Here is a 576,716-nt window from a genome sequence, read left to right as displayed (position 1 = left end):
GCCCTACCCGCTGTGCTATTGCTCCAGCCCATCACATGCTTTTCAAGGTAATGTATTTAGCATCTCAAGAGTTGAATGGTGAAGGCGAGAGAGATAGTGCAGCATTTAGAGCATTTAACGTTCATGCAGCTGACCTGGATTTGATTCCTGAGATTCCATATGCTTCTCTGAAACACTACAGGTATGATGCTTGAGTGCAGAGCCAGGAATGAGCCCTGAACAGCACTGAGTGTGGCCACAAAACAAAAACTGCTTTGTTTTTTATTTTTTGTTTTTGCTTTTAGGCCATAATCTGAGTACTCAGGGCTTTCTCCTGGGTGTGTACTCAGGGATTACTCCTGGCAGGCTCTGGGACCATCATACGTGGTGTTGGGAATTGAGCCCAAGTTAGCTGTATGCAGAGTAAGTGCCCTGCCTACTGTACTTTTATTTCAACTCTCCCAAAACAATTGAACAAACAAACAAAAAAACCCACAAAAATTTAAAATAGTGGTGAGTATCATTTTATTCATTCTACAGAGAGCAAAACAAAGACACTAAAATTTTAATTTTTCACTCTGGTAACAAGGTTGTAGATGGCATTCCAAGCAGGTCTAGCTGTCACAGGAGTCAGGTCTCATCTAGCATACCAATTTCCCTTCTACATAATGTAAGGGACTCTAGGCACTAGGTTCACTGTCTCCTCTTAAAGGCACAGCAGCAGCCTTACTCCACCACAACTCATCTTGGGTTTTTCTCCCATACTGTAGCCTTTTCCAGGGCTTGGACTCTGCTTGCCTTGTCCCTGGTAATACATTATTGCATCGAGCTCCAATTTCAGTCTGGGTCTCTGCTTCATTTCTGTAGTGCCTAGATCTCTACCACAAATTCTTTCTCACTTCAAACGTCGACTGGTCCAGCCTTTCTGGAAAACAATATGGACAGTCCTTCAAAAACTAGAAATTGTGCTTCCATATGATCCCACAATACGACTTCTGGGAATATATCCCGAGGATGCAGAAAAGCATAGTAGAAATGACATCTGTACCTGTATGCTCACTGTAGCACTGTTCACAATTGTCCAAATCTGGAAACAACCCAACCCAACTACCCTAGAACAGATGACTGGTTAAAGAAACGTTGGTACATCTACACAATGGAATAATATGCAGCTGTTAGGAGAGATGAAGTCATGAAATTTGCTTACAAGTGGATAGACATGGAGAATATCATGCTAAGTGAAATGAGTGAGAAAGAAAGTTACAGACATAGAAGGACTGCACTCATTTGTGGAGTATAGAATGAGATCACACATGAGGCTGACACCCAAGGACAATAGATACAAGGGCCAGGAGGATTGCCCCAGAGCTAGAAGCCTGCTTCATGAGCGGATGGGGAGAAGACAGCTGGAATTGAGAAGGGATCACTAAGAAAATGATGGCTTCAGTCGGGATAGGAGATGTGTGCTGAAAGTAGATAACAGACCAAACATAATGACCTCTCATTGTCTGTGTTGCAAGTCATAATGCCCAAAAATAGAGAATATGGGGAATATTATCTGACATGGAGGGAAGAGTGGGGTGGGTATACCGGGGATATTGGTGGTGGGGAATGTGCACTGGTGGAGGGATGGGTGTTTGATCATTGTGAGAGAGTAACCCAAACATGAACGCTTGTAACTATCTCATGGTGATTCAATAATTTTTTTTTTTAAATTCTTTCCCACTACTTCTTCAACTTTCCTCAATTCATGATGAATTTAATGTCCTACTCTTTAAACCCTAGTTCTTGTGACTTGATATCATGAAAAGCAAATTTCTATGACATGGATTATTAACCCTTAGATGTTAGCTTCTAGTCCTCAGCAAGTAGTAGCCTTAGATTGTCCCAATAAGCATAACAATTAAATGTAACAAGATGGGCTACAGAGGGTAGTGATGAAGATTTCAGAACCTAGAATTATGGAGATAATAGAATGTCTGGGGTGCTTGACTGGCATGCACAAAAGCCCTATTTTTTATCTAGCACTGCCTGGTGTCCAAGCACTGCCAAATGTAGCCCTGAATCATGACAACACAACCATAACCATAGGTGGCTTCTTCACAGATTCCAAACACTTCTGGGGACTCAATATTGCATTGCTGGGTCTCGTGGTTGAGTACTTCCAGAAGTGACCACTGCACCCTTGCTCAATATTTTAGAGCCTCACACTGAATCTACTCACGCTCAAACATCAACTTTGGCACTACCTAACTTTGTGGCCTGAGGGTGTTACCTTGCCTGTCCTATATTCAGAATTACCATATGAAATGGAATAACATAATGATAATGACAATAATGAAAATTATTAGAATAATAGTAACAGTACACTCAGAGTTTACAGGAATTAAAAGAGGTTGTTTGACCGCAACAGAGAGAGTGAGCAAATGGGAATGCCCTGCCACAGAGGCAGGGTGGGGTGAAGGGGACAGGGTGGTGGTGGTGGGAGGGATGCTGATACCATTGGTGGTGGAAAATGAGCACTGGTGGAGGGATGGGCACTCGATCATTGTATGACTGAAACATAAGCGTGAAAACCTATAAGTCTGTAACTTTGTCTCACGGTGATTCCCTAATGAAATAATTTTTTAAAAAAATTAAAAATAAAAAAATAAAAGAGATTTTTAGAGTAATGCAGAAAGAGCTGGCATGGTACAAAATCAATGTTAGTAATTATGATCACTTCTTCATCACCAGCATCACTGATTCAAGATAAATCTGCCATAGCCTCCTTTGTCTCCTTTCTGTTGCTAGGCGATACTTCAGCATTTCTTTGTTGACTCTCCAGGCTATCAGTGTATTCACTTGAACTGTTGTAAGTCTTATTTGTCTACATGTCTTTTTTTCTCTAATAGATTGAAAGCCCTTTAAGGAAAAGTAATATGTTTTATTTATTTTTATTTCCTCTAAAATGCAGAATGTACAAAAATAAATCTGTTGAATTAAGACCATAAGGCCAAAATGGCTCATTCTAAAGATAAGAAAATAGAGGCTTACCCAGGTAAATATTATGACTGAGTTAAGAGAGTTAGTTAGTGGTGAAACTGGAGCCCAAACAATGATTTCTAACTATGTTTCTCCCATATTGTTCTACAACCTTGAATTTTTAAAAGCAAGACAAGATGTTATTGTCTTTAAATATTTTCCATGAAGCCATGGAAAATCATATCTGCTCCTTTTGAACCTTATTCATGACTGTAGTCTCTTCTATTTTGTTTTCATGTTGAGCTTCACTATTACTTGTGAAGCTATTAGATGTCACAAGGATGTAATTCTTTTCACCCCTGTAGTATCACATCGAACTGCTAGAACATGGGAGGTAGCAATACATTTTTTCTGGATTTAATCAAAGAGAGTAAGTCCCATCAATAGTTTTCTAAGTGCTCTGTGTACTAGCTAGCATTTTGTATAGAATATAGGGAGAACACTGTCAAATTTTGTTAAAAATTACAAAGACTGCACACACGTAGGGGGAGACGCCATGATGTGTGGTGTTGTTCTGTTGTCCACGGGCACCTGGGGCAGTTCTCTCTGGCTCGAGTTCAGTGCTCTCGAGCTGTTATGTATGGATGGATCAGGATGGCTCCTCCTTGTGCTCTGCTGTGTGTGCCGCTGTGCTCTCTTCTGTCTGTCTCTCTGTCTCTGTCTCTGTAGTCTCTCCTCTGGTCTCTTCCAACCTCTCTCTGTCTCTGCTTCTGTGTCTTCTCTGTTCTTCTCCCATGTCCTTTCGTGTGTCTCCTTCTCTGTCTCTTCTGTCTTCTTCTTCTGTCTCTTGTCAGTGCCCTCGTAGTCTCCTTCAGTCTCAGTTTACATAGCAAATTACATAGGGCAGTAACACAAAGGTGGGTTGAACATTAACAAATCAACAAAGAAGGGTAAGACCATCTCTCAAGGAGATTAACAAAATCTCACAAAGGACATTACTAGGAGATCCACTCAAGGGTGGGGTCCGAACAAGGGTGTGTCAGGGTGTGAGCTAGTAATCTGCTTAAATAGTTATAATAAATTTACTTCTAATATTTCTAGCAATGTCATTCTGTATGAGCACAGTAAGAGATATATCAGACTTAAAGTTTGATTCTTCCTGAGGACATCTCACTATATATTCCAGACCACAGTCCTCAGGCCAGGTCAGTCTTCCTAACCCCAGCAGGGTCCTAATCTCGTTGTTACTTTTGGATCATGCCAACATTTGTCTATGATCATATTCTCAACTTAAAGTTGAGTATTGTGGCACTTTGGCCTGGCCCATTTCGATGCCAGGGTAGCTCACAGCTTGCCCTGGGTCCATTCCATCCCTTGTCGGGACCCTGCTTTTGGGGTGCGAGGAACTAAGGGCAACTGAGTTGAGAAAGCAGATGCCTGGGAGTAAATATTATTGGAGTCAATCGGCTCCCAAGTTACAAAGCATAATATTAACTGTCTTCCTGTGTCCATACATAAAAGATATTGCATCAAGGTAAACTAAGTTCCCTGTGGCAAGGCTAAAAGGACAAACCCCATGTTATCCTACAAAGTTTCACTTAGGATTTTTCTCTCTAACATCATAAGATAAACTCTTCCAAACAAGTTGATCACAGGCACAGCTTATGGAGTCTTTTCGTTGAGAGTGGAGGCCATACCTGGCAGTGCTCAGGCATCACTTCCTGCAGTTCTCATAAAAGCATGAGGTGCCAGAGATTGAACTTGGAGTTTTCACATATGAAAAACATTCTTCAGATCTCTGACCCAATTCCCTGGCTCCCTAATTCTCCATCCCAGGAAACAAATACCACTATCCACCTTTCCCATTGCTTTATAATAATCACTGAAGAAAACTCCAGTTAACCACCACTATGCAAAATTACCCAGCTGAGCTCTGGTAATTTGTGGGGAAAATTATTAGGCACTCTTAATTATGTAGTCTCAAAGCAGTCCACAAACCAAACCATTCAGTTGAATAAGAATCACTATTTAGGGGATAGCATTTAGGAAGTTAAAGATTCTTCAAAGCTTATCTCACACAAAATTCACTGGAGTAGTCTGAAGTGGATTAGGCAACATAAGAGGGGGATTAAATGAAAAGTGAAACCTTTTGTAAAAGTTACCTTTTTGGACTGGAGCGATAGCACAGCGGGTAGGGCGTTTGCCTTGCACGGGGGGCTGACCAGGGTTCAATTCCCCTGTCCCTCTTGGAGGGCTTGGCTACCAAGAGTATCCCACCTGCATGGCAGAGCCTGAAAAGCTACCCATGGCATATTCGATATGCCAAAAACAGTAACAAGAAAACTTCACAATGAAGATGTTACTGGTGCCCACTCAAGCAAATCGATGAACAATGGTACAAGAGTGCTATAGTGCTACCTTTTTAAAAATTACTACCTAAAATATATAATTTTCAACATTTCAATAGCCAAATATGTCATTGATAAATACAAATGCACACTTACCAGAGATGAAAACTTGAATTTTTTCCTAATAAATTACCCTATAAAATTCTGCCAATCTGAACTATCATTGGCATAGAACATTCTCTCTGTTTTCATTGGTTATCTAATCATTCCCATCTTCTAACAGACACATATTTGAAAAGACTCAGTTTAGTTCAGATTTAGCTTGGTACTGCCAAGTCTGATTCAGCGTGAATGTATTCACTTTAAGCCTGAGTGTAGCCAGCAAAGAAGAAAGAGAGGGAGGGAGGGGAGGGAGGAGGGAGGGAGGAGAGAGAGAGAGAGAGAGAGAGAGAGAGAGAGAGAGAGAGAGAGAGAGAGAGAGAGAGAGAGAGGGAGAGAGAAGAGAGGAGAGAGAGAGAGAGAGAGAGGAGAGAGAGAGAGGGAGAGAGAGAGAGAGAGAGAGAGAGGGAGAGAGGAGAGAGAGAGGAGAGAGAGAGAGAGAGGGAGAGAGAGAGAGAGAGAGAGAGAGAGAGGAGAGGGAGAGAGAGAGAGAGAGAGAGAGAGAGAGAGAGGGAGAGAGAGAGAGAACATTTTGGTTCTTGATCCTCTGGTTGCTGAACAGTGCTTGAGTACCTGAGAAATGCCTGTCAGGATGGCGAGGAGAGATGCCAGACAGGAACGGCAGCAGTCAGTGACAAGACAGCACTCCAGATTTTCACTCCCCCATCCTGCAAAACTGAGCTCAGTAACTCATATGTGTGTCAGGAGTTAGTGGCAAGTCAGTCGTAATGACTTAGAGGTATTATGAATTGAAGAGCATAGGGCCTAAATGATAATGTGCCAATATTTCTCACTATCTTTACCTGTGTTTTACGGAAAGTCTTGTCTACTGAACAACTCTGTCTAGGATGATAAAGAATTTATTGCTAAGGGCTGATCAAATAACATGTTGGTGAAATATCGTAATGTCTCAGTCTTTGTACCAAGTATTTTCACACATCAGTTTCCACATAAAATAGCACAACAATGATTAAATATTGATTTTATGCTTATCATATAATATAACAGGTTTTTCTGGTTGTTTTTTTAGAGGATGAGGGGGAAAATCTTGTAGTGCCTGAGGTTTACCCCCTAACTCTGGGCTCAGGAGTCATTCCCAGCAGTTATCAGGGAGACCAGGCGGTGCCAGAGATCAAACTTGTGCCTCCAGTGTGCAAAACAAGTGCTTCAGTCTGTTTATTTCTCTCTCTCCACTCCCAATTCTCAAAGCTTTAAAATAAGATTTAAAAGCAGGATATGCTAGCACATACACAGTATTCATCTTTAGGAGCTATTTTCTCTAATTTTTCCCCAATCTCACAATCAAATTATAAACTAACTGGTATTGACCTTCTCCAGGCTGTTATTTTTACTAAATGAGTATGTTTAGAACATATGCTTTCAACTGAACCATTGTGTATGCAGAGCTATCATTCTGGTGCCATTTTTGAGTATCCTACAGTGGCTGACTCAGTGTCCAGTAGAATGCCGGCTACTCCACTTTGTAGCCTTTCTTACACATAGATGACCATACCTGAGACCAGATGCACGAGAGGAAAAGAGAAGAGTAACCAAAAGCAGTATTAGCCAATTAATAAATTGAGAGATATGGTGAATGATAACACTTCTGCTTTGAACTATTCAAAAATTTTTTTTTCAGTTAAGGGCTACCAATACCATTGATCCTTGGGGTGAGGAGGGCAGTAGGCAGCGGGTGAAATAATGCAATAGTGCAACCCCAAAGTGTCAGAGTTCTCTCTGACACTGTAGTTTCCAGGTGACCAACAGTGTGAGCTAGTTTTTAGCCAAAAACCAAATGCTTTTTCAAAATTCAATATGATACCTCTTTGCTAATCATATTTTTTGAGTATTCTTTGAGGGCATAGAATAGCACATGCCACGATGCCCAAGACTCCTAGTCCAGCTCAGTTATAGAACCTACAAATTCTATGGTAGTACTTAAGTACATTGGAAAACATAAATAAACCCTAGCTAGGTTAAATTCTGATCATCTGACAATTGTGGCCAAATACGTGGAGAACTTGGGAACTTTCCCCCACATTCTTTCTGCCTTCTTCATGTTGAATTCTGAGCACAGGGCTCAACAGAACTGGATGGAGCTGAATCTCTAAGGATTTCCCAGAATAGAACTACCATACCAACCATTTGAGACTTTATTATAATAAAGCTAAACCGATTTGTATCAGTTTTGCAGCATTGTTTTTTTTAAATTGTCATTCATTTCCTCAATCAAACTTGAAGTGAAAACCTAATTAACCATATCAAACACAGCATGGTGGTAGACGAGATGCATTCAGATTTTGACCAGCACAGCAGTGATGCCTACAGATCTAATACAAGACTAGGATCATAAAGAGGAAATTCTACTTTTTATTTTTTGGGTCACACCCAGCAATGTTCAGAGCTTATTCCTAACTCTCTACTCAAGGATGACTCCTGGCGGGCTCAGGGGATCATGTGGGGGTGTGAGGGATCAAACCTGGGCTGACTGTGCAAAGCAAGTGCCCTACCCACTGTATTATTGCTCTGACCCTTGGGAGGGCATTTCTTACGGAAAGTAAAGGCAAGGTTATTTTTACCTGTAATGGTTTACTTACTTAATTATGAAAGGAAGAAGAAACAGAGAAGAAAGAAAGAAAGAAAGAAAGAAAGAAAGAAGAAAGAAAGAAAGAAAGAAAGAAAGAAAGAAAAGAAAGAAAGAAAGAAAGAAGAAGTAAGGAAGGAAGGAAGGAAGGAAGGAAGGAAGGAAGGAAGGAAGGAAGGAAGGGAGGGAGGGAGGGAGGGAGGGAGGGAGGGGAGGGAGGGAGGGAGGGAGGGAGGGAGGGAAGGAAGGAAGGAAGGAAGGAAGAAAAGCTCATTTAGACATATAACACTCCTAAGGGTACAGTGACAATTTTAATCAAAGCTATTTGTGGTGAATTATATCATCTGACTGATTTACAAAGAAATGTCCTTCTAAAATAATGGACGGGTGATTATTTTAGAATTATAAATGATTATACATTTATATTTACATTATATTTATATTTAATAATAATAATTTATATTATAAACGATTATACATTTACAATTATAAATGATTAATTTATAATTGTAATTTTTGTTACAAGATGCCTTGACATTTTGGAACGAAAAAGTTCTCTAGCAGCCCTGGCTTAGAGCTGTTCCTGCCTGCACAATCACTGGCTCATGTACTCATTCATTCATTCATTCACATTCATTCATTCATTCATGTACTTATTCATTCACTCAACCATGTACTCACTCATTCAACCGCTTACTCATCACTCACTCACTCACTCACTCACTCACTCACTCACTCACTCACTCACTCACTCACTCACTCACTCACTCACTCAGGACTGCTATAGAAAACTCACTCCAGAATGTCATCAGCAGAAAATAAACTGAAGGATGGCTAATCATGACCCAGTGAGAATAGTCTGATGGCAGAGACTAGTGAATGCTCTCCAGGGTCAAGGTGAACAGCTTCCAGGTTTCCAATGTGAGTCAAAGCCTTTAATACATTGTGTGTGGTTTACAATATAGATACTGAAAGGTTATTCCGTATATCCTTTAACCTACTTTTAACACTCAGTTTTTGTTCAGCGTAATCATTTCTAGCTATTATTGTCATATTGATCCCTTCTCTATCTAATCTACCCTCTGCCTCCCACACACTTGAAGTTGATACCCAAAGAGGAGTGTGGTGACAGAGAGAGAGAGAGAGAGAGAGAGAGACAGACAGACAGACAGACAGACAGACAGACAGACAGACAGACAGACAGACAGACAGACAGACAGAGACAGAGAGAGACAGAGGCAGAGACACAGAGAGAGAGGGAGATGGAGACAGAGACAGAGATAGAAAGATAGACAGAAAGAGAATAAAAGTGCCTGCCATGGAGGCAGGCTGGAGGGGGTTGGTGATGGAGGAAAACTGGGGACAGTGGTGCTGGGAAATGTTCACTGGTGGAGGGATGGGTGTTGGAACACTGTATGACTGAAACTTAATTATGAACAACTTTGTATGGGTTTAAATCACAGTGATTCAATTAAAAGATCTTTTAAAAAGATGTGTATGTGTGTGGGGGGGGGGTTAGGGATAAAATGTTTTATTGTGCAATGTTTTGTTTGTAAATACTATATACTCTCCAAATAGCATGTAAGGATTTTGGAGATAAGCCATCTGATAATAACAGAACTGGACAAGAGAAAATAATTTGAACTCATTTGCATTCACTGTCAAACCTCGACCATCTCCACAGTCCTCCCAGTGGCTACTCTGAACACCTCAAATCCAGGAGTGATTGATTCCATCTGATATGAATGCCCTTTCTTCCACTCTTTCTCCCCTTAAAGGATTATTTCTTGAAGTATTTGATGCAGCTCTTCTCCCATGGAAATTTCCGTTTTAGCTGGCTTCTCTAGGACCCTACAGTATCATTTCCTTAGACTCCCTTTCATATCCAGATTTTGTCTTTTAATTTCTAGCTTTCCCCCAAACTACAAACTCTTTCCAGTCCATCGCTTCATATTCTTCTTGTTCCCCAGGCTAGCTACCTTCTCCTCTTCCTGTGGAACTTCTTGAAGGAGCTTCTATATTGCCTCTGTTTTCTCTTCCACCTTCCATTGGACTCCTAATATCTGGGGAAGACCTCCCTCTATAATCAATCTTTTGTATTAAAGTTCATTATTGTTGTGACACTTTAAATGGACTTTTCTTAGAACTCATTCTGCTTGACCACTAATGACTTTAGCCACCAGTGACTGTTGGCCTTTTCTCAGACCATGCTATTTCACCTTGTACGGACTTCTGCTGAATCACTCATCCTTTGTTATATCTTTCTTAAAGTGACCTCTCCATCGGCTTTCTTTCAGTCAGCATAATGTCCCTGTTCATTCACCCTCTTTTTCTCTTGATTCTTCTGATTCTGCCTTTCTAGAATGTTTTTATCTGCCCCACACTGAAAAAAGTAAGTGTTCTCAATGTTTATGCCTCAGCATATCTTACTTCTCTTTTTGATCTATGTGCCACCCCATCAGAAAGGCGATATTCATAGTTCTTATAATTAACTTCATGCAAATAATTCACAAACACTCAAGCCTTGAATGTTTAAAATTTTCTAGCACATAAACTCTGTGCATCCTTTCTAAAGGGGTAGAGAGCACTGAAGTTCAAATAGCATTGCCTGTCATCTTACTCTGATTCTTCATGTTTCTGGTCCCCACCACCACCTCTTTATCATTTTGATTTTGGGATAGACAATGATCCATGTCATTTTCTATCCTAAACTAATAGCCTATCCCAAGCTGGGTAATGATTCCCTTAGCTCTAAATCACTTGTATCACTTGTCATCCCATTGATCTTCCAAGTGCTCGAGCGGGCGCCAGTAACATCTCCATTCATCCCTGTCGCATGCTAGTGTAGCCAAATGGGCTTATTTAGCTCTAAATAAATATAAGAATTCTATCAGAAGTTATGGAAATTCCAAAGAATAAGTAAATAAGCCCAAGAATGTGTCTTCACAGTAGAACAGCGCTGCCTTGCATGTGTGAGCCCTGGGTTTGACCCTTAGCTCTACCAAACCAAAGTAAGCAATAGACAAAGATTAGATACAAGCACCCTAAAGCTATTGTCAGTACAACAACTCTAACAAACAAATTCATATGTTCATCCACTTATTTTCATTTTCATGGATGCCTGTTTGAAGGAGGAGTCTTTGTAAACTCACATTTTTAAACTGTCCTTGTAATAGCCTCACAAGAGGTCTCAGTTCTTCCATACTCTGCTCATATCTAAATGTTCCTCCACATTGTTTCCATAGTAACTAGCTCAAAAGGAAACGCAATTCAGATATTTGACTGGTTTAAACCAACAACAACAATAACAAAACCTTCGGGATCTAGTTGCTGCATGCAAAACAAAATCAATATTCTTGCCTAGGATTTAAATCTCAATGCAATTCATTAGTATTCTTAATAAAGATTATTGCATGTGTAAATCCATAAGCATAGTGTAGACGCTAGTGGTCCTAGTTTGTACCTTTATGAGAATCAAATTGAGCCACCAATGATTTAAAATTCTAAAAAAAAGCCAAAAAATGAAAATAGACTTCTTATGATTAATTTTTTTCAGGTCAAGCAGTTGTTATGAATTCCAAAGCTTTTCAAATTTTACATATTTACCTTGAAAAATATTATGAGAAATCAGTTGTATATGCTACAGTAATAGTTTACAAAATACCATCCTTTCTTATTCATCATAATTCCTACATTCTTGAAAAATGTTTTAAAACATTGTGTTTATTAAAGCCTTAAAAATTCCTCCCTAGTTTCCCTGGCTGACGTTTCAATTTTCTTCTCTGACTTCAAACTTAGGGGTTGTTATTTTAAATTAGTTACTGAGATTTTTCATCAAAAGAGTAAAATCAGGAACTGACCCATTTCTGCTGTTTTCCTACTCCTGCCAGTCTTTTGAATTTTGTCACAATCACTCAAACAAAAAGCCCAGGAAATGGGGTAGAAAAAGAAAAAAATCAATTTGAGCTGAGAAAGTACTGTAAAGATACATTTGGAATGTACACATATTAAAACATTGTATCTTCAAATAAAAATAAATGCAGGAATTTATTTTCTAGGGTTACTGGTAACGGAAAGGAGAAGAGGTAGAACATATAAGCAGAGAAGTCTCCTTAGAAAAACTGAGTTGAAACTATAAAAATGAATTAAGATAGAGTTTGATACTGGAGGCAAATGATAGAAGAATTTCCAAACTTAGGTCTAGCTACTGGCATAAATAAGCAAACAAACAAACAAAAACACCAAGAACAATCTGCTTGGTTTCTGGCTTGGACATAGATCCAGTCTTGAAAGGAAGAAATGAAGAGTGAAAGACAGTATTTGGTTATGGAGATCAGTGAAGTACCTGCTGTGTGGGGGTGGGTGTAGGAATGATTGGTGGAAATGTGAGAGCTGATAGCAATAAAAGACAGAAATGGAGAGAGGTATAGAGGTACATATGTGTTCAGGCTTCCTTCCTTCCTTCCTTCCTTCCTTCCTTCCTTCCTTCCTTCCTTCCTTCCTTCCTTCCTTCCTTCCTTCCTCCCTCCCTTCTTTCCTCCCTCCCTCCCTCCCTCCCTTCCTCCCTCCCTCCCTTTCTCCCTCCTTCCCTCCCTCCCTCCCTCCCTCCTTTCCTCCCTCCCTCCCTCCCTCCCTTCCTCCTTTCCTCCCTCCCTCCCTCCCTTCCTTCCTTCCTTCCTCCCTCCCTCCCTCCTCCCTCCCTCCCTCCCTCCTTTCCTTCCTTCCTTCCTTCCTTCCTTCCTTCCTTCCTTCCTTCGTCCCTCCCTCCCTTCATCCCTCCCTCCCTCCCTCCCGCCCTCCCTCCCTCCCTCCCTTCCTTCCGCCCTCCCTCCCTCCCTCCCTTCCTTCCTTCCTTCCTTCCTTCCTTCCTTCCTTCCTTCCTTCCTTCCTTCCTTCCTTCCCTTCTTCCTCCCTCTCTCTCTCTTCCTCCCTCCCTCCCTTTCTTCTTCCCTCCCTTCCTTCCTTCCTTCCTTCCTTCCCTTCTTCCTCCCTCTCTCTCTCTTCCTCCCTCCCTCCCTTTCTTCTTCCCTCCCTCCCTTCCTTCCTTCCTTCCTTCCTTCCTTCCTTCCTTCCTTCCTTCCTTCCTTCCTTCCTTCCTTCCTTCCTTCCTTCCTCCCTCCCTCCTTCCCTCCTTTCCTTCCTTCCTTCCTCCCTCCCTCCTTCCCTCCTTTCCTTCCTTCCTTCCTGCCTTCCTTCCTTCCTCCTTCCTTCCTTCCTTTCTTCTTTCTTTTCCTAAACTTGTTGTGCTCAAAGCTTACTCCTTGTTCTGTATTCATTGATCACTTGTGGTAAGGCTCAGGAGTACCACAAATTGAACCCAGGTTGATCATATACAAGGCAAGTACTTTACTTCCTGTACACTAGTTTTCTCTTACAAAACCATGTTTAATTCACTAAAAATTTTAACCAAATTTTTTAAAACAGAGATCTAAGGATAAATTTTATTAATATTTATTGATGGGACTGGAGAGATAGCACAGCAAGTAGGGTGTTTGCCTTGCATGTGTCTGACCTGGATTCTATTCCTCTGTCCCTCTCGGAGAGTCTGGCAAGCTACTGAGAGTATCTTACCCGCAGGGCAGAGCCTGGCAAGCTACCCATGGCATATTTGATATGCCAAAAACAGTAACAAGAAGTCTCACAATGGAGATATTACTGGTGCCCGCTTGAGCAAATCGAAGAGCAACGGGATGACAGTGATACAGTGATTTATTGAGGGCCTACGATATTTGGGGTATAAAAGTGAACAAAGTGGTGAATTTCTTCTTTAACCTTTTAAAAATTGCATTGTGTTGATAAATAAAGCTTTTGTATTTTTATGCAATATATAACTAGACACTGAAAAAAACTTAATAGCATTTCATTATTCATTTCTAGAAAAAAGTTTTCCTACCACTCATCCAATTTTCTAATCACCCATCTATATTATGTAATGTTCACTCTTCTTCATTCATAATTTTAAATACCCCCCCAAAAAACTGGGACTGATACTCTTTTTCATGTTTCTGAATTATATCCTGTCTTCATAGTCAAGTGTCCTTTCACTCACTTTCTTCATAACCTGAGGAGTCATCCTTATCCTGGTATAACGTTGATGCTGCGATAAGAATATTGAACTAATTGGTGATCCAAAACCTGGGAGCCAATTCTAATTTCTGCTCTAATTGCTTTGTGACATTGGGTATCTTATCTAAGCTCTTGAGGCTCAATTTCTAATCTGTAAATTGAGTAGATTGTACCAGATGCTGTCTGAGATTCCTTCAAGCAAGGAAATGTTGTTATTCTCTAATTCTCAAATATAAATCTTCATTACTGCTCTGTCATTCATGGTCTATTCCTGAAACCCCATAGTCCGTTGGGTATTTTTTATTTGGCTGTCCCCTCACCTAAAATTTATTATGTAAAAACTCAAGTGAATTCAAATTAATTTCTTCCTTGTCAAACTTTCTTTAGATTCAAATCTATAATTCCTTTCAACTATAAAGTTTAAAGATTTGAATTAACAATGCCTATGATTAATGGGCAATAATTAGTAGGAGAATGCCACTTTAATATCATAAGGGAAACTTTCCTCAAAAAGAAACAGTTCATCTTTGGCAGAAGAAATATAATTTGAGGAAATTTCAACAATGGGGTCATTTATAAACAGTTCACAGCTCAATTTTTTTCAATTTCCCCTCTCAAAATCCATATAAATTGATATAACTTTTTGCAACATAGGGAAAATCTTCAGATAATATTTTTGGGTATGTGAGAGCTTTCAAAGAGAATTTCATGAGAAAATGACAGCCCTGCCTCCAGTGAGCAATTGCTATTTCACTTCAAGCAGATTTGGGCAGTCCACTGTGCACTGTGTATTTATTGTTTGCTCCTTGTCCCTGACTCTCTGCCCACCATCTGGAATGGCATCTATGTTTCTTTCTGCTTTAAAAGAAGCAGTACAAGAGGAGTGGCTAAAGAAATTGTGGTACACACACACACACACACACACACACACTAAAATATGATTCATATGGAAAGATGAAACACTTTAGCTTACAGCAACTAAGATGAATCTGGAAATTTTCAGGCTGAGCAAAGTAAATAAAAATAATAAAAATTAATACCAGTATGGAGTATAAAAAAACAGAGTAAGAGAATAAAAACTTGGCCAAATAACAGGCGTTAGAGCTGAGTTTACTCGGTATGAGGTGGGAGTTAGTGGGACCAGGAGACAGTGGTAGAGAAATGCTGGTACTCCAGTGCCGGATGTACTATAACAAAATTATATTCCTAAACATCAGTATGAGGTTTTGAAAATTGCGATGCTTAAATTAACAAGAAATGTTAATATACAATAAATGCAATATACATTGCAACTGAGCTTTAAGAGCATGGGCTCTCTAGTAGGAAAGACCTGAGTTATTCTGCCTTTTATTACCTACAGGATCTCAAGTAAGTTTCTTAAGCTTCTTAATTTTAGTTTCCTCTTGTTAAACTTAGTTTTCCCTCCTTTCCACTGCTACCTTGAGCATTAAAAAATAAATAAATAAAATCAACCTTCTTCTTTTCTAGTTTGGATCCTTTGGCTTTCTTTATCTTGCCGGATTGTGGTTGCTAGGACTTCTATTACTACATTGAATAAAAGTGGAGGCAGATCACCAACTATATTGTAGTCGAAGGCCATGTGGGGGAAGGGAGTTGCGGGCTGAATGAGGGCTAGAGACTGAGCACAGCGGCCACTCAACACCTTTATTGCGGGCCGGGCTGTAGAAGCTAAATAGAGAGAGAGAACAGAAGGGAATGCCCTGCCACAGTGGCAGGGGGGTTGGGGGGGAGATGGGATTGGGGAGGGTGGGAGGGACGCTGAGTTTACGGGTGGTGGAGAATGGGCACTGGTGAAGGGATGGGTTCCCGAACTTTGTATGAGGGAAGTATAAGCACAAAAGTGTATAAATCTGTAACTGTACCCTCACGGTGATTCTCTAATTAAAAATAAATAAATTAAAAAAAAAGAAAAAAAAAGTGGAGGCAGTGGATATCCTTGCCTTGTGCCTGATTTCAAAGGTAATGCTTTCAGTTTTTTACCATAGTCAATGATATTGCTATGAGTGTGTTATGATGGCCATGCCTATCTCAAAGAAGATTCTTTCCAACCCTACTTATTGAGGGGGTTTATTCTGCAAGGAATGATAAAATCACGCAATTGACTGCAGTGTGGGTGGAACTGGAAGATATTATGTTAATCCAAGTAAGTCAGAAGCTTTAAGACCAGGTGTTCTATAATAAGAAAGATCTGAGTTATTCTGCCTCTATGATGATCTCACTTATTTGTGATTAATAGGATTATGGGACAAAAGAATGCAAGGTATAAAAGATGGGATACTAGATTACCCTGATCTCTAGATACCAAACTGTGAAAGATCAGGAAATGAAGAAACTGAGGGGTGGAGGAGTAGAAGAGGCAGGCAGATGGGAGGTAACAGGCTAGGGGCAGTAGACCTCAGACACTTTGCCAGTGAGACCTGTGGCATGTCCATCTATCTGAACCACAAAACAAGTAGAACTGAAAGTATGAGATACAAACTACAACAAAACTTTAAAATATACAGGTCATGGAGGAAAATGGGGAGGGAAACTGGGAACAATGATGGAGGGAAGTTGACACTGGTGATAGGATTGTGTTTATCATTGTGCCTTGAGAAAGAGTTTAAATAGTGCTATTTATGGAAATGTCTGAATTTCTTCACTCATTGTCAGCAATTGGCTGCAACTTGGATGGAACAGAGGAAAATACCAAGTTAAGTGCAATAAGTCAGCAAAGAATACTAGATGATCTCACTTATCTGTAGTACATAGAAAAAACAGGACAAGGAAGGGCAAGGTATCAAAAGCGGGGATAACTAAATTACCCTGAGTCCTAGATTAATAGTGATAAGAACAAGAAATAAAGATATCAAGGGGAAAAGCAAGAAGATGTGGATCGGAGTGTGTAGGGTGCTGGGCCTCTAGAATATCATGATGTAGCGATATATGTATATCTCTAAATCACAGAGCCAACAACTCTGCTAGCAGGAGATCCAAACTCCAAAACTGAAATGAAAAAATGTTGCTGCCACGGAGGAATTCTGGGAATTGGCAGGGAACCTGGGAATTTTGGGGAGGGCTGGTCATTCTGGCATTGGTTTTCAGAATATTGTATGCCTGAAACTGCTATGAACAACTGTGTAAATCAGTGACTTAATTTAAAAAATATTTACTAAAATGAAAATTGAAACATTATTGGCACAAGATGAAGTACTGCACACATTTTGCATGTCATTGATCCATGTTTAATGTTCCAAACAGAAATAAGACTGTGTTATTTGTTTTCCCTTCGCCTTTTTAGAGAGAGAACCTGCAAAGTATGCGCAGGATGGTCCACTGTGAAAGGTGCAGGACATAGGGATGTCATTTCATCCCTACATTTTCCTGGTTTGCCGGTCAACTAGCTACATATCACGTTGCCATCAAAAAAAAGCTAACGCAAGAGTTCACTTTAGAAAAAAAAATCAAACTTTAAGTCATTGATTTTAGACTTATGATTTAGACATTAGATTTGGATCATGACTATTTTAGTCATAGATTTTAGATAACTATTTTCTTTTAATTTTTTTTTTAATTTGGGGGGTCATAGTTGGTAGTGCTCAGGGCTTACTCCTGTAGTCTGATGCTGGTGGCCATGAAGGCTTAGGTCTAGTGACAAGCATGACTCAAATGCAACTTAGTCTGCTTAAATCAGTGGAATTTGTGTCTAGTCCCAGCTCCCTGCTTGGGCAGATGTCTTGAGTTCTTTCCCTCTGCAAGGAGCTTGCAGTGCCCTGGAGACTTTCCTAATCTCAAACTCAGAGCATCTTCCCCGCTCAGGCTGCAGAGGGCCCCCTCCAGGCCTTGCTACTAGACTTCATTGAGAGCCTAAGCCTCTGGCAGCTAGCATGAGACTTAGCCCTGAAGCTCTGCCTAATGCAGACTCTCTGCTGAAATTGCTTGGGTTCTGTGTCTAGTCATTGTACTTTTCTCCATCAGAGATGGTTTTCCCCTCCTTAGTGGGGGAGCTCTCTGGGGTTCTGGAGAACTAAGTGCTCTCAAATATCTGGCCCTTCCTTCTTTGGTTTTATAATCACAAAGCAGCACCCAGGAACTCTTGGCTTTGCTGAGGCAATACCTAGAAATCGATCTTCTCTCTTCCTACAGACTTTGGTGTGCTTGGAAAGATGAGACCATTTCTGATGAGAGGTGGATGAGAATTGCATGAGATGAATATAGCTTTTTTCCTCTGTGTTTTAAGAGGATCTTTCATGATACATTCTATCCCATATTTTATATGCATTAAGCATATCTCTTTCGAATATTATGTGCTTTTTGTTTGTTTGGAAGAGAGCAACACGCAGAGGTGCTGAGAATATGTGGTGCCAGAGATTGAATCAGGTCAGCAAGACAAAGGCCTGAACCCGTGTGCTATATCTCCAGTCCCCAAAATATTATGTTTTAAAAATTTTGTTGTTATTGTTGTAATGATAGATTACCTTCATTGGTTGCCAGAGAACATATTTCTTTCATCTTTATTTTTAAGAAATATTTTCACTGGATATATTATCCTAAGTTGGCAATACTTTTATTTATTACTATTGAGATTTCCAGCACATATATAAATCCTCTCATTTGGGGATGACAGTACTATTTTAAATAGACTGAAAAAACTCTCTGAGAAAATGGAATTTCAGTTGTTTCTTTAGTACAGTTAGTTCTAGAATATCTGGGAGGAGAATATTCTGAAACAGGGAAAAGCAAATTATAAACTCTGAGTTGAAAACATATTTATGTTTAAAAATTTGCCATAAAAAGAGCCTGCACAGTGTATAAACACTGTAAAAGAAAAGTTAGAAAACTATCTCAGATCCAAATTCCATAAGAATTTTCAAGTCCAGATAAAGTATCTGGATTTTAATTGAGTCATAATTGGAAATCTTTGAAACACTTTCAGATGTAAAATAACAGGATATTAATTTACTATTTTTAAATTACCTTGTCTATCTTCATAACCGTTCAATTTAATTTTCACAAATTCTGAAGAGATTAATGTAGAAAGCACTGTAATAGTGTTATCTTATTGATGAGGGAACTTAGGTTGACGGTAGTTTAAATATTTCCAAAACTACACAACAATAAGTGATAGAACTTGAGTATGAACTTTTATATCCCTACCTCCAAAATTGTTTGAAGCTAAATTTTGTGTTGTATTTTACTTAAGACTTTCTACAGATACATAATACTAACCATTGCATACAGTATTTGAGTTTTTTTTCTTCCCAAATGGTGATTTTCTTCTCTGCCTCTGCCTCTTTCTCTCACTTTGGGGAGTGAGCACAAAAGCACATCATTTGATGCTCAGGGATTACTCCTGGCTCTGTTGTCTTAGGCATCACTCCTAACAAGGGTATGGAAGACCATATGTGGTACCAGGAATTGAACCTGGATCAGCCATGTGCCTTATCAATGGCATTATCTCTCTGGCCATCCAAGGGTGATTTTAAATTAATGTTTTTAAGAGTGATAGGCTTAAAAACATATATTTTTAATTTTTTTCACCTAGCTATTATAATGTAAAATTTTATAAATATAGATTCCAGTCCTATTATTTTTAGAGTACGCCTACCATAACTTTTTTATTTTATTTTATTTTATTTTATTTTTTAATTTTATTCATGAATCACCATGAGACAAAGTTACAGATTTACAGGTTTTCATGCTTACATTTCAGTCATACAATGATCAAGTGCCCATCCTTCTACCAGTGTGCATTTTCCACCACCAATGGTACCAGCATCCCTCCCACTACCCCCACCCCTTCACCCCACCCTGCCTCTGTGGCAGGGCATTCCCATTTGCTCACTCTCTCTTTTTGGGTGTTGTGGTCTGCCAATAGCTTTTTAATTTGTTAATTGTTATAACATTGCCACCTGTATTTTCATTTAAACAGCCTCTCTACATAGAGAACAATGTGGAAATACCAACTTAATTTTTAAATTTCTCAGAATCCCGATTTCTAAGTTTCCTACTTTTATTACATATCAATTAAGTTTTAAAACAAGAAAAACAATATAGTATGAAGCCATTTATTCAGCACTAAAGCTATAATTAATTAATTATAATCAGTAACAACAAGTCTCACAATGGAGATGTTACTGGTGCCCGCTCAAGCAAATCAATGAACAACGGGATGACAGTGATACGTGACAGTGAAAGTCATAATATTCAACTTACTTGAAATATATCACAAGTAAACAACAGGTATAAAGAAACACAATGATAACCCCAATGGTTAAATTGGTTGCCTTACAGCTGGTGACAAAAGTTTGCTCTCAACTAGAACTAGTAAGGACCAGTCTCTTCCTTCTTCATTCTCAGTGAAGGGAAGCCTTCCATTCATAACTCTAGAAACAGAAATAGAAATATGGATACTATTTTAAATGATTTAATTTAATTTTTTTAAAAAAGGAAGTTAAGAATCAATGACAAACAGATCACAAGATAATCTTTTTCTTTTTTCTTTTTGGGTTACATTCGGCGATGCACAGGGGTTACTCCTGACTCTTTGCTCAGGAATTACTCCTGGCAGTGCTCAAGGGACCATATGGGATGCTAGGAGTTGAATCTGGGTTGGCCGCGTGCAAGGCAAACACCCTCACTCCAGCCCCAAAATAATCTTATATATCTGGAAAAAATATTAAGTTCATAGAGGTTGAAATGCCCAAGCAATAAGAAAAAGAAAACAAAAAATTATTGTTTCTCAGTCTGGACTCAATGTGACAGTTCATTAGTACATATTGCCTTGGGGTGGAAGAGACAGTAGAGAGGGTAAGGCTCTTGCAGTCAATCCAGGTTTAATTCCCATCCTCACATACGGTCCTCCAAGCCTCTCCAGGAGTTATGATACCTGAGCACAGCCAGGAATAACTTCTGAGCACTGCTGAGTGTGGCCCCCAAATCAAATAATAATAACTACAGATTTAAAATAATTGGCTCCTAAGAGCCTTCACAATATTTATAATCCTGTTTGTTTTCATACAGTCTCCAATAAACATATCAAATTAATTGATGCCTTTTTTAAAAAAAGTACATAAATTTTGCTGAATGCTTTGTTTATTTTCTTCTAAAAATATTTCAAAGGGCCAGAAATGTAGAATAGGGGCTTAGGCACTTGCCTTGCATGCAGTTAACTTGGGTTTAATCTTTCATACCTCATATGGGCCCCCAGGAATCTCAGGATTGACAGTGAGCACAGAGATAAGAGCAAGCCCTGGGCACATCTGGGTGTAGCCCAATTACCAAGCCCCCAAATAAATAATTTTTGTTGTTTTTTTTGGTCACACCCAGAGATCCTCAGGGGTTACTCCTGGTTCTGCACTCAGGAATTATTTCTGGTGGTGCTTGGGTACTATATGAGATGCCGGGAATTGAACCTGTGTGAGCCTCATGCAAGGCAAGCACCTACCCACTATACTATCACTCCAGCCCAAATAAAATTTTTTAAATCTCAGAAAAATGTCTCCATGATTTAAAGTGCATCAAGGCATAGATAAAAAGACCAAAAATATAGAAATGTAGACAGTGCATAATCATTGGTTGCTCAAGAAAATCATGGCCTCTGATTTGAGGTGTTTGAAGTAACTCTGAAAATGTTAGGGGCTGGAGCGATAGCACAGCAGGTAGGGCGTTTGCCTTGCACGCAGCCAACCCGGGTTCAAATCCCAGCATCCCATATGGTCCCCTGAGCACCGCCAGGAGTAATTTCTGAGTGCAGAGCCAGGAGTAACCCCTGTGCATCGTCAGGTGTGACCCAAAAAGAAAAAAAAAAGAAAAAAAGAAAAGAAAAAGAAAATATTAGCCAGCCTTACATCTAGCAGTTTATCAGTAACTAACTCATAACAGCATGGGAAAGGCACCCCCAGATTCAAGTGTGAGGAACTCTCACTATATAGTATTCATACTGAAATCTCATGTTTAAAAAAGCATGGAAAAATGAAGTCAGATTCCTCAGAGAATGATGAATTCTCTGTCATTGAAGTGTTTCAGTGTAGTTCTTCAAATTTGTCTTAGAGGTAGTAGTAACTAAGCACCAGGGAAGTAGAAGGAAGAGATTTCTGCCAAGCCTTTTTTTGCTTAAAAGCTGGGATTTTAAAATAATATATCAGAGCGGACCAGCAGGAAAACCCAGGTATGTGAAAACCCATGACCGAGATCTTCAAGCCTGCTTGGGCGTCCTCCCCCCAGACTCCCAATTTTCCAGTAGCTTGGCAGTCACACCCACAAACTACCCCTGGTGCCATGTAATCTCATCAATGAATAAGACCCAGAGATTATAAACTAAAGCTCCTGGAAGAGAATGACATGGAATTTCCTGAACATTATATTCTACCCATATCAAGCAATACAAAACAAATCATCTAGCATTGCCTTTTTGGGAGGTTTGACTGGTGATGGAACTGGTGTCAAACTATAGAATGTAACCAAAGTAGAGAGAAAGTATGGGGGAAATTGTCTGCCACACAGGCAGGGGAAGGGTTGGAATGGGTGGAGGGGGGGAACGTGGAGAGTGGAATACTGGGGATTTTGATGGTGGAAAATGTACACTAGTGAAGGGATGAGTTTTTGATGATTATATGACTGAAGCTCAAACATGAAAGCTTTGTAACTATCTCACGGTGAATCAATTAAAAGGGGGAAAAAGAATAATAATAAAAGAATAAAATAAAATCAAAATTCTGAATTTTTAAAAAAAGTAATGTGGAGTCCATGCCCAATTCAATCAGGTTAATCAAAGGCTGAATAAATAGCAGTGCTCCTACATTATTAAATAAATAAGTAAATAATAAAATAATAGTTCATAGGAATACCACAAGGACTTAAATAGAAAATAACAGTAACAATAAATCTCTCAATGAGAGACGTTACTGGTGCCCACTCGAACAAATTGATGAGCAGCAGGATGACAGTGACAGTGACAGTGACTAGCTATAGAACTGACCCCCAAAAGTGAATGAAGTGTAGAGAATAGCATTCCTGTTTCTTTTTTTTATTCAAAACTAATTTTATACCATCTCTTCATAAATTAAATAATGGCATTAAAAGCAGTTTAATTAGCAGAGTAGACAAGCATATAAAGAAACAACTATCCACACACTAAATAAACAAGCAAACTAATCCAATCTTTTAAGGGATAATTATTAAAATTTAAAATCCTTCCACTTTCACTTATTTCCACATCAAATATTCTATTGCTCTCATTTTGTTTTCACTCATATTCACCTCAAAAAATTTATACAGAAATATTTTCTGTATAATGGGCATAGAAATAAACACATTTGTTTTTTATGGACATAAAAATAAACATATTTGTTTTTTAAGAAAATTTACAATCCATGTAAAATTGAAGAGATGGATTAAAAATAGTATTGGTATATTTACATTATAGAATTTGTTGTCATCAGTAAAAGAGAGCAAAGTGTCTTCCTGTTTTAACTGGTAACCATTTCAAAGTTTAAATTATTCAAAGAATAAATGTGCACATACTCTAACTCTATTATCATTTTTATGACAACCACCAAAGTACTAAAACATGTTGGATTAACACTGCAAAAGTATTCTTAAGAATATAGAAAAGCTGTCACAATGAAAGAAAAGATCAAAGCAGGATATGGAAGGTTATCAAAGATACTTCATAATTGTTTTAAATTATTTTTAAAAAACTTAGAACACTTTGTAACTTTGGGAAACATCCTCACAATATTAAAAGCTTCTCTTTTGTTTTGCCCAATGTCTCCTAGGTCCTGAAACTTGTCAGACCAGGAGCTTTATACATTCTTGAATATAATGACGGTCTCTTGGGCCAAAAATCTTCATTGAAAATAGAGGAAAGGGTGCCAGAGCCATAATACAGCGATAGAGGGTTTGTTTTGCATGTAGCCAACCCTGGTTCGATCCTCAGCATCCTATATGGTCCAGGAATAATTCCTGAGTGCAGATCCGGAAGTAACCCCTAAGCATTGCTGGGTGTGACCCAAAAAGAAGAAAAGTGAAGAAAAGAAAAGAAAAGAAAAGAAAAGAAAAGAAAAGAAAAGAAAAGAAAAGAAAAGAAAAGAAAAGAAAAGAAAGGAAAGAAAAGGAGAGGAAAGAGGAGGAAAGGGAGGGGAGGGGAGGGGAGGGGAGAGGAGGGGAGATAAGAGGAGGGGAGGGGAGAGGAGAGGAGGGGAGAGGAGAGGAAGAAAAAAGTATACAAGAAGACACCTCCAAGAGGGTGACACGTTCTTTACTAGCCCTTAGTTTTGTTTATAACTTTGTTAAATCACCCTCAAACATCAAAATGAAAGAAACAGAAAAACGGGATTCAAGTCTAAATTTATCTCTCTCCCAGAAGAGAGAGACACAGAGTCTCTTGCTCCCCATGCCTGGCTGTCATCACCAGGACCCCTCAGAGGGGATGGGTTGCCTTTCTCTCCCCGCCCCAAGCAGAGCCTTAACAGTTGAAGACCTCCGGAACCCAGCCACAGCCATGCTCAAGCCCACTCTCCACACGTTTTGACGAGCCTCATGCATGAAGGGACTGGCAGAGAAACCCAGGTGTGCGGGACCCGGGGCTGTGATCTCCAAGCCTGCTCAGATTGGGACTGGGCCTTCTCCACCCAGAGCCCCCATTTTCCAGTAGCTTGGCAGCCACACCCACAAACTGCCCCTGGCGCCATGTAATCCCACCAACGGCCAACATCCAGAGACTATAAGACCAAGCTCCAGGAAGCTAATAACTTCTAATAGCCTGTTCTCCCTCTTGGAGAACCTGACAAGCTACCAAGAGTCTATTGATGCACGGGAGAGCCTTGCAAGCTCCCTATGGTGTATTCATATCCCAAATACAGTAAAAGATATATACATACCTCTCAGAGAGCCCGGCAAGCTACCGAGAGTATCCCGCCCGCACAGCAGAACCTGGCAAGCTACCGTGGCATATTCAATATGCCAAAAACAGTAACTATAGGTCTCATTCCCCTGATCCTAAAAGAGCTTCCAATTTTGGGGAAATACAAGTAAGGAGAGGCTGCTAAAATTTCAGGGCAGAGTGTAATAGAGACGTTACTGGTGCCCGCTCAAGTAAATCAATGAACAACGGGATGACATTGATACAGTGTTACAGAAGTCTAAATTTATGAGTCACTCCTATGATCAGTATGGTGTCAAGGATTCTTGCCAAGGATACCTGGGTAAGCTTCTCTTAAGGAGAAAATATCCATGTGGGATTCTGACTGCCTTTCGATTGCTCCCCTAACTTCCTATGCTGCACATCAAAAGCATTTAGGTCACTCATGCCCGCTTCTCTTGGTGACTCATTCACTGGAGATTATATAAATTGTTGGTCATGCAGCAGAACTGTGTAAATGCATGCTTAAAATAAAACTTATTCAGGGAATAAGATTTTTTTTTGTTTTTCCGACTTCATAATTTAACTTAAAAATATGTCATGGGAGGAAAATGAAGCCATGCATGATTTTATAAAAGATTCACTAGAAGATCCCACGTTTTCATTTCTCTGTAATTAATATCTGAAAACATAACGAGGGATAAAATAGAGTGTACTTGAATGTTTGTGCACCTCTATAGAGTAACTGCATGTTGCAATATCTACCTCTCATTCTCATCCAACTGGTATTCAATCTCTCATTTTATGCTTTGCTCTCCGAAGATGGCTTCTCACAGCCAACATTCTCCTGCAAACCAAATTTTTAGCTTAGTTGAACTGTAACACTTTCACAGTGTACTGTCAATAGCTCAAGTCTGAGTTCAACAATATCCATAGAATTAGATGCTTTCATTACCAAGGTTTAGAAGAATGTGATTTGGCTGAATGATTAGATATTATATTTCTGAATTCTTGCTCGGTCTATTTTTAAAGCCTCTTTCCACCTTCTCCACCACAATACAGTCCAGCAAACGTCATCATAGAGCCCTTGACTCAAAGACACTTCCTTAGAATGAGAACAAAGAAGACAGATTAGCATGTGCCATCCAGAAACTCACTACAGACTTGAATGGAGGGAGCCGAGTCCTTGAGGAACGGCTCTGAGCCACAATCAGTTCTAGTACTATTATCTCAGGGCTTTCTTTGCTTTTTGAATTCTCTTTAGTCTTTCTCTGTGCTGTTTCCAATCCATTTCCATAGTTCAATTTTCACCCATTTTTTTTACCTTGTATAACAACAACAATAACAAAAAGCTAGAGACTTAGTGAATTTTCCTCTTCCTCTCTTCCCTCCTTTTAATATGTGGATATGGTGAAATTCCTCTGTGCAGTGCGTTGGCCTTATTTCCAGAGGTGCGCTGTTCCAGTTTTGTTTGTAGTAAAACATATACTTGGCGAGGCTATTTTCCCCAGGGTAACACCATGGCCATCAGTTTCGCAGTGTTACTTGGCTTGGAAACGTCAGTTTGTTTTATGACACCTTGCTTTCCTTTTGCACCTGTGGTGGTGCAGTTCCTAAGGTCCCGGGATTGTGCAATTGGATCCAGATGTCTCACTTATAGGGGTGCCAGGAATCACAGTGTCAGTGTGGTCATCAAAGTGTGGCAGTGTTGAGACAGAACTTGAGACCACACATGAGCAGGATGGGTAATTTACCATGAAGTCACATCAGAGAGTTCCCTAAGTCAGTCTTTGTTTTCCGCTTGCTGTTCTTGGGGCTTACTCCTGGCTTTGTGCTTAGGAAAAATCACCCATGGCGGGCTCCAGGGATCACATGGGGGGTGCTGCAGATGGAACCTGGATTGATTACCTGATCTACTATCACTCCGGCATCACCTCAGTCTTTTCTTAAAAAGCAAAGTCCTTTTTTTTAATAATGACCACTTTAAAATTTTTAATTTATTTTTATTTATTTTTAAATGAATCTCTGTGAGATGCAATTACAGACTTACAAACTTTCGTGATTATGTTTCAGTCATAAAATGATGGAGTACCCATCCTTCCACCAACGCTCATTCTCCGCCACCAATGTTCCCAGTATCCCTCCAGCCACCCCCACCCCACTCCCCCTCCCCTGCCTCTGTGGCAGGCACATTCCCTCTTACTCTCTCTCTCCTTTTTGGGTGTTATGGTTTGCAATACAGGCGCTAAGTGATCATCATGTTTGGTCCATAGTCTACTTTCAGCACTTATTTCCCATGCTGAGCGAGCCCCCAATATCAAATACTATACATGAATCAGAGGGTTACTTTACTCAGTGAAACTGCTTCCTGGAAATCTACAAGCACCATTTCAGAATGAATAGGCACTTATATACAGGCAGCTGCATTGACATTTGTTATCTCACTTAATTCTCCCACCAAGCTTCTAAATTCATTACATCTTTTCCAGCATGATCAAGTTTGAACATCGTCAAGTCACTTACTAAGCTTACAATCCTAGCAGCTACAGAACAAGCAGAACCAAGATGGAAGCTTTGGATTGTTATATCACTTATTTTGTCTTTGTTTTACCATTTTTTGCACTCCTGTCTCAGTGGTTGCTTTCAAGCCGTTGATTTTCCCTTTCTCCCGGCTCCTCCTTTGTTGATTCTTTCACCATGCACCTCATATTCTGGGAAAAAGACAAAATTCCAAACAGAACAAAGTGTGTGGTTTTATGTTAACCTTAACTCTCCTTCAACCGAATTTTTTCCATCCATTAAATGATTTGCCATTGATAGAGGTAGCCCGTAAATTAACAAAATTTATGCTTAGCCATAAGCATGGCAACAAACAGTGGCACAAGGCCTGTCAGCCTGAAATCAAGGAGAGTTTATCAATAAGTCTCAGGGAGGATAAAATGTGTGGTATTTTCTCCTGGGAGTCTATGTGGGGAGTGAGAATGAATTTATCGTAGACAGGACAGACACCACTTCTACAAAGAGATCATGGGATTAGTTAAACACAAGTGGATCCATTGTAGTGGGTCCATTTGAAATATTTCAAAATAATTTTTAGATGTATCCTCTAATAAAAATGATAAAGTATGTTGTCTTTGACAGAAGAAGAGCTTTTGGGGGGAATAGAAATGTTTTCTCATTTATTTAAGTCTTGAGGGCTATAGAGTGGAGAGGAGGAAGAAATATAAATGGAAAAATCTTTGATCAGAATGGAAAGGATCCTATCAGCCTCTCTGTGGGAAACCCTGTAAAGGCTGGAGAGGAAGGTGTGCCAAAAAGAAAGCACAGCAATTGCAGTTGGTTTAGAAATATAACAAGCACTTCTTTCTTATAGTTCAGGGGACTAGGGCCACTCCCAGCAATGCTTTTGGCTTCATGTAGCTGGGGATCGAATAGAGGGCCTCAAATATGCAAGGTGCACGTACAATGTCTTCGCTTACCCTCTAGCCTCAAACACATCTTTTATACCTAGTCATATGATGCAGGAAGACTGTAACACCAAGCTGCCTCAGTAGCATTTCTGGTCACTGTTGGGTGTTTGGGTGCTTTAATACAAACTGGCAGAGTTAGATGTTATTCCTTTAAAGGAGAGTAGGGAAAAAAAAAACAACTAGACCAGATAAGTAACAAAATGATTTATTGATCATTTTGTTCAGTACTGATAGACTCATCAGATTTATTTATCCACAATTTCCATCCCCACCTCTCCAATAGTTTTTTGAGGGCAGGATCCTTAGTTGAAACTTCATTCTTTTGTTCTTTGGTTATGAAACAAGGATGACATTGGAATTAGTGGTGACAGTTATGCAGAGTAAATTACCTGAAAATCTTTATTTACCTTTGTGGTGCTGTTTTGGGGCCACCCCTATCAGTTCAGTTATGGGGTCCACTTGGAGCCGACCCTGTTGGACTGCTGGGTTTTGTAGGGCCTCTAATGGTTAGTGGGCTGGAGCAATAACACACCGGGTACGGCATTTGCCAACCCGGGTTCAATTCCTCCATCCCTCTCGGAGAGCCTGGCAAGCTACCGAGAGTATCCTGCCTGCATGGCAGAGTCTGGCAAGCTACCCATGGTGTATCGATATGCTAAAAACAGTAACAAGTCTCACAATGGAGATGTTACTGGTGCCCACTTGAGCAAATCGATGAACAATGGAAGGACAGTGTTACAGTGCTTTCCATCCCTGGAAAATCTGCTGGTACTTGGTCCAGCAGTGTCTAGGAACCCTTACCTCAGTAGGGTGCTGGACAGTCTGGAATGTAACATTGATTCATGTAAATGTAAAAGTGATTCAGCAGAGTCTATGAACAATTCAGTGGAAGAGCTTCCCTATCACTTTATATCAAGAGTTTTCTGCCATTTTGTTCTAGGGCAATGAGATTGAAAACAAGGCAAGGGGATTAAGGAGGGTGGAATTAAAACTATAATTAGAATCTCAAATTTATCATCAGCCTAATTGAAATGTGATGATCAATTAGTTGCACTGTTTACCTGTTTTTAGATGCCTTGAATTATCAGATATAAAGTCATTTTATGTTCTCAATTGTGTTATTTATGTGATAAATTGAATGATTAGACTATTCAAATAGCACACAGCATGCACTTGGACTTTTTATCAGATATTGTAAGTAAAAGATCCATTTCTTGTCTCTAAGACTTATTTATAGCTAGTCACAACTGGGTTATTTACTTTGTCTCCGAAAGGGAATGAATAATGGCACATAACTCACAAGGGTTAGGGAAAGTAACTGAGATCACTATACTGTAATATGTAATGTCCCATTAAATCTAAATCCCTGTTGTCATTGACCATATAATAAAATGAGGAGATTTTCTAAATAAGCAAATCAAGATTAGTGAGTAATTTAACATGGTTTATGTGAAAACTTTGATCGTGAATTCCATAAAGTCTCTAATTTTTCACATATATCTGCATTATCCTACTTCATCAGCAGGCATGCCCTTCCACACCTGAAGACTATTTCACACTAACTTATTGTTCATATCATACTTTAATCCGTCTGCTATTATTTGTGGCATAGATTACTACATGCATTGAGTACCTAAAATAAACATATCAAGTTTCCAGTAATAGTACCTCGGCTAAACTGTTTTTTTATAACAACATCTCCAGTAGATTTTAGCATATAGCTGTCATGTCTATGGTACAAATAGTATCTATAAATGAACCTTTCAGAGCCATGATTGTGCTTCACTGATTACAGCAACCTTTTCTATTTTTGGCAAGGAAGATTCATGCTTCACAGCAAAGGAATCAGGACCAGACACAGGGACAGGAGGTACAAACTGAATACCCTAAGGGAAGGTCTACTTTTTGCAATGGAACTTTCCCCATGGAACCTGATTTCCCAGAACTATTTCTGCCTGGTGTTTTAGAATAGTAAGGAGGATTCAGCTTCAAAGGATTAAAATATTCTATTTAACCTTTGTTCCCTAGGGTCCATCAGCAGCAGCTTTTCCAAATTGTGATCCAATCTGAATTCCTTTTTAGAGCTCCTAAAGGAAGGGGGAAATAGTAGAAGGTTCTGTTTTCAAACAGAGACCTAACTTTCTAATTCTGCTCAAAGATTCACAACAACTATTAGCAGTTTCCAGGCTCAGTGAAATCCAGCAATAAAGAAAATCGTTTCACTTTATTCTGCCTTGCATCTTTTCTGCACCTTTGAGGACAGAATACTTTTATTGCTTAACCTGGGCTCTGACAGCATTTGGAGAATCTCTGTTATTACTGAAATATCACGCTTGAAACATTAAAAGAAGAAGAATGATCTGGGATGTAAGGATGGCAGAATGCAGTGTGCAGAATTTGATAGCAAAGCTAGGGAGCAAGAGCCAACATAATTCAGATGGAAGATGTTTCAATATTTAGAATTTTTCTAATCAAACTCTCTTCCCCCAGATTAAAAAAAAATACATCAAGGGGAAATTCACATGTGCCCATATGTGCTTATGCAATCTAGAGGAAAAATTTCAGTCAAAATAGTCTCTAATTTTCTAGCAGTCAAACCTGTGCCAATTTTCTATGGAGCCTTTCAGATACATGACAAGTTGAGTCCACTCCAGGTGCTATAATTTGCTGACATTTCACTGATTTATGGAACCTAGCTGGAGAATAACAATATTTCTATCACTTTACCTCTTTTTAACACAATGAGTAGTTTAATATATATGCATTGTTGTTATGTACGCTAGTCCCTGTCTGCCTACCAATCTAGCTATTTTTTTCTCCTCACCCCTGGAGCACCTTGACCCTCCCATTTAATTTGGGCTCTATTCCTTACACAGCGAGATTAGAGAAGATTCTTTCCAATGTTCAGAGCACTCTTGTGGAATAAATTGTGCTGGTGATTCTTACCCAACCAAAAGAATGTCCAACTGTTCCAAGTAGGAAAGTATCTTATTTCTTAAAACTTTACAATGAACCTACACTATTGGTCACAAGTCTTTGCTTTGGTTTTCGAACACACCTGGTAGAGCTCAGGGCTTACTTCTGACTCAGGGATCACTCCTAGTGGGATTTGGGAGCTATGTTGGGAGCTATGACCCAGGGGTTGAATCTGGGTCAGTCATGTGCTATTCAAGTGTCCTATCTGTATTACCCACTGTGCTATAAGTTCAGCCCCAAGTATCAAGTCTTGATGCTGGATGTTCACATTTCTGTTGACCACAAAGCCATTCCTGTCATGAGTCACATGCAAGACGCTGTCTAAGCATACATGGAGACTGGTTCACAGCCACTGCTCTAGAAGTTTGGATTCTAGAACTAAAGGTAATGTTATTGTGGTCCAGCCACAAGGCTACTTTATTTTGAGCACTCTGAAATTCTGAGCTTGGTGTTCTTAAATTCCAACACAAAGGAAATTAGTCTTAGACTCTTCTTTCACAGAGGAGAAAGATGGGGTATCTGTGAAGGTAGAATGTTCAAAGGCAGGAGGCAGGTAGTTCTCTATTTCTCTCCTTCTCCATTTTTTGCTAGCCTGAAAATCTGTGTTCCTGACAACAACCAGGAATCCAGGCCATAGGCACAAAGTGGAATAGAAAAAGTAGTGGACGAATATGATAATTCAAGTCTCTTAAATAGCCTCCTAATAATGCCCAGAAAACTGGAGAGCAAGAGTACCAGAATTTTGTCTTAAATTATCTTGGATTTCTGTTATAATTTTCTCTTTTTCCTGGGACTCATAGCAGAGAGTAATTTACCTATGATAGTGATCTTTGTAAAAAGTTAATATTAATTAATTCCTCACAATATTAGCTCTATGAGAAGTCCTTTCAAAGATATAATCCCTGTGCTAGAGATATCCTCTAAGACCCCTCCTTTCTAACAAAAATAATCAAAAAATGCTATTAGGTAAAGTTGTCTACCTTTTTTTAGTCAAATGTTTGGGTCAGAATTATTAATGAGCTACAATTCAAAACTGTTATAGTTCACCAGTAATTTAATTCTTTGTTTCATAGTCATTAAGCTATACAATGTATCTAAAATTTCCTGTTGTTATGGGCTTTACTGTCTGGAGCTCTCGGTAGCTTGGGAGGAACCTCAACTGAAGATTTTTGGCTATGCTCCTTTGACAAAGGACTTTTGTGTGCAAGTTGATGTGTTCATTGACAGTTTTCGTGAAGTTAGGATAGGGTGGGTTAGTTGAGCATTAACATATAGTAACTAAGATGATCAGGGAGTTCTTCGGAGGAATGAATTCTATCAATTGTGGCCAAAGGACAATGCATGGAATGGTAAAAAAAAATAACTGCGGCTGCGTTAGCGGCCTGTGCTCTGGAAAGAGGCCACGCCCACTTTTTAAGGCCACACCCCCTAAGATGAGGACACGCCCCTAAGCAGCGGAGTGGGGATTGGTCAGGATCCGAAGGCTGCGGCGGAAAGGTGCCAGGGGGGGCTTCAGGAGAAGCCCCGAGCCGAGGCGGGCAGGGGGCGGGGAGGGGGCTTCTCCCAATGTATCTAAAATTTCCAATTGAATTAGAATTAATTCTCTTTCAGAGAATTTTGTGACAAAATTCTAGTCCTTCAAACTTGCAAATTTATGTATCACAGAAATAAGAGATTTTAAAAAATATTAAGGTTTTTGAGTAGTTCCATAGACTATAAAAAAGAAGAATAAAAGGGATCTGCAGAGAATAGAGCTGGTCATCAGCTTACCACTAGTTTTTCTTTTCCTCCTTACTGAATATCATATTATATTAAGGGTAACACCTTAGTTCCTTCCTGTGAACATGTTCTATTGAAAGTGCTACCAAAAAAAGGATAATGTTCCAGAAAATCCAAAGTTTATGTGAAAACTTTAACCTACTTTGAATTTTAGCTTGTTTGAGAGCAATAACTTCATTATTTGTTCTAGTTATGACTTTTTCTTGGATTCAACTGTTATTGCTTGCACTTAATTGGTTAACTAGAATTCTCCTATCATTCCTTTTCTTATAACACAGGGATTTCTATTACTCTGTAGGGATAAATAAGTATCCATTACTAACCCCCAAACTATTAATCATGAAGTCAAAGAGTCGGATGATACTCATGCTTCTGGCTTTTTGCTTACTATTTACTTCCAAAATCCTTATGTCATATCGCCAAGCAAAATGCTTTCATATTCATCTTCTCTAAGATTTCTTTCTTATAAGATTTTCCTATATGCCACTTACTGCCAGATTCCTAGAGATAAATGAAAAGTTTCATCCTTCTTCTATATCCTTTTCATCACCTGATTTGTTTCTTGTGGTTTTAGTGGTCTTAGAATTCTCACCATGCATCCTTTGGTCTACTGTTGCCTAAACAAAATTATCAAGCTACTTTAATATAAACAATAGCTAATGGGAATTATTGCATTGTTTGAGATTAAAGATACTACATAGGGTAACTAACTTGAAGAAAGTAAAAGACGATAGAAGTAGTTTATTCTTTATTATACTCATTTACCATATTTTCGGGCTGGAGCAATAGCACAGCGGTTGGGCATTCGCCTTTCATGAGGCCAACCTGAGTTCGATTCCTCCAGCTCTCTTGGAGAGCCTGGCAAGCAACTGAAAGTATCTTGCCCACATGTCAGAGCCTGGCAAGCCACCCGTGTGTATTGGATATGCCAAAAACAGTTAACAATAAGTCTCATAATGAGAGACGTTGCTGGTGCCCTCTTGAACAAATCGATGAGCAACGGGATAACAGTGACAGTGACCATATTTGCATTAAAACCTCATATTTGCCAGTAAATATGGTTAGATTCTTCACGGGCAAGCTCTGTGATTTCTTGCAGTTTATGGTGTAGCTTAAATGTGTTGCACAACTCAATGAAGTGGATCAACTTGAATGAGTCACTTAATTGTCTAAGCCCTTATTTTTTAATTGCTTAAATATGATAAGTAAATTATATTTTCTTCAGCATAATATTCTAAAAATTAACTCTTACTACAGTAAATTACCTTAATTTTAGGTCCTTTTACAAATATCTTGCCAATTAGCCAAAACAGGTTTGGTTCTTATAAACAATCATTTCTTCCTCAAGTCTATGCAAAAGGGAAGAACATTCTCTCAATTTCACCTCAAAATGCATCTATATGGAAACATAAATATGTTAAATAGAACACTAAGAGCCTATGACATACATAGTCTCACTCTGTATGTCATGGAGTTAAGAATCAAAGGGCTGTTGATTCCATGTTACTCTGTTTTTTCTTCCTCTTTTTCCTGCTGAGAATCACAGTTCATAAGCAGGTCTGTTTCTTCCACTCGTCTTTCAGATTACAGATTGCCATTTCCAACTGTATCTATAGGCTTCCACAACACTGGGGCCTTCAGAGATACACTTTTTAGAGTTATTTTCACATAATTGCTTGTAAATATCTGTCCTTGGTTCACAAAAGCTAAACCTTTTCCCTAGTAAATATCCTGTTAATGTTACAAATAGAAATCTAATATTCAGTAACTATCATTCAGTAACTAACCATACAGAATCTATGGGTGCTCTCCGAATAATGGAAGAGCAAATTAAAGCCAATGCCAATGGCAGAGTTTGAAAGCACTGAAAGGGGAGAAGTTTTAAATAGATGACAAATTCACAGAGCCCTGAGATAAATAACCCTCCCAGGGAGACCCTGTTTTTACAAAATAAAACAAACAGAGATTAGTGTTTTCCTAATCTCCACCAGATCCTGGCAAATCAGTAATGGAATGATAAATGGGAACAAAGGAGGATATTGGCTGATAATGAGTCAGTAGTAAAATAACTATGGAGACTAGCACAGTCCATAGACTGCAGCAGATAGCCAATGAATATCAGGTCTATGGATTCAATGTCTTAGAGGAGTTGCATGTGTCATGGAGACATCAACTTAGCTTTTTTTAAATTTTGATGGTGGGTTCAAGATATGAAAGAGGCACCTGTATTTGAAATAGGAAGTGGGAGATCTAAGCTAGAGAGAGCTCTTCAGAAGTCAGAAGCTCAGAGTCATGGACGATATTCTACCTCTTACCTCTAAAAAACTAGGGATTTGGCTATAAGCTAGTGAGCTTAGAAAGGAACATAAGACACAAGATTCTAAAGAGACTGGCAGTGTTATTCAGAAATAAAGCAACAGTTAGGTGGAGAGAGATGAATGCTTAGTATTCTAGATAATAAAAGGATAATCAAGCAGATAATAGGATTCAAAATGTGACAATGATGACAAACCTAAAAAGCAACAACAAAAACTTTCTCCAGGCATCCATTAGAAGCACAACCTTCACAAAGACACCATTCTAAGATTTTCAAAGCTTGAAGCAATAACAAAGAAAGAAAAACCATAATTTAATTTTCTAAGAGTTCTTGCACAACTTCTTTTATAATTCAGTCTGGCCTCTTAAATAAAAAACCTAATATTAATGATTTTCGTTATTATCCATGGGGCTGGAACAATAGCTGAGCGGGTAGGGCGTTTGCCTTAAGTGAAGACGACCTGGGTTTGATTCCTCCGCCCCTCTCAGAGAGCCCCGCAAGCTACCGAGAGTATCTCGCCGCCACGGCAGAGCCTGGCAAGCTACCCATGTTGTATTCAATATGACAAAAACAGTAACAACAAGTCTCACAATGGAGATGTTACTGGTGCCCGCTCAAGCAAACCGATGAGCAATGAGATGACATTGATACAGTGATACAGCTATTATCCATGCAGTGAATGACTGAACAGCAGTATCTGAAAAGTTTTATGGGTCAGGAAACATGTATCTCTCATCCAATTTCAATGAATACATAGGACAAGCCTAGAGCAGGAAACATAAGAGCACACAAATAGGGTTCAAGGAATGAATGAGTAAATGACTCCATTTCTTCCTGATTTTAGAGAGAAATGTATGTGGTTATTTACTAAGCTTATGTACCCATGTATTGGTATTTAAAGATCTCAGGATTGTATTGATTTATTGTTATAATTTGAATTTGGGTCTATCCTACAGAATATGTTTTCAAAGATTAAATGATGCCAATGAGTCAGCATTTTCGATATATTCTGATCTTAAAAAATATTTTTAATGATCAAGCCAAATAAAAGTAGCAGGTGACATAAAGGCTAATTATTTCTATGCCTACATGAAGCATTCTATTCACGGTTAAATTTCATTTGATAGTATTCTTTATTTCTTTTCCCCATTTTTCTTCTTTATTATTTTTGTTATAGCAATGCATTACTTTCATGTTGAAAATACTAACCTATGGTTATAGTAAAACACACACATAAGAACCACTTGAAATATACTTTTGTTCTTCCTCACTGGGAGTCATTTTCACTGATAATTTAAAAGTAGTTTAAATGCTGCCTAACTCCAATTGACAGAGACAAACTATTATGTCTCCTTACAGCCTGTTTCTAGAATTTCCTCCTCATAGTGGAGGTCGGGGAAAACTACAAGTTGGGGGATTTGGTATTTTGTTTTGTTTTTCAGTTTTGTTTACATTTTTGGCTTCTATTAATAGTTTATTTTTTGATACAAGGGTCCTTTAAGGTTGGATCCCCTTTCCTTTTCTATGCTCTACCTATAGTAGTGGGCTGGAGCCATAGCACAGCAGGTACGGCGTTTGCCTTGCACGCGGCCGACCCGGGTTCAATTCCTCCGTCCCTCTTGAAGAGCCCGGCAAGCTACCTAGAGTATCCCGCCTGCACAGCAGAACCTGGCAAGCTACCCACGGCAGATATGATATGTCAAAAACAGTAACAACAAGTCTCACAATGGAGACATTACTGGTGCCCACTTGAGCAAATCGATGAACAATGGGACGACAGTAGTACTATTTCCATTTTTTAGCGATTTCAGTGTATTTTTCATATGAGTCAAAGCCAAAATAGTTTTCTGCTTTGCTTTCTCTACCTAACTGATTCTCCTCTACTCCCTATATGTCTTGTTTTCAAGCATTAATTTCCACTCCTATTTAGGATACATAAACAATAACTTCAAATCCCTTGTCATTTTCCCCCTCTGAGAGGTGAACCTAATTCCCTTGCTGTTGAAATCTGTCTGACCTAGTAGCAGCTTAAAAACCATATTATGAGCTTTAAGCCTGTCGTTTAGACTCTAGAGCGTAGCAAAATTTGCTTCTCTCTTTTTGAAATGCTGGTATCTAGTTGCCATATTACTGTAAGTTTAGAACATGGGAGATCATTAGAAGTACTCCAGTTCAGAGCTCCAAATGAACGCCCAACGCAGAATCAGCACAGCCTTCCAACTATTTGAGTAAATTTTCTTGGACATTTTGTTCATTAGACTTCTCACTTGCTGCTTTCCTGCTTCATTTATATAGAGAGAAGAACCAAGTGACTGAGCCCAGATAACTTAGGGAATCATGAGAAATATTAAAATGGCTATTTTAAGCCACTTGTGTTGAGGTGTTATTTTGCAAAAATATATTGAAAATACTATCTCTGGTAGGAAAAAAAATCCTTCATCTTTCTCCTCTTGTTTCAAGTCCTAGTTTTTAAAATTGTCATTTTGTGTTTTTTTTCTAGTCCCAAATATTGATTCCCTTCAACTTTATCAAGCTGAGAAATCCAAGGAGAGGACTAATTTTGATATTTACTGTTCAAGATGCTATTTTCTAAGTAATTTAATTTTTGAAAAGTATTTATTTATTGTAGAGGTACTGATGTGACCCTCACCAGGCAATACTCTGGGTTTTCTTTCTAGCTCTGTGGTCAGAAGTGATCCCTGATAGTGTTTGCAGGACTATATGTGGTATCAGGAATCCACCTGAGGACAGCTCTATGCAAGGCAAGCACCTTATCTTTAATACTATTTCTCTGACCCTTATGTAAAAAATAAATAAATAAATAAATAAATAAATAAATAAATAAATAATAAATAAAGCACTAATGTCTCCATTGTGAGACTTGTTACTGTTTTTGGCATATTGAATATGCCATGGGTAGCTTGTAGATTGCCAGGCTCTGCCGTGTGGGCGGGATACTTTCGGTAGCGTGCCAGGCTCTTCGAGAGGGATACAGGAACAAAGGAATTGAACCCAGGTCAGCTGCGTGCAAGGCAAACTCCCTACCCGATGTGCTATCACTCCAGTTCCCTCCAAAAAAATTAAAGCAAATTAGTTTAACACATAACAAAAGTAGCCCATTTCTGAAACTGTGAAGAATAGACTCATGCTTACAGAGTAATGGTAGAGTTCTATTGTTAATGATCATAGTTATGTATTCCCCAAGGGTATTATACTTAGAAGTTATATAAATTATATATTAAGGAATTATACTTAGAAGTTTAGCTTTTTCCTAAAGTGATGGAAATCATCGCTAAATGAACATGGCTCAGTGATGTCAACTCACATTAGGATCCAATGAGGAGCTTTAATAGATTCTATCTTTTATTAGTATATAAAACTCCTTCAACTACCGTGCCCCCATAGTCCTTACTGTTTTTTCCCCCTCTACTGTAACTCTATTCACCACCTACCCCACAGATTTAATATTTTCTCCTGCAGAACTTACAAAACAAACTACCTAGCTTCTATATTCTGTTCTATATAGTATTCTATATTCTGTTCTATTTTTTCCTCTAGTACAAATTGTACTCCATGTACCAACAGAATATCCAGCAGGCAGGCATAGTAGGCTGACAACTCATACATTTATTTTGTTTTTTTGGTCACCCCAGTGGTGCTCGGAACTTACTCCTGGATTTGCACTTAAGGATTACTCCTGGCAGGGCTCTGAGGACCATTAGTGGTGCTGGGACCAAACCCTAGTAGGACCGTGCAAGGCAAGCGCCCTACCTGCTGCATTATCACTCCAGCCCCAAACCCTAACTAAAAGTGTTTCCTTTCCAGAGTGATAATTTCCAACACAAACATCATTGTACCTGTACTGTAAACCATAATGCCCCAAAGCAGAGGCGTGGGGGAGGCAGAGGGGGGGTGGGGGCAGAGATAGAGACAAAGAGATAGAGACATAAAGACAGAGACAGAGATGGGGAGAGAGAAAGAGAGACAGAGGGAGAAAGAGAGAGAGAAAGAGAGAGAGGAAAAGTACCTGCTATAGAGACTGGCTTCAAAGAGGCAGCTGGAGGGAAACTGGGAAGTGAAGATGCTAATGGTGGGAAATTTAGACTGGTATTGGGGCATTATCTGACTGAAACCCAATCGTGAACACCTTTGTAACTGTGTATCTCACAGTGATTCAGTTAAAACACACACACACACACACACAAACACACAAAGAAAAGTGGTTGGTTTTCCATTGCATGAAGACTATCTCGTTACCCCACTAAGTATGAGCTTCTTTACTTGAATTCCCTTATCTCTGTGTTTGCATTTTTTGAGGCTTATCAATATTTACTATGTCTGGAAGGAGCTTATTAATATGACTCACTTCCCTTCTAATATCTAGCTTTCTAAAGGCTCCATGCCCTTGAAAATCTCATAATAAACACACTTCTTAATTTTTATTATTAGCTATTTTTATTTGTATTATGATTCTCACTTAGCATATCTGTAAAAACACTCCACAGAAGCAATAATTAGAGAACAATCCTCAAATCATTTCCATTAAGAAATAAGAGTATAGAAACTTTTTATATTAGGATATATCTAAGGAAAATTACTTTTTTATCATAAAATTATGAAATATTTGACTAAATGAGAAAGTGGATTGATTCTTTGAAAGCACATTATGTGATTTAAAGGGTATACTCTTTCTGAGTTCATTTTTGTATATTGAATTCTCTTCTTCTAAGATATTTTTCAACTTTAATTGATGAATCATTATTTTCTATATTTTGTCTCCCTAATTTATGTCACTTTAAATTTTTACAAAAGCTATCAGTTATTACTGATCAGACCTATCATCTGGTATAAACAACATTGTTTTATCATGCCATTTTATCTTTTACATCATTTACTTTGTTTGGCCTGACCCCAACTTTTTCCATTATCCATTTACCAAAAAAAAACCAAAGAAGCTTTTTATTAATTAAAAATATACCCTTTAAACATGTGGTCAACAGAGTATAAGGAGGAGAAGGAAAGAAGTAGAGTAAAGAAGAAGGGAAGAGGAGATAGGTGAGAAGCAATGTAGGTAGGGATCAAGGGGACCCAGATACCTTGGTGGAATTAAGGAACTATAGTGCTCAATATCCAAATAACAGAGTCAAAAGCACTGAAATCATGAAACTCACATTTTAATACCCAAATTTAAAAGGTGCCTGTCAAGATGATATGCTAGGGCTGTGGTGGGGAAAGCAGGAGAGGGGACCTTGGAACACTGGCAGAGGGAAATTGACATTGGTGGTGGGATTGGTGATGGAACATTACATGTCAAAAACCCAACTAGGAATAACTTTGCATGATTTAATAAAATAAAAATTTAAAAAGTAAACACAATAAATAAATCACGATCACGAAATCACGAAAATCCCGTTAATCACTGATTTCTCGGGCAGGCTCAGTAACCTCTCATTTCGTCCTTTCCCTGAGATCTTAGAAGTCTCTCTCAACTCAGCCTTCCCAACAATGTCATGTCGCACACACTGGGGGCTCTTTCAGGGTCAGGGGAATGAGATCCAGCTTGTTACTGGATTTAGCATATGAATATACCATGGGAAGCTTGCAAGGCTGTCCTATGTGGGCAGGAAACTCTCAGAAGATTGCCAGTTTCTCCCAGAGGGAGAAGTAGGCTACAGGATATCACTTCTGAGAGCTTGCTTTTAAGTCTCTCTCTGGATGTTGGCCGTTGATGGGATTACACACACCTGGGTTCCTCTGCTGGTACCTTCATGCATGGGTCCTGTCCGAACTTGTGGAGAGGTGCTTCAAGCATGGCTGTGGCTAGGTTCCAGTGGTCTTCGGCTGCCGGGAGCTTTGCTCAGAGAGTCTCTTGCCCGCATGCCTGGCTATCTTCCCCGGGGCCCTCGGAGGGGATGGGCTCCAGCTTCCCTCCCCACCCCGAGCAGAGCTCCTGGCAGCCGAAGACCACTGGAATAAATAAATATTCCATCAAATTTATTTTAAAAAAGAAAGATACCTGTCTTTAATTTTTCTCTTATCTCATAATTTTTATCAACAGAGAAAAGAAAGAAGTAAAATATTAAGTGGACATTATCATGCACTTAATTTGATAGTCAAAGGAACTTGCAATAAGTTTGGTCATATAAGCAAATCAAATATTTTATATTTTGATTATATGTGAGATGGGTCCAGAAAGAGGCAAAGATGAAGATACTAATTTTAATTGAACCTGGAAAACTAATGAGATATATTTACCTGGCCTGGGAGATATTATGATTATGAAGGTATTTTCCCAGGGTGAGACTTATTTGTTGCACTTCAGATGTGCCAACCACTGTGATTTCCCCAAAGGTGGGAAACTTGACTGCATAATTTGTGGTTGTGAGGGCTACAGTCATGCTCTCTCCCCTGTAAGGAAAAGAGAGAAAGAAAGAAAGAAAGAAAGAAAGAAAGAAAGAAAGAAAGAAAGAAAGAAAGAAAGAAAGAAAGAAAGAAAGAAAGAAAGAAAGAAAGAAAGAAAGAAAGAAAGGAAGGAAGGAAGAAAGAAGACCTAATAAGACAATTTTTGGGTAGCTTATGCTTTATTTATAGGGTTGTAGTGATAGCACAGTGAGTAGGGCGTTTACCTTGCACACGGCCGACCTGGGTTCGATTCCTTCATCCCTCCCGGAGAGCCCGGCAAGCTATGGAGAGTATCCCTCCACACAGCAGAGCCTGGAAAGCAACCCGTGGTGTATTTGATATGCCAAAAACAGTAACAACAGTCTCACAATGAGATGTTACTGGTGCCCACTCGAGAAAATCGATAAACAACGGACGACAGTGCTATAGTGCTATATACTTAGGTGATTTTTTTCTTTTATTTTAGGCTCCATGGTTTAGATACCTGCTAATGCAGAGTTTCATACACGAAACATTAGAACAACACAACAGTCACCAGGGTGTTCTATTCCATTCATCACTGTCCTAGTATACACACCCTCCACCCACACCACCACCCCCCTTTCCCAGAGTAAGCTTTCTGCTGAACACCAGTTGTTAGTTTCTGTGGCCTGTGGACATTAGTTATCCCCAACTATGATTTTTTAAATATCCTGCCTATGAGAGATCATTCTGTATCTGTCCCTCTCCTGACTAACTCCACTTGGCATGATACTTTCCAGATCCATCCCCATAGACGCTAATTGTGTGGTTTAATATTTTTAAGTCAAATAATGTATCATTGTTTTTACATACCCACAGTTTCTTCATCTAGTCTTCTGTTCTTGGACACTGAGTTGTTTCTGGATTTTGACCAACATGAATATTGGTGCATTGAACATAAGGTATTTGTAAGCATCTAATCTCTCTTGAAAGAGCCTGGCAAGCACCCTGTGGGGTATTAGATATGCCAAATACAGTAACAATATCATGTCTCATTCCCCTGACCCTGAAAAAGCCTCCAATTGTTGGGAAAAATGAGTAAGGAGAGGCTGCTAAAATCTCATGGCTGGAATGAATAGAGATGTTACTGGTGTCCGCTTGATTAAATCAATAAACAACAAGATGACAGTGATACAGTGAATCTCTCTTGAGCCAATCACTAACTCTTTAGTCATAGGTTAACCATTCCTAGGTAAATCACATGTCTTTTCTGAATAGAGTGTTTAGATTCTGGGGTAGATGCTCGGAAGAGAAATTGCTGGATCATATGAAAGCTCAAACCCTGGCTTTTTGAAAAGTATTCTTATTGTTCTAATTCAGAATAGTTTTAATGATTTGATAATAGGGAAGTTGGGACTCCCCATACCAATTTGAAAGTTCTCAGTGTGTAATAGGAGTTTAAAAATAAATAGCTAAAAATATTACATGAGAAAAGAGTAAAGAAAAAAATCCTACGCAGTCCATGTCCGAATGCTTTAGTAGGAATAGAAAAATTGATCTGAATCTCAAAGAAAATGGTTTGCTTCGAACCAAAGGGCTAGTGAATGGTTTCAAGAGAGATTAGCTGCTTACTAACATCTTGCTTAAAAATAGTTTGTGGTTTATTTAAACTAATAAGATGGTGCATTAAATAGAGGGGGGCTAGTAAAAGGATAAATTTAGAAAATTTATTGGACAAATAAATAAATGGCTGTATGGATGGATAAATGGGTGAGAAAATATTAAATTATATTTCTGGAGTCTAGACACCTTCATGACTAATCCTATTTGTCAAAACTTCATTTCTTCTCTCTTGGGCACTTCACCTAAGAAAACCTCTGGGTAACTGACTGAGATGGTTCCTTTTCCTGCCTCTGCTTATTTCTATGCTCAGTGCTTGCTGGGATGCAAGGTTCTGAAAGATACAGCAAAACAGATATTCTATTCAAACACATCCTGCTCATTTCTCTTTTTAAAAAATTTTATTGAATCACTCTGAGATAGTTACAAGCTTTCATGTTTGGGTTACAATCACACAATGATCAAACACCCATCCCTCCACCAGTGCACATTCCCCACCACCAATATACATCCCCTTCCCCACCCTCCCACTGCCTCCATGGCAGACAATATTCCCCATACTCTCTCTCTACTTTTGGGCATTATGGTTTGCAAAACAGATACTTAGAGTTTATCATGTTTGGTCCCTTATCTATTTTCAGCATGCATCTCCCATCCCGAATGATTCTTCCAGCCATTATTTTCTTGGTGATCCCTTCTCTATTCCAGCTGCCTTATACCCTCCACTCATGAGGCAGGCTTCTAGCTATGAGCAATCCTCCTGGCCCTTGTATCTATTATCCTTGGGTGTCAACCTCATGTGATGTCATTCTATACTCCACAAATGAGTGCAGTCCTTCTTTGTTTGTCCCTCTCTTTCTGACTCATTTCACTTAGCATAATACTCTCCATGTCTATCCATTGATAAGCAAATTTCTTGACTTCATCTCTCCTAACAGCTGCATAGTATTCCATTGTGTAGATGTACCAAAGTTTCTTTAACCAGTCATCTGTTCTAGGGCACTTGGGTTGTTTCCAGATTTGGGCTATTGTGAATAGTGCTGCAACGAACATATAGATTCCATTGTGTAGATGTACCAAAGTTTCTTTAACCAGTCATCTGTTCTAGGGCACTTGGGTTGTTTCCAGATTTGGGCTATTGTGAATAGTGCTGCAACGAACATATAGGTACAGATGTCATTTCTATTGTGCTTTTTTTTATCCTCAGGATATAGTCCCAGAAATGGCATTGAGGGGTCATATGGAAGCTCCATTTCTAGTTTCTGAAGGACTGTCCATATTGTTTTCCAGAAAGGTTGGACCAGTCGGCATTCCCACCAACAGTGAAAGAGTGTTCCTTTTTCCTCACATCCACACCAACACTGGTTGCTTTTGTTCTTTTGAATGTGTGCCAGTCTCTGTGGTGTGAGATGATATCTCATTGTTGTTTTGATTTGCATCTCCCTGATGGCTAGTGATGTGGAGCAGTTTTCATATGCCTTTTGGCCATTTGTATTTCCTTTTTGAGGAAAATTTTATTCATTTCTTCTCTCCATTTTTCGATGGGGTTAGAGGTTTTTTTCTTGTGCAATTCTACTAGTGTCTTGTATATCCTGGATATTAATCCCTTATCAGATGGGAATAGGATAAATATTCTTTTCCATCCTTATGGGCTCTTTCTGTGTTTTGGTCACTGCTTCTTTTGAAGTACAGAAGCTTCTTAATTATGTAGTCCTATTTGTTTATGTTTGCTTCTATTTGCATGGTCAGTTGTGTTTCATTCTTAAATATCCTTTTAGGCTCAATATCATGAAGAGTTCTGCCTAAATTTTCCTCTATGTACCTTATGGATTCATGTCTTATATTGAGGTCTTTAATCCACTTTGATCTGACTTTTGTGCCTGTCATTAGACAAAAAAAATCAGAGTTCATTTTTTTTTTTGCAGGTAGCTATCCAGTTTTCCCAGCACCACTTGTTGAAGAGGCTTTCCTTTTTCCACTTTGCATTTCTTTCTTCTTTGTCAAAGATTAAGTGGTCATATATTTGGAGGTCTGTGACAGAATATTCAATTCTGTTCCATTGGTCTTCAGATCTGTTTCTAGCCCAATATCATTCCATTTTAATTACTACTGCTTTGTAGTACAGTTTGAAGTTGGGGAAGGTGATGCCGCCCATTTTCCTTTTTCCCAAGGATTGCTTTAGCTATTCATAGAGGTTTATTGTTCCATATAAATTTTAGGAGTGTTTTGTCTATTTCTTTAAAAAAATGTCATGGGTGTTCTCCTAGGGACCACATTAAATGTGCTTTGGGCAGTATGGCCATGTTGATAATGTTATTCCTCCCTATCCATGAACAGGAGATGTGTCTCCATTTCCTAGTGTCCTCTTTTGTTTCTTGAAGTAGTGTTTTGTAATTTTCCTTGTATAGGTCCTTCACTTCTTTGGTTAAGCTGATTCCAAGGTACTTGATTTTCTGAGGCTATATTGTGAATGGAATTGTTTTGCTTTCACCATTCCTATTCAATATAGTACTGGAAGTCCTACTCATAACAGGCAACAAAAAGATATCAAGGACATACAGATAGGAAAGGAAGAGGTCAAACTATCGCTATTTGCAAACAATGTGATACTATAATTAGAAAACACTAAAGACTACAGAAAAGCTCCTAGAAACAATAGATTGGTATATTAAAGTGGCAAGCTACAAAATCAACACCCAAAATTCCATGACTTTCTTACATACAAATAACGAAAGAGAAGAAAAAGACACTGAAAAAAATCCCATTCGTTACTTATCATGATTTATATTCTGATACCTGCCATGCAGAGCATGACTGTGTAGTGAGAAAGTTCCCTTTATCCATCTTAACAATTCTTTTCTTTTTTCCAGTCTCTGCGCTCTTCCTTCTGACTCAGTAGAATAAAAAAGTATGCCTAAGTGGAAACTTACCAGGTTCTGCCAAAAAATGCATCTTCCCTGCGCTTATACACAGTGTGCAGCTCTGGTAAAAAAAAAAATGTAATAGTCATTTCATAATCCCTTCAATCACATCATGTCCATAAATAAAATGCTTTAAACTACAATTTTGAGTAACTGTAGGATGTCTGGTTCAGAGTTTGGAGAAAAGGAGATGCCAGTAAGTTTCTCCTTTTTCCAATGTTTTCATTTCAGTCCTAAATGTTTTGTCCCCTTGTCTTTGGTAGCGTGTATGTTCCAAAGACATCTTATTGGAGGTATATAAACAAATGAATTCCACAACTTGCACTTTTTGATGGCACAACGTGCTCAGATATGCATCTGTCACATAACTGTGCTGGTCAAAGATGTCTGGCTCTCCTGCCACATGAATATGGATTTTAATTTGTCTGAGCCAATGGGATGATGGGCATCCAATTTCTCTGGCAAGTGGTTGCTTTAGGAAAAGGTATAGTCCCCCAATCAAGAATGAGACTAGAGAGAGAGGTTGTAAATGAGCTGACGTCTGAAAAAGAATGATTTCTCTTACAAAAGAAAACCAGGAATAATAATAGCTTTCTACCTATGTATGTTGTTTGATGAAGATATGGCTGTTGAAATTGATGTCTCTGTCTTAAAACCAGAAGCACTGAAAAAAGGGAGGACAAACCTGAGCTTTTAAGGTCAAGGACTGAAGGATACAATGTGGTTCAGACATTCTTGCAATAGGACATTAGAAGTGGGCTTAATTTTCATGGCCTTGAGTTAGGAGTTTAGTTTCTTTCCCCACTAAATCTCATACACTGGTACAGAGCCCTACTGAGTAGATGGGAGTGAGAAGAAAAACTTAACAGACAAACATTGACTTCTAGCTCCCAAGAGTAGAAAGAGGAGGTAAGAAACTGGGCAGGGGTAGGAAAACCAACCTTTGGGGGATTTTTTTAAGGAAGAAGAAATTTGATGAAAGCAAAGGAAGATAGGAAGATAGTAGAATTTCAAGTGGTACAATTCAATTTATTGTCACCTGAGAGAGGAGGAGGGAAGCAGATTTTTAAAAGATCACATATGAAAGCAAGCCCATGGCTTCTAGGGCTTCTCAGAAACACCAAGCGTTTCGGAGTGAGAGTAGTATATTTATCCTTTTAAACAAACAGTTTCAAAAACATAAGTTTCCATTTCTGACCTCATCCTTACACATAGAAATATCAGCTACCTTCCAGCCGCAGTCCCAATCTACTGCCTCTCAGAGGCACAGGCTAAGTTCCTGCTGGAGCTTCTTTCTCTTCTCTTCTTTCTCCTCTGTTTTCTCTCCATCCTTTTTCTTTTTGCATTCGATAAGTACATTTTGTTCATAGCAGAGGCAAATTCTCCATCCTGGATTTTTCCTAAGCCCATTGCATTCTGTTATTGCCTTTACTCTTCAGCACGAACCCCAAGTACTGATATGTCAAAGTCCAAATTCTCACAGGGTGCAGAAAGTATCTCTGTGAACATTCACACCTCATATATTACTATTTATTGTTTTCTGAAATTCACAGTTCCATGCTGGGAGACTCTACAGGCAGTTGACCTGCTTTTAACAGATGAATTTCAAGGGGATCGAAGGGAGAAAGCCATATAACGGGCATGGTTATAGATGATAAAGAATCATAACCACCAACCACAATGTGCAGACCTTATCTGGATTTCTGTTCTTACCCCAAAAAGGATAGTCATATTTATATTTTTGAGATAATTAGAAACTAGGACAAAATATATTGGATGACACTAAAGAAATATTAAATTTTTCTAATAATGTTATTGGGCGATTTTAAAGAAAGGTTAGCTTTTAGATATAATTAACAATAGCACAGTGGGTAGGGCATTTGCCTTGTATACAGCTGACCTGAGCGCAATTCCTCCACCCCTCTCGGAGAGCCTGGCAAGCTACTGAGAATATCCCGCCCACATGTCAGAACCTGGCAAGCTACCCATGGCATATTCGATATGCCAAAAACAGTAACAACAAGTTTCACAATGGAGACATTACTGGTACCCGCTCGAGCAAATTGATGAGCAATGGGATGACAATGATACAGTGATGGTGATATGCCATTCCAATTATATGATTGGGTATTTTCTTCAATATAATGTGGAAAGTGTAGAGAGATACAAATTGGTCACTATTGTATATGGTGAATATGTCGTATTCCTCTCTTCATTGTGATTAATTTATATATTATAAATATGGCTAGATGTTGAGAAAGATAAATAGATAAGCCAAAATAAGTGTGTGAAAAAAAAAGAGAGGGAGCACTTGCATAGAGAGAGAGAATTTTACATGGAAAGGCAATAGAAGAATAAGAAATGTACCACAGGTAGATAACTTGGTTAAGGCTTTTTGCCTAGAACTTGGAAAACTAATACTAAGGACTCTGTGAGCCTTAACTGGCTTCCTGCACCTCTATGGTTAACATATATATTTCTCACAGTTACTTAGGACCTAAATTTCAGTCCTACTCCATGGCACTTGCAATGTGCTATGTAAATCTGCTTTACATTCTACTACCCACTTCATATATCCATAACAGCAGGTACTAACCAGGCCTGGATTCTTGTGGGTGGCAAATAAGATCAGCACCCCGACCACCAGAGGTCTTCTGTGTTGCAGCTCTTTTATTTAACTGCTATTTATTTAACTCTTTTATTTAAAAGCAGTTCCTGTAGGTAACTCTCTGTGGCCTACAGCAGCTGAAGAAACAAGAAACTGAGCTCAAATACCCGACGCTCTTCTCACCACTCTGCTTTCTCGTGACCTTCTTCTCTTCTTTTCCCCAGTACTCTCCTATATAATGACCTCTTTTATATACTTTATGTATAATCCCCCCTTTGTTGTTTCTGCATGCAATCTGATTGCTCATTCCTTATGAGGTTGTCCAACTGGAACCACTTGCACATGAAAATGAGGACATGAGGTGATTGTGGGATGACCAATAAGATCACACATGCCCTTTCAAGGGTTTGTAAAATAATGTTATAGATCTTTATACAAATGAAGTTTATAGGATAACCAATTAGATTGCATATGAAAATTACTGTCACTGTATTAGGTATCACTGTCATCCCATTGTTCATTGATTTGCTCAGGCGGGCACCAGTAACAATTCCATTCATCCCAGCTCTGAGATTTTAGCAGCCTCTCCTAACTTGTCCTTCCAAACAGTGCCATATTGGAGGCTCTTTCAGGGTCAGGGGAATGAGACCCATTATTGTTACTGTATTTGGAATTTTGGAATACTGAATACGACATGGGGAGCTTGCCAGGCTCTGCCGTGTGGATGGGATACTGTCAGTAGCTTGCCAGGCTCTCCAAGAGGGATGGAGAATGTATATAAGAGAATACAAGCAAGTATATTAAAACCAAACACATGTGTGCTGCTTTAGGTATATCAGTGGGCTAGACTATAAGAGGTTGCACTGCTGCAAATGCAGCTTCACACCTCCAGGAGCTTTGTTTTATAATCTCTGGATCTTGGCCATTGATGGGATTTGTGGGTGTGGCTGCGAAGCTACTGTAAAATGGGGGATCTGGGCGGAGGAGGCCTAGTCCCCGTCTGAGCAGGCTTGGAGATCTCAGCTCCGGGTCCCGCATACCTGGGTCCTCTGCCGGTTCCTTCATGTAGTTCCTTCATGCCTCAAGCCTCACACATGAAAATAGAATTTCCTCTGTGTTGTGCCTGTAAAGGGAAAAAAAACCTTTATTGTTACTTTTGTTGATTCTTCTACTTGGAACAGGACAAGTGAAACAAGCCTGAGTCATAGATAGACTGTGGCAATTTTCTTTGTTTTAAACTGTAGCTTAGGTAACATGGCAATAGTAGTGTCAAGTTTTATGGTTTTGATATACAAAGTTTCTGCACCTTCACCACCATCAAAGTGACTCAACTGCTGTCTTTGTGTCACTTTAGTTGGCCTCAGCATTCACTTTGTCAATTCCCATTACTTGACAATTTTAGTTCTGCAATCAAAGTCCAAGCATTCCCTTGTTCTGTTTCTCTTTATATCACAGATGAGTGAGAACATCTGGTATTTGTTCTTCTCCCTCTGACTTATATAACCTAAAGAAATATCTCCCAGTTCCGTCCAATTTATTGCACACTGCAAGATTTTATCTTTCCATCTTTAGCTATGTAACATTTCATTGTGTGTGTATATATATATATATCACCACATTTTTATTCATTGGACATTTGGGTTATTTCCCTACTCTGGCTACTGCACCAAGTGCTGCAGTGCACATAGGTGTGCATATACCTTTGTAAATGCATGATTTTGTGCTTGGGGGGGTAGATGCCAAGAACTGGACTTGCTGGGTCGTATAAATGTGGAAATTTTATTTTGTCATTAATTTTGCCATTTTTATGTAAAAGAAGTTATCTTAAAATATATTTTGTCTTCCATAATGTATGCCTTCAGATTTTCATCTTTGCTACATTTAGCATGGTCTATACTTGAAAAGAAGACCAAAGGCTAAAATATATTTGAACATCTCATTTGAAGATGTCTCAGAATATGTAAAATTATTTTTCATTCATTATCAGTCTCTATGGAAAAACTTAACTTCAGATATTTTAATACCTTTAAAACATTCACTTACTTTGACTGTTAATTCCATTTCTAATGACTCTGATGTAATTATTTTTTACATTTTATTTCATTTTATTGCCAGTTTCTAATTCTGTATAAGTGGTTGAAGATGCTTACTGAAACTTAACTCTCAAAATCAAAATGCCTATGTTCTTAGATTATGGACATTGTACATATTTCTTCACTTGAGAAAATGTGATTCCTCGTTTGTTGCTCAACTTTGTGGTTCTTCAGAGCCTATCAGAGACTCAACCTTTAGCATGTTCAAATGAGTGTTGTCAACTTAAATCTTAAAACATGTATATTAAAGATGACTGGCAGATAGCACAATGTTGTGTGAAAACAGAACCAGGGACAAGATGATCAAGGGACTCTTTTCTATTTTTATTTTATTTACTCATTTGGTTCTGGGGCCATACCCAGTGATGCTCAGCAGTTCCTTCTGGAACTGTGCTCAGAAATTACTTCTGGTGGCTGGAGATGGGGGATCATCTAGGATGCCAGGGATTAAATACAGGTCAGCCTCATGCAAGGCAAATACCTTACCTGCTGTGCTATAGCTCCAGCCCTCTTTTCTACTTTTAAAACTGCTTTCGCATTGACCTTAATCTCCTCCACTCTTAAAAATACATTCTAGTTTAACTGTGTTCTTTTCCTCAGCATCACATTTTAAGATTCATTCATGTTCTTTAATATAGCAATAGCAAACCCATTTGCATTGCTAAGTGAAAAAGGTTGGCTAATAAATGTTTTGAAACACAGCCATGCTCCTTAGTTCACTTACTCATTAAGTGAGCACACTCATTTTCTGTGACTATAATGATTACAAGACCAGAGTTGAGAAGCTGCTGTAGAGATGATATGAAACTCAAAACAAAATTTACAGAAAGAGTTTTTTGAGCCCAGCTCTATAATAGTCCAAATTTGGATAGTAGCATTTTTCTTGCCATCATGCACAAATATTTATTAACATAAAATATTTTCTGTTCTAGAAGATAGGAATATAAAAGCGAGCAAATATACAGCAGAATTCACACCCTCATTATAGGTGAGAGAATATAACATACAAGAACAACAAAACAAGATTTATTGTTTTTTATTCAACTTTGTGTTTTTTTAGGCAAAGCCAATAATTATATTCTAGAATTTTATTCGAATATTTTTTTCACTTTTGTATAATCTATACCATGTTGTTTTGTTTTTAATTTAGTCACATGAAGATACAAAGTTATTCATGATTGGGTTTTAGGCTCTAATTGTTTCAACACTGATCCCTTCACCAGTGTCCTCTTCCTTCTACCAATACCCCCCATTTGTCTTCTACCCACCAGTCTGCTTTTATAAGATGTGCTAAATATACATAAATATATACATATAAACAGGTATATATATACACATATATATGTACATGTATATGTGTATATATATGTGTGTGTATATATATATACACATATGTTTTGCCCTGTGGTTTACAGTACTGTTGCTGTTAGGGTTTCATAATAACACTTTACCACGTTTCAGCACCATCTCCTCCTCCACCCAGTTAGATGTTAACATAGGTATAGTGCCATCCCCTCCCCCACCCTATCCCTCATGGTATGGCAAGCTTCCTACTTAATACCAGTTCTCATGTTCTTTGTTTCTGTTGTCTTAGGTAAATGTTAACTGCCATTATGTTTCTTTCTATTCCACACATGAGAAATAACATTCTGTGTTACTCTCTCTCCCTCTGGTTAACTTCACTCAGCATGAGACACTCCAGTTCCATCCATATAGCAGCAAATTTCATGACTTTATCTTTTCTTGTGGCCGAGTAGAATTCCACTGTGTATATAAGTACCATAGTTTCTCTATTCAGTCATCTATCCTTGGACACTTACTTTGGTTGTTTTCAGATTTGGGCTATTGTGGATAGTGTTGCAAGGAACATGGGGGTGCAAATGTCTCTTCTCCACTGTTTTGGGGCTTTTGGGGCATATTCCAAGAAATGGAGCTACTAGGTCAAATAGAAGCTCAATTCTTATTTGTGCATATTGTTTTCTGGTAAGGCTGGACCAATAGACATTCCCACCGCAGTGAATTAGTCTCTTTCTGCATCCACACAAGCATTGTTTGTTCTAGTTCTTTCTGATGTGTACTAGTCTCTGTCATGTGAGATGATATCTCATGGTTGTTTTGATTTTCATCTCCTTGATGATTAGTGATGAGAGAGGTTGTTTGATTTTTAAAAACTTTTTAGTTTTTTTTTATTAAATCATCAAGAGATGCACAGTTATGATGCTTTCATGTTATGTTTCAGACATACAATGTTCCAAGACCATCCTCCACCAGTGTACATTTCCCATCACCAATGTCCCCAGTATCTCTCCTGCCACCTCCTGCCTCCAGCCAGCCTCTCTGGCAGGTACTTTTCCTCTCTCTCTCTCTCTCTCTCTCTCTCTCTCTCTCTCTTCTCTCTCCTCTCTGTCTCCTCCCACACCCACCCCCGCTTTTTAAGTATTATGGTTTACAATACAGATACTGGGACGCCATCATGTTTGGTCCTTTACCCACTTTCAGCACACATGTCCCATTCAGAGTGACCCCTTCCAACCATCATTGTCATAGTGATCCCTTCTCTATCCTAACTTTTCTCTCTCTCTCAGCTCTTGAGGCAGGCTTTCAACCATGGATCAATCCTCCTGGCCCTTGTTTCTACTCTCCTCGGCTGTTAGTCTTATACTATGTTATTTTATATCCCAATGAATGTCTGTCCCTCTCCTGAACTTATTTCATTCAACATGATACTCTCCATGTCTATCCATTTATAGGTGAATTTTATGACTTTATGACTTCATTTTCTAGCAGCTGTGTAGTATGCCATTGTGTAGATGTAACATGGTTTCTTTAACCAGTCATCTGTTCTCAGGCATTAAGGTTGTTTCTAGATTCTGGCTATTGTGAACAGTGCTGCAATGGACATATAAGTGCAGATATCATTTCTCCTGTGTGTTTTTCGAACCCCCAGGGTATATTCCCAGAATGGTATTGCTGGGTCATATGGAAGCTCAATTTCTAGTTTTTTTGAGGAATATGCATATTGTTTTCCAAAAACGCTGGACCAGTCAGCATTCCTACCAACAATGAAGGAGAGTCTCTTTTTCCCACATGCAAAAAAGCACTAGTCATTCTTGTTCTTATTGATGTATGACAGTGCAGAGAGTTTGTTTACTGTGCCTTTGTCACTTGTATGTCTTCTTAATTTTTATACTCACCAGTAGTATAAAAATGTAGTATTTCAATTCTCTACATTCTCTCAAAATAGTGATTGATGTTTGTTATTTTCTCCCCTTCCAGTCATTTTCAGGGTTATGTTGGTAGTATCACATTGCGGTTTTCGAGGAATTTTTGGTGATAACAAATACTAATTTTGTATGTTTGGGATAGAAAGACAGTACCAGCAGGTAAGACACCTGCTTCATGTGTGGCCAGCTGAGTCTGATCTCCAGAACACCGTATGATCCTCTGAGCTTGCCAGGAATGGTTTAAACACAGCCAGGTGTGTCACAAAAGCAAAAAGCAAAAATCACTAATATGTATGCCTATTGGCTAATTGGATATTTCAGTTGTGAAGTGTTTATTCAAGTAAGTCTCTTGTCTGGTTTTATTCTGAATTGTTTTTCTTACTGTGGACAATTCTAATATCACTCTTTTCAATGTTGCCTTACAAATATTATCTTCTAAGTTTTATGCTCAGAAGTCCCCAATTTTCATAGTCGAATTCATCATCCTTTTATTCATGATTAGTGAATTTTGGAGTCCTGATAGAAAATCTTTGTAAAGTTTAAGCTTTTATGTGTATATAGTTAGTTATATGTGTTTATGAATATATTCTATTATATTTACTCCTGGAGGCTTTATTATTTTAGACTTTTGGATTAGAAAGCCAACTAAATTTACTGCAGCATAAATTAGGAGTTAAAATTTTTTTGTTTGAGATATAATTGAGGGATCTTTACAAAGAGATCATTGCTATTTTTCCCATGTTTAATATCTTGACTTCTCTTGTGTTTGAGAAGTTCTTATGAACACAAGTCTAAATAGGCTGCAGACTTTTCATCTCTTACTATTAAAACTAAAAAGACCGGTTCATTGTTTCAAACTCCTAAAGTAGACATTGTTCAACTAGACCCAACCAATCAAAAACTTTAAATGTGGGGCTCCTGGGGTGGCAACAGAAACATCCTGTGCCTGGAGGATGGATTGTCAGAGTAGCCAGAGTGCCAGCCAGTACCCAGTGCCAGCTACCGGCGGTACAATTTATAGCAGTCTTATCTGGTGGCACCATTTCTCATCTAGTTTCCTTTTTTGATTCTGGCTGCACCATCACCTTTCATATCTGCTCTTTCTCTTTCTTTTTTATTTTTTTGAGAGGTTGCTTATCTCTGCCAAATTCCTTCAGGTAATTTAGTATCTGTTCAATAAATCATTATTTCAGCTATGTTCAACCAAAGACTGTCAGCAGTTAAGTGCTACCTCCTGATTATGTTGATTTTTTCTTTTTAAATTTTTATTATTTTTATTTATTTATTCATTTATTAAAAAATTTAATTTTATCTTATTGAATCACCATGAGGTACAGTGAATTTTATTTTAATGAATCACCATGAGATGAATTCGTTGCTTCAAGGGTCTTTCCCTCCCCACTGACAATCTTGCTTTGAGCCTAAGTGTACAAATGATGGCCAAGACTGACCTCACTAATTTTAGAATTCCTCTCACCAAAACATTCTTTAGTGCTTGCTATCCCCCTGGGCTCTTGGATGTGCATAATAAATACATAGAATTTTTCCTACCACATCTCTGTGTCTCTTAATCCTTTCTTAGACTCCATTTCTCAGAAGTTCTGGGATTTCTACCTTACAGATGAGGTGAAGTAAGCTATCTTACCCTCACAATTTTCTCGAGTTTTTATATTGCCTGGTGCTACTTTAATGTACATTATGGTACAGGAAATGGGGTACCTGATCCTACAGATGCTAGGGTCAGGTAACCCCAGAGAAATCCCAAGTACTTCCTTGGTCCAAAGAATGCAGGTAAACAGGTCCGGGGACAATTAGAAGGATAAATTTTCTCCTTTGTTATCATTTCTGAACTATTCCTATTGAGGCTTTGATGTTACTCAATGCTTTTTATTACTTGCTAGAAAATAGGAAGTTGAAGGAATATGAATATCTAGGGGAAATAAGGACACACATATTGTCCTTGAGGAGAGAGACTGCTACATCATTTTCCAACAGAAAAGTTTCCTTAGTCTTGACTAGAGATGAGTCTGCCTTTTGATGGTCCAGAGAACTCCAAGAAATCAAGAAGTTCAAGAGTCTTAGGACATCAACTTCTCTCCTGGGCTATGATCCTGTCTTCCATTTCAACAGGGCCCTTATCTTGAAGTATTAGTAAATGTGCCTGGAAGAATATGAATTTTTTGTTTTAGCTCTCAACTACTGCTCAGTTCTGCACCAAGTCTTGAATTCTCTACCCAATTGCAATAGGAGGCAAAATCCTCTTTTATGCTATCTGAGTGGCACTCTGGCTCTCAAATCTAGCTTTGAATGATGATTAATCACTCTCAGCACTTTTTTTTCCTGTGATTCCAAAACATCTATTAAGCTTAGCCAGTGTAACCCTGCTCTATCCTCCTATTAGTTACAATCTTCCCTTTATAAGTAGGCACCTCTTATTCATGGGGGATAAATTTCAAACCCCCGGTAAATGGCTAAAATCATAAATATTCCTGAACTCTTCATATATTATTCATTTGCCTATACCATCTTACCTATGACAGAGTTTAATTTATCAATTATCCACAGTAACAGATTAGCAATAGGTAATTATATAATGAAACAATTAAAGTAAAATAATGTATGTTGTATAAATGCAGCCATAAGTTGTATAAATGCAGTCTTTCAAAATGCCATATACATAATGACTTAGAGTGCAGGCAACTTCAGTAACTGAAACCATGGTCAGTGAAACCTTGGCTATGGGTCAACTGCCGCCTGCACTTCTCCACTTATCACAAACCAGCTCCCTTGCTGCCAGTGCCTTCCTTTCCACCTACATGCCTTTATTGTTGGCTAAAGGTGAAAGTCTTAACAATTATACCAGAGTTTCTTCTGTGTTTTTCCTTCAGGAATAGGTTGAGTGGCTCTTGTACTCCACCTACACTAGTAACAGATGAGTCCTACTTTCCTGGAATACAGCTGTGTGATTCAGTTCTAGATCTCATCCTTACGTCTACTCTCTTGGGTTCCTCCCATCATCTCTACTTTGTGATTTGTTTCCTTGATGCTAAGATGTTCATTATCCCACAGGAGATTTAAAAGGTGTTCTGAATATCCATGAAAGGGAAATGGAGAAAAACTCCCAGACCTGGACAGAGGGAAAGGTAGAGCAGCAAAGCAATTTCGTCAGTGACTGAGATAGATTGTGCTAGAATCATCCATCATAGTCATCCAATGTGCAAAAAGAAGGCTGGTCACCCTTGTCATCAGTTTTATCACATGGCTCTCTCTACCGAAGACCAACTTCAAAGAGGGTAATAGGTGGACGCTCTCCTTAGCGAGACTGTCAGGAGTTGAGCAATTCTATTTTATGCCCCATAATGTACATCAAAGTATCACAAGATTAGTATCTGCTTTCTTTCAAGAACAGGGAGACTGAATAGTATTTTGAGAGCACCTCCATCAGTACAAGATTATTTGGAGAAAATAATGAAAGACTAGAAGAGTTCCATCTTGAACCGGACTATTTCCAAATAACTTTACCCAGCCATATATATGTTTGCTATCTATAAAGGTTAGAGGCAATCTACTGTACAGAGGCTTTTTCATTGGAGAAATACCTAGAAGTGAGAAGTGGCCCTTATCTTGGTATTAGTATGATCAGGGAAGTGGCTGCACATCAATAAGGCACTTGATGTTCATAGAGGTATTAAGTACAAATGTCAGGATATGGAAGCACACAAATATCCTACAAAAGTTGAATGCATTAAAAATTATCCTTTATATACATATATAATGGAATATTATGCAGTTTCAAGAAATAATGAAATCATGAAGCTCACTGCAACTTCATGGGTAGAAGTAGAGGGCATCATATTAAGTGAAATAAGACAGAAGGAATGACAAATATGAGGTATTTTCCCTCCTCTGTTATATATGTACATAGATATGTATATATGTACATATACATATGTGTTTGTGTGTGATATACATATCTCTCTATAGAGAGACTGAGATAAAGTTAGGTAATAGATAGTATGGAACAATGAGAAGCCCTGGACATTGTATCACAAAATTCAGAATACCAGGTAGGAAGAGGAGGAGTGAGGGAATGAAGAGGTAGATGAGAGCTGGAGTTAATGACACTTTGGTGGTGGTGGGGTACAGTAACTTTGTATATCAACACCATAACTGTTAATACTAGTGTAGCCATAATGTGTTATTCCATGGCAAATTAATCAGGAAGTTTGAAGCTGCTACTCTGTTTGTCATTGCATATGTTTTGAATGATAACAGTAGACAGTGTAAAGCAATGTAACCTCAGTGAGAGAACATCTCAGACGACCTTGAATGTGTTTGCCTTTATATTTTCTACTCTGAATTTATTTTTGCTGCTTCTTAATTGACTTTTAAGATTATAGAATATGGGGCTGGAGCGACAGCACAGCAGGTAGGGTATTTTCCTTGCACGCGGCCACATCAGGTTCGATTCCCAGCATTCCATATGGTCCCCCAAGCGCCACCAGGAGTAATTCCTGAGTGCAGTAAGGAGTAACCCCAGTGCATCGCCAGGTGTGACCCAAAAAGAAAAAAAAGATTATAGAACATTATGGGTTTTATTTCACACCTTTATATGTGTATACTGGAACCACTCCTACCACTCCTACCACCAAAAAACTTCCCTCTAATAACCACTGTTAGTTTCAGGACGTCTCAGAGTTAACTTTGACAATTTGGGGCTGAGAGGGATTATTCGATTTTTATTTAGATACCATGATTTAATAAATTGTCAATAATAAAGTTTTAGGCATACAATGTCACAGTACCACACCCACCATAGAGTCAGGGTCTCTCCAAAGGGGTCCTCAAGGACCCCTCCTAGACACCATCCAACCTATCTAGGGAAAAATGCAGTTTTGTAGCATGTTTTCCTAGTTTGTTTAGTCATATTTTACACATAGAAAACCATTTAGTAGTTGTAGTTCACTTCTCACTTCATTTGGCATCATTGCCTCATTTTTTTTTGTTTCATGAGACATAATATATGTTTTTAATGGCAAATTACTATTCCCTTGAGTGTATATGCAGCAGCATTTTTATCCAGATATCTGTCAAAGGACATGCAGGCAAGTTACAAGTTTTGGCTATTATGAATAATGCTGCATTGAGTTGAGTGCAAATATCATTTCAAAATACTATTTTCATATCTCAGACATGTTTGTATGTCTGTGTGTGTTTATAGGAACATCACCATGATTTTTCATTCATAATCACCTTTTCTTATTTGCCGTGTTCAGCATGTTTACCTTATCCAATAGTTAATTTTCATTAAGGAAGAAATAATCTCAGTAAACTCTGTGTGTGTATGTGTGTGTGTGTGTGTGTGTGTGTGTGGAGTGGGGGAAGAAAGGGTTGTGCTATATCTCTTGTTGTGTGTCTGACCCTGGAGTGGATGAATCAGAGATACGTTTCTCACAGAGTTATGCTGATATCTTCCAGCCAACATTTCTTTCATGATTGTATATTATCCTTTCTGAGATAAGAGGGAGGCAGGATGTTGAACTCTTCCTTCACTAATCATCCTTCTGCTAGCTAATGTGTCTGCTTGGGTTCACGGGACAGCTCAAGCTGGCCACAGTGGTGACGCAATGGCTTTCTGGGAATAACTTCAGCCTCCCTGGGAAGGCATTGTATGACCTTACATGCCATCTGTTGTGCCATCTGTCTGACTCCTGGTCCTAAATGAAGATGATTGTCCCTGCTAAGTTATATGTAACACCCACCTTTATGCCCCCATTCAGCAAGTGTTTATTGAGTGCCCGCAAGGTGAAAGGTAACCCTGAGAGGTACTGCAGGTAAAAAATATTCAGAGCCAAATAAGAAGCAAGCATTGTTCTAAGGGATGCATGGATGTGTCTGCACAATCTAAGGGAAGACGATGCACACTGAGAAGGATGTGCATAAACATTGCTAACATTGCTTTATGGGGACTACAGGAATAGCTACTGTAGGTAGGGTATTTGCCTTGGATGTAGCCAACCCAGATTCGACTCCCAGCACCCTATGTTGTCTCCTGAGCCTAGTAGCAGTGATCTTTGAGTGCAGAGTCAGGAGTAAGCCCTGTGCACCCTTAGGCGTGGCTCAAAAATAAACCCCCAAAATTGACTTTACTGGGGCCAGAGTGATATTACAGCAGGTAGGGCTCTTCTCTTACATATAGCCAATCTGGGTTTAATCCCCTGCATCCCATATGATTCCCCCAAGCACTGTGAGGAGTAGTTCCTAAGTGCAGAGCCTGGGGGAATCCCTGAGAATCTCTGAGTGTGACCCCAAAACAAACAAAAGAAGATTGTATGTTAGGTATATGTGTATGCCATCAAGCACAGAATTTGCCAATACATATAAACAAAGTCTATGGTAGTGCTATGGCCTACAAAGCTACCTTAAGTCAGGCTGTCCCATGACTGAAGTTGGCACTACTTTCAGTTTGTACAGTGTTACCTACTGCTCATCCACGAATAAATAGATGCCCAAGGAAGAGAAGATAGTTAAATGTGCCTGAAGGGGAGGGGGAGAACTCCTTGTCACAGCTGCGTGCTTCTATCCATGTGTGTTCCTTCTACTCCTGTGTCTCAGTATTGGCAGCAAAAAGCTTTTGCCAGTATGTAGGAAAGAGAGGAATGCTCTCAGTGCATGTCCCAGTGTTTTCAAAATACTTCTATAGTCTTGCATTCATTAAACTTACTATGTAATACAGCCATGGCACGGGGCTATATTATAGGGGTAGTGCCATGTAATCTCTCTATTGGAGTTTTTTTTTTTTTTTTTGCTTTAGGGACCACACCCAGCAGTGCTCAGGGTTTCCTCCTGACTCTGTGCTCAGAGATCACTTCTGGAACTACTGAGGGTACCCTGTGTGATACCAGGGATTAAAAAGGGAGTTAGCCCTGTGTAAAGTAAGCCATATCACCTGGACTATCTGTCCAGCTTAAGTTTTTGTTTTGTTTTGAGGCCATACCTGCCAGTGTTCAGGACTTACTCCTGCCTTTGAGGCCTTGGGGCATCATATAGGATGTCAAGAATAAAACTGGGTCAACTGCCTGTAAGGCAAATGCCCTACCAACTCTATCATCTTGCCAGCACCAGCTTTAGATTTCTTTTCCTAATTACAGTAACAGTGGTTTAAAACACTGTACAAGGTTTCTGTGTGTGGCATCCCTGTTTGCTACACTATGATCACCATTTAGTTCTGGCACCACACTTTTGATCCCCATTATCTAATTTAACCACCACTTTCCCCCTTCCTGTCTCATAACCACCATGTTTTTTTATAATTTGAAAGTTTGCTCTTGTTTTCCACATTTGTTTTTGTTTATTTCTCTTCCACATCTGAGGGAAATCATATACTACTTGACTTTGTCTGACTTATTTCCCTCAATAAAATGCCCTGTAGGTTCATTTCACGATCACGAAATCCCGTTAATTACCAATTTCTCAGGCGGTCTCAGTAACCTCTCATTTCGTCCTTTCCTGAGATCTTAGAAGTCTCTCTCGACTGGGCCCTCCTAACGATGTCGCACTGGGGACTCTTCAGGGTCAGGGGAATGAGATCCAGCTTGTTACTGGATTTAGCATATGAATACACCATGGGGAGCTGGCAAGGTTGTCCCATGTGGGCAGGAAACTCTCAGAAGATTGCCAGTTTCTCCCAGAGGGAGAAGCAGGCTACAAGATATGGCGAGGCCACAAAGCGGTTGTGCGCTTCTGGGAGCTCACTTTTAAGTCTCTGGATGTTGGCCATTGATGGGATTATACACACCTGGGTTCCTCTGCTGGTACCTTCATGCATGAGGCCTGTCCGAACGTGTGGAGAGGGGCCTCGAGCATGGCTGTAGCTAGGTTCCGGTGGTCTTCGGCTGCCGGGAGCTCTGCTCGGGATGGGGAGGGAAGTTGGAGCCCATCCTCTCTAAGGGGCCCCGGGGAAGGCAGCCAGGCATGCGGGCAACAGACTCTCTTAGGTTCATTTATGGTAGCAAAAATGGCCAAACTTCATCTTTTTTTCATAGTTAAGGGGTACTTCATTTTGCCTATATGCTGCATCATCTTTGTTTATTCATCCACTGATTGCTTTCTGGTTTGTTCCCATATGTTGACTACTGGGGGAAATCCTGCATTGAACATATGGATGCATATATCTTTTCAAATTAGTGGTCTTAAATTTTTCAGATAAATAGTCAGCTGTGAAATTACTGAATTATTTGATATTTCCATTTCTAACTTTTTGGTGAGCTTTCATAATGACTACTAGTTTGGTTTCCATAATTACTAACAATTCGCATTTCTACCAACGATATATGTTTCCTATTTCTCAACAGCTGGCCAAAATTTGTTTCTTTTTTTTTTTAATATCAGTTACTCTCACAGGTATCAGATAATATCTCATTATATATTTATTTGAATTTCTCTACTAATAAATAAGGATGAACTTCTTTTCATGCTCATACAACTTAAGAACAACCTAGGCATGGGGGAGGGTGCCTATGAGGAGAACAAATCCCTTGATTTCTCCACTTTCCCTCCCGCTCTCTTCTAGTCTCCTGCAGTTGTCTTTCATTGACCACACCCACCCAGGATTAGGCAAAGAGGGGAAAAGGGGGAAACATTCTGAAAAGTTCACTGTAGAAAGCCTAAGGAGGAAGGTGGGAGTGAGGGGGTGAGGGGGAAGCAAGCAAAAACCAACATCAATAGATTGTCCAAAGTTACTCAGCAGAGAGAGGCAATGCTGACAGATTCTATAAGCTATTACCTTCAACTTCAGATCAAAAATTGAGTGCCTTCTACCAGGACAACTAAGTTTCTTATTTAAAATAATTGTTTGAATTAAAATTAAGTTTCTTTAATTCTCTCCATTTTAAAATTCCCTTCCCCACTTTTTGACTGTTTGATCTGGTGATGACCAGGAGTTTCACACATATGCAGGTATGGGGATCAGGCACATGGATTGTGTACTCTCTAGCTATTGCCATGTTGGAGCTGTGATGCTCACACACCTTCTGTGTGTTATGCTTGCAGAGCTCACACAGCTGTCTGAGTTGTGATGCTCATAGCTCTGTTCACTGTGGGGGTCCATGCCTGAGTGTTGTAAAATCTTTAATTGAAATGCTAATTGTGGGGGGTTACACACACTTCAGTTGTGATACTACATACATCTAGCTACGGTACCCAGAGATCACACACTGTTGTGGTCCAAGGATTCCAAAGAGCAAAGTCACTGGGATCAGGCTTATTGCATGTGGGCAATACCAAGGATCATACTCACATATTTAACGCAGATTTTGACCACTGAATCATACCCACCCCCTTGTGGGAAGTTATTTTTCCATAAATTATAATAACGACTATTTCAGATACTATCTTCTATGAAGCCAAGATTACTTTTTAAATGAAATTTCTTAGAAAGTTCAAATCTTTGGGGCTGGAGAGATAGCACAGCGGGTAGGGCGTTTGCCTTGCACACGGCTGACCCGGGTTCAAATCCCAGCATCCCATATGGTCCCCTGAGCATGGCCAGGGGTAATTCCTGAGTGCAGAGCCAGGAGTAACCCCTGTGCATCGCCAGGTGTGACCCAAAAAGCAAAAAAAAAAAAAAAAGAAAGTTCAAATCTTTGGATTCATAAATTAAAATTTATGAGATTTCCAAATTTACCAGGCTGGGTACTGTGCTCTCAGGAGGCATTGGACTCCAAGAAGCTCTCAAAATGTATGTGTGCTTTATCATATGAAATAATGACCATTTATCAGAGATCATATAGAGGAAAATTCCTGAGTTCATGATTTTAAAATTTTTTTTTTCCAATGGGGTGAGCTCTGAGGTTTTCTCCTAACCCTAAGGTTTTATGACTCCTTATGCCTACAACATGTTTCTCAGTATTATTGGTTGAAAATGAGAATTCAGTTGTACCACTTGTCATCCCGTGGCTCATCAATTTGCTCGAGCGGATGCCAGTAACATCTCCATTTGTCCCTGTTGCGTGCTAGTGTAGCCCAATGGTATTTAGTTCAGGGTCTTGATGAAGAAGTCCAACAATCTCATAGGTGGGTGGCCAGACATTCTTTTGATGTCCCATGGAATTCAGTCGGTAACAGCACTAGTCCAGCGGTTGTCTCCAAATTGCATTACATGTCCAGCACATCTGATTTTTGACAATTTGGCAAATGAGCCAGCATCCCTGATCCTTGATCATCAATGGAGGTCGGAACCCAGATTTCTTCTCTCACTTGAGTGAAACATGATACTCCAAGCTCAGCTATTTCGATTCCTCTTTGGGAGACTGAATAGCATTCTCATCCTGTTTTCATGGGGCCCAGGTCTCTGAGACATATCTTAGTGCAGGAAGAACGGTGGAGTCGAAAAGATGTGCCCAGAGTTGGAGGTCCTTTGTCCTTTTAACAATTTCTTTAACACTCTTGAAGATGTTCCTCACTGCTCTGTTCCTCCTGCGAAGTTCTGGCACCAAGTTGTTCATCATGTTGAGTTCTCGACCCAGGTGCACATAGCTGCTGCATTCGCAGATATTCATTCCATTGAGAGCAAATGGAATGTCAGGAACTAGTTCATTTCTCATAAACATTGTCTTCCTGAGATTCAGCTGCAGTCTGACCTTTCCACACTCATGGTCGAAGTGGCCAGCATTAGTGCCACTTGGCTAATGTTTGGTGTTATTGCAATGGAATACTATGCAGCTGTTAGGAGAGATAAAGTCATGAAATTTTCTTATAAATGGATAAACATGGAGAATATCATGCTAAGTGAAATTAGTCAGAAAGAGAGGGACAGACATAGAGGAACTGCACTCATTTGTGGAGTATAAAGTAACATCACATGGGGCTGACACCCAAGAACACTAGATACAAGGGCCAGGAGGATTGCCCCAGAGAAGGAAGACTGCTTCATGAGTGGAGAAGAGAAGGCAGATGGAATAGAGAAGGGATCACTAAGAAAAAGATGTCTGGAGAAACCAGTTGGGATGGAAGATGCATGCCGAAAGTAGATAATGGACCAAACATGATGACCTCTCAGTGTCTGTGTTGCAAGCTATAATGCCCAAAAGTAGAGAGAAATTATGGGGATATTGTCTGCCATAAAGGCAGGGGGAGGGTGGGAAAGGGGTGTATACCCGGGATATTGGTGGTGGGGAATGTGCACTGGTGGAGGGATGGGTGTTTGATCATTGTGAGATTGTAACCCAAACATGAAAGCTTGTAACTATGTCACGGTGATTCAATAAAATTTAAAAAAATTTTGGTGTTATTAGAACAATGTTATCAGCGAAGCGGAGGTGTTGTTGTTAAATAAGATGCTTAAGCAGATCGTATGACTAGAGAGCTTACATTCTCAAAGGAGCTATCATAAGGATCAAGTCTCAGTCAAGAATGTTTTCAGCTGCTTGCAAAAGCAAAATTTTCAGCAGAAATACTGAAACTATAGGAGGATCATGTTTAAGGCAGCTGTTGACAATAATGACCTTTGCTGGTCAATGTACATGAGTGGCTGAGGCTCCATCACTCATTTCCATGATGGATCCCTGGAGAAAGTGGCAATATCAATGCTGTCTGACCCATTTAACTAATTAACAATAGCATATTAAACCAAGCTCCAGAAGCACGTGGCCACACAACATCTTATCGCCTAGTTCTCCCTCTGGGAGAACCTGGGAAGCTACCAAGAGTTTCCTTCCCACATGGGAGAGACTCGCAAACTCCCCATGGTGTATTCATATGCCAAAACTAATCTTTGGTCTCATTCCCCTGACCTTGAAAGAGCCTCCAGTGCGGCACCATTGGAAAAGATGAGTAAAGAAAGGCTTCTAAAATCTCAGGGCTAAGACGAATGGAGATGTTACTGAGACCGCTCAAGAAATTCAACAATCAATGGGATAATGATGATGAACAATAGCATCTATGAGAACAAAAATAGCCTTAGTTAGGAATTAAAAAAAATTATCCTGAAAATATTTCCTTTTGTTTTCATATGTAGATAAATCTACAAAAAGTATAAAGAACTTCAGTTCAGCATTAGGAGGGTAACAAAGGGCTGGACATTTTCTGCATACTAGAGGCAAAGTAAGCACTGCATAGTCTGGGCACCACAAGTGTGCCCCATCCCACCCCTGAGAACTTTAGCACATTAGTCTGTAGTAGTATTATAAATGAGCAATGCAGAGGTAAAAGGAACTAGAGTTTCAGGAACTCTAGTGTGAAAACTATGACTTTGAAGACAAAAATTGTTGGCTTGAGGAGGACAGTGTGCAGGACATTTGGACAGAAGAGGGCCAGATAGAGAGGATTGTGGGCAAGGCAATTGCTTTGCCTGCAGTCAACTTGGATGAATCCCAACACAATGTATGGTCCCTGTTGGGACCCTCTCCACTACTTCCAGAGAAAATCAGTATTATTCAGCATAGCATAAGCACCACTGTTTCTGAGTGGCTGCCATTCTGCACCCAAATCTTGTTTAGTGGAAAATTTGTACGGCCATGACCGTGGCCTTCAGTCATATCTCAGGATTACAGAGTTAGCTAGAAACCCTGACACACAGCAGGATGTAGAAACCTGTGGTTGGCCAGTTCTCAGATAGAGATGAGACATGAACTTCCAGCTGGCAACAACCAATAGGAGTTTGACATGGCGCTTGCCCAGCACAAACCAGCTGGTGGTGGCCAATCAAGTAAAAGGCCTCCAGGAAGCTAGCCAGACCACCAAGAAACCGGCAACTTGCAGAAATCAGGGATTAACAAGGGTACGAGAACAAAGGAGGAGTCGCTCTCTTACTAGAGGGAATGGCCTGACCAGTCAGCTTGCTCAGCTTTCTCAACTCAATGCTTGCTTGACTTGTGCCGAATAAAAATTCATACTACAAAGCTCAATGCTCTTGTGGCCTTTTGGATACTGGACCCCAACAGTTCCCAAGCAATGCCATGAGTCATCCCTGGCCATCGATGCAAGAGTAGCCCCTGAGCAACACGGTGTGGCTCCATGACCAAAAGAAAAAAAAAAGAATTAAAAATAACGAACAGAATAGAGAGCAGAAAAAGTAAACAAAATATTCGTTGAAAGTTGTGCAAAGTCTTCTCATCCCCAGGTTTCTTTAGAAGTACCTGGGTCAGACGTGCCAGAGCAAACATTGGCAAATGCACAGTTGCTTCAGAAATAGGAGCAAAGTCAGTATAGTCAGATCCGCGAGACCAGATGGTCGCTATGTGAAAATATGAAAGTCACCCGAGAAAGAGATGGTTGAATTGTTAGCCAAAATGAGCGCAATGAGGCTAGAGGATGAAAATTGGCCAACAAGACCCTAAACAGAAGAGCCTCCCCGGGAGACTGTGGAGATTAGAGACAGAAAAGCATTGTCTCGGCCTCTGCACACATGAAAACTTTTAACCTACGCAACCCGGTTTCCCCACTGGGAACCATACTGGGCTGCAGACACCATGGAGAGGATAAAGGAAATACATCCGCTCCTTCCGCAGCATTTGCTGTGTCCCTGCTATGCACCAGGTGCTGGGTAAGCAAAAGATAATGTATTTCCAAATACTCCCACACTCAGGGACTTCAAATTGCTAGCAAGTGGGGAAAAAAAAGCAAACTGATATCATTGTACTGGAGTCTTCCCGGAATTTCAGCATCTATGTTTAAACTCCCTCGCAGAGCTGAGTTCAGAGAACAGGGGAATCAGGATGGATCTGTCTGCGACCTTTTCATTTAGTGGCAGTCCCAATGATGCCTGCTGAAACGGAAAAGGAAAGCAAGAATACTCGGGAACTCGATGTATAAACATTAAGAAAAATTGTAAGCAGAAGGCTGAGTGAGAACACAGACTCTGGGGACAGGGGAGGGATATTATGTCCAGATGAGAACATACGCTAAAAGAGTTGAGTCACTGAAGAATGAATAATCTCCTACCAGAGATTATTCTATCAGCTAAACTGATAGAAGTTTCTCATAGGTTCACACAGACTAGAGTTGTTTAGGAGGTGGTAGCATTAGATGCCTCTATAAAATGCAACCCCACAGTCACAGGGAAGTCTTCTAAAGAGAGCACTGATTAAAATAAGACACATCAAGGATGGGAGTCAGCACAGTTCAACAGAAAGAAATGCAATGGAATTTAGTTTCCGAGAATACAAGCTAATGCACACAGGAAAAGCATTGGCTTTCAAGTTGGCCCTCCTGATCTTCTCCCTGAGTGGCTGGCATATGGACAGAAGGTGGGCATGCGAAAGCATATGAGACCTGGGCTTTGTGAACTACCTGTTGGTAGTTGATGAAGTTGGCTAAAAGGATCTATAAGGCAATGATTGGACAGCTTCCCGCTTCTATTGGTCTGAAGCCATGAGGATTTTTGCATGGCCAGTTGTTTTCATCTTGGATCTTTCTTGTATGAGTGAAAATATGGAAGTTGCTGTACATTGTGATTCTGTGATCTGCTGTAAGAAAGAAATAATAAACAAATAAAGAAGGGCATTTTGACACTGATTTTGGGGTAACATAAACATTAAAATGATGTCATTCTCAGGTTGCACTGACCATGCAGATACCAAAATGTTTTAGTAAAGGACTTAGCAATTTACAAAAGGCAGATGTTCATAACAATATTATTCAGCACGAAGCTCTTTGTACACTATCGTTGGTTCTGTGACACACCCAGAGGATCCAGCATGCACTCCAGCCCTCAAAGCCATGGCCGCAGTCCCTGCTCATATGTCTCTTAAAAGTCATACTCATCCTTTCTGTCACTGATTATGAGTATGACTGTTGCCATCATAATACGGGAAAGAATGAATAAATCTCTCCCTTAGATTAGGTCTCCTCGCTATTCACTCCCATGACACAGTGTACCTTTACCTTAAGTATTTATCACCATTGAATTGAATAATTATTCAAAACCGTCTATGTCTCTTAAGTTAAAGAACTTTCAAGATGGTTTAGACTTGTTTACTGCTGCATCCCAGCACCTAGCACAGTACTTGGAACATAATAGCACTGCACTGTAGCACTGTCCTCCCGTTGCTCATCGATTTGCTTGAGTGGGCACCAGTAAGTCTCCATTGTGAAACTTGTTACTGTTTTTTGGCATATCGAATATGCCACGGGTACCTTGCCAGGCTCTGCTGTGCAGGCAGAATACTCTCAGTAGCTTGCTGGGCTCTCCAAGAGGGACTGAGGAATCAAACCCTGGTCAGCTATGTGCAAGGCAAACTCCCCACCCGCTGTGCTATCGATCCATCCTGGAACATAATAAGTCCTGAAATATTTGTGAGGGGATCATGTGAGGGGCAAATAGACCAGAGATGCAATGGGAGGAGATTTGGTGATTTGCTGCTAAGGAATAAAAGAAGACTCATGATCAGACCTGCAATTCAGTGACAGGGTAAGAATACCTATGCTAAATATGGTGAAGCAAAGACACGTACCTAAGTCACTTATCTTTAGAATCAAGTATTGATTGAACCACGTGTTTGGATTTTCAGCCTCAAATTCTAAAGTTTCTCTTATGTAGACTCTGTGTTAAAATTGTGCAATTAGAATAGCTATTTCTAGTACCATTTATTGAGACCATTCACTCTGTGATAATTCTTTGAGTTTGTTAAGTTTTTATTTATTTATTTATTTATTTATTTATTTATTTATTTATTTATTTATTTATTTATTTTCTTTTTATTTTAATCACACCTGGCGATGCACAGGGGTTACTCCTGGTTCTGCACTCAGGAATCACCCCTGGCGGTGCTCATAGGACCATATGGGATGCTGGGAGATGAACCCGGGTTGGCTACGTGCAAGGCAAATGCCCTACCATGTGCTATTGCTTCAGTCCCAGACTTTAAGTTTTTTATGTGCCCTTGACTGAGTGTAGTTTATTCTGCAAGATAATTTTACCTTTTGTATGTTTGTTTTCTGGTTTTATTTTGTTTGATTTTATTGTTGTTGTTTTGTTTTGTTTTTTAGGGGCAAGGGGACACTCAGCTGTACTCTGGCCTGATTCTTGGCTCTTCTTGGAGTCACTCCTGGTGGTGATTGAGGGACCATTTGTAGGGCCTCCCTCGATCAGCTTGGGAACTGTGAAGTGTAAGGCAAGCACCTTTAACCCCCATTCTAACTTCCTGGCCTCATAAATTGTATTTTTAAGAGATATTGATGACATCTAATTAACATACCTATCTGTAGCAAGTTCTTTGAAAAGTTGACTTTTTATTCAAATTTATAATCTCTGAAAGCCATCTATTTTTGCATTGCACAAAGTAGAAGAATCCCTAGGATATATTTCATTCTAATAATTTTTGGTTCAGTACCTAGAAAAATATTGAACTTCTACTTTAAAGATCCTTTCAACTCTTTTCTTCCCAGCTGACACAGTGGGAAGCACAGGGCCAACCATCCATCAGGCACAGGAAGTACCGTGCCTGGGGCCTTTGTGCCAGTAGAATTCACAATAATGCTTAAATTTGAAAATTAAAAAAAGGGACAAAAAAGATGCTTCAGTTGAAGAAAGTGTTTTAATATGTAATATTAGTATAGTAGTCTTTTTGGCAGTTGAAAGATACATTTTGATATTTTCTAAAGAAAGGAAACCCAAAAGATACACAAGTTCCTAGTATCTACAAAGTCATAGTGTTGGCCCTGGGGATAAAATTAAGTAGATTGACCAGCCTGCTGTCTGGAAGCAAGTTATAGGCTTGGAAGGATAAATCCACTGGGCCCTACCAATTTAGGTCACATACCAATCTAGCCTGTACCAGATATTTCCCCCTGCTTATATAACAGCATATTCAGTATTTTAAAATGGAAAATTTTCAGTAAAAACCAATATTTATACTTTGTTCAAATCTTTACAAAGCTTTCTTGGGTCTAAATAATTAACTTGCCCTGATACCACCGCAACAAAGAATGATTGAAAAATGCATTAAACATAACTCTTATATTCACCTACTATTTTTCCATTTCTCCATATCTCAATTGCCTGTTTAATAACTGTGATTTATTATGATTTAATTAGTAAGTATAATCATAAATATAAAATATTTAAGTTTCTATGAATGGGAACATAATACATGTGGCAATTTAATTTTTTAAGTTTTGGGATGTGTGTGTATCTCTGTCTGCATCTGTCTCTCATCTTGTCTTTATCTCACTGAACAAACACTATGTTGACTCATAATGACCTTCATAAAGAAGGCAAATGAAGAGAATAAGCGTTCAGTCCAACAAGATGTCAAACGTAATTTCAAGTTGCTTACATAATGAAAGGTATTCCTTATCATATTTTCATTCACTATTCCTAGAAAAATATTCATTAATACTTTATGTATTTTGCCGGAATTATTATCAAATCTACATGAACAGGAAGTTTTCAGCATCTGGTTAATTTCCTTCACAAATAATCTGCTAAAAGTAGGGCCCAATCAGAAGTCCCAAGAGGTTGCTCTCAACTGAAGGTAGAAACAGCTATTTTGAGAAGATTCTGTGTTACCCAGTGACTGCAAATTAACAAGGCATGCCAGAGCTGAGAAAGATTTACAGTCTCTGGGCATTTTGGAATAGCCTAAAATAATCATAAACTGCTTAAAGCTAGTGGAAAGAGCCTGGGAGCATTCAAGACCTGGGTGTCTGACTGGCTCACAATGCCATAAGCATTTGAAATGAAAAGCTGGAAAATCTAGGGCACCATTCTATTATAAATGGGCTCCAATAACTGATGCTGTTTAACATACAATTACTGGGAGTTTTAAAATTCAATTATAATTATAGGATACAGATTACTTCTCCTCTAATGCAGATCTTCCATTCTTGTTCTTTCATCCCAGGATACCCATTTTTACCTTAAGCTTTGGATTTCAAATTTATAATTATGTATATGCATTTTAAATATTTATAAACCTGTTGTATCTTCACTTTAGATGTTCAGGTAAGACTATAGCTCTACTAGGCCAAATATTGAGATAAACATTAATATTTACATCAGTTTGCAATTCTGTTTACTTTCCCTAAGGTCATTTTAATGATCTGAAACATAGATAGTTCCTTGGAAATGTTGACCAGCCTTCTCCAAGATCTCAAAGCATCTTCTGATTTTGCTTCCTATTTTTGCCTAGTGGGACCACTGGAATTCTGGGAGTCAGATTTTCATTAAAATAAATTAGCCTGACTGTAAGCTTTCTGATGTTCATAGTTGTGTTATTTTAATTATCCATCTTAAATAAAGAGCTGAGTCAAGAAAACCTAGTGAAGAAAAGACTTTAGAACAAACAGTAAGAGGAGGAGCAAGGAATAGTCAGAGGTAGCCAAAGAAAAGACACCTGCTTAGAATTAAACAAGCATGCTTCCACAGGCGCATGAAATTCAGACGCCTTGGACTTCTAAAACACTAGGAAAACAAACTTTCCCCCCTCCTCTCCTCCTGTCCTGGCACTGACCACAAACAGAAAAGCTGCATTTAGCAATGTCATCTTGGACAAAATAAAAATAGAAGATAATTTAACCTCGTAGGAGATATTCCTGAGGCCCACTGTTGGAGATTTGATTATTTGGATGGTATGTGGGCAAGAGTCAATGATTTTGTCCCAGTATTACCTTTGTCACCATCCTGAATGAAATAATATGAGAAAACTTTCCCGGAGGCTGAGGATAAATGTAGAAATTGGGAAAAGCAAAACAAAACATTTTTGAGTAGAAGACTGGGAGGAGATAAGACAAGAAAGAGTCTAAAAGGTAGGTTTGTTTTGAATCCACAGGGCTAAAAAAAATAAAACCAAAAACAGCACTGAGCAGTATCCAGGGTCTTCCTCTATACCCTGGTCTCTGGTAAACAGACTAATTTGAACACCATGAAGAAATCAATAACAAATTCCTCGGAACCCTTCTCCCGTTGCCCCTCTTCAGTGTCACAGTTCCTAGGTTCCTGGGATTGGTTGGAAATACAATTCTGAAGTCTGAATGAAAGACTTTCATATTCCTCTTGCCTTTATTAGGACATATAGCTAACAGAAAAATCACCAGTACTAGGAACTCCTTCCAACTTTGAGGAATAGTGCTAATTCCAAATTTTATAACTGTGTGATCTAAGTGGGCTAAATAAAGAACTTTGTATTCCTTTCTAAAAAGATTTTCTAATTGTGTGGTTCAACTCCCCCCCCCCGCCCCCCATATCCATACCCAGTCTTTCTAGAAAAATATTAGTGGCATGCTGGAGTAAGTAGCACTGTAGTCCTGTTGTTCATCGATTTGCTCGAATGGGCACCAGTAACGTATCCATTGTGAGACTTGTTGCTACTGTTTTTGGCTTATTGAATACGCCTCAGGGAGCTTACCAGGCTCTGATGTGTGGGCGGGATACCCTTAGTAGCTTGCTGGGCTCTCCAGGAGGGACCGACAAAATGAACCCGGGTCGGCCACGAGCAAGGCAAACACCCTACCTGTTGTGCTATCCTGGAGTAAGTATATTGGAGAAATATATAATTATAACCCTTTTGGATGCTTTAAGATGCAGGTCCATAGGGAACAATAATTTCAGGATGAGAGAAACTCTTTGAACCAAGGAAGGCACCAGAGAAGCAAGGATTCAGTATTGACAAGTTGTGATATAGTTTTGGTTTTGATGTAAATTAAAATAGATATACTCTCTAGGATGATTTCCTCCAGAAAGAAGTTTTGGCTTAAACATTTGGTGCAGACACTAAAATCAGGGTGATTATAGGGCACGAAGCATAACCTTGAGAGCACCCTCCCACCCCCACACACCCCTGCACCAAAGCTATAAATAGGAGCTGCAACAGAACCCAAAAAGAGTCATTAAAATAACTGGAATTTTAGATTTAGAGGACCTGGATAATCTGTCCAACTGACTTGCCCTTTAAATAGCCAATTTGGTCCACTATGAAAACTGTTAGGTCCTGCAGATTAATTGTAGATGTTCGGCGCTAAATGGGATTGTGGCAGTGACAGTTACCCTGGGTCTGGTATTATTTCTATAATTAGAATAAAATTTTACATCTTGATTAGATGAGATCCCTGATCAGGAAACTGCCTTCCTGCCTTTTTTTTTTAATAGCTATTAAGTTCTTGAATGGAAAATTCACATATTTCAGAATTCAGAATACACAAAAGAATTTATAATAAAAACTCTTTTTCTTGGCTCTCTCCTAGTCACCTGTCTCCTATTAATCAAGGCCACTAATATTACCAGTTTTTTACATAAATGCTTGTATACTACACACTGTTTGGTATCTTGCATTCATAACATACTTATCTTGAAATTCTTTCAATTCATGCAAAGATTCCTAGCTATTGTTAAAAATAATAAGGTGTCCCATTGCATGAATATACCCTTGTATATTTAACTTATTTCAGATTTACTGGCATTCAAATTTATTCCAGGCTTTTGCTAATATAGTTATAATTGTTCGATAAATATTCCTCTACACAATCTTTTGCACAATGCCAGTGTACCTGTTTAATGAATTCCATAAAAGAGAAAGGTTCGGTGATAGTAGAAATGCATTTGTAATTTTAATACTCATTGTCAAACTATTCTCCAAGGAAGTAATTACAATTTACATCCTTTCCCTCTTTAGCATAAAGTTTTTAGGTTTATGAATATTTTGGTCTTATATATGAAAAATAGCATCTTTGTATTTTTAATTTGCATTTCTCTTATTATGACTGGAGTTTACTGCCTTTTCACATGCATAATACTATTTGCATGTCTATTGTTGAGACATATTATGAAGTCTAGATAAAAATAAATATGTAATCATTCTCCTTCGGGTTACAGGATCACTTTTCTGGTCAATGAAGTATCATTAGTAGTTTTGTGTGCAATCTCATCTCATTTCAATACACAGGATCCCTACTCCCAAAAAATTTGCTTAGAGAATATATTTTATTACTATAATTGTCTATAATATATACATAATGAAAACATATAAACAAACATAACTCTGCTCTCCGATCAAGAGATTATAATGGAACTGTTGAATTGATTATTTAAATTCTAGCACATTGGGGTCTATTCACAGAAATTTCTTTAAATGCACTCCATGGTGCTATTTCCTTTATTACTTGCTTCCTAAATGATAAGGGGAAATGAAGTGAAGAAAATATATATTGATAAATCATACTACTTTCCTACCCCTGGAATGTTTTGCTGTGACCATTATAGATATACTTCAAATAAAAAACATTAATCTTTCTTTGTTGAAGTCCATAAAAGGAGTAAAACTGAAGCATTCTTACTTGTTTATAGGATTTATATTAAAAATATTAGGACTTACTGGAAAATAAGCAAAAATTGGAAAAAGAATGGGCATGTTATTTTCAACCTCTTAAAAAGATAAATGTTACATAATTTATGATTCATCAATATATAAACAAAAGTTTTCTTTGATGGGGCAAGAGTGATAGTATAGCGGGCAGGGAATTTGCCCTGCACGCGGCCAACCCGGGTTCAATCCCTGGCATCCCATGTGGTCTCCCCAGCACCGCCAGGAGTAATTCCTGAGCACAGAGCCAGGAGTAATTCCTGAGCATCACTGGGTGTGACCCAAAAAGAAAAAAAAAGTTTTCTTTGACAAAATAGAAGGCAAGTTATGGGTTAATAAAGAAGTAACATTTGAGAGTACAAGAAAAACTACAGGGGAAATACAGGTGCAAAAACATTGTATTTTATACACAAAAGCATTTGATTAAGAGATTTTACTTGATAAAGGATTTAGTTTTCCATTTGAGTCTCCAATCCTATTCATTCTGACAAGATGCTCTTGATCATGGCTATCATTTTGATTTAGTATACCTCAAATTCCCTGACCATGAGTATGTATGGGTCATGGAGCAAAACCATCCCATATAGAGATATCTGAGAATATTCTCCAGACTGTAAACTTATCTCATCTCAAACTGACTATGCTTAAGCGTAATATTAATTAAATCTAATCACACAACTGATCTGTATATCAGCAGAGATCACTTTATATAAGACTAGTTTGTTGTAGTTCTCATGAAACAAATCTTGGGAGAAAAGCAAGTACTAATGATCATTGGCTTACATAAAAACTTAGTCAGCCTAAAGATGCATGGAACAAGGACTTAGTTAAAAATGAGTACACTTGATCTCATCAACAATCCCTGGCTATAAAAAATATTTCTATTAATAAGAACCATAGTATTTAGTAAGCATTTTTATTTCCATGAATGGTAGAGATATCAAAGAAAAAAATATATTTTAAAAATATTTTTTAAATCTCACTTTAGATAAAAATAGACAACTACAATTAAAATGACAAGGCAGAATATAAAAAATTATAACCAGAGCCTATAAATGTTTTTTTTAACACATTTTATTTATTTATTTATTTATTTATTTATTTATTTTTGCTTTTTGGGTCACACCTGGCGATGCACAGGGGTTACTCCTGGCTCTGCACTCAGGAATTACCCCTGGCCATGCTCAGGGGACCATATGGGATGCTGGGATTTGAACCCGGGTCGGCCGCGTGCAAGGCAAACGCCCTACCCGCTGTGCTATCTCTCCAGCCCCAGAGCCTATAAATGTTTTTAAAAATTTTAATGACCAGTCTTTAGTAGATTAGACTTTTGTAAGTCTCTGTATAAAATTTAGTCAAATATGGATATAAAGTGTTGCCTATATTTCAAATAGTTAATCCAAACATTAAAAATCATATAAAAATATGTAAGTAAAGTTGTAAAAATTCCCTAGTGTCTGGTCAGTTCAGATTCAGGGACAGACAAATAATATAAATAAATGAGCAATGTTGTAATAAAGTTAGAAATGCATGAGTTGGTCAACATTTATTTGACTTCAAATGTTTAAGAAATCAAGGTAATTAATTTGCTATAAAAATAATGTTAAAATCATAGAATGGATTTTGGAAGCCCCTCAACCACTGCTCTATCTACAGAGGATGACTAATCATGACTTAAGAATGAGTGGCAACTTAATAAAAGCTGCCTCTTTAATAGCAGTTTTCATAGAATAACATCTTCAAGATGACAAAGACCCTCAGTAACAAGTAAAACCTCCATGACACTACAAAAACATTGCATTTCAGTGTGAAGTTACAGCATTTAAACAGAAAAAATCTAAGAGCCGAAGAATGCACTTGGACTCTGTGTGCCGGCTTAGAAATACTGAATTTACTTTAGAAATCACTTAAATATAGACGGGAGCAGTAGTACAGAGGGGAGGGTGCTTGTCTTGCATGAGGTGACTCCTGCCATCCCTGGTCCCCCATAAGGTCCTCTGAACCCTGCCCCCTCCAAGAGCAATTCCTGAGTGCAAGACAAGAGTAAACCCTGAAAACTGGCTGCATATTAACCACCACCCACTATCCTTCCAAAAAGAGAAAGAAATCATTTAAATCTGCATCTTAGATTAATAAAAAGTGGAGAAGCCATAAAGGGGGCTTCTTTTGTTTTTTTTTGGGGGGGTCTCACTAGCGGTGCTTAAGGGTTACTCCTAGCTCTCCTCTCAGGCATCACTCCTGGTGATGCTTGGGGAATCATATGGGATGTGGGGGATCAAACCCGGGTTGGATGCATTTAAGTGCCTTGAGTAATGGTTAGTCTTCTTCTATGGATGTAAAAGTGTTTAAGGGGCTACCTGTGGCTCTGTACTCAAGGGTAACTCCTGGAGATGCTTGGGTAATCCTGTAGTGCCAAGGGTCCAATAAACTAAGGTTGTCTGTATACAAGGAAAATACCTCAAGTCTAATATTATCTCACAGCAATGAAACAAATGGATTTGGCAAATTAGTAGTCAATTAAAAAACTTGTGAATTGATGTCCCGAAGTTGCTCAGAAAAAAATGTACCCTAACAATATAACCTTGCTGTGATGAGTCTGGACACCTATTTTTTTCCCTTTAAAATTAAAATCTTTATTAAAATATGTATTCATTATTATCAATAGCAAACATAAAAGAGTTTAATCCACTTTTTACATTGTAGTGACAGTGATTGATAATAATGGTGTTGACTGTCAGATTTCTCCCTCACACTAAAAGGATCCAAGTAATATTCTATTTCCTTAATGCATATCTTTATCTATTATAATGAAATATTTTTAAAAAATTTTTAAATTATTTTTTAAGGGTACAGTTACAGATTTATACATTTTTGTGCTCATGTTTTCCCCATACAAAGTTCAAGAACCCATCCCTTCACCAGTGCCCGTTCCCTACCACCAGTAAACCCAGCATCCCTCCCACCCCTCCCACTCTCCCCAGTCCCGTCTCCCCCCTCCACACACACACTGCCACTATGGCAGGGTATTCCCTTTTGTTCTCTCTCTCTGATTAGGTGTTGTTGTTTGCAATAAAGGTGTTGCATGGCCATTGCGTTCAGTCTCTAGTCTACATTTGGCACACATCACCCTTCCCCCGCATGACCTCCAACCACATTTTACTTGGTATTCCCTTCTCTGAGTTGCCGAGAACGAGAGATCAGCCTCCAAGCCACGGAGTCAACCCCCTGGTATATATTTATACTATTCTTGGGTGGACACCTATTTTTAGCTGTCTTCTGTTACTGAGATGAACACTGACCCCTCTTTTAGTTTTTGCTTTGGTTAATGCCCAAACACCAGGATTGGCTATTTCTTAAATAGTAGATCGTACATCCATTTATAATCAATAGGAGGGAAGTAAAATGCCAAATTCCCCAAAGTCTTTTGGTCATTCCTAACATATTGACTGAAACAGGTTATTTGCATGTAGTTTTCTTTCTTTCTTTCTTTCTTTCTTTCTTTCTTTCTTTCTTTCTTTCTTTCTTTCTTTCTTTCTTTCTTTCTTTCTTTCTTTCTTTCTTTCTTTCTTTCTTTCTTTCTTTCAACAGGTAAGTACAGAATCATTAGAAGGACAGGCCTTCTAATCATAGTATGTCATAGTATGACAGACCTTAATTCAGAATTTCCTCCAGTTGATAATCCATGTACAAATCAATCAAAAGGGAATGCAAAAAGGAGCATAGAATTTTTTTCCTCCTCATTTTTATCTTGCTTAGTGTGCAGAGAATTTTCATGTCATGATTTTGTGCTTGTCCTGTTGGAGAGTAGTTGGCTGCCTCTCGGTGTCCCTTGAGAGAAAGGAGAACAGTTATTGATGAGCACCAGTTAACTTTCACTAAATTAAGCTTGGAGAACGTTGATCCCCAACCAGCAGGGGTCTAGAGTAACAAGGTTCATGTTTGTCCTTGGTCTGTGTTCCTGGAGTTCAGCTTTGGGTCTGCTCTGTCTGCTTCCCTGGTTCTGAGTTCTGGGCTGAAGGAGCAGCAACTCCATTCCATGTGGTAGAGGGAAGGGAACAATGTCTAACCCTGCCACAAACAGCTCTTTGATTTTCTGCTCAGAAATAGCATAGATCATCTCTGCTCACATCCCATCTGCTGATGAAAATCATAACAAGTGTGACAACCAGGATCAACAGGAAGAACGGTTTTACAAGGAAGGGAAATCTACTGGACAAAAAACAGGTCAGACTGCGTCATTAACATTTTGGAAAAAATATACATAATCTGTTACATCCCAAATTTGTCATATAAGCATCTTGGATATGAAAAAAGAAAATACAGTTTCTCGCAAGAGGGAAACTCTGGGTGGGACTAAACCTTAGAACTTGACCCCCAAAGGTCACATTCTTATCCAGTCTTTCCTGAACAACTGATAGGGCAGACAGTGAAGATATTTTAACTGAATTCTCATTGAATCATTAAAAATAAGGAGCTTACAAGTAGAATGTTAAGTCAGTGAGAAGAATCAAATGATTACATATTTTTACGTGAGAAGAAAATAAAGGGACTTGGTTGGAAAATGCTTTTGATTAATGGATGACTTTTAGTTGGTATGCTGGACCTTTCTCTCTCTGGTTTCCCTGAGGAAACTAATTAGACATTAATTTGGAGCCTCCACAAGAAACAAACACCTACTCCTTCATTAAAAAATAAATCCCCTTACACATTACTCCGTTTGACAGAATATTTGCACATTCACCACTTCTGGGATTTACTCTCTTCTTTTTGGTCAGGAATATTTATTGAAACACTATGATTACAAAGTCGCTTACAAGACAGTTGTTTCAGGCATATAACATTTCAATACCAATCCTACAATCGATGTCTCCTTCCCTCACTTGTAGTTCTAATTTCCTCCCATCCTTCAGCCTACCCCTTGGGAGGCATATAACAATTTATTTCATATTTCTTTGATCCAATAATGTTTGAAATAGTGGCAAATAAAATTATCAGAAAATAAATCAATAAATGTCAAATGGTGATGATTAACTACTATGTTCTTAACCTTTCTTAATCTAGTAGAGGACAGGCATTTGCACCATTAGTGAATGCCATACTCAATAGCACATCTTCAGAAGTTTCTCTTCCTTAACAGAGCAATTTTAATGACTCTTGCAAAACTGATTCCAAGGCTAGGAGTTCCATAAGCTGTTGCTTCTCCATGAAGCTCTGTATAGTTCCTTCAAGTCTAGTCTGGCTGTATTTTTTTTCAATTTTATATATTTTATTTAATAATTGAAATCAATTATAGGTTTCATTTGATATCTTCTTAAAGGTATCACTATATCATGGATAGAGTATTTTTTGTGAGGTGTTCATTTCACTGAATATTTGTACTCTATCCTTCCATATTCTTCTGGCTCATTAGATAGATCTACTGTACATCTAACGGGCTTTTCTTTTAATATGAGTTTCTTTTCTGATCATGCTGTATGCAATATTCTCTTTCTACCATGAAGTTTGTCATTTTGAATATAATGTGTCTTAGATATAATGGGTCTTAGAGTTTTCCTATGATTTCAAGTCATAGAAATGTTTATCTCATTTAAGGATTTTTTTAGAGCATATAAGCATGTGTGTATGTGTATGAAAAACACATCCATACAAAAATATGAAAACAATTTTTTTTTTGCAAAATCTGTGGTATTCAGGGCTTACTCCTGGCTCTGCACTCTGAGGTCACTCCTGTGAGCGGGGAGTCTGGGGGCCATAACTGGTACCAGCGATGAAATTCTGGCCAAGCCACATCCAAGGCAAGCACCTTCCATGCTGTACTATCACTCTAGTACCCTGAACATACCTGTTTATAACAACTTTATTCATAACAATTTAAATAAAATCTGGAAACAATTAAGTTGTCCTTCAATAGAACAAATAAAAACTGTACTTGGGGCTGGAGAGATAGCACAGCGGGTAGGGCGTTTGCCTTGCACGCGGCCGACCCGGGTTCAAATCCCAGCATCCCATATGGTCCCCTGAGCATGGCCAGGGGTAATTCCTGAGTGCAGAGCCAGGAGTAACCCTTGAGCATCGCCGGGTGTGACCCAAAAAGCAAAAAAAAAAAACAAAAAAACAAAAAAAACTGTACTACATTAATAAAGTGAGATACCCTTTGGTAATACAAATAACATAATTATTTAGCCATGAAATGATGTGGGCAAAACTTAAGTGCTCATTGCAAAGTCAAAGAACTGAATCTTTAAAGGTGATATACTATGCAAGGTCAACTTCATTGCATTCTAGGAAATTCAAAACTATGAAGACAATAAGGTTTGCAGTTGCAGGAGTTAGAGTTAAACAGGAGCTAGAGAGAGGTAGGTGGAGCTGAAGAAGAGTAGAGAGCCGTGAAACTGCTCTGTATGATATTGTTATCATAGATACTTGTTATATTTTTGCTGAAATCCATATTATATAATGCAAACTAAGGATTTTAGTTAATCATAATGCATCAATATTTGCTCTATCAATTGAATTAAAAGTACTTTATTTTAATATAGTGAATTCATTCACTATATTATTATTTTTTTCATTATTAGTTTCAACTAATAATAGGGGAAAGATTGAAGGGAAGAGATAGATGATTGGGAATGTAGGAATTCTCTGTACTCTCTACTCAATTATTTCCCATAATCTATTTTGTACTTTCTTCAGTAGATAGTATTTTCTCCCCAAATCTTTATGAGAAAATTTTGTAGGGAGTGTCACTTTGGTCAAAGGACCTTGGATAATACTGTAGAGATAGTACAGTGGGTAGCGCGCTTGTCTTGCACACATCTGACTCAGGTTTGATCCCTGGCACCACAATATGAACCCCAAAGACACACCTGAGTAAGAGTCAGGAGCAAATCCTGAGTTTGAATAGCAAAAAGATCATGGATAAGGAGAAACTTGAAACTTGAAAAGTAAACTTGAAAAAATTGTACAGTTGGGGCTGGAGAGATATCACAGTGGGTAGGGCACTTGCCTTGCATGCGGCCAACCCTGGTTCATACTCAGCATCTCATGTGGTCCCCCGAGCACCACGAAAAGTAATTCCTGAGTGCAAAGTCAAGAGCAACTCTTAAGCATCGCTGGGTGTGACCCAAAAAGAAAAACAAATATACTATGACTATACATATATCAAACACACAGTGCAAATTTTATTATTGAGGTAAGATTTATTAACTTACTATCTAGGAAATTAAAATAAAACAGTTGAATTTTGACCTGTTATACAGAACTGCAGTAAAATCAAATGTAGTGTATAACATAGTATGAGTGTGATGAATTATTATTGCCATTGTCCTCTAAATAAAAACATTGTTTGAGGATCACTGTCACTGTCATCCCAATGCTCATCAATTTGTTCGAGCGGGCACCAGTAACGTCTTCTCATTGAGAGACTTATTGTTACTGTTTTTGGCATATCCAATACGCACGAGTAGCTTGCCAGGCTCTGCCACGCCGGCTGATACTTGCCAGGCTCTCTGAGAGGGGCGGAGGAATTGAACTTGGGTCAGCCGCATGAAAGGTGAACGCCCAACCGCTGTGCTATCACTCCAGCCTGTTTGAGGATATTCTGACTTATTAATGCTAAAATTGGGTCCAAAATAGACCTTGTTATATTGACATTGTTTCTAGTTTAAGTGTAAAATTTGTTTTTTGCTAATTAATCAGAGCTGTATGATTATCCTCATTGATGAGTATTGGAAAGAGCTTTATTTCAATGAATTTGGCACCAATATTTCATTATTCTACAGTGAAGTAACAGCATAGGATCATGTGTATTTAGGGGTATTCTGAAGATAATAAAAATTATTGGCCCTTCCTCAATTTTTTTAAAGTTTAATTGTCTATTGAAAGTAATTTTACACATTTTGATTCTTGATGTTAACTCCTTTTTTTCCCCCTACAAAGTGCCCATTTCTCTGTTCAATTACTTTGTTTGTTTGTTTGTTTGTTTGATTTTAAGCCCACTTAAGTGAGTCAGGGCTTACTATTGGCTCTGTGCTCAGGGATCACATTTGGTGGTGCTTAGGGTATTGAACCTGGGTCTGCCATGTGCAAGTGCCCTACATTCTGTATTTTTAGGCTGGTTCTTACATACATTTTGTAGCCCAGACACAGTATTTATTTATTTATTTATTTATTTATTTATTTATTTATTTATTTATTTATCTATCTTACAGCCTACAAACTTTCATGATTACATTTCAATTATACAATGATTGGGTACCCATCCCTCCACCAGTACCCACTCTCCACCACCAATGTTCCCAGTATCCCTCCCACCATCCCCCAGCCCCATCCCTGCCTCTGCTACAGGCACATTTCCTTTTACTTTCTTTCTCCTTTTGGGCGTTATGGTCTGCAATATAGGTAGTAAGTGGCCATCATGATTGGTCCACAGTCTACTTTCAGTACACATCTCCCATCCCAAGTGAGCCCTCCAAGCAACATTTAGTTAGTGGTTCCTTCTTGAACCCAGCTGCCTTTTCCCCTAGCATGTGAGGACAGCTCCCAAGCCACAGAGACAGTATTTGTTCAACAAACACAAGTTGTCTTCTTCTCTGTGTTTGCTTGTTTTTTGGTTTTATGTTTTGTTTTGTTTTGGGGGCTATGCCCAGCTATGCTCACAGGTTACTCCTAACTCTGCACTCAGGTATAACCCCTTGCAGAGCACTGGGGACGATATAGGATGCGGGGCATGGAATCCGGTCGGCTGTGTGCAAGGCGAGCACCCCACCCACTGTACTCTCTCCGGCCCCCCAAATTGTTGAGCTCTAAGAAATATTTCCCCAGAGTATTTTAAGTGTTGATGTCACCATTTGGACTGGAGCGATAGCACAGCAGGTAGGGCGTTTGCCTTGCACGCAGCCGACTGGGCTTTCGTTCCTTCGTCTCTCTTGGGGCAAGCTACCGAGAGTATCCCGTCTGCATGGAAGAGCCTGGTAAGCTACATGTGAGGTATGCCAAAAACAGAAACAGCAATTCTCACAGTGGAGATGTTACTGGTGCAAATTGATGAACAACAGGACGACAGTGCTACAGATGTTGCCATTTAAAGAAATAGGGTAAAGAATTCTAGAATTTTTATGATGTGAAGAATTTCAGGATACGGGAATCTCTAAGAACTACTTTTTGAAGGTTAAATTATAAGTAGGCCATACTTTATTCTCTTAAGTAGAACCAAGAGGCTCAGGAATAGTTAAATTTTGAGAACACCATTACAATTGAATCATTATATTTAACCTACTTTCATGTCATTAATAAGTTGCGATTTATTTAAATTAAAAACCAAATACTACTATTTCTAAAGATCACTTTTAATAAGCTCCTCCTTTACTTAAAGTAAAATCCTTTTCCTTTGTCGTATCCTGCTATAAAATCATCAGTCTTGTCACTTACCCCTCCCCACTTCCTCTTTCTAGTCTTAATTTTTTCATGATTTTTAAATGACCTTTTCAATGTCTTGAACATGATCCAGGGCTCTGCTAGCTTCAGAGACTGCACATACTCTTCTCTGTGGGTGGGATTGCTTCTCCCTGTTTCCCACTGCCTCTGGCTCATCATTTTTCTTGTTTCTTATTTGAGTATGTTCAGGTGTATATGTGGGAGGGGTATGAGGGGTGATGCCAGAGTTCAAACTCAAGGCCTCATGTTCTCAAGCAAGAGCTCTGCATCTGAGTCACAGCCTGACTTCCCTTGCTCATTCCCTAAGTTCCAATTTCTTCACTTGAGACACTTCCCCCGACTTCTTCCCTAATACAAACTTGGTTCTTTTTGATTTCTCTCAGATAGTACATGTTCTTATCATCATTATCATTTACTATAATTTGTAATTATTTAGGTAGCACTGTAGCATTGTCATCCCGTTGTTCATTGATTTGCTTGAGCGAACACCAGTAATGTCTCCATTGTGAGACTTGTTAACTGTTTTTGGTATATTGAATATGCCACGGGGAGCTTGCCAGGCTCTGTCATGCGGGTGGGATACTCTCAGTAGCTTTCCGGGCTCTTCAAGGGGGTCGGAGGAATCTAACCAAATTGGCTGCGTGCAAGGCAGCCTTACCCATAAATATCTCTCTCCTCAAATAACTATGGGCTCCAGTAGTGCAAAAAATATTTTTAATTTGTGAAAGACACTTTTATTTATTAATTAGATGAATAAATGAATCAAAGAGAAAATTAGAGCTTTAGCATTGGTATATTGTATCTTCTAAATTATTGTACAAAACCACTTTTTGGTACCTCAAGACAGTATTATATGACAACTATATATCTAACTAGAACATCCTTTACTCCTTTATGTAAGTCAAATGAATAATTGTTAAGTTATCATTTATTTAATGGTTAAATTGGTGATTAATTTCCATGGAATTAAAAGCTATTTAACTTCTGAGAGCAATTTTTTTTCATTTTATCACAAGGGAAATATTCTGAATACAATTATTCAGAATATCAAACACAGAACACTTCAAAACATCAGCTTAAAACAGAAAATGGAAAGTCTTATGGGATCATTTGGCCATTAGCATTCTTTTGTAGGGTTAGATTTCACAATATCCAAAAAAGCTTCTATAAACATTATGAATTTAAGATCACCAGTCTGAAAAAATTTCACAATACTTACAGCATTAACTTTACAATTACATAAAACTTTGAAATAATACTCTGCTGGTTTGCTTATGTACCCAAATGGATATAATGCTGCTTCTAAAGTGCAGAAGCCATTCCTTAAAATACTTTTGTTGTTCTTACTAGAAAACAATACACCTTGATTTCACAGTAAATAGTTGCTAAATAAATAAATTTCTAGTTCTTTTATTGCATTAAGAATAAAATTCTGGGGCTTTTGATTCTTTTTTGAGATAGCACAGCAAGTAGGGTATTTGCCTTACATGCGGTCGACCTGGGTCCTGGGTTCGATTCCCAGCATCCCATATGGTCCCCTGAGCACTGCCAGGAGGAATTCCTGAGTGAACGAGCCAGGAGTAATCCCTGTGCATCACCGGGTGTGACCCCAAAAAGAAAAAAAAAGAATCAAATACAACCATTAAAAGGCAATTTTGTCTGCTTCTTTTCTTGACGTAAATGATAAGATCAGAAAAATGTGTGAAGTTTGTATGGAAAGGAAAAATTTTTCTTGGAGATCACTCAGTAAGCTTGGGGGGGGGGGGGTTCTATGCTGGCTCCAGTTGTATCTGTTATACACAATGAGCATCAGTCTTTCTGATTTACCAGCCGTGCGCCCCACCCAACCACCAGGAAGCTCTCTGAATGAACCCACACTTAGGTGTTGCTTTCCTCCTTCCCTGCTGGAGTTATCACAACAAATTTTGTTGTTACTAACCAGTTGTTTGGAGTTTCATAGGAGTTCCAAGAAGACTCAATGTCACAGGTCCTGCCTGTACTCCCATTGTAATTTAGGGGACCATTCCTTCTTACTACCTGTAATTTCTTTTAATTTTTAATTTTTTTATTGAATCACCATGAGATAGAGCATTGCAAAATTTTTCATGATTGTGTTTCAGTCCTATAATGTTCCAACACCCATCTCTCCACCAGTGTAATTTCCCAGCACCAGTGTTCCCAGTTTCCCTCCCTTTCCTTCAAGCCATTCCCCACCCCAGCCTGACTTTATGGTAGGCACCTTTCTGCTCTCTCTCTCTCTTTCTCTCTCTCTCTCTCTCATTTTAGGCATTATGGTTTGCAATACAGATGCTGAAAGGTCATCATGTATATCTTTTACCTCTGTTCAACATTTAGCTCTTGTTCAGAGTGATTATTTCCAACTAGTATTGTCATAATGAACCCTCTTCTGTCCTAACTACCTTCCATCTCCCACACTGTTGACCAGCCATTGACCAGTCCTCCTGGACTGTTTTCCCTGACATTGGATATTAGTGTCATACTGTTTGTTTATATATCCCACAAATAAATTTCATATCTGTCCCTCTCTTTATGACACATTTCATTCAGCATCATACTCTCCAACTCTATCCATTTATAGGCAAATTTCATGACCTCATTTTTCCTACAGTCAGAAGTGGGGTTCGAACCTACGCCTCCAGGGGAGACTGTGACTTGAATGCGGTGCCTTAGACTGCTCAGCCATCCTGACATTTGTCAGTGGACTGGAGCAATAGCACAGTGGGTAGGGCATTTGCCTTGCACGTGGCCGAACTGGCAAACTACCCATGGCATATTCGATATGTTAAAAACAGTAATAACAAGTCTCACAATGGGGATGTTACTGGTGCCCACTTGAGCAAATCAATGAGCAATGGATGACAGTGATATAGTGATACAGTGACTGTATCACTCTTCTAACATCTGTGTAGTATTCCATTGTGTAGATGTGTCATAGTTTCTTTATCCATATGTCAATTCTCGGGGACTCAGTTTGTTTCCAGATTCTGGCTATTATAATTCCTTCTTACTCCCTATAATTTAGGGTACCATTGTAATTTAGGGTACCATTTCTTCTTACTACCTATGCGAGTTTCTGTGAGCTAGGATCAAGTTGACATTTGCACAATGTGATTTGAGGCAGCTAAGATACTTGAGAGTCCGTAAGTTCACTGCAAGATTCCCACACGTGTTCTCCTTGAGATAGGAAGAGGGAAGCATCATTCCGGGCATCTAAAAGACAACCATGTTGTTCCAGGAATGGGGCAAGAGGCTCCTAGAGGCATATTTGTTCCCTGAACCTTGCCCCAATCTCTCACTCTGTTAAGAAAGGGCCCTATGCATGGGCCCTGTGGGTCTACGTGGGGCTGTGTGTAGACTGGTCATGTGGCAAGAGGATCGTGAGATCATTTTCTGGGAGATTTTCTTTAAGAAAAAAAGTCTCACGTAAAATGAATAAATATTCTTTTAGAGTTTCAGCAAGAAAATGTAGAATCCCTATCTGATTTACTTCAAAAATTGTTTGAAGTTGAAAGCACTGATTCACTTTCTGCATACATGGTGCCAGTTCACTCTCTATGTACATAATTAGGTGGGAGAGAAATTCAAGCACTGTCATTTCTGCTCTTTGCATGTCATTGTGAAATTCTTCAGAACATACTTCAGAGATGGTGATGTTACTCCAGATGCCACCTTTATAACTTCAAATAAGTTGCAAATAACTAAAGCACAGTCTTCCTAAAGCTTAGTTCTTTTAAAAAATTTCATCTCTGGGGTTTGAGCAATGGTACAGCTGAGAGGGTGTTTGCCTTGCATGTGGCTGATCCAGCTTCAATCCCCGGAATCCAATATGGTCCCCTGAGCACCATCAAGAGTAATTCCTGAGTGCAGAGCCAGGAGTAACCCCTGAGAATCCCCAGGTGTGACCGAAAAGAGAAAAAAAAATCATCTCTGACAACATGTTTGGTTATTTCAAACCTTTTTCTTTTTCTTTTGGTTTTTTAGGTCACACCCACTGATTCTTAGGGGTTACTCCTAGCTCTGTGTTCGGAGTCACTTCTTTTTTTACCTCTTTTTGTGTCACACTTGGCAATGCACAGGGGCTTCTCCTGGCTTTGCACTCAAGAATTACCCCTGGCAGTGCTCAGGGGACGATATGGGACCGAACCCGGGTCAGCCACATGCAAGGCAAATGCCCTACCCGCTCCAGCCCCGGGTCACTTCTTCAGTGATGCTTGAGAAACCATTTCACATGCCAGGATTGATCCCAGGTAGGCTGTGCGCAACGCAAATGCCCAATCTTCTGTACTATCACTCTGACCCTTATTACTTCAAACTTTTTAAAACTATGTGCAGTTTTGCAAGATTTTTTTTCTAAATTGCTCTCAGCTATTAGAAAGTGACATTTTGATCATGACTTTTTCAATGGAATTTTGAGCTGACAGATAAGAAAATATAATGGGTCTACTTGAAGCTGCATAATTTAACTTCTTCTGGGAAACTCCAGGTGTCTGAACCAAAGGAAATGATCATGGTCCCACCCATTGTTCCTATTCCTATTCTTTCCATTGCCTCCCTTATAGTTTTCCAATGACCTTTCCTCACAATGTGTTCTAAGGAACAATATTTCTGAAAAAGCCTCATTATTTAGACATGAGGGAACAAGTGAAAAAAAATGCGACATATTTGATCCACCCTCTATGAGACTCCTCATACACCACAGCTTATTAGAGACTCAAGAGAAGTGTCAAGGCAGCTTCTTTGTCTTGAAATACCTGATGTTTCCAAAACATATTAAGATATAGAAAGTCATTCTCTTTCAGAGAGAATTCATAATTGGATCTCAGAGCTCAGGGAGCAAACAGCAGACTTGCTGGATTATGATAGAGAATGTTTATTAATGAGGCTTTTCTCAGAGACATAGTACCAAGAGAATTAGATTGATAGACGGGTGGATGGATATTTATTCTGAGGAAGCTGGCCATACTATTATGAAGGCTGAGAAGTCTTCTCTGCTATTTGCAAGCAGGAGACCCAGGAAGCCAATAATTCACTCAAAGAGCACTGTCCTGAGAGACAGGGGAGTTAGTTATCTACATCCCCATCTGTGAGTAGGGAGCATGAGAGGAGAGAGAGACCAGCTCTAGCACTCAAGCAGTTAACAGCAAAAGGGGGCTGAATCCTTCTCTCCTCCACCTTTTGTTCTATGAAGACTTCAGTGGATTGGGTGACTCAGCCACACTGGGAAGGAGAATCTACTGAGACCAGTTCTCCAAATGATAGTCTCACTTCTTGGACATGTCCAGAAAAATCCTAAATAAACAGCCCCTGATCATTCCCTCAAATTGACACATTCACCTTCACATTCACAACTCATCTTCATGGAGCTTCATTTGAGTACTATAGCACTGTAGGACTGTCATCCCATTGTTCATGGATTTGCTCAAACAGGCACCAGTAATGCCTCCATTGTGAGACTTGTTGTTACTGTTTTTGGCATATCAAATACGCCATGGGTAGCTTGCCAGACTCTGCCTGTGGCCGGGATACTCTCAGTAGCTTGCCGGGCTCTCCAAGAGGGACAGAACCTGGGTTGGCTGGGTGCAAGGCAAACGCCCTACCCGCTGTGCTATCGCTCCAGTCCATTTGAGCACTATAGCACAAACAACTAAAACATAATGGCAATAGAGTTTAAACAATAGGACAGGCCATTTAAACCCCATTTGTGGAGGCCTGATGGGTAGAACACTTGCCTTGCTCATAGCCCACCAAACTTTGATTCCTGGCACCCCATTTCCTCCAGGAGTAATCCCTTACACAGAACTAGGAGTCAGCCCTGAGCACTGCTGGATGTGATCTCCAAACAAATAAAAACCTATGTGTGGTTCAAATATTTGCATGATTTCAAGTACCAAAAACATTCAGTTTGGAAAGAAAACAAGTTTTGAAACTGTAAAAAAAAAATGCAGCAGTTGTTCTAATTGGACTTGTTTTGTCTCATTTCTAAAGGCTGTCCTGTCAGCATAAACTGCTATGGCTTTCACGGGCAATCCATGTGCACATTCACATAGATATAAAAGTTACATTGTGTGATTTCCATAGAGAAAAGAAGGAATTGTAATGAAGAGTAATCTTTTTCTTTCCAGGTGTCAGTTTTGCTAGATTCCATTTTAACCCATCATGCTTTCGATGAATTCTCACAAAAGTGTGAAAACACATATCACATCCAGTATCTAAGATGAATGAGCAAACAAGTACTTCAACTGTCTTAACTCTTCATTATTACAGGCAAGATAAATTTTGACCTGACCTTTCACACTGTTCCTCTTTCCTCTTCCATGGTGCCAAACAGGCTCTGAACAGTCAAATGGATAAAGGTATTGGCATATGGCTGCCAACAGTGACTCAAAAAAAAAAATTCAAGGAAAGATTAGATCTCCTATCTCTAATACTATGGCTCTCAAGAATGCCTGGCATAGGACTATTTATTAAAAGATGATGCCTTGAATATACTTTCGGGACATTGGGTAATTAATCTAAGTGAAGGGAGAGAAACACAAGGAAATAATTATATCAATGATAAATGTTTGAACCCATTTCAAAAGAAACATCTTTCTAGATGGTGAGTCCAAATTGAATTGGTCCTTCAATAACCATATTACAGTAACTGAGCTCTCTACATAGAACCAGGCAAGGTGACTTGGAAAAGGAACATGTGGCTTTGGGCAGCTGCAACACTTGTCTGTTGCTTCTTTCTAAAGCAGTGCTCAATGAAGAAGATCCTTTCTCTGTGAAGCAAAAAATAGTATTTGTTTTGATACTCTCCACCAGTTTTGTCATTGTTGTTCAAATCTGAGAAGAAGAAGAAGAAGAAGAAGAAGAAGAAGAAGAAGAAGAAGAAGAAGAAGAAGAAGAAGAAGGAGGAGGAGGAGGAGGAGGAGGAGGAGGAGGAGGAGGAGGAGGAGGAGGAGGAGGAGGAGGAGAAAAATAAGAAGAGTGGGAGGAGAAAGAGAAGGAAAAAGAAACAGAAGACTTTTTTTAAAAAAGGAAAAACAAGAGGGAGAAAGTGGAGAGCAGAAAAATCAGAGATTTAGCTCCGGTCCAAGTTAGCAGTAATCCCACCAAGTTAATATCTATAGAACACATCCTGAGAAAGAACCAAATGCTTCTTTTAGAGGTTTATTCTTAAAAGTGAGTAAGGGGGGGTCTTTCTAAAAAGTCAATGGATCTTTACCCAGTGGGTTCTCATGCTTCGGAATGAGGTCCTTCTCACCAGTTTCTTTGTGGCCTACAAAGTATCCAGCTCCCTTTAAAATTCTTGGATGCTACTGGAGAACTGAGAGTAACTGAGCAAAGGTCTGGACATTGTCAGGGAAGGGGGAAGTAGCAAAAAGTTGCTGGTAAACTGCTTATCTGAACTAGTATGTGTTTTTTAAAGGATTTTTTAGGGGGCATCTGGCAGTTCAAAGCACTGAGTGCATGCTTTCTGCATGTGTGAGTTCTGGTCATTTCCCAAGCACCACGTGATTCCTTGAGTACCAACTGGAGTCCCTCCAAATTAATTACAATGAAAATAGTTGTATTCTGTACTGCTAGTAGTATATTTCTTTGTACTGGTAAATGAGTAAAATAGAAAAGCCATTACACCCTGCCATCAGGGCCTACTTAAACAAACCAACGTTTCAACCCACGACCTGTCTGAAGTCTCCAAGATCAAAACTTAAAATTGAAAACAGTCAACTAATCTTTAAGCTGCCACCAGGTCATGTCCCGTCCTTGTTTCTCTAACTTACTCTCTTTCTCCTGACTGGGGAAGCAGAACAGTTCTAACCTGGAGATGTGAGTATGTTTTTAACAAATTAAGAAAAACAATAAATTCATTATCTTTGAACAATATTGATTTTTCATGCCTATTTTTAATATGCATGGCAGAGCCTGGCAAGCTACCCATGGTGTATTCAATATGCCAAAAACAGTAAAGATAATGGTCATTCCCCTGACCTTGAATGAGACAGGGATGAATGGAGACGTTACTGGTGCCTGCTCAAGCATATCGATTCCTCCATCCCTCTTGGAGAGCCCAGCAAGCTATCAAGAGTATCCCGTCCTGTCCCACATGGTAGAGCCTGGCAAGCTACCTGTGGTGTATTTGATATGCTAAAAACAGTAACAACAAGTCTCAGGATGGAGACATTACTGGTGCAAATCAATGAACAAATCAGTGCTACAGACAGTGTTTACCTAAAATTGGAAGAAAAAGCAGATGTGATGAACTAGAAGCACTAGCTCAGAAATCAATTTAAGTTTCTGTTAAAATTTAAATAAAGACACTGGGGATGATTGTGGTGTTGGAATTACATGCACGAGAAACCATCATTAATAGTATTATAAGCCACAACATCTCAATCAATTAAAACATTGAAAATAAATTAAAAAATGAAATTTGACTAAATTTTATCTTTAATTTGGGGACTTAGAAAGTTTTAGAAACTTGCTTCCTATTGTGGAAAATAACTAGCTGGGTCCAGTAAATAAACAAATGCTGAGTTATAAAGTACTAGCCATTTAACAGTATTGTCTTGCTAACACTTATTCCCTTGGCTCTGACTCTGAAATAGTTTTTAAATTACTTCCTGTACTCTTTTGGAGAGCACAGCCCTGAGCTCTGCCAACATCACAGCCAAGGTAATTTCTAGAGGTAAGAGCAAATACACGGCAAAGTCAGCAAGAGAAAATAAAGGGTAGAGAAGGCAGCTGCTAATTTGGAACTAAAATGGGAAACACCAAAAGATATCACAGCTGGCTCATGAAACAGAAGTCGAAGTCAAGAAATGGTGGAAAAAATTCACATTCTAGGGCAGAAAATACTTCTAGAGCCATCCTATTTTTAAAATTCTACAAAACTCATCAGGCACAGCTGGTAGCATCTGATATACACTCCAAAAGAGAAAAGTCTCTAAACAAATCCCAAACCACAAACTGTAGCTCATTTAACAGTCTTTTATTTTATATAAGGAAAGCACTTAAATATGTGCAAGGCATTAGGTTACAGGTACTGAGATTTTATTAGAGTTGTTCTTGTAGCCTTCACAAGAATTCTAGGTACCTCAGTCTGTTATTTTACTAATCTTACCAGTGAGGAAATGAAAATACAGTCACTGTCATTTCTCTAACAACACTTACACAGGAAGAGTGTAATTGCTGCAACTGGGATGTCCAAGAAGAAAGCTTCTTTGAACTCAGAATAGTAATAAATAATACAATAGAAATCTAGTATGCATTGTTTATATGATCTCGAGGTTCTGGAAACAGGAACTTTTAAGAATGTCTGCTTCAAATTAATCACACAAAAAAATCACAATAAGACAAAAGCATAAGCAAATGTTGAGGGCAAATGAAGAATTAAATTGGTTTCACGACTAGAATAATTGTTTAAATATTCTAATGTTAGCATTGTAGCACTGTACCACTGTCATCCCATTGTTCATCGATTTGCTCGAGCGGGCACTAGAAATGTCTCCATTGTGAGTCTTGTTGCTACTGTTTTTGGTATATAGAATACACCACGGGTAGCTTGCCAGGCTCTGCTGTGCAGGCGGGGTACTCTCAGTAGCTTGCCGGCCTCTCCGAGAGGGACAGAGGAATTGAACCTGGGTTGGCGGCGTGCAAGACAAATGCCCTACCCACTGTGCTATTGTGGGGTTCATAGGTTGCAAAAAATGCCGTCAGTTTTCGGTTCATTCACTTCAGTTAACTACAAACTAGTGAAAAAATGGGAAAGTTTACATAGAATCGAGTCTTCACCAACCTCCCCCACTTTCTCAGCAATATGTCTGAGGATGGGGAACCACTTCAAGCACCAGCTACAGTCCCAGACTGATCTAGGGCATGGAGGGAAGGGTCAGGGTATAGAATAATGTACTTTCTCTCTGAGGACGCTCCTTGCCCACAATTTGGCTGGTCGTTCAGAGCCCCTATGTTGGGAAAGGGGGAATGCTGGGGAGCCTGGGCGGGGCGGGGTGGGGAGCTTCCCTTAGGTGTAGCTAGAGTGGATGCAGCCTCCATTGTGATGCTACTGTTCTTTGAGGTGTGAGGTGGAGGCCAGGACTCCCAGGGGGTCTGGATTTCTCTTAGGGTCCAATGTAGCTGGATAGCTGGGAAGTGGCTACAACAGTTCTTAAGCCTGTGTACAAGCACACAATGTACATCACCCATTTCTTACTTCTTGGTGTATCATAGGACTGCAACAGTCCTCTTTTCTGGGATGTGTTTTGCTTGATATTCACACCGAACAGTGCTCAGGTACATCTCCAAGCAGGGTGTTCAGGTATTGCTCCTGGCATGCTCAGGGTACCAGGTGGTCTAGGGATGAAATCCAGGCCTCGAGTAGGCAGAGCTTGTACTCCCGTACTTGGAGCTATGCTGGCCTCATGGCTGTGTCAGGGCCCACCTAAGCCCACCTAGGTGTACTTCAGCAGTTGGGGGACCAATAGGGGAGAGAAGGAAATAACTGAATTAACAGATCCAGAAAAGGCAACCAATCCCGGGCCAGAAAGTTCCTAATTGCCCACCAAACAGGGAATAAGTCAGTTGGCAGTTGGTGTTTGGGATATTAAAGGGGTTTGGAGAGGTAGGGTCTCGCTAGCTCTCTGGGGAGACGACTCTGGTCAATCGATCAATCAACATCTAGACTCTGTGTTTGGCATGAAATAAAACTGTCGAACTTTCGCATTTGTGCTGCACTTGTTCCTTAGATCACAGACCCCCAACAGTTTGAATGTCCACATGCTGCTTCTCTTGAGAACCATCATGCAGTGAGAACCCTGAGCTAGCACTCTTTCCAGATAGCCAACTCTTGGCTGCCCACAGAGGGAGAGACAGGCCTGATACTTCAGACTCAGAACCCTGTGAAGCTCCTACCAGTAAGTGTCCTTTATAATGGTTTCACACTTCAGCAGAAGTTAGAATGAAAATGTTAGAAACACATATTGAGAGGGCAGAAATGTAGTACAGGGGTTAAGGTTAGGGACCTCTGGACATGATCTGGGATTGAGAAAGTAGTGGATTATAGCAAGACGGGAAGGGTCAGGGCATAGAATAATGCATTTTCCCTCTGAGGATGCTCCTTGCCCATTCTGTCCTGCTGTTTAGAGCCATGTTGGGGAGGGGGGGGTGCTGGGGCTCCTGGGGTGGGGATGGGGAGCTTCCCTCAGACCCAGCTGCTGCACGAGCACGAGTGGGTGCAGCCTCCGTTGTGATGTCATTGTTGTCTGGGCTGTAGGACATGGAAACCAGGGGTCCCAGGGGAGTTTGGAATTCTCACTGGCCAATGGGGTTGCAGAACCTGGACCACACCTATGAGCCTCCTCTATAAATGCGTGGCCTCAGTTTCTTGTGGCACCCTCTCACAGCACCGCCGTTCGTGAGGAGAAATCCTCATGGACCACTGGAGTGAAGTGACAAGGTCCCGACCCCATCCCTGATGGAGACCTGTGAGAAGAAGAAGAAGAAGAAGAAATTACAGCTGGCTAGAGCTAGAAATATCATAAGAAAAAAAATGCTGAAAGCTGGTTCCTGGGTCAAGCCCAAAGCCCTGTGATGACCCATCAGTAGTCTGTGTGTGTGTGTATGTGTGTGTGTGTGTGTGTTACTGGATGATGAGCCCCTGGGCCCTTTCCAGACCCACCAAAGTCTTCAGCCAGTCTCACCCAGCAGCTGCTGCCCTCCTGGGACTCCTGAGGACTCTGGTCCAGTAACCCTTAGAGCTCCCCTCCTTGGGACAAACACCATTCTCCTGCCCACTGGTTCCTCCCATGGAGACGAGTGCAAGAGAGCTTCGGTCAGCGAGATGTGAATAAGCAGGCTCAAGCAGGTGTTGCTTTGTTTTTCTGCAGCTAAAAATGTTTGAGGTCAAACATAATTTAGTCCCAGGACAGAGGCAGAAGTAAAACAACAACTGCAGAGACAGTGGCCAGGACACCGCCACCTCCCAGGCCTGCCAACTGCCGACTGGGTTAAGTCCTGCCCTGCACAACATCCCAAGTAGATCAAGCATCTAGGGGTGCTGCAGGAAGTTTAGGAACGTGGAAGGAGGGGGGCACCCATAAAAACTCTGGTCCTGGTTCCCCACATGCTCGGGCTCTGCTTGGCCTGCCATGGGTTGCACTGCCTCAGCCCTGGGCACGAGGGTTTCCCTTAAATGGGCAAGTTTGGCCTTTGAGGTTGATTTAGAACATGATGGGAAGGAGCGTCCCTCAGGTACCAGCATGCTGGGCAGCCTCAGGAAACAAGGTCCTCGTGTCTCTTGTCACATGCCATGGTCAGATCAGATCAACACCTTTCAGGACAATCATTTGGCTGTAGCCCCCTTTGTTTAAGTGAGCCCCTCCATCAGCAGTCTGGTTGGAGAAGGTTAGGCGGATGTATGGAGCCCTACTGGGGTCCACCCCATCCTCCTGGGCCTGATTCGAGGGACTTACAGTGGAAAAAAAGCCTTGCAATGGGGCAGGGTAACCCTGCAGGCAGGGACATGTGTGGGTCAACGGCCCTCTTTGGAATGGCCCCTTTGTTCTCTCCTGCAGCATTCCAAGGTGACCCGCCACCCCAGGACACCTGATCTCCGTCTGATTCCCTCTTTTTCCCTGGCCCTTGTCCACTCGGCTCTTTTTGCTCCCTCTAGATTAAGGACTGGAGTTAAGTGTGACCTCTACTGCTCCAATGGACAGTACTCTCCCATCAGAAAAGTGGCAGGGCATGCCAGATCTGCACGAGCTGCTGGCTGCATTTCCACTGTGGGGGTGTCTCTCTTGTTCCCCCCTAGGCCCATTCTTGATGTTTTCTCTACTGCTTGATTGACTGGGACATTTTAATTACTTTTCCTTTTTCCCCCCTCCATCAGGAAGCAGGGCACAGGGAAGATGGCACACAGCCCTACTTGGGTGATGGGGGTAGAGGTGGGCAGGAGGCCTTCAAGTGAGGTGCTGGGCAGGTGCTGACTGACCGACCCACTTGCCTCTTCTAGAGGGCAGAACACATGGAAGAACTGCCGGTAGAAAAGGTGGAACCACTACAGAAAATCTTAGTGGAAAGAGCAGAAAAGGTAGCCTCTGCACCAGCTGGGGTGCGGCTCCTGCCTGAAAGGAGGTGTTGCTAGGGACCAGGGCAAGAGAGAAATAAGGCAGTTCCCACCTAGGGAAAAGGGGGAAGGGGGATGCGGAGGTCTCTATATCAATTAGGGCCTGGCCTGGAAATCACAACCAAAGTTGAAGTATGTAGCAAGAGTGAGTCCCAAAAATGGGAGGGGGGTGCTCAACACAGGGATTGAGCACTGGGCTGAAGCCTGAGCTTCACCACACACCACCGAGGTTCAGGAGCTTAAAGCCAGGGAGGAAGTTTCCTAGGAGGGGGGAGGCAGGAGGAAAGGAGGCAAGGGCCTGAGGTGGTGGTGATGTGTTGGGGGAGATGGGGAGTGGTATCTCTTAGGTCCTGAGAGTAAGACCATCAGGACCTGTAAGGGGCACAGACTGTCCCAGATGCTATTTCCCTAGGCCTGGGAGTCTGTGTTTGGCACATGTGCTGAACACTCAGGCTGCCCCCGCTGCCTGTCCTCACTCCCAGCTTCATGCCCGCAGATGAAGAAGAAGGACTGAGAGGTCTGGACTCCACAAAAGCAGAAAGGCTGCTACCTTCAACGGCTGCAGCAGTGCACAGCTGATTTTCAACAGCAACTGGCTGCATGTTAGGAGGTAGCCATCCAAAATGAGCGTTGGCTACTGGAACAGTTGGAACGAGAGAAAATAAAACATGACTCTGAATTGAATAACATGAACGAGGAAAGGAGAAACTTTCAAGTGAAAGAGGGGCCCTGTACGCTTGAGCAGCAAGACCTGAAGCCGGCTTCCTTCCTCACTCCCTCCTTACCCATTTCCCTCACCTTTAGGAACTCCTGAAAAAAACCCAAGAATAGAAACTGCAGCTCCGGGCTCACTCAAAGGTGTGACCGGTCAGGCAAATAGTAAGTGACAGGGATCCCAGGAGGGAGAAGCTAAGCTTTGGGCGAGGTGGGGGCGGGGTGAGGGGAGGGCTACACGGGGAGGCAGAAGCAAGCAAGATCTGGCCTTGGGGGTGCCACTGTCTTTGTCTGTCTGTCACCCTGGGATCCTCCCACAGGAAATGAAGTGGAGCAGGAGCAGGATGAAGAACAGCAGGAGGAGAAGGAGGAAAAGAAGCAAGAGAAAATGGAGGAGGAGGAGGTGGAGGAGGAGGAAGGGCAGGAGGAGGAGGTGAAGGAGGAGGAAGGGGAGGAGGTGGAGGTAAAGGAGGAGGAAGAGCAGGAGGAGGAGGTGAAGGAGGAACAGGGACAGAGCCAGGAGGTGAAAGGAGGGGCAGGAGGAGAGTGAGGAAGCCCTGGAAAAGACAGACAAGGACAATGACATTCAGAATCAGCAGTTACAAGGTGAGCCTGACTGCTGCCCTCAGGGTCCCCTGGGACAAACCCTCCTTAACTCTTGGTTTCCCTCCTTCCAATTTCCCTCAACCCCCAACTTTCTCATGGGACTCTCTAGGCCCCCTCCACTCAACACCTCCTTGAACCCCCACGTATGCTGTTAGGGGCCAGGAAGGGACTGCCCTTCCCAAGGACACCCACCAACACACCCCATTCCATCTCTCCCCCAGTGAGATTCTCATGTACACTCCAGGAAAAACTGGAAGGTCAGACAGAGGAAATCTTCAAGATTATGGAGGGGAATGAAAAATCATCCCAGTCCTCCATGGGGGAGAAGGCGACTCAGGCCACAGTCCCTGAAAACACTGGCCAACGAGCTATACAAGATTACGTGGTAATGCAAAGCAATACAGGCCTACAACTAAGGCTCTACTTCTTATTTCTATTAACCTTTATGTATTGGTCATTTTGGCTGACTAAATCAAAAGCTACCATAGTCTAACTCTATTCTATTCCCTTCACCCTCCTCCTCCCCACCCATTACATGTTTTTCAATCTGTGTATGTTTAGAATAATAAATATCTCTAAAAGTACTAAAAATTGTCTAATCGCTGGGGAAAAATTAACAAATCAAAACCCACATGCTGTCCTAAAGGGTCACATGATGACACACTTGAGGTTTGGATATGGATAGAATTCTTAACACTTTTAGGGGTGCATATAAATGATAGTCCTAATCATTGGTGAGATATAATATAAAATACTTTTGTTAAGAAAACTCATAGTGATTATCATTTTAAAGTATAAATATGGGACTGGAGTGATAGTACAATGGGTAGGGCATTTGCCTTGCATATGGGAGAACTGGGTTTGATTCCTAGCATCCCATATGGTCCTCCAGGAGTAACCCCTGTATATATTGCCGGTGTGACCCAAAAATAAAAGAACAACAAAATAAAATAAAATAAAATATAAATATGTGGGCTATGAAGACAGCTCAAATGGCCGGAGGAGATGCATTGCATATAGGGGCCCACACTCACTCCTCTGCTTCCATGGTCACTCAAGCACTGTGAGGAGAGACTCCCTCCGCCCTAAGTAAATAAACACTGAGTTCCACTACACTACCAAAATTTCTAGTACTACAGCATAAATTTTTAAAAACAGGGCCAGAGAAGTAGCAGAGAGGTTAAGACACTTGCCATGCATGTGCCCAACTCCTGCTTGATCCTCAACATCACATGGTCCCCTGAGCACTACCAACAGTGACCCCAAGTACAGTGCTGCGAATAGCTCCAAAGTTTGACCAGGTATCGCCCAAAAATCGGTGAAGGGTTTGAATAGAAATTTTACTAAAGGCGGCAATGAAAGAGATGCTTAATGCTAATCAGTAGTTAAAAAATTTATCTCAGAGGGGCTGGAGCTATAGTGCAGTGGATAAGGAATTTGCCTTGCATGCAGCCAACCCAGGTTCAATCCCCGGCACCCCATATGGTCCCCTGAGCACCACCAGGAGTGATTCCTGAGGGCAGAGCCAGGAGTAACCCCTGAGCATTGCTGGGTGTGACCCAAAAAGCAAAAAGCAAAAAAAAAAAAATCTCACAGATACTCTTAAATCCACCCAATTACTTTCATCAGAAAGAAAGAATATGGTGAGGATGTGGAGGAACTGAAATATTTATATAAACTAAAAACATTTTTACAGTTCTTAAAGAAGTATGTAAATTTATATTATTGGTTGCCCACACGGCAGAGCCTGGCAAGCTACCTATGGCATATTTGATATGCCAAAAACAGTAACAAGTCTCACAACGGAGGCGTTACTGGTACCCGCTTGAGCAAATTGATGAACACAGCATGACAGTGATACATTACCCAGAAGGCTAATGGGTTAGATTTCCAGGACAGCCTAGTCCCAGGAGCAACTCTAGAGGCCCTTGAGCATCTCCACAGTGGTGCTGATGGTCCCCAGGCATTCATTCATTCAATCATTTAATCTCATTGTCTGAGAATTACTAGTAGTCGCCCTGGCTTTGGAGTACCCCCTACCCCAAAGGATAATGTCTAGTATTCTTAAACTCAGCATACATGACCAAATCTCTAATTTGAAAGGACATAAAGGGCAGAGACTTTAGGACCAGTTGGAGATTGGTTTGAATTTCTATTCTGTAACTCATTTTTTACTGTACCACTCTATCACTGTCATCAGATTGTTCATCGATTTACTTGAGCGGGTGCAGTAACATCTCCATTCGTTCCATCCCTGAGCTTTTAGCAGCCTCTCCTTACTTCTTTTTCTCAAATATTGGAGGCTTTTTCAGGGTCAGGGGAATGAGACCTGTTATTATCATTGAATATGCCACTACGGGAAGTTTGCCAGGCTCTGCCATGCGGGCAGGTTACTCTCTGTAGCTTGCTGGGCTCTCAAAGGCATATATATATATATATATATATATATATATATATATGTGTGTGTGTGTGTGTGTATGTGTGTATGTATATATGTGTGTGTGCATATACATATATATGTATGTGTGTGTATATATATTATATATATATATATATTTCCCTCTGCGGCGGTGCTGTCCAGGAATATATTCACTCATGCGTGAGGTTTGGCCCAAGCAAGTGGAAAGCATCCTGGAGCATGGTGGCAGTTGGGTAGTGGAAGTCCGCTGCCTGGGCTGGGTCCCTTGGGGCAGGGAGGGCTCTCACCTGCCCCTTTCTGGGGTGCCATGAGTGGAAACAGTCTGTCACAGAGTGATTTTTAGTTATGAATGAATCAATCGTAGGTTTCTCCTCTAAAAACAAGAAAATATTTTCTCTTCTACAATGTTGCTACAACAATCAAATTCTAATATTAGGGTTATAAAAATTATATATATTATTTTGTATTTTTTTTTTTTTGCTTTTTGGGTCACACCTGGCGATGCACAGGGGTTACTCCTGCCTCTGCACTCAGGAATTAACCGGGTCGGCCGCGTGCAAGGCAAACGCCCTACCCACTGTGCTATCTCTCCAGCCCCTTATTTTGTATTCTTAATGTTTGTTATGAATTAGAAAGATAGAGATTAAGGTCACTGATATTAGGTGATGTTATACTGTATTGGACAAATGTATTGATTTGGGAAAAACTGTAGGTTTCTTTCATTAAAGAAGGCATACTTAGAAAAGAAAGAAATGCTTATTTTTTATTTGTTTTTTGTTTGCTTTGTTTTGGGGCCTTACCCGCTGATGTTTTGATACTCTGCAGAGTGGTTTCCTGGCTGTGTTGGTCATCAATCTTTTGTGTCCCTCTCAAAGGATATGTCCTGAGCTTTTCTCTTGAGAGCCCAGCAAGCTACCGAGAGTATCCCACTTGCATGGCAGTCTGGCAAGCTACCCATGGCATATACAATATGCCCAAAATAGTAACAACAGGTCTCACAATGGAAACTTACTGGTGCCCACTCAAGCAAATCGATGAACAACGGGACGACAGTGCTACAATGCTACCCGCTGATGTTCAACCTTACTCCTGACTCTGCACCCAAGAATTACTCTTGGCTCAGGGCACCATACAGGATTCTGGGGATTGAATATGGGTTGGCTACAAGCAAGGCAAATGCCATGCCCACTGTATTATTGTTCCATCCCCAGAAAAAAAATGCTAAGAGCTTCACTAGTCAGAAGACAGGGATTGAAATAAGAGGCAGTCAGTTGTATTGTGATTCCCTTTAAAATCTTTTTTTCTTTCTTCTTCCTCCCTCTCTCCCTCCCTCCCTCCCTCCCTCCCTCCCTCCCTCCCTCCCTCCCACTCTTCCTTCCTTCCTTCCTTCCTTCCTTCCTTCCTTCCTTCCTTCCTTCCTTCCTTCCCTCCCTCCCTCCCTCCCTCCCTCCCTCCCTCCCTCCCTTCCTTCCTTCCTTCCTTCCTTCCTTCCTTCCTTCCTTCCTTCCTTCCTTCCTTCCTTCCTTCCTTCCTTCCTTCCTTCCTCCCTCCCTCCCTTCCTTCCTCCATTTCATTCTTTTTCTCTTTCATCCTTTCTTTTTCTCATTCTTTTGTTTTTGAGGGGCTATACCTAATGGTGTTCAGACCTACTCTCATCTCAGTGCTCAGGTGACCATGCAGTGCCAGGGATGGAATCCAAGCCTGGATCCACATGTGAAGCATGAGCTTGACCCATCAAGCTGTCTCTTAGGCCACAGCAGTTTCAATAAATGACAAACAAGAGGGTGAAATGAAAAACAACCAATTATGTGCTGATGTCACTTTACTATTTTCAGCAAGGTTGTATTTCTGGAGGAAACTTTGAAAGGGACAGAGCTTTTGTTAAAATAACTCAGATCTCTAATTTTATAAGGGGGATATCTCTCAAAAACATAACAAGACTGAGTTCTATTGTGCACTCTGTATAGATATTGACTCATCTCACTTCCACTTCCTAACAAGAACTTTCACACATCTGTCCACCTGACACTTACATTTCTAATTTGCTTTGTGAGAAATACAAAAACTCTTTTGACAGACCCACTGAGTAATGTATATGGGAAGGAAGACATCTGTCTTTTTGCATTTGGTTAAAGAATTGAAATCCCGATTAAGGACCCATGGGGGGAAAGTCACAGATATTAGAAAGGAAATTAAGAGGTACAGATAACTTTAAAGGCAATGGGAATAAATGACAATGAAATCTATGCCCCAGTTTTTACCTAATATTTATGAATTGCCTCTCTCTGGCCACTTCTTCTCCATATCGGTGGCCTACCTTCCCATTTGGGCTGTGAGTTCCTTTCAGCTCCAGCTCCTAGCTACCACATCTTCCCTCCAGGCATTTTTTTTTTTTTTGGCTTTTGGGTCACACCCAGTGATGCTCAGGAGTTACTCCTGGCTCTGCACTCAGAAATCACTCCTGATGGTGTTTGGGGAACCATAAGGGATGCTGGGAATCGAACTTGTGGGCTGGCCATGCATGTGCAAGGCAAATGCGCTATACCCCTGAGCTATAACTCCGCCTCTCCCCCAGGCATTCTTGATGGTCAATTCCTCATAGAGAACAAAATGAGGATGTTGCTTTTAATGCCTAAGACAAGCTCCCACACCGGCTAATGGAGCAGTAAGGTAAATGGATCAATGGATCTGGGTGCTGTGCCACTCGTGTGATGTTCAAGGTCTTTTTAGGATTCTGTTGTAACGGAGAGTTACTCAGTGTCTATGCTTTTATTTCTCATTAGACTAGAGAGCTGGGGCTTTGGTTGGATTAAATAGATTCAAAGAAAACATCTGCACAAATATATTTTTAAAATAAAAATCACAGTGCTAGAATCTAAGAGGTGGTTGAGAAGCTTATGTGGTTGCCCGGGCATAACAGTATAGTCCCTGAGCAAAGCCAGCAGTAGCCTTTAAGCACCACTAGGTGTAACCCAAACCTCCCACCACTTACACACACAAAACTTTAAGTATTCCTAATGTTTTGAGTTGTTTATGACACCAATGGAGAGATATGTATTTATAATAAAGTTAATTTTTCTTATGGCTTTGAAAAATAGAGTAATGAAAATAGACATAATTTTATCATTCAGAAATCTTAATTTCAGAATTCTGTTTTTAATTCTTTATTGCTTCCATTATCTATCTAAAAACAAGTTTTGAAAAGTTTCATTAATATGGAACATTTATAGAACTATAATCTACTTCTACTATACAATGTACCTTCCTATTAAAAAAATCTGAATTTAGTTTTATACTAAATTTCTTCCCACATGGGAAGTTTCTTTCTCTTTTACTTTCCAATGAATTGCTCCTGACAATGCTTGGGGACCATATGGGATGCTGGAGATCAAATCTGGGTCGATAATGTGCAAGGCAAATGCCCTACCCACTGTACTATCGCTCTAGCCCAAGTTTAAATAATTTAATTGCCAGCAATTTTTATTAAAATTTTGTCATCTATGTGGGATTTCTCTTTCTAGTTGTCATTCTTTTTGTTCCACAGCTCATCTTAAGTCTGTTTTTTAAACTATATAGACATTTGATTCATTTTTATAAGAAACAACATTTTATGTTGGATTTTTCAAATGTTAACCTTAAGAATTATATAAGATAATCTTTATCAACAACTGAGCTGAAGCAGAACCTCATCAACTTTCAGAGACTGGCAACTGGTATTCACTCCCCTCAACCCTTTTCAACCTCCTACTGATTATGCAAGTGCCACCAGCTAATTCAAAGCCCTGTTTTAAAAATTCTAACCACCATCAACAAACTGGACGAGTCACACTGTATTCTTGAAAATTTGACACAGATGATCTTGTAGGCAGTGATATCCTAAGGAAATGATGCCCTTTTGGTGACAGGAAAGTGAGGCCACACAAGAAGCTGGAAGTCTCAACTTTAAAGGGTAAGTAGGTACATGCATGTAAAACATATCTTGTTACCATTTTTCCTTTAAGAGACAATGATTTTGCTTGGGGCCAAGATTTATGGCACATGATAGGCATGTGTCTGACCTTGACCCTTGAAGACCCACTAAGTGCAATACTTATACTTCTTATACTTACACCTATACTTCACTGCTGGGTATGGATCTGGTGGTTCTGGCTACTGCAGGGCCTGAGCTGCACCACGTTGTGGGTGGTTGTATTGAGTGGACTGACCCATTTGGCCAAAAATTACTGGCAGTGGCTGCCAGGGTCTTGAATACCTCTCCAGAGTGACCTCCCACCCCAAATCCTGTTAATCACCGATTTCTCAGGCGGGCTCAGTAACATCTCATTTCGTCCTTTCCCTGAGATCTTAGACGTCTATCTCCACTCGGTCCTCCTAATGATGTTGCACTGGGGGCTCTTCAGGGTCAGGGGAATGAGATCCAGCTTGTTATTCGATTTAGCATATGAATACACCATGGGAAGCTTGCAAGGCTGTCCCATGTGGGCAGGAAACTCTCAGAAGATTGCCAGTTTCTCCCAGAGGGAGAAGTAGGCTACAAGATATCACTTCTGAGAGCTCGCTTTTAAGTCTCTGGATGTTGGCCGTTGATGGAATTACACACACCTGGGTTCCTCTGCCGGTACCTTCATGCATGAGGCCTGTCCGAATGTGTGGAGAGGGGCCTCCAGCATGGCTGTAGCTAGGTTCTGGTGGTCTTCGGAATCAGAGAGTCTCTTGCCCACACACCTGGCTGTCTTCCCCGGGGGCCCCTCAGAGGGGATGGGCTCCAGCTTCCCTCACCCCAAATCAATGGACAAGTCAATTAGAAGTCAGTGAGTCTTAAAGAAAAATAACATGTGTAAAGAGATGTTGATAACATATTCAAAAGAGAAAGACATTAAACAGTAATATAGGAATATAGGAGATTGACAAGTAAAGAAAGCAACATTGTTCTAAAATTATTACATTTGTGAAGTGGAAAATACCAGCAAGAAAGTGAGACATTTAGAATGGGAAGTAGAAAGTATAAAATATCTAGCATCATGCAAAAAGGTACCATTTGATTCTAGGATTTCTTTTAAAACTGATGTGTTTTAAATTATCTTGAGCAATTATTTAAAATATAATGAATTGATAAGAGGTGTAATACTACAGAAAACACTTAAAAATAAATAATTTATGTGATCTGGAGCAATTGTAAAGCAGGTAAGGTGCTTGCCTTGCACATGACTGACCTGAGTTCAATCCCAGGCACCTCATATGGTCCCCTGAGTAACGCTAGGAGTGATCTCTGAGTGCAGAGCCAGAAACAAGCCAGGGACTCCACTGAGTGTGGTCAAAAACAAGCAAAAAATGATAATAAAAGAACTTAGCTATTGGGCTGGAGAAATAGTACAGTGGTAGGGTGCTTGCCTTGCACAAGGCCAAGTTGGATTTAATTCCTGGCACCTCCCATGTCCCACATGCCTACCAGGGATGACTCCTGGGCTTAGACCCAGGAAGAAGTCTTGAGCACCACCAGGAGATGGCCCCAAACCCCAAAAGAAATAAAAATTAAAAATAAAGAAATATGTAGCCAAGAAATCAGTGCAAGAAATAAATATAACTGGGCAGGGACATCACACCTAATAGTACTAAGTGCTACTTCCCTTGTGAACTGTGGGGTATCACATGATTCTAGGACTCCTATATATCAAGGTGTGCTTGAGAACTTTGAGCCATTACCTCAACCCAATAATGTAATAGCAAAGTATGTTTATTAATTAACAAAATCCTATGAACAAAGGAACAGAGAAATGAAGGTGAAATGTAGATAGTAGGATGGTGAGTTAATCAGACCAGCACATATGTTGAAAGAAAATCATATTATTACTCAAAATTATTAAAAGACCAAGACCCAACTATAAAGTTGTCCACAAAAAAATGTAAAATTCTATTTTATACACAAATATGTGAATAGAATGAAAGTAAAAGAATGAATAAAGACAAAGAGTATAAATGACAAAGTAATGGGATTATTATATGAATTCATGAATAAGTAATAATACTATTAATTACATCCAACATAGATGTAAAGAAGGACATTACTTAATGATAAAAAGGACAATGCAGGGGGCTAGAGCAATAGCACAGTGGGTAGGGCATTTGCCTTGCACACGGCTGACCCAGGTTCAATTCCCAGCATCCCATATGGTCCCTGAGCACTGCCAGGAGTAATTCCTGAGTGCATGAGCCAGGAGTAACCCCTGTGAAACTCTGGGTGTGATCCCCCCCCAAAAAAAGGACAATGCAATTCATTAATAAGGCATGGCAACCATAAATATTATATATAACAGTTTCACACTTGATAAAGCAAAGCCAATGCAACTAAAAAATACTATTAAGGTAAAATGTAATACCTCTTTCTAAGTAATTAATGGAACAAGTAGAATATAAACCATATCATTAATACTATTGACCATCTTTATATAACATCTATTGATATAGCAATACACCAGTAAAATATTTTGTTTTCTGAATATGCCACAGTGTATTTACCATTCATCAACTGATGGACTGTCTTAGTTGCTGCCAAGTTTTGACAATTGTGAATGAAGTACTATAAACACTTGCACTTGTCTTTTTTTTTTGCATAGACATAATTTTAAGTTTCTTTGGTTAAATAGCATGAATAACAGTTGTTGGATCCTATGCTAAGAATATCATCAGTTTGGACAAAACCAACTTGCTTTCAATGTAGTTATGGTATTTTGTATTTCTAAGAGCCAGTAATGAGAATTCATCAGCATCCTTGTCCACAATTGATGTTGTCAGTGTTCTTAACTCTGTTCATTCCTGTAGGTTTGTAACTTGCATGTTTCTTGATTTGGTTTTGTGCCACATCTGGTGATACTCAGAGGTCACTCTTGTTTCTGTACTCAGGAATCACTCCTGGAGGTGCTTGGGGAACCATATGGCATGTCAGAGATCAAACCAGGGGTGGACCCATGTAAAGCAAGCAGTGCTGCACCCACTGTACTATTTCTCCAGCCTTGGTAACTTAAATTTTTAACTTAAATTCCCCTAATTCCCCTAACAAGGCATCTTCTCATATGCTAATTTTCTACCTATATCTTCTTTGAGGAGGTACTTATTAAGGTCTTTGACTGAATTTTTTATTTTACTTTTAATCTGGTTGTGTGTTTTTATTGAGTATTAAGAATCTTGAAATATTTTGATAGCAATACTATACAAGTATATTTTGCATGTATTCCCACACACAATGAGATGACTTGTCTTCTTGCTTTCTTTAAATTCTCATTTTCAGAGCATAAATTTTTGATTCTGATGAAACCTAGTGTTTAATTATATGACTGATATTTTCAAGAGACCAGAGAGTCTCTTGCCCGCATGCCTGGCTATCTTCCCCGGGGCCCCTTGGAGGGGATGGGTTCCAGCTTTTCTCTCACCCCGAGCAGAGCTCCCGACGGCCAAAGACCACTGGAACCTAGCCACAGCCATGCTGGAGGCCCCTCTTCACATGTTCGGACAGGCCTCACGCATGAAGGTACCGGCAGAGGAACCCAGGTGTGTGTAATTCCATCAACGGTCAGCTCCCAGAGACTTAAAAGCAAGTTCCCAGAAGCGATATCTTGTAGCCTACTTCTCCCTCTGGGAGAAACTGGCAAGCTTCTGAGAGTTTCCTGCCCACATGGGACAGCCTTGCAAGCTTCCCATGGTGTATTCATATGCTAAATCGAATAACAAGCTGGATCTCATTCCCCTGACCCTGAAAGAGCCTCCAGTGCGACATCATTGAGAGGGCCAAGCAAAGAGAGACTTCTAAGATCTCAGGGAAAGGATGAAGGGAGAGGTTACTGAGCCCGCTCGAGAAATCAATGATTAACCGGGATTTCGTGATTCATGATTTTCATGATATAACTAAAAAGGCATCAACATAAGGTGTCTAGGTTTTCCCTGTGTTACATTTCATCCGTGTCCATTTTGAGTTTGCTTCAGTGAAAGGTAAAGATTTAATAAAACTTTTAATTGAAAAGATCAATAGAATCAGTAAAAATCCTATTAATGTAAATAAAGTAAAAGAAAACACTGGGTATTTATATTTCAAAAAATGGTTATCTCACCAAAACTCCAAGGATTAATGAGTAGCAAGAGATTACAAATATTCTTAAAGTGACTTATTCAATAATTTTTATAATATGACAATTTTTGAAAAAATATAACCAAATTCAAGGAACTTAGCATATGAATCATTTATATCTCATTATAGTTTAAGTTTCAGTATTCAATATAATTGAATTTAATGTAAAATAAGTGTTTAAAAAAGAAAATTTTAAGTTTAAGTAATTTTATGTAATATCAATCTAAAACAAGGAATTTTTTTCCCTCTGAAGTCATATCATTGAGAATACCTTTGAAGTCCAATTTCTAGAGCATTCTGCATATGTTTACTTCAATGTATTTTGTGGATTCCGGTCTAATTTTGAGGTCTGTGGGCTTAACTCAAGGATATTAATTCTTTTCCATTGTTCTATCTTTATTTCATTACTACACAGTTTTGATTAGTGTTTCTTTACAATACACTCTAAAGTCAGAAAAGGTGACACCTTCGGTCTTTTTTTTTCCTTCTTCTTAGAACTGATTGGCTTTTGGGGGAAATTTATAGTTTCATATAAATTTTAAGAGTTAGTATTAAGTCCTTGGAGTATATCATTGGTCTTTTAATGGGGATTCTCTTGAACCCGTATAAAGGAAAAAACAAAGTAAACAAAGTGGGGTTTTATCAAGTTTTCTTTTTTAAAATTTTAAAATTTTTTTGAATCACTGTGAGATAGTTACAAGCTTTCATGTTTGAGTTACAAGAGGAATTGAACCCAGGTCGGCCGCATGCAAGGCAGCCGCCCTACCCACTGTGCTATTGCTCCAGCCCAAGATACAAGGTAGATGTGCAAAAGAAACTGTATTCATGTGTATTGGTAACCTACAACTGAATATGAAATTAAAATTGCAATGCAAAATGACATGAAAATATGGATACAGGGCATAAAAATTACCAACAATAGAAGAAAATATTACAGTAGCCCTTAGGTAATAGGAACAATATTAGTTATCTCTTGGCATCTTAGAGAATATGTTTTTAAAACCCACTGGTTCCTTTATAATATAAAAGTTTGAGGAAAGTGCAAAATGAAGGACTTCCTCCAAGTGCTGAAGGGTCAAATAAGGCTGACCTGAGAGTAAGATGCAAGTCCCTGTTCTAATGCAAGTCCTCATTCCTGAACCAGGAAGAACCAGACCCTTCTCCCTTAAACCTGGAGCAGTGCTACACCAGTATAGAGGATATCAAGTATCATCTTTTGTATTAGAGATATTGTGTGAAATAAGAAATAGCCCCTTCCTTCAATTTGGGCATTTGGTGATAAAATAGGCCACCACAACCTATAAGTACAATACAATAAGTATTGTAGAGGAATGAGTAGAACATTGTGAATTGTGAGCAAAGAAGGTGAATAGGGAAAGAGAATGTCAGTGAAGTTCTAATTAGGCTTATTGATGATTACAAATAGGTAATTATTTGACCTGTACAGGTAAATGACCCATCCTTGTTTCCTACACAGAGTTTTCTCTAGCATGCATTGATTATATTAATGTAACATTTTAATAATACATTAGTGATAGGTTATCTTGGAAGGAATCTTTGCTCATTCTAGTATCTTACATTAAGAGCTTTAAAAAATTCTTCACCAGTTATTTATATAAGCAAAAACGTTTATATATTCCCTCTACCCCATGACTTCTTTTTTTTAATTAATTTATTTATTTTTAATTCGTGAATCACCATGAGGGCACATTTACAGATTTATACACTTTTGTGCTTATGCTTCCCTTATACAAAGTTCCGGAACCCATCCCTTCACCAGTGCCCATTCTCCACCACCAGTAAACCCAGCATCCCTCCCACCCTCCCCGATCCCATCTCCCCCCACCCCGCCCTGCCACTGTGGCAGGGCATTCCCTTCTGTTCTCTCTCTCTAATTAGCTATTGTGGTTTGCAATAAAGGTGTTGAGTGGCCACTGTGCTCAGTCTCTAGCCCTCATTCAGCCCTCAACTCCCTTCCCCCACATGGCCTTCGACTACATTATAGTTGGTGATCCCTTCTCTGAGTTGCCCTTTCCCCAGAATGTGAGGCCAGCCTCCAAGCCATGGAGTCAACCTCCTAGTACTTATTTCTACAATTCTTGGGTGTTAGTCTCCCACTCTGTTATTCTATATACCCTAGATGAGTGCAATCTTTCTATATCTGTCTCTCTCTTTCTGATTCATTTCACTCAGCATGAAACTTTTCATGCCCATCCACTTAAATAAAAAATTCATGACCTCCTTTTTCTGACAGCTGCATAGTATTCCATTGTATAGATGTACCAAAGTTTCCTCAACCAGTCATCCGTTCTAGGGCATTTGGGTTTTTTCCAGATTCTGGCTATTGTAAATAGTGCTGCGATGAACATACATGTGCAGATGTTGTTTCGATTACACTTTTTTGCCTCTCTGGGATATATTCCCAGCAGTGGTATTGCTGGGTCAAATGGGAGCTCAACCTCTAATTTTTTGAGAGTCATCCATATTGTTTTCCAGAAGGGCTGAACCAGTCGGCATTCCCACCAGCAGTGTAGAAGGGTCCCTTTCTCCCCACATCCTCTCCAACAGCGGTTGCTTTTGTTCTTTTGGATGTGTGCTAGTCTCTGTGGTGTGAGGTGGTATCTCATGGTTGTTTTGATCTGCATCTCTCTGACGACTAGTGATGTAGAGCACTTTTTCATGTGCCTTTTGGCCATTCGTATTTCTTCCTTGGTAAAGTTTCTGTTCATTTCTTTGCCCCATTTTTTGATGGGGTTGGATGTTTTCTTCTTGTAGAGTTCAACCAATGCTTTATATACCACTGATATCAACCCCTTATCTGATGGGTATTGTGTAAATATCCTTTCCCATTCTGTGGATAGTCTTTGGATTCTGGTCACTGTATCTTTTGCGGTGCAGAAGCTTTTTAGTTTAATGTAGTCCCATTTGTTGATCTCTGTTTTTACTAGATTGCTTAGTTCTGTGTCACCTTTGAAGATACCTTTATCTTCAATATCGTGGAGGGTTTTGCCGACCTTGTCTTCAATGTACCTTATGGTTTGTGGTCGAATGTTGAGGTCTTTAATCCATTTTGATCTGAATTTTGTGCATGGTGTCAGGCCATGACTTCTTTTAAGAAAACCTGATATGCAATAATGCTTAATAGTGCTTCATCTTTGTTTATTCCTTTCTTTTGTTTCCATGACTTTTTGTCTTGTGAAATATGCATCATTTTGGTGTCTCATGAGTTGTTAACTCAATATTAGATGGTATTAGCAATCCACAAAATACACAACAGCATATCATAGTTGCCCTATTGACCAATATCTTTCTAGCATTTCTTAAAGAATATCATTATCCTGTTCCTTTTCATAAATGGAACTTCTTTCAAGCACAGTCACTGAGAATTTAGGAAATTTATGTTAATTACTTATTCTAAATCATGTGTCTTCCAATGATTCCGCATCAAATCATATTTAGTCATACCCAGAAAACTATCTGAATCATAATACTTAACACTATAATAGAATCTCTACCTGAAGAAGATGTTACTGTCACTGTCATCTCGTTGCTCATCGATTTGCTCGAGCAAGCACCAGTAACGTCTCCATTGTGAGACTTGTTTTGGCATATTGAACACTCCACGAGTAGCTTGCCAGGCTCTGCCATGTGGGCAGGATACTCTCGCTAGCTTGCCTGGCTGTCAGAGAGGAGCAGAGGAATCAAACCCAGGTCGGCCCCATATAAGGCAAACACCCTACCTGCTGTAAAGAAGATGTAAGAAAACAAAACATAGCCATAGGAAAGAGTACACAGGTAGGAACATACCTATCCATTGAGCACTCATTGACTTTAGGTAGAAGGATTGTGTTGGAAATATGGGGGAGAATACGGAAGAAGCAATTGCTGCTTGCTCATGTGGCACACAATCTAGTCAAGATGAGCATACTAAATACATAACTATAGAATTACTATACATGTATTCATATTTACATATATGAATTTGTGTTGGGATACATATGGTGGTGCTCAGGGCTTATGGCTGGTGGTGCTTAGGGGACCACATGGTGCTTAAAAATCCGACCAGGGTGGATCTTACATTGTCAGTGCTTACAATGCAAGTAACCTGGTAACCCTTGTAATTGCTCTCAAGTCCTAGTTACATCCATTTTTAATGTGAATTTTTTCTCTCACCTGCATATCTTTCCTAAAGTATATAATATACTTATTATTTTCTGGTCACTATTTACTGCTGGGAGAATGCCATCAGTGTGGTTCTCAAGCCAAAAGCCCGGAAGGTGTGTACAAAATCAAGGGGCCTCTGGATTATACATTATCCTGTAGAATCTGAGTTGTATTGAGCATGCCCCAAGCCTGCACTGAGTCGTCAGTAAGTTACACTGCTTCCCTCTCAAGTCAAGGTGAAATCTAACACCTTTATGGCTTTCCATGTTTATGAATCCAGTGAGAAATGCAGAGGTACGTTGTTTAGCAAATAGCTGTATGCTAAGTGTCAAGGTTGGACTTAATTTGTTCCAGGAAGGAGGTCACCTTTGAAAAATCAACTACAGTTGGTATAATCACTAAATTAAACTTGGGGGAAGCCTGTCATTATGCCAGGGGTCACCTAGCTTGTGCATACATTAAACAGGTGAGTTACAGACTAGGGAGTAGCTGGAGTGGGGGAGGTTGGTGGAAGATTCAATCAGTGCCCTTGCAACTCTCAAATATTTGATGGTAACAGTTACTGTAGGATTCCCCCAGGGATGAGCTACTGCTTTGATTCAGTGCTTATATACCTTATTATGGAGCTTGAGGTACTGGTTTGGGGAGAGGGTATTTCATTTTTTGGTAATAATTTATTATTTATTGAATGATTGGGAATCACAAAGTTAAAAAGAAACTTACCATTTTTAGTTGTGCATTCTTCCAACATCAGTCCCTTCACCAGTGTCCTTTCCCCTCCATCAATGTTCCCACTTGCCCTCCTGTCCCCAAGCCTGTCTCTGTGGCAGGGAATTTTTCTTCCCCCTCCATCCTAGTGTTCCCTTCCCTAATTTAGTTCCACCACTCCTGCCCCCTCAGTGGCAAGCTTCCTTCTGAAGACCAGTTCTCTTGCTCTCTGTTTCTATTATTATTGGGCATTTGATATTCTATGAAGTTTCTTTATATACCACATATGGGAGAGATCATTTTGAGTCTGTTCCTCTTCCTCTGACTGGTTTCACTCAACATGATACTCTCCAGATCCATCCACATCACAGCAAACCGTATGGCGTTATTTTTAATCATGACTAAGTAATCTGTTGTGTATATATGCCATAGTTTCTTTATCCAGTCATCTGTTTGTGGGCATTTGGGTTGATTCCCTAGATTGGCTATTGTATAGAATGCTGCCATGAAATTGTAGCCTGCACAAAGGAGCACAGATGGCTTTTCTACATTGTGGTTTTGGACAAACTTCCTCAAAGAAGAAATACAAATGGTTTTTAAAAAGTATTGAAAAATGCTCTATATCTCTACTCATTTGGTTTTGAGAGGAGGATTTTCTACCTTGAAAACTTCCATGATAATATCAGGAAATGAAGATCCTGAGGGTACCTAGTGCAAAGTTTCTTCTCTGAGCAGAAGGAAGTAAGCACAGGATTTGTTTGCTCGATCCCAGAGCCCTCTGACACTGACTGACTTTCCATTTGTCACCTGCCAGTGGGTCACCATGGTGCTCTCGGTTAGAAATAGGAAGAAGTCAACAATCCTGAGAAAAGTCTGAGAACTTTCCTTTCTTGATGACCCAGTGACCTTGGGAAGGGAGAAGGACACATCAGGTAACCAACCAACATAACACAGGCTTCCTCTCTGCTATACCGAGTGCCAAGCTCAAACTCAGGTCATCATTTCAATTCTTAGGACCACCCACATTCCCTGTGCATTCATTTATTTTCAGAGCATGATTTCACATTGCATTGTACCTCAAGCATCTGTAATATTAGATTCCACACTTGATGTTTTAATATGTACGCAGTTCAGCAACCAGGTTGAAGAGAGGTTTTATAAGGAATTATTAGATTTATTTCTCCATTTTTATTGATTTATCATGAACTTACAGTATTATGGTTCAGAGGTATAGGTTCGCATATCTACTTGTGCATATGATTAATCTTACCTACTACCAATATTCTTGTACCTTCCTCTACTATTCTTCCCACTAACCTGCCTTTCCTTCCAGTAATCACCAGAACTTACCAAATCAAGGAGTTACCATTGTTGTTTAATTTAACTGCCATTTCATTTGCTTTAGATATTTGTTTCACATATAATCAATTTTTAATTATTTTCGTATAGACCACAAATTTACTCAATTCATCCCCAAAGTTACAATTAAAAAAAAATAATGGTAGAGTAGTAATTCATCAGGTCTATTTATCACCATTTTTTAAAAATTTGGTCATCTGTTGATATGCATTTAAGTGTTGTTTTAGTAATGGTAACTAATGTTGGTATGTGTATGAAGGTACAAGTGAGTGTAATTTTTAGAACTGTTGTAGAAATTCTGGTTCTCTCAATCATGTTTTGAGTTAATAATTAAAATCTCTGAAACTTTAAGAAAATGTTTGGAGGCCACACGTGGTTCTGCTCAGGGCTTATTCCAGGATTTGCACCATGGATCACTCTAGCGGTGCTCAGGAAACCCTGTGGGGGTCTTAGGCTTGACAAAGGCTGAGTATGTGCAAAGCAAGCATCCTACTCACTGTATTATCTCTCCAGACAATCTACTTTTCTTCCTTTTTTAAAAAACTTGCTTTTTAATACAGTTATTCACAGCTCAAAATACAGTCTTTACATTTCCTTATTCCATCATACTATCTCATGGCAACAGATATTTGAACCATCTTTGTGGCATTTTCATCAGAAACTTTTATTTTGATTAACTACAGCCTAAAATCTAAGTAACCACAGATTATAATGGAGATAACACTTTGTCTAGGTGCTGCTAATATCTCACTCCCTTTAAACTGAGTTGGGTCAGCTAATATCCTAGATTCCCATTCTTACTAGCCTGCAAACACTTTGACAACAAATAAGCCATGATTCAGTAGCACATGGAAGAAACTGCTCTCATAATGGAAGAAATGTTTCCAAGAACTACAGCTTAGAATAGTCAGAAAATCAGTTAGACACCAATCCCCCCAGACAAATTTGAGAGAACCCTACAAAATGCCCCCCCCATGAGAGTTATAACAGGCAGTCTTATTTGCCACAAGGGAGGGAGGATTTTACCTAGATTTTGCACTAACCTCCAGTTTGTAAATCACGGCCCTGTAGTCAGATTGGAATACTGTCAGAAAACACTGTTAGGAGCTCAGCTCTTATGAGTCTCAGAAAGACACGGCCACATCAGCAGTTGCTGTGCCAGCAAGATTCAAGTTCATTGTGTCCCTCCCAGGGACTCAATTCTAGCTTCAGAATCCTAATAGGTCTTGATTCATGGAACCTAAATGATATCAAGGACTGCAGCTGCAACAATGTTTGGAAAAGATAGACTTTTTATTGGATTTTCAATAAAGACAACTAATATTAGTTCTGCCTAGGGTGAAATCTTAAAATAAAGATGTGAATATGGGGCCAGAATAAAAGTACAGCTAGTAGGGCATTAGCCTTGCATGAAGCGAATCCAGGTTTGATTCCTGGCATCCTCTGTGATCCCCCACATGCACCACCAGTAGCGATGAGTGCAGAGCCAAGAATAACTCCTGAGCATATAACCAGGTGTGACCTATTAAAGCTAAATGAGTAAATTACGTTATTTTGAAAAGAAAGATGTGAATATGTGGTAGGCAGACATTGTCTCTGGTCACATGCTCCATGAATTTCTAGTTTTAAAAGTCTCATAAAACAGAGCAGCTATACTAGATAACTCTGTGAAAGAACTAAGGATATATTTTTAAAATATACTAGCACTTAGTCTATATGGTGCTTGACTAATAATATGTGCTCACTTATTGAATGAGCATCTTAAAAACATGATCTTGTATTCAAAAATGGAATTGACAGAGGTTCTATTTTGCTCTCATATTATTTACTAATAACATACTGTGTCTTAAAAAACAAAATATAAGTGTTCATGTTTCTTGCTCTCTTTGCACCTTATTGTTAAAGTAGTAGGACAACTCAAGAGATACAAACATAAGGGAAAAAATAGACTAGCTTCTTTCTAGCTGTTTCAGCTAAATTATGAAAATGAGATCTGTTAATGGAGAATTATAACATTTTATGAATATTACATATAAAATAGCTGAAATTCTAGCTCTTGCCTTTCCTAATTTCCTATAATTTATCAAAATTCCAAATTATGTATAATATCTTCGTGATAACTTTATCTGAATAACAAACTCATCTACAAATTTGTGATGCTTTCAATTCCACTTTGATTTCTTCAGTTTGATTCACAATTAGCAGGTGACCTTTAGCTTTTTATCTGTGTTCTTACCAGCAATAGAACCTCCAGGCTCCATCTCTCTAGTTCTCTAGTAATGACTAGAATAGCAAGTGGGAGACCCAGGGGATATTTTTCTGCTAAATGACCTTGTCTGCTGCTCACAGTTAATTAGTGGTGGATGGGCTACTAATCCAAGCTTCTAGGGTCATGCTTTTTCACTAGAAATTTATTTTTACTAATATTAGCTTTATATTATGTATTTAAAATGCATTTCTTTAAGTTTTGGAATAAGTTTAGATGTGTATGTAAATTGTGTTGCTAAACTAACGAGAGTCCACTACTATAACTAAACTTTAGATTCATTAATTGTTCCATCATGTCCTCTTTCTCTTCCAGGATGCAATTCAGGGCACCGCATTGATTTATTTGTTTCATCTCCTTGGCTCCTATTGGTCTATAACAGGTGTTACCATTTCCTTTTATTTCTTATAATTACTATTTTTGAGAGGAGTATTGGTCAGATATTTTTAAACTATCTCTCAGTTTGGGATTTGTTTGATATTTTGCTCACAATTGAAATAGAATTGTATTGATTTGGAAATAATTGCACAGATATAAGATATGCTTCTTACCACTTCAGAAGGTAAATGATATCCACATGACACTATGAATGATAATTTTTTTCAGCAGTCAAATTGGGATCTCCCAGGATTCTCTACCAGAATATTCCTGTTTTTCTATTTCTGTTCTCAATTTTTTGGAAGTCACTCAATTCCCTGGGAATTTTTAAGCCCAAATAAATTCAATAAATTCAGTCTTAATTTAATGAAGGAATCTTAGGTGATGAGGTAGGTTGTCAACTATCTCTTTAAGACTTCAACCAGAAGTCTTTCTGATTTTTGCCTCATTTTGTTTTGGGGTCATACCCAGTCATTATTCTAGGATCACTCCTGCTGAAACTCGGGATACCATATATGGTGCAAAGGATCAAACTCAGGTTGGCTGCATGCTAGGCAAACATCCTACCCTCTGTACTTTCCAGACTCAGAACTGTTTCTGTAAGATGGGAAAATCATTTTTACATAAGAGAGAAAAATATATTGTTGTGTAATAGAATCATCATAGTATTTTCACCCTCCAGCTCATAAAGCCATCTGCTTTCTAGAGGTTACATTTTGTGCCTCTCATGTGTCTAAAAATTTCTCTTTTGAGTTACACCAGATTGATTGGAGTTTCTATATATATACTATCAAAATGGGACAAAATAACAAATCACTGCTTGGGGTTGCTATGAAAATTTGATGATAACTAGTGTGCAAAGTGAGAACCTATGAGATACATAGAGGTACCAGAAAGTGTTGGACATTTTTATTATTACAATTGTTGATCTTTTAAATTAAGTAATGTGAACTAGAATTTGAGTCAAATGTATCCCAGTATATCTTGGAAATAACAATGACTATGAGTTTCTTAAAAGTACATGAGAATGTGAAATCATACATTAAAAACATTTGTTATTAAACCCCTGGATTCAATAAGAAATAGAAAAAACTCCAACTGTATCCAAACCAAACTGCTTGTTCAATAACTAAGTCATGTTTGTATTAGATTTAGAGGCAAGGAAAGAGCAGCCTGATATTTGAGGTACATAATTATCTACATTCTTCTTCCCAGAGGAAAGAACCACAAGAGTTTAGTCTTTTAGTTGAGAAGCATCTTTGATTCATAAATATTACGAGCATCCTTAATGTCCCATGACTATTACCTAGAGCAGTTTTAGCTTTGAAGTGCAGAGAGCGGAGGAAATGAACATTTATATCTTTGGTACATATCATCCGCTGATCTGTTATGACATTTATCTATAGTCAGGAGGAGAAAGAGTCATTTGGACATTAGTGACTTTGAATGACTCCCACTTATGTCTCCATATTAATATTTTTTTACAATGAGAAAATAGCTTTCATGGAGACAAGTTTTTAAATAGCTTTTCAATGAAGCCATCTTGCTATTTTCTTTCAAAGAGCTCAATTATGAATTACTTCACATTCTTAATTTAGGTCTGACGTTCTAAAAGCAAATTTAGTGTGAAAGAAGTTCAATGGAGAGCTAGCCAGTGCCTGCAGGTCTCAAGTGGACTGCCTCTATACCACAGAAACAGAACAGACTCTGCGGTCAGTGCCAGTATATAGAAAAATTGCAGGCACTTGTCTACATGGCATGTTTCATACTGAAGAAATATCAAGTTGGAAAAATTAAATGAAGGAGGGGTCAAGGGCCTCCAATTATTCTCAGAGAAAAATATAGGTAAAAAATATTCTCGGATAAATAGGCAAATGATCTTATATCATCCTATCTATTAAGTCTCTTCATCTTTTCTGAACTCTTGGAAGTAAGGAAACCTCGTGCTTGCCCCAGGAGTCTTCCTGTTGCAGATCTCACTTTCCGCCCATAATCCAAGAGTCTTTCTGCAAGCATCTCTAAAGTAAAGCTATTGAAAAGATAAAAAAAATACCCATGCACACCAATTTTGTATAGCACTAACCCTCCAGGAATTTGGGGAGAAAAAAACCAAATAAGTAACTAAAGCAAGCAGATAGTCTCTCTCTCTCTCTCTCTCTCTCTCTCTCTCTCTCTCTCTCTCTCTTTCTCTTTCTCTCTCTCTTTCTCTCCTTTCACACACCAATGGAGGATGATGTAATAGAATGAGAAAGAACAAAAGAGGTGTTATAAAGAAGAACTAGGAGGGGGCCAAAGATATAGTCTAGTGGTGAGAGCATGCCCCTAACATATAAGGCTCTGGGTTGATCTATCTCCATGCATTGCCTACTTTTCTGCCCACCTCCACTCCAATATTGCATTGCCTGCTTTCCCCCAACTCCCACTCTGACTGCAAAAGAACTACAGAGAAAGGAGGTGAGGATTAAGGAAGTATAGTGAGGCCAAAGCTAGGGGAGGCATTCCTATAAGACTAAATGCAAAGAAGTCAACGCAGAAGGATATTCTAGACTTTACTGCTTGAGATTTGGGGAAATATTTAGATTTGATTATTATTTTTTTTTAATTTTTTTATTGAGTCACCATGTGGAAAGTTACAAAGTTTTCAGGTTTAAATCTCAGTTATACAGTGCTCAAATACCCATCCCTTCACCAGTGCTCATATTCCACCACCAAGAATCCCAGTATAGCTCCACCCCGCCCCCTCACACCCCAAACCCCCCCACACCCCTAGCCCACCCACCCTAAGCCCCCCCCGCCTGTGTAACTAATAAATTTCACTTTACTTTCACTTTGATTGCATTCAATATTTCAACAAACTCACTATTATTGTTTGGAGAGTCTCTCCCCTAAAGTCAGACCTGCTGAAAAGGAAGCATTAGATAATTTGTTTTCCATTGCTGAGGATGAAGAGGTATGAGGTCGAGTGACCACACTTAGCGGCCTCTCAGTTTTGGGTTTCTGTAATTTAGTATTTTAGTAACTAAGTCCAGAGAGACATCTGCCAGAAGTTGCATCGTTGCCAACTTGTACTTCTCAGTTCCATTATATTCCACATATGAGTGCAATCTTTCTATGTCTGTCTCTTTCTTTCTGACTCATTTCACTCAACATGATACTTTCCGAAATAATTTATTTTGCATTATTTGTTATGAATAATCCTGAAATTGGTCCAAGAAAGATTTTTCTTAGAAGAAAGTGTGCGAAGATTGTTGCATTTTACCCAGGAGCCATTAGTCCCTTTTATAAGAGATTACTAGCATGTCATATTTTTTTAAATGAAAAGCACAATATGTGTACATATGCTACATACACTATTTGTATGAATATTTGGTGATTCATTTATGGATTAAAGTTATACTGAGGACTCATTTGTCTGACATTTCTGGATTTAAGAATAGTTCATTGCTGGAGAGGTAGTACCGGTTAAGGTACTACTTTTGCAGAGGCTGATCCCCATTTGAATCTTGATGCGGAAAATGGGCGTGTTTATAGGGGTCAGTTCTGAGAACCACAGTGTGTAGTTCCCAAACCAAAACCAACAAAAATAATTCAAGCTTGCTGTTCCAGCTTTCAAAGAAATTTCTTAGGTTTTTAGAATAAATGCCAAATTAATTTCTATCAATTTTCTCCCTTGTTTTTGCTTGATGTTCCTTCACTTGTAATAGGACACAGGACTTCTAAGAGCAAGGTGTTTTTTGTTATTTTATATTTTATAAGTTAAATGAAATAAATTATGAAATGCATTCATTTATTCCTAAACAAATATGAACAAGCAAGTGAATTACATGGGTTTAGGGGTAAAAAGAGACAAACATTTAAATAGTCTTGTAATGATTCATGGGGAAGAGGAGTTTCCCCTTTCCCATTCCCCAAATGTTTAGTCTTAGTGGCAAAAGAGTGAAAAAGAGAAAAGAAAAATAAAAGTAATGCAGGGGGAGAGTAGGGGGATTATAAAAAAAAAGAAAATAAATTAATGCAATGGTTATATAATCAGGTAAATTTAAAAAAATAGAATGGACATCATCTTGAACAATCACTAACAACTTTGTAACTGTGTATCTAATGGATTTAACAAAAAATTAATTAAAAAAGTAAATAAAAAGAAAAAAGAATGGACTTTCAGAATATGATAAAGAATATGGAAAAGGTCCTTTTCCTGTGGAGAAAGATTATGGGTTAAAGTCCTCAGCTGAAGGAATACTCAGAAGGTGATTTTATGAAGTGACACCAGTGGAAAAGACCTGGACTCCAAATTAAGAGGAGAAGGCTTTTATTTCTGGGAGCAGCTGCCACTTGGAGTGAGGCAAATTAAAGCAGTACCGCCTAAAAAGTAACAGAAATAACACATTCAAGCATATTATTCTTTTATTCATTTCTGAGAAACTCAAACCAGTAAGATATCCCAGCAGAATCTTGCAGGCCCTTTTGTGTGTGGGGATCCAGGCTGATCTGGCTGACTTTTTTTTTTTCTTTTTGGGTCACACCTGGCGATGCACAGGGGTCACTCCTGGCTCATGCGCTCAGGAATCACCCCTGACGGTGCTCAGGGGACCATATGGGATGCTGGGATTCGAACCCGGGTTGGCCGCGTGCAAGGCAAACGCCCTACCCACTGTGCTATCGCTCCAGCCCCTCGGGCTGATTTCTTTTGGTGTCTTGCAAGCAGCAGGAACCTTTCTTCCTCTCACTGCTTATTTTCTCTTCAAAACTTCTTTTCCTGCAGGAGGCATAGGTTATGGTATGACCCAGGATCAACAAGCAGAATGCCTTCAAAAACTTAGGGTGGCAGAGGGAGGGGCGAGAGGCGGGGAGAGCGAGAGGGGGAGGGAGAGGGAGAGGGAGAGAGAGAGAGGTAAAAGCGAGAGGAAGAATAAATCTAGTCAATTTCCTTCCCTTGGACTATTCGGAGAACGGTATTAGCATTACAAAATAGCCCTAGTTCAGGAGGTGACATTTATTGGAAACTCACCCTAAAGGGAAGAAGAATCAAGTCGCTGGAAATTAGCCAGTGAAAGACCATCTATTTTGATTAAGATGAAAGATCATGCTAATCAATCATCCTATTTTTGGGCTGTAGATGGCACCAAATTGTTAAGTGGGGAGGGAAGGGAACAATTTAGGAGGAAGGATAATTTTAATCAAAACGACACATATCTCTGCCTCTCGAAGCACACCTCTATTACGTGCAGGGTTAGCCAAACTCACTACTCAGTGTGTGTGTGTGTGTGTGTGTGTGTGTGTGAAGCCCTCGGGGTTTGCCGAACTTCCAGGCTCCTTTTCGGGTATCAGTGGGTACCTATATCTCGAGCTTGCACCGTTTTCTTCTTCAATTAAAAGTCGAGAGGGAGGAGATAGGGTGGAAGGTGAGAGAGCTTGAGGGCAAAGACATGACAGTTCAGACCAGAAGGGCAGCAAAACCACCAAGGTCAGGGGGTCGGGTGACGAATTAAGTCAAATCCTGCAAGGCAAGCGTCTAATCTCCAATTCACAGGTTCTTTCTAGAGGCCCCCATTCAGCCCGCCGCGCACAACCCTTTGGGCGTCTGAACATCCTTCTCCCCGCTTTTCACTTTGCACGAAACCAAGCACCCCAAACACTTGGGGGGACTCCCCACGCCCCTCAAAATCTTAGCCAATTTCCGGGCGGGGCAGCTTTCGCATGGCTTGGACCCAACTTTCCCTCCTTCCTGGGGTGAGGATGTGAACTCAGGACTGCCGGGCAGGTGGAAGCCCGAAATCCAGGACTACCCCCCCCCCCCACCCCAAATCAAGGCAGCCGGATCTCGGTTGCACGAAGAGAGGCGCGGATCGCGGCTGGGAGCACCGGCCCGCGAGCCCATCCCACTCGCGCTCGGGCGTCTGCAGCCGCAGTTGGCGCAGGAGCTATTTTTAGCCGCGCACCCCCCCTTTCTCTCCCCTTCCCCGCGGGCGGCTTGGTAGCCTCCGGCGGGTGCCCCCGGGTCCCCCCCGCCGCGGCCGGCTCTTGGTCGCGTCCACGCGGGCCGGGAACTGAGCATGTCTGCGAGCGCTCGGCGGCCTCGGCGGCGGGGGCCGGGCCGGGCTGCGTCAGGCACCGCCGCTGCCCGGCCGAGAGGGGCGCACTCGCCGCCGCAGCCCCCGCCCGGACGCCCGCCAGTAAGTTTGCGCGGCGGCGGGGAGGTGGGCTGCGGGTCGGGGCGCGACGCGGGGAACCTCCTGGCGGGCGTCGGGAGGGGCTGCGGCGGGCACCTGAGAGCGCCCCATGCGGCCGGGCCAGCGCGCGCGTGCCTGCCGCCAGCCCGTGGCCCGGCCCCGCCTGCCGAGGCTTGCCGAACTGCAAAGCAGTGTCGCAGATGCTCGGGCACCGGTGGACCGCGCCGCGGGAGGCGAGAGTGAGTCAGCCAGCGGGGCTCCGGGAGAGGGGACCCCGCGGGCTGGGAGCGCGCCGGGGCTGCTGGCGGCGGCTGGTCTGGGGGTGCGGGCGCCACAGCAGAGGCAGAGCGGGGGGTCCCCCGGAGGGCGGGTGGGAACCGCGTCTACACGTGGGGTGGGGAGTCCGGCTGCCCGAGGGGGAGCGTGTCCCGGCTGAAAGCCGCGCGGGGGAGAGGGATGCCGAGTGGGGCGCGAGGAAAGCGGATTGGAACCCGAGCCGAGGACGCGGGTGTTGGAGCGCCGGGGCTCCGGGAATGCGCGGACCCCGGGAATTTTGGGGAGGGGACGTACCGAGGGGACGCTCGGTACCCGGTGCGAGCGCACCGATGGTGGAGTGAGGCAGCCTGGAGTGAAGCGAGGTACGAGGCCACATGTGGGGGGACCGGCTGGACCGAGGGAGGACGCAGAAAGTGCATCCGTCGCTGAGGCTTTCGGATGCAGGGGGAGGAGGGGAACGGGGAGGACGACCGTGGGTACCGCGGCTGGTGAGGGGCCACGAAGACGCCCAGCGGGGGTGGAGAGGCAACGTGCAGCCCCCCGGGAGGGTGATAAATAGCCGTCCCCGGGGGTTCCCGGGCACCCCAGGCTCCTCCTCCATTTCCTACCTGCTTCGGTCACCGGACGGTTGGCACCCGGCGAGCCGCCGGGAGATCGGGACCCGACGAAGTAGGCGGCCTGGAAGGTAATCACTCACGGGGAGCCCCCTGGTTTCCTGGCCCCGTCGGGGTGCCGGGTAGGGGCTCAGCCCGTGCGCGCGGCGCAGGGGCGCGGCGAGGTTGGGGGAGCGGGTCGCTTTTAGGCCGTGGTCTGGCCCGGGAGGTGCTGGGCGCGGGGCCCGCGAAGTCAGGCAGAAGTCGGGCGGCGGGCCGGGGGCGGGCAGGGGTCTCCGCGGCAAGGGGATCCCCGGCTCCCCGCGGCCAGGGGAGGGGATTAAGGGAAACGTGCTTTCCCGCGGCCCTACCACCGCTCCTCAGGGTCACATCCTTAGCTGGTGCAACTGGGCGCCGCTCTAGCATCTCCCAGCGACGCTCCACCCCATCCCACTTCTCCAAGAACCCCAAGGCAGACCCGGGTCTTGCCCTCGGACTCAGCGCCCAGAGGACGCTGCCGTTCCTTCTCAGCCTCGGGGAATCCTCAGAGTCTCGGCGAGGAGAGAGACTGGCGAATCTGCTGGTTGCTCCTCCCCGGGGGTGGAGGTGGGGGGTCGGGAGGCATCGCTCTGGGGGCTGCAGGTCGGTCTGCGCCCCCCCCCCCCCCGCAGGTGATGCAGGTGGTGCTGATGAGGCCCTGCAGACCGCGGATCCCGGGATCCTTGGAGGGCTCCTGTGAGCCAGCAGAGAGGAGACGCCCACAGTGGGCAGGTTTCTGGAAAGGGGTAGAGGGGGGTCTCTGGAACACTCCCCCCGCCACTTGTAAGATGCAACCTGCAAAGGAAATGAGCAGATAAGTAGAATAATCAAGCCGGTGCACTCACTCACACACACACACACACACACACACACACACACACACACACACACACACAAAGCTTTATGCAAAAAATAATAATACTTTGCCTCTGCTTCCTCCAAATTTCCCCGCTAGACATGAAGGAGCTTCTCTCCGGTGTTCAGGAAAGTGGACAGGGAGGTGGTCGGAGTTGGCACCAGCTTGCCTCATGGCGGGTGCAGTGTTTTAGCAGGATCTTTTGCCTGTGTGAGAACTGAAGATGAAGGCGACTCGGGAAAGCTGGGCCAACTGTGCAAACTCTGAAGAGACAGCAGCCACCTTACCTGTGCTGGTCTGTCTGATGGCCAGTGGGGACTTGGGGATGCAAAGCCCTCAGACTCTCAAAGTATGAGGGGGCGGGGTGCTGGGGGGGCAGACACCAGAGACCGCAAGTGGGAGATCTGACAAGATGGTGACCCTTGGGATCGCTTGTCTTGCAGAATGATCACTGACCCATGGAGGGACAGAGCAGGAAGGACAGCAAGCTGTCAATGGTCTGGGTGTCACTCCTTTTGAATCCCATGTTCCCCCTGGACTGGCCCTGTTTCTAGTATATTAAAACTTCCCTTTGCAATATGGAAGATGGAAGTTTTCAGTATCAAGACGGATGGTTTAGTTTTTGCTTCGACTACAGGGTCCCTCCTCCTCCTTATTGATTATTACTAGGACATGTGGCAAAGGGAAATAAAATGACATAGATGTGCTTTTTGTTCTCTCTGAGTGCTACTCAAAAATGTAATCTATTCTGATGGTTTTGCTGAGACTCCGTTGGGGGAGGGAGGAGGTTGGTTTGGAGTAGGTTGAATTAGATGTCAAATAAAGGCAGAGTTTAGGCACCTATATGTCTTCCAGCCAGTGGGGGTGGAGCCTTCCCTTTTGGAATGTTGAGTGGAATGTGACCTGAATAACCAGCACCGCCCCTTACCTCCTGCCTTTGAAATACAAGGACTCTGTGGGATTGGTGTTTGAATATTATCTGTAATGTTGTATTTCGTGAACTACTTTATGAAAATAAAATATATAAAAATTGCAAAAAAAAAAAAATAAAAGGACCGAATCCTTGGACTGCTTCCCTGTTGGTACCCCAAGTCTCACCTAGACAGCACTTTTGCCTGAAGGTTTGATGAAGCGCCAGGGATGCCTTTGGAAATAGTGAATGAAATTTGGCTGCCATCAAGTTAAGAAAAAGTGGGAAATGACCTGCTGATGTTGACTAATAGGAGAAAAGTGGGGTCCATGTGGAAGGAGAGAAATTTCCTTTTCCTTCTGGGATGGGCATTAAATGAATATACTTGGAGTAGTGGCATGTGGGGGGCAGTGTCAGTATCTTAGAGGGCACTGGCATTGTTGAAGATAGTCTGGGGTATTCGGGTTTTGTTTGCTGTGGGCACCCCCTGGGCAGAGGCCAGCAGTGCTCCTTACTTTCTGTGGTGCACTGGCTAGTTCCTCACAACAAAAATTATTGGACCCCAAGTACCAGGAGTGCAAAAGCTGAGGGACAGTGCAGCTGAGAATGGGACAGGTTGAGGATCCAAAGCAGCCCCTGCTGAGTTTGCTTCAAATCTCCCTTTTGGTCTCAGTGAAATAAATAAAATCAAGAATAGTTAACATGGAGAGACTGACTTTGCAAAAATGCCGCTATATTGAACTTGTTTGCAGGAAAATGGAAGTTTTCTTTTCACATAAGTTTTTTTTTTTTAAGCCTCTACTTTCAAGAAAAAAAATCCTAAAATATTTTAGGAATGTGTAAAATGGTAGGTCATACAATATTAGAATTGAGCCTTTTTTTTTTTTTTTTTTTTTTTTGCTTTTTGGTGCCTCTCTGAGGTTGAGCATTTTTAATGGTACCAGATTAAAGCTGTTTGACTAGAGTGTGTTCACTGAACTTGTTTGTTCATTTGCTCTCTAAAAGGCAAGGTTTTAAAATTTATTTAAATTAAACTTGATACAGATCGCAAGTAGGGGCCAGGTGGATAGTACAGTGGGTAGGCGCTTGCCCTGCATGTGGGCAAGCCAGATTTGAATCCAGGCCTGCCAAGTGGTCTCCTGATCACCTCCGGAAGTGGTCTCTGAGTACAGAACTAGCAGTCAGCTCTGAGCACAGCCAAGCATGATCTAGAAACGAGCAAACAAAAAACCCCAAACCAAACCACCACCACCACCACCACCACCACCAAAAAAATCCAATCCAAACCATCACCAACAAAAAAACCCCAAACATATACCCCCAAATCACAGAGTAAAAAGGCTTGAGCGAAACCTTGTGAAATATTCCACAAAGAAACATTGGTGTTTGTGGATGTATACTTGGGCAGCGCGGAAGCCCCGATCACTTGATCACTTGCAGTTAGTTCTGCTGATCAATCACTAGCAGGTCGTCTAGTGACAAGCCAGCCTTTGGCGTTTGTCCAGTGACCTGCTGCCTAGAGAGGAGGAACGGGGGCTTCTGCTCCTAAACGTTGTGAGCTCCAACTGTTCAAGGGCTGCTCTACGCAGGCACTCGGAACTCTCGGCCACAGGGCAGAGCTTGGTCATGTTCCTGCTGAAGCCCAGAGGAAGGCAGGCCATCTGGTCAGTGTTCCTAGCCGCCCAGCCTGGACCCCCAGCGCCCACCCATCCCTCCTTTCGGCAGGTTGTGCGTTTGAGGATGGGTTTCTCAGGGACATGCATCAGGACCTCGGATGCTCCTCTGGAATAACCAGTTCCTCCCTCCCTCCGCCCTGCCCTTCCTCCAGTCCCTCAGGACTGCAGAAGAAGCTTCAGGCTCCAGCCTGCTCCCTGGGGCACCCACTAACCCCTCCTTTTCTCCTGTGGGTACCAGCACAAACAGCTCTTTCCTATTTTGAGCAGAACAGAGATTGGTGTTGCTCTTGGAAAAAGATTGGTTGGGCTGGGGGGGTCGAGGAGGGGTATGGTGTGGGGACGCAGGGACCCCTTTTATCCACAGACACTCTCCTTTCTCTGCATCTCTGAATTGCTTTGTCGGTGTGCTCAGTTGCACATTCTCACTTTTAGGAAGATGCCCTCTTTCCCAGGAGGCCAGTGAAAGCACCAAGGAAAACAGAACTGGAGTGTGTGCTTCACTGCTGTGGATTGAGCGCGCCAGGATGTGGGCTGGGTGTGAGCCCAGGGAAAGGATCGGAACCAGGGATGAATCACGTGTTGAGAAGTCAGGGCAGGCATTTGTAAAATCCAGGGACTCTGGCCTTGACAATGCAGAGCTGTATTTTGCAACCTGTTTGCAAACCCCAATCCATGGAGATGAAGGGACACATATTCTGTCGGTGTCTCTTAGAGTCTGCAAAAGAAACACAGGTTCACTCTGACTTAATTGGGATCAGTTAGAGACATCTGTAGGTTGATGGCTGAGAATCTGAACCCAGTGGGTGAACTGCAAAGAGGAGGAAGAAACCATTAATGTTATGTGGATTTCTGTAAGACTCGGTTGGGGGGAGTGAGCAATTTGAGGTCAATTTGGTCACCCTTCTTTCTCTCTTCTTGAGAAATGGTTACTGATTTTATTTGATTTTTGTGCAAGGATAGATGGTTTGTAGGTAATTTTTGAATGAATGTGCGGTCTGATAACTATGGTATTTAGGAGGCAAGGGGTTGGCCAGTATGGATAGTCATAGTAGCATTTCAAAGACTTTCAGCAGAGGGGCTGGAGTGATAGCACAGTGGATACGGCATTTGCCTTGCATGTGGCCAACTTGGGTTGATTCCCAGCATTCCATATGTCCTCCGAGCACCACCAGGAGTAATTCCTGAGTGCAGAGCCAGGAGTAACCCCTGTGCATTGTCAGGTGTGGCCCAAAAAGCAATAAATAAATAAATAATATAAATATAAATATATATATATATATAAACTTTCAGCAGAATTTCAAATAAGTTCTGTCCTAATGATGTTTTCCACAAAGTTTTGAGCACATACTTTCAAAGACTGAGCAAAAGGTATTACTATTTTGGGGGGACTGGTTATAATTATAGAGATGAGTGGTTTTTGTTTCAGTTACTAGCAGTTAATACCAATACTTTTAAATGATATGAGTTCATGTATTTAGAAGGACATGCAATAATAGAAGAGCCCCTCCTTCCTATTAACAAATTTGCTGATCACTGTGACCTATCGATTATTGTCCAAGCTGGAAGAAAGAAGTTGAATATAATCTCCAGTGCTATGCAGTCCTTGCTCAATTGAAGAGCAAGGCAACAAAAGCAGGATTTTGAGGTTTGTGCTATAGTAAAGGCAAAGAGCCTTTCTGTTTTTCATTTTAGCCTATTGTTAAGAATGAACAATAGCAATGCATGAAAAATGGCAACCTCAGTCGCTCAAGGAAGGTTTTTACTTTTGTTAGTAAATGCTTATTCATCTTAAGAAAAAAAGTAATAGCCTAGATAGAACATCCATTAAGAATTGTGTCTCTTTTATCTCTGCCATATTCTTTATGTGCTGTCATTTGGAATCTGAACATTGGACTAGATTGATTACGTTCCTTTCTAATTTTGTGATGTTGAGTTGCCTGTGTCCTTCTAAAGAAATAATGAGTTGTGGGTGTTGATGTTGAGGCTTCCTTTTTTCCAAGGACATATTTGTACCTTGACATGTTCTGTGGCCCCAGGGATCCAAACATGATCCCAGTCTTCTCAGTTATGAGGCTCCATTTAAGTAATTTTGACCCACAAGTCTGTGACCAGACTTGAAATCAGTTGGTGTGTTTGGGAAAGACCAGCTGTTAAGCCTGGGCACCTGTTACCTAGGAAGGGCAACAGATTTCTGGGAGCTTCTAGAGCTTTTCAGTCAAAGCTGATACTCTTGCTGCATAGTTTTTGATATCAGATGATTGTAAAATATCACCAGAAATCTCATTTTTCTTATATTTAAAATGGATATGAGTTCCTTATAGGGTTTGTTACATGATGAGTAGAAAAGTTTTCCAAGCAGGGTCATTTTCTTTCTTTCTTTCTTTCTTTCTTTCTTTCTTTCTTTCTTTCTTTCTTTCTTTCTTTCTTTCTTTCTTTCTTTCTTTCTTTCTTTCTTTCTTTCTTTCTTTCTTTCTTTCTTTCTTTCTTTCTTTCTTTCTTTCTTTCTTTCTTTCTTTCTTTCTTTCTTTCTTTCTTTCTTTCTTTCTTTCTTTCTTTCTTTCTTTCTTTCTTTCCACAGCAATGCACAGGGGTTACTCCTGGCTCATGCACTCAGGAATTACTCCTGTTGATGCTTGGGCGACCATATGGGATGCTGGGAATTGAACTCGGGTCAGCTGCGTGCAAGGCAAACACCCTACCCGCTGTGCTATCTCTCCAGCCCCCATCTACAGGTCCCCCACTTTTAGTTCACCCAAATGCACAAAAGAATCATGTAAAATCTTTCCTATTTGGGATAGAGCTAAGTAGGGTTTTAGGTGAAACTACATAAAACAAAAAAATGCTTTATGGATGAAGACCTTTAATTAGGTTTTAGCTAGTAATGATCAGAGAGTTGAAGACTGGCCCTTGTTAAAAGTTGTGTTATTGATTGTTGTGTTGCTGATAATTAATTCTGTGCTATTGCCAGTGCGTGATATGAAGAGTTTCAGAAGACTTTCAGACTCAACAAAAATTGTTGTGTTAGTTGGAAGGTATAGTAGTATTTATGTAAACTTATGTGTCATTTATGATGCAACATATAACCAACTGCAGCTATAAGGGCTTTAAAACCAAAGCCAGGGCAGATGGCAGATTTGAAAGAATATTTGCTTGAAAACCAAGCATAAATTGAAATCTTTGTTCTTTAGTTCCTAGCTATGAAAACTCAAGGAAATCAATTTGACTCTCCAATGTTTCCTCTATTGAGAATCCTTTCTCCTGGACTATGAGTCTGATTCTTAGAGATGAATGAATGAGATCCATGAAGACCCCAGCCCATGACTTTGTCTTTAAACACTATCTATTCTCCTGCACCTTAGCTCTTGAAAGTGTCCAGTCAGATCAGATCCTTTCAGTGCCAAGAATCCAAGAGGACTGGTCAATGGTGGGTCAATGGTGTGGGAGATGGAGGGTAGTTAAGATAGAGGAGGGTCCCTTATGACAATACTAGTTGGAAATGATCACTCTGGAAAAGAACTGAGGGTTGGAAGCAAGTAAAGGGATATATATGATGGCCTTTAAGCATCTGCATCACAAATCATAATACCTAAGATGAGAGAGAGAAGGAGAAAGAGAGAGGAAGAGGAGAAGTGCCTGCCATAGAGATGGGCAGAGGCTGGGGGTGGATTGAAGGGTTGGGAGGGAAGGTGGGGACACCGGTGCTGGGAAATTACACTGGTGGAGGAATGGGTGTTGGAACATTGTAGGACTGAAACGCAATCATGAACAATTTTGCAATGCTCTATCTCATGGTGATTCAATAATAAATAAATAGATAAATTAAAATACTTCAGTAAAAAGAAATAAGAAACCAGAATCCAAAGGTCTGGTTCAAGGGGCTGGTGGTGGCAGGTCAATGGCTTTCCTTTGTAACTGAATGGAGGAGGGAACTATCTGCAGCTGGTAGCATCTGAGTCAGGGCTGAAATCAGTTCCTTGTCCTTGCTGCTATTTTTTCAGGCTCATTTCTGAACCACAAGTATTCCTGCTGGGAATCTAAGATCCCAGCCTGAAGCTTGAAGACTTTCAACCCCCAATTTCAAATCTCTGAAGTGAGGAGCCTTTCGGTAGTTTTTTTTCAGTGGAAAGAGGAAGCAGTTCTTTCTAGAAATCCCATCGATGGTCTCACCCACAATTCACTGCCTTTACCCTAGGTTCGTAAGGACCAACAGCATGGTGATACAAACTGGTTGGAACGTGTTTTTTCCTGTAGAAAGGAGGGGGGTTGTTGTTGGAAAGAGGGGTGCAGAAAGAGCCACCACAGTGCTTGTGTTAGTGTTTGGCCTCAAAGGAAAATGTCGGGAATGTTTTTTTACTTAAAGTGAGGCTTGGCCAAAGTGTAGACAATTTTCCTTCCCTGTTCTGGAATATTCCTTTCTCAAGGTTGATGTGAATTTTCATGATTTGGTGAAACCAGTGCACATTAGCGCTATAGTTTATCAATGTATATCATTAGACTGGCTGGGGAAACACTAGAATTCATCTCTTGTTGCAAATAAAAGTTCATTAATGGAGCAAATGAATACATTTTCCTAATCGAGCTATTTGCTTGTGTGATTACTGTTTTCTCAGAAGTGCCAAGAATTATGTGGGTGATTATTATGCACCATTCATTGATTTCTCTCTTGTGTTGGGGGTGACCTTGTAAGCTTCTGACTCCACAGATCAAATTGTAATGGTTCTTAAGGCTATTATGATGTACAAGACGCTTTCTTTGGGTCTACAGTCATTCTGTTCTCTATGTGGGCAGTGAACTAAATGTCTCAGAAAGGTTAATTTGTTAAATCTTTATTTAAAAGCTGGCATGATAGTACAGATGATTATATGACATGTTTGCCTTGAGTGTGGTCCACCTGGGTTTGATCTCCAGATCTCCAGATGGTTCCTAGAACATGCCAAGTGTGATCCTTGAGCACAGAGCTGGGAGTAAGCCCTAAGTACCACTGGGTGTGACCCTTGAACAAACAAAATACTATAGGCTCTGTTTTGTCTGTTGCCATGGTATTCTGTTGTCCTGGTATTAAATATGCTTATTTATTTATTTATATTATTTGCTTTTTGAGCCATACCTGTTGTGCTCAGGGATTACTCCCGATTCTGTGCTCAGGGATCACTCCTGTAGGGGCTCAGGGTTTCATATGGGGTGGTGGAAATTGAATGAACATAAGTTGGTCACATATAAGGCAAGTGCCCTCCTCTGTCTGTCTCTCCAACTATGCTTATTTTTGTAAGGGAAAATGTCATCTTTATATGTGAATTAATATGTTATTGGACTAAGGATTCTTCTATTTGGAATTTCTGATAGATCACAGTGACAGGATATTATATGTGCATATCACATATTTAGCGTAAGAATGTTAACAGCCATGATAAATTGCTTTGAGCAAAAAAAAAAGTCTTTTGTTTTCATTGACCTTAATGGTTTGGGACCATAAGTGTGTCTTACTCTAAAGCATTTGAGGATGGGAAAATGCTGTCACGTATTTCCACATTTTTAAAGCTGGCTTGCAATCTGATGTAAAAAGTAATTGCCATAAGTAAGGTGAGTCTGTCTGTTGCAATTGGCTTAGCCAAAGTTTTCAACACATGGGAAATATATGCAAGCTTACAAAAGTGAACAACTGCAGAAATCAGCAGGGCATTCATTTCCTGTTGGGTCTGTTTAGATCTAAAATTCTTAGGCAGTCCAAGAAGTTAAAGGATGCTCAATTGCCATACATGTGTGATTTTCACAGAAATAGTATTTTACTTCTTTACCAGCATGTTAAATTTCAAATCGCCACTCATATTGGCCTTTTCTTCTGAGGTCCTGGGAAGTTCATGAAGATTAAGGGGGCGGGAGGAGGTGGCAGAGGACTTTCCCACCTTACCTAGCCTTTGTGGATAAAACAAACTAAAAGGGCTAGGTATAAATAATAACCTGTTATTCTCTCTTATGAACTCCTTAAAATATCCTGTCTGGTTTCATCACCCCATTTCAGATGAACCTGTTTTCACTGGTAAATTATAGAAAAACAATTAGCCATCCAAGAATAAGAATTAAAAACACAACAATCACAGATGGCTCATTTGGCAAGGAGAAGTTTTAGATGAATCTAATGAACTTCCAGTTGTCAAAAGGAAGAAAGGTGCAGTTTTCATTGCTCCTGTGGAGACAACCAGGACATATATGCCTAGAAATTCCAAGGAGGCTAATTTTCTCTCACTGTGTACAATAACCATCTTTTGTTTTAGTGAGGATTCAATCTCTGGGTGCACTGAGCAAAAGCAAGATTGCTAAATTGCCAAAGTCAATGAAGATGAGATTTCTGGATGTGAAGAGAACTTAGATTAGGTAATGGCTCAAGTCCATATTTGGTCCAGGGAGGTAGTAAGTGGGTAGGATGCTTGCCTTGCACACATACAACCCCTGTTTGATGCCTGGCATCTCATATGTTCTCTGAGTACCACTAGGAGTAATTAGTGAACTCAGAGCCAGAGCAATGCAGAGTGTGTGCTCTCCCCCAAGTTCCCCCTGTGCCCCCACTCTGCTGTGGCCGTAAGAGTCTATGTTCAAGATTTTCTTCTTCCATGAATATTGGGTTATTGGTGACCCCCGCCCACCCCATCCCGCCACCACCAACAAATGTTTATTGAGCATCAGTACAGTGTTACATAGGGATGAAATGAAAAGTAAACATGGCAGCTAAAGTTTCTAGGTGTTACATAGATCAACAGTTTAAAGATTATTATGATTGTGATAAAGGGCAATACAGGATCTGCAGGGTATGGTACAGAATCTGTCACAAAGCACATGCTTTTTTATAAATATATATCAAATTCTAACTTGAAGTACTTAACTGATTGTGAGTAGCCCTGCCAGTTTTAATGAACTCTATTTCTTCTTAGAGTGCTGTTTGAAGGATGACTTGGTTTATAATCTTAAAAAGAGGGAGGCAGTTATGTACATCAAGACTGTGGGGTGTGTGTGTTTGTGTGAGTCTGTGTGTGTGTGTGTGTGTGTGTGTGTGTGTGCCGGTGCCCGTGCCTATGTCTGTGTGAGGGATATAGCTTGTCTCCCATAATCTCTTTCCTTCTCTAGGTTGTCTTTGCCAAGAGAAATAGTCTTGAATTGGTAAACCTTGAAGTTACTGCATTATTGGGAGGGATGAAGGGGATTTTGGCTAAAATGTAGGACATTATGACTGGTTTTATGCAAGATGACTCTGGGTGCTATATGATTGACTAATGATTTGATTAAAAGTACTCACAATCTGTTCCTTCTCTTTCCATAAATTCTTACTAAGACAAGGAAGAAGTTTCAGTCTGGTGCAAGTTTTCAGTACCTCCCTCACACATTTGTACCTCCGTTTTAATTAAAGTAGCATCAGATGCGAAGCATTCAAAAATCAAACAAAAGTTTTGTTTCTATATGTTTCTTTCATCAAGTTTCTTATTTGTACTAGGTGCTAGTTTCCATAAAGTAATGTCAAATCTTCCTTGAAACTTTCATAGAGATAAAAAAATTTTAAATGTTACGTATTTTTAAATTTAAGTTTATTTTGATAAAGTAGTTCACAGTATTTGATTACATTACATTACAATGCCAGCACTATTACACCTTCCCATCACCATATTTTGGATGTTTCCATCCCGAACCCCAACCCCTGCCCCAAAGCAGAACCGAAATAATTTATTTTGCATTATTTGTTATGAATAATCCTGAAATTGGTCCAAGAAAGATTTTTCTTAGAAGAAAGTGTGCGAAGATTGTTGCATTTTACCCAGGAGCCATTAGTCCCTTCTATAAGAGATTACTAGCATGTCATATTTTTTTTAAATGAAAAGCACAATATGTGTACATATGCTACATACACTATTTGTATGTATATTTGGTGATTCATTTATGGATTAAAGTTATACTGAGGACTCATTTGTCTGACATTTCTGGATTTAAGAATAGTTCATTGCTGGAGAGGTAGTATCGGTTAAGGTACTACTTTTGCAGAGGCTGATCCCCATTTGAATCTTGATGCAGAAAATGAGCGTGTTTATAGGAGTCAGTTCTGAGAACCACAGTGTGTAGTCCCCAAACCAAAACCACAAAAATAATTCAAGCTTGCTGTTCCAGCTTTCAAAGAAATTTCTTAGGTTGTTAGAATAAATGCCAAATTAATTTCTATCAATTTTCTCCCTTGTTTTTGCTTGCTGTTCCTTCACTTGTAATAGGACACAGGACTTCTAAGAGCAAGGTGTTTTTTGTTATTTTATATTTTTCTTTCATTTTATTGTCACTGTGACTCAATTGTTATACTGAAGGACTTTCATACAAATTTATACATACATATGTTTAAAAAGTCAAAAGAATGAGATTCTTAGTGGTAAATTTCATGTAGCATATACAGATATTTATTTTTTATATTTTTTCAGGTAACACCTGAAAAGTGTTACCCTGCAATGTTACTTCAATTAGAAAGATGAAAATTTGGGGCTGGAGCAATAGCACAGTGGGTAGGGCGTTTGCCTTGCACACAGCCGACCCGGGTTAGATTCCCAGCATCCCATATGGTCCCTTGAGCACCGCCAGGAGTAATTCCTGAGTGCATGAGCCAGGAGTAAGTAACCCCTGTGCATCGCCGGGTGTGACCCCCCAAAAAAAAGAAAGATGAAAATTCAAGGATTTTTGTTTGTTTGTTTTATAGACATATCTCATAAACTACTGATTTTTTTCCCTTGGGTACTCACCTGTATCCAATACTTAGTAAGCACTTGAGGTTTTTCCTTGTACTTTCAAATGCCTAAATATATATTTAGAGCTAGATCTTGACATTGGCTTTTATTTGTTCATTTCCTTGATTGGAAGAGTTAGAAGATAAGCATGCCCATCACTTTACTTACCCCCCTCTGCCTTCCCATTAATCTTAACATTTTCTTATTCATTTTTGATAAAATGAAACTCAGAAGTTTTATTTAAGGTGTAGAAAAGAACCATCAGAACTAGAAAAGGCTAGATAATATACAAAGCCGCCACTTGGTTTTGAGACCTGTAAGGCTGAGGTCCAAGATATACAAATGAAGTTAAATCAGAGAACAAGTTGCTCCTAGGAGAGGTCAGGGCTGACCTCTTTCACTCTTGACAGACTGAAGGAGGAACAAAAGCATTGACACTCACTCCTCACAGTACTGACAATTTTACAGCGTTGAAACAAGTCTCATGTCCTTTGATGGCTCAGTATGGATGATCCTAATGTGGTCTAAGTGGATCTAGTGGATGGGATCTAGACCTGAACTGGACACACACCCCTAGCAATTATTCATTCTTAAGAAGAATGTGCTCAGGGTGAATGAACCTTGAAGCCATTTTATTAAATGAAACAAGCCAGTCCTCAAAGACCAAACATTGCAAGAGTCCACTTCCATGAGCTGCCCTGAGTAATCCAGGTCATGCAGACAGAAAGTAGAGTAGTAGACAAGGAAAGAAGACATGGGGACCGTTGGTCCATGGGTGCATAGCTGGAGTTTTGAGAGACGGGCGAAGTGCAGGCTGGCAGGGATGGTGGTGGTGTTTGCCTGGCAGCCTGAATTGGCCCAAGGCTGTTTCACTGACGCTTAGAAATGGTGACAGTGACAAGGGTTCTGGGGTCTATTTTGCTACTGACTAGAACAGTGATATCTAAACAGACAAACGAGAAGGAAAGCATTTCAAATCTCCAGTGAGTTGTGAGAAGCCAAGAGAGGATTAAGGGGATACCTAGACTACCTGTGTGAATGCAGACACCGAGGTCCTTAGGTACAAGTTCTTTCCCAGGGACTGTGCCAGTGAAAAAGTCTGGGTGTTAGGTGGGGCTGGAGGAAGATCCCCTTGGTTCCAGATGTGTAGGTAGTTGGTGCCTAACTCTTGGCCCAGGCACAGCATCCCACTTACCACCCCTGATTCTTCTTGCCTGCGGAAAGCCTTCAGCCACTTTCAGGAGGGAGGCTCCTAAAGGTTGCAGAAGCTTGAGCTCCTGGGATAGATCAGAGAACTGGAACGCTTAGAGTGTTCCTGATTGACAGTCATCAGAACCACTCAGATGCTTAGATCAGAGAACGGGACGGGTTAGTGTGTTCCTGATTGACTGTCATCAGAACTACTTAGATGCTCCTCAGTTGAGGAATGGGTAAACAGGTGTGGGTCATATGCCACATCATCGATTTCTGCCGAACAAGACAAAGAAGAAAAGGAAAATTGCCGACCTCAGAGCTGTAGCAGTGAGCTCTAAGGGCAGCCAGCGGGGTGGAAACTATGAATGTTTCATTTCAAACCTGGCACCTCAGAAAATATAAGAACTCAGAGACAGATCAAGACAGTTGTGTAGAAAGTGGGAGCAACTCACAGAACCTGATTGTCAGAATAAGAGAGAGCTAGAGACCATAATTTGTTCAATAAGAAAGAAAAAATATTCCTGCTTCATGATCTGAGGGTGCTTTTGTTATGATAAATGAAAGAGTCTGAATTTATGAGTTGTTCTATATTTAAAGCCTGTCTACATGCATAACTTTTCCCTACCCTAAACTTACGTTTAAATTGGTCATAGATTTCTTTTTTCTTTTTTCTTTTTTGGAGGAGAGAGTTGTACTACACCTGGCAGAACTTAAGGGCTACTCCTATCACTGTGCTCAAGGGTCACTTCTAGTGGTGCTAGGAGGAGCATGGGGAGCCAACGATTGAAACTGGATCATCTGCATGCAATGCATGTGCCCAGCCCTTTGAGATATCTCTGCAACTCTGATTACAGATTCTTTAAAATATCTCAGAGGCTGGAGCGATAGCACAGCAAATAGGGCATTTGCCTTGCACAAGGATGACCTGGGTTCGATTCCCAGCATCCCATATGGTCCGCTGGGCACCACCAGGAGTAATTCCTGAGTGCAGAGCCAGGAGTAACCCCTGTGCAATGCTGGGTGTGACCCAAAAAAGAAAAAAATCTCAGTATTCTGTTTTCTAAAACAGAGGATTTTGTTGATATGCTGGTCTGGCTGCTTCCTTTACCTATAGCCCGTAGCCCTGGGTAGAATTTTGATCACATTAAAAACCTGGATGAAGAAAATGACATCTTTATTGTTAGCAACCTGAAATTGCAATTCAGTCTGGTCCTTAATTACGGGTATACAGGGCACAGACCACAGTAGCTTCAGAAGTCTCTGAGACTTTGTCGCCTGCTGAAGGCACTGATATTATCATTTCACATTACGCTTGCTTGAGGATATTTACAAAAATCATTCATGCTTATCGCTACTTTGATAGTATGGCTTGATATTATTTTATTTCCTTTGAACTTTATTTATTCTGCTGGTTGATCTGCCTTGTGAGAAATGCTTTAATTATCTCCAGCGGTAGCTGTCTAATTAGGGGTCTCCTTAGCCAACCCCCTATGAGCAATGAGGATGGTGACATCCCTGTGGGCAGACGGTCTTTTACCATTGGATGCATACCCAAGCAAAAGGTAATTTTCTAAAACTCTCAGGGTTACCAATTGCATTTTTGACTAGCCTGATGGGACATAGTTTCACTTTGGTGGTGGTGATGTGTGTGTGTGTGTGTGTGTGTGTGTGTGTATGTGCTCGAGCATGCATGTGTGTGTGTGTCTATGTGTAAATTCTGCTTTCCTTCCTTTTTCTTTTTCTTTTTTTTTTTTTTTCTGTTTTGGGCCATAGCCAGCACTGCTCACGCCTGGCTCTGCACTTAGGGCTAACTTCCTGGCAGGATGTTGAACTCGTGTTGGCCGCATGCAGGCAGGCACCCTGCCCATTGTCCTATCTCTCTGGCCCCACTTTTCCTTACTTTCTGTCATTGACCTAAGTCTGATGTAGAAAACCCAATTATCTAGGAATTTCCTGAAGTCAGTGACATACTCTTACTCTGACCTCCCCGATGTGTTCAAAGAATGCAGAGCCTAGTGAAATGTGGCCAACTCTAAATATATTTTGGCAGAAGTATACTTACTCGAAGATACTTGTGTTAGGCTGCATGGATCTGTTTTCTAACAGATGTTTGGGAGCCGACAGAGTTCCAGGCACTCAGCTGAAGACCAGGACAGACCTATCTCCGCCCTGACTCTGGTGAAACTTCTAGTGTGGGGTGAGTGGGAGTTCACTAGCACCTTAGCAGAACATGTTCTGTGGCCTGTCCAGCTGGGTCGGGACTATCTGCAGAGAGTCCTGAGGTTGAAAATGTTCAGCACTGCCTCGGACTGGAGTCAGGAAGTAGGAGGGAGCTCCCGGCAAAGGACACCGACAGGCACATATGAGGGAATAAAATATTCAAAGTGTGGCTGGTACAGGCTGAACCTGGAACCAAAAGGAGGTGAATCCACAAGCCACCTGTGGACAGTGTGGCGCCTGTTTGGCCACGCTGTGAATGTAGGACTTGGAAGCTGGGGGTGATAATGACACACGGGTGTGTGTGTGTGTGTGTGTGTGTGTGTGTGTGTGTGTGTGCTTGTGTGTGTGGTTGTGTGTGTGTGTGTTTACAGGTCAGTGTTTGTCCACAGCTGCCAGGTTCTTCAATATTTGAGTACTAATGCATGCTCAGATGCAGAAAATGGAAAAGTTTATTGGAAAGTAGAAGAGAAAGAACCTCACCAGCAGGGAAGGAACAATTTAGTCTATAGGACTAAGTGTGGCTCATTTTGTGGGTGTGTTTAATAGAACTGGGTCTTTGGATCACTTGCCAAAGTATGAGAGGATCCCCCTTTGTTTCCCAGAGATGTCTCGGTAATCGAGAGCCTGTCTGTGTTGCTAAGATTAACAGTTCGCATTCCCACTTAGGCCAGTGGAGACATCTATTTGAGAACGTTTAGCTTGTAGATTTCACTGTATGCCCACATTCTGCCTCTTTGTCTTAGTCGACTGTGAGTACAAGGTCCAGGGCAGAATTTATGGTCTTGGGAAATAGTAAACTTCCCCAGTCTCATAAAGAGCTCAGGAATTTGCAAGCATGTTTGAAACTTAGCATAGGGACTGCTAAGATGAAGCTGTTGGCTGCAGTGGACAAGGAGAAACTGAGGCCTGCCTTTCATTGACATGATCAGCTCTTCTCTCTGGATGCAGATGTGGCCATGATTGTATTCCAAGGGGACAGACAATAGGAAGCAAAAGCAAGGTGGCTGGCAACTTGGAAGAAAATCGTGGATGAGTGGGGGACGGGGCGGGGGGGCCGGATGGGGAGCTCTAAGGGTTGAGCATAGGCCTTGTGTCCAGGAAGCCCCCTTTACAACCCAGCTCAGCCAGGGATAACACCCCTATACTTCACCTAAGATAGCCCCTGAGTAAAACAAAACCATCAAACCCAGATAAATAAAAAAGCCACCTGATCCCAAACCTGCCATTTATCACCAGTGAATATGACACACAATTGTATACATTTTAGGTATTCTTTCACCTCTGGGTAGCATGGTTTCAAAACCAGAATTAAATGTTTGTTTTCTTTGATGTTACTAATTGAGAGAATTCTAAACCACTTGTCTTTGTCATTTGCCTTTGAAGACTTCCTCCCTGACACTTTCGTTATACAAACTAGTAAGAATATTTTAAAGAAACTCTGTCAAAATTATTTATCTACCTGCTTACTATTTTATTTGCCATTGTTTATCTGACTTATTTTTTGGAGACAAGACTGGAGATATTACTACTGTTTTTGAATTGAACTGATTTTTTTTTGCTTTTGCTTTTTTGGGTCACACCTGGCAATGTTCAGGGGCTACTCCTGGCTTTGCACTCAGGAATTACTCCTGGCGGTGCTCAGGGGACCGTATGGGATGCTGGGAATCTAACCCGGGTTGGCTGCATGCAAGGCAAATGGCCTTCCCACTGTGCTATCGCTCCAGCCCCTGAACTGATATTTTGGGGGGGCTATAATCCCTGGTCCATTTAAATTTATTTAAAATGATGGAATTTCTCATTTGATTAGCAAACATAGGCATCATGAAAGTATTGAACAACATAAGGTTGTCTGTCCTCTTAGGTATTAGTTTGAATTTAAAGATTTTGCAATATTTAGATGATCTGAGTGAATATTTAACATACAGTTTTTATTTAAGATATTTTTTCTGTGAATTGGCAAAACTTTGTCTCCAAAGGAAATTGAACCGTGGCTTCATGTGTAAGATGAAACCATTCATGAGGCTGAATTCACTACTACCTCTTTATATTACGCTCACAGCTAGCTAGGCTTTGTCTTTGGAAATTTTGGGACATTGGACATGAACAAGACCTTTCTGCCCTTTAGGGAGTCCACAGCAGGGTCTGTGTGCCTCCATTACTGCCCCTAGCCCTTAGTGTGCCATTTCTGACACATTTCCCATGAGCCTAAACAGCATGTTAAAGGATTTGTGCCCACCTGCTCCACGTTCATTCTCAGATTCCTTCTATCCAGCAAACAGCAGAGACAAGAAGATGTTGTTGCCTCTGCATTCTCAAGATTAAGAAAATCAGGGCTGGGAACTAGACCCTCTGTAGAAAATTCTTGATGGAGGGTTTGCTATTCCTATGTGATATCAATAAGAACCTCAGACAGAACCTTCCCAGCCAGGGCCTCAAAAGGCTCTGTTCTCTAGCTCAGCTTCTTTTCCTTGAGAATTTCCTTCTGCCATCTGTGCCTTTTATCCTAACACTGCATTTGTGGATGGCCCCCACCCCCACAATCAACTCCTCCAGGCCCATTTGGAGGTGGGGCACATGAGCCTCTCGGAGCCCTGGAGATGAGCAGACGATTCAGCTCGCACCCACTCTAGCTACAGAGATTTATTTGTCCAGAGCTCGGCATCTGAACTCAGCCACAGGGTGGCTGACAGAGCTCGCTGGGATTTTTGTCTGAGCACCAAAAACATGCTCTTTTCCTCACGGGGACTAGAGAGTTGTTAGGATGCATATCTGGAGCCGCTGATGGCCATTTGTTAGCGAATGGCAAAAGACTGAAAATGATGCCGGTATAAGGAGAAGCAAAACAAGAGATGACTGGGCGCATTTCAGTTGCTCGATCCCACCATGAGGACTCCAGAGCAGATTCTCTGGTACATCCACGCAAGATCATTTGAGGCAGGACTCTGTCATCTCAGTCTCTGAAAATTAAAGCACCCGAGTTGCCCATAACTGTTACTCCATGGAGAGGAGGGGTCCAGGACTTCATCTCACAGAGTTGTCAAGGAGGTAGAAAACTATTGCATTGACATGCTTTACATGTCACCCCAACATGGGCTGAGTCTTTCCCTCTCCCAGCTGTTGTATTGATGGAGCATTCTGAGGTGGTCTTTATTTGCAGAAATGAGCGAAACAGTGTTTACAACGTGGAAGAGAAGCAGTCAAGACTGATAACCGGCTGATTCCTAGTGGGAGACTTGTCATCTAAAACCAATGGCTACATTTGTTTGCCATGCACTTGCTTTTAACACGAAGCATTCTAGGGTCCATTGTTCAACAAATAAGATATTATAAGCCCGGTAATGGTCTCTCACACGCCTAAGGAGATTAGAGTGACAGACAGTAAAAAATAATAAAAGACAAATTATCCTCTATTTCTAGTAACGCAGCAGTGCGAGCCAGTTATGTTCTCATTTGGGCATTAAATAGCAAGAAACTATGAGTCAGTCATTCTGGATGCAGAATGCTGCCACCGCTTCATTCCATGTCGTATCTTAGATATCCATTTCCTGCAGACATTTCTCTGCAGAAAGACCGGGCAAGAAAAGAGGCCCAGTCGGTTGTGTTAATGAATGAGAGTTTCAAGTGTCCTGTGAACTTATAGGAACAGGCAGAAGAGCAGAGGAATGCTGATGCCATTTGGGTACAAGTATATGCTGGTGGCTTGTGTTTTTTGCCTTAACTTCCTGAAGGAGACGTGAGGCAGCTATCAAGGAGAATTGTTCATGGCTGAAAGGGGGCTTGGGGCATTATTAAGACTCAATTTGCCCTACATTGATGCTTGTCTCATGGATGATCATTTCTGCTAAGAACAATTAGGAGATAAGCCTTTTGGCTAAAAATAGAATGTGGTTACTAAGCTAGAGGAAGATGCCCTTTGCAGATCCTGACTCAGGGGCCAGAAAACATTGTCTTCTGAGGCCTGGCTTTCATAGTCTCCTCAAAAAGTTCGGAAACCTTTTGAGTTAGTAGCTTCCTTTGAAAGAATTTGCATACGAGAAACAATATTTTTTTTCTCACATGGTTTGATAGAATATACCGGAATATTTATCTTTCTTGGGCTCTTAAAAAAGAAATAAAATTTTTTGCAAGTAATTTAATGGGTACAAGAACATAATACTTTACAAAGAAAATGAGTGCAATAAGGTGAGTGACACCATTCTGAGACATATGCTGTAACAAGGACATAAAAAGTAAATTATTTTCTACCTTCTTAAAGTATGCGGGACCTGTGGCTGAGATCTCCAAGCCTGTTCAGATTGGGACTGGGCCTCCTCCACCCCGCCCCGTTTTCCCGTAGCTTGGCAGTCACCCCCACAAACTGCCCCTGGTGCTGTGTAATCCCATCAATGGCCAAGACCTAGAGACTATAAAACAACGCTCCCAAAAGAGAGTGATACAGAATCTCCTGCCCCCGCACCAGGCTGTCTTCACTGGGGTCCCCTTGGAGGGGGCAGGTTGAGTTTCCCTCCCCGCACCAAGCAGAGCCCCGGCATCCAAAAACCTCCAGAACCCAGCCGCAGCCATGCTCAAGGCCATTCTCCATAAAAAGCCTCCGTCCCTCTCGGAGAGCCCCGCAAGCTATGGAGGGTATCCCACTCTCACGGCAGAGCCTGGCAAGCTACGCGTGGCGTATTCGGTATGCCAAAAACAGTAACAATAATGGGCCTCATTCCCCAGACCCTGAAAGAGCCCCAAAATGGCAGTGTTGGGAAGGACAACGACGGATGGAGACCACTCAAGCAAATCAATGAGCAACGGGATGATAAATGATACAAGTGATACTTAAGGGACAGTCCGTGTGTGTGGAGGGAGTGGGGGCTGAGGAGACATGGTGGGTAACTTGGGTCATTGATGGAGGGAAGGTCACAGTGGTGGTGCTGGAACATTGAATACCTGCAATGACTATTTGGTGAACAACTTTGTAAATCATGAGGTTTAAACTTTCAAATGACGGGGGTTGGGGGAAGAGGAGAAAAAGAGTGCAGAAGAGGAAATCAAGAGAATGGGATTCTGTATATTAAGCTTAGGGAACAGTTATTTACTAAATTCTCACCTCCATCACCAGAAATCCTCAGCATGGGCAGATGCAGAGAAACAGATTAGTATCCAGAGAAAGAGATTCGTAAACCAAAATTAACATTTATATTTAAATTCAGAGAGTTTCCCTCCAAGTACATAGAGATTATTCCGAGTTATGGTTTCCTATCTACCGGCGTGTCTGGCTGAAGCAGCAGAACCCTGGGGTGGGTGCCGCCAGATGTCCCTTTCTCGTCTCTCGCTCCGAAGTGTCTGGAATCACGCTTCTCTACAGTGGCGCTTCCTGTGCATGTGGGTCCCAGCCTGCATGTTCTCCTACCCAAGAGGAGGAGGTATGACGCACATCCTCCTGCCATGCCCGTGGCCAGGCAGGATGCAGAGGCTGCTGGCTGGGGCCCACACCTGCAGCTTAGGGACAGATGGGCTGGCAAACAGATGGGGATCCTGGGGAAGAGGGAGTCAGACAAGGCAAGCAAACAAAGTACACGGGTAGCTGTGGCGCCTTCTTAGCTTTTGTGTCTTGTAGGAAGGAGAGCGCTAGGCCTGTTGACATCTTAGTGATGGCTCTGGTTCTTTTTATGCACCTTGCACTTGGTCCAATTGCTAACAGAATGTCAAAACTGTGTCTCTTGGTCATGGTAGACCCAGATTCCAGGGAGGAACCATTCTGAAGTAGAATAACTAGGACACCACGAGGAGTAGTGTCCAGGCAGCAAAAGTAAAGGGAAGATCCAGTTATTTCCTGAAACTTGGCAGGAGTGAGGGTCTGATTTGAGTTTTTATGGGAACCCCCTTTCCTCATGCCTAACTCAAATAAATATTTTTGCATAATATATTTTAGTTAGGTAGAAAACAAATGGATAATTTTCATTTCATATTCGTTCCAGAAATTCCCAACTCACTTATTCAATACAAAAGTAGATGGTACACTCTTTTATAGGCGTTACAAAACAGCTGGCGAATAAAGCCACAGAAATCTCAGCTTTCGCCAACTTTGTACTATGCTGTGTAGACACAAAGAAGAATTAGATCTATGTATAAATAGAGGCTTTACAAACATTTTATTCTGTGGTGTGAGCAGCCTGGGGGTGGGGGAGAATGAGGCATGGCTGGGGGGTAGAGCAGCATTCAGAAAATGGGTGGCCAGGAATTGAGGCACAGCTGCCTGTGAAGGAACAGGAGAACCACAGACAAGATCTAGAAGAAGGTGCAAGTCATTTGTTAAGCCCCGAGGGCTCCTGATCCACTTGTTGCTTTTGGAAGCTTCACTCCGGGGCGGGTGTGCAATTACAGTAAAGGATGGGAAGCAAAAAATTAAAAAGGAAATAAAAGTGTGTTGTTGGGATGCTGACTACAGCAGCAGAGTTGGTCAAAAGGAGCTGCGTTTCAGATGTGCACGGGATGTGGCAGAGGGCAGTACACAGAAGCTGATCAGCGCAGCGTACAATATAGCCCAAATGAATTGCCCTCGGTAGTTGGATAGAGAACTGTCCTACCGAGGGATTTGCAGTTAGGTCAGCTCTGGTCAGCCAACTTTGCCACTGATCTGGCAGCAGTGATCAGCGCTTTAGTTTTCAGAGCAAGATTTTCCCCCATGCAGGAAAAATCTTGCACTGATTTCCGTTCTAGCACCTAACTCCTTTTTTGGGCATAAGCAGGTAAGAAGTTTCAGAAGCAGCTCATCCGGAGCCTTCAATTCTAGGAGAGTCCACAGATGTCAGCAGTGAAAAACAGCAGATGATCAAGAGCTCAACTTTAGACACATGTACCAAGTTCTTAAAGAATGGCTTGATTTTGTAGTTGTATTCATGGTCCATGGCTGTCAATGTTAATAGAACTTGCATACAGATAAGTTATAAAACACTTTGTTTTTCTTTTTGGGTGACACCCGGCAATGCACAAGGGTTACTCCTGGCTCATGCACTGAGGAATTACTCCTGGCGGTGCTCAGGGGACCATACAGGATGCTGGGAATCGAACCCACATTGGCTGCATGCAAGGCAAACACCCTACCCGCTGTTGTATCACTGCAGCCCCAAGTTATAAAATACTTTAGGAGCAATGCTGCCTTCACGTGAGTGTTCACTGCGTGCAAAAGTATCTGGTGCCAGTCAAGCGCAAGGTGTTCTAAAGTACTAGAAAACTGTCTTCATGGAGGACGTGAATGAACTCCCATCAGCCTCCTGGATCTTGAGCCTTGTCCCTGGAGAGAGTCAGGCCATCTCAGAGCCGCAGGTCTTCTTGCACGACCCGTTTTCTTCCCAGTGATGACTCCCAGAATTGGTGTTCCTTCATGTGGTTTGCCGTTTGCAGTCACTGCTGTGCAGACTCCTGTTGTTCCAGTCTTGGCGTTGCTTCTAAGTTCATCTTTCTTTTGCTTTGCACCTACCCATTTCCTTGCTTTATTTTGCCTTGAGGTAGTTAAAGTCTCTGTCAACTCTCTCTTGTCCAGGAGTTCCCTAAGTCTCTCCTTAAAAACAATTTCTAAAAGTGGGGACTTTGTGATTGTCCCAAGATCTTTCAAATAAAGGTTTTGTGCATGATAGTTTTAGTACTGTAGCACTGTAGCACTGTTGTCCCATTGTTCATCGATTTGCTCAGAGCGGGCACCAGTAACGTCTCCATTGTGAGACTTGTTACTTTTTTTTAGCATGTCGAATATGCCATATAGGTAGCTTGCCAAGCTCTGCTGTGTGGGCGGGATATTCTCAGAAGCTTGCCGGGCTCTCTGAGAGGAACAGAAGAATCGAACCCAGGTCTGGCGTGTGCAAGACAAACACCTACCAGCTGTGCTATTGCTCGAGTCCAGTTTTAGTACTAGTGATATATATTATTGGTATTTATTTAGGACTTCAAATTGGTGAGTCCCTATCCTAGGTTGTTGATAGATATTTTCTTATTAATTCCTTATAACAACTGTTCTTTGTGATATATATTTTACATATGAATAACCAAGCTAGAGAGAAGTAATGTGCTCATCATCCTCAGTTCCAGTCACCAAATAGAAGGCACTTATAAATGAGTCCCCAAGTAGAGCTTTGCTCTTCCCATTGACTTCCTATGCATGACCAAACTCCAGTAATAAACTGGATTGTGTGCATGAATAGTGGGGAGGAAGGTGCCCATATGGTGGACTAATTGTTATCTATGGCTGCTGTTCTCTCCTGGGGCAACAGTGAATGTTTAACTTCATGGGCCCTGAGATTGGGTCAATGACCATGGCAACTCCAAGAAGAGAAACATAACACTGGGACAACCAGAATGCCAGACTTTAACGCTTCATCACTAGTTCGTGTTGGCACAAATTTTCCTAAATTTTGCCTTATGATTTTCATTATTTATTTGATCCAAACTGACACTAGGCTCTAATCTTGCCATGGGCTTGCCACCCCTTATTTATTCTTCACTTATCAGGGAGCCCAAATATACCTTAATTCTATGATGGCATTTTCCCTAAATAACATCATCACTGATGATTAGAGATATTTATGCCTGACAGAGAAGCTCAAGCCACAAATTTTGTCTATTTGATTTCCTTTGATCCTTGCACAAACCTCAGGAGGCTGATTCCTGCATGTGACTTTCACATGCATCATTGTTGTGGTGACTCTATATCACTCACATCTTTTCACTCATCCTCCAGTGTCTTGAGCCCTGTGATGGAAATACATTAGGGTTTCGAGATCTGATTTGGTTTGCCTTAGATGATAACATTTATTTGTCTCCGATTATGTAATCTTCTTAATGGCAGGGTTTGCTGGATGGTTTAATGGGCTTGATGCTCTTTGTATATAGGTTCTTTTATTTACCAATGCTTTGATCTAGTGTAACTGCTCATTGAGAGGGTTTTCTCACACGTACGCATATCTCTTCCCAAAAATGCTTCAGAAAGGAGAAGGGGTGATCTTTAACAATGGAGGAAAGAAGCAAATACCAGTGAGGGTATTTAATTAATACAGAGCAGATGCTTAATGGGGAACATATTTTAGATGGCAAGCTATTGCCCTTCCAGATACATAAAATTTATCACTGTGGGAGGCAGTCATCTAGCAATGGACTGAGTAGACCTTGTAGAAATAGCAGCAAAAATGAGTGAGAGGCAGAAGGATCCATGGTGAGTGCTTTGCCTTCCCTGTCAGATTGACACTGTTTATTGATGCCTGTTGAGTAGGAGTTAGGGGAAAAACGTGTCCTTCCTTGGGGAACAGTCATGAGGAGGACCATCTCTATCACTGCTCTTCCTGTTTCCTACCCTGTTTTTTAAAAATAAGTGGCCCAGAATAGAATGGGGAGGGTGTCAAGTAGAAAAGGAAGCAACAGCAGATAATCCAAACAGTTTCACACAGAGAGAATAGGCACAGAGCTTATTGGATGTTGTTATGTCAAATGATATTTGTATTTATTGTTTTATTATCAAGTCCAGTTGGGGGCTTTGGAGTGATAGTATAGCAAGTAGGGCATTTTGTTGCACGCAGCCAACCTGGATTGATCTCAGCATCCCTTGCGGCCCCCAAGCACCACCAGAAGTAATTTCTGAGTGCAGAGCGAGGAGTAACTCCCAAGCATCATTGGGTATGGCTCTTCCCTAAAAGAAAAGTCCTCTTGGACAAAATGAAAGAGCAATAATCCCCTGAAAATGAAAACAAAACATGAAAAAAGTATGTATTTATATATGTACGTTTTATACATTTTGATGGTATATTTTGGACTGGAGCCATAGCACAGTGGGTAGGGCGTTTGCCTTGCACTCGGCCGGCACGGGTTCGATTCCTCTGTTCCTCTCAGAGAGCCCAGCAAGCTACCAAGAGTATCTCACCCGCAAGGCAGAGCCTGGCAAGCTATCTGTGGCATATTCGATATACCAAAACAGTAACAAGTCTCAAAATCGAGACGTTATTGGTCCCCACTCGAGCAAATTGATGTGGTCCCCACTCGAGCAAATTGATGAACAACGGATGACAGTGCTACAGTACTATATCTGTACTTTATGTATTCCAATTAAAACACTGCTTACATTATTACATTATGATTATACCTCATTATGGAGGTATAATCCACATATCCAATTAATCATTTTTAAATGGCAGATGTTGTTACTGTTGGTTTTAACATTTTAATATTTTTTATTGAAGTGATATTTATAATACTGTTGTAAGTATCTGGAGTAAGGCTTTCTTCATGGCCAGGTGTACATACCATACCACACCTACAACCAAAGGTCTAGTTTCTATCCACCACCTAGTAAATTCTCATAACACATGTATACAATAAGTGTATGTGTTCATTATAAGTGTATAAATTAGGCAAAAGTGTATTAATAATTTACCCCCAGTTCTAAGTGGTTTAGATCAGAGGAGTTTATTCCTCTTTATATTGATATGATCACATCACAATATTCTATGTTTTAAGGGTGCATCATTAAAAATCATGTCACATAGCCCACCTAAACCCCCTGGGTCTCTCCTGGATTCCGTTTCTTCTCTGGGCCCTCAGCAGTGTACCCTATTCCTGTGATACTGTCTTCCCCATAGCAGAGAGAAAAAAAATCAAAACCCTCCCAAGAGACAGAAGAAATCTATATGTGTCAATTCGCCAAACAGGTCATTGATCAGAGCCAGTCACCTGCTCAGTCCTAATCCTGGCCTTGCAAGGGACAAATATCTTGCCCGCAGCAGCGGTGCTTTTGGGCAGTAGTGCAGGCTGCTACGGTATATGAGGGGACTGTTGGTATATGGTGAACTCATGGTTCTTTTCAAAATGGCATTGCCCCCGAGATGTTTTCTTTTGCCACTATGAGATAATGATAAGAAGAAACATTGCTTTGTGGCTTAAACCAGTTTATTCTCTCTTTCCATCCCCTTCTTCCTCCTCTCATTCTCATCTTTCATTCTGTCCACTGATGGCAGTGCGTCACTGTTCTGTTATTAAAGAGTTTACCCCCAGTCCTTAATCTGGGGACCTGCTCTGTGCACTGGAACCTGATGACTCGTGGATCTCCTTCAAAATCACTATTTCCTGGTGGAAACTGTGTCTTTATAAAACATACTGCTTAAACACTGGAGTGGGTCAATGAGACAATACCACTTTTTTTTTCTTGTGGATGAGACAGAAAAGGGAAGAGTTTGTGAATTGCTCTGGAACTTGAACAACAGGAATGTAGGTGCTGGGGACTGGGCTACATGTATGGTTCTATGGAAGACACAGATTTGTCTTAAGAAAGATGAATAGGATCTGCTTAAAAAACAAGGAAGGGATTTAGATAGATACAGATGGAAAGATGCAGTCACTGATAGGGTGGCTGGAGTTAGGAACATTGTAGGCCTGAAACTGGACTGTAGACAACTTTGTAAATCATGATGTCTAAGGGAAAATGAAATTAAAGAAAATTAAGAAAGGGGCCAGAGATTGTACAGGGGTTAAGGCATTTGTCACACTCATAACTGGCCTTGGTTCCATCACCAGCCCCATATGTGGTCTCCTGGGAATCATATGACGTTCTCGGAGCACCATTGGGAATGGTCCCTGAGCACAGATCCATGAACACAGAAATCCTGGTTTTCTTACATTTATCCCCTTTCTTATATTTTTTAAATTTTTATTAGTGAATCACCGTGGGGTACAGTTACATACTTACAAGCTTTCGTGCTTGTGTTTCAGTCATACAATGATCGAGTACCCATCTCTCTACCAGTGCCCATTCTCCATCACCAATGATCCCAGTATCCTTCCCACCATCTCCACCCCTCCTCCCACCCCACCCCGCCTCTGTGGCAGGGCATTCCCTTTTGTTCTCTCTTTCCTTTTGGGTGTCGTAGTTCACACTAGAGGTATTTGGGCCCTTGATCTCTCCTCATTCTCTAAAATTTATATCGAATCCTAATTTTGTGGCTTACTTGTTCTGAATAGAGTTGACTGCTTACAGTGATCAACCCGAGAGTTCTCTCAATTAATGTCTATTGTAAATTTCCATACTTCTTTTCAGCATGTATATTTTTCCCTGTGAGGTAATGCATTAAGGGAAGCGAATTGAGTCATTTTCAGCATGAAATGTACCATGAATCATTGTTTCCTGTGATGTTCTACAAAAATTCTGTCTAAGGCCTTCTGTGACTCATCTGTGGCAAAAGGACTCCATGGTACAGACCTTTAGCGACAGATCAAAATGTAACCTGGCAATGAAGCTTTGTTGCTTCAGTAACTCTTACATAAAAGTCACTTGTGGAGACAATAAAAAGGAACTTATTACCTTTTATTACCTTTTGAAGAGTTTCATTGATAGGAGTTTGGGAACATTATGTATCAATGCTTTGCTTTCCATTAGGAGGAATAATTTACTGTTCCAGGCTACCTCAGTGGGAAATCTCTTGATTACATTTATTCCTTTTCCTCACCTTTCCCTCTTGATATCTGAGTTAGAGAATGGATAGTTTTGGTTTTAGAATGGCAATATTTCAAAATGACTCCAAACTTCATATTTTTCAATGGGACAAATTTAGGTCCAAAAATATGAAGTGATTAAAAAAAGTAAGTCAGATCAAACCTGGGTTATCTGATCAAGATTCCTGACATTTGGACATAGGTATAAAGTTGCTCCAAATAGGAATAATGAATGTTTCTTGGAGTCAAATGCCTGGAGACACAATGCTTGTTGCTGCTAAGTTTTAAAAGACTGCTTTTAAATTTTGCAGTCTTACAAATTTCTTAAGTTCCAACTTTATATTAGTTCAGCTACACTGATGTATTGATTTTCTCCTTAGAGAGTTGTCATATAATCAAAATTCAAGTGTCTTTTATGTTGACGTTCTTTAACTGAAATTTGTTCAGTTTTTTCTTATTTCTATACTCAGTAAAAAAATAAAAGATAGCTTTGGAAATTTTAGGCACTAAGAGTTCATCCAATTTTGAAATGAGTCTTAGACTTATTGCATTGTAATGCAATTGTATAAAGACGACAGGGTTTGTGTCGTTGTCTTTATACAAACAGGGATTGGGGTACAGATTCTTGTAGACAAAAGGGTTTGTGTTGAGTAAATTGAGGTACAGATTCTTGTAGACAAAGGTTTTGGATTGAATAACTTGGGGTACAGATTCCTGTTGTAATGCTTAACATTTTTTTCACCAACATTTGTCAAATAGCTACATCATTGATTATAAATATTTCCCTAGTTCAGGATGCAATAAGATGAAACAAGCCCATCTTAGAATCTTGGAAATACAGTATCTTTGTAAATTTAGATAAACTAATAATGACCTTTGAACTTTACTTTCATTATCTGTTGAAAAAGAAATATGTTAATTTAGTTGAAGATGTTAAAAGATTTACTTACCAGGATTATTTTATCTTATTTTTTTTAATTTATAGATTGTTCTGAGCGCTATATGAAAGATTACATACAAATGTTAACCTGTATTTTAAAGACTCAGCAAATTCATTGGTGATCAAGGTAATTTATATGTATTTCAAGTAAAAATATTGCCACTTTCAAATCAGAAATTAAATGCTGTCTTGGCTAATCTTTTGTAAGACAACAAAATATCTGTCACATCAGAGAAATAAGAGTAGGTAAAAATAGCTCTCAGTTTTATTAATTTACAGATAATTAGAATAACAAAGAATAACAAAGACATAGACCTGTCCTGCTGAAAATGTGGGAGTTGGACAGACATCAAGACTTAGGAGTTTGGGGGCTGGAACAGTAGCACAGCGGGTTGCCTTGCATACGGCTGACCCGGGTTAGATTCCCAGCATCCCATATGGTCCCCTGAGCACCGCCAAGAGCAATTACTGAGTGCAAAGCCAGGAGTAACCCCTGTGCATCGCCGGGTATGACCCAAAAAGAAAAAAAAAGAAGACTTAGGAGTTTCAGCTCCCAAGTCCAAAACTTGTCCAAGAGACAAGTTTTCCTCTAGTCTCTTGTCTCCTTCTTCTAGATTGTTCCAGAAGTAGTCCTCCATCCAAACAACTTTCTTCTCTTTGAACTTAGCAATTTGTTTTTTCTCCCCATAATACTGAGCATAAAATATTTTAAAATATTTTAAAATAAAAGAGCCTATGTCTTTGGGAAATATAATTTAGGAATTATGAGTTAAGTGTGACAGTAAAGTACAAAGATGGACAAAATGTTGCACATGAATGTTTTGAAGGAAAAAAGGGGAAAACACAGGGAAAATATTGCTGGCATTTCTAAATAAAAATAAAGTAAAGGAAAACGCTATTTTAATTTTCTTTATTGACGTGACTGAAAATAACTTTATTTTTTAATATGTGTATGCCTTATGTTAATATGGAAAGAAATCTATTGTATTTCTACTAAGTTGTGAATTTAGAAGTGTGTACATTTTGCTCCATATAATCATTCAACTAAACCTACATGGATTTGAAAACCTGTATCCAGTGCCGCAGTTGTTATATTTGGCATAGATGATTCACATGCTCAGAAACAAATATTTTTCTAATGAAGTATTATACATATTTTAGGCTAAAATGTGTATAACATAATGTATTATATTATACAAATACAAATGCATACATAAATAATGCAATATATAAATACAAATAAAATTTTTATTTATAAGATAAATATGATTATATGTAAATAAAATATAATTTAATATAAAATAATATACTGTATAATGCATAAGCTTGTTTTAACAGAAATTTGACAAGTAGTTTTAATTTGTATGGTTTGCCTTCTATTGCCTGTTAGACAAATATGCTTGAGTATGTGGTTAACCTTCCAAAATTGTAATATCCCCTAGTGGTTTGACAAGTATGCTTGTCACTTATCTTTGTAAAAACAAATAAATGTAATAGCATTATCTATTGTTCTTTTTGTTATTAACATTGTGAAAATATTTGTAAATGGTAGAATCCAATGCTTTTAACTGCCTCCTTTATTTCATTAAATAAAATCACATTATGATACATTTTAATTACATTTTCAGGAAAATTGACTGAGTGAAGTCTTTGATAGTGATTGAAATCCTGATTACATTGATTATATTTGAGTTGTTTCAAATCATATCTTTTCTAATTTAGCATGTTGTTCTGTTATGGTTTAATCTGTTTCTAGTATCTAAATAGAAACTTAATAGCTCGCCCCCAAACTTAATCTAATACTTACAGTCTGAAATATTTTATGCATTTCTTTAAAAGACAAACAACTGGGCTCTTTCTATTTGATTGTATATCATGTTTATCACTTGGTCAAATATGACATTTCTTGGATGAGTGCTTTGAGTTTGATCTTTCTTGCTGTCTAAAATCTAAGCATATGATTATGCCTAATAAACTGTCAGAATCTACCTGTTAGTTCCCCAAATATGGGGACTTAATCTTGTGCATTTTAATTAGAAGTTTTAACAGTCTGTAACTTTTTAAATCTGTCTAAAGCAGACAGTTTGTTTATATATTTTAATCTAAACCAGCCCTGTCTGAAGAAAGGCAGTGCAGTCCACATACATAATTTTAAAATTCCCAGTAGCAGCATCCAAACTGTAAATCTCAGAAGGTGAAATTACTTTTAGTAATCTGTTTTATTCATCCCATTGTCTCAAAATATACCTTTTAAATTGATAAATAATATAAAATATTAATCTTTAAAAATGTTAGGCTATCTTTGAAATCTACTCTATATTGTATACTCAGTTCAGTTATTGATTAAATGAAAACATTCAACTTCTACTGAGTTGAAAAATTAAAAAAATTCAGTTCTCCACTACATTAACTTTTTTTGAGTGTTTGATTGCCACGTGTGACTAATGGTTACCATATTGGATAACATGTATAAAGCGTTATTGAGGGGCAAAGTCTCTTGGACAGTTCCTGCTTTTAAATGTAGGAAAATTTAGTTTGGCTATTAATTTTAGGTTAATTTTCCCTAGTGATCCCAGTGTAATTCATAGTATTAACAATTGGTGGGGGCTGGAGTGATAGCACAGCGGGTAGGGCGTTTGCCTTGCACGTGGCCGACCCAGGTTCGAATCCCAGCATCCCATATGGTCCCCTGAGCACCGCCAAGGGTGATTCCTGAGTGCATGAGCCAGGAGTGACCCCTCTGCGTTGCTGGGTGTGACCCAAAAAGCAAAAAAAACAAACAAACAGTTGAGTACACTTATACATGGAAGTGTTTTTTTTTTTTTCTGTAATACTGGTTATGATGAAAATATAATTTACATCTGAATTATCTTGTTTTGCACCTTCCTTGCAAAGTTATATACTCTTTCTCAGTAATTTATTTTTAGAATAATTGATATTGTTTAGATAACATGATTATGATAATATTTATGGTATTGAAATGCAAAGTTAGTACAATGCCCCACCACAGAAATATCCAAAACTCCCTACCCTTATCCCCAAATAAAAGAATGAGCCTAGGATTAGAGATATTTTACCTTTGCCTTCTAAGGGAATAAAAGGCTGGAGGCTGGCCCAGTGCTGGAGTGTTTCGTTTGCATGTGGGAGACCTGGATTTCATCCCTAGCACCACATGGTCCCACCTAGCACCAATCAGGGAGTACCCCCCTCACACCCACTGGGTGTTATCCCAAAACTGAAAACCAAAACAAATTTTCAAAATGACAAGAAGAAAGTACCAGTAAGCTCAGGGAAAAGCTATTACAAATTTGCATTCAGTATAGTGAAAGTTGCTACAATATTTTCCATTCACCCATTCCATCTATTAATTGTATTTGAATCCTTTTTTTTCCCCTCTTTTTGGGCATTTGTTTATATTCCCTATTTGGGCTACTGATGTCTCATTTAATACATTATTTTCTGCTGTGATTATTATTTGCGATTTGTCTGTTTTATTTTTTAATCTGCTAATGTACTCCTTGGTTTCTCTCGGCTCAATTATCTATTGTTAATTTTTTTCAATAGGAGCTTCAGCTCCTATTGTAGTGTTGGGAAGTGGGGACAACAGGTCATGCTCTGGAGGTCATCACGACCATGACCAGTGGTTTGTGGGTGAAATGTGGTGCCAGAGATTGAATTTAGGGTCTCAGACATGCTAGGTTTTTGCTCCAGCACTGTATCTATCTATTGCAGAATCTGTGTGTAAGTAGTCATGTGGTCTCCAATTTTCCTTGTCACCATTTATATGATGATGTCAGTCAGATCTTCTCGGTTTTGTTGTTGTTGTTGTTCTTGCCGAACACTCATCTGTGTTAAGGCTTACTTTTGGTCCTGTACTTGTGGTTCTGGGGACCATATGGAGTGCCAGGGATTGAATCCAGGTTGGCTGCATTCAAGGCAAGTACCCTTCCTGCACTGCTCTCTTGTAACTTATAAAGTACTATTTATTTATAAACATTGTGGAATGATAAAATTCTTTAAGTTTTGATTTGGGTTTTGGTTACAAGGGTGTGCTCAGTTGCTAACTTTTATTCAAGCATATATAATAATAAAAGAAAAATGTTTGCCTAAGTGAGAGACATAAAAAGTAACTCAAAGAAGGAGGGAAGTTGAAGGGATTGGGAAATAGGGGATACAGACCATTTTTAAATTGATCAAAATAATAATGTGATTATCAAAATTTTGAAAAGGGAGAAAGATAGCACGAGTCACTGAGAAATCAGCATTTTTCCTCCTCTGAATTGGGAGCCATCAAGTGATGTCAAGTGAGAATTGAGTAGAAGAAGATGTTTCTTGAGAATGGTATTTCAGAGGGAGACTTGGGCATGCTCCAGTTTTGGTTCTCAGCCTAGACTTGTCCGTCAAACGAAGTTATTGCTTTGTGCACAGTGCACTTTGATGGGAATAACATTTTTAAAGATCTTATGATTTCACCATTGCCTTCGGGATAACCTTTTAAAAGCCATTATCTTCACGATCAGCACCACCTACCTTTTCAAGACCCAGCCCTGCCAGCAATTCCTTTCATTCCTCATCTCCCTGTAATCTTTTGGTTACTGGAACATATCTTATTCTGCTTTATTCATTTTGGGGCCATACAGCCAAGTAAGACCAGCTTACTCCTGGCTCTGTGCTCAGGAATCACTCCTAGTAGTGCTCAGGGAACCATACTTCTTGCTGAGGATTCAAACTCAGGTTGACTACATATGAAGCAAGTATCTTTCTTCCAGATCTACCTGCCTTGACTTGTATTTTTGCGCAGACTCTTCCCTTCTGTTCAAGCATTTTGTCCACATTGTTTGTGGCTCAAACTTCACAGGTCTCTGGTTCATCTGTTGTGAGAACCCGTGTCCTGTGTTGTATTCTGAGTTTCTGTGTCTCTTCCATTAGGGTGTAAGCTTCAGAAAGAAAGGGTCCAAGGCCATAGTACAGTGAGTAGGGGGCTTGTCTTGGGTGCAGTCGACCTGGATTTGATCCCCGGCATCCCATGTGGTCTTCTAAGTTTTCCAGGACTGATCCCTGAACACAGAATCAGGAACAAGTCCTGAACTCCTCTGTGTGTGTGGCCCTTAAACAAACAAATAAAAGGGAAAAAAAGGAAAAGAAAAAAGAAAAGAAGAGCTTGAAGAGTGTTTTGAAGATTGAATCCTCAGGAGGCACAGTGTATTTGAAGCAGTTAATTCCAGGGATATAAACACTTTGAATTGTTAAGATATTTATTTGAGTTTAAGAAATTATTTAGTACTTAAAATTAAGTACTTAGTTATTTAAAACATAGCTTCCTGTGTTTTGTAGCTCAGTCTATGGGAGTTCCTGCTAGGTTCATAAGAATTTTGGAGTGATATTCTGAGGATATAAGGACAGTGATGATCCACTTTCTGAAAATGAGTGAGATCTGCTGTAGATCAGTGGATCTATTTGGTCAGATCTAGAAGAATGGTCTTTGCCTTTCCCATGTGTAAACAGCTTGTTCTTAATTAACTTCTTTTTAATTAGACCAGAGTCCAAAAAAGGAAGCTACAAGTAAATATGTATATAGCAGGAAGATTTTACATTAAATCGAATTAGTACCCAATTCTATTTTATGTATCTATGTGTACATTTATTTTTTTGGGGGCCACACTCTGCTCTGCTTAGGGATCACATTGGGTGGTCATTGGGGGATCAAGTGCAGTGCTAGTGTGGAAACCTGGGTCAGCCACATGCAAGGCAAACACCTTAACTCCTGTACTATATGTCTCATTAAAAGCTACTTGATTGCATTTAGAAACTGTATGAATAAATACTATATAGTGCAAAATTTTTTACACATGGTATCCTATATTGTCTATGTTGACTTAAGAAAATAATTATTACCCATATAACAGTTAATTATTGACAAAGAAGAACACACATCTCTCTGAGTTGGGCAAACATTGGTATTTCAGTTGTGATACTCTGAAGTTAGAGACCTCTGACTATGGGAAGTCAGTGTTTGCAAAAAAGGGTCTCATTTTAGAAATTACTCAAATCAGTTACAGTCAATTTTTTGTTTTTGCTATAAAATCTACTCTCATTTGTAAATAAGTTTGTTGTTAGTTCATGCGTATAAAACTACTAATGGAATCTGTCATTTTCTGCAACAAAGTCTTTCTTAAAAATGATTGGTTCTCGGACCAGAGAGATAGGACAGTGGGTAGGCTGTTTGCCTTGCATATGCCCTACCCAGGTTCAATCTTGGGCAACCTCTAGGATTCCCTGTAACCTCCATGAGTGATTCCTGAGCACAGAACCAGGAGTAAACCCTGAGAGTGGCCCCCAAACAAAACAAAACAAAAAACCATTATTGGGTCTGCCATTTAAAAAGTCAGTCTATCTAGAACAGAAAAGTTGTATATCCTCTGGATCTAAAATGGTAAAAAATTAAAATAAGTGTAATTTTACAAAATCTTTAGATTCATTGGAACATTTACTGTTTTCTAAGACTCACAAAAGTTATGTTTCAAATATGCAAGTTAAAGTTTCATAATTAACAAAACATTTTAAAGTTAAACTTTCTATAATAGCCATAGCAAAAATTCCCAGACCTGTACCCACATTTGAAATGATATGCATTGGGCCAGAGATAATACAGCAGTTAAGGTTCCTGACCTGAGGTCCAGACCTTGTACCACATGGTCTTACAAACTTCACCGGTTTTAACCCTGGTGGCCTCTGACCTTTTAGCGGGTGCCCTGGTGGAGCCAGGGTTCCAGCAGTACCACCTCCTGGGACCCTGGCAATGAACTCACTCACTGCTGAGTTGACCAAGTATTACCTGAAGTGAACCCCGAACCTCCAGCCCTTGGCCCTTTTTAGTACCACTTGGGTCGCTCCCTCAAAAAAAAAATCTGGAGCTGAAGCAATAGCAGAGAGGGTAGGGCTTTTGCCTTGCATGTGGCTGACCTGGGTTCAATTCCCAGCATCCCGTATGGTCCCCTGTGCACTGCCAGAAGTAATTCTTGAGTGTAGAGCCAGGAGTGACCCCTGAGCATCGCCAGGTGTGACCCAAAAAGCAAAAAAAAAAGTCTGCGTGCATTATTATATATAATATTTATAGACACTATTTAGTGGCTGTGTATATTATATAATGCAGTGTTTCTGTGAATAAGCTGTTTGTGTATAATAGTTGTGATCTGTAGACCATAAAGTAACTGGAACACTCCAGGATGTGGGAAGTTAACTATACCCTTCCTCTTTTTGTTTTCTAATTAGTCATTTTATTGATTGCTTTTAGGCCCTGTGGTTTACAATGCTGCTAACGGTAGGGTCACATGCAAACAATGTTCTAGAACTACACCCTCCTGCAGAGGGAGTCCCTCTACCATTGTCCCAGTGTCCCCCATGTTTCATCCTCTGCCCCCATGTCACCACCTACCCTGGTAAGTTTCATACTAGAGACCAGTTCTCAGGTTCTGTTGCCTTCCGTATTTGTTCAACCCTGCCTATGTTTTACTGTACATTGCATATGAGAAATCATTCTCCCTGTCCCTCTCCTGACTAACTTTACTCAGCATGAAACTCTCCACATACATCCATCTAGCAAAAAGCTGCATGATTTTTCTCTTTCCTTACAGCTAAGGAATACTCCATTGTCATTATATCCTTTCTTTCTTTTTTTGAGCGTTTTTTTAATTGACTCACCATGAGATACAGTTACAAAGCTTTCATGTTTGAGTTTCAGTCATACAATGATCAAACACTCATCCCTCCACCAGTGCACATTTTCCACTACCAGTGTCCCCCATATCCTCCCCCTACCCCCATCCCAACCCTTGCCCTACCTCTATGGCAGACAATTTCCCCCATACTCTTTCTCTACTTTTGGGCATTATGGTTTGCAATACAAATACTGAGAGGCTATCGTATTTGGTCCTTTATCTACTTTCAGTACACATCTTCCATCTTGAACAATCCTTCCAACTGTCATTGACTTAGTGATCCCCTCTCTATTCCAGCTGCCTTCTCCCACAGCTAATGAGACAGGCTTCCGACTATGGAGCAATATTCCTGGCCCTTGTCTCTAATGTCCTTGCGCATCAATTTCATATTATGTTATTTTATATTCCACAAATGAGTGCAGTCATTCTATGTCTGTAGCTCTCTTTCTGACTCATTTCACTTAGCATGATACTCTCCATGACCATCCACTTAAAAGCAAATTTCATGACTACTTCTTTCCTAACAGCTGTATAGTATTCCATTGTGACCCTTTCTTAATGAACTTAATGAACTACCTTTCTTAATATAGGTCTCATTTGCTAAGCTTTTATATCAACCATTACTGGCTATTCTTCCTGATAAGATGCTTTTTTTGTTTGTTTGCTTTTGGGGACCACACCTGGCAGTGCTCAGGGCTTCTGCCTGACTTTGGAATCACTCCTGTTTGGGGTCAGAGCATCAAACCAAAACTTCATGCAAGGCTGTACTCTCTCACCAGCCCTGGAAGATGCAATTTCTTTTTTTCTATTTTATTCCACTGTGGAGGTATTTTTCTGACATTTCATTAAATGTGAACATCTTAGTTTTCTTTAGGAAATTCAATTGTCTTAGCTCTACTAAGTTTACATTTTAGTTTTTAATCAATATGGATATCTAATTTAAAGGACATGAGTTTATAGGTTTGTAACAAAACATAGATGCATTTTATCCCTCTCCCCCCTTATACATACATTCTTAAACCTCAGGGAACCCCTTCAACATTTTTGGGATGCTTTTCCTCTAGATAAACTTTTGTTTCTAAATACTTATATATTTTCATGATTTTAATTTTCATATTGTCCTCTGATTTGCTGCTCTGGAAGAGGGTAATAACTTTTAAGGCTTGTTTTCCCTTTGTGTTTTTGACTGGTTTTATGAATTTTCAGTGAAATCAATATTTAGTTCTAAAATGATGACTGTGAAAGTAATTATTTGAGTTGATCCTATGCTTATGTTTCTTTAACAATGTTTTGTTTTCCCTGGAGTTTATAATTGACATGCTGTCTCTTTACTCTTTTATTCTGCATGTTCCTTTGGAAATGTAAACCTACCAACAATTTTGTGAAAATGAGCTCTTTTGTCATGCTTTTGCTTCCTCCAGTTTTGTTTTCCTGGAGCCATTCCTTCCACAACTGCGCTGCCACTGAGAATCCTCTCGTTCCAATCTGGATCCACTGCTGTATAATTCTGCTGCTCTTTTCTCACGCATGATTTCCCTTTTCTGAATCCTGAAAATTCCTTTACTTCTTGCATCTTTGAACTCCTCTCCTTTGGTACCATGCAATTCCCCAACCACTTTTGCTGCCCCGCACCCCTAGTTTCCTCTCTCATGTCTCCCAGAACATTCTCCTCTTAGAACTTGATCAGAAGCCTTAGGTACATACAGGTACATTTTTGAGATCCAGCTGTTCTGAAAATGCTTGTAATCAATATTTATATTTGAACGATAGTTTGGGTATAGAAATATAGGCTAGAAATACTTATATACCCAAATTTCAGAAATATTTCTTTGTTTTCTTTTAAAATTCAATGCTGCTGAGAAGTGTGTGGCTCTCCTGCTACTCAATATTTTGGTTTGGGTTTCTCTTCTTGAATAGTGTTCCCATCAATTGGACTTTTTAGAGATTTGTCTTTATCTTCAGTGTTCTGAAATTTGATGCTAATGTTCCTTATATTAGATCATTACTCTTGATTCATCATACGAAATGCTTAGCAGACCCTATCTATCTGGCTGGTAATTTATGTCCTTTGATTCTAATGTGTTACGAGGGTCACATTTTCTTTGATATTTTTGTCTGTTTTACAGTTCTAGAGCTCCCTCTTAGGTGAAAACTATCCTCTGATTTGGTTAACATACATCTTTAATCTCCATCTTTTTTCACCTGTATTCCACTTTATGAGATTTCTTCCACATTTCCCCCCAAGTTCTCCATTCGATGTAGTATTTCTGTTCTTATTTTTAATGTTTGTATACAATATCTTGTCCAGGTTTTTATGTTTGTGTGCATTCTCTGATTCAAGGTTTCTGTTGATGTGTTTGTGTGTGTGTGTGTCTGTGTGTTCTCTGCATTTTTCTTTTCTTATTTTTTTTCTCTCTTGCTTCCTGGATCTCTGCTTTTTTTAAATTTTTTAAAAATTTTATTGAATCACCGAAAGATAGTTACAAGCTTTTATGTTTGGGTTACAATATAACAATGATCAAACACCCATCCCTCCACCAGTGCACATTTCCCACCACCAATATCCAGGGCATATCCCCCCTTTCCCACCCTCACCCTGCCTCTATGGCAGACAATATTCCACATAATTTCTCTCTACTTTTGGGCATTATAGCTTGCAACACAGAGACTGAGAGATCATCATGTTTGGTCTATTATCTACTTTCAGCATGCATCTCCCATCCCAGCTGGTTCCTCCAGCCATCATTTTCTTAGTGATCCCTTCTCTGTTCCATCTGCCTTCTCCCCTCCGCTCATGAAGCAGTCTTCCAGCTATGGGGCAATCCCCCTGGCCCTTGTATCTACGTCCTTGGGTGTCAGCCTCATGTGATGTTATTTTATATTCAACAAATGAGTGCAGTCCCTCTATGTCTGTTCCTCTCTTTCTGACTCATTTCACTTAGCATGATACTCTCCATGTTTATTCATTTATAAGAAAATTTCATGACTTTATCTCTCATAACAGCTGCATAGTATTCCATTGTGTAGATGTACCAAAGTTTCTTCAACTAGTCATCTGTTTTAGGGCACTCAGGTTGTTTCCATAATTTTGGCTATTGTGAACAGTGCTGCAATGAACAAATAGGTACAGATGTCATTTTTACTGTGCTTTTTTGCATCCTCGGGATGTATTTCCAGAAGTGGTATTGTGGGGTCATATGGAAGCTCAATTTCTAGTTTTTGAAGGACTGTCCATATTGTTTTCCAGAAAGACTGGACCAGTCGGAATTCCCACCAACAGTGAAGGAGCGTCTCTTTTTCCCCACATCCATGCCAGCTCTGGTTGCTTTTGTTCTTTTGGATGTGTGCCAGTCTCTGTGGTGTGAGGTGATATCTCATTGTTGTTCTGATTTGCATCTCCCTGATGACTAGCAATGTGGAGCATTTTTTCATGTCCCTTTTGACCAGGCAAATGGAATATTTTAAAGGAAATAGAAGGTAGGGGTCAGGATGTACCTTAGTGGTAGAGCACCTATCTTGTAAGAAGGGGGCTTTGGGTTCCATTTCTGTACCACGTGCCTCCTGAGCACGTATAATGATGATGATGACAGCAACAACAGACAGGAAGGCTGTTTGATTCTTGGCATTTGGGGTTGAGACTATTAAATGTTTCACTTCAATACATTGTCTTGGGCTCATTTTATATTCAGTACTTGATTTGATGTTCCCAGTTTATATACCAAACTATCCATCTTTATATGTTGTCTTGTGCTTGTCATTTTGCTCAGAATATTCTGAATGCCTTCCCAGGGGTTCTACCACATTCTGGGAACAAAGTTGGGAAGCTGGATGGAGTGAGTGCTGTGTCTGTCAGGGGCAGGGGCTTTAAGGACCTGGATGTTCCCTGCACCTTTACCTATGCCCATTCCCTTTGTCACACCCTTACCCTTGCCGCTCCCTGTGCTCACAATCCTTGGGTTCAACATTTCATCTGATTGAACCAATTTCTCTGCCTGGCTGGAGGATGTGGCATCACGGGTTGCTCAGGGTGGCGGGTTGTATCCGAAAACTTCTCAGCTTCTCACTTACCGACACCCTGGGTGTTATCCCCACCTTGGCACTGCCTTTAGAGGCACAGGATGACCCCTATTCCTGCTTTTTAAAACATTTCTCAGGTACCAGAGTGATAGTACAGCAGGTAGGACATTTACCTTGCAGGCAACTGACCTGAGTTGGATCCCGGGTACCCCTTCCAGTTCCCTGAGCCAGCCAGGAGTGATCTGAGTGCAGAGCCAAGAGTAACTTCTGGGCATGACTGGGTGTGACTCAAAAACAAAACAGAAAAACAAAACCAAAACCAAAATAAGAACCACATCTCTTATGGGGCTGGAATGATAATACAGTGGGTAGGGCGTTTGTCTTCCATGTGGCTGACCTGGGTTCAATCACAGGGTCCTTTGAACCAACCAGGCCTGATCCCTGAATGCAGAGCCAGGAGAAACCCCTGAATGTGGCTCTAAACACAACAGCAATTTTTTTCCCCCTCAACTAAATTTGCTTGCTTCTTGGCATTTTTTCCTCCCTTTCTTGGCATTGAACTTAGCTTTCTCTGTTCTGCTAAGTCAATTATCCCTCCCCATTTTATTTTCCTGCTTGCCTTCAGTCTATACGGCCTCTTTCTTCTCTCTGCAGTTGTCTTCCTTCCAATTTCTGTTTTCCTGGGCTAATGTCATTTTAACCTTCTTCGTATCACTTGATGTGTAGTTCTGTTGGGAAGGAGAGTTTAACATGCTAACTGGGAGTCTTAAAGATTTTTAGAGGTTTCCAAGATTGAATTGTAGATCATTTTTCTATGTTTCTTATGGAATCTGGTTTGGATATATAGTTCTTGCTCTATGCTCTTTTCCATGGCAGTGTTACCAATCTTAATGTTATTAAAGTACTGTGAGTTATTACATCAAAGAATCAAACTCAAACTTCTCTCAGTCCAGGGTGAACTTCTGTTTTATTGGAGCATGATTTGTCATGAGATGCTGAGCAAAGACATTGAAAACTATTTAGAATAGTGGCAGACACCTCTGCCAAGGAGACCCTCAGAGCAGGTACTCTTGTCTTATCTTAGGGTCCTTCCTGTAACAGGGGAAAGCATTCCAAACAGAAAGCATTATTGCAGAGAGCTACATGGGAGATGCCTTCTCAAGGCAATGTACGTAAGCTCATTCATCTGGTATTGAGTAAGGGCTTCTGTGATCCAAGCTCTTCTAGGCATTGGGTTATAATTTAAATAAAAGCACATAACCTTATGGAATGGAATCAGCATGCTATTTGTACCTCAGTTGCGATGAACCCTCAACTTTTGAGAAAGATGCCCATTATATTTTTAAGACTGTGCTCAAAGCCTACGCCTTGGCATATGCTTTACTTATAAAATAGATATGTAATATCAAGTCAAGAGCTGCAATAAGGAGTTGTAGATGGAAACAAATGTGGGTATCTTTAACTAAGTTTCAGTAAAGAAATTCCCACTTTACTCGTGATCCAATACAACTGATGACCTCCCCATGGAATAACTCAAGGCTCCATTCAGTATTTTTCATATCACTCAGTTCCATGGGTCAAAGCTTTGGAAGTAGTTTCTTTGGTGCCTCCATTGGAAGTGTCTTGAGAACCGGACTCTGTCAGACATGGATGTGGTCATCAGAGGGCTTGCTTGACTTGGCTCGATGGTCCCCAATGTTCTGTTCACACAATGCGCTTTGTTGGTGAGAAGTCTTGAGGCCTGTTCCCATCCAGGCCTCTCTGTGCCTCTCCATATCTGAGTGCTCTCACTATGTGGCAACTGGCTCTGCCTGTCTGAGCCTCCTGTGGAGGCAGACTAGAGCCCATGTGTCATCTCTGGAGGTGGGTTAGAGGAGGCAGGAATTACTGTGGGTCAGACAGTGCACGGCTGTCACTCTAGGCTTTTCTGCAGACTTTCTCTCTGCCTGGATGCTCTCTTTCTTCATGGATGAAGGCAGAATCTCAGAGTTGGCTTATAGCCAGCTAAAATGTATTTCTCACGGTTCTGGGGACTGGGGAGTCTACATTGTCAGCAGATTTGATGTCTGTCCAGAGACAGCTGGGTGATTCATTGAACTGATCTCACATGGTGAGCGCCGGGAGAGTCCTAATGTTACTGATCCCGTTAACTGAGACCTTAGTACTGACTGACTACCCCAGGCCCCACCCCCAGATCCCAGCACACTGGAAATTGGCTTTCAAATAGGACCTTTTTTTTTTTTCTTTTTGAGTCACACCGGGCAATGTACAGGGGTTACCTCCTGGCTTTGCACTCAAGAATTACTCCTGGCAGTGCTCCGGGGACCATATGGGATGCTGGGAATCAAACCTGGGTTGGCCACGTGCTAGACAAATTCCCTACCCACTGTTCTATCGCTCCAGCCCTCAAATAGGACTTTTAAGTGGACAGAGATACTCAGCTTTTGGTATCCTCAAACTTGTGTGATTAAGATTGCTGTATTCAGATGAACTCAATCTTCCGGTGTTACATATGGAAAAAAATATTTAAAAACTATGTATCATAAAAGCTCATTGTAAAGCTTAATTTAACTAAGCCACCTACATGTTATGTAATGTAATGTCATGTGTTAGCTAATGACAACTCTATACATAGGCTGAACTTGGCGGCGGAGTAGAGAGATAGTCCAGCAGTTAAGACACTTGCATTGAATACGGTTATCTTAGTTTGGTTCCCCAGCACCATGTACAGTCACCAGGTACCACTAGGAGTGACCTGTGAGCACTGAGTTGGGAGTAGCTCCAGAACACAGGAAAGGGCCCAAAAATAAAGTGAAAAAGTGGTCATTAGAAGCATGTCAGAGAGCATCCAGCCAATTGAAATTGAGGAGGTCTCAATTCCACTTTTCTTCAGGATACATTTGTATTGTTTTATCCTGATGTTGCCACTTATCATGATGCTGAACTAGCATTATGAGAAAGGAAGTATTGGCCTCTACCTTTCGGAGAAATGGTTGCTGTTAGTCAAGATTGGTGAAGAGATGCCATTCCTTTGCTAACTGTTGTTGGAGCAACAGCTTCATTCTTGGAATTTTTAAATCCCCTAAGTACATATTTTTAAGAAATAGTTGTGATTTTTATTTTAAATACACTAGAAAACCATAATTAGAATACAGTATTTTCTCCCTTGCAGTAGTTTTAAAAACATGCAAATGAGACATGCTTGTTTGCCATGGTCCTTTGGTTTTCATTTGGGTGTTTTGAATTTAATGAGATTTTCCTAAATTGGTGCCCATGATCTGACACCATGTTTTACTGTGGAATATTTTTTCCTTTTAATAAGAACAGTTATCAATTGCAAAAAACATGTCACTATTTAGGGATAAGGAAAAATTCCCTAGTGCAATGGAGATTTTTTTCCCTTTCTCTTGCTAGTACAAAATTAATTCTTTCAACCATATCAGAGCCCAGAGATATATTATTCCTGTGGCAAGAATCCATTGCCAAAAAAAATCATAGAGCTTTTTATGGAAACTAAAACAGTTCATGTAGGAGGGAAGTGTAAGACTTAATGCCATATGCTCTTCTCATCCTGTAGCCCTCAACCCTAAATTAGCTGAAATTTTCACATGGATCTCCTCGCCGCTGGAGCATTTTTCAGAAAACTGATCTCCAGTCCCATTGCTTTCATCAGGCAATAAAGAAGCTTTGTTTTATTTTATTTATATTTTTGGTCAGCCTTCCAACGGGGAATATAAAGAGAGCGCTGTTGAACCCTCTACCACGTTACCACAGAACTTGTTATGGTAGTGGTGTGTGCATGGAGAGACCATTTCGGTGCAAATTGGGGAATTATCCTTCTGTAACAGAAGATAAAGCATTTCACTGGGGTCTCCCCCAAAGAAAGGATTTATAGAGACCCAAATGGCAGGAAGCATCTCTTCTTCTAGTGATAGGTCCTGAGGTCAGTGTCCTTCCAGCAAATTCTGGTAAATGTCCCTTCAGGTATTTCTTGGCCATTGCAAGCTGAGGTTCCTCTTAGTTCTTGATGCTTTGACCAAGGTAGGACCTAAAAAAAGGGTTTCTAATCAACCACCATGCTTGACCTTTTCACCTTTTCTTCTCCAGTTTTTAAGAAAAGGCAACATTTGATATGTTAGAGACACAGCTAAATAGAATACTCTGGACTCTAAAACTAAAATTAGGTTTAGTTACCTTTACCTGGGGGATGCCAAACATACTTTTATTTATACCTAAATAGAAGTTAAGTACACTAAAAATATTTGACTTCCTTTTTGAAAAAAATTCTTTGTTTCTTACAATATTATTAATAATGGTTTCAAACAGATGAAATTCCAACATCAGACCCATCACTAGTGTACCCATCCCCCTCTCTCTCTCATATGTATATATGTGTGTGTGTATATATATATGTATGTATGTATATGTATATATGTGACATATATATAACATACATATATGACATACACACATTATATATATGATATATATCATATCCAGGAGTGCTGGGGAAGGGTGCCCAGGACCACTCCCTTTAGAACTCAACTTCCCAGACTGGTAATGTTCACTTTGATGGTAATCCATGACCTCCAGAGCTGAATGGAGCAATCCTGTGGTGAGGGTTGGTATGTGGTGCTAGGGATCAAGTTCAGGGCCTTGCATGCCTGGCAGGTGCTCTACCACTTGAGTCATCTCTCCAGCCCATGATTTTTCTTTTATAGGCTTTGCACCTCAAGATTTGTGGGACAAACTAGCTAGATGTTCTCTGTACTGACAGTGGGCTAAGATCCATACCAACCTGAGCTTATAATGAAGATAGCATTGTGGTTTAAAGAGCTAACTGCCTCCTGACAGATGTAGGCTAAGGTAGATTGCCAGTAACCAATTGCTAAGTCTCATCAGAGAAAGTCTATTTATATAGAGTATATATGTATAATAAGCTCATCTCTGCTTCTATTTCAAACAAGCCCTTAATTCCACTATAGATTGCTTTATGCTAAGACTCATGTTTTAACTCATTTCACATTTCAGCAGTGTTCAATAGCCTGTTGTTATTAACTCTCTAGATATACTCAGTGGGCATCTTAGAATTAAATAAACACAATAGAAAATATACTAGGCAGTGTAGCAAAGAGAAGTGTTTCCATTGATTATATATGCTACTGCTAATTTTCTATCTCCTTGAAAGTAGCTCACAAACCTGCATGGCCAGATCAAGAGAGAACTTCTGTTCCATGTCTACCTCTGCTTCCTCTTCCTTTTAATTCCACAAAGAACAAACCTGTGTGAGCCATATAAGAAGCAAGAGGCATTATTTGTAGAGATGACTTGGAAGCATTATTATTATTCACTGTATCACGGTCATCCTGTTGCTCATCAATTTGCTCGAGCGGGCACCAGTAACATCTCCATTTTGAGACTTGTTACTGTTTTTGGCATATCGAATACGCCACGGGTAGCTTGCCAGGCTCTGCTGTGCGGGCGAGATACTCTCGGTAGCTTGCCAGGCTCTCTGAGAGGGACGGAGGAATTGAACCCAGGTCGGCTGCATGCAAGGTGAACGCACTACCACTGTGCTATCGCTCCAGCCCCATTATTATTGCTATTATTATTATTATTATTATTGGTTGGTGTATTATTTGTAAACTTAAATAGAAGCTAAATTAAACAGTCATCAAATGTATTGATCAAAAGTCTTTGTATATTTCTGTTATTACTTTTAAGTTTATTAATTTGATCACCCAAGAGTGCTCAGGGGTACTGGGGGCTGCTCCTGGCAGTTCAGGGGTGCTCCAAGAGCCACTCTTGACAATGCTTGCAGTTGCTTTTGTTTCCGTGCAAGGGCCAGGGATATGGTGCTGCTTGGCTGGGGTTTACCTGTGGGGTGGCAGGGATTTACCAGGCCACCGCATCACAACTTGGGAGTCTCCAGGGTCACATTTAGGGCTGTTTGGGAGTTTCTGGGGCTACACATCTTCCCAGTCTCCTCAGTGACTCTTAGAAATGTGTAATCTGGTGCATAGACCCTTTTGAAAAGCAGTTGGTTTTGAATAATTTTGTGAATTTATTTTTTTTTCCAAATTTAGCAAATCAACAGCATGATCCTCTCACTGTTGTAGCTCACCATTGGCAACAGCATTTCCATTGACAAAATAGAGGATTCAAAGCCACTTTTTCTCTGGGTCAGGTATAGACGGACAGGTTAGGAAGAGCATCCAGGACGGGGTTGAGCTTCAGGATAAGATATTTGAAGACTAACATTATGTGTTATGCCTTGAGGTTGTAATCAAACCTTATTGAAAAGAATCTTCACTGAAGACAAGCAGAGAAAACTCTCCGTCATTACATTTTGCATTTATCTGTCATCTTCTTATCTCTCGTTGTCTTTGAGGGTTAGAGCCATTTACTTAGTGGTCTCCCCCCACTCCCAGAGAAGATAAATGAACCTACAAAAGTCAAATCACATCCTCGTATCTTTCTTTTATTTGGGTCACTATAAAGATTCAATGTTCAACTTCTTTCCTCAAAATTTAAGTAAAATATAAGGCTACGAAAAACTTGATGCTTGATGTATTGTTTTCTTTTAGAAAGACTGTAAAATTTTCACTGCAACTATATGATCAAGTTGGAGTCTATCAATATTTTTAATATTAAACTCTATAAAAAGGGATCAATATATATTACCTACCAAACGAATCTGCAGTGCTTATTAGTCATGCTTATATAAACTTGAATGTATCACTGCACTGTAGCACTGTCTTATTCATCGATTTGCTCGAGCGGGCACCAGTAACGTCTCCATCGTGAGACTTGTTGTTACTTTTTTGGCATATCGAATATGACAGGGGTAGCTTGCCAGGCTCTGCCATACGGGCGGGATACTCCCAGTAGCATGCCAGGCTCTCCGAGAGGGACGGAGGAATCAAACCTAGGTCGGCCACATGCAAGGCAAACCCCTACCTGCTGTGCTATTGCTCCAGCCAGTAACTTTAATGTACAATACATAAATGAAAAGTATGTCAATATAGAGTTTTTGCCCAAATAAATATTCCAAATTTAAAGGTGGGTGATTGAGCATATGAATACACTTGCATAAAGCATAATAGTAATGTGCATTTCCACTGAACTCAGCCCTCAGATGACTTTTGTAGCTGGGACACAATTGGAGCAAGGTGGAGAAAACAAGAGCTCTCTCCCTTTCTGTAGCACAGTGCTTCAGATATTTCCTATTTTAGCAGCCATTGAATCTAACTGACACAGCAGGATGCCTCTGAATATCTGCAGAAGAACTCATTCACTCTTTTTCCTCTTCCTGTACTCCCCCCATTTTTCAGTTCCAAAAAAGGGGAGAGAAGAGTTTTTATTGTTCTTCTTAAAATTGAAACTTAGAAAAGACTTCTTTTTTTTTTATTTAGCCACAGTGAAGTAAATCAGGTTTCTAATTTAATTCCACATATAAAAGAGGACACCAGGGGAAGACAGGCAGAGAAAATAAACCTGTTATGTAACAAATAATATTAAATGCAAAACTATAAAATGACTAGATTCTAAGCAGCTCTGACAAGTAATAACAATTATCTGATTACATTGCAGTCTCTCATGTATTCTGGGTATAGATAATGCTAATACGCATAGGCATTTCAAAATGAAACACAACCTTGAGAGTTGATGCAGTATCAAAATTGTGTGGTGGGAATGGTAGTACAGCATGTAAGGAACTTGCTCTGCATTCAGCCAACCTGGGTTCAATTCCCGGCACTGTATATGGTACCCTGAGCACTGTAAGAAGTGATCTCAGAGTGCAAAACATTACAGGGTGTGTGACTCCCAAATATATGTGTATATATATATATGTATATGCATATATATTTCAGATCAGATTGTAGATACAGACATCCATAATGAAAGCTCTAAAATCATTCTTTATGATTTCCCTTTGCCCTCAAACTAGAACTGATTGATTAAAAATCTGAATCTGAAACATTGTATGCCTAGAACTCAACTATGAGTAATTTTGTAAATCACCGTACCTTAATAAAATAAAAAAATAGAAATAGCACAAACACAGTCACACACACACAAACAGCTCTGCTGAATCTTTGATTCATTATTTACCATTTATTTCAGGTTTTGGAGGGAGCCAAATGCAAAGTTATTATAATATTTCTGCCAGTAGTTTTGATGTGAAAGTTTTTCCTTGCTCAGAAATTTTTGACAACTCCTCAGATCTTCAATGAACATTTCATTTTGGGGGATGGTATTTAAAGATCTTCCAGGTGCCGATCTCTTGAACTTTATTTCCCATCTTTGACTCAGCTTCTTGTTCTCACCAAGCTTGTCCTCCACCCAAATGTAGTATAGATTTTCAGTGTTGGTGAAATACTTCCCCGTTTCCTGACTAGGAAATTCCAGTTATTTTCAAAACTTGGCTTTCCCTTCCCTTCCAATGAATACCTCACATATACATCTTTCTCCTCCCTAAACTTCTCTCTCTGTCTTCCATCACTTCATCATGCTTGTACCACAAACATGAGACATATAGCACTATTGTGATAGTATACATTATTTTCTAGGGTCTTATCTTTGCTAAGCAGGTACAATATATCATTTATATTTCCTTTTGTAGTTCCTGACATCCTGAACGAGATAAATAAGCAAGTTGCATACTCATGTTTCTAGATTTGTCATTGCTCTTTTAACGGAGAAATTCAAAATGTGTTTTCCTTTATATAAATATACTCACCTTAATATTTAAGTTTATGGACTATTCATTTGAATGGTTCCTATTTCTAGTCTCTTGTAGATTGCCCAAGATGAGTTATATTGCCACCCATGTTTTTCTGTAGCTTAATCCCAGCCCAATGGGCTTCCTAAATCTTACAAAATTGATTTAACCAGCTAAAGTATATTATATTCCCCCCCTCCTTTAAATAAATTTGCTTTACAGGCTTTTATTTCCATAAGTTCTTTCAACAGAAGTCATTTAGGGTTGGTGGTTGTCCAAAAGCCTTCTGCATAGCTCATGGCTTCAGAGTGGAGCTCTGCCCGGGGGAAAAAGATAAAGGAGCAGCCTCCTTGCCACCTCTTTGCCAAGGAGCCAGAAGGATGAGCTGAAAAGTGACTTCCCTTTGACTAAAGAAAAGCACATTCCATGAAAGGCAGCACATTTTCACACTGGTCATCAGCCAACTTCCTATGCAGAAGGAAAGGACTTAATACAGAGGGAGTAGCCCTGTGGAGCATGAACTATTTTTTTCTGGTCCTGATTTGGACAGCAGAAACAAGGCATATAACATGCTATGTGGAATTAGGGTAATTAAAGTTCTTTGGCTCTGTAAAAGAAAATCAGACACCTAGGGAACTTTAAAGGGTCTTTTTTATGTATGTATGTATGTATGTATGTATGTATGTATGTATGTATGTATGTATTTTTTTTTGGCTTGTGACAGTGTGCAGAAGCCTTTTCTTCATCCATTTACCGTTTTGATGAGGGAACTTATCTTCTTGACAAGGACTGCATTTAGAAGCAGCTGGCGATGTTTCTCCTTGAGAGCATTCTAGGAGAACATTTGAGAGAATCACTCCCCGATGATGAATGGGGTCCTCCGCAGCCTTGGTTGGGCAGAAGAAATAAAGTGTGGTTCTTTGTTTGTTTTACTAGGGGCCCTTTCCTGAGTTGACTGGTTAGTGCTAGTGAAAAGCCAGCCAGATGTTTTGACTGGGAGTTGCTGTTGTGCAGAGGTGACCTGAGTCTGATTAAGGTGCTGTGTTTCCAAGATTTGATGAGGCTTCAGAGGTGTCTTTGGGTGGTCTTGAACGGGCTTTTTGATTAAATTAAAAAAAAATTCAAAAAAGACTAGGAACTAAGTAAGGAAATACTCTAAGCCTCCATCCCTTCATCAGGAAATTGTCCCTTGAGCTGTTCTCCTTAGAGCTTCACGTGCCCTTATCACAATGTAATGACACCATCACAGCCTCTTTCACAGACGATTCAACTCAGAGCTTGTGATTAGTTCCTAAGATCTCTTAAGTGCTATTGTTCAACTTTCCTCACACCCTATTCTTTCTTTTATCCTCTTTGATTTCCTTTACAATCTCTTCATCATAGATTTGGAATTTTACAAATACTTGTTCCTACACTTTACCTGTAATTGGCCCACAAAGATTTGAGTGCAAATATTCCTTAGAATATGGGGATAGTTAAGGAAACTGAGTCTGCAATATTTCTGCTTGATTCATAATTTCCACTGGTGCTAATTGAGTGTGCCTTTTTGTTTAGAATTTGGGACAAAATAGGTTTTGTTTCATCAGCTATGAATTGATAGATCATATGTTCAATTCCACAAGTAATGGCCACAAGTTTGAAATGTTTTTGCTCTTGTAGTTCTCATTCTCTCTCTCCCTTCTCCCTCTCTCCCTCCCTCCCTCCCTTCCTCCCTTTCTCCTTCCCTCTTTCCCTTCCTCTCTCTTTCTCTCTCTCTTTCTGTCATTTTTGTTGAATTATTCTTGCTTTCAACTTTTAGTAACTGAGTCTTGCTTGATAGGCTTAAAATTGCACAACTCTGTAGTATTTCATGTGACAACAGAACATTTCTTCAAGTCTTGGATAACTTATCTCTACAAATTTGATGCGGAGCACCAATTTTTAGGAAGATGACCTTTGGACCCACAGAATTGAGCTTTGTTGAAAATTCTCCTTTGTGGATAGATAGAAGGATAAATGGTTTGAGTCCATTCTGCCATATTGCACATTTTGAGTTGACACTTTATATTCCTAAGGAAAAAAAACTATGTTTGATAGTTTTGAGTTTATAAAAGCATATTCATTTTTCTACTATGATTTATAACATGAGTTCTTTTTGGGAAAGAATTAATTATTTTAACTTTTAGAAAACCTTCATACATGCAATTTTATTTTGTCATCTATAATAAAATATTTGCCTATAGTTGCAGTGACAAAGTGACGTTTATGAAAATTGTCTCCTGTTGCTAAGCATCTGATTTTCTTTTAATGTTTATGTTCAGTTTGAACACAAAGCTTACATTGATCATCCCATTGCTGTTTATAATTGCATTATATATTTAGTTAACTCATATTTGAACTACTTTGTGAAGAATAAAAATATAGAGAGCAATTTTATGTTCTTTTACAAATTATAGCTTGAACCAGAAAAAAAAAGGTTAGTTCTTTCGCTTGCTCTTTGATTTCATTTTAATTTCAAAAATAATTTCATGCTTTTAAATGTTAAATTACTATAAGGGTTTTCAACTTCCTGTCTTTAATTCTATCATTATCTATTATCTACCAGGCTAATTTCTTTTCTGATTAATTGGGAGTACAACAGGCACCAGCACAGAAATAGCAGAGGTCAAAATGCCTCCTAAATTAAGTTCTGATATAATGCATAATTCATGAAATATATTCACTTATATTTTCCATTGTCCTCAATTGAAAATGTGCTTTGCTAAATACAGCTTTCTTCATTGTTTTAAATGTTGAAATCTTCAGATGCCTACTCTTTTATACTTTTTAGAAAAAAATCACTGTCTTCTTTGTCATTGACTTTTTTTTATAAACGTTTCTTCTAAAAAGAAACATTTTTAGACATTTAAACATTTCTTTTTATGGTTCTCTCAAAATTATGATCATATTCATGTTAAGTCACTGATAAATAAGATCAAATTAATTTTATTATATAATGTAGTAGTTTTAAACTGGTATTCTATTATTTTGTGTTCTCCAAGAGAACAAAGTTGTTTATTATTCCTTCCTTGCTAATCAGGTTTCTGTTACAAGGGGCAGGAATTCTGTTCAGATCAACTTAATGGAGAACGTATGGGAAGGCAAAGAGGACATGCAGTTGATTCAGACATAGTCAATCCTGGGATTCACAAGATTCTGAATGCCTCTTTCCTTTACAGACTCCCAATTTTGACTTTATTTTTCAGTTAACATGTGATGACACAGATGGCCAGCTGTTACTCTTCGGCTTACATGGCTTTACATTTAATAACCCCAGATAAAAGATTCTTTCCCCCCTATTGCTTTGATTTTTTCTAAAAGGGTTCCCTTTCAACAATCTTTGTCTTGTGCATACCACTGGACAAATTTTCATCTAGAAAGCTAAGAAGGTGACTTATATGGACTCAGTGCCTAACTTAATTGGGAATGGTGCAAAGGCGAATAAAGGCTGAGAGAAAGATTATGAAGCACAATAATCAGAAATTGCTATGTCTAATCCAGTTTTTCTTTGGATGCCAAATGCCTGTCAGGACATTGCAAATGGCAAACTCTTCTACTGTCATTTAAGTTGTTTACTTGAATTTTAGAACTTCAGAGTCTGGTTAACTTGGAGAACCATGGAGAGCTGAGAGGCAACTACTTTCAAAATAGAGAATGTTCTTCCCCTACTTAAATGGTCACCTCCACAAGAAACTACATCTTATTCAGAGCTCTAAAAAGTAACTGCACTAGAGTAAAGTGTATATCATTAATGTTTGTGTTATATCAGGTGTTTTTTTAAAAAAAGTTTTAAAGTGCTCAGGAGCGAAGTTGAATGCTGTGCTTCAAAGATTGTAGCCTTTACTACACGAATAAGGAGACTTTCTTGATAGTAATTTGGGAGTCTTAAGGAAGTTATAGGTGTAAGATGCACTGATGTTTGAAAGATAACTTCAATTGTTTCATAGCTGAAGGGGAAGTATATGATGACATTTAATTATTTGCATGTTTTTATTCCTATCTGAGATTAAAAAATTCTCACTTGAAAAATAAAAAAAAAAAAACCTTAACAATCTTGGGAGACACAACTACCCTCTTGGATGTTTCCAGAAAGGCCAAACATAGTTGTGCTAAATGCAGGTTAAAGAGAAATGTTATTTATCAGTGTTGGTCAGATTTCATATTGAATTCATATATTAAAAGATTGTCAATTTTTGCCTCAGAACTAACCATAAAAGAACACATTCACTTGTATCACTTGTCTTTTGTCATGCCGTTGATTTTCGATTTGCTTGGGCGGGCGCCAGAAACGTCTCCATTTGTCTCTGTTGTGTGCTAGTGTAGCCCAATGATACCTGCTCACTCCAGGAACAGGAAGAGCCTCAAATCATTCATTCAGCGTTTTGACAAAGAACACATTAAGAAAAAAAAAAGATCCATGAGCAGGAATAACACCATATCAAGATTACCCATAACCTACCATAATTTTGAGGCAAATGTCAAATCATGACATTTGATGAATTTTTGGCATTAACGAGAACATATTTTCCATGTCATAGCCATTATTTAGAAGTTTAATCATTGCTAATTGAACTAATGTCTTGTGGAGATATTGCTTCTTTTTATTTCTTTTTCCAAAATACTAGACACCATCATTTCCAATTAGGTTACTACAGAGATGCTCCATTTATCTGCTTCCTCTGTGACCTCTGCCCAAAATTCATGCTTAACTTTGGGATTGGAGTTACTATTCTTTAGGATCAAGCTAATTGCAACACTTTACTGTGGTTAATCAGTGAGCCCTTTTTATCTATAAGCAAAATGCAAATGCTTGTTTCTTGTCACACAAGGTTCTGTGTGACAGACATCTGGAATCTGGGGCTTTCAATCAAATCAAAGTTCTCCTCATTTGACTGGGTAGCATAGTATCAATTTACAGACTTTCTCTATATTTCAACCTCCTCGTCTCTGTTCAGATAATGAAAATAAGATATGTCTTTGAGTCTTGCTCTAACATTACTAAATGAGGAAACTGTGTGCATATGTGACATATTTGTGACAGCAGATGGCAGATAGCTTTTTCTTAATAAATGACTATCCTACAAATTCTGTCTTCCTCTTAGCCCCATCCTTAGCCACTTCTCCAAATCTATCTTATGATCTAACCATTGCACAAGTCTTGTTTCCCAAGTGGCTGTTCTATTTTATACATATTAATCTTCATACACATGGTTTCTTCTGTCGTTCCCACTAGACTGAACAGTTTAAGGCTAACTTTAACTAGATTTTCCTTGCTTTTACAGCACTTCATACCATTGAAGTGGTATGAAGCCAGGCTTATAATCAAAGATCTGTAAGAAACAATGGTGAATGAGAATGAGTGTTTATTCTTCAAAATAGAATCAGCTTCTTCATGTTCTTGCATTTTTCCTATGTGCCTTTGGGCCATACCCTGCCATGTTCAGGGATTACTCCTGGCTCTGTGCTCAGTGGACCATATGAGTTCTGGGGATTGAACGTGGGTGGGCGCCTGCAAAACCAACACTCTAACTGCTGTACTATCTTTTGGTCCTTTTTCTTTTCCTTTTCCATCCAGTTTTACTTTTGGGCAATGTGGAAGCCCCTTGGGGATCACTCATGCACGAATGCAATTACTTTTATTTTATTTATTATTTTTTGTTTTTGGGTCACACCCGGCAAAGCTCAGGGGCCATTCCTGGCTCTGCACTCAGGAATTACTCCTGGCGGTGTTCGGGAAACCATACGGGATGCTGGGAATTTAACTTAAGTCAGCTGTGTGCAAGGCAAACACCCTCCTTGCTGTACTATCTCTCCAGCCCCAAATGCAGTTATTACCCCAAGGATCATAACTTGAGGAATTCAAATATTGCAAAAATTAATTATCTGAAAGACTTAAAAATCATTTCATGGCACTAGCAATTTCGCTGGGAATGCACTGTTTTCCTGATTGATATGATTTGTAGCTGCTAGATGTTCAGAATTCAACTCAGATTATAGCTTAATCTCAAGACTCAACTTTTCTGAAGAAAACCAGCTTGATCCAAATTAAGTACCTACTTTGAGTTCCTTAGAGTGTGTTATCAAGGTATGAAAAGCTGCTCACACTCCCATTTTGTTCTTTTGGAAGCATTCATCTAAAAAGACTTGACCAGGGGCCAGAGCAATAGTGCAGTGGGAAGGGCACTTTCCTTGCATGCATCTAGCCCGGGTTTGATCACTGGTATCCCATATGGTCCCACAAGCCCTTCTAGGAGAGAGTGATCCCCAAGTGCATATTAGAATCTGTCCTGAGGAGTGCTGGTGTGATCCTAAAAGAAACAGAAAGGAATTTGACAATAGTAAAATGAATTAGCAAATTTTCCTCTGCAAAAGTGTGTAGCTTTCTTGCCAACCTTTTCTAAGCCCTCAGAAAAAATAACTGTTCTCTGAAATCCACAAGATAGTTTTGTTAAAAGATGACCAGATGGTTTTAAAAAATATTAGTCATGAAATGTACCAAGTGCTCAGTGGAATTCAAGTTCATTGTTAACACATTTAGACTTTGGAATTATTCTGCTCATTGTAATAGTTCAGTGTTGGTGAGTTGTCCATGATTATTTCATTATAATAAATAACTGACTTGTTTAAAATCAGGTTGTTACTCGTTTATAAATTGCTACTCCATTACTACTTGATCTACTTTAGAAATAATTTCATTTTATTTTCTGTTCTCAACCAAATATGTCTTCTAGAAGCAAAAAGCAGTAATGGAATCTAATTTTTCAATATCACAAAAACATTTAAAAATTAACTGTGTAAATGTGTTTGGAGATTTTATGTTAGTTAATTGAAATATTGGAAAAATTGTTTTAAATGTTTTACAATTAATTCTTTTGTTACTATAGATTGGTCATTAAAACACAAATGCAATTCATTTCTTGCAAACTCATTACAATGGCTATGTCTTAGAACTCAGTTACAAAATTATTTCAAACAGATCTTAAATCAACATTTTAATAAAAGTATAATGAAATGATGACTTTAGACTTGTGATGTGTCTGTATATCCAAAAACAAACTCATCAACACTGAAAACATGACATCTAAGCTGCAGCCACAGGAACTTTGTAAATGTGCCTGTCAAGTTGACAGTCTAGAGATGGGGGGGAAGGCAGGGCGTTGGGGATGGGAGGGAATATGACAACACTGATGGGAAGTTGCCACTGGTGGTGGAATTGGTGTTGACTATTATATGACTAAAATTCAGCTATCAAGAACTTTGTAAATCACAGTTCTTTAATTACATTTAAAATATTAGGAAAACAAAAATATTGTGATGAGCTGCAGAAGAAAATGGCATAAATCCAATTTTGTAAAACATTTTCTTCTTTGTAATTTGTAGTGACTAGTTATTTCTTGGAAAAGATGGGGCAGGGCTGGAGCGGTAGCACAGCAAATAGGGAGTTTGCCTTGAATGAGGCCAGCCCGGGTTCAATTCCCAGTGTCCCATATGGTCCCCCAAGCACTGCCAGGTGCAATTCCTGAGTGCAGAGCCAGGAGTACCCCCTCTGCCTCACCAGGTGTGACTCAAAAAGCAAAAAAAAAAAAAAAAAGAAAAAGAAAAAAAAAAGAAAAGATGGGGCAGGGTATGAGAGTATATGTGTGTGTCTTTATTTTCCTTCTTCCTCATTTAACATTCACCAGTTTTTCTCCCTTAGGGTGTCTTGTTTTTACAAGTTAAGTCATGGGTTAAGGAATTGGGGATCAAAGCAAAGTTAGGCTAACACAATAACTTATTGTGTTATTTTGAGCTCAACATCAGAGCTCTGCATCCGCTGTTTTAAAAATCTACGTTTATGTTTTTATTCTTCTAGTTGGACTGTTTTACAGTTTGAGCTACACTGTAAAATATATTATGGAAGAAAAGCTGACATGTTTTTGTCATGTGTGAGGCAAATTATTATTCTGGCCCTTAATAGAGTATTGTTATTTAATGTACAAATTTTTCTATAAAATGGAAGCATATCTATATGTTTATAAAGAGCATCAAACACAGAGCTAAAGATGAATTATCAAGTAAACTGTGTCATTATATAAGCACTATTTGTGACTAAGGTATTCTGAATAAAATATATACTGCACAGAGCTACCTATATTTATCAGTTAAATGAACATAGCTGGAATGCAATAAAGTGCACTTACTATTGCATAGCACAACATTTCATATATGGGTTACAAAATCCATATTTTCTAGAATCTGAGAGCTTGTGAAAACCTTAACTAACAATGATAAGTAATAACAGGTGTTCTGGAATAGTGCTTGACCTCAGGGCGCATCTTGTTCACGGTGTCATGGGAACATGAGGAATTTAGCTTCCTGGTTCTACAGCCAGAGACAGAAACTGTCATTCCTTCAAGGATGAGCCCAGCATCACGTGGTTCCACGTGGCCTCGTGGGTGTAACCATATTCTCAGGTATCAGCTTTGGAATAGGAAATGCTCATGATAAGCCGATTCTTGGGTGCCTGTTGAGAGGGCTTTCAAATATTATGTAAATGCAGTAAATTTTTTTTATGAAGGTGAGTCTCTGTGTTTCAAATAAAACTTGTCTTGAAGTCCTTCCTTTTCCTTCAAGTTACTAAAAGACAAATTAAAATTTTCTTCCTGAGGAAGAGAATGGAAGTATATAAACTCAACTGGAAGTTTAGTGAAGCGTCTTTCTTTTATAATTGAAGCACAATCAGACCTTTATATTGTGTTTGAGCTTAGAAATTCTCAGAGGATTTTTTTTATCCCAACTACTATGTAAGAAAGATAAAATTGGTATAGCAGTCTCTAAAGGCTAAAAGGTAATTTGGCTTTTTATAGATCTACAGCAAATTCTGAGCCCTTCAGTGAGAAATCTGTGTTCATTGAAAGCTAAATTATGCTTGAAATTATTTGCAAGTATAATTCATGAGCCATTATTATATCTGAAACTATCCATCACTGTCTATCATTTGTAATTCTATAAAGCACCTTTTATGTGAATGATTTTCTCTTTATTGAAGTAACTGGTTTATAGCAGAGGTATCAGGTGTACTTCATTATGCATCAGTATCTGTACGTACTAGAAAGTGAATTTTATACTTCAACATTTAGTTGACCCCTTCTCTCCAGCTTTCCTTCTTCACCTCTCGTTTCCCTTCTGGTTACCACTTAACTTATGTTACACTGTAAACATTTACTTTTGTTTCTTCCTATACCAAAAGATGAGTGAAATAACAGGTGTTTTGTCATTGGCTTACTTTACTAAGCATAACACTCTCTAACCCTGTGCCATATAAGGAAAAAATAGGGTACCATCAGTTTTAATAATTGAATGAGATTCTATTTTGTATATTTCTACCACCTCTTCTATATCCTCTGTTCTTCTGACAAAACTTTTGACAAACAAAATCTATAGTTTTGGCTATATTATGAATAATACTGTAGTATGCATAGAGGTGCATGTATCTCTTTGAATTTATGTGTTACTATTCTTTGTACCCAAAATTGGGATGCCTAGATTGCATGAAATTTCTATTTCTAATATTTGGAGCATCTCCATACTATGTTTACTAAGTTCCAAATAATCTTCAGTAATTTACTTTCCTCCCAACAGTGTTCCAGGGTTCCTATAACTGCACACCCTTTCAAATACTTGCTGCTTTTGTTTCTTTGTTTGTGGATGAAAGGATTCTATATTTTATTACCCTCCCCCCCCTTTTCATTCTTGTCTCCCCTTAAAGGAAGATTCCTGTTTTGGATTTTCCTGGTTCTCTTTTAAAGTTGACTTAACAGCCAGGAAAACGACTTAGAAGACTGGCACATATGCACACTTCATATATGGCATACTTCATAGACTGGCACATATGCACACTTCATACATTGTGTGTGTTGGGGGGTGAGAGCTTTTTGGGTCACACCGGGCAATGCACAGGGGTTACTCCTGGTTCATGCACTCAGGAATTAGTCCTAGTGGTGCTCAGGGGACCATATGGGATGCTGGGAATCGAGCCCAGGTTGGATGCGTGCAAGGCAAACACCCTACCCGCTGTGCTGTTCTCCAGCCCCAGGAGTCCTATTTTCAATCCCCAGATCCACACATTCCTACAGGCAACACTTGCTAAAAGGCCCTGGGCACTGCTGGCTGTAGTTCTCACTCAAAAACAAAAACAAAAACAAAAACTCTTTTATTTGGTTCCTGTTCTTATAGTGAGAAATCCATTTGAAATCTTTTGCAGTTACTCCCTCTCTGTATATTCTCAGAAATATGAATTGTGGGATCCAAAGTGATAGCACAGTAGTAGCGGCCAATGGGGGTTCAATTTCCTGTACCCCATATGGTCCCCCAAGTCAGCCAGGAGTGATCACTGAGTACAGAGCCAGAAGTAAGCCCAGATCACTGCCTTGGTGTGGTACAAAAACAAAACAAAATGAAACAGTTGGGAATTCACATTGTTTGAGGCCTAGGGCAGGTTCTCAACCAGTGGGTGGGGTGCTGCTTAGGCCCCAAGATGCTGGGGGTTACTTGGGCCACCCCCAGGTGCTTACAGGCCTTTGAGGCCATGGTCAGTGGTGCTCACTCGCAGACCAAATGGTACAGGGAATCATTCCGGGGCTGGCAATATATAAGTGATTTAACTCCCTCACTATCTCTCGAGCTTGGGTACTGACTGGGGACTCGCACATACTGCTACCTAGAAATTCTTGACAAGTGACACGGTCCTTTTTACTGTTCCAGGCACGCCAAGTCCTTCTCTGTCTGAGTTTTAGAGTACTGATGGTTTTCTCTTTCATTTGGTAAAAATATACTTCTGACTCAGCTAATTTTCCTATGTACTGGATCATGAATCCATCAGTGAGTGAAGCGGTGAAGGAGTTCCTCCTGATTTTCCCCATTTTACAGATAATAATGCAGAGGGAAAGCTGATTTTCAGAAGGATTTGTGTGAGAGGAATTGCTTAGAGAAGACTCAGACATAATCACTTAATGCGCATTACCAGGTCTGGTCTGCTGTCAGTACCGTGTTGTAGTGATAGGTTCGTTCTCCCAACATCAGTTTTCAACACAGTTTTCAGGCTAGGAAAGAGCTTCTGCAGACCTACAACCAAAAGCTCTTCTCTAGGCAGGTTTTAAAACTGTCACTGAGAACGTTTCAGCTGTTCACACGGAATCCTTTTAACCAGAGTTTTGCCGTTTTTGTACCATCACAATTTGCAGTCAGCTGAGAAGTTGTGATGGGAGCAGCTGTCAGTGAGGGAGAAGGAAAAGCTTCTTGTTTTAATAGATCCTAATAATAAGGATCCTGCCAAGTCACCATAGAACACTTACACCATCGTTATTTATTCCTTCGAAGAAAACAAAGGTATGCATACTAATACACTTTGCAAGTTTACCTGAGCTACAGAATATTTTACTTTTTTTGGTTTTTTTTTTTTTTTTTGCTTTTTGGGTCACACCTGGCAATGCACAGGGGTTACTCCTGGCTTTGCACTCAGGAATCACCCCTGGCAGTGCTCAGGGGACCATATGGGATGCTGGGAATCGAACCCGGGTCGGCTGCGTGCAAGGCAAACACCCTACCCGCTGTGCTATTGCTCCAGCCCCCCTCTACTTTTATCATTGACAAATTTTGAAGAGCACTTCAACCTGCATAAGTAATTTAGGAAGAAAATTTTACTATTTTCATAGAAGAAAGTTTCATTATTACAGTTTCGGGACACTACTTATAATAATTTTTTTTTGGTTTTTTGGGTCACACCCGGCAATGCACAGGGGTTACTCCTGGCTCATGCACTCAGGAATTACTCCTGGCAGTGTTCAGGGGACTGTATGGGATGCTGGGAGTCAAACCCGGGTCAGCCGTGTGCAAGGCAAACGCCCTACCCACTGTGCTATCGCTCCAGCCCCACTTATAATATGTCTGACCTTTATGGTTTTTGTGTACAGTTACCTCATGCTGTTGTCTCTCGAAAAATGTCTATAGCTGTGCCTTCCCTGTCTACCATATCTGATGACAATTCAATCACCCAAGGGCCCTTCATCTTGCTTTTATTTTTTTTTATAGGGGGCTAGAGTGATAGCACATCAGGTAGGGTGTTTGCCTTATAGGCAGCCAACCAGGGTTTGATTCCTCCGCCCCTCTTGGACAGCCCGCCAAGCTACTGAGAGTATCTAGCCTCCACGGCAGAACCTGGCAAACTACCCATGGCATATTCAATATGCGAAAAACAGTAGCAACAAATCTCACAATGGAGACATTACTGGTGCCTGCTAGAGCAAGTCGATGAGCAACTGGATGACAGTGATACAGTGATAGGATTTCAATTAATATTTTTTAATTCCTTTTTGGTAGTGGTTGTCATTTTCTTCCATTAGGCTGCAAACCATAGTTTTTCCCTTTGTGTTTTTAAACTATATTCCTGGCACATAATAATATTTTGTGAGAATAATGCATCTCACAAAAGAGGCATTGAAGTAATGCTGAATGAATGTGTGAATTAATAAGGAACAGAAAAGCAGAAACACTGCAGAAGGCAATGATGTGAATTTATACTACTTTGCAGCCTTAGGAATCTCCAACTTCTTCTCTTAAAGCCTTGTTTTATTCAACACTTTCTGACATTTGCACGACATTTGTAGCAAATCGTACTGTAATCTCAAAGATACATAAGATAAGCTCACATTATTCCTCTGCAGAAAATAAGCAAATATAAACACAGTGAATAAAGTTACTAAAGCGTAGGTCAAAGCTTAGATCAGCCTCTGACCCAAGGGCATTGAAAGTATTTCAACTGCTGCTACTAATAGTTCTAGCTGACAGAGACCTAAGAAGGAGGGAACGATTCCAGTATCTTTTATCATCTATGTACATGTAATCTTATAACCATTGCCTTTTCTTAAAATTAAATCTTGGTCTAAGGTTACTACTGTTTTAGTAAATGTTTCTTCCAGTAATATTTTTTTGGCATTGAAAAATGCCTTAAGCATCGTATGTAAATTCAGTTTAGTAAATGGATGAGACTAGTATATTCTTTAAGGAATACAGTTAGGATGAAGAAATTACGGTAGCTAAACATATACAACAGTGCTACAGTGCTACATACATCTACAGTGGAACACAACTCAACTATAAGAAGAGACAAAATCATCCAATTTGCCTCTATGCAGATGGAATTGGCTCTCTGCTTTCTTTAAGCCAGTGGATGGATAACAACCCCCAGTTGCACTTAAGGCTACTCCCATCTCGGTGAGATCTTTCCAGTACCCCAGAGTCTAGTCTTACCTGCTCAGGGAAGCACTGAGCAGGGTTTTGTAGCCTGTCTAGGGATCCTTCCTTCCCAGAGCCCCAGCCTTCTCGTCTCAGAGCACCCTGCAGAAAACAATGATGTGAGAACCCTATGTGCCTTCCACTCTTTCACTTCCTGTATGGCATGTCTTGGCTAGTTGTGCACTCTCTCCATCTCCTTTTTGTTTTTTTAGCTTTTTGGGTCACACCCAGCGATGCTCAGGGGTTACTCCTGGCTTTGCACTCAGGAACCACTCCTGGCAGTGCTTGGGGGACCATATGGGATGCCGGGGATCGAACCCGGGTCGGCCACGTGCAAGGCAAACGCCCTACCTGCTATGCTATCGCTCCGTCCCCACTCTCTCCATCTCTTAAAGCTTCAACCCGGTGGTGTATGCTCCATGAATACTTTCCTGAAGTCACCCTTTGGAGAGAAAATATTCATGCCTATATTGGGGCCTAGACTATACTTGGGCATAATTTTTAAAATTCGCCATTGTATTCCTGCATTTGTTGCTATACTCCTACTGAGCTGCAAGATGCACAATAAGGCATGGGGCACATTTTGTTAATTCTCATATTACTAGTGACACTTGACACCTAGCAAACACTCAGCAGAGATATATATGGGAGTGAATATCAAAGCATGTAGAGGCTCTAATGAGGACTCTTAATTGGTAGTTCATTCTGGAGAGTGACTGAAGGAATAAGTTGAGAAATTTTTCTCACTCTAAGATTGTAAATTGGAGACCGATTAACACTTATATTTCTGCTATACACATCATTTTCACTCTCTGAACTCTTGTTCTCCAAATATTTGCTTTCCCACCGTAGAGTCATTTTTACTGAAAATTTAATATCCAGATAGAAATCGTGTCTTGACAAGTTTACATAAGTGCGACAATGGGAATATTGAAAATATAGGACGACGTTGCACTCTTTCATCATAGCTCAGCAATTTTCCGCACAAGAGCGAATCAGTGTCATCTAAGAAAATGAAAACACCCGTGAAAGAGGTTAGTGAGCTCAAGAGCTTGAGGACATGCCACGTGCTCCAAGAAATATTGGAAGGTTAAAGTGTAATTAGAGAGGAGAGCTCAGGAAAGAGAAAAGCTTGTTCTTGCCTGTGTCTGCAAGGGCCTTTTTCAACTTGTCAGAACACTGTAAACAATATATTATCATGATTGGTGATTCTAGAAAGTGTCGCTGTGGTCTTCATGAAGTGTGGAATCTGGAAAAGCTCTCGAAGCATCTGTGTGTTTGTGCCCGGGTCAGCGTGCAGAGAGAGCAGATAATCCTCGTGTTTGGTGCTCTTGGGGACACCACACACCTGGTGAGTCTGAGGGAGAGGTGAGGTGAAAGCATTGGATTGGTAAAGAAGTTGTGATTTAAGTTCCAGGCTAGAATGGTACAGGAGTTGTGCCAATAGTGAAGAACCGACTCACCTGAAAATCACTGAGGTAGCAGTATCTTTTCCCTGTGTCCGACAGAGAGCTACTGACAAAGTTATCTGCATTGTTTCCCCTGATTATCCACTTAGTTTGTAAAATTTAACTGTTTGTGTTGAGTTTGGGGCCACACTGGGAGGTGCTCAGGGCTTCCCTCTGGCTCTTCTCTCATGGGTGACTCCTGGACCCTGAGTCCCTATGTGTTGCTGGGGATCAAATCTACTGTACAATCACCTTGGCCCTAGAAATTGGACTTTCTTTAAAAATGAGTGGCATCTATCACTTATATGTGGTACTTAGAATAACTGGATGAGGGAATACCATGTTTTAAAGAGGGGATGCCCTGATCCACCTTTGGCCCCAGAATTCGGGGAAGAGAAGAAATGAAAGAGGAGCGGGGAGGGGGAGAAGAGACACATGAGAAGTGATGAAAGCCAGTTCAGGGGAGTCAAGTAGAAAGGTGGGGTTCAGGAATGATAGAGGCAAAAATCCAAACCAGAGTCAATAACACTGAAATCAAGAGACCCAAAATTTAGCAACAGAACATAGAAAGGTGCCTGTCAAGAGGGCAGGCTGGTGGGGAGTGGGTGTAGCAGGGCTATGGGATCGAACCTGGGGGCATTGGTGGGCAGAAGTTGACAATAGTGTTGGGATCAGTGCTGCCATATTGTATGTCTAAAACTCGACTATAAACAATTTTGTGATCATGATACTTTAATAACATTAAAAAAAGTCACATGAAGGAAAAAAAATAGAGTATTTCTTAGCACAAGAGACAAAAGAAAGAACCAGAGCATTAAACATCCAAAAGGCACAAGTTATATTTATTTATTTTCTGAGAAGGGGGATCCCGAGCAGTTCTCAGAGTGCCCAGTGGCGACTTCCTGTGATCCCTGGTGAGGTTGTACAGGCCTGTCAGTTCCGTGCTTGGCCCCAGGACCAAGCTATGCTGTGCCTGGCTCTCCTGGGGCCGCCAGCGCTATACCCAAGAGTGCTCAGTGTCCCTGCAATGCAGGAATGGGTTTCAGGGCCGAGTGCATGAAAGCCATGCACACCAATCCTGAGAGCTTCCTTCTTAGCCCCTGGCCTGACACTTACTCATTTATTTATTTATAGGCAAATTCTTTTTTTTTTCTTTCTGGGTCACACCCGGTGATGCACAGGGGTTACCTCTGGCTTTGCACTCAGGAATTACTCCTGGTGGTGCTCAGGGGACCATATGGGATGCTGGGATTCGAACCCGGGTCGGCCGCATGCAAGGCAAATGCCCTACTCACTATGCTATCACTCCAGCCCCCAAATTCTTTATTTTTATTATTTTTTCATTTGTTTAAATTTATTTTTTTAATTGAATCACAGTGACATACACATTTAAAAACTTGTTCATGATTGAATTTCAGTCATGTAATAGTACAACATCTGACCCTTCACCGGTGTACTTTCCTACCACCAATGGTCCCAGTTTCCCTCCAACCTCCTACCCTGTCAGACCCCACAGACTGCCCTTTTGTAAGTAAGCACTTTTCTTATCTCTCTCTCCTTCTCCTTCCTTCTCTCTCTCTCTCTCTCTCTCTCTCTCTCTCTCTCTCTCTCTCTCTCTCTCTCTCTCTCTCTCTCTCTTGGCCTGGCCCAACTTTTAAATGAAAATGTAAAAGTGAGTTAAAATTGAGCCCATGCCCATGGAGATTCCAATGGTGGAAAGATAAATTGCTTCTGTCTGATTCTCAAGTCCTAAAGCTGAGATTGGCAAATGAGACATTTGGTTATCAGGCAAGAAGTCATTATTTCCAAGAGTTCCTTTTTCAACCATCACGAGCACATGAGGAGTTGGGAGTGAATTTTTTTACAGAATAACAACAAGTGCTGCAAAAGATGTTGCTGTGAAGAAAGGCAGTTTGGATGAGCAGTTCAGAAAGGCTTTCTGTTCTTTTCCAGCTCTTTCTAACTAGCCGAACTCCTTTCCACGCCTAGCCAGGGATGCTGTCTGATGGTGCCAGCACCCTTGCTCTCCAGCTTCAAAGGCTGGAAGTGCTTCCAATTTCCGTTTCAATTAAGCATGCCTTCCCTGCAAAATGAAAGTCAAAGACTGATGGAGAAAAGTATTTCAGAGGCTGCTAAGAGAAGGGAATTGAATTTAGCATGCTGACATGTTCTCAGATGAATGCCCATTGATGAAAACATTTGCCTAGCAAGGAGTGACATGAAAATATTTTTTTTGTCGTTACTGCTGGTAAAGATAGCCCCATTCCAGGGTGTGATGGGTCCTAAAATAATAGGTACTGTGTTGTCTATACCTAGGGGGCTGACTAGTGGTTTTCAATGGAGTAGGTTCAACTCTTTAATGTTTCTTGGGGCTGGAAAGAGCACAGCAGGTATTTGCCTTGCATGCAGCTGACCCTGTTTTGATTCCTGACATCCCATATCCTCCCTTGAGCACTCGAGGAATGATTTTTTTCCAAATACAGAGCTAGGAGTAATACCTGAGTACCTCAGGATGTGTATCTCCCCCCAAAAAAAATCACAAAAAGATTCTCTTTCTTGGAAGTTGTCTTATATCTATTGTATGAATCTTTCATGCCAATGTCCTCTTCGTCTTCATTGCCCAAAAGAAGAAAGCTAAATAATTTGCATGAGCATAATAAGAAGGCAAGTCAGCCCCCCCAGATTAAATATATCTATAGCTTATTCTATGTAAGAACTTATTTTAGGTGGCACATAAATAAGCTGGGGGTGGGGGAGCTATAAAATACTTACAGCTCTTGAGTTAACTAGAGGAACCCAAATTAAAACGTGCTTACTGTCTTTGGTTATTTTAATCTTTGGTTATTCCTCTAAAATAGCTACAGATAAGTATACTTAAGTGTATTTTTATGGGAGCTGGAGCAATAGTGCAGTGGGTAAGGCATGTGCTTTGCATGCGGCTAACCTGGGTTCGATTCCCAGTATCCCATATGGTCCCCTGAGCACCACCAGGAGTAATTCCTGAGTGCATGAGCCAGGAATAACACCTGTGCAATGCCAGGTGTGACCCAAAAAAGACAAAAAAAAAAGTATATTTAATTGTATTTTAAAAATATTATAATATCTTCCTGGCATCTGCCTCTCTCATGACAAAAGGGTGCTCCTTTGTACCCACAGTCAGAAACTTCAAGCTCCATGCTACTTACATAAAGAATTGTTTCTTGAGTAGATTAATAACATCTCAGTGTATTGTTAATGCACCAGCTTCACCTTGGACAGTCTCTATACTGCCTTTGACCTGCTTTCCTACTTCTCCCAGGCCAGTGCTCAGCCTAGAAGCTTGTGTTCTGAGGCTACAGAAGGATTCGTTAGGGATGTTTTCTCATGAAGCATTTAGTTTTTTAGAAAAAGAAAATCAATCTGCTCCCTTGTTTCTATCTGCTTGTAATTAAACTGTTTTGACAATTCTTCCTAAGGACCTGCAAGACTGAATCTTTAGGGACTTACCAAAGTTGATTGTAATTTCTCAAACTCTGGAATGTTTGATCTGCCTTGTATATATTTATTTTAAAATTATTTTTAAGGTCTCATACTTGATTATATTTTTAATTTTTTTGGTTTACAATACTATTATTATTGCTTATAGACATGATTCTAACACCACACCCACCACCATTGTACCCATCTCTCTCCCCTAAGGTGACCTGCTTTTTATTTTTTTCCAGTTAATCTTTTTTTTAAATTTTATTTTGTTAATTGAATCACCATGAAATAGTGAAATGAATCAGAAGGAGAGTGAGCTAACTTTGTTTAGTCCTTCCCTTGAATGCTTACCTGAAAAATGAATGTTATGAGCTGAGAAGTTGGCTGGATATTTTTGAGTAGTTCCGCTGTCCAACTGCCCTGTGAGGCCGGTGGCATAAGGCCGGAGTGCAGTTATCCAACAGAGTGAAGACAAGCAGGAAAATATAGGCTCTACCTCAGGAAAGAGGTTTCCAAGTGTCATATTTAGATGCCAGTGAGTAGCTTGACTTTTTTAAGCCTGAAATTTACATATATAAGTGCTTTGCCTTTATGGAACTAATTTCTAAATGGGTTGGGGAGTCAGAGACAGGTCAAAGTTAAGGCCAAGATTCTCAGCCAGACTTCTCCCGGAGGGAGCATAACATGAGGCCTCCATAGACACTCCCATAAAACACTCCCTACCCGTTCTCCAGAATCACCACACCATATTTGATAGTAGGCAACAAATCATAGAGGAATATATATATATATATATATATACACACACACACATATTTTCAGATACATATACCAAAGCTCACATTACCCAAACTTTGACAACATGTGAATGATATCCTATAGAAGGTCTTAATGGCTCCTGCCAAAATAAAACAATCTTCACACTGTTTCCTATATGAACACTTTTTTGTACGCATGTTCAGCAGTTCTTCATAACAGACAATACAAAATATATTATTTAGGTTGTGTTTTGGGACACGGAGTGGGGCTTGGGATGGAAACATCTCGAATTTGGTGGTGGGAAGGCGTAATGGTGGTGGGATTAGTGTTTGAATATTAAATGTAATCAATATTGTGAACTAACTTATAAAATAAAAAATTAAAAAAAAAAGATTTCCAGCCAGGGATTTGCAAACTGGACTCCAGGGAAAACTAAGCCTCAGAGATTTGAGATGTTTTCCAATGGTATGTTCCTCTTCAAAGGATGAAGATCTTAAGCTGTGAAAAGAGCCTTATGTTGCTGTTGTTTTGTCTATTTGTATTGGGGCCACACCCATTGGTACTCAGGGCTTACACCATTTTTGTCCTCAGGGGACTGACTGTATAGTGTACCAGAGATCTCACAGGCAAGGCAAGCATCCTGCCTGCTGTACTATCTCTCTGGCCCCTAAATGTTTCAAGTAGGATGCTGCTATATTCTTACTTAGTAATAAAATATACTTCATAAATTATTACTCATTTTATATGCTACAAAAATATTGAAAACCGTCAAGGTGCAGATTAGTAAGAGATTATATGTGGGTGATGGTAGTGGAAATAAAATAAAACACCCTGCCCCTCAATATTGTTAAGAGTAGGTACCAGAGAGATAGTACAGGGCAAGCACACTCGTTTTGCACATGGCTGGTCCCAATTTGATCTCCAGCACTGCATATGAGCACTGCTAGGAGTTCCCTGAACTCAGAGTCAGGAGTAAGTCCTCAGCACAAAGAGTTTGAGGGCAGAGAGAGAGGGGGCATCGGGGAAGAGGAGGGAGAGACAGAGGGAGAGAGAGGGAAGCAGAGGAGAGGAGGGGAAGGAGTCGGGGAGGGGAGGGGACTATTCAGTAGTAAAAGTAAAGCAAGCTCTGCTGCTGTTTAGAGAAATCCATGGGAAATTAGTTCCTGGAGTCAGGAATAAAGATCAGATCCAGAGACAGAAATTTATGAATTATACACTGGGAAAATCACAGTTGACAGAGCTGGGAAGAACATCCACATCAGAGAAATGTGAGCATGACAATGGGTCATTAAGAGCAGGGGGGGGTGCTTAGGAGAGCCTGGCTGGGTCCCTGTCTGGGAAATCCATGAAGGAGCATTTAGGACAATTTTCCAGAGGAGATGAGTCTGCTCAAAGCTGTTGGAAGCAGATCGTTGGCGCATGATGAAACTATTAATGTAGAAACCTGAAAGTAAATTGGGTGAAAAATGGGAGGCAATCGATAGAGAGTAATATTGGAAGTTTGTCAGTGGAGGGAAGATGTAAGAGAAATATATTGAAATCAGAGCCACCAGGGTAAGGGGAGGTTGTATATATTGAGCCAGGGACACAGGGGAGGGGGGCTTGGGGGGGACAGGAAGAGGCCGAGGGGAGGGGTAGGGAGCACAGAGCTTATGACTGCATTTTAGATGAGGAGAAAATGAAACTGAAGCATGGAAACACAGATGGAAAGGCTGCCTGTTGTTCATCTAAGAATAACGTTCTTGATAAATAATGAAATTATATTTTGTCATAAAAGTGAATAAAAATATATTACATCATAAAATATATATGAATAAAAAACAACAAAATCTGATTTACTTTGTTATTCTGGAGAAAATAATCCCAAATGGCTTTAAGGCGTTCTTTGTTTAGTGGGATCATTCATTTAAAAATGATGCTAGGGTCTGTGACTTTTTATTTCTCTGTCTTTGGTTAGAACTTTCTGTAATTCGAGCGTAGAGAACACTTTTGAAGTGAGAGCTCATGATCAACAAAAATATAGCATAGTGCGACAAATGCTTTAGACCTATTATTGTTCCATCAATTGGACATGAATATTGCACAGAAAATGGTTTTAATGCAAGTGAAATGGCAACCGTGGTACAAAGAAAGGACATATGTAGCTTTGTATCAGCTTGGCTCCAAGACTACCATCATTTCTATCAGAAGTTTAAAGGAAGGTTTTTTTTTTAACTGTTTTGGGGTCACACCTTGAGATGCTCAGAGGCTACTCCTGACTCTGCACTGAGGCATCATTCCTGGCAGTGCTCAGGGGACCATATGGGATGGGAGAGATGGAACTTGACCGGCCACATACAAGGGCAGCACCCCATCCACTTACTATTGCTCTGGGCCCAAGAGTGGAATATTTTTACCCTATGCAAAGATTATATTTTTAGGAGGCTAGGTATTAATAGGGTATTTAGAAAACATTGAAAGGTACTTACACTTGGTTTTTTTCCATACCGATCTTAAATCATTCCATTGTCTAGAGAGATATGTTTGTGTCCTGCTAGAAATTTTGTGTGATAGCAGGTTTGCTTGACCCCAGTTTGCATATCTAAACCAAACAATATTAATTTATGTAATGGATCACTCAGCCATATTCTGCATCCAGCTGAGAAGCAAAAAAAAGTTTGATATCAGGTTTGCTTGACCCCAGCTTGCATATCTAAACCAAATAATATTAATGTATGTAATGGATCCCTCAGCCATATTCTGGATCCAGCTGAGAAGCAAAACAGATTTGAAAAAGGAAATGACTTCTATCCAGAGTATCCACAATTAAAACTTCAAGATTAAAGTACAAGTTTCAAACCACCATTAAAAGTTAACAGAAGTAATGATATTTTAGAAGTGTGAGACCTATAAATGTGACAGGGCATTAAAGAAATCGTATTTTATAATTAAACAGGATACTGCTTTAATTTCAGCATACTATAGGATTTTATATGTCCTTTTTAAAGGCAATTATTCTTTTTTTCCATTCAGCCTTGAGGATGTTCTCTGTCACTCAGGAATTTTCAGTACATCAGTAAAAAAGGAACTAGATTCAGTGCTTCAAGAAGTCATCCTAGATTAACATCAAGGGACCCGGGATTATTATGCTCAGTAAAATATCAAAAATAAACACTATATGATTTCCCTCACATGTAGAAGTAAGATGCGATTTACTAACAAAAGAAACCCTTAGACTATCAAAAGAAAGTAGTGGTTATCAGGAAGGTAGGTGGAAGGGAAATGCTCCATTGGGTAAAAGGGCCCAGTTGTGCATTGAAGCATGGGAGCCCCGAGGGGTGGTATTGCCCACTCTGGGAGACCTTGTTAACAGAATTAACCAGTGTGGGGAGTTGCAGAAGCAGGATAGGTATGGGGGGTGGGGCAGGTGAGGGGGAAGGGTTCAGTGAGAGGATCTCGGAAAGGCAAGCGGACTACCTGTATTCTTCCAAACTATCTCAAGATTCTACTTGGAGGACAAGTACTTGAAGGGCAAAGTAGAACAATGAAAGAGTTTAGGGGCAGAAATTTATGTATCAGTACCTCCTTTTCCTCCTCATTCTTTCTCCTCCCCTTCATTGTCATTACTGTTTCTTGAACTCTTAATTATGTTCCAGGTAGTATTAAGTCCTCTCATGTATTAATTTTCTCACTGTGTTTTATAAGTATTAATACCAGTCCCTTTTTTTTAACGGAGGGAAAAAAGAGAAGGGATATGTTGTTTTCCTCAAATCAAAATGTTGTCCACAATCACAGCTGGAAAGCATACCCAAGTTTGTCTACCATCATGTCCATTCTGTAACTACTATGTAGAAAGTGACAATATTCTGCAAAGACCACTCAAACATCAATATGCTGCCAAGGATAGTTTAGGATTAAAGTTAACCCAGAGAGCGATCTGACTTAGGAAGTGATTGTTATTATCCACAAACCAGAAGATGGGTCAAAGTTGTGGCAATCAACGGAAAAACATGAACATATTCCAAAAACAGTTGAGAGCTAGAGCTCCAGATATATTAGCTGAACAGAACAATATTTTTTGCTTGGACAGTAATTGAGTATTTTTCTCTAACTGAGTTTATAAATACCAGAGTGTATTGGTACTCAAAAAAGGAGCAATTTCAGAATGATTATACATTGCTGGGAGTAATGTTAAATTGATGCAACTTGTATGAGAGGTGATTTACCTGTATCAGAATTTTAAAATGTGCATAAATTTTATCTAAAAGGTATATTTAAGTATATACAAGCATATATTAAACTGTACCATATAAATAAAGGTATATATTATAGCTTGCAATTGCAGTGCATCACGAGCTAAGTCTTTCTTCAGTATTAAATGGGTGGATTCGCTCAGCTCAATGCTTTATAATCTTTAGAGGTAATACATATTTTAGTACTGAATTGGCAGGGAAGTATTGTATATAGAAGAGATATGTCTATAAATATTGTAAAAAAAGCAAGGTACAGAAGAAAGTTTGTATAATATGCTATTACTTTTCAAATCCAAATAGACATATAGATGATAGTTAAGCAGTTAGATGGAGTAAAGTAAAATAAAAATGCTGGTGATAATATTTTATGTGTAATGTAATAAAATGGCAAAATAAATGTATTAGACTATAGTATTACATTTATCTGGTTTTGAATCCTAGAATTTTATTTACAAATAAAATGATATAAATAACTATTTTTGCAAAGTATAATCCCATTAAACAATTTTGTATGTTCAATGACTAGTCACATTTTAACAAATATGTTGGATGAGGGATATTGTATTGTATCCCTCTATTATCTTCCTTAACACTGTGATGAAAACGGTGACCCAAAAAATTGTGTTTATGCTTAGAATTTACATTATGGTTTTTACTGGACAGTCAGTGAGAGTTGAATCATTCCATAGAGTCTGAAAAGTTTTCCCTAACATGAAGATATGTTCTCCCAGTAAGACACACACTCCCTCACGAAGAAGGGCAGATGGTGGCTCTTAATAATGTTCGAGCTTTGGCTGGAAGCTAAAAATTCATACTCAAATATGGAGACTAATGTTGGGAATTTGTATAAGGATTGTGAATCATCCAAAAAAGAAATAATTTAAATTCGTTTGAACACCCTGAAGACATTTCTGAGGCAAGATTGCATTGATATGCAGTGAATCATTTAAATGTCACTTAGTGAAAAAAATTTTGGAAATATTTTGTTATCAAAAAGAACTTTATGCAGTCTTCAACTCAGAAAGCTTAACGACTGCCCAGTGGGTACATGTTCTTGGTTTAGTTTTAAAATGCAAAGAAAATTGATGCATAAAATCAATTATAAGATGCAATAAAAGATATAGTACCAAAATAAATATCAGAGTAATTTCATAGTTGCCATAAATGCTGACAATGAAATACTGTGTTCAAATATTTCTTAAAAGCATTTAGTCAGAAAAAATGAAATATCTACTTATAAATCTACATATAATGTAAGCTTATTAAAATCCAAATTAGTAGTTATTAGTAGTTACTGCAGGTTAAGAACATTGAAAGAAAGGGGTCTTGGAGGTCCAGTGGGTAGGGCTCTTGCCTTGCATTTGGAGAACCCCAGCATGTTCTCTTGCACTGTATATGATTGGGGTGCTGGGAATCGAAAGAAAATTGAAGGAAAGATTGTGCTTTCTTAAACTGTCGCCAGCATCTTTGGAAGTTTATTTAAACTTTTAATTAACTTATTTATTTGACCACACCCAGTGGTGCTGGGCTCTATACTTAGATCACACCCAACTAGGGTACTGAGGAATGGAACCCATGTTGACAACGTGCAAGGCAAATACCCTATCCACTGGGCTATCACTCTAGCCCCTTGTTCTAAGTTTCAAGGACTGAGAATGATACCTTTTCAAGGAAAGTTTGCGCCAGGGTTCAAAAGTCAAGAAAAGGCTGGAGATTTAGTCGAGAGATTAAGGTAGTAGGTGCTCGCTCTGTATCCCAGCTACCCTGATTCAAATCCTCATCACCACATATGTTATTCTGAGGACCATTAGGGGTCGCTCCTGAGCACAAAGCCAGGAATCGCCACCGAGTACCTTAGTATGTGACCGCAATGCCCCCTTGCAATATATCAAAGAAGATTTTAAAAAGTAGTGGAGGACGTTAGAGGGGGATTTGGTGAGTGTGGTCAAGTTGTTTCCCAGTTGGTGCTTGGAATTAGACCCCTCCCCTCCAAGAGACGAAGAGTATTCTCTCCTCTAATACTTGTGTTCCCAAGGATGTCTCCCAGGTCCTCGAGAAAGACATTTCTAGGTTAAGAAAGCGGTAAAAATTGGAAGATTTATATTTCAGAGGGGCAGAAAACGAACTTACAATTTATGTGTTCTAAGGTGAATGCCCTCAGAAAATGCTCAGTGCCAGGGGCTAGAGTCTGGAAGAAGCTGTCTAGAGTTGACTGAGGCCGAGGGAACAATTTGTACATGTTGTTTCTGTTCTACAGAACAAACAAATCTTCAGTTGTGATCTTGAATCATGCCCTTTTTCATTCTAAGACAGATCTCAGGAGGATTTTATATTTATTTGCATATAAAGAGGATATGAATATGTATATTTGTATAGGTTGAGTGTTTATAAAAATGATAGGTTGAAATTAAAGTTGGCAAAAAATAGAGAAAGAGCTTCCATAGAAGGTAAGCATCAAAGTTTTGACATGCTCTTAAAGAAGTGTCTCAAATTAATTTCAATTATCCATAAGTTTATAGTAAGGAAAAAATATAATAACCTTCAATAATGCCTCCCCTGGGGTAAAAACAAACTGGAAATTTAGTTTAATCGTTTTTCTGGTATTGAAACCTGGCAAATTTTTCCTTTGAGTTTTTATATGAGCCACATTTTATGTTGGTTAAGTATACACTAAATCTAAATTAGAGTTCATAGTCCTGTGTGTTGTTTGCTTATTTTCTTTAATTATGTCTCTCAGTTCAAGTCCTTGGAAAAACATCACAAAGTTAATTCAGTAAAACTATTTTGACTACATATTAAAATAATGACACTACTTACAAGTCACTCTAAAAAGAATATTTAAAAAATGTAAAAGAATAAGTTGCATCAGATAATATTCATACTTATTTTCTGTGGGGTAGGAGAAGTTGAGAGAGGTAGTAGAACTAGTGATTTGAATCAGGAAACACTGACTAAAATTGTTTTTTATCCCAAATTATGATTTTATTGATGATATATTGAATTATAACAGCATTTATATTAGGTGTATATAATTAAAAGTCAACATGCATATGTACTGCATCAATTTTACCACTGAAAGTTTAATTCTATTCTTTACCGGATAATTGATGGCCTTTACTCACACATGACTCCTTTAAAGTGGGAAGGGATAGAGGTTTTCTTGGGTCATAGCCAACAGTGCTCAGGGCTTACTCTTGGCTCTGTGTTCAGGGATATGTGGTGCCAGGGATCAAACCTGGGCCAGTCATGGGCAAGCTCCCTACCCACTGTATTATCTTTCCAGTCCCTACCCTTACCTCTTTCTCTTACCCCCTTCTGTTAATCAATGATTGATCTGATTGTCTACAAGTTTATTTTTGTCTTAATCAGTTCAATTGTTTCCTTTCATAGCAAGTGCGAGTGAAATCATACTGTGTCTTTCTCTGTCTGGCTGATTTCACTGAGCACAATACTTTAAAGAACCATCAGTGTTGTTAAGATGGCAGATTTACATTCTATCTTGTTTCGAAGATGAGAGTAGTATAGTATTCCACTGGGTATATTTACACCTTTATCCATTTGTCTGTTAATGGATGCTAAGGTTGTTTCTAGGCTTTAGCATTATCGATCTTTACATTATGTTCTTGTTCTTTATAGGTTGACTCAAATTGTGACTAAGTGGCTTGTGCATCATTCCCCAGCTGTATGGGCCACGTGATCTTCTCATTATCTTGAAACTACATACAGACTCTCCATCAGACTCCTCCATAAACTGCGGCAATGTCTGTGACAAATTTATCATGGTAAGTGGATTGCTTTTTAACTTGCGGTGCAAATCTCTCTCTCTCTCTCTCTCTCTCTCTCTCTCTCTCTCTCTCTCTTTTTCTTTTAACAGCATTTTATGGCAAACACGCATTGTCAGATTGGGCCTGTGTCTGTAACTTTAAAACTCTTTTCTGGAGATTGTTGTTCTAGATTGTTGTTATGGTGAAGGAAGGAATTAAAAGTGTGACACTTTCAACTTTTGGGGTCCTAGGGATTCTAGGAAAAATTCAAAACAGTTCCTGAATTCCAGTGGCATCTAGTACACTTCTTTCTTTCCTGTTTTTACATTTGTTTAAAAGAAATGAAAAAAATAATTAAATCATCATGTCCAGTACCCTTCTTGCTTGTGTTCAAGGAGAGGTGAGTCAGGAATCAAGTAGCTTAATTTTTATTTTTTAATTTGGCATTAGGCATATCTAGTGGTGCTTAGCTTAGCCTTCTAGCTCTGCTCAGGAATCAACCCTAGAGGTATCTGGGAGACCATATGCAATGTCAGAGATTCTAACAGAGGTAAGCCATAGGCAGGCAAGTGCCCTACCTCCTGTACTGTCTCTCTAGCCCAGAAAATAAATAATTTTTCAGCATTCTTAGCTATTGCATTTCCAGGAAATGGACTAGTAGGTGGTAAGGGTAGCACCAAGGATAGAACAAGTATTTCTCATCCATACTTTTCTTTTGACATCACATTTCAAGTGATCTTTGCAAATTAAACAGCAACTGTGGAAGAGGAAATTCAATTTTCAATTCCGATGTCTAGGGGATATTTTTTATGATCTTTGACTCACAACTAACACTTATAAATTGTTTGTGATTTAAGTGAAGAAGCATGATAATGTTCTTGGAAATAATCAATTTTTCTATGGTAGTGGACCACAGTAACTCTCAAGGATAAATCTGAAGCCTTCTATTAAACCTTGGGTTTTTTTTAATATAAAAAAGCTGAATAAATTTTTTTTTTGGCTTTTTGGGTCACACCCAGCGATGCTCAGGGGTTAATCCTGGCTCATGAACTTAGGAATCACTCCTGATGATGCTCGGGGGACCATATGGGATGCTGGGAGTCGAATCCAGGTTGGCCACGTGCAAGGCAAATGCACTACCCGCTGTGCTATTGCTCCATCCCAGAATAAGTTTTTTAATATAAAAAAGCTGAATAAGTTATATTGTGCAAATTCATGATATCAAATATGTGAGTAGAAGAAAAGTCCAGTAGTCATTACCTGTTTTCTTAAAAGTCCATCTCACCTTTGTCTTCTGTCAGTCTGGAAATACAGACAGCATTAGATTAAACTGCTTATGTAAGAGCTGGGCCGACTGCTGGGGTAATTATACAAATGACTGTGAGTATGCGTGTCTGTACTGAATAAAGAATCTCAGTCTGAGTTTTCTAAGTTCCAAGACTGCATGTGGTTTTATGCGTGTGGATGTGTGTGTGTGTGATTTGAAAATAATAGGTATAAAAATTATGTTAGTGTTTTCAAGAAGAGGCCTGTGCAGGAGCACAGTTTCCAGAGGTTACATATCTGTGGGCAGGACTGCAGTGTCAGTCAGGTCAAGGAAAGCCTTCAGAATGGATGGTCAGAGTCACACTCTGACATCCAACAGATGTCTCCCAGGTTTTCCTACTCAGAGGGAGACGATGATTGAGTAGATGCTGGTGGACTAAGAGACAAAGGAAGGGTTGTACAGAATCACTTGTAGACATCCATGACCAGGCCTTGAACTGAAGGAAAGGATTGCTGTTGGTGGCAGAGATAATTAACTGGAGGCACGAGCAGACAAACAGAGTTACAAACAAGGCCTTTACTGATATTATGAAAAGGGTAAAGATGGCTTGTGACACATACTTGAAAGTACTTTCAGTGTTTCCTTCCCTGAAAATTAAAATTTTCATATTTTAGGAAAATATATATAGATGTACATATAGGTTTATCTCACATTCTGAAGAGTTTAATTTCTATACATTGCAAACTTATGTGCATGTTACTAAGTAAACACTTTCACGGCAAGCACTAGGCATTTCTGAGATACTAGACATACCCCTTTCGACTGACTAGAGAAACAGCACCTGTTTGTCTTTTACAATGGTAGAAGACCCCACCCTTTCATGTAATTAGGTTAGGAAAAGTGATGATCATTCTCAAGGAAATATTTATTTACAAAAAAAATTAACCAAACATTCTATCGGGCAAGTTCATAGACTGAAATCATATTGTTTAGGTTCTGATATATGACTATGTACTAAGAAATGTGGGAAAATGTGGACATTTAGGAAGTTAGGCAATAGTCTGACTCCATTGAAATGAAGTCAGGCAGCCATCAATCCCCTGCTCACTTGTAAGCACAATGGTTTCGTAAGTGTGAGTTCAGGGCAGGCACCCTAATTCCCATTTCAACCACAATATTTTCCTGAATCTCCTTCAGTAGAGATGAGCTCCAGGTCTGGGAGCACTCAGGCGTTAATGTAGTAAGGGAGGAGATGGTGGACTGAAGGTGTTTGCAGTCAGAAGCCTAATTGAGCTGACGTCATAAAAAGTGGGCTACCCAAACTTGACATGGAAATGTTGTGGCCTCGGAACATACATAATATTTGTCCTCTGATTTCACTGAATGCTTTCATGGCCATCTCTCCAGTGCAAAGATGGCCTGACCATGTGTGATCTCCAGGTCACTTTGTATAGTGGCAGCATAATTGATTTTCCAACATCAATCTTAGACATTTATCTGCTTTCTGATTCCTAATTTATTTTTGCTAATACTCTATTGTGAGGCAAGTTCTTTTAGCCTCATTGGTTCAAAAGCTACTGTGTGATTCAGGGTGTCGTCTAGGACCGGACTATGTCTCAGCTTCTGGATTGCAGGCTTTAAGGCACTGGAAAAAATGAGTCTTCCTGAGATGTCGCTTGTCAATTCATCTGTATTTTTATGGTAGAGAAGGACCCCAAACTTTCACCTGATTGGGTTGGAAAGAGTGATGCTAATTCTCAAGGAAATATTTACTTACGAAAAAATTAACCAAACATTCCATCAGGAAAGTCTGTAGACTTAAATCATATTGTTTAGGTTCTGAGTATGTGACTAAACTTAAAAGTGATAAATGGTCTTTATTGAGTATTTTTATTATGTAAAATAGTGATACGAATATTAGGTAGTTAACTAACCCTCTAATAGGAGGTGAGAACTAATGTGAATTATCTTATTTATCCAATGTAATAATGTAGAAGAATTGAAGAAGATGCAAAACTAAAGATATTTCTAACATTGGGGCTAGAGTAATAGCACAGCAGATAGGATGCTTGCCTTGCACGTGGCTGACTTGGTTTCAATTCTCAGCATCCCATATGATCCCCTGAGCACCTCTAGGAGTAATTCCTGAGTGCAAAGCCAGGAGTAACCCCTGTACATCACCGGGTGTGACCCAAAAAGCAAAGGAAAAAATTCTGATATTTTATGTCAGAACAGTAGTATAGCTGGTAGGGTGCTTCTCTTGCGTGGACCTGACCTAGGTTCAGTCCCCAGCTCCCCGTATGGTCCCTCAACTCCTCCAAAAACGATCCCTGAATTGAGTCAGGAGTAAGCCCTGAGCACTGTAGGCCCCCAAACTAGAAACAACAAACCCCCCAAATCCAAGCCCTTCTGATATCTTATATCTATGTTCTTTAATGAATAAATTAAGAAGTGAATCGTTCCATATAATTCTTTAGTAGTCGAATTTAGGAAAAGACAGTTCCAGAGATACTGAAGCAGTCTATTTCGGCTATAGTGAGAAAGCAGAATACTTCCTCAAAAATGATCACAAATACCATTCTTCAAACTGAGTTTTCTGTTTCTTGATTCTAAACGGGAGACACTTGTTATAGAAGTGGAAGTAGATACTTAAGTAATTTTTATTTTGCTTTTTGGGTCACATCCGGTGATGCACAGGGTTACTCCTGGCTCTGCACTCAGGAATTACCCTTGGCGGTGCTCAGGGGACCATATGGGATGCTGGGAGTTGAAACCAGGTTGGCTGCCGGCTGCATGCAAGGCAAATGCCCTGCCCGCTGTGCTATTGCTCCAGCCCCAAGTCAGTTCATTTTTACTGATCATAATCTGTATGGGATAGGGAGGGGTTGAATAATTATGGATTGTAAAGAAAGTTTTTAGACCCCAGTTCATAATTAATGGTAGAAATTAGAATTATCACCAGCCTGTTACTGATGAAGGGAGAAAGAAAAATATTAGTCATAAATATAAAGTTAATGTTTCTAATTGAGAAGAAAACCAGTCTTCATAAATGATAAGAGAAGCCTAGTTGGTGAAATATTACTTGTCAGCATGAAATAGACTATTGTTTTTGCCTGAAAGAGCATAGCTCTGAAAACTGAAAACTTAGGAGTTTTCCTAGCAGATATAGGGACAATGGTGGAGAAGTTTGCATTCTTTGATGGTGGTGGGGTATGGCAGTACCATAATTTTAACACTATTGTAATTGTGTGGTTTGAACTGTAATAATAATAATTAAAACTAAAAGTTATTTATAAGGAAAAATAACTCGCAAATCTTGAGAGGGGGAAAAAACGACAAATGAGTTCTCCAGGAAAGTGGGAATGGTCAGTTTACAAATGAGAGGTTACAAAATATAGAAGAGGATGATGACCTCTGGGGAGAGAAAGCAATAGAAAAGAATCTATAACAGAATGGAAAGAGGGAATAAATGGTCAAAATGATTATCCAAATGGAATAAAACTGGGTCCCCTCCCAAGTTACATAACACCTTCAGTTAAAGGGCAATGATTTGGATGAAAGTCAATTCAACGAATTCTGGAAAATTTCAATATGTTTTTCTACTCAAAATACGCCTTTTCAAATTGAAACTCCTTCACTTTATCATGATTAATACTGTTTTGATTTGAACTTGACACTTTCAGTAAACACATATTTTTAGCATCCCTGTCCAATTTTGGCATTGAGTATTGTATCTTTAGAAGTAGCTTTTAAAAAAATGTATAAGAAAACCTGGCTTATTTCACACACGCACACACAAACATACACACAGACCTTAAATTAACTCTCCTTGAATAATTGAATAATTAGCAAAATAACGTTTTACTTTTATTCTTAGTTAACTGTCAGCTACAGGTCACGGACGTGTTTCAAATATGGACATATTAGTACTAACTAAATATGAGTGACACTTTGAAGAAATTTGATGAAGATTTCTTGTATATTTTGGTCTACTTAGGTGAGTAAATGAGACTGGAATTTCAGGATCAATTCCCACAAGGACCTAAGTTTAGTTCAGTTTTTTCATGACCAAGGTTGTACCCGAGTACTGACCAGATTTTTCTAATCTTATAATTGATCAGAAGTCATGAGAAAACGTTGTTTACAAAGATAGTAATCTTAAACTCTCTTCAGGCATGAATGTGGACACAGACATTATCTTTTCTTTTTATATCATGCCTGTCATAAGTTTTGAAATTTGTCTTTCCATCATTCTCAGAGAAATCGTAGCTTACTCTCTTATGAAAGAATGACAGTAAATAATCACAGCAGTATTTCCTTGGATTATAGAAATCTTGGCATAATTCTGGGCAGTCTATTTCAATCATAAAACAGGAGGACCTAAACACCAGTTTTTTTGAACAACTAAGACAAAGAGCAGTGCATGAGCTATGAAATAGTTTTGATTATTATAATTATTATGTGGACTGGAGCTATAGCACAGGGAGTAGGGCATTTGCCTTGCATGCAGCCAACCTGGGTTCGATTCCTCCATCCCTCTCAGAGAGCCTGGCAAGCTACCAAGAGTATCCTGCCCACATGGCAGATCCTGGCAAGCTACTCGTGGTCGATATGCCAAAAACAGTAACAACAAGTTTCACAATGTAGACTTTACTGGTGCCTGTTCGAGCAAATCAATGAACAACAGGATGACAGTGCTACAGTGATACAAAATTATATGGCTTAGGAATATTTGCTATGTTATTTAAATCATGATCAACAACAACTTTAGCATGAAATCCTAAATATCATTTTTTCTGTGTATAAAATTTTCACTGGTTATATTATCCTCATAATAAAACTCCCATTGTCTTTTTAAAATTTATTGATTGATTCTATTTGTTTATGTTATAAATGAAGTTTTATGATTATGAAGAATTCTCCTTGATTTTGAATCATTCCAGTTTCATCAAGAAAGATGCTTTTAGTTCAATTGAATTATTGCTAAATGATTTAGATGTCTTCATTTTATACTACCTTATTTATTTTCAAAGAATATTTTTTCATATGAATGTAATAGTAATTTAAATAATTATTATGTGGTTATAGAAATTAGGATAGTTTAATTATACCTGGATTGACATGGCATTATTTGGGGGTAACTGAATTTATTTATTTATTTATTTATTTATAATTTTTTATTAGTGAATCACTGTGAGGTACTGTTACAGACTTACAAACTTCCGTGCTTGCATTTCAGTCATACAGTGATCGAGTACCCATCCCTCCACAAGTGCCCATTCTCCACCACCAATGTTCCCAGCATCCCTCCCATCACCCGACCCCGTCCTCCCCACCCCACCCTGCCTCTGTGGCAGGCATTCCCTTTTGCTCTCTCTCTCTCTCTCTCTCTCTCTCTCTCTCTCTGTTTGGGTGTTGTGGTTTGCAATAGACGTATTAAGTGCCTATCGTGTTCTGTCTATAGTCTACTTTTAGCATTCATCTCCCATCTCGAGCGGGTCCTCTTAGCACCCTTTACTTGGTGATCCCTTCTCTATCTGAACTGCCTTTTCCCCCAGCATGTGAGGCCAGCTTCTAAGCTGTGGAGTAATCTTTCTGGTGCTTATCTCTACTATTCTTGGGTGTTAGTCTCCCATTCTGTTACTTTATATTCCACAAACAAGTGCAGTCCTTCTACATCTGTCCCTCTTTCTGACTCATTTTACTTCGCATGATACTTTCCATGTTGATCCACCTATATGCACATTTCATGAATTCATCTTTTCTAACAGCTGAATAGTATTCCATTGTGTGGATATAGCAAAGTTTCTTTCTTTTTATCATTTGTATGCATTCAGTTTTTCAGCAAATGTTTTTGGTGCCTATAATGTGAAAATCTAAGTGGTGTAGAAAGAATGATGAATGGAACAGAAGCCCGTGCTTTCATGGAGCTTACATTCTAATGCTGGATAAACAGATAATAAACAGTATATGCTTCGTGATAAGTATTTACAAGAATGAGCAACGAGAATTAAAAATAGAAATATGGTAATTATTTGGCAGGAACTGGGCTTCACAGTCTCCTTGTGCAGGGTAGCATATTAGAGTGGAGGAAATTGTGCTCAACAGTTCTCAGAGAAAGCCACTCAGAGAGGGAAACAGGGATAGAAGTCCCGAGACTGACATGTATTTGGTATGTTGGAGCAATCAGCAAGTGGGCTAGTAAGGTACAAATATCCAATCAAGGGTAGAGATCCAGGAAGAGAGCTTAGAAAGACTGGAGGATGGGCATTTTGCTTGGACTTACAAGTTTGGAATTTCACATAAAATAGAATAAAATTTTGCGATCTTGATCTAATTTTTTTCAGAAGTAACTGTTATCTTCAAACTTCATGAAAATATTTTATGTTATATTCATGATAAAAACATAGTCACTGTCACTGTCACTGTCATCCCGTTTCTCATTGATTTGCTCGAGCGGGCACCAGTAACGTCTCTCATTGTGAGACTTTATTGTTACTGTTTTTGGCATATTGAATACACCATGGGTAGCTTGCCAGGCTCTGCCGTGTGGGCTCAATACTCTCGGTAGCTTGCCGGGCTGTCCGAGAGGGGCGGAGGAATCGAACACGGATTGGCCACATGAAAGGCTAACGCCCTACCGCTGTGCTATCGCTCCAGCCCATAAACATAGTAAATACCATTAATAAAATGTAATAATCAATAAAAAAATAAGTTAGGGGCCAGAGCAATAGTACAGCAGGTACGGTACTTGCTTTGTGCATGTTTGACCTGGGTTCAACCCCCAGCATCCCATATGGTTCCCTAAGCCTGCCAGGATCCCTGAGTGCAAAGCCAGGAGTAAGCCCGGACTACAGCCGGGGTGGGGACAAAACCAAAACCAAACCAAAAAGTTAAAAGAGAAAAATAGTAGGTTCGTGATAAATCTTTGAATGAATATAATCTATCTCAGTTTCAGCATTTGTGTGTGTATGTGGGTTACACCTGTCTGTGCTCAGGGCTTACTTCTGGCCCTGTGCTCAGGGATCACTCCTGACAGTGTTTGGGGACCATATGGGGTACCCACGATTAAACCTGTATGGGTTCAGGGATTGTTGGATGCAATGCAAGCACCTTGACTGGTGTACTGTCTCTCTGGCCCGCTCAGTACTTAAAAAATTTCCACAAATGTGATACAGCTGAATAATTAGGGACATGCAATGAAAGATTTCATCTAGAGAATATTATATACTGCATTAAGTTGTTTTATGGTAGATGAACAAATCATTTTGTCAGTTATTGAAGTAGACATACTATGTTTTGTATTATTTAGTCCTCCATAACTTTTATTTGCTTGTTTTCTAGATATACAGTTGCAAGGTTGTTAATGATTGGGTTTTAGTTATATAATGTGCCAATACCCTTCCCTCTCAGAGAGCCCAGCAAGCTACCAAGAGTATCCTGCCCGCATGGCAGAACCTGGAAAGCTACCCGTCTCATATTTGATATGCCAAAAACAGTAAGAACAAGTCTCACAATGGAGTTGCTACTGGTGCCCACTTGAGCAAATCGATGAGCAATGGGATGATAGTGATACAGTGATACCCATCACTAGTATATTTTCTTCTTCTCTCTCTCTCTCTCTCTGTCCAGAGTGATTATTTCTAACTATTATTGTCTATTATTGTCATACTGCTCCCTTCTCTATCCTGTCTTTTTGCCTCTACACACTTTTGGCAAGCTTCCAACCATTGACCAGTCTTCCTGGCCCTTATTTTTCTCGCCTTGGATATTAGTCTCATACTATTCTTTTATATCCCACAAATGAGTGGTCATTCTATATATGCCCTTCTCCTTCTGACTCATTTCACTCAACACGATACTCTTCTTATCCATCCATCAATTTGAAGGCAAGTTTCTTGACTTCATTTTTCCTAACATCTACTTAGTATTCCACTGTGTAGATGTACCATAGTTTCTCTATCCTTTCTTCTGTCCTCAGGCACTGGAGTTGTTTCTAGATTCTGTCTAATATGAATAGTGATGCAATGAACATAGAAATGCGGATGGTGGGGGGCTGGAGCAATAGTACAACGGGTAGGGCGTTTGCTTTGCACGTGGCCGACCCGGGTTCGATCCCCAGCATCCCATATGGTCCCCTGAGCACTGCCAGGAGTAATTCCTGAGTGCAAAGCCAGGAGTAATTCCTGAGTGCAAAGCCAGGAGTAACCCCTGTGCATCATTGGGTGTGACCCAATAGGCCAAAAAAAAAAAAAAAAAAGGAAATGCGGATGGTATTTCTGCTGTGTGTTTTTTGGTTTCTAGTGTATATTCCCAGAAGTGGTATTGCTGGGTCAAATAGGATCTCAGTTTCTAGTGTTTTGAGGAATGTTCATATTGTTTTCCAAAAAAGGCTGGACCAGTCAGCATTCCCACTAACAGTGAAGAAGAGTCTCTTTTTCCTTGCACCTGTGCCAGCACTGGTTGTTCTTTTGGATGTGTGCCAGACTCCATGGAACTTAGATGAGATCTCATTGCTGTTCTGATTTGCATCTCCCTAATGATGTAGAACATTTTTTCATGTGCCTTTTGGCCATTTGAATTTCTTTGAGGAAGTTTCTGTTTATTTCCTCTCTCCATTTTTTGATAGGAATGGTTGTGTTTTTCTTGTAAAATTCTACCAGTGCCTTTTATATCTTTGATATTAACCCCTAATCAAATGGATATCCCTCCCTAATTTTTAAAGTAAATTTATAATATTGCAAGATATATATATACATGTACACATATATGTATGTGCTATCACTATATCACTGTCATCCCATTGCTCAACGATTGGCTCGAGCAGGCACCAGTAACGTCTCCATTGTGAGGCTTGTTGTTTCTATTTTTGGCATATTGAATACACCACATGTAGCTTGCCAGGCTCTGCCATCCACAAGACACTTTCGGTAGCTCTCTGAGAGGGATATCAAAAGCCAGTGGAGGAATCGAACCCATATCTGCCATGTGCAAGGCAAATGCCCTACCCACTGAGCTATTGCTCCAACCCACAGTACAATAATCAAAAGCATTTTTAGCAGTGGTATGTATATTGAAGTTTAATATTCTGCTTTTAGTGAGAATCAGAATCTGTGAAATGCTGTTGTACATTGGGAAAAACTTGGAATAAAATTTCTAGATATTCTTTCTTGGAAAAATTATTCACATCAATTTAACAATTATTATCTTTATACCTGTGGTTTCTTATATGATACTAGTTTAAGATTGAATTTAGAATTTTGAAAATGTTTTTATTTGGCAAAGTAAATTTGAAAGCATACTGTTAATTTCAGTCCTCCCTACCTTGGTGTGTAGCTGTATATATGTGTGTTTACTTATCTAGACTGAAATGTCAAAAAGTTTGGGAACTCTGTTGCATTGAAATTTATTTCAAATGAACCCTAATCTAAAGCATTCATGACAGTGAATCTAGATCACAGAAGATATCATTATACATATATTCTATTTTCCTTTGATATTAGAGTTATAGATTCAGTGTAGTGGAAAGTCTGAAATTCCTTCATTGCCTAGAATGATAAAATGTCCTTACAGTAAATTGGTATCAAGGTTATTGGATTCTTTTACTAATATACCAGTGCAAGTCATTTTTGCCTTCATAATGAAACCTGTATAATTTTTCCTTCTTCTTCCTCTCTGAGATTTTGAAAGTGGCACCACATAGTTTCTAATTACTCTTACCCACATTGGTTTTTAAGTCATATTTGACATTTGTGTATTTTTCTATACTTTTTAGTAATTATATTTTCTTCTTATATCATTAAATTCCTACTGATTTTAAGACAAACTTATTTCTCAGATATTTATTTTTCTTTCAATTATGAACAAAATAAGTTTGTTGCACAGTGCTCAATTTTCTTAAGAAAATTTTATATTTTTCTAATAAGACAACTTGATGCTCTGAGTGTATTTTGACTCCCTAGAATTTTATAAGTTAAATCTCCTCCCATTCACATTTCTAGGAGTTACATAAATGACTCTTGGTGAGTTGAAGCTATTAATTATAAACATCATGTTGAATTCAACAGAGACAGTTTCTGTGATCGAGGTCTGCTTAGATAAAACGGAGCATAATGCTAGTGACTTGAGGCCTTTGTATTTAGACTCAACCAGCAGCAGAGATAGAACTGTTTCTTTGAAAAGATGAAAGAAGGGCCAGGTGCGCTTCTTTCTGCTAGTTCTCTCTCTTTCTGCTGTGAGTTCATGCTGAAGAGCTGAAGTGCTGAAACATCTACCATCTTTCCTGACGGGATACATTGCATGTGGGAGGGATATTATTGTGCCAGATGGTTTTTCAGCATTCAGAAAACTAGCTTTGTAGACTCCTGCTGTAATCAAAAATTGGTTTGATTCCAACATTTGACAAAAAATATATATTAGATTAGATTAACCACTCTTTGGTTTAAAATTACTGATACAAATTGCTCTCATGAACATGAGAGAAAAAATTGAAATTCAGACTAAGTGAGGTTTCTGGGTACATTTTCATTTAGAAAATTTCTCTGAGGTTTTTATAGCATCATCAAATTACCTTCAGATAGGACTTGCATAGAATCAAACTCATTCGAATGTTGCTGATCTTTTCATTTATAATATTCTTCTTAGTGTTTTTATAGAAAGCTAGCTAGATATTTATAGTGACTATAAAGATGATCTGAGAAGGCTTTTCAAGGCATCTATTAATTTTCTTATAATATAAAAGTGTTTACTATGTTTTGTTACTTTGGGGTTCTCATGAACTAAGTAAAAGCAATTGTTTTTTTTTTTATTTTTATTTATTTTTTTTTATTTAACTTATTTATTTTTAATTAGAGAATCACCGTGAGGGTACAGTTACAGATTTATACACTTTTGTGCTTATACTTCCCTCATACAAAGTTTGGGAACCCATCCCTTCACCAGTGCCCATTCTCCACCACCCGTAAACCCAGTGTCCCTCCCACCCTCCCCAATCCCATCTCCCCCCCACCCCACCCTGCCACTGTGGCAAGGCATTCCCTTCTGTTTTCTCTCTCTAATTAGCTGTTGTGGTTTGCAATAAAGGTGTTGAGTGGCCGCTGTGCTCAGTCTCTAGCCCTCATTCAGCCCGCAACTCCCTTCCCCCACATGGCCTTCGACTACAATGTAGTTGGTGATCGCTTCTCTGAGTTGACCTTTCCCCGGAACGTGAGGCCAGCCTCGAAGCCATGGAGTCAACCTCCTGGTACTTATTTCTACGGTTCTTGGGTGTTAGTCTCCCACTCTGTTATTCTATATACCATAGATGAGTGCAATCTTTCTATGTCTGTCTCTCTCTTTCTGACTCATTTCACTCAGCATGAAACTTTTCATGCCCATCCACTTGACTACAAAATTCTTGACCTCCTTTTTTCTAACAGCTGCATAGTATTCCATTGTATAGATGTACCAAAGTTTCCTCAACCAGTCATCCGTTCTGGGGCATTCGGGTTTTTTCCAGATTCTGGCTATTGTAAACAGTGCTGCGATGAACATACATGTGCAAATGTTGTTTCGATTGTACAAGCAATTGTTTTTAAGTAAGGATTTGTATGCTATTTCTCCAGATTTTTAAAATCTGAGTTCAGATTTTAAGCATTTGGAGAGTATCACAGACAAAATACTTACTGTACTTGGCAAGTTATAAATGTGATTAATTGAGGTCAAGGTCTGAGCTATTGCTGTTACCAGAACATGCATGATAAGGAAAATGAAATTTACCTTCTCTGTTATAATGTATTTGTGCCACGATGGGGATGAGATCATTCTGCACAGTTCGGGATCTGAATTCAACAGATGCTTTGCACTCACAACTGGCTGACAGTTCATGAGAGCATGAGCCTAACACTCTCGGCCAGGCATTGTAATGAAGAATATGTATAGTGTATAGGCGGAATGATTTGAGTTAAAAAAAAATCCCCAAAGTCAAATATTAGACCAGAAGGTTATTTGTGGTCTAAGATATGCAGACATGGATCACTGGCCTCTGAAGAGTTTTGTGGATTGATTTGCAGCTCTGAATGAATACTCAGGCTGACTTGCACTTAGGTAAAGACTTTCCTGGTATTTAAGAAAATAGTTCTGTTCTTAATTTTAGATGAGACAGGCTTAACACAATGGAGAAATGGTCTCAGACCCATGTTCTCCCCTTCTGTTGTCAGTCTCAGTCTTTTCTCAGTGGCATAAATTGGTGGATTCCGTTGACAAGGCAAGCACCATATGCAATCCCTTTTCAAAGATAGCTGTGCGGTCACTAGGGGAAACGTTTCTTGACTGGGGCCACATAGTCCTTTGTGGGCCCCCAATGTACTCCAGGGGAGCCACAGATGAAAATCATGTAAATGGGGCCCACAACATCAGACTGGGCCCACAACTGGATTCAACTGCTAGAATAGGGGATAGAGGGGCACACAGAAGCAGACAAAGTAGTGGGGGGAACAAGTTGGGAAGGGAACAAGGTTGAGGGAAGGGAACATAGTCCAAAAGAAGTTGAAAGGTCCATTCTCCCTCTTGGGGGCCCCTTGTATTGCAACCTGAGATGTGTGCTCTTAGCTCTTTCTCCTTTGGAGAAGTCTGTGGTCTCTCTTGAACATGTATCTCTCTCTCCCCTCATGAGAAATATCAACATGTTACATTGGTTGCCACATTGGGTTTTGAGAGATGAAGCATCTTGTTACAACATGAAAAGAATATGGGTAATATTAGCTTTGATTTTCTTTCTTTGTTTCTTGAGATGGAAAATATGTCCTATGTAATTGTTATTAAAATAGGAAATGAAGGTGATAAATGATCATTATTTCCTCTAATTTATAGTAGCTGAAAAGTACGCTTCCAATTCTAATTTACAGTTGTTTTTTTCTGTAAAGTTAAGAGTCTGGAAATTATGTAGGAGTTTAGCTAATTTACCAAACCATGAATTTCATCAGTATCAACAGAAATGAAGCCTCTTCTCAAATCCCATCCTGTGAATTTTTAGCCTGATGGACTGCTCTTTATGGTTTTTTGACTTCTCTAATTATTACCGGTCTCTCCTAAATATTTGAGTATAGATTGAGTATACAGCTACTACTGTAGTTACTTGTTTGTAATTTTGTTTTGAGAAATATCTGTTTTGTTAATGTATCAGTTTCACAGAAGTTTTCTAAAGAATTTGAATAAATGATATGTTAAAAGATATCAGGAAGTGGGTAATTGTGGTAAAATTATTTTATTATTATTTTTTAAATTTATTTATTTTTTAATTAATGAGTCAGTGAGGGTACAGTTACAGATTTATGCATTTTCATGCTCATGTTTCCCTCATACAAAGTTCGAGAACCCATCCCTTCACCAGTACCCATTCTCTACCACAAATAAACCCAGCATCCCTCCCACCACCCCAATCCTATCTCCCCCCACCCCACCCTGCCACTGTGGCAGGGTATTCCCTTTTGTTCTCTCTCTCTCTCTAATTAGGTGTTGTAGTTTGCAATAAAGGTTTTGAGTGGCCATTGTGTTCAGTCTCTAGTCTACATTCAGCACGCATCACCCTTCCCCCTCGTGGCCTCCAACCACATTTTACTTGGTGTTCCCTTCTCTATCTGAGTTGTCCTCTCCCCAGAATGTGAGGCCAGCTTCTAAGCCATGGAGTCAACCTCCTGGTACTTATTTCTACTATTCTTGGGTGTTAGTCTCCTACTCTGTTATTCTATATTCCACAGATGAGTGCAATCTTTCTATGTCTCTCTCTTTCTGACTCATTTCACTTAACATGATACTTTCCATGTTGATCCACTTATATGCAAAGTTCATGTCCTCATTTTTTCTAACAGCTGCATAGTATTCCATTGCATAGATATACCAAAGTTTCTTCAGCCAGTCATCTGTTCTAGGGCACTCATTTTTTTCCAGATTCTATCTATTGTAAATGGCGCTGCGATGAACATATGAGTGCAGATGTCATTTCGACTACACTTTTTTGCTTCTCTGGGATATATTTCCAGCAGTGGTATTGCTGGGTCAAATGGGAGCTCAATTTCTAATTTTTTGAGAATTGTCCATATTGTTTTCCAAAAGGGCTGAACCAGTCGGCATTCCCACCAGCAGTGTAGAAGGGTCCCATTCTCCCCACATCCTCTCCAACAGTGGTTGCTTTTGTTCTTTTGGATGTGTGCTAGTCTCTGTGGTATGAGGTGGTATCTCATGGTTGTTTTGATCCGCATCTCCCTGATGATTAGTGATGTAGAGCACTTTTTCATGTGCATTTTGGCCATTCGTATCTCTTCCTTGGGAAACTTTCTGTTCATTTCTTCGCCCCATTTTCTGATGGGGTGGTAAAATTATTTTAGAAATCAGTTTAAACAGTGATTCAGTACTGCCTACATTCTTTATTGGATTAATTCATTTAATGTATATGTATTGAACATCTATTATATCTAGGAAGTATTTTATTATGCTGATTTATATAGCTTAATAGAAAGATGTGGGTTTCCCAAATTTAGATTCTGGAATGATTTAATCTTTTTGGAGTTGATGTCATTTGTGGGTTGCAATAAAATCATTAAATCCGCTTTCTTTCTCTCACCTTCATTTGTTTATACTTTCTTAAATTCAACATCAGAATTTGTTTAACCCCTGTTCAGTTGCATTATTTCCAGGTCCTTCCAACCTACTCCAAGATCTTATTGTCTCCCTTTGTTTATGTGGAAAGTGTGGTAATAGTTGAACACAAAAAAACTAGTTTGTTTTAATCAAGGCTGCATGAGACCACTATCTTCTTTTTCTGGGTAATTAGTATTATAAGTCAACTGGACCTCATTCTTGCTGTCTTTCTTTGTTGTATGTTATCCTGGTTTTTTTTTGGCCAGCACTGCATACAATTTACAAATATGAGCTGGCCATCCATATATGAAGCACTTTCTTGTTAGTACAGCAGAGTCAGATGCATACTACATGAAGATCATTTTCATAATTTGTTCATCAAACTTTTAAGCAATGTTAACATTGAGATAGACATTAAAGTCTGTTGTAAGTTTGGGGCAAGTTATTGTGTGAATAGTTCTGGAATGATGAAGGCAAGTGTCTCAGCCACATGCTCAATTCACCTCTGTTCTGCAGAAGAGACAGTAGCACAAGAAAGTGTCTTGATATGTTAGGGCAGCTATACCATTCGGCTGTCTGTTTTGAGAATGTGGTTGAGAAACTGAAGACCAGTGAGGATTTGGTGCAACTCTGGGAGCCAACATCCCATGTCCCCAGGAGTAAAACTTGATTGCTTCTAGATCTTTGGCAGTGATCTCATTCAAGAATGTCTGACTTGTTCTGTGACTTTCAGTTTTGCACCTGTTCCTGTTTGCCTCAGTATGCTCATATGTATCAGGTTTATGAGCTGTGCACTCAGTTCACTTTTGTCTTGTTTAGTGCTTTTAGTCAGTGAGTCCTTCTATCACAGGAGTTCCAGTATACTGTAGGAGACACATAAGAGGTTTTATTTTTGTCTGAAACAGTACTTGGACTAACCCAGTTTAATCCAAATATTAGCCATGTGTAAGACTACAGTAATTGTTGGCCTAATATTACTGCATCACAAATTCTGGGTGTGGAATCAAGAAGTCTAGTTTATTGAAACCCCCAGGTGATTCTGAAGCATGCTCAAGTTCTGAGAGCAGATGGTATAAAATCGTCCCTCTGGAGTCTCAATTAATAGTGACTATCAAAAATAGTGACTTTGGGCATAAGTGCTATATGGAGGAGTGTTTTGGTAATAATTAACTGACAGTTTGGGCTATTTTTTCACTTAGTTTTTATGTAAAGAGAATATTGTCGGATTTCTTGGTATGCTTTGCCTGTTATCAATGGGTATCCATTTGAACTAATTTTTTTTTATATGCACATTAAAAACATTAAGTCTAATTCCATCCTGTTTCAGATAGTCAAAGAGTACTGTTGGAGGTCACACAGACCCAGTCTAATTGTGTATTTCTCATTAAAACCACTTCATTAAAGAATAATTCATAAATAAAAGGTTTATCCATTTAAATATGCAATTCAAAGATTGCCAATATATTTAGAGTTGATCAACCATAATCCTAATACATGATATGACCTTTTTTGTGTGGCAAGTTCACACCCAGCAGTGCTTAGAGTTTACTCCTGACTCTGCACTCAGGAATCACTCTGGGCAGAGTGATTCTGGGCCTACTGCATTTGAGATCTCTCCAGCTCTCATGAAAAGACATTTAATTATCCAGATACCCAGATCTCATTCCTCCATCTTCCCTCTCTTACCTCCTCTAGCCCAAGGCATTTACTAATCTTTCTCTCTCAATTTGCCTATTCCAGTGATATCATAAAGCACATATTTGCTTGATTGTTTTTTCCATGCACTTCATTTACTTGGCATAATTGTTTTTAAGGTTCATCTCTTTTGTATTGTCAGAAGGAAGTTAACACTGGTGGTGGGATTGGTGTTGGAATATTGCATGCCTAAGAATCAGTTATCAATAACTTTGGAAATCTCTGTTCTTTATTTAAATTAAAACTTAAAGAAATATTAATCTACGTTGTAATGTTCTTCAACACTTCATTCCTTTTTACTATCCCAAAGAGAATAACTATATTCTTCCCAAATCCATTTATCAGATGAATTTATCATTTAAATAGATATCATCTGAATCCATTTATCAATTGGGATGTTCCTCCTTTGGGCTAGTATAAATAATGCTTCATTTGCACTGGTATACTTGTTTATGTGTGGATATTGTTTTTATTTATCTTGGCCATAAAAATTGGAATTTCTGAATTGTAAAATAACTCTGTATTTAATTTCTTGAAAAATTGCTAGACTGCTTTGCAAAGTGACTATCATTTTACATTCCCAGAGTGGTGTGGTAGTTTCCCCATAATCTTAATTATTCTGGTTATCTGTCTTCTGATTACAGCCACTGGGCTAAATGGCATGAAAAGGGGGGGGGGGAGCATTGTCTTGATGTGTACTTCCCTGATGACAAATAATTCGTTCTATTTCCCATATGTTTATAAGCCATATTTTTTAATTTATAGGCCATTTTTTTTTGAGAAATACTCTCCAAGCAGTTTCCCTTATTTTAGTTGGGCCAACTTTATTATTGAATCATAAACGTTATATATGATAAGTCTTTATCATATAAAGGGAAAAGTTTACATGCAAGTTTTTATAGATATCCGGACTTCAATGAACTTAAAGTTGTCAAATATAGTTTCATGGTAGTTTTATTTTGAGGAAAATTTGAGGAAGTACTAAATACATTTCTGTACATGGAATAAGAAATTAATCAAGATTTAAAATATTTGGATTAGGGGCCTGGAATTTGACTTACAGGTAGTTTATATAGTCACTCCATGGGTGATCACTGGAGAATGCTGTGGCCTTGTGTCAGGCTGGGGCTATGGGGCCTGCAGGCAGTGATCACTATGGATAAAGAGGCCATTCTGAGTGTCCTGTAGATATTGCACTGGAGGTCCAGGGCCAACCCCTTCTTCCAAACTGTCTAAATCAAAACTACCTGAAAAAATCCTATCAGCACTCCTCAGAAGAGAAACCACATCAGGAGTTCTGTTGGAAATCTTCAATCAACTCAAAAGAATTTCACTTTCACTGTCATCTCTTTGCTCCTTGATTTGCTCAGCAAGCACCAGTAATGTCTCCATTGTGAGACTTGTTACTGTTTATGGCATATTGAATATACCACGGGTAGCTTGCTAGGCTCTGCCATGCGGGCGAGATAATCTCGGTAGCTTCCTGGGCTCTCTGAGAGGGGTGGAGGAATCAAACCCGGGTCAGCTGCATGCAAGGAAAATGCCCTACCTGCTGTGCTATCGCTCCAGCCCCAAAAGAATATCCTCAGTGAAAAATTAAGGCAAAGCAGTGGGGCTTTTCATTGAGGAGAGAAGGGACTGCCAGAGAGTATTCCATATTGAAGCTCTCACCTTTTGATACCTATTCAGAGCATTGGGGAATGACATCCATATATGCAATGAAACTAAGGTTGAGATAACTTCCCTGAGCAAGTAGAGGCAACTGATCTGAACCTCTGACAGCTGTCAGCCAGACTTTTCACTTTCCTACTCTGTCTTCATCTAGAGTAACTTGGGGAAGAAAAACAAATTCTAGGTTCACATGAATGAAAGAAGTTTGATGCTCTTTTTACCTCCTCTTTGTTATGTCCCATTATCTCATTCCTCGGTACCTCAAGCGATGGGGAAGGGGAGAATTGAAGAATATGAGGAGGGAAAGATTGATAACCATATCTCTGGAGTGTGCTCATTTCACTTCAAGGTGTCGAGCTTAATAGAAAGCATGTCTCTCGTTGTTACTAATAACTGTTCACAAAAGCAATTGTCATCTCTTAACTCGCTTGTGTAATGAGGCAACAACACCGTTAACCAGTATTTTAATTAGGTGATAGCAAGAAAGGTGCTCTCAAATGTCTCTATGTAAAGCTTCCATGCATTTTATATCGTGAACACCATTGGTTTCTGTACATCTGCAATTTATTTTCAGTACCTGCAATAAGCTATGTTATATTGCTTTGGAAATGTATTATCTGTGACACATATTACACTGTGTTGGCAATGCTTCATTTAAATGCTATCTTGTAGCTGCCTACATAATGTACTACATGTCATAGATAAGCCAGATGTGTGCCTTGTCATTACATCATTTGAAATACTGCATTATGATTAAAAATGATGTAGCATTCCCAAATCTCTCAGGATTATCTTGCACATGGTTGATAAAAAGAAAAGCACCAGACCATTAGTTTACTGTCTCGAGGTTAGCAATTTTGAGTGCAGTTTCTGGCCGAAAGATAAATAGATGAGTTTCAAGACCGAAACTCACACTTTGTATAGCTGATCATCTGGTGGAGAAGTCAGAAATAATGGGGTTTTTAACACCATAAGAATTGTCTTTATTTGGTTTCTCCTATTTACCTAAAAAGTCTGCACCCATAAATCACACAAGGAAAATCAATATTCTCCCTAAGAAGAATTCATTTATCATGTAGCACTTTGGATCAACAAGAAATCGCCCATAAAACTGTAGAATGAGAGATACGGGGGCACAATAGCATCTCCTAGGGCTTTTATTTGTCCCTAAAGTCAGTGTAAGTTTTTAAATGCATGAAGTGCCCATAGGTATTAGAATTGGTGATATTGACAGGCATTTGGAGCAAAATCCAGGGGAAGGGAGAAGGCTTCCTCAGCTGTTCTAGTAGTTAAACCACATGTTGAGGGTGAGGTTCGCTCCTTCTCGCCACATTATGGAAGCCAGACTAGGGAAGGAAGAACACAACAGAGTCACTTTGCGTAAGAATGTGTTCCTTGTCGGTACGAACAACCTGGAGCCTGTGCTGAGGGTGGTGGTGACCATAACTAATTTCATTCCATCACCACCCATTTGACAGAGAAGAAAGTGACCGCAGAGAGGTTCATGTTGCTTCCTGAGGTGGCACAATCAAAGAGGCAGAGAAGAACCAGTGTCCCTAGAGACAGGGTTATCTAAACAGCTGGCTGTCGGGGCCAAGGCTGCCCCAGACTGAGCGCTCTGTGAGGAGGCAGGAAGGCTGCAGAGAGCCACGGCAGGGAGCTTGCCAGGGGGGTGTGCTTGGAAACCAGCTCCCAACGCCTTTCAGAAGGAATATTTTCTAACAAGTGGAAGTGCTCTGGGAGTGGCAGAAGAAGCTCTTTTAGAAGGCACAATCAGAGTGGCACTTTCTTTCACCTGGCTCTCATTTTCTTTCTTTCTCAAAGGAGATGGATAGCTCCAGTGATCCTAGGAGTCCAGAGCTGTCAGAAGCCTGGGTTGATTTACTGTCCTAAAATTTTTAACTGAAAAACTATGAAGGAACACTTTATTTCCTTATTACTTCCATTTCGGACTGTAAGAATTTGGGTGTGAGGGCTGGAGGAAGAAAAGAGATTTTTTTTTTAAGAAACGGTAAAGATCATGGAGCAGAACCCTGTGATTTCTTCAACAGTCTGAAAGTTTTTTATTGCTTTCCTTAGCATATGTCCCGTAGTCTGTGACAGTTAATTGAGGCAAGGTTAATCCCATCTTCCTTTCCATTCTTTAGTTGTTAAATTATGAGAGCAAGTTGACAAATGATTGAAGATAGGGAAATTATTAATGATACTTTGTAAATATCATGTGTTCCTTTGATTGTAATATATTTTTAAATGGCCTTCTAAAAAAAATCGCTGACAGGGGGCTGGAGTGATAGCACAGCGGGTAGGGCGTTTGCCTTGCACGCAGCCGACCCGGGTTTAAATCCCAGCATCCCATATGGCCCCCTGAGCACCATCAGGGGGTGATTCCTGAGTGCATGAGCCAGGAGTGACCCCTGTGCATTGCTGGGTGTGACCCAAAAAAGCAAAAAAAAAAAATTAAAAAAATAGAAAATAAAAAAAAATCACTGACAGATCTTAGTTCAGAATATATAAATCTATTAAGAGCTAAAAGCTAAAATTTCCTGGAACTAACATTACCACTTATTGAACATACAGTGTGTGATGGGTCCCATTCCAGCACTTTCCATGTTTTAGTTGGGATCCATGGATCACTCCTGGCAATTCTCCGCCAGCTGCTCGGGAGGCTCAGTGTGAAGGCCCGAGGATGTGAAACTGCCTGACTCTGGAGCACTTGAACTCCCAGACACTATACTCAGGGGCTTCAGAGCCACACACAGCAAAGCTCAGGGGACACTGGGACTACATCAGGTCCTGCTGGGACAGCCATGTGGTGCCATGTTTCAAACATGGGATGGAGGTGCCCGGACCTCTCTATACTCTCTTCCCACCTCCAGAACTTTCTGTTTTAATGTACTTGATCCTCACACTAACCTGGGGGCTCAGAATGGAAGACACCCCCTTTATAGATAAAAGAAGTGCACAGAAGTAGTAAGTAACTTCACTGATGATGCAGAGCGTCTGAGATGTGATTTTTACTCTTGCTATCTTACTTACAAGGAGAACTGTAGTCTGACTTCTTTATGCACTTTGTGATCCAAAAGGGAACAAACTCATTCACTGTATGGTGAGTGCAGTGGGCTTGGGGGGAAATGCAGTTCAGCTCCTTGGATATCCCATCTTTTCCCGATGTCGCGTTTCTTCCTGTCCTCACTAACCTCAAACTCAAAAAGTCCCTTTTTAGAACTCTTTTGCAGCTAGAATTCTACTAGTCCACTGAGCTCTGCCAGTCGGATTCTGTTTTCAAGACTTGGTGTGGGTGTGCAGATGAGCGGCGGAGAAGACACCAAGGCCTTCAATTCTTAGTGGTTGCTAGTTTGGTCTTTGGTGCTGTGAAAATGTTTTCCTCTGGAACAGCATTACTGTCTTTTTCTGACCACCTCCACCCCCAGCCTTATTTCTTTCCTATTTTCTCTGTCTTCTTCCAGTTGCCCCCCCCCCCTAGTTTCTAACAAGACCCTCGTTTCAGCTATTTTCATTTTTACTGCTTTTGGAATATCCTGGGCCCTCTACAGGGGGCAATCTGGCCCCATTGAGAAATACTGCCCTCGAATATTCATGTGAAGTGGTTAGTGATATCTGTAATGACTTATGACCTGGGATAAAACTCCTTCTTTTGAGCTGGCTTGATCATTTTGGCTGTGTACAAGGACCATGATTAATGAAGAGGTCATCCAACCTAGAAAGGGATGGTATTCATTTGAAGGGTCTGGACTCCATGTCTTCTTGGCACGGGGAAGTTCAACCAGAAGCAATATCTTCCTCCAGTACTAGATAGAAAGTTGTACTCCAAGGCCATTTTCAAATGTAAAATTCTGTGGTTTTTATGATTGGGCACCAGAATGAGGCAGAAAGAGACATTTCACACATTTGCCTAAGCCAGTTTTTAAAATAGAGATCATCTTTTCTCAGATTTAGCCATTTTGCAGAAAACTGAAATAAACCATTGCATTTCTTTGGGTCTGTGTGTCTCTTGCAAAAAATACTAGATGCTGTTTTGAGAAATAATAAAGCAATATGATTAAGTACCCCATCACTTGTGACAGTAATACTTCAATTTTGGAGAAACAAATATGAGGATGTTCTTGTTTCTCATGCCCTTAGTTTTCCTTCATGTCTTTTCCCTGCAACCCTCCATGAGTCAACAGGAAGTTTATAATACTGTGTTTTTTTCAATTTTTTTTAAAAAATGTATTAGTGAGTTATTGTAAGGTACAGTTATAGACTTACAAACTTTTGTGCTTGCGTTTCAATTATACAGTGGTCGAATGCCCATCCCTCCACCAGTGTCCATTTTCCACCACCAATGGTCCCAGCATCTCTCCCTGACCCCTACCCCATCCTTCCCCCATCCCACCCGCCTCTATGGCAAGGTATTCCCTTTTGCTCTCTCTCTCCTTTTGGGTGTTGTAGTTTCGCATGCTAGGTGAAAAGGCAGCTCAGATAGAGAAGGGACCACCAAGTAAAGGGTGCTAGGAGGGCCCGTTTGGGATGGGAGATGCGGGCTGAAAGTAGACTATAGACTGAACATGATGGCCACTCAATACCTATACTATAATACTGTGTTTTAAAGAAAGTGGGAATAGAGGGAATAGAGCCACAGAGGAGACAGCTTTCATTGTGTCTCTCTCGCAGTCCGTCTTACTTTCCTGTGTTCCTTCCCTCTATTCTATCTTCCCTGATTTCTATTTCCCTCTCCCTCTCTTCAAAATTATACTTTCAGCCTGTTTTAGGAGGAACTCTGTGCTACTCTCATTGTTAATTAAGAAGAGATTTGTGCTGGAATAGAGAAGGGATCACTAAGACAATGATGGTTGGAGCAATTGTTCTGCATGGGAGATGTGTGCTGAAAGTAGATATAGGACCAAACATGATGACCTCTCAGTATCTGTATTGCAAACCATAATGCCCAAAAGTAGAGAGAGAGGGGCTGGAGTGATAGCACAGTGGGTAGGATATTTGCCTTGCACTCGGCCGACCTAGGTTCGATTCCCAGCATCCCATATGGTCCCTTGAGCACTGCCTGGAGTGATTCCTGAGTGCATGAGCCAGGAGTAACCCCTGTGCATTGCCAGTTGTGACCCATAAAGAAAAAAAGCCAAAAGTAAAGAGAGTATAGGGGAAATTGTCTGCATGGAAGCATGGGGAGGATGGGAAAGGAGGGGTATACTGGGTACATTGGTGGTAGAAAATGTGCACTGGTGGAGGAATGAGTGTTTGATCATTGTATGATTTTAACTCAGACATGAAAGCTTGTAATAATATCTGATGGTGATTCAATAAAAAAATTTTTTTAAATCCCCCCCAAAAGAAGAGATTTGTATTTGTGTGTGTATGTGTGTGTGTGTGTGTATGTGTGGGTGTGTGTGTTTCCATAGTGCTTGGGTTTTTTGTAATCACTCATCTATATTTTTCTCATTATTTAATTTAATTTCAATTTTTTAAAAATATGAAACTACAAAAAACACTTAGCAGATGATGGAAAATGAAATAGAGATGCTACTGGGCTAAGCGCACCAGTCTCTCTCTTTTTCTCTGATGAAGGCAGAAGAGCTGGTAGAAGGTTGTTGACACTGATCCTGTGGTTGACTTATTGGCTCCTGCCTCTTCCCAGAATCACAGGAGAGAATCATACCTGGATTCAAACTCCGATGTCTATTTTCTCCTGAATATCTTGCTTTCATGCCATAATAAAGTTGAAAAATTAGAAGCTGAACCATCATCAGTAGGGCACCATTGATAATTGAGATTGCTCAGGAAGTCTTCATTATGACCAAATCCCTGAGCAGTGTACAGCAAATCAGCACTAAACTGTGACTTCTTAGGCTTTTCTGATATCACCTTATTTATTTCAAAGTGATTGATTTTGCAATTTCAACCATCCTAGAACACATTAAGGACAAGGATGAGGAATCAAGTTTAAAATTCCCTATGCCCTATCCAAGCTGCAGCAGTATGTGTTGCCCAGATGTTTTTCATGGATAAACTTGTCAGGCAATACTGATTTTATTGTAAATCCAATATTAGAAAACTTAAATTGTGACCAAATTGTGTTAATAGATCCTGCATCGGGGCTGGAGTGATAGCACAGAGGGTAGGGCATTTGCCTTGCACACAGCCAACCCGGGTTTGATTCCCAGCATCCCATATGGTCCCCTGAGCACCGCCAGGAGTAATTCCTGAGTGCATGTGCCAGGTGTGACTCCTGTGCATCACCAGATGTGTCCCAAAAAGCAAAAAAAAAAAATCCTGCAACACATTGCAAGGGGGAGGGAGAGGGGACTGTGGCAGATACAATGAGTTCATCAGGAAGTATAAACTAGGACTTTCACTTTAAGATTGGATGAATATAAAAGCCATCATTTTCTCTGCAGTCAAGACATAAATAAAATATATGACTAGAATGTTCTCAAACAAGTGCTGGAGTAATGATGGTACCACCCATATCTATAGATAATTCTTTAAGATAATCAACCCTTGGGGCCAGAGTGATAGTCCAGGAGTTAAGGCACTAACTTTGCTTGCAGCTGACCCTAGTTCAATTCCCTGCACCATACATGATACAAGAGAGACCTCCGAGCACAGAGCCAGGAGTAAGTCCTAAGCACCACAGGGTGTGGCTCCCAAACAAAACAAAATATAACAAGATTCTCAGCCTTGGTTGTGTCCTAATACCGCTATTACTTCATGTCTTACTCTCAAGGTGTTGGGACTTTTAAGCTCTGACAGTTGAACTTTAGTGATACAACCACAAGAAATGCTTCCTTTTAATTTTCCTTCACCTTTCATAAGTTTCTGTTTTTATATTTTGTAATTTCTATTTGGAGAAGGCTTGGGCCACATCTCATGGTGCTCAGATCTTACTCCTGGCTCTGTGCTCTTCGGACATGCTCTGGTGGTGCTCGGGAGACCACAATTGGTGCTGGGGATTGAACCAGGGTTGGCCACATGCAAGTCAAAATAACTTATCTCCTAAACTATCTCTTCAGCCTCATGCTCCTCTTTTCAGAAGATAAAGAGAGGCACATTAGAATTTCCAAGAGTTTGTTTGAGTGTACATTAACCTGAAATTGGATGGCCACAAACTTAAGGTGATGAGGAGTACTCTGTCAACAGCCCAGGGCGTGATTTTTCTATGGGAGATGCAGAACCAAGGCAGGCAATTATTTTATTGCACATAGCTAAAGTGAGGGCCTTGGTCAGAGTTCATTTTTTTGCAGGTAGCTATGCAGTTTTCCCAGCACCACTTGTCGAAGAGACTTTCCTTGTTCCACTTCACTTTTCTTGCTCCTTTGTCAAAGATTAAGTGGCCATATATTTGGGAGTCTGTGACAGTATATTCAACTCTGTTCCATTGATCTGAAGATCTGTTTCTAGCCCAAATACCATGCTGTTTTAATTACTACTGCTTTGTAGTAGAGTTGGATGTTGGGGAAGGTGATGCCACCCCTACTCTTTTTCCCGAGGATTGCTTTAGCTATTCATGGGGGTTTATTGATCCATATGAATTTCAGGAGTGTTTTGTCTATTTTTTGAAAAATGTCATGGTTATTCTGATAGGGACTACATTAAATTTGTATAGTGCTTTGGGCATTAGTGCCATTTTGATAATGTTAATTATCCCTATCCACGAGCAGGGGATGTGTTTCCACTCCCTAGTGTCCTCCTTTATTTCTTTAAGTAGTGTTTTGTAATTTTCCTTGTATGGGTCCTTCACCTCTTTGGTTAAACTGATTCCAACGTACTTGATTTTCTGAGGTACTATTGTGAACGGAATTTTTTTTTAATGTCTCTTTCTTCTCTTTCAGTATTTGTATATAAGAAAGCCATGGACTTTTGGGTGTTGACTTTGTAGTCTGCCACTTTACTGTATTGACCTATTGTTTCTAAGAGCTTTTCTGTAGAGTCTTTAGGATTTTCTAAGTATAATATCATATTGTCTGCAAATAGTGATAGCTCGACCTCTTCCTTTCCTATCTATATGCCCTTGATATATTTTTATTGTCTGACTGCTATGGCCAGGACTTCCAGTACTATATTTTATAGGAATGGAGAAAGCGGGAAACCTTGTCTTGTGCCCAATCTTAGAGGGAAGGCTTTTAGTTTTCCCCCATTGAGAATCATGCTTGCCGTGGACTTTTGGTAGATGGCTTTGACTATATTGAGGATAACTACTTCGATGCCCATTTTCCTGAGAGGTTTCATCATAAACGGGTGCTGAATCTTGTCACATGCTTTCTCTACATCTATTGATATGATCATATGGTTTTTTAATATTTCTTTTATTGATATGATGAATTATGTTGATTGATTTTTGAATGTTAAACCATCCTTGCATCCCTGGGATGAATCCTACTTGGTCATGGTGTATGATCTTTTTGATGAGTCGTTGGATTCTATTTGTTAATATTTTGTTGAGGATCTTTGCGTCTGTGTTCATTAGGGATATTGGTCTGCTTTAAGGGCTGGAACTATAGCACAGCAGGTAGGGCGTTTGCTTTGGAGGGCCTTACTTGGGAAAGCCTCCTTGGCCGTATTTCATTATTCTCAACTCTCTTGAATTTGAGTGCATTGATTTTGACTTTGATTTTGGTTTTCTCATGTTGGACACCAAAGCATTAGAGCCACCTCAGTTCAGTAGTCTCTGTGTTTAATCCCTTGGCACTGTGTTTGATGACTTAGACCAGAGCATGGGTTTCTTTCTGGGATAGCCTTATGCCTCTCAGAGCTCTTTAGCTTCTAGAATTCATGCATAGCTCCTGAGGAATGGAACTATTTAATGATCTCAATCTAAAATCTAAAATCAGAACCTAGTGGCTCTGAAGTGAGGTTTTAGTATTACCCTCATTTTTTTTTTCAGTTTTGGGATCATACCCCACAGTGGTCAGGGATTACTCCTTGCTCTGCACTCAGAAATTACTCCTGGCAGTAGGAGAGGATATGGGGTGCTGGGGATCAAACTTGGGTTAGGAGCTTGCAAGGCAAACACCCTACCTACTGTATTATCTCTACAGCTCTTTGTAAACTTTTCCCTTAGTAAAAAAACAAAAGCATTTTGGAGACTTTCAGAAAGCAACTTTTCGGACCTCCAAATTCCTAGTGGTATTCCCGCATTACCACCAGAGAAATAGTTAATTCTCATGATGACCCTGGTCAGTAAGAAACAGTTAAGATCCAACATAGGATGTCAACAATGCCTGTGGTGTATAAAAACAGTAACAGGAGAATAAACTCATTCAGGAACATTCCCAAGAAAATGCTTTCACAATATAGAACAGATTATAAACTCAGATTATTAAAAAAAAGTAAAGTTCTCCATAAAGCATGAGTAAAGGTATCCCATACACTGCTAAGTGATGACGTAGATATAGGGCATTTTCTCAAAATAAAGCTAGGTATTAATTAATAAACACAAATATCTTCTTATGGATCCTGAATTTTTGACTGTAAAATCTAAATAGTTTTCACATGAGAGTTTTTTTCATGGGTGAATGAGTTTTATTCATGGTTATTCACTGGCAGATCTATGTATATGGGGAGATGGTGAGAAGCTCAAAATAACCACTTTCCAGTGATTTTTTTTTTAAATGTTGGATCCGTCATTAAAGTGGAATCTAGGCTCAGAGAAGTAATATGGGCAGTAAGGCACTTGCCTTGTGTACAGCTGATGCTGGTTCAATCCCCAGCACCACATATGGTCCTCCAAGTATTGCCTGAGCACAGAGCCGGGAGGAAGCCCTGAGCCCCCCGCCTCCCACCTCCAAAATAAAATAAAATTGAGACTGTCTTCTAAAAATAAGTAAAATTTTAAGCTCAATAAAATAGACATTTGATATTTGATGCGATATTCTTTCAGAAATTCACGGGAAGGACACATCTTAGAGGCATCACTACCTATATCATACTTGTTCTGGATTTTTGATTTATCCAAGATATATATGATATATATGTTATGTAACATAAAAGATATAACATATTTGACATATAAATAGCAATCACAGTAGCTCCAATTTTTTCAACATTTTTGCTTACCTACATTTTTTTACTTAAGCAGGATTGATATTTGTTAATGTTATAATAGGCAATAGATAATTTTTTTTCTTCAATGATAAATAAGTAATGTGCATTTGTATTTAAAATTTTCTCATAATAACATTTGTATATTTATTTTTCCAGCAATAATCTAATTATAATTTTTGCCATTCCCAAGCACTTTTGATTTTTTAATGAGGAAAAAAAAAAGTACCAGGTAACTTGGGCTCATAAAAGTCACTGTCACTGTCATCCCGTTGCTCATCGATTTGTTTGAGCGGGCACCAGTGACGTCTCTCATTGAGAGACTTATTGTTACTGTTTTTGGCATATCCAATATGCACGAGTAGCTTGCCAGGCTCTGCCACATGGGCTCGATACTCTCGGTAGCTTGCCGTGCTCTCCGAGAGGGGTGGAGGAAATGAACACTGGTCGGCTGTGTGAAAGGCGATGCCCAACTGCTGTGCTATCGCTCCAGCCATCATAAAAGTAATGAGTGTTAATTTATACAAGCTACTTCTTTTTAGGTGCCAAGCACTGTTTCTAGCAGTTTTATTCATTCAGTAAGTTCCTCACAATAGCCCTAAGAGATAGAACTATCATTATTCTCCACTTCAAAAGTGATGAAACTGACATACCAAGAAATCAAAACAAGTTTCTAATGTCAACAGCAAATTAACATCAAAACCCCAATCCTGAGTTCAGGAAGCATGGCTGCAGTTGTGTAGTTCATAACTATTGCACAAATTGTATAGTTTTTTTTTCTTTTAATCACAATGACACATGCAGAATAATTCAGCAGAAGGGTTTTCCTGTTATAAAGCGATTGGTTAATTTTCTAAAGGTAATAATAACTTGGTGGTAAATTTCTGTTCCAGGAGTCCTAAGTCAATACGTATTGATCGATCAGATAGAATCACACACAAGAGTTTTTCATGCTCTTTAGCCTTAAGTGAATGATTCACTATTTTAATGACCAGATTTAGAAGCTCTACTTAAGAATGAGTCATTCACATTTCTTGTGATTGTTTCTATTTCTGTTGTCCAAGAAAAATCAAGAGGAAGGCTGTAGAGATAATACAGCAGGGAAAGCATTTAGCTCGCTCGCTGCCACGTTACTCAAGACCCTGGTTAGATCCTCAGCACTATGTGTGTTCCTTAGCACAGAGACAGGAAGGGCCCTGAGCACCAGTGGGGGTGTCCCACCTCTTCCCCCAAAGAAAACTCAAAAGAAACTATGAGCAGAATTGGAAAGTCAGCAATTTGTGGTAGCTGTGCCATTTTTGTTTGATTTTTCTAGAGTATCCAGCATTGTCTCCTCTGCTCTCTGTCTCATGGTGGTAATTTGCCGGTTGGCCCTGTTCTTCTGTAGCCCCCCAAATGGGATGACTGGGACAGGGGAGATAGCTCAAATGGTAGAGTATGTGAATCTCAGTGTGCAGTGTGAGATCCTGGGTTCTATTTCTCCCCCACCCCCCCCCGTCCCCCGACACACACACATGCATATGCATGCTGTTGTAAACTACCTGTCTGAGCCATTGACAGATAGCAGGTACTACTGCAGGATCTATGTTGCTTTTTGCTATCTGGTCTTCTGGAAACCCTGCACATTCTCCTATAGGAGACAACCAATTTTGGTTCTATAACTTTTTCTGGTAGAAGAAGAAAATCACTGTTACTTAACTGAAGGTAGCATTGTGCTTCTGCTTAACGGTGATCTCTCTGGGGGATTGCCGTATATATATATATATATATGTATATGTATACATACATACATATGTATATATATACATATATAGGCTAGAGTGATAGCACAGCAGGTAGGGCATTTGCCTTGCACGTGGCAGACCTGGGTTTGATTCCTCCATTTCTCTTGGAGATCTCAGCAAGCTACCAAGAATATCCCACCCACACGGCAGAACCTGGCAAGCTACCCCTCGTGTATTTGATACGCCAAAGACAGTAGCAAGTCTCACAATGGAGACGAGCAAATCGATGAGCAATGGGATGACAGTGATACAGTGATATATATACATATATATGATTATATACATGTGTAATATAGTTATAATAGTTTTAGTTTATAATATTGATATGTGAAATTACTACAAGGCCCAACCACTAGAGTCCATGCTTCTCTACCAATGTTCTTATAATTCCGCTGTTGCATCATCATCACCCCCCCCCCCACACACACACACACTCTTTGTTGATAAGTTTTGTGATCCAAGGTCAAGGGTTTGTCATTGTTTGATACTGTCTGTTCCCTTGTTTTGTCTCTATATTCTACAGGTGGGGGGTGGGTGGTCATCTTTGTCATCTTGGGTTTGGTTTTGAAGACAATGTGAAATCGGAGGTTGTTAGGTTTGGTTAACAAAATAATTGAACATTTTGCTCTAGAACAGATTCAGCCAGGGTCAATATCAAAAGTGAAATTCAGGACACGCATTGCTAAGAATTTATGCCAATGGTGTTCTGCAGTAGGTGGAATAAATAATATACTTCTTTTCATTAAAATGATATCAATGTTCTGTGACCAAAATATACTCTACTTGACTTCAGTGAACAGGGGAAAAATGTTGCTTTTTTGAAAAATAGTTTTTTGAGAAATGGATATGGAGATGTAAACCAATAAAACATGTTCTATTTTAAATTAGATTTAAAACTGTGTCCCTTTAGTTTTTTGTGTACTATAGAAAATTTTTTTTACTATGGGTTTATATTCTATGTAGAAGTAAACTTGTATGTTATTTTGAAGTCTGTAAAATAAGAATTTAAATATTTGACTTTATTTATATTTCTTGTTTTCTTTCTAGTGTTTTGCAGGCAGTAATTGCTATGCATTTCCAGATACAGCCACATCTTTAGATTTAATATTTATTAATTTTTATTTATAATAAAAACAGATTTATAACTCGTTTTTGATGGTCAGGGGAATACTGTATATAAGTTTAAATATCAATGTTAAAGAAGGGACTAGAGATATAATATAGCAGGTGAGGTGCTTGCCTTGCTTGTGATTGACCAGTGTTCTATCCCTGGCATTGCTTATGGTTGTCCAAGTACTGCCAGGAATGATCTCTGATCACAGAGACAGGAGAAGGCCCTGATCATAGCTAGGTATGGCTCAAATTTTTTTTAAAAAAGAAGTAAAGAAGAAAAGTATCACCTGAAAACCTGCAGTCCAGAAATAGCACCAAACTTGGAAGATAGTGACATCTGTCTCATGCCAATCTACCGTCCTTGCCAATACCCAGACTTCAGGAAGCATCACCAGGAATGGCTGTTGGTGTTCTACCAGATTCCCAGCCCCACTCTACTTGGCCTGCCTCAACTATGATGCAGAAGCAGCAGACCTACATAATAATGAGAGGAGCCACCAGCACACTCATGTCAGTCACTCATTCGTGACAGTGGACACTTAGGGTCTCCTACCGCCAAGTGAGATCTTAGCCATGGTTACGACAGAATAAATTTCTCTCTTTGCACAAAGATTTCTTGTACTTTGGAAATATTAACTACTAGCATATGATTCCATTCACACTCAGGATAGTGGAAGAAGTTTGGGTGGAGAACGGGATGCATGAGCTCAGTTTTGATAATGTTGAACTTGAGGTGACTTTCTCATGTTTAAGTGAAGGTGTCTAGTTGGAGAAGATAAAATGCTGCTAGTGCAGAGGATGATGACACTGTCCTCATGAGTTCCAGGAAACAGGGCATCACAAAGGAAGAGCTATGAGGCAATAAATAACATTAGCGCTTAAGGATCTATTGAAAGTTCACCTTGAAGAGGCAGGTGATACCCAAATGCCAAACACATAGTTTATGCTATGAAGTGATAGTGTCCCTGCATTATTATTTAAAACATTGGTAAAAGTGCTCATTTTTTAATTAAGAAACTATGGGATCATGAATATGAATATAAATACACTGTATAAATTCACAAATATCATATAAATACACTGTGTGCAGTCACAAATATTATATAAATTCATTATATCAGCTAAAATTTAGTGTAAGTATTTTATGGAATACAGGGTCAAGTAAGAGTAGTTTTTGGGCAGGATAATATTTAATATCCCAATGAATAAAATCTGGTATCAATTACGATGGTATTTCTTTAGAGAATAGAATTTTCAGCAGTAGATGTGCTAATTTTGATAGGATTGGATCTATATAAAAACTGCAGTTTCATGCTGTGCAATTTTAAAACTATTAAGCCAGATCCCTTTAGCACTGTACCACTTTGTATATTTTTGACATAGAAGTCCTGCTACTGTTTTTTCTTCCCTCTGTGTCTCCCCTGAAGTTGGGTGTCATTTTCTGTCCTAGCTCACAGCTTCCATATGGTTTCTCTTTCTGCCCTCTCCTCTAGGGAGTGGACAACCCCAAATGCTTTCATTTGCCGCACTCTATACCATTTTCTCCAACTGCCATCACAAATGAATTAGAAGCACAAAGAGGTAGAAATACTATAAATAACCATTCGTTGCTATCTTTCCACTACTAGAGAAATTGTCCAAAAGAAATACCCTGTTGCTGTTCAGTGCCATCTTTTCATTCCCCAAATTGCTTTAGGTAGAGGCAATTATTCATTATTTTGCTTTAACTAGCATAACTTGGCCTGAGTAGTCTTATTTTTGTTTGTTTTCTGTCCATACCCACAATGATCAGGGGTTGCTCCTGGCTCTGTCTCTGGAGTTTCTCTTGTGGTACTTTGGGGACCATATGAGATGCAGGGATGGAACCCGGTTGACCACATGCAAGACAAGTAGATAGCTTACTTGTCGATAGAAGCAGATAGATACCTGCTATACTATTCTCTGGCCCCTTCGCCTGAATAATCTTATAGTACATTTAAAAATCATAATTTTGTTGGAAGTTTATGACAATATTTTATTTGGGGACTTCACAAACAATGTTAGTGGGACTCTGCCTAGTGGACTGGAAGCTCAGGCCTTAGACCCAGTGGTCCTCAAGGCTAACATCAGCCCCATGGTATTGAGGGCCCATAAGGACTGAACGGGGGTCTGTGCCTGCCATGTGCTATTTCCTCTGTGCTATTTCCCTGGTCCCTTTTATTTTTGCTTTATTATACTTTGCATAATGATTAAAAGTACAAATCACATGCCATCTCTTTTTAAATATTTTGTATGATACTGTAGCACTGTAGCACTGTCGTCCCGTTGTTCATTGATATGCTCTAGCGGGCACCAGTAACGTCTCCATTGTGAGACTTGTTGTTACTGTTTTTGTCATATCGAATACGCCACGGGTAGGTTGCCAGGCTCTTCCGTGCGGGCGAGATACTCTCAGTAGCTTGCTGGGCTCTCCGAGAGGGATGGCCGTGTGCAAGGTAAATGGCCTACCCGCTATGCTATCGCTCCAGTCCTTGTATGATACTACATACAAAAAATTAAACCACTGTATCTAAACCTTTGAAAAATATCTAAACCCTTAAATGTTGCCAGAATAAGGCATGTATTTGCTTTTATTTATCTTTCCAATCTCTGAATCTTCTTGAGTAGTGAAGTATATAGTATAAATGTGGGTTAGGAATACCTGAATTTCAGATTGTTAATTACAAAACTACACTAATTTTTAGAAATACAGATTTTAAAAAGTAGCTGTTTTATAAAATTATATTCATGATAAAGGATTATACAATTATTTTCACACATATGTTTAGCAACAAAGTAAACAAGTGTTTGATATAACTATAATATGTTTACTGTTTATATTCTTTGAAACTATATAAGAAGCAGTACACTATTAGTCAAGGAAAAGAAACTTTTTAAAAATGTTTGAGATTTTATTTAAACATGATGGTTTACAAAGTTGTTCTTAATACAGTTGCTTTGGACTTGCAATGTTCCAACACCAATTTCCAGCAGCGTGACATTCTCTCCACCATTTTCCCCAGTTTCACACTCCCCCTTCCCTAACCACCCCAGCCTGCCACCTATTTGGCAGGCACAAAGTTATTCATTTTATATTGCTTATTACAACAAAATAGTTAATGTAATTATCTAAAACTATTCAGTAAAAGAAAATTTTAGTGAAATTTTTTTTTATCTCACAGTGGAGTTATTAAGGTCATTGTCTGTGGGTTTCCTAAGTTGTGTGTTGCTAGTTGAGCCTTCTGTGTTATTGCATTTGTTTACTGAGCTTAGGTGTTTTCCATGCTACTTTTACCGTCCAATTTGGTGTACTCCTACTGGGATGTTCGTATGTGGAATTTGGAGGTGTCATGTGGCCACATTCCCCCCCCCCAACTCCAGCATCTGTAGAACAAGGCTGCTGAGTTTCAGCGCTTGACTTGACTTGCATCCCTTTCAAGATGAGTCATGAATCTGTAAAACTGGACCATTGTTTCCAGTGGCTGTGGGAATGGAGGTGTAGCTGCTGGGGTTTCTTGGGGGGTGGAGGCTGGTGGCTGGGAACATTTTCTATTCTTGCAATAATTTTGCCTGTTTCAGTTTAAAATATATTTAAGAAATCATTAAATGTGTATTGTAGGAAAAGCAGAAAATACTTTGAATCAGTTTGATAAGTACAATGCCCCAAAGTAGGCCATAATTATGATAATCATGTAATGCGCATCTCATGATGAAATAATCAAGCAGGGCAGTTTTAGAAACAATATTCTATTACTTAAGTTTAAGCGAGTAAGAAACATTTTTAGCAATTGACAAAGAGAAACCTGAAAATCATGACATGTTATCTTTTGAAAGATGCAATCTTAGAATTATAGGACACTGAGGGTTGGTAGTGTTGAGCTAAATGGTCAGTCTTCCTGACTCTGTGCTCACGAATCACTCCTGTTGGTTTTTTGAGCACCATTTTCTGATGCCCAGGATTAGGCCTAGGTTGGTCTCATGCAAAGTAAGCGCCCTACCCACTGTCCTATTTCTTCAACCCAAGAAGACATTCTCAAATGATATGTTTACTGCTACATGACTATTTTGTTAAATAATAATGATAGTAGCACTGTAGCACTGTCGTCCCATTGTTTATTGATTTGCTCGAGCAGGCACCAGCAACGTCTCCATTGTGAGACTTCTTATTGTTTTTGGTATATCTAATATGCCATGGATAGCTTCCCAGGCTCTGCCATGCGGGCAGGATACTCTCGGTAGCTTTCCGGGCTCTCTGAGAGGGACAGAGGAATCAAACCCGGATCGGCCGCATGCAAGGCAAATGACCTACCTGCTGTGCTATCACTCCAGTCTAATAATGATATTAAATTGAAAATAAGAAAAGTTAGCATTTTTTTTTACTAAATCAATCATATACTTGACATAGTACTCAGCAACCTGGGTAATTACTCAAGGAAACAAAGTCAAATTTCACTCAAACACCTGTATAAGTTTACACCAACTTTTTAAATAATTGCAGTAAATTAGAAACAACATGAATGTCCTATCACTGATGAATGGATAAGTATGTCATACAACCATATGGAATCCAGTTAGCAATATAAAGACAAGGAAGTCTTGGTATTTCAACACCATAGATGAATCTTAACTCTCCTTTGTTATGTGAAAGAAGTTAGGCTGAGGAAATTGTCTTATTGTTTCATTTCACTGTTGTTTGGGATTGTGGGAAAAGCCTATATAGTACTGATGAGAGACTGTGTCATGAATAGGCTAATGCTGAATAAAAGAAGCTCAGAGGGAAATTATTAGAGTGATACAACTGTTCTTTGTAACACTCTAGTGGCAAATTTAGGATATTGCACATTAATCAAAGTCCTTAGAAGGTATATCATGAATGTGAACTTTAACATAGGAGATACATTTAAAAAATGTTTATTGAATGACTATGAGATACACAAAAGTAACAAAGTTGATCATGATTTGGTTTCAGTCATATAATGTTCCAAAACCGGTCCCTTCACCAGTATTCATGAAAGATATTTTGGGGCAAGTTCACATCCAGCTGTGCTCAAGGTTTACTCTAAGTTTGATTTCAGAGATTACTCCTGACATTGTTCGGGAACCATATTTAGCAACAGGGGTCAAACTAGGGTCAGACATATGCAAATCAACATCTTACCACCTATAGTACCTTTCCAGCCTATGCAAATACCATTTTATTTATTTATTTATTTATTTATTTATTTATTTATTTTTAAAGGTCAGTCTCAGTATCAGAATGGAATTACAAATCAGACTTTTTAACAATTGTATTATATAAGCTTACTGATGGCAAGTGAAGAAAAAACACACTTTAGAAAACACTTTTTTAGCTTGAAACAGAAACATAAAGGACTGGACATGAACCTTGTACTCTAGTTGGCAAGTTTGTTTTTCACAGGAATAAGCTGTTAGCAATTCTGAATGGTATATGTCCATATATATAAGAAAATTGCATGTAGTAGGAGCCAAGATGATCACTGTCAGAAAAATAAATTACCAACAAATAAGGAGGTACATGTGTCTTTTAAGTAACCTGAATCATTCCCATTGAATATGTACCTAGGAGTGAGATTGTTGGCAGGTATAGAAGATTACACAGTGGGTAGGGTGTTTGCCTTGCAAGCGGCCGCCCTGGGTTTGATTCCTCCGTCTCTCTCAGAGAGCCTGGCAAGCTACCCGTGGTGTATTCGATATGCCAAAAACAGTTATGTCTTACAATGGAGATGTTACTGGTGCGCACTCGAGCAACTGATGTATAACGGAACAACAGTGCTATACAGTGCTATTACCACGATATTGTTCTCTTGAGTGACTGAACCATATTACAATGGTTCCTCTTGAGTGCAGCTGAGAGTCTTGTAACACCCATGGAAAAGTTAGCTTACAATTTACTCATTACGTATGGGCCGAACTTTTATCCAGTTCCGATCCTAAGCCTATTTCCATGCTAAACATTGTATCAATATGGTATTTAAAAATCCCAGTTTTAAACGCCACCTGTTCAGTTGGACAACTAACATTTATCTTTGGAGAAGAAAAATTTGCTTCACAAGGGGGGAAGGGGAAGTGAATTTTGTTATTCATGCAGAAGTAAGCAAAATAAAAAGCATTTATTGCCAACAAAAAAGTAAAGATAGAATTTTTTTAATTTCTCATAGCAACTAAAAACTTTAAAATATGCAACTCATTGTTAAAGGTCTTCTTGAATCTTATATAATTATGAAGTTCTCATCATTTTATCTAAATGATGAGTTCTCTAAGTAATCTTTAATGCTTACATGTCCAAATTCAGTGAAGTAATTATAAATGAAATGTGTATAATCACTAGGAGGTTATCAACAATCATAAGGCTTAATGAAATGTACTTAGATTATTTTAAAAGTAAAAGATGAAAAATTAGAGTACACAGCTGTCACTAAATGTGAGGTCAACCTTTCTTTTAAAACTTAAAAGTAAATCAATTTTGCATAGTATCCCTACCAATAATACACCTAAGGAATAGAACAAAGCCTCATTGGATTTTGGACGGATTAAGAAAAGCTCAGTAGCAGGACATTGACAGGACAGTATTCTGGTAGAAATATTCTTCGTGTTTGATTTTTGGTTTCAGTTTGGTTTGGGGCCACACCTGGCAGTTCTCAGGGCTTTCTCCTCGCTCTGCTCTAAGTCAGTTTTGGCAAGGCTTTGGGGGCACATATAGTCCTGGAGATCAAACCCAGGTCAGCAGTGTGCAAGGCAAGTGCCCTAGCCACAGTACTGTCTCTCTGGCTTGTATGTTTGATATTTTGCTGAGTAACTAGTTTGTTTAAGGTTGGATGTTACAGAAATACAAGAATAGAGTTTAATGCAGTGACATTTTGTCATGTCAGAATGGTGATAGGAATTCTAAATAGTAAATGGTAGTAAATGGTAGTAAATAGTAAATGATAGTAAATGGTAGTTACTCTACCTTGATAGCTTTTGTGTCCTTTCATTTGTATCACTTGTCATCCCGTTGATTTTCGATTTGCTTGGGCGGGCGCCAGAAACGTCTCCACTTGTCCCTGTCTCATGCTAGTGTAGCCCAATGATATCTGCTCGCTCCAGGAACAGGAAGAGCCTCAAATCATTCATTCAGGGTTTTGACGAAGAACCATCTCGTTGGTGGGTGGCCACGAGACCTTTTGATGTCCCGTGGAATCCAGTCGGTAACAGCTCTGGTCCAGCGGTCATCTCTGAATCACATTATGTGTCCAGCCCATCTGATTTTTGATGCCTTGGCAAATGAGACAGTGTCCCTGAGTGTCCTTTAAGGTCATCATAATGGTGAAAATATTTGCATGTGCCTCTGACCCCTGAGCTCTTCCCCCAGCCATAAGTAATCTTACCCGGTACAATTTTAAAACAATGATTTCTTTTTTGTTATCGAGTTGTACTACAAATGTCTAAGAGAATAAACATTGTCTTTTCCTTGTGGAAATACCACCGCTTTATTGGTTTTTATGTTCTTTAAATATATTTCTTGTACCTGCACATCTGGGAATTTCTTTCTCTTTTTTTCCCTCAAATTTAATGATGTTCACTCCCCTCCCCTACTGAAGGCTCCTGCACATTGCAATATTTAATCTTGTACATTTGTCTTTATTGTCTGTATTTTTGTTTGCCACAATTTTGGTGCCACTTGAAAGTACTAAAGTGTTGTGAAATTTAAATGGAAGCTGATACCAATGAAATGGTGAGCTTTGTAAATAATCCTGAATTAGTTTCCCCATTTCTGACAAGGCTGTAGTCATACCCCAATTATCCCTGCTTCATTATATGGAGTTAGCTTGGCAGAGTGCTCGCTGTAGCTTTCACTGTGTTCAGTGATACAGCCACAACAATAGCCATCCCGGCATTCCATCTTCTTTATTGCTGTCTTTCCAGCTGTTTACCTGTCTGAGAACGGTTGATGTAGAAACCAGCTGTCCTAGCTCCTCTGGAATTTTATAATCAGACGCATTCTGCTTCTCCAGTATATTCTTAAGCTCACAATCCAAGAAAAAGGCATGAGAGTGATCAACCTGAATAGTTGATGAAAATGTTTAAAATTGTATGTCATTATTTCCAGTTTCTCTGAAGTTTAAGACACTGAGACTCTTATGAGAAGCCCTATTTTCTTTATTTTCTGATAGTTCATTAGATTTAAGTGAAAAGGGGAAAGATGGAATAAAAATGAAGTCATTGTCACACAACTCTGTTTAAGACTATAATACATTCAGTGTCTAACATAACATAACCCTAAAACTCCTAAGTTGTGAAAGAATCTATAATGTGTGATAAATGGATTATTGCCAAGCCTTTGGTAATAATCACAGCAGATAGGAACACTTTTTTATTTAAAAGGGGATCATGATCTTTTTTATAATTCATCAAATGTGTTACAATTTTTTGTATCCGAAGGAAGACTATTATATATTTTTTGGAAGGGGTGCTCCTTAGTGTTGCCCAGGAGGCTTGGCACCCTTTCCAGCTATTCCCAGCCAACTGCTGGTCCAGGGGTCCTAAGGTTCAGTGAAGTGATGTGCCTGTTTCATATAATTAAATTTTAAATAAGCCATGCACTAATTCTACATTAAGGTGGTTTTTTTCCTGATTTCAAGAGTAATTAGGAAAGCATCAGAACAGGTAATCATAGAATACAGTACTTAGTGATTAAGTGTTTTTCCATTTCATTTGAACTTTGTGACTCTTAGGAAATGATGATATAACTTAACATAGGGGAATATTTTAATTAGGAAAAAGCTTTTTCTTCAAAGACTTTAAATTTTGTCATCTACAAAAAAAAGATTTTTAAAAAAGTGCTCTGTACACAAAGCCATGAAATGGTGAAAATAATGAAAAGAGAACTTGAGATACTTGGAGAAATGTTAAGTGATACTCAGAAGATTTATATTCATTAAAAGTAATTCACAACTCCTGGAGAACTTTTTTTTTAATTTTTAAAATTTTATTGAATCACCATGAGATAGTTACAAGCTTTCATGTTTGGGTTACAATCTCACAATGAACAAACACCCATCCCTCCACCAGTGCACATTCCCCCCTCCAATATCCTGAGTATACGCCCCCTTTCCCACCCTCCCCCTGACTCTAAGGCAGACAATATTTCCCATACTCTCTCTCTCTACTTTGGATATTATAGCTTGCAACACACACTGAGAAGTCATCATGTTTGGTCCATTATCTACTTTTGGCATGCATCTCCCATCCCAACTGGTTCCTCTAGCCATTATTTTCTTAGTGATCCCTTCTCTATTCCATCTGCCTTCTCCCCTCTGCTCATAAAGCAGTTTTCCAGCTATGGGGCAATCCCACTGGCCCTAGTATCTACCGTCCCTGGGTGTCAGCCTCATGTGGTGCTGCCCTACACTCCACAAATGAGTGCAGTCCCTCTATGTCTGTTCCTCTCTTTCTGACTCATTTCACTTAGCATGATACTCTCCATGTTTATCCATTTATAAGCAAATTTCATGACTTCATCTCTCCTGGACAACTTTTAAGGATATTTTATTTACTCTAACTTTATGTAGTAGGATGTTATTGTTGTTCAAAATGTTAACTTAATTGTTGCAAATAATTAGGATGGCTTTCTTTCCTTGAAATATGTAAAACAACTAAATGGTCTTTAAATGAATTTAATGTATTAGGTAACTTTTTATACAACTTATCATGTTCCTCTTTATAGTATCATTTTGTAAATGTTTTTGGTGCCTGCTTGAGCAAATCGATGAGAAACAGGATGACAGTGACAATGACCTTAAATAATATGTGTTAAGATTCGCTGCCATTAAATAGAAAAACAAATACTTTTTTTAGAATCCCTAGAATATAAATAGCAATCAACTTAAAAATGAGAATATCAGGGGCCAGAGATACAGAACTGCAGGTACTACACTTGTCTTACATGGGGATGACCCAGGTTTAACCCTCAGTACTTCATATGATCCCTTGAACCCCCTGAGCCCACTAGGCGTGATTCCTGGTCACTGCCATGTGTGTCCTCCAAACAAAACAACAGTGAATATTTAGGATAAGGTATTAATTTCTAATGACTATTTGATACTACAGTCTAATTCTCCTGGGATTCATCTGTTTTTGTTATAACTGTATTTTTAGGTACCCTCCAAATATGATTCATCTGTGTAGAAATACTTATTTATCCAGTGATTCTCTTAACTGTGAATTTAATCGATAATTACTGAGCATCTATGATAATACTAAGTATTCTTCTAGATGCTAAGATTATAACCTGAAGACATACAATGTTGTTCATATATATACATATATATGTGTATGTATATATAGTTATGTACATACATGTATATGTACATATACTTAGCTAACTATATGTAATTAACTATATATAATTAACTATGTATGTAGTTAATTACATGAATGTCTAGTTATATTTCAGATGAAGGAAAAGTATATCATGAAAATGAAGTAGAAGGAAGCTTGATCTTGTGTACAGGACAATGCCAGGAAATCTACAAGTGGGCAAGTATCCTGGGTTCGTAAAGTACTCTTGTCTTCACGTTTGACAAGGCACAGAGAAGAGACCAGAGGAACAGAAAGCAAAATCATAAGCACAAGTGCAGAACTTTATAATAAACCAACTAAGATTGCTTATATCCAACAGATGCCCATTATGCATTTTGCAAGGAAGGCACAGTGTTGTGTGTCACTGACACATAAATAGGGGCATTATGGGCCATTATTGCTAACATGAAGGCTTACAGAAATGAGAAAGACAGATTATTAAAGAATCTCATAAAAGAGACATAGAATCATAAAGGAGACTTGGACTATTACTGCTGCTTTTTCCACTATGAAGCTTCTGAAAGAAACAGTGCCATACTCTTCATTTTGTTTCCTGCCCTTGAGGCCGTGGATAGCACCTAGCTTGTGCTTAGCGGTAGGTATATGTTTATTGCATATTTGAAAATACCTATCATGTGATGATTATGGGCTGGAGCGATAGCACAGGGGGTAGGGCATTTGCCTTGCACGTGGCCAACCTGGGTTTGATTTGTTCGTCCCTCTCAGAGAGCTCAGCAAGCTACCAAGAGTATCCGGCTGCACGGCAGAGCCTGGCAAGCTACCCATGGCATATTCGATATGCCAAAAACAGTAACAGCAAGTCTCACAATAGAAATGTTACTGGTGCCCACTCGAGCAAATCGATGAACAGCAGGACGACAGTGATGATTATTAGGTTTGGCTTAGCCTGGGGCCCTGTATCTGGACAGCTCCTTGAATCTTGAAACATGGGCCTTTTATCATCTAGAGAGTTTGGTGCTTGAGTTTCTACCTTTGATTCTTTATGGTTATAGTATACCACCTTAATAGTCCCACTCAAAGTCCTGCTTCTGTTGAGAACAGTACAGTTTCTGAACTATTTTTTTCCTTTTTTGCTTTTTGGATCACACCTGGTGTTGCACAGGGGTTACTCCTGGCTCATGCACTCAGGAATTACTCCTGGCGGTGCTCAAGGGACCATATGGGATACTGAAAATTGAACCCAGGTCGGCCGCATGTAAGGCAAATGCCCTACCTGCTCTATCGCTCCAGCTCCCCCTCCCCCGAACTTTTTTTTTCTTTTATTGAATCACCATGTGAAAAGTTACAAAGTTTTCAGGTTTAAGTCTCAGTTATACAATGCTCGAACACCCATCCTTCACCATTGCACATATTCCACCACCAAGAATCACAGTATATCTCCACCCCTCCCCTCCCCCGAACTTTAAACAGAGCTTTGCACTGGAAGTACTATTTAAAAGTATATGAACCCAAGACTTTGAATTGAAAGTTCTTAGGCTTTCATCCCAACTCTTTCTTTTGAGCACTTTCTCAGCAATAAAGAAGAAAGAAAAGTAGAATTTCCTTCCAGTTTTCTTAGGAGTATTTAGGGTGAAAATGCCTAAAATGCCTAAAACCTTCTTAATGAACTTCTAATAGATGCCAATATTTGACACATAATAATCTTAAAAATCGCTGGATCACTGTCATCCCATTGCTCATCGATTTGCTTGAGCGTAGAATCTTAAAAATAACCTTAAAAATTGTTAAGGTCATTCTTATAATTCCTGTGAGATGCTAGGAATTCTTACCATCATAGCTAGATTTTCCCCTGCACCAACTTTCACTTTTGACTATCTGGCAGCTCCAGAGTTTTTGTGGCTCTTAAAAAAATTTCTTCAGTCATAGTGTGAAGTTGCATAAAAAGTCAATTTCCTGAATTTTTGTGGTCAACCTGCCCTTCAAATGCAAGGATGGAAGAGATGTGGTCGGGAACTCAAAGTAAGCCACATCTCAGTTTGCAAACTGAGCCGTAAATATGAAGATTTATTTAAGATATAACCTTGGAGACAGTCTCCAGGCCTTTTAAAATTTGTCACCATAAATAACAGTGTGCAACTATAAAGCATTAGAAGTAAACAGGCCTTTGGACTGTGAGCATTTGCTACATAAATGTCCTTATCACTTTTCCATAAACTAATTTGTTTTGGCACAGCAAGTTTCTAAACAAATATTATCATTTTTCAAGGTCAAGTACACAAGGTGTCAGCAGGTTTTTAGACCAAAAATTGCCTAAAAATAGAATTACATCGATTGTGTCAGGCAATGCGATTTTCTGTTTTTATAGGTTAATTGTGCAGACTGTGCAGGCTGAACTATGAATCTTATATACATATAAAGGACATTTGTGATATAAATACATGTATGCACACACGGTTGCTTATTGGTTTCTTCTATAGTATATGGTTTCCTAAATGTGAATGTTGTTTATTTACATAATCAAAAATGATTTTTCCTTCATGGCTATTCATGTGGAATATGTATAACTAATGCAATCAAATTGTCTAAGGAAAGAATAAAATTCCTTGAATCAGTGAAAACTCTGGTAGTCACCTGAAAAGGGCTAAAGGAAGGGGTCAAAAGATCATTTTGATAGTGATGGCACTAGAACTTGGTGCTTGCAATGAATCTTTTACACGTTCCTAAAGTGTAGAACTGCAGCCCTGAAATTCTATAACACTGTTAACCAGTGTAAATCAAATCACTTACGCATCTTTAGTAAGAAGATGAATCATAAATGCAATAATATTAAAAAAAAATTTATTAGTGAATCACCGTGAGGTATAGTTACAAGCTTATGAACTTTTGTGTTTGCATTTCAGTCACACAGTGATCTTTTACCCTTTGATTGCTGCAGCGGTATGCGTGATTACATACGGAAGTCCAAGCTCATCAAAATGCAAACATTAAAGATAATAGAAATAATGTTTTTAAATGCATATATTTCATAAAAATAAACATTTCTTTCAAAACCATTTTTATTTATATTTTTCTATAAAGTATACACAGCTGCTCAACATGTTATATTCATTCCATGATAAATAGCAACTGACATTATCCTGAAAGTTATTCTTGATACATTTAAATGTATCAATAGGAGTATTTTGTTGTTTGCCAGTGAGTCCATTTGGTTGCCTGTAACTGAGAATGTTTTTAACTGGCCAATACCTTAAAATATGTGTTTTAGATAAGGCTATCTTCTCCTTTTAAGTTTTCTAAATATATGCTTTAGTTTTATAGAGTATACTTTGTTACATTGACTACTTGTATAGCGATATTCAGTACATTCATCCTCTATAATTGTTTCATTTAACTTTAATCTAGCATTGTTTTAGAACACAGGCCATTTGATGTAAGAGTAAAACATTTATTTGTGCACATGCTGATACTGATCATTTCCATCCAGGAATCCTGTTGTATTGCTCATGCTCTGCTCTCAAAAGAAATGTCTTTTTTCGTACTTATGGTAACTTATTAATGTATGTATTAATTTGCTTGAGCGGGCACCAGTAATGTCTCCATTGTGAGACTTGTTACTGTTTTTGGCATATCGAATATGCCATGGGGAGCTTGCCAGGCTCTGCCATGTGGGTGAGATACTCTTGGTAGCTTGCCGGGTTCTCTGAGAGGGGTGGAGGAATCGAATAAAAATTAAATAATAATTTAAAAAAGTTCCATACACATACCCATTACCCGCAGTATGCACACACACACACACACACACACACACACACACACACACGCATGCACACACTCTTTTACAAAAGATCAATATTTATTGAACTTTTTTGTTAAGCCTCTAAAGTCCTTAAAATTTTAAAGTTTTTATAGACTTGGTGGTCATTAAACATTGTTAAATTGAATATGAGTTAATAAAGACAAATATTTAGTAACACTGAAGAATTTTTATAGCTCTGTTTAGGATCAATAATTGGATTTTTTGTTAGCCCCATCCTATCTAGAAAATATTCTTCATTATGACCATATCTTAGTTCATGAAGTGGTTAGCATATTGTAAATAATAAAAGAGGATTAACTCTAGCTAATGGTATGTCTACTTTCTTATTTATTTATATATTTATTTATTGAATCACCATGTGGAAAGTTACAAAGCTTTCAGGCCTAAGTCTCAGTTACACAATGATCAAACACCTATCCCTTCACCAGTGCACATATTCCACCACCAAGAACCACAGTAAACCTCCCCCCACCTCCCACCTCCCCAGCCCCCACCCCGCCTGTGTAGCTGATAAATTTCACTTTACTTTCTCTTTACTTTGATTACATTCAATATTTCAACAAAAAACTCACTATTATTGTTTGGAGTTTCCCCACCCAAAGTCAGATCTGCTGGAAAGGAAGCATTTGGCAATTTGTTTTCCATTGCTGAGAATGAAGAGATATGAAGTCATGTGGCTACAACAGCGGCCACAAGGTTTTGGATTTCTGTATTTTAGTATTTTAGTAACCAAGTCCAGAGAAATTTCTGCCAGAAGTTGCATCATTGCTAGATCGTACCTCTCTGCTCATTATATGCCACATATGAGTGCAATCTTTCTATGTCTGTCTCTTTCTATGTCTCCTTTCAATCAAATTCCTTAAACCAATTTTCTTAATTGTATTACACAGTGCTTCTTTTTCTTAACCAATAATATTTTTAGTCCCAACAGGGTATTGAGGAAGTGTTAAATTTCTAAACTTGATGAACTGGTTTCTAACCATAGGGCATTTTTTCCCCCTTTAATTGTGGGAGTCTTTTGATGTTTGTGAATGAACCACACAACACTAATGGTACACTCTCTTTTCACATACTTGATTATTAGCAAATAAGAAAAATTTTAGTATGAAAAACATCTCCCCTAAACCTGATAACCTTCCCAATACAACCACTGAAATTCTTTCATAGCGCACTTTTCATAGGGCACTTTTGAGGTTCTTCAGAAAAACATGGCAGGGGACCTTTATATGGAAATACATGAACTATCACTGTCACTGTCATCCCATTGCTCATTGATTTGCTCGAGCAGGCACCAGTAACGTCTCCATTGTGAGACTTGTTACTATTTTTGGCATATCGAATATGCCATGTGGAACTTGCCAGGCTCTGCCATGCGGGCGAGATACTCTCGGTAGCTTGCCAGGCTCTCCGAGAGGGGAAGAGGAATCAAACCTGGGTCAGCCGTGTGCAAGGCAAACGCCCTATCGCTGTGCTATCGCTCCAGACTAATACATGGACATGGAGTATTAAAATGGGGGAGCTGAGAGAACATTGGCAGCATGTGTCTTGATGATGGAATGATGATCAGAAAGGGTTTGAGGAACAGGAAGTTTCATTTCACCGGCCCCCAGACCATCTTTGGAGGAGGAATGAGAGTCCCAGACTGGAAGGAGAGGTCCGAAACATATTGTAAAGAACTTCTAAATGCCAAGACAAGGAGCATGGACTTAATTAGGGAGGCAGCAGGGAGCCACTGAAGGTTCTGTGTGGAGGAGTAATATGATTACAGCTGACAGCGGTCTTAATAAGACTTAATAAATAGTACAGTTTATAACCTTAGGCCAACTGCTGAGCAGAAGCCAAAAGCTGTGCTGCAGAATTAGCAAACCAATTACTGGGAGGGATGAGGGCCTGAATTTAATCTTCCTGTCTTTGCCATGGAGCACAAACTCCTGGAAACGGATACAGATATCCAAAGTGACAGGTGACATGTCTTCTCTGAGTTGACTTCCTTTATTTGACTCCCCTGCGGTGACCTGTTAAAATGCCTTCACAGTGCCATCATTTTTTACTTTTCTCCATTTTTTTTTAAAAAACCTCTCTCACCTGTAGTCACTGTATTTTTAGGATTTTTTTCCAGCAAGCCTGAAATCTATTACCATCCGTCTTATTACTTGTAATAATGCCATGCCATGTTTTATTGGTATTAATATGCTTTGCTGAAAGGGAATATGCGCTTCTGGTATCAGCAGTTTGAGTTAGCAGTTGATCTTGACCCAAGACAGCATTTGAATTTCACTTCTAGCAAACGGGATGTGTACATTTAAATTACACAGATGGCTTCATATGCATCTTTTAGTTTCCCTTATCTTTTGGTTAGTTGAGAAGACTTATCAATGTGTGTGTGTGTGTGTGTGTGTGTGTGTGTGTGTGTGTGTGTGTGTATATATAAATGTTCATGCACAAATGCAAAAGAATGGGCCTTGGAGAGAGAGAATATCACATGTATGTGTAGAGAATGGCCTAGAGGTTCCTCATTTTCTTTTCTGCAATAGTCCTTGGCAAATGCAAAATGCCAAGTTTTTTTCTTTTTTTCTTTTTCCTTTTTTTTGCTGTTTGTGTCACACCCGGTGATGCACAGGAGTTACTCCTGGCTCTTCACTCAGGAATTACTCCTGGTGGTGCTCAGGGGACCATATGGGATGCTGAGAATCGAACCCAGGTCGGCCACGTGCAAGGCAAATGCCCTACCAGCTGTGCTGTTGCTCCAGCCCTGCCATGTTTAAGTTTGTTATTAAAAAAACAAACAAACAAACAAACAAACAAACCTTTCCTTTTAATATTAGTGTGTTTCCTGGGGGTGGGATACACCTGGTGATTTAGGGATTGCTCCCAGTTCTGCACTCAGGAATAATTCCTGGTGGGTCTTAGGGATCATCTGGGGTGCTGAGGAATGAAATCGGATCAGCTGCATACAAGGCAAATGCCCTAATTGCTGTACTATTTCTCTGGCCCCAATATTAGTATTTTCTTTTTGTGGGTCATACTTAGCAGTGCTCAGGGCTTACTCCTGGCTTTGTGCTCAAGATTCATTCCTGGTAGGCTTGCGGAAGGGACCATATGGGGTGTCGGGGATTGAACCCGGATCTCTCATGTGCATGTAAAGTGTCCTACATGTTGTATCTCTCTCCTCTGGTCTGAATATTAGTATCTTTAGTTGTGACGATTAGTTTTACTTTTTTTTTTTTTTTTTTTTTTGCTTTTTGGGTCACACCTGGCGATGCACAGGGGTTATTCCTGGCTCTGCAATCAGGAATTACCCCTGGCCGTGCTTAGGGGACCATATGGGGTTCTGGGATTTGAACCCGGGTCGGCCGCGTGCAAGGCAAATGCCCTATCCGCTGTGCTATCGCTCCAGCCCCGATTAGTTTTACTTTTAACCCTACTGTTTTCAGAATCAGAAGTTTTTGTCTCCTTGTCAGTGTTTCACTATCACTTTGAAGTTCAATAATCTTACTTAGATGGTCAGTGGTTTTGTATGTTTCTCCTGATGAAATTGTGCATCTTGGTGGGAGATGGGGTATATTGCCAGGTATCCAGAAGGCAGGTCCTTCTCTTTAAAACCATATAGAAAAATTATCAGATAATTATAGTATCATCTCTTAAGTGTTATAATTATTGCAAGTATTGGACAAAGAAAGTAGGTTATTAGACACGATATTTTATCTGGGCTTTCATAAAATAAAAAAAATATAGTTATTAGAAATTAGGTGAAAGTGTTATAACAAAATATACATTGACCTGTGTATAAGAGAATGAGTCAGGAGATTGCTGATAACTCAAAATGGCCATGGAAGCAGTGGTCTGGGGAGAAGGTGAGACCAGACCCTAAGGGTATTTTGGTTTACATACAAAACAGTGTGAGGAAGATTTCTATGTTGTTATTTAGCACTTCCACTTAAAATGAACTGAATGCTGGATTCTCGAAAAGAAGGGTAAATCAAGTACTCAAGACCATCTCTTTGAAAGAAGATTAAAAATGTTGCTTAGGCCAAAATGATACCCTTTATGCGATCAGTTTAGATATTTGCTTCTGGTTGAGGGTTGTAATATGGATTTGGGAAGGACTGTTATATCACCTACTTTTGAGTTGTTGTGACTTTTCCATGAGGTATGAACAGAGCACAGCAATGAATTAACTTCTGGACCTGTGGGTAGTGGAGGCTGCAAGCCCTTACAGCAAGGGCAGACTGTTTCATGTAGATGTCTGCAGAGCCAGGAGTGTCCAGCTATGTCATTCTAACATCCCTTTCACTGCTCAGGCCTCTGCATGGCCAAATAGAATGATTATCACAATGCATGGCCAACAAAAGAACTCAATAGACAACAGAATTTAATGAGTATCACTGATAAGTGTAAGGGAGTGTTTTGTCTTGCTAGATTATGGGAAAGACAGGATACCTTGTGAAGTACATTTGGATTGATGGGAAGGCATACATCTGGCCCGCCGTTCCTGAAAATCTGTTCCTCTGATATACTATTTTTGAGAGCAATATTTACCTCTTAGGTCAGTGTGCTACTCATTTGACCATTGCTTACCTCCAGGTTAAAACACAAATTAGCAAATCTGTTTGTTTGTTTTGTTTTTTGCATCACACCCAGTGGTGTTCTGGGCTTACTCCTGGTTCTGTGCTCAGGAATCACTTCCAGTGGGACTTGGGAAACAATATTGATGCCATAGATCTACCTTGAGTTGGCCACAGGCCTGCAAGCACCCTACCTGCTGTACTATCTCTCAAGCTGAAAGTAGCAGCCTTTGAATATTTTATTTTGTCGATTGACTATGCTATTTATGATGTTGGAAAGTTGTAAGTGGCATTGGATTTGCTTTTATCATGTTTTTTATTAATGTTAATTATCATTACAAAAAGGTTGATGCATAGGAAGGATATTATGAAAGGTTTTATATGAATCTTATGCATCAAATTGATTTCTCTGTGTTTGATGTATCATTTTTAGTGTCTTACACTTAAGGCTTGTCTTTGGGACCACCAAATTTCACCTTTGCCTTGTCAGCTGCATGATTTTATCAGAAAATAACAATATTACTTATTAGCAAGACTATTAGTGTTTTATAAAATAATTTAGATATGATATTTATTAACAAGGTATCTCTTGATATTATTATTTGATATTTTTCCATTCGAGTTAGAACTCTGATATAGTTGCTTAGATGGCATTATTACATATATAGGGAGAACCTACTTCTTAAAATTATGGATTTATTCCTTAGATCTCTATTATCTTTGCTACTGTATGTTGTGTAAAGTCCTTTTTTCCCAGAACTAATTAGTTTTCACTTCAAGCTGTGAGACGGAGGAAAGTCATTCCTTTCAAGCATGATCTGAAAACGTAGAATTGGCCAAATAAATTTAAACGTGCCTTTGAAGCCAGTAACCTCATTTCTCAAGCTTTCTATTCTTAATATAATAATTTCTATATAAAAACCTATGATATTTCACAGAAAAAAATTGTTTGAGTTTTTCAGCCCGTCGAGGTTTGTGATAAAAGGGGAACTTTCAAAACGCCATCATTTACCGTAAATATTCAGGTAGTGCCGGGTATTTCTGGGACCTTTATGATTCAGGGAGAGGCCCAAGCAGAAACAGAAGGCACAGACCAATACGGATCACCTGGAGTGTGTACCATTGAAGGCATATTTACAGAGGGGAGACTCGGTACCATGAGGATAGCACAGTCAGTTTGAGGAACTAGGCACCATAGAGGTGGTTAGTGAGAGCTTGTCTGAGGCAGCTAGAATAATGGGAGACAGAAGAGCTTCACTGAGGCTTGTGCCTACGCTGAGGTGGGCAAGATTCTCAGCAAAGCAATACCTTCATGTTCAACTTTTGAGAAAAAGGGAAGCTAATCTAGAAAGGTCTTATATAGATATATAGACTTAACGGAATAGACCTTCAGTGGGGAGCTTAGATGGGGCAGTGTTATAGTCAGAGTGAAGCCTGCACCTTTGGGATTTCATAATCATTTAATTTTTGTTTCCTTGTACCATGTAAGCGAATTGCTCAATACTTAGCAGATGTGTATAAAACAGTAGCTACCAGAGATGCCATTGAAAAGCTCCTCCTTCATGCATCTGCGCACACCCCTCTTTGCTGTATTGTCCTGTCTTTCTCTATCCTGTAATGTCTCCATCATGTTCAACCCCTTTTTTCATAGAAGACATCTGCCCTTTTAAAGTAGTGCTAAAGCTCCTTTATGCTGTTTGTCTTAACAGCACTTTAGAATAGACCTCAGAGATAGGTTTCAGTAAATAGCGCACAGCTTTTGAAGGAGCATGAAGCAACAGCTGTTAAAAGTCATGCTATTAACCTGTATTATAGAAGACTAACTGCCCACAAGACAGTTCAGCAAAATAGCGCATCCTTAGGGATGTGGCTAGATAAGAAGGTGCCCTTTCAGCCCAATTACTAGATATGTATAGGTGTGTGTGTGTGTGTGTGTGTATATGTGCACGTGTGCACACAAGACAGTTCAGCAAAATAGCACATCCTTAGGGAGGTGGCTAGATAAGAAGGTGCCCTTTCAGCCCTATTACTAGATATGTACAGGGGTGTGTGTGTGTGTGTGTGTGTGTGTGCATGCACGCATGTGTGCATATGTATATGCGTGTGTGTATGTACATAATTTTGTGTATGTGTGACAAAGACATCTTGGAGAGTCTTCAAAATCTTGACACTGGTTTTCTCTAGGTGATGAGATCAGTCATTCTATTTCTTATCCTTTCATAGCATTTATTTTTTTTTTACACTGGATCATGTGATGTGATCAGAAACAGTCCTTTTTAATTTTTGAAAACAAATATGTTCATAGACATTTAAATGCAAATATAAGGCTATGATCAGAAAAGGATAGTATTGCAGTTATTTTACTTTTTTTCTTATCATTAATGACACTTCGGACTCCATTGACATGAGAGCGTTTATCTATTCTATATGGCACACTTGTGTGTGGCATTGAGGTTCGTGGAAGCATGGGAGCTTTGAGAGGAGAGGCTGTGACTTCCATAATTCTGATGGCTAGGAATGAGAAAGCATGGCCGGCCTGACCCAGCATTTTTGTGGCTCCAAATTGCCACCAACTTCAAAGTATTCGCTGAATCAGCCACAAATGCTCTGGACAGGCAGGCGTGTTGCAGACTCTTTCTTATCCTCTCTTTGCAGCCAGGGAACTTGGATGCTGCACAGTGTATTGATTGGCTTGTTTGGGGTCACATTTCGAGGCTGTCATTAGGTCTTGAAATAAGCTAGAGTCTAGATCTGGTCGATAGCCTGTTGGCTCAAAAGCTAAAGTGATGCCAGATCAGCTGGTAACTGGCCTGAGGAACGGGGAGTGAATCCTTGGAGCTTGTGAGATTTGTTTTCTGGCCTCCTGTCCTGCTCTCTTTGTGGAACTGGAGAAGATCTCCACTGAGGCAGGCTGGGGTTCCCCACACTGTCACCATTCTCACTCCCTGCGGCTTGATGCCTCTCACACTCTATCTGATTCTTTGTTTATTTTAATAAAGCCTAATGGATGTTCTTAATAACCTGGACTTCTTATTTCTCCAGCTGCACTAGTGTGACCTGACAGATATTTCCTTTTGTGAAATTAGATACAACTCAAACACTACGGAAATCAATAGGCAAATCATATTTTCCATTGAAGCTCTTTCTTGCCCAATAAAAAGCACAGTTCAACCTACGGGGCTGTAGACACATTATTCATATCCTCTGTTAAAAGGTTAAAAAATGAATTTATGGAAAGTCAGTTGCCCAGAATATTTTGCTCTCTGGACTGTAGAGAATAAGCACATTTTTTGCTGTGTTTTTTATTTTTGTCCTGAAGCCCTTGCCTGAAGGTGCTCAGGGTTTATTCCTAATTGTGCTTAGTGATCACTGCTGGAGGGTTCAGGGAACCATACGGTGTGCCAGGGATCGAACCCAGTTCAGCCACATACAAGGCAAGTGCTCTACCCACTGTACTATTTTTCTGGCCCAATAAAACACATTTTTATGTTAAGGACAAACACTTGTATTTTTAATATTTCTTATATATGAATATATATGAGTTGGGGAGAATGAACTCAGGGGAAAAGAAAAATACATAGTAATATTCTAATTAGAATTTAATACATAAGGAAGTCACAATGGAGCATAGTTGACAGTTTTAAATTATTTGACTTTCAAATATATGCCACACTGTAATGCTCGTTTTAAGTCGTAGGTCATTTATCTTTATTTCTTGATGTACAGTGTTTGTGTCCTAACACCTTTATTCTCTAAAGTCTTGAATATATCTTTCTGACAGATTTCCTTATGTTAAGAAACAAATGCATTATTCTCCACCAGTTTGCTAATAGATTTATTTGTAAGTTTGATTACAGTTAATCATTTGGGGAGTGAGGGATTTTTGATCAAGTAAGTTAGCTGCATTCTAGAACCATCCTAGGCCATTAGTGTATATAAACTCTTCCGGAAGCATAAAGTCTTAAATATTTAGGCTCATTAAAATGATAACATCTGCTGGTAAATATCTGGTAGGAAAAATATTTTATATGTAAAATCATTTCAGGTATTAATAAGGTATCACACTATATCTCACACCACAAAATATTTATATACAGCAATATTTTTCATATTACTGTGATTGAATTCTATTAATTTCTTTAGTACTTTAAATCAGAAGAGAGTCACAAGAGTGATTTCAGGTGGGGGGGAGGGGGAGGTATACTGTGATTCTTGGTGGTGGAATATGTGCACTGATGAAGGGATGGGTGTTCGAGCATTGTATAACTGAGACTTAAACCTGAAAGCTTTGTAACTTTCCACACGGTGGTTCAATAAAAGAATAAATTTTAAAAAAAGAGTGATTTCAGTCTTCATCGACAGAGAACTGTGTTTCTGCAGGGATGCCCCAGTAAGCAGCCTTTGTTAGGAGAGGGACTCGAATGGAGAAAAACATCACCAAACATAAGCAGGCTCAAGGCCACACTCAGTGCATCAGTGCAGTTTCTGAATCTTTTTGACGGTGCGACTGGTAACTGAGGAAAAACCAATTGTCTCTTCTCTAGGATCCTCTTCAGCTGGACAAACAATTAGAACTTCAACAGCCAGTTAGCAAAGGAAAAATCAACTGAATAACAGGTACCCAGGAGAGCTGCAGGGATTATTCAAGTCCTCATCTGGCCTGAGAGAAAGGGATATAAATTCTGAGTTAAGGGGTTGGGGCTTCAGGATGAGAGAAAACAGGGACATCACATGACAAGAAGATGGTTTCAGAGAACAAAAGCTTGTCTCTGGAGGTCTGCCAACTTTCAAGTAAGTTTCTCTGATTAAAAAGGTAAAGCTTGGTGGCTGGGGACCAGACAGGCATTTTCCTTGCATGCAGTTGATCTTTGATCCTCAGTACCACATAAGGTCCCCAAAGCGTCACTGGGAATGATCCCTGAGGAAAGAGCCAGGAGTAATTATTTTTAAAAAATAACCCAAAATACAGAAAAAAAAGTGAGTCTCTGTTCCAATGTGGGAAAAAAAGAGAGTTAATTCTAAATGATAGTTTGCATCCTTTTTTTTGAGGTGGCTTATAAATGCTGCCAATTAGGACCAGACAGACAGGACATAGTGCAGGAGCTGAGGTGTTTGCCTTGCATGTGGCTGACCTTGCACTGTGGGATGTACCCTGCAAACAACCTGAAACAGAAAAGCAGAAACCAAAATTGTTACTGTTTTATAAAAAGTCTTATTCCGTTAAAGTGTTATTAAAATAATGAGAAGACCACTGATAGTACCATCTTAATTTTTAATTCCATTTTATAATTTTCTTGCTCATTATTCTGACCAAAGTTTTCAGGATTTCTCAGAGTCCTTATTCACCCTGATGGTGGTTGATGCGATAGAGGAGTCATTTGTGACATTTTAGAGTGGATTTTAGTGCTCACCACTCTGTGAGGTGGCTTTGTTTGTTACCTAAGTTTTGCAGATTAGAAAAATACTTAGAAAGGTAAAGTAACTTGTCCAAGTTACTTTAAGATCACAGTCTATTTAACCAGAACTTGAGTCCATTTCTTTGATTTAAAAAATCTATGCTGGGGGCCAGAGCGATACCACGGTAAGTAGGGCGTTTGCCTTGCACGCGGCCAACCCGGGTTCGATCCCCGGCATCCCATATGGTCCCCCAAGCACTGCCAGGAGTAATTCCTGAGTGCAAAGCCAGAAGTAACCCCTGAGCATCGCTGGGTGTGACCCAAAAAGCAAAAAAAAAAAGCTCTATTTTTTAATTATCACAAATAACTATTCCTAATGTTCCATGGGTTTTTGATACTTTGGAGACATTTTGAGAGGACACTGATCTGATTGGTGCCTGTGAAGTAGCTTGAATGGTCGTTGGGGTGGGCAGGAGTGAGGGTTCTCCGAAAGACCTGTAGAAATCTTCATGATTTTCCTGAAGTTCTCATTATCTCTGACGTTCAGAGCTCAAAAGTGTTGATGCTCTCATTGGTACCACCCTGTTCTTTTCCTGGAGCAACTTTCTCATTGGAATTTGCTTCTACAATGGGTCTGGTCCCTGGCAGTTTAATTTCTTATTATAATTGGCATCTAGTTAAAAAAAATGACGGGGCGTGTGTGTTTGTGTGTATGTGTGTGAATATTGAGGGGGGGATGGGGAGGGTTTGAGGAATGGGGCAAATCCTGGGTGTGCTCTGGGCTTATTCTTTTGTTAGGGGATCACTGCCATTGGTGTTCAGGGGACCACAGTGGTGCTGGGACTCTAACCAGGGTTGACTGCATGCAAAACAAGTGTCTTACCTCCTCTATTATTTCTCCTACCATAGTTAAACAAAAATCACTGTGTTACTGTATCACTCATCCCGTTGCTCATCTATTTGCTCGAGCGGGCACCAATAATGTCTCCATTGTGATTTGTTGTTACTGGTTTTGGCATATCGAATATGCCACGGGAAGCTTGCCAGGCTCTGCAGTGTGGGTGGGATACTCTCAGTAGCTTGCCAGGCGCTCTGAGAGGGGTGGAGGAATTGAACCCGGGTCAGCTGCGTGCAAGGCAAACGCCCTACTTGCTGTGCTATTGCTCCAGCCCAAATAAAAGTAAACAAAGAAAAAATATTTCAAGAGGGATCAAGCTATTTCTCACTGTAGACTCAGGCTTTCAAAACTACATGTGTCATTTTCAAGACTGAAGGCCTGAAATCACTCTCTTTTTGACCACCCTTACTTTATCAGAAAAACAGTCTCAGTCTTCAATTTTGGAAATGTCACTCAAATGAATTTTTTAAGGAGTTATTTCTGTCTTTCTGTCTCTATAGTTAGGTTATGCTCTAGAAGCAATTTGAGAGAATAAATTGGCTAAACTCTGGCAGGTAAATTAGCTAGTCCCATGATGCTTCTATATTAAGTTTACATTCTAAGCCTCTCTTCCGCTAATTTGGTGCTCCAGAACACTCACTTATTTAGTGGGTTTCTACCATTATTAAAACTCTGATATGGTAGAATAAGATTTGAGAAGTTGAGGAAAAAATGGACTTGTGTCTGTGGGCAGCATTTGAAAGCACAGATGGTAGTACAATGCATAACCATGCCTTTCCTCAGTTTGTTCTTCTTTCTCTGAAATACAAATCCCAGTCTCTAATTGTTTAATTCTTTTACCATTGATAAACAAAGAGAAATGATGCAATATCTTCACTTTTTGTAACAGGCACTTTTAAACTAAAATAATTTCTTCTTTATTCAAAAATTAGTCAAGCTTTCATTTAAAAAATGAAAATGTACATGTAAACAAAAGAAAGAATATGAGAATTACCATAATTTTGTCATGTAGGGAAGGCTTTATCTCTGTGAGCCATTTTCCAGGGATTGTCTATATAAAGTGACTTACTTTTTGTACATATCATTTTCTTTGTGTTTTATGCTCTTAGCTTGCCCTCTGCTTTTTCCTACTGAAATATAGCTATTTTTCATGTCCGAAAGTATTATTTCTTCAATAGAATTATTTTAGTAGGATATAAGTGTAGATAAAATGTTCATTAAATAGTCTATTATGTATTTTATTACTTTGCTCATAGGCAGATTGTTTCTTAGTTTTTCAGTTAGGATGACAATTCAGTGAGCAGCCATCTAACAAAATCTTCCACCACCCAGAATTATTTCCTCAGCATAAATTTGTAACACTAAAATTGATGGCTCAAGGTGTGCATAAAATTAAGTCTCCAATGCATTTTGTCAGACTTCTTTAAACTCTTGCTCCTACTGTCAGTTTTATAAGTGACTCCTGAGCACTGCTGGCTGTGGCCCTCAAATTAAAAAGATAAATAAATAATTTAATACTAATTTGTAATGGAATCCTATAATCTGAGAAATTAGTTTATTAAAATTTGGAAATTTGGGCCATGTTTTAAATTTTATATGAATTAACAATTAATTATTACTGTTTTATTTGCTATAGTCTTATTCAAAATATTATTACTCCTCTGTCCATATGTATTTTCTGTAAATGTAAGGTTGACACTGACAGTAATAAAAATCATTAATGAAGGGCCAACGATATGGCTCAGTGGTCAGTAAACTGAAATTGGAATTACTATGTGTGTCAGAAGTATTTTGGGACATTCATCTTTTACATGCTTTTGCTGGAGGTTGGTTAAGATGGTGAGAACCTTCCCCGTGTGGCGTTATTCCCATTGATTTTAATTATGATATACCTCATGGATAGACCAGTTGTCTGATGCCTTAGGGATCTATTGGCATTCATGCTAGTATAGGGTCTGTGACACAAAGCTTCCCCACAAATTTTCAACATCCGGACTTGCAGCTGTACGAGATGTGGGTCATGGATTTCGCTCTCATTCTGAATTACTTTTTTGGAGAGTAGAATATGCTGGTGTTGAATATGAAAGGGATTCAAATCACCACTGAAAGGCTCTATATATGGAAGTCAATTACTTTAACTTGTCAGTGCTTGTTATTGACACATGATTGTAGTGAGTTTTCCTCACTTCCTGAAATGTTAGCATAGGATAATTTTCTTAATTCTGCCACCATTTCCAGAGACAGCAATTAGTTATTTGTAATTATATGAAAAAATATGTTCTAATAGACCAATATGATCTTCTAGGAAAGTGCTGGAATTATCTTGGGTGAAAAGTTAGGGGAAACTTCAGGTGTGATATCTAGATGTAGAATCAACACCTTGGACTTACCGGCCTATGGACTTCTTAGTTTGGGGAACAGAGACTGAGATGTTTCTTTTCTTCACTTAGTAATTTAAAAACAAGAAAGAGAGCCTGTTTAATATTCACTGTATTATGACTGCAAGAACAAAATGGCTGCAAGAACAAAATTTTCTCTACTGCTATATAAAAACAACACTTTATGGTGCTAGAGATATTTTGCATTTGTACTACTAAAGCCAAGGATCCAAACAGGTCATTTTTCATTTGAATGAATTTGACATGTAAAGACCATTTGTGGCCATTGTCTGCCATAGTGGACACCATGGCCCAAACAAGTACTAGGCCTGGTGTTTTGTTTTTGTTGTTGTTGTTGTTGTTGTTGTTGTTGTTGTTTGCTTTTTTGGGTCACATCTGGTGATGCACAGGGGTTACTCCTGGCTCTGCACTCAGGAATTACTCCTGGCGGTGCTCAGGGGACCATATGGGATGCTGGGATTTGAACCTGGGTCGGCCGCGTGCAAGGCAAACGCCCTACCCGCTGTGCTATCGCTCCAGCCCCCTTGTTTTTGTTGTTTTGTTGGTTATCACAAGAAAATAAATCTGTAACTAAGAAGGGCTGGGACTATGCGGGTATGTATAGAACTGTAGTCATTTACATCATAGGTTGGGGTATTTTATTCTCTTAAAGCATTTTCTGAAGCCCTAATTTCTTGTAAAGCAGAAGTATTTTTCAGACAGCCAAAGGCCCATTGCATAGATTTGATTGGAACTGTATATTATATAAATCAAAAGATGTTTAATTTGTTTAATCTTGAAAAGAAACCCATGGAAACAAATGGAGGGGGGCATTTCAAAATTACAGTTGTGTTGAGCACAGCTGGAATAGTATACCCCATACTTGATTACGTAGATTATGCTCCCTGCCTGTCTGTCTTTATTTCAGAGCTAGGAAGTGAAGGAATATTTATTACTGTGCTCAAAATACCTTGGTTGTAACAACTGTCTCAGGAAGAAAAGGTTATTGATTTCATAATTCTAAGAATAAAGTTCCCACTTACCTAACTGTTTCCTCTTCTAAACACCTGCTGGGTATAAAATGAAACAGAGACAAGACTGCTGCCTACTCATAGAAGTCATAGAACTTTAGGAACTTTAAGCAGATGCACAGTTTGAAATATCTTGGATCTGGTGTTTGAGTACATCTTCCTGTCATGGTCGTCTCAGTTCTGGAGGAAATAGAGAGTCTAGAGACGGAGAGATAGACCAGTGGATATAGCCCTTGTATGCCAGTTCCCCCCAAAAAAAGTAAATTCCAGAGTTTTCTTCTGTGGATTCCACTCTTCTGCTACCACTGGTATCCAGGACTTCTTCTATCTTCATTTCAGGGAAAATGTTGGGAAGTTTCTTAGTTATTTCCCTTTAAGTCTATTGAAACAAAACCAACTTAGAGATTCCATTAGGGACTAAATAATTCCTACACATGATTCCTAACCTTGTAGTCCCTGGGATAAGCTTTTCAGTTAGATTTTAAATTCATATCTTTGAAGAAATAATTTTATAAGATATATTCAAGTTTTTGTGTTTTGTTTCTTTGCTATTTTTTCCCACTGAGAGCTAGAGTTTAAATCCCCTTTTCTTTGAATGTGGGCAGGCCTTAATGTCTTATTTGTTTGCTAATCTAATTGTTTGTGACAGACAATACTTGTGGAAGAATAGGCTTGTAGTTTCTGCCCGAGAATTTGGGGGACATTTGTTATTAGAGTCCTGAGTCAAAATGGAAGTTCACTGCATCAGAGTATTCGTACAGTGGCTAGTGCACTTGCTTTGGATGTGGCAGGTCTGGGTTTAATCCTCGGCATTTTGTATGGTCCCCCAAGCACTGCCAGGAGTGACTCCTGAGTGTAGAGCCAGGAGTAACTTCTAAGCATCGTCAGCTGTGCCAAATGACAACAAAAGGAAGTTCACCACTTTTGATGCCACCATACTCTAAAGAAGCTCAAGATGCATGAGACCAAATTCCTGGGGAGAGCTCAATTGAAGAGAAATGAGGCGCATATGCTGCCCGAGCCCATCGGCTGCTTATGCCCATGGGCCGAGCACATGTGTCACCCACTCTCCCCTCTTGAGATGTGGACTTTTATGCTTTCACGTCTAATACTGGAATGTGTGTGAGGGCTTTATCCATCTTTGGCGAAAATCCGTGTTCTCTCTTGAGCCCGTTACTCTCTCTCTCACTCACTCTCTTTCCCCCTTCACACCTTCAAAAACTCTCCAAATAAAATCTGTTTTACTTAAGAAAAAATAAAAGAAGAAAAATGAACTTGGAAGCATCAGCCTGTTTGTTCTTAAGTGCTTTCCTGTAGGCTGACTGATATCAGATGGACAGGAAACAAACGTGTATGCAGCTCCTGAGAATCTCAACCACAATAACCAAAGGAAAGGAAGAAGATACTGAAGACATTCAGAAGATACTGAAACCAACTTCTGTTGTTCCAGTCCTCAACCTTTGAATCATCCCTGATGGAATTCTAGTATGCAAAACAGATATAAGTAGTGCCCACTCTTCCCTGTCCAAATTACTGATATACAATGTCTTGAGATTTTTATGATGATGAGATGATGATGATGATGATGATGATGATGATGATGATGATGATGATGATGATGATGATGAATTGTTCTCAGCTAGATCAGAAAACCTGAACCTTTGTGTTACTTCTCACTCCACATTTATGCCCTGAACCCTCTGTAACTGTCACCTGTCTGCATGTTTGTGATAGTTTACCGAGTTGATGATTTATAGCCACAGGCATATGTTAGAATTTTCTTAAAAGGAAAGAAAGTTAGGGGCCAAAAATATTTTTTATGAGAAAACAAGGGGCCAAAAATATTGTGCTTGTTTTGCATGTGGCTACTCCTGGTTTGATCCCTGGTGCTGCATATGATCTCCTGAGTACCACCAACAGTGATTCCTCAGCACAGTCACGAGTAAGCCCAGAACACTCCAGGTGTTGCACCAAAACAAAAGGAGAAAAGGAAGGAAGGGAGGGAGGGAGGAAAGGAGGAAGGGATAAAGGGAGGGAGAGAGGCTGTGTAAAATGAATTTTGAAGTACTCTCCTATCATGTTCAATTTTTCTTCATACCTCCAGTATGGGCTGGAGCGATAGCACAGCAGGTAGGGTGTTTGACTTGCATGTGGCCGACCCAGGTTTGATTCTTCCCTCCCTCTCGGAGAGCCCAGCAAGCTACTGAGAGTATCCCGCCCGCATGGCAGAGCCTGGCAAGCTACCCGTGGCGTTTTCAATATGCCCAAAACAGTAACAACAAGTCTCACAATGGAGATGTTATTGGTGCCCGCTCGAGCAAATCGATGAACGATAGGATGACAGTGCTACAGTGCTGTGCTACCTCCAGTACAACATACTATTATATAATGTATCTGATATTCCTTTTTCTGCTTCTTTTCTCACATTACAATGCCATCTGAACTTCAGCTTGTACTTTCTAGCTTTAACAGCAGCAACTCTGACACCATCTATCGTGGGGAAGTCACTCAAGGAAAAAAATATTTATTGGATAAAGGAATGAATCAGAAATTCACAGATTAAAGTCTGAAAAATACTTTTTCTATGAAAATTATAATTCTGGAAAACATAAAAAAACAAAATACTACAAACAGAATAGGCAAAACAAACACTCAAAACTCAGAATTCTTGAATGTTCAATCAGAGTTCACATCATATTTTTTTCTGTTTAATATAGCACTAGAACATTGCATTTGCCTATAAATTTTCCCATTCCCCATTTTACTGATCCAGAGGCAATACCAATGGTATATCTGTGTTTCCACACACACACACATACACACACAAACACACAAACTCATATAAACACTGTGTGTAGCACTGTCGTCCCGTTGTTCATCGATTTGCTCCAGTGGGCACCAATAACATCTCCATTGTGAGACTTGTTACTGTTTTTGGCATATCGAATACGCCACGGGGAGCTTACCAAGCCCTGCCGTGTGGGTGAGATACTCTCGGTAGCTTGCCGGGCTCTCTGAGAGGGATGGAGAAATCGAATCCAGTTGGCAGAATGCAAGACAAATGCCTTACCCTCTGCTATTGCTCCAGTCCTTGTTAGGCTTATATTTTATGCAATTTTATGCACAAACTATATATTTGCTTGGTTCTGTTTCCATCATAAAGTATTCCATATTCCAATCCCTTTTATCTGTTTTCATAATGCTTTCGTCCAGGTGCTGCCATCTGTTTATTTGAACAACTTCCTTTAGATTCTTTGCTTTCTTTCTATAGGCATCATGCCAACACATTCCCTATCTTTCCTCTGCCCAGCACCAGATTAATCTTTAAGGCATTTGTACCAGAGCATGTAACTTCCTCCTAGCCCCTTGCTGTTCTGCATCACCTCTGAATAAAATCTAGCATCCTTTCAGGGGCTGGAGATACCACATGGGGATTAAGACATCTGCTTTACATGTATGTGGCTGGGCCCCATTGAGTCTCTGGCAGCACATGGTCCCCACAGCACCACTGGGAATAACTGTCAAGCACAGAACTGAGAGTATACCCTGAGCACTGCTGTGTAGGGTCTCAAAATCCCAAAACAACAAGCAACCACACAGAGTTCAGTGTCCTTGCAGTGCCTTTTATGGTTCACCCCAAGTCCATCTCATCCACTGAGCTTCAGGAGCACCGGGGACTAGATTTCCTCAGTCAACATTGTTTTCCAGATATGTCCTTGAGATAAGGGAGCTGGGAAGCCCTATTACAGGGACTCTTGGTGCCTAAACAAGAACTAGAAAAACAAATCAAAATTGAAAATCCATAAAAAGTGACTTGATCCAGGAGCCAGAGGAAGTAGTAGAGTGGTTAGAGCATGTGCCTAGCAAGCACCCAACCAGATTCATTCTTGTCCACACAGTTTTCCAGCCAGCACTGGCTCCAATAATGGTGACCAGTGAGCACTGTCATATGTGGCCCAGACCTGAACACCAGGGTTGACCCTTGTGGTGTCCAGCTCTTCAGTGGCTGAGCAACACCTCGTTTTTGGACCCTTGTATCATACCACTGACTTGGTTGGTCCTCAGAACCTCTCTCAGAACCACTTGGGAGTCACATCACTTGAGAGATTCCTCCAAAGATAGTTAAGATACATGTGTGTGTGTGTACTTGTGTATGTGTGTGTGTGTTCACCCGTCTAGTTTAGTCATTTTCACAGTGGTGTATTATTGCATACAGTTTTTTATATATGCTTTAACTTCTATCTTATGGTTTCTTTTGAATTTCTCTGTTGAATTTCTCTGTTGTAAACAATGCTGACATTCTTTTACTCATTCACTATGTTAATGAGTTATGTTATTTAAAATGTTATTTTTATTTGTTACTTTAGTTTACCAGATTGTATGTGTTTTAGGAGTACATTTCATACCTCATTGTGACCACACCTTGCCCACCACTCGGATCCCAATATCTACCTGCACAGTCCATTGGCCCCACCATTTGGCTTCCCCCTCCCCCACTCTACTCTGGTTACCTCAGTTCTGTGCTAAGAGTTCAATAGTTGGTTTTCATTTGCTGTATCTCTACTCAGGCTTTGATTCTTTCCTCTCACATTGTCAGTGAAATCAGGCAGTATTTGCAGAAAACATTCCTTCCAATATATTTCCTTGTTTGTGCTTTTCCTCGGAGATGCATAATAGAAAAAAATTCTTTTTTTAAAACCCAGCAATTAACCTGTCTATAAAAGCTATTGCATTCAAGTTATTCTTTGCTTAAAGGATTAGTCTACCACCCACAAATGTTACCATGCAGATTTGAAAGTCATTTTACAAGAGAAAAATCAGACCAGCCCCCTTCTCCCTCCCCCCCCTCTCTCTGTATATGTGTTTCTCTGTCTCTCTCTGTCTCTGTCTTTCTGTTTCTCTCTCTCTCACACACACATACTATAGTCACGGCAGAGCCTACAAGCTACCCCTTGCGTATTCGATATGCCAAAAACAGTAACAACAAGTCTTATGATGGAGATGTTACTGGTGCCCTCTAGAGCAAATTGGTGAGCAACGGGATGACAGTGATACAGTGATACGGTGATATTTATCTTTTAAATCTTACACATTTCTAATGTTTTACTCTAATGTATTTTTCTTTTAATTCTGGAATGTAATGTTGCCTCTGTTAGTTACTTCACCTTGGTGTTAAGCATATCGTTGTGTGGGTGTGTATGGCAGAAGGATCATTTGAAGGCTTTTGTGCTGGTGGTATCAACAGCATCAATTTTCCAATAAATCAGAAAAAAATTCAGAGACTTTTGTATTTGATATGATAAGGTTAAGAAAAGTCAGGTTTATTACCAAACTATAAGCTTGGTTAAACATCAAAGCTAATGAGGAAAAAAACCTGAAAAAAACTCCTTGAACGTTTAATGCAAAGGCATAATGCAGACAATTCTAAACAGAATTACAGTATTTTTGAATATTTTTAAATGACGTTCTTTAATTCTGATGTTATACATTTTGACTCTGAATTCATCACTGGAGTAGGTGGGACAACGTTTTTTTGAGGGTACCAGATTATTAATTGGCTCTGGGGAAAAAAAGAGTAATAAGCACTTGATTTTTTTCATCTGTAATCTTTAACAATTTTGGACAGAGTTTAATCTAAATTACATTTATAAAGTTTATTTGTTTGTGAAGAGTAGATTAAAAAAACTAACGTTAAAGTTTGAATGGAAAAGTTGAATGGGATACAGGGATAATACAGGTGTTAAGGCACTTACTTTGCATGCAGGTAACTCTGCTTTCATCTTGTGCACAGCACATGATCCCCTGAATACCACCACGAGTAAGCCCTGAGCACAGAATCAAGCCCTGAGAATTACTGGTTTGACCAAACCTCGTCTAAAAATAAATAAATAAAAAATAAAAAGAATTGAATGAAGTTATATAACAATAAAAGTCCCCTCCCCCCATGAATGGATTAAGGCACTACAGTTAGACACCATGCCATAGTGGGGAACAGCCATAGAGCTTAGGGAGTAGGTCAGTAAAGGTGGAATGCTGAAAGAAAACAAAAAGCTATGGCACGTCTACACAATGGAATACTATGCAGCTGTCAGGAAAAAGGAAGTCATGAGATGTGCCTATAGGTGGATGGGCATGGAGAGTATCATTCTGAGTGAAATGAGTCAGTAGGAGAGTGATAGATACAGAATGACTGCATTCATTTGTGGTATATAAAAAATAGATAGTAGAAGACTAATATACATGGCCAGGGAGAACAGGGGCTAAAGGACTGGTCAGTGGTTGGAATTAACCACAAGTGTGTGGGGGGCTGAGGGAAGGTAAGATAGAGAAGAGAGCAGTATGGCAGTAATAGCTGGGAATGATCACGTTGGACAAGAGCTGAGGGTTAAAAGTGGGTAAGGGGATATTCTGGATAACTTTCAGTATCAATATTGCAAAACACAATGCTCAAAAGCGGGGAGAGAGAGAGACAAACAGAGACAGAGAGACACAGAGAGACATACAGAGACACAGAGAGAGAGAAAGAGAGAGGAAAAGTGCCTGCCGTAGAGGCAGACAGGCAGGGGTGAGGGGTTGGGGATGTGGGAGGGAACCTGGGAACACTTGTGCTGAAAAACGTATGCTGCTGGACAGATGGGTGTGGAACACTGTATGACTGAAATCCAATCATGAACAGCTTTGTAAGGGTCTATCTCACAGTGATTCATTAAAAAAAAATTTTAAAGTTTAAAAATCATGAAAAGAAAAGGTGTAGTGCTGCTACCCTTCGTCTTGGCCACCAAGACTGGTCAAGGTGTTCACGAGCTCCTACATGGATTGGACACTCTGGGTCCGCCCCGTAGAGGCAGCCACGCTGTCCTGGTGTATCTGAGACCTACTGAACCTGTGTGGCAGAGGATCTCCCAACTGCCCGGGTTTCCAGGGAGATGCGGGCCCCAGACTGCAGTGAGGTTTTCTCCTTCTTAGGGAAAGAGAGTCAGTGATGACCTCCATCCAAATTTCCTTGACTCCTGGTCATTCTCACAGAAAGGAAATTCAGGAGCAGGCAATTACTGAATGGAAGAAGCTTGATTGAAAAGGGAGGGAACAAAAGCACATCCAGTGAGAGAGAAGCGTGGACTACATGGCAATAGGAAGCAGTTACCTAGGATTTTTTCCCCAAGTGGCCTTGCCTTGGAGTCCTCTGGGTGGATAGTCATTATTGCTAAGGTTTTGGTGTCTTCTTTCATATTCTCTTAGGGACTTCTGTGCCAGCTGGAATCTCTCCATTTCAAGGGGCTTGAATCATCTCCACGGAACTGGTGACAGAGTAATTCCTTTTCAGATCCTACCTTGACTTACTTCCTGAAATCATGGCCAAGGGCAGGTCACTGCTCCCCGCTGACCCCCACAGAATCCCCGTCTGCCTTTATGCCAGCCCATCTGCCAACTTCAACTCTCTCAGCTGAGTGCCTACTAGTAGTTGGCACCTTTTCTTAAACTGCTGGTGATATACTCCATGATAAAACTCATGAAGTCTCTACCCTGAGATGACTTTTAGTGAGGGAGAGAGATAAGGAGAAAATCAGCACATACTTAAATGAGATCAAGATTATTTGAAAAAAAAATCCCTTAATTTTTATAGAAATCCTCTTGGTACACTCACCCCCCTCCGCCTTGCCACACACACATACCACATAATATATAATGCTACATAATGTTACATAATGTTATGTATTCAGGACAATTCAATAGAAATCACAGTGTTTAAGGACAAGTATAAAATACTTTAAATTCAACCTCACACAACAGACACTAGGAATTCAAAGAGAGTTCTTTGTCTGATCTTTCTAAATCCTTTGTCTAATGAGTCTTTTGACGGTGCTCTGTATTTGGAGGGAATTGCATGGAAATTCCTAAAACATCCCTGAGAGTATCCACCTGCTTTCCTCTTACTGAAAACCCTTTCAGCATAGTGGAGCAGCCGGAGTAATTTCGCCTGTTTCTTTTCTAGTCTATCCTCACAGGACAGGTAAAGGTATATAGTTAGTTAAGCAATTTATGTAGGCCATAAATACTCAAGAAGGATGAGCATTGAAGAGACAAACCAATAAGGAAGAGTTGAAAAATGACATGAGACATAACCACTCAGTTATGAGCCTGCCCAGACATTAGCATTTTCAGTGCCAGGCAAATCCGTCTGCAGGAACTGCCAGTGGTTAGCAGCTTGGTGCCTATAATTGGGGAACTGTTTCAGTGAGAGTCATGTTTCAGGGCAACATGAATTGGGCAACCAGATTGTGACACATCCAGTTTGTGTTAAAAGAAGAATAACTTGTTGAACCTTGCTCCCATGTTCTTTCTTTCTTCTCTTTGTCAAGAAGTAGAAGTTGCCTTCCTTGACTTCTGTTATCTGTGACCTTTTGAAACTTTGTCTTTTCAGTTTACTCTTGATATCAACGTGATTTGATTTAAACCTGAATAAAAATGCAAGGGACCAAAATAAAAGGATTATTAATTCATTAATTCATATATTTTATACTTTTCACAAATGGATGCCACATCCTGAAAGAGTGTGGGCAGCGTAGATTTTTGTTGGACAACACTAAGTCCAGCCTGACCAGGAAGTTGCCCTTAATTCCTCCTGCAGGTTGGAAGCCAGTGAGCAGAAGCATTACCAAAGCCCATGGCCTTGGCATAGTTTCCTCGGTATTTGCAGATGGAAGCAGATGCAAGCCTTTCTTACTAAGCTCTGGCATAGAGATTGGCTTAAAGACAAGTTTCTTTCTTGTCCAAGCAGATGGAGCAGATTATAAAAAAAAGTGCATGTTATGAGGGGCTCATGCCTCTTTTTAATTTGACCAAAAAAGGGACACCCATTTGTGGTTAAATGTGGTGCCCCCATAGATTGACTTATAGTCTGAGAAAACTGCTCTAAATAACTCATTTTTCCATTTCTTGTCAGACAAGGTGTGAGAATTGTCCTGGGGCTTTGCTATTTCTTGGCTTCTCTGAATCCATAGGGAGGTTTTCCTGCTTAGAAATGGAATCTTTCCAGTGAACTCTGGTGGAAGGAATCTGACATTTTACCCTCTATATGGCATATGTTTGGCTCCCGTAATCATCATGATGATGATCCCAAATAATCTACAGCTCATGGCTGAGTTTTTATTTCTTATCATCTGTATCCCAAACTTTGGAAGGTTAAGCCTCCTTTGAGGGCAGTTAAAGTTTTCGAGGTTATTAATTTGGCAGAAACTGAGACTCCTCTAAAATACTTCTCATGACATTATAAAATCTACCTTGTCTAAGTATTTTCCTATTCTTCTTCTATTTAGGACAAATGTTCTTGAGGTATGAAAGACTTTATCAGAAGTCATGTTATCAGACAGAGAAGTGACAAGTGATCAAGGTGGCAGTCTATGAAGTCTTCTATGACAGAGTTCAAATCCTATCTGTTCCACTTTTTATCTGGTTTTAGCGTTTTCTCACCTTGCTGAATCTCCATTTTCCTCTGTTAAGTGGTACGAGCATAGCGCCTACCTCACATGGTCACTGAATGATGAATTAGTGAATGCATTGAAGGCATTTACCCAGACACCTACCCCAGAGTAAGAATGCTATGAATTTAAGCCTGAAAGGTGCTCATGTCAGTAGCATTGTGTTCCTTGTGGTTAAACGTCCAGTTATGACAACCATCTTCTGTGTTTTCATTGCATGCTCCAAAGATATCTCATCCTGGCATTCCCTAACATCCACTACCCCCTCGAAGTCTGGATTTAGTAATTACTGTACTGTAGCACTATAACACTCTCGACCTGTTGTTCATCAATTTGCTCAAGCAGGCACCAGTAACGTCTCCATTGTGAGAATTGTTGTTGCTGTTTTTGGCATGCCGAATATGCCATGGAGAGTTTGCCAGGCTCTACCGTGCGGGCGGGTTACTCTCCATAGCTGCAGGGTTCTTCAAGAGGGACGGAGGAAGCGAACCTGGGTCGGTGGCGTGCAAAGCAAACACCCTACCTGCTGTGCTATTACTCCAGTCCAGTAATTGCTTCAAAGAAAAATATACGTAGAGAAGTGTATTTCTATAGAAATCACTGAGTAGCAGTGGCCTTTAACACTTGCCTTCCCTGGAATCATAGAAAGGCATTTTCCTCAGCGGAGAAGAACAGCTTTAGGTCTTCCTGGAGCAGGGGTAATGTTGGGGTGAGGAGGGCCCTCCTTAATCCCTGGATGCTGTGCACAGCCCCTCCCCCCCCCCCACAGCCAGGCCCTCTGGAGGTGTGGGCGGAGCTTGCGAGCCTTGAACTCCCAGGCGACCAGGTAACCTAACGCTCATCAGAACCAGCTGCTCAAACGCAGGGCTCTCAGGTTGCAGCTGGCCCCTCCTGAGATGAAGAAGGACAAAAACAGTCCAGAGTAGGTGGGATCCAGCAACTCCATCTGGTGGTACTTCCTCTGCCGTCCGGAAGCAAACGTTTCCTAGTGCCCTTATCAAATAGACGTCAGCTTTCTGGGGAAGTAGGAGATCAGAGAGGTGTGTTTACAGAACAGATGGATGGATGGCTGCTGCCATTGTTCTCTGGTGAAACGGGACCAGCAAGAGGCAGGCCGCCAAACAGCAAAGGTAGGGATGAAAGGAAATCCCGTCTGACCCCCCTGATGCTGTATCCATTACCTCTGATCCCTTTCAGAACCGGAGGACCTCGTCATGTCTAAACATTATTTCTTCTCCTGTCATCTCATTACAACCTACCTTGTCTGAACTGCTCATTTGCTGTGCTGAAAATAGTTTTAAAGGGTCTCGGAAGAGCCATCATCATAGGTTTTATACTTCATTCTTATGATCTTTGACCCTTAAACTTTTGGGTATCTTGTATTTGGTGTAAATGGTTTCTTTCCAGCAGATCTGACTTTGAGGGAGGGGGGAACTCCAAACAATAATAGTGAGTTTTTGTTGAAATAGTGAATGTAATCAAAGTAAAGAGAAAGTAAAGTGAAATTTATCAGCTACACAGGCGGGGTGGGGGGCTGAAGGGGTGAGGGGTAGGGGAAGGTTTACTGTGGTTCTTGGTGGTGGAATATGTGCACTGGTGAAGGGATGGGTGTTCCAGCATTGTGTAACTGAGACTTAAGCCTGAAAGCTTTGTAACTTTCCACATGGTGATTCAATAAAATAAATAAATAAATAAATAAATTAAAAAAAAACATAAAAACACGTTGGCAGAAAAAAATAATAAAATGATGACTGATAAATGTATGAGTCATGAGATGACGACTCAATGCCCATGTTTCAGACCACAACATCCAAAAGGAGAGAGAGAGAGAGAGAGAGAGAGAGAGAGAGAACATATTGGAATGACCTGCCACAGAGGCGGGTGGGGTTGGGGGGATGGGACTGGGGGGTGGGAGGGATACTAGGTTCATTGGTGGTGGAGAATGGACACTGGTGGAGGGATGGGCTCCCAAACACTGCATGAGGGAAAAACAAGCACAAAATATATGAATCTGTAACTGTACCGGCACTGTGACTCACTAAATAAAAAAAATAAAAATAAAATAAAATAAAATAAATATATGAGTCATGAAAAATTGTGTCTCTATTTCTCTGAGAATAATGGTTTTTGGTCACATTCTGTTTGATGCTAAGTGTCCATTCCATGGACCAACATGGAATTTAATGAATTTAAGATCATTAAATTATTAACTACAGAAGCATTGACAAATACTAATGGGTTATAATAACATTAATAGTGTTCACCAGTTGTGGGTTGGGTATGCTCAAAGGATTTTGACTCTTGTTCCCTGAAGTAAACTTCCTCTGCTTAGTAAAGCTCTGTTTTTTTTAAGTTTTTATTTTATTGAATCACCATGAAAAAAATACAAAGCTTTCAGGTTTAAGTCTCAGTCATATAATGATTGAACCCCCATCCCTTCACCAGTGCACATGTTCCACCACCAAGAACCCCAAAATACCCCCTCCCACCCAGCCCCCACCTAAATAGCTAATGATTTTCACTTTATTCTCTCTATACTTTGAATACATTCAATATTTCAAAAGAGAACTCACTATTATTGTTTGAAATTTTCCCCCAACAATCAGGCCTGCTGAAAGGCATCATTTAATAATTTCTTTTCATTGCTGAGAATGAAGACTCTATGAGCTCTTTGGATTTCTGATATGTTAGCTCAGTTCACAGTCTAGATGCATTTCTGCAAGAAGCCGCTCTGGGTGTCAAAATGGGTTAGAAGACCTCTGGAATCAGAGTCTTTAGGAGCAGAGGGTCCGTTTCACGTTCGTCAGCTCTGGATCTTATCTAGGCCGAGGGCGTGCCAGTAACGCCCACTTCCCATGATCACCTATGAGCCACAAAACTGCAAAATTCAAACCTTTGGGCTGGGAGTCTTAGAGGGTGGCTCTCGCCACGTGGGTGTTGCTGCCACTGCCATTTTCCTTACAGAAAAACAGAAAAACAGGGTGGGGAGGAAAAATCCATCCCTGGATGGCACGGAGTTGTAGCACCGCTCACAGTCTAGATTCATTTCTGTAAGAAGCATCACAGGCCTTGCATCACCACTGGGTACCAAAATGGGTTAGAAGACCTCTGGGATCATAGTCTTTAGGAGCAGAGGGTCCGTTTTGCGTTCGGCAGCTCCAGATCTCTCTTTGTTTCATAAATTTTAAATAAAATTTCCTTTTCCTTTTTCTTTCTTTTAGTACAATAGGGACAACATCATGGATAGTCATTAACAGTGTTTCGGTATCCAGAATTATTGTACTCTCTTATATAGTTAAATATTTTTGCTGTGTTCTTCTGAGAGAGAGTTTACAGGTGGGAAGAAAAGCATCATTTTAAAAATTTGAATAATCAGATTAGTTCATTAGCACTCTGTTGTCTGACTGAAGATTTACAGTTGATCATGAATTTGCCTCCTAGAAACTAGGAAACGATGATTATGGAGAAGCTTAATTAAAGATATATAGATTTTTGCCTGAACTTAGACATATTTTAGAAGTTGAAATTGCTTAATTTAGAACTTACCCAACAGATGTTACTTCCTTGATCACTTGTGATTATTTCTTTTAATAATGAGAACAAAAACTGGCAATTCTTGACTTCATTCCTTCAATATTTAAATGAGGAAAATTATCCAGAGTTTTGAGCTTAAAGCAGGTAAAAATATTGGATAAGTTTTATGCAAATTTTTTCAGAAACCCTCGCTAATTACTTTTAAAAGCCAGCCAGATATACTGACACTTACATTAGATGATGACATTTGTGACTTAGAACAAGCTACAGTTTTTCTGTGCTGTACATGTATTCACAAAATTATCACAGACACATTTGAGGGATTATTGGACCTATTTGGTAGCTGAGATATAAAAGTAAATTGCCAACATCACATAGTACTAGAGTCCATTGTAGCTTAGTTATAAATAAAACCACAAAAACGTTATCTAATTTGCTCCAAGATTAATTCGTAAATTTTTCATTTACATTTTTCCTCTTGACATATAATGTCAAAACCGAATAGTATAAAAATACAGAGCAAATTCTGCTACACTATTTACCTAAACCTACTCTCTTGGCAAGAGAGACTTATCTCTCAGTCCATGTTTTGCTTTGTGCTTCAAAAGCCAAGACATGTATACTTTCCCAGCCATGCACGTTCTTTTTTTTTTTTTTTTTTTTGCTTTTTGGGTCACAGCCGGCAATGCACTGGGATTACTCCTGCCTCTGCACTCAGGAATCACCCCTGGCAGTTCTCAGGGGACCATATGGGATGCTGGGAATCAAACCCAGGTTGGCCATGTGCAAGGCAAATGCCCTACCCGCTATGCTATTGCTCCAGCCCTGCACACTCTTTTTTAGCAAAAATTAAAGCATGCTAGCAGCACAGTTTTGGAATTTGTATGTCACTACAAAGTGATCCTCCAGGCCAGAAGATGGATGGTTCTGCTCTGCATCAGTGTATAATATTTCATGTGATGAATGAGCCATCATTTACACATGCGATGATGTGTGTTCAGATAAGTGAATGATCGGTTATGGAGTTTTGGAAATAGACACCTAACAGAGTGCAATGAGGCAGGTGCTTGAACCAAAGCTGAGGTCTGATCCTAAAGACCTCTTCATGCTGCACATTGTGAGCTGTTACTTGGTTAAAATTATGCTTGATTAAATCACAAGTAAACATTGCCTCCATGAGTCCTTATCATGACAGAGGCTAGAATTGATCTCTTAGAGTGTGTCTCTGTGTAGTATGCTCAGATTCTTGGACACAAGAGACAAAGATTTAAAGAAATGGAAATGAGGAAGCGTTTATATAGCAATAGGTTTAGGTAAGACCAAAACACTAAATCTAATCTTTGCAGCTTTATTTTTAAGTTTTATTATTAAATTCTTATTATTTTGGGGGGGATCACATGCAGCGATGCTCAGGGGTTAGTTTGCCTTGGCACTGCACTCAGGACCACTCCCGACAGTGCTCTGGTGGGCCATATTGGCCCACCTTTGCAGTTTTAATCAAACCAAAGATCAGAGCATGCAGCTTCCAAATAAGCACATTGCTTACCTGTGCAGCATGGGTATGCTTCCCTTGGCTGGTGCAGTCACAGAAGGCTGTTGGATAAACAGGCCCCGAATCACCACTGGGTGCCAATCAGCATCTCATGGGGATCAAATACACATCTTTAGGCCATTTTAGACACCTTTAGCCCAGAAGAGAATTATTGTAAACCCCTTTACAATCCTCTTATCTAGAGTCCTGAAAGAGATGGTTTTCCTCTTGAATTTGCAATAATTATCATTTCCCCTCTTAAGGTCTTAGAAAAAGGTGATTTTTAAAAATTTTCTTATTTCTTAAGAAATAAGAAATTGAGTTTTATAGCCCCATAAGTGAGGAAGTTTGCTTATTGGACAGTATTCTGTTAAGCAACAAACAATGATTTAAACTTTCATCCCCATCATAGATTGAGATCTGAATAAAAATGTGAACATAATCCTAGGGCCAGAGAGATAGTCCAGCAGGTAAGGCTCTTGCATTGCCTGAGACTGAACCTGATTCAATCCTCAGCATCTATAGTCTTCTCCCCTCGAAGTGTAATTACACCCCTCCAGGTATAATTCCTGAGTGCAGAGTCTGGAGCCTGGGGTGGCTCCAAAACAAAAGCAAAACAAAATTTAAAACAATGCAAATACATTCCTTGTGCTCTTGTGGAATCCATAAAGGCCAGTGATTAAATACTTTCTTCAGCTCTGATATGTCAGAAAGAAGTTTTGCTGTTAAGGTTAACTACAAAACAATATGTGTACTTTCAGCTAAAAAAAAAGTGAGTTTTGGCAATGATATTCTGGAGATTCTATTCTGGATTGTCTAGAATCTATGGCTATACCTGAATATATACTTTGGAAGTCTCATAAGTAGATACTGTTTTTTCTAAAATAGACTCCCTCCCCCACCCCCTTAGCTCTTGCCTTTTGTACAGGCTTCTGTCTGCTGAGAATATGCTTTCTTGCCTAGTCTTCCTTGTGACTTGTTTGTGTTTGCTTCAATCAGCTGGTCCATTGCTACTTACCCTCGGAGAATAGGCTCATCTCCAACCTTTGTGCCCCATCGGAGCTTTCCCAATGCTTACATAACCTTTCCGTTAGCATAGAGGATCACCGTAATAGTATCACATTGCCTCTTTTTCACCTGGAATGACTAATTCTTTGCCTTTGTCACAGGGGTTGTTAGCATAATGGCTTGCCCTTTGCAGTGGGATATTTGAGGCTAAATTTATTTGTGGAACATTTTACAAATTTTTCATTTTCAGGGGCATACCTGGCAATACTCAGGCACTACTTCTGGCTCTGCACTTAAGGAATCACTCCTGGTGGGACTTAGGGACCATATGGAGTGCCAGGGATCTAACCCAGGTCTGCTGTGTGCAAGGCAAATGCCCAACCCACTGCACTATCTCTCAGGATCCTTCTTCAGAGACATTTATATTTGTGTTATATTCCATACAATATCATTCTCTGTTTTGTCTGGAGTATTAGTCTGACACATTTTATTGTTTTGGAAGTTGGTGAGTTGACTGCTTCACAAATTTTCATGTGTGTATAGGTAGAATAGGATGACTACCACCTACACAGTTGCATCTGGAAGTCAGAGATATTGAGAGGTCAGAAAGATAAAGAACATCTCAGAATTGATGTGAGAAGTGAGTTATGTACAGAGTAGATTATCACTGATCTACCCTCAATCTATCTTTGAAGCATCTTCTCTCGAACATTCAATTTCATACATTCTTACTCTGAAATATCAGATTTTGTGAATTGGATTAGATTATTTCCCAATTTTGTTCTTTTACTCATTCCTGTCTACCGAGTATGAAATATGATTCTCTGTTCTCAACAAACTGGAGCCTTTCATGATTTAATTTATTTAGCATTTTCAAGCCTGCATTGTTTCTGAATTTCCCAGATGGTCTCAGTTTCTTATATCTCTTTGGAACCTTTGAGCATTTTGTACACACATTTTTGAATGTTCCTAAATGGTGAATGACACAGATCATGTGGTATTTTTCTCTTTTTCTTTGATGCTTCATGTAAATATTATTTAGTAAAGCTTGAGTAAATAAGCTACTATCTCTTCTTCCTCTTCTTGATTGTGGAATGTTACATAATTAGAAAACACTGTTCCAGAATTGTCCTGAGAGAACTCAGGAATAACCCCTGGCTGTGCTCATTGGACCTTATGGGATGCTGGGAATCGAACTCGGGTTGGCTGAGTACAAGGCAAATGCCCTACCTGCTATGCTATCACTCCAGCCCATGTTTGGTGTCCTTGGTCAAACAACCTATAAAAAAGGAACTCAATATTTTGCTTTCATCGGATTGTTGAAATTCTTCATTGAAGAAGTTTTAGAAAATAACCCACAAAATCTCACTAGCCTAGTATGTGGGTATATTCCATCAGGACTGTACAATCTATTTGGGAGACGGTTTATATCTTTGAGCACTCTATACTGAAATTAACAGGAGAACAGAGTCTGAAAAAAGTAATTATATAATCCAGAGGGGCAGTTGAAACACTATTGAATTATTATCTATAAAGTGCCAGAGGTAGAGTACATGCCTCCCATGTGTCTGATCTTGGGGTACAATTTCTGGTATCATGAAAAATAGAGAAATATTGTCAGTTGGTAATGATATTAGTGAAAGTCAGGTTCTCCTATGCTTTACAAGTGTTTTCTAGTTCCATGAACAGTTGTCCAAGTCAAATATCTGAATCCCAAATGTTTGCCATGAACTCTTATATTTGTAGTCATTAACATAACTGTCAAAGATACTGACAGATGAATAGGTACTGACCTTCTGGAACCATAAATGAAAATAGGGCTCATGGATGGATATGCAATTTCTTGGAACTATATCCTGGATTCTGGGTAAATCTTGTAGACACAGAAGTTTGAGAATAGGTACTTATATTATAATTCACTAAAGATATCATAGATGATAATGTTTTTTTAGTAAACCTAGACAAATCCATAAATCTTGGTAGCAACTTTTTTCTTTATGGGTTGTAGAAGTCAGTGATAATAAGTAAAACATTTCAAAAACTTAAACTATTTTGTGAAGTATCTTCATCATTATTTCCCCACAATCTCATACTGTAAGTGTAGTGACATTTCACTTCATCTTATACACATGAGAATTTAATAGCTGTACATGGAATACATATAGAAGAAAGTACTGGAAAAAAAGACAGTTTTATGTTGTATGCTTCCCAGAGGAAGTGATCTATGATATAGAATTAAACTTTAAAAACAATTCTGAGTCACTGCCAGTGCTCAGAGCTCTGAAAGAAAGTAGTGAATCATCAGAGGTCACCCAAAGGATGGTGATGTAGCTGGAAATAGAATAGAGGTTTTATCCTCCATAGCCTACCCACTTCCTATTTCCTCTGACGATTCTTCAATCTTTTTTAACTGAGTCACATGACCATGCCATTGAGTAGTTGTTTCCTGAACAACTTTTCATAAAGTTGTTTTTCTGGGCATTTTTTAGTACTTTCAGCTGAAAGGGATAAAGTATTTACTAAATTATCATTGGGTTGCTTGTACAGTATACACAAGAAAAAGGTTCAGATGATTGGCTTTGAGTACACAAGCACTGGGAATTATTCAGTAACATCAATGTAGTTTGAAGGAAATAGAGAAACCAAGTCCATCTCATGAATTTTTGTGTTTGTCCTCTATGTCATAATTTTACCAATATTATTTCTTTAAGGTTTAGATAGTTTTTAGACCAGTAATTCTCAAAAAACGGTGTCTTATGGCTTCTTGTGTGTTACCAGGATATTCCAGGAGGCCACAGGTGAAATCTGATAAGTGAGGTGTACAAGACTGGGGAGGGGGCAGCAGAAAGAATGGGAGACAACAGGAAGTAAACAAGTTTGGAAGTGGGTGGTAGTAAAACGGTTGAGTAACATTTCTATTTCTCCCATTCTATTTCCCCACTTTCATTGAATTGAAGTGTTGTCAACCAAAAGATGACACTTGCATTGACACTTAGGAACCAGAAATAATAACTAAACATGTGTGTGTGCTTTTTTGTGAGTGTAATTTTATACTTTGCAGCTGTATTATTGTATGTATTCTGCATTAAAATGCTTCCGTGGGGGCTGGATCAATGGTCAGCAGGTAGGGCGATTATCTTGCCTGTGACCTACTGAGGTTTGATTCCCAGCATCCCATATTGTCCCTGTGAGCCATCAGGACTAATTCCTGTGTGCAGAGCCACTAGTAACCCCTGAACACCTCTGGGTGTAGCCAAAAAGAGCGTCTTCAATTTGTTACCTAACCTCATAGCTAGAATACCTACTTGCCATCACTGCTACATGTAATAGATGATTCTTACAACATTCTGAAGTCTTACACCACTCCATAAGTTAAAATTTCTTGAGACATAGTTATTTATTGATTTTAGGCCTTAACAAAATATCCTAGTCTGCTAGGCAATGAGACTCAGGTAAGATAATTCCTTCCTTCCAACGATCTCCTTTTCCCCTTGTGCTTTGGACTCTACATGTTAGGACATTTTTTACTCCACACGTGATACCCTGACCATTTTTTAAATTTCTTTAGAAAGTGGATAGACAGATCATCTTGAAAAATCCAGGACACAGCACAGTTGCTGCTCCTGTACCTCAATGTTTTAATCCTGAACTAGCTTTCCTTAGCCATTCCTGATGTTTCCTCTTTCATCAACTTCTAGTCCTTCACAATTCCTTCAAAATCATGCTTATTAAAAGTCACTCCTTGTTACACATCATAAACTGTTGAAATATTAGCATCATGGTTAAGTCCTATGATTCACTCAGTGTTACAAACCAGCTGTGCTGCACTTGAATTCAAGGGAATATTTGATGATGTCTCTTTCCTCATTCATCACTTTTGAGGGTCTGTGATGTGGCTCTCATGGTAGAACACATGTTTTGCATGTGCAAAGTCTTAGGTTTGATGCCTGGAATTACATACACTGCCAGGCATAACTCTAGTGGTGCCTGAACACTGCTGAGCAGGCATTCACCAAAGAAAAATCATTTTAAAAGAAAAAAATATACATACTGAGTGCCCATATACAGCCAACTCTACCTGAGGCACAAAAGGTGCAGTGAGATGGCTCTAGCTACCCAGTGATCTCAAACTAGTACATGGGATTTATTTTCAACTTACTTTTGGTCCCAGTACTTTCAGACAATCCTTGACAAGTTGACTGTAACCCAAAGACTAGGTCAGTGAGAATCTCTTTACACCTGCAGGTAGCTGCTAAGGTGTTAAGTCTTTGAGGCTGAGGTTGCCAAGTTCTGTAACAGCTCTCTGTAAGAGCAGAATTAATTTCCTCATGTACAGGAATTGGGACTCTCAACACCCTGTGATTTGCTTCCAGGGGTCTGGGGAACACAAGGAAATCAAGGTAGATTCCAAGGAGACACACACACCTGAGTTGTTTCCAACCTGCCATTTCCTGGGATTTGGGGGAACAAAGAACATGAGAACTGGTAGTCAGTAGGAAGCAAACCACCTGAAGGGCCTCGAGGACAGGGCGCGTACAGGCAGTAACTGTGGTGAGAGAAGATCTAATAGGAGGAATGGGTGTCCTGAAAGGTGGTAAAGGGTTGCATATGAAAACACCCCAGCAGTGATACAATAAACCACAAATGCGAAAACATATATTTTTAAAAAGTGACCCTTGTAGAGTCAGTCTGGTAGGTGGGAGGCAAAAGCAAGAGGGGGTTGGGCTTTGGTAGAGGGACATGGACCCTGGTGAAGGGATTGGTGTCAAAACAATATATGCCTGAAACCCAACCACGAATAACTTTGTAATTTCACGGTGAGTAAAAAAAAAAAAAAAATGAAAGAAAAGAAAAAACCAAAAACATTCTTTCTAAGTCAATTCATATGGCCACTCCCACCCTTCATTTTAGAAACGTTGAATTTCTTATTTTTATCTATATTTTGTTCTGGTTGGGGGCCACATCTGGTGGTTTTCAGTGCTTACTTCTAGCACTGTGCTCAGGGATCACTCCTGACGGGGCCCCTGGGACCCTTGAGGATCAAACCTAGGTCAGCTGTGTGTGAGGCAACTCCATTTCTTGCTGTCCTGTCTCAGGCCTGGAAACACTTCTCACGGTGAGTACTTAGCTTAAAGGCTGTCTCTTCAAGGCAGGGGGACTGGTACCTGGGCGGAAGCTTGCCACAGTGGGAGGTAGGAGAGAGCCACCACTGTGACAGTGAAAATTGGATATGATCACCTGGTGATCTAAAAAACTGAGCACTGGGAAGGATGTAAAGTGATATGTGTGGTGCCCTTTCAGTGACAGTATTGCTTGACCATAGTGCCTACAGGGAAATAAGAGAGACACAGAGAAGAAGCGTGTGTCTGCCTTAGAGGCAGACTGGAGAGGCGGGGAGGAGTGGTGGGAGGGGAACAGGGACACTGATGGCAAGAAATGTGCACTGGTGAAGAAAGTACTGTGGGAACATTAGATGACTGAAACCCAATCATGAACAACGTTGTAACTGTGTATCTCATGGTAATTCAATTTAAAAAAGAAGAAAAAGAAGTCTCTTAAAGAAGCTAATTTCATTGCCATGGATCCTGGCCAAATCCCGTGCTGGGGAAAAACTGATGTATTTATTAGCATTTTATAAATGTTAATGAGCATTCACTCTGCTGGGATGTTTTCAAAATTTTGCTTTATTTTCTCTTTAAAGATCCCATTTAAGACATTTGTCTCCCTAGATTCAATGTGGTATTATTCGCCATCATCAAAATCTGGAAACAATCAGAGAGTACGATTGTCCAATGACTGCACACAGAAACTGTGGTTTGCATACACAGTAGACTATGATCACATATAAGGAAAGAGGAAATTAGCTGGTTTGTCACTATGTGGATGAGGCTGAAAGCTATCATGCTGAGTGAAGTCAGCCAGAAAGAGAGGAACAGGATGACATCTCTTATATGTGGGACACAAAAAGCCATAGTAAGAGGATTACAAGTGGCCAAAGGCAATAGAAACTGAGAACTCCAGGGCTGGAGTGATAGCACAGCAGGGAGGGCATTGGCCTTGCATGTGGCCAACCCAGGTTCGATTCCCAGAATCCTGTATGGTTCCCTGAGCACCGCCAGTAATTCCTGAGCCCAGAGCCAGGAGTAGCCCCTGAGCATCCTCCCATGTGTGACCCAAAAAGAAGAAAAAAAAAAAACAGGAAAGAAAGAAAGAAACTGAGAACTGAATTGACTAAGGGCCGGGACCAGAGGGTAGAGGTGGAGGGGAAGGAACCATGAATTCACACTGTGGTGAGTGGTATTGGAACCCTGTATGCAAGAAACCCAACTTGAAGCCCATTCATGAACAGTACTGTAAATCACTGTACCTTAAAAAAATTATACAAAATACAGACATTTAAAACATACCATAATTTTTAGAGAAGAAAAATACTCAATAAAGAGGCTTTTTGTAGAGCAAAACCTTTTTCTCTCTGCAAAATCCACCTGACATATATGTGGGCTCAAGCCAGGTAGTGGCTTGGAGCTGAAATCATTTCCATTGCCATTTAGATGCTTCTGAGGAGCAGGTGTGTGATATTTGCACAGCGGAGTACACTCAGATGGGTACTCGAAGAGAAGGTTTCAGACTCTACCTCCAGGCTGGCCATCTTTCTGGCTTTTGCTTTTGGTATTTTGGTTTTGAGCCACACCTAGCAATGCTCAGGACTTAGAGCCTCGCTCTGTGCTAAGAAATCATTCTTGGTGATCCACAGGCAGTGAAATAGGGTTGGCCGAATGCAAGGCTAGTGCCTTGGCTCCTGTGCTGTCTCTCCCCTGCCCTCCTGCCCTCCTTGAATTCATATCCTCCCCGCTCCCAAATACACACCGTTTCCTGGACTGTCTTAGTGGTTAGTGCTTTGTCATGGAATTATTTCTTGAAGGAAATTCTCTTTTCCAGTGAGTTGTCTTGTGTCTTGTGAAAGGAATTCTGCTAGCTTTGACTGAGAATCCTTTATTGTTTTCAATTCTCCTAGCTTCTGTCAGTCTAAGCTATTCCCCTACCAAAGGAACAACTAAGTAATTGAGCTGCCTTGAAGTAAATGTCACTAAGAGGTCTCAGGGTATCATCAAATTACTGACCATTCTGAGTATGTTGTCTCAGCTGAATCTTAGGGGAAAATACTTGAGTGTTCTCAATTGTTCTCTTTGTGAAAAAGAAAGGCATTTCTTACTATTTCTAGTTTTATAAAAGTTCACCATTATTGATAGGTAAACACATATTGCAATAAATTCATCACTGTAAATTTATAAATCCAAGCAAGAATAAATTCTGTATTTAATGGGAAATTGAGGAAATTAAATCATGTTACTCTCATGAGTTAAGATAATTTTGTTGGTGGTTTTTGGATCTTGATCCATACTCTGTGGTGCTCAGGGCTTACTCCTGACTCTTCATTCAGGGAACACTCCTCGTGGTGCTTGGAGGACATTATGTGGTTCCTATATTAAACCCTGGTCAACTTTGTGCAGGGCAAGCACCCTATGTGATGTACAATCTCTCTGACCCCATGAGCCAAGTTTCTTATTAAGGCATTGCACTTAAGAATCATCTTTTTAAGGCTGGTGCCAAAGTACAGAGTGTAGGGTATTTACCTTACGCTCATACGAACCAGGTTTGATTCCCGGCATCCTATATAGTCCCCCAGCACTGCCAGGAGTGATTCCTGAGTGCAGAGCAGGAGTAACCCCTGAGCATCACTGGGTGTGATCAAAAAAGCAAAAAAAAAATCACCTTTTCTCTACAGTGCTAAAAACCTAAAACAATGACAACACAAATAATTAATTCTGGAGGAAATATATGTGCCAGCTCCATTTAAAATGTTTTCTAAGCTATCCAAGAACTAGATGTGTGTATGAGTGAACTTAACTAGTCATCCGTAAGCTTAACTCCAGTTAATTTTTAAAGTTATTTGTCTTAGAGCAGGATTCTAAATTCTGAGTGTGGATTATGTATTTGGTATGATCTCTTAGCAATGTGTACTGTGGGCAATGAAATAGAAATCATAGTATATGGGGCCTGAATTTGACCATTATTTGCCTTTACAATTTGTATCATAATATTATTAGTTAATTATACTTGAATTGTTCCAACACTGGAGTGATAGCACAGCGGGCGTTTGCCTTGCATGCAGCTGACCCGGGTTCAAGTCCTCCATCCCTCTTGGAGAGCTGGGCAAGCTACCGCATGGCAGAGCCTGGCAAGCTACCTGTGGTGTATTCGATATGCCAAAAATAGCAATAACAAGTCTTACAATGGAGACATTACCGGTGGGTGCCCACTTGAGCAAATGGATGAGCAAAGGGATAACAGTGCTACAGTGTTACAGTGAATTGTTCCAGATTCTTAAAAATGAAGGAATTCCAATTGATTATAAATGAATTGATAAAAGTTATCATTTAACATATTACTTTTTTTCTTTTTTAAATTAATTTTATTTTTTTATTTTATTGAATCACTGTGAGATAGTTACAAAGCTTTTATGTTTGAGATTCAGCCATACTATAATCGAAAACCCATCCCTCTACCATTGCACATTTTCCACCACCAATATCCCCAGTATACCCCTCCCCCAACACCTATCACCATGCCTCTGTGGTAGACAATTTTCTCAATACTCTCTCTCTACTTTTGAGCATTATGCTTTTCCTGAATTTTCCCACCACCATTCAAGCCTGCCTGCCAGGGACAGATGCTAGATAATTTATTTTAGATTGCTCATTTTGAATATCATGAGAGTTCACGCGGCTGCAATGCAGATCCTAGGTTGTAGATGGTTGAATTCCAGAAACATCTCTGTAGGGCACTAATCTATTTTGGGATACAGTTGGAAGTCTCTGGGCCAGAGCTGTTGGCACACCAGGATGGCAATGGGAAGAAGTTGTGGGCATGACAGATAGGCCACGGAACAGGCAGGGAGCTGGGGTGGGACTGCCCGCGCCTCTGCTGCTATGCCGCCTGGAGATTTAGTCCTGTGACCCACATTCAATGGGAGTTGCTTGTAGAAGCTCTTTGACTCCAGGGTTCCATTGGAGTAGGCTAGGAGACAGTACCTGCTCCATCTGGGTGCCCCAGCGAAATTAGCTCAGTATGGGGCCTGAAGGGATCTCCCGTGCTATGGTGTGATCCGGGACTGGTTGCTGCATCTCTCACATTTTTTTTTCTATACAATTTTTTTAGTTTGTCCTTCAGATACATAGATATTTTTATGGAGAAATATAATATTTGGAGCCTATCTATAAAAATTGATATTCAAAAGATGTTTTATGTATATATGTATAGGTACAACTATTTAATACGCATATTTTATGTGGCACACTCACTACTATATATTAATAGTATAGATTAACATATCACTGTATCACTGTCATCCCATTGATCATCGATTTGCTCGAGCAGGCGCCAATAATGTCTCCATTCATCCTAGCCCTGAGATCTTAGCAGCTTTTCTTTACTCGTTCTTCCCAGTGATATGCATTGTAGACTCTTTCCAGGTAAGGGGAATGAGACCCATCATTCTTACTGGATTTGGCATATTGAATATGCCATGGAGAGCTTGCCAGGCTCTGCTGTGTGGGCAGGATGCTCTCGGAACTGAGCGTTTCCTGAAACTTTGTTTTATAGTCTCTGGATCTTGGCCATTGATGAGATTACATGGTGCCGGAGGCAGTTTGTGGGTGTGGCTGCCAAGCTACTGGAAAGTGGGGGATCTGGGGAGAGGAGGCCGAGTCCCAATCTGAGCAGGCTTGGAGATCTCAGCCCCAGGTCCCGCACACCTGGGATCCTCTGCCGGTTTCTTCATGTGTGAGGCTTGATATATATGATAATAATGTATATTATTATATATTATTATATTATTATAGAGCAGATCCATTAGCAATTAAGAAAACAAAAGGATGCACTTTAGTATTTTTTCTATGAAGCTCATTACTATAGACTAATAGCATAAGGTTAACATAAATCAATATAACTATTAGTTATGGTCTTATATATTTCTTATTATAGATTCTTAAGACATGAAGATTTGAACAAGTTAGGTGTTTAACCTGAAGAAAAACTAGGTTTATATAATCACAAACCAAGGATATTTTAGCTTTGGTTTATCTGAGATTAGTTCAGTTTGTCCTTTGTGGTTTCAGAGGGGGATTAGTGATGGGAGAGTCTGTGGGCAGGATTTGCCTCACTGCAATGAAACTTTTTCTCAAATTCATATCTGTTCAGGGTAAGAATATGGGAGATAACTTCCCTTTCTCTAGATGTGCATACATAGAAAATAGTAATTTTACAGGGGCATTGGGCATATAGTTTAAATAGATACTATCTTAATGTGGAAACAGGATTCCTCCTAATTCTAAGTTTCGTATGTGTCAGTTGACAATAATAGTACCTGTCTCGCCCCTTACAGATGGTTTTGTAGATAGGAATAGAATAATATGTGCAAAATGCCACAAAAATATAAGAATAAGTTGTTCTATTGCGCCAAAGGAAATTACTCATTAATGAGTGTGAATCAGACCTGACTAATACCACACTTGTTCGTGAGCATCTGTAAGAAACGTCCAAATTAAAACACCTAAAGATACCATATGAACTTGTGTTTTTGACCCTTACGTTTTGTGTAAAGGGCACTGACTCACTTTGCAGGCATTTGGGTTAATGACAGGTTTATTTTCCTTCACCTTCATCTTCCTTTCATGTGTATTATTTAGGTAATTCTTAGCTAAAAAATAATCTTACTGAAAAATGTTATCTAGGAAATCTTAGGTAATCTCACAAACGAGTTTCTGTTGATGATTTAATTTACTGGTCTGTTCAGTTTGTCTAAAAGCAATTTTGGAAAAGAATACTCTGTTTCAGAAAATTTTATTTCAGCAAATAGCTTCTCAGAGTTAAAATCATTTCAGAGGCAGGAAGTTAGGGTTCTTTAATTTATTTATTTATATTTCTATGATAGTCTTTGTTCAGTTGATGAGACATGGGGTCTGCTAGGATCGTTTAGGCTGTAAGGAAATCTGGAAAAGCTTAATTAAGATAGTGTGCTGACCATCTTAATTCTCATTTTTGCCTTGGATGTGCTAGTTTATTTTTCCACCTCTGTTTCAATTATTAGCAATTCAAGTACTCTTCAGTTCCTGTGGTGAACTTTAGAAAGTACATTATTTCTGTGAATCAATAGCAAATGCAGTATGAGAACTTGGCTAAACTCTTTAAAAGTCTAATAAGAGTCCATGAAGAAAGGATATCAGGCAGCAAAAACATTATCATGGTGAGAACATTTCCCCATGGTCTCAGCAACATCATTTATTTTTATTGTCCCAAAGTCAATGAATATGCTAGAAAATCAACAAAATGTATCACCCATAATAGTGTGCCAATATCTGGCTGATCTTCCAGAAAGGCACTGTCTCTGGAGTCAGGCGACTTAGTTCCGACACTTGTGCATGTTGTGACCTTGGATAAAGCATTGAATTCTGAACTATTCTTGTGTTTATGTTTAAGAAACTTAGAAATGATCATTCTGTCTTAGCCTGAGGATCAAATGGGATGAATTCAAATACATATTTAAATTATTCCAGTTTTTCATTAATGATAACTGCCTACGATTGTTCCAAAATAATTCTACCTAATATCTGAATAATATTTTTGTATGTTTTCCTCTTCTTCTATTTTGTAATAATAGACTTTAAGTGGTTTGTTGATGCTAGTAAGTAGTGAAGATGAAAGTTACCTCTAACCTGCATCCGAATTCTGTGCTCCTTCTACAAAAAACTACAGAATATCTGTTTGCCTATGTCCAGAGTTATTCCTTTAATGAATGCAAAGAGCAACTCACAGAAATTCTTATGAAAAAAAAAAAAAGACAGGAGAGAGACTAGTGAGAGTGACCTTACTAAGCTACATGGCACTTCCCGTGCCCTTCAGTGATTGTGTTCTCCTACTTGGTAGCACTGTAGCACTGTTGTCTCATTGTTCATCGATTTGCTTGAGTGGGCACCAGTAACATCTCCATTATAAAACTTATTGTTGCTGTTTTTGGCATATCGAATACGCCACGGGTAGCTTGCCTGGCTCTGCCGTGCAGGAGGGATACTCTCGGTAGCTTGCCGGGCTCTCCGAGATGGATGGAGGAATCGGACCCAGGTCTGCTGTCAGTCTTCTACTTGGTAAAAGAAGCATTTGCACAGTTGGGATTTACTGAACCCTTTCTCCTTCATATGCAAAGAGAAAGCATTTGATCTTAAACTAAAGTACTTCTCTTTTGATAGTTGCCTCTTCCTCTAAGTAAGGGGCTTTGTTAGGCATTGCCCCATTAATATAATTCTTCCTAGATGGAATTCTAATGGCACAGATATGTGTCTATCTGTTTACATCATAAGATCCTTGGGAGTTCCAGAACCATTGTACTATAGTTTTCTAAGTGCGCACGTGTGCATGTAACACACACACACACACACACACACACACACAAATAGAACATATTGAGAATACTTGGTGGAAGGCTTAGCTATCTTCTCTGCTAGGTGTGGTGATGTAGGTATTGAGAGCTTGTAGGAAAACCATAGGTCCAGCTAAATTAAAGACTTTATTCAGTCATTTATAAGCATATAACCTTGATAACCTTGATAGATTCATTTATCTCTGGCTCAACAAGCTTATCTAGGAAGTAGGAATTATAAAAATCACCAGCATCTCTGTTACTCATTAAAAAATGACATACAGTGGACACTCAGTTAGTCTAGTAAAAGTAAAAGTGAAAAAACAAAAAGGAAGGCATTTCAGCGTTCTGAATTAGGGATAAGAAAACCCAGTTCTAAACCTGATTAGTGCATTGTTGTCATTGCTCAGAACCTTCGTTACTTCATTACTACACAGTTGATTTCACTTAAATAACTTGGGTGTCTCCGCAGTGCAATATGCAATTATAGTGTCTCATTTACCCCTATTTAATAAAACTCTTTGGATATATTAATGTATTTTATCAATATCTATAATTCTCTGCTTATAGTTTTAGTATTTGTCCTAGTTGTAGTAATGACATGAATCTAGAATTTGTGTGTGTGTGTTTCTGTTTCGTGGTGTCACACTTGGCAGTGCCCAGAGCTTACACCTGACTCTGTGATCAGGGATCTCTCCTGCAGGTGCTCAAGGGACCATCTGTGGTACCAATGATCAAATCTTAGAAGGCTGCGTGCAAAGGATTCACCTTAACCCCTGTTCTACCTCGCCAGCTCCTAAATGTAAAACTATTTTTGATTCTTTTCTTGGGCCACACCCAGCATACTCACTGGTTATTCCTGGCTCTGCACTTAAGAATTATTATGGGAAGGGCTTGGGAACCATCTAGGCAAGTATAATAACTTGCCACTTAACAAATTGGAGCCTGCTTCAGTCACCTTATGAGATGTTCCCAGGTACCTGTATATTAGTAATGTGAGGGAGAGAGACCCTTGGCATTGCTTCAGCGGTTCTTGCTGTTTACTATGTAGTTGTTGAATCAGGTCTTAGGCCTCCCATAGTTGGATTGACTGCTCTCATCATGTTCTCTTGTTATTCCTTCATTTATTCAGCTGCTGTGTTTTGGTCACGTAGACCATGTCCAATCTGGACATGCTTCTTTGCACAGTAACCATGGGAACTTGTGCTGTCTGTTTTGTATCACTGAGCATCAGTTTGTTCTTTGCTACACTCACTCATTCATTCATTAAACGAGTATTGACTAGTTCTTCTACGTAAGACACTAGAGATAAAATAGTAAAGATGAAAGATTAAATTTCTTACAGTCCTGGAGTTCACATTGAGAGGAGGTAGCAGACAGATAAGACAATTGGATAACATGTATATATGGTTAAATATTTTCTGATTCTAAGGAGAAAAATCAAAGAGTAGAGGGAGATATAAGATATAAAGTCAGGTAGGGTTAAATTTTAGTCCAGGGAAAGCCTTACATGTCTGTTATTGTGGGATAAAGACTGAAAGAAGTGAGTCAGCTGTGGGTGTCAGTGGAAGGAAAAGAAAGTATAAAGGTTAGCAACGAGCAGACCTGATGTTTCTGAAGACTAGTTAGAGTGAATCATAAATATAGTAAACAAGTGGGTAGTTGTAAGCAAGGGAGAGTAATAGATGATAAGGTCAGCAAATGTAGTAGGAGTCCAAACCTTATAGAGTTGTGTGAAGGTTTATCTTAATTCCAAATGAGACTACGGGGTGCTGTGAAGAGTACTAAGCAAATGAGTGATAAAATCACAAGAGCTATGTAATCCACCATCTGAGGCACATAATCTGTCAGCTTTCTTTCTGCCATAGATCAGGGTGGACAAATTTACCAACTGGTACATGGTGGCAGAATAGTGTTTAAGTCATTAACCAATAGGCAGTTTGGAAATTTGACTCTTGGATATTCCACGAACCAACAACCATGTGACACAGGAATAGTCACTTTATTCTCAAATCTATTTGTTCATAAATGACTCTCTCTCTACCATTATCTCCCTTAAGTAGCCTTCTCATGCTATTCCTCGGTGAATAATATCAATCAAATTTTCCAATGGCCTACCTCTCTCATATAAATTTCTGCTAGTCCACTTACAAATATATATTTTATTTGGCCTATCTATTTTATTTGGCAGACACAAGACTGTCTGCCCCTCGATTGAGGGCATGAGCTATATTTAATAAGTTTTTGGCATTCTGTGAACTACTGTGGCAAGAAAATGACAGGCTCCCCTTCCTGGGTCCTTCAGAGGAAAACTACAGCTCCCCTTCCTGCTCCTCTCAGTTTGCTGATTGATTCCTGATTACACTTTGCTCGGTTACCTGCTTACTGATTGCTCTTTCTCCAATTCTGCTTACTGTTTTGTACATGCACAAGAGCTCCCCAGTGGAAAAATCCTAGAGACCCTTACCCCCTCTCGCTCTAAGTCTGTGTCAACCTGCCCAGTCCTTTGCTCCTTGTTTCTGTCTGTGCATGCGATGCCTTTATTTACTCAAGCCTATGGGACTAGGAAAGGGATAGAGTCCCCTGACCTGCACCTTCACGTTCTTTAGGGGCTTGGGAGGGGCTACTATTGTAATAAAAATTAAGAAAATGTGATGGGGATGGGCTGGAGAGATAGAGCAGCAGGTCGGGCGTTCGCCTTGGGTTCGATTCCTCCACCCCTCTTGGAGAGCCTGGTAAGCTACCAAGAGTATCTTGCCTACATGGCAGAGCCTGGCAAGCGCCCTGTGGCATATTCAGTATGCCAAAAACAGTAACAATAAGTGTCACAATGGAGACGTTACTGGTGCCCGCTCGAGCAAATCGATGAGCAATGGGATGACAGTGACAGTGACAGTGACAGTGATGGGGACTGGGAAACTGAAAATGACCCCCTAAGTTAAGCAAGAGAAGGGAGGGAGAAGAATTCCTTTCATGACCTCAGTTAACCGAGTTAAGGACCCACCAGTCCATCAGATTGATGGGAGCACACTGGGATTTATGGGAGTGCACGAGAGATGGTACCTGAAGGCCACACCAAAAATGGGCAAGGCATACTGACACTGTTTTTCTTTTGAGCACCTGAAGGCCATACCATATGGGAATGATGCACTGATTATTTTTCTTTTACTTATTACTTCTGTCTTCCCAACTTCACTGATGAGAATGTACATGGATTGTAGCCCACCTTTAGAGGATAAAGAGAGACCCTCTCAGCCTCAGCGAACAGGGTTCCAGGTCTCTTTCTCTTCTCACTTGGGGTCCTCAGTGCTGAGCTTCTAATAAACTCACCCTCCTAACCTGAGCTGTCTCTCTCTGTTCACTCATGGCTCACACCAGCACAACATTACATCTGAGCCTTCTACAGTGGAATAAACTCCCACCTTCTCAAGACCTCTGAGTATTTGCCTGATTCGTCCCAGTCTAAACGGGCTGCTTTTCTGCAACACTCCAACATGGTTTAGACACATAACTGATGATATGATCTCAAAAATTTCAATTCAGAAATAAGCATTCATCCTCACTTCAGGAAATTGAATCTTTATAATAAACGATTGAAAAATACTATAGTCAGGGAAGACATTTTTTTCTTTCAGTGACTATTTTTAACCTAAATAATTTATGTTGCATTATAGCATAATTTGATTATGGTTTTGATTATCCCTTGGAAGTTAACATTTTAACTTGGAAATCATAGAGTTCTTATAAATAAATTATATGCACATCTCAAATATTCTTGTTTTTAATTCATAACCATATAACAAATATTTTAGTCTATATAATCAGAACTGGAGCAATAGTATAGTAGGTAGGGCATTTGCCTTGCAGGTGGCTGACCTGGGTTAGATTTCTCCATCCCTCTTGGAGAGCCCAGCAAGCTACCGAGAGTATCCTGCCCTCACGAGAGAGCCTGGCAAGCTACCTGTGGTGCATTCGATATGCCAAAAACAGTAACAAGTCTCATAATGGAGATGTTACTGGTGCCCACTCAAGCAAATCGATGAACAACAGGATGACAGTGCTACAGTGTTACAATCAGAAAATTAAAAATGTAGACAGTAGTTTAGAGAAGGGCAGTTACTTTCAAGAGATCGGATCAAAATTAAGGAATTTACTTTGGTCATTCAAGGAAAACCTCTCTGAGGACTAACATTTGGGTGAAAATAGGATTCTTAGAAGAAGCTGCACATGTATGCATGCTTACGAACACACACAAACACACACACACATACATACACACATACACTAGCAGCATGAATGAATAGGCTAAGTTAAAGTTAATCCAGAATAAGCTGGATAGTTCTGAGGGGATAGGGAACATAGAGTGAGGTGGTCAGCATGTAAGGTTGGGAAGCCATTAATCAGTGAAGTAATTAGAGGATCTGCAGGATCTTTGGAAGGTCATGGTAAGACATTTTGATTATCATGGGAAATTTTAAATCCTGGAGCAATGTATTTGGGTTTATGTTAAATAAATGTCACTCTGTCTTGTGGTTTAAAGCAGTGGTTCTCCCTCTTTTCAATCTTGGTCCCCTTCTGACCTCGTTTCCTTCCTGTGACACGCTTGTCCTTCTGGTTGACCCCATTCAACCCCATTGCTCCTCACCTCATCTAAGAAATTTTCACCTGTGGTTCCCTTGGAAAATCCAGAGACTTCACTGGGGAATATATGTACCTCTAGTTGAGGAACTTTGGTGTACAGTATTCAGTGGATTATAGTTTTAAAAAATGCATCCTCTCTAATAATGATTGCAGAAATTGAACCTGAAGAATGTAGACTATCAGGAATTATTTAGTCATAAAAGACAAAAGTGTATTATATCTATTTAAATTTTAAAAAAAGAATTTATTATGAGGAATCAGTAACTCATGAAAATCAAGAACAGGAAGAAAATTAAGCCTCATAAATTGCAACAGGAAACAGAAAGCTATCTGGAAAGAAGATATTAATTTCTTTTCTATATATTCTCTTCCTATTCTCCTTTATTATTTCTTAAATTTTTTTTCTGCTTTGACAAAATGGCTAAGCAGGAGTTTTGTAGGGTTCTTATTTATTCACTTTTCAGTCTGAATGCATGAAAATGATATTTACGTATATATTATGGGAATCTAATGATAAAATTTTTGAAAGAGTTTAATTGGTTGTTCTATCTTGGGTTACTTGTCTATTTCTGGTCCAATTAGCAAGAAATATAATAAGCCAGAGAAGTGATGATGGAGTGACAGGTGTCTTAGGAGTTTACAGTTTACACTGAAGGGCATGTGTAGACCTGATGACTCAGTAGATTTTTGCTGCAGGTACAGTTGTAACATAAAGAAACAAATATTGTTGGCCACTGGTAGACATGAATGTTTGAAAATTCCAAAAACTGAAAATAGCCGGATTTTATAATCAGGCAACTTACTTAAGCAGATAAGCAACTTTTGATAACTATGTCTATGTGAGCATTATCGGAGCACACTGTAAAGCTTTCTTTGATGTCCATGTTTTGTGTGTGTGAGTGTGTGTGTGTGTATGTGTGTGTGTGTACAGATGAACACAAGAGTGATATTCAGATATACACATCCCATAAAATCCATTGCTAGGGACTGGAGAGTTAGTGCAGTGGGTAAGGTGCTTGCCTTGCATGTGGTCCACCTGGGTTTAATCCTTGGTACCACATATGGCCTGTCAAGCAACACTGAGAGTGATCCTTGAGCAAAAATCCAGGAGTAAGCCCTGAACCCCACTGGGTGATCACACACTGGTGCTCCATGAAAAAAAAATTAATCTTTTGATAAAGTATAAACTGGGAATCCCCAGTTGACAGAATTGAGATTGGTGTGTAATAATAAATAAGGGATCTGTAGATGTCAGTATGAAGATTATTTCATCATGAAAGTTAGCAAAGTGATGAAGTGAGGGGACTAGCCAGGTAGGCGTTTGAGTGAGAAACATTTTAGGCAGAGTAACCAGCTGGAACAAAACTCTAGGGTGGGATTAGAGCTGACTGATAGAGGAACACAAACGAAGCTGGAGTGGTTACAGTGGGTTGAATGAGGGGTGGGAAGAGCCTGGGGAAGCATATCAACATTGACCCCAGAACTGTCATGGATTGGCTTCAGAAATCTCATGGTTTGGGTTGTTCTTTCTTAGCAATGGATTTAAAATAGGAAAGAACATGATCTAAACCTAAATTTCTCTCTTATAAGCCTATCAAACATAAGTACTTTTGTGGCATTTGTATGTCAAAAAACACAAAAATGCCCACCCCCGTGAAAATACATTGGAAAATGTTCTTCCAGTTATCCCTGTGTTTTGGATAGAGAACTTTGTGCTGGTGCCAGATTGGTTGTGGGTGTGAATAAAAAGAAGGAAGGATGAGTGTTTTGGCCTCCAGCAACTGAAAGAGTGGAGATGCTATCAATTGAGATGGAAAAGGCTGTGGGTGGAGTAGTTTGACGACAAGAAAACTTTAGTTTGAATAAGATATTTCTGTGATGCTTATTAAAAATGTTAGGTCAGCTACATGATACAATTTCGAGATCTCGAAGTTTGGTAGCTGTTCACATATAATTGGGACTGACAAGCCATGGTCTTAAGAAGACCGTGACTCCATAGAAAGAAAACTCTAGACTGGCTGGGAGGCAGTCAGGGAGACCTGGAGAGGAGAGCAGAGATCCAGTGATAGAGATTGAAAGAAAGTGACCTGGGAGGTGGGTGGGAAGACAAATGCAATTCCTGTTTCAAAGTCAAGTGAATGTTGGTGTGGTGGAAGAGGGAGCTGTAGATGTGCTGCAGATGGGACAAGTAAGGCCAAGATTGGTGACTGACTACAAGATTTAGTCAGGTAGGTATCATTGGTCACCTTGAAGTGAGCAGTGGAGGGCAAGATTGAGCAGAGTGGATTTCAAAGTGGTGCAAGAGATGTGGAGACAATCCAGATGAATACAGTCATTTGTTCTGAGGTTTGGTTACTTCAGAGAAGTAACTAGCTGGGGAATTATCATCACATGGAAGCTTGTGTGACTTGAAATAAACACAGAAAGAGCAATCATTCTCTGTTGTCTTGGCTTCAGTGACAATGGTAAAGAGCAATCACGATCAGAAATTATAGTGTCTATTGTTCCTTATGTTCTGTTACTTTCCCGCCCCCCTCCCCCCGCTGATTAAAAAACATACCAAATCCTGATCAGAAGAAAACAGTATGAGGATTAGTATAGGCCTTGGGTTTGGATGTAGAGGGTTTAGACTCATCTTCACTGGAGGTGCTTTGAGAGAAAAGAGATGGTGTTTCTCAAAAGAACCTTAGGGAGTTATAGGAAGGTTGGTACATAGGAATGCAATTCCAGTAAACCCAAATGTGAAGTCATTTGTTCTATAACATATGAAACAAGTTTATCATAATAATAGAAGATACATCTGCAGGCAGCCAACTTGTTATTCATGTTTAAGTGATGGCAGAGACATACAATTAGATCACACTAAAATATTATTGCAGTAATGCCAACAAGATATAACCTCTTTTCTTATAAAGTTAGTATCCAGATCAGAAATTTAGGTCAGCATCCTTTTTTTATGCACATTACTGGGTATACGTGATTTATTTCTAATGAGAAATTAATAGTGAATAGAACAATTAAAGGAGCTGAAAAAGGTGACACTATAGTATCCTGTATACAGGCCTTTTATTTTTCTTCCAATTTAACATATAAAAATGAGTAGTCGGTTTTAGAACCTAAAATATTTACTTACTAAAACTATATTAATACTTTCATAAACTATACAGAGAGTCTCTTGCCCGCACACCTGGCTGTCTTACCCAGGGCCTCTCAGAGGGGATGGACTCCAGCTTCCCTACCCGCCCCGAGCAGAGCTCCCAGTGGCCGAAGACCACCGGAACCTAGCCACAGCCATGCTCAAGGCCCCTCTCCACACGTTCAGACAAGCCTCACACATGAGGGTATCAGCAGAGGAACCCAGGTGTGTGTAATCCCATCAACGGCCAACATCCAGAGACTTAAAAGCAATCTACCCAAAGCGGTATCTTATAACCTACTTCTCCCTCTGGGAGAAACTATCAAGCTACTGAGAGTTTCCTGCCCACATGGGACAGCCTTGCAAGCTTCCCATGGTGTATTCATATGCTAAAGCCAGTAACAAGCTGGATCTCATTCCCCTGACCCTGAAAGAGCCTTCAATGTGGCATCCTTGGGAAGGCCAGGTGGAGAGAGGCTTCTAAAATCTCAGGGATAGGACGAATGGAGAGGTTACTGAGCCCACTCGAGAAATCCATGATCAAGGATATTTTGTGATCATGATCATGAAACTATACAAAATATGAGACAAATGTGTACATTTATCGAATGTTGTCAGTCCTGCCAAATCCCTATAGAGGGATTCCCAGTATGACCTCATTCATCTGTGAGGACACAGAGCCATCCTTATTGAGATAAGGTCAACCCTTCACTTCTAGATGGTTTCCTTCTACAATGAATGTGCTTGTCCAATTGTCTGCTTCTTAGAACAGACATTACCTTCCACATCCACCAGCCACGAGAGAGGAGCTAAGTCCACATAGATTATTGATTCTACCTATTCTTCTGGGAGGGTTTCCTGGTGGTCCCCTGTGTAATCACAAAAGGGGGCAGTGGTGCTCTATCTCTCCTGCCACCCATGTTTGGTAGTCTCACGCTGCTTACCCCACCCCGGGGAGGTCCATGGCGATGGGCAGGCGAAGGAAGGAATAGAGCCAGGCTGGTTGGTCTCAGTTGCTGTTTATTCCAATCCCATCCCCATTCACTCCTCTCTCTCTCTCTGCTTCTCTCTCCCCCATGCTACTCTCCTTCTCCATCTCTCATCAATGTCCTTCTAACTCTCTCATCCCTTTTCTCCTCCTGGCTCTAGATATGGATGCTCCCAGCCCACTCTTATAGCCTAGTTAAATCCCCAAGCATGAGGGGTTGGGGCTTACACATAGGTGTGGTCACAATCAATAGGGTTCTTTCTCTCAGGGGATGCTGCTTCTAGGACATCTAGGGATGCGTTTCTCCTCTCCTTAGTCCAACAATCATTTAAACATACATCTCAATTATACTTCTTAATATTATTCATTTTGTATGGACATAGTAAGAGATACATTAAGCTTATAGAATTGCTCTCCTGGGTTCATCTTGATCTCAGATTACATTGCTCAGGACAAATTAGTCTTTTCTATCCCTAGCAGGGTCCTAGTCTCGTCGTTACTTTTGGATCATGACAGCATTTGTTCATGATCAAGCTCTTAACTTATAGTTAAGAATCATGGTGCTTTGGCCTGGCCCGTTTCGATGCCAGAGTAGCTCACAGCTTGCCGTGGATCCATTCAGTCCCTCGTCGGGAACCTGTTGTTGAGGTGCTAGAAACGAAGGGCAACTGAGGCTTAAGTCGAGGAAGCAGATGCCCAGAAGTGAATAATATTCAAAGCCGATTAAATCCCAAGTTACAAAAGCATAATATTAACTGTCTTCCTTTGTCCACACAAAAAGAACATTGTTTTAAACTAAATTATTCAAAAGACATAAGGAGAGGAGAATGGCAATATTTCACTCATACATATGAAATCATAGATTTCGGAGGAATCTGACCTTTCAAGTTAACAGAGTCTGATTAGGGGTAAAGGTGATAGACCAGTTGGGGAAGAAAGCATAGAGAGGAGTTTACAGATAAACACAGAGGGATGGAAGTGCCTCAGGAGCACTGTGATAACCTAAGCTTCCTGTGGCAAGGGGAACAGGACATACCACTGTTGCCCTAAAATGTTTAGAGCTACATTCTGATAAACACAGAGGAATGGAGGTGCTTCAGGAGTTCTGTGATGGGTATTGCCAGATAAACCTAAACTCTTTGTGGCAAGGGAGAACGGACAAACCAATGTTATCCTACAGTCCTCTTTCTTCATCATATCTGAAATCAGATGAGTTTCCAAAGCCTCTTACTTTTTTCACATCTGGCTGAAGCAGAGTCTTGAAAAACAAAGCCATGAACTGAACTATTCCCCAGAAGAAATCTGTTATCAAAGATCATCTCCTTAAAGACTTACTCCGGTGGTCCAACATTTATCCAATTGAGATGTAAACCATCTTGTCTCTGTTCGACACCCCGCCCCCAGCAGCTCAACCCTCTGACTTGCCTTGCATGTATGAAGTCATGGATTCCATCCCTGGTGCTGCAAACAAATACGTTAATAAAGTTCATATCCACATAATATAAATATTAATATATCATGGTTGGGATTTTTGAGGAAGTCCCTCTGTAGTAATGCTGAGTAATGAGGGATCTCACTCCATTTGCTCTTGTGTCCATTTCAGATACACTTTTGAAATGTTCTGTACCTTGGATTCTGAGTGTTTTGTTTGCTTGAACTCTTTCTTTTCTTCTTCTGACACTAAAAGCCATGTTGCAAGCTGTCTAACTGGGGCAGACTTTGTGTTATACATCATAAACACATGCTGAAAAACTACCTTTTAAATTCATGTTTAATCAACTTTTTAATGAAGTGGTTGAGAGGGGAAGGCTATACAGAGGTTTGCTTATCTTCTGAGTAAAAAGAGAGGAAACTCTCTCAGAAGGGGTTAAGTGGATTCCTGCTTAGAAGCTCATGTTGGATGAAATGACCACTTGAGTTTTCTTCCAGCCCGAAAGCAGGATGGGACTTAATGCCACAGTACAAATCAGCCGCTACCACAACTGGGCACCTGGTAAATGCCTTTTGATGATGGTGATTAACTAAAGGTCAAAGAATATCACTGCATCCTAATGCTAGTCATCACACCACATCAGCCTTTCCCCTAGTGCCTTTGAAAATACCACTTGAAAAGAGTATAAAAAAAAATATATGTGTGTTTTGTTTCGGCAGCAAATGCTCTCATTAGACATCTCAGGCTTGCTTGAGAAAAATAAAACAAATGTTAGGGTTTGAGTACTAGATTGTAGGTTTAAAAGAAAACTAAATGTAACCTTTTGTTATGTAAAATAATAAACTCTTAAGATAACCATAAAGTCTTTCTTTGGACACAAAGTATGTCTTTTTTGGTAGAAGTTTCTACAAAGAAGCATGTGATCTGGCCTCAAATCTTGAGGGGTGGGCAAAGAATGCCATAAAAATGTAGGCGTTAACATTGTTTAATTTCTAGTGAAAGATGTTTTTTTCTTTCAGCAGCTAAACTTGAGTTGTTTAGCCTCTTAAAAGAGGTGCCCATCACATTCTTTCAATATACTTACACTTTAAGAATGCTTCTTAAGACTGACACCCAAGGACCAGGAATATTGCCCCCATAGTTGGAAGCCTGTCTCATGAGCTGCAGGAGAAGGCAGCTGGAATAGAGAAGGGATCACTAAGTCCATGATGGTTGGAGGGATTGCTCGGGATGGGAGATGTGTGCTGAAAGTAGATAAAGGAGCAAACATGATAACCTCTCAGTATCTGTACTGCAAACCATAATGCCCAAAAAGAGAGAGAGAGAGAGAGAGAGAGAGAGAGAGAGAGAGAGAGAGAGAGAGAGAGAGAGAGAGTATGGGGGAAATTGTCTGCCATGGAGGCAGGGGGAAGGTTTGAAAGGTGGGGCATACTGGGGGCATTGGTGGCGAAGAATGTGTACTGGTGGTGGGATGGGTGTTTGATCATTGTATGGTTGAAACTCAAACATGAAAGCTTTGTAACTGTATCTCAGGTAATTAAATTTAAATAAATAAATAAATAAATAGATAAATAAATTAGAAAAAAGAGAATGCCTCTTAAAGAAAAGTATGTTTACCTGAGAGAGCATACTCAACCGTTTCCTCCGAAGTGTCAGAGCCCAGTATCATCCTTTGTTTCGGATTAGACATTTCCCTGAGGGTGAGGGCCTTTAGGTTCCTGCCTCTGGTGTATTGACTAGAGAATGTCCTAGTCAGAGACTCCCTGAAGACAGGAAATCAGATGTTTGTCTCTGTGATCCTTTCTCTGAGGCATGAACTTGCATCTTCCTGCTTTTTTGCTTATGCAGGTTGAGTGCCTTCCATGAGAGTCCATATAGAGGTGAGGGGTAAGTGCAATTAGCACAAAGTCTCACCAGTTTGGGTGACTGTAATGGTTAGACCATTCTTGTCTGGTTATTGTATTCACAAATCTTTGGTCCCTCCACATATAAATTTGTAGGGCCTATTTGCTTCTTAAAATTCCTGCCTTATACCCTATTTTGTTTAAGGGTCTTTCTGGGCCCTCTCATTATGATTCCTGCTTCTAACTTCATGTCCTGTGATGTCCTAAAATCTAGATGCTTTACATGAATGTTCAGGGTCTCATAAACCTTATCATTCTAGAGTCTGAAAGCTTCCCTACTGTCTCATAGGATTATTTTCTTTTATAAACCTTTTGGATTCCAGGTCTTTTTGGTCAAATCTTTGGAGATTTTTGCTAAAATAATGGGCTATTTTTCAGTTCTTCTTTATACAGATTTAAATTTTTGATTTAATTTTTAATTGAAGCATGGTGAAAGACACACAAAATTGTTCATGTTTGAGTTTCAGTCATATGATGTTCCAACACCCATCCCTTTCACCCTTTCACCATGTTTCCTATCACCAGTGTCCCCAGTTTTCCTCTTGCCCCTTGTACCCTACAGCCTACCTCTATGGCAGAAGCACTCTCTCTTTTTCTCTCTGATCTCTCTCTCTTTCTTTCTCATTTTCCTTTTAGGCCTGTAGTTTGCCATATTGTTACTGAAAGGGTACCATGCATTTCATTTTTCTCCTTCAGCACTCAGTTCTTGTCCAGAGTAATCATTTCCAACTATCATTATCATAGTGGTCCCTTTGCTGTCACACCACAGAGACTGATACACATCAAAAAGAACAAGAACAACAAGTATTGGTGTGGATGTGGAGAAAAAGGGACTCTATATCACTGCTGGTGGGAATGCCGATTGGGCCTGCCTTTCCAGAAAACAACATGGACATTCTCAAATAACTAGAAACTGAGTGTCCATAGGATCGAGCAAAACGGGTCCTGGGAATATGCCTTTGTGGTCCAAAAACACAGTGCAGAAGGGCCATTTGTACTTCTGTGTTCATTGCAGCACTATTCACAGCAGCCAGAATCTGTAAACAATACAAGTGCAGATAAAGAAACTATGGTACATCTACACAATGGAACACCATGCAGCTGTTAGGAAAAATGAAGACATGACGTTTGCTTGTACGTGGAAGGACATGGAAAGTATCATGTTGAGTAAAATGAATAGAGGGAGCAGGATAAACTTAAAATAATAGGACTCATTTGCAGGACGTGAAAAAAAATACTCAAAGATAGTAAAAACAAGGGCCAAGAGGACTGGTTCATAGTAGGAAACTTGCTACAAAAAGGGTTGGGGGTGCAATTAGGACAAAGAAGGAACTCCTATGGCAATGATAGTTTGAAATAGATGTAATAGGTACATGTTAATCTAAAGAAGTGAATTTCACACATTAAAGTTTGATAAATGCTTGTGTAAAACTAAAAATAAAAAGAAAGGGGCGCCACACCAGGGACTGCCAGTTGTGTAAAAATAAAAAGAAAGGCGCGGGCGGCGAGGCAAGGATGCCTCACCGCACCGAGCCAGGCACAGGGCCTAGGGCAGCAGCACTGTCTCTCCCGCCACCCAAGTTTGGTAGTCTCCGGCCGCTTCCCCCACCCCGGGGAGGTTGATGGTGATGATGTGGCAGGCGAAGGAAGGAACGGAGCCAAGATGGTTGGTCTCACTTGCAGTTTATTCCAATCTTATCTCCATTCTCCTCTGATTCTCCTCTTGCTTCTTTCTCCCCCATGCTACTTCATTCTCTCTCCCTCTGCATCTCCCGGCTCTCGGTCTCTCTCTCGATCTGTGGATCTGGCCCCCAACCCACTCTTACAGCCTAGTTAAATCTCCACAGCATGAGGGGGTTGGGGCATACACATAGGTGTGGTCAGCAATAGGGTAAGGTTCCTTTCCCTCAGGGGATGCTTCTCCTAGGACTTAATTCTCTTTCAGCAGGAGGATCCACCCAAGGGCGGAGTCCCATGAATGTGTTTCTCTTCTCCTCAGCCAGCAAACATATAAGAATTCATAATATTAATCATTTTGTATGGACACAATAAGAGATGCATTAAAGCTTATAGAATTGCTCTCCTGGGGCCATCTCAATTTCAGACTACAGTGCTCAGGCCAGAACAGTCTTTCCTATCCCTAGCAGGGTCCTAGTCTCATCATTACTTTTGGATCATGACAGCATTTGTCTATGATCAAGCTCTTAACTTATAGTTAAGAATTAGGCACTTTGGCCAGGCCCATCTCGATGCCAGGGTAGCACATAACTCACTGCTTGCCCTGGATCCTTCCAGTCCCTCGTCGGGACCCTGCTTTTGGGGTGCTAGGAACTGAGGGCAACTGAGGCTTAAGTGGAGAAAGCAGATGCCCAGGAGGGAATAATATTCGAGGCCAATTAAGTCCCAAGTTATAAAAACATAATATTGTCTTCTTGTGTCTATACAAAAAAGACATAGCTTTAAAGTAAATTATTCAAAAGGCATAAAGAGGAGAGAAAGGCAATGTTATAATATTCAGTGTCCTAGGAAGTTCTGACCTTAACAATTAGCATAGTTTGATTAGAGGAAGAGCAGATAAACTGGTAGAAGTGGTTACAGATAAACAAAGGAATGGGAGTGACTCGGGAGCACTTTGATGGGTGTGACTGATAAACCTAAGCTCCTAGTGGCAAGGGGGAAAGGACAAACCAATGATATCCAACAAATGCTGATTTAGTTTACTGTGGTTTGGAATGTGAGGTCTGGAGATACAATACCTGGGACTGATATACCAGATTCCCAAATGCAATCTGTGTCGTGTCAGAGATAGACAAAAGACAGTTTGTCTAAATCTGATCCACTACCTGTTTTTATGTAAAGTAACTTGTTGCCCGGAATGGTCGGTATGTTGTTGGAAACCAAAATTATTTTTGTGACACATAAAAGGACTGGAGCGATAGCACAGTGGGTAGGGTGTTTGACTTGCACGTGGCCGACCCGGGTTTGATTCCTCCATCCCTCTCAGAGAGCCCGGCAAGCTTCCGAGAGTATCCCAGCCCGCATGGCAGAGCCTGGCAAGCTCCCCATGGCATATTCCATATGCTGAAAACAGTGAAAACAGATCTCTCAGTGGAGACATTACTGGTGCCCACTCGAGCAAATCGATGAATAACGGGACTACAGTGCTACAGTGCATGATAATTAAGTGAAATTCAAATTTCTGCTTCTATATGCAAAGTTTTATCAGAATCTAGCCAGATTCATTTGTTTCTCCTCTAGTTTCTCTGCCAGAATGATATAGTTGCGACTGAGCTTCAGTGGTCAGCCAAGTTAAAAATATTTTCGCCTGGCCCTTTAAATACTCATTTTTACTCCCCTAAAGCTAGATGATCTTAGTTGAATTACTTCAATTCTCTGACTCAGCTTTCTGAGCTATGAAGTAGAAACAATAAACGAGTGTCTACATCAGAGAATAAAGAGATAGCTGAGTGTGATGGTTTTAAGTCTAGAGTATGATGCCAAATCCTCTTGAGTTTAATCTTGATGATCTGCCATTGATTAGCATTTGCCTAGATGTGCTAGTTCTCTTTGCTTAGTCCCTTCGCTTGGCAAATGAAAAAAAATTAGTACCAGTTCCCCTTCATAGGATTCATGGTAACCCACTGGAGTCAGTGTAGGTGAAGTGTAGGTGAAGGTCAACGATTGTCTGTTTCCACTGCTATATTTTGTTGGTAATGTGACATTTTCAGTAGCTCATAGATTGGTTTTAAGAATGAAAACCATGTGAAGTTTAGAGTATCTCGCTCAATAAATACTAGGTGTTATTGCTGTTGCTATTAATTATGTACATTTTATCTATAGTATGCCAGTTTATGATTTTCGTATTGACAGAGTATTGAAATGGTATCAATATAAATGGGAGGAAAGGGGAAGTAAATGCTTTTCATGTTAATATTAAAGTCCTGTTTAAAATTTTCTGATGATACTAACCTTAACTAAAGTAAGAAGTGATTGCATCATATAAACAGGTGATAGCAATTTATCAAAAGTGTGAAGTTTATGTAATTGGAAACTCTGCAAGGGTTGTGTTGAAAGGCTTTATTAAATTTTTGGCTTTTATCCTAAAAATACAGCACTTTCATTTACTTAAAAGTTGATTGGTAATTTGTTATAAATTCAAAATTACTAGCATTCAAGTAGATTTAGTTTTCTCTTTTATATACTCTAATACATCACCAAAAGTTGACATTTGGTGAGTTTACATTTTAATTTGCATTTGCAAAACAGAGTAAAAGAGCAATAACACTATCACATGGTTCATTTCTTTTCTGTCTGAATCTTAAAAAAGTGCATGGTAGAAATAGCACTTATTAAAAAAATGAGTTGCTTTGATTATTAAGAAGAGATTTGGTTTTGTTTAAACATTGGGCTTAGTGGTAGGTGAATTAATATTAGAAGTTGTTTGAAGTTAACTTTCGTCCAGTGAGAGTTACAAATCAGGAAATGTTTCTAAGAAAAGTTGGGATATGGATGTTTGTGTGTGTCAATTTTTTTTTTTTCAGACAATATTTCCCATATTCTCTCTCTCTCCTTTTGGGCGTTATGGCTTGCAATGCAGATACCAAGAGGTTATTGTGTTTGGTCTTTTACCTACTTTTTATTTATTTATTTATTTAAAAAAATTTATTTATTTTTAATTAGAGAATCACCGTGAGGGTACAGTTACAGATTTATACACTTTTGTGCTTATACTTCCCTCATACAAAGTTTGGAACCCATCCCTTCACCAGTGCCCATTCTCCACCACCCGTAAACCCAGTGTCCCTCCCACCCTCCCCAATCCCATCTCCCCCCCACCCCACCCTGCCACTGTGGCAAGGCATTCCCTTCTGTTTTCTCTCTCTAATTAGCTGTTGTGGTTTGCAATAAAGGTGTTGAGTGGCCGCTGTGCTCAGTCTCTAGCCCTCATTCAGCCCGCAACTCCCTTCCCCCACATGGCCTTCGACTACAATGTAGTTGGTGATCGCTTCTCTGAGTTGACCTTTCCCCGGAACGTGAGGCCAGCCTCGAAGCCATGGAGTCAACCTCCTGGTACTTATTTCTACAGTTCTTGAGTGTTAGTCTCCCACTCTGTTATTCTATATACCATAGATGAGTGCAATCTTTCTATGTCTGTCTCTCTCTTTCTGACTCATTTCACTCAGCATGAAACTTTTCATGCCCATCCACTTGACTACAAAATTCTTGTGTGTCAATATTTTTATGTATAAATATTCTAAAGTAGTACCTTAAGTTTTATTTAAATATCCTTTGATAGGGACTGGAGCAATAATACAGCAGTAAGAGCATTTGCCTTGCCCACGACTGACCCAGGTCCCACCCTTGGCATTCCATATGGTCTCCCAAACACTGGCAGGAGTAATTTCTGAGTGCAGAGCCAGGAGTAACCCCTGAGCATTGCTGGGTGTGATCCAAAAATAAAAATAATAAATAAAAATAAAAATAAATAAATATCCTTTGACAATTTAATGTTTGCATCTAATGCCTCCCAGATTAATTTAGACAATTTCTAATATTCAACAAATGCTAGAGCAATTCAATACCTACCTCCTCAAGAGAGGAGTAAAAAGTGACTTTTCCTTAGATTGTTCACTTTTGCAATTCTACCTTAACTTAGTATGTAATATACTACATTATGTATAGTATATAATATACTATATTAACTTACACTATATTTATATCACTGTCACTGTCATCCCATTGCTCATCGATTTGTTCGAGCAGGCACCAGTAACGTCTCTCATTGAGAGACTTATTGTTACTGTTTTTGGCATATCCAATATGCATGGGTACCTTGCCAGGCTCTGCTACTCGGGCTCGATACTCTCGGTAGCTTGCCAGGCTCTCCAAGAGGGTTGGAGGAATCGAACTCGGGTTGGCCATGTGAAAGGCAAATGCCCAACCGCTATGCTATTGCTCCAGTCTATGATATTTATATATATATATAATACAACTATAATGTATACTAAGTACATTATAGTTATATATAATATACTATATTAACTTAGTATATATATACTTAGTATATTACTACTTTAAAATATGCTACTTTAAAATATACTACAATAATTAATTTTTCTTGGCGGGAAGAAGAACAAATATTTTGGTTTGCTCCAAATAGTACTGTGTCAGGATTCATCATCCAATTTTTAGGATGGTTCTTGTTTACTTTAATTTTGGAAATTTATATTAACTGTAAGCTGTTGAAATTTGCATACTACCAAGCTCCTATGCCCAGTAAAAATCATAAATCAGAATCTTCCGTTCAGTTCCAGTTGACACACTCTCTGCAATGTCTAGTCTGTGTAGTCTTTATTGCCCTCTACTGTATCACTCTAGATTTGCTCATCATATTATCTCAACAACTCATAGAAAACACATTTGGTTAAATTAAATTCAGTTACATGGCTCTTGCATTATAAGATTCTGGGGAGCACAATTGCACCATTGCCCCCAGGGATGGTGCAATGCACAAGTTGCTTGGCCGCACATGGAAACTACATCAACACAGAAGAATTCAACTTGAATGCGTGTTTACTCTGTATAGGTGTTTAGTTAGTTTAACAATTTACAAATGAACATATTTGTACCTAAAGACCCAGGATTTTGTTTCCTCACTGGCTGTAATTATAACCATACACGTTTTCATACATGTTTTATTCTAGAGAATCCAATAGTTATATTTCAACTACAAGCAGCACTTGGAAATATAAAGATTTGAACTGTATAACTTACAGAAGTTTACAGTATTTAACTCATTAAGAGACTTCAGTGAGAATGTAAGTAGCTTCACCATATTTCTGCTGCCATGTTTTTCAGTTGTGTAGTTAGCTAGGTGTGTAGGCGGGTGCTGTAGGAGTTGTGATAGTTTATTACAAACATTTTGCTACTTTTTGACTTCATATTTTTCACAATTGTAGTAGCAGTGCCTTAAATTTCTGGAATGTTGTGTTACTCCCACAGTGCTTCTCAAAGAACTGATTGCTTTCTTTTCATTAGTCCTTAAGCTCTAAGTGATAAACCAATGAGAAGTGTTGGGAAGATGATGAAGTAAGTGAAGAAATGCTCAGAGATCAATTGCCTTTGTTTGTATTATGGGCCAATATGCAAAACCGTGCACTGCTCCAGAGGTTATCTTGAATTCTCTGTATTGTGTAATAGTCGTCACATTATCTTCTAGAATATAAACCTAGTATAGTTATTTCACTTTTAGTGCCCTTTTCTCATTTCCTTTTTGTATAGGCCTGATAGAAGATTTACTTTAATTGAAAAAGTATTTATGAAATATGAAAAGTGTTAGGAGCATAAGAATACCTTTGGGCTGGAGCAGTAGCACAGCGGGTAGGGCGTTTGCCTTGCACACAGCCAACCCAGGTTCGATTCACAGCATCCCATATGGTCCCCTGAGCACCACTGGGATAATTCCTGAGTGCAGAGCCAGGAGTGACCCCTGTGCATCACCAGGTGTGACCCAAAAACCAAGAAAAAAAAATACCTTTTTTTTTTCTCCTTAAGGTTTACTTTTTGAGGGGGAGTTCTACTTTTGTACTTTGAGAAACTGATAGATATCTTGTCAATAATAAATTGTGGAAATATTTCAGTCCCAGATCACTGAATCATTGAATGATAGCATTGCTTAAATTCCCTCCCCTTTCCAATATATTGAAACAGGCTCGATCCTGAATGGATTCTTGAGTACCATCTGCAAAATTTGCTCATAAAACTCCAGATGGTTGTGCTGTGATAGTTATTTTTTAAATGGTTCTGGCGGTCATTTGGAAAACCCCATGTCCTGTGTTCCAGCCTTATCTCCTTGTCCTGTGCATGTAGTTCTAATCTGTGCCTCCATGAGCTTGTCTCTCAGTGTTCCAATGGCCTGCTAGCCAGTCACTGCTCTTCAGTCACCCCTCTCTTTTTGCTGGCTTGTGCTGTTCCTTTGGGACCTCGTGCCAGGCTGTTATCACTCCGGGAACCCCTGAGGGGGGAGGGTGAGAACCCTCCCCGCCCCAAGGGACCCAGCCCTGGCAGCCAACCTCCACTACCCAACTGCCGCTACGCCCCAGGCCGCTTTCCGAATGTTCTGGCAGAGCCTCACTCATGAATGAAATTCCATGGAACCCAGTTAATGCAGAACTTTGTGACCTTGGACTCTGTACTCAACGGACCCAGAAGCAGAGATCCTCTGCCTGCTATCCCCCAATCTCCAGTGACCTGGGGATCACACCCATAAGCCAATCCCTGCCACACCCTGCCTCCTTATTGGCCACCCTCCAGATCTCAACAGCTGCTCCTCCTAGAGGGGAGTATAAAATGAGGCCCCATAGCCATGCCACCAGACCTCGGCCAGGCTACTTTCACTCGGGGTGGATGAGAACCCTCCCCACCCAAGGGACCCAGCCCCAGCAGCTGACCTCTACAACCAACCACCGCCACACTCCAGGCTGCTTTCTGGACCACATGGCCGCTTTGTGGCCATGCAACACATGTGTAGGAAGGCACTTCCTACACATATTCCATAATTACCACACCATATTTGATGGAGTTCAGACAGTAGGCAACAAATTGTAGAGAGTAATATATATATATATATATATGTATGCATATATATAGCTCCTATCTATCTATCTATCTATCTATCTATCTATCTATCTATCTGTCTGTCTGTCTGTCTGTCTATCTATCTATCTATCTCTCGAAGAGCCCGGCAAGCTGCTGAGAATATTGCTCCCGCATAGGCAGAGCCTGGCAAGCTAACTGTGGTGTATTCGATATGCCAAAAACAGTAACAATAGGTCTCATTTCCTTGACAATAAAAGAGCCTCCAATCGTTGGGTAAGTCTCCAGAGGCTGCTAAAATCTCAGGGCTGGGAGGAATAGAGAACGTTGCTGGTACCTGCTGGAGTAAGTTGACAAACAACGGATGACAGTGGTACAGTGGTACAGTGCTGTTCCTTAGCCCTTTGGCTTTCCTTGATTCTCGGGCCACGCAATTGTGGGTGAAGATTATTGCTTTTCTGCCATCCACCCAGGAAAGGGTCCATGAGAAGAAGGAGAACTTAGAAAAAAGAATCCTGTTCTTCCAGGCAGGAATGTAGGGAAACACAGAAGAAGTTCCTTAGCCCTTGCCCCCTTTTTTTTTTATTGGTAAGAAAAGAATATTTTATTATTTATTGTTTATCTTTTCTAGAGTTTATTTACACTGAAATCCTAATTGCCATAATACTCACATGATAAAACATTTTATTAAATATTTTATACAAATAGTTGAGCTCTTGTAGTTTTTATTTTTATTTTTTTTATTTATTTATTTTTAATTAGTGAATCACCATGAGGGTACAGTTACAGATTTATACATTTTTGTGCTCATGTTTCCCCCATACAAAGTTTGAGAACCCATCCCTTCACCAGTGCCCATTCTCCACCACCGGTACACCCAACATCCCTCCTACCCTCCCCAATCCCATCTCCTCCCACCCCACCCTGCCCTTTTGTTCTCTCTCTCTCATTAGGTGTTGTGGTTTGCAATAGAGGTGTTGAGTGGCCACTGTGTTCAGTCTCTAGTCCACATTCAGCCCGCATCACCCTTCCCCCACATGGTCTCTAACTGCATTATACTTGGTGATCCCTTCTCTGAGTTGCCCTCTCCCCAGAATGTGAGGCCAGCTTCCAAGCCTTGGAGTCAACCTCCTGGTGCTTATTTCTACTATTCTTCTATTCTTGGGTGTTAGTCTCCTACTCTGTTATTCTATATTCCACAGATGAGTGCAATCTTTCTATGTCTGTCTTTATCTTTCTGACTCATTTCACTTAACATGATACTTTCCATGCTGATCCACTTATATGCAAAATTCATGACCTCCTTTTTTCTAACAGCTGCATAGTATTCCATTGTATAGATGTACCAAAGTTTCTTCAACTAGTCATCTGTTCTAGGGCACTCAGTTTTTTTCCAGATTCTGGCTATTGTAAACAGTGTTCTTGCCCCCTGTTTTTAAGAGGCATAACCAGCAGTACTGAGGGGCTACTCCTGGTGCTGTCCTCAAGACTTATTCCTGGTCCTACAAGAGGAACTGGGTGCCTTCTGCTAGCCAAGCATGTGCTCCAGTCCACTGAGCTATGTTTCTAACGCCTTCATTTTATTTATTGGGTTTTGTGCCACAGCTGGCTGTACTCAGAGCTTCCTCTTGACTGTGATCATGGATCACTCCCCGTGGAGCTCAGGGGACCCTGTGCAGTGTCAGGGATTGAACCCCTGCTGGCTACATGCGAGGCAAACACTTGACCTGCTGTACTCTCTCTCTAGCCAATACAACATAACATGTTGGTCTTATTTCTTGGACAAAGTAATGGGCAAGCTACACAGTGAGTGTTTAGATTACCTGTGTGATACACATGCCATGCTCACAGCAAAGATGTATGGTGCAGTACACCAATTCATGCTTTCAGAATGGGAAATGTACTGCTTTTTTTGTGTAAACCACTGTCTATCTAAATTTGTTTCATTGCCTAAGAAGCTTCCTGACTCTGAGTTTGCTTATAGAAGAGCAAGCAATCTAAGACTAACTTGTTTATGTTTCAATGAGGTACATAGATTAAATTATTTCATGCAATTACATAGATTAAATCATTTGATGTACTTAAAGAAATATAGACCAATATAGTATAGTATAAAACTAAGAAAGGGAATGATTAGATAATTAAATTAAAGGGATAGTTATTTTTTAAGTGCTTATTTGTTTTCAGTGACTGAAATGAATTGGCATCTCTGATTCTTACATAATCATCTCCATCATAAAGATAGTTTACTGGTAAATGTGGATTAAGATGTTGTCAAAAATAAGAAGGATGAAGTAGATAAGTAGCTCTTCTTTTCCAGAATATTTTTAATTTTGAATTTGTTTTTAAATAGAATTTTTTTAAATTTCAAAATTTCATAGGGTGTTCATCCTAAGAAACACACAAAAATATATTTAAACAGGATTAGGTCTCAGAGTCCTCATTCAACTGTTGGCTCCTGTGTTCTTCATAAGACCTTTATTATTTTTTATTTGAATAACCATGATCTGTAATACTGTTAATTATAGGGTTTTATTACATAGCAGTCCAGGTACGACCTTTAAAGTTAATAACAGGATAGCGAATGGTCTTGGAAAACCAAAGAATAGGGATTATTTACATTATTTTCTGGTACCTCTTTAGTTCCACTTTGTCTTTTCAAACAAGGAGATTTTCAGAAATTTACATTAAGGACATCCTTCAGTAGCAAGACATGAGACTTAAGGTAACCAGATACCAAGATTTTTGAATTTTGATGTGTCCATAAACACAAATGAAACTTTTTTTATAAGGCACTATTGTATAGTTATTCAATAAACTATTTTGATAGTAAGAATATTTGTTATGCTCCCTTCAAAATGATAACAGAACTTAAAATTGAGGAAAATAATAAAGTACATTTGGGCAAGAGAACTAGGAGGAATAGCTTATACACCCAACTGGCTTTTGAGAAAAATGTATAAATCCTCTTCTACAAATAACTTTTTATATCTGTAATGTTAGCATTGTAACCTGTTTTCACTTTGAAAAAATACATCTAAAATGTAAGTGATCTATTCATAGTTTGTTTTCTCGTAAGTTGAGATCCGTGTCTGAATTGTAATCAATAATACCATCAGGGTTTATTTTATTTTATAGTATTTTATTCCTAATATTCTTGCATGTAAATTGTTGCTACGTTAAATAATTAAAAACGGTCAAATTATTGACTTCCCTTAAAGTGCATCATAGTTCTCTAGTGGGAAAAAGTAGAAAATCTCTGCAAGAACAGATTAAGTAGTATTAACATCCCTCATGGCCTTCCTAGACAAGTTTAATTTAGAGGATGCTGAGTAATCTGGACTATGGAGGCTTGTTCTATGAGCATGGGCTGAGTCCCAGATGGTCTACAGAGGAAGAGGTTGCAGGAATTAACCTCTGTTTCATCTCCAGTTGTCCAGCCAAGCAATGTCTTTAATAGTGAGTTGATACAATGTAGAGATGGTATAGGATACTGAAAAGAATAGTCAGAAACCAGATTAAATGAGACTCATGTCCTGCCTGTAGCCTCTGAAAGATAATGACACTGAGAAAGTTGCATAAATTTTATAAGCAGCATTTTTCTTCATTTTTGATAGTAGTTAAAATACCTGATTCTCAGACTTCTCACATGGTTTTCTATGTGTAATTCCTTATGTATGACAGTCAATTAAAAATAATTTTCCTATTAAATTAGCATACTGTTATCCATAGAGATATTCTGAAAATGGACATTCAGTTTATCAGCTGCTCATATATCTAAGTAGCGAAGTACTGAAGCACATATTCTAAGAAGCTCTTGGCAGTACTCAGATGGCCAATTTTGGTTCCGGAGATTGAACCAGGGTTGACCACATGCTAGACTGAGTGTCTTCCCACTCTACTATCTCTCTGATCCCATCTCTCCATTTACCTGTTGAATTTGTTTTGTTCACCCATTCTGGTTTCTCCTTTAGAGTGGATCTTCTGTTGTAGATTTCTAAGATTCTTTCAGATGAGCTGGGGACCTTGTTACCACGAAACTGGCTCTTTCTTAAATAGGTCCTGGGATTTTCTATGTAGACTTAACATGCAAAAACCACAGATGTCTAGAAAGTTGTCGTTTATTGTACAGTGTGAATAGGGAGGTTAGGTCTTTGCCCAGTTTCCCAGTCTTTCTCTCTTAAACACATGTCTGAGGTCACTCATCCTGTCCTTTTGCTGTCCCCTCCAGTGTACAAAGATCAGATCCCTTTCCCTTACCATACTCCATCCAGTGCTCCAAGTCAGGGGTCTGGGACTGCAGCCCTGTAGCCTGTGTCCCCTTGCGTAGGTTTGCAGCCATCACTCCAGTCCATGGGCTCCCTCTCAGACATGGAGCCCCACAGCCCTTTGTTCCTTGGCTCTTTGTTGTTGTTGTGTTGTTGTTCTCAGGTCACCAAGAACCGCTGCTTTCCTGCCTTATAACTTGACACAGGTCAGGGTCAAAGAGAGAACTGCCATCTCTCCATCTCAGCCCAAGCATGGCGTCAAAGGAGAGGAAGTTACCTGACCCCCTCTGCCTTTTAGAGATTCTTACTTCCCTACTCTAGGTTCTAACCTTGGCTATTTCCATTTTCTATCTGACTGCCACTCCTTCCTATTGGTGAGATTGCAAGTGACAAAATGTTTTAACAGGATTACCGGGAGCCTTACTTTTACCTCCCTCAACCAATACAGGCTTTAACAAGTGTCATGATAGGAAGTGTGTATGCCAGTCAGGAGCAAAATGGGTCTTGATGGATATGGATTCCTTAATGTTTACTGGGTGGGACTTTCAGCAGCTATGGATACAAAATGATATTTCCAGTTTATGAAACTGCACAGTCAAAAGTCATTGAAAAGCTATTTGGCAATGTTCTACTTTCCTTAGCCAACTGACTCCTACTGGAAAACATGGCAGCAATGGCTAGTTTTGTCCACTAGACACATTCAAGTGTGGGCAAAGCATGTCGGGTCCTCTCACTGCTGTGGAGACTCTGAGCTGTCAATGAGAAGGGAAAGCTTCATAATGTTCCTGGGAGACAGAGCCATTTGGTTGCCCGGTCCAAAGATACACCGTCATGCGCCTATGTTCATATCTCTTCCCAATATGTTCAGACAATCTCTCTGCTTATGTTCCCTTCCTCAGTTTGTTTTGCTGTCAGCTGTAACTTGAGCCCTCAATTTTTTTTACTCTCATTTTTATAGTAACAGCCTCCTTGGCTTTTTGATTCTAGTCTTGAACCTTGATTTGGTTTCTCTTGCTGTAACAAATGAGCAAATGACAGAGTTATTGGAGACAACACAAATGTATTGTCTTAGAGTTTCCAGCACTCATCTCACCAGGCTGAAATTAGGGGATGAGCAAGGCTGTATTTCTTCTGCTCTGTGGTCCTTAGGGTGAGTGTGTTTATTTTAATTTTTTTCCTTTTCCAGAGGCCATTCATTTTCCTTAACCTCTTTTCTTTCCATTCAAAACCATCAATATGGGTTTTTCTATATTGTTTACTACTATTTTACTGTGCTTGTATATTCTCCTGATTCTTCTTATCTGCCACCTTTCAGGATTCTTGTGATTAATTGGGCCTGTCCAGTTCCAGGATAATTTCCCCATCTGTAGATACTTATGCACAACTGCAAAGTCCTTTATTCTGTGAAATGTAATAGTCATAGTTCTGGGGACTAGAACACAGACATCTTTGGGGATCATCACTGTGCTTACTGTATGCCTACGGTCCTTTTTACCTCATCTTCACAAGGACTGCTGGTTAAAAGTCTGGACTTTTAATTCTAACTTGATCAAAGACTATTTGAATGATGCTGTTTAAGTACTGAATATCTGCTGTTGTTGTTGTTGTTGTTGTTTTTAGTCTGTGAATTAGATGCTCCTTTACTTAATAGTGCATAAAATAAGAGCCTGTGAGAGAGCCGAAAGGGCTGGAGTACATCCCTTGCATACACAGAACCCCAAATGTGATTCATGCTATCCCTGGGCCTCTGGGACCTCTGGTACTGGCCACAGAGTATAGCTTAGGCATCAGGCCATGTACTGTAGAAAGCAATCCCTGAAGTCCCAAGTGCCACTGGAGAGAAATGCATCCCCACTCCCACTAAAAAAAGAGTGAATAGAATAGTGTATGTAATCAACAAATCAGCTGTTTCTAAAATTGCTCTGCATCATGCACCATCACCATCATCATGATTGTCAGTATCCTTATCCCTCTCTACATCTTCATGCTTTTTTAACATAAGAATTACAGCTCATACATAATTGTTTATTTTTGGTGTGGAAGACAGAGCCTCAAGACAAATGTCCAACTCAACAAATGTATTGGGGTTCACTTAATACTGGTGTATTGATGTATTGATGAAATTAATTAACTGAAAGAAAACCATGCACTTCTTTTGGACTTTGTTGAAGCCACCATTTATACACTTCAAAGGACTTTTGCCTCAAACTCCTTTAATTGCCTTCAATTTATGTTCTCTTTAGTTAGTGCCATTGAGTTGCTCTCCATAGTTCAAATTGGTTTACTTTTAGCAACTCCTGCATAGATGAATTCGCTCAGTTTTGACCTTCCAGATTTCTAAACTGTTTCAAGAATTAAAGCATTGAATGGAGAATGCTAAAAAAGGGTCAGTTCCTGCCTGAATTTTCTAGATGTGTTTAATTTTCTGAAGGAAAAAAAAAGATGTGGTATTGTGGTATTTTCCTGATTCTCTTACCATACCCAGTGGTGCTCAGAAGCTACTCCCAGCTCTGTGCTCAGTGGTCACTCCCAGCGGTGGCCAGGATCAAACCAAAGACAGCTTCAGACAGATCAGTACCTTAATGCCTGAACAAGCTCTCTAGCTCTCAACAATTTCTTTTGACACTGTGCTGTTTTTATTTTTTTGGTAATATTTCAATTACATATGTAGTGACATGAATGTTTGCTTATTAATTGGACTGAACTGTAGAAAATGAGCTTATTTTGTTTGTTGATATTTTTATCTTTTTTTGTTTGATATTTTTAATGTTTCTCATTTTTTATATTCCACATTTACATTCTTATTTAATTTAGAGCGTGAAATGAGACTTTCATCTTGTATTTTATCACCTAGGAAGAAATTAAATTTCTATATTTCTAGCTATAGTACTACAGTTAAATTGTTGTTATAATTATTATATGTTGATGATATCTTAGTTGGCAGTGCAGTTTTTAAATAGAAAATAATCAAAGTTCAACTTTAACACTGACCCAGTTTGGGATAAAATTGACTTAATATTCCACACTTTATGAAGCATTTCTTCTTTCAGGGGTGTGGAGTTTGGGCCACATCTCATGCTACTCAGGTTTTATCCTTGGCTCTGTACTCAATTATTTTTTTTATTGTTTTTTAATTTTATTTTATTGAATCACCGTGACAAAAGTTACAAAGCTTTTATGTTTAAGTCTCAGTCATATAATGATCAAACCCCCATTCCTTCACCAGTGCACCTGTTCCCCCACCAAGAACCCCAATATAGCCCCCTCCCATCCCCCCACCCCACCCCCCGCACCTGAGTGGCCAATGATCTTCACTTTATTCTCTCTATAGTTTGGACACATTCAATATTTCAACAGAGAACTGACTATTATTATTTGGAATTTTCACCCAACAATCAAACCTGCTGAAAAGGAATCATTTGATAGTTTGTTTTCCATTGCTGAGAATGAAGATTATAGGAGCTCAGTTTTGGATTTCTGTTGTTTTAGCTCAGTTTACAGTCTAGATGCTTTTCTATAAGTCTCTAGGTGCCAAAATGGGTTAGTAGACCTCCCGGATCATAGTCTTTAAGGAGCAGAGGGGCCGTGTCATGCACGGCTGCTTCAAATCTCATCTGGGCGGAGGGCATGCCGGTAACACCCCCATTCCATGATCTCTTGTGCGCCATGTCACGACAAGCTCGTACCTCTGGGTTGTGAGTCCTAGAAAATGGCAGACACCACGTGGGCACTGCTGCTGCTGCCACTGCTATCTTCCCCGTAGAAAGAGAGCACTGGGAGAGAAAATGCTTCCCCCTCCCCGGGCGGCATGGGGCCGTAGCTCAGCTCACAGTCTAGATGCATTTCTGTAAGTCTCTGGGTGCCAAAATGGGTTAGTAGACCTCCCAGATCATAGTCTCTAAGGAGCAGAGGGGCTGTGTTGTGCGCGGCTGCTCCGGATCTCATCTGGGTGGAGGGCATTCTGTGCTCATTAAAGATCACTCTTGGCAGTGCTCAGAAGAACATTTGGGATGGTCAAACCGAGGTCAGCCAGGTGCAAGGAAAGTACTTTACCTGTTGTATTTTATCGCTGTTCCCCTTTATGAAGCCTTTTGAAGTATTGATCCAAGTATTCCAAATGTTATTGTGTAACTTGACAGAGGGAGGATAAGGGATGGGATCTGGGCCCAACACCCCAGTGTAGCACAACATTGGGGTAACATGGGGCAATTTATGGAAATGTTCATTAGTGTAAACATTCTGAGGAAATGCATCTTTTTTATGAAGAACATTTTCAAAAATATGCACCTTTCATATTTGCACATCTGACATTGTATTTGGTTTAGGCTAAGTAGTAGTAGCCACCAGGTAATTATTTGCTGACTACTTAATTCTTGTATTTGTATATTGATATGTGTATTGAGATAAAGTTGGTGTATTGATATGTTCAGCATAGTGATATATCTGCTATGATCTGTTTAGAATATTAAATTGTCAGCTGTAAACATGGAAGAGCTCTCTTATTAACAGAGGGATTCCAGTGGAGAGGAGCAGGGCAATTGCAACCAGGACACACAGGCTGTGCTGACTCAGAGTGAGGGCAGTAGAACAGAAGCAGCTCGTATTTACAGAGGGAACTTGGAAATTGGGACGAAAGAAAGTGAGAAAGGGAGTCCTGGAGGGTGAGGACTGCTTCATGGCTGACCCATGGGGAGGCCCAATAGCTGGACGGTGGCCAGGCAGGGAAGAATCTATAATGATCTCTATACAAAATCTACTCAGCTCTATAAAGAAGCTTCTTCCTGCCTTGCGTGTGTGAGGTCCTGGGTTTGATCCCTGGGACTGCAAAAATTAAAATCTTATAAGTAGGACCAGAAAGATTGTCCAGGGGGAAAGGGACATTGTAAAAATAAACAAACAAACAAACAAATAAATGCCCATAATTAGGGATCAGAGAGATAGTAAAAGAAGTAAGGGATTTGTCTTGTGTGTGGCTCATCACCAATACTCCATATGGTTTCCTGAGACCTGCCAAGAATGACCCTTGGGCAAGAAAAGGAACATTTCCTTTACACCATCCATTTCCTTCTGCACCAGTCAGCTATGTTCTACTTTGATGTATTTTTTATTTGTTTTCATTTAGACAGTACATGTTTCCTGATTTATAATATTTGAAAACCACCAAAGGAGTAGAAGAAAAGAATAAAGTACAGGGGCAGGAGGGGGACTTAAAATGCTGTGAAGTGCAGATGTTTAAGAGAAAATATATATATTATAAACATGTATATAATACATATACATTATTTTTTTTCAGTCCACAAATGTGGAATCAGAAGGCACTTTTCTTTCTCTGACTCCTCTCATTTAGCAGAATGTCTTTAAGGTCTATGTTGTAAATGGAAGAGGCTCTAAAAATAATAATTTTTAATAATGTAGGAGCACTGCTATTTATTGAGCCATTTATTAAGCTGACTGAATTGGGCGTGAACTCCACATTACTTTTTAAAAAAACTTTTAATTTTGTAAGTTAGTTCACAATGTTTGTTTACATTCAATATTCAAACACCACTCCTACCACCATTACACCTTCCCACCACCAAATTCGGGATGTTTCCACCCCAAACCCCAATCCCTGTCAACTAAAATAATATATTTTGTATTGTCTGTTATGAAGAACTGCTGAACATGCTTAAAAAAAAATGTTCATATAGGAAACAGTGTGGAGATTGTTCTAATTTGGCAGGAGCCATTAAGACATTCTATAGGATATCAAAACATGTTGTTAAACATTTGGGTGGTGTGGTATATATATATTTGGTATATATATTTGAAAATATGCATATATGCATATATGCATATTTCCGTCTATGATTTGTTGCCTACTATCTGAATCCCATTGAATGTGGTATGGTAATTATAGATAATGGGTAGGGTATGTTTTATGATGTGTCCAGGAATATGTTTACTCATATTCAAGACTCGACTGAGCATGTAGGGAGTGGCCTTGAGCATGGTGGCGGTTGGGTTGTGGAAGTTTTTGGCTGTCAGAACTGGTTTCCTTAGGGCAGGGAGAGCTCTTACCTGCCCCTCTCTGGGGTGCACCGTGTGAAACAGCCTGGTGCAGAGTCCTGTGGCATGGTTATGGGGGCCTCATGTTATGCTCCCTTCTGGGAGAAGCAGCCATGTGATCTGGACAGTAGTGGATGACAAGATTATCTGGTGCTGGCAGGAGGTGGCTTATGGGCATGACTCCTGGGTGGTGGGAGACTAGGGAAAGCAGGCAGAGAATCTCCACACCTGGTCCTGTTGAGCTCAGAGTCCAAGGTCACAAAGTTCCGCATTACCTGGGTTCCATAGAGTTTCACTCATTCGTGAGGCTCACCCCAAGCATGTGGGGAGTGGCCATGAGTGTGACTCCAGTTGGGTTGTGGAGGTTTATGGCTGTTGGAGCTGGGTCCCTTGTGGCAGGCTCTTACCCAACCCCATCTGGGGCACCTCTCTGAAAACAGCCTGGCACAGGGTCAGACATTCTGTGGTGCTCTCTTTCAGGAGTTTTAGTTTATAGTCCCTGGGTCTTGGCCGTTGATGAGATTACATGGTGGGGGTGGGGGAGAGGAGGCAATTTGTGGGTGTGACTGCCAAGCTACTGGAAAACTGGGGACCTGGTGGGAGGAGGCTCAGTCCTGATCCAAGCAGGCCTGGAATTCTCAGTCATGGGTTCCCGCCTACCTCTGTACTGTAGGCCCTAGCTGCATCTTTTGATTTCTTTTGAGATTTATGGGTCTCTGAAATAAGGCCAATAAATAAGCTTATATAGCTGAGCCAGAAGTGGTTTGTGGGTGTGTCTCCCACATACCTAACTTTTAGCCGTTTAATTTCTTGGTAAACTTAGCCCCAAGTTGTTGGGGTCTGGCCAAAGGCACAGCAGCAATTTGGGGGTATCTGGAAGTCTGAAGGCACTATCAGGCTGCTGATGCACTCGCCCTGCAGATACAGGTTGACCTGCTGGTGGCACCATACCCCCTAAAAATAATAATATTTTCTAAAAACAAAAGTCGGAGGGACCCACAGGAAAGTGCAGGGGCTTAAGTGTATAAACCTATAAAGAGTAAAAAAATAAGTCATAGGTGTTAAATGAACTATATAAAGAATATAAATAATCACTTGTCGCTTGTATCACTTGTCGTCTTGTTGATCTTCGATTTCCTCGAGCAGGTGCCAGTAATGTTGCCATTTGTCCCTGTTGTGTGCGAGTGCAGCTAAATGATATCTGCTTGCTCCAGGAACAGGAACAGCCTCAAATCGTTCATTCAGGGATTTGACGAAGAAATCTCCCCATCTAGTTGGTGGGCAGCCACGTGGTCTTCTAACATCCTGTGGAATCCAGTCGGTAACAGCTCTGGTCCAGCGGTTGTCTCTGAATCACATTACATGACCGGCCCATCTGATTTTTGATGACTTGGCAAATGAGACAGCGTCCCTGATTCTTGACCGTCGATGGAGGTCAGAACTCCGGATTCCTTCTCTCACTTGAGAGAGATGTGATACTCCTAGCATAGCTCTTTTGATTCCTCTTTGTGATACCTGAATAGTGTTCTATCCTATTTGCATAGAGCACAGGTCTCTGAGGCGTATGTTAGTGCAGGAAGAACGGTGGAATTGAAAAGATGTGCCCAGAGTCGAAGGTTCTTTGTCCTCTTAACCACTTCTTCGATGCTCTTGAAGGCATTCCACGCTGGTCTCTTCCTCTGTGCAGTTCTGGTGCCAACTCGTTCCTCATGTTGATTTCTCGATGTAGGTACTCATAGCTGCTGCATTCGGAGATGTTCGTTCCATTGAGAGCAAATTGAACTTCAGGGACTAGTTTGTTTTTCATAAGCATCATCTTCTTGAGATTCAGCTGCAGTCCAACCTTTCCACACTAGTGGTTGAAGTCAGCCAGCATTTGTGCCACTTGGCTAATGTTCATGAGAATGATGTCATCAGTGAAGCAGAGGTGGTGTAATTGCCGACTGTCTATCTTCACTCCTATTCCTTCCCATTCAAGTCATCGCATGATGTTCTTGAGGGTGGCACTGAAGAGTTTCGGTGAAATGGTATCACCCTGCTGCACCCCTCTCTTTACGTCAATGATCACTTCCTTGTAGAATGGTGAGATCCTGGTGGCGAATCCACAATACAGCTCATGGAGGATTTTGATATACTGAGTTTGAACGCCCTGTTTGGTTAGGGTTTCGATGACCGCTTCAGTCTCAACAGAATCAAAGGCCTTCTTTTTTTTTTTTTTTTTTTTGCTTTTTGGGTCACACCTGGCGATGCACAGGGGTTACTCCTGGCTCTGCACTCAGGAATTACCCCTGGCTGTGCTCAGGGGACCATATGGGATGCTGGGATTTGAACCCGGGTCGGCCGCGTGCAAGGCAAACGCCCTACCCGCTGTGCTATCTCTCCAGCCCCTCAAAGGCCTTCTTTAAGTAGATGAATGTTAGACAGAGCGGCATCTTGAACTCTCGAGAAACTTCAATGAGTTTGGTCACTGTGTGGATATGGTCTATCTTGCTGAATCCCCTTTGGAACCCGGCCTGCTCGCATGGTTTTCCTTCGTCTAGTGTTCTGCCTATTCTATTCAGGATGACATGAGTGAACAACTTGTAGACGACAGACAGCAGGCAGATTGGCCGATAGTTGCCAATGTTGTGGATGTCTCCCTTCTTGTACAACAGAATGGTCCTACTGGTTTTCCACTGAGACAGAACCTTGCATTCAGACAGGTGGCATGTAAAGAGCCGAGCCAGTGTATTGATGAGTACTGGCAGCAGAATCTTCAGGTGTTCGGGTCTGACCTTGTCCAGACCAGGTGCTGTACGTGTCTTTACCAATGAAATGGCATGTGGGATTTTGGAAGGGAGGACATAGAGAATGACATATCTATCCTGCGGAATTTGGTATGTGGGCAGGTGGACATGGCTGTCAAAGAAATCTGAGTAGAAGTCATGAATAATCCTCTCCATTGCCTTTCTAGAAGATGCGATAGATCCATCAGGACGTCGGAGGGCAGTTATGTTGGTCTTGTAGTTGGCGAAGGACAACTGTCTGTCTGAATTCATCATGTCAACCAAGACCATCCATGGTAACTCACAGTTCCAGAAGGCCAAATCTAAACGCTGGACATGGGATCTCTCAGTGGACAGTTCCACAATGAAATTGACCACATCATATTCAATCGAAGGTTTTGCCTGACTGATGTTGCTGTTGTCCCAAAATTCCAAACGGAATCAGACCACTTCATGCAGAATTCTACTTCACAGACTGGGGATAAAGGTCTGAAAAATTTAAGTCTAAGAAGACAACTCCCAGAATGTCCACTAACTGGGAGCTCTTTGGCACTATTGCAGCAATGTAGGAAGATGCCGTCCTTGACAACATCGACAAGGAATACAATCGACTGGTTCAGCACCTCCATGACTGTGCGAAGAATGCCGAGAGTGAGAAAGCCACAAACGGATGCCTGTCTTCGGAAACTCTCGAACTCCTTCATCAATGTGGTTTGGCGCAAGCCTCAGGCAACCACAAGCTAACATTGAGCTCGCAAAGCTGTGCAGAGATTCGATAAAGGAAGACCTCAAAGAGAGAAGAGCAGCAGTGTCAGCCGATGAAGCAGAAGCCAGGAAAAGTATTTGCAATATAAATAATAGCATATATAATTAAATAATGCAATACATACTGTGCTAGCAAACTTGATATACTCTATAACTAATAAAGTAACAGCATGGGGCTGAGAGATGGAATCAGCTTAAGGCACTGGTTTTGGCCAAGCCTGAGTTCATCTCAGGCACGATGTGACCGTAGCTTTCAGCATCTTCACATCTTCAGGTGCAGCCCAAAGGCTTCAGGTCCCACCCCCAACCCCCCCACACCTTCAACTGCTGCCTTTGCTTTCAGAAACAGCTCCAACTCCATTCAGTTACCCTCCCCTGGGTAGTGGTCTGGGCACAACACTTAGTCTAACCTCTTCCCTAGAAGAGGCTGAGAAGGACAAGCGTAAGGGACCAATAAGGCTGATATTTGTGAATATTTAGACCTAATTTAGACACAAAATCCTGTTGTGTTTATGCCACCTTCAGATTCCACGTGCCATAAGGAATGCTTTGAGATTATAGAAAATGATCAGTGATTCAATCAGATTATATTTTTTATGAGACAGACAAGCTTCCCAGATGCTCAGATTTTCTGGGTTTTGTGACAGAAGATGGAAAATTTCTCTGCAGAAGTGGGTGTCTGTGCCCAGAGAGGCCTGAGAGGGAAGTGGTGTATTGTCAGCAGCTGCTAACTGGATCCACAATGGGTAAGCTGGCGTTGAGGTCAGTGTGAGACTGTCACAGAGCCATCATCATTCTGGTCTCTTCCTTATAAGTGCTGTATATAAATATGCTTGTTTGACCTAAGTCAGGACTCAGATTTTTTGGCGTGAAACCAGCTGAGCCCACAACTGTAATAAAACTATCTCTGTTCCCTTTGAGTGCTGTCTGATTCCTTTGGGATGGCTCCCTTCTCCACAGTAGGCTAAGTTCTCTCCCATGCTGATTTAAGGAAGGCCTTACCCTAAAAAGATCCCCTACTGATGTGGTTCCTAGTGAATTCAGCCACACAGCTCAAAGGTTGCCCTTTACAGAGCACCCATCAGATAAGTGTGTCTGCTAGGAAACTGAACCTTATCCCTTCCATAAGACCAGGAGTTTGCTGTGACTTTCAAGATTCATCACTCAACCACTTGCTTGCTACTACTGGATACGCTTTTAGCAAATGCTGCTAATTCATAATGTTCTTCTCTTTAAAACATTTTGGTCGGTTTACCTGCAGTTAGCTCAGAAAGCCCTCAGAGTAAAACCTGAAAAGTAGGACTGGGAAATAGAGAACTGGGACTTCAGGTGAGGTCTGGCTGTGTGCCCCAGAGAACTGAGAGCAAGTGAAGACTCAGATATCTAGCATGTTCTCCAGGTCAGTTAGAGTCACACTTAAATCCTAGAATTGGTGCTTCTATTGACTTCTATTGACACACGTGTGTGTGTGTGTGTGTATGTGTGTGTGTGTGTGTGTGTACTATGTGGAAGCTACCTGAAGGTCAGTGAGTATGAAAAGAATGTCCAGAATTTACAGGTATTTTTCTCCAGGCTCTAGGAATCCCCGACAACCACATGTAAAAGAATGGACTTAGACCTCGACCTGACACCATGCACAAAAATCAGATCAAGGTGGATTAGAGACCTCAACATCAGATCACAATCCATAAGGTACATCGAAGACAAAGTCGGCAAAATCCTTCACAATAGTAAAGCTAAAGGTATCTTCAAAGATGACACGGAACTAAGCAATCTAGTAGAAACAGAGATAAACAAATGGGACTATATTAAACTAAGAAGCTTCTGCACCACAAAAGACACAGTGACCAGAATACAAAGGCAATCTACAGAATGGGAAAAGATATTCACCCAATACCCATCTGATAAAGGGTTGATATCAAGGGTATATAAAGCACTGGTTGAACGCTACAAGAAGAAAACATCCAACCCCATCAGAAAATGGGCCGAAGAAATGAACAGAAACTTTTCCAAGGAAGAGATATGAATGGCTAAAAGCTACATGAAAAAATGTTCTGCATCACTAATCATCAGGGAGATGCAGATCGAAACAACCATGAGATACCACCTCACACCACAGAGAATGGCACATATCCTAAAGAACAAAAGCAACCACTGTTGGAGAGAATGTGGGGAGAAAGGGACCCTCCTACACTGCTGGTGGGAATGCTGACTGGTCCAGCCCCTTTGGAAAACAATATGGATGCTTCTCAAAAAATTAGAAATTGAGCTTCCATTTGACCCAGCAATACCACTTCTGGGAATATACCCTGGAGAAACAAAAAAGTATAGTCAAAATGACATCTGCACTTATATGTTCATCGCAGCTCTGTTTATAATAGTCAGAACCTGGAAAAAACCTGAGTGCCCAAGAACAGATGACTGGTTAAAGAAACTCTGGTACATCTATACAGTGGAATACTATGCAGCTGTTAGAAAAGATGAAGTCATGAACTTTGCATATAAGTAGATCAACATGGAAAGTATCATGCTAAGTGAAATGAGTCAAAAAGAGAGGAACAGACATAGAAAGATTGCACTCACCTGTGGAATATAAATTAACAGAGTAGGAGACTAATACCCAAGAATAGTAGTATATAATACCAGGAGGTTGACTGCATAGCTTGGAAGTTGGCCTCACATGCTGGGGGAAAGTCATACCAAATGGAAGAGGGAACACCAAGTAAAATGATTGGAGATCCCGCGTGGTAAGGGAAATGCGTGCTGAAAGTGGACTAGTGACCGAACATGATGGCCACTCAATACCCCTATTGCAGACCACAACACCCAAGAGGAGAGAGAGAACAAATTGGAATGCACTGCCACAGAGGCGGGGTGGGATGGGGGGATGGGATTGGGGGGTGGGAGGGATACTGGGTTCATTGGTGGTAGAGAATGGACACTGGTGGAGGGATGGGCTCCTGAACACTGTATGAAGGAAAAACAAGCACGAAATGTTTGAATCTGTAGCTGTACCCTCACTGTGACTCATTAATTAAAAAAAATTTTAAAATTCTAAAAAAAATAAATAAAAATTAAAAATTAAAAAAATTACTGTTTTATCAAAACCTACTGTTTTGATAATCTTTCACCACACACACACACACACATACACACACACACACACACAGTAGGTCTGTACTTTATAATGTGAGGTGAATTAAGTCCTGAAATGAGCCAATTTCTAAGCCAAGTTCTTGGCCCTGAAATGAGTCAACTTCCAAGTTCTATGACAAGTGCCTAAAAACCATAGCTCTCTTTTATTTTCAACAGTATCTTGAATTATCAACTTGGAGCTATAGTATTCACAGTTCATGAGCATTCCCTGTGATGAAATGAGAAAGTTCTGAGCCCCTACTGTGTGAATTACAGTGTACTAAGTACTGCACTGTAATAGTACTTCTAAAACAGTTACACGCAAATGAACACATTATCTCCTAGTAAAATGGTCTTGCTTTTATTCCAGAAAGCAGAAGATATTTGCCGTGTAACATAGAGAAAGGAGTCACAGTAAAAGTTGAGCTAACATTCTTATAAAATAAAAATAAAGCCTGACTCAAGTAAATGTCAGGTTTTATTGACGTTTCTTATAAATATCAGCTAGTTTTAAACACTATGCCATTTCTGTGTATTTGATGAAGATTGAAATCTGTGATTAAAATATTACATTTTTATTGAGTGACCCTAATAATTGTTTTCAATTTCATTGTAATACAGCAGTCGATAATTAAATCCCTGGCCCCCCATCCCCTGAAGAAAAAGCTTCTATAAGGGAATGAGCTTTGTTCTTCCTCCCTCTCAGCTCAGCCCCCCATCTTTTTTTTAAATGTGTACCCTTATTGAATGTCACTGAGTGGAATCAGACATCTGTTGGTAGAGAATGTTTCATTTTCCTGCTATAAGATGCACATTTTCGTGTTTACCAACTTTGTGATCCTATTTTACGCCAATTTTACTATGCATGTATATTGTTCAGAAAACTTATTTATAAAAGTAGTCAGAATATTTTTAACTGAGTTCAGAGGTCCTGGCTTTTGATTTGCAATTTTTGTACATTTGACTTGTAGTTTTTGTACACATGACTTTTTCTTTCTCCATATTATTCCCTGTTGGAAATTTACTGATAATTGTCCTTTAGCAATTGCTACCACATGTTCCTAGAGAAACTCCTGGAAATGAGCACATATGGTTTGCTATGAATTGCCTTCCACAGAATTTTGGTGAAGTAAGCTTTCTTTTCAAATGTTACAGTTGTAACAACATCAAGTTTTACATTTCAGTTGTTGTTTTAAATGTGCTTTAGAGGTATACTACCTAGATAATAAATGCATATATGGACTAGCTTATAAATGCAGCTCATTTACTTTGTTTTAAAAATAAAACTATCAAGAGAGTAATTCAAATATAATAAAAATATGGTAGAATATATGAGCTACCGAAATCAGAAAAATTACTTAATGATGGATAAATATTGTGAGGTAGTTTGCAATCAAACATATATATATATATATATGTATCTCACTTGTATCACTTGTCATCCCGTTGCTCATTGAGTTGCTCGAGCGGGCGCCAGTAACATCTCCATTCGACCCTGTTGTGTGCTAGTGGAGCCCAATGGCATCTGCTTGCTCCAGGAACACAGAGCCTCAAACCATTTGTTCAGGATCTTGATGAAGAAGTATGACCATCTTGTAGGTGGGCGGCAGGGCATTCATTTTATTTATTTATTCTTTTTAATTTTTACATAAATCACCGTCAGGTACAGTTACAGACTTAAAAACTTTCATACACTGATCGAGTACTCATCCCTCTGCCAATGCCCATTCTCCACCAACAATGACCCCAGTGTCCCTCCCACCACCCGCACCCCACCCTGCCTCTGTGGCAGGACATTTCCTTTTTTTTTCTCTCTCTCTCTCTCTCCTTTTGGGTGTTGTGGTTTGCAGTATAGGTATTGAGTGGCCATCATGTTCGGTCTGTAGTCTACTTTCAACTCGCATCTCCCATCCTGAGCAGGCCCTCCAAGCACCCTTTACTTGGTGGTCTCTTCTCTATCTGAGCTGCCTTTTCCCCAGCATATGAGGCCAGCTTCCAAGCCATGGAGCACAAGCTCTAGTCCAGTGTTGTCTCCAAATTGCATTACGTGTCCGGCCCATCTGATTTTAGATCATGACCGTAGGAGTAAATTTATTTAAATTAGACTTTAATTCAAGGCTTTTATTTGAAATTATGATTGCCTCATTATTTACATTTATACTAATATCTGAAAATTGTTGTGTATTTCTGCATGATAGAATGTATCTTGCCGGATACTCATTGTATCTGTCTCTTAGAAACATTTTTAATTTTTTTTTTGGGGGGGTCATACCTGGCTGTGCTCTGGGCTTATTCGTGTCTCTGCACTCAGGGATCATTCCTGGCCAAGCTCAGGGGACTTTTCCCTTTTCTCCTGACTTTTGAGCTTGGGTGCCAGGGATTAAATCCAGATTGTGAACATGCAAGACACATGCACTACTGGCTAGACCATCGATCCAGTCCCGGCAAACCTTCACAGCCTTTCAGCCTTTGGTTTCTTTTTCCAAGACAGTTTCATTTGACCTTAGTTAACTTTATCATCTCAGTATGACAAAGACCTAATTGCTGCAGATAAAACTTATTATTATTATTATTTTGCTAAAGAATGGACCTATATTTTACAGCTATGTAGTGGACCATAGACTTTTGCAACTACGGTTTTTTCTTCAAAGGTAATTGCCAACCTGTTTGTTAATTATTCTTATTTATTTATTTATTTATTTAATTTTTATTGAATCATTTTGAGATAGTTACAAGCTTTTATGTTTGTTAATTATTCTGTATCACTGTATCACTGCCATCCCGAATTGCTCTAGCAGGCACCAGTAATGTCTCCATTGTGAGACTTGTTACTGTCTAATAATATTATTGTCATAAAATATTAGTTTGAGGGTTTTTTTACAAGGCTGGTTAGGACTATCTAAATCAAGGGGAATGTATGTTTATTTAATAGAAAAATATATTCTCTTAAATGTCTTAAAACCCAAAGGTGACCCAGGCATTCATGTAGCATGGTTTTAATTTTTATCCTATATTGTTATTAGCCAAAAAAATAGTTTCTTCTCTACATGCCCACAGGCTGCTCATAAAAAAAAAGTATATATGACACTTTGCTTCTTTGTTGAAGGAAAGTTGAAATTCCAAGTAGACTTAAGTTGATTCCAAACTTGCTCATGTCCTTAACCAGCTGAATACTTGATAGGAATTATGAACGTTTCAAAATTTTCCCTTTTCTTCCTGACTTTTGAGCAATGGGTAGAATATTTTCCTAACTTTCATGTTGATATCAAAAAGAAAGATAATTCTTAGGTGATGGCTATTTTAAGAGAAGCAATCTTCTGATTCTAGCAATGTGCTTAAAATTTAAAAGGACATACGTGCTGGAAAAAAAAGTAATTCTTTCTCTAAAACTCTGACCTTCTGTTACTGTCTTAGCAGTGACATGCAATTGTAAATCATTGTCTGAATAATAAAGCCGTATTTGTAATGCCCAATAAATGAATGCTGAATATGTAGCCATTAAGCTTTCATTTGCTGATTGACCAAAGCCAGTGACCCCAGAATCCTAAGTGACTATTAATATCTAGCAGCTGGCAGTAATGCTTTGTGAATTTTTATGATGCAAATTGTCATTGTGTGTAGATTCTTTAATGAGTTCCTGAGAAATTGCCTGGGAGTTAAAAATAAGTAGCTATCTAGGAGAAACAAGGTAGAAGCTATACATATAGTGTGACATTTAAAATGTCAGTCTTTTTTCAGTATATTTCAAATTTTTTCAGAGAAGTTGTCATTTTCAAATGACAGAAAGTCTAACAATGTTTTCTTCGACTTCAAAACCTCAGCAAGTAAAAATTATCATTTAAATATGACATTGTGTGTATGGTGTTTCCTGCTTAGTTTGTGCAGCATAAAGTCCTTGTGTCGCTTACACAATAGCTGTATTGTCTAAATTTTTACTCTAAGGATAACTGAGCCATCAATGAACAAGGCTGGTAAACTATCAGCTCTCACCTCATCATTGAAGGGGTTAGGGGATTTTTCTTAAATGAAAATAAATCAGTGGTAGGTGGCCTGAAGAAAACACACACACACACACACACACACACACACACACACATACACACACACACACACACTTACAGTAAGGTCATTGGGAGTTGAAAATTCTGTCTCGTGTAATCAAGAAAGGCCTTTCCACAAAAGGAGTTTTGGCTGATAAAGAACCAGACTTGAGGTTTTAGAGGAGATGGCTTTCCATTAGTGGCATCTCCTCCTAGAGAAGTTTTAAGGTTAGTTTGGTTTCTAAGAACCAAAAGGAAAGAAGAGAAGGAGTGAGAGGTGTGAGCTGCAGACTGATGCATCAGAACCAGGCCAGCCAGCTTCTGAAGCCATGAAAAAAGGTTTCATATCTTTTCACAGTGATGATGGGAAGCAATGAGAAGGATAACTTCATAGGAATATTGTTTCTATTTGGCTTGGCTTGGGGGCCACATCTGTCTGTGCTCAGGGCTTGCTCCTGACTCCATTCAGGCATCACTCTTGGTGGGACTCAGGGGACCATATGCAGCGCCAGGGATTGAACCCAGATTCGGCTACCTGCAAAACAAGTGCCTTTATCCACTGTACTATCTTTCCAACCCAGTTTTGATAAAATTGAATCTGCCTAGAATACTCGTTTTCAGCTCCAATGATAAGCCTTGCACGGCACAGGTGCAAAGATTAACTTAAACTAAGGACATTTCCACTGCTGGGAAGCAAAGACGGTGTTTTCATTTCCAATCTATAATACTTTGGGGGTTGAACTATGGACTTGCAAAGACAGGATGCACTGATCAATAAAAACAGCATTCTCAAGCTGGCCCGTATTTCTAGAAGTCTTTCCTTATACAAGTTTCTTAGGTGCTGAAGCATCAATTTTACTGAGCTGTGCTTTGGAAAATCAATCGAGTTGTTGTGTTGAGCTGATGTTTTATAACCTTTTCCCAATTGTGACTGAATTCTGATCTTGTTTCTTTCTGGTGCCCCTCCGGTCCTACTGATTTGTCTTCCTAGCCACATGCTGTGACCCTTCCTATTTATGTGATTTTTACCTGTGGCCAGGATTGGAATATCCTGAGGACTCAGTGGGGACCCTATGCCCCCTCCAATAACAAAACACTTGTTTTAGGCTACCTAACTCTCAGTCATGATGTGTGTGTACCTAGCAGATTCACAGGGTCTGAACATAGAAAGGTTCACACTTGGTTTAATGCTCTGCTTCTATTTTGAATTCTTAATAACTTTCATCAAGCACCTGTCATTTTCATTTTCTACTGGGCACCACAAATTGTACCAGTTCTAAGATGGAGGTTGTGAAATGAAAAATGTGTTCATCTTTTACAGAACAGGAAGAGGGGGAGTATTGAATAGAAACAAGGGATTCTCAGCAGGTAAAACCCAAGGAAGCACATGAGTGAGTACCCCAGAAACCCTGGGGGAGCCCTTCAGATAAGAGTGTGATCCCCTGTGAGTATATGTGCAAGCACAACAACTGAAGGAGCACAACCTTCAGTCAGCACTGTAGCCGTGTGTGAGCATTGACCCCTAATGTGTAAGCACCCAGAACTGGAAATGTGTGTGACCTTGTCATTGTGACAGCAGCAGCAGCAGTCATCAAGACCAGGGGTAAAAATCAAAAGGTTAATCTAAGGTAGAGAATAGGAGATGAAAGGTGACCTACACACTCTCGTGAAAGATGGCTTTTCAGCACTTTAAGAAATCAACAATTCAGAGCACTGCATTCAGAAGGAATAACATGTGCAAAGGCCCTGAGGATGGACAGAGCTTGACATTTGAAAAGCTTGAAGGATTCCAAGGTGATTCAATCATAAGCAAGAAGAGTAGCTCAAGATGAGGTCAATAGTAGAGACTTGAAGATCCTCAGAGATCATGAAAAGATTTTCTTTTGTACAATGTAAAGCCATCGAAATTTTGTAATCCGGGGAACTTTATTTTGGAAAAAAATTGCCTTTTATGCTTCTATATAAATAACAGGAAGGAGAGGAAAATCTTACTGCAGAGACAATAGCATGGCCAGATCAGTAACCAGAGAATTCATTACCAGAAAAATGGTGATAGAATGGAGAGATTTAAGATCGCATCTTATTGCTGAATAGAAAGAACCTATTAATGAATTTGAAGGTGAACAGTGATGGAAAAGATTGATTAATGTCAAAGTTTCTGGCTTGAGTCACTATGGATGTTGGGGGGTTGCCATCTGTAGGAATAGAGGAGACAGAAAGAAAGATAGGGGAAAGTTTAGGAACCTAGAATTTGTTTTGGAGGCATGGTTAGATTTTAGATGTGTCACAGATCACATGCAAGGGGGTGGTGAGAATTGAATATGGCATAACATAGTGAGAATGAGTGATCAGAATCCAAATAGGAAAGAGTTCCAAAAAATTCTTTTCAATCAGTAATACAACCAATAACTCAATCTTCTACTTAAAACCAACAATTATTTTCTGTTGAAAGCATTTAGGATGAGAATTTTTTCTTGTTAGTTAATCGGATGACTTAGTTTCAGTCAATAAAGAAGAAATGGGCTAACCAGTGGTGTTTCCCCTTGAGTTCCTAAATTAATATATAAGTAAGATAGACCTATGCTTTTCTCTACCTTTTTTGCCTCTTTCCATGCCTTCATTGGGGAAAATTAAGATGAGAGATCATTGTGCTACATGGATGCTTTCACTGTAGCCCATTGTCATTGGCCCAGAGTATTACCTGCTAAAACAATTTTGATTAAGTTTGGAATTGCCTGATGTTGTGCAAATAGCAGTACTACATTTTAATTAGCTAGTCTATATGCTTTATGTTGATGATGATTTGTAACAGGTCTTTTCAAAAATAGATTTCTTTAATCAGCATTGTTGGCTAGCTAGGGGCCTAATGTCTTAAAATAGCCTTATTTATACTGATTCCTTCTTCCTAAAATGTATAAATAGAGCAAAACCGATGTGACATTGCCGTGTTACAAATACTTTCATCAAAGGTAATAAAAAGTAATCTCTGTGGGTTATTGTGAAAGACTTTAATATTTACAAAAAGTTGAGTTCCAAATCCTGCTAGCCCTAGTCTTTGGGTTTTCATAATGTGTTCCTGCTTTTTGAATTTTCTAGTTGAAAAGCTTTGAAGGTCCATGGAAAATATTGAATTAAATTGGAAATTTGTGTCAGTTCAATAAATGCTTACAATTTAGTGGTATAATTATAAAATACATAGTAAGAAAGGTATAAAAATTTTACTACAATTAGAGCTTTGACTAATAGAACTATAATGTGAAAAATATTCTACTTGAGCACTCAACAGACATAGATATTTCTAATCAATGAAATAATTTTACCATTAGATTGCTTAAAATACTGAAATTGAATCCAGATCTTGATTCCAGAGTCTTTGCTTTCTTCATTTCTGCATACTACCACTTATATTTTTGTGTAAGGATGTTAATTTATGCATGGCAGTTTATGTGAGGCCTATTTTCCTGAGCAATTAAGAGGCTGAGTGTTGGAACTAAATAATGGAGTACTGTTCATATTTGCCATAGTATAGATAATTAAGGGGTGGAGGGCTTCTTCTGCTGCCCCAAGGGACCCAGCCCCGGCAGCCCACCTCCACTACCCAATCACTGCCATGCTCCAGGCCACTTTCCAGCACATTATAAGACACTTCCTGCCCACTTTCCATAATTACCACATCATGTTTGATGGAGTTCAGACAGTAGGCAACAAATCATAGAGTAATACACACACACACACATACACACACACACACACAGACACACACATATCAGAGATCCTGGCAAGCTATCAAGAGTATCCTGCCTGCACAGGCAAAGCCTAGCAAGCTACCCGTGGCGTATTAGATATGCCAAAAACAGTAATTATAGGTCTCATTCCCCTGACCCTGAAAGAGCCTCCAATCATTAAGAAAGATGAGTATGGAGAGGCTGCTAGAATTTCAGGACTGGAAGGAATAGAGACGTTACTGGTGCCCACTCAAGTAAATTGATGAACAACAGGATGACAGTGATATAGTGATTGATAATTAAGACAGAACAGTTTCTGTTTTATATACAAGTTCTAAAACAAGTCCATAGTGGGGTAAGCAGAAGGCTATATTATAGGAATACATTAAATTGACCATTTAGTATACTTCCTAACTGTCCAAAGTCACTCTATTACTTTAATTTGAAGATTTCTTTTGATTTGTTTTGTGGCTACATCTGTGGTGTGCAGGGCTTATTCCTGGCTGTACTCTCAGTAATTGTTCCTCGTGGTGCTTGCGGCACCATATGGGGTACTGGAAATTGAATCCAGGTTGAGCCTCAACTGTTATACTATCTCTCCAGCCCCAAAGATTTATATATATAAACCTGATTATACTATTGTATCATCTCTTGTTGTTTTTTACTGAAATCAAACCATTCAATGAACAGTGTATTTGCTTAGTGCCAATAACTACATAATTATACTAAAATACATACAAATGTATATATGTAGATATGTAGATATATCGACATATATACACATACAAACAGAAAAGTGTGTTAAGTCATAGGAATACAATAGAGAGAGAGACTTAACCATAATTCTGATGAATATAGGGACTGAGCTGGAAGTGAGGGCTACTCATAGAAAATGCTTTTCTCCTCACCTCTTTTTTTCTGAAGTGGTAGGGCATAGGGAAATAAAATTCACGGACTTGCATATCTCTTTGATGAAAGGTCAGTACAATATGTTCATCTGTTATGTCAGAGCTTATTGAACTCTAGAGATACAGATTAGTCTTAGATTTAATTTCTAGCACGTTAGAATAATTTTAGATATAATAGCAACAAATTCGTGTACACTGCTATGTGATTCCTATACTAGACACTGGCCTCACCCTGCACAGACTGATACTCAACTGAATTTAACATGAGATTTCTAGGAAACCATTCCAACTTATCATTTTTACCTGCAACTTCATTTTTGAATTCCTTTTTCTTTAAATGACTAAGAATGGCTAAGGATACTTAAATTTCTCAAAGTGAATCTATATATCATTATAAAAAAGCTTCTAGTTTTATTGTCTCATTAATTGTCTCTATACTTATTTGAACTCTAACCAGGTACTTCTGTTGAAACATTTTGCACTGTTTGAAATTGAAAAAGAAAATTTTGTATTGCTTGATATGCCTGATTGACATTTTATGTCTTAATCTTTGTGTTTAGGGACACAAATAATAGAGCTGCAGGATTAGAGAAGAAGCTGCTTTTGGAACACTCCATGTCCCAAGGGGTTGCTTTCTTGTATTAGTGCCTAGTTTTCCAATCTGTCTATTCTTCTGGTTAGACTTATGAATAGGTTTGTGTTTTGCTGATTGTGTGGGGTTTTTTTAGCTGCTGATTTTTCATCAGATTTTACAGGAGGGGTAACAAAAGCTCTTAATTTTGCAATGTGAAGAAGCTTCACATTTGCTCTCAATTGCTCTTTTTGAGTGACTTGAGATTTTTGCAGCAGCCACAGTATCCTACTCGGGAAATCAGCATTCTCAGCAGCTTTAGTACTTCAAAAAATATCCTTACATTAGCTCTTTTAGGAAGCAAGGAGACAGCTTTGCTAACAGTAATGAGTTGTGCAAACCACAGATGGTCTTCTCGCTGGAAGTTACTGGAAAGGAAGGCAAGTGTTGAATCTTTGAGGGCATAGCCATTCACAAACAGCTATGTGATATGTGTGTATGCTTATTTGTGTAGGTATACAACATATGAATGGGGCAGGAGTGAATGTGTATAGCTACTGCGTTATTGCATATTTCTATGGAGCTTTATAAAAATGCTCTCATGTAATCAAACCACTGTATGCTCATGGCTGCTCTCAGGTAAAGCAAAGAGCATGAAAACTGCAGTTAAAGATAAGAAAATGGGCAAGACAGTCTATGTACTTTCCCATGTATTTTCCCATAGCAGGTAAGTGTTACAGCTGAAATTTATCTTTCCTAACTCCCAAGTCTAATGTTTTGGTCAAAATGTTATTGTTGAATTTCAGCTTTTAGAACGCCTAGTCCTATCACTTTCTCTATACCTTAGTTGGTCCTTCTTGCAAATAGAAAACATACCTACTCCATAGATTTATTGTGATTAATAAATTAATGTGTGGATAGCACATGATCTATATTTAGGGTAAGTGCTCGACGACTGAATTTATGGCTATTTTGTCTAGATCAAAACTTATGTGATGCTACTACCTACCAACTCTCTTAAGCACTTTTATAAATGTTAATTAAGCTATACTGTCAATTTCATGGCATATACACTGTAAATACCTACATATTACATAAGAAAAATCAAGCCAGACAAAGGGTGAGAAAATTAGCCATGATCACACAGATAATAAATACCAGATTAGAAATTCAGTACCAGGGAATTCGGGCTTCATGTTCATATTCTTTAGCATTTTAGCACTCTGCCATTATTATTGAGGTACACAGTCACATATGTGAAAATATGGCTGTGGCATGTCAATACTCTGCCACCTTTAGTTCCTATGACTCAGGACCTATTCCCATTACACTAGAGTAAACCATCTCAACTGTTGCTTCTCTTGTCAGGGGCATTCTGGAACAATAAGAAAGTGGATAACTTAGTGCTCGGTTTTCCCAAATGGCTATAGAATTTAAGAATTTGCCCAATTATTCAAAAATTCAGATATAAATTGAATTTCTCTGGATCAAAGAAGTAATCCCAGATGAGAACTCAAAATATTTTTGAAATGTTTAAGTCATAATCAGAATTTGGTTTAGGTTTCAGGTAAAGTTCTTCATGCAGTATTGGGACAGACTGCAAAATTGTTAAATGATGCCAAACATGATAGGGTAAAATAGATAAAAAGCATTGCCTGGTTATGACTGAAGCGGAAGATGGTAGAAGGTTAGAGATAGACATTGAAAACCCAATGATAGGAGGGAAAGGGGACTATAATAGTAAAAGACTGGCTCATAATAAAGGGCTGCACAGAAAGAAGAATCCAGAAAGCTGATCTCTAATGAAAGTCATTGATAGAGAGTTGACCCAGATCCTTGAGACAAGACCTCTGCAGAGCAATGGAAAACTACATTTAGCCAATGTTGGCACCAAATCTGGATTTGTGATGTCCATTATCTCGTAGAAACCAAAGAATTATGTATTTTACACAATTTCTTATTGAAACAGTGAAATATTGTGTATGTGTCTATTAAGTGCAATAGTTTATGCAAGAATAAAATGCAGCTGATTACTATCATACTACCAGAATCATTGTGTTTAAATTGGTGTGTTGAATATTTTAGACCAGTTATTTTTTCCTCTGTTTTTATGACTTGATATTTCCTCATCTGTTTGCTAGAGTTTTCCTTCTTGGAGAACTAGTGGAAATTGATATGAACCCCATTTTTGCAGAGAAGGAATGGTAAAAACCTTTTATTTCTTGCATGGTTTTCTGGTCTTTCCTTCTCTTTCTGAGTTTTCTGTTTGAAATCAGTCCCACACAAGTGTAGACAAATAATCTGTATGATGTGATGGCTTCCTTTGTGCTCTGAAAGGTAGCACAGGAAAGACTGCATTGTACGACACAGCACCAGCTCTCATGTGCTCTTGTCAGTTTCCAAAGCTCTTTCCTCAAACTCATACTCCAAAATGCATGAAATCTCCACCAGAATGCAAAGCCATCCATGCAGACTTCAGATTTGCTATGTTGGTGCTGCAGGAAAGGATTCTGAAACACCAATATCATTTCTTCAGCATCCTTTGAAAGGGAGAGAAATGATGACATTCTCCTTCCTCCTCTATAATGAGGGCAGGACTTGAATTCTCTGGAAGGCATGTCTGTACTATGTTAAGTGGTCCCACAAAAGTTATTTACTTAATCTCAGAACCTTCCGGGGTGTATTTTGTCCTCAATTTTAGAGGGGAAAATTGAGTTTTAGAACACATCCAGCATAATGACCATGCTGAAAGAAAGTCTTGGAATACTGGTTGGTCATTAGAGATAGAACTATTTTTCTGCTCAGAATTGGGATAAAATATGGCCTTTTGCTTCCATGCCAACACGGGTAGCTCCTTTCATTTATTTCCTTTTCCCCATCTAAGACATTTGCATTCGTTTTCATTTGGAAATGCAAAACATATTAAATAAAGATCTTTTTGGTGTCTATGAAGTGATTATTCTTGTCTCTGTGCTGTTTCATCTTGCTATCAATGGGTATTTTATCTCATGTACACCTACATATTCCATTATGCTATATTTACAGTTAGCACATTTAATTAAAAGCATTGTTAAAAATGCACAAAGACATCCCCTTTCATGAAATTTGGGAATTGAAGGTAGCATTTAGCGGGTTTCCTTGTCAACCACAGTAGTCATTTTTAGACTCCTTGGAGAGTACTTCACTTACTCACACAGTTCTGCTTTTTAAGAATGGGCAAACCCAAGTCTTTTCCTAATGCAGCCCTATACACCTCTTAGCAGGATTTCAATCTTGCACATGCACATCTGTGAAAACCTGATACCATTCATGTCTTGATCAAGAACAGTGTTTGATGGAAAGGGACAAAACAGAAAAAGACCCAAGAATTGTTTTTATTTTACTTGCCTTTGAGTCCAGAGTTATTTCCTTTGCTTATTGCAAAGAAACCATTAAAAGGATGTGTGAGACTTTTTGACATTTGGAATTGATATGAAACTTCATCAGTTTCAGTATCTAGCTCTTATCGAAGCTAAACAGTCATACCAATTCACCTCCTAGATGAGCCTTTAATTTAGCAACTGATCAATTCTAAAATAGACTAGCATAAAATGTAAGGAACCCCTGACAATAAAATAAGCAGCTATGTGAATTTGAGCTAAAACATCATCTTTACATTTTGAAAATAATTTTTGCTGAGAGCTAGAGACCTGTTTGCTTTCTTTTTCTAAAATCTACAATTCCTTGCCATTAAATCCTTGCTCTTCCTTGACTTTGAAATGAAATGCCTTGTCATTGAAAGTAATGTTTTAAGATGAAAAACATTGATAAGTACCAGTGATTTCTTTTGTAATCTTTTGTTTGTTTGTTTGTTTGTTTCATTTTTGGGGCCCACCCAGCAATGCTCAGGGGTTACTCCTGGTTCTTCACTCAGTAATTACTCCTGGCAGTGCTCGGGGGACCATATGGGATACTGTGGATAGAACCTGGGTTGGCATGCAAGACAAATGCACTACCTACTATACTATTGCCTCAGCCCCAAATATTGGTGATGTCTTCGAATTGTAGGTGCAGTGCAATATTTTTTAGACTCTACTATTTTTTTTTCTGGAAAGTTATGTTGAAACTAATTTACTTTGTCTTTAACAACCCAAAATTTGTCCCATAATTTGTGTTTCTTACTTTTTAGCTGCCTATGGTATATTATAACATATAGCTTCAGACAGCCAGCACTAGACTAAGACTAGCTTGGTGCGGGACTGGAGCAATAGCACTGCGGGTAGGGCATTTGCCTTGCATGCGGCAGACCCAGGTTTGATTCCCAGCATCCCATATGGTCCCCTGAGCACCGCCAGGAGTGATTCCTGAGTGCAGAGCCAGGAGTAACCCCTGTGCATCGCCGGGTGTGACCCAAAAAGCAAAAAAAAAAAAAAAAAAAAAAAAAAGACTAGCTTGTTGCTATTGGGAAAATCCTGACATGAATAAAAAGTAGATGGCTATGTGTGAAATACCTGGTGTATTCTCAAGTTTGCTGCACATTAGATCACGTCTTAATGGCTGTTCCTTAAAGAATATTGCCTTTACCTTAATCTTGAAGTATATATAACCTTACACTTAATTTCAGCAAAGAAGCCATAATGATTGTTTTACATGGGACTATAGCACAGCGGGTAGGGCATTTGCCTTGCATGCGTGCAGCCTACTTGGACTTGATTCCTCCATCCCTCTCAGAGAGCCCGACAAGCTACCGAGAATATCTCACCCGCACGGTAGAGCCTCGCAAGCTCCCCATGGCATATTCAATATGCCAAAAACAGTAACAACAAGCCTCACAATGGAGACGTTACTGGTTCCTGCTCGAGCAAATTGATAACAATGGGATGACAGTGACAGTGCCAGTGACAGTGCTACATTACTATGTAATCATCCAGTCCTTTCTTTTCACAAAACTTCTCTTGACTTGATTTCTTAATGGCTTGAAGCTCTATATGATCTGCTCTCATTCTGTAGTTTCCCGAACCTCTCCTGTACTCAGTCACCTTGTTTGTCCAATACAAAACTCCCAAGTCTCTTGTTGTCTGAAATGCTGCTCTGTAGATGTTCTGGTGACTTCTTCTACACAGCGCAGTAGGCTCTTGGGCCAGTGCTCATCTCCATAGAGGAGGATGCACATACATTTCACTTCCTTGCATCTTTTATGGTTCCATTTTAGTATACTTCATTTTTGCCTCCTGGTTTGTATTTGTACCAATAGGAGGCATTCACAACCTCCTATTGTCTACTTCTCCCTCTCGGAGAACCCAGCAAGATAACGGAGAGTATCTTTTCTGCTCAGCAGAGCATGGCAAGCTCCCCATGGCATATTCAATATGCCAAAACCAGCAACAATGATGGGCCTCATTACCCTGACCCTGAAAGAGCCTCCAGTGCAGCACCATTGGGAAGGACGAGTAAAGAGAGTAAAGAGAGGCTGCTAAAATCTCAGGCTAGGATGAATGGAGACATTACTGGCGCCCGCTTGAGCAAATCGATGAACAGTGGGATGACAGTGATACAATGATACGCTATTTATTTTGTACCAGTCTCCCTCTATATAACAGGAAGAACCCCATAATGGTGGGTGTTTTGCCTGTTGTGACCATTCTATCCCTGATACCCATGATAGCAGATGATGCAGAGTAGACATTCAGAGATTGGGAAACACATTCTTTGCTGTTCGTTGAAAACAAGGGGATGAAAATAGGAAAAGCTGTTTCTAATGGGTGAATGTTTTCATTTTAGATTCACTGTAATTTGGTCATCTTTGTGAGGCTTGAAGCTAATAATTCATTCATCATCTTTTACTCTCTTCTTTTTTGTTCCAAGTGGCCATTCAGTAAATACATATTATTTTTGTTACAAGACAATAAATTCAAAGGTCACTCAGTTTTATGGGAAATAGTAAGTATAGCATCAGGGTCACGGTCACTGACATCCTGTCATCCCATTGCTCATCGATTTGCTCAAGCAGGCACCTGTAACGTCTCCATTGTTAGACTTGTTGTTACTATTTTTGGCATATTGAATATTCCACAGGTAGCTTGCCAGGCTCTGCCATGTGGGCGTGATACTCTCGATAGCTTGCTGGGCTCTCAGGGAGGGACGGAGGAATTGAACCCAGGTCAGCTACATGCAAGGCAAATGCCCTACCCACTATGCTATCGTTCCAGCCCATTAAGTATAGCATAAACCTGGAAATATCCTATATGTCAAAATCATATGTCTTTAGATTTTTATAAAAGAGTTTCATCCTGGCATATCTAGAAAAAAATCACAAAGCAAATTATTCCTAGAATGCAGAAAACCTTTCAATATCTGCATCAGTGTAACAATTCTGCTCACTTATCCTGCCCATGTTTTTAATATTTGAGGTAGTTTTGTTTCTATTTGAAATGTACATAAATGGAAATATGTAGTATTTGCATTTTTTTATCTTGACCTCTTTTAGCCCAACATTACTTTTATGAAAACCATTCATGTTGTAAGTAGCTGTAGTTTGTAATGATATACAAATTTTTATTTTCCAAATAACTCAAAATGTATTTATTCATTTCTGCTGTGCACAGATATTTGGATTGTTTTTGGTATTTGATCATACAAAAGTGCCTCTGTGAATATTATGACAGCTTTTCTTTGATTATACATACATTTATGTGCACAATATTTGTGTCAGATATAGACTTGATGTGAATTGATGAGTTTAGAGGTTCTTGCCTAGAGCTAAGCAGATATTGTTAGACATTTTTCCAAGGCACCTGCACCATTTTTATACACTTGATATTATGTCTTTATGTTTCTGCCATGCCTTTTTGTTGAGCATACCATAGGTATCATGTTGTTTTAGCTACATTTCTCATGCCTTTTAAAATGAGTCTTTTGAAACTCTGGATAGAATGAGTCCATTTTCATGACTACTGAGTGGAAATAGCAGTGTGTCGATAGGGGAGAAATCAAACAGTTGATATTTAAAGATTAAAATTTAGTAAACGCTGCTTTCATCAAATAATCTTTTATTCATTGATATACTCAATTCTATTTAGAAAGCTTTTGCATGAATAAATTCAATTTCATAGGTCCTTATGAGAATTATTTACAAATAACTCTCTGGTGAGGTTATTGTGGTATCAGTCTTGGGAAACTTCCCAATGGAGATCTTCAAGTTGCAAGTAGAAATATGCGTAGATTCTTATTGGGATAGAAAATAGGCATTAATATTCTGGACAAGCCTAAGTAGAGATCTAGATTTACAAAAGTTTCTATAAGTAGCAAATGTTCTGCTGTCATTACTATTTCTAATAAAACTGCCAACTTGTTTTTAATGGGGACTTAAGACTGGAAAAGCAACATTTTGTTTTAATCCCCAGATGTGCTAAGAGCCAATAATCATCCAGCTTAGTGTTTAGTTACATTTAAATATCAAGCCTTACAGCTTAAAGTGACTGAATTTAACTCAGATAATTCACCAATTCCTTTTATACAAAGAGCAGCTTTCTCAGGCCTGGGTGGAGAACATGTTTTATAGATGATTTTTGCTCTCCATTGTAGACCTTATATCAACCCATTAAAATCTAGACATGATCAACATCACCAGTGCCACTGAGAGCATTTGGGGGAAGAATGTGATTGCTTTATAGTTATAGCTAAGGAATTGTTAGAGAGTGTTTAGTCATTCCTGTTTAGGAAAGAACTGGCAGCCTCTGTCAACTCAGACAATCATTTCATTATCCCTTTGGGGGTTTGTAGTTGTTTATCTCTAACTAGCGTTTTATTACAGCATTAAAAAGTGTTTCTTTCAGAACTGAAAGCAATGGCCAGATGCATTATCTTTTTTCTGACAGCATGTTTTAGTGTGCTGTTTTAAAAAAAAATTGCCACATTTCCTCCTTTTAAATGTATATCAAGGAAATCATTCCAAGCTTATTAGATAGAAGAAGAGTGTTTTCCCAGTTTCAAAAATATCTGAAGAATTCAAAATACTGTAGGAAGGCCTATAATTTCAAAGTAGACTCTGAATTATTTCAAGGTCAAGTATTATTCAGTTGTTGAAGAAAAAAAATGATGGAGATCAACAAACCGGAAATGCTGAAATACAGTAAATGTCTCTCGAGTCAGTCAATAATCACAGCATGTGATTTTCTTTGCCTGTAGGTTGAAGAAAAAGTCCCAGTCGGTGGATATTACTGCTCCAGGATTCAACCCTTTGGCTGCTGCAGGAAAGCAAATGCCACAAGCCAGTAAGCCCCCTGCACCCAAGACCCCCATCATTGAAGAAGAGCAGAATAATGCAGCCAACACTCAGAAGCACCCTTCCCGGAGGAGTGAGCTGAAGCGGTTCTACACCATTGGTGAGCACCTGATGTTTCATTTATGCATCACTTTGTTGATTCACTTTCACATTACATTTGGATGTCTGGAAATAGATGCAATCTCTCCTAATGGTGCTGTTCGTGGATCTCCAGTTCAGCAGCCACTTAACATGCTTATCTTTCTGATTGGTGATTTTCTTACTTGAAATGGAAAAGTACTGACAGCTGCCTGCAAAGTTAAAGAAGAACTAGCTTGAACACCTTCTATATCCTAGTCTCAGGAACAAACTGTGTGTTTGGCTTTCGGATTTGTTTTGTTTTGTTTTTCAAGCGTGACTACTACTATTTTCACACAAAGAATCCTTCAGTTAGTGCTGACATTGAAGGTTTTTGTTTGTTTGTTTGTTTGTTTCTATTCTTTTCCTTTTTCCTCTAGACTTTCATGTTCCTGACCCCATTCCTTTAGGTTGTGAAGACAATGGCTAATGTCAACCTGTCACTGACAAATCCACTGAGAAAATGGTTATTACCTTCTGAGGGAGATTAAGTTCCATGGGGCCTTTATTCTGGTCTTTCTTTTTGTTTGCTTGCTTGTTTTGTTTTGGTTTGAGCTTCACACCCCGCGATGCTCAGGGCTTACTATTGGCAGTGCTCGGGGACTATATGGGATGGTGGGGATCCAACCCAGACTGCCAGCATGCAAGGCAAGCACTCTCTTTGCTTTACTCTTGCACCAACCCCTGTCCCAGCCTTCTTTCTTTATCACTGCACTTTGCTAACACTAGAGTGATTCCAGAACCCAGTGTTTAAGAGAAGAGCAAAGCTATGTATGTGCCTTTGCAGGCCCCTAATCTCTGTTTTCCCGGATATAGTATCAGTACCTTAGAGATTTAATTTAACTAGAGCATCACAGAGTGTAAGCATCATTACCTGTTTTTGACTATCCTTTATTTGAAATCATGTTTCACCTTGGATTCTAACTAGCCATTGAACGTCTTAGTCACAGGTCTGTTAGAGATGAATGTTGCTCTCTATGGTTATTTAGACCAGGGGTAATGCACAAGCATCTCAGTCTTCTCTGGAATGGGATCTGTGTTTTGATTTTGTGTATCTCGTTTTGGAGAGATTTGGTTGTATCCAAAAATTACTGGTAGAAACTGACTTTCAGGGGCGACTAATGTTCCCTCTCTGCTCACTTTTTATTTGGCAGCAACCACACCATAACCCAGGCTTAAACTTGGAATACTTGACACTTTTCATGAGATATTAAACTGTTCCCATCTAGAAAAGATCTTCCTAAGACAAGCTTCTAGTTCTGTTTCTCACAAGTTTCTGTGACTCTGTCCAGTTATTTTTCCATATCTTTGGGTTAAATCATTTCCTTTCAGCTTAAGGAAATGTCTCCAACCTGGCCTTATGGTGTTTAGAAATCAGCTATGAAAATCATACTCTTCCCTCTTCACCCCTGCAACTTTCTGAGTCCTCTACCTTTACCTACTCTCAGGTTTCTTATTTCCTCACTAAAATGTTCAATTTTCATTTTGGTCTCAAAGACCAGTTAGCATGGCCTTCGAGGAAGTTGATTGTCAATAACATTGACTATGAGACTGTTTAGCAGGTGAATATTTATAGTGTTCAGATTTTTGATAGCAGTAAGAAGCAGATCATATCATTCAAAGAAATCTGCCAGCTAACACACTCATCAGTCAGCATGTCCGTTTATCACAAGGTGCCTTTCTCTTAATTTGTGGTTTATGCAACTGAAAATATGGGAGCCCTCTGGTGGCCATGTTGAGTACCACATGTGATAGTCAAAACATGTTTGGATTAAACAGTGATGCTGGGTAAGGATTAAGGAATTTAATTTTTGAGTCTTGTAAATGTCTTTAGGGTTAATGAGTATGTTCAGTAGCGTCTTTAGAAATGTCTTTTAATTTGATAGCTGTTAACAATAATTAATCTATGTTAATACTTGTTTCTTATTGAAAGGAGTTCAGGAAAGAATAATTAGAGCCTCTTTTTTATAGACAAGAGATGTAGGTTCTTAATTATTCTTTTTTAAAAAGTAGCATATTATGGCCATGTATGTAACTCAGTCATGAATTTAAATGTTTGAGGTTCTGAGTTTAACCCCCTTCTCCCCACTTCCCCAACACACACATCAGAAGCATATTAAACTTAGTATAGTATCAAAGTAAATGACATATTGTAAACTTGCTACTTTTTTAAAGTAATGCCTAATACATTCTGCCTAATATTGTTTTAAGCACTTAACTAGTACATACACACTCACTCACTTACTCACACAGATATATATATAACCCAAATATAACCAAAATGAATATAACCCAAATGAAATGTCTTAAATGTTTCTTTCCCTATCTATTATGATCACTGTTGTTCCAAGAATTTCATATTTTAATGCAGCCTCAACTAACTAAATTGACTATGGAGAGCACTAATGGCATATGACCTGCAGTTTGAAAAATCCCTGGGCAAAGTATTTGAAGTTTCAGATAGTTAACATTCTATTACTGCTTTATAAATAAAAGTGTTGATGAGAACTAGGATAATGCATTATATAATTAGTGAACTAGTTCTAGTGGGCCATTAGATGAAGAAACAGTAGAATTTTTCCTTTTTTAAGTTTTGCTTATTCTACTGAACTTTGACGTGAAACTTTATCCTGCAAAACTATAGTAACTACATACAGATAGAGAATATCAAATAATAGAATCCAGTATATCCACTACTCTGTAACTTTGCTACTTGTAATTTAGATGATTATATGTAAAGAGAAAGAACTATAAATTAGACATAGAGGTAGCAAAGAAAATACATCTCACAGTACCCAGAAATGTCCCATTGGTCTTTCAGATAGACCTGTTCAAATCCAGGTAATATTTGTTACTCCCTGTAGAATTTGAATCCTAAGTTATCTAGAACTATCCCCGTCCCGTCCCTGAGCCTCCTTAGCTTAACAAATAAAATACTGTAATTTTGTCTGTGTTGCAGAGAATTGCATGATTTCATCATTCCTCATAGCTGCATAGTATTCCATTGTGTGTATGTATCCCATCTTCATAATCCACCAATCCATACTGGTCATCTAGGTTGATTCCAAATATTAGATATTATACTAAGTGCTTCAGTGAATAATGGTGTTCATATGTCTGTTTTGAATGAATGTTTTTGTGTTCTGTGGAAGATATTCAGACATGGAATTCCTGGGTCATATGGTAGTTCAATTGCTAGTTTATTGAAATATTTCTATCCTGTTTTATCTAGGCATTGAACAGGATAACATTCCCACCAGCATTCTTATCAGAGTTTATTTTTCACCATTATCTCTGCCAACACAGATTGTTCCAAATATTGTTGATGTGCCATTCTCACTGATGTGAGATAATATTCCTAATATTAAGTGTGAGTTGATATCCCTAATACTAAGTAATAACGAGTAGTTTTTCATGTGGATATTGGCCATCTGTCTGACTTGAGCAAACAAGTGTATGTTAATTCCCTCTCCCATTTTTGGACATGATTTTTGAATTTTTTTGTTGTTTTTGATTTTTGTGAGTAAGTTATCTATTCTGGATATTAACTCTATGTCTGATATGTTGGGTATGAATATTTTCTCCCATTCTATTGGTCTTTTTCAGTTTCAGACTGTGTTTCTTCTTCCATGAAGAAACTCTTTGATGTAGTCCTATTTGTTTACTTTTGATTTTTTTGCCGCCTATGCCAATAGCATCCTATCACTAAAGACACCATTGAGGACCAAATCTTGGAGCATCTGATCTATATTTTTATCAACATACTTTATAGACTTCAGTCTGATCTCAAAAGTCTTTGATCCACTTTGAACTAAATTTTGTGTAAGGTGTGTGATATGATATGATAATTCAAGTTTTAATTTTTCACACATAGGTATTCAGTTTTGCCAGTGCTATTTGTTGAAGAGGCTATTTTTACTCTATTACATGTTCTTAGCTATTTTGTCCAAAATTAACTGAGTGCATATGTGGGTGTTTGTCATTAGATATTATATCCTGACCCATTGGTCAGAGAGACTTTTGAGACTATTCTTACTCCTGCATAGGTACTTCGGGGTCCACTTAGATATGCTTGAGTTTGGAAGCGGGGTCAGCCTGGGGATGTCTAAATGGCTGGTCTTGGGGAACAGGGCTGGCTGTGGTGGGGGTCCCTACAGTCTGAAGGAGGATGAATTTATCCTTGTCAATAAGGAAGATTTCTGGGGCTGGAGCAATAGCAAGGTGGGTAGGGCGATTGCATTGCATGTGGCCAACTGGGTTCGATTCCCAGCATCCAGTAAACCAAACAAGCTTTCATGTTTGGGTTACAATCACACAATGATCAAACACCCATCCCTTCCACCAGTGCACATTCCCCACCACCAATATTCCTGGTATACCCCCCCCTTTCCCACCTTCCCACTGCCTCCATGGCAGACAATATTCCCCATACTCTCTCTCTACTTTTGGACATCATGGCTTGCAACACAGACACTGAGAGGTCATCATGTTTGGTCCATTATCTACTTTCAGCACACATCTCCCATCCCGTCTGATTCCTCAAGCCATCATTTTCTTAGTGATCCCTTCTCTAATCTATCTGCCTTGTCCCCTCTGCTCATGAAGCAGTCTTCCAACTATGGGGCAATCCTCCTGGCCCTTGTATCTACTGTCCTTGGGTATCAGCCTCCTGTGCTGTTATTCTATACTCCACAAATGAGTGCAGTCCTTTTATTTCTGTCCCTCTCTAAAAGAAGGAAGATTTCTAAAGAAAACTAACACAAGTTCAGAGGAAAGGGTGATAGCACTGTTACTGTATAAAAATGTAAGTTAAACTTTTATTTATTGGCATCTTTTAATATTATTCTATCAACATAAATATTTAAATTATTTAAACTTTTATCAGGGTTCTCACATTTCAGTTATACTAATCTGAATAATCAGTTAGACTGGGTTTAATTACAGGATATTAAATATATTAATAGTTTTTCCAGAGAGTTGTTTCTGATTTCTGTGGCATAGGATTGGTTTATGAAAAGGCTAAAGGAATCAGTATTTATTGCCTGAAGGAAAAAAATGACTGAGTAAATGTAATGAATTCAAACTTTGCATCATTGTTTTGAGATGGCTAATGGTCTTTTTTTTATTACAAAAGAAATAATAAGACACATGGGGTATGCTATAGAATAGAATATTGCAAAAATACCATGGGGGCTAGAACAAATTCTAGAATATGTTACAGTAGGTTTTTATTTCTTTTATTGCTGATACCTCTATAGAATAATTTAGGGTCACTTGGCTTGGAGAAAGACGGGATCAGATCAGACCTCAAAGGTTCTAGGTGATTCTGATTCATGACATGAGGTCTGACATATAGTCTTCAGACAAATGCTTAGTAAATTTTGTTTGCTCCTATTGTCTGTGTTGGATCAATGGGGAGGAACTTGACAGCTGGATTCCTTATTGTGACCTGATGTCTTAGTTGGGGTCCTTGCCCCTTAGAATTTCAAAGTGCCTTGACTTATAAAGGGAAAATGCAAAACGGCACTACTGCACAGAAGATAGTTCTTTAAAACTGTGATGAATGCCTAGAACTTAGATGTTCTGATTGAATGTTTAGTAAGCTTGTTGTGGGTGTTATGCATGAAAGATGCAGCCTAAATAGTGCCTGAGTCCAGGTTTTCTTGGAGCAAATGGGAAACCTCTTCCATGGATCCTTGTGGATCTCGTACACTTCTCACCTATTGAAATCCAGTGCGGTTCCACAAGATCAGGTGTTACGTCTTCAATTTCCCAACTCTGCTCAAATTTAACTCTGAGACCCCCAGACCTGTATTTCAGCCATGACTGCCTTCTGTTTTCCCAAGGGCATCATTTAGGGTGATGAACTTTGGGTTCTATGTGAGCTTTACCTTCTGCCTGGAATTTGAGTTCAGTCAAACTTGTCTCATCCCTTGCCATACTTCGTCAGATACCGTTCCATGGTACCAAGTCTCTAAAAGTCAAAGGGATTGTTTGTGATTACACTGTAAATAGGGGCAAAGCTAAGGGGGAAAAAATCTTGAAGAATACTGACTAATGGTGGAGAGTACAGCCACTACAAGCATAAGATTGAAATTACTCTCAAAAGACAGCAACAGAAAAATGAAATTAGACATAGGCATGATGAATGATTTCCCAGATGCTTCTGATTACTACTGATGGGGGAACAGATCCCTTGAAAGAGGAACACTAGTCTGCCATGAAATTACATTTTCTTTAGTTAAATACAATGTTCTTCCCTTTTCTTTTTTCCTCCCTTTTCCTCCCGCATCCTTTTCCCCTTACCTTCGTCTTCTCTTTCTTCCTCACATCCTCCTTTCTTCCCCTCCTTTCATGTTTCTGCTAAAAATGAATCATGTTTTGAGAAATTTTGGAATTAGAATACGGATTAGCCAAGTATACTTTTAAAAATAATTTTTTAAAAAATCCCCTGGCTTGACAAAATTGATCTGGAGATATCACCAAAATTCAGTGATCTTATTTGATAGTCTGTTTCCATGATTGACTACCTTTGACATCCCAAACTTAATGAAGTATAGTTAAATATAAGTATATATTTTAACTAACTCCTTATTGAAAAGAGAACCTGCAGAATTAGGGGTTTCCTGGGAATTCTTCTAAGTAGTAGGCAAAATTAAAACGGTAATAACTATTTTGGAATCTCTAAAAAGAGAAAAGCAATACGTGCTTTTAACTGCTTTATAATTGCAGTTTGCCAGGCATCTTAAAATACCATCACGTAACTTGTATGCCTCTTACTTTGAAGCCAGACTTTTTAATTATAAGAATAAAAGAAAAGATCAACTCTAAAGTGAAAATACTGTAACAGGATAGGGGAAAGGAAGAAAAGAAAGACTAATTTTGCTGGAAGCAACACATTCTGCAACATGAAAGTAGGTCACTACTGAACTGGAACCTTCTCTCAAAGCTAGAAGATTCTTCATGTAAAAGCAGGAAGCCTCTGATTTAATCAGCAGAGTACAATTGGCAACAACATCTCTGCCCATCAGCACAGACACTGAAATGGGTAACTGCTTTGAGGACTTGAATTAAATTCTGTGCTTGTGAAAAATGACTTCGACTTGAAGTTTGTTCCGTTGGTTTTTTAACTTCTTATATTTAGGGGTCATAAGCATATTTAGGGTAGACTAGTCCATTGCTCTCTTCCTTGCTATGAGTGATTGCTGAAATTCTCTACATGGATCTGTACTTTTCACAAATGGGAAAATGAAACATAGGTAGAGATGCCTTCTCTCCTCTATTTAATGTACATTTCATGAGAATGAACAGATTTGATCTAGGCAGTGAGTTTGAAGAAGCTGCAAATGCAAGTTCAGTTTTTGAATGCATGCATTTAAAGGATAAACAAGCCTTGTAATGCAATATACTCTTGTGTGTCTCTGTGTGTCCATGTAATTGGGGGAGGGGTATTTGGGTATTTTATTGCTTATGATTGAAAATATTTATTCAGTTTATTTTTTATTTATTCAATTTAAAACAAGCTTTATATCATGAAACTTGTGAAAACCCACCAGTAAAAACCCTTTTCAACTCTAAGCATAAATAGGAAGCTTTATTTCTCTTGAAAGAAAATAGATTTTTTTTCACTATAGATTATTTTAATTTTAGCGCAACTATTACTCAGCAGAAATAAGTAGCATCAGAAGGAAGAAACTTTATTTAATATTTTTCTAATTCATTGCAAATGCTTTTAAACTTCTTCATAAGCTTATCAACTCTGAATTTTTCCCAGCTAGCAGTTTATTTTATAGAATTTGCCCTATGTTTGCTTTTTTCCCCCAATTATGTGATTGATGATTCTCCGTCAGGATCAATCAACCCAGAATCAACAACCACAGCTTAATCATTATTATGATACCTGGATTACAAAATGTCAATTGCATCGCATCTCCCCGAAGCTCCTTTGTCTTTCTTTGGTGGCTTGAACGGCAGCAAAATAGTCTCAGGACTTATTGAAAACAAATTATCCCTGTTGATTCAATTTATGATTTATAAGCAGGCTAGCTGAAGCGACACCGCTTAGCGTTGTGAATTAATTAAAATAGACACTCTTTCATGGTCGAGAAATAATCAAGACCCTGTTTGAAGTCCACAAAATTCCTGTTAAAATAATCCCTGAAGCATTGTCAGCAATCAAAAATTGCCCTTTCCACCTACCAACACTTGTAGGAACATCCTGTTTCACCAACCATCACTAGGGGAAGAAAGGGCCGTTTTCAAAAAGATCTACTTTATGGTAAGCTAGTAGAATTAAGGGTCATTTGAATCGTGAAGTAATCTGCTCAGTTTTCTCCAGTATTTCCATAATTAAAGAGTATGAATTTAAAGAGCTCTGGCAGCTTTTGCTTGTTCAGATAGGAAACTGTTGGTATCTTTGGACCAGAGAGATAATGCGGCGGGAAAGGCCATGCACACAACTGACCCAGTTAGGTCCTGACACTGCACATGGTCCCCTGTGCCCCGCCAAGAACGTCTCCTGAGCACAGAACCAGGGGTGAGCCCTGAGCACTGCCAGGCATGGCCAGCCCCGAAACAAATGGGGGAAAAAAGATTATTGGTAGTTTTTCTATCTTTAGTTAGCCATTTTATGTCTAAAAAGACTCTTTACCCCTGTCCCTTTTTTGTAAGCTAAGGGAAAGAAAGAACTAGCAAGAGGCTGCTCCAGTCTCCTTCACTACATAGGATCCCCCAAGCACCTCCAGGAGTGAGCCTTGAGCACAGGACTTGGGGTGAGCCCGGCACAATCAGATGTGACCCCAAAGCAAAACAGAAAACAAAGTCAGGATTTGTGCTTCTCTATGCACTGTTTATCGTGTTCACAAGTCTAGTCAAATAGAATTCCTTAGAAGGACATTTAAGTAGCTAAAAGACCCAGAGAGCCTGGGAAAGAAAGAGCTGACACCATCTATTGCTTATTTCTGTCAGAGGGTTTGAAGTTATCCTCATGACAGTTAATTAGCCCCATCAACAGGAGATAATATATGTTGCGGTTATATGTGTTATTGAGTCGGAAGTCATACGCATGTCTACATGCCAAGAAGGGCTGTTTTAAAACTTTACTAATTTAAGTGTCATGATCATGTGAACTAGAGATGCCCAAACCTACTCGGCCCAACTTTCCATTTTATGAAAATAATTCACATAGCTCCAGAGCCCCGGGAAGTGTACCTTCCTTAAGTGGACAAAGATCAAACACTCCCCTAATTGCATTTGAGGCTATTATCACCAACCCTAGATCTTTCCATAGCACCTCAAGGGGCTGTTCACCCACCCCAACTAACACTGATACAGAGATAAAACTCTGCTCAAGCAGATGAAGGAAATAGGTTGAAACAATTATAATATCTGAGTCAAAAAGCATGTGACTTTATAATAAAAATAGAATTTCTGGAGTCAGAACATATGTAGAAAATTATCTTAACAGTTTTAAGGAGGTGAAAATACCTTTGAAGGGAAGTCAGTATGCTAGCTTTGAGGTAATGTTATTGATTCGTTCATATATTTCATGTTCCAATGTGTATTTGGAAAGGATAAAGTTAAATTCCTACCACATGTCATATAAATGTCACTGTCACTGTCATCCGTTGCTCATCGATTTGCTTGAGCGGGCACCAATTACATCTTTATTTTGAGACTTGTTGTTACTAGTTTTGGCATATCGAATACGCCAAGCTTGCCAGGCTTTGCCGTGCGGGTGAGATACTCTCGGTAGCTTGCCTGGTTCTCTGATAGGGGCGGAGGAATCAAACCTGGGTCAGCCGCATGCAAGGCAAATGCCCTACTGCCGTGCTACCACTCCAGCCCATCATATGAATGCGTCTCTAATAATTTGTATGGAGAGTTCCTGTGGGAGACAGACCATGCTGTCTGTAATGTGGCCAACCAACTTTTACCTCCTTTCTTCCATGGCATTTGCTTATTATTTTGTAACTCTTTTTTTTAATAAACTGGAGTCTTCTGGCTTCTGCAACAGTCTGTAGAATGGAAAGAACTAGATTTAATTTAAAAGAATCCTGCTATAAATATTTGAAACATTGTGCATTAAGTAGACGGAGGTTGGTCCATCACCAGAGAAATCTGTATGACTTTAAATAGCACATTTTTAAGCAACTTCCTATCAGCATGACTGTGGTTTCTCTTTTTTAGAACTTATATTCAAGGAACTCCGAACTTTATATTGTTGTTTAAACTTTAATGCATTGATATATATAAAAAAACACTGATTTACTCTTCGTCCCCTACTATTATCATCAAGAGTATATTGTGGATAAATATATATATATATATATATATATATCTTTGTCCACAGAGAGCTAAATTTTTATTACTTGGTTTTGTGAGTGTCTAGGACAAAATCAAAACAATTTTCTTTCCAATTAGTTAATTTCACTATCTTTGAGGTCTTCAAAATCTCCAAATCTTCTAAAGCACTGCTCCATGTGAGTGAAGATAAGCAAAAGCTACAGAATAATAGTCACTCTAGGTAGAGAGACCAGGTATGCTGTTTGAGCCTGCAGGCGTTTACTCTCTGCTTTCAATAATGATATTTATCTCAAGTTATTGATCCTTCGTGATATGAGATAAAACATTCTTATAAGTAAATACAGGATGAACAGAATGGGATAAATAGAAAGAAGAGTCAAAATGATATAATTAAATAAGAAAAGGAAGAATAGAAATGATAGGTCTTTCACTCTTCATGTTCTCATATTTACTTTTTACTTTTGCTCCTAATCAGCTTATCTGAAGCTCAGTTCGGTGGAAAGTTTTAATAATGCTTACAATATGTTTTTTTTTAAAAAAAAGATTTATTACCACCTGACAACTGCCAATTGTTGGGAATAAGAATGGATAAAGACAAGAGTCTAGATGATAGTCTTGTGTCAATCACTGTCGAATTTTGATTTAATTTTGGTATCTAGAGTGTCATAATAAGGCTGCATATTTTAGCATATATATATATATATACTTCCTCATATACATATGTATGTTGTGTATGTTGGTTTAGCTAAGCTGTTTTTGGATTAAAAGGGTAGTATTTATACTGTACTGTTTAAGAACTTTGCCTAAGGAATTAGGCCTGGCTTTTGGAGCTAGCTTGGTCATTCTGAATAGCTCTTGTGACTTCGAACAGGTCACTTCATCTGACTGATAGATTATGAGTTTCACCTGGAAGGCGATGGTTACCCTATCTTATTCTGGTTTATGGATTGTTTTATGTAGATAACATGTACACAGTGCTTAGCAAGTTCTGGCTCATTGTAAGTACACAGTAATAGTTAAATAAAAATACAAAGAATCAAAATATTGGTGAAGAATGACGTGAGGAAGAATCAATAGGCAAGAGAGCTTTATCGAGTGATTCTGTACATAAGGTTAGAGATATCAGTAACCAACTGGAAAAAAAGTGAAAGGTTTCCAGTTTAATTACTTGAGCAGCTTACCCTTTTCAGTTTGTTTGTATAAACAAAATGAGTTTCTACAGACCAGAGAGAGATAAAAGTGCATAGTAATACATGAGTATTGATTCCAGGGGCCTTTTGAAATCTGATCCAGAAATAATCAGGAATATACATCCAGAAGTTCCATTCTAGGGGGGTTGCTGGTATTAAAAGGACACTGTCATAACCAGAATGACTCCATAAGGACAAGACAACTACATCTGATGTGGTAGCTCCTGTCTGAGACAGTGGGACAGATAAAATATATGGGATTAAATCTAAGAAAATCTTAACCAACTTTAAGCATTAAAAAATACTGGTACATTGGTTGTAACCAGTATGTCATATTGTGATGTACTAATGGGAAGGTGTGTGAGGCATATATGTGAGTTCTGTAGTATTTGCAATTGTGCTAGTAGTGTTCTGTATCTGAAAACTACAGCTATTTTTAGATCACATCAAAAAATATATTTAAAACGGAAAAAAAACAGGACAACAAACAGGATGCAAAAATAGAACCTCATGGGCTTAAATCAAATAGGGGTTCTCAACCATAGGGTGCAGGTAAAAGCTGTGACTGTCACTCAGGCTTGATGTCTGTCGTAAACGTCAGAGGCCACAGCACCCAGAAAGCCTTGCAGACTGGCATGGGGGAAGCTGCCCCTTTGTCCCCTCCTTGAGCTGTTTGCTCCTCACCGCAGCAGACAAAGTGAGTCACTGAGCCACTGCTGTAAGGACTTGTTCTGAATGCAGGCCTCACGGTTAATAGAAATTAGAGGAGAAAATAACTGGATGAAAGAGGTGACTAATAGAAAAAATATTAAAATGTGAAACCAAAAAATCCCTTCTTAATTAGAGACTGAAATGAGAAAAGCTAAAACTGACAAAGTCAACAAAATCAATAGTTTGGAGAGGAGATTACTTTTTGCAGCAAAAGAAGAACAAAAGTATGTTTTGAAAGGACTTTGAAGCTTCCAGCATAAAGATTGAATTTCTCTGTTAAAAGTCTGGGTGACAAGAATGGAAGATATTGCAGGGACGGCTTCTGACTGAGACACAGACTTTGGTTGTAGGTTAGACTTTGGTTGTAGGTTAGACCTCTTGGCATAGGCCATTGACTCTATAGCCTGAGTTTTTAGTAAATCAGTTTAAAATGAGAATATTGGCTGGAAATGCGTCTCAGTGATAGAGTACATGCCTTGCATGTGGAGGACTCGCTTTGATCTCTGACACCACAGAAATAAGAGATATTGACAAATTTGGCTGTTGGGATAGAAGGAGATTGTTGACAAATATAAGTAAAGTCAAAAGGAAAGTTGTATTTTGAATTTAGGGGGTTGAAAAAGACCAGTAGACTGCAAAGGAAGTAGCAAAGGAATGATCAGTGCAATAGGAAATGTCTTCTGCTTTTCTCCAGCTCTGTGATCCGTTACATTTTGGCTGTTAGTGTCTAGTTGTTTAGAAAAGAAAGGCAACTGTTCTGTTTTGTTGATCAAAAATGCAAAAGAAACTTCTCTTGACAGAGCCTTTATGCCCTAGGATTCAGGGAAAAGAAAGATATTACTGAGAACTATGTTGAAGATTAGGATGCCAAGAGACATGGAATAGTCTGTCAAAAAGAGTGACAGGGGTTCCCTTTGGGGTTCCCTTTGGCTACTCCCTGTGATGTAAGCATACTGGAGTAACAAGTATCTGTGAATAAGTGTAAGGGAACTGGCCTTGCTATCTTAATATTAGAGCAGAAATCAGTCAATCTTCTAGGCATTTGGTTTTTATCTTATTGATGGGAGAGTCAATGCATCTGAAAACATCTTTGTCCAGGATTGAGTCAGCATCCGTGAGCCTGTCCTCAAGTGTAAATCACACTTATGATTCATTCTCTTTCAACGCCCTATTTATTGCATAGTCATATACCACATCACAGGGTCTGAGAACTTGCTACTACTTTATTTTTGGTACTTGGAGAAGACTTAAGGATAAACAACAGATAGCAAATGACTCAGAATCCGAAGGTAGTCCCTAGGTACACCACCTCAAGCAAAGTGGAAAGACTCGGTTTGGCTTTTTATCAACCAGATCAAAGGCAACTCCTTACAGTCTTAAAATATGTCTGAAGAATTACTCTCTAAACTTTAATGTGCCTTGGAGATTCTTATTGAAATACTGATGCTGACCCAATAGCCTTGGGCCAAGCCTACATTATGCATTAGTGACACAATTCTAGAAGGTGCAGATGCAGCAAGAACCTGACTAACAAGGCTAGTCTGAAGACCAGAGGGCTTTATTTATTGTGCTACTCATGTTATTTTCAATATTTGAGCCCCACTTGCCAGGTTGAACCAACAGTGTATCATAAGACCTTGTGCTTCTCTTTGCAGCTAACTCCTTGCCCCTTCAATCTTAATACTAATGAGACCAGAAACATTCAGCCTATGGATAAAATCATGAATATTATCTCTCTCATGCATAGGTTTCATACTCTAAAATACATAAGTACAACAAAGTGGTAATAGAATTGTTTTTGTGAAGATCTGAGTATTTGTGATATATTAGCAGATTCTGAATTTGGTCACAGGCCCTAAGCTGTGGCATTAGAGTGCAGTTTAGAGCAGAATAGTAGAACTAATACAGATTCGGGTAAAAAAAAAAAAGGTGGGGGAATGTTAGAAACTACCTATTCAGGGCCAAAGAAATAATACAGCAGGTAGGGTGCTTGCCTTGCAAGCAGCTGGTCTGGGTTTGATCCCCAGCACCCTATATGGTCCCCAAGTCAACCAGGAGTGACCCCTGAGCACCACTAAGTGTGGCCCCCAAACCCAAAATAATAACGATAAATCATCAATTCACTGTTCTATTTTAATTCTGCTGTTCACTGACTGATTTGGTTAAGTGTGTTGATCATTTCTTTTCAGCATTCATTGTGAATAAATGCATTTTCTTTATGGAGTTTATGCAACTGTTAAATAAATTAATGCATGTGAATCTTTAGCACTCTGTCTGCTGTGTCGGTTCTTTTCCTCTCTTGTGGAATTTCAGAGGTATAGCTTGACACCTCTAAATGCAGATAGATTTTCCCTACTACCTGCAACGTTCCAACCTATCTCACCCGTAAGCTCCGGCTACCTACTCTCTGTTCCCTTTTCTTCTGGTGACTGGCACAGCTCTCATCAACTCCACGTTTTTATTTTGTATTGTGGCCATACCCAGCCATATGCATGGCCTAGCTCAATGTTTAGAGGTCACATGACTTCTACTGACACTCGGGCGACCATGTGATGTGAGGGTTCAGACCTTGGCCACTTCCAAAGGTATGATCAGACAAATATGTTATTTCTCTGTCCCACTCTATGATGAGTTTGGGTTGTTTGCTGTTGTTGTTGTTGTTTGTTTGTTTGTTAAATTTCACTTGCTCTGATTATTTGCATTCAAATATTTGAGTGGAACTAGTGGGTAATCTCACATAATGTATTTGCTTTTTACTCTTTTCCTTTAACATAGTTGTCTCAAGTTGTATCGTTTTTGTCCCCCAGAGACATATACTCATCCTTTTAAAGAGCTGAGTATCATTCTCTTGTGCCTATCAGCCAGTCTCTTTACCCAGTGGGTATTTAGGTTGATTCCATTTGGCTATTTGGAGAATAATGCTGCTAATAACATGTAGTATTGAAATATTCTTTTGAAACAATTTCTGTGTTCTTTGATAAATGCCCAGGAGTGCTATTGCCATATTATATGCATTTTTTGTCTCTATTTTTATTATGGAATTCCCATTCCATAGAGGATACATCTGTTTACATTAGGGTACAGTATTTTCTTTTATTCCACATCTTTGCAAACACAATTTTTTTCCAATCTTTCAACAAAGGTGATTTTCACTGGTGTAAAGTGATATCTCATTGTCACCTTGACTTTTATTTCCCTATTGATGATCAATAGTTTCATGTTCATTGAGTATATGCTGATATTATTTGATAAGTGTCTCTTTCAGATCTGCTGCTCATTTTTGATTGTTTTTGCTGTTGATAATTTTTCTTACATATTTTAGATATCAACCCCTTCTTAGATGTATTACAGGATGTGTAAATTTATTCTTGCACATTGTTAAGCCAGTTGTTAGGCTTCCTGATTGTTTTTTATGGTAGATACATTCATTGTGTGAATGGTTTGTGTAAAGTCTCACAAGTTTTGGGGTTTTAATATTCTTAAATGAACTGGATTTTTGCTGTTGATTCAAGTGAAGTTATTTTGAAGATAGACTTTTAGCACAATACTGCCAAGTGCAGCTCAAAATAAATTTGTTTCTAAAAACATGTTCAATTATTTGTACTATTTTCTTCCTGACACTTGAGACATTTTCCATTTAATTGGTTGTTAAAAGTCTAAAACTAGGTTAGACTTTTACCAAGATCGACAACTTTTATCTTGAACCTGCTAATCCCTGTTCATTTTTCCTACCATCCATCCTTGTTTTTTTAAAATAGTCTCATAAACCTCTTTGTTTAGGAGCTGGAGAGATAGTACCATGGGCAAGTACCTTCTAGCAGTGGACCTGAATTCAATCCTCTTTATCACATATGACCTCCCAGGAGTTATTGGGGGTCATCCCTGAGCACAGATCCACCAGTAAGTCCTGAGCACCACAGGATATGGCAAAATCAAACAAAGAGCCTCTTTGTTTAGTCCATTCTATGCTGTGCTAAAATGAACAGTCTTTGTAATCATTGAATCCCTTTCTACAAATGAATCTTTTTCTCATGACTGTAGATATGTGTATTTTTTTTGTGGTTTTGTTTGTTTGTTTAGTATCAACTTAACAATCTGTGATCAGGAACCAAAACTAAGTTCCCTATACAAATCCTATACAAATTATCAAAAATTAGTAAGTTAACATCAGATGTTATGTAGTGGAATGGGGCATGAGTTATTTAAGCATGCTTTATATTAAGTTTTTATTTGTAAATAGAAGATTTTAAGAATAGGAAGATTTTGCAGATAAAATATCTTAATTTAAGGTGAACCAACCCATAAATTTCTTATTGATGGTTACTTGTATAATGGTTACTTTAACAGAAAAAAATAGTCATAAGATGATTCTGTTAATACTCCTAGTCTGGAAAATTATTCCTAGAAATGAGTCACAATGCCTAGATTTTTAAATCTGTCTCATTCATATTTGACCTCTGTCTCTGGCCTTGCCAGGTAAGATAAGAATTGTTGTTTGATCAATCTATGTCACTTCATAAAATAATAGTTTAATGTCATGCATTGACATAAATGTTATCTGAGATTAAAATATGATGAGAAAAATTCTCTTTAAACAACTGACACATAAAAATTGCCATTTTAAAGTCTATTCAGATTTTATATATAAGTGGCTCAAATTCAGTAAGTTTAAATTTTCTCTTTGTAAAAGTCTACTATTTGTGATATATGGTATATATATGTATGTGTGTGTTTTAAAATATCTAGTATAGCAGCAATTTGTGTGGGAAAAGATTCATGGGTTTTAGTTGTAGGAATGAATGTTAATAAATATTAATAGCATATAACCGGGGCTGGAGTGATAGCACAGCGGTAGGACGTTTGCCTTGCACGTGGCAGACCCGGGTTTGACTCCTCTATCCCTCTCGGAGAGCCCAGCAAGCTACCGAGAGTATCTCGCCTGCACGGCAGAGCCTGGCAAGCTACCTGTGGCATATCTAATATGCCAAAAACAGTAACAAGTCTCAAGATGGAGATGTTACTGGTGCCTGCTCAAGCAAATCGATGAGCAATGGGATGACAATGACAGTGACAGCTAGTCAAAGGAAATTTCATCTTCAGTTGTCCTGATTGCAAATCTAGTTGTCTCCCTTGGGGGGTGGGGGAGGAAGGAGTATCAACTTTCGTCTCCAGAGTCCAATAAATAAGATTTATTTAAAATATCATCATCAATACATACAAGCCTGATTCAGGGGGTATCAGAAAAAAAAACTTTTTGGTACCCCCACCAAAAAGTTACTCTCAGAGCTTGATATAAAAGCCTTCCTAGAAAAAAACACCCACAAATTATAAGCCAGAAGACTTCTTTTTGTTTGGGGCAGGGGGTGTGCCTGAGATGTCTACACCCAGGAGAGTCTACACCCTGAGACGGCCTTGATTTTCTCCTGTCACTATGCTCATTAATCACTCCTGATGGCTCTCCAGGGACCAAACAGGGTGCCAAGGATCAAACCTGAGTTGGATGCATTCAAGGCAATTGCCCTACCTGCTGCACTGTCTCTCTGGCCCCTAGATCGCTAATATAGCTGGGGAAGTGAAGTCCAATACTCTGTTCTTGCTTACCACACCTTGGAAAAACTTGAGTCAGTAGACTGGGTAGTCGAGGCCTTAGAAGCACTGAAGGAATTCCGAGTGGTCATGAGCATTTGATTTCATTGAGGGTGGTTGAAATACAAACCATAGAGGAGCCCGTGGAATGACGAGGGATTGATGTCAAAAGTGGGAAAGAGGAAGCACAAAATAGGAAGTGGGGGAGAAGATGTTAGCATTTCATCTAGGCCAAATGTTTATTGCTTGTATTTGCTCTTGTTCTATCTGTCATTCTGCTTTGTCTTGAGTATTTCCTCTGAGTTATGGAATTTTTGTCTGTACTTAACAAATGAACAAAAGTTCAGACAGGTTTTAAAGCTACCCAAAAGTCATTAGTAACATAGAGATCAACAATATGATTTTTTTGAATGTCAGAATTATTGAATCACATTCATAGGTACATACATATTCTTACCAAGTCCTTTTTATATAATTCTTTGATGTTATGGAGACTGTGTAGTTACTAAGGTTATATTTGAAGATGACTTTGAATACTAATATCCTAGCATAAGTTCACGAGGAAAACAAATAGTAGTTAAAACAAGTCCTTATTAAACTGATGGTGTCATAATTGGACAAAGTGTGACTTTCCCTCTCACCCTGTCAAAGATAGGATTTTGTGTGTGTGTGTGTGTGTGTGTGTTGGACCACATCCAGTGACTGCTCAGGGGTTACTCCTGGGGTTGGGGGACCATATGGGATTCTGGGAATCAAACTCAGGCCAGCTGGATTTAAGGCAAACATCCTACCCGCTGTACTATCACTCCGGCCAACAGATAGGGAATTTTTAATCTCTATAAGCAATTCTAGAAAATTTTGGAGGTATTGCTTCCAAACATGAAATTCTTATTAAGAGCTTTACAAGTTCATAAGAGACTTATTTTTTCTCAATCTATATTTCTGCCAAACTTTATTGATGAAATGATACATATTCATAAGTTCACATATATACAGTCATAAAATTATTTTGTGTTAGTACATTTCCACTGTGGGTTAGGGTTTTTTTTTTTACTTATAATTGCCATTCTCTTCAATAAAGCTGTGGTTGCATTATTGCATATAAATAGGCTCAGCTTAAATAAATGCTTCAAATATATCTGCTGTTAGCAATAACTAGAAAGTAATATTACTCTACCAAATTAAATCTCACACTAGCTAGGGTCATAAGAAAAGAAATTAATGAAACTATGTATGACTTAATTTTTCTATATCAGAAGATTTTAGTTTTTTTTTAACTAACCTCCACCAATACCTGATTTGTTCTCTTTTTTCCACAAATGACAGTTTGCACCAAATTTCCCACCTTTACCCCCGCCCCAGATTGAAGATGAGTTAAATTAGTTCCTTTATGCCTTAAATTGATTTCAGATGTAACTGACAGATGTTAGATTTAAGACTCTCAAGCCTGAGGCCCCATTTTAATGATATCTTTTGTGGTGAATGGGTTACACATACAGAAATATGCCATGTCGGGGCTGGAGCCATAGCACAGTGGGTAGGGCATTTTCCTTGCACGCAGCTGACCCAGGTTCAATTCCCAGTATCCCATTTGGGCCCCCGAGCACTGCCAGGAGTGATTCCTGAGTGCAGAGTCAGAAGTAACCCCAGTTCATCGCCCAGTGTGACCAAATAAGTGAAAGAAAGAAAAGAAAGGAGGAAAGAAAAGAAAGGGAAGGAAGGGAAGAGAGGAGGGAAGGAAGGGAGGGATGGAGGGGAGGAGGGAGGGAGGGAGGAAGGGAGGGAGGGAAGGAGGGAGGGAGGGAGGAAGGAAGGAAGGAAGGAAGGAAGGAAGGAAGGAAGGAAGGAAGGAAGGAAGGAAGGAAGGAAGGAAGGAAGGAAGGAAGGAAGGAAGGAAGGAAGGAAGGAAGGAAGGAAGGAAGGAAGGAAGGAAGGAAGCCGTGTCTGAACCACAGGCTCCAGTAAGGGACTTCTGCAAGCCGTGCTTCTCCGTGACATCCTTATAATTCAGAATACAGACATTGCAGAAGACAAGAAGAGTGACAAGCCAAATGAGTGTGAGACCCGTCTTTCACAGAATTTTGTAGAAGATTTATTATAGGTCCTATTTCTTTAAAAAAAAGTTAATTCCGTATTGTTAGTTTCAGGATGAGTAGCTGTCATTTTATTTTTGTTTGTTTGTTTCTTTTTTTTAATGCCAGTTCTTTTAAGATTTCCCATCTGAGATGCAATAAATTTATCATTGTTGTCCTAGGTTTTATGTTGAAGGATTATTTCAATTTTTAGTACTTAAATGTGTGTGTGTGGGAGTGAGTGAGGTGAGTTGATGATTCCCAGGAAAGATGTTGAACATCTACAGGCATATTAACTAAACGGGAAAGCAATAAAACTGTGTAATTCTTAGCCACAAGTCAGCTTGGTAAACTCAGTGGTTGGGTACCAATTTTTCTTTATTTTTTCTTTCTTTAATTTTTAATTTTTACTGTTTCACCATGAGATACACAGTTACAAATCTGTTCATGGTTGGGTTTCAGTGATACAGTATTCCAACACCCATCCCTCCACCAGTGTACATTTCCCAGCATCAATGTCCCCAGTTTTTCCCTCCTGCCAGCTCCTTCCACCCCAAGCCTGCCTCTATGTTAGGCATTCTGCATTTTTTCTTCTCTCTCTCTCTCTCTCTCCTCTCTCTCTCTCTCTCTCTCTCTCTCTCTCTCTCTCTCTCTCTCTCTCTCTCTCCCTCTCTCTCCCTCGCTTTTACTAGCTCTTGATCTCTCTCTGCCCCCTCATTTTGGGCATTAGGTTTGCAATACAGATACCAAAAGGTTGTTACATTTGTTCCTTTACCTACTTTCAGCATGCAGCTCTGATCCAGAGTGATCATTTCCAGCTATCTTTGTCATAGTGGTCCCTTCTCTATCCCACCTGCCTTCTCCCCCAATACCGGAGACAGGCTCCCAACCATGGATCAATCCTCAGCCTGTGTTTCTACTGTATTAGTGCAGTCATTCTATATGTGTCCCTCTCCTTCTGACCCATTTCACAGCATAATTAACCCAAGTGCCATGGAATAGATTACTGGATAAAGAAACTTTGGTGCCAACGTTTCTTCGTCAGTTGAGTTGATTCTTTTGCATACCCCTCGGGGAGTTGCACCCAGCAGATACTCAGGAATGATCTGATACTGTGAATCAGTCAAATCTGCTTAGGAAACCAGGCACTACTAGAGCTGGTTGAATAATTAAAGACTTTGTACAATGAATTACATGCCTAGAAATCTATGGAAAGGGTCAGGAGTTAGGTCAAAGAGAACTATTGGTATAAATAAACAAATCTGGGAGTAAAGCTGTGACAGGAAGCTGGTCCTGGTGCCCACAACATTGAAATGGATCATTTACAGAGAGACACTACAGGTCTCCGAAAGCCTTCCATCTATGCTTCAGTCTACTTTTGCTACTCCTGAAGGGAAATAAAAGTCTTCTCATCTTCTTTATGTGATGAGTTCCTTGTTGCTGGGCATTAAATAAAAATATTACCAAAGGAGACTGTAGATCTTCTTTCTCTTTTATCTTCTAGCTCTCGGTGGATATTTAAACAGAAGGTCAGAGATGGAAACGCATTGTGTTCATATAATCAAGACGATGCCGATTAACTCGGAACACTTTCTGTGGATTGTGTGTTTCCTATGAATATGACTTGAGTGGCATTGAATGAGTTCATTTCCCAAATGTTTCCATGCCCATTTTCCTCCTCTCTCTTATAATGGCATGAGAGGACATGCTTTTTCTTCCATCTATGAAATGATGTTCTGTTAAAAGCATGTACTCCAGTGGTAGTCAGGTATGTGGAAGCAACACATAGGTCATTAGCATCATCATGTGAAACTTTCAACTTTCCTTTGCCATTTGTGAATGCTTTTGTTAGCATTAATCACATTAAAATGGGTAGTATCCTGGATAGGAACTTCGTGCTCAAAGTAGGTTAAAAAAAGCAATCATGATAACCTCTCAGTATCTATGTTACAGACCATAGTGCTCAGAAACGGGGTGGGGGAGGGGGGGAGAGCGAGAGAGGGAGAGGGAGAGGGAGGGGATAGCAGCAGGAAAACTAGGGTCATTGGTAGTGGGCAGTGAACACTAGTGGAAGGATAGGGAGTTGGATCATGAACAGCTTTGTAACTGTTTTTCATGGTGACTCCATTTAAAAAATAAAAGTAAAATAAAATGAACAGTACCTTCTTTCAATATTTTCAGTTATCCTGTTTTAGAAGGTAAGAGTCAGGCCCTATTGTGGAAATGTTCTAGGTCTGCCTAGTTTGCTTTCAGTTGATGTGAACCATTGAGCGAGTGCTTATCACAAGTGGATAATTTCAGGCGAGAAACATCACCGCCCTACTGGGTGTCCCTATGCTATGACAAACATAAAACTCTGAAGGTATTCTGTGTCCCCTTGCAAAGAGCAATAATGAAAAAGCATGATAATGCTGAAAGTCATTATCAGGGGAGATAGTAAATGCCTCTGCAGTTTTATTTGAAAGATTATGGTTGTGCTGAGAACATTTATAAGGTTTTAAAAAAGAATTTTCTAGAGTAAGTCTAAATTACCTCCTCTTATGTAACCCATTTTTTGGTAGCTGTCTTATGAGAGCAAGACTTTTAAGTGGGCCAGTCCTCTTACATTTACTTTGAAATGTTACCATCTAGATTGTGATTACTTTGAGTTTATCACTGTAAAGGGGATTTTCTTGGAACAACTCGCTGTTGACTTGATCTTTTACCCTTATTATTTCAACATTTTTCAAAGTTTTATTTCAGGCTTTCTCAACCTTGGCATTAATGCCAACAGGGACCATAAAGTTATTTATTGTTGGCGGGGTTCTCCTCTCCCTGGGAGGGTGTTTGCATGTGACCTCAATATCTTAGATGCTTGTAGAACCAGGTCAAGTTGTGATGTGTGGACTAATATATGTCTGTTTTCCTGCTTGCAAATTCTTTCGGGATATATATGCCCCAGGGTGAAATTTCAAGGTTACATGATGAGTCTATTTTTAATTTTTTGAGGACGTGTCAAAGTTATGCTCATCATGACTTTGCATTTATTACCCCCACTCACAATTTAGCAATTCTCAGCGTTCCAATTTACTCACATCCTCTGCAAACCCTTGTTTTTATTTCTTTGGTTTACATATCTCTGTATGATAAGCTCTCCTGATGTATGTGGAATGAAGTGGTATGACTCACTCATATATGTGTCTTAGTAACTCTCCATTTGATTCATTCGCCAAAAGTGAACTCAGACTGAAGTTAGTGGGATTTGCTCCAGGTTGAGGCCAGTCCCTGTGGTTCCTGGCTCCCTGTCCAGTGCACCGCTCACCAGAGTGTCATGATCCTCTGTTCTTACTAGAAGACACAAGAGGAACAGGCCAAAAACTTTCTGGTGTGGGTGGTTTTATTGGAGAAGGCCTCGAAAGCCAGGCTCAGGGGCCCAGTGATCTTTCCTGGTGATTTTCAGCTAACCGTACAGGACAGTTGAAAGGTGGGACCCAGGGATGAGGTGCTTCTTTGGGCAACCAGTAGGGCCATACTTAGTGATGGTCAGGGGGCCTCAAGGGGCTGGGATCAAATTAGGGTCAGGCATATGATTCCTTACACCATCTCCTTGATCACAGGCGTACTATTTTTTTTTAATTTTTTTTTTATTTTTTTTATTGAATCACCAAGTGGAGGGTTACAAAGTTCTCAGGATTATGTCAGTTATACAATATTCAAACACCCCTCCCTTCACCAGTGCGCATCTTCCATCCCCAACCCCCCCAGTATATCTGCCGCCCCCTCCCACCTCCCTAGTCCCCACCCTTGTACGTGATAAGTTTCACTTCATTTGCGCTTATCTCGATTACATTCCATGTTTCAACACACAACTCACTACTGTTGCTGGGGTTTCCCCCCAAAAAGAAAAAGACAGTCCTATTGCCAATGAGGCATTTGATAATTCTCCATTACTAAGCATATAGAGATATTAAGTCCTGCTGTTTGTTACATAACTTTTCTTTTTCCCCCTTGCCCCGAGCCACCGAGTTCACGCCTGTTTAGTAATCGCCACGCTGTCTGACAAAGGGAAAAAAACCGAAGAGGATGGTTATTTCCCGTCATCAGCCGGCGTGGGGCTCTGGCTTAGTTGATAGTCTAGTAGAGTGTCTGGAAGCAGTTTCTGGAACCAAAGCTCTTGCTCTGATATCGGCTCCGGCTCGAGATACCACCAGCGTCCCGCTGGTCCATGTACCTAATTTTTCCCCTTATTTCCCATTCCCACGCCACCAGGTCTGTTTGCTTAATGTACATCACACTATGTTTGACACCACGCCACGTTTCTTCCCGAGAAAGAAGGATATTTCTTCTCAGCCGGCGTGGGGATATAGCTTAGTTCAGTCTAGAGAGATGGCTACCATTTTGATTGCCTTCAATATTTCAACAAAATACTTACTATTCTTGTTAGGATCACCCACAAAAGTCCGACCCATTAAGAAGGAACCATTACATACTGCTGATACTAAGATGACATTAGGTCGCGCGGTTTTGGGTTTCTGTCTAAAGTCCAGGGAAAAAGTTGAAGGAGAGAGAGAGAGATTTGCGCACAGGGGACCTGGCGGAAACTCTCAAGTCACATACTGCAGGTTGCTGGTGGGCTGCCGGTGTCCCAAGCAGCTCCATCCTCTTCGTCAGTCATTCTGGGGGTGCGGGCGCGGAGAAATGGGAAAGCCCCCGTGGCTGCACTCTCTTTAAGTGTCCGATGTGGGCGGAGACCGGTACTTCCCCGCCCTCGATCCCCCGCCAGCCGCGCCGCGCACTTGGGTGCGTCTCTCCATTTTGTGCTCAGAAGTGGGGTAGATGCTGTGCTGTGCCCAGAGGTTGAGGGGAAGAGAGATAGATTAAAGAAAAAAAAAAAAAAGAGAAACGCCAGGCCCCCACTCGGGGGACCTGGCGGAGACTCTCAAGTCACATACTGCAGGTTGCTGGTGGGCTGCCGGTGTCCCAAGCAGCTCCATCCTCTTCGTCAGTCATTCTGGGGGTGCGGGCGCGGAGAAATGGGAAAGCCCCCGTGGCTGCACTCTCTTTAAGTCACAGGCGTACTATTTTAACATCATCTTTCCCTCTCACTTTTTGGCTAAGTTGCTCATCTCTGGCTATAAACAGAGAGAGAGAGAGAACAGTGAAAGTATGAGACGACAGAGGAAGCAAGTTTAAAAATGTACTGCACTTAAAATTATGTAATTATGCACTTAATTTTTTGTTGTGAAGGTAGCGTTCATGTTCCCTGTTCATACCACAATAAAAACACTTTGATAAATTAAAAACTGAAGGAGAAGCATGAACTCGTTTTATTCTAATCACAAATAAGGGGGTGGGGCAAAAGAAAAAGTTCTACACATCCTCTGACTCAACAATGAATTAGAACAGTTGAAGACTTCATTTATTTATTTTTATTTATTTATCTTTATTCCATTTTTTATCTTGATTTAGGGATTTTAATTTGAATAATTTCAATGGTAATTTTGTGCATACATCATTTCAACACCAAACCAACATTCAGGATACCCACTTCTCTCCACCAAACTCCTAAGGCCTTTTCCGTCCCTCCCCATGCCCAGATTAAGTTCTGTGGACCAGTAAGTGGGTCCACAAATGGCCTTAGCCTTTTGTTGCTCCCCTACTGTGTGTGCTGAAGTCACACCATGGGTGAGATCATTCTGTGTCTAGCCTTTTCTGCTGTCAGTCATTTTCATTTATTAGTAGACCTTGTCTCTGAGGCTTCAAGGAAATAGATTCCAAGAAATTGCTAGGTATCAACTAGTGCTGTGTGTCGTCGTGGGAGGTGTATTTCTTCTTGCTTTGTCATTTTCTCTTAAACCGAACAGATCCGGATTTGATTTTCAGAGTTCTCAAAATATTTGGGGAAGCAGAGGCATTGTAGTCTGTGAATATTCCAAAATGTGCCATCTTCTGTCAGCCTCCAGCCAGCTGCAGATGAAGAACCGCTTGTCTAAACATCACTCCCAGCCTCCTTCCTTCTCCCTCTCTGCAAGTGATCACAACAGGAAAATCACCCCTGCGTGCTCATGAATACATGAAAGCTCTAGAAGGCAGCAACGTGCTTGCTGGGGCAAATTGTTCTCGCCTCAAAGTCCTCTTCACCAGAGCACTGAGACTCCGAGTTTGCTTGGGGATTAAATGAAGATCATTTTCAGACCAAAAAAAGAAAAAAAGAAAAAACAATGGCATGCTTGAATGCTGTGACAGCTGTTTTCCTTACTGATAGTCATTTTCACTTCGTCCGGATTACCAAGCGTTCTAGACAGGTGGGTGGACTCCATCACCAGTAAAATCCAGATAATTTAAATTAACGAGTTGTCTAAACATCTAAACTGAGTAGCGATGTCAGTTTGTTGCCGTGGTCCCTTCCAGGGAATAAATGGAATTTGCTTCCACAGAGTCACTTCTCACAGTAAATGAATTCCACTCACTGGTCTGACCACCGCGATCCCAGGTCACCCCCTGGATTATCTCTCATCAGACTTATCAAGGGCTTTCCACGTCTCTTTTATCTTTAGACTCTCCAGGAAAGCAGGCTCCTTGCTGCCGAGCCATCCTTGTCTCCTGTCTAGCTTAGCCCGTGGCCCAGAGAAATTTCCTGCTGACCTTGTGGGCCAGTGCCTATGAACATGATAAGGGAGGTTTTCATTTGCTAGCATGGAATGCTATCTGTGCATATGATAACAACGTTTTTTATTAACGTCCCATAGTTTTAGTTCTTAGTGGTCTACAGGAAAAGTCTCATAATTATCCTCACAGAGATCCTTCTGTGTCCTGTTGCAAAGTCAGCCATCCCCACAGAAGGCTCTGTTTATGGGAAGAACTTAGTTGAACAGAGGTTTGGGAAGGAAGGTAACTGGCATTTCTGAGCCCTGGTTGTTATTGTTGTTTTCTAGAATTGTGCTAATAAGCTTTTTCAAAACATCTATTTAATCCTTAAAGGTAAAGCAATGAAGTAGATGTTTCTCATCATTTTTATATTACATAGGGAAACCAAGAGTGGGAGCACAGCGGGTAGGGTGTTTGCCTTGCATGCACCCAACCCAGGTGCGATTCCCCCGTCCCTCTTGAAAAGCCCAGCAAGCTACCAAGAGTATCCCACCCTCACGGCAGAGCCTGGCAAGCTACCCATGGTATATTCGATATGCCAAGAACAGTAACAACAAGTCTCACAATGGAGACGTTACTGGTGCCAGCTCGAGCAAATCGATGAGCAACGGGATGACAGTGACAGTGATAGGGAAACCAAGGTGGCATAATTTGCATCAATTTTAATTTCTGCAATTGCTCCCCGGCTCTGTGGTGGTACATGGCTACTAAGGAGAAACCAGTTGGTCTTAGTTCTGGCTTCTTACATATCAAGATAGTCTCAGACTTTCTCTCTCTTCTTTCTTTTTCTCCCTCACACTCCATCTCTCCCCTTCTCTCTCATTCTGTCTCTTCCCTTCTCTTCTCCCTATCTCCTCCTACTCTTCCTCCCTCCTCAGGTAGAGAAAGGTACTGCAGTCACATCTTCCCAGACACTCCCATTCATGGTACACAGAGTGAGGCAGGAGCCTAAATCACTGATACTGTGGCAGAGCAGCATAGAACCTAACTCATTAACTTTAGCCATCTGGATTTTATTGGTGATGGAGTCAACACACCTGTCTAGAATGCTTGATAATCCAGACTAAGTGAAAATGACTATCAGTATGGAAAGCAGCTGTCACAGCATTCAAGCATGCCATTGTTTTTTCTTTTTCTTTTCTTGGTTTTTTGTTTTTGGTCTGAGAATGATCTTTATTTAATCCAGAAGCAATTTTGGAGCCTCTTATCATGATCAAGCTTAGGTGAGTGGCTCCCTTGCTGGGAAACCCAATCCCAGAAGGAAGCATTTCTTCATTTCTTTCTCTCTGCCCCTTGTCTTCTATAGTTTTCTTAACTTGGGCATTTGAAGCAATTAAATAGTTTTTGACCAAAGTATTTTCAAATAAGTTTGTAAATTACTCAGTAAATTCACTTATTCCAGAGCATTCTCTTTCAGGAAATAGTTTAACATACCATAGTTACCAATAACCAGCTATGCTTCAATAATTGTGATTAGGAAATACCACCTGAAATTTACCTTCTATTGAGATACCCTGAGTATAACTACAACATTAAAATCAAACAAACAGGGGCTGGAACGATAGCACAGCGAGTAGGGTGTTTGCCTTGCACGTGGCCAACCCAGGTTCGATTCCCAGCATCCCATATGGTCCCCCGAGCACCACCAGGAGTGATTCCTGAGCGCAGAACCAGGAGTAACCCCTGAGCATCACCGGGTGTGATCCAAAAGCAAAAAAATAAAATAAATAAAACAAACAGAAACACCTTTTTCTTAGGAAGATGCTTTAGCATTTGGTTCAATTTTCTAACCCATAAGGCTGAAGATAAATACCCATCGGCTTCTGGAGTTGGTTTGTGCCAGCAGTGTAGCTTAGAATGCCAAGGCCATGTGCAGAATTAGAATTAGAGGCATGGGTTGATGTATCATTTCCTCTAAGGAAACTTTTTGTAGCATTTTCAGTGTTTTTTTCATAACAAACAATACAAAATATATTATTTTGGTTCTGCTTTGGGGCAGAGGTTGGGGTTTGGGATGGAAAGATCCAAATTATGGTGGTGAGAAGGTGTAATGATGGTGGGATTGGCGTTTGAATATTAAATGTAATCAAATATTGTGAACTACTTTATAAAATAAAAAATATAAAGCTTCTTCCTAGGAAAAGCTACCCGTGGCATATTCGATATGCCAAAAACAGTAACAAGTCTCACAATGCAGACATTACTGGTGCCTGCTCTAGCGAATTGATGAACAATGAGAGGACAGTGCTATGACAGTGCTACTAGGGAAATGACTCATACTAGAATAATAGTTTCACTCAGAGAACTGAGAAGATTCAGTGGCCATTCACTATGCTAAATCTTGACTTCCGGTGAAAAGATTCCCATGCACTTTGTTTCCCCAGGATTGAATGCTGGGGGAACTATATTATTTGTTGATCCTAGAGCTCAAGCAAAGGTTGAGAAACTCAATAGGTCTTTTCTTTTCTATTTTAAGAAATTACTTGAGTAATTTTTCAACAATAAAATGGATGTTCTGGTTTTATGGACTGGAGCAATAACACAGTGGGTAGGGCGTTTGTTTGCCTTTCACGAGGCCAACCCGGGTTCGACTCCTCTATCCCTCTCAGAGAGCCTGGCAAGCTACCAAGAGTATCCCGCCCACATAGCAGAGCCTGGCAAGCTACCCATGGCATATTCGATATACCAAAAACAGTAACAAGTCTCACAATGGAGACGTTACTGCTACCTGCCCAAGCAAATTGATGAACAACGGGATGACATTGCTACAGTGCTACGGTGTTCTGGTTTTATACGTGCACTGCTGCTATACCAGGCTCACCCCAGAGTGCCAGGAACCCTTCACTATTATCCCATTAAATCATAGTTCTCTACTGACTAAGTCTTAGGGCTGAACCATTAAGAATGGCTATATCCGAAAGTTGGGAAACATTAAGTGGTGGTGAAAAAGTGATCAAAAGGGAACTCTTACCAGTGCTGGGACAGTTGTTTGCTTTAATCTTTTTGGAAAAAGGTTTGGAGACTAATCCAAAAAATTAATAATAGAACTACTGGGAGCTGAAGCAATAGTACAATGAGTAGGGCATTTGCTGTACATGCAGCTGGGTATGATCCCTGGCATTCCAAACAGATCCTGAGCACCACCAGGAGTAATTCCTGAGTGCAAAACCAGGAGTAATTGTGTGTGACCCCAAAACCCAGCATGATTTACAATAGTCATGATCTGGTTTTTCCTTTATGCATCTATTTCAAATACTCACTATTTACTTAGAAAATGCATTTATTCATACTGCTCCATTTCTAGATGACTTCTGTGTGTCATGAAGCATCTCCAACTGACTGCTAACATCTTTTCTTCTTAGGCATTGAAAATCTGTGGACTCATGTTGTTATGTTTGAAAATCAAAGTGACTTTTAGTATACCCTACATTTCTAGAAACCCATAGAGGCTTCAGAATCTTTATACATGAAGCCATTATGGTAGATGATGTTTTGTCATTATGGCTGTCAGCTGGCCAGGTAATATTTGAGGAAAACTTTTAAAACACCAGTATATTGTGATACTATTTACTCCCTATGTCTTCCTGAGGGAGAATTTGGTAACCCTGCCTTTGTGACTTTCATCACTTTTACAATGGATGAAGGTCCAGTGAAGATCCACTTTACAATGGATAGATCACATTGTCCCTTTGATTTTCTTGTAGGAAATATACTGATAGTGCAATAATTGTATTCGTAGAGATATTTCTTTTTCCTAAACAGTAGTGACATGCTGGCTTTTCAACTCACTCTGCTCCACATGCGTTTCTTTAAGCCTGAACGCTGTCATGGATGGTGGGTTGTTTTCCTTTGGCAGAACTTGTCTCTGTACAAACAAATAATCACCTTATAGAAGCCAAAGACTACTCCATTCTCCCTGTCTTCAGTGCTTACTCAGTCCAGGAATAACTGTGTGATGTGTTTTGCTTGCTGGCATCTTGGGGAAGAACATTTTGTAAACGAAAGGGAGAACAGGTGGGCATAATTAGAAATTTCTGCTTAACAATAATGACAACAACAAAATGAAGGACTTTACAGATAGTACAGCAGGTAGGGTGTTTGCCTTACAAGTGGCTGACTTGGGTTCAGTTCCCGGCATCCTTTTGGTCCCCCCAGGCCTGCTAGGAGTGATCTCTGACAACATGGTATCCAAAGAGTTATCAGCTAGGTTCTAACTATCATTTTCTTAGTAGAACTGCTCACTCAAGCATCTTGGCCAGCCTGACAGCTCTGCTGTCTGTGATGTCTATTGCTGCAAATAATTTCTTTTTTTTTCATTTTTTTAAAAATTTTATTGAATCGCTGTGAAGTAGTTACAAGCTTTCATGTTTGGGTTACAATCACACAGTGATCAAACACCCATCCCTCCACCAGTGCACATTCCCCACCACCAGTATCCCTGGTACACACCCCCTTTCCCACCCTCCCCCTGCCTCCATGGCAGACAATATTCCCCATACTCTCTCTCTACTTTTGGGCATCATGGCTTGCAACAGACACTGAGAGGTCATCATGTTTGGTCCATTATCTACTTTCGGCATGCATCTCCCACCCCAAATGATTCCTCCAGTCATCATCCAGTCATCATTTTCTTAGTGATCCCTTCTCTATTCCATCTGCCTTCTCCCCTCATGAAGCAGACTTCCAGCTATGGGGCAATCCTCCTGGTCCTTGTATCTACTGTCCTTGGGTGTCAGCCTCATATGATGTTATTCTATACTCCACAAATGAGTGCAGTCCTTCTGTTTGTCCCTCTCTTTCTGACTCATTTCACTTAGCATGATACTCTCCATGTCTATCCATTTATAAGCAAATTTCAAGACTTCATCTCTCCTAACAGCTGCATAGTATTCAACTGTGTACATGTACCAAAGTTTCTTTAACCAGTCATCTGTTCTAGGGCACTTAGGTTGTTTCCAGATTTTGGCTATTGTGAACAGTGGTGCAGTGAACATATAGGTACAGATGTCATGATTTCTGACCACATCACTGCCAAGTGTATGTGAACACCACAATTGAAGAGGCGCAACTCTCGGCAAGCATCACTAAATGCTGTGTGAGAAACACAATCAGAGCAACATGTGTGTTAATAGCACAGTGACCTTGGGTAGGTGCCATGAGTAGAATGTGCACAAGTCTCATCCTAAGAGTTCAAGTGTCAGCACACATGCATCCAAGCACTACAAGTTGTCCATAGCCCAAAGGAAGCACTGCAGCTGAGTGCAAGCAGTGCAAGCCAACGTGTGAGCCCCACCAAACCCTGCAACTAGGCATATGTGTTATCCTCAGTCCGTTCTACAACAATAACAACAAAGTAAAGGAAGAGGGAGGGGAATGGAAAGGAATCTGCTGAATCCATTCAGAAGAGCAAAGGATTTTGAACATTCATTCTGGGTGTTTGTAATCAGAAAACTCAGGAAATATTGATACTCTCTAGCAATACTGATGGAGGTTGACATCCTGGCAGTGACCACCGGCACTCTATATTGAGAGTCTTTTGGCTACTGACAGCAGAAGAAGGAAGAATAATCCTGTGTAGGATGAATGCCCACATTTTGACAAACTGTAATTTGGTTGTTATTTTATTCAGAAGTGATGCTGGACAGTCAAGCTCTGAACCTCACAGAACATATATTCCAGTGATATGAAAGAGATAATAAATATCTATAAACATGCATATATGAATAAACATGATTTCAATTCATACTTAAAAAATGTAAATGTAATCAAAATGTAAATTCCCAGGTGGATTTTACAGTAAACAGTAAACAACTATTATACATTCGTTATACAGTGGAATATTATTTAGTTGTAAAAAGAGGAATAAGTAACTGATATATGGTCCATGGGGATGAACTTCAGAGGCCTTAAATAGTTCAGACATAAATCTGAATGAATATTTTATTAACATACAGAACACAGATTCTTAATTTTAAAGCACTGGGGGATGGTGATGAAAATGTTGTGGAAGTAGATAGATATTTGTTGCAGAAAACCATGAATGTGCAAAATGTCCTTTTTGACATTTTGTTCCTTTTATTGTTCCTTTTAATATTGGTTCATTTTTTTTTGAAGGGGCTTCCCAAGAAGTGCTTCTCACAGTGCTCAGGGGTCCTGTGATATCTGGATAACCATATTGGAGGTTCAGTATTAAGACTTTGCTACTTTGATTGGTTGGGGACCACCAGGGCTATCTCATGGTGCCAGAGATGGGGGTTCATGTGTGTGTGCAGGTCTAACCTGGGGTTGGGTATTTGTATACACCCTAACCTCTAGACTATATCCCAAGCCCCAAACATTAGCTTTTTATTATTTGAAATCACCTTATTTTAAAAACAGTTTCAAGATTTCACTATAGTGACTTCATAGAAAAAATATGTGGGATAGGCCTGAAGGGGGAAGTGAATTTTTAATTAAAGTCTAGATGATAAGAAAAGGCCCATTATGTGAACACCAAGAAGCAAATTGCATGTGTAGACATAGCACTTGAGAAAGCCCTTTAGTGAAATGAACTGCACATGTTGTAGCAAAGGAAATGGTACCAACATAGTCAGGAGAGATTAAAAGGTGACATTACAGGGAATGATTGATCAAGTCATATAGGCATGTAAAGACCTTGGTAACTCTTTAAGTTTATATATAAAGAAATATTGGAAATCAAATTATAAGCAGATAAAAATATATATGTAAGATGGTATTTTAGTGCAACGGGGATAATAATAATGAATTGGTTTTGAGTGATAGTCACAAAGTAAGACAGGAATGGATCCAGAATCTCTTTCAATGGGCTGTTCATGGTATAAAAAACAGATAATGGGGGGGAGGAATAATTAAAAAGAAGAGGAAATTTGAGGTATTTGGGCCCAGATTTTCCTTTTCTAGATTATGGCTGAATTTTCTGACAGAAATGGTATTTTTGAAGAATGTTTCTTATAGATCTTCTCAAACTTCAAGTTTTCTTGATGGATCTAGAGAATTGTGTATCTTAAAAGTTATTTTAGCCAATGTTGACAATGGTGCATTTGTCTTGTGAGATGGGGAAGTGTGACTTAGGGGTCTCCTTTGATTCTGTCTCTGTCTCTGTCTCTCTCTATATATATATATGTGTGTGTGTGTGTGTGTATAGATTATATACATACATATGTATATCTTTCTCTTTGGGGACTACATATATCAGTGGAGGTATTAATAATCAAACTGAAAGATACTATCTTTACTTAGCAGAAAGACACTATATGCTTTGAATTCTTATGCAAAAATACATGTATTTAGAGTAAAATAAATACTCAACCAACATCAAATACCTTTTCTTAAATGTCACTAGCACAAGCTGCACTAGAGGTCATCTCTCTGTCTCTTGTAGCCCCTGAGGACATCTAGTTTGTGAGCACCTGCTTCATTAAGAGCCCATTAGAGAACACCCCATGCAGAGGCATAGCTCACTCTTCTCCTGTTCTTGCACTCCTGCTCTCTACCTTCCATCCCTGATGTCCAGTGCCCAGTGGTCTGTAGATCCTTGGGAAGGAAGTGCCTCATGGCTTCATATTTGCTGGGCAAGGAGGAAAGTCAACTGGTTCTCTCTTCCTTTTTTTTCTTAGCACCTATTTTCTTTTCAACAGCAGTCATTGTTTTTTGTTTTATTTTGTTTTGTTTTGCTTTGGGGGTCACACCCGGCCATGCACAGGCGTTATTCCTGGCTCTGCACTCAGGAATCACCCCTGGCATTGCTCAGGAATTATTAACCAATACTTCTTAACCAAATTCTTTTAAGGATAAGGTTCAGTTGCAGGAGACATTCTTGGAAGGAAACTGCAATATAATATCATACCATCTCCTTTCAAACAGTGACTGTTTGGGGCTGGAGGGAGCAATAGCACAGCAGGTAGGGCATTTGCCTTGCACAAGACTGACACAGGTTCAATCCCACAGCAACCCATATGGTCCCCTGAGCACTGCCAGGAGTCATTCCTGAGTGCAGAACCAGGAGTAACCTCTGAGCATCTCTGGGTGTGACCCAAAAATAATAAATAAATAAATAAATAAATAAATAAATAAATAAAACCTACTGGGAATGTATTTATTCACATTGTATATAGAATGAATATACTGGTTACAATGAATGATTCTGAAACTTAGGTTAGCTAAATAAATGGCATTAAGAAGGCAGTTTTCTAAGATCTTAGTGATGCATAAACTGAAGTCTTTCTAGCCTTTGCTTCATGAATACCATAGGACAAATTCTGACCATAACAACATGCTCGTGTTTGAAAATAAAACTTTTCCATAAGATAAGCATAAACAATGGAAATATTGACAAATTTGGAAATCAAAGTAAACAATGGAAATATTAATGAAGTTGTTATGCTCAAAACTATTAATATATAAAAGAGTTGCATTTGCTCATTTAAGAAGTTATTGAAGAGAAACTGACACAATTTTCTCCTCCACTCAGACAGCTCTAAATTATAATAACTTTAAATAAGGTCTGGTGCGCTAGCACAGCAAGTAGGGTGTTTGCCTTGCATGCGGCCGACCCAGGTTTGATTCTTCTGTCCCTCTTGGAGAACCCAGCAAGCTACCCAGAGTATCCTGCCCACATGGCAGAGCCTACCCATGGCATATTCGATATACCAAAAATGGTAGCAAGTCTCACAATAGAGATGTTACTGGTGCCCACTCAAGGAAATTGATGAACAATGGGATGACAGTGCTACAGTGCTAAATAAGGTCTTCAGTATGGTTCAAATAAACCTTTCCCTCTGTATAGAATGATAAATACAAAGCATTATGCTGTTCTTAATACTGAATTCTTATCCTATTGGGTGAAAAGCATAATTTTTTTTCAAGTACACAGAATCTTGTGAAAGTAAATGAAATCGATCTCAGCGAGATGAGGCAAGGCTTTGCCTTAAGGAACCCTGCCATGTCCATTCGGAAAGGAAGCTCTATTCAGCAGTAGCAGGAGCAGAGACCAAAAGATGAGCAGTGAGTTTCTCCGGTTGGAGATTGTAACAAGGGAAATAGAATGGTGGGATGCTAACAACAGATGAAACAGAGGAAGTTCCCAAAGATGCTGCCTTTGAAAGCCTTGCCTCCACCTGCTTTTCTGAGAACTTTACAAAACAAAGCAAGAAGCATGACCTTGTAGCCACCCCACCCTGCCCCAGAGTTCCCTCCCAAGAGAAGACAGTTTAGAGCAGAGAGAAGGAGTGTGGGCTGCAGGAGGGAGCAGACTGGACACCCAGCATTCTAAGTTCTTGTGAAGCTGGGTGGAATACTTCGTGTCTGTCATTAGTAACACTGAGAAATAGGAGTACCTAATTCCTACACCGTTCTGAGAGAGGAGATCATGCATGAAAGCTGAGGATAAAACACCAAATGCCCTTAAAAACTGAAAAAATCCTGAAGGGAACAAACTGAAAGCTGACCGGCTCAAGCTGGACAAAAGGCCCTTTGTGATCCAAGATGACCATCTGAGGCCACGCCTGCATTTTACATAATCGCCCCTCGATGATTATGTAATGTCCCTGAGCGTGTTGCTTCGCAGTCGTTTTGCTGTGTCTCTGCTTCACCGCTAAGTGTTCTTTTGAAAGGCCTGTGTTACCTAACAGCTAGTCTGCCTTCTCCTTCCATGGCTTTCGGCTATGACTTTCTGCTCTCTCATCTGCAACTGAGCAATTCCCTTCCCTCATTAATATTGCAACCTTGGAGCTATTTAAGCAGTCTGGGCAAATACCCACCTGCAGTTTTCTGTCTTTTACCCTAAATTCTTGTATAGATTTAGCGTTTCCCTCCTTTCTCACGCAGCCCATCAACTTAGATTTCCGCTTATGAATCGTGTTTGCTCTAATTGTAGTTTAATGAAACATTTGCTACGTCGAATCCTTCTAATTAATTAATTGAGCTTTTTTTCTTTTTCTAATTAAAAAGACAACCCATTCCCTGAAAAGCTTTTCAGTAGATCTTAAAGAAACCTCGATCGTCGTACTTAAAACCATTATCATTTTTTTTTGTTGCCTTGAATAAAGTAGCTGAAGCACGGATAGTAATTCCATATATAGCTGTAAGTTAGTGCTCAGCTGAAAATGAAATTTTAATTATAAACCTTAGACTCTGGGTCATACCCACAGAGGTTATTTTTCTAGCCTAAGTTTCTCCTAAACCATGACAGTGATTGACAGCCCATTGGAATGATGTGCATTTCCTCGCCCTGTTTATCAAAGTCACAGAATTAACAGGAAGCAGTTCTGAGTACCCCTGCTGTGTGGACTTTGACTTATTTTTTGGGAACAAGCTGATTGCATGACAACTCCCACTTCTTACACTTGCCTAAGGAGAGGAAGAAGCAAACATTTTCTTTAGATTTCACTTGTTGAATTGATCTCAGAGGATCCTTTAGCCCCCAAAATAATATTGGGATTAAGCATTGATTCCTTATGCCTGCAAGCAGCTACAGCTCAGCCATGCTAAAATTCAGCAAGGACAAGTTCTTATAAATAAAAGGCGATCGCCATTCCCTGCAATACTTACACGCCATTCATTTTGGTGTGCCTTGTCTAATGGGTTTGGGTTTTATTTATTTAATTTTTGGTCTAAGGGAAAAGCCTCCATCTTAATATAAAGAAGGGAAGAAAAACGAACAAAGGAGAAAATGTTACACATAACTAACTCAAGGATTGACTTGATTATGAAAGACACATCAGCAAACTGAAGCATATTCTGTGTTACTGCTGATGTTCAGCCCTGTGATTTGAAGCTGCTACTTTGGATTCTGGCTTTGCCACTGATTAGATCTAAGGACATGTTGCCCCTTTGCATTTCCCTTTCCTAACATTTGGAGTGGGGATAACACTACTTAAGAATTACTGTGAGGACTGGACAACCACATACAAAAGAATGGGCTTAGACCTCGACCTGACACCATGCACAAAAGTCAGATCAAAATGGATTAAAGACCTCAACATCAGACCACAAATCATAAAGTACATAGAAGACAAGGTTGGCAAAACCCTCCACGATATTGAAGATAAAGGTATCTTCAAAGATGACATGCAACTGGCCAACCAAGTGGAAACAGAGATCAACAAATGGGACTACATTAAACTAAAAAGCTTTTTCACCACAAAAGATACAGTCACCAGAATACAAAGACAATCTACAGAATGGGAAAGGATATTTACCCAATACCCATCAGATAAGGGGTTGATATCAAGGGTATATAAAGCACTGGTTGAACGCTACAAGAAGAAAACGTCCAAACCCATCAGAAAATGGACCGAAGAAATGAACAGAAACTTTCCCAAGGAAGAGATATGAATGGCCAAAAGGCACAGGAAAAAGTGATCTACATCACTAATCATCAGGGAGATGCAGATCAAAACAACCATGAGATACTACCTCACACCACAGAGACTGGCATGCATCCAAAAGAACAAAAGCAACCACTGTTGGAGAGGATGTGGGGAGAAAGGGACCCTTCTACACTGCTGGTGGGAATGCCGACTGGTTCAGCCCTTCTGGAAAACAATATGGTCGATTCTCAAAAAATTAGAAATTGAGCTCCCATTTGACCCAGCAATACCACTCCTGGGAATATATCCCAGAGAGGCAAAAATTACTCTGGGATATAAATGCAGTGTTTATATCTGTTAGCTGCTGTTGCATAACAAGGCAACCAAGTCATTCAAACAGCTGCCATTAACCATATAGTCGAAATGACATCTGCACTTATATGTTAATCGCAGCACTATTTACAATAGCCAGAACCTGGAAAAAACAGGAGTGCCCTAGAACAGATGACTGGTTGAAGAAACTTTGGTACATCTATACAATGGAATACTATGCAGCTGTTAGAAAAAATGAGGTCATGAACTTTGCATATAAGTGGATCAGCATGGAAAGTATCATGCTAAGTGAAATGAGTCAGAAAGAGAGAGAGACATAGAAAGATTGCACTCATCTGTGGAATATAGAAGAACAGAGTAGGAGACTAACACCCAAGAATAGTAGAAATAAGTACCAGGAGGTTGACTCCATGGCTTGGAAGCTGGCCTCACATTCTGGGGAGAGGGCAACTCAGATAGAGAAGGGAACACCAAGTAAAATGTGGTTGGAGGCCACGCGGGGAAAGGGTGATGCATGCTGATTGTAGACTAGAGACTGAACACAATGGCCACTCAACACCTTTATTGCAAACCACAGCAGCTAATTAGAGAGAGAGAGAACAAAAGGGAATACCCTGCCACAGTGGCAGTATGGGGTGGGGGGAGATGGAATTGGGGGTGGGGTGGGAGGGATGCTGGGTTTATCTGTGGTGGAGAATGGGCACTGGTGAAGGGATGGGTTCCTCAACTTTGTATGAGGGAAACATGAGCATAAAAATGTATAAATCTGTTACTGTACCCTCACGGTGACTCACTAATTAAAAAATAATAAAAAATAAATAAATTTTTAAAAAAAGAATTACTTTGAGGGGCTGGAGCGATAGCACAGTGGGTAGGGCGTTTGCCTTGCACGCGGCCAAACCTGTTTCCATTCCCAGCATCCCATATGGTCTCCTGAGCAACCGCCAGGAGTTATTCCTGAGTGCAGAGCCAGGAGTAACCCTTGAGCATCGCCAGTGTGACCCAAAAAGACAAGCAAATGAGCTCCTCATTCTGAGACATGCTTGGGGAAGCCTCTGATAAAGCCTCCTCTGGGATGTAAACACAATGTTTATACCTGTTAGCTGCTGTTGCATAATGAGGCAACCAAGTCATTCGAACAGCTGCCATTAACCAAGATCACAGTTCTATGAGTTGGCACTTCGGTAAGGTCTATCTCGGTGATTCTTCTAGTCTTCCAGGCTCCATCATGCTTATTGGGTCTCCATTTGGCTCAGCCACAATAGGTGAATGTTGCACTGTTTATCATGCTCCTCCTCATTAGGGACGATACTCACAATGTTTAACCTCTGGCCGAGGCTTGAGCCAATCAAGTGTGATGGCAGGGTTGGAGCACCTGCCTGAATATACACTTCCAGGTCCTTGAGTTCTTGGTCCTTGAACCCTTGATTTGTTGTTGGTTTATTGGTCCAGATAGATACATCTGGATAGCAATGGGAAGAGAAATTGTGGCAGATAAAGCATCACTTACTAATAATTCCAAACAAACATTTCTGATGCCAACTGGATATCAAGCCATAGCATCTTGTTTTATTTATTTATTTATTTATTTTTTACTTTTTTATTCGTTGAGGTCTTGTGATTTACAATACTGTTAATGATGGTTGCCCAGGCACAAAATTGCATCACATGTAATTTTAACCATCTTTATATTTAGTTTATCCCAAGTTTCCCAGCATCTTATCATTAATTTATTTTACTTTGTTCAGGACAGCTTACCTCCTACATCTTGGCACCAAGGATGCAGATTGCATCCCGGTGTCACTACCACATCAGTCCTATGTCTCATAATACCCACATATGGAACAAAAACAAGTTATATAAATACTTCTTACAAATAAGGCAATAACTTTTAATTGGGAAAAAGATGAAAGTAATGAGTAGTTTGAAAAAACAACATATGATGTATTTCAGTTTTATAACATCATTTGTCAAGTGAGACAAAAGATGTTTTTCTCAGAATAGAACGTGAAGGTTGCTAGAGATTTGCTCAAACACGCAATTCTTAAAGTAGAATGAGAAATGTGCATGCCCTCTTTTAAAATACACTATGGTGGGGCTAGAGTGATAAGACAGCGGGTAGGGCATTTGCCTTGCATATCAGCCGACCTGGGTTCAATGATTCCCAGAATCCCATATGGTCCCCTGGGCACTGCCAGGAGTAATTCCTGAGTGCAGAGCCAGGAGTAACCCCTGTGTATTGCCGGGTGTGACCCAAAAATCAAAATAAATAAATAAATAAAATACATTATGGATTCGGATCATTGAGAAACATATAAATTGAAGGGAAGTAGAGTAAATAATAATTTCTAAAATAAAGCACAGGTTCTGAATTCCAGTAAATAATTCTTGTGATACAAAAGTTGGGAAACAGTTGAACATAGATTATTGGCTGTATGCAGAAATGCAATAGTGAAAGTGTCTGGGTAGTCAAATATGAGTGCAATTTGCCGAGTCAAGTTTGAAGTAATCTGATTATAGAACTCTGCCATGTAAATTTACCTTAAAACTCTTTTACCCATAAGCCTACCCTGGTGCTATTGAGTTGCTTGTTTTCATCGTATGGAAGTTGTGCACAGTTTTCCAAAGTTGCTAACAGCCAGTATATCATAATAATTCTCGTCCTTAACCTTGACTATCCTGCCATCTGATGAAAACTCAGCATGTCTTGGAATGCTGCTGCCAAGCCTGGTGTGAGCAGGGTGTGAGTTTGAATGCCTTGGCCCCAAGGTGATTTGAAGTCACTACTAGGGAAAACGGGCCAGGAAATACATGAGATGAGACTGAAGCAACTTTTGAAGCATTGCAGTGCAAGGAACTGCTTCAGAATAAATAAAACAAGAGGGTCATTCCAAATGAGCACAGGAAGTGATCAGAAAGAGCCCTCAACGGCAAAGACTGGAACACGCCAAACAAAATAAACATTGAGGTGTTGGATTACAAGCCAGAGTATTAAATATATGTGCATGAGTTCATGTTAAAATATAAAATAGCTGACCCATGTGCTGAGAGTTGGGACACATAGAGGCAACGTACAATTAAAGCTTTGGACTTCTTCAACTCCTCTTGTTTTTCTTCAGTTGGTTGCAGTAAGCTTGTCTTGTGAACTTGAGTATCTTACCTTCCAAGAGACAGTTTTCTTTTCACATCCTCTAAGTCAAGTCAAGGAAAAAGAGATAGGAGGCAACACACACACACACACACACACACACACACACACATGAACACACACCATATACACACACAAAACATATATAGACACATACATAATGCACTTATATGCATATGTAAATATAAAGATTTGCTCTGTGTATAGAAAAATATCTGGGTTGTGGCATTTATTTCGATTCAAGACAGGTGGGCCAAACATTCAGGTAAGCTCCTTAGATTTAAAAAGAGATTATTCATAGCTTCCCCAGCTGCCCTGCAATTTCATCAACACCATATGCTTTATACAGATGCTTCCTCTGAAAGGGAAGATGCGATGTTTGATGCCCCAAATCATTTTGTGCTAACCATGGTGAGGAAATGTGTCCAAATACACTTTTGAGCCTCATCTGTCTAGATTGTTTTCTGTGTGCAGATGGCCAGATAATTGCCCCAATAAGAAGTTACTTCTCTGGAGTTAGTCTGACAAAATTCATTATAACACCAAGTACAAGTGGAATATCAATAGGAAACAGTTACAGGCACCCATTGGTTCATCCAAATAGTAAATCTCTTATCTAATTTTTCAGGCACGTCTATTTTGCACCCCTTCTAGACACAAATTGCTCATGAAGAATTCATAAGGAACATGAGAACAACATGAAGTTAATGACTAAATATTTTAAATATAATTTTCATGGCTCTTCATTCCACTTTGAAATAAATACAGAGTACATTCAATTAAAATGTAAATGGGATCCATTACATGAAACAATCTGGATAGAGGATCATTGAACAACTTGCTAACAGCTATTGAACAATGATAAATACACAACAATTATTGCTTCATGATTTGTTAAGATATTTTATGATCCCTTCTCGAGTTCTGAGAAATGTTGACCAGGACATGTTTCTTAACCTCTTTAGAGCTCTCTGTTCCCTCTGAAATATACGCAACAAAGAACAGATCTCCAAGATTCTTTCCTGGTCTAAATTTTGGTTATTACGTTCGTTTTATTCTGTCCCATCCAACAAATTAATATAAGAAGGACTGGTTTTGGACCCAGATAATGAGTTTAAATCTTGTTCCATCACTTTCTAGCTGTGTGAACATGAATGAAATACCTTTCTCAACATTTCTTCATGTGCATAGCATCTAGAGACTATCTATATCATGGAATTGGAATTATGATAAATAATAAATCCTTAAGGTTTTAGGTACAGAATCCTTCATGAATAATTTATTTTGTCCTCAATAAAGTGCATTCCTTTTCAGATCCTCCTCTGTTAAAAAATTTCTAATCTGCCTTTTCAGTGAATATTTGAATTCGAAAATATTCAGCATTTGGCCTCTGGTCTCTTCACCAAATGAAATTTAAATTTTTTTTTAAATGTTGCAATTGAGAAGAACTAACTTTTTCTTTTTGAGATATCTTGGTAAAAATGAATAAATGAATTAATTAATTAATAAAAGGTGGCATCTGTTGAAAACAATTGTCCCTGACTGATGTTTCTTTTACTGGTCATCTTTGAGGTCTGACATTGGTCATGATTGTTTGGTGAATGACATAAAGCTATATCGGAGAGAAAGTTACAGCTTCAGGGTGGTGAAAAACCTTTCCTTGTTGCTCCTGGGCACTGGTTTTTCATGATTGCTCACTGCCAGCTGGTGGGTATCCAAAACTTTCTAGTTAAAAAGTAACTTATGATTATTTGTCCATTACACACCATGCTAGAAAATATAAACAAATAGAATAAATGGAGCATAGACACAGTCCAGTAAAAACTACGTTGTATAGTTTACCATAATTACCAACGGTATGCGTATTAATGAAACATGTTGCTCCCTTGAGTAAAAGTCCCAGTATATTACTCTGCGGGGGCTGAGACATATTTTGATTTTGTGGTTGTTCTTTCAATATTTAGAACTTGCTCACTGCAGAATGTACACTTACTACACTTTTGAACTTCATATAGTGTATGTATCTTAGTTGTACAGAAAATATGATTCTGCATTATCCATTTCAATGATTATATATTGCTTTAAGGAATAGAGTGATTGTAACTTACTACATTGATTCTCCTGGATTGGCCTTATCAGATCTTCTTTGGGCTTTATTTCTTTTTCTAACAGTACTTTAATTAGCATCCATACACATAAGCCTGTGCCTCTGTTATTTTGTTTGACTTGGTAAGATAACTTCATACAAGTAGAATCACCAACGTCAAATAATGTACTCACAATCTTGGAGACAGTTACATATTTCTTAATTGAGTTCCCAAAGACTAGATCAATCCACAGTCCTATTAGCAGGTAGAGTGTTTCCCTAATTTTAACCAGTATTAGGTAATAATATATTCACTGTATCACTGTCATCACTGTATCACTGTCATCCCGTTGCTCATCAATTTGCTTGAGTGGGCACCAGTAACATCTTCATTGTGAAACTTGTTGTTACTGTTTTTGGTAAATCGAATATGCAACAGGTAGCTGCCAGGCTCTGCTGTGAGGGTGAGATACTCTTGGTAGCTTGCCAGGCTTTCCAAGAGGGATGGAGGAATTGAAACCAGGTCATCTGTGTGTAAGGCAAACACCCTACCCGCTGTGCTATAGCTCCAGCCCAATAGCATATTATATACATTTTAAAATTTAACTTTATTTTTTAAGGAAATAGTATCTAAATTGCATTGAGGGTAGAAGTTACAAATTCTGTGGATTTTGAAGCTAATAAAACTTTGGAGAATGATTGCTGTTTTTATTTTTTTATTTTTAGTTTATTTTAATTTTTTTAATTGAATTGCCGTGAGATAGAATATTACAAAACTGATCATGATTGAGTTTCAGTCATACAGTGTTCTTAGACACATCCCTCCACCAGTGTAATTTCCCTGCACCAATTTCCCCTGTTTCCTTCCAACCCCAAAACCATATCCCCCACCACCACCATCACCACACCCTGACTCTCTGGCAGACAATTCTCTATTCTCTCTCTCTTTCTCCTTCTCTTTCTCTCTCTCATTTTAGGCTTTATAGTTTGCAATGCAGGTGATTGAATATTATCATGTATATCCCTTTAGCTACTTTCAACAGTTTTAGTTCTTATCCTCATGATCATTTCCAACTATTGTTGTCATAATGGAACCTACTCTATCTTAACTACTCAACAACCCCCAACCATTCATCAGTCCTCCTGGCCTGGTTTTCATGTCCTGAAATATTAGTTTTATAGTATTTTTTTTATATTTCAAGTGAATACAGTCATTCTATACATGTCTCTCTCCTTCTGACCCATTACAGTCAGCATGATACTTTCCATGTTCTCTCATTTGTAGGCAAATTTTGTGACCCCTTCTTTCTAACGTAGTATTATCATTATTCCTGTGTAGATGTACCATTGTGTAGATGTACCATAGTTTCTTTATCCAGTTGTCTGTTCTTGGACACTCAGATTATTTCCAGATTCAGGCTATTGTGAATAGTGCTGCAATAAATACAGAAATCCAGATATTTCTGCTGTGTTTCTGCTGTGTGTTTTTTCCTTCCCCCGCCCCGCCCCGTATATTCCCATAGTGGTATTGCTGGGTCAACTGGGAGCAATTTCTAAGAAATTTCTAGAAACTTCAAATATTCCTGAAATTCATATGGAATAATAAATATCCACGATTAGCTGAAGTAATCCTTGGAAAAAAGAAGATGGGAGGCATCACCTGTCCTAATCTCAATCTGTACTACAAAGTGATAGTAATTAAAACAACACGGTATTGGAATAAAGACAGAACCATCGACCAATGTGATACAGTTGAATATCCTGGCACAAACCCTCAAAAATATGATCATTCAAACTTTGATAAGAGAACAAGAAATGTGAAGTGGAGCAAGGAATGGCTGTTTATCAAATGGTGCTGGGAAAAGTACACAGCTACATGTAAAAAATAAAATAAAATAAAATGAACTCTGACCTCTAACACTTTGTATGAAATTCAGATAAAACTGGATTAAAGACCTCAACATCAAACCTGAACTATAAGGTATGTAGAAGAAACTTAGGCAAAACCCTCCATGACATTGAAGCTAAAGGCATCTTCAAAGATGAAACACCACTGACAAAGCAAGTGGAAACAAAGATTCCACTTCTTACATTAAACTAAGAAGCTTCTGCACCTCAGAAAAAAAGTGACCAAAATACTAAGACAGCCCATGGAATGGAAAACCTATTTGTCCAATACCCTTCTGATAAGGGGTTAATATCAAAGATATACAAGGCACTGGTAGAACTTTACAACAAAACAAATCAAATCCATCAAAATTTTGGGGAGAAGAAATGAACAGAAACTTCCTCAAAGAAGAAATTAGAATGGCCAAAGGCACGTGAGAAAAATGCTCTACCTCTCTGATCCTGAGGAGATGCAAATCAAAACAGCAATGAGATAACATCTCACACCACAGAGAGTAGCATGCCTCAAGAACAACCAGTACTGGCACTGATGCAGGGAGATAGGGACTCTCATTGATTGCTGGTGGGAATGCCGACTGGTTCAGCCTTTTCTGGGAAACAATATGGACATTCCTCAAAAAGCTAGAAATTGATTTGTTTTTAATTTGTCCCATTAAGATAGTACCTGACACATAACTTCCAGGTAAATAAGTTAATGGTGTGTATATGACTTCAGTAAGCCCCCTCACTTTAGTTTCTCATACTTAATCTGCAGGGAATAAGTTAGATAATAATTTTCATGTTAAATGACCTGAAAATCAATAAGGCAGTGATGAATAAAGAATCACAAATTAGTGCAGATAACTTAAATATAGACTAGAGTGAGATATAGTGCATTCCACAAATATTTCAGTGAAAAAGAACATGTATATGCCTTAATATTTTCTAAGTAATGATTTTTTATTTTGTTTTGTTTTTATCCTTCATTTTTATGCAATGGATGCCATGATTTGCCATTCTGTCAATCGTAGTTTTAGGTATAAATGTTCCAACCCCAAACAGCCACCAATGTCAGCATCCTACCAATGTTCCAAGTTCATTGCAACTAATTGTAGAGGCTTTCTATTTCTGCGTGTCATGCTACTGACCTAAATGTTTTCATTCAGCTTCCTTACGATTACAATTTTCAATGTGAACCAGCTATAGTACGTATTTTGAAGGTTGACAATCTGCATTTAATACAGACCAGCCAAGGTACTATGTTATATTACTGTGTTCCGAGCTTTGCTCCCATTCTCTGAGACACAGAATCTTATAACAGCAGGAATAAAATCTTACTAAGGAAAGTACTGTATGAAGAAAGTTGTCTTATTTGCTACACTAATTTAGTTAATCTAAGAGAAGCAACAGGAACATGTCTGTAAATATTCCATGGATAGTAATATCAATATCACTTTGACATTCTCCCATTCTGCATTAAAATCATGTTCCCCATTTGGGTCATTTTCCAGTGCTGATGTAAATCAATTGCAGTGTTATGAAACACCCAGCAAAGCCCTGTGAAGTATTTGTAGCCCGTAAAATGTTCTCCCCTTAAGGAATCAAATGTGAAATGTCTGTGTGGGCGCTGTTTTTCCAAGGTAAATAGATTATTATTTATATCTCTAGGTGCAAATGCTTTGGAATAACCAGAGCACATTGCAGCTGAATGTGGCCTTACATAATTTTCACAGCTTCCACATTCTCGTCAGGGCACAGCCGTGGTGAGGCTTTGAAGGTTTGATGTGAGCTGACCTCGGTGTATAATGCTTGCTCACACTTTTTCATCCACTCTTACATGAACAGTACATCTGACAATTTGCACTTGTGTTTCCAGTGTTCTCTGTCTCTGACATTCAGGAAAATCACTAATGCTGCTTCCACTGTGTCTGCAAGTCCAGTCTTGTGTTACCATCCTCCTCACATACACTTGAAGATATTTCTAAAACTCTTAGCCCTGAAGTTCAGCATCACCAATGCTTTGCACTTTCTGTTCATGATTGTCAAGCCCTTTAGACATGATTTGGCTATTTGCGAAGGAGCTCAAAAAAGGTTCGTTGTCAATATGTGCAAATAGGATGGAAGCTTGTGATAGTGTAGAGACTTGGAGAGAGGTAGTGAGTGAGAATTTAGAAAGAAGTTAAAGTGGATGTTGAGAGCGAAAAGAAAAATGAACCTTATGACATGCTAGAAAGAGATGATATAAAAGCAGAAAAAAGACACTGGCCTCCATCTGCGGGGGGGTGAGAGGAAGTTGAAAAATATCAAAGGAGAAATTACAGCAGGAACAAAAAATGACAGAGAGCTATGCTTTAACAATGGAAATTTTGTCTGTGAAGCGCTGGCTAGCTTAAAAAGAGATGGGAAAGAAATATGAAAATAGCCCTTTGGTAAAGGATCATTTGAGTTACGTGGTGCTACCAAAGGATAAAGCCTGAGAGGTGATAGTTCCTGATTGTCAGACTGTTGAAATGAACATATTCATATTTTTCTTGTTTTAGGATTTAGTAATATCTGTCTGTCTAGAGATATTGACACTATCTCTAAGTTATCTGGAAATCTTTAATTTATCCAAAATAAAATTTTCATTCTTAAAATCTTACAGATTAAAACAGGTGGTAGCCAGAGTTTGAAAAACTTCCATATAAAATGATATTTTCATTGGCCTGTTTTTTATTTGGTTTGAATTAATTATTATGTAATGCAATCTGTTATAACAGAAAGAGACTGAGTTTTGGAGATACAAATCAAAGAGGTGACCTTCCAAATAATACCTTTGCTGAACTTCAGTCCCTGAGTCTATTCATAGAGACTCTACTTTCTCATTTTTGTGAATTTAATATAATCATCTTCAATAAATGACTGACTCCTTGTAAACAGGACATAATACAAGTTTCTTTCCTACTCTTTTCCATGCAATGCTAGAGATGTCTTTGGAGGTCTGTGAAATTGAAAATGCTGTAAAATGATGTTATTAAGTGAAAAAATAAAAACATAAAACAAAAAAAACCTCATTATCATATTGAAGAGTGGAAATTGGCATTGTTTGGAATGTGAGATGAAAGTAGTAATGGGATTAATCTTAAATATTTCTGGTTTTTATTTTTAATAAATTTCTGTCTCTATCCTGTGCGAACAACAGAAAACCTATGTCAAATTGATATGAACAATACAAAAATTTAAGGGTACATAGATCTTCTACCCAATTGACGTGAGATCAGGCTTGACTATCTTCTTAATTAGCTGAGAACTTTCCAGTGCTTCTCTTTCATGCTCGCTCTACTCTGTACAAGTTTCTCTTTCAGATCCCAATGTGAGCATTATTGACATGGAAGGTTCCTTAGCATTATGATGTCTACCAATGTAGCTACCAGCTATTTGGGACAGTCGAGAACCTGATGGTCAAAAATGCTCCATCACCTATATTCAGCAGAGTCCAGATTTTTCTTTGAACTTCCTGGACTCTTACTTAAATAAACAACTTAGAGAACTTATCTTTCCCTGTCAGTCGATGTGGCTGCTGTGATGGGAGGATGATTCAGTCTGTATTCTGGAGGTCAAGACAGTTGCCTCCAGTATCTACGGGCTAACTGAAAAGAAGGGCATCAGTGTAAGAATGGGGATGTTATTACTTATGAACAGCATGTTTATTAGCAAGGTAGCTCCAAAGGCAGATCTCACAAGAGTGGAGAGACACCTAAGTAAAAACACTGTTTTATATGTAGATCTGATTTATGTACACACTTCTTCATCTGAAGCATATATGTGTACATATATATGAAGGATGATTATTAATTTTATGCTTTTAGAAATTAAATTTTAGAGTTTAATTACTAGTTTACAATAATGTTTACAGTAATGATTCTACTACCTATGGCCAAAAACATCAAATACTTTCTATAGTCATTTTGTTTTCTGGTACTTGAACTTTATAGGAGACATAATTTGGGGATCAAGAATGGACTGTTCTGGGGCTGGAGTGATAGCACAGCGGGTAGGGCGTTTGCCTTGCACGCGGCCGACCCGGGTTCGATTCCCAGCATCCCATATGGTCCCCTGAGCACCGCCAGGGGTAATTCCTGAGTGCAGAGCCAGGAGTGACCCTTGTGCATCGCCAGGTGTGACCCAAAAAGAAAAAAAAAAAAAAAGAATGGACTGTTCATGTATTACTTAGCCTTTCACATAATGCTATTTTAAATGTTTGAGCTGTGTACTATTACTGTACATCCAGATTTCGTTCTCTAAGTAAGGATTAGTACATGCCTTATCTGAAGATAAGAAGTAGAACAGGGTTCCTTTATGCTTAAGATGCCCAACTCGACATATCTGGCATTCTGCTGCGAACCAGTGAGAACTGAACTCTCACGCCAGCACAGGTAGAGAAAGCTACAGGGCCTGCAGATGTTCTGAACATCATTTACCTCCATAAATACTCAGCATCTTTACAGCAGTGAGTCTATGCCATATGTCCTATACTGTGCTTTTATTTTAACAAAGAGATTCATTCTTAGCAAAACCTTAGATGGCTTCTGGGACATCTGGTTTCAAGTGGCAAAGCACTCAGCACTCACAAAATAGCTGTATTAATTGCCCTATAAAATGGGTGATTTAAGATGAGCTATTTAATGTGGGGGCATAGCTACTAAATATAGGGGTGTTGGTTTGGGTGTCATTAATGGTGAACTGATCTTCTAAAAGTAATCAGATAAATCCAGCTGCTTCTGCTGGAGAGAAGGAGCAATCATTTGGATACTAATTTTGCTCTCCTAATAAGGACCCAAAGATTTTATTTTGCTCTTATACAATAGGGTGAGGACAAGGAGTCTGGGCCAGGTGTTTCGACTTCAGGGGTAGAGATTTTTGTCTAGTTCATTTTAGCAGCTTTCAAATTCATCTCTATTCTCATGGTCTAAGCCATCTTCTCTGCTAACTTCTCCAACTGCTGCATTTCAGCGGTGAAACAAGAGAGAAAAGAATGATATATACAAAACTTACCTGGTAATAGCTTGAACTCAAAAGTACCAGATTAATTCTGTTAATTTTTCATTGGTCAGAAATTAGACACATGGCCAACTAAGGAAGTCTGGGAGATAAAAAAAAAAATTTTTTCTGCATAGCCTAGTGCCTAGCTAAACCCACTGTGTCTGTCTATGGCAAATGCAGGTGTTAGGCAAAAAGTTAGTAGGCTGTGGCTAGACATGAAGGAAGTAGCTTCCCTTTATAGCTTCCAAAGACAAGGGGCATTTCTGTAATCAGTTGACCTGGTTGCCTAAACATAAACTATCACAGACAAAATATACTTATTCATGAAAATAATGTTTCTACTACAGTTGCATGTGTTTTTTAAAGCTTAGAATCCAGCATTAAATAAATTATTTATTGTATTGAATCACTGTGAGATATAACATTGCAAAGCTGTTCATGATTGGGTTTCAGTCATACAACGTTCCAACACCCAGCCCTCCACCAGTGTACATTTCTTAGCACCAATATCCCCAGTTTCCCCACCAGCAGCCCCTACCACCATCCCTTCCTCCAGCCAGCTTCTACGGCAGGCACCTCTCTTCTAGCATTTAAATCCAGCATTTAAAAATATATGACATTGACAAATAGTACATGGGTAGGGGCTTTGCCTTGCACTCAGACGATCCAAGTTCAAACCCTGGCATTCCATTTGGTCTCCCAAGCATTGCCAGGAGTAATTCCTGAGTGCAGAGCCAGGAGTAACCCCTAAGCATTGTCAGGTGTGAACCAGAAAGCCAATAAATAAATAAATAAATAAATAAATAAATAAATAAATAAATATATATATATATATGACACGTACTTCTTTTTCTTTTTAAATGCCCCTTTTTAAAAGTTTCAAAAATATGGAAAGATAAACCATTGTAACAATCAACCAGAGACAGCTCCAGAGATAATAAGTATTAAAAATTTCATACATTTCATTTGTGGATTTAGTCCATAAGATGTTTCAATTTACAAACTTGGACATAGTTTTGCATTTTTAATTCTGCAATACACATTTTTTTTCTCACATCATTAAATGTGATTTTTAAATATCACTCTTTTAATTTGCATCAATTTAGCCTATGGAGAACTGGGATTTCATCAACATGTTGCTAATAACAGATGCTTAATTTCTAGTCTGGTTTGGTATAAAGTTACTGTGAACATCTTCCTAAATGCATTTTTATCTACATTTTGAATTATTAGAGTCGTCTTTAAAATGCGTTCGAATCAACGGATAAGAGAAAAATTATGTCTACCAAACAAGGGAGTAGATAGTATGGAGCAATGGCAAGCCCTTGACCTTGGATACAAAGCTCTGATTATGTATTGGGGGAGGGGGAAGAAAGGGCTCAATTAGAGGTGACAGTGACTGCAGAAAAGAGTCTTATTGAACACTTGGGAGGTAGTGGGATGCAGTAACTTTGTTACTATAAAAATTAACGCTATTTTCCCTTGTGATCCAAACTGTACTACATAATAAATTATTTTTATTATTTAATTTTTATTTAAAATAATAAGTTATTTTAATTATTTTTAAAAATTAAAGTCTCTAGGTCTGTATCGCAAGTCACCTTCCCCAAGGCTGTTGCAGTTGTCTCCTAATTATTCTATAGCTACCCCCATGTCACTCTCATCAACATTAAAACAGATAAATCAATGTTATTGGATTTTGTACAAAAAAAGCATTCACGGGCCTTTATTGATTGCTGAGCCTGCATGTGGCTTTCTATGCACAGGTCAAGCTTCCAGGTCCGCATTCAATTCTCTTTCTTTGATCCTTTGTTCACCTGTTGTTTTAGTGCAAATGTAAATCTCATGTGCCTGCCTGTGTTAGTCAAAAAGTAGGTTCTATGTGAATATGAAATATCTCATTTAATGACAGCTACATTTAAACCCAATTCAGCTAAGAATCTTGGATGTTCGTGTTTGTGTGTGTATGTGTACATATAGATTATTTTAGATTATTTATATAAAGTGTTGAATTGCTAATGTAAGTGGCACCTTAGTGTGCCATAGCACATGCAATTTTCTCAAAGGGGAGACTCAGTTTCTCATTTCAAAGTACATTAACTCTGAATTTAGATAAAATGATAGCACTTTTGGTTTAATTATTTCCAAGTCCATAGTAAATTACAAAGAGCAAATTCCCAAAGAACAGCAGACATAGTGGTAAGTAAGAGTATCTGAAAGACTGGGGAGCGAAGTTGTGTTGATCATCATATACACACAGATACAACAACCACCTGAAATTTTCTTTTTTTATATTTTCCAAATTTTCCATGATGTTTTTGATATGGCTCATTTGCTCAAAAATATTAACATGCTTTATATATTATTTGTTGTACCATCAGTAGCTTCTTTTTTATTGCTATTTCACTAATAGTTGAATATCCTACTATTTGTTAACCACTTCTGAAACACAATATGAGTAGAGCATATCTGTGTCACAGTTACTGGAAAGATGAAGTTTAATAATCTACATAAATTTTCTTATACAGGAGCATTCAGAAATTAGTTACAGGCTCAGGGACGTGGATCAGTAGTAGAGCATTTGCCTCCCTGTATAACTACTAAACTGTAGCTAGTTCAATCACTAGCACCATACACATTCAAAAGTTAGACATTCTTATGGTTATCTTTTAATTATGATAGTTGATGACTTTGTTGATATCTTTAATTCTGTTTCTGAGCAAGGAATTCAGGAGTGCAGCTCAGAGTGAACTACACGCCCATATTTATTTTTTGTCTTTTTTATTTTATTGAATCACCATGAGATATAGTTACAAGCTTTCATGTTGAGTTACAATCACACAATGATCAAACACCCATCCCTCCACCAGTGCACATTCCTCACCACCAATGTCCCCAGTATAACCCTCCCTTACGCACCCTCCCACTGCCTCCATGGCAGACAATTTCCCCCATACTCTCTCTCTACTTTTGACAAGCCCATATTTCTAACCTCTCTGCTGTACGTGTTTGATTTTGTGTAGTTAATGCCCTATGAGCTTTTCACTTTTACAGTGACATTTGAGGGAGTAATGGTTGCTTTAAACGCAGCAAAACTTTTCTGGCCTGATGGCATCTGTCTGAGTCTGGTTTTCCTTCCATCCCAGCTCACAGCAGACGCTTGTGCATGTGTGCTAGCTACACATTTCCAGAGAGCTACACCAAGTTGTTCAGGATTTAAGTTGGAAAACTTCGCTGGATGACCAGCATTGTCTTGCTGTGTGTGATGGATTGACTGTCCGCCATGACTTCAGTGTGCAAAATGGTGAACCGAGAATAATTTAAGGAAGTATTTCACATACACTATTTTTACCATGTATGCCATTTTTCAAATGAACATTTTGTTTAAGTATATTCATTTTGAAAGCTATCTCAAAAATGTTTTTCATCTTGGCTCTCTGAAATTTCAAACCCACTGAACTTAATTTCTCCCTTTGCCCCTTCCCAACTTAATAGCCATTGGTAATGAGATTATATGTCTATGAATTTGGCTAATTTAGATACCTCATATAGCAGGAATCAAAGTATTTGCCTTTTGTGACTTTTAGGCTTACTTCACCTAATGTAATATTTTATTTTTTTAAATTTCATTAAAATTTATTTTTAAATTTTATTAAATTTTATTAAAACACTGTAGCACTCCCATTTGACCCAGCAATACCACTGCTGGGAATATATCCCAGAGAGGCAAAAAAGTATAATCAAAACGACATCTGCACATGTATGTTCATCACAGCACTGTTTACAATAGCCAGAATCTGGAAAAAACCCGAATGCCCTAGAACGGATGACTGGTTGAGGAAACTTTGGTACATCTATACAATGGAATACTATGCAGCTGTTAGAAAAAAGGAGGTCAAGAATTTTGTATTTAAGTGGATCGGCATGAAAAGTTTCATGCTGAGTGAAATGAGTCAGAAAGAGAGAGACAGACATAGAAAGATTGCACACATCTATGGTATATAGAATAACAGAGTGGGAGACTAACACCCAAGAATTGTAGAAATAAGTACCAGGAGGTTGACTCCATGGCTTGGAGGCTGGCCTCACATTCTGGGGAAAGGGCAACTCAGAGAAGGGATCACCAACTTTAATGCAGTCAAAGGCCATGCGGAGGACAGGTGTTGCGGGCTGAATGAGGGCTAGAGACTGAGCACAGTGGCTACTCAACACCTTTATTGCAAAACACAACAGCTAATTAGAGAGAGAGAACAGAAGGGAATGCCCTGCCACAGTGGCAGGGTTGGGTGGGGGGAGTTGGTATTGGGGAGGGTGGGAGGGATTCTGGGTTTACTGGTGGTGGAGAATGGGCACTGGTGAAGGGATGGGTTCCTGAACTTTCTATGAAGGAAGCATAAGCACAAAAGTGTATACATCTGTAACTGTACCCTCACGGTGATTCACTAATTAAAAATAAATAAATTTAAATTAAAAAAAAAACACTGTAGCACTGTGGCACTGTCGTCCCGTTGTTCATCAATTTGCTCGAGTGGGCACCAGTAATGTCTCCATGGTGAGACTTACTGTTACTGTTTTTGGCATATTGAAAACTCCAAGGGTAGCTTGCTAGGCTCTGCTGTGCCTGCGGGATACTCTGGTAGCTTGCCGAGCTCTTCGAGTGGGACAGAAAAATCGAACTGGGTCAGCCATGTGCAAGGCAAACACCCTACCCACTGTGCTATCACTCCATCATTTTAATTTTATTAAAACACTATGGTTACAAAATTATTCAAAGTTATACATACTATGTTCCAGCACTTTCCCACCATCAGTGTCACCTTCCCTCCACCAGAGTTTCCCGATTCCCTCCCCACCACATCCATAACCAGTTAACATGTATTCTTAAGAACCATTCATGTTACAGCACTTAATTTTTAGGGCTGCATGATATTCTGTTGTGCCAGGTTTTATTTATTTGTACCAGGTTTTATTTTTTCATTTATTTACTGGTAGACATTTAAGTTTCTTCCGACTGTTGATTATTGCTAAGAGTCTGGGTGTCCTGATATCTCTTCCGGACTCTACTTTTCATTCCTTGGCTATATATCGAGAGGTCATTTTTCTGGGTCCATAGTTTCATGTTTTATTTTTAACCCTCTGTAGTAGTTGTACTATTGTGCAGTCCTTCCAGGAGTGCACTGACGTTCTACACATTCTTGCCACCACTTATTATTTTCCATGAAATGCTTTTGTCTTTTACTCTTTGCTACAAACCAATATATTTTCAACTTCAGAAATCCTATTTTTATTTAAGCTAATATGAGGAACGACATGGGACAAAAATGTAAATGTTCTTCAGCCCTCTAAATGTGTTTAAAATTTCAGAAGCTGATTATTTCCCAGAACATTCTTTGAGTAAATGAATAACTTGCTCTTTTGTACCTAAAACACATATTTGTTTCTTCATTCTTTTGGCTTCCTCCGTCTGACCCAGCTCTGAAAGCTTCTTAAAATTAGTCAGAGGGAAACAAGTGGGAAGGTGTAGACTTCTCACTTCAATAGTCTGTTAAAGATGGAGAGAAAAATGGTGCTATTCAAAAACACTGTGTACTAAGACATAGGATTCAGGATGGAAATAAACCCAGTGAGATAACAAGAATGCTTGGAAGAGAACTCGTCACCCCATGGCTGCAGAAGACTAACCTCCAAGGAAATATGGAATACCTTAGTATCCATGAAACTGAGAAGTAAGTTTCTATAATTATGCTTGTTTATTTCTTATTGACATGAAATTTCAATCATTAAGGAGAGCAGTGTTTTGCTACTGAAGCTTGAAAAGCGACCAAATTATAAAAAAAATATTAAGCAAATAACAATAGAATTACATATTTAGAATAGCCCTTCCATTGAGTAAGTAGCAGAAATTAACAACCTCTGACTTTTAGCAAACAATACTAGTTTTTTTTTCAATATTCTGACTTAGTGGTTTGAGTTAAAACAAAACTCTGGAAATCATTGATTTAATTTAGTGTCTTATTGTTTCAATTTTTCACTGTATTGGTAGAAACCTCTAGAAGTAATTATCTTTTCACACTAAAATATTGAAAACAGATGAATAAAATCATTATAATGTCACATTTTTCACTATAAATATTTATAAAATTGAAGAGTTTAATATCTTTTAGTCATTGAGTATCAGTTTTCTAATGCTATCAATAATTTACAAAAAAAATGGTCAAAAGACAACTAGAATGTTTTGTTTTTGTTTTTTTGCATGCTAAAAAAACGGTCTCAAAACTGAGGGTGACAATTGGAGGGAAATAAAGAACAACTAGATTAGACAAGACTATGTGAAAGTATAGGAGCAAAAGTTTATAATTAGCTAAAGAAAAACAAGGCAATACTATATAATAGCTACAAACGGCAACCTAGAGACAAAGAAATTTTCACTTCCATATTTATCCTGTATTATGTTTATCTGGCACGGTGAACAAAAGAGCACAGTTCTTGTTATTATAGACTTACTTTATTTCTTTTCAAAGCTATGTATTAAACAAAGAAGAGGATTAAACAAAGTTTTCTTATACAATGATTAACTTAGCCTTTGCTAATCTTAAAGTCAAATTCCATATAAAGTTTATTAGTGGAGCTTATAATACCAAAATGAAGAATAAGCAACATATTTTATAGAGAGAAAATTTGCAAAGCTATAATACAACATATTTCCTATAAAATTAAAAAAATAGAGCTTATCTAAACTACGAGCACTTATCAGCTTGACAGTTTTATTTTAGGGAAGAATCATTAATTTATACTGTGATATTTTGAAAGAATGGAATTGCTATATCATGAGGTAGTTGTGTTTTTAACCTTTTGAGGAGGCATCATATTGTTTTCCAGAGTGGTTAAACCAATTTACTTCCCACCAACAGAGGGTTTCTGTTTCTCTACACACTTATCATAGCTTCTTATCCTCTTCTATCTGGGCCATTTTTACTTGTGTTAGTTGATATCTCTTTGGGTTGTGATTTGTATGTCCTAACATGTGACAAACAAGTGATAATGAGCAATTTTAATGTGCATATTGGCAATCTGTTAAAAATGAATTAAGTGGTGATTTTTATCTGATTTTTAACGAACACTGAAAATACATCATAGACAAATGTGAAATCTAACAAGTCAACACTTTCTGAGTACTCTAGCTCCTCCTATAAAAACTAATAAATCAAAATTATAATTGTAGTAAATAAGTCTTCCTGAGCATTACAAATATCTAGTAAATATAACTGGAATCAGTTCAGGATTTCAGAGTAAATCAAACTATTAAGGTCAGTACTTTCTTAGTACTTGATGAAAATGACAGAAAAGTGACTTTTCAAAGAAGGAGACATAGGACAAAAGGATAAAATAGAAACGAGGAAATAATAACCACATTAATTGGGAAGTTGGGAAGCAGATTACTTAGCAAACCCAAGAAAGCTAAGACTAACAACAAGAGAAGCTGAGAATCACCAGATGTAGATGGCAGAACTCCTGAATTCTTACAGAATTGGTTCAGCTAGATAAGTGTTTCTCAATCTATTTTGTGGACCATTCTGACCCTGTTTCTTTCTGGTGGTTCCCCTGTTCTACAGGTTGCCTCCCTAGCCTCTTGCTGTGCCCCCCCCCCCCGCCTTAGCACAATTATCATCTCTGCCTCTGAAATAATCTGGGAGCCCACAGAGAGAAATAGGGCCACATTTCGGAATCTTGTAAGATCATGGACATCTTACAGGAAGGACTAGAGCTTAAAAGCACCACTTCTTACACCACTTCTTATCAACTTTTATTTTGTGCTCAGCACTTACATCTGTCACTGTCACTGTCATCCCATTGCTCATCGATTTGCTCGAGCGGGCACCAGTTACGTCTCCATTGTGAGATTCATTGTTACTGTGTTTGGCACATAGGATAAGCCATGGGGATCTTGCCAGGCTCTGCCTTGCAGGTGGGATACTCCCAGTAGCTTGCTGGGCTCTCCGAGAGGGGTGGAGGAATCTAACCCAGGTGGGCTTCATGCAAGGCAAACTCCCTACTGCTGTGCTATCACTCCAGCCCATACTTAGAAGCTTTATTAATGTGAATTCCATATTTAAAGTACTGTTAAGTTTTTTATATCATTACTCTTAATTTAAGAAATCTTTTTAAAACTTTATGTACCATTATAAGAAAACAAACCAAACACGGGGAAAACACTTTTTAAAGAAAACCAAAAGTTTGCAGATAAAGAAAAAGGTTTAGCGTATCCTTAATTCCTCAAAGGGATAAAGTATAGTATATTCATGAAAGGAGCATAAGATTATGTTAAAAATAATGCATAAAAACAAACAAATCAAAACCTCCAAATTGCCAAGTGTGTAAAAAAAGTTATAACAACTAGAACTTACTTATATGCTCCAAAGAAAATCTTCCCAGAAGATATTACAAAAATATAGAGGAATTAAAACATAATCTTGAAAATGAGAGAAGTAGAGGTAAAAGACCATAATTCAAATAGAAATTGCAGAAAGAGATACGAGGACCAAAACACAGTGAAAAACAGTGAAGAAGAGTCAGAGAAATAATGTACCTACATTTCCCGGAAATGAGGAGCCTGGTTTTCTGGATGGGACCTGGGCCAAGGCTGTGGCCATAGTGATTGAGTCTATTCTTTGCATGTGTAAAGCAGTGGTTTAACCCCCGGCACTATCAGATGTGTCTACAGCAGCCCCACAACAATGGCAACCAAAAGAAGGAAAGGGACCAATAGCAAGAACAGTGAATAGAAATAGATCCACTTCTAGACATAGCATGAAATGTCAGGAAATGTGACAAAGGTCTTCAGTAGTGTATCTGTGTTCAGTGGACAGAGAATCAAAATGGTATAGGATTTTTCTAGAAGATAGAAGATGCTGAATTGTGTCTTTAAACTTCTAATGTAAATGATCTCCTACCACATGCTTTATTGCTATGATAAAGAATATATTAGAGCCTTTTTCATACATGCAGATACTTATTAGTTACAGTGAACTGTAGCAACTAAGGTCGTTGATTTGAGGTATGAATCGTGATACTAAACCTTCTCCTTTGTCTCTAGGAAAATTCTATCAAAGACAGCATAATAAATCAAGTTCTTTCTTCTAATGGGTCTTTTCAAACTCACTACCATTTGCTTTTTATTATCTATGTTCCCTTATTCATTTTTGTCCTGTCACCTAAGACAATTTTTTCCTGAACTAAATCACCAGGTTACATACCCACTTTCCAGATTTCATATTGTCTCTGGGTCAAATTGAATTTTATTATTTAAAAAACTTCTCTTAATATGGTCTCACTGTCCACCATTCTATATACTGTAGTAATTCAGTTTTTCACAGAATTTATATACCAGTAGAGAAAAGGTTGGGGGTGGGGAGGAATGAATGTATTGAATTGTCTACTAAAATGATCAGTGAGCAAAGAAAGTGTCTAGCAAGGCAAAGAGATCAGGAGTACAAAAATAGAGGTGTGTTTCTCTTTTTTTTCCTTTTCTTTTTTTTTTTTTGATGGTGTATGGTTTGATGTTATTGAGATTGTGGACAAATGATAAAAGACTTGAAGGAAGCTGGGAACTCAAATTCCAAGAGAAAGGAGAGAAAGATCCCAAGCCAAGACCTTGGTTTACTTGTTTTAGGAACATTGAGCCAAGTGTGATGGAATGAATTGAATGGACCTCCCACACAGGGAGGTGTGTGATGAACTGCTCCATGGACAGTTTCAGCTTGTAAACCCAAAGGCGATGAAAGTAAGAGAGAATATGGAAGAGGAACTCCCAGCAAGTTTCCTAGTCAAGGAGCAGAACGTTCTCATCAATGGAATAAATTAAGTGCAGAGGGAAATTTTAAGATGGGAGAAATAATTATATATATTTATTTGTGTGTTGAGCTATTCTTAGTGGTTCTTGAGGGCTACTCTTGACTCCCAGCAGTGCTGAGGAATCATGCAGTTCTGGGGCCTGAACCTCAACCTCATGCATGGAAATATGTACCCCAGCCCATTGGGCTATACGTTTATGAAAATGAAAGTAATCCAGCAGACAGGGGGAAATTCTGATGACACAGAATAGGGTAGAGTTTAGGATCAGCTTTAAGTAGGCAAGAGATGATGGAGATGAATGAACAGAAAAGAGTGCTCGATGCCAACAGGGATGATGGCTCAAAGGACTGAAATGCATGCCCACCATGCAATAGACTCTGGGTTCAATCCCTGGCACGGTGTGGCCTTCTGAGCACCCCCGGGTGCCATCCTCCTGCTTCCACTACTGAAAAGGTACAGAACAGTTTCTGAATCTGTGTGTTTCTCAGAGTCTGTGGAAGTTTCCTTCTGAATATTTCACTTTCTCCAGAAAGTGAGGTAGCAAGATCATCAACCCAGGATATGGATGAAGAAACAAGTTTACTAAAGATTTGAGGAGAGAAAAAAAGAGGTGTGAAATTCTTTCAAAGGAGAGCCAGAGAGTAAACTGGGAAAATAGAGTACAAATGCCAGGCAGCACCAAAGGTCCTCTTGAAGTTGAAGGTCCTCATCATCTCTGGAAAGCTTATTCAGCATGACTGCTTAGGTATGTTTGAAAACCTATGAAGGAACTTCAAAGACATGGTTTTAAACAAAGCATTTGCTCAAATAATAGGCCAGAATTTTTTTCAGAAGACCAGCTAGATGTGAAAATAATCCTCCAAGATGCACGCCCACTTAAAACAGTGAGCAAACAAACTCCAGCAGGCCCGCACCTCCCCACTACTGAAAATTCTGTATTCCCTTCTCTCAGGTTTTCTATGTTTTACAGACACCGATTTCTGTTTTTTTTTAAGGGCATTTCTAGATGGAAACATTTATGTTTAACTGCTAAATATTATCACTTTTTGAGCTAGGGAAACAGAACAAATGATTTCTGAAAATAGAGGAGAGGCAGATACAGATTTAGATAAGAAATCACTCAGAATGATGTTAAAGGCCAGCTGAACTATGTTCTAAATATAAAGAAAAATGAAAAGGAGAAATAGAGGGAGAATAGTGTGAGCATCTATCTCCCAGTGTCTCTTGAGTTATTTGGGCTGGGACTTCAGATATTGGGTTAATGGAATACTGAACCCCTCTTACTAATGATTTAATATTTCAAGAAAGCGGGGCTGGAGCGATAGCACAGCGGGTAGGGCATTTGCCTTGGATGCGGCCAACCCGGATTCGATTCCCAGCATCCCATATGGTCCCCTGAGCACCACCAGGGGTGGTTCCTGAGTGCAGAGCCAGGAGTAACCCCTGTGCATCACCAGGTATGACCCAAAAAGCAAATATATATATATATATTTCAAGAAAGCTAGAAAATGTTTTTTTAGACAGACTACTTGATTTGTCAGTTTGGTGTGTTAATATTTAACTCATAGGGTTGGTCCTATAGAGGTGGTCTAACAATAATAATAATAATAATAATAATAATAATAATGAAGTTGCATTTACTACTTCTTCCCAACATCCCCAATGTCAAATAGCTAGGTCAGAACAATTAGAGACTGTCTCTACCAAAATTCTTAAATCTCTTTTTTTTCCTATTTTTCTGTTTTTTCTATTTTTCTATTTTTCAGGGTCAGGGTGGTAGTGGGAACATACCTCAAAATTCTCAGGGCTTACTCCTGGCTCTGTGCTCAGGGATCACTCCTGGTGGGGCTCGGGGGACCATATATGGTTCTAGGGATTGAACCCAGACTTGTTTCAAAAGCAAGGTAAGTGACCAACCTGCTGGACTATCACTCCAACCCCCTGACATCTAATTTTTTTGGCTCTGAAAATAACTGCTTCCTGCTTAGAAATGAACAAAAGCAAGAATAAGTTTTCCTTGACCTTTCCATTGAAAACAATTTTTTTTCCAAATGAAGGGAGTTTCCATACCATACCAGCTCTGTTCTTATCTTACAAGATGTGATGGCTGGTGGAACATTTAAGTATGAGTCATCCCAAGGTTAATAGGACTCCCTGCATTCAAGGCTGTGCATTTCCCACACACTGCTGCCCTCTGCTGCCTGGTACAGGATATTTATCTTGTCACACTTCCCTGATCCAGAGAGCAGCAGTTTGGAACCCGTGTCATAGACTGCTGCTACAGAGGACACAGACTCCCCAAAAGAGATCCTAGTGACATGGATGCTAGAGTCTTGAGCATAAGACTGCTGGCAAACCCCTTCTGCCTGCTGTGCCATATTTGCTCTCTCCCGTTAAATGAAAAGTCAATAAATCTGGGTGTCTGTTGCTGTGTGATTAGCCCTCACAATAGAGAAATGCAAACCCAGATCTCTGGGAGCAATGAATAGCACTGCGAGTATGGCATTTTCCTTGCACGCGGCCGACCCGGGTTTGATTCCCAGCATCCCATATGGTCCCCTGAGCACCTCCAGGGGTGATTCCTGAGTGCAGAGCCAGGAGTAACCCCTGTGCATCACCAGGTGTGACCCAAAAAGAAAAAAAAAAAACAGATCTCTGTTCTGATGGACTTTAATGTCTATCTTTGAAGAAATTAGCCAGTCAGTCCTGGGAGAAAACAAATCATTTAAGGCTGTGTTGGAAGCATGGGATAGTAATGATAATAATGAGTACTTCTGGTGCTGTCATTGTCACTGTCATTCCGCTGCTCATGGGTTTGTTCAAGTGGGCACCAGTAACATCTCCATTGTGAGACTTGTTACTGTGTTTGGCATATCGGATACGCCATGGGTATCTTGCCAGGCTCTGCCATGTGGGCTCTCAGTAGCTTGCCAGGCTCTCAGAGAGGGACGGAGGAATCGAACCTAGACCGCTACATGCAAGGCAAACTCCCTACCGCTGTGCTATTGCTCCAGCCCTCTGGTGCAATTTAATTGTTAAAGATGAAAGGCACAGTCCCATGCATGGGGAAATAGTTCCATGGACTGAAGACATGATTTGTGTGCAGGAGCCCTGGGTTCAATCCCTGGCCCTTCACAGCCCCCCAGAATAACTAACATAAGGGGCTGGAGCATAGTGGGTAGGGAGTTTGCCTTGCACGAGGCTGACCCGGTTTTAGTCCCTACACCCCATGTGGTCCCCTGAGCAACTCCAGGAATAATTGCTGAGTGCAGAGCCAAGAGTAACTTTTGAGCAAAACCCAAATAACTAAAATAAGAGCACGGTTCCAGGTATCGCACCTGATTTCCTTCATCTGGTTCCCACAGTGATTGCAAGGAGCTACTGCACTCTATGGGTGAATGGACTCAGACGAGCTGAGAGTGATGCGGAGGTGCGGGGCTATGACTTGGAACCAGGGCTGGGAGATGTGGTGGAGGGCAAGGGAAAGAGATGGGAGGAGATGCCACTGAAGTGAGGAGAAGGGAGCTTCAGGGAAAGCGAGCTAGGCCAAGCCACCAGAGCAGACAGACAGGCAGAGGGTTGGGGGTCCGAGTGAGTGTGGAAGCAAGGCCTCACCTCGGGGAAAGAAGACACTGAGGATGGGCGCAGGGAATGAAGACACTGAGGCTAGGTCACGCTGAACATCTGGAATTTCATTCTGAATTCTGAGAGCGAGCCCCGGGGGAGTTGTAACTGTAACCAGAGAAACAGTGGGAGGAACAAACTCCCATGTGTGAAAGAAGATAGACAGAAGGTCAAGAGCCAGGGCAGTGGGGGTGGGGTGGGGGCACAGCAGCCAGAGAGAAGGTGACTTAGGCCCTCTGTCATGCCTCCTTCTCTCTCCTCAGAAGTTTCAGCCTGTGGGGCTGGAGCGATAGCACAGCGGGTAGGGCATTTGCCTTGCACATGGCCAAATGCGGCCAATTCGGGTTTGATTCCCAGCATCCCATATGGTCCCCTGAGCACTGCCGGGCATAATACCTGAGTGCGTGAGCCGGGAGTAAGCCCTGTGAATCACTGGGTGTGACCTAAAAAGCAAAAAAGAAACCAAAGCCTACTAGTTCTGGTGGCACCTGCTTTCTCAGTGTTGCCTCTCAGTTCCAGCATGGGCAGGTGGCTCTGAGTGTCCTTTGGTAAGGAATAGTGACTCTCTCAGTCATATGTCAGAGCCTGGCAGGCAACTGGAGAATCCCGCAGTGGTGGTTTCCAGGTTGGGTTTTGGGGCAGAGTGGGGCTGGTGTGTGAATTTGCCACAACTTCGTCTTCATGTCTTGAGTTGGTGGAATCTCACGTCACATGGTAGTAAATTTCTCTCAATGCCACTTTTCTGAAAAATGTGAAGACCAACCCACTATTTGGGGCCATGGGGCCACACCCAGATGTGCTCAGGGCTTAGTCCTGGTTCTGTGCTCAGGGATCACTCTACTAAAACTCATTGTACTTTACTATTGCTACACATACACACACACACACACACACACACACACCCTGCCCGCCCAATTCTCTTTTTAAGAGATCTTCATATATCACTGGTGCGATAGCACAGCGGGTAGGGGATTTGCCTTGCATGCGACCGACCCGGGTTCAATTCCTCCATCCCTCTCAGAGAGCCCAGCAAGCTACTGAGAATATCCTGCCCGCATGGCAGAGCCTGGCAAGCTACCCGTGGCGTATTTGATATGCCAAAAACAGTAACAACAAGTTTCACAATGGAGACGTTACTGGTGCCCACTTGAGCAAATCAATGAACAAAGGGACAACAGTGCTACAGTGCATATATCACTTATCTATTTATTTGTATTGGATCACCATAATTGCAGTTTCAAAGTTACTCATTATTTCAGGCATACAATATTCTAACATCAGTCCCTTCATTAGTGTCCACTTCCTTCCTCCCATGCCCCCAGTTACCCTCCCTCCTCCAAGCCTGCCTCTGTGGCCCTCACTTTCCCTCCACCCCTCATTGTCCCCGCATTCCTACCCAGAACTTTTCCTGCCTCCTCTGGCCCAGCAGCCTGTTCTCCTGTTTCTCCTCGGATCTTCCTTCCTATTGCCCCAATCACCTTTTAAATATTTTGTGTTCCTTAGTTTCTTTGTTACCAACATTCTGGGAGGATGCTCCTCTGTGTGTGTGTATGAGTGTGTGTGTGTGTGTGTGTGTGTTTGTGTTCTCAAGTGTGTGCATAGGGGCAGGCTGCCAGGCATGGTACCTGCTCCTCATACAGGCATGCTCTTCATCAAGGCATGCTCTTCATCACTGACCTATCTATCCTCAGTCCCAGATATTTATAAATTCTTCTGACTTCCTTTTGCTCAATTTTTTTGGCTTGCTCAAACTTGGAATAAATTGTTCTGTATCACCCTTGGATTAACCCTTCATGAGAGAACAAAAGGCCTTTATTCTGGGAATACTTCACAGCACTGTTGCTGTGAAGTATTCCCAGAAATTGAGGATCCTCAATCTGTTTCCCAGAGGAAATTTAAAAAATTCAAGGAAAATATAACAAAATTCAAAGAAAATAATAAGTAATTTTATTATTTCAGTGTGGATATGTGTGTTTGTGTGTGCATGTGAGCATGCGTGTACATAATATGTGCATATACCAAAGGAAGCATTTTGCTGCAGCAACAGAGAACCCATTTGGATTCCAATTTGGATATCAAGATAAACCAATCCTTCAGCGTCACACAAAATTATCAAGCACGGCAGTTCCATAGTCTTCATCCCTAGCACAGGCCTTCCAGCTCTCACATGGCTGCTTGTACTCAGGCATCAGGCCTCCCAAAGACCTTTGCTGGAATGTCTCTGTGATCTGTCAAGCTTATTGTCCCTAGACATTCACTCCTGCTCTCTGCACCCCTTTTTCTGTAGCTCTACTGTCTACTGAGCACCCCATTTTAGAACCTTTCTTGGCAACAAGCTCTTCCTAGAACAGCCCTTTGCAAAGTCTGAAATAATATACCTCTGAAATGTCAAATCAGATTAGATTTCTGCTTTCCATCTGCTTTGTCTTGTGGGCGTTGAACTGAACCTGGCAATCGTCCATTCTAGACTCTTTGCTTCCATTCATTTTGCCCCTAGTTACCGTACGTGGCTCTGAATTGTCTAGTGAGAAGAACAGCTCACCCTCTGTACTATGTCTCCAGACCTGAGTTATTCTTTTTTTTTTTTAATTTTTTTATTTTGTTTTTTTTATTTTTATTTATTTATTTTTAATTAGTGAATCACCGTGAGGGCACATTTACAGATGTATACACTTTTGTGCTTATGCTTCCCTCATACAAAGTTCGGGAACCCATCCCTTTACCAGTGCCCATTCTCCACCATCAGTAAACCCAGCATCCCTCCCACCCTCCCCAAACCCATCTCCCCCCACCCCACCCTGCCACTGTGGCAGGGCATTCCCTTCTGTTCTCTCTCTCTAATTAGCTGTTGTAGTTTGCAATAAAGGTGTTGAGTGGCCACTGTGCTCAGTCTCTAGCCCTCATTCAGCCCGCAACTCCCTTCCCCCACATGGCCTTCGACTACATTATAGTTGGTGATCCCTTCTCTGAGTTGCCCTTTCCCCAGAATGTGAGGCCAGCCTCCAAGCCATGGAGTCAACCTCCTGGTACTTATTTCTACAATTCTTGGGTGTTAGTCTCCCACTCTGTTATTCTATATACCATAGATGAGTGCAGTCTTTCTATGTCTGTCTCTCTCTTTCTGACTCATTTCACTCAGCATGAAACTTTTCATGCCGATCCACTTAAATACAAAATTCTTGACCTCCTTTTTTCTGACAGCTACATAGTTTTCCATTGTATAGATGTACCAAAATTTCCTCAACCAGTCATCCGTTCTAGGGCATTCGGGTTTTTTCCAGATTCTGGCTATTGTAAACAGTGCTGCGATGAACATACATGTGCAGATGTTGTTTCGATTATACTTTCTTGCCTCTCTTAGATATATTCCCAGCAATGCTATTGCTGGGTCAAATGGGAGCTCAATATCCAACTGGAAGTACTTGCGATAGCTGTTAGACAAGAAAAAGAGATTAAGGGCATCCAGATAGGAAAGGAAGAAATCAAACTCTCACTATTTGCAGATGATATGATACTATATAGAGAGGAGCCCAAAGCCTCTACTAAGAAACTCTTAGAAACAATAGACTTATACAGTAAAGTTGCAGGCTACAAAATCAATACCCAAAAATCCATGGCTTTCCTATATACAAACAATGAGGCAGAGGAAAGGGACACGAAAAAAGCAATCCCATTCACAATCGTGCACCAGAAAATCAAGTACCTCGGAATCAGCCTAACCAAGGATGTAAAAGACCTCTACAAAGAAAACTATAAAACGCTACTCCATGAAATAAAAGAGGATATGAGAAAATGGAAACATATACCTTGCTCATGGATAGGGAGAATCAATATTGTCAAAATGGCAATACTCCCCAAAGCATTATACAGATTCAACGTGATCCCTATAAGGATACCCATGGCATTCTTCAAAGAAACAGATCAAGCAATCCTAAAATTCATATGGAACAACAAACGTCCAAGGATAGCTAAAACAATTCTTGGGAAAAAGACGATGGGAGGCATCACCCTCCCCAACCTCAAGCTTTACTACAAAGCAGTAACAATTAAAACAGCATGGAACTGGAACAAAGGCAGAGCCGTAGACCAATGGAACAGGGTGGAATATCCCTATACACAACCCCAAATGTATGACCATCTAATCTTCGATAAGGGAGCAAGAGATGTGAAGTGGAGCAAGGAAAGTCTCTTTAACAAATGGTGCTGGCACAACTGGACAACCACATGCAAAAAAAATGGGCTTAGACCTTGACCTGACACCATGCACAAAAGTCAGATCAAAATGGATTAAAGACCTCAACATTAGACCACAAACCATAAGGTACATTGAAGACAAGATCGGCAAAACTCTCCACGATATTGAAGATAAAGGTATCTTCAAAGGTGACACAGAACTAAGCAATCTAGTAAAAACGGAGATCAACAAATGGGACTACATTAAACTAAAAAGCTTCTGCACCGCAAAAGATACAGTGACCAGAATACAAAGACTATCCACAGAATGGGAAAGGATATTTACACAATACCCATCAGATAAGGGGTTGATATCAATGGTATATAAAGCACTGGTTGAACTCTACAAGAAGAAAACATCCAACCCCATCAAAAAATGGGGCGAAGAAATGAACAGAAACTTTACCAAGGAAGAAATACGAATGGCCAAAAGGCACATGAAAAAGTGCTCTACATCACTAATCATCAGAGAGATGCAGATCAAAACAACCACGAGATACCACCTCACACCACAGAGACTAGCACACATCCAAAAGAACAAAAGCAACCGCTGTTGGAGAGGATGTGGGGAGAAAGGGACCCTTCTACACTGCTGGTGGGAATGCCAACTGGTTCAGCCCTTCTGGAAAATAATATGGACGCTTCTCGACCTGAGTTATTCTTTTATTAGCCAAGAAAATATAAATTAAGAACTGAAGAAATCATGAGTGTGCCTCTGTGCGGGTCACTCCCAGTCCTCTGTAGTTGAGAATTTTCATCAGTCTTTTTTAACTGTTAGATCCATTGTACCTAGATGGTGCTTGGCAACTGTGCTTAATAAATATTAATTAATAATAAACATTAAATGATAGAACGCATAATTAAATAAAATGGAAGGCTAGTTAAAACTTTTGCTAACATTTATATTAAAAATAGATATGACGGGACCCTCTGCGGCGCTTAAAGACTTTGACTCCAAAGATGTAACACATTCGGGCATCCAGCGCAGCACCTGAGAGCAATGCATTGGGACACCAAACTGGGCTACAACTCGGTGCTGCTGGGGGTGGATTTTTTTCCCCCCCCCCACCCTGTCTTCCTGCATGGAAAGCGGCGGGCTGGCGGCACCATGTGGCAGGCGCCATCTTCTGATTCCAGACCCACAGGTATTCGGATTTGACTTTGGGGGCTCCCAGGAACTCATGGGAAGGGGGCGTAACCGGCACGCCCTCGGCCCAGATAAACCCGGAGCTGCTGAGCGCGAATCGGACCCTCTGCGGCGCTTAAAGACTTTGACTCCAAAGATGTAACACATTCGGGCATCCAGCGCAGCACCTGAGAGCAATGCATTGGGACACCAAACTGGGCTACAACTCGGTGCTGCTGGGGGTGGATTTTTTTTTTCCCCCCCCCACCCTGTCTTCCTGCATGGAAAGCGGCGGGCTGGCGGCACCATATGGCAGGCGCCATCTTCTGATTCCAGACCCACAGGTATTCGGATTTGACTTTGGGGGCTCCCAGGAACTCATGGGAAGGGGGCGTAACCGGCACGCCCTCGGCCCAGATAAACCCGGAGCTGCTGAGCGCGAATCGGACCCTCTGCGGCGCTTAAAGACTTTGACTCCAAAGATGTAACACATTCGGGCATCCAGCGCAGCACCTGAGAGCAATGCATTGGGACACCAAACTGGGCTACAACTCGGTGCTGCTGGGGGTGGATTTTTTTTCCCCCCCCCACCCTGTCTTCCTGCATGGAAAGCGGCGGGCTGGCGGCACCATGTGGCAGGCGCCATCTTCTGATTCCAGACCCACAGGTATTCGGATTTGACTTTGGGGGCTCCCAGGAACTCATGGGAAGGGGGCGTAACCGGCACGCCCTCGGCCCAGATAAACCCGGAGCTGCTGAGCGCGAATCGGACCCTCTGCGCCTAAAGACTTTGAACTCAGAGACTTCTTACAGCAATGCACTGGGACTGTGAGCTGGGCTATGTAATTTCTGGCAGAATTCTCCCTGGACTTTATACAGAAACCCAAAACCGCGCGGACGCGACTTAACATTTATAATTGTCAGCAATGTGAATTGGTTCCATTTGAACAGGTCTGACTTGGGGGGAAACTCCAAATAATAACAGTAAGTTTTTGTTGAAAATATTGAAGGTTTTTAATGTAGCAGCCACCTCTGGACTGTGAACTAAGCAAAAGCCCCACGCTGGCCGACGTGGCGTGGCGTACACCATACTATGAGGCGCAGGAAGGGGGATGAGGGGGAAAAAGAAAAAAAAAAAAAGGGAAAAGGAAAAAGAGGAAAAAAAAAGAGAGAGAGAGAGAGTTATGTCAACTATAGTGAGTTTTGTGTTGAATTATGGAATGTAATCAAGGTAAAGAAAAAACGAAGTGAAATTCATTAGTTATACAGTAGGGGGTAGGGGGTGGGGGCGGGGGGTATACTGGGGTTTCTGGTGGTGGAATATGGGCACTGGTGAAGGGATGGGTGTTTGAATATTGTATAACTGACATATAAACCTGAGAACTTTGTAACTTTCCACATGGTGATTTAATAAAAATTAAAAAAAAAAAAAAAAAAAAAAAAATAGATATGACAAGTTGAAATTGGGAATTAAGATGTACACACATCTGGGATGTATTTTTAAAATGCTAGAAGTCTTACTTCCCTTCTCTTTTACCTATTAATTACTCTCCCCCAACATGTATCTCTTAACAATCTATACCTCGGCTGATTTCCAAAAACTGCACACTGAATTCTTTTCCCAGAAGATTATTTTGAATTTTAATGTTGCCCTTGTTTTGTCTTCTAGCTTTATGGTCCCTGTTTTGTTTCCAGGCTCACTGAAAAGCAAGAAGAAAAGACCATTTGCACTATTATTACCTGCTGGTAAAAGGAACTGTTAAGAGCCTATAAATACTGCTATAAATACTGATTTTCTTACTCTCCTCTCCCCCATGATGTATAGTTGGTAAGGGGGACATGATGCCTACGTGGGAACAGAGAATATCATGGTGGGGCAGGTGGTTCATAAAGCAAAACACTTCTGAGAAAGTTCCTTTGGCAAAGGTCAGGGATCTGGAACCACTTCTAGTTCTAAAGCTAGGGCTCAGACTGGCACACCACCTCTGACCCTTCTGCAGAAGACCCTTGTACATAACTTCATCAGTAAGTTCCAAACTCTTTAAAAAAATTAGCACTGGCTCTAAAGGATAGGACTGTGCTTCATAATATTCTCAAACACAAACATCCATGAGGTGTGGTAGCAAGCGGTGGGTAGAATAGCAGCTACCTGAAGCTTCCTAAAACTCTTTTTGGCCATTTCTACTTTTTTTGTGGTTGTTGTTCATCAGGCCTGGGCAGGATATAGAGACATAGCACCTTCTGATGCTGAAGACACAGTTCCACTCTGCACTTTCGTGCGTAGATCTGTTCTCCCTCTCAGAAGCAATATGGTTTAGTTTAACCCATGTCCTGGTCTGCCATCTTTTTGATATTTCAGCTGCAGAAGATTTGTATTCTATTTGCCTATTCATTTGGGCCACAGATGGTACTGTGTATGGTCCCCTGAGAACTTCCAAGAGTAAGCCCTGAGAATCCTAGGAATGAATGATGAAAAAACTGAACAAAATAAAAAGTAAAAGGATAACAATAAAAATGAACAGTCATGTAACTGAAAGGTTTGGGCCAGAAATATTGGGCACCAGGTAAACAAAAAACAGGCATGATACTTCTAAAGGAAAAGTGGTTTCGAATGTTTCTGGAAGGCCAGTGCAGCGGGTGAGATATGAACACTTAGAGAAGGAACAGAGGTGGTCTGGGGGAGGTAGGAGGCAGATTCTGGTCATCCTTGTCTGTCCTTAAAGGAAAGGGTTTACATTTGCATGAAGACAGCCCCTTTTAAGGTGAAACCAGATCATGCTGCAATAACCCTCTTGCAGAATAAACTGTAGCAAATAGACTCAAAAACTACAGCTGCCACTCCCCAAGTCATTGTTGTGTCCAAAATGCAGCAGATTTGGAAAGGATTCTGGATGAGAAGCAAGGCTGTCCCCAGACAGGCTTTTCCTTTGACAGTGTCTAGCCTGAGGCCAGGACACATTCAGGACCTATACCGGCTAACGCTCCAGTTAGAACAGATTTTCAGTTGATGTCTCCCTAGCTTTTGAAAACCAAGAGTTTGTGCCCTTACAACTGGATGGACACGGAAAGTGTCATGCTGAGTGAAATGAGTCAGAAGGAGATGGATGGGCATAGAATGATTGTGCTCATTCATGGAATATATACATATATGTATATATATGTATACATATGTACGTATATATATACACACACACATATATATATAATGTAGTATAAAACTAATACCCAAAGATAGAAACAAGGGCCAGGAGAATTGGTTCACAGTTGGAAGCCTGTCTCAGATGCTAGGGGATAGAGAAAGGATCACTATGACAAAGATAGTTGGAAATGATCACTCTGGATAAGAACTGCATGCTGAAAGTAGGTAAAGGAACACACATGATAACCTCTCAGCACCTGTATTGCAAACCATAATGCCCAAAAGGAAGTGTGTGTGTGTGTGTGTGTGTGTGTGTGTGCATGGAGAGAGACAGAGAGACAGAGATAGAGACAGAGGGAGAGAGAAGAGAGAGCAAGAGCGAGTGTGTGTGTGTGAGAGAGAGATAGAGAAAGAGAGAGAGAGAGAGAGAGAGAGAGGAGAAGATAGAAGAAAAGTGCCTGCCATAGAAGTACTGGTGGAGGAAACTGGGGACATTGGTGATGGGAAATGGACAATGGTAGAGAGATGGTTGGAACATTGTATGACTGAAAGCCAATCATGAACAGCTTTGTAACTGTGTCTCTCATGGTGATGCAATTAAATAAATAAATAAATAAATAAATAAATAAATAAATAAGAGTGCGTGCCAACTTAAGTGACTGAATCTTTAAAATAGTATTTTACAGCTAGGAAGTAAGGGTTGGAGGAAGGTTAAAAGTTTGCTCACTATTAAATTGGCAAGTCTGGGGGCCGGAACGATAGCACAGCGGGTAGGGCGTTTGCCTTGCACGCGGCCGACCCGGGTTCGATTCCCGGCATCCCATATGGTCCCCCAAGCACCGCCAGGAGTAATTCCTGAGTGCAGAGCCAGGAGTAACCCCTGAGCATCGCTGGGTGTGACCCAAAAAAAAAAATAAATAAAAATAAATAAAAATAAATTGGCAAGTCAGGATGGGCCTAGATGCCTTTTAAGGAATGGTTGCAGTGGGGAAATAGTTGTATTTCGGTTTGTTGAGTTTGGTTTTTTTTTTCTTTGTTTGATTTACAATTTCTTTTTCTGCCCCCAACCCCCAATTTGCTAAAGTAGTATATGTAAGCTGAAGGGTGAAGAGCTATAACTTGTTATGTATACTGACAGCATGTTTATCTTAAAATCAAGGAAAGGGAAAGGCACATTGATTCAAATCAAGCCTCTTCAAGAATTTTTGTTGGTGCTTTGGGTTTTCCTTGTGGGGAAAGAGTAACCATAACAGTCTGTTTCTGGAAAGCTTTAGAATTTACTGACTTCTCTGTATTTTGTTAAACATGTACTGTAACTCATTAAGAAAGCTTAAATTATTTCCTTTTTTCTTTTTCTGTTTGAAAGTAGAGAAATGCAGCTTAGAAAGTTGCTTAAGTTACTTCCCCTTGGGAGGCTCCTTACTGCCTATCCTGTGATGGGCTCACACTCTGGGCTCTTGCCCTGCAGTGCCGCCTTTGGCCAATCTCCCTTTTTGGTTCATAATCCTGCTGCTTCCCATTTCCCATTTGCTCAGCAATCTTTTGCCCTTGGACCTTTGTGTATTTCTAAAAGGCAACAGGGATCTCTAGCTCTCTTGCCCGTGCTCTGTCTCTCCTGCTGCTTGTGTTCGGTGGTCTCCGCTTCCCCAACCCCAGGGAGGTCAATGGCGATGCGCTGGCAAAGAAAGGAATGAGGGCCAGGCTGTTCGGTCTCAATTGCAGTTTATTCCATTCCCATCTCCATTCACCTCTGATTCTTCTCCTGCTTCTCCCTCCCCCATGCTACTTCATTCTCCTTCTGGTTCTGGAACCCCATTGATCTTACAGTCTTAGTTTATATCACGTAGGATGGTGATACAAAGGTGGCTTGAACAAAGAGCGGTAAGACCACTCCTCCAAAAGATTAATTCAAGGACAAAATCTCATCTAAGGGGATTATTCCAGATTACTAGGAAATCCGCTCAAGGGTGGGATCCTAACGAGTGTGTGTCGCTTTCTTCTTTCTTCAGCTAGTAATCCACTTAAATAATTGTAATAAATCTACTTCTAGTATTTTTAGCAATGTCATTCTGTATGAGCACAGTAAGAGATATATCAAACTTAAACTTTGGTTCTTCCTGAGGACATCTCACTATATATTCCAGACCATAGTCTTCAGGCCAGGTTAGTCTTCCTAACCCTAGTAGGGTCTTTATCCAGTTACCTGTTTTGGGTCATGACAGAGTTTGTCCATGACCATGCTCTTAATTTATAGTTAAGTATTATGGCACTTGGCCTGGTCCATTTTGATGCCAGGGTAGCTCACAACTTACCCTGGGCCCATTCAGTCCCTGCTTTTGGGTTGCTAGGAACTAAGCGAACTGAAGTCTTAAGTCAAGAAAGCAGATGTCTAGGAGTGAATATTATTAGAAGTCAATTAACTCCCAAGTTACAAAAGCATAATATTAACTGTCTTCCTGTGTCCATACAAAATGGACATTGCTTTAAAATAAACTATGCAAAAGACAGAGAAAAGCAATATCTAACTTATAATACAAGTTCAATGTCCTAGAAGGATCTGATCTTACAAGTTAACAGAATCTGATTAGGGAAAAAGATGATTAACTGGTTGGGGAGGAGAGCACAGAGAAGAGTTTACAGAGGAATGTGTGTGACTTGAGAGCACTGTGATGGATGTAATGTGATAAACCTAAGTTCCCCATGGCAAAGCTGAAAGGACAAACCAGTGTTATCCTATAGACCTTCACACATGCTGTGCTCATCCCCAATTCTGGCCATCCTGAAAAGCTTCTCCTGATCTCCAGTCAGGCTTTGCTTCCCTCACTGAGCCTTATCCAGTTCCACAGCACGGGGGCTGCTCTCTTCACACAAGTGCTCAAACTCCTGTATTTTTCAAGAATGTGTACCTCTATCCTGGTTCAAATTGCACCCCCAAACTCTCCCCCAGTGGTTGCTAGATTTCCTTGTCTGTGGCTTCCTAAAGGACAGACATAACCTTCTCCATCCTTAGATCTCCAGTGCTGCATACAGTTTTGGTCCCTTACAGATGTTCAACTGATGAATCAACAACTTGTTTTAATCAATGGTTGAGGTTCTATGGGGAATTGCAGCTCTAGAAACTCCCATAGAAACAATCCTGATACCCAGGGTCTTCCATATCTTTCCCCTGGTCATTATAATTCATCTTAATACTCCCTATGGAACCGATGATCCCCAGACCTCATCCAAACCTTTAAAACATTTTTAGAGGAGTCACTTGGAGCAAATGAAATCCATAATTTGACTAGCTCAGCCTTTTCTCACCTCTTTTTTAAGTTTTTACTTGACCTTCCAAGATGATCATTTGGCCACTTTTCCTAGGCCTTCTCTGCAAACTCAGCATCTCTGATGCTCCCTCCCTCTGGCTCACTGCTTCTGGGAACTTGGTTTTTCTTCTACCAGGGACTTCCTGTTTAATTACTACAGAAGACCAGGCTCCTCCCTCCTTTCTTTCCCTGGGCCTTTCTAGAACACCTTCCACTCTGATAATCACATACAAATGTCTGGCAGTTTCTTAGTTCTATCCCCACTCCTCTCTTCACGAGCCATGGGACTCAACGTGTCCTGTTGATTCCTACATGGAATTGCCTGCTGCTACTTCTTCATCTTTGCTAAATTGGGATTTTTCAAATCGATGGGAAATGTCTTGAGCTTTCCCCTTCACCTTGGTGGCTGTGACTTCCCTTCATGGAGCCATTCAAACACATAACCTTGATTCAGGAGGGCAGAGTAGAGATGACTGGCACTGTGGTCAACTTCTGGCACCTGTAATTTGACTTGTTATGTCTCATCGTTGCCCTGTTCTTTTCAGTTTTAGCTTGCAGTAAGTAATAAAGGGATTTTGAGGATTTCTTATTCTTCCTCACCTCTTCCAGATCTGATCATGACCAGTGGTTGATTCCAGTAGAGAGAAGGTTCCAGAGTGTTTTCATCTTATCATTTGTTAGTGCATGAGGTTTCCTAGTGCCTGACTACCCTGTCTCATTTTATTTTCACAAACCCAGGACATCAGGACACTTATTTTATAGACAAAACTATGGAAACTGTGAGGGGTTGGGGGCAGGGAGGAGCATGAGTATTCGAACTCAGAGTCTCACAAAAGTAGCAGAACCAGCACAGGTGCTTCTTTTATTGTTTGTTTAGGCCTCATTTATATACAACCCTTGCCCTTCTAGAATTTCCCCTTTTTTAAATGCCAGGGACATGACACAGGGCAGAGCCAGTCTAGTAGAGACTTGCTTTATTCATCACTTTTACTGAGTCTTTTACTTCATTTGAGGTTTTAGAGTGTGAGTGTGAGTGTGTGTGTGTGTGTGTGTGTGTGTGTGTGTGTAGTGAGGTAGTTTTTACTGAGTGAAATTTGCTTAGAAAGATATGAATACAGAAAGAGAGAGACAAGCAAGAGAACATAAGATTGAAGAGCAAGCAGAAATACATAGAATAAAACAAGCGAGATATTTCTTCAAGGAAGAAAGCCGGCTTGAGGAGCAAACCTATTATGAGTTTTTAAGAATGACAAACATTCTGATTTGGACACAAGTACTTCAGTCCTCACATATGAGCTTAAAAAAATAACTAACTAAGTTCTGTAAGTACTTTTACTCAACTGAAATTTTTGAATAACAAGTTCATTCAAAGCACTATAGTGGATGGAGTAGTGGGAAGGAAGGAAATATAACTCAAAGTAGTGGGAAGGAAGGAAATATAATTCAAAGCACTATAATGAGAAGAAAAAATCAGACTATGTCTTTGCCTGAGTTTTTACATGTAGGTTTTTAGGTAGTTGAAATGCAATGATGGAAAAAAAATAAACCAAAAACTAAAAATTGCTTTAAAACAAAGCAGCCACTATACTCTAAGTTATCTATAGATCATAATCATCAATAAATTATATTTAATCATAAAATCTGAACCAAAGAAACATTTTTTGTAAATTGTGGTTTTAGTGATTCATATATGTGTGTTGGAGTTCTCACTGTATATACTTTTTAATCTCCTAATTTTAGACAGTTTCTTAAAATAACCAGTTATCTAGGCAAATCTGCTTTTCTACAAGTTCATGATATTTTGAGATGATGAAGTGATTATTATTAACGTGTGAAATTGCATCCCTGGCAACAGAAATGAATCCTATAAAACAGACAAAAAAACCAGTTCATGAATATTTGAGATTACATTTTATTTGTGAATTACATTTAATATTTTGTGTTAGGTGATCCAAAGGGTGTGAAACTTAAAAGACAACTCCTTTAACATACATATTACAAGTCTGTATGCTAATTTCAGCATCTCTTTTAATATTTTTAGAAAGCATATCGACAAAACAAAACTCATAAGAAGAACCATTGCTAATTTTGGAATGCTTAATATTCATATTTACATAATCTAGATGAGAGACATTCAGGATAAAATTTTAGTATAAATTTTTCCCTTGGATATAAATCATGGAAAATTTAATCTTATAGTTTACTGTTAAAAAGTTAGTAGTTGTTATCTCCTAATTTAAGTAGATGCAGCTGGCTTACATTGAGTCTGCCTGTGAAAGCTATATTTTTATTAGCATCAACCATGGACCAGTTCCATATAATGGCTGATGAATGGCTAATAGTTTAGAATCATATCAGATCAAATTTGCGATATAACTTTTGAAGATTGTTCAGGATTGCTATTACTTCCAGCTATTCCTTATGGAAATTTTTCCCATAGTTTCTCCTTTTGTACCCAGCATGCCTCGGGATGATCTATTGGGGGATACTTCTCTACATAAATCTCCATCCCTGTCTGCAGATATAGAGGTAACCCTTTCTGTCCTCCGAGAGCTATCTCAGAAGATTCTGTAGAAACACAAGGCTAGTGAATGCTGATGAACTCATAATACAAAACTCTGGGGATTATCAGAGGCAAAGTCGTGGTATCAAATACATTAGGCTTTGGCGTATTGTGAAGTATCTTAACAAGAATAATAACTGCATTTAACTAAGGAAGAGAGCAATTTATTTCCACCATCAGAGGTTGATGTTAGTGGAAGGCTTGCATGACTTGCAGATAGTTCATGGGAAGCAACAGCCATAATACAACTAAAATAGCAACTCACAGAGGCTGGAGCTATAGCACAGGGGCTAGGGCGTTTGTCTTGCACGGGTTCGAATCCCAGCATCCCATATGGTCCCATGAGCACTGCCAGGAGTAATTCCTGAGTGCAGAGCCAGGAGTAACCCCTGTGCATCTCTGGGTGTGACCAAAAAAAAAATAGCAACTCACAGAAATAAAAACCTGCCTGGTATTCAATGAAGGGTACAGGTAACAGACACTGCCACAGCAAATTGTGGGTGGTATTTTCATATGGGACCCTTGGGAAAAAAATTACTACGTAACTGGATTACCAAGTTCTACATTTAACCTTCTGAAATGGATTGTTAAGTGTGAAACAGAAGCCCATACCTATAAATGAAATTATTAGGATTACTTGCTCTCTAACCAAAGTATAGATGCTATTGCATTTTAGTGGCTTAAATAATTTGACCACTACCAAGAAATTTAAAATGTTCATGCCTATGTTATCCACTTCTTTAAACATCTATTACTCCAGAAGAAATACGTAATCTAGATTTAATGTCAGTTAAAAGTTATTTGGATACATATTACAAAATGGGCTTCAAGTACAAATGTTTAATGTATTTAACAGTATTTTAAGTTTTGGTTGACTGAGAAATTGAGATTTTTTTCCCTTCTCCCCCAAGGATGATTTCTACGATAATATGAAGCTAAATTACTTTTGTTCAATGGCCCAAATACTAATTGACTAAATGACACCAGGTCTTCTTATTAACTTAACTAAGTTCTCCTTATCCATCTGTCACTCTTAGACTTAAAGCAATGAAATAAGGACAAGTACAGATTTGTTAATCTAAAGATCTCAGGGGAAAAAAATTGTTGTATTATATGGAACAACTAAATATTTCTTTTTAATATCCTCATTTAAAATTTTTCTAGATTCCATTTGAGAAATCTTGAAAATTTTCATAAAAAAAATGGTGAAGAAGTCTGATGAAGAAGTCAGACTTCTTCCTCAAAACCCTGAATGAACAATTTGAGGCTCTTCCTGTTCCGGGAGCAAGCAGATACCATTGGGCTACTCTAGCACGTGACAGGGATAAATGGAGACGTTACTGGCGCCCGCTTGAGCCAATCAAAGATTAACGGGATGACAAATGATACATAAACATTAATTGTGTTTTGGAGAACATGTGAACAAAGAGAAAAAAGTGGTGTTTGGTAGCTATGTTCAATAACTTCATTTTGACAGACCAATTTCATGTTAGGAAGCTGCCTGAGAGGTGAGGCAAGTTTCTTTTCTCTTTTTTGGGGGGGTTGGTATTGGGGCCACACTCAGCGATGCTTAAGGGTTACTCCTGGTTCTGACTCAGGATTTATTCTTAATGGTTTTGGGGGACCATATGGGATGTAGAGAAGTGCACCTGGGTAGGTCCCAGGAAGAGCAAGCACCCTACTGGCTGTACCATGTCTCTAACTCCAAGAATAGCATTCATTTATTTATACTAAGAATGAACACTTTTCTTTCTTCCAGTTGCTACTTATTACTGAAAAGATAAAATATTAGCATCCCTGTATCAGATACTAATTCAGCATTTCATATAAAAATTGGTGGTAGGTTATCACAGTAGTTGAAATATTACAGTGATAAAATATAATTGTAACTTTGTAGTGTAAAATCAGAGAAAACCTTAGCTCAATATTTATATGACTAGAGAAATGTCTCGCCTTATGTATCTTCCTTCAAATATCTGAACTAGGTCATATTTATTCTTCAAAGGAGCAAAAGAGACTTAAAGTCGTCTGGCCCATAGATATGTTGGATTGTTACCAAGTTTCTTACTGGGAAAGGTTAAGTTAATATTTTGATAACAGATAAAATCTTCAATGGGAGGCACAAGCTTTAAGTGATGCAAATCAGACCTTGCAGGTTAGAATGTCAAGGATGAAGGGTAAGAGAAAGGATTTGCAAGTCATAGAAGGATGCTTATTCTTAGTGTAAAGTTCATATCCTTCAATTCCAACAACTTCCTTATCCAGTTCCCCTGCCCTTGATAGTCAGGTGCTTAAAGAGGCCTTCGAGAATCAAAACACAGCAAACCCATCTGCTTGTTTGAGATCAAGCAGCTGAAAATTAGTGTGCCTGTCATTTGGAAATAAGAGGAAACTATGAAAATTTGAGAGCGTGTGTCCTACTAATGACACCTAAACTGAAACTAAATGGTGGTGGTTTTCTCTTTCTACTTTAGGATAATAATAGCATGACTTCTGAACTTCCAAAAGTGTTGAAAAGACTTCTGATTTGTTTTTACTTTATCCTATTAAAGCTTTTTTCATGGATGTTTTTTCCAGGTAGTTCCACTCTGGAAAGAGTACAAGGGTTATGTTGCTTGCCTTGAATGACCCTGACCCTGAATATGGCGCTCCTGTTGGGTTGTATTATTTCACATTCATTTACGTGTGTAACATCATGTAAGCTGATCACAGAAAGACCATTTGCTATTTGCAGTTGTTCATCCTATCATAAATTTACAGAGGAATTTCTGGGCACTTTGCCAATTACTGGAATACAGTGGAAAAAAAAGAAGTACCTGCCTTCGGCTTACTTAAGCTCTCCTTAACTTGTGACTTAAAAGTTCTCTGCAGAAAACAGAGACTGGAGAGGCAGGTAGGAGCCTGATAACCAGAACCCGAAAGAACTTCTAGATCAAATTTTGTGGAGGGCAGTTTCTAAGAACAGAAGGAGGCACCATTGGACATGGTTAAGCAAAGTAATGTTACAACCTTAGAGAGCTGTTTGCAAGGAAATCATGCACAGTATCATCCCCCAGAGACAACGATGGGCTAGAGCAAGACAATTGATAGGCAGAATATGTATTCCAGGGTCTGATAAAACGCAATACCAAAGACCTGTGTATTTTCAGAAGTGGGAAAGTCCAAAATCAAGGCGCCAATGGATCTCTCTTCTGAGGATTACATACATGCTTGTGGATTTTGCCAAGAATGTTCTTATATGCCCACCTGACCAAGAGAGGGCACTCTGCTGCTTTCTGTATCCAATAAAGCAAATAATCTCAGCTGCATTAGATTCATCAAGAAAGGTGGTACCATTTTCATTTCTCCAACAGAACTATTGACCTAATATTCTCTGCTGAGTGCTTTTTCGTTAGAAGTGATTTTGTCCACCCAAAGGTGAACAGAATTTCCTTCCTCCTTTAGTTTGTCCTAGCCCTGGATTCTGAAAGCCTTGCTGCAATCTTGGGGCTTGACCTTTATCACCTGGCCCGATCTTTCTCCCTGTTTTATACCTGCATGTGATTGAACTCAGGTTCTGTTAGTAAGTACCATAAGGTGAGTGGGTGACACTAGTAGATCAGGAATCAATCTTCTGTGGAAACACACAATCCCTGTGCTATAGTGCCTGAAGTTAAATCTTGATTTAGAAAGCCCTGATACTCTCATCACCCTCAAATTAGCCATTGTCTAAAAACAGGTGTCAAGTGCTTTTTTATATAGTTTGTATGAAAAAGGGGAAGGTATCTAACTCTTTTCATCCTGGTTTTCATATTTTTAAATGGTATATGGGGGATAATATTACCTTCCTTATGGGAGATAATTTTACCTTCCTTCTGGGCTACAATTACCCATTAAACATCCCTCACAATATACCTTCAGGCATGGTAACGGAAGATGTATATTGTATTCAGGGGCTTCCTCCACCCAAAAAAAATTTTTGAGCATATTTATTGTCACTGTCACTGTCATCCCATTGTTCATCGATTTACTCAAGCGGGCACCAGTAACATCTCTATTCCTCCCAGCCCTTACTCGTTTTAGCAGCCTCTCCTTACTCGTCTTTCTCAACGATTGGAGGCTCTTTCAGGGTCAGGGGAATGAGACCTATCATTAGTGGTTTGGGCATATCTAATACGCCACAGGTAGCTTGCAGGAGTATATTTATTATTCGGAAGATTCCTTTGGAATGATGGGCTTATGATGAGTGAATGCTATTTTTAATTTCTTTTATTTATTTCCTAGACTTTTAATATTGAGCATGTGATTCTCTCTAAAAGATTTAAATAGAACTTTAAATTCTAATAAATGCTTTAAGAAGTCTTAGAAAGCAATTCTTTGAAATCAGCTTAGACTAAAGAAAATAGGGGCCAGAGAGATAGCACAGTGGGACAGTAAGGATGCCTAGCATGCATCCAACCTGGGTTTGATCCCCAGCACCACATATTACATATTACCTGATTACAGATTACCTGATTGCTGATTACCCTATTACTGATTACAGATTACAGACTACCTAATTACAGAGAGCCTGTTGTAAGCTCTTAAGCACTGCCAAGCATGACCCTGAAACAAGCAGAATGTCTAGAAAAAATAGAAGCAACCCAAACACTTGCAGGCAATAAGTGCAGAAACTTTTAAAGAAGTGGACTTGCAGACTGTATTAATTATATGTAGCAGCCTCAGGCCAACTGGTATACAAGTCATCACGATACATTTCTAGACACTTTTTAAATGGATCAGGTTTAAAAAAAAAGAAACGGCCAAAGGACTTTGGTTCCCTGCTGCTGAAGGTGTATTGCCAGGATGCTATGACTTGAAGAAAGTTGGATTTCCAAGGGAAGGTCTTCTGGAACTCAGTAGTAAACACCTGTGTCAGTCATTAAATGCTATTTGCCAATCAGGATAAAAGCTTTCTTTTGAAGCTAGCTATTATTGGAGATTTTTCATTGCGTGATTGTTTTTATCTAGCTGACTAGTCTACTTGCTTATGTGTGTGCTTTCTCTATCTTTGTCTTTCCAGTGGTGGTCAGGGATTATTCCTGATTCTGTGCTCTGGTATGGTTCCCGGCAGTGCTTAGGAAACTGTGCGGTGCCAGGTATCAAATCTTTGCCTGCCTGCAAAGTTTACACCCAGCCCTTTGAGCCACACCACCAGCCCTCTCCCTTAGGAAGATGTTAAAGATGGTCTTTGTCTAATTGCCAGGTTTTATAAAGAGGACATTTTACCCTGAGAGTTCACTTCTTCGAGACCATCTTTTGCTAAACAGCATTCATTGGTAGGAATTACGCCTCAGGATCTCCTCCTCCAAATTCTTGCTCTCAGCTGCTCTCTCTGTTTTCTCTCCAACTTTAAACAGTCCAACCTCTTCCACTTCTAAGGGTAACTGAGTCAGGCAGCCTCCTCTTCTGCCTTCTCTAATGCTCATCATTGCTCTTCGCCTACTTGCTGCAGAACCTCCCCATGGGCTCTCTCACTCCGAGCAGAAAACCTTACTGACCCACAAAGCTACAACGATAAGCAATAGAAGGGTGTCACCTTTAGTAGAGGTTGGGTGGTGGGAGGAAAGAAATAGCAGAGATGGCAAATAGCAGGAAACTTAACTTGAGTTTCAGACACCACTGCCCCTAGAACTTGCTGGCAATCTTCACCATTGTGGATTCCTTTCTCAAACTTGGGCTTCCTGACAGATTGTCAGACCTTCTGCCTTTCTTCTGCAAATTCTTACAACCTGCATCTGACTTTCCCAAACTCTTCCGCTGCAGCACTGTTTAGCTTGCCATCTGCCACCCAGTCCGGCCTCTAATTCACAACTCAATCTGCTTTTGCAGAGTGCCAGAGGTTTTATAATGAGGAAATTTTACTCAGAATCTATGTTCACCAAACCATAAGGATTACCTGGCAATCTGAAATGACATTCCTTTTTTTTCTATTTGCCATTTCTTCAGTCAATTTCTCCTACCTGCAACAACCTCAGCAAACCAAAGAACAAAATCAATAAGAACTAAAAATATAATATAACACAATATACTGATTATGAGGTATGGGAGGGGCACATTTGACAGTGCTCAGGGCTTACTCCTGACTCTGTGTTCAGGGATCATTTCTGGCAGTGCTCAGGGCCAGGAATGGAACTGGGGTAGGCTTTGTGTGAGGTAAGTGCCTTAACCCCTGGACCGTGTCTCCAGTCCCGCTTTATTTTAAATAACTGGCTTGTGGGAATGTGGGAACTAGGAGGTACAAAATTTGTCAAACCAACTGGTAGGTTGGCAATTCAGTTAAGTGCTAACTTTTCAGTCTTTAGCCTTCACCCTGCAATGCAGGGCAGACAGAATGGGAAACTAGGGTTCTTGCCTTACTCTGTGTCACAATAACTTTTTTCTTATTGCAATATAGGTAACATGGTTACAGTAGTGTTAGCCTTTATTATGGTTTTGATGTACAGTATGTTGCAATCTTGAGGCCTAATTCCTTCTTCAGAAAAACAGCTTTGTTTTTTAAAAAAAAGCCACCAACTAAGAGGTTAAAGACCAGCCACACTGAGAAAGGTGATTTGCGTTGCTTAAAGTTCACTGATTTAAATATTAATCACTTTTTAAATGACTTCTTAGCAGTATCAGCTTGCTATTTGACCAAACACCTCGGCACATTACCAAAGTGGCACATAATGTAATAACTCATACACTCTAGAAATTTTAGTTCCTGTTTAGTAGCAGATTATGAACGTGTTCTTACCCTTCGTTCCTTAATGTACTTATATTAATAGATGAAGGCGTATGTTGTTTCTTCTTCTATTGTGTGTGTGTGTTTTGTTGGAAGGGGCACACTCAACATTGTTTAAGGGCTATTCTAGTGCTGGGAATTAAACCAGGTTCAGCTGCTTTCGAGGCTTTTGCCTTAATCCTTTTCTTAGCTGCCAGGCCTGCAAAAAGTGCATGTTCCTCTAAAGATTAGCCCAATCTCGCAAGTTTACAATCCTATAGGCCTATATCAGATTTGAAGATTTACTGGGCGCGAGAACTAAGACCTCCAGTGACCATTTGGCTTCAGTGTACTAGCTATTAAAAAGCTCCACCAGCTCTGAGATTTTTGACCGATGATGCTAGTTAAAAGGAAACCAAAAGTACTTATGATATCAGAAGACCCTTTTAGCTACTGAGGAATAAAACATTTTTGAACATGATGGTGGTGATTGTATAACTCAGTGGAAATGGAAAGTTCTGAATCACAAATCTCAAAGTTGAACAAAATTCTCCTTCTTTCCTTTTCATTGTCTATAAAATAGAAGCAATTTTTTCCAGACTTTTAAGGAAGGTCCAATAAGAAAGATTTATATATTTTCCAGCAAAATGTTCCATACTCTTCAAATCAAGGTGTTCTTTTTATTCAAGGCTCTCTAGATCCAAGAAGAAATTAAAATGGACTAATTGAACTCTAATATATATTTGAATGGTGGGAGGGATGGGCGTGGTAATTATTGGTCCCTTCCATAAATTCCAGAGTCTGGAACTCATGGAAACAAGAAATCCTGGAGAGTCAAGAATTAAGATAGTTTCAGCCAGCTCCTCTTAGAATTGTTTCTTATTCTCTAGAATTGTTTCTAGAAAGTAAATTAGATTCTCTCCTAATTAGCTCACACATTGTTTTTCCTTGCTGTGCCTGCAGTAAGGCTCTGATTTTTAATGGTCTTTAAATTCCAGAATTCGAGTCGTACTTCCACTTTGAGTGTCTGATTATCCAGACATTCTGCCCATGGAATAACAGCCCTTGAGTCCAGGGAGCCTTCATCACCATAGAAGCCAACTGCCAACATGCCTGCCCCCCACACCCCACACCCCAGCTCTTTAGCGAAGGGAAAGGGAGTGGTAGATGATGTTGCTAAACATATACTCCTAAGAAGGTGGAATCTGAACATCTTGAATCTATTTCTAGGCCTTGGAAAATCCCATGTTAGACCTTGTTTACTTCCAGTGTGCCTGTGTTCTACCAATAGACTTTGTGGTCTCATGCCATAGCCCCCAGTTTACAAAGTTTTCACCAACAGTCACTTGAATTATCCTGAGGGCCCATAAGGGGCCAAATGGAATCTGGTTGAGAAAAGCATCTACTAGAACTAAAGAATTTAGGAGCTGGAGAGATAGTGAGTGGGTTGCTTGCCTTGTATTTAGCTGGCCCAGGTTTGATCCTCAGCAACCCATATGGTCCCCTGAGCCCTGCCAGAAGTGATCTGAGCACAGAGCCCCAGAGTAAGCCTTGAGCACAGCTCTGTGTGCTTCCTCCCAATACACACACACACACACACACACACACACACACACACACACACACACACCCCACACGATTTATAAAGCTTAATAAAAGTAATAAAACTTCTTAAAATCTAAATGTACCGATAAGCAGATGAAACCACTTTATAATCCACCATTTTTTTTCTATCTTCACTTACCATAAAGGTAAAGGACTTGAATTGCCAAATATCTCTATATAGACGTTCCCTTTCCTTTTCTTTTTTTATAAAGAACAGTTCCATGTACTTAATATTTCTTAGTGGCATATATATTTGTGCATACCATATGTACAAATGATTCAGTTTTTCAGTAAAAATTTTACAATTCATTTTTCCAGTTCTTTGCGGTTGTCTTTAGAAACTAGTTTTCCTGCACCCATGTAAGCTGTCATTCCACATGGAGACAGTCTTCATTCCAAATGGGAGACGACCATTCTCAGCTGATAGATGATACTGATTAGTATTTGAGCTCCTTGTTTTGAGTAGTCAGATCATATGGCTAAAATAGTTGATAGAACAGGAAGGGATCCTGCTAAGTTTAATTTAAAATACTTATTGAAAATTTACACAATTTGTTGTCCAACTAAAAACATCTGGACTCCTACGCTGTGCTCTTTACTTCATGATGTTGTCACCGACCTGTAAACTGTATTGTCTTCTATAATCACCAACTAACAAATTATTTGGAAAAATATAGGCTATTAGTAGTCCAAATCAGCAGAACAGGGGAAAAATAGCTATTTCAGGATAAGGCCTTCATCATTATTAGTAGAAAGAGAAGGAAAAACTTATCTAAGTTTGTGATTTAGAGGATCTTTTAACAGGAAATATAAAACGTGTCATTTGTCAGACAGATCTGCACATTTCTGTGAATTGTACAAATAACACTTAGATGGTACCATACTTCCCATTTCTTTCACATAAAGATTTGTTAATATCCTCCGAAGTCACTTTGATATTGACTTTTTGCTTTTGAAAAAATTCTCTTTGGACATTGTTATTTAAACTTAGAACATGAGGGATATGAGAGGGAAACTGGAACTATTGGTAGTGGAAGAAGGACACTAGTGAAAGGAGGGGTGTTGGAACATGATATGACTGAAATCCAATGATGAACAACTTCATAAATGTGTATGTAGCACTGTTGTCCCATTGTTCGTTGATTTGCTCGAGCGGGCACCAGTAACGTCTCCATTGTGAGACTTGTTGTTACTGTTTTTGGCATACCAAATATGCCACGGGTAGCTTGCCAGGGTCTGCCATGCGGGCGGGATACTGCCGGTAGCTTGCCAGGCTCTCCGAGAAGGACAGAGGAATCAAACCCGGGTTGGCTGCATGCAAGGCAAACGCCCTACCGGCTGTTCTATCACTCCAGTCCCCGTGATTCAATTAAAAAAGTAATAAATGGGAAAAAATAAAATAAACTTAGAACATCAGGTTTACATATGTGAGGCTCTGGATTCAATCCTCATTCCCAAGTCAAAACAGAAAATCTTAACGGCTTTTGAAAAGCACTCACAAACTAGTGCTTGTACATCTACACTTTTATTTTCTGTAAACAATACAGATACCTCTATCCAATAATACCACACTTCTTCACTCACTTGTTGAATTTCATGATTTTAAACTTGGGGCAAAGAGGAGAGGGGAAGACTTTTGGTGAACTCAGCTGGCTATTGGCTTTTCAGATGAAGCTGATGGGCAAATATTTGTATAGCTGTTTGTTTCAACATGGAAGTATTTGCATGTTGATCAGAGTTATGTAAGGCATTCTTGTTTGCTCTCATAGTTTTGTTTTGTTGTCTTAATGTAAGGTGCCTCGGGGTGAGAACACGATGGAAGCTTTCCAGAAGTGATTCAGGCTGCTTATGTAGGAGCACAAGCCTGTGAATCCGTGTGTCTGCTCTGAGCACATGTATATGACTCACGGCTCCTTCCCAAGGACAGGATGTCATTCTGAGCAAAAAGTCACATCAAATTATCGTCAGTTAAGAGGTCAGACGCCACATAATGCTTTCTTCAGCTTAGATTTCTTGACATCTTACAAACTGAAGGAGGCAAGATCCTGAGACTTTTTTATTTCCTTTTTGGGTCACACCCAGCGATGCTCAGGGGCCACTCCTGGCTCTGCATTCAGGAATTACCCCTGGCCGTGCTCAGGGGACCATATGGGATGCTGGGAATTGAGTCCAGGTTGGCCGAGTGCAAGGCAAATGCCCTACCCACTGTGCTATCACTCCAGCCCCAAACCTGAGACTTTTTAATGTGCACTTTGGCAAAATTTATTCCTCAGTGCTAAGGAGGGGTGAGGTCCAAGATTCTGCAAGGAAAAGCAAGCTTTCTGAAGAGGTTATTGAATGGTTCATAAAATCAAAAACATATTTTATACTGGAGGACATAATATTTTAAAGGATTCATTTCTCAGAATTAAAATTAAATGAAATATAGTAGATTGATAAGCTATAGTTGACATCCCCCCCTTTGCTGATTTGGGGGTTTGAGGTCTGTTTGTGAAAGTTAGAGATTCTTCTTTCTTCATCAGACTCCGTGTGACTTTCCAAATGAATTGCTTCAATCAAGCCAGATCTTTAATAGGGGAGAATTGGGCCAGAAAAAGCTAAGATTTAACACTGTGAGCAAGGCCGTTCTGCCTATTGGGCATCTCCTACTTCTAGTTTCAGTTGAAACATAAAATACATGGGCCAGAGTGATAGTACAGCAGGTAGAGTGTTTGCCTTGCACACAGCCAACCCGGGTTCAATCCCCAGCATCTTATATGGTCCTCCAAGCACTGCCAGGAGTAATTCCTGAGCGCAGAGCCAGGTGTAACCTCTGTGCATTACTGGGTATGACCCAAAATGCCAAAAAATAAAAACAAAACCATAAAGCACTAAGCTTCAAGGAAGCTTATGATAGATCCCACTAACATTCCTGGCTAAAAGCAATGGATGCAGGACTACTCTCCCTACCAAGAAGACAATTCTAATGTTTATAGTGGAGTGTGTCTATTATCCACTCTTATATGAGTAGAGCTACAGTGAAGAATTTTCTAAGAAAGAGAAAGAGGATATCTGTGGGGAAGATAGGGAAGATGGCTCTGGAAGGAGGAATTTGTAGTTCAAGAGTATGGGCTTTAGTATCTGACCAGTGTATAAAGGCTATAAATCTCCATTTGCATTTTTCACAAAATGGGAATCATAACAGGCACTGCTTAAAGCCACAGGAGACTTTTATATCCTGCTGCTGTTTGACAAAGGCGAGCGATTAGACGAGCCCAGGCAGTAGTGGTGGTCTTGGAGTGGAGTGACCAAGTGAGCAAGAAGAGCTGTTTATAGTAGAGAGAGTGCCACCTCACTCCTGCCTGGACCACCTCTTTGTTGCTGGTGAAGCGAATGCCGGTAGCACAGGACTAGTGACATGGACAGGAGTTCCGGCACAACAAACACTGACGTTCCTCCAGCCTCACTGTAGGCAGCCATCAGGCTGCACCTGAGCCCCAGCTGATCTGCGTTTCATGGGAGCTACGCTGCCCACGCCAGGTGCAGCTCTGGCCCTTGGGCTGAGGCCAGGACGATGCTCCTTGCAGTGAGAAGGTAAAGGCAGTACCCATCTGGAACAGAATTTTCTAGGTTTATATATCTGTCCTGCAGAACTGGAAATCAGGAGAAGATAAGGAGTGAAGTAGAACATTTGTCTTAAGGGCTCTGTGTTATAATTTGCTCCAGTTGAACTGATGTTGTAAGTCTGGTCCTTCTCTGCTCTTGTTTTGGTTTTATGGCTTCTTGAAATTAACTGTCCAGGGTGCCTCTCTTCTGCCACCCCCAGCCATCACCTGACTGGTGACCTCAATCTAAGGTCCAATGCATCTCAAGAGGCTAAAATCAAGATTTGTTGGATCAGATTCTGGTCCTGGACACTCCAGGTCAGCACCTAGTTTCTTACCTTGTCTGGCTTCCAGAGACTTCTTACCTTGGTTTGTCATCACCCTGTCATTACCAAGGCCAGTATATCTATGATGGGAACATCACAGTGCTCTCCTGAGACACTGAGGTCCCGTACCGTGCCACTTACAAAGACCCTTGTGATTAATTTGGACCCACCAAGATAGTTTATTATCTCAAGCCAAACTGATTAGCAACCTTAATTCTCATTGGCCACTGAAGATCACTTCACATCATTTCAGAAGAGTAGTAGGCAGGAATGGGGCCGGGTGGTCTTAGAGTGAGAACACCAGAGTGGTGGGCGTTTTTCTGTTGGACACGCCAGATTATGTGTCAGACAGCAAACTTTGGTGTTTGCTATTCTTACCTTCCATCTGCCCAAAGTGAAGTTCTTCTCGATGGCTTTTGTTTAGATAAGATACCCATGGACCAATATCCCAGATACCACATGAGGGCCACACCCTCCCACACCTTCTTTCGTGCATTTTACAGTGTTCTCAGCACTTTTTTCACATCAGGGGAAATAAGGGGTGGGGTTCTCATACACAGTAGGCGTCCTGTTCCTTGGTCACGTGTTTCTTCCTCTCTGGAGGCTGCCTCCTGCTCTCTTATCAACTCACTTCTGTGTCACTAACTCCATCAAAGAGGAGCTTGAGTGCTAAGGTTTCTGTCAGTCTTAAAGCATCAGCCCAAACTGGAAGCATCTTTAGAATTCAGATGGACAATTTTTGAGTCAAGCTAGTCCTTCCTCCTTACCGTTTACAAGGGCAGCCTACTCTTTGTGTCAGGCAGCAGATGTGAACGTTCAGGCACTTGCCCATTGAAACCCCTAAAACTCTCACACTTCCTCTTTCTCACTTTCTGCTCAAGATTAGGATGTTTTGGTCTGTAAGCTGGAAAGGGCAGCCTCCCAGGCCCTGCTACAATTCCTTCCTAGGTTGCTTTCTCTACCCAAAGAAGTCCCAATCCCTCTTTTTCCTCTCTTCTGCCTTAAATATCTTCTGCAGCTTTGTATTAAATCTGTTCTTGCTGACATGCTATAGGGCTCAGGGAATTATTTTTAAGCAGCTACCATATGGCAAACATCCTACTCATGCATTTTGCATGCATCATCTCATTTAATCCTACTTTATTGCTAGGGCAGGTAGATGTTTTGCTCTTTTTAATTTATTTTTTACTAGTGAAATTAATAATCTGGTGGGTACAGTTTTGTAGGGGCTGGAGCAATAGTACAGCAGGTAGGGTGTTTACCTTGCACACGGCCGACCTAGGTTCAATCCCTCCATCCCTCTGGGAGAGCCCGGCAAGCTACTGAGAGTACCCCTGCCTGTACGGCAGAGGCTGGCAAGCTCCCCGTGGTGTATTCGATATGCCAAAAACAGTAACAAAAGTCTCACAATGGAGATGTTACTGGTGCCCGCTCAAGCAAATCGATGAACAACTGGGGTAGGACAGTGCTACAGTGCTACAGTTTTGTATAATTCTGACAAAAGTTCATAATAAGTGACATAGAGAAAATCTAACTCAGATATATCTGATTTGAACGTAGTTCATTTAACAAGTACCCTGGAACCTCACCATTTAGCCTCTGTGTGTGTGTGTGTGTGTGTATGTGTGTGTGTGTGTTTAAGTTTTAACCAGTCAATGCAGTTCATGCACTTTAAAGACAAATCTTTCAGTACTAAGAGATTTGGTCATACCATTGTTTGTGTGGTCAGCTAAGGACTACCCTGTGTACTTTTTTTTTCTTTTAATCAAAGATCTAGGACTTGTCAAACCTCTGCTCTTGACTTGGTTTGTAGACTAAGTCAAGTACATTTTTCATGTTTAAAGGGGGGGTGGGGCAGGGGTGTGGGCAGTTAGAAGGAAGTTGTTTGTCCACGTGTAGGTGGCTTTAAGCCACATTAGGTTGGACCTCTGGCAGAGGTGAATAATCCTAATAAATCTGTTCCTTTTCCAGTAGGGAGATCAACTCTCAACACCCAGTGACAAGCCAAGACATGCTTTTCTTCTTTGACCAAAACACCCACAAAGGGAACAGAAACCAGTTTAGCAACTTTGCAAGTGGGTGCTGGAGCCTGCCTCTAAATAAAGCCTCCCTGTGTGCAGCTCCGGTCAAGTTGGTTTGGAATGCTGATGGCTTTATATCTTCCTACTCTGACTCTTACTGGCAGTCACTGAAATTGAACTCTGGCGGATGCTTTGATGTGTGGCATTTTTAGAATTCTGGTTCTTAGATGTCTTGGAGGTGACCTGAATCCTAGCCTCTACGTTACAGAATAAGCGTTGCCCTCGTGAACTGCCCCTTATCCTTTCTTGAAGGAAAATAACAATAATGACTTAAAACATTTTTCTAATAGGAAGAATGATTTCTGGGTCTGTAAGATCTGTTTCTGGCATTTAGTTTTGTTTTAATTATCAAAGTAAATACTAGATAAATAATAATACACATCATAATATACATATTATATATTAGCATATAAGTTATAGTAGAAATTAAAATATTAATATAAATATAATACGATTGCTAACAAAATATTAATTGGGGCAGCTCTTTTCTGTGTGATAGCTGTGCTCTCATGGTTTCTGCGTAGATGTTGGGACCCATCAGTTTTTAAAAAAATGTCAATAGGGCTGGAGAGAGAGTACCAGGGCTAGGCCACTTACCTTACACACTGCCAACGCTGTTCAGTTCCCTACACTGCATCTGGTTCTCTGAGCTCCAGCAAGAGTGATTCCTGAGCACCAAGCCAGGAGCAAGCCCAGAGCACTGCTGTGTATGTCCTAGCTTCCCTTCCCCATATTTAAAAAACAAAACCAAAAAACTGCAAGAAATGGAATTTGGGAACTGGAGAGATAATGGTGTGAGTAAAGCACTGGCCTTGCAGGAAACTGAGCCAGGTTAGATCCCAACATCTGGGGTGTTAGATCCCAACATCTGGCCAAGCCCACCAAGAGGACTCTATCTGTCATGTGTGGCCAAATCCACCTACCCAGCACTGACCCCCCCCAAAAAAAAGAAATCAAGTTCAGTACTGTAAGTGAATCTTCTTTCAGACATTATTATGTCTTTTGTGTAAAGGAAACACAAATCAAAAAAAGTCAATAAGTAAACAGGATTCTTAGATTTTTGTGTCGTAGTGAAAGCTAAGCACAGCAGAAGAAATAAGACCTTAAAGTGAGAATAAAAGATTCAGTCTAAAGTCACTATCAGGGCATTAATTAGTCAATATTGGAATGCAGACAACAGATCATATAAAAACATGAAGCCAACATGAAAGTCATTAAAATTGAAAGCTGCACTGTTGTTATGTAAAAAAATACCTTTGTACGTGGGAGGCAGACAATGAAATATTGATGATCAAAAGGGCCGAGATACTTGAACTCACCCTCAAATGATTCTGCAAATGTATGCATTATTTATGTGTGTATATCTCATAGAGTATGCATGTTGGACAAATGGAATATAATAGCAACGATAATTGACTTTAGGTGAAGAGAATATAAGACTATGAGATGTCCTAAACAATATTTTTTAATTTTTTTAAATTTTGGGGTCATACCTGGCTCTGCACAGGGGTTACTTCTGGCTCTGCACTCAGGAATTACTCCTGATGGTGCTCAGTGAGCCATATGGGATGCTGGGAACCCAGGTCAGCCACGTGCAAGGCAAACATCCTACCTGCTTTACTATCACTCCAGCCCTAATTTTAATTCACATTGTAGGCAGATGATACTCAAATCTAACTTTCCAATGGACAGGTTTATTATAATCTCTAGATTCATAAATGTTCAATCAACACATCTGTTACTGAAAAAAGTCATCGTTGATATATCCATTATTTAAAAATTAACCTTTTCAGGGTCAGAGAGATAGTAGACAGGTTAAGGCATTTGTCTTGCTGGTGGCTGACCCAGGTCAAATCCCCAGAACCATATATGATCCTCAGTCCCCTCTAATAAGATGATCCCTGAGCACAGAGCCAAGAGTAAGCCTTAAGTACCATTGGCTATGCGCCCCCCCCCCAAGAAAATTTGGCTTTTTCCATAATTAGTTTTATAATTTTACTCTTTATTTATTCCACTTCTCTTTGTGGTTGCCATGTCTAGAGTTCAATATTGGTTGCAGAGCTCCAACACCATAATCAAACTTACAGTCTCAGGGCCAGAGAGATAGTTCAGTGGTTAGTGCACTTGTCTAGCATGCTGCAGGTCCCAGTTCTGACCCTGGTACTACATGGTCCCCTGAGCAGCCAGGCATACCCTGCAGGCCCTGAGCATCACCAGGGTGGCCAAGGAGTCTCCAGCACCACAGTGCCCGAGCAGCACCACATCCCTGGGCCCCTACATTGAACTGCTGACCAGTTAACTGAGAATCACTGGCCACAGCCCCTGGACCTCCTGAGTACCACTTGGGAGGCCTTCCCCGGCTCCTGAACAAACAAAATCAAACTTGCAACCTCAACACAAGGCAGGCTCTAGACCACATTGCCCAAAGTCTTCATTTCCCACTTCCCACAGAGTTTCCTTTCGTGTTCTTTGGCCCATCCCTAACCACATCTTCAGCCACCTGCCGCACCAACATAGCTATGAGGACCGAAGAAATTTTAACTGTTCTGCCACATGATGCCTTTCAGCTTTCCAACATGTAGTTGAACTGACTAGTCCTGTTTTTTTCTGACTTATTTTTCTGTTAAACCTCAACTTGGCGACCCAGGAGATAGATCAGAGAAGTGTGAACTCAAGCTTTGCATGCATCCCGCATCAGAACCCAGCTCTCTGTAGCTTCCAAATAGCATTTGGAGAGATCTCTGAGCACTGTGAACAAAGTAGTGCCAGAGCAGTGCTAGATGTGCCCCTTGCCACTAGAAATATTTAAACGTTGATAACTTTTAAATAACTTCTAAGGGAACTTAGGAAATAGCCTGATAACTTTGAAGGGAATTTAGGAAATAGTCTGAATCCAACAATAACAAAAGTAAAATAATGTTAGATATTAACAATGTTAATGTTAAATGTGAAATAAATATTAAAATAATGCCAGGATTGTTATGTGAATAATTTTGAAGCAAGCGTAAAGCATGTACATCAGCTTTCCCACAAATGTTTGTGGAACCACTAGTTAAATGTGAAGTCCCTTCTGGCTGGGCCATTAAAGAGGCATTTATTTATTGATCTAGAATGTTCCAGACACTGTTTCAGATGCAAGGACTAGAAAAATGAACATTCTTAGAATTTACATTCTAGTCAGGCTGACTGATTATAAACAACAATGTTAAGTCACTGCTTCTACCCTGTTAATTTTTGTGGAAATGTGCCGATCAATAAAAGATTTCTCCTCTGTGAAAAAGTAGATGGGTTTGTCTTGTGTCTGGGTGAAGAGGTATTGTTGTTCCCTGGTTGCTGAGGTTGAGACTTCTCCAAAAGCAGAAGATTATTAGGTACCTAAAAAGAAGTGATACAGCAAGGTCAGGCCCTTGTTACATTTGTGAGTAATATAGCTCAAATGCAGTGAAATTTTATGCTTACTTATAAAGTCGCACTGTAATTTAAAATATATATTCATTTAAGAGTCTCCTAAATACCATTGATATAAACATTTGAAACAAACATGAACTTTTAGAGTATAATAAACCTTAGAATCCTTTAGAGTATAATATTCATCTACTGTTAAACTATACTTATTTATTTCCATGTACTTTATTGTAGGAGCTTGAAATCAAGTTAAAAGTCAGGTTAAAAATTCAGTATGTCACTGAGAACTTACCTGGTTTTGTTTTTCCTTCCTGGAACTTTTCTCAGGACAACCGTTGTTTGGGGGACCAGAGACGGGGCTCCAAGTGTACAGCACATGCCTTGCATATGTGAGGCCCTGGGTGAGCTCCCCAGCTCTGTGTGGCCCCAAGCACACCATCAACAATCAAAATAAGATGAGCAGAGAGAAAAATAAGGCCTGGGGGTGGGAGAGATAGCAGAGCACATCAGGGACATGCCTTGCACGAAGCCAGCCTTGGTTCAATCTCAGGCAACACGTGGTCCCATATATTGCTGGCAGTTGTCCTGCATCACTGGGGCTTTGTGCTAAACTGCTGACTGATTGGCTGAGAGTTACTGGGAGGGGCCCTTGGGCTCCAATGCTTTGCTTGGGAACCTCCCCCACCCCCACTCTTTCCACTTTTCCCCCAGAAAAGACTGAAGAATTAATCAAAATAGCACAGCAGATAGGGCATTTGCCTTGCATGTGGCTGACCCGGGTTCAATTCCTCCTCCCCTCTCGGAGAGGCCGGCAAGCTACCAAGACTATCCTGCCCATACGGCAGAGCCTGGCAAGCTACCCTTGGTGTATTCGATAAGCCAAAAACAGTTAACAACAAGTCTCACGATGGCAACGTTACTGATGCCTGCTCAAGCAAATCAATGAGCAACGGATGACAGTGACAATGACCGTGACCCAAAAGGTTTTTTTGGGGTTTCATTTTTGGATCTCACCTAGCAGTGCTCAGTGCCTCCGCCTGGCTCTGCACTCAGGTGTTAGTCCTGACTGTCCTGAGGGACTAGGTTAGGGATTAAACCCAGAACTGCCTGCAAGGCAAGCGCCCTACTTCCAGCTTTCTGGACCATAAGGAATGGAGTAGCCAGACCCTGGATAGGAAGTTCAGGCATTAAGGCCTTGCCTTGCATGCAGCAGACCCTGGTTCAGTCTCTGGCATTGCATCAGGAATCACTTCTGAGTTCAGGGATAAATACGGCCTCTGAGAACCATCAGATGTACCCCTCTGAAACCAAAAAAGTAATTCAAAAGAAAGGATGTAGTATATTACCAGCATGATCTTGGAGTGGTAGGTAGTTCATCAGTTATCTGTACTTTCCTTTTCAGTTCTCTCTTGATAATGATTACTGAGAAGTATAATTTATTGAGTCTTGCTAGATGCCAGGTTCTGTTCTCAATACCTCATGTGCATTAAAATCACTTGATCTCATCGCAGCTCTATAAGGTCAGACACATTCACATCCTGGGTTCATAGATGAGAAGCCCAAAGGGTAAAGCTAAGTTCATTAATCCAGCCTCCTGAATGCCAAGTAGAAGAATAGAGATTTGAACTCTGGCTGACTGGCTTGTGACTCACAACTATTCCTGGCTCTGTAACACTTCCACAGGAGCCACCCTCCTCAGACATGGAGGCTACGCCTTACACCTCAGGCCCATCACTCAGATTCTAGAGGAAGGAGAACTGAAGAGATAACATGCTCTCTGCTCATGGTAAACATATTTCCAGAGAAAAAGCACAGAACTTTAGAGGCCCCCTCTTCCTCTCCCTTTGGTCACAAAATATATTAACCAGGAGAAAAAAGAAGAAAATTTGAAAGGCTGTGTTCATCACCTGATTGAATCACCACTCTAACCCCAAGGCTGAACACAAGCCTACATACATACTTCATCATCATCAGCATCATCATCCCGTTGATCATCGAATTTCTCGAGCAGTCTCAGTAATGTCTCCATTCGGCCTAGCCCTGAGATTTTAGAAGCCTCTCCTTACACATCATTTCCAATGGTGCTGCATTGGAGGTTCCTTCAGGGTCAGGGGAATTAGATCCATCATTGTTACTGGTTTTGGCATATGAATACACCATGGGGAGTTTGCAAGACTCTCCCATGTGGGCAGGAAACTCTCAGCTTGCCAGATTCTCTGAGAGGGAGAACTAGGCTATCAGATGTCTCAGCCCCGGGTCCCACACATCTGGGTTCCTCTGCCTTTTCTTTCCTGAGTGAGGCTCATCTGAACAAACCAAGCTCCTGGAAGAGAGCAACGCAGAGAGTCTTTCGCCCCAGAGCCTGGCTGTCTTCCTCAGGGCCCCTTGGAGGGGGTGGGCCTCAGCTTCCCTCCCCAAGCCGAGCAGAGCTCCCTCAGCCAAAGACCTCCGGAGCCTAGCCACAGCATGCTCAAGGCCCCTCTCCACACATACATACTTGCTCAATAAAAATATCCAGTTTGTCACATCCCATTTGATTTGGTTTGGTAAGAGTGCTTTTGTGTCAGCTAACTATAAAAGAATTTTGTACAGTATTTATTTAGGTTTGGGGACCACACCTAGCAATACTCAGGGCTTGCTCTCAGCTCTGTGCTCAGGGATCATTCCTGGTGGGGCTCTGGCACCTACAGTACTATCACTCCTCCCTTATTTTGCACTATTTTTAACAAAGCCACATACCTGGAATGCTTTGCATATATCTAGTAATCTAATAATAATTTCTCCTGGAAGCAATTAAAAATTTCCTGTACAAATTGCTCTTTAATACCGTCTTTGTTTCAAAAATAAATCAGTGGAAACACTTGATAAGATCTGTGTCTCAAAGAGAAGTCACCTGTGTCCTCTGGGCAGGATTTATTCCCTTTCCTTACAGCCATAGCTGGAGAAACTTGTCTCCAAATTGACACTATTTATCACTGAGCATCTTGAGCAAACTTGTTTCCTTTTGAGTACTTGCCTCTTGGTCTTCTAAAGAGCATGTTTTGGGAAGGGCACATGCTTCAGGAAAATTCCCCTCTCAGGTTAAGGCTATTTTCTTAGCATTGTGATGTGATCATAGCAAAAGATATTGATACTATCAGCTGACGGTCAACATCTGTAAATGGGATGAACACATGATTAAAATACTGATTCACGGTTTAGACTAACATAAATTTTCCTTTAGTCAAAGGTACAATTCTACTGTCTTAAAAGGAAAATAAATCAGCAGTTAGCACCACCTGGAGTGATTCAACTTCAGCTGCAAAGAGCTGGGAGTAGCTCTCAAGCACTGCCCAGTCCACCCTTAAAACAAAGCAAAATGGCAAAATGTTTTGTTTTGCTTTTCTGGTGTGTTTTTTTAATTTTTTAAATTTTTTTGGTTTGGGTTCTGTTTGTTTTTTTGGTTGGTTGCTTTGTTTTGTTTTTGTGTTTTGTTTTTGGTTTGGGGTCACGCCCAGCAGTGGTCAGGGCTTACTCCAGGCACTGAGCTTTGGGATTAATCCTGACAGTGCCCAAGGAAACATGTGTGTCAGGGGATCAAACCTGTGTCAGCTATATGCAGGAAAAGTGCATTACCTCTTCAGCTCCAGGAAATAAAGAATTGGGGTGGGGGAGTTAGGCCACCCCTTGCCAGGCTCAGGTATGACTCTGGGCCCTGTGGCCAGGGATCACTCCCGGCTGTGTTACTGTGTTCAGGGGACCAAATGTGTTGCCAGGGATCAAACCAGGACAGTTACAATGCAAAGCTGGTACCTTAACCTCTGTATTACCTGTCTGGCACCAAAACACTTTCTTTTTTCTCCAGTTTGGGGACTGGGGATATAGCTCAAGTGGTAGAGCACCCATGTGAGACCCGGAGTTCAGTTTCTGCCTCCCCCAGCAAGTCTGGGTTCAACCCCTGGCAGCAATAGTGCTTCCAGGGGGAGCTATGCTGGTCTCTGTGCACGGATCCCTGAAACTTGCATGACCACGGTGAGCACTGCCAGAGGTGCTCCCCCTCCCCCAGGCCTCCCAATGCACTTGCTTGAAAAGAGCCCAGATCGCTGGGGCTGGAGCAATAGCACAGGGGGTAGGGCGTTTGCCTTGCACGAAGCCAACCCGGGTTCGATTCCCAGCATCCCATATGGTCCCCCGAGCACTGCCATGAGAAATTCCTGAGTGCAGAGCCAGGAGTAACCCCTGAGCATCGCCGGGTGTGACCCAAAAAGCAAACAAACAACAAAAAAAAGAGCCCAGATCTCTGTTCTTAAAGAAATTCAGCTTGAGAGTCTGAAGGTGCAACCCGGCACATGTGGTAGGCCTTGGGTTTGATCCCTGACATGACGTGCACCCCCTCACACACACAGGGTCTCCAGGTGTGCCCCCACAGAAAGAGCAACTGCAAAATCAGGTTGGAACGAGTCCTGTTTATGGAATTACGCCGATCAAGTTGGACATTTAAAGTGACATTCTCATGACTGACAATATTGTGTTTATGTCTACTTAAGCATTTTGGCTGGGAATGAGAGATAATTATCGGGGTTAAGGCACTGATGTTGAATCCCACCAGTCTGAATCAAATCCCCACAATACATCTGGTTCCCCAAGCACAGTTGGAGTCACTCTTGAGCAGAGACAGGAATAGGTCCTGAACACCCCTAGGCATCGTCCCCAAACATACACATACACACACAGACACACACACACACACGCACACACACATGCACACAATTTTCATAATAATACATCTTATGTTAACTGTTCCTTTTTTTTTTCCGCACCTAGCTCTGCTCAGGAATCACTCTTGATTAATTAGTCTTTGGGATTAATCCTGACAGTACCCAAGGTTCAGGGGATCATTGAACACAGGTCAGCCATGTGCAAGTCAAGCATCCTTGCCACTGGATTAGCTCTTTACTGACCCTCATGTTAACTACTCTTAACTCAATACATCTTTGTAAATGGTTCCAAATATAAAATTGGAATTTAGTGTAATATATTACTGTGAATTCGTAGATCAAGATGGTATGGTATGGGATACAGAAGGAAAATAAATTAAAAAACAAATTAGAAAGATTAAAATGACAAAGTAAACTGGTAAAAGAAACTAGAATGAAAGTCAAGGAAATGTAGAAGCAGCAGCATTCCAAAGCACAGTGTTAAGAGCAGTCCTGACCCTTGTAGGGATAACTAAGAAAATGATGGCTGGAGGAATCGGTCAGGATGGGAGATGTGTACTAAAAGTAGATAATGGACCAAACATGATAACCTCTCTGTATCTGTATTGCAAACCATACTGCCCAAAAGTAGAGATAGTGTATGGGGAATATTGTCTGCCATGGAGGCAGGGGGAGGGTGGGTAAGGGGGGTATACTGGGGAGATTGGTGGTGGGGAATGTGCACTGGTGGAAGGATGGGTGTTTGATCATTGTGTGATTTTAACTCAAACATGAAAACTTGTAACTATCTCACGGTGATTCAATAAAATTTAAAAAAAAAAAAGGAGCCCTAAATCAGAGCTTCTCTGCAATGTGGATCCCAAATGTGATGAATAGCTAAGAGAAAGAAATGCCTTGGGGCCAATATTATTCACTGGAAATGGCATTCATTAGCTGTCTAGTGGATAGCTCTAAGCAGAGTTAAAAGATTAATTTGGTCTTACAAAACCTTGAAATATCTGCATGTAACTGACAAGTGATTCCAGTCTAGCCTCTATCAGATTCCTGATGAGGGCTAGTGAGGAAGAGCAAATGGCAATGTATGGGGAAATATGTACCTTGTGTAAATATGGCATGATATACATAGAGTTTTTTGCCTCTATAGGTACGTGTCAATTCACATGTGCTTGATATGAATGTGTGTGTCTTTGTAGCTCTTTCCTATTCAAATACAATGCAAATGTATCCCTGTCTGTGGGAGATGCAAATGTATACAGGCTCTCATTTTGCATGTTATGCAGAGAACAAAAACTGTTTATGTTTTGTCTGGAGTTTTATATGTGTAAGTTTTTTCTAGTTTGAAGTCTTTCTTTAAAGAGAGCACTCCAGTTAATTTCTGTTTTCTACTTTCTGCACTCTTTCCTGGGATTTTGCTAATATGCTAAATTTACTTGAAGATGAATATTAGGGTATCCTCAAATCACCTTTGCACTTTCTTTTGGCTGATCACAAAACTGTGCAAAGAAACATTTTGTCACTAATGTTCTATACAGACCAAACTCATCAATGTATAGAGAATAACACCGCTTGCCAGTTGGGATGACAATATTGGTTATGGGACTGGATGAGATTATTAGTTAAAGTTTAGGCACAAATACATTATCATACCATATAGTAGAATGGCATCAAGCTCTGGAATAAACTAATCATCTCATAAAGGAAGTGAATGGAAGTGAATATCTACTAAATACCTATTTTGAGTAGACTGCCAGGAACTTAAATATAAGTTTCTCATTCTTTACCCTATTTGTTTAATAGCAACCATTGGATATACTTTAGCAATGTTCAAAACAGCCCATAAAAGAGTTTGTTGTGGATAGAAATTCAGCACCATAGAAAGATTAGAAATCACAAGTCTTCATCTGAGAATGAACCATATTGCCAGCTTCACACTGTTTCCCTCTAAAGACACATTGGCTTGATCATATACTTTCCTGGTAATAGGCTTGTGATGAAGCTGTCCAATGTGCCAAAGGTTTTAAGTTTTCTATTGCACACAAAAAAGAACCTCAGTGCCATTGGTGTTATGTACAGCATCACTGTTCTGAATTGGTGGTAACATGAGCTTCATTTTCTTTGTGTTTTTTCCCCTTTTGTTTGGGGCCACACTTTGAGGTGTTTGGGGCTAATTCCTGCCTCTGTGCTCAGGAATTACATTCCTGGTGGTGTTTAGGGGACCATCTGTCGTATCAGGGACTGAACCTCAGTAAGGGTGTGAAAGGCAGGCCCCCAACTGCTGTTTAGCCCTCCAGCCCGATTCTTTCTAATCACTGTCAGTGTTTTTGGGTGTGCTCACTGCAGTTTTCTCTGTGTTGTATATCCTGATAAGCCCAGGATGGGCCAGAATGTGGTTCAGTGGTTAAGAGAGCCTGCCTTGCATATGTGATCCTTGGGGTCGAACACATGCACAAAACAAAAACAACAATGACTTAAACAGAAACAAACTACTTAAGGACACAAACAGGGAAAGCAGGAGTCAGATAGAACCAAGGGTATATTTGGGCCAAAAAGGAATGTAGCTGAAGAGGGGGTCAAGAAGGTAGGCCAGCATTTTTATTACTCCATCTATTAATTATTAGGTATTCAGCACCAGAATGACTGTTGTAATGGACGGTCTCCTAATCCAATAAAATCCTAGAAAAATACAGAAAGAAATAACAAACGTAATGCAGTGTGCACCATCTCACGATGATCTAGTTTCAATTTGAGGGGAGATGGTAAAATAAAAAAAAATCAAATGTATAGTTGGACAGGGACGAAGCAGCATCTGGATACCCACAGTGCCACAAAACATCAGCCAACTATATAGCTAATATAGTTGGTAGGGCATTTGCCTTGCATGCGGCCGACCCGGGTTTGATTTCTCCGTTCCTCTCGATCCCAGCAAGCTACCGAAAGTATCTCACCCTCATGGCAGAGCCTGGCAAGCTACCCGTGGCATATTCAATATGCCAAAAACGTAACAAGAAGTCTCACAATAGAGATGTTACTGGTACCTGCTTGAGCAAAACGATGAGCAACGGGATGACAGTGACAGTGATCGTGAATCTAATAATAGAGATGTATTCAAGGCAAACATACCATGTACTTTAGTATTTTAGCAATGGTACAGAAGTTAGATATCGAATTCTCTTCTCTCACTGCATGATAGCCTTTATAGGGTCAGCTCAGTGACATGTTATGCAGCAGATGCTGGCACCATTTCCAAACGGTGTAAGCTCAGAGCCAGTCAATCACGGGTGGGTTTAGTGGGATCCCACATGCAGAGTCAGAACCAACTCCCTGAATCCCTCCTGCTGCCACCAGGGGTCAGGGACTGGGCAGGAGGCAAGGGCAGGCTTCCAGAAAGGAAGTGTTGCATTACCCAAGGAAGCACTCAGACCAAAATTCCCTTCTCTTCCTGAGAGCAGCAAAGTGCTGGCTGAGTAGGGCTTGCAGGGAGGACATCGGCAATGTTCTGCCCACGGAAAGGTACGTGCAAAGACTCTCCTCTTTAACCAAGTCATCCTGGAATGACAGATAAGGCTGACTTTGTGTTGTCTTTTGCAAATGCACTCGAGCTGTCTGGATGTTTTGGCTACTGCCTCCAGAAGGGAAATGTTCCTTGGGGGAGATCGGGAGGGAGTACATTGTTGAAATACTGAATCTAAATCTAGAATTAAAAAGAAAAAAAATAACAGGCTTTCCAGGCACGTGCATTACTTGTCTCTGATTCGCTGTAAATTTGTGCTGCTAATGGTGGGTCTGTGAGGAGGTGCTCTCAGAAATAAACTCAGACAGAGGATTGTGAGACTGTTTCTATGTCCAGTTTAATGTAGGTTGTTCAGTGACCTTGCTTTTTAAATTCATTCACAGGAAATCCATCTGTCCATAAGATTTCAATTTTGTCTTATTTTACACTTAGTGGGAAATCATGCACAGCTTATAGAAATGAAAGTTGTTTTCAGCACCAATGTTCTCTGCTGTCTGCGTTTCAAAGCTTGGTAATATATTTCATTAGGATCTCCTAACCATTCTCCAAAGTTTGCTTAAACATCTTTGTTTTCTTTTACATTTTATTTTTTCCAAATTGCCTAGGCTCCAGGGAAATGAGAAGAGTAGGTGGAGATTTTTTTTTTAAGTTTTGGTCAAACAAGTCAAAATAACAGTATTATTGATGGATCGATCTGTACTTTTTAAAGGAATAAAGATATAAAAAGATCTGAGGCATGTAAGTAGCCTCTTTGATTTTTAATGGCATGCAGCAGATGGAATTCATTATTGACTTTTAAAATGAAATTACTCTGCATTATAATTTATTTATAGTTTTGCCTTTCAGAAGAAGTAATTACCTTTACCAGGTTAGTTTTTCCTCAATCACAAGCAACCCTGTGACAACATCAGAATATATAATACAGTTTACCACTTATGAAGTTTAATGATGTTGCAGGAGATTATCTTTTTCAAATTAGCAATTAACTTATGAGTATAATGTACATTTAAAGGGTTGAGTACATACTCTTTTTATTTGGGTAATTTGAAAAGCAGTCTTACATTACAGGGAAACCTGTTTATGAAATTCTCACGGTAGGAACAAATGTTTGTAAGGAGAAAACAGTCTTAATTCATTTTTACAGGTTGGTGTGCAGATTCTGTGATATTCATAACACTGGCAAAATTCCCAAGTGAATGAACAGAGGGATAGTATAAGGTTTTAGCATTCGTTTTGCACATCACTTACCCCAGTTCAATTCCCAGCACCACGGAGGTTTCCCCAAGCACCACCAGGAGTGACTTCTGAGCATAGAACCAAGAGTCAGCCCTGAGCTCAGCCGGGTGTGACCCACACACAAAACAGAAGCCCCCCAAATAAATCCCCAGTAAAATATTTAGATGACAGGTTTCAGGCACCCTCACTTTTAAATTTCAATCACAAATTATAAAACCATTAATGAATCAAGGACGTTCAGACTAACCAGTCAGAACAAAATTTAATTATGATACGTGCATATCACTGAGTACTGCTACTTTAATTCAATATATTTAATTCAAATTTGAAAGGAATCTAAAGATCTAGTTTTTTAAATTTTAATAAATGAATTGAATATTTTTCATGTTATTTTGTTGTCCATTGGTGCTTAGCGATTACTTCGCCCTCAGTGGACAGGAGTCATTCCTATAAGTGTCTGGGTCCGAGGATCAAACAGGAGCCTTCTGTATGCAAAGCATGCATTCCAGACCTTTGAGCTTCCCTTCCGGCCAATAAAACAGTCGAATTTTAAACCTCGTGAATTAAACTACACAAGGGCGAAAGCATCTTTGGAATCAGATGTAAGGCTCTGGATGTTATAAAAATGTATGGAAGCCTTTTGCAGAGCTGATGTTTCAGAGTATCATTTCACATGCAGGACAGCAGTTATATTTTATGAGCTTGGGAGATTGGGGACAGCAGGATTCAGACCACTCTTGAATTCAATTGATGCCCCAAGAAAAATGAGATCATATTCACTTTCTCTCACCTCTCTCCGGGCCTCCCTCCTCACCTTCTTTTAGCCTTTGCACTACAACATCTTTTCACATAGCTGGATCTGTTTTCTTCATGTCAAACTGAAGTACAGTGAATATTTCATAGGTAGCATCATACTCTTCACCTAGATTTTGCATTTTGCATCTTTGTACCCTTCTGCCGGCACTTGATAAGTGGTTAACTGATTGTCCTCTATGATCAAATTTGACTTCTCATTCCCTCTACAGTTAACCTTTAACTATTTCCATGTTTGTAAGATGCACCTTCTTTATGTTGTAACTTCTTTAAATATGAAAGAATCTTATGATCAGTTGCTTCTTCCTGTGGTTTAAGCTGCAGGATTTGGGTGGAAAATGTTCTGTTCAGTGACCACACCCAGCTGTGCTCAGGGCTCACTCCCGGCTCTGTGCTCAGGGATCACTCCAAGCGGTGCTTGGGAAACTATGTGTGATGCCTGGGATTAAACCCAGGTAGGCCATGAGGAAGGCAAACAGTTTAACCCTTGCACGGCTCTCGGCCCAAACTGGAAGGATTTTGTTTTTCGCTTTTATTCTCTGGTGACACTTCTTATCACAAGTGCTGTTGGAAATTTGCTAAAATGTGGTAGAAAAAAATGTAGCGATAAATCGATTGTATGTTTGAAGAAGTGTCTGTTCAAGTCCATCACCCAACTTCAAGTGTGATTTTTTGTTCCTGTTGGGTTGTAAGAGTATTTTATTTTGTGGTCATGAAACAAAACATATTCCACCCAAATCCTGCCAGTTAAACTATAGCAAGCAACTGATCATAAGATTCTTTCAGATTTTAAGAAGTTTACAATGTAAAAAAGGTGCATCTTAGTATTTTATATATTGTAGTTATTGAACTCTTGCATGTATGATCTGTAAATTCTTATATATTTTGTGAGGTATGGCTTTTTATTTTTATAACAACATACATTGATGCATAGTTTAATTTTGATAAAGTAAAAAAAAATAAAATAAAATCTATTGTATTACATGCTGAAGGCTTCACAGTCCACTTAGGCACTTTTTAAAGAGTTTTCATTTTTTGCTATGTTGTTTATCCAGAGCCAGTTTCTCTCCTTAATATTACTGTAGTTCACTTATACTGTATTCCGCTTGTTTTTGAACAAACAGTTTTGCTCAAGACCTCTAGAAAATACTCTAGAGAATTTTATTCCCAATTTTATTACCAGTCTTTAACTGCCAAGAACTGAAGAAAGTATATATATATACATATATATGTATATATACATATGTGTGTATATATGTATATATATACATATTTACTTTTAATTAAAGTTATTCTCTTCCTTAAAATTCTGTGTATTGGCACAAAGTCCAGAAGTGTAAGTTGTGCAGGAAATAAACTGCATGGTCTCCTCGCCCCGCAGTACCACCGGGCATGGCCCCCTGAACCAAAAGAACAAAACCGGAAACATCCTGTACTCAATGATTCAATAATTATTGCCAGCTTCAAATTCTATACCTAAAGAACAGAAGTCAGAGAAATGACTTCTCCAGGGCTCAGTGTAGTAGGTCAGTGAGCAGTGTACTTGTCTTGCATGTGGTCCACCTGGGCTCGATACCCGGCACCCCAGATGGTCCTCTGGCACCACTGAGAGTCATCGCTGAGTATAAAGATATGTGCAACGTGGCAGGCGCCATCTTCTATGACTCCAAACCCAGAGGTATTCGGTTTTTACTTTTGGGGCTCCCAGGAACTCATGGGAAGGGGGCGTAACCGGCACGCCCTCGGCCCAGATAAATCCGGAGCCGCTGAGCTCGAATTGGACCCTCTGCGCCTAAAGACTTTGAATTCAGAGACTTCTTACAGCAATGCACTGGGACTGTGAGCTGGGCTATGTAATTTCTGGCAGAATTTTCCCCGGACTTTATACAGAAATCCAAAACCACGCATCCGCGCGACTTAACATTTATAATTGTCAGCAATGTGAAACGGTTCCTTTTGAACAGGTCTGACTTGGGGGGGAAACTCCAAATAATAACAGTAAGTTTTTGTTGAAATATTGAAGGTTTTTAATGTAGCAGCCACCTCTCTGGACTGTGAACTAAGCAAAAGCCCCACGCTGGCCGACGTGGCGAGGCGTACACCATACTATGAGGCGCGGGAAGGGGGATGAGGGGGAAAAAGAAAATTAAAAAAAAGGGAAAAGGAAAAAGGAAAAAAAAAGAGAGAGAGAAAGTTATGTACTTGTAGCAGTGGGGCTACATATCTCTTCATATCCAGCAATGAAACACTAATTATCAAATGTAGTAGGTCTGTCTCTCTTGGGTGGAAACTCCAACAATAGTGAGTTTTGTGTTGAATTATGGAATGTAATCGAGGTAAAGAAAAAATGAAGTGAAATTCATTAGTTATACAGTAGGGGGTAGGGGGTGGGGGCGGGGGTATACTGGGGTTTCTGGTGGTGGAATATGGACACTGGTGAAGGGATGGGTGTTTGAATATTGTATAACTGACATATAAACCTGAGAACTTTGTAACTTTCCACATGGTGATTTAATAAAAAGTTTAAAAAAATAAAAAAATAAAGATATGTGCAAGCCCTGAGCACTCCTGGCTGTGGCTCCCAGAAACTAATGAAACAAACCAGAAAATGACATAATTTCTTCATTGTAGAATTGTTAAGATAATTTGTAAAAAGTGTTGACCCAGTCACCGGGAGGCAGTTTCAAGGGCTGGTGTGTATGCAATAGCCAAGGGAGGCCTGGAGTTCCATCCTGGGCACCACTGGGCACGTCCACAAACAGATGCAGCTCTCTTGGCACCCGAGCACCACTGGTAGGGTCCAAGGGGCCTCTCCCACTGAGAGACCTGAGCAGTATTACATTGTTGGATCAAAGCATTGAAATGAACCACCCCGGCCAGCTGGCCAAGGACCACTGGGAATGGCCCCGGCCCCCACCCAAATAAATACAAATTTTGAACCATAAAATAGAGGGACCACTAAGTAAATTACTGTTGGAGGGCTCACTCAGGATGGTAGATACGTGCTGAAAGTAGACATGGACCAAACGTGATGGCTGCTTAGTACCTATATTGCAAACCATAACACCGAAAAGGACAGAGAAAGTAAAAGGGAATGTGCCCACCACAGAGGCAGGGGGTGGGAAGGGGTGGGGGTGGTGGGAGGGATACTGGGAACATTGGTATTGGAAAATAGGCACTGGTGGAGGGATGGGTACTCAAACATTGTATGACTGAAACGTAATCACAAAAGTTTGTAAGTCTGTAACTGTATCTCACGGTGATTCATTAAAATAAAATTTTAAAAAATAATAAAATTTAAAAAATGAATATGAATAGGAAAGAATGAGTAAAGGGTCTTTGCAGTGGTAAGATGCCACTGCCATTTTGATGGGGAATGTAGTGAGTTTCACATACTTAGATGCAACTTTGATGGGGACATTGTGGGTCCACACACATATAAAGATTATACTCCCAAAATGTTAGACTGAAGATAATCAGTCACTGTCACTGTCATCCCGTTGCTCATCAATTTGTTCGAGCGGGAACCAGTAATGTCTCTCATTGTAAGACTTATTGTTACTGTTTTTGGCATATCCCAATACACCACGGGGAGCTTGCCAGGTTCTGCCGTGCGGGTACAATACTCTCGGTAGCTTGCTGGGCTCTCCGAGAGGGGCGGAGGAATCAAACACGGGTCGGCCATGTGAAAGGCGAACGCCCTACTGATGTGCTATTGCTCCAGCCCGAGAGATAATCAGTAAAGAGAGAAAAAAAAAATGAAATTTGCACATGATATGAACTAAGAGTGCCTCATAAGTCACAAAGTACTGTGCAACGGGAAGTTGTAGATAGCCCCATTAAATCAAACATTATTAGGCAGGTTTATGTGGGAAGTGGCAAGTTGGGAAGTAAAAAGAAGAAATTCTGTAATTTGTTCCAAATGACAGAGAGTAAGTTCTGCTTTTTAGTTGGTACTAGAAATGATAATGACCAACAGAATCTCACTGGTTGGGGAGGTCTCATGGGAAAAGGGACCATGAAGTCTCTCATCAGAGAAACCCCTGCTGGCAGAACCCTCGCTGTCCAGAACCCCAGTCCTGGATGCGCGCCAGCCTCTGAGAGCACCTCCCTTTTATTGAATTAGCAGAACCGCAGCCCACAGCACTCTGAGGCATTAAAAATAAAAAGAGTTACTTAGGTTCCCAGTTCCTTTCCTATCTCGATCCCTTCCATTTGAGACCAATCGATGTCTGAATTACAGTAAGTTTGGCCTTTAAAAACAAAAGAACATAAGCATGTGTCTTGGTGGATTCTGGAGTAGGACTGGGTTTTGTCTAACTTCTCGTTTTCTGAGAATGCAGCTGGGGCGGTAGAGGCGGTGGAAGGTGTTTGCAGTTAGTGTTCTTTCTGAGTTTGTTTTAGTTGTTTGGTCTAGTCCAGTGTTTCCCAATGAGTTGATATTGCTCCCTGGGGGTCACTGGAATCATGGGGAGGGGTGGGGGTGAATGTTTGTAGTAGCAGCAGGTGCACCGGGGGTTATGGGGGTGATTTTTATTTGTTCACTTCAAGAAGGTAATTTGTTTTAAATTGAATCACTGTGTGGTACAGTTATGAAAATTTCATGTTTGAGTTTCAGTCATACAATGATCGAACACCCATCCCTCCACCAGTGCACATTTCCCACCACCAATGTCCCCAGTATCCTCCCCCCATCTCAACCCTCCCGCTGCCTCTATGGCAGACAGTTTCCCCCATACTTTCTCTCTACTTTGGGGCATTATGGTTTCCAGTATAGATACTGAGAGGCTATCACATCTGGTCTTTTATCTACTTTCAGCACACATTCCCCATCCCAAATGAACCCTCCAAATTTTTATAGTGACACTGTGTGATTGTTTTGTTCCTGAAAAGGGGATGATAAGCCAAATTAGTCTTGGAAACTATGGTCTAGTTAGTTGAAGCAACAAAACCTTACCTTATTGTCTATTAATGGTGATTTATGTGTTTATTTGCCATGCCCTATTTCATATAAAAAACTGAAATAGACTCTGTACATGAAGAGACCTTTCATTAGACCCTCCCCCCCATATTGTTACAGGTATAATCTAGTGCTCCTTCAAAGAAAACTAATCTAAGCCCCACCCCCTGGTTCCAGATATTTGTGAAGAAGAAATGATACACCAGTAAATGCATGAAATGAAGTCAGCCACACATTTAGGAAACTAATTGTAAGAAACTCTAGTCACCTTGGGTTTCTTACAATTCTGGGTTAGAATTTAGAAGAGACACAAAAGAGGGATCTACTAACGGCTGAAAACAGTGCCTGGGATGGTGAGCTGAGGAGCAGTTTGGTAAAGAGTAAGTGGGAAGGGCTGAAACGTCTCAGAGGAAAACACTTTCTGAAAGATTAGCTTGGTGCAATGCCAACAGTGAATATGATCTTTCACAATTTTACTTTAGGTGATGAGAGCAGGTGAGAGCATTTTAAAATAATATTCCATATGCTAGATAGACTAGAAGCCAAGGGAAATCCATTCTCAGCAGGATGTATAAATACATATTAAATTTAACACGTGAAAGGCTATCATTATCTATCCAGAGACAACATATGGAAGATTGTCAGTTTGATGCTCCCAAGATACCTTGATCCATTTTTTTCATTGGTGTCAGCTCACCTGTTATTGACAGACAAGAAATGGTGTTTTCAAACGATTTTGCTAACTATCTCAGGCCAAGTCCAGCTTCTTGTAGTTAATGACAAAGCAAAAGCACCACAACAAAAACAGCATTTATCTCGAGTCTGCTTAGTGATTTTTATCCTCACCTCTGTTCTTTAACCTCCTTCCTCTGCAAAGCCAGATTTCCAGCCGGTCCTGTCTCAGAGTTGACAGAGGTCACTCTGAACTTCCTGTTATCCGATGCCTTGGCAGTGTGACCTGGCAGAGTGACAGTGTGTTTGATCATGTAGGTCCTTTGTAAAGGCGGAAAAATCAAAACAAGGCGAAAAGAGAAATGCAATCTTTAGAAGATAGCTGTTAAGAACATACAAAGAGTCACGTGATTCCCCCCCCCTCCGAGACTGGACTGGGGTGGGGGAGGAGGACAATTAACTTAGATAATGAAGGGGTGGTAGGTGCGTCCCTGAGAAGGTATCATTAGCATTGAAATCCAACTAACACCTAGGAGATCAGCCCTTCAGGATCTGGGGGAGCTCTGCAATTGTAGGGAAAGGAAGGTCAAAAGCCTGGAAACCAATTTGGTTTGTTCAAGGAAGAGAAAATACCAGTAGGACTGGACAGTACTAGAAGCCCAGATAAGGTCGAGGTGACTTGATGTACTGATTAACATTCTCTTTTGCCCTTGAGCACTGATTCTTCTTCTTCTCTAAGTAGGTCTTAACCATAAATCTGTTTTTCTTTGCTCTCGCGTGCAGTGGTGAGGGGGTCCTACCATACTTGACTAGGTGCTGCTTAGACCCAGCAATGCTGGAAGCTATCAGGGCCACCAAAATGGCTCTCTGAGGACCCATTGGTGCCAGGACAGAGTCTAACCTGGGGCCTTCACGTGCCACACGTGCGCTCTAGCCCTCTGAGCTTTCTCTCTTGATCCTCCGGTTTCAAGTAGATAATAATTTGAATCTTTTTCCCTACACCACATAACTTGTTTATTTGGGTTTTTTTAAATACCTTTAACACATGTTCTCCTTTGACTTGAAGTTTCATAACATCCCCATAAAGTAGCGAGCTGTCAGGAAGCCAGCCCGGACTGCCAATTCTTAGATGACAATCAGGAGGTTCCAAAAGGGCCCTTGTCAGACCAGAGCAATGTTGGGCTGGAATCCCGGCTTTCCGGGAAGGAGGTGTGTGGCAAGGGAGCCGGGAGAGGAGGAAACACACTGAATGACACGGGATGGACAGCACTGTTAACATTTTGCAGGTGAGGAAGCCAATTAGTTCCTGAAACAGGCCTCGGAATACTCAGCTCCACACCACTGGCACATGAGTCTCCCCACTCTTTTAGCTCTGAGCTGAAATGACATCATAGCTTTGCATAACTGAGGATGCCCTCTTTGTAGCAAAAGGAATGACAGAGTAGCTCCACGAATCAAAAGAAATGGTAGTCTTGCTCCAGAAACAGCAGCAGGGCAGGGAGAGAAACTAGTCATGCTGTGAATGGCTGATTCAGTGATGGCTATGCATCAGATTTATAAATTGATTAGGTTGTTTTTTGTTTGTTTTTGATGGTGGGGGACACACCCAGCTGTGCTGAGGGGCCACCCCTGGTGTGTTGCTTCTGGGAACCAAGTGGTGGCAGGGATTAAGCCCCAGCCAGCCTCACACATGCTGACCATGTGATCAGCCCACTGAGCTATCTCTCTGGCCCCCAAATAGAAGTTTAAATAATTCATTCTGGACGTAAAGCTGAAAAGAGCGGGTCAGTGGGAGAGGCTGACAGTGTGAAGTAGGTTGGAGATTTTATAGGTCATCTGAAGCTCAGATAGGTCATCTTGACCATCAAGATGACTTTTGTACTATGTGACCAATGATTCCCAGTCTGCTTGAAATAGTGTATATGTGACACTTAAGACTTTTTAAAATTGAACTGGATTTTTCTTCCACATTTCATAGGTTTACTTTGTCATAAAAGAACATTATTTGCAACTATTATGGGAATTACAGTCATAATTTATAACGTATTTTTCTCTCCCATATGGTAGAAACTTATTCTCTGAATTGTATATATTTTCGAGTTTTTTAAGAATACTTCATTTTCCAACTCTTCCTTCCAAGTATCAAAGAAAATTTTCTGATTTAATATGATAAACCCTTATGATAATCAAAACCCACTTCCATCAACAGTTCCATCTCTTAAACTTGGAAAGATCGTATGGTTATTATTCACTACTTGTGATGGAATTTGTTTCAGATTTCTTAATTTAATATTTTATAATTTCAAAAACTGCAGTTGCAGATTCTGATCTTCATAATATATTTAAATCAGCTTTAAGTAGTATTATGTTTAGATGAAATATAATTTTATGTACTCAATAGCATTTAAAGGGGTTCTCATACTTTTCACCTTTTATTATTTTAGTATTATAATATTCAGAAATATGGAAATATTCTTACCCTTTCTCTGCTCTATCTTTGTTCTTCCCTTCCAACCACTACCTCTTAAGGTTAACAATGTGTGTTCAAAGTAAGTGAACATATTATGGAAGAAAATGAAATCTAGGTAACCCTTACAAAGCAAATCACTAAGTAAAATTGGACGAGAAGACTTGTACAAAGGGAGGAAACTTGAGGACCTGGAGCGATAGCACAGTAGGGCGTTTGCCTTGCACACGGCCGACCTGGGTTCGATTCCCAGCATCTCATATGGTCCCCTGAGCACTGCCAGGGATAATTCCTGAGTTCAGAGCCAGGAGTAATCCCTGTGCCTTGCCGAGTGTGACCCAAAAAGCAAAAAAAAACAGGAAACTTGATTTATCTTAGACTTTTCAAGGTATATAAACAGTTGTTGATATGTGAATGAAAGAGTAGATAATTTCTTCCATTATTATTTTCTGACATTTTGGAAGAAGGGTAACCTTCAATGTGTTTAAAATTTTGTTTGTATTCCTTGAACTTTTTAAAGTACAGTATGCATTTTACACTGAGACTATCCATGAATTAAAAATATTGGAACATTAAATGCTGGTATAAGTAAGGATATTTTTTTGTGAGAGGATCTGATGAAACAATAAAAAGTTAAAAGGTGGAGTAAAAAAATGTAAAATAAGATAATCTCTATTTATTGTTTCATGTTAACTGCATTTTTATCTGTGTTATTCTCCAACTCTTCCTTCCAAATATCAAAGCAAATTTCCTAATTTAATATGATAAGTTCTTATTATAATAAAAAATACCACTTCCACCAACAGTTTCAACCCTTAAACTTGGAAAGTTCTTATGGTTACTATTCACTACTTGTGATACAATTTGTTTCAAATATTTTAACTTAATATTTTATAATTTCAAAAATTCTGCAGTTGCAGATCCTGATTTTCATAATAAATTTAAATCAATTTAAGTAGCATAATTAATGTTAAGATGAAATATAATTTTATATACTCTGGTATTTCAAGGGGTTCTCACACTTTCCCCCTTTTATTATTTTAGTATTACAATACTCAGAAATATGAAAATGTTTAGGTCACCTAATAGATGGATGTTTCTGTCATCAATATCTGAAGCTGAAAAAAATAATGAAGTACCAAACTACTAGGGAATCTATTCTTCACTTTTCCAAGCAGTCAGGAAACAATTATACTGTGATATTTAGTTCTTCTAGTTTCAGCAGAAAACTTACTCGCTGCCAGTTTTTGGAGATTAAGAGCTACTGCCACTCGAGAACAAAGAAAAGGCAATGAACATTCATAGGAGAAAGTATCACGCTTCTTTGGAGATAGGTTATTAAGTTGTTCTAAGTCAAGGTGGAGGTTAAAAGCACAGAGGGTGAACCCGCCAGTCCTCTGAAGGTTTTTCATCTTGCAGATAGAACTCGCCATACTCTTACTATAAGTAATTTGCTGCAAGGCATCCCTAACTGGACTCCTTCCTTCTTTCTTTCCTCCCTACCATTTCTTACACTATCATCTTAACAATCTTTCAAAAGCACAGGACTCTCTGAGTCAACCCTCTAGCTTGTCCCCTTGTTGACCACAACATGCATTTTCTATCTATATCATGACATGTCATGTTTTGAAACCTGTGTTATCTCCTGTGCTCAATATCTTATTCACATTCACCTGAACTCAGGAATACCTCCAGTAGGATTGTTACAAGAGGAAGAATTATATAGAGAGTGTGCTTAATAATCACTATTGAACCTTTCCTATTTACTAGGTGCTAAAGTGCACTTTTCCATTTAATCTTTACACCTTCCTCATAGTTACCCGCCTCATAAGGAAGGAGTCAGTCACTTTTATAGGCTCCATTTTCTAAATGAAGAAACAGACTGGAGTGGGCAGCCGGCTTGCCCTAGGTCACACCTATAGATAGAAGTGGAGTTGTCATTTTATCTATCCAACTCCAAAACAGATGCTTTTATAGACTTTACTGCTTGCTGGCATGTTGCCTGGTGTACAATTCGGTTTGATTAAATATTCATCTTTAAAACTCCATCATTATAACCCTTACAATACTTGGAAAAGGAGCCTATGTTTTTATTTATTTATTTTTGTTTTCGCTTCCCTTGCCTACTAAGGTTAATATACAGAATGGCCCTCTAGTTTTTTGTTTTTGTTTTTGTTCTACTTTGTCTAGATGCCTCTACTTCTCCGGTCTGTTCTCTTTACTGTGACCTTCACCACACAGTAGGCTATGTGTGATGACTTTGCTAATGTGATAACATTGCTAATTCCTCTCTTCTGTCAGTGGTTCCTTGCACAGAGATGCCTTATCCTCACTGTCTCTGTGTCCTGGATGCTGCACATTACATGCAGTGCTCCACATGATTGGGCAGAGGAAGAAGCCACACAAACCGCCCAAAGGGAAGTTTTAAAGAAGGAGGACTTCCCCCTTTCCTCTTCTCTTCCGTGCAGAACGACACTAGTTCTCCAAGTAGCACTCAGCCAGATCAGGCCCAGAGGGATAGCACAGCAGGAAGAGTGATTGCCTTGCCCATCACTGACCCGGCTTTGATCCCCGTCATCCCACTGGGTCTCCCGAGCACCGCCAGCAATAATCCATGAGCACAGGAGTATGACCTGAGCACTACCGGGTATGACCCCAAAACCGAAGGAAAAGACAAAGGAAAACACTCATCCAGATCATGAAGAAATAACACCCTCAGCATAGAGAGCAGGAAGTTATGGCGAGGAGACAAAATCCCTCTCCTTTCTCTTTATTCTTTTACTTCTCTCTGGTTGTAAGAAATCTGCTTACAAAATGATAGATAGGTTAAAGGAAGGAAGATAAAGCTAAGAGACTCTGAAATAGATTCTCTAAAAAACACACTGGTTATACCTCATGCTGACTCAGCTCAGATTCCAGTACTAGCTTTGCCCTGTTCCTCTGCTCCCACCATCCTTTATTCATATTTTTACATTTGATAAATATTTGTCAAATGAATAAAATAAATAGGCTTCTATAAAAATGTTCACAGTTTTAAAATGCTCGCAATCTAGATTCACTCCCATTTATATATATATATATATATATCCTTAGCAGAAATTTTCAGTTTAATAGATAAATATAAATATAGGTAATTATTGTAGCAGTGGGGTAATTATACACATATATATGAATCATACATATGTATATATATTTCGTTAGCAGACATTTTGAACTACATAATATATATTAATATGTATTATAATATGTGTTATATCACATATTATATTATATAACAATGCATTATATATGCTTTAAAATATTTTTAATTTATAAAATAAATTTTTAGATATTATAAAATAAATTTAAAATACATGTATATAAATATATATATTTAAATGTACAAGAATACCAAAACCACATCCCTCTTCCTAGCCTTCTTCTCATTCTCTAACATTTCAACTTTTACTTTAAACTGAGGGTAGCAATGAGAACATTGGAGGTGCTTGGGAAGGGGGTGGGGCACGAAGCAATGTCAGGACTAGATGGGGAATCCAGGCGGGACCCCTCATGCACAATGGACTTTGGGTTCCCATCTTGACTGGATGTAAAAGTCTCTGGCAAATATAGTTTCCATCTTAAAATCCTATTTACATGCCCATGAATGATTTAATGAAACAAATTCTCCCCGTCTCCTCTCTGCAGATGAGCTTTGCAGGACAAGAGGGAAGAAGGAAATACAAGCAAGAGATGCAAAGCCCTTAGGAAAGGTTCAGTTTGCATGGCAGTGGATAGATGATGCCAAGAAGTGTTACTGAGTGCCAGGAGGCCAGAGCAACCTTTTTAAGGCAAAAGAACAAAGATTGCTGAGAAGTGCCTGTACCAACTTTGGTTTCCTTCACTTTGGCAGTTTAGGTTTGCACTGGAGTGTAGTTAAAATCCAAGAGGTGAAACTGCCCTTCTTTCCATGCTCTTGGAGTTGTTGACTGCTCTATCTCAGATGTGCAAAGAATAAAAAAATATGTTGCCAGAATTTTTCAGTCTGGAAGTAGCAGGTCACAGGACCTCAAGTGGACTGTGGGGGGCTGATAGAGCTGAAGCTGAGAACCTAAATTCAAGCTCCTGCTCTCATAGTAAAGAATTACATTTTTTGGTGAATTAAGCCCCCAGAAAACAGCCAACTAACACTTAATACTTCCTTTTTCTCTTGTAGAAAGGACTCTAGAAAGAGTACATCTCTGTGTCAGGTCTGCGGTCTCTTTAAAGTTGTCTTGTGGTATTTCCTCGTGGGTTGAAGAGGCTGCTGTAGTTCTCACCATCACATCCATCTTCCAAACAGGACAAAGACAGACGCAGGGAGGAACGGCACCCATTTCAGTGAAATGAAATCTTTCTCAGAAGTCTCTAGCTAACTTCAGTTTATGCCCTAATGTCCATAGCATTGTCACAGGTTTACCTAGGAAAAGAAAGTGAGACATAACTATTTGGATAACTATATTGCCATCCCAAATAGCATAAGGAAGAAAAATGAAAGAAATGAATATTGGAAATGAATATTAGTAGTTAGCAGTGTTTCTATAGTCACAGTCACGACAGTATAACTTCAAGAGGCTGTCTTTCGCCTTTCTATAAAGAAATTATTATTGTAAACATGGGAGCTGGCTCAAACTTTTGCGGCATATACCTTATATACAGGAAGTTAAGTTAGATTTCAAGTACCCCTACTTTACCCATCCTTAACCCCAGCAATGATCTTCGGGTCCACAAGTACTACAACAGAGGCCTCTCAAATTAAACTAAAATCCTTACTGTGATCATCTTCTTTGACTTAGCTTCCTGCTGTCCATATACTCTCACTCCCAGCAATGATTAGAGGAAATTAGAAGAGAGATTTAGCAAATGGAAAATGTAGAAGTGGTATATAAGGGGCTGGAGAGATAGCACAGCGGGTAGGGCGTTTGCCTTGCACGTGCCGACCCGGGTTCAAATCCCAGCATCCCATATGGTCCCCTGAGCATGGCCAGGGGTAATTCCTGAGTGCAGAGCCAGGAGTAACCCCTGTGCATCGCCAGGTGTGACCCAAAAAGCAAAAAAAAAAAAAAAAAAGTGGTATATAAGATATTACTTACCTAGTAGTTGCCAAGGCAGTAGAAGGTATAGATTGTATGTGTTAAAAACAAACTTTTAAATAGTTATAAATTAAATTGTGAAATATAGGCTATTTTATGGTGAGTCTAGATTGAGAGCATTTTAAAAATGTGAACATTTTTTATTGTAGTCTATTAGTATCTGTCCATTTTATCCACTTGGCAAATATTTGTTGAAGAGCTCCTGTGTGTGAGTAATGAACTAGATCAAGTCATAAAAGTCCATAACCAGTCAACTGAGAAAGATTGGAAACTAAATACATCATTATTGTATAGATATTTTCAACCAAAATTTACTGGGAACTATATTCCTGATAGTGACTTAGTCACCAGCTAATTGTCTCCCCAGTAAAGCTTTCATCTTCAGAGGAAATGACTGTGCCTGCTGTATGCCCCCCCTTTTTTTATTCCTTTACCCTCCATCAAGATACGATGCAAAGAGCTTTGATAAATACTTTAGTTTGAAATGAAATGACATCAGAGGCATCGAGAGTATTTTAGTTCATATCCTAGACAAGAAGACAATGATTGCCTATACTCCGAAATGTGAATGAGATGTTTCTTCTACCTAAGGACACATTGAGAGGCAGGTGGCTTTTGAGGAACAGTTGACCCTACAGATATTAAAAATGAAGACTGATACAACACAATTCAATTAATAAGGTTCTTCACAGTTTAAGGAGAAAAGTGCTCTTCATACTTCGGGTGCAGTGTGGACCCAACCTGGCAGTGCTCAGGGGCCACTCCTGGTGTTGCTCAGGAATGGAAATGGGATTGGCAACCCTCAAGGCAAGCATCTTAGCACCTGAAGAGATCTTTGTACTTCCTGTGAAAACAGACATTGTGTTCAGATGGATTTCCCTCAGTCACTTCCTGAGTTTGCTGAATCATCCAATATTGGATTGATTTTCTGTCTTTTTTCTTTATGTGAATGAATTCTGGAAATTTGCTATGGCTTCAAAACTGAATGTATTTATGAAATTCTACTAGGTTTTTGGTTAGTCTTATTCTGTATAGTTCCTTTTATGTTTGGCTTTAAATCAGTGATTTTCAGGCTAACTGCAACCACGCATATGGCAATAAAACAAATCTCCGAATAAAATGCTTTCTGAGATTTCTGAGAGCAGAGAAGTGTCCTTATTGGCTAGTTCTTATCATGCATTGATTCTCCTTTGTTGTTATATATATTTATAAGACATAAAATGGCTATGTATGCATAATTTTTTAAGTGGAATACTTTCATATGCTACTTTTATGGAGCAAAGTTCTGCGTTTTTGAAAAAAAATATTAATTTTTATAGCTGAATCATACACTGATAGAAATTTTTTGGATTTCAGTCATATCATGTTCCAACACCCATCCTTTCACCAGTATACATTTCTCAATTTCCCACACTAATGTCCCCATATTTCTCCCCATCCCCCCAATCCCTTCTCTATGGCAGGCATTTTTTGTCCCTTTTGGGCATTATGGTTTGCAATACAAATGCTGAAGGGTTATCATGTATATCCCTTTACCTACTTTCAATACTCAGTTCTTGTCCAGAGTGATCATTTCCAACTTTGTTGTCATATTGGTCTCTTCTCTATGTTTTTGAACCACTGTATAATAGTAAAATTATGGCAGTATCACTCCTCTTCTCTAATCATATGATTGTCTTACAAGGACTTCTCCAAAAGTAATTAACTTTAGAAATATTTCCTCTAATTATGTTCCTTCTGATCCTATTACTCCCGGCAATTCTACCTTACTACCCCCATTGTGAAACTAAGAGAATACATCTCTGAAACATATATTTTCCTTTTCTTATAAGAAATACTCCTAGAAAAATCAAGTTCAAAAGCAGAGTATAGAACAATGCTGGGTTCACTGTCTGATTTATTTTTGACCCTGATCATCTGGGCCAGCACTTGCTTGTTAGGAAAGATGAATCCAAGTTACCTTGTGCTGATGGAATTTATTATAAGGAAAGGAATACTTTACAAGTCACGGCTTCAGCTTATAATTGCAGATCTCAGTCCATATAAATCATAGTCAGTAATTAAAATAATTCAGAATGTACCATCTTGTTGGGATTGCTTTAGACTTTTTTTCCAACCATCCTAGACTATCCTAAGAATTAGATATATTTTGGCTCTTCTCTCCAAACTTCAGTGGTAGACCATAGAAAGATAAGGAAATATCCGTGGCCCATCCTTTTAGTATTCTCTGGAAAGTTCACCCTCTGATAAACCCCAGTTTTCATCTAAACTAATTTCTTTATTGCAATGGTGCACAAAAATCCTATTTGCTTTACAAGGGATTCACAGGCACAACAATCTCTCTTGAATTTTTTATCTATGATTATTTATTTTGAACCACTAAATATTGTATATATATTTATATAATTTTTTTTCGGTTCTGGGATTCAACTTAGGGCCCTACACATACAAGGCACGAGCTCTATTTCTGAATCACATATCTGGCCTTTTATAAATTTTTTGGAGGGAAGGGTTTGGACCATACCCAGTGTTACTTGGAACTTAATCATAGATTACAGACTTGGTTCTGCCTAGTTCTATGATCTGCACTGAACTAAATTACTGATTTACAAGAGAGTCTAGAATTTACAAAGAGCTTAATTAAAAGTTACATTCAGGACTTGGAAGAAAAGTTCCAGAAACTAAAATATTTTAACTTGGAGTAAAAACATAAAATCAACATCAATGATAACATATTGTATCTATTGCACACTTGCCATATGTCCTTAACAATTACTCTAGGAGAGATATATAGCTACTGTACCCATTTTACAGGTCAGAAAGCTGAGGCTTGTGGGGGATGAACTTGTCCCAGGTTGCATGTAGTAAGTACTGGAGACAGTGCTTGACGCTCAGAAACCTGACCCTAGACCCTAGATCCAGCTCTTTATGCTAAAGCTGAATTGGTTTATGTATCATAAAGCACTCAAGATGTTTTTAACCCCATATTGAAGAGTTTGAATCTGTTTTTAGAGCTGACTTGATGTATAAAAAGTAAGGGAGTAATAGAAAAGGAAGTTAAGTCTTACAGCAAACAAACACTGAAGTTCAGGTCCATGGAGATGAGTGGAGCCAAGGAACCAAACAGGGTCATGGTCAGATTGTGCAACAAGCCATTTATGACTAAATAAATAAATTCATAAATAAAATAACCCGAAGGGGCTTTTTAAGGCTCTTCTCCAGGTGTGGTCCTCTATGAGTGCCACAGTATTGGTACCACCGGGGATGGTTAGTGCGTTAGCACTTCAGGTTCTGCCCCAGACCCTACCAAATTTCAAGATCCCAAAGTGATGAGTTTCCCCATTAGTGTTTGAGAAGTGCTCGTCTAGACCCAAAGTTTAAGAAACAAAGGTCATCTATGACTAGAATATTGATCAATTATAATACATAAAACTTCTGTTTCAGTCGTGCTTAAGCAAGCAAACAGGAAAGGGCATTTTATTATTTTTATTTTTTTTTTGGACTACACCTGGATGCATTCAGTCCTGATGGAACTCATGGGACCATGTTTGGTGCTGGAGATCAAACAAGGGTTGGCTGCATGCAAAGCAAGTATCTTAGCCCGTATACTATCTCTCTGGCCCCGACGAAAAGTCATTAACATGTGTGGAGAGTTGGTCATGTACTAGCTCTTAGATTCCACAAGTGAATGAGTAAGAATCTCATTAGGTCTGATAATGGCACCTAAGTGTTGTCCTTTATGATTGTCCAAAACTTCTAAATCTTAGGTTACAATGAAGACTGAAGTGAAATGAGGACTTTCAGATCTAATCAGGAATTTGATTTGAATGTTCTAGCAAGGAAAATAGCAATAAGAGATGCAAATGTGGCAGCCTTAAAAATTGCTGGACCTCTGTGAAGTTATTTTATGCTTTGCTTTGTTATGGAATGTTAGAAATTGTCACTACCTTTTTTAAAAGAACAAAAGAAATAGGATTATGCCTTAGAAAGTTTAGAAATGAGACAGGTTTCCTGTGGTAAGCAGGGTGAATAAAAGGATGTCAGAAAAATCTGTCTCCAAACATACTGTTCTATTTAAATTTAGGTTAGATTCATGAGTTTGGGACAATGGTCCTGGAAATATCGTAAAAATTTAAAAGTCTGTCAAGCTCCTTTTTTGTGTGTTTTGAGTTTTGTTTTGTTTTTCGGACCACACCAGGCAGTGCTCGGGGCTTACTTCAGTCTCTGCACTCAGAGATCACTCCAGGTCAGCTCGGGATACCATATGGGATGCCAGGGATCAAACCATATACGATGCTGGGTCAACTGCTTGCGAGGCGAGTAACCACCCTGCTGTACTATCTCTCGGCCTCTCTCAGATCTGTTTTTGGTTTGGGAGCCACACCTTGTGGCTTACTGCTGGCTTTCTCTCAGAGATTTCTCCTTGGCATGCCCTGAAGACCAGATTCAGTGCTGGGGATGAACCCAGACCCAGATATGTGCAGGCCAACGACCTTGTCCACTGTACTACCTCTCCTTTTCCTAAAAGTGATTCAATAGTCGATGTTATGCTCTGTGATTACATTGGGCCTTTGGTCTTAGAATAAATGCCTATGTTAAAAAAAAATAAATAACAAGCAAAACCAGCTAACTTTGTTTTGTTTTCTCTGTCTTGCTTTGTGGCATTCTTCATTGGCAGCCCACTTTGGTGGTTAGCTGACACGGCATTAGGCCATTTGCTCATCCAACTCACTTAATATTCTTGTAGTGATCTCATGTTGTTGAGAGTTTATGCCTGTAAGTGCTGACTAAGATTTTGTGTTGTTATACAATCAGTAGGGAACCCTGTGAGCTGGTCGGTCTTCACCATACATACAGAAACGCTTTCCTTCCCACATCATATAAGCCCTCATTGTACATACCCACTGCAAAATATAGAAAAGCAGGCAAGACAGAAGCCCACAAGAAGAAAATTAGCTTTTTCAGCTAATTTAGTGGCAGTATTTGGAATAAAACAGTTTCTATTTTCTGAATCCTTCCTATAGAAACCTAGGACTGTTTTGTTTTTTTTAAAGCCTAATAAAGCTCAACCAACGTCTCCAGGTGTAGCCATTATCCTGCTTACAGATGGCCAAGCAAATAATGCCTGGCTGGTTTAGTAAATTCCTCTAATGCTCCGAGAGTGAGTCAGTGGGTGAGCAAGAACTTGCATCCAGAAACCTTCCCATTTTACCTCATGAACTTTTTCCCATATGGTGCTACAGTTGGGCCTATTGGTTTGAACTGTTTGGAAAAATCTAGTATACCTAAGATATTCCCTTGGACAAATATGTATTGGGAGGAGTGAGTAGTAGGCTAGTGGAGGGAATTTTGACTGAATCAGAGAGATCCTGACAGTCAAATGCAGCTTCTTTCACTTCTCTATTTTGGGTCATGCTCTTGAGAGACTCCGTACTGATAGGAAACTTAATGATTTTCAAGTGCAGACCTTGTCTTCTTTCCCTTTTCCTTATTCTTCCCAATATATGCCCTACTGTCCCTCTCCGTTTCCACCTACCGTCTTCCTTTTGCAAAAGCAGCCCCTGCATAAATTCTCTCTATTCCTCATTAGCCCTGTTATTACCACAAAACAAAACCAACAACTTTCTGGTAGTTTTATCAAACCCTGATTTCTGGGCATTCAACACTCAAGTTCCATACACCTCTGTACCCTTAGCTTATTTTGCTGCCCACAATGGGATAATCCTTGACTAGAAGTTTATAATCACAATAATGTTGTTTTTCTTAGCCAAGTTTGCTACTGCCAGGAGTTTGTGTTTGTAAAGCAGTAAAATGTCAAAAGACCTCAGATGTCTTAGATGCATTCAAAGGAAATATGATGCGGTGTTTCAGAGCCCAGAGAACAGTACTTCTTTTTGCTGTTTTTAAAGATATCCTTATGGCAAAAATATGGGACTTGCTGGGGTATGTGTACTCCAAACATAATCCCTCATTTCTATTAGATAAATATAATAGAGAAATAGTCTCAGAGTACTGCTGAAGGAAAATAGCCCTTCACAATGGCAAGCCAAGGGAAAGGTTAGAATTAGTTTTGTTTAACTTATTAATGAAGGAACCAGAAATGTGTCACAAGTAGGCCACAGGGGCTAATTTAATCATTTAAACACTCTGTTAAACGAGTATGTTAAAAATTTAAACATTGGACAAATGGATATATTTATATATCCAGATTATTGAAATGGATGCATAAAGACGGGGGCATACATATTCTTCCACCATTACTGGAAAAAAAAGCATTCCTTGTCTTTTCTTTTGTGTTGCTCTTAGTGTTTGTTTACTTGGGGGCCATTCCTGGCTGTGCTCAGGGCCTATTCCTAGCTCTCTGCTCAGGAATCACTCCTGGTGACACTCTGGGGAACAGAGGCCATGCTGGAGATTGAACCCAGGTTGGCTGTGTGCAAAGTTAGCAACCTTATCCCCTGTACTATCTCTCCCGCCCCAGGTTGCTATTAGCTGTTACAGCCTACAGGGATAGGAATTCCCTTCTAGAGAATTGAAGTCAGAGATTCCAGAAGAGTATGCTCTAACACTAGTTTCCTTTTAAAACAGAATTTTCCCCTCCAGTACAATACCCTTAAGTGCATCATACTATCAGTGGGGACTGGAACAATAGCACAGAGGGTAGGGCGTTTACCTTGCATGCAGTCAACTGGGGTTCGATTCCTCCATCCCTCTCAGAGAGCCTGGCAAGCTAGCAAGAGTATCTCGCCTGCACAGCAGAGCCTGGAAGCTACCCATGCCATATTTAATATGTCAAAAACTAATAACAAGTCTCACAATGGAGACATTACTGGTGCCCGCTCGAGCAAATTGATGAACAATGGGATGATAGTGCTACTGTCAGTGGCTGCTTCACATCAACACAGTCTAAACTCTGTAGTGGGACATTCACAAGGTCTCAGTCTCTCTCTATTATCAAGTCCATCACCCTTTAACTAAAAAATACTCACCTGAAGTTAACATATATCCAAGTTCCACTAATCCTCCAAGAGTTTAGTAGATTGTCACTTCTTTAAAGAAACCCCTTTGTGGATATCTACTTTGGAATCACCACACTTTCCTATATTTCTCATTACATTTTTTTCCTATGCTTTTCTTGTGTATGGATCATCTGCTATAATCTACAAGGGTTCTCAAACCCAGAGTCCATTACTAAAGAATGCCGGAACTCACCCATCCTCTGATTCAGTGGTTCTGAAGCTGAACCTGAGTGTTTGCATTTTGTCCATGTTTTCAGATTCTACTGTGGCTGGTTATCTGCAAACACTATTTTGAGACCACCATGCAGAGGAACCATATAAAAACTGCAGATTAATGCCACATACAGGAGGGTCTTGGGGAACTCACAATCCAATGAGGATGTCACAATCTGGCTCCCCCAAAAAACACCTTTTGTTGAGACAAAGCTGAGCTTATCAAGGACAATCCCCACACAGCAGAGTAGTAGTATCTCAGCAGTTTATTTGGTGGGGACCAGTGGGGTGGTATCTTTCACTGTCACTGTCATTCCATTGCTCATCGATTTGCTTGAGCAGGCACCGGTAACGTCTCCATTGTGAGACTTCTTGTTACTGTTTTTGGCATATTGAATATTCCATGGGTAGCTTGCCAGGCTCTGCCGTGCAGGCAAGATACTCTTGGTAGCTTGTTGGGCTCTCTGAGAGGGATGGAGGAATTGAACCCGGGTTGGCCGCATGCAAGGCAAACGCCCTACCTGCTGTAGGGGAAAAGGAGACTTTTTTTTATATCTGCACTGAACACAGTAATAATCAAATTCCATGTTTGCTTCAGTAGTGGGGACAGTAAGTAGATAGTTTGAAATTTCACTCCAAAAATATACAGGAAATTATTTCAGAAAATCTTGTAAAAGGTAGAAGAAAGCTGCTTCTGTAAATCAACTGTTATGAAAACCATCATCATAACAATTGAAATAGCAATTTATTTATTTTTATTTTTATTTTTTAATTAGTGAGTCACAGTGAGGGTACAGTTACAGATTCACACATTTTAGTGCTTGTTTTTCCCTCATGCAATGTTCGAGAGCCCATCCCTCCACCATTGTCCATTCTCCACCACCAATGAACTCAGTATCCCTCCCACCCCCCAATCCCAGTCCCCCCACCCCACCCCGCCTCTATGGCAGGGCATTCCAGTTTGTTCTCTCTCTCTCCGGAAAAGGAGACTTTCAACTTGAATTCAAGGCAAGTCTTTCAATGTAACTACTTGGTTAAGTTTGGGAAGAGATCATAATACAACTTTTTGTTTTCTAATGGGCCACATCCAGCAGTGCTGAGGACTTACTCCTGGTTCTATGCTCAGGGGACCTATATGAGGTGCAGGGGATGAACCCAAATTACCCATGTGCAAACCAAGTGTCTTACCAAGTGTACTATCTCTCCAGCCCAGACAGTGAAAAATTTTAACTCCTAAATAAGATGAGAATGCTAAGACCATAAGTTCAAGACGTTCTGGTATGTAAATTCTTGGTTCATTACTATCAAAAAGCTGAGGTGTCCTTAAAGATGTTTCTGGAGTGAACCAAAAATACAGCTCTCAGTAAAGTCATATTGATAAAGTCAGATGTACTAGTAATTTCAGATATAGACACATTAACAAATAGTATAGTAGGATAGGCATAATTGAGGTGGTTACAAAACCCTTTGTACAGTGTACACTGTACCTCTGAATCATTGTCACAGCCTAGTATAAGGATGTTAATGCGGAGTATTTAAAATTAATGGAAATCAGAAATAGGTATATAAAATATACCTATTACCTTTGGTAATAGGTATATAAAATATTGTAACCTCTAAAAGGCATTGTAGGGGTGGTGGAGGGGAGGTTTACTGTGGTTCTTGGTGGTGGAATATGTGCACTGGTGAAAGGATGGTTGCTTGAGCATTGTGTAACTGAGACTTAAGCCTGAAAGCTTTGTAACTTTCCACATGGTGATTCAATAAAAAATAAAAAAATAATAATAAAAAATAAAGAAAGACATTCAAAAAAATAAAAATAAAAGGCATTGTATGTAACAAGGCAGCATTGCTGTATCTTTTTAGTTCTTTAAATTATTATCATCCTCAGACAAAATATCTTTACATGTATATACTTTAAACATTCAATATCAAAGTATGGAAAAATGATCTCTTCTTTTGTAGAGAGATAAATAGTAATTATAAAGATTTTATCTGTATTTTTGCCTTGCTAGAGATCAAGTCCAGGGACACACACACACACACACACAGAGTGTACACTGTACCTCTGAATCATTGTCACAACATAAGGATGTTAATGCAGAGTATTTAAAATTAATGGAAATCAGAAAACATTAAAAGCCTGAATAGCAAGTGATCTTTGGTTTGGAGAGTAACCTTGCAAATTAGGGTTTGGAAATACCCTAAAGTTCTGGTCTCAAATTCATGATTCACAGAACTAGCTCAACATTTATAAGAAAATTTTTTTAAAGTTTCCCTAATTGGAGAGGGGGCCTTGAGCATGGCGGTGGCTAGGCTCCAGAGGTCTTCGGCCACCCGGAGCTCTGCTCAGGGTGGGGAGGGAAGCTGGAGCCCATCCCCTATGAGGAGGCCCCAGAAAAGACAGCCACGCGCGTGGGCAAGAAACTCTGAAGACCTCTGGAGCCTAGCCACAGCCATGCTCAAGGCCCCTTTCCACACATTCAGACAAGCCTCACGCATGAAAGAACCGGCAGAGGAACCCAGGTGTGTGGGACCCGGGGCTGAGAACTCCAAGGCTGCTTGCCTCCTCCGCCCAGATTTCCTATCTCCCAGTAGCTAGGTTGTCACACCCAGGGACTGCCCCCGGCACCATGTAATCCTGTCAACGGCCAACATACAGAGACTTAAAAGCCAGCTCCCAGAAGCAATATCTTATAGCCTACTTCTTCCTCTGGGAGAAACTGGCAAACTACTGGGAGTTTCCTGCCCACATGGGAGAGCCTGGCAAGGTCCCCATGGTGTATTAGTATGCCAAAACCAGTAACAAGCTGGGTCTCATTCCTCTGACCCTGAAAGAGCCTCCAGTACGGCATCTTTGCAAGGATGAGTTGAGAGAGGCTTCTAAAATCTTAGGACTTGGACAAATGGAGATGTTACTGAGACCACTCGAGAAATTCAACGATCAATGGGATGATGATGATGATGATGATGATGATGATGATGATGATGATGATGATGATGATTCTCTAATTGGATTTTTTTTATCACAAAACTTAAAAGAATACCCAGAATTGGGGCCAGCATGATAGTACAGTGGGTAGGGCATTTGCCTTGTATGCAGCAGACCTGGGTTCAAACCCCAATATCCCATATGGTTCCTCAAGCACCAACAGGAGTAATTCCTCAGTGCAGAGCCAGGAGTAACCCCTGAGCATCACCATCTGTGAAAAAAAGAATATCCAGGATGCTTTCTTATTGGTTTCAGAATCAAATTAGAAAATATATATGTTACAAAGTAAGTTTCTTTAGATTTATTCATGAAAAGCTTATATACGTGTGTATATATATATATATATACATATATGTTCTATACAATCACTGTCACTGTCATCCTGTTGCTCATCAATTTGCTCGAGCGGGCACCAGTAATATCTCCATCGTGAGACTTGTTACAGTTTTTTGGCATATCAAATACACCATGGGTAGTTTGCCAGGCTCTGCTGTGCAGGCGAGATACTCTCAGTAGCTTGCCAGGCTCTCCGAGAGGGGCAGAGTAATCGAACCCAGGTTGGACGCATATAAGGCAAAGGCCCTACCCGCTGTGCTATTGCTCCAGCCCATTCTATACAATAATAAATAATAATTTAAGTCTATATAACACACATAAAGACATCATATATTTTGAGTTTTGTGTAATACCTGGTGGTGTTTGGGGCTATTCCTTTTTCAGTATTCAGGGATCACCGGTGTTTGGGGCACTGTTCAGTGCCAGGGATCAAATTCATGCATCCTGAATGCAAAACATGTTCTCCAGCTGGTAGAATTATCTCTAGCACCATTCAGTATTTTTCAAAAACATTCTTTCCTTCTGTGTTAATGCAAACTGGAATGCGTGGTTGTGTGCTTGCACTCTTGTTTGGGTTGTGGAAGGGTCCTGCCATTTCAATGCAGTGCTAACACACTCTTGATAGCAGCATGACAGAGATCTCATACACTCTGTGGCACCAGGGGTCCCCAATACTGATGCTGAACTCAGTGTGCGAGACAAGACCTGCAGTGAAACTCACTGGAAGGCAAGCATCCGTTATTTTATTAAAGTTTGGAGAAAATATTTGCTAGGTAATACAACTTTACAAGTGAGCACATTCACAACATGAACATTTGCTTGTTACAGCAGCACCATTCTATTAGCAGTAAATTTGTGCACACAGCTATCTTCTCCCTTTGCCATATGGGCTTTTATCACACCTTTCTTTAGTCCCAGATTTCTCTATGCTAATTGCAGCTGAGTCAAAGTGGTGCAAAGAGGACCTCAGCATGTAGTTTGTCTTAATTGGGACCACAGATTTTTTTGAAGCTGTAAGTGAAAAAGTGCAGGGCTGAAAAAAAGGCACGGAAAGATGTCAGGATGTGGCAGTAGGCTACCTACACATCTTTGTAAATGAGATAGAGGACTTGGGATCGATAGAAACATTGTCTCCATGCACAAAATACTAATGTGCAAGTGGAAAAGAATGTTAAAGCTGATTCCAGCAAGATATGGGACAAATAAGGCTCCTTAAGTCTGTACAGGTTGCCACGGGCATTTTGCAGTTGAGGCAGTGTTTAATCTATCCCAACTTGTCCTGAAACTGGGTTTCTTCACTGAGGCATTACAGGCATTGGAAGATCAGAAATTATTTGTTATGGGGCTGTCCTGAGGACTGTTGGATTTTTAGCAGCATTCATGGCCTCAGCTTGCAAGATGCCAGTGACATATTCTCAGTTTGACAGCCTAAAATATCTCTAGACATTGCTAAATATTCCCTGGGGGTAGGGTTGTCATATCTAGCAAATAAAAATAGGGGATGCCCAAGTAAATTTGAATTTCAGATAAACAGCAGTTAGCTTTGTTTGCTGTATGTCCCATGTAACATTTGGTAAGGACTTGTATTAAGAAAGTTTTTTTGTTATTTTAAATTTGATTTAACTGGAAGATGTATTTTTTATCTAATTACCCTATTAAGAGGCGGACTTGTAAATTACTTAAAACTGTGTACTGTAGATATCAGTCAATCAAGAGCACTCAAGATTCTATGACCCTATTGTCTTTCTTTTGCTTTTTTAAATAAATGGAATTATTTAGGAAATATGAAGAGAGGGGAGAGATCTGGAAAGGCAATTAGTTACACATCTGAGCTGATAAGCTGAGACGAAATGGCTCAAAAATGGAGTGTGAGTCTCCTGTGTTTATCTGTCTTACCCTGGGAGCTTTGTATGAAAAGAGTGGCTCACTGACTCATTCATTCATTCATAATCATTCATTCAACAACTACAATATCTGAGTGTCTAATCTACGCATAGGCCATGTTCTAAAAGTGAAGGGAATCTCTGTCCTTGTTGACTATTAATCACTGTATCACTGTCATCCCGTTACTCATCAATTTGCTCAAGCAGGTGCCGGTAACATCTCCATTCGTCCCTGTTGTGTTCAGGGTAAAGGGAATGAGGCCCATTATTGTTACTGTTTTTGGCATATCGAATATGTCACAGGGAGCTTGCCAGGCTCTGTGGTGCAAGATTCTGCATTGCTCTCTTCCAGGAGCTTTGTTTTATAGTCTCTGGATCTTGGCTGTTGATGAGATTATATGGTGCTGGGGACAGTTTGTGGGTGTGACTGCCAAGCTACTAGAAAACGAGGATCTGGGTGGAGGAGGCCCAGTCCCAATCTGAGCAGGCTTGGAGATCTCAGCCACAGGTCCCGCATACCTGGGTTCCTCTGTCGGTTCCTTCATGGGTGAGGCTCGTCCGAGCGTGTGGAGAGTGGCCTTGAGCATGGCTGTGACTGAGTTCTGGAGGTTTTTAGCTGCCAGGGCTCTGCTTGAGGTGGGGAGAGAAACTCAACCCATCCCCCTCTGAGGGGGCCCCAGTGAAGACAGCCTGGCGTGGGGCAGGAAATTCTACTACTAATAGGGGAGGCAAACAATAACAACAAATAAGGCTTCAAACCTATTGCCAAAGACCAACACTGAGACCCAGAAGAAAGGTGGGAGCACTTCAGAAGGTAGACTAAATATTGAAGCTGAAAAATGAGCAAGCAAAGTAATAAGATGTTTCCTTAGTTTAGCCTTAGAAAATGAATATACATATATAGATACACATACACACATATCAGTGAAAAATTCAAAGAAATATTAGGGGCAAGAAAAAAGGGAAAGATACCTGTTCAAGAAAGAACCCAGGCTACTGGATAGGAAGTAAGTGTGTGTGTGTGTGTGTGTGTGTGTGTGTGTGTGTGTGTGTGTTAGGAGGCTGGGGGAAGCCTAGAAAAAAATTTTTTAAAAAAATAAAGAAGCAGTCCTACAGTTCACTGCAACTTGAATGGAACATGAAACAGGGAACTTGAGCATGGCTGTGACTGAGTTCATGAGGTTTCATCTCATGCTGAACAAAGTGAGTCCAATAGAGAACAAATGCCAGATGATCTCTCTATTTGTAGAGTATAAATACACATAGGGAGAAAGTGAAGAGTGGCCAGGGTAGACCCTGGAATCTGACTGTAGAATGGAGTTCACTCGACAGTGGTGGAAGGTTGGGAGGGGACCTAGAGATAGTGGTAGAGGGATCATGGTATTGTCTCTGTAGAGAATATGGCCTAGTAATATTATATATCTGAAATAATATTAACATGTTATTATAAACTATGTCATCTAATTTTTTAATGGCCTTTGGGTCACACTCAGCAACGTTCCAGGACTATTCTTGGCTCTCTTTCTAAGAATGACACTTGGTCGTGCTTTGTGTGGCCATACATGGCGCTGGGGATTTGAACTAGGGTTGGGGGTTCACAAGCAACTTGATCCTTGTACTATCACTCCAGCTCCATAATAAAAAAAACTAAATTGAAGGTAGAAAATGCATACTACCAATGTAAGTGAAAGGGTGGCATAAAACTGTAAAAGTGTGTGTCATGAAGGTCAAAGTACAAAGCAAGTGCTTAGAAACATGCATGTAGCTAACTAGATTCAGCTTGTGGAAAGGGAAGTTCTAGAATAAAGATTAAAAAAAAGGAAGAGTGAAACTTTCTTTTTAGGAAGAGGTACAGTGTTGGACAGATTAGTAGAAGACTGAATGAACGTAATGCTATTTGCTTTATTTTCATCAATGAAAACTTGGTCACTAGAATGTAGAAAACAAATACTGTGAAATGAAACTTTGTGGGCCAAGATTGGTGAGGATACTTAGTGTGGGATAACATTGGTTTGTCCTTTCTACCTTGCCACAGGGAGCTTAGGTTTATTGGGTTACACCCATCACAGTGCTTCCAGGCACTCCCATTCCTCTGTGTTTATCTGTAACCTCTTTCTTTGTGCTCTGCTTCTCCAACTGGTCAATCACCTTTATCTCCAAATCAGACTCTGTTAACTTGTAAATATTGCTTTTCTCTTCTCCTAGATCCTTTGCATAGTTACTTCAGAGTAATGTACTTTTTGTGTAGACATAGGAAGACAGTTAATGCTATGTTTTTGTAACTTGGGAGTTAATTGACTCCAAATAATATTCATTTCTTGGTATCTGTTCTCTCAACTTAAACCTCAGTTGCCCTTTGTTCCTAGCACCCCAAAAGCAGGGTCCTGACGGGACTGGATAGACCCAAGGCAAGCTGTGAGCTACCCTTGCATCAAAATGGACCAGTCCAAAGCACAATAATACTATAAGTTAAGAGCATGGTCATGGACACTTAGTAAAGGAAGAAATGGTCACATTCACTTTATGTGGTGACCTCAGTTCAGTAAACTAAGATACTAGAATATTTTCATATGTGGTCACAGAACTTTGACTGTAATCTTAGAGGAATCATAGTGTATCTGTGAAAATTATACTCCTTTTTATGAAAGTAAAAACCATATCTACCAATATGTATACATATACATCTATATCTATATCTGTGTGGCTTCAGTACCATAGACATTTATTATTCAGGACCAAAATAAGTGTTCCTGAGTGGTGAGTGGTTCATCCCTAAGTTTGGTTTCAAGCATCCAGATATCCAGATAGGTTTCTTCTGTCTGATGAAGGCAGATAGCTCTTCTGTCTTTAACAAGTAGCTCCTAGGGTCTGCAAGCTCATCTGTCTCCCCTCTGGAAAGGAGAAAACCATGAAGTATAACCATTGGAATGATCTGGTGGGCTGGGACTAGAAGTAACCTACATTACTTTGTCATCCTTCAGTTCTACTCAGTCACCACAATCAAAAAGTCAGTCTTGATCACAAAGTAAGCTGGGAAGTGTGTGTCCAAGAAAAATGGGGTTTGGTGACAGACAGCTAATCTTTACTCATGTGATGAAAGATCTCCTAAAAAAATTAGTGTTAATGTGAATAATTCAAATTTTAAAATAAGAATTGAAATTGTGATAGAAAATATGGTGACCAGAAACTACTTGGCACCAGAAAAATGAAGACTTCACTTGAAGTCTGAGCCTTTTCTTCTGCACATTAAATAAAATATATGTAACAAATACATGACATGGTCGACAGATGAGAATGGTCTCGATGGTATCACTCCATGGACTCTATCTCCAGATATCTGTGTTCACTGATTGGCAATTGTCAACGTGGGAGGCATTGCCTCGTGTTGTGCTCTGTGATTCTCCTTGCCTGGTCTCATCACAAATTTTAAGAACAACCTCGAGAGAGAAAGAATTATAGCTAAGGAGAGACACTGAAGGATACTGACATGAAAGAATCGAGGATTGTTACAAAGCATATATCAGTAATCCAGAACAGAGGCCAGCAGAATTTTTCTGAAAAGAGCTTAAAAAGAAAGTATTTGAGGCTTTGGGGGCTATAAGGTTTCTGTCACAGTCATCCCTGTTGATGTTGCCTAAAAACAGCTATAAAAAGTATATAAACAAAGAGAGTGTACCTAGCTGTGTTTCAGTAAAAACAAACTTACAAAAGTTAGGTACCAAGTCAGCTTTGATCCGTAAAATGTCATCAACTGAACCCTGATCAAGAAAGTTTACACTGAAATTCAAAGGCACCAAAATCTCAAGTTATTCATATAAGGCCAAGAGCACTATGAACACCTAAACTTCCTCATCACAATAGAGCTACAGTTGGATATTGTTTGTTTCCATTATAAAGATAAAGCACAAACCTGAAAAAAGATCAATAGATTAGCCTAGCGCTCACTCACAGTTGTGAGCCCCTTTAAGAGACTTCATTCCACTTCAACAAATGTTGAGGCAAAGATCCTAACAATTATGGGCGGTAAGAGTGTGTTTCTGTGGACTTGATGTTTAGGACCTTGACTGTGGATACAAAAGGGATATTCAGATAGAGAGACTGTACTTTCGCTCAGACACTTGCCTTGCACTGGGCTGACCCTGGTTCGATTCCCAGCACTGCTTCTTATTTCTCAGACACTTCCAAGAATGATCCCTGAACACAGTACCAGGAATAAGCCCTGAGCACAGCTGGTTGTGACCGAAAAAGAGAGAGCGAGAGAGAAAGAGAGAAAAAGAGAGAGAGAGAGAGAGAGAGAGAGAGAGAGAGAAGTTCATTCAAGTAAATGCAAAGGCCTCTTGCAGATCTAATGGGGTTGCTATATATGTTAGGAACATATAAAAGTGATTTTATATATAAAATTTTTATATAACATATTTTTTCTCTAAAAATTCTTCAACTTTTTTACATAAAATCAATTTATAGAAATGGCAATTTATGAGTGTACACATATTCTAACTATTCATATTTATAATATTTTCTGATTGTTAGACATTTGTTGAAATTAGACATATATGAATGAAAAGTCAGTTTTAGCCTGAGAGTGATGATTGATGGATTCTTTTTTAACACCCCCGCCTGTTCATTTTACTTATTTAGGTTGTTTTGGTTCTGGTTGTGTAATATCAAGAATATTCTTATTCACATATGTAGTCTAAAAATTTAGTTTTGCAATCCCTGAATACTCCTGAGAATATAGAAATGGCAGAAGTCTGAAAAAAAAAACAAAATACGTGAATTTGACAGCATAAGCTGGTTTGTCTTCCATGCAAATTTGATACCTGTGATTAAGCGAAATGTAAATTAAGCATCTGCAAAAGCCTAATATTGTTCGGGGCAGGCTTGACTTGTACAGTGATACCAAATGAATGCCTCAGTGACTTGCGATAATGAGTTTGTTTCTTGCTTATATGACAGGTCCAAGTCAGGATGAGGAACGAGAGACAGGCTCTGATTCTGCCAGGCAGGATTCTAGGTTGTTGGAAGATGTACCATATCATTGCTGTACCATCTGGAGGATGTAGTATTCTTGGTTGCTGAGGCAGGGGTAGAGGTATATGTAGTGTAAAACAATGGTTGTTTTAAACATGAGCTGTTCTGTACATGTAACGATCATGCATGTAACTTACTTCTACTCAGGGTTTGCCACACCAGTTTCCTGGCTCGATATTACATGGTCCACATGAATCAAATATGCAGAAGCACACAGGACAATAAAGAATCAGATCTTAAACCTGGGTAGTGTTCTGAGTCTCTGCAATAGCCTAGGAATCAAAATCTATGGCATATAGTGGGGAATTCTATTTCAGGGTGTAGGAATGGTTTGGAGGCCACACACAGTGGTGCTTTGGCCTGATTCCTGGCTTTGTGCTCGGGGATCTCTCCCAGTGGGGTTCAGGGGCTGATATGTGTGCTAGGGATCTAACTAGGGCTGGCCTCCTGCAAGGCAAGCACCTTACCCTCTAATCTTACTCTCTCTCTTGCCCTAGGAAATCTACATTTTAGACATTCTTCTGGGGCTGGAGTGATAATACAGGGTGTTTGCCTTGCACGCAGCAGACCCGGGTTTGATTCTCAGCATCCCATATGGTCCCCAGAGCACCACCAGGAATAATTCCTGAGGGCATAAGCCAGGAGTAACTCCTGTGTATCACTGGGTGTGACCCCCCCCCCAAAAAAAAAGAAAAAAATTCTTCTACGGGTGATTCTGTTTATCAACAGGAAATTACTACTGTGTACAAAGAATGTCTTTCATGTACAGGATGGAGAACAAGATTTGTGGTGCTATCACCTTGTTTTGGTTTGGGCATCACTCCTGGCAGTGCTCAGGGAACCATATTTGGTTCCTGGGATTGAATCACAGTCGGCTGTGTATAAAGCAGGTGCTTTAACCGTGGTACTATCTCTCCCACCCCAAGATCTAGATGTGATTTAAAGATTATTCCTATTGCGGTGCTGGAGATGGATTAAAAAGGGGAGGCAGTGAAAGCTGGCAGATTTCATATAGGATTTAATGAGCAAAATGAATGCATGTGCTTAACTATTATGTAAGGTGCGAGCAGGACCAGTGCAATCTGAGTGCTGAATAATGTAAATTCTTGATGTATTTTAAGCATCTCATCGCCACCACCCCTTCTTTCCTTGACTCCCAGAAAACCAGCAGGCACTGGTAGGCACAGAGCGACTCCTAGCAGTCCCTTCTCTTGACATCTAGTAAACATTTTGGCACGCCACTGTTGTTGACGGCATTGGTTGGAGAGTTACCTACACAGCCAAGAGAATCAGTCTCTCCTGAGAAGTGGTTGAAAAGTGATCAGTTTTTCCTCCTTGCCTATCAGAGCAGCACGGAATCCAGCTACCCTTCTCTGTCCACTGCCTTCTGCAGACTGGCAGGTGACAGTGGACCTTCAGAGAGAAAATGACCAGCACAGTCCTTTAAAAATTAAACCTAAGGCTGCAGAGGGGCGGGGTAAGATGCTTGCCTGGCTCGGGACAGAACCTGGTTTGACGGGTTCGAATCTCAGCATCCCATATGGTCCCCTGAGCACCGCCAGGAGTAATTCCTGAGTGTAGAACCAGGAGTAACCCCTGTGCATCACCGGGTGTGACCCAAAAAGCAAAAAAAAAAAAAAGAACCTGGTTTGATTACCAGCACCTTATACGGTCCCTTGAGCCCTGCCAGTCGTGAGCCCCAAGCACAGAGCCAGGAGGAAGCTATGAGCACTGCCAACTGTGGTGTTCCCCCCACCCCCGGTCCCTCCCTAAAGATCAGAAATTAAACCTAGGTGCTGGAACTTTGTAAGGATTGGGTTTCTCTTCAGACAGTTAAAGTGCTATCTGGATTTTAACTGCTTCTTCTGGCACTATTACCCTCTCTCTCAGATGGCCTTGGGGATGGGATGGAAGGTTTTCAGGAAACACCCATACATTTGGGGAAGAGGTTCTCTGTCTTTAAGATACGGTGCTCAGTTGTGCAATAGTCACAGTAACAACAGTAACTTGGCTCTGCTTAGCAGCTGACCATGGTGTGGGAGGAGGGGGTTGAAGGGAGGGAGTGGGGAGGGGGGCTTGCCTCTATGCATCGCTAAGCTTTGTGTTTTCTCCTGATTGACTCAGCCCAGGGTACAGGTAGTTTTCCTTCATCAAAGGAAGGAAACCTAACTACTCACTTAATTATCAGCTACAGACTGAATCTGGACACTTGGAGTTAGTCACAAAAGTATACGCTAGCAACCATCTCGGGTTTCTAACATTGTTTGCCCCTTCTTCTCTTTTAGCATTTTCATTGTTGAGATGTCATTTCCTTAAAACAGAAAAAAAAGCAAGTATAGAAAAATGGTTTCTAAATCTAAATTCCTAGTGTAGCCTAAATACTCTTAAAATAATTACATAACCCAAAGCAATTAATACCTAAAATCAATATTAAAATAGCACTTAAATAGCATATATTTGCATCTCTATTCTCTCGTAGAGGAAGACTATAAAATGTACAATTCTATTCAATATACATCCAGGTTGCGGCCAACCCATGTTCAATTCCTCCGCCCCTCTCGGAGAGCCTGGCAAGCTACCGAGAGTATCGCACCTGCACGGCAGACCCTGGCAAGCTCCCCGTGTCGTATTGGATGTGCCAAAAACAGTAACAAATAAGTCTCACAATGAGAGACGGTACTGGTGCCCACTCGAACAAATCGATGAGCAACGGGGATGATAGTGACAGTGTCAGTGATACATCCAGGTTGCAGCGACATGTAAAGAGATCATGTGAAATTAATGGAGAAGTGGCATGAGGGCAGAAGAATCCAGAAAGACTGAGACAGGTGAAGTAGATGTTCCATGGCTATGCCTGCACCCTTCTCTGTATATACACAATCTCCACCACACACACCCCCACGCAGAGAGCAGAGAGGAAGTGAGGGGTAGAAAATGAGAATGTTTTTCTTCTTAAGGTAGCACTCCTTTCTGGGGGTTTCATTCGTTATTGCTTCCTAAAACCATGAATGCCTCAAGATTTCACAACTCTAGACATAAATGGCAATGTCTCTTGGCTCAGTGAACTACGTGAAATTTATCCAAAGCCAGAAGTTGCCACATTTGCAAGTATGAAGTATTGGATGCTATAATTATATCATTTATCATTATAATTATAATCTGATAGGATATAATCATAAAGTAATTGATAAATTGCTATGAGTTATTACAATATAAGTTTCAATGGTAATTCTCCATGATGGTATTCCTTAGAGATTTTAAAAAATTAATAGTTTTGTACTCTATTAAATGGAGATTAAATTTGCATATGTAGAAACATAGCAAACCAATTTCAAAAACGGCTATGGACTAGAAGTCTTTTGCCAAGTTTCTGAGAGTCTAACAGAATATCCTTGACATAGTTGGAGCAAAATGAAACCATGATTGGACACACTGAAGATGTAAAGATCAATTTTATTTTAACCTTATCACCTCTTCTACTGGGTGACACAGCTCAGGCCAGAAAGGTACCTTTTAGGTCCATGAGTTGGGGAAAAATTGAGTGCCCAAAAGAGTATAAAAATGCCCTGCTTTCTCCACAGGGCAGGACACCACCTTGGAATCCTCATCCTCCTTGGCCCTCCCTCTTACATCCCCTCCCCTTCATGCCCCTACCTTCCTATCTTTTCTCTTGATTTCTTCCCTTCCCTTAATCCGATCCTTTGGAAGATCAAGACCAGGACCTTTCTCATGCAAGCACTGTACCATTGACCTACATCCCAGGCTCCTTCCACTTTTCCCTCAACCACCCTGAAACTCTCTTATCAGTGCATGATGGGGAGAATAGCATTCAGGGGCTAGCACAGAACTATATCTGACCACTTTCCAGACTCCATCCTAAGATGGCCCAAAGCCCCACTAGGAAATCTCACCTGAAATGCCCCTTGCCACTCCCACCCATGCCCATGGGCACCCACAGTGTTCTGCAAGCTGCACCCACACACATCCCAAGGCGGTGGGTGGCTCCCTCTGCACTTTCCCATTGGCAGTGAGAGGCAGAAAGAGGCCAAAGGCAGTCTGACTGAGCAAGATTGAGAGCAAGCACACAAATCGGAGGATTTAGCAGTGCTCTGGGGAGAGTGAGACAGCATTCACCCAGTTTTGTTAGGCTGATGAAAAGGTATGGCTCAACAGTAAAAGAGGAAGCTCTTTCAAACTTCTTTTATAAGAAAGAGGAAAGTGAGAGAAGAAAAGCTATATGTTAGTATCCCTGATGAATAGCGCTGTAATTTTTTTTTTGCCTTAATTTTGAGTCACACCCAGCAACTACTCCTAAGAGCCTGGGGAACCACCTGGTTCTGGGGATCAAACACAGGGCACCCACATGCTGAACCCACTGAACCGTCTAACGCCTCATGATAAAAAAAAAAGTTAACAAATTACTAGCAAACAAAATTCAAAATAGGGCCCGAGCAGTAGTACTTCAGGGAGGGCATTTGCCTTGCAGGAGGATGACCATATTTAATCCCCAGCATCCCATATAGTCCCCCAAGCACCACCAGCAGTAGTAATTCCTGAACTGAACGCAGAACCAGGAGTAAGCTCTGAGCATCGCAGGGTGTAACCCAAATCGAAATAAATAAATAAATAAATAATAGCGAGGCTGACAGATAACACAGTGGCGATAGTGCGCTTGCTCTGCACGCAGCTAACCTGGCTTGGGTCTCAGGCACCACATATGGTCCCTGAGCAGAGTCAAGAGTAAGCCCTGGGCAGAGAAAAAAAAAAGCGAAGTTACTAAGAATTTAAGCAGAGAATGAGAGGAAGGGGAAAAGATCAAACAGTTTAAAGGAGGGCAGAAGGATAATCCGTGGTAATCTGGTAAAATAATAATGATAATTCCTGGACTCTATTACTTGGAATAATTAGCTTCTCATGAATTCGACTACACCAAGCAAACCTTTTCTTCAAATGCAGTCACAGGCTGGCAATCCGAGCATTTATTTCATGCATGGGGAAGATGCGGGAGCTGCATCTGACCCAAAGTGAAAGGAAGAGAATAAGCAGATCTCACAAGTAACCAAACCTGATGCTAAAAGTCTGGGCAAAAGTCACTGCTCTTTCTCTGCCTGCAGAAGGCTAAGAGCGCACGGCCAAGCCCGTATATTTCTCTCCTGCGCCGGATTCCCGGGGCTCTCAAAACTCGTAATTTGCAAACGCCTGGCCCCGCAACCTTCAAACACGCGACTCCCGGGGTGTGAAGCGCTGGTCTGGGATGCCGAGAGCGGCCGGGCTGGAGTTTTGACCCGGACTGCAAGTTTGACTCGAAACCGCCCGTTCTCTGCCACGCCGCGGCGGGAAAAGTTTCGCGTGGAGGGTGATTCTTCCCCCGAACACACGCAGGCACAGGTAGTTTTTTTTCCCCTAGTGATTTGTGACCCTCTAAAAGTGACTCGGGCCGCGCAAGCCGCCGGCCCCTCCTCGGCCGCTCCCGGGCGGTCCGGAAAGTCTGGTCGGGACGGGGCGGGCGCGGCTGGGCGGGGCCGGCCGGGTCCATCAGCGCCGCGGAGTGGGGGGGACAGATCGGGGAGAACCGGCCCAGTTTCCCCCAACTCCCGCCGGCTCTCGCACCCCGCGTCCGTTTCGACAAACGCTGCCACTTCTTCCCGCTCCCTCTTTTCCTAGCCTCGGCGTGGAACGGCGATCACAAACTTTTCCAAACTTTCCTCCCGCTCGCTTCCCCCCCACCCGCCCCAGCGCCGGAGTTCCTCATGGTCCGGCCCGGGGCCCGGCTCCGGTCGCCCCCGGCCCGCGGGGAGCGTGCCGAGTCCCCGCCCCGGGTCCGACGGCTGCGGGCGCGCGCGCACCCCGTGGACGCCGCCGCCGCCGGCGCCGCAACCGTCGGGCGCGTCGGGCCCGTGGGCGCGCGGCCGGGCCCGCGGCGGGCAGCATGGACTACCTGACCACCTTCACCGGCAAGAGCGGGCGCCTCCTGCGGGGCACGGCCAGCCGCCTGTGGGGCTTCGGGGGTGGGGGCGAGACGCGGCAGGTGCGCTTCGAGGATTACCTGCGGGAGCCCGCGCAGGGGGACCCCGGGGGCGGGACCCCCCGACTGCCCGCGCCGTCCAGCCCGGAGGGACCTGGTGAGCCCGGCGCGTCCTCGGCCTGGGGACTGGGGGGCGGGTGGCGCGCGGGGTGCCTGGGCAGGCGCGCCAGGGACTGGGACCCGGTGGCGGGGGGGGGGTCGCGCAGCTTCTGTCCCGGGGGGGGGGGGGGACGGACACTTTTCTGCGTCCCACCGCTTCCTCCCCGCCCTTCCTGCTTTCCTCACTTCCACCCGACTTTCTGCCCCGCGCCCGCCCGTTGCGGGGGTCCGAACCTTTCGCGCCCCACCCCCGCCAATACCTCCCACACACCCCATCACCCCATTTCGGCACCGAGAGGGGACCCCGGCGGCCCCAGCCGGCCCCCGCCTGCGATTGTGACGCGGGACTCCTCGTGAGGGTCGCCGGCCCTGGTGGGGGGTTGAGTCCAGCCGTGAAGGCCACTTGCACCCAACTTCTTGGGGTTCCCATGGGCGTGTCCAGAGCCCCCCGGTCCACACACACGCCCCGCGACTTGGGGCAGGCGGAGCGCAGCTGGGCAGTGTCGCACGCGCGCCTTCCCAGGCTGCTCGCTGGCGACGCGGACCGGGAGCGGAGAGAAACTTTTTGGGCTTGTATTTACCCGCCGCGCTTCCCTGCCTGCCTTTGAGGAGGCCTCGTAGGTGTCCTGCAAGAAATCGGGCCTACCGGGGCGGGGGGGGGGGGGTAGAAGGAGGGATGGGATGGAGGGGCCGCACTTGGAGGGGCCTGGCGTCCCCTGCAACGGACCCGGCCGGTGGCACCCGCATGCTGGCCCCCTTAGCGCGGTTTTGGAAGGCGCCTGGCCCGGGAGGCAGGAGCGCTCGGCGTGGCGTCTCCCGCGGGGAAAGCTCCTTCTTTAAGCTCAGCTGTCGCTCGCCTCTCCTGGTCGAGTTTCATCTCAGAGAGTTTACTCAGTTGGCCTTAAGCGCACTTGGTCATGCTGAGAGTAAATAGATGAGCGTTTGAGGGGGGGGGGGGGGAGTAGGGGAGGGGAGGGTGGGGAAGGTGCCCGCAAATTGAAGCCTGTATCCGGAACCCCATATCCTGTCATTCATTCGGCGCCGGCAGACAGTGAAGACACAGATGAGATCCGCTCGTGTGTGCATGTGTGTGTGGGGAGGAGGGGGGTGTGCAGGATTCTGGAGGTGTCATGCAAGATTGGGAGAAACTTTTAAAAGTTTACCACGACACCTTGTTTTTGTTTGGGGGCCACACCCCACAGTGCTCAGGGCTTACTCCTGGCTCTGTGCTTGAGTGTCACTTCTGGCCAGGCTCTGGGGACCATATGGGCTGATGGCGATCGAACCCAGGCTAACGGAGTGCAAGGTGGGGCCGGAGTGTTAGTACAGTGGGTAGGACGTTTGCCTTGCATGTGGCTGACCGGGGTTCGATCCCAGGTACCCCATGTGGTCCCCTGAACCCGGCCAGGAGTGGTTACTAAGTAAAGTCAGGAGTAACCCTTGAGAATTGCTGGGTGTGACCCCCAAAACCAAGTACATTTAAAAAAAATTTTTTTTAAACCGCAAGGCAAGTGTCCTACCTACTGTGTGCTATCTCTCCAGCGCCTAGAATGGTATCTTTCAATTCCCACCAAAATGTTCGTCATCTCTGTTGACGGAGTTAAGAAACCAAAGCAGAGATACTTGCTTTCTGTAGATCTCTGATCTGCAGGGATCAGATGGGGAATCCTATTAAATTTAGGAATGAGGAGTGAGGACCAAAACTTTAAAGTTTAAATAAAGGTGTTTGTTTTTTTCTTTTTTCCTTTTAAACTTAATTGAAAAAGAGATTCAAATTGCCTAGTTGAAATGACTTGGTACCTGATCAACCTCTGGGTAGATGAAATAGAAATGTGTTGGTGTAACTCAACCGGAGAGGAATATGATTTTTTTTTCCTTTCTGGGTCACACCGGCGATGCACAGGGCTTACTCCTGGCTCTGCACTCAGGAATTACCCCTGGCGGTGCTCAGGGGACCATATGGGATGCTGGGAATCGAACCTATGTCAGCCGCGTACAAGGCAAATGCCTTACTCGCTGTGCTATCGCTCCAGCCCCTGATTAATGTTTTAATAATATATACACACCCATTTCATTCACTCAGAAACCTAGGTTGGGCACACTACATTCCTTGGAAGAAACCCGGTCAAAATACTATTATACAAATTCCTCTTCTATGAAAGCTGCCTGTGAATTCTTGGTGCACACTTTAAAATTCATGGTGTTCCCAAATCTCTGACACATGGGTATTGTGATGTCACCTAATGTGTCCCACTGTGATCATGCTCAGGTATGCTGGGACATACTAGCTGTGCTGGAAGATTAGGTAGAAGTCACTTCTGCTCTTTGGTCCTATATTTTCTTCTTCATAAATGAGGCTTCTTGGATTCGTAGGCAAGGTTCTGGGTTCTGGAACTGGGTCACTTGGGGCAAGAATGAGGAAAATGAGTAAAGGTAGAGAAAGACTCTTGGGAGTAGGTCGGAAACTGTCATTCTCTCAAGTCTGGCCTTCAGACTTCTGAAGTCAATTCAAGAAATAGTGCCCAGGCAATAATGCGATTACTGCTGATCTTAGAGTAAGTAGTGCTTCCTCACTTGACTCCCCTGAGAAGCAGCATGTGTGTCTATTAAAATTAAGTATGATAAATAGCTCTTAGTTTCTTGCCAGCCTTTGCTTAAAACAGGAACTCTGTTCTACAGCAGCATCATGGGTTCGGCTCTGGGGTCGCTCTTTTTATTGGTGTCTTGCATCAGGAATCTCCTTTGCTACCTGTGACTCTGCATTTTAGATTTTCTTAACAGATGCTTCCGTTTCCTCTTGTCTGTCATCCTCTCTTCAGTGATCTGAAATGCCCCGTGTTCTGTAGCAGTTTCTCTCAGAGAAATGCTTTCAAGCTTCGAGTTTGACCGCCCAGACCTTCTTTCTAGGTTAGTGATGTTTGCCTTCTCTTCGCTTCATAGTCAGGAATGATAATACCATCTTGGCCACTGATGGACATAGGGTAGACCAGACAGAATTCTGGTCAAACGCTTGTGGTTTGGTTTCTATAAATAAGTGAGTGAGTTGGGCAGCTGACTGGTGTTCCCGAAGCCTTGGCGCTCCATGGTTGCTGCTTTGCTCTTACCAGCTCTGTGTGTGCTGACTCCAACATTGTAGTACCCTCAGGAAAACCGTAATTGGCTCTTAGATACAGTAAGGCGCTTATCACACCGTTGCTTTGGTTAATAGCAATCACAGAGAAAACAGCTTACATAATTCTTGTTGTGCCTGCAAAGTAACTTATGGTTTGATAAGAGAAAATTTTTGCACCTTGAGTTTAATTCAAGTTTGGGGATATCCATTCACTTCTGTTGTGTAGCCTTATAAAGGATTCGTTTCGCTAGATTACATCACCCTCACTCTCTGACACAGATACATGGGTATGACATGAAGACGAAGGATTTGAAACCTGACTTTTTTTACTAGGATTTCCTGACACAAGAATGTTAGAAGAGGGGCCAGAGTAATAATACAGCGTGTGAGTGCTGGCCTTGGGTGCGTGTTCAATCCTTGGCACCCCGTATGTTCCTCTGAGCACTGCCAAGTACAGCCCCCCGCCCCCAAAAATGAAAAAGAATATTAAATAGGACTGAAATATATTTAAGGTTTAGCAAGTTTGGGGTCTCAACTTACTGAAATCTAGCTTTTATTATAAACTGCCATGGTATGTCAGCTCTTGTTTTTCCACCTTATGGCAGTAAACCTTAAACACATGTCATACCATGTGTCTGTGTCACAGAGAAAGGGTGACACGGTTATGAGGCGTGCTGATATGTGCCAGGGATGGAACCCTTGTTGGCCACATGCAAGGCAAGCACCTTGCCAGCTGTACTCTCCAATCCTCCTCTTACCATCTTTCTGTAATGAAAACAGTATCTCTCAGGGGGAGATGACAAGAATAATAGCTGCTAAGAACATGGGGTAGGTACTAGCATTTTTCTGTATTCTTAATAATTCTTGGAAGCTACTTACATTATCCACTTTTCCTCCTGAGGAAACAGCCAGATAAATAGGACTGTAGTGTCCATTTGAGTGTTTGCTTGTGTGCTTGAGAGATAATTCAGAAGGTAGAGAACTTGAGTTACCTTCTTATTGATGAATTAGGGCCCTTAGGCGAAGGGTGGGGGGTGTGGAGAAGATGAGAAGAGAGCAGTATTCTGTCATGTATTACAGTTAAAGCAAGTTAAATCAAGAGTAGAATGGATTGTGATTGAACTTTATTTTCATTTACTCATTTTGAATTTTTAACAAAGAAGAGATTAAAGGCAGACCCTCCTTTGAATCGTATTCCAGGAAGTATATAGTGTCAGAAGACTCACAGGCCACCTGATATTATGGGTGGTGATAGAGTTGGGCCCTAATACTGTCCTTGAACTGTGTGGATTTTCTCTCTCTACTTGTTGATCTTGGGCTGGAGCTGTAGCACAGCAAGTAGGACGTTTGCCTGCATGAGGCTGACCCGCGTTTGATTCCTCCATCCCTCTTGGAGAGCCCGGCAAGCTCCCCGTGGTGTATTCGATATGCCAAAAACAGTAACAACAAATCTCACAATGGAGACGTTACTGATGCCCACTCAAGAAAATCCATGGGCAAAAAAAAAAAAAATCCATGGGCAGTGGGACTACAGTGATACAGTGCTACATTTTGAAAGGCACTCCTGGCTTCTTGGGGCATTCCTGGCTTTGGGCTCAGGAGAGACCCCTGGTGGTGGTAGGGGATTATTCTTTGTTGGCAGTGGGGATGGGGGGCTGAAACCATCCCCACTGCTGTATGCAGGACAAACACTGTAGCACTGCACCTCCCCCCATACACACTCTCTCTGTCTCTCTTTCTATATATATACATATATATATACACATATATATATAAATGTATATCTATATACCTCCTGCCCTGGAATTTTCAGTTAGATATTGACCAAAAAAAATGCAACCTCCAGTTAAGGTTTTAGAAAAGTTAGATATGTTAGGAATTGAAACTGCATGTTATTTGGAAAGTAAGACAGACGCATATCTAAAACTGGACTTTTTTACTAGGATTTCCTGACACAAAAAATGTTAGAAGAGGGGCTGGAGCATCGTCCAGTGCATTGGGTGCTGACTTTGCGAGCGGCTGACCCAGGTCCCATCCTTGACACCCCACTTGTTCCCCTGTGCACGGCCAGAAAGACCAAGTGCCTACAGAGGGCTCTAGTACTGTTGCCACAACAGGTATTGAAGACAGCAGTAGTGCTGGTCACAGTGGAGCAATATCACCGTGGGTTTCTGCGGCCCTATGGAGGGCCAGAGGGACAAGAATGGCCCGATAAACGCCTTGACGGTAGCTTCCAGCGGGTTTAGGATAGATCTTGCCTCACTCCCGTGGATCTCAAGCATAAACCTTGGAGCTGCTCACGGTGTAGCTGCTAGGATTCAGGGCCAAACAGCCTCTGCGGAGCTGAGGCTGCAGTCAAGTGCTGACTCTGGCACTTGAGTGTTGTGCCTCGGGAGCGCCCCACCGGCCTGCAGGAGATTCCAGGGGGCCACAGCGGAACACAGAAATGCAGGGCAGTGGCATGAAACCAAGGGGTCTGACCCCAGTAGGACAGACAGGTGGCCCTGGGAAGGAAACACCAGAGAAAGGTGTCCAGGACCGGGGAAAGGTTGAGAAACATTACCTCAGAGTTTCTGGTTCTGTATATCTGGGTTGGGTCCCAGAACTTTTGAACAATTTCCTTGAACAATTTCCCAAGTAATGAGGATGCTGCAAATCTGAGCTGTACTCTGAGAAAATCACTAGCTTTCCTTAGTGGCTAGCTGGTATCAACTGTAAGGTCAGACTGAGTGGAGAAATAATGAAATGTATCGTGTTTAATATTTTTGTATTAAGTTTTGGAGTGATCCGTGTATTTTATCATTAAAGGATTTGTTATAACTTGAGGAATTTGACACTGAGAGTGCACACAAATTACTTATGGAATTTAAATGGAAGGCTTATAGAATTTTGTGCTCTGACTTGTGATTTTAGGTTTGAGGGTACAAGAATTTTCCTAAATTTTAGATCGGGGAATTAGTGTTCTATTAAATAAAGTTGTTAAATATAGTTCTACTAAAATCTTTAAATCTATTAAAATCTAATAGATCTTAGATCTGTTAGAGTGTTTAAGACCTCATAGTACTTATCATATTTAATGTTTTAATATATTTATTATAATTTAGTTTTTACAAAGGTTACCTTTTAGAGGTAAAGTGTTTAAAGCATAGTACAGTTATAAATGCTGTTTCTTATGATATTCAGCTTTCTATTTGAGTTGATCAACTCACATATACTTTTGAAAGTAAAGTTTGTAGATATGTAAGTAGAATGTACTTTATAGTTGAAGACTTTATGGAAACAGATCTTTAGTATTTGTCAATAATCAAGCTCTGATTAAAAAGTCAAGTAACTCATAAATGCTGTGCATAAAGTTTTCCTTTATGGCTACCAGAAAATTTACATTTAAGAGCTTGTATATTGTTACATGCCTGAGTAATAGTGAAAAAGAGGAAGAGAGGAGGACATATTTTAAAGTCAGATACTCTTTTTAGAGAAAAGTCAAAAGAGCCAAAATTTTCTCTGGCCATCCTCTGGTAGAGGGAAATGTAGCACTATAGCACTGTCCATCGATTTGCTGGAGCGGACACCAGTAACGTCTCCATTGTGAGACTTGTTAACTGGTTTTGGCATATCGAATACGTCACGGGTAGCTTGCCAGGCTCTGTTGTGCAGGCGAGATACTCTCAGTAGCTTGCTGGGCTCTCCGAGAAGGACGGAGGAATCAAACCCAGGTGCATGCAAGGAAAACACCCGATCCGCTATGCTGTTGCTCCAGGGAAATGTAATCTGGCATAATTCACAGTATCCTTAAAATGAAGGTAAACTTTGTACTTTGGCAGGAGAAACACCACTGTTCCTGATGGTGAAAGTAGAGAGAAATCCCATTGTAGAAAGAAGGAATCCTGACCATTTTTGTTGTTAATTCAGATTTTAATTTCAGAGCACTAATTTTTGGACACTATAATGTAGCTCAGTGGTATTGTAATGCAAGGTAGTCAGAACAGTTTTGTACGTGTCAAAAGCAAATATGCAGGGATGATCCTGCAAAGATTATATTTGGTAAAACAGTGTTTTAAAATTTCTAGAGCAGAGCTTCTCCATTGCTTTCTGGCATGATGGAAACATGTGTTTGTGCTGCCCAGAGTGGTAACCACTGGGCATCTCCTGACTGCTTGCAGTTAAATTGGCGAGGAATTATTTTGAAGAATCTGAATTCTAGATTCTGCACTGTATTTCCCGATAATGTAGCAACTTGGCATTTGTTGCTACTTAAATTTAAATTAAGTGAAATTAGAAAAACTATTTTCAGTCTATATCAGTACTCAATTAAGCACTTCCAAATACCCAGAAGCCATAAGAGTAATGATTATTATAATCAACAGTGTAGACATAAGGTACAGCTGTTATATCAAGAACTTGCATTGGTAGCATTTTTTGAGGAGTGGTTTCAAATGCTTTATACTTGAATGCTATTGTTTCACCACACATGGTTCAAGTGGAACTCGTAAATACTTTTACCATTTCAAATACTTATATGTAAAATATAAGGACTAATTTAGCAATTTCTTTTAAATACAATTAAAAATACTTATATATAAATAATTTATAAGTGTAAATTTAATTCATTATTATAAAATGCACTATTTTAAATACACAAATTTAATCTATGCATTTTGTTGTAATGCTTTATTTCTGCCATAGTGATTTACAAAATAGACTTCCCATCTCCACTAGTCTGCAGGTGTTAAAAAGTATTGAAAATCACTGGGCTTCAACACTGAATGTCACTTCAGTTATCTAACAAACTTTATTAAAAATTCTGATGGTGAGCTGGAGCGATAGTACAATGGGTAGGATGTTTACCTTGCAGGCGGCCAACCTGGGTTCAGCCTCCTATGCCCCATAAGGTCCCCCGAGTCCCAGGAGGGATTCCTGAGCATCTATCTAGTATCGCTAAGCACTGCCAGATGTGCCTCCCAACCCTGCAGAAAAAGGAAAAGTTCTGATGCCAAGGTCCCACCCCTAGCATCAGATCTCAGTATGCGACAGTAGTCATGTATTGAATTATAGTCTTTCCCTTTAGGACCGGTTTTCTTTTAATTTCCCAGGTGATTCTAATGTGTGGACAGATTAAAAGCCACTGTTTTTCCTTAATATTTCTCTCAATGAAATTTCTGAATCTTAATTAAGCATTTTCTTCTTTGAAAACTAATACTTTGGCCATACTTACAATTAAGGTCAAGAAAGAGATGCATGTTTAAATTGCATGCCAATTTTTTGGCTCAAAACAGAGACCTTATTAAGAAAACAGAGATGATGAACAGTGAAAAGAAATCTTAAAAAGAGAATCTGCTTATCTTTTAGAGAAAGATGCTGACGCTGCAATCTTTGCATATATTTGCTTCCAGTCTTTTATTTTTTTTTAAAGGAAATAATACTGATGTGTGCTAAATATTAAGGCATACACTGTAAGGATGAAAGTTTAAAGCCTACCTCCTGTGATATCATTAATACTAGGGTTGACATTTTTGTCCAGATTTGTGTGCATATGCAGATGGCCTGCTGACTGGTCACAGGGAGGAACTGCTGAGAGACTGGCTTGCCACTGGAAGGCGTTTCCTTGGGTCAGAGAGATAGCTGCCAGGCTGGGCATATGATTTGCATTTAGGAGGCCGGTGTTTGATACCCTTGTAACCACATGGTCCCTTGCGCACCACCAGGTATGAACCAACACCCCCTCCAAAAAAAAAAAACAACCCGCATTTCCCAAGAGATAGTCTAACTCTGAAAATAAGTTCAGATATTGGAATTGTTCTGCTCCTGGCATCAGTTTTGGTGGGATATATTTCACAGTTGTTGACACGGACAGTTCTATTGCCTATCACATCACCCCTACCTGGGGAATTTCCTATTATACTATTTATATTTTCTGTACTTAAAAAATGGCTAGTTTTTCAGATTCATTTTATACTGTTGTTTAGTACTCTGTTGGCTCTTTTATCACAGCCTTCTCATTCCTGGGGTTTTTATTTTCATGCTCGTCACCTAATTTCAGTGTTGTGGCATTTCATTTTTTCAAGAAAGTATCCTTGAGCAAACTATATTGTATTATTTTTTTCCCATACTAGGTATTTTGGTTTACATGCAGAAATTCCTTAAGAATTCTAATTTTATTTTCTTTTTCCTAAGCACCACACTTTAACCAGAAGTAGACTTTATGTGTGTGAGCCTTTAAGTATGTTTCTTTTAGAAACTAAATGGTTTATTTTCTCTATAAACTCTATTTTGATGGAATAGTCACCAGATAAAAAACATTCCTATTCGTGGGATAGCAGGAAAAGGAGTGCTGAGGAGGATAATGTTGGGCATTAAACTGGAAGATTCATCATTCTGTTGATGTTTCATTGGTTAAAGCAAGTTACATGGTCTTGTCTGACATCAGTAGGATGTGGTATATTTATATTCTTTCCCAGAGAGGAATGCAGAATTCTTGGTAATAATATAACATCACAGCAACTAATTCAGACAACAGTTGTGGTATTTGACAGATTTCAGAATTGCTAGCGTTGTTATCTTGAACAGGTAGTTGCATAGCAATGCTTATTTTTTCAGTTATTCTTTCTGACTTTCATCTTTTTAACATATTTCTAACAGTGTTTCAAAAATGTGTGGTGAGTTCAGATTAGTCATGACCCAGAAGTTTTGGAGTAACACCTGAGATATTAATAAGCTCCCAAGTAATGCTGATGCTGGTATTTCTGAGATCATACTTAAGCCAAATTCTAGAACACTTTCTTTCACGGACATTTTTCTCTCAGAAGCAGAACCCGCCTTGCCACCCCCAATACACACAAATCCTTGTGTAGATAGAGGGAAGGTGATCTAAAGAGGAACAAGAAACAAATAATGGGTAGCAGATAATAGGAATATGCGTTATTAAATTAAGGGAAAGATGAGCATTGAGAAGGAATTGTTTATTGAATGCTGCTTTAAGATGAAATACAATACAATTGAAAAACCCATAAAATTTGCCATTTAGTATATTCTCCCTTGCCAGGGCAGGTTTAGTGAATTGATAAGACATTTCATTGTCATGTGTTCAGCAGAAGGCTTTATTAGTGCCTACTACCAAAATGATAATATCCATTATATTAGGGTCTTATTAAATTGGGCCTCTCTGTTTATTGTTGGTTTCCATGCTTGCTTTTCCTACTCAGTTTGCCTATCCCATTCGAGAACCAAAATTGAACTTTGAAAGTTCTTGAATTGTTAATTATCTGCTTATAACATAATTTGGGTCATCTGTATATAGTAATTCAGAATCTCACACCTTTAAGAATTCCTACAATCTCTCAGTGAAATCAATGTAAATTCCAGTAAACATGAAAAAAATGTAAATGTATTTCTTCGGTAGTTCATGACATAGCCTTAAGATTTGGGGGTGGAGGGGGGACACCCAGTGGTGCTAAGGGGCTGTTCCCGGCTCTGTGCTCAACAGCAACTCTGTGGTGCTCTGGCAACCATGTGCAGTGTTGGAGATCAAACCAAGGGCAAGCCACATGCAAGACAAGTGCCTTATGCTCCCCAACCCCCACCCCCGAGTTGCTATAAGATTTGCAGTAGATGCAAATCTACTATAAGATTTGCAGTAGATTCAAAAGAAGTAGCGGAAACTGAAAGGCCAGCTTAGAGTTCTAGCCCCTGTGAACTCCCAGAGGCTTAGGGAGTGTAAAACTAAATGAACTTTCGAGCTGTGGTGCTTGCCAGGGGTCTCACATCAGGCTGTGGTGCTTGCACATTTGACCACGATGCTCACAGCTGCTCCTTTCATTGTGCTTGAACCCATGCTCTGCAGCGGTCGTGCTGGCATCTGCTTAGTTGAGGCATGCAAATACTGTAGTGCTGCTCCGGCCCTGCCACAGTGCTGCTCACATGCTCTTGCCAGTGGCCACAGTTTCCGACCCCAGTTTTTGCACATCTTGCACATCTTTTTTGGTTGCAGTGCATGCTGGGGCTTGCACGCCTTTGTACTGCTTACACACACCTGGCTGCAGTGCAGCCGGAAATCACTGTGGCGTCAGGAAGCACAGACAGCAGAGCCCTTAGGTCCTGGGTAGGTGAGGGATTGGAACTTCGTGACCATCTCCTTGCAGGGAAGGTGCTGTGAGCCACTGCTATTCGTCCAGGTTTGCTGGCCGTTATCACTAACGAGGACATTCTGAAGGTCCCCACAAAGAGTTCTGCCAGGTGATAACTGTTCACTTCCAGCTCTCGAATCTTGTGGTTATGTGATTGTATTTCTATATGACTTAGGAGAATGATCACTTGATGTCATTGTGCCTCAGTACTCTTTTTGAATGTATGTTTTGTTTTTTTTTAATGTTGGAACTATTTTTGATAATAGCAATTTTTACAAAGTAGATGTATACTTTAAATTACTAAATATTCTGTTTCAAACTTTAAACTGTGGAAAGCTGGCATATAGTTTTCTTGCTCCGATTGCACTGCATATTGAACTCTGGAAAATACTAGAGTAATTTCATGCTTCATTATGACTAAATGTTTAATAAACTCTTGGGATATTATGAAATAAAGATTGAAAAAATTTGGCAAGTAAATGTAAACAAGTAAATGTAAACTAATGGTTGTTTCTAAAACCATTTAAATGATGTATATTATTAAGAGTAATTTCTAATTGTATTTTCCATTGCTTAAACAAATTGCAAAATGAGGGAAGTTTTGGCTCCCCCTGCTGTTCATAGAGTAGAAATAAATTATTTATGATTTTATTTTAGAATAGCATCTTTATTTTTTCAAATTTAACAATATAAATTCAATAAAGAATAATTAGAATATAGTGATAAGCAAAAATAATATTTAGCTCCATAAAAGTAATTGAATTCACATCATAAACACAAACTGTCTTTCTGAAGTCTAAAATTGTATGATTAAGCTCTTGAACTTTACTGGTAGGTCAGATAGTTTAGAAATGGTATCTTATATTTTTATGTAAGATCTCTTTTTATGTCTTGGGAATTAGTTAATATTCTGTTTTGCCCATATTTTTTAATAATTTATTTATTTTTTAATTAGTGAATCACAGTGAGGGTACAGTTACAGATTCACACATTTTCGTGCTTGTTTTTTCCTCATGCAATGTTCGAGAACCCATCCCTCCACCAGTGTCCATTCTCCACCACTTGTGAACCCAGTATCTCTCCCACCCCCCCATCCCATCCCCCTCATCCCATCCCCCCCACCCCACTCCGCCTCTGTGGCAAGCATTCCAATTTGTTCTCTCTCTCTCTCCTTTTGGATGTTGTGGTTTGCAATAGGGGTATTGAGTGGCCATCATGTTTAGTCTCTAGTCTACTTTCAGCGTGCATCTCCCTCTCTGCTCGGGATTTTCAATCACATTTTACTTGGTGTTCCCTTCTCTATCTGGGATAACTTTCCCCCAGCGTGTGAGGCTAGCTTCCAAGCTATGGAGCCAACCTCTTCGTATTATATACTACTATTCTTGGGTGTTAGTTTCCTACTCTGCCGTTTTATATTCCACAGATGAGTGCAATCTTTCTATGTCTGTCCCTCTCTTTCTGGCTCATTTCACTTAGCATGATACTTTCCATGTTGATCTACTTATATTGTTTTGCCCATATTTTTAAATCAAAGATTACCCCCCTTGTTTTTAATAGTCCTTTAAATATTTAAATTATAATATTGAGCCTTTATTCTTCATATTTTTCATGAATTTTAAATTTATAATAATACGAATTATGGTAGATCTATTTTAAATTGTTGCTTTTGAGTGTTGACTCAAAATGCTTGCCTTGAGTCAGTTCCTTGGTCTGTATGTGAAGTAAAACAAATGTGGTGTTTGGAAAAGAATTTAGAAAAGGTGGAATCAAACAAAAAGAGTTGAAGATATTGTTATAACAGAGACTTAAGTTGGCCTGGTTGATCAGGAGACTTTTGGACAGCTTTTTAAAAGCTTTTAGAGGCAGGGGGTTAATTGATTTGGAGGGCAGATTCAGACAAGGTGATGAATAATTTATTTTTAATTTTTATTTATTTGTTTATCTATTTGGCCTTTTGGTTCACATCCGTTGATGCTCAGGGGTTACTCCTGGCTCTGCACTCAGGAATTACTCGTGGTGGTACTCAGGGGGCCATGTGGTGGATCAAACCCAGGTCAGGCCCATGCAAGGCAAGTACCTTACCCACTGTACTATCTTCTCCAGCACCCAATATGCAGCAGTTTTTAAATATTAGAGTTATGTTTTTCTAATCAGTGTGGACTTTACGGAAAGTATAAGTGAGGAAGTAATATTAATATAAAATGCAAACTCTAAATGGAAACAATTATCCTACTGTTGATGATAGTCACTTAAGTGAAATGCCTTGATAAGCTAAAGAAAAATAATTAGTATTTAAACTGGATACAAATGTGTTTGTATATGAGAGCAATTATTTCAGGGTTTATAAATTAGAAATTGAATAAATAAAAATAATTCCACACGGATTAAATTGTTTTTGAGTCTGTAACCCGGTTGGATGTATTGGAAAGAAATGACCTGGAGTTTAGTTTTTAATGACTTAATTTATTCTGATGGTCATTTATATGTGAATTGACTTTGTTTATATAGTGTTTCTTAGGGGTCAGTTTCAAATGTATGCTGGAGAAAAAAACCCTGCCCCTTTTAATAACTTTTTTAAAAGTTGAGGTTCTGTGATTTGTAATACTGTTAGTAATGATTCCCAGTGCACATGATTACAGCACACCCGTCACAAGGGTATCCAAAGATCCCAGTGCCCCTAACCCCCACTGGCTTCTGTGGATCAGTTCTTCCATTGTATTGCCTTTTCCCCTTATTGCTGCCTTGCTGTGTATCTTAAGTCCCACATATGAGAGAGATCATTCTGTCTCTATCCTTTTCCTTCCGACTTCACTGAGCTTGAGTTTGCTCTTTCTATTCATGTTGCATCAAAGTTAATGAAGTCTTTCTTAGTTCTCTTCAATACTCCATTGTGTATATATACCACAACTTGATCCATTCATTTGCAGTTGGGCATTTCGATTGTTTCCAAATCTTGGGTATTGTATTAAGTGTTGTGGTGAACATAGGTATGCATATATTGTTTTGAATTAATCGGGGGTTTTTGTTGGTTGGTGTTAGAGATTGATGCCAAGAAGTGGTGTATTGCTAGCTGACTGGTGAGTTATAGTCCTGTTATTTTGGTAGAGACTGCCATATTGCTTTCCACAAAAACTGAACCAGAATACATTCCCACCAGCAGTGGAGGGCTCTTAACCTCACTCCAACCCCTCCTACACTAATCCATGCCCTATACTCATCTGTGCCATTGTGTGACATATCTCAGTCTTGCTTTGATTTGCTTTTTCCTAATCCTGAGTGATGATGAGCATTCTTTCTTTCTTTTTCCTTTTTCTTTTTTTTTTCCTTTTGGGTCACACCCAGTGATGTTCACGGCGTACTTCTGGCTCTGCATTCAGGAATTACTCTTGGCAGTGCTTGGGGGACCGTATGAGATGCTGGGAATTGAACCTGGGTCGGCCGTGTGCAAGGCCAACACCCTACCCGCTCTACTATCCCTCCAGCCCAGATGAGCACTTTTTCATATACCTTTTTAATGTCTTCTTTGGAGTGTCTGTTCACCCCTTTGCCCCATTTGTGGATAGGGTCCTTGGTTTGTTTTTGTTTTGGTTTGTTTTGGTTTTTGCTTTTAAATTTGTGAGTACTTTATAGATCTTGATAATCAGCTCTTTAAGGTATCACGTGCAAGTATTGTCTCATTCAGTAGGACGCCTTTTATTAATAGGTTGAGTTTTCCTTTTTCTGTGTGAAAACTTTAATTTGATGTGGTCCCGTTTGTTTTTGTTATTGTCTGCCACTGTGCTCATCTCATTGAAGACTCTGTGGTCAATTTCCTTAAGAGTTCTGCTGATGTTTTCTTCAGTGTATTTTGTAGTGTCTATTCTAATCTTGAGGTTTTTAATCCACTTTGAGTTTAACTTTGTGAATGATGTGATGTCCAGTTCTAATTTCATTTTTCACATGTGACCGTCCACTTTTCCCAACATCTTTTCTTTGCTTCACTTCATAGGCATAGCTTTTTGTCATGGATTAACTGTCACTAAATCTGGGAGTTTAACTCAGGACTTTTTTGGAGCAGAGAAACTTGAACAAAAAAATTATGACAGATTAGGTTATCTGGCCAATGATCTCTAGTAACATTGACATTGCTCTAAAAAGAAAATGAGTTTAATAGGATTTTTGCCTAATTTTTCCTTAGACACTGGCCAAAAGAAGACCCTAGACAAGAAAGATGGGAGAAGAATGTCTTTTCAGAAACCTAAAGGAACTCTTGAATATACTGTAAGTTATGTGCTTTCCACATGATTTATACTTATATCTTTAAAAATTTGATTGTCTATAAATAAGACAAGGCTTTAACTGCTCTTGTTAAGTCTGTATTTTACTTTCATTACTAATCATTTTCTTAGTTGTTAATTGATTTTTTCTGAAAAAAATTTTATCGTGAAGCAAAAATTATTCCAGAAAATAAAGTATAATTGATCATTTATTGGGAGTCAAAATGCCTATGCTATAATAATTTTTATGACATTAGATTTTTAGGAAAATACTTAGTTTTTCAGAAAAATGTTATATTTCCAGTAGTGCTAATGATAATGATAGTGACAAAAGAATTAAAAAAATGTTGCTATTAATTTTGCAGAATAAACTCATTTTATACTGACATAGATACGGTTATTTTGCTCTGAAAATGTAGCTTTTTAATGTGTTCTTGAAATGACTTTCAAATATCCCTGCATTCAGCATTTTACATTTCTGGTTACTATGGGAAACTAAGAAATCAACTCCAGTCCGTGGTATACTGCTTATCTTTTGAATGTAAACACTGTTTCTTTAGATAGTTGACTTGTGTTAAGGAGCAGTTATTTTAACTGAACTTAATTTTGTAGGAGTTACTTTTTTGAGAGGGGGGTGGTTTTCTCACATATTATTAAGAAGCTATGTAGCAATTTAAAACAATACAGTGTCTCATGAAATTCTGCAGTCTTGACTGAAATCTTAATGTTTTCCATGAATCCTTCAAATTGAGAAAATTACAGCCTTACTCTAATATGTGTGCATGTGCGTACACACACATACAGACATTCTATAATAGACAATTTGAGTTTATTTTTGAGGGACACACCAGTGCTCAGAGCATACTCCTAGCTCTATGGTTAAAGGGTCACTCTTGGTGGTGCTCAAGGGATCATATGTGATGCTGGGTATCTACTGAAAGCCTGTTACGTACAAGACAAGCACCTTACCTTTTATACTATCTCTCTGTCTTACAGTGTGAGATTTTTAACAAATTTTTAATCAGCAGAAACCAAATAATTAAAAATAGCATTATATTTATCACTATCAAAAAAGCTCAGTTTAAATCATAGTATAATCATAAATTAAGTGCTTCTCTCCATGATTGAGAAATCAGGAGATTATCATTTTGTAAAATGATATGTCTGTAGTCTGTAGCCGAATTAAATCTAAATTTAAGAACCATTATTTAAGTGGAAGATTAACCAAAAGTGAAAGAAACCATTGCCTCTTTGTGTGATCAGTGCTTTTAGAATGAGTTAGTGGAGTATTGATCGGAAAAATTACACAACATCCTCCACAGGTTTTTATTTTAATTTGACTTTCATTTTTCTAATCATTTGTTTTATTCCTTATGCCAAATTAATCTCTCCCTTTCTTAATGTATTTATTTATATATATATATGAGGGGGGGTTAGGGGATCAAACCTAGGGTCTCACCCACGTGAGTCTCACACTCTGTCACTGAGCCATATCCCCAGCAACAAATGATTTGTTTTCTGGTCACACCTGGTATGCTCAGGGCTTCCTTCTGGCTCTGCTCAGGTATCACTCCCAGTGGATTCAGGGGACTACGTGTGATACTGGGAATCAGACCAGGGTTGGCTGCTTCCAGTGCTCATTTCAGTGCTGCTTCCAGTGTACTATTTCTTGAGCCTGCTGTCTCAAACTAATATGATATTATCCTTTATTTTCAGTTTGTGAGATCTTTATGTAACATTTGTAAAATAATTATTTTTTTATAAAGTATATAACATGGTTTTATATTTAGAAAAATAAGCATTTTCCTCTTCCTTTCAGAATAAGACTTTTAATATGACAATGTACTCACAGTTTCCCTAAGATATTTATAGTCTGGGGACTAGAGCGATCGCACACCGGGTAGGGCATTTGCCTTGTGCACAGCCAACCCAGATTCGATTCCCAGCATCCTATATGGTCCCCCAAGCACCGCCAGGAATAATTCCTGAGTGCATGAGACAGGAGTAACCCCTGTACATTGCCGGGTGTGACCCAAAAAAAAAAAAGATGTTTATGGTTTAGTGTAAAAAACATCTGCCAGGGGGTGACCAGGGGAAGCCCCGGCAGCTCTCCCTATCGACCGCCCCCGGGTACAGGGGTTCGGTCCCGGCCCGCTCGCCTAGCCAGAGCGGCCTTGGCCATGGGGCAGACAGAGGAGGAAAACGAGGACCAAGCTGGTTGCTGATTAGTTACCGTTTATTCAACCTTCCATCTTTCTTATCTCCTGCACTCCTAGCTCGTCCTCTCTCTGCACCTACCGCAGCTCTCAGTCTGTCCCCCCAGCCCACTCTTACAGCCTAGTTAAATCCCCCCAGCATGAGGGGTTGGGGCTTACACATAGGTGTGGTCACAATCAATAGGGGTAAAGTTCTTTCCCTCAGGGGATGCTGCTTCTAGGACAGATTCTCTTTCAGCAGGATGACCCATCCAAGGGCGAATCCTATGGGTGTGTTTCTCCTCTCCTAGTCCAGCAAACACATAAGCATTCATAATATTAATCATTTTGTATCGACACAGTAAGAGATGCACTAAGCTTACAGAATTGCTCTCCTGGGACCATCTTGATCTCAGATCTCAGGCTACAGTGCTCAGGCCAGATTAGTCTTTCCTATCCCTAGCAGGATCCTAGTCTCGTTGCTACTTTTGGATTATGACAGCATTTGTCCATGATCAAGCTCTTAACTTATAGTTAAGAATTAGGCACTTTGGCCAGGCCCATCTTGATGCCAGGGTAGCACACAACTCACTGCTTGCCCTGGGTCCGTCCCGTCCCTCGTCGGGACCCTGCTTTTGGGGGTGCTAGGAAGTAAGGGCAGCTGAGGCTTAGGTCGAGAGAACAGAAGCCCAGGAGGAAAATATCATGTAGAGTCAAATGACTCCCAGGTTACAAAGCATAGCATTTGCTACTGTTTTCCTGTGCCCATACAAAAGGACTTGACTTTGGATAAACTATGTAAAGGACTCAAGGAGAAGAAAAAAACAGTATTTACAAGTCAACAGAACACAAAGAAAGAAGTTACAAATAAACACAGAGGAATGGGAGCACTCTGATGGGAGTAACCCAATAAACCTAAACTACCTGAAGCTATGTTATCCTACAGTCTAGCTTCAGTGTATTTCCAGACCACCTACATCATATTTTATTTAAAGTTAAAATAATAATGTATGCACAGAACCCAAGTAAGTCCTGAGCATTGCTGGGTATGCCCTGCATGCCCCCAAAAACAATAACAAAAAGGCATCGTTTGGTAAAATGAAATCAGTATGTTTCTGGAAGTCATGTTTTAGAAACCATTTAAAGGAACATTGTATAATTGAAAAACTTTTGTAGAATATAAATTGTGGTTTTTGTAATTATATATTATATTGTTAAATTGCTTAAACTGTGGGCTCACATGTGATGTTTTATTATTACAAATTATATATTTGACACCATATTGGTTGAAACTCTTTACTAACAACATTTGCTAACAAAACAAATTTTGTCTTCCTCTCATCTCGAAAGATGGAGGCAACCCATTTTGTTCTATATTACAAGTGAGATTGGCTTATTTATACTTTAATAATTAAACCTCAGAGCTTACTTTTTCTACTTTAGTGGATTAAAATAATACTTTTTTTTTCCCTTCCAAACAGGTTGAATCAAGGGATTCTTTGAATAGTATAGCATTGAAATTTGATACAACACCCAACGAACTTGTTCAGTTAAACAAGTTATTCTCCCGAGCGGTTGTTACTGGACAGGTATCTTTTTTCATGCATTGTGTTTAATAGTAAAATGGAAAGTTTTTCATTGCATATACATACATAAAATCAAACTTGAGATAATTATGTTTTTTAACCTTATTAGAACTATCATGTTAGTACATATTTTTTTTAATGTGAGACATCTTCTGATTATTAACATTTTGGTGTAACTGAATCTGTGTGAACCTTTTCTTGCAGGTCTTATATGTCCCCGATCCTGACTATGTGTCCAGTGTTGAGAGCTCGCCATCTCTAAGCCCTGTGAGTCCTCTGTCACCAACATCATCAGAGGCTGAAATTGATAAGACCACTGTAAGTTTCTCTGCTTTCCAAAGATTGCTCTAGAAAAACATCACTAGCAGCAACTGCTTCTTTTTTTTCTTTTTCACTTTGATTATGGTTAAATTGAAATTTTACCTTTTTGTTGCTTAATTTTGTAAATTACATTTCTCAAAGTGAAATATTCTTATTAAATCAGATAGTTTAAATTGACTTATTATTTGTAGATACTATTGGCTCAAAGATACTCATCAACTCTCTTCTATAAATACCGTATAATTTAATGAAGGTTTTCCTCAGAAGCATAAGCTTTTGTGATAGGAAGTCCACACTCAAATTTAGATTCTTAACCATTAACTCTTTTTTTAAAAAAATTTTTGGGTCACACCTGGCCATACACAGGGGTTACTCCTGGCTCATGCACTCAGGAATTACTCCTGGCAGTGCTCGGGGGACCATATGGGATGCTGGGAATCGAACCCAGGTTGACCGCATGCAAGGAAAATGCCCTACCTGCTATGCTATTGCTCCAGCCCTTTAACCATTAACTCTTAGATAAGTTCATCTTTGACACAATTTCTTCCAAAGATTTATTGTCATCTTAGTGATTCTTGAGATAATTTGACATCATTAATAATGGGGTTTTGTTTAGCATTTTAGGAAACTAATGTTCTTTTTAAGTTAATTTTTCAAATGAATTTTAAATGACCATACTTAAATAATTTTTTAAAATCTCTGAAATTATGTTCTTATGCCCCTTTATGTAAATTATTGCTAACCATATTTTCCCCATTTCATTGTGACCAAATTGGTGTGTTTATATGTAAAGATTTCATCCATTTAAAGGCAGACTCCTGTGGGGTATCCTTTTCTGATGCTTTGCTGACTTTAGGAGACACTTTTTCTTTGCCTCAATTCGCACTCAGAGCTTAGGATTATCAGTGACAAACTGGTAACAAAACCACAAATTATTCTTGTTAATTTGCTGACAAACTAGGCATTTTTAGTTTCGGGTGACAGAATAGTTTCACTTTATAGAGTGGAGGACATAAGTTTGTTCATAGCTATTTTTCTCATTAGCCGTAACTTCTGTGTCTCTGTATTTGTAAGTTTGTGTAAGAAAAGGAGAAAAAGAAGCTTTTTCCAAGTCTTGTTGAATATCATATATATAAATAATATATATGTATATCACTGTCACTGTATCACTGTCATCCTGTTGTTCGTTGAATTACTTGAGCAGGCACCAGTAACGTCTCTGTTACACGCAGCCTCTCCTTACTCGTCTTTCCCAATGATTGGAGGCTCTTTCAGGGTCAGGGGAATGAGACCTATTGTTACTGTTTTTGGCATATTGAATACATCACGGGTAGCTTGCCAGGCTCTCTGAGAGGTATGTATATTTCTGTTACTGTATTTTGGATACGAATATGCCACGGGAGCTTGCCAGGCTCTCCTAGGTGGGCAGTAGACTCTCGGTAGCTTGTCAGGTTCTCCAAGAGGGAGAACTAGGCTATTAGATGTCACGCGGCCATAGGGCTACACGATTCAGGGAGCTTGGTTTTATATGTTGGCCATTGATGAGATTACACAGTGCCAGAGGCAGGTGACTGCCTAGCTACTGGAAAATGGGGTGTCTGGGTGGAAGAGGCCCAGTCCTGATCCTGATTAGAGCAGCCTTGGAGATCTCAGACATGAGGCTCATCCAAACAAGTGGAGAGTGGCCCCATTATGTATATATATATATATATATATATACACACATAACATATATATATATATAAACAGTTCCTTTAGATTGCAGTCACAGGAAAAGAACAAATTATGTTTACTTTTATCTTGATGTGAAGAAGTCATGTTCTTTTTTTTTTAATTTATTTTTTAATTAGTGAGTCACAGTGAGGGTACAGTTACAGATTCACACATTTTCGTGCTTGTTTTTCCCTCATGCAATGTTTGAGAGCCCATCCCTCCACCAGTGTCCATTCTTTATCACCAGTGAACCCAGTATCCCTCCCAACCCCTCAATCCCGTCCTTCCACCCCACCCCGCCAGAAGTCATGTTCTTATGACAGGTTGTTCCTGGCCAGATGATGTAAGAATATCTTTTTCATCAGAGCCATGCCATTTTCCTGTGGGACTTAAAGACATGTAGTCATTCGGGAAAATGACACAGGCAGGCAGTTCAACCTTAGCTTCATTTACCCTGTGTTTGGAATCCTAAAGGAGCGTTAGAAAAGGCGAGACTGCAATAGTGTAGAGACACATAGCAGTTGGTCTTTTCTTCTGTGAGGGAAATGGAGAAGCAAAGCAAGGTGGTGACAGGCTCTGGGACTGAGGGCACAGAGTAAGCATGCCTGAGCGGGGAGGAGTGGATGCCAGAGTCCTATTGGTACCTTGGTTGGACTTGGGGCATTATCACATTCTATCACTAAAACATACACAGTTGTGTAAACTGTTTCTGACAGACCCAACTGTAACATCTTGTCTGACTACAAATCTGTGGGGCCTTCCTGGCCTCGTGGCTTGAACCTAAATCTGCCTATAAATTGGTTTTGTTGAAAGACATCATTTCAAAAGTAAGAGAGTGCTGAAGTTCAGAGAGCATAAGGGCTGGCCGCCTGCTATGAAAAATGCCCTTTGTTATTTTGTAATGGGTATTATGTTGTATTATGAAGAGAAGGAGGGCATAGAATACACAAGGGAGTTGCGGAATCTTTTAACGGGCATTGACACCACTGCCCTCAAAAGTGACCCAAAATACTCTATATGTGATGAATCTTATGATGGTACCTGTAATCTCATCAGAACTACCACTGGATCTTGCTTTTTAATGTATTAATAAATATATCTCCAATAAAATATTTTGATACTTTTTATTAAATATAACATTTTTTACAATTTTTTATTTTGGTAAGTACCAAAAACAGTAACAAGAAGTCTCACAATGGAGACGTTACTGGTGCCCACTCAAGCAAATCAATGAACAAGGGACGACAGTGCTCCAGTGCTCATCACCATCATCATCATCATCATCATTTCGTTGATCGTCGAATTTCTCTAGCCGTCTTAGTAACATCTTTATTTGTCCAAGCCCTGAGATTTTAGAAGCCTCTCTCTACTCGTCCTTCCAACGATGCTGTACTGGAGGCTTTCAGGGTCAGGGGAATGAGACCCAGCTTGTTACTGGTTTTGGCATATTAATACACCATGGAGACCTTGCCAGGCTCTCCCATGTGGGCAGGAAACTCCCAGTAGTTTGCCAGGTTCTCCCAGAGGGAGAAGTAGGCTATAAGATATCCTACCTTCTGGGAGCTGGCTTTTAAGTCTCTGGATGTTGGCCGCTGATGGGATTCCACGGCGCCAGGGGCAGTCCCTGGGTGTGACCGCCTAGCTACTGGGAAATCGGAACTCTGGGCAGAGGAGGCCCAGTCCCAGTCCGAGCAGCCTTGGAGGTCTTCAGCCCCAGGACTCACATACCTGGGTTCCTCTGCCGGTTCCTTTGTGCGTGAGGCTCACCTGAACTTTGGGGGACTTTTTGGGGGACTGGACCAATAGCACAGCGGGTAGGACATTTGCCTTGCACGTAGCCAACCCTGGTTCGATTCCTCCATCCCTCTCAGAGAGCCCAGCAAGCTACCGCAAGTATCCCACCCGCATGGCAGAGCCTGGCAAGCTACACATGGCGTATTCGATATGCCAAAAACAGTAACAAGTCTCACAGTGGAGATGTTACTGGTGCCCGCTCGAGCAAATTGATGAACAATGGGATGACAGTGCTACAGTGCTACTCAAAAATACTCTGAGGTACAAGTCCATAGGCTTCACTCACTGGCCATGGCAAAAAAAAATATTAAGACCCTGTGATCTAACTAATTAATATTATAAACTCTTTTTAGCTTAAGATTCTTAAAAGAATCTTCCAGTGAATGGGTTCTGCTGAATTTATAGGAACCCTAGACATGTACTTCACCTAATCTGTCCTCTATTTCATTCAGGAGAGAGAGACAGAAAGAGAGACAGAGAGAAATAGAGACAGAGAGATAGAGAGACAGAGGGAGAGACAGAGAGAGTTTTTGAGAGTGCAGAGGATATAGTTTTCAACATTTCCTGATGATTCCTATATATCCCCACTTTAAAAATCATATATAAACTTAAACTGTTTTAGAGATTCTTACTGAATATGAAAAAAAGTAACAGTATTCCCTATACATTAAAATGAATTTCGATTATACATTCCCTATACATTTAAAATTTTTTGGACTGATCTCCAGAATGTGATAAGAAAAAGCAGTACCTTTTAGGGGAAGCTGATCATTTGACTTTTATATAAATGTGCTTTTTATTATTTAGCTCTCTAAAGTGCTTTCCTTTCTTTCTCTTAAAGAATGCTGATGTAGTCCAGCCAAAAGAAGTAACTCCTGCATCTGCTGCAACTGGTACTCGGCCTGCACGAGTAGTATCTTCAACATCTGAGGAGGAAGAAGCATTTACTGAAAAATTTCTTAAAATTAATTGCAAATATGTTACCAGCGGGAAGGTAATAAATAACACTCCAGAGAAAATATTATGCCATTTACTACTAAAATATGACAGTTTGACATTTTCAGTTTTAGTTATAAGCATCAGCAACTACTTGGATATTGAGAGAAAAATATTGGTGGAACTTTTAGTTTAGGTAGTGTAGGCCTTGGTTTTATAGTATGGTGGTTTGTTACAGATAATAGAATGTCAGTAAATTTAGAACAATGATATACAGTTGATTTGCTCATGGTAGAATTTTTTTTTTAAGCTGATAAAAAAAAAAAGACTGTTTCTGGGCTTAAAATATGAAGGGCTAAAGGGAAGGGCCCTGTTCTTTATTGAACAGAATCGAAAGGGCACTGTTCTTTATTGAATACCTACAATATGCTAGAAACCAATAGAGAGATTTGAATAATTGTATTAGTTTAGAATAATATTGTGAGACACATGATTTGTTCTTTCATCATAAGGGAAAAAATCAGAAAAGGTTAAAATTTTCAAGGTGTTTACGATTTTTATGTGATGGCCAGAATCTAAACCAGTTTAAATTCCTCTCACCTGTCCTACCTTGCTGCTTTTGTAGAGCAAAAACTTCTAGTCAGGAAAGCAAATGGAGTAAAGCAGAGCTAACTTGGGAAATAAGCTCCAAGCTGTCGCTTTGAAAGTTAACTATAATGTGATAGTCACATTAGAAATCAATACACTTATTTTATAGTCAGAATTAAAGCATTATGAGTGCTTGAATATACAGGTGCTTAGTACTAGACAGTTTCCCCAGGTACTGTTCTACCTACATCCCATATTCTTGATGGTATATTTTTATTCAGTTCAAAGTACTTTCTATTTATTTTTTCCTGTGGCCCACGGGATATTTAAGAATGCTTTAGTTTGGTCCCAGAGAGATAGTTAAAGCGTATGGTTTGCTTGCATGCAACCTACCCCAGTTTGATCCCTAGCATCCCACATGGTCCCCAGAGCCCTGTCAGGAGTAATTCCTGAATACAAAGCCAGGAGGAACCCCTGAGCATTGCTGAGTGTGACCCCAAAACCAAAAAAAAATTAGAGATTAAGAAAAAAAGTTTATAATGCTTTAGTTTGTTTTCAATCAATTGGGGGTTTTCTGGTTGGCTTTTGTTGCTGATTTCTAGTGTTACTTCTAATGTTTAGGAATATACATATTATAATCTAATGATCTGTTGAAATTAGTAAAGGCAATGGAATACAAATACTGCTGTTACTAATATTTTAAATACTTATTAGAAATTAGTGGAAAACAGTAAAAATGAAATCTTTCACTGGAATTATGGGCTTCTCCAATTCTCCTATCAAAATTATATTTATTTTTATTTGATACATTGAAACTGCTGTTGTGAAAATATTCACGGCTCTCTTTTTTCTGCTGAACTGACTTAATTTCATTATAAAAATCCCTCTTTTAATCATATGCTTTGCTGTAATATATATTTTCATGGATACTAAACCGTCCCTTCAGCTTTCTTTTGGTTAGTATTAAGAGGTTTATCTTTTTAACTCTAAACATGTTTTTATAGTTAAAATGGATTTCCATTCTTTATGCAGTACAGTTTTGGACTTTGAAAATTGTATGATATGTAACCAATATTAGTGTCACATGAAATATTTTTCATTGCCCAGAAACCCTCTCTGCCCTCTGCCTCTATCAGCTCCCCACAAATCCCCAGGAATTTCTCACCTTTTTCCTGACCTTTTTTATGTTTTGCTGTTTGGTCTTTTTCAGGGTGTCATATAGTTGAGATCGTACACTAGGGCCATATGATTTCAGGCTAACTTTCACTTAGTAGTGTGTATATTAAAAAAGACCTCCGGGTCTTTCTGTAACTTAACTTTTTATTGCTGAATAATGCTTCTAACTGAAATAACAATCTTATCTGTTCACTGAAGGTATTGGAATATCACCAAAAATTTTGAAAAGGCCAGAACGTCAATATTTTTGGCCCTTTCACAATACATAAACATTCATATACAGGATTTGTGTAGGTTAAGTTTTTACCTCATTTTAGTAATTACTTAGGTGATTGCTCTATCTATGGTAGGACTATACTTAATTCTGTGAGAAACAACAAAACTCCTCTAAAGTACTGTATCATTTTATCTCATTTATCTGAATAAATAAGGGTTGCTGTTATCCTACAATCTGGCTAGCATATAGGGCTGTCAAATTTTTACATTTTAGCTATGCTCAATTATCTTTAGAGATAAGCCATTGTTGAATTTACATTTCCCTAAAGACTTCAAGTACTGAGCATTTTATGTGCCTGTTTACTGTGTGTGTATCTTTGGCATGTCCTGTTTTTTGGAAGGCATTTTTCCTATGTGTAGAATTGTAGGTTGACAGGAGTTTCTTTTCTTTCAGAGTTTTACAGTTGTTTCCTGAGCACACCCCTGTTTTCTGACTCACACCATTTCTGAAGGAGGTCTTCTCTTTTATGTCGTCTCTTATGTGCCTATTAATTTTTTCTTTGGTTATACCAAACATGGTCTCTTCATCACTAACCATGAACAGTTTGATTATGATGTGTCCTATGTCTTTTTCATTTTTGTTTTGCTTGTGGTTTATCCATACTATTGGGTCTGTGAGTGCATAGTTTTTATCAAGTTTAGAAAAATTTTGGTGATATTCCTTCAAATATATTTTCTCACTATCTCATTTGTGGGGAACTCCAATTAAGAAGAGTTTAGACTGATTGGTGTTGTGTTTCATTAATCACTGATATTTTGTTCCTTTTGTTTCCCTCTTTTAATTTTGGACAGTTTTTATTGATGCATCTTTAAGTTCATTTCGGAATGATGTTTTGTTTTCTACCATGGTGTATTTGCAATTATCTATAATGTGTTTATTTCAATTTTTATATACCTAGGTACCTACTTAAAATGCACAAAACTTCTATATTCTTGAGTTATGGAATATAGTTATATTAATTATATTTCCCAGCCGATTCTCTTAACTCTCACTTCTGTATTTGTGTACATTAATAGATTTTTTCTTACTGTTGTGGGTCTCTTTTTATTCTACCTTTGTAGTTTATTTTATGAGATATTGTAGTTTTCAGTTGGATACTGCATATCACTAGTTGGCTTCTTTGAGGGGAGTGCTCAATATTTTACATCACTGTATATAACTTTTACTTTTTTTTCCCATGACACAGTTATTTCTAAGAAACTGCTTAATCCTCTCGTTGATTGTTTTGCTAGGATCCAAGCTGGTAATATACCTAGTTATTCTCCCTTTATTAGAATAATACCCCTTAGGTATTTTGGAGATTCTTTTTTTTTTTTTTTTTTTGCTTTTTGGGTCACACCCTTCGATGCACAGGGGTTACTCGGTTACTCCTGGCTTTGCACTCAGGAATTACTCGTGGCAGTGCTCAGGGGACCATATGGGATGCTAGGATTCAAACTCGGGTTGGCCGCATGCAAGGCAAACGCCCTACCCGCTATGCTATCGCTCCAGCCCCAGGTGTTTTGGAGATTCTATAAATTATGAGATTTTTTTTGTTTGTTTGTTTCTGGATAATAAGAATACCAGCTGTTCCTGGCTTTGTGGATTCTGGGTTTGTTTCCCTTGCTCTTCCAAATGCTTTCATGATTCTTAGGCATTTGCCATATACATAGGTAGTAATCAGTACTGAACAGGAAGCTTGCAAAAGGAACATTTTAGGTCTGATCATCTGGAGAGTGTTTATCTGTCCTTTCATTTTCTACTTGTAGCCTAGAAACTCTCCTTTCAGTATTTGGCCTAGAAACTCTCCTTTTAGTATTTTGGGCAATTGAAGATTTTATCTTAATTGTTTATATTTCCTCCTTATTCAGGTGTCACTGCCTGGCATTCTAATGTCTAAAGAAGGTATTTCCTGTATTTGTGTATGTAAATATACATGCAGGCATCTAACACACTGATTGTTTTAGTCCCAATTAATTCTTGACAGATAGAAGTTGAGTTGTAATCATTATGAATAAAAATTTGGGGGGCTGGAGCGATAGTACAGCGGGAAGGGTGTTTGCCTTGCATGCAGCCCACTCGGGTTCGATTCCCAGCAACCCATATAGTCCCCTGAGCACCGCCAGAAGTAATTTCTGAGTGCAGAGCCAGGAGTAACCCCTGTGCATTGCTGGGTGTGACCCAAAAAGCAAAAAAATATATATATATTTAGCAGTCAAGAAAAATATAAAATCAAAGACAGGTTTAAGAATGACTTGAAACCTGATTTTTGGAGAACATTTTTTTGTTGGCTATCTTTGAAACATAATTTTTTTGTTGTTGTTAAATCTGGTCTGTTCATTCTAATGCATGAACAAAAAACTAAACAAGAAGAAATGTTTTCTCATAATTAGTTTTTCTACCTACAGGTTGCTTATAGTGGAGATTGTTTTAAAATAATATCAAAATATCAACAGTAATTATAGTTTTTACATTTTAATGAGATAAATGGAAAAAAAACTATTATAAACTTTTCTCTTTGTTAAAATGAATACCAAATCATAGTCTTTAATATTTTAGTGTTTGCAGAAATACTGTAGTATAAAATGGTAACTTTATCTTACAGATAAACATTTTTTCTAACAGAAATAGTTTCTTAGAAGAGTAATTAGCTGTCGTGCAGTGTTAGAATTTATACTTAAAGAGAAATCTTTGCTTGAATTTAATGAAGGTCATGGGGATTAAGAGGATTCTCTAATTGGAAAGCTCTTACAAAATGCTCTTACTCCTAATAATATACACAAATTCATGAAAGATTTAAAAAATAATGAAATGCAAATGCTTTAGTATGAGTTTATGTTATCAAATGAGTTTCAGAATTTGCTTTAATACATTTCTGTGAATATTATGTTGAAGTAGTTTTTCATGGTCTATGTTGACTTACTTCAGAGATTTCCAGTTAATAGAAATAATGGTAATGTAGCAAAGGAAAGGTGGCATAGAACTATCAGTTCATCTTTTCATTACCAGCTGCTTGAGTGACTTGATCGAAAGTAACAGCAGATCAGATAGTCTTTATATGGCCCAGAGACTCTTCTAATCTGAGAGAAACAGAAGCATCTTTTTGAGGGGCTTTTCAAATTATTTCTAAAATTAGACTGCGAAGATTATTGTAATAATATACATAGCAATTAAAAGTATCTAATTCATAGATCTTTTATATACCTAGTAATCATTCTTTGTGAAAATATTTTAAAGTTCAAGATATTTGTAATCTCAGTGAATCAAAGGGTTAGCATTGAAAACTAATGCTTAGTTGAAAGCATTATAAAAACAAGAGTGACCTAAAGTCTTTCAGGAAACCTGAAGTTTGCTTTTCTTAATTCTTACTGATTTTTTAAGACTCATTTATCAGTTAATCTGAATTTATGGAAATGTATAAAGGTATTAAAGATAAATTTTGGTGGTATTTCACACTGTATACACTCTACTCTCAATTATCTATTTCTTGTCTTACTTTTAGCAATATAAATGTCCCTACACCTCTAGTCATCTCTCACTGATTCTGGTTGCAGTGTGAAACATAGATACAAATGTTTTATATTCCTAAAGTTAAACCAGGTAAATTTACAGAGCTGACTGTGGACTTTCTAAGGAGGGTATGAAACCAGCTGAATCAGGAGCTAAGTTTTCTTACCTATAGCTTCACAGGAAAAGATAGAGAACTGTGAGGTATTAATTTGATTATCTTTAGAATTATGTTTGACTCCTTTACATTTCACATATTATAATAGAGGGGGAGGTCAGTGGGATTAGAGGATATTTGGCAATAGAGATGGAATGAGTATAGTTACTTAGCTGTGAATTATAAGAAAAATATACCTGAGTTTTGAATCTTAATTCTGCCACTTACTAACTACATTATTTATTATTTAGGGCAAGTTATTTAACATATCTCAACCTTTGTGTTCATCTATATGTTTAATTAAAAACTAAGTGAAAATCAAATGAATAACCTATAGATAGTATAATACATACAAAGATTTTAGTAATTAATAGCTACTGTGAGTAGACTTTGCTTAATGTGAGTTCCAGTTTTTTTATCTGTACAATGAAAGCTATGGAATCTTTATGTATGTGTTTCTATTTGTGTAAACATCTGTAACATTAATCACTTTCCATAATTACGTTAGTATTACTCTGTTTCTTAACTCAACGTCATCTTGTCTTACAAATTTTACAGATAAAGAAACAGAGGCCCAGAGGCTTCACTTACCCAAGATCAAACAGTAGCACAATCAGATGAAGACAGATTGATTTTAGAAAAAACATTAATAGATTATATTTCCCTTTCAAAATGGATTGGATTATCAACACAGACTTCATTAAACTTGCTTTATATTCAGGAAATTATATATGGTATCTGTAAGGAGGGAAATCACAGGAGGAAGATGAAAATTAATGTATATATTACTCATGCCTTGCCAAACTTTACAATCCCTTCTTATACCACAGTTCCTGCTATGATCCATTATCTTACTGAGTCTGCCAGTTGTAATTTCTGATTTGATTGTCTTAGAGTGAATATAATGTTCCTTATAATTACCACTACCAAGAGAAGAACTTACTGAGAAAGTTTGGGTTTTGTTAAAATAAAAAAAAAAAAATCATGAGAATGCAGTGCTTGAATATAGTAGTTTTAGACACAGTGGATATCATGGCATCAGGAGAAAATTACTATCAATAGCCAGAATACTTTTTGAAATATTTGAAGATTAAATATTATTTTCTTTTCTCATCTTAGGGCACAGTCAGTGGTGTGCTGCTAGTTACACCAAATAACATTATGTTTGATCCACATAAAACTGACCCCTTGGTTCAAGAGAATGGCTGTGAGGACTATGGCATCATGTGTCCAATGGAAGAGGTGATGTCAGCTGCAATGTACAAAGAAATTTTGGATAGCAAAATAAAGGAATCCTTACCCATGTAAGAGTGGTATTTTTACTCCATTGCAATTTTATTGCATCTGGATAGTTGGGCCTGGTCTTAATTTAATTATTTTTTTCTTTTGTTATAGCTTCTTTTCATTTATCAGTAATGAAGTGAAAATCCTAAGTAGGATTAGTTAGTCTTACTCCACCTAGAACACTTTGGAATTGGTTTAGACTTATATTAATATACTTAGCCGGACAACCAGTTATAAAAAGTAACCTGTAGCACTTAATTAACGTTTACCAGTTCCTTTTAGGTACTGAGACATAGCATTCGGAATTCTACATTATTTCTATAACTAATTATAACAAAGGTAATCAAGAGTAGCTTTCACATTTTCTTTGAAATGTCTAAATTTGGAGAAACCAGAGTGAATAATAACAACAGAAACCAAGGAAATGAAAAACCCTGAGGTTGCTCTCGTGAGCTGCAGCCTCTCTACCCCCTCTCCCCCTCAAATGTGTGAAATATACAAGAGAGACTCAAACTGCACAAAGAATATGCTGGTTAAGGTATCCGTGTGATACAGATACCAGTCGGGGAGCTGCATACAGGTCAAGGTAGCCTACAAGTATTGTGCCTGACCAGTAGAGTGACAGGGGGGGACAGGCAAGGAAGACATAGAAAGAAAGAAAAATGACGTGCACTAATCAAGAGCTCCCAGATTCCTCCCTCCACTTTAAACAGTGGCTTCACTCTCCCTGATAGACACTGTATCCTGCTTAGGGAGATACATTTAGATTCAAAGTGATGGTAATGACTTAAAATGAACCTTTGCGACAAAGACTTCTTCTAAAGGAGAAGAAAGACAAATGATTTTCATCTATAGAAGACAGCCGTTTTGTTGTTAGGATACCTGTGTTAGAATAAAATCTCCCATTCCAAAAGTACATTGTACCTTCTATCCAATCAATATTATCTTTACTTGGTAAACCCATCTTTAGTGATACGAGATAATTCCTAGAATATACCGTTTTTAGAGATAATCATCCAAAGTTTGTTTCTGTAAGTGAAGTGTTAATGCGGTGAGTTGAGGAAAAGACATAGGTGAAGAAAGTTGATTAAAAGAGAAATGAGATTTTTACTTCTGTGTGTGTGTGTGTGTATATATATATATATATACACATATATATATATACATATATATATATGGAGAGAGAGAGAGTTTCTCTTGCATCAGATGAGCTATAACTGCTCAACAAGGGTGGAGTGTGAAGGGGCTCTCCTTTGGCAGATCACTCTTTTATCACTAAGAATGTCACCTGGAAAGACCATGCCTTTGAATGCAAACATTTTTAAGTCCTTCAGAAGTAAATATCTTTTAAATCTTGCCTTATGAATGGCTAAAAAAAAAAAAAAAAACATTTACCGGCGAATTAGAAAAAGCTTGTGGTTTTGTAAAGTCGCGTCATAAATGCCCAAAGTGAGGTATGGTGTTTGATGGGTTTGGCAGCCAGAGAGAGAGAGATAGTGGGCAAGCTGCTTGCCTTGGATGTGGCCTACCCAAGTTTAAACTCATGTGGTACCCCCAGTCCGTCCTGGCGTGATCCCTGAGCACAGAGCCAGGAGTAAGTCGTGCCAACCCCGGATGTACACACACTCACACACACACACACACACACACACACACACACACCGAAAAACAAAGGACAAAAACATTTTTGATTGGTTTTATTTTCCTTTGTTTTAACTGCTGAAGGAGTTGATTTTTAAAAGTGTTGTTCTTAAACTACAGAACAGGAGCAGTATCACTGAAAGAAGTGGTTTAACTTTTTAATGTATTAACTTCGAAGGATATAGTAGTTATCTAAATGTATGTCCTGTGGGTTTGATGGCTTTACTTCTTACCCGTATCTTATTTAATGTTCAGAGAGTTTCTTAAAACTATGTCCAGGTTCTAAGTTCGAAGCGCCACTGCCTCTATATGCAGTTTGAGTGAATCACCAGTAGATGACACCACTACATATCCAATAGCACAAAGTAAAGGCTTTTTTCTCTTAAAGTGAATAAAAAGCAAGGGAGGCACAGATTGGACTTCAGTAAATTAATGATTAAAAATCTTCTTAAGCCTAGTCAAAAAACGAATACATACTCATTAAAAGACTTTAAGAATATCAGAAAGTAGAATAAGAGAAGAAAGTCGTCCAGCTTCACAATGTAGAGGCTGCTTTTTTTAAATGTCAGCATAAGTTTCACTCTTTTTTATTGTCCAACGTACATAAATGTTAAACCGTTTCCACTAAGACTTCATGCAACTTCCAATAATCATGCATAGCCATCACTTAAAACTGATGATTGTATTTTATGTACTAAATGTATATGCCACCCCTTTTTAGAATTTGATCTAACTTTTGAACCTTAGTTCTTACATATATAAATGTCATTTAACATTAGAAAACTCTGAACCCTACAGATACTAAAATAAAAACCCTAGCCTGCAAGGTCTCCTTAATGCTATTATAAAAAGTTTTTGCTGGTATCCTGAAGAATTCTTTGCAGTTCTTTTACCTGCATTCTATTCAAGTTGGCTTCAGCATTAAAAATCACGTTTTAGTTTCATTTTTAAATGTAAGAGGAAGGTTTGTGTGTATATGGATGTGTTTTCATGTACATACTCACCCATGTAAAATATCTCTGTACTTAAGACATTTACATTTTAATTGAACTTTTTTCTAAGCTTAGTTTTCACATTCCAAAATGAAATCTTTTCTAGTTATAAATCATAGTTTCACCTAAAACTTTCATCATCAACTTCTGTTCAAGTCGATTACCTCAGGAAATCTTAAATGGATGTATCCCATATCATAAGCAAGTGATGTGAAAACTCCACTTAATTACTTGATCTCCATGAATTAATCATATCTTTAATGTGTTAAAAAGATGAATGTTATCTCCTTCTGCAAAAGCCTTATTCCGGATACTTAGTGTTGATTCTTTAGAAAAAACTGCAGTTTAAAAGTTTGTTGCTTTTTTTTGGTTTGTTTGTTTTTTTTTTTTTTTTAAAGTCTGATACTTTTTAATCTCGTTTACTGACAGAGAGCTGGATCAGTTATCAGGAAGGGATGTCTGCCATTTTAAGAAAACAGCCAGGAACAATGCTGATGAACTTGAGTCAAGAACCCGTGATGCAGGCAACGACAGTGCCAGCACGGCGCCCAGGAGCACCGAGGAGTCTTTTTCTGAAGACGTCTTCACGGAATCAGAACTCTCCCCCATCCGAGAGGAGCTCGTGTCTTCCGATGAGCTCTGCCGGGGTCAATCATCGGCGTCATCAGAGTCTGTGAAAACGGTCATTCCGAGTGGAGCGGAGTGTTTGACAGGCAGTTCGGGGGCTCTTGGTACTCCTGAGCCTTTAAAATCCTCCTCTGGACATTCACCGAATGAAGCTGGGACTCTCGTTCACAAAACAAATGCCAGCAACCTTGCAGTGGGCTCTGAGGAAGATCAGGCTGCAGGTCCTGGCCCTGAATCCCCGAGCCCCAGCGAACAGAAAAGTCCCAGTGCGAAAGGCAAGGCCGACCAGGATCGTCTTCACCACGGGGATGCAGTACACCCAGAAGAGGGGGACAAAGAAAGTGGGCCTGGTGGAGAGCCCGCAGAATTCAGACAAAAGCCAGCCACCGCCAGCAAAGGAAAACAGGGCAAGGAACAAAACCAGGACTCAGAGACAGAGGTGGAGGAGCTGCGGAAGCTCTGGAAAACCCATACCATGCAACAAACCAAGCAGCAAAGGGAAAATATGCAGCAGGTTTCACAGAAGGAGATGAAGCCTAAAGTAGCGTTTGCTGACAGAGAAGGTAAGCTGTACAGAAAATGGGTTCGTCTTCTGTTGCCTTTCCGTCTCTCTCGAAGCCACTTGGCCTGCTGGGCCTCTCCAAAGCAACGGCCCGTGGCCCTGACTGCTGTGTGGTCTCTGGTTTCCTCGGCCCCTTCCTTCCCGTCTCATGATGAACTGTGCATTCCCCGGGTATCCCTTCCATTGTGTTTCAGTGTCTCTGAGTCACTGCATTCTGTCTTCAAGTGGTGCAGCCCCAGGAGTGCCTACAATTCCTGTGTATTGTAATTCCTGTGTATCACTTTTCTTTTCCTTTTAATTTACCTAATTAAAAGGCCTCCTTTTGATTGCACACACAATACCATCATTTCAGTCTGTAATAGTCAAAGATGTAATTCTTTTTTTCAGAAGTAGAGTTTGATGCAATAATGTTCTTTGATAATTTTGCAAAATGTCACAAAGTTGCATCATCATGTGATTGAATGTTTTCCTATAAAGAGCAGTGAGCAGTCCGTGCTGGAGAGATAGTCCAAAGGGTAAGGTTCCTGCCTTGCGTGCAGCCCACCGAGCTTGATTCCTGGCTCCCCGTGTAGTCTTCTGAGCCCCTCCAGCAGAGAAACTAGAGCACAGAACCCGGAGTCAGATCTGAACACTGTCAGTGAAATCAACGCCCCCCCCCAACCTCCCAAGTAAATGAAAAGCAGCTCTCAGGATAAATTAAAACAACTTTATCATTTATTTATGAAAATTATTATAGTTTTTTTCCTGTTACAATGTTTCTCCTTAGTACATTATGGGTTATATTGAATGTTGCTCAGATAAATTAGCTAAAATTTTATATATTCTGTTGGAATATTGATGTTCAATTAAGTTTATTACCAATGAGCTTTCTTTTTTGTTTGATTTGAAAGTTTTATTGTTAAATTATGTGTGAAATTAAATTTCCCATTTTCACCCTTTCTGTGTAAATTCCCAGGCATTTAGTGCTACGCCTCCATTGCCAACTTCTATTTCCAAACATTTTGATTCTTCGAAACTGATTCTGTGCCATTAAATACTAACTTCTGTTACCCTTCCTCTCAGCCCTGGCTGCCACCATTCTACTTTTTGTCACTGAACTTTAACTACTGCTTAGGTACCTTATATAAATGAAATGATACAATGTTCTTTTTCTGTTGCATTTCCCTTATGTCAAGTTTTTTCTGTTTGAAAATGCCAGATTTTTCTTTTTCTATAAAACTGAAAAATATTGTTGAATGAACTACATATACTTATATATGTGTATGTGTGTGTACATATATATGTATACATATATATTATATATATGGAATATATTCCACCTTTGCATCACTCTTTATTTACCTGTTCAGTAATTGATGGATTATTTTTTTAACTCTGACTACTACAAGTATAATGCTGATATTAACCTAGTTTAAAAATGTGTGTTTATTGCTCCCTTCAAGTTTTTGGGCTGGGTGTGTGATAGATACTATTGGGGTAAAGGCCGGTGCCTCGAGTGAGGAGTGACTCAGGAACACAGCCAATTTTTGCTTCAAAACCAAACAAGTTTTGGGAATTAAAGACCGAAAAGTGAATTTTCTGGATTTTATGTTGATTTTGAGTTTTATATTTTGAGAATTCACTGAACTTTTCCACGTGGCTGTACTTATTTTTATTCTCATTAGCAATACAAAGATTTGGTTCAGTTTTTAAAAAAACTTTCAGAATACTCAAAATAAATTTGACATCAAAATGAGATCTCTAAAATTCACTTTCTAGAACAAGATTAGCCAATTTCTTCTGTAGTATTTTTTTCTTTATTCAGAAATGACTAATGATTTATTAAGGAATATTTGTCAAGTACAAGTTTTAGAAATGATCGCTGTTAAATAAAATTTATTTGCCTTATGTCTCTGGTGTTTATGTGCATACACATGGATTCATTTATATCGTATGAAGCTAGGGTTAGTTAGACTGAACATAGGTTTCAAACCTATTTGGTTTACCCTGCCCCTTTTCGGGAAAAACAAACTACTTAGAGCATCCATGGGAATCTGCCTTCTTTAATCACACAGCCTCCAGTTGCACCCGAAATTTCCATCAGTGTGTTTGCCTTGCACACGGCCAACCTGGGTTCAATTCCTCCGTCCCTCTCGGAGAGCCCGGCAAGCTACCAAGAGTATGCCGCCCGCAGGGCAGAGCCTGGCAAGCTACCCATGGCGTATTCAATATACCAAAAACAGTAACAAGTCTCACAATGGAGATGTTACTGGTGCCCACTCGAGCAAATTGATGAACAACTGGACATCAGTGCTACTGTTATAGGGAAAAACTGATATGTAGTGTAACATTCTGTATCTTTTTACTGTCCATTTTATGTCTTAAACATTTTTATATTGTTTTAGAAATTACAGGACCATAATTTTTTAATGGTTCTGTAATGTAATCATCACATTGTTAGGAGTTTTATTGTTTATTAATTGATCAGTTGCAGTAGTACTTAACTTTGGATATTATAAACAATGCCGGTGTATCTTTACTTGCTATCATTGAGCCTCATGCTTGTGCTATATCTTGAAATCTTTGAAAAGGGTAAAAATTAAGGATTTCCTTGACTTCAATAAGGTAGTAGACCATTTTTACTTTCATGGCTTCTTGGGGCATATGCAAGAGGTCTGTTACGACAAAATACTGAAAAGAAAAAGTGGCTATAGTATAAATATCTAAATTGTTACCATTTGTTTTCTACCATTTGAAAAATGGAGATTAGTTATAAATTCCTCATTGTAAATAAGTTGGGTTCTTTAATAGGAAAATATTATTTCTTTCGGATACTATTATGTATAATGCAGTATTGGAATATCACTATAGGGAGGATGTTAAAATATCCCTCTTTCAACCAGATGCAAATGCTAATGCATTCTGTACCTTACCTGTTACTGTACAGGAAAAAAAAGCCTGATTAGTGTGCTAAACTCTGGACTAAAATGTCCTTTCTCCTCCACCATATGCCATCTTCAGAACAGAGAATAGTTAAGAGATTAAGGCACTTGCATGCAGCCCACCCAAATTAATCCATGGTCCACATTGCATATGGTTTCCCCAGCACTGTCAGGAGTGACCTCTGAGCACTGTCATGCATGCCCCCCCCCCCCCCGCCCCGCTCCTGTGCAAGCCCTCTTCTTATGTTATTGTCTGGGTTCTGGAATTGTCCCTAATTACTGGATGCTCAATATGTCCTAGAGCAGCATCTTTGGTCAGGGAATTAGAGATAATTCAGGCTTACTAAACTGCCCAAGCAGATGGCTTAATCTAGCATTTTGTTGATTGCTTTTTCATACTCGAATATGTATGTGAAAACTTAAGAAACTAAAAATAATTTTTTAAATCCTTATTAAAGTCAGTCTCTAAAATTTCTGTCAGCTATTTCAGTATTATTCTAAAAGACTGCTAGAGAATGTGTGAAGCTTACTTATACATGTATAGTCAGTATATTGTTAACAATTTAACAAAAATGTTCTAAAGGTTTCACATTTTTTCCTCCTGATTTTTCTAAGCATAATTATGTTCATAACAGTTTGTTGGTCTTGACTGTGCCTGTCACTACTCTTGATGGGAGAAAAATTTTAAGTCTTCTAAATTCCTATTTGTGATGAGTAAATTGTAATTTACTGTATAATTTTCAGAAGTTTGGAGGCCACATTACCTAATTTAAATGATGTAAGCATGGCACATGAGGATTAAATAAATGTTCTTTGCATCTCAATTCTAGGTCCTGCACTTTTAAAAGAAAAGAGGCGGCATCGATTACATAAGTTCTTATGTCTCAGAGTTGGAAAACCAATGAGGAAAACATTTGTATCTCAGGCAAGCGCAACAATGCAGCAGTATGCACAGAGAGATAAGAAACATGAGTATTGGTTTGCTGTACCTCAAGAAAGGTAAAATAACAAAATCACATCCTCGAAGCAAAGCAACATTACTGAGGCTTTTTGAGTCATAATTATTCTTCCTGTCTCAGCACATTGGGTAAGGCGTTTGCCTTGCTCAAAACCGACCCCAGTTTGATTCCTTTTGGAGAGCCTAGCAAGCTACCTGTGGCGTGTTTGATATGCCAAAAACAGTAACAACAAGTCTCACAATGGAGACGTTACTGGTGCCCGCTTGAGCAAATCGATGAACAATGGGACGACAGTGCTACAGTCACCTAAAGAGTGGCAGAGGAAATTTTGAAATACGCACTTTAAAATACAAGGGGACATAGCATCGCCTTACCTCCACCATGAGCCCAAGTTTCTCTCCTTCCTACCGGTCCCCAAGTCCTTGTCTGAGGGTTTACTAAACTGTTGCGAGTTGAGCCTTCTGTGTTAATGTTTTTGTTAATCGAATTTACTTGGCTTCTACTTTACATTCCCTTTCAGTCTCGTGTGCTACCGGAATGTTAGTATTGTAGAATTTGAGATATTGCTCTAGAAAATCAGTATTAAACTGGGCAGTGAGCTTACATGGCAGAGGCGGCGGAATGCGGGTGCGCCTGCCAGGGCTTCTAGAACATCGGGCTGTGGGAGGAGGTCATCCTCAGTCACCCGGAGAAAGCCCGGAGTTTTCAGCTCCCACCCACAAAAAATTCCTGATGGGCCTGAAGATTTCCGAGGTTTGTCATCTCTTGGCGCTCAGTTGTGAGATGGTTGAGTCTGGCCTGAGGCCTGGTGTGGCTGTTGCGGTGTGAATTCGGCTGCCCTGGGTTTTCGGCAGGGCTTGACCCTCCCCTCTATCCCCTCCCAAGGTTGCCCAGGAGGTCTCTGCGTGGGACTGGTATATGCGAGAAATTTTTTCAGCTAGTTGACCTGTGTCATTTTCTTTTTGAACTACTTGACTTAGCTAGACTTCCTTCAGTTTCATTTCAAGTTTCAAAAATTGCAAGATTTCCTCTTTTCACAGTATCCAGTATATTTTCCAAAGACATGTAATGCAGTTCCTTTATCCGCTTACCTGTTGTTGGAAACCTGGGTTGCTTCCTGATCTTGGTCATTGTAAATAACAATGATGATAAACACAGATGTGCCAGTGTTCTTTAGGGTGAATGTTTGATGACCGTGAGATGCTCAGGAGTGGAACTGTGGGGCCACAGAGAGGCACCAGTGCTAATTAAAGCCAGTAGATCTTAGGTATTGGAATTTTGTGTTTGACCTTCAAATATAATTATCCGAGTTTTAATTATATATTTTCAATAATAGGCTTTATTAAATAAGACAGTGTAAATGGAAACTGGGTATTTTTTTTTTTGAGAGGGTCTCACAAAACTTGATCATGGTGTCCTTTATCCACTTTTGGCAATGCTCTGCCAATTGTGCTGGGTGTTCACAATTTTCATCACTTACCATGTGGTGGCAGGGAACACCAGTGAGTCCAGCAGTCCTCAGGGAGCACCATCGCCACACCTGGAGAACTCAGGTGCCTCCAGCATTCGACCTAATAATGAACCTGGGGTTGTATCCAGAGATCGAACCCAAGCTAGGCGCGTGTCTTAATCCCCTTATTATCTTCCCAGCTCATTTTTCTCTTCTTTTTTTTAAAGGATATTTAAATTACTAATTTTGTTTCTCTGAACCAATGATATAATTTGCCTAGTAATATTTAAGAATTAAGGGAAATAGGTCAAAGGACTAGAGTGATGCTTTGCATCCCAGCCCTGAGCAAACTCAGCACTGCTGGGCTTGAGTCTGAGTATTGAACTACCAGGTCTAAGTATTAGTATCACTAGGAGTGACCCCAGGTCCTTGAGTATTCTCTGGGAGGACACCCTCCCCCCTTACACACACACACACACACACACACACACACACACACACACACACACACACACACACACACACACATGAAGTTAAGCACAGACCTTTTACTTTGGGAAAACTCAGTTGTATATGCAGATTTAAAATGAAAGTTGGAGCTAGGGATATTGCTCAGTGGTAAGGCATTTGCCTCCATAGTGTAGCTCTGGGTTTAATCCCCAACATCACAAATAAGCAACATAAAGGCATATTGTTTACTTCTGTTCTGTAGATAGTTAATTGAATGAAGTCAAAATATTGTAAGATAAGGTTGAAAAAAATCCCCTTCATACCTATCTTTTAAAGAAGAAAAACAAAAACTACCATGGATAGGAACTGAGCTAGTCAAATACATGCCAAGAAAAATCTTGCTATATTTTTCTAAAACAACTTTGATAGTACATAATAAAAAAATTTTTAGGTAATATCTTTCTACCTTAATATGCTTTATTTAAAAAGATAACATTTTATGTCTTTAAGTTATCATGATAGTTAACTATTTTTTAAATTTCTTCTAATAACACAGAAAAGTCATTGATGGTCACTTGTTCTAACAGGACAGACCACTTGTATGCCTTCTTCATTCAGTGGAGTCCAGAAATATATGCAGAAGACACTGGAGAATATATGAGAGAACCTGGATTTATAGTAGTAAAAAAGATGGAAGAGTCTGAAACAAATGAGGATCCTACAAGCGAAGCAGCAGCCAGAGAATGGGAGGTAAGGAGGAAAATGTGAAGAGTTTGTTCACCTTTGTGCTTGGTGTTAATTTATACAGAAATGTTTAAGTGATCGTTTTGCATAATAAACTTATGTATAAATACGATTCAGGCCTCCTGTCTATGAAATATGTTTTATAATGAATCTGATTAGTAACTTTGGTTCTTCTTCGTCATTTTATTTTTGCTTTAACAAGCAGCAGAATAAGACTTTTATTATAATGCAGTAATTGCTGTTTTGTTAATTTTCAGCATATTATAGGTCTGTTTCATTTTAATATCTCCTGCATTTAGCAGGCATAGCACACATTTAATACAGTCTTACCTAAGCACTATCCTGGCTTGAATTAAGCAGCAATCATGCTAATGAAATAAGCTGGTGCTAATTTTACAAAAATGAATTGTACTTCGATGTACTGAACTTTATACATGGTCGATTAATGCTAGTCTACTTTTTGTAACTCCTCTAAGAGACATCTTTTGAATATTATGTGTCATGTATTATATGCTTTGTCTTGTGGAATTGATAGGGTGATGATATGTATTGTATTGCCTAGATTAATCTCTTACTGATGCATTAGAAAATGTAGAGCAGATGCTAAAATGTGATATTGAATGGGATCAAATCTCATTAGTCATGTGGTGTCAATGTTCATGGTCGTTTATGTGATATGAACTAATTGTGCATGTATCTTGAATCTATAATGATCGAAGGTATACATGACATGTCTTTTATTTAAAATTTTAGACTTGATTTTGAATGTCTGTCTCTAGTCGTGTAGCACATACCACATCAGCTTCTACTGTAACTCTAATGAGGAAAGAGTTATTAACACACTGAGCTTTACTACGGATTCTTTTCATTCTTAAACCTCTATAACTACTTCTAATGGCAGCTTTTTTCACACTAGCAGCAAACTGGTCACTACCTAAAACTTTCAGCAGAAGGAATAGAAAGACACATCAATTTTGAAATAGTCAAATTTCCATAAGAAATTTTTGAGGAAAAAAATTTTTTTTTAAATTTTCCATGAATTCAAAATCTAGTATAGGCAACAATGTAGATGAGCATCACGATATGTTTAATTAAGAAAAGCAAAGTCAGACATAAAAAAATATTAACTCGTTGCTTTAAAGGGCAAAATTTCATCAGCCTATGTGTTCTGAGAATTGTAGAGGTCATGAGGGGCAGGAAAATTTGAGTATACTTGGCCATTATGCTTTTAATTTGCCTGATGTAATGTGGTGTTTACATATGTAAAAATATTTCCATTTAAAATTAACTTTAATAGATAATAGGACAAACATGATGACCTCTCAGTGTCTGTGTTGCAAGCCATAATGCCCAAAAGTAGAGAGAGAGTATGGGGAATATTGTCTGCCATGGAGGCAGGGGGAGGGTGGGAAAGGGGGATATACCCGGGATATGGGTGGTGGGGAATGTGCACTGGTGGAGGGATGGGTGTTTGATCATTGTGTGATTGTAACCCAAACATGAAAGTTTGTAACTATCTCACAGTTATTCAATAAAATAACATTGTTTTTAAAAATTAACTTCAAGAGACTTAAAATAGCTCAGTTCCCCAACAGTGTATACCAGTACTAAGGGTACTAAGGTAGAAGTAGCTGAAGGAAATGTAAAGAGGTAAGAAAAATTTTTAAAGGAATCTTTAAATAGCTATCAAAATAGGATTTTGTTTGGTTTGGGGTTTTGGCCACACCTGGCGCAGTGTGCAGGGCTTCTTCCAGGCTCTGAGCTCAGGGATGACTTTTAGCAGGGTCTCAGGGATCAAACCCCAGTGGGCTGCATGTGAGGCAAGCACCCTACCTGCTGTACTCGGGCTCCAGCCCTCGTCAGGTAGGATTTAGTGACAGGATGGTGGAGTATCTAACTTGCTTGGCCAGCTGTTTGGCAATATTTTCAGTGAAGGGAGGGAATTGGAAGTTTATTCTTTATTGGAAATTGCCACTTTGACTAGCATGGAGAACAAATAATAGGTAATGATTATGATAACTGTCGGTGACTTTGATCAGAGAAACTGTTTCTGATCCTGGAGGAAACTTGGTTTTTATTTTGGGGCCACACCTCTCTATGCTCAGGGTTTACTCCTGGTGGGGCTTGGGGGACCCTCTATGGTGAGAGTCCCGGGGGTTGAGCCCAGATCTGCTTCTGGCCACGCAGCCCCCTGCCCACTGTCATGTCGCTCCTGCACCCTGTGGTATACTTTGAAGTTTATAATTTCAGAGAACTGTTCCTTGCATGTTTTCAGCTAAAGTTCATGTAAATTAGGGAAACCAGAATAGAAAAAGTTTAATTTTAAAAATTTGATAGATTATCCAGGAATAATGCAGCACTATCAAATACTGTATCCTCTGTGATTAATACAATTAAATTTAAATGGTATTTCATTTTAACTAAAAACTGCGTTTGATTCACTTATTGGATAACGTTTAAACATTACTTGGAGGTATGAATCTACTTTTTGAACAGTAAATTTCATTAAGTGTAAATTTCACCTAAGTGAATTAAGTATAAACTAGTGTCTAAATTTTGGTGTGGAAGAGTATAAGGTATGGTTATTACTATATTTCCTGTAGCCACTAGCCACATATAACTATAGACCACTTGAAATGTAGCTAGTCTAATTTGAGATGTTCCATAAATAAAAAATACACACTGGATTTAAAACTTTAAAACTAAATGAATTTAATTAACCTATTATGTTGAAATTATTTTTTATATACTGGGTTAATATTAACATCTTTTATAATTGTTTAACTTGGATTACTTTTTCTAATTTGTTTACTGGGCCCCACCCAGCTTGCTCAGGACTGCCCCCAGTGGTAATCGGGGCACTGTGCAGGGCTGGGTGTTACCCTAGCCTTGCTCTGTGCTGAGGGTGTGCCTGCCCATTTAAGCCTTCTCTCTAGCCTGAGTATTGTTTTGTTTTTCAGGTGGCTAGTAGGAAATTGATAATAAGCATTACATATGCCTTTTACATATCCATTTGAGCCCCTGATTTTACTAAGAGTTGGATAAATTAATGTTTCTATTTCCTCATACAAAGTTTACTATGTACCTTAGTGTTTACTCTTGATGTACATGCATTCTCTGGCTTTGGAAATGTGTATGATGGTATCAAAACACTTTAACTGTTAACATGACATCTTAAATAAGAACTTGCCTAGATGTATAAAATATTTTATGCGTGTACTGCGTAGAATGTGAAGTGTTGTCTTAGAGTTTATTTTTCTACCTAGGGAACAAAATAGACAACTTAGAGTTAAGGATGGATTGTTTTTTTTTTTTTTTTTTTTTGCTTTTTGGGTCACACCTGGTGATGCACAGGGGTTACTCCTGGCTCTACACTCAGGAATTACTCCTGGCAGTGCTCAGGGGACCATATGGGATGTTGGGATTCGAACCCGGGTTGGCCGCGTGCAAGGCAAACGCCCTACCCGCTGTGCTATCGCTCCAGCCCCCTAAGGATGGATTTTTATTTTGACTGCCAAGTTAGACATAGGTCTCTGTTCCTGTTTGTTTTTTTTTTTTAAGTTCGGAGAGTGACAGTTGATTGTGCTTAGGTGTCTGCCTTGATTCTTAAGGGTCTTGTAGTTCCGGGAATTGATCCAGGACCCCACCTGTATAGTGTGTGCTGTATGCCTTTGAACCATCTCTGGGGTCCCAAATGTGACTTCATTTTTCTTTTTTTATTATTTTGTGGTGCCAGGGATCAAACCCAGGGAATCATCCATGCAAGGTGGTGCTGTCCTGCCGAGATGTATCTCTGCCCCCTGCTCTGCTCATTCTTTGTCTGCTGATTCCTTAGGAGATCTTTATTCTCCTTATCTACATTCGGGCAGAAATATGTTACTTAAAGGTTAAATATCAGGAAACTATTATATAGGTAACAGATCTTCCCTTCACTGTCACTTATATTTCCCTCTGAATCTCTTCCTGGGGAGGATTTCTGTCAATTTTGTAAACTATTATATGTTCATATCTAAACTAAGAATGTTACAGAAATATCTTGACTCTATTAGATAAATGATTAAATTTGGACTTTAGTTAATAAGAAGTTTATTAAACTTCTAATGACCTTAAACTTCCAAGTGTCCTGAAGATTAAAGGTATTAGGTGGATTAGTTCAAGAGTTGGCCCCAGATCTGTGATTTACATTAACCTGGTATGTTTCTCATTTCCCTCTTCTGATAGTGATTCTGAAAGTTTCAGATTTGCATGCATGTTACATCAGCCTCTCTTGCCACTTACTGACTCAGACCTCAAGACAGGTACATATTAAAGTAAAATTGCTTTCTTGACCCACCTCCTGGAGCTTTCTTTTGGGATAAGAGGTAACAGAAAAAGTCCTAATTTTTTTTGTCTTTAAATGTAATTTTTATAATACTCATATGCTATCTCTTATACTAGTTTTTAACTACTTGCACCATATCTCTAAACCTAATTTGAATGTCCAGTGATTCTAGATTGTTAAAAGCAACTAAAAATTCAGCTTTATTTTTTTGAGTTATATGATTATTTATAGTGGGTAGGAAACAATTTCTTTTTATTAAATTAACTTTATTAAATCGCCTTTAAGTGATTCATTTAGAAATTCTCATCCTGGGGCTGGAGTGATAGCATAGCGGGTAGGGCGTTTGCCTTGCACGCGGCCGACCCGGGTTCAAATCCCAGCATCCCATATGGTCCCCTGAGCACCGCCAGGGGTGATTCCTGAGTGCAGAGCCAGGAGTGACCCCTGTGCATCGCCAGGTGTGACCCGAAAACAAAAACAAAAAAAAAAACAAAAAAAAAGAAATTCTCATCCTAGGATTTTGTTCACAAAGATCATATGCCAGCAGAGTCTCTAACTCATTGCTAGTTTTCATTTTAACTTGGCGTTAAGTGTGAGGAGGACGTGTCTGAGGTACTCACAGGCCACTGGGGCCAAACCCTACAGTTTGGGGAAAGAAAGGTGGTACTCAGGATCAAACCCAGAGCCTAGCACCAGCCTGGAGTTACATCCCTGGCTCCTGGTGTCAGGAAAAGTGGAAAAGTGTATAGGTTACATGCCATCTACACGCTGCCCCCAAGGTCCAGTCCCAACACCACACAGCTCTGCACCTGCTCCCCATCGTGATTCTGCCTGTAACCTTGGAGGCCCTAGGCACTATGCCAGTGTCCCCAGTGTTCCCTGAACCACAAGGCCCAAGCAGCATTTCATCCTGGCTCTAGCACTGAGCTGTCTGGTCCAGCCAGCCAAGAATTGCCGCAGTGGTCCCAGGTCCCCCAGAGAGCACTGCTTGAAAGCCTCAAAAATGGTGATGGTTGAACTTGAAGAAAACTAACTGGTTGCTCTTCTCACCCTCATTAGAGAACTCATAAAAGTATGTTCTGTTCCAGTTATTTCTGAGACTGTTCTATGAAGCTATTTATTTGTTTGTTTGTCCATTTATTTTGCTGAGGATCAAACCCAGGGTCTCACACATGCAAGGCAAGTGTTCTCCACTGAACTGCATCTCAGGCCCCTTAGCTACTTTCTAAGTAAATGTATTGACTACTTGTTGCATTAACCAGACACTATTAGAATTTAGAAAACTCTAATTAGAACATCTATTTAGTTTTCCAAATAGCTAAACATCTTTCAATAAGTTACAGAATTTTTCTGTTTGACTTTAACTTTCAGTATTACCATTACAGTTCTACAAATTTATTATATTTTAGTATCATCTTAAATTCCATGAAGCTTGTCATCTTATGTCATTACTGAATTTGGTTTTACCCTACTGGGTGGCAGTCATCATAAGGAGTCAGTTCTGTTTTTGTAAATGACAGTAATCCTTTATGACCATGCTTCTTTATTAGACTTCCAAAGAAAACTTATGCAGAAGCTTGGTATTACTTCAAAGGTGTACCAGAATTAAGGGTTTGAATTATTTAGTTTTTTTTTCTTTTTTTTTTTTTTTGCTTTTTGGGCCATACCCAACGATGCACAGAGGTTACTCCTGGCTCATGTGCTCAGGAATTACTCCTGGCGGTGCTGGGGGACCATATGGGATGCCAGGGATCGAACCTGGGTCTGCCTCGTGCAAGGTAAATGCCTTATCCGCTGTGCTATCACTTCAGCCCCTGAATTATTTAGTTTTATTAGAGGGAACATACCTAGTTATTTACTTCTTCAGCTACCACATATGAATATTCTTATATTTAGCTTATTAAACATGTGACTTTTAATATGAAAACAATTTCAAAGTTAAGATTGAATCACTTTTTACAAAACATTATTTCTTCTTAACCTAAGCAAAATCTTCACAAATTCAACTTTATTTAGAATGAAAATAAGGCTTTATATTTAAATTCTTTGAGATGTCATACTTATTATATACGGGCTAATTAAAGAAAAGCATACTTTTTTTAACATTGGTCAAGTAATCATGCCATATTGCAGATCATAATTCCAGAAGGAATCCTCTAAATCTGAAAATGGTAGAAATACAAAAGTATTACAAACAGAATTTGAGCTTCAACTAATTATCACATGTGTTTCTGTAGAAGTTTGGGGGTTTTTTCTTTTTTTTTTCAGTTTTGGTTTTATGGGGGCCCACACCTGGCAGTGCTCAGGGTTTACTTTTGGCTCTGAACTTAGGGATCACTCCTGGTCAGTTAAGGGGACCTGTGAGGTGCTGGGGATTGAACCTAGGATGGCCTCATGCAGCCATGCACCCTATCCATTTATTGTCTCTTCAGTCCCTCTATATTTTATAAAGCACTTTACTGAAGTATGATTAATATCCAAAGAGTGATGCATGTTTAATATACATCACTGGAGAAACTTGGAAACAACTATACATTCATGAAATCATCACACAATTTTAGCCCATAAAAATATCCTTAGGGCTGGAGAAACAGGACAGCGTTAGGGTACTTATCTTACACACAGGTGCCCCAGGTTCTATCCCTGGTACTACCTATGGTCCCCCAAACCTACCAGGAATGATCTCTGAGCACAGAGCCAGGAGTAAGCCCCTGAACACCACTGGGTATAGCCCCCAAAAGCAAAAAATAAAAATGCTTCATTCTCAGGTTTTTCCCTGTCCGCCTTATAATTGTTTTTCTTTTGTGCTTAGAGCATTTAATATTACATTTAACCTCTTAGCAAATTTTCAGATGTATAGTACTGTATAGGTGCAGTGATATTCAGCAGTTTATTTTTTTTATTTATTTTTATTTTTTTGCTTTTTGGGTCACACCCAGCGATGCTCAGGGGTTACTCCTGGCTTTGCACTCAGAAATTACTCCTGGCGGTGCTTGGGGGATCATATGGGATGCCGGGGATCGAACCGGGGTCGGCCGCGTGCAAGGCAAACGCCCTACCCGCTGTGCTATCGCTCCAGCCCCAATATTCAGCAGTTTAAAAGGGGGTGACAGATTTCTGTGACCATGAGCAAGCTTTATAATGAAACTCTGGAAATAGGAAGACCAATGTGGAAATTAACCTGTGCTTATGAAGGTCTGGGAGGGAATTAGGGCAAATGTCATGGGATTGAATGAGGAAATTACCAGGTGGCAGAGTGTTTTAGGGGACAGGCTGGGGGCGGGGGTATGGTACATCTACTGTATGTAGACAGACTGAAATGTGGAAGAAGGAAAATGTGGGGTACAGTTGGTTGTTTGTGTTGCATGTACCAGAAATGTGGTTTGTGTTTGAATAGGTACATTGTGCAGCAAAGTAAAGAGAAAGGGCAAATTTAGTTTTCAGTGAAGGAAATATTTGTGTGTACTATTATGGAATTGATATTTTATCTCAGACTGAATTCTAGATGTAACTTATGGGCATACCATTTGCTCTTTAGATTTTATTTCATTTTATATTTTATTTACATTCAGTGAAGCATGTATGTAGGCAGAATAAATATACATGCCTTTTCAAGAAATTCGGTGTTAGAAAATGCAGTTTAAAATGGACTGTAGCAGGAGTTTTCAGTTCATTTTGAGCATTTGCACAGCATTTTATTTGTAGTAGGTTAGGTTGATTTTTACATTCTGCAATTACAATCTGATGGGGGTCTTATTGCTTAAAAGATGATATTTTGTAAGATTCTTAGATATAAAGAACAGGATTTGTATGGCTGTGTACTTTGGGAGGGACTCTGGAAACTACTTTCTTATGACTCAGTTATTTTTAGTATAGCTCGGTAGTGTTCTCCTGTTAAGAAATGCATGCTCTGCGTCTTTAAACTTTTGAGCCCGTTTTCTTTGCACGTTTGGGTACAGTGCAACCAAACTTAAACGTGGGAAGCCCTTCTTTCCCTCCCCAGCTCTGCAGTCTCCATTCATGACTGCTTTTACAATGGACCCTGCTTGGTGATTAGCTCTCTGTCCTGTCAATCAAATATTTGTTTCTAGCAAACTATTTTGTCACTGAAGTAAGGCTCTTGTGCTGGAAATTTATCTTTGACAGAGGAAGAATGATTTTTCAAATAGTTCTTACGAGATTTGATATAACTTAATTTGTGCTGGAAAGGAAATGTCTCGTCTGTGGTACGGGAAAAAAGGGAGAAGACATCAGCCAATTAATCAAAAATATACTCTGGTAAATCTTAGCAAATGATTTCAATTTCTCTGTTGTCTGGATTTTTATGGTAACATGCAAGATTGTACAGTTTTTGAAAATTTAGCGTAGACAAAATCTCTAGAATACAGAATGGTATGGTGAAAGTAACAATGCGAAACCTCTGTATCTTTCAACAAGAGGGGTTTAAAACTAATATTTTATAAAATTGTTTTGGTTTTTCTATTCTGTATCAAAAGGAAGTTATTAAATCTGTATGACTGTTTTTAAGTTTGAGCTTTGTAGGAAAATATTTCTAATTTTGTTTCTTAAAAAAGTTGAATACAACTGAGTAAATTTAACTTTTGATCCCGCAGTAGATAATTTATAATATTATATACTTAAAAGTATTATTTTGTCATTTCAAGTTAAGACTTCATAAGCTATTCAAAAAGTTAAGTAATACTACTTTGTACAAAACTTTAAAAGATGTTTTAGCAAAGGGAAATCTAAGTCAACTTTATTCCTATTTTAAGAATTTTAGTTATTTTTAGTATGAATCTGTGTGCATTATTTTTTTAGAACATATGTTGCCAGTTGTTGTGATTCAGTACTATATCCTGCTTTATGAATACTAGTTTTTCTTTTACTACACTTAAGTGGCTTAAATCTAGCTATATAGTTAGAAATAGGGGTGACTTTGGAAAATATCCTTTAAAGCATATAAAATACCAAAATGACTTTAATTCATATTACTTCAGTTGGACTAAAGAGTACTTTGCTTTGTCTTTTTATTTTCAAGCTGAATAATTTTAAGTTTTGTTTATGTGACACAGCAGCACAAATAGATTTGTGGATTTATGTACATGAAATGATGGAAATTGTCAAAAGTTATTAGACTAACTTTACCACAGTTTTTAAAAAGCCCAAACAAGAGACTTTTCCTAGGTTTGGGGAGTTCCTTTTGTTTATTTAGCAATTAGAGTAATGTTTATCATTAGCTTCTAATTGATAGCTTTTTTTATTAAAAATACTGACAAATTGTGGCTATTTTGAATTTTATATTTGTAGGTCATGTACACCTGGTCCTTTTAGCACTCATTCCTCTTTAGCTGTCTAGGAAATTTATGTGGGTTTTTCACAATGAAAGCTTGCTTCACACTGGCTTACCTTAGCAATTAGTTTCTTAATTCTTTTAACAATCACAACCTTGCAAAGTCATTAAAGTTCTCTTTCATTTAAAAGATAAGGAGACAGATATAAAGTAGTAACTTAGCTGTTGTGAAGCACAGGTAGCTTAAAAATAGCTAGCCACTTCCTCCAGCCACCCAGGATGCCTTGTTGAAACATTTAGAGAATAATGTGCCTTGACGTGTATACAAACTTGGATTCCAGTTCTCTAGCTGCCCTTATTTTATCAGTTTTATTCTAGGAGCTGTAGGGCAAGAAGAAGATAAGAAAATAAGTCTTTAAAACATAGCGGTTCTTTTACTTGTTTCACAGATGGATTCAAGATTCTGTAAGATTTTTCTTTACGAGGACTCCTCTGTTTTAAAACATATATATACACTTTTAGTAAATACTTCAAACATAAAATTTCTTATTTTTATATTTTGTAGCTTTTATGTAACTTTACATCTTAACTGATAAAATGGTATCTATAAAGTGTAAGTGATAAACTATCTTACAGCTAATCTATGTGTGGCCATATATTTGTGGTAAATTAGGACACTTTTTTACACCAGTTACTTTTGGGGTTCCACACAGTACTTGGGAAACTGCAGTTTGGGGATCAAATGCAGGACTATCCCATGCAAATCAAGCACACTAGCCCTTTGAGCCATCTCACCGCCCATAGGGCAATTTTCTAAATGCTCATGTATATAATAGTTTAATTTCAACCTATGTTGTAATTAATTTAAAAATTATTTTTATAATGAGTTTGAGACTTTATACCATTAATCAGGAAGATACACATCAAGCACATATATAAAGTGAAATTAAACTTTTGCTAATTTCATTCATGAATTTATTAAGGATATTGATGAAATATGCTTAACTTTTTTTTTGTAAAGTCTGGAAATTTTATGGCATGTATCCGAATCTGAGCTTTTTAATTGTTCATGGACTTGAAACTGTTCATGTATTTGGTATACCTACATTTCTTTCCTCTTTAATGTCACCAATAAATTGCATTTTGCTCTAAAGTTATAATTCTATTTTATAATAATTATTAGAGTTTTTAGAAGAGCTCATTTTATCAATTTTGCTTGGGGCCCACATCCTGGAGTGCTCAAGGGCAAATCCTGCCTTGGTTGTTCCTAGCAGTACTAAGGTACCATGTGATTCCAGGAATTGAACCAGGGCCACCAACATGTTCTAGCCCATTATGCTTTCTTTCCATCCCCAAGAAAAGCAAATGGCAATTTTAGAATCTTTCATATGGTGCTGGAGAGAAGGCACTGGAGGGTAAGGCAGTTGCTAACTGGGTTTGAGCCCTGGCACTACCTATGGTCCCCCCCAAGCACCACTAGGAATCATCTCTGAGCACCACCAATATGGCGCCAAAATAAAACAACCAAAAAAAGTGACACATTTTGGGGCTATAGAGATAGTATTTTGAGTAAGGTGCTTATCTTCATGTGGCTGACCTAGGTTCAGCTTCCAGTACCACATGTGGTACCTCGAGCACTGCCAGGCGGATCCCTGAGTAGCAAGCCAGTAAGCCCTGAACACTGCAGGCTGTGGGCCCTAACCCCATTTCCCCCAAATACCTTTCAGATGACCTCAACTCTTGATAACATATTAATGATGTTAATATACACTTCTCATAGCACTATTATTACATATACTTAACATGCAATATTTTAATTCATTTTATTGTGAAGTTTATTGTGGTTTGAACCCAGAGTCTCAACACATGGTAGGCATGGAATCTATCACTAAGCCACAGCCCTGTCCCATCCGAGATGCTTTTTGTGGTTCTGTGAAATATTGCTACCGTCACCTCCATTTTACAAATGAAGAAACTGCAAATGTTGGCCATACTACAGCCAGTTAGGTCCCAGGCTGTGATATGAATTTAGGTGATATGGATCTAGAATGCATATATCATTTACAGGTGTGTGCTTCATATGTATTGCTAAAATGTATGCAACATCCTTCTCTCTTTTTTACAAAAGTTAAAGTTTTTTAGAAAGAGTTTTATAGAAAATTTTAAAGGAAGTACAAAGTTCCCAGAAACCTTGTTCCCCTCCCCAAACACAGTACCTTTATTCCTCAGGTCTTTTAATAGTGTGTTATATTTATTATAATTTGTGGATATTGATCATTTTTACCCCAAATCTGTTAATTCACTAATTTTTTTTGTGTTGTGCATTCTCTAGAATGATTATTTCCTATCATAGAATTATAGTACTTTAACTACCCTAAAAATTCCTTTCATCTCTATTCATTTCTGAAACATCCATTAACCACTGAACTTCTTACTCTTTCTGTAGTGTTGCCTGTTGTGGAGTATTATAACATTGGGATCATAGGTATAGCTGTTTCACGTGGGCTTCTTTCACTTCATAATGTGCACTTAAGGTTCCTCTTTGTCTTTGGAGCTTAATTACTCATTTATTTTTACTGCTGAATTTTAATGTTGCATTGTCTGGATTTTCCACAGTTTGTAATTCATTCAGCTATTGAAGGATGGTATCATGGTTACTTCCGGTTTCTGTACCTTTTCTTGTTTGTTCAAGTGGTCATGAAGGTGCCTCATTAACTCAGTAGAGAGCACTGCTATCTTGTAAAGCTGTCATAAACATTGACGTGCAGAGTCTGCACATGAATTTTTAACTTAACATGGCTAAATAACATGGAATGAGATTGTTGGATCCTACTTAAGAATTTTATATTTTATATGTTTTATATTTTATATTTTATGTGTTTAATTTTATATGACATTGCTAAAAGATTTTTCCAAGTACCTATACCATTTTGTATTGTACCTGTAGTGAAGGAGGTTCTCATTGTTTCACATACCTCGCCTGCATTTGGTCTTGTCAGTTCTTTGACATTAGACACTCAATATTCTCAAGTTGTAATATGCTTCTCTCATGACATTGAGCTGTTTATCTGGTGGGATTCCTGTATGTCTGTTAAATCTTAATCTCTTTCCAAGCCCATCCCTCCACCAGTACAATGTTGGATGTTGAATAGAGGGAGTGGTGACAAGGAATGTCTTTTTCTATCTTAGTGGAAAAGTATTTCATTTGTCATTGTTCTTTATCACATTAAGTGTAGGAATGGGTAACCGGGTAGCCGTTCTTAATCAAGCTAGCCTTCACATTCCCCAGTTAGCTCAGTGTTTTTTAGTTATGAACTAGCATTGCAAAAATAGTGCTTTATGTATCTGTTGATACATGATGTTTTACATCTATAAGTTAACACCTTATCCCACTGGTCATTGTGTAGATTTCTTATTATACGTAGCAGGATTTAATATGCTTATATTTTGTTGTCCTTTGCATGTATATTGATGAGGAATTCATTTCTTGTCTAAGTTTGGGTGGCTTTAAAGTAGTCATCTGTTTTTTTCTAGGCTCTCAAATTTATAGATCTGGAGATCTTTATAACATTATTTATTGTGTTTCTAATTTCTGTGGGATCAGTAGTGGAGCCTCGTTTTCATTTCTGATATAATTTATTTGTGTTTGTATTTTAGTCTAAGTGTACAGCAATTTATAAATTTTGCTTATTAGTTAATTTATTTTCCTTTCCCAGTTTTTTAGCTTTCTCTTAAGGATGCTATGAATTTCTTTTATTCCTGCTTTTACAGAACTCCACAATTTTTATTAGTTGTACTTCTCTTTCTATTACTTAAGGTTTGTCTTTTTTTTAGTTTCCTATGACATTTTTGATTTAGTGTTATTTTGAAATGTATTATTTGAAGAGCATTTGGGTATTTCCCTACTATTTTTATTTCTTATTTTTATTTTTATTTCACTATTAGCACATACTCTGTTTTTCTTGTAGGTGCACATTATGACTCAGAATGTGGGCTATCTTAGTAAATAATGTGATTTTTAAGAAGGATGTGTACTCTCCTGTTGTCGGATGAAGAGTTCTATACATGTTAATCACATCCAATTAGTTGAAGATACTGTTCATTCAGCTGTGTCCCTACCAATTTTCCGCCTCCTGTAATTGTGAATTACTGGTACTTTTGAAGTATCCAACTATAATAGTGGATTTATATGTTTCAAAAATTAAGTAATGAGTATTTTCCCCTGATATTCTGTGAAACAAGCCTCCATATTCCCTTTTTTATGAGATTCACTTCTTGTTGTTTCAGAGAGTTAATGTAGTACACACGTCATAATTGAACAGTTTTGAGTATTTTAAAGGTCTCTTTTTGACTAATTATGACTTTCTACATCAACTACCTCATGAGATTTTATGAGTCATTTGCAGATACATTTAATGGGAAGTTATTTAAAACAAAGGATTTGTTCAAACTTATCAACCCCTGATACATTGCTTTGAATTCATTCCACTTTTCTTTTAGTTAATTTATGATTCCTTATTACTCCCTTATCTACCATTAATAGTTTCATAAAATACTACTTTTAAAATAATTATTTTAATTTATTCATTTTTTGCGAGAAGGAAGTGTTCATTTAAATTTAAATTCTTTTTATTCATTCAGATTCTCTCTTTCAAATGTGAATGAAGAAAGGTTGGCTTTCGGTATTGAAAATACTCTAGTATTTCCAGATATAAGCTTATATTTTTGATGACAGTATGTGGTTCTCTTTCCAAAATTCCTACCTTGAGTGATGATGATAAAATTAGATTATGACAGAGTCCATTTGCACACATAATTTAATTCCACTTCTGTCTAGGAGGTGCGTGTAATATGATGAAGAGTATTTAAGAAGTCAGTGTTTGTTGGGGCTGGAGCAAGTACAGTGGCTTGCCTTGCATGTGGCTGACCCCATTGTTATGTCCCTAGCAGTCAGGAGTGATCCCTGAACACAAACAGGTGTGGCGCAAAAAAAACAAAAGAAAAAGAAAATGTTAACTAAAGAACTAGAAAGAATGAAGGAGTATATAAGTTACATAATTTGATAATTCAAAATTGTCTTGTAGTAGTTTATTTTGCTGGTCATTAAAAAAAAAGATGTCATTTTTTGGTATGTATGGTTTTTTTTCATATTGATTGAAAATGATGTTCCTTACTGAAAGCCCTGTATTATTTTTTCATAATTAAAAATAGTCAAGGTAAGCAAACCACTTGAGCCTCAAAACCGGAATATTTGAATATAAGATAACAGACTCTTTGGATATGTTCATTTATTCTTTAGAGTGTTGAAAACTGATCAAGTGAGAGCAGTGTTAGTAAGCATAGTTTACTACGCACTGGGCACTACACGTAGTCCTTTGTATGTGTTTAATTTTATCATTGATTTTTACTAAAACTTTATTTGGTATGTTTATTCTTATTATTTTTGATTATGAAAAATAAGATTAAAATGTGGTCAAGTCCAGATCCATAGTAACCTCAGATATGTAGCTCATAACTCCTTCTGATTTTTTTTTTGAGTAAGTACTTTGTAAAAGTATAACAATGTGTAACCAGGATGGTCTTAATTAAATTCTCACATCTTTCATAACTCTCAGCAGGTTTATGGAGCTTCTTACCTAGTTATCGTGACATTAACTGCTGACTAATTCATTTCAGTTAGCTAGGAAAGGAGCCTTTAAAAACCTAGAAGCTTGAACTTTATGTGGCCAGTTGCTTAAACTGAATTTTGTGACCAGACCCTCTTGATCAATCACAAGAATTTATCACAGCTCAAGAAAATTAACACATATTTCTGGCACCATCAGAGCTCACGAAAGCTTTAGCTGTCTTCTCAACTCAATACTTGTCTGTTTCTGTGCTTTTGTTGTTGTTGTTTTATAATAATGTTATTTGTCATATCTGGCTTTCAAATGTAGCACTATTCAACAGTCTGGCTCTGGCAATTGCAGAAAATACAAAATATTTCTTCGAAGTAAAAAAAAAGTAGGCAACTTGTTATATTTTAGTGGCTAATAGCTAGAAGAATGCCAGCCATTAAGAAGTAATATAAAACAGAGGCAACCACTGAAAAATGTTTGTTAGGAAGCCTAGACTTGCTTGCGAAGGTACTATTGATTAGATATGTCTTTGAAAACAAAAAAGTTCCTTCTTTCTGGAGCTTATTTGTCTAATTGCCTTAGGTTTTAAATTTAAGTACCTTATGCTTTTTTCTTACCCCCTCCTCCTCTAAGTCTGATACAGATTATATAGAGCGGGTATGTTTATCACCTTTCTTTGCCTTAAAGGAGTTCATCCAGCATTGCCACTAGAATATCATGTCTGAGCTAAACCAGAGGAGAGACGAAGCTACTGTTTTCTTTGTTATCTGCAGGACGTGTAGATTTTAAATGTTGTTTTTGTTAGCACAGCATGTTGATATAGCATTCCTTTAATGGACAACTGTCATTCTGTTTAAATTCTATCTCTATAAAAAACAGAGATCTTATATCATCATTTGAGTCGGATATAGTTATTAAACTCTTCCCCGTGTATTTCACTCCAGTTTAATCAATGAGTTTCTTGGACTTCCATCACGAGTGGGGAAGGAAACCCTGATTACAGTTCTCTCTCCCCATTTAAATTTCTCCTGTTTTGTTCTGTTTTACTTGAGCGATTTTTCTCAACTGTCAGTGGAATTATTGTCTTCCTGTCTCCATATTCAGGTAGTATCAGTGGCTGAGTATCACCGCAGGATCGATGCTCTAAATACTGAAGAACTGCGCACACTCTGCAGACGCCTCCAGGTGCCCCCTTCAGTAGTTTTGAGTCCTTCTGGAGATTGAACACTCCCTGGTTTTAGTGTCTGTTGTCAGGGCAAATCTCCTTGTGAAGGATTTGTTTTGACTTTAGCACTAAAATAACCCATCAGAAAATTCCTTTTTTTTTTTTTTTCCTTAAAAGACCATGATATTGCCTTGAAGAATTGCAGGATTATCTTTTTCCATCATCTTTTCATTTAAAAAAATATTCAGAGGAATTTTCTGTCACTTTGAAACTTTTCTCAGTACCTGTGTGTTTCTTTGCGTGTACATGAGGTTTCATTTACCTTTAACCTTGGAAGAATGTCTTGGGCTATGAGATTACTAAGTGGAGTTTGAAAAATGTGGTGTTATAGGATAGTTTAAAAATTTTAGTGGATGGCAAAGCTAAACTTGTATCAACCCGGTATTAATTATCTTATTAAGATAATTTATTTTTGAGATGTTTCTTTTTGGCATATTTTGGAATAATACAGATTAGTTACCAGAACTGGATAAGTATTTTAATATTCTGTGAAGTAATATTTGTGGGGTTTTTTGGGTTTTTTTTTAGAAACAAGAAAGTGAGACAGTTAACTCATTTTTTAGTTTTGTGTATTTATGTTTTCTTTTTATTAATAAGCTATGCTTCATGGCTTTGCTAGAGCTACTGGATTCTTTTCATGCTTCTCATGCTGTGTTGGATTTTTTTTTTAACTTTCACATCATCAAAATAAGGGTAAATACGATGATGTGAAAGAATTAAGACTTTAGTTCCTCACCCAAAATCCATGCAACTATAGAACATGTATTAATTAAAAAATATATGCTGCTTTGTTTTGGTAAGAAATCTGTTAAAGCGACAAAATAATTTAGCAAGATTTCATTCCTGTCGAGTCACAGCCGCCGAGCTCTACTGCATTTTAGTTATCTGCTCCACTAGAATTCTGTTCTATTCTATTAACCATTTAAAGGGTTTCTGAGTCAAAGTTATAATTCATCTTTTATTTTTTAATGTCATTGTGTTATATATTAAAAACAATATGAAATAGAGCCAACATAATAGATTGCATAGGAGTTTTTAATTAATTGACATTTTTACCTTGGAAAGAGTATTAACAGGATTAATTCCATCAAGCAAGAATGTATCCTTTTTAATGTTCAAAATGATCCAATTGAAGAATATAGATATATGAAAAAATGAACTTTTTAATGTCTTATTCCAAATATTTTAATTGTAGTAATAATAATGAGGACATTTAAAATAATGGTGACTTTTTCAGTGGATACACATTTATACACACACACAGATACCAATGAAAAGTTACACTTGTTATGCATTTCTTAAAAAATTATGGTACCCAGGAACCATGCTTCCATAATCTACTTTATGTTTGCCATGAGAAAAACAGTTTGACACCTTTAAAATAGAGCAAATTTTGAAACTAGCAGACTCATTTTTTTCTCTTTGAACAGCAAAATTTGTTTGGCTTCATCTCTTTTTCACACCAAGATAATAGGTATTTATCATTCATTTCAGCCCTTCCTCATATGGTGAATGGGAAAAATAAAAGTTTGTTTAGGATTAAAAATGTATTTTCCACATTGTATTTTTAATAAATGAAGCATCTTTTCGCTTCTAAAATTCTAAATTAAAGCTTTAGCCACCTTCCCTAAGGTATAAATTTTGAGTTCTTTCAAAAGGCTGAAATTGTTTGACGTACATTGCAGGTTTTTGTTAGTGTTTTTCTGCTCTTCTTTAGATTACTACAAGGGAAGACATCAATTCCAAGCAGGCTGCTCCAGTGAAGGCAGAACTGGAGCCTGAATCTTTCCGACCCAACCTGAGTGATCCCAGCGAGCTTTTACTGCCAGAACAAATTGAAAAGGTCTGGTATACCCACCCATGTGTGTCCACTTGTGGGTGTGTGCCCGTTAGTGTAGAACAGACTCTTCTGAGATGTCGTGAGAATTGAAGAAGCAAGGTTACAGCTACTACTTCCTCTTCCGTGAAGAAAAAAAAATGTGCCAAGTGTAACTAGTATAACAGGATGAATTTGTGAATCTCATAACAAGATTCGCATACATAAGCATGAAAATAAAAATAACAATTTAGGAGATAATAACCAGTATTTCATTTCTTGCAGTACACTTGTTGGTTGCTTTATATGTGATTATATCATAGTTAGAACAGTTGTTGGAGATTTATACTGCTGTGCATATTTTGTAAGTGAAAAAAGTCACACAGTTACAAAGTTTTGAAGCTTGGTTACCATTTGTCTGGCTCTAGAGCTAGTTATTTGAGAGGTACTGATTATATTATGAATGGCATGCAGGGACAGATAATATTTTGGTTAGTTTAGTACATTTAATGCAAACAATATTACCCTTGTCTTATCTCTGGTCTCTATTTTGTTCAGCATGATTTTTTTTTCCTAATGGACAATACTTTATGCTAAAAACTTTATAATTACTCTTTAGCCTCATTATCTCTAAGAATAACAATTTCTCCTCTTATTTGTGTTACCTACCTCTTATACCATTAAATTACTGGCATTAATATCCTACAAATTGCCAGATTTACAAATCAATGTTAACATTTTATTTGTCAAGCTCACCAAGCATCTTCCACCAAGAACAATCGGCTATCCATGGACTCTGGTTTATGGTACTGGGAAGCACGGCACAAGCTTGAAGACCCTTTATCGAACAATGACAGGGCTAGATACTCCAGTGCTGATGGTGATCAAGGACAGTGATGGGCAGGTATGAGAACTCACTGCGTAGACACTTCTCATCAGACATTACAGTATTAAGTTTAGCTGCTCAGTTACTTAATACACAGTAATGTTAAATGTTCCAGGTAATGCTGAGTGCTGTAGAAAATAGATAATCAAGTGTTGCTGCCTTCTAAGGTGGAAGGAATCACTATACCAGTGCCTCTAATTCTGAGCAAAATATGCTACTTTATAAAATATAGGGGGGGAAAGCAAGAAGGAGTTTTTCAGACAAAGAAATTATTTGGGAGAGAATAAGAGTGAGGTTTATGGAAAGACAGGAAATTGACAGTCATAAAGGATAGAAGTGAGTTTAAAAGTCATAAAATATAACTGTAAGGATAGTATCACATCCAGAATTATAGAAAAGCAAATAGAAACATTGCTTTATTCCTGAAACAGTAAAAGTCACATCAGCTAACAACATTGGAGAGTAATACGAGGGTGAACTATCAATATTAAGTAAGAAAACTAAACAGGACACTACTACTAGTAAGCATGTTCATTGTATTCTAGACATTCAGCCAATTATGCATATTATCTTAATTATCAAAGCTCAATGAGTGATGATTTTATTTTTAAAATTAAGACTTGAATTGATTTGCCCAATGTTATCCACCCTCCAAAAAAGATATTTGTAACAATGAATATGAACGAGTTAACTGCTACATATGATAATGTAGTTATCACAAACTTAATACTGAGCTAAAAAGTCAAACTCACTCGGGGGCAAGAGAAACAGTAAGTACACTGGTAGGGCAATTGCCTTCCGTGTGCTGACTCCTTTGATCCCTGGAAGCACATATGATTCCCTGAGTGCAGAGCCAGGAGTAAGCCCTGGGCACTACCAGGTATGACCCAAAACCAAAACAAATTTAAAAAATCACACTAAAGATGAACTTCCTGATGACCCATTTATAGACAGTTCTTAAGTAGATAGAACAGAGCTGTGATAACAGGTAGAGGCTCTTCCTTTGGCAGCGCGGGTGGTGCGTTGAGAAGAGAGACACTGGGAGTATTATGGCAGTTTGTGATAATTCCAAGTTGAGTGAATATATTTTTAATTTATGTGTTTTACATGTAGAGAGGGCACTGGCTTTATATACTTTTATAGGACATGTATGTGACCTCTGTAAGAAAGCATTATTTAAAAATTTCCCACTACGGAAATAGAATGTCCGAAGAACAGTGACTTAGGCATCATGTATCAAATGTCTACATTCCTGTTTTATGACATGAGGACAGACCCACAGCACTGGAACGGTTTGTCCAGTCTCATTCGTTCTTTCATCAAGACCTCTGCTTACCTATTTATACTGTGCAAAGCCATGAAATCACGGCCAAATCATTCAAATCCCAATCCTTTCCTCATGGAATTTGCTATTTGGTGAGGGAAGAAGTACCTTTGTAGGTTTGCTTCCTTAGCGCTGCAACCCTACAACATGTTATCCTTATTTTATATACATGGCACATACTTGTATTGTCCTGAAATGTGGGGCTAATGGTTATAGTTTACAGTGGGAAAGAGGAAAATAAGTATTCTTTTATATTTCAAAACTAAGAAAATGTCTTTTTTCCGCATCAAAGGAGTTGAAGGAATTTTTGTACTTGAAAATAAAGTGAATTCTACAGCAATCAATTATTTCACTTTTTAACTATACTTAGCTAAAACGGTATCAGTTTTCTCTCTGTGTTTGCATTTTTAAACAGATATGGGATAATGCTTATTGAACATACCCTTTTGAATTTTTAGGTTTTTGGTGCATTAGCATCTGAGCCCTTCAAAGTCAGTGATGGCTTTTATGGTACCGGAGAGACCTTTGTCTTTACTTTCTGTCCAGAGTTTGAGGTAAGAACAGTTTTTTCAGTATTCATTTTATAAAGAGATTACGTAAAGAAAATGTACACTTGGAATTACACACACTTTTACTTGACTCTCTTCTCTGCCTTTTACTGTTAGCTTAGTTCTTTGATCATTTTGAGCTTCAGATTTCCAGTAGATAGAATGGGAATCATAAAATGGAACAGGGTGTTTCCAGATTGTGAAATGATGGCATATCTATAACGCTTGGCAAGGGACATGTCCTCATCATGGACCCAGTGAGTTCATTTCATTATTACTTTTCTCTTTGACTTACTACTGTGAGGTTCTTAAAAACAAATTTGGGTAATGCCAGATATTAAATCCAGAGCTACATACAAGCAAGCAAATAATAAATGCACTATCAGTATCGTGGGCACATAAAGTTTTAGCTTATCAGATTATCCCTAATAAAATGATAATAATGTTACAATGTAATTTTAAGAGATTTCCAAATAATAATCAACAAAGTTGGTTTTCAAAATTGTCTTTAGTAAACAAAATGGGAAGGATTTGATAAAAATAGTCGAAGCTTTCTCAGCTGTGCTTAACTGCCTCACTGCAGTCATCAGTTCTTTAAGTTTCAGGTATTCTTTCTTACTTTCAAAATTTTATTCTGCTGCTGCATGTTACCTCTGAAAACATAAATTAAATATATAATTACAAAGTAATATGTGAAAAGCTCATTGAATAATTTGGGAAAACGATGAAAGTAGCTGCTTTATTAGGTTTGCATTTAAAAAAACTCAGGTTAAGAAAAACTGATTGTAAATATTGATTTCTAAAAGTTTTTACTTGGATTTCTCAAGTGATTTTAAAGAAATTAAAAATAGAAATCATAAATGTTTTATAGAATCGTGTAAGAATAGTGATACCTTAATAGAAGACCTTGGCCCTATACAGCCTATGCTCTTTTTAAAAAATCTTAAAGCTTAATGATAGTATATTCAGGGTTTTTTTTCCAGCCTTCTTTTATAAACTTTTTTGTTAGCCATCAACTGCAATACCCTACACAGCCAGAATAAAGGGATATGTGAGTAGTTCACAAGATTGAAGGCACTGGAATAGAAGATTGTGTTGTAGCGCTTTCAAATTTGACTATAAACACGCCACTCGCACACGCACACACATACACACACCCCAAAGGGAAAACAAGAGACCTTTTTTCCCTCCCCCAACTTTTGCTCACTAAGAAAAGGTGTTTTTTGGGGTTTTTTTTGGAGGGGGGAGTGGGATTGGGGTCATACTGCCTATGCTCAGGTGTTACTCCTAGCTCTGCATTTAGGAATCACTCTTGGTGGTTCTCTGGGGACCTATATGGGATGCCAGGGATCAAACTCGAGTTGGCTGTGTGCAAGGCAAGTGTCCTATCAGTTGTACTGTCTCTCTAGTCCTGGTGTTAGTCTTAAGACCATCAATTTAGGCTTTGATATTTTAGTATTAGGTTTTTGTTTTAGGTTTTATCTATACCTTAAAATTTCATTTTTCTTGTATTTAGGTCTTTAAGTGGACAGGAGATAATATGTTTTTTATCAAAGGAGACATGGATTCGCTAGCCTTCGGTGGTGGAGGGTAAGTCTCCAACATTCTTCCAGGACGTTTTAGAAAGAAAATATGTATTTTAATTTTACTGTTGATAAAATAATTTATTGTTGGAAGGTTTTCACATTGGAATCCTAAGGTGTGGTATATTATGACTAAGAAAGTATAATTTGTTGAAAGTTAATATTGTAGTATTTGAACCTATGTAGAATTTTTTTTCAAATTAAAACACTATTTGATTCTCTTCAGACTAATATTTTGTGGTTTGGGATTTGGGGAGCATACCCTGCATACCCTGCATTTTGGGGGTCCTACTCGTGCCATAATGCCTACAAGTTGCTCCCGATGATGTTCTGGGTTGAACCTGGGCACCCACATCTGAAACTGTCTCGGCACTTTTTTTTTTTTAAGAGTACAGTTACTTTTTGATATTGGAAAGTTTTTGGCGTTTGAAAATGCTAGAACTGTTCAGAATTTTAAAAAATATGATGGTTTATTATTTCTCCCAAGTGTATAAAAAACTTTATTCATTTTAATTTTATTCTGACCTGGATATTATTTGGATCAATACATTAGACGGTATAACTTGGTGAAAAAAACATTTAGTAACACTCTCCCCTCCGAGTGGTTAATGTTTTCATTATTAGAATCCACAAGTAATGTTTTTATATTTCATTGAAAACAAATTAAAACTTTTTTGTGTCATGGGACCATTCATTAAGCCCTACCCCAAACAGTAGTGTAAGAGTGATTGATTTATTTAAACTCCTAGGAAAGTCTCATAAATCTCTTTGAGTTTTTAAAAATAATGTAAGCAACATCATCATGTGTCTGATGGAGCTAAGTTAATACAGTGAGTCCAGCAAGTCAAAGTAACAGTTGGATTATTTGATAATAAATTTAAACAGTTATTCAGTCTTCAGAAAAGGGTATGGGCTGGAGCAGGAGAGATGGTACCATGGGCAGGCTGCATGCCTTGCACACACCAACCTGGGTTCCATCCCCCGCTTCCCAGATAGTCCACTGAGCTCTGCCAAGAGTGATATATGAGCATGAAAATGGGACCAGGTCTGGTCAAAAAACAGAATATAGTATGGGCTCATAAACTGAAATGTGCAGGGACTTGATCCAGACTCCCAAATAGATACCCCAAGAAATCAAAAACATAATGTGATAGACTGAATGAATATGTACTTTGGAATCTAATCTGATAATTCTAACTCAGGTTCTCACTTGGACATATATTTCAGACCTTGAGCAAACTTCCTAATGAGTCTCAATTTCCTGTTATAAATTGGAGATTGAATCATTAGCTTGATCTCCCTTTTTTTTAATTTTAGGTGGCAAGAAATGTTTCTGCTTATGAAACTCATGTTAAATGTGTTAGAACCATAACTGCTAAAAGAAACCCATAATAGGCAGAGACTATCTGAGTAACCATCTCAAAAATTGGTGCTGGAGGAAGTTCATTTTGGAGGATTCATTTCATCCCTTGTATTTTACAAATGATTTTGTAATAGGTGGGATATAAGCAAATTTATCTTGACTGAATGTCAAAAGGAACCGTAAAGTGTTGGAAAAAATGATTTTTAGGGTATTAGTATATTGAAATGTCTCATTTGTTATTTTATAACTTCAATTATTATTACTTTATACTAAGAGACTGCTCCTAAAACTATTTATTTTATGCATTGCAGTGGAGAATTCGCCCTTTGGCTTGATGGAGATCTCTATCATGGAAGAAGTCATTCTTGTAAAACATTTGGAAATCATACACTTTCTAAAAAGGAAGATTTCTTTATTCAAGACATTGAAATCTGGGCTTTTGAATAAATATAATACTATCTTAGTAGGATAATGGCCCAAACCTGGCATGGACAAGCATTGTTTGGAAAGTCAAGAAGCAATACAATGTAACATGTCACTTGTGCTTTGAAGTTAGTTTGCATCACATTTATTGGAGCTATAATTTTGGAGTTTATATTTTAAATCATGTTTCTGTCCCTGAGTTCTTTAAGTCTAACCATAGTTTGGGTCCATGGAGTACAGTGGCTTGGATTTTGTCTGAATTTTGATCATAGTGACCACCTCATCTACAATCCATGTTATATTAGTCTCCGAATATGATGGTGCTCTTTTGTTGAATCTATTTTGGTTTGTATTTTTAAAGTATTTTTTTTACTAGGGCAGTCTAATTTGAACATTGACATAAGAGAATAGATACTGATGTATCTGTGAGGTTGATGTAAAGTAACTTGTGGACCTGCTCAGCTTAATCATGCTAATGAATGCCAAAATAATGCATACTTCATAGACCTCTGAGTTCTAATTTTAATTCACACTGCAGCATCTCTTTATTACTTTTGCAGGTATTCTCAAAATCTGAGCAAAATTCTGATAGTAAGAGACTACAATGCACATGATTTGCAGGTTTGGGCGTATGCTTTTGTAACTGAATTATCTGATTAAAAAGTTATAAAATGACAAAGGAGAATGAGAACTTGATGATTCTACTGCAATTATTACATCAAGAAAATACAATATTTACATATTTATAGTTTAGCAGGGCATTATCTTAAGTATAAAAACTACGAAACAGATGCTTATTTCTTCAAATTATTGTGTCAGATATACTGGTTTATAGTTCAGTTGTTTTAGCCTTGTTGCATACCAACTCCCAAAATATAGGTTGCTGTTCAAAGGGAAAAAAAAGTGATTTTCTTTTAGTGGTATATGTTATTAATTCTATTAGCATTTGCTCTTGTAAAAGGGCAGTGATTACAGTAGACAATATTGTAACTCTGTAGACTTGTTGAATATGCAGATTTACTGTCCAGTGACCTCAAAAAAAAAAAAAGATAGAATATACAAGTAGTTCTTATCCTCTTTTGTAGGAGATCAATAATAAGCCATTGTGGCAATAATTCAAGTTACTTTCAAAGCGTCTTGTTATGCAAAAAAAAAGAACGTGAAAATGAAAATCCTGCTGTTATATATGTGACAGTGATTTGTGCTGAAATTTCAGCTATTCCCAATAAACATTGTATATTATCTTGTAAATTAATGTTTAAAGGTAGTTTTGTTCTTATAGAAAGTGTTGATTGCCAGGTTGCTTATAGCACTTTAAATTATTCTAAAAATGAAATTATAAGCCACATACGTTGGCATAAGTAGTTATTAGTTGTAAAGCACTTGAATATATTTAGATCTTTTGAAAGTTTAAATAATTGTCTAAAGAAAGCAAAATGCTAATGGAAAAAAATCTGATGTTCTATTTAATATGCTAATGCTGAATCTATATAGAAAAACAGGGCATCATTTCCTTGTCAATGTAAAGCTCTCATTATACGTTAGTAACAGCAAATAGAATTAAATGTTTACAATATAGGGATTTGTAAATAAATACTCAGTTTCCCCTCTTTGGTCTTCCACAGCAGTATTATTGTCTTTGTGGAGTTGACTAATGATTAAAAAATTTTAAATCCTGTATTGGATTTCAGTGACAATAAGGTCAGAGTGTGGTGTATACTAAATAAAATTAAATACATAAACACAAATTTGCGTTTGGTTTTATTTAATAAATGTTTCTAAGAGTTATTTTAAGCTCACTACTACATAAAAACATGCTTCTTAAGACCTCTTTTAGTGGTAGAAGTATAAATTCAGGTAGGAGTAGCACCAGAATTTAAAAAATGGAGAACAGGGCACTTTACCTGTAGAGAAATGAATTTGATTGTTTTGGATTTTTGTGTTTGATGGTGAATGCAGACAACAAGGTAAGCCTTATGTCATCGAGATTTGTTGCATATGATGCAAAGAAATTTTGATTTTGCGTTTCGTTTCATAGAAGCAAGTAAGGAAATTTGAGTGGAGGGCTGGTATGACCCCAACTTGTACTTTAGGAAGATCCCTCTGGGAAAAAAATTTTTTGGATTAGTAGAGGGAGAAAACTAGAGACAAGAAGACTTGAAAAGTCCAGAGGCAAAAGTCATAAGAAGCTTGAGTATAAATAGTAGTAATGTGCGCCCAGAGCAAGAGCACAGCTGGTGGGTGTGTGCCCTGCACCCAGCCAACCTGGGTTTAGTCCCTGGTGTACCCCACAGAGCTCCCGGAGCCCCACCAGCAGGGATACCTTAGCACAGAGCAAGATATCATCTAACCACTCGTCCCCAAAACAAACACAAATAATAGTAATGACAAGGAAGAGCTTTAGAAATGTTAATTAGTGTAAGTTCCCTAAGAAGAAAACTTGATTCTCAGATTCAAGCAAATTGAACTTTGAATAAACTGTAAGAGTAATAGCATAAAGTGTTATTCAGAGTTGAATGTGAAGAACCTCTTTTGAAGCCTTGGAATACTAAGAGGACCCCAATTGCACTATATCGTTTTCTGTATTTTATGCCAAAAATAATAAGTTCTTGAATCAGAGATTAAGCATTACATGCAACCAAACCTTGGTTTGGTCACATCACTGCTACGGTCCCCCCAAGCATTGCCAGGAGTGACTCCAAAAATTTAAAATATATATATATGTATACAACCAAAATATATTGAATGCTATACAATAGTAGTATGAAAACAGGAACACAAAATACAAGATGACTTATTTTTATTTTGCCATGTCTTGAAAATATTGATATAGCTTCACTGATGTGATAAATATTTGTGTACATATTAAATTCTTCAGCCGCCAGGAGCTCTGCTTGGGGTGGGGAGGGAAGCTGGAGCCCATCCCCTCCGAGGGGCCCCGGGGAAGACAGCCAGGTGTTCAGGCAAGAGACTTTCTGTAGCCATGCTGGAGGCTCCTCTCTACACGTTCAGACAGGCCTCATGCATGAAGGTACCGGCAGAGGAACCCAGGTGTGTGTGATCCCATCAACGGTCAACATCCAGAGACTTAAAAGCAAGCTCTCAGAAGTGATATCTTTAGCCTACCTCTTCCTCTAGGAGAAACTGGCAATCTTTTGAGAGTTTCCTGCCCCCATGGGACAGCCTTGCAAGCTCCCCATGGTGTATTCATATGCAAAATCCAGTAACAAGCTGGATCTCATTCCCCTGACCCTGAAGAGCCCCCAGTGCAACATCGTTGGGAGGGCCAAGTTGAAATAGACTTCTAAGATCTCAGGGAAAGGACAAAATGAGATGTTACTGATTCGCCTGAGAATTCGGTGATAAACGGGATATTTTGATTGTGATTAAATTCTACTTAGAAATACTTGTTATTAATTTTTATGTGGGAAAAAATGTATAAACTCTCTTCTCCAAGAAGATATTGGAACTTTCACTTTGAAAGAGGATCATGCTTGAGAACAAAGGACATTCCATGAATGGTTTAGTCCATTTTTGAAGGCTCACCTAATTATTATGAAGTCTATTTTGACATTGGCTTTTCCTGAGTGCTATATTATTTTAGTAACTTTCATTGAATCCAGTAAGCATTCTAATATTTTATTTGGTTTTGAGAATTACATAAGACAGATCTAAGAGTAAAATTAAGAAATCATAAACCACTGTCAACTTTCTCATTGCATCAAACTTATTTTTACTTTGACAGGTTAAATATTGCTATTTTATACCTTTCATATATATATATATTTTTTTTTTCTTTTTGGGTCACACCTAGCGACGCTCGGGTGTTACTCCTGGCACTGCACTCAGGAATTACTCCTGGCAATGCTCAGGGACCATATGGAATGCTGGGAATTGAACCTGGGTCAGCCGTGTGCAAGGCAAACGCCTTACCCGCTGTGCTATTACTCCAGCCCCTACCTTTTATATATTTTAAATGGTCCAGTGGATTATGATGAGGGATATTGCAGGTTAATGTGGTCTTACTGTCATAAGATGCCTCAAATTGTTATCTAATTTACCAACAGTTTTCCTATATTTCTGCACTGAACATTCAATTTTCTTATTTCTGTTTTTATCATGCATCATTAGTGTAAGCAGTGTGACTCATTAAGGTGACAAAAATTAAACTTCTCCAAGAGAGAAGTTCTATAATGTGAAGTAGGGCTGAATTTGACACATCATCTTTCATTTCATAGTGAAGATGACCATAGCCGTCTTTTCTGGTCTTGCTTGCAAATGAGCATGTTCATGTGTGTGCCAATTTTGTAAGTGATGCTGTGATACAAATACTACTACAGAGTTAAAACTGGAGGTCGGGGGGATGGGTGGAGGCAACTGTCGGTGCCCAGAGCCCAGTTCTCAGTGAACCATGCTGGGGATGGAACCCGGGTCGGCCGCATGCAAGGCACCTTACCACTGTATTCTCTCCAGCCCCCAACATCAAGTTTCTTTATAAAAATCTCACATAACATGTTAACCTGATGTTAACAAGTCAGCAACTTGATATTTACATCAGAAGTGTATAATTATGACTAACCAAAAGATTTTTGCTTGAAAGTGTCAGTGGAGTTTTACTCTTTTATGTACAGAGGACACATTTTTCAAAAAGTCTTTTTCACAATTTGGCAAACATTCTCAGAAAGAGTGGCCAAAAGTCATTTGACATAAAATTGTTTACTAGATACTAACCGATATAGAGTGCTTTGAAACATCACTACATTAACTTTAGCGGTCAAGAGAGGATCGGGTCCACTTGGGCTTTTATTGTCCGGGGCTCACTCGAGTAGAGTAATCACCACTTGGTCATCCCGGCCTTGCCATAGCATCTCTCCTTCGAAGTCTACCAGCCCGTGCTTCCTGGCCCGCATGAGAATGCCGACCACTTTGTCTGAGATGCGAACATATCTGTCGAAGAGGTCTCCGAAAGTGACCTGGATCTTGCCATCCCGCCGGTGGCGGGCCATGGTGCGGATGATGAAGCACAGGTCCCTGATTTCTCTGTGGATGTGCTCCTCCGCCCGCTTGGCCCTTTCTGCAGTTTTGGTTCCCTCCTTAGGTCGGCCGTAGCCTTCGTCCCCTTTGTGAAGGCGGGTGGACATCGCCAGCTGATAGTCAAACTCTTCGCTGAAGGGGTTGAGCCTCTGGGACTGCATGTGCTCATCCGCCCACTGCTGCCATCTGCCTTTCAGGTTGTTCACTTCGCTGTGTTTCCGCTGGGCCTTGCAGTTGAGTTTCTCTGTATACTTGTTGGCCCTGAAGGAGAGCGTGAAGAAGCAAGACATATTAACACCCCATCTAGGTACTTCAGTTGCTTAAGGTAAGTGCACAGTCCTTTTCATTATGAAAGATTTTTTTTTTAAGTATGCAACTTTCCAATATTATTTTTAGTTTAAGTCCCAGTCTCTGGGAGTGCCAGTAGTGTTGTAAACACTATAATTAAACTATTTCACAAGAGGCTGGAGAGACAGTACAGGGGATACAGCACTTGTCTTGCACACAGCTGACACCAGTTCAATCCTCTGCACTCCATATGGTCCCAGAGCACAGGAGTAAGCCCTGATGAGAACAGCCAGAAAACGGTATTTTAATAATCAAAACGCTTTCTTATAAAGATAATGCATGTGTGTATCTTAAAGTTGCCTGTTAATAGTATTTTCAAACTAGAATCATAAGGGTATGTTAGCAGAATCCATTTCTTATAGGATTGGAATCCAGAGACAGGATTCAAACTCTGAGGCCAAGGATGATGTTCTTTCCAGTGCTGTGATGCCACTAAGGGTTCGGGTAAATGTCTGGTAAATGGGCAGACTGCCTACCAAATGGCCGTGACTTTCCCTGCCATCTAGAATGCATTTCTTCAGACAAACACTCAAACAGGATTGAAAGAAATACACCAGTATTGTCATGAGGGAAGAAGGCCTAGCTTGACAATGGGTAAAAAGACAGATGTTCTTAAAAATATTTTCCGGTCATATCTCTTATCTCCACTTCCCTAGACTTGACTCCCTAGGTCTCTTTGCCTCTGCTTGTAGAAGATGAGCCCTTAGACCAAATAAGAGCCAGATACTTATGCATTTGGCATCCTCGCCAACAGCCCACCCTTCTCCCCTGCAAGGGCCTCATGTATTGGGACTGGAGGTGTCCTCTGCTGATGCTTCTGCTCTTAACAGTCCCTCCACTCCAAACACACAGTTCCTGACTGAAAACCTCGGAAAGGGTCAGGTGTCACTCACTATGCCTCAGGACACAAAGGAGCTCTGCTCCTGGAATCTCCTTATCTGAAGCTCGGGCAGTGCCATGTGGCGAGGGAGGCCCGTGTCCACTAGATGGCGAGCGTTCGCTGGTCCACACATTCTCTTTCCAAGTCCCCCCACTTCACCTCGTTCCGATTCAATATTGAACACAAACCAGGAGCGTCGTGCTACCTGTCACTTACTGTGCTTTGTAGAAAAGCAGCATCTAAAAACAACATTCGCAGTTACGTGGTAAAAATAGGAAGATTACGCAACGCTGAGGGGAACAGAGTTATCTCCCCTCTTTGGGTCTCTGCCTTGACCTCATTATCTGAAGCCGGGCAAACTCCTTGTCACCTTGAAGCCATAGTAACCAATGACTGGCAGAATCTTTAAAGCAAGCTCTGAAGCTCAGCTTACGTGAGACTGGAACACCCTCCCCTAGAAAAAATAACTTGAGGTGAAAAAAACATGGTTCATTAGCTCATACTTTCTCTTTTAAGCATCAGCTGTTCTGTCCTTGAGTACTGATGATAATGATAATACAACCTCCCTTTAAGGAGCTTCTGGACACTTTGTATTCCTCCTTCTTTTATTTAACTACGTATGACCTCTTGTGTTGGAGGTTTTTACTTGATATTCAGCAACAAAAAAGAAAATGATAGCAAATAGCCACTGAGACATAAGAAAATAACCAGAAGTGCAAATTCGAATATAAGTACAGTTTCTAACAATGAAAAAATACATGCACCAGACTGGAGAATTTACATTTGAGTATAAAATATCCAGATGGTGGTTTACCTGCTTTATTATTTTTGTTATTTCTTTATAGAACCAAAATAGTAGTATATTCAAATTAACACTCAAGTTTCATTTTTGACTTGGGGCATTATATTTTTTTGAAAGGAGGGGGCACACCACAGTACTCAGGGATCAAATTGGGCTTCGTGCATGCAAAGCATGTGATCTGTTCATCTATGTCTCTGTCCCTAAAAGTAATTTTTTTAACTGTACATATGTGATACTTGATAGATTTTTACCCTCTAATTTTAAAGACTTAGATTCTGTGTGTTCAAACATTCTGTGTGTTATTAACACACAGAGATTAAATCTCGTTTGCTCCGAGGAAAGGAAAAATAAAGGAAAGATATTGATTTTATAAACAATTAAAAATAGGGTCATGAAAGAAATATTGATATTGTTTCTTTAAAAAAATAAAGCTTTGGGGGCTGGAGTAATAGCACAGCAGGTAGGGCGTTTGTCTTGCACACTGTCGACCCAGGTTCTATTCCTCGTCCCTCTCGGAGAGCCCGGCAAGCTACCAAGAGTATCCCACCCACATGGCAGAGCCTGGCAAGCTACCCGTAGCATATTCAATATGCCAAAAACAGTAACAACAAGTCTCACAATGGAGCTGTTATTGGAGCCCACTCGAGCAAATCGATGGAACAACGGGATGACAGTGCTACAGTGCAGATTGAATTTTAGCAAGAAAATCTAGAATTCATAGAAAGGTAAGATTTATTTAAAGTCATTAGACACACATATTTTAGACTACCAATATTTAATCTAGACACATTTCTTGAGTTTCTTCAGTGAACTTGCTTATAGTCATTCAGCAAATATTTCCCTTGTCCTACTAGTCATTATTAACTTATTTTTAATCATTATTAACTCTTCTGACAAGTTTAGGTTTCTTCCATGAAATAAATTCTGAAATTTATTGTCTGTCAACCTTCAAGTGTCGTTGTTTTGTTATATGAATGACCCAACCTCACCATGATACCAGTTGTAGCATGATAATGTTTTAGAGTAATGATTATATGGGTAACTTATAAAATATAAAATAACCCCTCCCTGCTCACCCTACCCCCAGAAAATACAAGCTCTAAAACCTATATTCCTAGCCAAGGTCAAGGTCACTGGCACAGTTAACATTCTTTAGTAGTCAGCCTTCACCTGCCATAGGCTACAAGCATGTTTGGGGGCCAGGAAGTGCATTTTTCTGCATGAAGGATGTGAATTGCTGCTGTCTATTACCCTTGCCCCAGACTCCCCTGGAAGAGGAGCATTTCTCATTGCCTAGAAATCTTTCTTGTCAGTAACGCAAAGCACTTCTGTCACCTCTCCCTTTTCTCAGGGAAGTTCTGGGGATTGTTTGCTTCTCTGCATTGCTTTGCTCTTCTCCACAGGAAGTATAACAGATCTAAAAGGAGTGTGACATCCCAGGGTCATGTTTGTCAGAAAGAGGTGATGTCTGGAGGTAGACGCTCCCTCATGTTTTCAACCAGGTTTGAGAGGCAAGCCTGTGATTTCTCTGTGAAGTCAGAATTGGGGGGAGTAAAAAGCAAAGCTTCATGCATGTGTTTGCCTGTGGTCCTTGCTAATTTAATCTAGTGGTACCCCTACACTTGGGAACCTGTTGGGAATTCCCATTAATGAAGCTGGGACGTTGGCCATTATTTGATTCCTGGAATGTGTTCTCTAATGAGAAAATGACTCTAAAGGACACAGGCTCTGATCAGCCTCAGCATCTCTGTGTCAGTTCCTTACCATACACAGGCACCTTTCTACACTATGTAATTACAGTTGTTTCTACTGAAAAGAGCTTGGAGGAGGGGATGAGTGGATGACTGGCTCTTGCAAACTAACACCATTACTGTATGGAAGAGGAACCCATTTTTCTTCATCTAAGAGAGCTGGACCAAATGAGTCATAGAGCTATAAATCTCAAGAACTAAGTATCATAAAATATAGATTCTTTTTCATAAGAAAACATGAGGGGCTGGAGCGATAGCACAGAGGGTAGGCATTTGCCTTGCACGCAGCCGACCCGGATTCAATTCCCAGCATCCCTTATGGTCCCCCAGCAGCGCCAGGAATAATTCCTGAGTGCAGAGCTAGGAGTAACCCCTGTGCACCATTGGGTGTGACCCAAAAAGCAAAAAAATAAATAAAAGAAAGAAAACATAAGAAAATTCATTGTTAGGAAATTGCACCTCCACTTGTTTACCCTACCTGGGTTTTTTTTTTTTATTAATCATTGAATATCCTTGTTCACCACAGAAGAAAACTCTTTAATGTCTCAGCCACACAGCTTTCATGGAGCTTGGGAAAGAAATAAGTGAACAGAAACTGCTTTGGGTACAGGCTTACTCAATAATGTCACATTCATTTCCCAGGCAGTATTTGAGAGTCCCATTAGACTTCTGCTGAAGCTTCCTGAGCACAGCTAGGATTACTGCTGACACTAGGAGATGCCATTGCTGCCTGCAACATTCTGGTACCCTGTGTACTCTAAGACCCAGGGATAGAAACCAAAGAAGGAGAGAAGAGGTTTCACCTTCTCCTTCCCTCCCCCACCCCCACAAGCCCAGAGCCATGTCCCTGGCATCCTGAAGGGTTAGGATCACCAGAACTGGCCCCTGCATTGTAATGGATACATCTACTCTTTTAAACAGAACCAAGGTTTAGGATTTTGCCTAAGTAACTACCAAGATTCAAGTCTGTGTCTCATTTGAAGCTTGTGGACCTCTCCATTACACTGTGAAGATGAGCCAGAGAAGGCAAATTATGTACTTCTCCATGCCTGTGCTCACTGTGATTTAGTGATTAAGGTGGTTCAGGCCCCATGGATTTGTATAATCTTGTACAAAGTCCCCCTTACTAATTTGTGTCATGTTCCCAACTAGCAAATGAAAATCATGTGGTGTGGTGAACAAGGATATTCTACGATTAATAAAAGAAATCAGGTAGGGTAAAAACGTGGATTATACCCACCCCCTGGGAGCATTGTGAGAATTAAAGGAATAAATATGAAGATTGCTTGAAGGCATGTGTTCAAGATTGGTCTCTGCCACATCTCTCTGTCTCTGGCCAATTCAAAATATACTGGTAGGGTCTTAAGTGTGCCATGTTCCTTGGGTGCTGGAGCAATCGTACAGTGGGGAGGACTTTTGCCTTGCACAAGGCCAAACTAGGTTCAATCCCCGGCATCCTATATGGTCCCTTAAGCATTGCCAAGAGAAATTCCTGAGTGCAGAGCTAGAAGTAACCCCTAAGCATTATTGGCCCCCAAACAAACCAAAAATGTGTAATCCTCCATCTTTATTCTGTTGGGTACTGTGATTTATTTTTATGGTGGACAAAGACATACCACCCTAAAGCCTGAAACCTAGAAAACTAGATTATGATCATTTGTCTTTGGGTTAAACCTGCTTTTTGGGTTATACCTGGCTTAGTGTTTAGGAATTACTGCTGATGTTAGTCATGGTGATATATGGGATGCTGCAGATCTAATCTGGGTGAGTTCCGTGCAAGGCAAGTACCCTAACTGCCATACTATCTCTCTGGCCCCAGAATAGCTATTTCTGATTATGGATTGCAACAAATACATCTTTAAGTCTGTGAGTTACTATCATTTCTGATTTTTGACACTGCATTTGAAGTCAGATATGTCTCAGCCTTGTCACAAACTTGCTAGCAAAACTTCCCTTCTTAGTTCCATGGCTTTCATCCCTAATGTAGAATAGCAGGTACCCACCTGTGACTGTGATGGTTAGAGGCACATAGACACTTATAGGACTCCACACGTATGTCGTGGGTTATGAGAGGTTTTCAACAGGCTGTGTCTATTGGATAGACAGACATGCACCCACTGAATACATGAGGAATCTTAGAAGTGTCTAAGTTTGCCATTTTTTTCTCACTTTTTCAAAACAAAGATACAAACTAAGCTCTTTCAAAGTAGGTAACTTTTCCATCGTCTCATAAAACTGGAAAAGCATACTCCACATCTATCTCATCCCAAAGGGATTCAATGAATAAGCATTCATAACAGACTTCCATCATTTAATACCATAAGGTTATGGAAATATTCTGACTTATTATAAGGCAGTAGGGTTATTGTATTGAAATAAAGTATTTGTTTCTTGTCTGAATAAGTGTATGTCTGCCTATGTTTGCTCCTAAATATTTTAGCATGTCTGTATTTGCTTCTACATGTGTATTTAGCTTCTAAATGCCTTAGGGTTGTGATATTTTAATTACTTAATGTTAGTAATAGGCCAATTTCTTTTGAAAGCTAGCAATCCAAAAGTAGTATTACATAAATAATAATGGTGTTAAGTACTTGGTACCCTTAATCTGATTCTGTTACAACAGGCTATATCCCAAATGTTATTGTTGCTATAATTTTATCGAGGAGATCAATAAACTGGGGGAAAAAAGGACCCTTTTCTGAATGTTTCAGTTAATATTTCTTTAAGGAACTTTCTAGTTTGAGGCAACCTTGTTACCTGTAGTCTGGGCAGAGCTGGAATTAGAACTTGGATTTAGATGTCTGACTTCAGAGCCTGCTCTCAAGGTAAATATCAGCCCCACATGTTTATATGGCAGAGATATCTGTGTTCCCTGGATACTGAAGATGTGAGTGTGGGGCATGGGGGAGGGTGGATGTGTTACCTGCTAATACCATACAGGGAATTGGACATTATAAAGTGGTTTGAGACAAGGGAAAACTTTCTCCAATTAGTCTGCTAACACAATCTGATTTATTTCTCTCTGCAGATAAGCCTACTTGTTATTCATTGTAAAAATGACTAAAGAATTTCTTTCCCAAAGATGAGACCACCTTCTCTTTTAGCTTCATTATTGTTGAGACTGAAACGTGTTTCATTCCAAACAGGAAGAACAAAGTAAGCAGCCTGTGGACCCACAGGTGCACGTGGGACCTTGGCCCTGCCCTTTAACCCAGGGAGGTGCCTGGGGGCTGTCCTCGAGATGCCATCTCCCCACCACCACCAACACCACACACACACACACACACACACACACACATACACACACACACACACAGAGGCAGGGCTGGCGGGGGATCTATCACTGTCTAAGCAGCTAAGGAATTCAGGGGTTCACTTACTGGGAGGGCAGCGGGCGTTTGATTCTGGCCACTGCCATCTGCTCAGCGTCCTGTTCTGCTCGCTCCTCCGTCTCCCCTCCATAGCCGCTGTCCTCTGTGTCAAGGCTGTCGCTTCTCCACGTGGGCTCATCCTCTGTTTCCAGTTCCCTCCAGCCTTTGGTGAGCCCCGAGACCAGGTTGGCACATTTCCTCCTCCGAGTTGGGGAGCCACGGCCCTGGAGGATTCTGTCGATGTCATCACTCTCTGGCTGCCCCCCATCATTCTTCTCATATCGGTGGCTGAGGTGGCCCACGTCCCCTCCTCTCTCATATGCTTTGCTGACCACTGTCTTGGTCACCTCTTTCCTTTTGATACGGGAGACTTCCGGGGCTCCCTCCAAGCTTTGTCCACCGGCCTCCGGAGAGAGAGACACCAAGATGCTCGTAGCCGTCTGCTGGGGAGCGGGATGTGTTGCTGGCTTAGGAGCTGGGACCTCATCCTGGGTGCCTCCAGGCAGCCAACCTGAGGGCTCCTGGGCTTGCCTGCTGTTGTTCTCATTGGCCCACTGCTGCCAGCCCCGGGCCAGGTTGATCACCAGCGTGGCTGTGCGTACCTTACGGAGGGCATTCTTGGCCGGACCCTCGTGTCCTTCCTTTCCTCCTGAAGCCATGCTCGCACCTCTCTGCTGAGAGCTGGGGTCCTGCCTAAGCTGTGTGGAGCAGTGGAGGAGCTGGGCTTTAAATAGCGCCAGCTTGGGGCTGGGAGGAGAGCTGGGTGACGGCGCAAACTATGCGAGGCATCTCTTGCCAAGACGCGGTGCTTTCCCCCTGACGGTGGTGTTCTTTTTTTAAACCCCAATGGCTCTAGTTTCATCTCAGCAGAGGGATGTCTCTGCTGACCAATGGCAGGGATATACACGTGGCCATTCTTGTGACTGCCGGAGTGGATGTGACTAGATTTGATCATACTCTCAGCCTTCTGTTTTCCTTGACCTTCAATTGCAGTCCTACCAATGGTAGGAGCGCAGAATATGGGCACAAACTTGGCTTCGAACCCCATGAGCCCACAGTCTCAGTGATTGTCAGTCCCCACTTTCAAGCTGTATACAGTGAATTCAGACTTCCTCTAGCTTACGGATATCTGGGTATCTACATTCTAACCCAGATCCAGCTGACTCAAAGCTTGTGCTATGGGATATTTTCACCTAGGATCAGAGGTCTTAAGTGGCCCTTTTTCTTTTCATCTCCATTTGATGTTGACTTTAAAAGTCATTACATCAACCTCTGTTGTCGAGCTAAGAACATTTAGACAAGTTGAGACACCCAGAGTCCAGTAGCACTTGGTGTTTTATAGCCCTGGGTTGGAATCATCCTAAAGTCATCTTGCCGTACAAGGCAGCAGTCAAAATTCTGGCCCACTCATTCATTCAGTTCCTACCTGGATACATAAGGAAAGACTCTGAATAAGTCTTTTGTAAGATTTTGTTTTGAATAAATAACTATTAGAAATGACCCTGGTTTGTATTTTTAATAATAATCTCCCTGGTAGCCTAAAGAGATTTGTTCTGGGTGGAAATAGAGGTTGAGGTTGCAGGAGTGGGGTATGTTTGCAGGAAGACTGAAATACGATTTTTTGAAAGGACTGAATATATTCTGGAGAGGTTGAGAGCCCTGCGTGGATTCCTGCTAGCACGTGGTCCCCTGAGCATCATCAGATGGAGCCCTGGAGGCCCAAGCACCACAGGGCATCACACCCTCATGCTCTAATATTCGATTGTCCCAGGAATGACCCTCAGGCCTCTCTGAGCAATGTTTGAGAGCCCTCCTCCAAGAGAAACAAATGGATCGAATAGATGGATAGAAAAGTGTAATAATTGAATAATTTCTTAAGATAATTAGAATTCCTTGTTCTTATTACAGTTCTACAGGTTTTAAAACTATACATTTTCTTCCTATCTTAACATGAACTTAGCTGTATAAAAACACCTGTCAGACATTCAAAGCAGGTCTGAATACCAATTACTTCAAATGGTGAGATTTACTTTGGAAAAAAGGTCAATATTTTATCATGAAGGTTATTTATCTCCTAGTATTAAAAAGAATTTTAAACACAATTTAATAATCTGTTTAGAATCTGTCAAATGTATTTTTATAATTCACCAACATTTGATGACTTAACTAAGGTTCAAAAATATGGAGACAACATTCTCTTGCTTAATTAGAAGGAAATTTAATCATAAGGAAGGATAACTATTACAAAGATTAAAAATCTGAGTCTGAGATTTTCTGCACTTACTGATGCCTGCCATATGACTTTCATCCTTCTTATGAGTCCTCTAAAAGCTTAGTCTGAGAATCAGTCTAATTTATAACTTGCAAAGGTATTTTTCAGCCTTCTAGCCTACACCTATTCCACATTCAATTCTTATTGAAGGGAAGTAAATGGAACTACAAAACATTACCAGTCTTTCACATATTAAGCATTAGTCATTTTCCTAGGTCCTGGAGCAAACAGTCGATGGTCTTGGCAAAGGAAGGGAAATAATTCTAAATGATCTGGCCATTCCTCCTGAGATTTTGCTCCCATAGCAACTGTGGTCCTTCTGATGTACAAAGCTAAGAGTGTGAAATCTTTTTCTTCATGTTCTCTGTGGGCATTTCTTCCCTAACTCTTATGTTTTCTGCCATGCCTCTTCACCTCTTTTGACTACTCTGGGGTGTTCTATCTTCTTTTTCAGCCTGATTCTAGACTCTCAAGAGTTCAGTATTCTACTTTAAGTTGTAAAGAAATGAAAGAAAATCTCAAAGATACAGTACAACAAAGAAGTATTTTCAGTGTGAGTTTCCTGTGATGACTGTAAGTGGAAATGCAAACCTGATTATAACAATAATTACCACCTAAGCAATTTGTTATAAGTGTGAAAGAATTTCACAAAGAAAAGTGTTAGTTATTATTTGATCACACAGCATTACTAGGGAGGGGAGGGAGTGGTATTTACTTCTCTGCATGGAGCTTAAAAGTTAGGAGAGCAAACCCCCATAACAGCTATAAAATCTTACTAAATAGATAAGAAATTTTATGATTGCTCACATTTCATATGAAATGACAATCTCCTTGACCCTTTATACATAAACTGAGTCCTCGTTTTATTTCAGAAAAGTGGCCATGAAAAGACCTTAATGAAAAGCAAAAAGAACATCTGACTTCAATTGAAGTTACTTTACTTTGTGCTCATGGAATGTATACAGTGGGTGGGGTATCATGGCAGACTGTGTGGGAGAGGGTAGAACACTGAACAAAGGAGAGCTTGCTTTCAAGCATTTCTCATTCTAGATATATATGGGTGACTTTAAGAGTTTTGAGCAAGCTGCAGTAGAATAGTTGAGCAAAGAGCAAGAGGTTTTATTAGTAGGACTTCATTGAAATAATCCTTCATCTGGTCCTTAAAGACAAAAACTTTCCATGTATAGAGATAAGCAATGAAAGAGACTTGAAGCATAAATTGGGAGTTCAAATGAACAGGCTTTGCTAACGAGTTGGTTGATATGAGGCATGTTATTTAATTGTTTGAAGATTTTTTTTAACCTGTAACTGAGTTTTCTTATAGCACCTTCCTTATAGGGTTCATGAGAGGCTTAAATGAATTAATGCATGTTAAGCACATAGTAAGTAATAAGTAAATGATAAGTAAATAATAAGTAATTATAATATAAGTAATAATAAATAATAAGTAAATAGTAAGTATCTGGGATAGTAAGTGGTTATTACTATCTGATAATGCATCATGAAGTTAGGGAATTAAGGTTCTTTACATTCTCTTTGGCCAAATATTCATAACAGCACAGGAATTCTCTGGTGGGCAAATTATTTAATGTCATTTGTAGAGTCTGGAGACTATAAGGAAGAGCTTATTTATTATCCTTTGAAACCCAGAGACAATCCCCGTAATTTTTAGTCTGGTGGTTCAGCCTCATGAAAGGAACGAAGCAGCGAAGTCCCCAACTGTCTAGCTTTGGGAGGTATGCAGGATACCTTCTATTCTAGGTAATGAAGGAGTTTTCTTGCCTGCTAGAAGTATAGAATGGCAGGAGCAGGTCAGTTAGACAATAAATATTTCTCTACCAGCTGTATGTTAGGATTAGATACTATTCTCAAGAATTTTCCCTTAGGGTCTGTTACTATGGGGACTGAGATCCAATATGGTGCCTCCCGGCAAAGTTATAAGAGATCACCAAGATGGCACCTGCCACAACTCTACCCAGTGGTTGTACCCTATAGCTTGCCTCTGATACCAATGAGTGTTGTAAATAAGGATCAGCAGATTGGGGTGGCAGTCCCAACCCTATGGCACAGCAACCTGTGGTCCCCAGAACAAAGTGCCACATCTTAGAAGCCTCAGTTACAGCTTGTTGCCCCATAGTCTATTTCTTGGTGAGAGTATATTCTTATATCCAATCTTCTGGGTTTCACATACTCTGTCTCTTGTGTAAATTTGTTCATCTAGCTTTCAGATTGGTTTTTATATTGATTGACCAAAGTTTAGGTGTAGACTGGTTGTAGTCACAGGAGAAGGTAAATACAAATTCTCCTATTTGGCCATAATTCATTTGAACTCCGAACTGAATAATTTAGAAGTATGTTATATAAATCTGAGGAAAACATATTCAAACAATACCCTTTAAGATATTATGTTTCTAACGCCTTTGATCATTGAGTTGTACAGCATATCATACCTGGTATATGGCAACAGTGTATAGGTGGATGAAAGTAAAGTGAAATCAGATAATGGTTCGGTCCCATGGTCTCAATTAGTATAGTGAAGTCCATAAATCTTTCCAGGTACCTAATTTTGATCTAGTCCAATCCATTTTGTATATATCCCCTATGTTTACATTAAAATTCAACATCCAGATCCAACATTTAACTAAAGCTTTTTGTTGTTGTCTTGGTTTTGATTTGGGGGCTATCTCAAGTGCTTCTCTAGTCTCTTTCTCATCCCTTTAAGGCCTTTCTTATGTGGAAAACTCCATCAAGTAATCCCAATAATTCCAAAGGAGATGGACCCAAAGAACAGTCTTTTCTAGTAGAGTTGGATGGTGGGGATATGGAGAGAGAAATGGGCGTTCTGACTTGGCTTGTTTGATGGTTTCATTCACTAAGTGGTTTCATTCACTAAGAAAAAAACAAGCTTGGAGACTGGACGAATAAATATAAATTAAGTTTCAGACGCATTAATGTGAACCATAGGGCATTCAGGGTACGTTATCCAGGGATTGGTGCTCAGGAGGAAAATTGGAACTCTCATATAAATCAGTGCATCACTTTGGATCATGAAGACTAAATAATGCCAAGTTTTAAAGCCAAGGAAACTTATAGGAGGATGACTCGACATTTTGACTCCAGGCAGGACTGTAAAAGACTTTGTTCTAAATAAATTCCTTTCTTCCTCTTTGCTTTCCAGTGTGACTTGAAGGGAAGAACTTCACAAACTTGCAACAAGCACACACTGAACAAGCCTAAGATTTTCTTAGCCTTGATTCCTGTATGATTTAAGAACAACTTTCTCTCTGGCAAAGTTTCTCTATGGGATATAATTGAGATGGGATATTATTGCAAGATAATATTGCAAGATATTAATGTATCAGATCAACATGTTATACACTATAAACTTAGACTTTTTGTGCCAATTATAGCTCAATACATCCAGGAAAAACAACTGGATCTCCTCTTCCTATCTCAATTCATTCAGTTCTCAATTCTAGTCTCTGATCACATAATTCATTTTTGACAAGTTCAGAAGATGAATTCCTCACCGCCAAATCCAAGGGGGATTTTTTTCCCCAGTTTTCACTTGTCTAAACTTTCTACAAGACTATAATCTTGTATATAAAATCCTGTGTAACTTGTAACACAAAGTCCTCTCCCATACAACCTCACATGTGCTCATACCTACACAACTTTGAATATGTGTCTATGCTGAGGGAAGGAGATTTGTGACAAAGAGGAAGTTTGGACAACCAGAATCAGCCATTCGGCATTAGACCATGCTTAGACTGCTCTTAGGCATGAGTATTTCATAGTTACAGTGTATACTCACCTTCCTGAAACTTCTTAAAAGTATTCCTTTCAGTGTAGGGCTGTCATCTTGTCTCTTCTCTTGTGTCTGTGTCATTATCTCTCTGCCTTTTTCTTATGTGGGCACTTATTGCCATGCAGATAATGCATAGAATATTCTCATCTCCAGGGAGCCTTTCATGAATGGCACCTGCAAAGACCCTGTATCCAAACGAGGTCACATTCACAGATTGATGGGGTTAGGATATAGACTTCCCTTGTTAAGGTGAGGTCACCTGGGGCCGGAGCGATAGCACAGCGGGTAGGGCGTTCACCTTGCACGCGGCCGACCCAGGTTTGATCCCCGGCATCCCATATGGTCCCCCAAGCACCGCCAGGAGTAATTCCTGAGTGTAGAACCAGGAGTAACCCCTGAGCATCGCTGGGTCTGACCCAAAAAGAAAAAAAAAAAAAAGGTGAGGTCACCTTTTGGGACTCTGTCTTCTTGCAGGACTTTCTGTTCCTTTCTCTTGAAATCTCGTGCTTTTAGCCTTCTTGTATTAGACTTATTTGAATCCAATAATGCACTATCACCTTGGATGTTACTTAACTTCTCTCTTGTAGAGCTATTTTTGCATCTCAATAAATATTCCCGATGGGTGTTTGAGCATTGTATAACTGAGACTTAAACGTGAAAGATTTGTAACTTTCCACATAGTGAATCAATAAAAGAATTAAAAATAAATAAACAAATAAATAAATAAATAAATAAATATTCCCAAAGACGTTCTGGCAGTCCCGCCCGTGTCTGAAATCTGTCATGAGACAGGGAAGCCATCATTTCAGTGTGTAGATTTTTTTTTTAATAAAAAGAAATTCTTCAAATTGCATGATTTTATCTTTCCTTATAGGTGAGTAATATTTCATTGTGTGCATATATCAGCTTATGCAGTCATCTGTTCTTGGACACGTGGGTTGTTGCCAGCTACTGGCTATTGTGAATAGTGCTGCTGTGAACCTAAGAGTGCACGTGATGTTTCTGAATCAAGTTTTGGGGCTCTGGGGGTGGATACCAAGAAGCAGAAATGCCAGGGACAATATTGAAGCTCAATTCTTTGTTTTTTGTTTTTGTTTTCTTTTTGGATCACACCTGGTGATGCACAGGGGTTACTCCTGGCTCTTCACTCAGAAATTACTCCTGGCGGTGTTCAGGGGACCATATAGGATGCTGGGAATCGAACCCAGGTCAGCCACGTGCAAGGCAAACGCCCTACCCACTGTGCTATTGCTCCAGCCCCTCAATTCTTTGTTTTGTAAGAAGCATCCGTATTGTTTTCCAGAGGGTTGTATTAACATTCCCTCCGGAAGGGGCTGCTCTTCCTCCTCCAATACTGGTTGTTTTTGTTCCTTTTGAAAACTATGCAGTTTGCAGCTACATGGCTAAACTGGAGAGAACTGTGCTGATTGAAGTTAGAAGGAGAGGGACAGATACAGAATGATCTCTCAGATGGGATCGAAAGAGACATAGTCTGGCAATAATAATAATATTATTAATAATAATAATAATAAAACAATACTTTATGCATTAAACTCTAGCCCCGATCTACATAACTGAGCTTAGGGGACTAGGAGGGTTGGGTGGGGACAAGGGGACTGGGCCATGGGCACTCTGGTGGAGGGTTGGTCTCAGAAGGTGGACCCTAAACCTGTAACAGTAAATCACAGTGCTTAAAAAAACACCTTTTTAAAGAAAAAGAAAAAAAATCCTAGTTAATGTGTCAAAGAGAAGAAGGCGTCTTTGATTTCCCCCGCTGAGATTCCTTTCCATCCACTGAGCTTTGCTTTGAAACCCTGGCAGTTAGCTGGTGGTTGGAAACCCCCACAGGCAGGAGGCCTGAGGACTGTCAAGGGCCAGCCTCTGACGGGGTAGCTGTCTTTGTAAAGGTGATTGGAGTTGGCTCTGAGAGACAAAGGCCACTGTGTGGGACTCCCTTTGTTTCATCTCTCTCTTCTGACAGCGCTCCGACCCCACAGAGCGAGGGGAGGCTGCTTGCGAGTCAAAGCAGCATTTCTAAGAGAAAGTAGGTGTCACTTCCCATCAGAGACAGGAAAAGAAACGTTTGAGTTCCTTGCCTTTCTTTCCTAAGGAGGATTCTTACAACTCCGCACCCCACCCCACAAAGCCCACAGAGACTTTGTAGGTTCTTAAGCTATTCTCATTAGATTTTTTCCAAAGAAAATTTGCTCTCAAAAATCAAGTCATATTAAAAAACTTTCCTTTCTTTTCTTGTCTTTAAATGGGAGAGGCTTCTCTTACAAAACACTTCGCGCAAATGAAAATGCTCACAAAATGCCCCCAATTTATAAAACAAGAAAAAATGTTTTTCATTTAGGGAGCATGGTAATGGTTGAGAATCCAGCAGTGTTTCCAAGCTGGGTAATATCATTCTTTGTGGGGGAGGGGTGGCGGCAGGTGGGGGAGGGGAGGGGGGCATTGTAGTGAACTAGGGTGCAGTTGTGGGCTGCTTTATGTTATTTGATTAGATTTCCTGGGGGCACCAAGCATTTGTGTTGGTTTTCTGAAAAGAGCAGTAAGTAGTGGCCAGCTCTTTGCAGCCAGCAAAATGAGGGACCCCTGGAGCAGAGAGTATCCTCTCCATGGGAGTGCCCTCCTTTGGCTAAGGACTGTCATTTGCTGAGGTCCAGGATGATGGACATTTGGGCCATCTAGAGGGAACCTGAAGTTTGGATTCAAGGTTTGGGGTAATGGGGTAAAAGTTTTGCTCTGTAAACCACACCCAAGAGGCCATCAGATTTCAACCCCATTGACTACTCTTGGGTTGACTACCAAGGGCCAAGGGCCGGTGTAGGACACCAGAACCACACCCATAATCATTAACAGTAATCATGTTCATCAGAAGCCTCAGGATGAGGCTCACACCTTTTATTATGCTTTATAAGACTCAGCCAAATACAAGCCCGGCTTTTTTTTTTCTTTTTTTCTTTTTGGGTCACACCCGGCAATGCACACACACACACACACACACACACACACACACACACACACACACACACAATGTAACCCTTGTGAGCTTATGGCAAGAAAAACAAAGGAGAATGACCTAAGGTGTGGTTGGGTGTGCAAGCAATACAACCTGATGTGCAACCCCCTACTCAGGGAGCACCCCAACTAGATGTGCAAGCACCAGGCTATCAGGATGGTCCAGTGATCAAAATGGGTGAGTCTCACAGCCAAGAATGCTTTCAGCTTCTGGTCAATGTAACAACAGCAACAGGGTGAAGGGCCAAGAGGTAAACCGAAACATTGGGCCAGGAGAACATAGCCCAACCTTAGGAGGCATAAGTGGTGCCCAGACCAATCAATTGCCTCAGTATCACTTATGTAAATGCAGACTCTCAGATTCTATCAGTCTTCCTGAATTG

At 39.6% G+C, this 576,716-nt stretch overlaps 2 protein-coding genes, 1 non-coding gene and 1 pseudogene across 9 annotated transcripts; 2 read left to right on the top strand and 2 right to left on the bottom strand.

The window, feature by feature from the left end:
* The first annotated feature begins 41,753 nt into the window (after positions 1 to 41,753).
* On the top strand, positions 41,754 to 41,917 carry LOC129402639 (U1 spliceosomal RNA). The gene has a single exon (XR_008628750.1). It is a non-coding gene; the product is annotated as a U1 spliceosomal RNA (small nuclear RNA).
* Positions 41,918 to 124,952: 83,035 nt separating this feature from the next.
* OXR1 (oxidation resistance 1) lies at positions 124,953 to 556,791 on the top strand. Of its 7 annotated transcripts, none has more exons than XM_055129068.1 (17): positions 124,953 to 125,104; positions 202,293 to 202,438; positions 346,163 to 346,359; positions 504,709 to 504,791; positions 508,464 to 508,571; positions 508,773 to 508,886; positions 513,238 to 513,390; positions 520,136 to 520,320; positions 523,363 to 524,123; positions 527,874 to 528,042; positions 530,490 to 530,652; positions 546,980 to 547,060; positions 548,818 to 548,943; positions 549,668 to 549,820; positions 551,585 to 551,680; positions 553,191 to 553,264; positions 554,932 to 556,791. In XM_055129068.1, the coding sequence occupies exons 2-17, from the start codon at positions 202,416 to 202,418 to the stop codon at positions 555,065 to 555,067; spliced, it is 2,622 nt and encodes an 873-aa protein (XP_054985043.1). In that variant the 5' UTR covers positions 124,953 to 125,104; positions 202,293 to 202,415; the 3' UTR covers positions 555,068 to 556,791. The 7 variants fall into 7 exon arrangements, with proteins under 7 accessions (XP_054985043.1, XP_054985046.1, XP_054985044.1 ...); XM_055129069.1 differs by lacking the exon at positions 124,953 to 125,104 and adding an exon at positions 125,855 to 126,062; XM_055129071.1 differs by lacking the exon at positions 546,980 to 547,060.
* Positions 299,628 to 301,215, bottom strand: LOC101546797 (selenoprotein K-like; annotated as a pseudogene).
* A 1,172-nt stretch (positions 556,792 to 557,963) lies between the features above and the next one.
* Positions 557,964 to 567,913, bottom strand: ABRA (actin binding Rho activating protein). Its single transcript, XM_004607675.2, has 2 exons — positions 567,239 to 567,913; positions 557,964 to 560,338 (listed from the first exon to the last, which is right to left on the bottom strand). Exons 1-2 carry the CDS (start codon positions 567,886 to 567,888, stop codon positions 559,861 to 559,863), a joined length of 1,128 nt encoding a protein of 375 aa, XP_004607732.2. The 5' UTR covers positions 567,889 to 567,913; the 3' UTR covers positions 557,964 to 559,860.
* Positions 567,914 to 576,716: the final 8,803 nt, after the last annotated feature.

Source organism: Sorex araneus, chromosome 2 (assembly GCF_027595985.1).
Source record: "Sorex araneus isolate mSorAra2 chromosome 2, mSorAra2.pri, whole genome shotgun sequence".
NCBI lineage: Eukaryota > Metazoa > Chordata > Mammalia > Eulipotyphla > Soricidae > Sorex > Sorex araneus.
The sequence above is the reverse complement of the archived record's forward strand: the minus strand, read 5'-3'. Positions and strand labels throughout refer to the sequence as shown.

Bases quoted from the DNA above. Each gene is read 5' to 3' on its own strand.
- OXR1 (XM_055129068.1), top strand. From the start codon at position 202,416: ATGTCTGTGACAAATTTATCATG. The intron at 202,439-346,162 runs GTAAGTGGATTG...CTTTGCCTGTAG, and splicing joins TCTGTGACAAATTTATCATG to GTTGAAGAAAAAGTCCCAGT. The intron at 524,124-527,873 runs GTAAGCTGTACA...TCTCAATTCTAG, and splicing joins AGCGTTTGCTGACAGAGAAG to GTCCTGCACTTTTAAAAGAA.
- ABRA (XM_004607675.2), bottom strand. From the start codon at position 567,888: ATGGCTTCAGGAGGAAAGGAAGGACACGAGGGTCCGGCCAAGAATGCC. The intron at 560,339-567,238 runs GTAAGTGAACCC...GCTCTCCTTCAG, and splicing joins AAACGCCCGCTGCCCTCCCA to GGCCAACAAGTATACAGAGA.